The sequence below is a fragment of the Sturnira hondurensis genome, unplaced genomic scaffold (genome assembly GCF_014824575.4).
Source record: "Sturnira hondurensis isolate 20B ecotype Veracruz unplaced genomic scaffold, ASM1482457v3 Scaffold0009182, whole genome shotgun sequence".
NCBI lineage: Eukaryota > Metazoa > Chordata > Mammalia > Chiroptera > Phyllostomidae > Sturnira > Sturnira hondurensis.
Genome location: NW_028081813.1, coordinates 893875 through 1470590, shown reverse-complemented (window position 1 = coordinate 1470590; position 576716 = coordinate 893875). Strand labels below are relative to the sequence as shown.

Here is a 576716-nt window from a genome sequence, read left to right as displayed (position 1 = left end):
AGAGAAGATGAGGAATAAGAGCTAACAGTCCAAAGACCTAGTTCAAAGTTCCCGAGTTCCCAGTCCAAGTCCAAAGGCCAGAGACACAGGAGCACCAGCATCCAAGGGCAGAAGATGGATGTCCCAGCTCAAGCAGAGAGAAAGTTCATTGCTCTTTTCCCTTCCCAGAGTTTCTGAGTTGGCCCTGGAATCTGGCCCCAATAAGCAGAGGGCAAGGAGAGAGGGAAAAAAGACATGCTACTCCATATTGGTAAGTGGCAGGTCTAATAAACCAGGGGACTTACTTAGGAGGCTTGTCTTGGGTGCCAGAAGATGAGCAGATCTCTATACCAGCCCCTTCCAGAACCTTAAAAGTTTACATAGAAGCTTTAACTGGGTTTAGTCACATACTCCATCCAGGTGGTGGTCTCCACAACACCTTCCTCTCCCAAAGTCTTTAGTCATCCAACCTCCTGGAAACAGCTAAATATCATGGCCTTAGGCAATCAATTAGTATTTGTAGTCCCTAGCATCTGCCCCTGTTTTATTTTCTTTATGTCAGTTTAGCCATGTAAGTCTTTTGTGCATTAAATCTATCCTTTCCCTCCCAGGAAAGATATGTTCCTGTGTTTTCTTTATTTTTAATTTAGTCTACCTTGTTAAAATGTTTTCCTTTCATCTATTTCTCAGAATGCATCCTTGGAATATTTAACCTTCTCCAATGAAGCCAGCTACTTTACATGGTAGCTGGATACTTCCTAAAATACCAGACTAGGGAGAAAGGCTGAAATACATTTTGAACAATGAGAATCTAGAGTCTGTTGTGGCCAAAAAACCCTGTTCCCCAGTAGACCAAGTAGCATTTCCCCTCTTTGTATAGGTGACTCAAATATGTTCTGATCTCCTAAAGAGGGTGGTGAGGGCATAAAATACAAACCCAGTTTCCTTCACTCAATGGAAAGAAGAGTCTACAGACCTCTGTAGATATGAATGTTATTAGAAGAATTGGATGTCTTTGACTTGTTAGACATTAGAGCAGAAGTAACTCTATGGAAACTAGAGAAAACTTAGAAAAATCCACTTAATCATTTATGAATCAGTAGTTCTCAAATTTCTGGCAAGGACCCAGAATTTAATAGTGCACATGCATTGTGACATAGTATTTAGAATTGAGGGTTCCTATAAGTTAGTATTTCAAGGGAAGAATAATCATATAAAATATAATGTCAAAACTGTATTTGCAAAAAACTATTTTTAACTCCTCTAATTTCTCATATAAAATTTAAGTAATATTGGTATAAATTGTTCAATTAGAAATTGGTTTTTTTTCTCCAGCTATTTTCTAGCTTTATTCTTAGCACAACTGAGAAGAAATTCTGCCTAAGTATCTGTTAAAAAAATAATGGGAAGACAGAAAGATCATTTTGAAAGATGCAGGTGGAAATTCAGAGTCAGCGGTTTTAAAATTGATGAACAGCAACAGTAATTTTAACTTGTCATGGGGACAATTTTATTCCCATTCCCACAAATGCTAATGTTCACTTTCAGTTATTAAATTAATCTGACTCAATTATATTCAGTGGGCTGTGTTCAGCTGTACTGATTGATAATAGCAACAAACATTAAGTATGGTTTTGTGATCTGTGACACTATATGGCTATTAACACCAAATAGAAAAGAGTTGACAGAGTGTCCTTTTGACCCAAAATGCAAGAGCTATTAGGATTTAATGGTAATGATATTCTAAAGATAATGTCATTCATTTATTTGACAAATATTTACTAACTCAGTCCATAGAATCATGCTTATGGAAGGGAAACTAACATTTATTGAGCACTTCAATATACGCCAAGAACTGTGTTAGGCTTTGCTAAACTTTTCTTATTTCACCTTCAAGGCAACTACATGGAAATAAGTATGATTACTAAAGTTTTCAGATAAAGTATAAATTTACCAAGGCAGGTTACTTTCTCAAAGTCAAATGAAGATTCACATTCATATCTTTTGTAATACACAATGTCACTTTTTCCATTGCACCATGTTCCTAGTTCCTGGGTGGATTCCAAGATGCATAGCACATTGTTTCTATTGTCAAAACCTTACAGCCTAATTGAAAAGACAATATATACAAGTGATTATAAATTCTACAAACATTTTTTTAGCCTTTATGCTTTAAAAAGGTGGAGAAAACCAAAAGTCACTAGCAATTACAATTTATATCCCATGCATCAAGAAATTTAGCAATTCATTTCTTTTGTTCTTTTATAGACAAAAATATTGTTTATGTTTTAAAAATGTACTTCAATAAAATGCCCTGTCTTTTAAAAATATTCATTATAAGCTAAAACATGAAGTTTTCCAAGAAGTGATCTATTTCTGATGCTTACAAACTTAATTGGGACTTTGGGTTTAACTTAAAATGTAAGAACTGCCCATAGCATGTAAGTGGAAACCTAATTCGTTCATTTTCTGGTTCTATCTCATGCATATTAGTACATATGTGTGATCATAGAATACATTGTCTCTCATATTAAAATAGCTCAAGTTCTTTTTCATATGCCACTTGGGAATCAATAGTGTATTCATTGTATCCAACATAAAAGTCCCCACTTATATTCCCAAATTTGTTTCCCTCCAAAGTTTCCCATCTCAGTGAATGGCACCACCATCCATCCAGTTGCTCAAGCCAAAAACCTGGAGGTCATCTCTGATTCCTCCCTCTTTCAAGCCATAACTCCATCACCTAAGTAATCTATCAATGCATCTTTCAGTTCTCTATGTCCACAATGTGTGCCTCAAATTCATCCTCCTCTCCTTCCCACTTCCCCCACCACTACTGCCACCTGACATCTCATTGATTGATCTGCTCCTATTCCTGCGCCACCCTGCACCTTACACTGTAACCAAATCACGTCTTTTTTCTTTTAAACATAATTCAGATCTTGTCTCTTCTCTATTTTAATACTTATACCATTCAATTCATTCATTCATTCATTCACTGCGTTGACAGTAATATCATCTCAAACGCCTTTTTAGTTTGCTTGTTTTTACATTTCAGTTCTAAGATCTTCTCCTTTTCTTATATTAGGAACAGCATCATGATATTCCCAGCTGAGGTACAAACACCCTATGAAAACAGGCAGAGTTGCTCACAGCTTACACTTTAACTCCACTGGAAGCTGGTACTGTGGCAATAACAAGGGACTTCTCCTTGATTGTTTTCAGATAGATTCAGGCTGCAACTCTATGATGTTCTTTGGCAGTATTTTTTAAGCTTGAATATAAGCCATTTTCTAAGCTTACCTTGGCTCCAGAGACTGAAATATCCATCAACCTGGAGAGGGAAGGGAAGGAACACATATTTTAAGGTCAGACATACCTCTTTCTTTAAAATATCTTTTATTGATTATGGTATTACAACTGTCCCAATTTTCCACCTTTGCCACCCCCCTCTATCGGGTACCCTCTTTCCCTCCAGCATTCCCCACCTTAGTTTATATTTGTGGGTTAGGCACATAAGTTCTTTGGCTTCTCCAGTTCCTATACTATTCTTAACATACCCCTGTCTATTTTGTACCTACCAATTATGCTTCTTAATTTCTGAAACTTTTTCCCCATTTCCCTCTTTCCCTCTCCCAGATGATAACACTCCAAATTGTCTCCATATCTATGATTCTTTTCCTGTTCTGGTTGTTTGCTTAGTTTGTTTTTTTTTTTAGATTCAGTTGTTGATAGTTGTAAATTTATTGCTACTTTAATATGCATAGTTTTTATCTTCTTTTTCTTAAATAAGTCCCTTAAACATTTCATATAAGAAGGGCTTGGTGATGATGAACTCCTTTAGCTTTACCTTGACTGGGAAGCACTTTATCTGTCCCCCCATTCTAAATGAAAGCTTTGCTGGATAGAGTCAGCTAACTTGAAGGTCCATGCTTTTCATCACTTTGAATACTTCTTGCTAATTCCTTCTAGTCTGCAAAGTTCCTTTTGAGAAATCAGCTGACAGTCTTATGGGAACTCCTTTGTAGATAACGCTCTGCTTTTCTCTTGCTGCTTTTAAGATTCTCTTTTTATCTTTAACCTTTGACGTTTTAATTATTATGTGTCTTGGTGTGGTCCTCTTTGGCTCCAACTTGTTTGGGACTCTTTGTGCTTCTTGGACTTGCATGTTTATTTCCTTCACCAAATTAGGGAAGTTTTCTTTCATTATATTTTTTCAAGTAAGTTTTCAATTTCTTGATCTTCCTCTTCTCCTTCTGGTTTCCCTATGATTTGGATGTTGGTATGTTTCAAGATGTCCTAGAGCGTCCTTTTACTATCCTCCTTTTTTGAATTCTTTTTCTTCTTGCTGTTCTGGTTGAATGTTTATTTCATCCTCCATTCCAAATCATTGCTTTGAATCCTAGCTTCCTCCCCTCCACTGATGGCTCCTTGTAGATTTTTATTTATTTCATTTAGTGTAACCTTCATTTTTTTCTTTATGTTGTAGCTGTATTCAGTGAACCTTTTGAGCACCCTGATCACCAGTATTTTGAACTCTGCATCTGATAGGTTGGTTATCTCCATTTTTATTAGTTCTTTTTCTGGGGTTTTGTTCTCATTCTTCATTTGGGCCATATTTCTTTGTCTCCTCAATTTGGCAGCCTCCCTGCATTTGTTTTGGTGTATTAGGTAGACTTACTGACTCCCTGTCTTATTAGCATGGCCTATTGTAGAAAAGAATATCTTTCTTAAGTAATTTTTTTATTGTTGTTCAAGTACAGTTGTCTCCATTTTCACCCCACCATGTCCCCCCATCCCATCCATCCCTGCCTCCCACTTTTGAACTTACCCTCTTTGGCTTTGTCCATGTGTCCATTATACATGTTCTTTGATGCCCCTCCCCCTATTATGCCTCTCCCCAATCTTCTCTGGTAACTGTCAGTTTGTTCTTTATTTCAATGTCTCTGGTTGTATTTTGCTTGCTTGTTTGTTTTATTGAATAGGTTCCAATTATAGGTGAGATCATCTGGTATTTCTCTTTCACCACCTGCTTATTTCACTCAGCATAATGCTTTCTAGTTCCATCCATGCTGTCATGAAGGGTAGGAGCTCTTAAGGAGATTTTTTTTTTTAACCTATCTTAACATATTGATCCCTTTTGAGATGAGAGCTGCTTGACACTAGAAATAAAAAGTTAGATAATCTTAGGTCTCTGTGGATCTCACTCTGGAGGATCAGCATTCTTACTCAAGAGCTTTGCTTAAAGGTTTGGTGCTATGTGAGCAGAATTACCCCTGATGGTCCTTGGGAGGCACAGCAACCCATTAGAGTGTTGAAGAATAAATTTATTCAAGGATGAATGATAGAAAAACAATGGGATTCGGATACACTGTGTGGGTACTTGTATATGAGGAAGCACTAACCCACAGAGAAAATGTAAGCCCCGTGATCTTCTCTTTATAAAACTGCCTTGATAATATCAGGTTTCCCCCCAGAATCCACCAGTTTTGCAGACCTCTCATTAGTAAAAAAGCAAATCATGCATCACTTTTATTGTGTAAATGGAATAAAGATTTTTATGTTGCATTTTCAATACCACGTGAATTTTGATTAGCGAATGACTTGATGGTTATTTTGAATCCTCAGGGTGCATTCTTACAGAAGTCACAACAATTCCAGAAATTATGAAAGGTGTAGAATTTTAAATAAAATCATCAGGGTAGAAGAAACAAACAAGTGAGCAACAGAATGATGTTTTGTCACATTTGTCTGTTTGTTTATATACTTTGGATACTTTGACTACACACAAAGAGGGTAAAAATAAAAGTGAGAGCAGAAGCTAAAACAAGAGTGGAATAATTACAATATTTGAGCAATAGATTGATGTTAGGGCTTCCAAAACAAAGCAGAGCAGGGACTTTATGTAGCATTTACATAAGTTTTGTTAACTGATCAAAGAAAACTTACAAGTTTTTTTTTAAAAAGAGAGTTTCTTGCCACTGATGGCTAGAAATAACTTCTCTCACAGATATTTTCTACTTTAACAAAATGATCAAGATGAAACATTAAATAACGTAGACTTTACAACCCAATTCCTGACTCCAAAGCTTCCAGTCTTGCTTCGAGACTCAGTTTCCACATCTGTAAAATAGCCATAACAATAATGTCTACCTCACAGGACTCTTATAAAGAGTAAAAGAAAATTAATTAAAATATAATGTACCACTTTAAAAACTGTAACATAAATGGAAAGAGCCTGTAATACTTCTTGGCGCATAACAATGTGCTATTACGATGATGATGATGGTGACAATTAAAGAAGCCATTATGATAAAAAAAAATCACCACTTTCTTTCCACAGGCCTCTCCTGACCAATGCACTTCCCAAGACTTTCCTATTTTAAACTAGTTCCAGGTTTGATGCTTCTGATGTTAATTTCACAGTGTTAAACAGCATTCTGACATTGGATTTGTCAACTTACAAACCCTACCTTCACCTTCTCTTCCTTGATTTCCAAGTCACTATTCTCATCCCTCCACTGAGAAATTGTAACTTCAAGGAGTATGTCTCTTAACATGTTATGTATTCATTCAACCAGACAGTATCCCCTGACTTCTAGTTTAAGGATAGCAAGTCATATTAAATAAATTATCCTTCACCACAGCTCTACAAAAGCTGAAGAAACATGGGCTATCCAGCATATATTTATATTGACCTGATGCAAATAGTAATGGCATATGATCAATTCACTTTTCTCATGGAATGTCTGCAATACCCAAGCTATCATGATTAAAAATGCTTTGCTTTCTGGTGATGTTACCTGATAGGAGAATTTTATAAGAAACCAGACAAGTAGGTGAGCTTGCTCAGTGTGACCATGCTTTCAACAGGAAACAGACCACATGCAGTTTAAAATTATAGTGTAGCTATTCTGTGTTTCTGATGGAAGGGAAATGCATATGCTTGAATGCTGAGCTTTCATGTGGAAGTCTTAACATTCTGCATTAATAAGGGAAAGGATCTGAAGTGTACTGAGGTTTGCAACTTGCTTTTTGAGACGCATGGCAAATAAGATGAATAAATGGATGGGCAGATGAATAGCTAGAAGGATGGGTATGTAATAAAGCAAATACAGCAAAACAGTAACAAAGGCAGCATCCAGGTGGCAGGTATTTGGGTGTCCACTATATAATTCTTTCAACTCTTCTGCCAGTTTCACCATTTTTATTGTAAAATTTTGAGGGGGGGATAGAAAGTCCTGATTTTTCTTCTATCAGCCTTGATAAGGGAGGTAGTTTGTGTGGGTGCATAGCTACAAGGTTTTCTTCTAGAAAAAAAATTAATCTGTTCAACAGATTAATTAATCTGTTCAACAGATTAATCTGTTCAACATCTGGTCTAAATGTTTTCATCATAAACTAGGAATAAAGTATCTCTGTCCTGCACATTTTTAAGGTAGATATTAACCATTAACAAATTTGATAGTTTAAAAATAATCTCACCCTGGCTGGTGTGGCTCGTTGGATTGAGCACAGGCCTGTGAACCAGAGGATTGCAGTTCAGTTCTGGGTCAGGGCACATGCCTGGGTTGCAGGGAACGCATGAGGGGCGGCTGTGCATTTGGTGTTTCTCTCCCTCTCTCTTTTCCTTCCCTTCCCTTCCCCTCTAAAAATAAATAAATAAAAATCTTTTTAAAAAAAATCCCGGTTTGTCTCCTGTAGACTCTAGTCTTCAGTAATATTGCCTTCTAATAACCAGCCCCCTAGAAAGATAAGCTTGCATCNGCCTGTGAACCGGAGGATTGCAGTTCAGTTCTGGGTCAGGGCACGTGCCTGGGTTGCAGGGAACGCATGAGGGGCGGCTGTGCATTTGGTGTTTCTCTCCCTCTCTCTTTTCCTTCCCTTCCCTTCCCCTCTAAAAATAAATAAATAAAAATCTTTTTAAAAAAAATCCCGGTTTGTCTCCTGTAGACTCTAGTCTTCAGTAATATTGCCTTCTAATAACCAGCCCCCTAGAAAGATAAGCTTGCATCAAAGTTTACCCTCCCTGAAATTGCATGTATTGACCTGTAAGACAGATTTTCTTATTCTTGTCTCTTCACATATTAGATAGTGTCAGGAAAGGTCAGTAACTTGGGCTTTAGCTTCATTTTGAAGTATGAACATCTCTCAATCTAGATTGAGAGAAAAGCATTCCAAGAAGAAAGCTTGAAGGAACGCACAGAAATATAGAACTGTGAGGCTTGGTGAGCAAATGGTAAGTAGCCAAGGGTGGCTAGAGTAAATATGAGGGAAAATGGGGAAAACAGGTCTGAGCACTTGGGAAGGGGCTCGGGTAAGAGTCATGATTAATAGTGTATACTCTGCTTCACCAGGAGTGAGAAACCATCAAAAGTTCTGTGTTTTGTTTTTGTTTTTAATCAAAAGGGTACAATAATATGTGTGGCTTAGAAAAGTAACTAACTGGAAATAATGGGGAATGGACTGGAGACAAAATGAAATTAAAGCCAAAAGAACAGATTACTTACAAGTTCTTTCATTCCTCTCTCTCTTTAACCTCTCACTATCTCAATTCTCATTGTCTTGGCCTCTTCAGTGTTTGGGGGAAAGGCACAAATATCTATTTATTTGTGTAAATATGTGTGTGCGTGTGTGTAGCAGATTGAGTCTCAAACATTGGTGTGTACCAGAATCCACTATGGAGCTTGTTAAGAGTGCAGATTCCGTACCCTGGCCAGTATGGTTCAGGTGGTTGGAGTGTCATCTTGTAACTGAAATTTTGTAGGTTCAATTCCCAGTCAGGGCACATACCTAGGTTGTGGGTTCAGTCCCCAATCAGGGTGCTTACAAGAGGCAATCAATTGATGTTTCTCTCTCACATTAATGTTTCTCTCTCTTCTGTCCTCTCTCTCACTACAAGCAGTGAAATAATGTCCTTGGGTGAGTACTAAATAAATAAATATCTAGATAGGTAGAGAGAGGGAGAAAAAATACAGCTGCCAGGGTCTCACTTCAGACCTTAAAACTGCTGAAATAGCTCCTGAGCAAGACATTCTGAACATTATAATAAGCATATTACACAAAATCGTACACCTATAAATGAACTTTCAGCAAACAAGCCCCTGATCATTGATAATGGCAACATCTGTCCTGCCTTTGGCTTGATGTTTCATTGAATTTTTATGAAAAGTACAATTTGATGTCTGATTTGAATTATCTCAAAAATTAGAACTTTAAAGGGATTTGCCTGAGGGGTTCCCACATAAGAATTAACAACGACTTCATTATCACAGTGAGCTGCCATTTAACGTCTTAGCAGAGGAGAGAAAACAAAGCCACCTGCCATTTCTTGGGACTGAGAACCTTGCCCCTAAATTCCTCTGTTTTACCAGCAGGAAACTATGAAAGTCTAAGCCCCTTGAGGACAGGGTGTTAATGTTAACACAGACAGTAACCTTAGTGCCTGCTGCTGTTACTCAGTGCTATCCTCGTTAGGAATGACAGGTATATATCCTTTCAATACTATGTGTTCTCTCATTCATTCATTTACTCATTTGTTTAGTCCATCAATACTCTGAAAACTTATTTATTGGTATCAGGAGGACTTAATGACAACTAAAATTAGCAAGACATAATAACTCAGATTGGGGCTGGCTAGGATGAGACCTATGTGTCTAACTTAGAAGAATCATTCAGTTTCTTAAAGAAAATTGACTTACCACAACACAATATAAGTATCTTCCTCCACCACTCCCAACCCCAGGAGGTCGAAAACTTTTTTAAGTTTTAGGAAATGAGACCTCGCTATGTGACTATCAGGTTCTTCCTGATAAGTGATTAAGCCTCATTCACCATGAGACGAAGAATCTGGGGTTAGGAATGAGGGAATTAGATCTCAAAGATAAGCATGGCTCAGTGATAACCCATCCATGGTGAGTAGACACCTGAGCCAAGTGGAATGTAGTTTCCTGTAGGCGCAAGGATCTCAGAAATGCGGTGTGGCCAATGTAACTGTCTCAAATGCTTGGACATCCCTTCCACCTAGACATGGAAACGTTCCCTTCTCTTGATCCTGGGAAGAGTGTGGGGCTGCGTTGACTTTAACCATCAACAGAAAGTGATGCTGTGCCAGGTGGTGGGCCCAGGCCTTAGTAGCGCCCATCCCTGGTAACCCTGTTGGAGCCAGCTGTGAGTGTGGCCCTGAAGGCACGGCCTTGAGAGATCAGACAAGGGCTCCCACGGCTGAACTCATGAAGTGGGGAAAGGTGCTTCCCACACTCAAGGAGATTATTCCAGCCCAGACAGGAAGCACGGCAGTGGTAACTACTATGGTAAACACCACGCACGTCCCTTTCCCAAGAGTTGTTAATCCGAGGAACAGGAACACAGCCTTGAAAGATGACTGTCAGCCCTGACTGGTGTGGCTCAGTGGGTTGGTTCAAATCCTCGTCAAGGCAAGTGCCTGGGTTCCAAGCCAGGTTCTCAGTTGTGGGCATGTGAGTGACAGTCGATCAATGTTTCTTTTGCACATTGATGTTTCTCTCCCTTTCTTCTTCCTCCCTTCTCCTCTCTCTAAAAATAAATAAATAAAATAGCCTTAAAGAAGAAAGAAAGAAAGAAGACTGTTGCTGCACTGCCAGACACACTTGGTAGAAGGAGACCTGAACTAGGTTGAATTTAAACAAAATGTTCCATCTCATGTCTCAGTGCGAAGCAATTCTCATTGGCTAGAAATAGACTGACTTGTCTCCATCACTTCCTTGGAAGATAAATTTGAAAAAGCCATTGAGACCCCCAGTTTCTTCTTTTTGAAAATGGAAACCCCTGCTCTCCCTTTATTATAGAGTCAATAATGAACATAAGTCATTTTGAAAACTATAAATAAATAGATTTACAATAATAACTAAAAGTATGATAACTACCTAACCACTGAATTATATGCTCAAATACGTTTTAAAACAAAAGCTAATCCCCTTGCTTGTACACATGTACATGAATGCACACAGGCACACACACGCAGCACTCTGGAGAGTTCTATACCCTGGCACAAGCCTCCATACCTCACAGATAGGTGATGAGCCTAATTGACCAAATCATCTAAGAACTAACTAGGACAAGGACATGGGGTATTTCTTTGTTAGCACCATGCTGGGTGCTTTTTATGCATTGATTTTATCAAAACATATACTCTAATTTACTATTATTGTCATCTTTGATGAATGTGGAAACTGAAGCACAGGTCGATAAGCAACTGTGCCCAGAATCACAGGCCAGTAAATGGGAGAGCTGGGTTTAAGCCCCGCTATGATTAATGCCCCAAATCTGTGTTCTTCTTCTTTCTATGCTTCACTGAATAAAATAATAATAATAATAATAATATTACAAAACAATGAAAAGTATTGCTTTATGCCTTGAATATACTTTTTTTCTATAGTATGTCTGTCTGAGTGCAGATATCTCAGCGTCCCATAATATCACTATGACAACTGATCCCACTCAGGGCTAGCTTTCCTTTAACATGTTCCAGATTACCTCTGTGGCTAGGGTGCGCCAGGGTTTGCTGGCCTGGTGAATTAAACAGTCAGAGTGATGAGTAAACTAATTTCCACTAAACGTCTGGACTCATCAACCTTAGATGTGCAGATCTGGATTTCTGGGTTCAGCCAAATGCAAGGAAAGCCTGACAGGGATTGAACTGAGGACTGTGCAAGAAATGAGGGTTGAAAATAGAACAGAAGGCTCAGCATCCCGTTCGACAAGACAGGAGTTTGCTATTTTCCTGTCTGTTCCCCTCCCCTCTCTCCCTCCCAAAACAGAGATCCATCTCGGTGTCCTGGTTGTGCCATCCCAGGGGTAGAGCCCTGCAGGTTTAACCCTCAATCTGCCAACCCCCTCTCCCTTCTACCCCTGGACACCACAAGGAATTCAGCCTGGTGATTCAAAAACAGCCTCTCTCTGTCCTCTCACAGGGGGATATAGAAGTATAAAACAGAGGAAGTATTAGATCTGTAACAAAAAATAAACTTTTAACTACCATCTTAGGGTGGTGGGTTAATGAAACAGCTTATGTAGTTCTACTGAGCGACCAGAGTTGGTTTTGTTTGGGTGAGTCTGAGGCCGGTGCTGAAGAGAACCGAAGTGCTGTGCTTAATAAGAACTATTTGAGGGTAAACTGAGCAGAAGAGGGGAGAGGAAGTGAAAGGAGAAGGTTCTGTGATGTGACTCTTCCCCCCTTGCCTTTATAGCCTCCGGAAAATTTACCAATTTGACAAAATCCTCCATGTGAGTGGATTTCTCATAGAAATTGGTGGAAGTATTAAGTTTCATATCTGGGCTGATGGGAAGTAAAACAGAAAATATATATACAAATGCCAGAGTGGGAGGCAGCACGGACCGCAAGAGCAAATAAATTATAAATATACACAAGGTCTTTAGACTTCCACAGAGCACAGAATCTCTACTTGGAACCAAATTTAACTAGATCTCTTAAGGAAAGGAGTTCTTCCTGTTACATAAGGATTGCATATAAATATATACACTATTTCTTACCCATTCATCTATTCATTCACTTGTTCATTTATTCAACACTATTTCAGTCACTGTGCTAGGCAATCTGAGTGGAGAAATAAGTCATAGTTCAGTGCTACTCAAATTTTTTTCAGAAAAATTGCATGGCAATTCTAGAGTTATTCTCCACACATCCAATTTACCTAATTTAGTAAGTCTAGAGTGAGGCCTAAAAAACTCACAGGTTGCCCGTGGACTGCACTTCAAAGGCATACAGACCAAATCTTTCTTTCAAGAAATGCACAGGACAGTAGGAAAGGCAGACAGATCAATAAAGATAATGATGGTAAGTCATTATGGGATTGTGGGTACTGCAATTGTTGCATGGGCTGTGGAGGAAAGAAACAAGAAACTGCTCATTTCTTCCCATGGAAAAGACCAAAGCACTGATGCCTATATTGAAACACCTTGCAGGTAGGGACTATTCTTAGACCAACACTCTAGCTTGTTTCAGAATTCCTAAAAGGGAATTGGTTGCCTAATAACTAAGCCCTGTGGCATAAATCTATTTAACGGTGAGAGTAATACCTGGATAACAAATATGGAAGAAACAACTCAGGTTATAAACAGGCTCTAGAATCAGAATTCCTGGGTTTAAATCCCCAGTCCACTAATTCTTTCTTAGTTACAAAAAAATTAATCATTTGCTTAACCTTAAATAACCCATCCTGGGTTATTCTAAAGACTTGGTGAGGTGATACATGCAATTCACCTTGCCTAACACAAATTAAGTGATTGGTACACGTTAGCCCTGGTGACTCATCATGAACTGAACATCTACCATGTGCTCTGAGCTGCATTACAACTAATCCTGGCAACGTGCTTAAAATTATTCTCCCGTTGTATTGCATAGTGTCTTTTTCTGAGGATCATTCAATAGATAAACAGCAAAGCCCACGTGCCTTCAACCACCCTAAGACATTCCTAACAAAAGCAATTAGAGAAAAAAATAACAAAAGCATGAGGTTATAGCAAAACCGATATGCCTGAAACAAAGTAAATGAGCATTTGTTCAGACTATTCAGACTTTCATGACTGTTTCTGCTACAACCAGATCCCAGAAGTAAAGGAATGGTGTGCATGGTTGCTCTCTAGTGTACAGGACATAATAAATGGGTGCGATGTTCATTTTTCAAAAGTGTTCATGAATCAGGAAAATGAGAATGTACATATAATCAAAAGAAGAGATTTTTTTGGGGGGGGGGAGTCTATATACAGAAAATAGACACTTTTTTATTAGGTCAAACAATTATAGAGTCATAAAATCCAAGAGAAAAAATAGGTAATAGTCACCAAATATTTCCAAAACAGATTGTTAAAAAAATCTACAGATGAGTAAGATATTAACCTTGATCAAGGAGATGCTCAGAGTTGGGTGATGCAGCCACACCTGCCAGCGGCTGCACAGCCGTGGTGAAGCACACCTGCTACAGAGTTCTGGACTGCGCTCAATATTTGCTGAATGTGTTATAATTAATGTCACTGCACTGAATGTCAAAGGAATTAATAATGATTAGCCTCTGATTGTGAAGAACTGCCTATCAGAGTTGTGATGTTAACATTCAAAAACAACTTGCTTTATTAAAGCATTTGTTTTTGAATTGTCAACAGCACAATCTGTAAATCAATGAGTTGCCTCTGTCAGGATCGGGGCTCTCAGAGAGGTCCTTGGTTTCTCCTTGGAGCTGTGCTCCGTAATTGTGTTATTCAGACAGATGACCAATGTGAAAAAGAGGAAAACCCGAAGTCCTCAAATGAGATCTTGACATTGTCCAGTGTCTTGGTGGTGCAGTGTCTATGCTTACCTAAATAAATTGGAAACTATTTTTGCTAATTAAAATGTAGAGTGTATCGCTTGCAATGGCCTAATCTAGAAGGAAAGGACATAAAAATTTACTTTTTATAAAAACTGACAACGCCCTGGCTGGCGTAGCTCAGTGGATTGAGCGCGGGCCTGCGAACCAGACAATCGCGGTTCGATTCCTAGTCAGGGCACATGCCTGGGTTGCAGGCTGGTTCCTTGCAGGCTAACTACCAGCAGGGGATGCACAAAAGGCAACCATACATTGATGTTTCTCTCCCTCTCTCCTTCCCCTCTAAAGATAAATAAATAAATGAAATCTTTAAAAAAAACTGACATATTGGCCTTTGTTAAATACCATAGTACTTGTCCAAACACGTATCTATGAAAATTGACTAAAATCTCTGAGGCCCTGAATGTCACCGTTCTCATTATCAATTTGAATTTTTTTAAGGTTTGAAATTAGTGAGTAACATGCCTTACACAATAGTTGAATTTTTGAAGATTTAATATTTTTGTTGATTTTATGAACCTGGACACAGTTGATTCCAAAAGGAAAATGGAAAATTGAAGACAAAGGAGGAATAGAGAACATGGAATGATCATCAGACCCCAGAAAACAAAAACCTTTGAGGGTTTAAGAAGAATAATTAGGTTTGGACAATGTACCAAGAGGAAGTAAAGCTTTCTTTCCATATATGCATGCAGTCAGCTGGCCATCAAAAGATAATTTACTTCTTTTTTTCACCCCAAGACAATGCGTGTGAAATGTGCCTCAGGTTTTGCCTGTGCTGTAAACCCTTCAGTCAACTTCTTAAGAGAGCAATAATAGGTGTAGAAGTTCGAAACTTCAGTACAATATGATTTCAGATACAGAAAGCAGACCAACTACACCTGCTGTGGCTCGCTTGAGCTGGCCATGAAAAGAACGGTTAATACAAAGAACAATATAAGGGTGCTGTACACCTTCCTTGAAAAAAAACAAAGTGCCTTTATTCTTTCTTTCTTTTCCTGTTTAAAAACATCCTTTAAAAAGAACTAAGATACTTGCTGTTTTGACTTCTACTCACATTTCACCCATGAAACTTGCATTTAACATTCTGGATTTTAAAATTTGCTTTATCATTTTGGAGTGTATAATAATAATGAAATAAAATAGTGGTTCTCAAACTTAAGGTCTCAAAACACTTCACATTCTTGTAATGAAAACACCAGAAACTTTAGTTTCTACATGTTCCATCAATTGATATAAATGATATTAGAAATTTAAACTGAAAAGTTGTTAAAACACAGAAAAAGCAATACACATCTCATTAAAGTGATGGTGTCCTCACATGGTAGGCAGCCTCTGGGACACTTCACCCTAGGCTTGTGACAGAATGAGAGTGAAAAAAAGCAATTCACATTTTAGGATTATGATATAAATAATTTGGCTTCAAAGACCTTCAAAACAGGTTTTAGGAAGCCCTCAGGTTCCCAGACCATGCTTTGCAAAAGTCACTACAGTAGACTAATAAATCTAATAGGTAATAGTATTTTCGCCTCACTTCACAGTTTCAAAGTGCTTTTGCATGCATTATTTCATGTGATGTTCATAGAAACTCGGAAAAAGGAATATAGCAAACTGGAAAATCAAGGCTTGGGGTAAACAACTTAACCAAAAGACGCACAATAAGCATTAGAACCAAATTTGAAATAAACGTTTCTGACTTTAGATCCTTTATATTTCATGTAATGTTAAAAGATGCTTTTCACTGAGATCTTGGGGAGGTCCTTAGGGTATAGACACACATCCACATATCTATACTTATCAATCTATGGTAATCTATCTGTAAACAGGAGCTCATAATGACCTTTCTCCAGCCTTCTCTCCTCCCTCATGCAAATTCTCTGTCTGTGAGAAGCCTATAGAGTCTGTGTTTTTAGTCACTCTATCCTTCTAATTCATAAATAGGTGTGTTCTAAAAATTAACTTGGGAATTTGGGGTGCATTTTCCCAGAGACAGAAACAGTTGCGAACATGGTGCCCTACAGGGATATGGGAGTTTGGTTCCCCGTCCAGCCTATAGATACTTAATAAGCCCTGATACAAGATTAAGGACTCACCTTCCTGTTCAAAAAGTTCAATGTACAGTTCCATCAAATTTCTGTGAGTTCTAGCACCATTAATACTATAATGACTACCACATCCCACATTTTAATAATGCTTCTCATTTTAGAAAGTGCTTATACATATATCATCTTATTTATTCTTCGTAAAAACCTTAAGAGCTGGGTGTTATTATTTGTGTAATACCCGATTATGTTAGAAACTAGGAACTTGAGAATCAGAGTGAAGGATTAGTCATTAATCGCAGGAAATATTTATTTGCTTACTGTACCTCCTATTTATCTTGTCAATATTTACTTACATCATCAGTGTGTAAAATTAAGGAATAATGCAGTAAGCCTGTAGAACAGTGTTACTCAAAGTGTGCTCATGGGAACAGCTGCAGTATCACTTGCTGGAACTTCAAAAACAGAGACCTCACCCCTGGCCCCCTGAATCAGAATGACTGGATTTGGGGCCAGGAATCCAGGTTTTAACAAGTTCTCCAGGTGATTTTTGGTGCTGACTGAAGCTGGAGGACTGTTGGTTTATAGATAGATAAACTCATTGAGGGCTAGAAGTCAAGATTCACCAGGACAGGGCTTGAACTGGGTCTTCTTTGGATCCGAGATGGATTTTCCCATATTCTATCCAGTATTCAATTGGGTCATTGTTTCTACATATTTTTTAATTTTAGACATTTTCAAAGATTTCAAAAACCATGTGGCAAGCTAATTGTTCTCTTTTCAGGCAGGCCCTGGTGGGAAAAGATGACTGAACACATTCCCCAAGGGCCGATAACTAGGTGATTGACCCTTGCAAGGCTAATCTGTATCATGCTTGGCTTTTGTCAAAAATAAAATATGTGGTTTTGATTCTTAGTGTTATCTCTGTTCACTCTGAAGAATGAACCATGGATCTGGAAAAGAATATCCTTGGACCTGGTGCTCTGGGAAGATTCTGGGAGTCACTGAAGCTCATCCTAGGAAACATCTAAATCCCCCATTAGTATTCACTGTACCTGATAAGCAGCACTTTCTGAGCAGAGCCTGTAAATCAAAAGCTTTGCTCAAAATTCTCATCTCTTTGCAAATCACAATGAATATCAATGATGAAAGATTACAGCACAGAAGATTGCAAATGGGCCTCCGAAATCATCTGGTCAGACTCTATCACTTTACAAAGAAGGATTCCGAGGTGTAGAGAGATGCACTGGCTTGTCCCTGGCTGCCCTGGGAATCAGGGCGGTGCAGGGAACAGATCCTGAGTTCCCTGTCTCCTCCGATAGCTATGGGTCTCTAAGCGAGATCCCAAGAACAGGATTTTCCTTAAGTGTTTCTTCCAGTTCATCACTCACAAATAGCAATATTCTTAGAGGAGAGATGTCTTCACATCATTGTCAGGCTGCTTGGAGAATACGCAGGGCAATGCAGATGATGGGGAAGCCGGAGGCCCCAATGGACTAACAGATGTGAACAAACCGAAATAGCACAGAAAGGGGGTGTCTGTAAATATCGTGTTGTGGTTCAAATAATTTTAGGTGAGTGCACACCTAGGCATAGACAGTTTAGGTTTTCACAGTCAGATATTTATTTCAGAATGAAACGAGAGTTACAGGGCTTTTTACAGAAATGTACCAATGAGGGAGCTAGAGAACCAAGGGCCCAAATACCTTATGGAAAAACATCTAAGCAGAGTCAGTAACTTGCCACAAACAAAAAGGATTTAAAGGAAGAAAAAAAATATGGCAAAGTGGATTTGATTCTTGCCACTCCTGCTGGGCAATCTAGGGTTCATTGACAGAGAGCTATAAGTTGAAGAAAGAAACACAAAACACAGAAGCAGCCTGAGATAATAGCATGAGTCATTGAATTCTGAAAACTCATAACCTAACTTGACCAAAGCATAGATACCCAGGAGAACAGCTGAATATGTTCAGGAGAGACCTAAATCTTCAGGAAAACTTTAATGTACAAACTCCAAATTCCACAAATAGGTGATTAGAATCAATTTGGGAGACTAAAGCTTCTCAGAAATTGCCAGTCTCTCTATATGGCTTATTCACTTAATATTGAGCAAACACGGCCCTGACTGGTATAGCTCAGTGGATTAAACACAGGCTGTGAACCAAAGGGTTGCCAGTTCAATTCCCAGTCAGGGCACATGCCTGGGTTGTGGGTCAGGTCTCCAGTATGGGGCATGAGAGAGGCAACCACATACTGATGTTTCTCTCCCTCTTCTCCTTCCCTTTTCCTCTGTCTAAAAATAAGTAAATAAAACCTTTAAAAATATTGAGCAAATGTGTTACAAAATATTTTGGGATTAACTAATACCCTTTTAAAGTATATTTTATTAATTATGCTATTACAGTTCTCCCAATTTTTTTCTTCTCTTTGTCCCCTCTCCACCCTGAACCCCTCCTCCCAGCAGCATTCCCCCCCTTAGTTCACGTTCGTGGGCCATACATATAAGTTCTTTGGCTTCTCTGTTTCTTACACCATTCTTAATATAGGTGTATGGTAACAGTAATAATACTATATTAAAGCTTTTTGGGAATCTTGTAAAAACCTTATATGCTGCCAAAAAATAGTCCACGAAAATAACAACCTTGTAGAATTCATGAACACGCCCATAGAAACATGTGCTATAGAAATAAACAGATCTTCTTGATGTCTTATCATTGCAATTTTCTGAATATTGAAACACTTTTATTTGTTTAGAATACACTATGCACCTATCATTCTCCTAGTGCTCTAAGAGATTCAGAGAGAAATAGGCACCAAACCACACTAATGAGCACAGAGATTTGAATTCAACGATCACGGGAAAGCTGTGAGTCCTAAATTAAGTGCATATGTACTAATTTAGGGGGAAAATCTACCATGAAAAAAGGAAAATCAGTGAAGGGCTAAACTGAGCACAAGTGGTGGAAATATTGGCAAGGCCTGGAAGAGACTACGAATGCTCCACAAAAGGACTGGAATACAAGTTGGATTTAAAGGGTAAATAGGACTTGGGAAGATAAATAAAAGAGTCAATGTAGTTTAGGCGAGGAAAAAAATCACTAAGGCAAGTAATACCATGGCCTATATGTATAAAAGGTGGGGGAGGTTGGTGGGTGGTTATGAAGGAACTAGCCTGTCCAGATTATGGGGAACATGTAAGAGAGCAACTGTGATGGTTAATTTTATTTGTCAACTTGCCTGGGCCATGAGATGCCCATATTACAAATTAAACGTTATTTCTGGGCATGTCTGTGAGGGTGTTTCTTAAAGGGACTAGCATTTGAATCCGTGGGCTGAGTAAAGCAGTCACCCCTATACAATGTGAGAGACTATCATCCAATTTTTTGAGGGCCTGAATAGAACAAAAAGGCCGAGGCAAGTTCAATTTATGCTTTGGCTGCATTGATCTACCTTCAGCACTCAGCACCCCTGGTTCTCAAACCTTCAGACCCAGACTGGTATCTAAACCATCAGCTCTCTGACTCTCAGACCTTCAGACATCGCTGTTTTCTCAAGTCTTCAGCCTGCAAATGGAGGATCATGAGATTTCTCAGCTTTCTGTTGCCATGTGAGTGGATGCAATATAACGAATCTCCTTCTAGATATAAAGGTATAAATATAAATATAGATATATTGTATTGCTTCTGTTTCTCTGGGGAACCCTGACTACTACAGCAATGGAAGATCATCTGCATGGTATGGGACCAACCAATGCAACATTCTGAGATCCATGACTATTGTGACTTGATGCTGAGAAAAACAGGAAGTCACTTAAAGCAGGAGAGAAACATAAAGGAAACCTTTTTGAGGAAGATATTTCCAGAAGGGCAATAAACTAAGGAGGGAGATTATATAATGTGATGTTAGGAAGTTACATAGGCAGAACTTTATGAATATCTAGTCTAAGGTATCGATACTGAAAATGTATAACTGACATTTTAAAAGAAGAAATAAAAAGTTTGGGTGTCAAATTTTTATAGAAGAAATAAGGTAGAATGATTAGTTAAAGATAATGGTGTTAAGCTTGAGATATTCAAGAAAAAGTAGTGGATGCCTATCAGAAATAGTTTGTTATAGTTGGCATACTACACTTTGGGGAAGAAAATGATGAATTAAATTTGAGTTGGATTGAGCGTGGGTGAGAATGCTGCTGTAGAGAAAATACTGGGTTTCCCAAATCCCACCCCATTTGTTTCCTCTTCTGCTCACATAAAAACTACATTTATGAATCTCCCTCAAGTTAAGTTGGGACCATGGGATGAGGTTCTGGTTAATGCAGTTGGAAGGGATGTATGCCATTTCCACATCTGGGTCTGGTCTGGATGCCACATGTTAAGGAAAGGGTCTGCATCCTTTAATCACTTCTGGGAAGTTAGCAAACAGCTGCAATTGGGTGTGCTATAAGTAGCAATAAAGCTTTTTGGTGCTGTCTTCTGGGTATCTTTGTTTATAGTTGAGTCTGTCCTGTCCTGATACAGATGTGCCATCTAAGCAGACATGTCCTCTAGACAGCGTTACAATCTACATATCTAGACTCATCATTTGAAATTCAGATTTGGAGTTCAGAGTTTCCTGGTAGTAATAGCTGAAGGAACAAGAGTGGATAAGTTTTCTGAGGGAGGGAGTAGATGGAAACAAAGGCATGAAAGATAGGCATGGGTGGAAAAGAGGTACCCAGAGAAGATGACAAAACAAAAAAATTCAGAGAGAAGGTTTAAAGAAGCAATGTATGGTCAACAGCGCCTAGTACTTCACAAATATTGAGGAGAGTGAATATTAGGAAACACATTGGATTCTTCAAAAAGTACCTCAATTTCTCAGGGATATTTGAGATAATAGTTTCATTCATGTGGCAGAGGTCTTAAGTCACATGGGTGACAATTAATTTTTGGAAAAAGCAGGAAGAAAATTTGTGTACTTTGGGGTCCAGAAACATAAAAGTTTGATCCACCCAAATTCCCCAAAATAAACCTACTTGCCCAGTTGGAACTATACAAAGAATATTTTTTAAAATGACTGAACAGAAATCAGCCTGCATATAAACTAATTCTAAGAGACAATCCTAAGCCAAGATGTTCTTTTAATCAGTCTGAGACTTGCTGGTTCAGATTGGCCCACACGGTGCCTTCTAACTGCAGCTGTCTTCCCGTCAAATTTCTTCAGAGCACACACTCCCTGAGATTGACTTCTTTGCCTTCTAATCATTCTCCTCTCTCATCTATCCGAGAGCAGGTGGGTGATTTTCTCTCTCATCTTCCAGTTTCATCAGTGTGGAAAGACATCCTATCTTATGCCGGATGCAGCCAAACAAATCCATTCATTTTAATCCCAGACTTTGCCACATCTAAGATGTCTTTGAGGGACTTGCTGTAATTGTCTTTGTTCTTATCATTCTTGGGCAAATCACATTTCTGGAACTCTGGCCAGCTATCCAGCCCTGTCATATTTCCTGCAGTAAATTCTGTTTCTCTTTCCTGCTTTGTTTTAGATAAGGCTTCTGTCCCTCATGTCTGAGGAAACCTTGTGTAGGTGGCAGTTTCAAAAAGAACGGAAAACTGATACCACCTGGATACTTACTTGGTACATGTACTGAGATTTTATTGATCAAGTTTGAGTGAATTTTAATGACTGCCTTATAAACAGACCTCTTACTAAATATGTTTGTATAATTTTAATACCTTATGAAATCTTATTCCCCTGGACTTAAATTCATGAAATTCTCACTCCTCATTCTTCTATACATTCATTTCTAGACAGTTTTTTTTTTTAAAGAAAGGACAAAAGAGGGAGACAGGGAGAGAAACATCAATGTGTGGTTCCCTCTCATGCACCCACTATTGGGGACCTGGCCTGCAACCAAGGCATATGCCCTAGACTGGGAATCGAACCGGTGACCCTTAGGTTCACAAGTGGGCACTCAATCCACTGAGCCACACCAGCCAGGGCCATTTTTAAACAGTTTTGATAGGACTTAATAAACCTTTAGAAATGTACACAGATTAAAACAAAATCATAGCATTTCAATATTTGGTCAACTTTAATCTCATTTAATCTAACTATTTAAGAACAAATCCCCTCTACAAAAACGTTATACTCATGGATTGCTTTACCAGGACAATAGAAGCACACAGTTAACTTGTTGAAACCTGAACTGCTATATTAAAGACAAGACGATTATCGATTTTACAGATAAGTAATACGGTTATCCTGTTCATTCTCAACAGAAAAAAGGTCTGATTTCAGTTTGTTTTCAACTTGGGAAATAGTCCTTTCCACCAAAATTATCCTTACCACAGCAACTGAGATAGCACCACGGGACACCATAGTTGGGGACACCATGCACTTCATTTGGACCCTAGAGATGGGGAGGCTTTATAGGGGGAGAAGGCTTGTGCAGGCTAACACAAGTGGGAGGAAGTATTTTAAAGGGAGCCTTAGGAGCTACAAAGTGCCATAGAAATCACTTTGTAACGGCTGTCCTTCACATGAACCTTGTGGAAACTCACAAGTAGAATCTAAAGATAAGGCCTTGGTTATAATACATAATAATCAACAGTTATTGAGCATTTACCAAGCACCAGAAACTATGCGAAAGGATTTGTATTTAACATCTGTAGGAACTCTAAGGGGTAGTAATATGGAGAAGTAGAGCAAGTGAAGAAATGGAGGCCTCATGATTTTGAAAGTTCACCAAAGTCACACAATCTGTAAGTGTCAGAGAGGGAATCCAAAACTAGGTCTGTCTGATCCGAAGCCATTGGTGCCCACTCTGCCATGATGCCATCTCACTGGGTAGGAAGTGGCATCTTACATCAGGCTTATAGAGTATAAGAATAGAATGGGTCACAGAAAAAGAATCTTAGAACAGGAAAGAAGACTCCAGAGTGGACTAGAAGACAGGCTATGTGAGTTGCAGATGAAGGCTGGCCACAGTTCTTTGCCTCCGTTTCATTAAGAGTCAGAATCACTTTCTCTCCCCTGCAGTCTGGGCTGTTGACTCAAAGAATGTGGTGAAAGTGGTGCTTTGGGACTCCCAGGCCCAAGTCTTGAGACCAGAGGAAGCTTCCTCTTTCTCTATCAGGGGAGCCGGCTTCCATACTTTAAAATAGTTGATTGGGTCACACCAGTGGTCTTCAATCAGGGACGCGTTTGGCGATGTCTGAAGACATTTTTGACTGTCACGACTGGGGTGTGGAGAGAAAGTGCTGGATTCCAGTGGGTAGAAGCCAGGGATGCTGCCAAATACTTCACAACGCATTAAACAGCCCCACAGAAAAAACAAATTCAAGTGGTCAATAGTGTAGACCATTAATACGTGACAACCTGTGACATATTAATATGCTTAAATCAGTAGCATCATGAGGGTTTATGGTATTCTTCTGAATCTGGGTCATTTATTCCCACTGAAATGTTTGTTTTCTATATGAAGTCCCAAGCAACTTATTATCTGGGTGACTTTCTTTGTGATTAAAATGTGGAATTCTTTTTCAAATGTGGTATTTCTGACACCTTTCCTTTCCATTTTTTTTTAAACCTGAGTAGCTGATTTTTCAACCCAGGTCCAGGCCCTTACATTTAGGTCTTTTAAACTCCACGTTGTTTTATTTATCTTACCAATCCAAACCATCAAGTTTTCTTCCGATCTCTCTCTCTCTTGCATTTGAAAATATTGTTTATATTTCTGAGCCTCTTGTCATTTGAAAGTTTGATAAGCCTGCCTTCAATTTGGCATAAAATCTCCAAAGAGCAGGGCTACAGAAAACACCTGTATGTATCATGCTCTCAAGACTGTCTCTTCCGGGGTCCACATGTTGGAATACACTGTGTGGCAGGCACATACACGGTGAAAAATCAGGACAAGCTGTGAATTTTTCAGGTACAGGTGCAGCAGTGGGTAGAAATGAAGTATAGCGCCGGTTTTAGGAGATGTTGTCGTCTTGTGAATTAACCCACAATAAATGAATGAGTAAGAAGTCATTAATATGAGCGTGTTTGAAGGATGTTGCTTTGGTAAAACCACAGTTTTCTAGCACGCTTTAGTTCATCATGATTCGTTTGGTAATGATGAGACAATTTCATTTAAGATTGAGTCATATTATGTTCTCAATTAAGTCATGTAAATTCAGTTGTGTTTGCTTGGTCTAGAAAGACAAAGGAGAGATAAACAGTGATTTAAAAAAGCACATGATTCTATCTGATATTCCACCTACTGAGTTCACACCCAACAGCCACCCTGACGTGGGAGGCAAAGATGTTCTGTTAAGCAGTTTCCTCACGCTTTAGCAGCTTAGACTTCCCCCCTTCCTCAGTGTGGTTACAACATTTAAAGATGCATGGTTTTAGTGTAACTTTATCTCGAAATACAAGACGCCTGCTTTTTATACTTTTATAGCTTTTTAACTGAAACAAAACAAAACATGATTCCCCAAACTGGAGGCGAGATGTGTTAAACCTCAATGAGACCAACTTCCCGAAACATGGAATTTTTCTCAGGACTTTCAAGGGCAATTTGGACTATCTTTATTGTTTTAAGTACCTTTATATTCTGACACAAAAGGTTGTCACCCCATCATACAGTGCCTTTGTTGCTATTTTGGTTATTTAATTACCTTGATAGTAATTTATTGATTCAGTCAGTCAGTGAAACAGCATTTTTGAATGTCTACTAGGATGTTCATGCAGGAGCGCACAGCCTCAAGGAACCAGGATTTCATTCTGTGGAATCCCATGGTGTGTGCCGGTTTAATTGATTTGGAGTTTAAGGAGGAGGATGTGGGCACAATGCCGGAGGAGACTAATAAATAAAGGGTGACGAAGTGCCACCCATTTTCATGCTGGATGGGACTGAACCATCTTGAGGGAAGTCCTCTCCACATCCTCCTACTCTTTGTCTTCTTTTACTCACCCATCTATAAAGTTCTTAATTATACATTTTAATAGGAACTATGCCAAATAGATAGGAATAGTGTAATGGATACAATAGACCCACTATTTTAACACTTTATCATCTCTGCAGAGGTAACGGCATCCAAAAATGGTGAGTTCCACTGTGCGCACTTTTATGTTTTTACTACATGTACACTGCCCTTAAATTATACAGGATTTTTGTTTGTTTGTTAACAAATACAAACACAGCCTACCTCTGTTCAGTATTACATCTTTCTTTCTTTCTTTCTTTCTTTCTTTCTTTCTTTCTTTCTTTCTTTCTTTTTGTCACTCCACATTTTTTTTGACATTTATTCCTGGTACATTCTTGTTTTATTAACCCATTTTAACTGCTACATGAAATTTAATTGACTGCAAAGGACATAATTTATATATTTATCCTCCTATCAACTGTCAGGGTTGTTGTCAAACCTTCACTTTTACAAACCACCCTTGGGAGCATCTTCGTGAAGCCCTCCATGAGCACACACATGGAAAAGGCTTCCCCAGAGCACGTGCTTGTGTGTCTTAGGTCTGCATGGCTCCTGCCTGATACACTGTGTGCTCCTCTACACAGCTGTACCAATCTATCCATCATCAGCAATAGTGACAAGCTGTCTTTGACCACATCCTCACCTACAGTTTCTCTTAAGCAGATTTTTGATGTTGTCTGATGTGGTGGGTGTGAAGCATTTTTGGCTGTTTACTTTGCGTTTCCCTGACTACAGAACTGTTGAGCATCTTTTCATATACTAATTAGCCCTTCCATTCAAGTTTTCTCCTCTGAATTTCCTGTTCATCTTCAAAGTCTTGTATTGATTCCACAAGTGCTGTTTATACATTCTGGATATGAATTGTATTGGTCATTGTTCTTATTTGCAAGCAGACAAACACACTCTAGAGTGTGAGAGTTGACTGCGAGGGAGGTCTGTGGTTTGCCCAAACCACACTAGAGGATTGTCACGGCCAAGGCTTTGCTGAGCGTGCCTATAATGAGCCCAGAGACTGATGGCTGGAAACACTGCCTGCTGTCTGTCCCCTAAAGCCAGAGGCTTTCTTTCTGATCAAAGTCTTAGTCCACAGCTGCTGACCACGGATACATACCTAGGCTCCCTGCCTAAGCCTGAGCTGGTTTCAGCTTCGTGGGAGCAGCAAGTCACATAACAGGGAATTCACCAAGCACCAGCAAGGGTGTGCAAAACAAGAAGGTGTAGCTAATGTCCATCTCACTCACCATTTATTGCCTGTACGTCATGCAAATATCTATTCCTTGTCAGTGCCTCCTCTTCTAACCCTATTTTACCATGTGTTTTGTCGTGTAGGAATTTTACCTTTTGCAAAGTTAGAACTTCATGAAACCCTCAACATGCTGTGCTTGGTATGCTCGTGGTAAAAACACTTGGGTGATTTTTGTCTTCTTTCCACTTATGAGCTGTGATATAGCGAACACTCACATTTGTATCACTACACCATAAATAAGTGTCAGAGCAGAAGTTTGGTAGAATATATGCATTTAGGCTTACGTGTTAAACTCACTTGACTTTATATGCATTCAGTCATCATTTATCAATAATCAGCTCCTTGATTTTGATTCATTTTTGAAAATGTAAATCATGACACTTGATTTTATATGATTTCAATGTGCTGTAAAAAATAAAGACAGTGTCAGGAGATAATAAAAAAAAAGAAATCTTACCTTTTGATTCTGTCAGATATTTCTATCATTTTTCTTTATATCTTATGCTTTGTGTGGCCTATTTAAGAAATCTTTCTCCATGCCAGAGTCATAGTAATATTTTTCCATATGTTCTTCAAAAAGTTTGAAGTTTTGCTGATCACATTTGCATGTATATTCTATCTAGATTTGACTTACACGTCTCATAGGAGAAAGAGAGAAGAACTTACTCCCCCCAGGGTTTTATCCAGGTGTCCAGCGCCATGTAATGAGCGGCCCCTGATTTTCTCACTGATCTACACTGCTGTCTGTCTCACCAACCTCCCTGTGTACATAGGTCTGTTTGGACTCTCCATTGTGTTCTATGAGTCTACATGGCTATTTTGGCAGCACCACATGTGATTTTTAAATACTCGTGCTTTATAATAGATCGATGTCTTGCAGAGTGAATGCCACTTCCTTATGACTTTTCTTCTCTTGATAATTCTTACTCTTTCCATATGAATTTTCTTAATTTATCAACCCATAATGTGTTTTTGGTTGCAGTTGTATCAAGCGCATCAATCTATGACAATTTTTTTATTTTGTAAACAACATCTTTTTACTATAAAGATTTCATGGGATTTTTGCTTGTGCATCAGTAGGTCATTGATTTGGCCATTCTAGGCTTTGTTAGATAAAATTTGCTGAATATTTTACTAATTCAATCATAATTAGATTCTTTGGGATATTTCTATAAATGCAATGATTTCTCATCAAATAAAATCTGTTTCATATTTTTTCACTTTCATGCCATTTGTTTGAATTGTCTTACTGGGCTGGTGTTGGGAACCATTCTGCCTGGGTGCAAGAGTTGTAACTTCCCCCCTTGGCTAAGGTTGAGTGAGCAACCTCCAGACTCTGAGCTGCTAAGAAGACAAAGCTTGTCTCTGGCAGCAGTGCTGCTTCTGCTTCATCCCCTGCCCCCAACGCTCGGTCGGTTAGTCAGAGAAGGGTAAGACCCCTCAGAGGAGGGGCAACCTAAGTCAGACATGATCACTTGGGAGGCCCTCAAGGAAGAACTCAGGGGGCTGCAGCAAAGAGGGATTGATGGACTCTTGCCCCCTGGCTATTCTGACATAGCCTGAGTCCCCATTTTCTGGCTCTAATCTACTTAAGCCTAAAAACCTATGACTGGGAAGGCGGTGCAGCCCTTTACCCACTAGAGCGGGTTCCGGGGTGATCAGGCCTAAGAAAGAATATGTAAAATCCTGTGAAACCTGCTTTGTTTAGAATGCTCTCATTTAAATGATAAGGGTCCAAGCAAGAAGTTTGATCCTCAAAGTTTTATGGCTCTTTAGTTACCTGACACTGACTGAGAATAAGCCTTCATAGTTCTTTGAATGCCATCTATTGTTTGATCCTTACCTGTAGTCTTGTGCAAAATGAACCCAATAAAAGCCCATTGAGAAAAAGGCTCTTGATCCTTCTCCTTTAAGAGACTGACCACCTTTCCTCCCCAAGCAGATCATGTCTTGACAGATTTATTTTCATCCATGGCAGATAGGGGAGGGCAAATTTGCCCCCACGGGTTGGCTATAACCTCAAGGCTGATGTAGAATAGAACTACCAATGCAAATTGTGAGTGCCTCACCTTGTCCCTTCAAGGACATGCTCCTACCACTTCACAATAAAGCACAATGCTTGGTGGCAGTTCTTGGTAGTCACCCTTTATCAAACAAATTCTATTCTGTTTCTAAGAATAGACATTGAAATATATTCAATGTTTTGTCCTCTATATATTTAGATGATCATATACTTTCTTTTTGCTCTTATTGTGGTTATGTTAATAGATTCCAACATTTTTAGAATAAACCCTAATTGCTCATGGTGTGTTTATATTGTGTGTTATAGTTTTGTGTACATGTATATGTAAGGAGATAACCCAGGTTCTGTAGGACCTGAAACTTACACATTAGGCAATATGACTTAGAAGGAGCTCTTGTAATTAAAAAACTCTGAGGCTTAAATTTCATTATCACCATAGTAAATCCACCTCTGTCTGCTTATAAACAACTAGATTCTGTTTGCTAAATACTTATGTAGGCCTTATTATTTATACTAAAAAATGGAATTGGCATATAATTTGCCTTACTCACCATTTCCTTTAGTTTCAGTATCAATATCATACTGTTATCATAAAATAACTCAGGTAGCTTTTTGTCATTTTTTCTCCTCGATAACAATTTGAATAAGATTGGAGTTAGCAATTCCTTGAAGTTTTCAGCCTAGATCTGGTGCTTTCATTAGTCCAATTTTGACAACAATCTTGTACTTCAAAGAGGGAAGGGAAGGAGATGGGAAAGAGAGGCAAAAATATTAGGAAGCCCATTGTGTGTGACAACTATGTCTTATTTACTTTGGCTTTAATGAGTAATAAAATTATTCTTCTCCCCTCCGTCCTTAATCTTTTATCTATCTCAGTTGACTCACAACTAAGAAAAGGAGAATGGGAATGTCATTTATCAGTGTTCCCAGCCCCAACACCCTATTACGTAAGGTACTGTTGGCACGACTAGCATTCAGAAGCCTTAAATATGGGCATCATTTGGACAACCTACATTACATATGGGCACATCCATGCTTCTGCCAGTGGCCAGCCACCTACACATTTCTTAAGTACCTACAAAGTGTACAGAAGTACTCAAGACAGATTTTGAGTAATATATATTGTTCCTGCCCTACGGAAACAAAGTTGAACCCAAGAACGAAGACTTGCTTCTGCTTCTGGTTTTATAATATTAGTATAATATTCATAATACATCAGTTACCTTTTGTCATGGATAAATAAATTATTTCCCATAGAATAATAACCTAGATAAACATATATCTTTCCAAAGTCAAGACCAAAATTGTTTCACTAAATACTTTAATAAAGATATTTATAAATATTTGCTATCTATTTATTTTTAATTCAAGATAGCATTCTGAGCCCGAACCTTTGCTTCAGGGCTCTGGATCCATATTGCAGGTCTTTGTGAAGACTTTATACAGTAAGGTCCTGAGGAAACACCTCTATGAACAGACAACAACTAACGACAGGATGTGCCTCTTGGGAGTTTAAGCTGAGCCGGGCCGAGGCCATCTGAGTAAGATGATACTTGGCACTGGAACTGCAAGGTCACATAGACTTAGAGACAAAGGCAAGCTCATGACAAACTATTGCCTGTGCAAGCCACAATTATTGGGGGAAGGAGTTGGGAGACTCACTGAGAAAATCATCCTGAAACAGAGACAATCACGCCATGTCCACCATAAGGCAAAGGTGAAAACTTTCATCAAACAGCCTGAAAAAGAGCAGTGGAGGGAGGCTGCCTGAAGGCTTTGATGTCAAGATATGCAATTCTGTTTTCTGCAGTTGGTTCTAGAAGATCCCCAGATAGCATTTATACTGGTTAGTATTGAGTGGATTCCTTGTCTTTGTCACCAAATAATCATTAAGTAATAAATATTTCTGCTCATATGAAACATAATCATGGAGATAATGTTAATATAAATGAATACAATCAATATTTATTATAAAATCATATATTTCATCAGTTGCTGTTTTTTTAGGGAGTTAGTGTCTTCCAGACCCAAAGATATGCAGTAGTTACAGTAGTCTGAGTCCAGAGTTGAACAAGTGGGTAATATAAGGACAAATATTTATTCGCAGAAATATTTCTTGACTTTCTGTTACATCCTGGGCACAGGAAATAATATAGACAAAACCAAACAAGCGTGGTCTCTGACATTATGGTTTTTATCATTCTTGAAGAGGTGGGATATATTTTAAATAATCACATGACAACTATAAAGTAAATACCACGAAGACAAAGCATATGGACCAATACACAAGGAAAATGGGAAGAGTGGATCTAAATTTGAGGAGGGCAAGTCTCTTGTGGAAACAGCTACATATCAGCTGAGACCAAGTTACAGACAGACCAGTCCCAGTGAGGTGGTGAAAGAGAAGGCACATCCCAGGGACAGGAACAGCCCCTGCACAGCCCTTCCTTCGGTCTGGAACAGAGAAAGTCACCGTGTGCAAAAGGGAGAGAGACTTCAAGACAAAATGGAGAGAAGAAAGAGCCAGCTCACTCAGAACCTTCCAGATGTATGACAGGGTTCAGAGGTTATTCTGCTAAAAGAAATTGCAAGCCGCACACTCAATGCCCTTTGTTTCTGGAGTGCTTTTTTATGAGGCTTGACCCCTGGCAGGCTTTTAATAGATGATTTTACATATCCATAAAGCAGGGAAACATTGATCCTCTTTCATGTCCTTTTTCTCGGTTTCCACAGACACTCAGAAAATAAAATAGAAGTCCTCTGTCACTGCAAATCATCTAAGATACATCATCAAAATCTAAAGGAATATCCATTTCACGAAAGCCTGCCGCTTGGGCAAAGCTTATCATTCTTCCAACACATTTCTCCAGTGTGTGCCAAACTACCGTACTGCAACCCCAACCTCCGCGGGTGATACCAAACGTGGTGTTAAGTGTACAGCACTGAACAAAAGGCCAAATAACCATCAGACAATGAGTTGGCATCTTACAGTAAAATCTCATCCTTGCAATCATGCAAGTAAATATATAATGGAAATATATTAATGGCATCTAGCATTTCTAACTAGTGTGGGTGACATTATACTGCTTCGCTTGTAATGTACCAGGGTGCTTCAGAAGAAACTTTGCTGAGTTGCAGGCTACAGAGCCTGCAATGAATTCAGATGGGGAAAAATGTTTGATGGATTTCAGAACAAGCGCTAAGAGCTGTAGGAAAAGGAAACGAATCTGACATGCAAATATAGGAAAATAATTTTCACAGGCTAATTGACCTATGTTAGTACTGCTGCTGTGGCCACACAGGACAGGACCAGGGACCAAAGGCAGCCTCCTCTAATGAACCAATGTCTCAGTGAGAGGATCAGGTACTTGCACAGAATTGACTTTAAAAGCCTTGGGGGTGAATGACCATAAGAGAAGCCCCCTATTACAAGCCTCTGTCCTGCTTTTGGCATACAAGTGTGGAGGAGGAGAAGATAGATATTATTTTCAACTGTCATCAAAGAGTGTTAGTACTTGCAGGGACCACCAAAATACATGTTTACATGTCATTTCCACAGGTAGGGAAGGCCTAAGTTGTAAAGTGAGTTGCTGATGCTGTGTGGCAAGGGAGGGGCAGAGCCAGGAGCAGAACTGAATGCTGACTCCCAAACCAGGGTGTGAGTGCATTCTATGTCCGTGTGTGTCTCTCTGCAGGGAACTGATGTAACCACGTCCCACATCCTACAGTTCATGGAACAGGATCCACAGCTGACCTAGAAAGGTCGTTCTCCAGTTTATTGATTCTCTGCACTCATCCCAGATCTGAATACTCCTCCCAGAACCTTTCTAATACATCTTCCATGACACCCATCCCTCTCCTTCTGTTGTTTATATGATAGAAATATTTAAATAACTCTTATGCCAATTGATTTATAAACAGCATTATTTTAGGAAAAGTATGAGATTGTTTTGGATAAAGAGGACTTTAGGGGGCAAAGTCACAACAGGTCAGAGGGAATAATTTTCTCCTGCGAAGAGTTGCTACCCATGTATCTCACATGAGATCATGGATGTTAGAACATGTCCCCATTCTGTATAAAGTGACAGAGAAGCCATTATTTATCTCCCTGGTAGGATGATTTCTGGAGAGCCCTAAGTGCTCATGGGCTTGGGTTTACTCAAATGTGAAATGAAGGGTTGTGACCGATCAATGACCTGCAGACATTTGTCCCATTGACATTTTTTCTTACGAGTAGCATCACCATTTCTTTTAAACGCAAAACAGATCAAAATGGAGAACTCCGCCCCCCCTCAGGTGGCATAGAGGACAACTCTGAGAAACCCTAGAGATCCATGGAATATAACTTTAAGATTCTGGGGGAGCTGATTCCAATGAGCCTTTCCTGCTACATAACTTTATAGTCACTCCCTCCCCGTCTGTCGGGGGAAACCCATACTCAGATCCCAGACAGGAAGAAAAACAGATCATCATGCACCTCTGATGTGTCCGGTACTGTATTCGCTGCTTATAGGCATTATCAAATTTACTGCTCACAGCCACCTGATGCAGTAAGAATTACATTGCCATGTTACCGACAAAGTAACCATGACTCAGAGAGGTTGGTCTCTTCATTTCAGAGGGATTAAGTGACTATCCAGTCCATGAAGCAAGGAAGTAGCGAGGCCCGAATGTGAACCTACTTTTTGTTGCCTCCAAAGCTCCTCATCTTTCCACCATGAGGAATCTGAGTTATGAGTTAAGAGGTGAAGCTCCATATTAGAAATGCCAGACTCACTTTCTGTATCTTGAGGTTTCAGCTGCTGGACCAGTAGGGCAGTAAGGTCTGGGAGACCCTCTGATTTCTCCCAGTTTGAAATGTCTGAAGCTGTTTACTAACGTCCTGAGCCATCTAACCTCCTCACACATGTTCGACTCTCCTCCCTCCCTCCGCTTTTCCAACTCAGCCGTTCTTTCCATGCTCAAGAAGGACACAGAGATGTAGCAAATGCTCTGCAGAGTGTTGTGTTTTGAAGAAGAACAAAGGGACATTTACTGAGCGCCAAATGCATGCCAGATTCTGAACATATATACAGATCTGGCACGTATCACGCCCCTCTTTATTACAAAACCTTTTATTACAAAGTCATAAGCATGTTCTTCTGTAACACAACAGTATCACACTCAAGTACACCACATGACATTTTAGGTGAAATGTTCAAATTAAAACTATACATTATTGCACCCATATTATTACCCTACCAACCACACTCAGGCAGGGGTTCGTTCTGCCAGACCCCGTAGATTATTTCATTTATCATCAACAATGCTGCAATGCAGAAGTTAAAATGTATAGTTTATGGACGAAAGAAATGGAGATTTAGCTAAGACGGCACAGCTGAAAAACAGGTGGAGCTGGGATTTCAAATCCAGCCTCCTGGCTCTAAGCATAATCCTCTTTTCATTTTTCCATGCTGTCTCCCACTTTGTTCCTTATCCGAACTAAACCACAATTCAGCTGCTCTCTCATCCTGCCCTTGTTAAGATTTGGATGCTTAACCAGGTTTCAAAATAGTTGCAGTTGTTGCCTGAGTTTTTGAAGAAGCATGCATTTCACTCTGACATCTTTGCGCTCTCATTACTTTGAAATGTTGCTGCATTAACTGCCAGTCTACTTCGAAGTACCCACATCACAAGAAAATGGTCACCAGTGAATGGTTGAAACCCAGTGACGAAGTAGAAAGGTTAATGTATGGATGGTAATGATAAAGAATGGAGGGTCGGTCCCAAGGGCTCTGTCATGTCACTGAAAACGATTGCCCCCCTTTCAAAGTTGGACCTCTTTCAGGTGAGCACCCCAGACTGATGACACAAACCTTGGCCACTCGGGTGACTCCCAGTTCCTGATCCCTGGGACGGACGGCGGCTAAGACCGTGGCTGTAGCTGAGTCAGCCTTCTTTAAGAATGACCCATTAGTGTGACGCTTCCTGACTTCACGTGTTCCTCATTCACTCACCACTCACTGATAGTTTTCTTCTTTAGATAAATATTTAATCTCCTGCTATCTTTTAAGCACTGTGCCGGAGACTGGAGATGCAGAGATGCATACATTCTCTGCTCTCAGTAAATGCACCCCCAGATGAGAGGACAGACGTGCACATGACCATAATTCCATGTCACACGAACACCTTTAATAGATTTTAAATGACCGTGGAAGCGTCCTGATGAGGCCCCAGTCCACACAGCTTGAGGAATGGCGGGTATGGAGAGGACTCAGTGAGGGAACTGGGCTGGACGGTGAAAGAGAATTAATCAACCTAGCAGGACAAAAAAAAAAGAAAAAAAGACAGAAAAAAAACATATGCAGGAGATTGGAAGAACACTTAGCGATCTAAAAATAACAATGAGAATTACCTCGGATGACATACACATTGGTTTTGTGACTAAAAGTATAGAAGATAAATCCAAGAAGTAGGCTGATACCAGATTGCGAGAGTCCTTGAACACCCTGCTGAAGGCTGAAGAGATTATTGTATAGATGTTAGGAAGCCAGCTTGCCTTCTGATCCAGTGTCCCTGTGATCACCAGTGGGAAGAGGGCGAAGGTCACAATGACTCCGGACAGCTGTTTTCAGCTTACACCAATCATGCTGCTCCCGAGACAGCATCATATATTAGGAAAGAAGACATGATGTTCTCTCCATTTCAATTTTCATTTGCACTAAAATGGATGGCCTTTTTGCACACTATCAATAATGCCTGTGCTGGAGGAGCTTTTAATAGGACAAACATTCATCATTTTAAGGTTACTCTTTCCCCAAAAGCATGAGAGCAATCTGTTGGTAAAATGGAAAAACCTTGCGCACTAACTAGGCTGCCCTGCTGCCTCTTTTTCCAGGTGGTGCCCACTGATAGGAGGAAGGAGCAGCAGCTGGGGAGAGCAGCAATATGAATTACCATCTTCCTGACATCCCTTCCTCCTCGGAAGCTGTGCTGTGTAACAGAAGGGGCCAGATAAAAGCAGTTGACCAGGGTTCTAACTTCACCTTTGTTACGGGTGTCATTTAGGTAAATCACTTCCCTTCTCCAAGCCAAAACCTCCTCATCTTTAAAGTAGGACCAGACTGCGGATTCTCAAGTGTCTCCCATAATTGTAAAATCCTGTGCGGTCTTAATTTTTTTCAGCCTTACCCGCAGACATTTTTTTCTCATCGCTTTTAGAGACAGAGGCAGGGAGAGAGAGAAAAACATTGATAGGAGAGAGAAGGATTGATTGGTTGCCTCCCCGCGGTGCCTGAACACCCTTGTGTACCTGGTTATAGGCACACCCACCTCCCGGTCCCTAACCTCTGGCAATCACCACTCTATTCTCCATTTCTATGATTGAATTACCTCAAAATGCCATACAAACAGAATTATGATACATGAATCTTTTTTTTGAAAATGGCTCTTTTTACTCAACAAGATCCCTTGAGATCTTTTACTCAAGATCCCTTGAGATCCTGATCATTTTTTTTTCCCAGTCTGGAATCCTCACTAAGCTGCAGGCTCTGTGAGAGAGAGAGACCAGGTTTGGTTCACACACAGTAGGAAACAAATCAACATAGTTGACCTAGTGACCAAATAAATCTCTGGCTCCTGATTCCCTTTATTCATATGGATAATTTTGGTCTTAAGTACTAGAAAAATCACTTTAAAGGTCTTAAACAACACAGAGATGTCTTATCTCTCATACTAAGGAGTCTGGAGGCAGAGGAGTCTTGGCAGTGTGCTAACATTATCACCAAGTACCGAGGTTCCTCCGGGCTAGCCTCCCTAATGGTCCTAGGTTGCTACCATGACTCCTGACATCACAAATGCTGATGCTGCAATATGGAACAAGGGATGTTGTGGGAATATCAATGATAGCCTGGAGGTGCTATCACAATAGGATAGCAAAAGGATCCTTTTCACCTCTGACTACCTTGACTAGAACTTTTAACTCCTATAACCTCAGGATCTGCATTTGTTTTTCAAAACCAAATGCTTCTAAGATATAAATGCTAAGCTGTGAAATGGCTAATATTTACAACTCAGCCAAGAAATGAACATGTTTAATATTACTAAATAAACATTACCCTTCCACATCTCTGTGCAAGTTCCCATTGTCCTCTCATTGATCTGAGACAGCTCACTCTTCTCTCAAAATGGTGTGGCTTTATCCAAAAGGACTAACAAGATATTTATGAAATCAGAGGAGCGGGAATGGATGAAATACTGCTAATGGAAGTTCACCAGGGATGTACAAACCGTGTCGGCAGTCCCAGAGGTTTCTGAGACAGAGGATGGTTTTGCATTGTTGTTTCTCAAATCCGGTTTTCTCCGTTATGAAGAAGAGCAATCATTAAAGGAGTCTGCTCTGTCCATAATGTTCTTCCTAGACCCTTCATTTCAGTTTAGTTGCATTAATTTGGGGCTTAAATTTATCGCTCCAGAGCTTAATGTGTATTACTCCTGGCAGCACTAAATTTAATTTACTGCAACTGGGCAAAGAGGTTGCTGAAACCAGATTTTAATCCCCGAGCTATTACATGTTGTCCTTGATAAACAAGGTCTTTATTATTTACCAGTATAACATGTGTGCCTATAGATCTATAGCTCTGCTGGATGTGCTTCCGTGGGTAGCTTTTTCTTTTTAAAATGATGTTTAGCCTCTTTCTTCTGCAGATTTGAATATTCCAGAAGTGTTGTGCTATTGAAGCATTTTGTTCTGTGATTTTTTTTTTTTTTGGATGAGGAAGTGGGAAATCTAACCCCAGCTAAACACTACAGAATTCGGCTGTATTCCTGCTGAGATCTTCTCACCAGTGGAGTATATCCAGAGACACAATGTTGACAATTTCTGTAAGGGCAGATACTCCAGCCAGCAGGGATTTCTTTATGGTCAAAATGAAAACAGAATTTTAAAACCTTTAAAAATTTTAAAGAATGCTGTATTGTTAAAGTAGTATATGCTTGTAAAAACTTAACTGGTATGAAAGTTACACACTGCCAGCATTTTGCCTTATATCCTTTGAGATCTTCCTATCTTTCTTCCCACTCCTCTACCCCTTCTCCTCTCTCTATATATGTGCATGAACACACATTTGCTAGATATAGATATACAAATGCACACATATATGTATTATATTGTATAGGTATTATATAGATATGTGTGTATACTTATGTGTACATACATGTATGTATTGTATTGCATATTCACTTACTCTATTTCTATCCATAAAACATAGTACCTATTTAAATACATGTTTTGTATTGTATATGCACTTGCCAGATATAGATATATATTTGTGTATATATGTGTGTACACTTGTGTATGCATATATACATATTGTATCATATATGCATTTCCTAAACTCTATTTTTATGCATAATACATAATACCCATTTAAAAAATGCTTGTAGAATACAGTCACGGGCTGCATAATACCTTGCTCAACAACTGACCACATACACAATGGTGGCTATTACACAGCTGTGGCACCTAGGTTTGTGTAAGTATACCCTATGGTGTTGACACAATGACAAAATCGTTTAATGATGTATTCCTCAGAACATAACCCCATTGTTAAGCAGTGCATGGCTGTAATTGACTTGACTAATTTGTATTCTTTGTCATTTATTAACTGTGCGATTAAGTGTGTGATAATGTATATAAAAACAAAACGAACAAAAACAACTTCAAATTGACTGAGAAGCTATGTTCGCTCATATAAAAGGAAGCTCATTTGAAAGATGGACTTTAGGGTTGATATACTGGCATCTCTGTGATGTTCTCAAAGACCCCAGTAAAGGCTAAATATTAAAACAAATCCCCTTGTATTTGTACCAAGTAGAGCTCCATGTTTCCTTATTCACCACTGGCATTGTCTGGCTCACTCAAGAACAAGGAAAGAAATTTCCCAGAAGTCTGTATTATGCCTCTTTCCCTACATCATTAGCCAGAATTGGTTCACATGACCCTTCCTCAACCAGTCCCGAGCAAAGCACGTGAGAGTTCTATTCATCCATCAGGTAACACCTACTCATTCCGAGAAAGAGAACTGTGGGTGTCAAGGGTAGATACCTGAGCAAAATCTAGATTCTAGGAAGAAGATGAAAAGGCAGAATATATCCAGATTTATCTCCAGCAGCATTTCACTATGGTAATGGTGAGTGTTTAAGGCTCTGAATGTTTTGAATTTTTCTTGAAATGTATTCACTGACCTCAGCACTTATTCAAGAGAATTAGTGTGTGTGTGTGTGTGTGCATTTGATTTTGAATGTTTGGTGTGTGATCTAAGTTTCCCTTTGCTATCTTTGTCCCTTTTCCCACTTTCATAATATCAAAGCTTTGCATTAAAATTGTGGACTTTGCCATGGTTATCTCTTAGTATATTATAACTTAAAAATGATACACCTAAATTCTATTTACTAATTTAGCAACTTTAACAGTACCTATTGATGCCTTGCTCTAAAAATAAAAACAGTATTATATTTAAAATTTCTCCCACTTAGTGTGGCTCCCTCTCTTTGATTTTGATTCATTATCACAGTATACTGTTTTACATTGTTGGATTTTGTATCCTATGCATTCTATTCTTATTCCTATGCATTATTTTTTATTCTTATTCTGGAAATACACATCTTCTTTGTTTAAATTGTTAAAAAATACTACATTAAACAAAAATGCAAATCTCACCAATCAGAATTAGCAACCACAACAGTTTGGAAAGTATCTTTTCAAGCACATGAGTATACATAAACACACATACACACACGTGTGTATACACACACACACTACACCTATTAACTTGAATATTCTTCTGCATCCACTTTCTTCCTTCCGCAATATGTTTCAAACTTCTTTCTATGTAAAGAAATACCTAACTTTAAATGGTGACATACCATTTCATTGAATAAAAATAATTTAATCTCTTGATAGAAATTCATTTTGCTTCCAGAGTTCCATGGGACCATTTCTTCCTATGACAAATAATGTTTTAATGAGCACACATGCCCAGTGACATCCTTAATGGTTCAAATTGTAGAATAAGGCAGCAGGTCTGTGCCTCTCTCGTTTCAGCCTGCTTTTTGAAAGTGCACCTTTTGGCCAAGAGGCTAGTAGCTCTTTTTTCTTTTCTTTTCTTTCTTTTTTTTTTTTTTGGTCTAAAAGATAAGTCCTATGCTTTAAATAAATGCTGTATCAGCCAGTACAAAGATGGACTGTGACTTAAACCTAGAATAAAACGTGCTTTCCCTTTTCAGGGGAATTCTGAAGTATTAAAAGGATAGGTGTCAGGTGCTGAAAGAACAATTAGACTCTGATTTTTTCCTTCACTGGCATCGCTACCAGAGGAAGACCTAAATACAAAATCCACTCGTTCGGCTAAAGCCTGACTTTGTTCAGTAAAATCCAAGCTTGAGGACTGTCAAGAATTGTGAGTCTCATCACTTGTCAAAAGCCCAGAGAAAAGACAGGGCTATAGAAATCGGTTGGAAAGGCGAGAAAGGAAACGCTCAGAGGTTTGGTATAGAAATCAAAACTCAAAAGAGTTTAAAAGTCTACTGCTTCCTTTTGGATCTATATAAATTTCTATTTCTGGGCAGCTGCGGAAGTGAATGTGCTAACCTGCAGTGTCCATGTTAATGACTCGAGGTATATGGCAGTGAATCATCTCTTACGGTTCCTTCTATCATGTAAATCCTTCATGAAGTTCCCTTTATAAGTTTACACTCCTTCAGGTACAAGTTCAGTAATATTTTTGATGTGGTCGCTCTTTCCTTGCTTTCTACTCATGCAGAAACGTCCCCTCCCCCTCCTAGCTATTTATCAGGCAGATTGTATCCATGTTGAGGAGAGAGGTTACTCTGCTACCATTTTTCTGCACGTTCAGCCCTGAAAGAGAAACCGTGGGCATAAAATGCTCTGGAGATGGTAGGGTGTGTATCAACCACACCACGAGCCTTCTCTATAATGAACGGTATTGCACTCTTCGAAAGTATTTTAGCTGATCCCATCGCCATAGTACGACTCTTCTTTTGCAACTCTTTACCCAAACCTATGCTAAATTATTCAAATAAAGTAAAATCAGACTTATTAGATTCATCTTATAACCAGTTTTGCTCTAACACTTGTTGGGAAAACACGAATTTATTCCAGCATGATTGGTATGTTAAGGAACAATTTGAGGATTCCTCAAATGTTGTATTTGCTTCTGCATGATTTTATGTGGGAAAAACACCAGGTAAGTGCAGAAAAACACATTCCATTAAGCCCAATTAAGTAGAAATACACAAAATGTGGTGAACCCACCCACGTGCACATAGATTTCAAATATCTACAGCTGCTTCGGTTCATTCGGAGCCACACCCAGTCACATCTGGACTAGTAACTCTCTTTCTCTTTCTTACTCTGTGCATGTACAGTGTGTACCTGAATACACAGATAGGTAGATTCGTATCTACATATATAGATAAAGATATAGATATAAATCATGTAGATATAGATAGATATACTCATCCTAGTGGTCCCATTTCTATGGACAGCTCTAACATAGTTCCCTTCTTTTCTAAACTAATGATACTGTGTAAGCATTCATACTCCCTATTGAGTGAAATTAAAATTATTCAGGAGAGGAGAGAAAACTAAAATTTTTCATGTGAATTACCTCATTTTAAGAACACTGACTCACGTGCCAGTAAAATGTTGTAAGATCCAAACCAGACACATCCCTCAGGATGCCAGTGTCCAGCCTCTGCTCCGTGGGCACCACACTGAAAGCTTTACCAGCCTTGGGCACCCACACGGCTGGAGGATCAGAGGGGAAGGCTGCTGGCCAGGGCTCTGACCTGCACAATGGCTTCACCCTGAACAATCCCATCTTGTATGGTTTCCATAATAGTTTCCTGCATAAAGTTTCCTTTGACATAAGGGTTTCCATGATGAATTTTTAAGTGGTCAAAAACTAGTAATCTAGCCCTGGCTGGTATGGCTCATAGGATGGAGTGCCAGTCTGTGCACCAAAGGGCCGCTGGTTCTATCCTATCAGGGCACATGCCTGGGTTTCTAGCTGAGTCCTCAGTGAGGAGGTATGTGAGAAACAACCACGCATTGATGTTCCTTTCCCTCTCATTCTCCCTCCCTTTCCTTCTCTCTAAAAATAAATAAATAAAATCTTAAAAACTACTGATCTAAAGCATTAAACCTTTTTATATGGCAAAGTCATCACAGAGATGCTCTGAATCCCTCTCTTGCTTAGCATCCAGCCCCACAAGTACTGCTTTTCATTCCGTCACCGTGAAATGTGTTGGTCCCACAGCAGGGTTCTCTCCCATCACATAAAAAGAGCCTCTTTAAAGCCTGCAGAACCTCCTTCTCCTGGGAAGACTTGGAGTCCTGTTGTTTTTATGTGCTGAGATGAAATGAAAAATAAAAATCAGTGAATATTTACTGGTAATCTCAAATGTATAGAGATGTCCGGGATATTTCTCTGCTTCACCTTTTTTTTCCCCTTTTGATTTCTTATCCATAGCTCTAGTCCTGTATCTCATTAGCCACTGCTTGGATTCTTTCCAAAGTCTCTTGTGTGGAGGGGCAATACACAAGATTCTAGATATCCTAGGATTTAGGAAGTCAACCTGGTTATAGAAAAGGGACTGGGGACATACTCTAAGCAGAATGAGGATGAGAGTATGACAATCTCAAAATCCTAAACGAGGTCAGTGCTGGAACATCATACCATGACAAAACTCCAGAGATGAAGGTGGCATCACAAATTTAACAGTCCAGTATCTTGATTAGGATGTCCGATGAATGATTTTCTGATATGTCAAAACACCACAAGACATGCTAAGTGCATGAAATATAGAATTTAGCAATCAAGGGGAGGTTAAACTGGGTATTAGAATTCCAAACAAGTATTTGGGGTGGTATAGTGGAAACCTCAGCTCTATAACAAATTGGAAATCTGTTGTGGAAAAGAAGACAGTCTATGGATGCAAAGGGATAGAGATCCGATCTACAGGACTGAATTGACCCAGGAGGGAGGAAGTGCTACAGTGTGGGGCCACGTATGTACCCATGGTTTATTCAACAGTGGAGTCTGGGTCAGGGCAACAGTGGTAGATTTAGATAAAACGTTAAGATACGGAAAGGCGTGTGGGTCCCAGAGGTCATGGCTTGGCCATAATAACACCCAAAAAGTGGGCAGTGTGACTTTTTCCAAGCACCTTAAACATATTATCTGATGGAGCTGCCAAGGTGGGGTTGGCTCTGCTACTCAATGGCCAACTCTAAGAGTGTGATGAAGGGGTGAGATAAATCAGCAGCCAAAGTAGCCTCTGATGGCCACTGGTTCCTAGATATGAGGGGGACCCCCCAAAATTCCAGAATTTATTTATAAAAAATTGAGTATTCTTACATGTTTAAATTTCAGTTGCCTTCAAAGTACTCTCCATTTGATACAATATACCTATCCAGACATTTTTCCATTGCTCTAAGCAGTTTTTGGACCTTTTGATTTTGATGTCTTTTAGTGCTTTCACCATTTTTTGTCTCACCTCCTCCACATTGGCAAAATGTTTCCCTTTGAAGACTTTTTCATCTAGGGAAACAAACAAACAAAAACAGTCACTCATGCGGAGATCAGTTGAACAGGGAGGGTAGGGCACAGGGGTTATGCCATTTTGGGTCAAAAACTGCTGAATACTCAGTGTGCCGTGGGCAGGTGCCTTCATAAATCACCCATTATGGAAGGGGGAAACGTGTTTAGAGTCTTCAAATAAAATTTACTGAAGCTGAACGCAGCCTCTCACAATAAGGCCAGATTGTACACTGATACAGATGGGTTCCTAGAACACTCACTAGCAGGGAAAGCCTGTACTATAAGGGACCCTCTCCTTAGAGTCTCACTTACCTGGAAAAATGGGGAGACCTTGAGGCTGTGGCAAGGACAGACCTTCTGCCTTTTTCCATCACCAGTCAGTGCCTGTCACTGTGACCCACGTGTAGAGGCATTCCACCCAATCTTGACTCTCTCCCACACACTAGCATAAGTCTGTTATTTTTCTATTTCAAGATCTATACTGGTTCTCATAAGTGCATCAAACAATCAAAGCCCTGGCTGGTGTAGCTCAGTGGATTGAGGGCAGGCCTGCAAACCACACGGTCGAGGTTCAATCCCCAATCAGGGCACATGCCTGGGTTGCAGGCTAGTTCTCAGCAGGGGACTCATGACAGGCAACCATACATTGGTATTTCTCTCCTTCTCTCCTTCCCTTCCTCTCTAAAGATAAATAAATAAAATCTTAAAAAAAAAAGTCACAGTACATACCACCTGCATTCAAGCCAGCTTCCCAGCCTCCCCTTGTATCCTACATGTGGGCCCTCCAGCACCCCCAGTTCCCCATGTGCATCAAGCCAGGAATAAGTATTGAAGGGTACTTTGAAAATTCACATGTGCAAGATATGTCTTAGATCTTTTTTCTCTTCAAGTCATAGTTAGTCTAACATGGCACCCATTTTACTAGGTGAACTGTAGATTCCATCTTAGTCACTGTGGTGCTGTGTCCCCCACCCATCGCCTCCCTAGAGCTCTTTAAAGTTCCATAATGGGCAGAAGATCCAGAGAGGCTCCTCTGGGGACATCCACATCAGTCACTGGTGACCTGCCTATTGTCCAAACCCAGGGGGTCTGCAGACCTCCACTTCCCCCTCCCTTCCCCCACAGATACCCTGGCTCTGCACCCCATTCTCACACCTCCCACCAGCATCACTCCACCTGGAAAAAGCTTTCTTTCAGATAATGCCTTTCAGCCCCCAAACACAAAAGTCCCAATTACTTATCAATTTGCTTACCGATTACATTATTTATCAGTTTTCTTAGACACAGAAAGGAAGTGCTGTGGAGGAGGGGACAACACAAATACACCCAATGTCATTCTTCAGTCAACTATGCCCCTTTACTCCCAGCATTCTTTTCATGCAGGCAACACTCTCCCCTCCTCTGTGTGATTGCGTTCCCTCCTGCCAAGGCCAGCTCAGTGTCGCCTCCTCAGTGAAATCGTTGTAGTTTTTGTTGTTGTTTCTGTTTTTCCCCTGGGATTTGTAGCTCCCTCGTCTGGTCTCCCAGCATTTTATAATCTTTTCTGTGGCTCTTACCCACCTGAAGTGTGCTTTTACTAACCATGTGTGTCTTGTCCACCTACTGTTTCTCAAGGGTGGGAAATGTGTGTTATTTTTATATCCTGAGTCTTGAGTAGAATGCCTAGCAAGTGATGAATGCTCAATAAATGCTAGATGAAATGAAGCAATTGAGCTAAAAATAAGTTTCTTACTACTTATTTGATTTAATCGCTTATGTGTAGATTAACAAGAATAGATTATTGTATTATATATGTGTATGGGCATATAGCAACTACAGACAACATACAATATAAATAACTAGGCACAACAGACTTCCCACCAATCTAGTTAGGTTAGGACAGCCATCTATACAACGGCCATGAGATACCCTCAAGGACCAGTCCTGACCCAGCTGCAAGCAGCTTCCTCTAAAGGGGCAGAGCAGGGTCCAAATGACAAATGCTTTTCTTTTCTTAGGGAAAATCTTTTCTTTAAGGCCTCCAAAGGAGACCATCTTTGATTGGATTCCTCAAACCCTGAGAAAAGGATCTTCCTACAAGTGATTTATGAAATAAATTTGAGAAAAACTCAGTGAGTGGAGAAAAAAGCAAGAAAAAAAAGAGAGTACCAGACTCATAGATACAGAGAACAGACTGAGGGTTGCCAGAGGGGAGGGTGGTTGGGGGGCTGGGTGAAAAAGGTGAAGGGACTAAGAAGTACAGATTGGTAGTTATAGAATAGTCACAGGGATATAAAGTACAGCACAGAGAATACAGTCAGTGATGGTGCTGTGATAACTATGTATGGTGCCAGGTGGATTCTGGAAATCGCAGGGAGAACATTTGTAAAGGATATGATTGCCTAAACACTATGCTATACACTTGGAGCTAATATAAAACAATATTGTATGTCAACTGCAATTGAAAAAAATTAAAAATAAATAAAATAAAGAGGTGAAACAATGGTGCAACTTCAAGCAGCAATTATGCTCAGCCTGACCACCCCCTGGTAATGAGTGTGGGAGCTCATAAGCTCTCAGGCACTTCCCACTGTCTGTTCTTGAGATACAAGTGTCTCCAGTGGTCTGACAATGACCTCTAATGAGGAGCCACAGGTACCTGAGTAGGGCTAGCAACAGAAGAAGAGACATGACTGGGAGAAGGAAGCCCTCCGAGAGCCTCTGAGCTGCAGGATGGAGCCTCTTCAAAGGGGCTTTGGGACAGGGCATAGGAAGACCCCACCCAGGTCAGCAAACACCCTCTGCCACAACAGGCTTGTGTCAGTGGCAAACAAACATGCTCATTGAAAGTCCCACAGTGATTGTTCTTGGACATCAGGACCTTGCACATTGCAGAAAACATGTATGTTGGCTTTAGAGATATGAGTTAAATCCAGAAAAAAAAAACCCTTCAATATCTTCGCATTTTCAGTTTACTCATCCTTTTAATTAGGATAATAACTTCCATCATAGAGAATTATCCTAAAAATTAAATGCATGGAAAAATAGCTTATGCAAAACACCACATTTTGCCATGCATAATGCACACCCACGTTTGTGTGTGCATTTTACACAGTATTGTTATTCCCAATGTTATACCTGTGGTGTGTAACCATTATACCCACGTATAATGTGCATCTTTATTTTCCCTAAAAATTTGGGCAGAAAGTTCATGTTGTGCATGGCACAATCCTGTACCCAGTAAAACATACTCCATGTATGGCTTACTCATGTTATTTTCTGTTTTGTTCCGTACTGTTTCCCAGTACCCAGAGCTATGACTGATGGTCTCTTGTTAAACAAAGGAGTAAGTGAAAGAAGAAAGTTAGTGTGGTACAACCATTCATTTGTCCTCCCAGTACTTAATTAAGGCAAACCAAACTACTACTGAAGGATTCAAATGGGAATCAAACAGTCCACATCCTTGAAGAGATTATAATCTGAGAAGGAAGATGAAATGTTAATAGCTATTATACCTAGAACAAGTACCTTATCAGGTAAAAAGTGTTTACTATCTTAAAAGAGTGTTATAGAGACAGAGAAGAAAACCAAAGATAGAGGTTGGGGACCAGAGATGAGTTAATGGAGTAAAACGCACCTTAATTGGAACTTGAGGAAGGGGTTTAATCACCTAGGATAATATAAAAAAAATAAGTGAGAAGTGATGGCTTCTATGGAGGAATATAAAACAGGAAAATAGAAATAAAAGATAGAATAGTGTTTCTGACACATTAACAAGCCAGAAACTTGCAGGTGAAAAAAGTCTTGCAAATATCTAAGAGAACATCACTTTACCCAGAGAAATAACAAAGAGGTGGCAATAGCTAAGACCCTTGGGCAAGAGCAGGTTGACAGTGCCTAGATAAAACTGAGTGGTATGAGATGAGATTGCAGGAGTAATGGGGAGATCATGAGCTCAAAGCCATGGAGAGAGTGCCATAGGTTATGATCTTCCCAAAAGATCATAAAATATCACAGCTTCGATAAAGTGTGGGGCATGACCAGGAACATCAAGCTAGTTTTTCTTAATGAATTAATACCACCATGGGCAGTGGGCCCATCTCAGGCCATTTTAAATCTCTTACATAAAAAAGGGATTGCCTAGGTGAGTCTGGCTTCCCTTTACTAATTTCTGGGTCACTGACTGGCTGCTCTCTCCTAAATCTTTCCTTTCATCCCGTGTCTTCTAGAAAACTAGCCCACGAGCCAAGCAGGTGTTGATCTAGAAAAAGGGAAAAAGTGTGCTAGGGGAGTTTGATTGATAGTGTTGCCTTTGGGTTCACCATCTTAATGCAACAAAAGATCTGCATTTTCAGAGGAAGAGCGTTGGCAGAAAGCAGACTGGCTCACGTTGTTTGGGGTTCTGCCATTATTTATCATCCTTTAGCTCCCATCTGCTGACGTGTGACAGCGAAATGGTGTGTTTGTGGGGGCTACTAGGATGCTGAGGAGTGACTGAAAAGCAATGAGGGGACCATGGGCTTAGCTATTAGGCTAGACGTATGGCCAGCATATGGTATCCACAGGCACCTGAGTCCCTTTATGACACCTGGAAGAGTTCTGTGGCAGAACACACTGGACTTTGCTGGCACAAGTGAACGATGCTAACTGTGGGCTGGGGGTTTTGAGTTATGGAGATGAACTGGCTAGCAAACAGGAGACCTGTAATTACTTCCTCCACAGATTATTTTGGGAAACATGGAGACGTTTCCCCTGGATTCTGTTTCAGGGGAATGTGTCCTCTTGTTCAACCAAAAGGAGCATCTGATAGGAGAAAAAAAGGGCTTGCAATCTACCCTCTCACACCCACCTTGGCTTTCTAGATTGAACTCTGTTACCAAATCAGACAGCCAGAAGTCAGACAAGAAGGCTGACCTCAGAAAAAGTCTCTCCCAGTACATAGTGCCAGAAGTCGGTAAAAGCAAAATTATCTCTATCATTGTGATGGTCATTTTTGTATAAGACTTTGCCATATACTGTGTGTGTGTTCAAAATTCATTTTCTATTCATCTGATTGTCACTGCAGCTCAGCAGTGTATGTGGGCCAGATCCCGTTACCACTTTAGAGGTTAAAAAAAACAAACAAACCAGCAAACAAAAACAAAACCTGAGGTCCAGTGATGCTGCGTGACTTCCCCGAAGGTGAAGACTGGCAAAAACTGGTGCTCTCCTGCTTACGCTTTTCCACGCATTTTACCTGATGCATTTTAATTCAGCATTGAATACAGAATATAATAGAGAAGTCATCTAGTATTGGCTTTCCTTATGTGTATGTATACAGTGTTGAAATAAATTAAATAAAAAACAAATCAGTAGAATGGCATTTCATATTCATGGATTGAAAGAAGTGATATTGTTAAAATGTCCATACCACCCAAAGCGATCTGCAGATTCAATGCAATCCTTATCAAAATGCCAATGGCATTTTCCGCAGAAATAGAAAAAACCAACCCTCAAGTTCATATGAAACCACAAAAGACCCCCCACATAGCCAAAGTAATGTCGAGCAAGAAGAACAAAACCAGTGGCATCATACTTATTGATCTCAAACTATGCTACAAATTTGGGGTAATCAAAATAGTGTGGTGTTGGCACAAAGACAGACACGGGGAGTGATGGAACAGGAAAGAAATCCCAGGAATAAACCAAGCTAGTATGAAAAGAGGGCCATTGAAAACAATACCATGCGTATTGTGCAGTGAGAGACAAATAGGCGAGGTGGAAGAGAATTGTGATTCTGGACACAGAACCATTCATACGAGGTTACCTGCTTGCAAACACATGACTGCAATCCATTGGGAAAAAATAATTTTTTTCAATAAATAATACTAGGTATATCGGATATCTGTGAGGGAAATACTTTTGACCCTACAAAATGTAATTTCTATCTTTTCAGCTTTAATGAGGTATCATGGACTTATAACATTGTATATGTTTCAGGTATACAGTGTAATGATTTGATATACATACATATTGTAAAATGAATACCACAATAAGGTGAGTTAATACGCTGATAGCCTTACATGGTTACCTTGTTTCATGGTGAGAATTTTTAACAGTTGCTCTTTTAGCAACTTTCAAGTATATGATATGGCATTATTAACTCTAGTGTACCTGCTGTTATTAGGTTCCCTGAACTTAGTCAACTTATAACTGGAACTTTGTACCCTTTGATTACCATCACCCATTTCCCCCATGCCCTTGACCATCAATCTTCTCTGTTCCTATGAGTTTTGTCAGTATAAAATTCTATATATCTATATCTATCTATCTATCTATCTATCTGTCTATCTTTCTATCTATCTTGCTATCTATCCATATAATATTTGTCTTTCTCTGTCTGACTTCACTTAGCATAATGCCCTCAAGATTCCTCCAACTTGTGTAAATGGCAAGACAGGGCCACAGGCCGGGTTTTGCAATTGGGTGTACCCTTGTCTGCTCTCAGCTCTTGGACAAGGGTGCTGGTTGGGCTTTCTGGTTGGGAGGGTTCTCCCCACGTTCCACACAGGTGGGTAGAAGAGGACACTCTGTTCTGCATTGGGGTGGTGCTGTAGACTATGTTCCTCTTGGGCAGGATCTCTGGCTGAGCTCCCTGCCTCGGGGGAGCCAGAGGCTGTGTTCAGCAGTGGGGCAGGGCTTTATACTGGGCTCAGCTGCTGGAAAGGGTAGTAGTCTTGCCTCCACAGCTGGGTGGTACCATAGACTGTGGTCCAAGGCTGCCAGGTGTCTGAGACCACATTTCCAGGAGGACTAATACTGGAGGTTACGCTCAACAGGTGGGTGGAAGTGCGGGCCTGCTCGCTTGCTGGGCGGGATGTTTGGATGTGCTCCCCTGGTGTAGCCCATTAGATGGGTATGCAAATCCGCAGCAGCCATGCCCAGCAGGAACTTTGGAAACAAGCATAGCTTTTTCGTTAAATTTTTATCTCCTTCCCTAAAGAAAACAATTAAAAATTTAAAACTGATAATGAAACTACTCGTTGCAATAAGTTTAATGATAAATCACTGATAAGGTTTTTAGGAAGAAGGAGGTAAGGGAAGAAGCAATTAATTTTTTTTCTCTCTCGTAGAACAATGCATAGGTAATAGCCCATTGTGTGCAAAAATTACAGTTGAGCAGCAAAACTACTGTGTAATTCTAACATTCTGCTAACTTTTCCCAATCCATCTCATTGATGTTCCTTCCAAGTGTGAAAAATGGAAGCTTGCCTTCTTCAGCTTTAAGGAAAGTATAAGATTTCATTCTATGCTTCTCAGTCTCTTTGTTATGATGCTTTAGTGCCACTAGTATAATTGATTTCTTTCTTTCTCCTTGAGTTGAATGCTCGTTTTTGATTCTGGAATGATAAAATCTGCCTCTCTGAAGGTGTGATGAATGAGGTATATGTACGTCTCTAACTCTTCTGTTTACGTCCAAAAGATGGGCTGGAAGAAGGGAATTACTGGTTGTCAGAATTGAATACTCATCTTTCCACATTGGTGACATATTTCCTGACTCCCCCGGCACAACTAGAGAACAAGAGAGCAAGACAGTTACCATAGGCCCTGGCTGGTGTAGCTCAGTGGATTGAGCACAGGCCTGCGAACCAGAGGATAGCGGTTCGATTCCCAGTCAGGGCACATGCCTGGGTTGCAGGCCAGTTCCCTGCAGGCCAACTCCCAGCAGGGGACACACAAAAGGCAACCATACATTGATGTTTCTCTCCCTCTCCCCTTCCCCTCTAAAGGTAAATGAATAAATAAAATCTTTTTTCAAAAAAAGACAGTTACCATAAAACCGTAAGGAAGTAGGCCAAAAAAATCTCTTGCAAGCTTGCCTAGAAAAATCCAGATCATGGGATGGGAATAATAGAAAACTGTACTTGAAAAATAATTAAATTAAAAAATTGGGGAAAAAAGAGAAAAATCGAGATCAGAATCTGGGAAATGCATAAATTGCAATGATAGATGGATAAGCATTTTTTAAACAATTTCTCTTCACATGCCTGTTAGCCACCCAAACTCCCTGAGAATCTATGAATCCTAGAATTCTCACTAGAGCCAAACAATGTTAGAAATGCTAGAAACATAAATTTTCATTAATTCTTACAGTATCCTAGGAAATTACTAACATATCTACCTTCCCAGACAAAAGCAATGTGGATTTNCAAGACAGTTACCATAGGCCCTGGCTGGTGTAGCTCAGTGGATTGAGCACAGGCCTGCAAACCAGAGGATAGCGGTTCGATTCCCAGTCAGGGCACATGCCTGGGTTGCAGGCCAGTTCCCTGCAGGCCAACTCCCAGCAGGGGATACACAAAAGGCAACCGTACATTGGTGTTTCTCTCTCTCTCCCCTTCCCCTCTAAAGGTAAATAAATAAATAAAATCTTTAAAAAAAAAGACAGTTACCATAAAACCCTAAGGAAGTAGGCCAAAAAAATCTCTTGCAAGCTTGCCTAGAAAAATCCAGATCATGGGATGGGAGTAATAGAAAACTGTACTTGAAAAATAATTAAATAAAAAATTGGGGGAAAAAAAGAAAAATCCAGATCAGAATCTGGGAAATGCATAAATTGCAATGATAGATGGATAAGCATTTTTTAAACAATTTCTCTTCACATGCCTGTTAGCCACCCAAACTCCCTGAGAATCTATGAATCCTAGAATTCTCACTAGAGCCAAACAATGTTAGAAATGCTAGAAACATAAATTTTCATTAATTCTTACAGTATCCTAGGAAATTACTAACATATCTACCTTCCCAGACAAAAGCAATGTGGATTCATAGCTTACCAGTCAGCCCCCAGGTCACTAAGCTGGTGTTAGAGTTGAAATTTGAACTCAAAACTATCTGCCTTCAAATCCTAGGCTAGAGCAAACTATCTCATTGACAAAGATGTGAGGAAGACTCTAGATATAGGTTTTAACACTTGGCTAAGATTTTTTAAAATGTTAATCTTTCTATTCCACTGCACATACCATCAATGCATCAATCAAAAGGCACACTACATTCTCTACTCCCATAAAAAAAATCAGACCATAAATAATTATTTTTAATACTTTTTTGGGACTTCAATAAGATGCCATTTAAGTAGATACTGTGACAGACAATGAAACCTAGTATAAAAGTATTTTGTTTCCCAGATTTGGAACTTTGTGAAGGTCATTTTTTACCTGTTTGCTGCTGATATACTTCAGGTACACAGCTGGCAAGCAAAGGTAGGGTGTTGAACACAGGATGCCACAGTAGCAAAATTGCATGCTTCATTATTGCTCAAGATAGTGGCTTTAACATCTAACTGTGCCCTGTAACAATAATTTATACTTTCAATATTTTATGTTCGTATTACATCTCATCAAAAATGAGTTTTGTTTCTTTTTCTGTCTCATTGAATGTGTCCCTTTCTTCTCTGTCATGAGCCTATGCAGTACCCAAAATGTCCATGTTACCTCATTTCATCTCCACTGGGAAAGAACCCACGTCTGTTTTCTATGGAATGTCTAGGACTACATAGCTAATATGAGATTAACTTAATAGTTAAGCCTATATATTTTCTGACCTAAAAGCCCCTGAATGTCCATAACATCATGACGTATTTCTTTTATCCTTCCTTGGTATCTTTGCCTCTGTTCATTTCTCTATATAACCCTGGATAATAGAATTTCCTTTTATTGTCCGTCTGGCCCAAGACATACTTTTACTCATATTCCTTCCACCTCTCTTTTTACCTCCTTGTTCTACCTGCACTAGGTCACCACCACCAGACTAGTTATGTAATTTTAGGTGTATATGATGCATTCATTCACTTATTTATCAATCAAATCAATCCCTTCATTTAATAATTCAACAAACATAGATGGAACATCTAGTACATGCCAGGCCCCTTGAGAACCACACATATAAAGAAAAATGTAACATACCTCTCTATCAAAGACCTCCTGGTCAACCAAGATAAATATGCAATAGTGGAAAGTGGAACTGATTCAAAGTACACAACACTAAGGAAGTAAAGGGACAGGGCATTCCATTTTATAGGAACAGAGAAGTTTCTCTAGTATGTATCTTTTCCCCTAAAATGAGAACCTTGTTTATATAAATTAAACCCTAAGTAACTTTTAAGATTCCAAGTTATCATGCAAAGTTTCTAGTGAGATTAAATATTTTTGAAATATTTTAGGGGCCACATAATAATCAGTGCATGAACTTGTTATACTTTATTTTTTAATTTTCTGTTGGCTATAGAGGTCGTTCCATGTTCTCTCTATTAGGCTAGTAATGTTGCAATGACTTATCCATATTTTTTATTTTACTTGTGAGATGGATGCCTAGACGAGGATCATTTGATTCAAAGAGGAAATATAGTGAAGCGTCCTTGATATATTTTGCTAATGTGCTTTCCATAAAGAGTTTTAAACGTGTGTGCCTACTCGCAGTCTACAAATGGGCTGCCTCTCAGCACTCTCCCCAGCATTAAGTAATGTAAAGTATTTTTATTTTTTTAATCTTCATTCCAGAATATGTTATTGTTGATTTGGGGTGGGGGGGTTGGGGGGAGAGTGAGTGAGAGAGAGGGAGAGAGAGAATCATTGATGTGGGAGAGAAACATTGATCGGTTGCCTCCCATGCATGCCCCAACGGAGGACCAAACCTGCCCCAGGTATGTGCTCTCACTGGGGATCAAACCCACAACATTTTGTTGTATGGGATTATGCTGCAACCAACAGGAGGGCATAAAATATTTTTAAATCCACTTTGATACATAAAAAGAATGCTTTATTGTTACATAAACTTGCATTCACTTTATTGTTAACAAGTTTTTAAATACTCCCATGCATTTATTGGTTATTTGAATTTCCTTAGTGTATATATTTGCCCTTGTAGTCCATTGAGTCGGTAGTGTTTCTATACTGATTTATTAACTATCTCTTTTTGAAATATTAATTTTTATTAAAATTATTTTATTATGCGGTATTTTGTTTAAGTGTTGTATTTTTGCATTGAATTAAATATTCATACTATATTTATTAAAAGACTACTGGTTCCAGATGATCAACTGAGCGTGTAGTGTTNAGCATTAAGTAATGTAAAGTATTTTTATCTTTTTAATCTTCAGTCCAGAATATGTTATTATTGATTTGGGGTGGGGGGGTTGGGGGGAGAGTGAGTGAGAGAGAGGGAGAGAGAATCATTGATGTGGGAGAGAAACATTGATCGGTTGCCTCCCATGCATGCCCCAACGGAGGACCAAACCTGCCCCAGGTATGTGCTCTCACTGGGGATCAAACCCACAACATTTTGTTGTATGGGATTATGCTGCAACCAACAGGAGGGCATAAAATATTTTTAAATCCACTTTGATACATAAAAAGAATGCTTTATTGTTACATAAACTTGCATTCACTTTATTGTTAACAAGTTTTTAAATACTCCCATGCATTTATTGGTTATTTGAATTTCCTTAGTGTATATATTTGCCCTTGTAGTCCATTGAGTCGGTAGTGTTTCTATACTGATTTATTAACTATCTCTTTTTGAAATATTAATTTTTATTAAAATTATTTTATTATGTGGTATTTTGTTTAAGTGTTGTATTTTTGCATTGAATTAAATATTCATACTATATTTATTAAAAGACTACTGGTTCCAGATGATCAACTGAGCGTGTAGTGTTTTTCTTCTTCCCTTCTGAGTTCCAACTAAAATTACGATATGGTAATAAGGAGAAATAAAATCAGAGGGAAAAAAAACACAAGGAGCACATTAGCCGAGGAGAGATTTAAACAGATTTTTGTACATTAAAATATATCATGGGTATATGTATATATTCAAATTCATCACAATGTATACATTAGATATGTGCAATTTTTACACATTAATTATATCCCAATAAGGCTTAACAAAGTTAAACAATAGATGGAAGTGTATCCACAATCAAAACAAACTGGAAGAAACCACAGCCCAGAAAAACAAAAGAGGGGTAATCAGCAGAGGAAGCCCCTCTGCCCAGGAGACCCCAGGGAGGGTCCTGGTGAAGAGAGGGAAGGCAGTTGCAAACAGGAACCCTGAGGGTCACCCCTCCCCCCTCCCCCAGGCCTGTCCCTGGTGAGGGGTAGAGTAGGTGCTATGACCAGGCAAACAAACAAATAAAATCTGCAGAACATCATGCAAAGTGAAATAAGCCACCGAAAGAAAAAAAAACCCCTGATCTCACTTATCTGTAGAATCTAAAATAGTCAAAACGATAGAAGCAGAGAGTACAATGCTGGTTTTGAGGGTCCAGGGAGGGGAGAAAGGAGGGGAAATGAAATGTTGGTGAAGGGAAATTTCAGTATGAAATGTTGGTACAAAATTTCAGTATGCATCACAAATGCAGTTTTGAGGTCTAATGTACAGCTTGGTGACCATAGTTAAGGATAGTATACTATACACTTAAAATATGCCAAGAGGACAGAACTTAAACTAAATCTCAAAACATATACACATGCACACACATGGTTGGCAACTCACTTGGATGTGTAAACCATCCCATGCTACTTGACCATGTGAGAGGCGAAGAAAATCTCTCTGGGTCTGAAAAAAATAAACATGGTGTAGGCTACAATTCAGTGAACTGGGGGGCCCAGAGTAACGCTACAGGTAGCCAGACTCCAAATTTGGGAAGCAAGACAACCCCTAGGTACCACCTAATGGGAAGAGATGGGCTCAGAACACATTCCTTTACCAGGGTAGCACTAATTCAGGAATAGGTCAGCAGTGAACTTGGGCCCCAAATCTCACTGAATCCGCCTGCTCTGGGCAAAGGAAACTGAGCCAGTTCAAGGAGAAGGTTGACATATTGGGGGAATGAGAGGTAAGGCTGAAGACAATGTCAGTGCAATTTGTTGTAGAGGAATTATCAGGGAATGAGGCTATTCAAGAGACACAGATCCCTTTGCCATAAGTGGAAGTGTGGTGAACATGTCATAGTTTGCCTCACCTAATAGAAATGTTTGCGTGCAAGCAAGTAACACCTGTTTTTATCAGCAGAAAGCCTGTGACCCAATGCACCAGGAAAAATAATCACATTACAAGTATTACAATGATTAAAATTCTCATTTTTTAGGTGTATCCATGCTGGGCTGGCCCTAAAACCATGGGGATCACTATCAAAAAGGGTTAGAAATGTCTGCAAATACAGTAAAAATGGGGAGCTCATATCTTTCTCTTTCAATTCCAAAATTTATCCTCAAAGTTAAAAAGGAGTTATTCAGGAGCCATTGTCTCTCCCATCTTCCCTCGGTCTGCCTGACATCAGCTTATATCTCTGTGGAGAAGGAGTGGCAGGTTTGAACAAGAAAACAGTCTTTGGAATATGGCCGTTCACCTACGTAGGGGAAAGAAGAGGAAATCTGTGTCAAAGCTGGTGTATGTATGTACTGATAAGGCATCTGAGAATGCCTAGCCTCAGCATAATCTCCTGGAAAAGCCGGTCTCTGTCCTGCCCAAGGAGATAACACAATCTGCTAGCAAGAGGCCCTGCGAAGCACCCTGCCGACAACCTGCTTAGGTCTCTGCTGTGGATTTCAAACCCACAGAAAAAGACTCCGAGCAGGGACTCATTTGTATTGAGAAGAATAATTATGCCGTGAGACCCGAACCTGCTATAAAAGAAACTGAAGGACTTGAACCAGGCAAATTCGTATCTCAGAAACTCCACACTGTAAAGCAGCATGCTTTAACTTAACTGTCTAATTTGTTTCCACAAATACTGACTTTTCTATATCAAAATCATCATCACCACCAGCTTAGGAGGAACTGCTAATAATATGCCACATTTGCAACATACTACTTTGCAAGGCATTTTATATAATTTATCTCAATGAACACAAAAATGCGATGAGGCACATGCTATTTTTATCTCCCCTTTAACAGAGGGAGAAAAATAAGGCTCAGAATAACTAAGGATTTGACCAAGGTCTCACAGCTAGTAAATGGCAACATCCAGATTTGAACCCTGGGCTCTCTGAGGCCAGACCCTACACTATTAATCATTGTACTCTAAATGACCTACCTCTTCCCCTTGAAGACTATGGAGAAATTTTTTAAAAGCCATATTTACAGGGTAGGATATTTCAAAGATTTGATTTCTTATTTGTCAGCTTTCATCTATCCTGACTTTCTTTTAAATGGGCTCAGATGTGCAAAAATGCTGGAATCTTATGTAACTTTCACATCAGAATCTTGCTTTTGTTGCCAGTGCAGGCAGAGATGGGGAGACCCCCTCCACCTCAGCTAACTCAGGTTACTCCATTCTCACGGTCCCTGGCTCTCTACCTCAATGCCTGATTCTTCTCCTTCAAGCACTCTTTGCCTCTGACACTGTGGTTTGCACTTTCCTCTCTGTCTCAACACTGAAGTTCACCCCTGAACATGCCCAATAGCTATCCTCCATTCCAGCAAATGGTACTCATTTGCTTCCTCGCCCCAATCCTGGTCCCAGAGTCAGACTACCCGGATCTACCCTACCTGAACTTCCCCTTAGGAAAGAGAAAATTGACAGTGAAGAACCAGTGACTTCAAATTTCATACTTTTCCTTCCTGCTCCGGTTACTGATAATAACATATGGAGATCCCACACAGGCACTGTCAAAATCTAGGCAACTCTGCTAGCATTTCAGGTCATTATTCAGTCTACAGCGAGGGCAGGCAAAATAGACAACCAATTTACCATAATCCAATTATAGGTCCCCTACTAAAGGCTGAGTCTGACCCAGGTTCTCAGTAGCGTGAGATCAAAGATTTAATGAAAAATAAGGACAACAGTTTGCTTCCTATTTCCAGGCTTTCCCTAACTGAAGATGCTCTGCCTGATTTCCATGTGTTTAGGAACTATGAGGCAGGGCTTTTAATGGGCTGGTTGCCACTCCCCCGGGAAGTGCAGCTGAGCTGAATGTGGAGTCTGTTTGCAGCTAATAAGGTCAGAGTGTGAATACCCAACCCCAAATGGAATGATAATATGTGGTCATTCAGAGTGAGAGAATTAAACCCCCATAATTCATTACCATTAAATAATAACACCAAAGCACCAGCACTCTCTGGTCTAATAATGTGTCTGACTCCCTAAAAAGGGTGAAAAGCAAATACCTGGCAATGAGTCCTTTGGTACCTCTAGGCATTTGCTGTACCTGGGGTTAGCAAAGGCTCTGTCCAAAGCCTGCCTGGGAGCTGGAGTCCTGATTAATATAAGTCCATGTGCTTCATTAAGCTAACACTAATGCAATTTCTCTCTTAAAATTCTGATTGCTAACCGATCTTCCCTGTTGTATTAGTCCCTAGGCATATTTTTCTTTATATAAATATACACTTGTATTTGTGTGTACACACACACAGCTGCTCATGTTCACAATACTGCAGCTCTCAGTGCAAAGAAGCTTTCTTTTGCATGTTTCTGTCTTTGGTACACACTGATACCACTTCCCGGAGACTCCTTCCCTCTTTTCTGTCCTCATAGACGCTTACACACACTCAGTAACCAATGTGAAGGTCACTCCTCTGGAAATTCTTCCCAGCCTCAGGTAGAACTCATTTTTTCATGCAGTTAAGACTTCCAGCATAACCACAGCCAAACTTTTATGGGCAACTTTGTTCAAAGTCACATAGACTATGGTTTCCTTTGATTTTCATTAGCCTTTAATTCTGTATCTAGGCACCAAAAAACTTAGTATGTGCTAAATTTATTACCAACTAATGTTTACTGCCATTTGTTCAAATTCTATATTCTAATAACACTGCCAAAACTAAGAATGATCCAGGAATAGAAAATGACATTTTTTCATAATCTAAAGAACATTGTTTGAAAACTCTTCACTATTTTAAAATCTATATTTAGGTTAAAATGAATCCAGGCCTGTGTCTTATCCTACTGAAACAGGAAGCAAAATATTCTTCTGTATTCCAAACAGATACCCACAGCACAAATGATCCTGGTTCAGTATCCACTGTTACTGATGTTTAGGCATATCATTACTCTAAAAATAAAGCATTGCCTTTGGGTAATAATTCAAACACTTAAAGAGTCTGTAGGGATCGGTAGAATTCTGTATTTGGCGTCACCAAAGAGAATGTTGGTGCTAGTCTGGAAATCAGTGGCATGCTCTCAAATTTCCAGGTGAAGGAAAACGTCACATTCAACCTACAGCCATCCAAGGTGATCAGCCAAATTCACATCACACTGAAACACAGACATCCAAAATCTGAGTGTATATTAACAAGACTATAAAATCTCAGAACCTGAAATGCTCATTGCTTACCCAGAGAGCAGGAGTCAGAATTGGAGGGATATCTCACCTAAACTCTGGGTCTCTTTTTTGATATTCCAGATTACTTCCTTAGAACGATGTGTATTCATGCTGATAAAATTCCTTTTTCTTGGCCCTGTTTTATTTTTAAGTGATATCCTCCGTGTCAGCCATCTATGGTTACATTACAAATATGCCAAGACTTAGCAGGCTAAAACAACAACCATTTATGAAGGCTCACAAGTTTGCATGTCAGCGAAGTAGTTCTGCTGACCTAGGTAAGCCTCAGCCATTCTTGGCTGGGCTTACTCCTACAACTGTATAACTGGTATGTTGGCTGGAGGATGGCACATCTACAATGATCTCATTCACATGCCTGAACCATTGGCTGAAAGCTGGGTGATAGGAGGAACTGACCCATGTGTTCCTCTTCCTCCAATAAGCTAGCCTGGGCCTGCTCTCAGGACATGGTTCCAACAAAGCAAGAAGAAGGTTAGGACTGGCAGCAGCCTACTGTGACTGTCATTGTGTTCTATGGGCCAAAGCAAATCACAAGTTCAGTTTTTATTCAAGGATTCATCTCCTGAAGAGGAGGTACAAAGTTACCTTGCAAAGGGCGTGACTGTAGAATTGCTTCAACAAAAGTGGCTATTTGTGCAGCCTCTTCCAACCTCTACCTCCATGTTTGACACAGTCTTTCTTTAGATGTGTTAATACTGTTGATTAAGCTGTAGTCAAATATCTACCAGCTGGTTTCCTTGAAAAACATTCTGGCTCTGACTCTTTTTTAAATTCCCATGTGTCTTGGTGCTAGTCATTACCAGGCACATAATCTAATGGTTGACTCACTGCCATTAATGTTTTGCTCCACAGAAATATAACTTAGGATTTTTGTGGCCACAGTTAATTAAAGGTGGGGGGTGTCATTGGGAAAAGGGACTTTTTCCCAAAAAGTCAAAAAGGGAGTTGAATAGAAGTGGATTAGTTATTCCTTTTTAATTCTTCAGTATTGCATGTACACATGGGTATGTGTGTGATGAATGTTACTTCCTGCTAAAACTATTCCAGCCTCTTTAGGATATGTCGTAGGGGGCTTTGATTGGCATAACATGCAGTGACTTCAAGCATAGTTTTATAACAGATACAAAATGTAATGTTTAATACTGTAGTCTCAGCCAAGTCCTGGGACATATCTGAAATTTACTCCTGAAGAAAATGCTAGTGTAATAGCAGAAACCTCTGTACACAGGCCTAGTGGCCTCACATTCATGCAAGAATACAAAGCATGTATGTTGATTTTCATGCTATTATCTGTTCCTCTGCTTTTCAAGTTAACGGCTCTCTCATTAGTCAGTAGTTAAGAATATGTTTCATCCAGAATCTCAGTAGACCATATAAATTTTAAAATTCTATAATCTAGCACCTGTCAAAAATCTAGGACAGTCAAAAATCCAACTTGTAAGAATCCACTAGTGGGTAGTTTGGGAATATAAAATTCTTTAAAGTTGCATGATTCTGCACTGAATATCGTTGCAAAGCACTGGAGAGAGAAAAATTCATGGAATGCACTTCAGAATCAAAATTCAATGACGTGAAATTTTCTGCAGCTTGACAATTGTAGGTATCAAGCCTCATCCGTCCCTGAAGCTGTTTCCATTGGTAATTGGTTATATATATATATATATAACATATATATATATTCTTGTAATATATATATTACAAGAATAATACACAAGTGGAAGAAAGGTACTCCTTGAATGTTTTATCTGCACCTGATTCTAATAATAGTGCAAACAGAAAGCAACTACTTGGGGAAGTGAGAGGAGGAAGTCAGAAGGCATCTCTTTTGAAAAATGCAGTTCTTCAGGAGAAAGAACCATTGCATATGCTATCCCCTAGTGGACCGGCTCTCTACTGGATGTTTTCATACAGAAGATGTTTCAGACAGTGAGCACCAGGATCTTTTCAAGGGAGTTGCTGACAAATTTACCCCGACCAGAAGCAGCAAGCTACAAAGATGCCGCGCTGGCTGCAGTGATGGTGAGAAAGCTCAAAGACCCAAGTCCTGGAGAGGCTCAGGGTCACAGAAGGATGGAGAAAAGTAAGTCAAGATGATGTGGCCATAAATGATTCAACCCAAAAGAAGCGAATGCAGGCCCCAGCCCGTGTGGCTCAGTTGGTGGGAGCGTCATCCAGTAAACTAAAGAAGTGAAATCAGTATCTTGCACCCGTGATTACATATCGTACTTGCATAGCTCCTTAAAATAAAGGACACTTTCCAAAGAGTTTTCCCAGCTTTCAGTTTATTTTACCCCACATCTTCCTTTGGAGACTATATACAGCAAGTTGCCTAAAATGTAAAGCATTTTGTAACAGGGAAAATAAAGATGAAGTGAAGTAAAGTAAAGAGAAGTAAAGTGAGGAGAAGTGAAGTGATGTGTCCAATAGTTGCCAAATAATCAGGAACAAATTCAGGACTGGGACTTCTCCAAGACTCTGCTTTTGAGGTCACCATTCTTCCAGGATGCTGCTAAGTTGGCAAACACACTGATAACAGTGCTGACCCACAAAGTGAATGCCCAAATGCAGCTAATTACATTCTTAAAACCAATCCTAAACTATTCTTGTTCATTCTTTCCTTCTCTCCATTCATTCTCTGGTCAGCATCCAACTGCTTCCCTCCTCACCATTCTTCCCTGAGGCCAGTTAACTGACCATGGGCGACTGGAGAGGAATTTGCCTTTAGCATCTGCTTGTTCTATTTTATGAACTCAATCTAATTCTAACCTTCAATTATATTGACACTGAAAAGCATAAAGGACCAATCAATATTAGACTTGATCATTTGCTACAATACTTAAGCAATATAGGATGCAAGATTATACCCTATAATCTTATAAGCCTGATGCTCATCAATGGAAAATGATCATTATAGGCAAAGGTGGCCCATTGGAGATAAACTCAAGCATCGGACTCAGCCAGACCACATGTAAATCTTGAATACCTCTCTGTTCATTCAGTGACCTTGAAGAAGTCATTTAACCTCTAGAAGCCTCAGTTTCTTCAACCCAAAAATGGTAATAATCATCCCCATCTCACAGGAATCTTAGGAATATTAGATAATAAGAGGCCTATCCAGAAGGTATATAGGCATGTAATACAAAAAATAGAGATATTTAGCTTTGGCTGGTATGGCTCAGTGGATTGAGCATGGGCTGTGAACCAAAGGGTCACCAGTTCAATTCCTAGTCAGGGCACATGGCTAGGTTGTAGGCCAGGTCCCCAGTAGGTGGGGCATGAAAGGCAACCACACATTGATGTTTCTCTCCCTCTCTTTCTCTTTTCCTTCCCCTCTCTCTAAAAATAAATAAATAAAATCTTTAAAAAATAAAGGCATTTTTTGAAGAACATACAAATAAAAGGAATATTGTACATAGGACAATGATGCCTCATCCCCTTCAAAGTACGCGCCTTGAGACCTCACACAGTTCTTCCAGTTGCCATAAGCTGCCCCATTGCATTTTCTTGAATCTCACTGAGAGTCTGAAATCTCTTCCCTTTTAAAGGTGATTTTAGTTTTTTGGAAAAGCCAGAAGCCACAGGGCACTAAATCTGAGCTGTAGAGGGGCTGAGCCACCTGGGTGATTTGATGTTCCATCAAAAAACTCAGCACGAGACGTGATAGAAAGTGAAAGGCTGTGATTGAGGGCATGAGAGGCTGTGATTGGCAGCTTTAGGAGGTGAAGCTGCCCATCACCAGTCGCCCATAGTTGGGTCTTCTGAATCACCCAGATAGTTTCTGTTGAAGAATGCCCAAGCGTAATGCAAAATTTGTTGCAAATTAGTTGCTGTACTCGCTCAGTCATTTTGAATGTGACGGCCACACAGCACACATGCTCACTCAATGGCATCTACTGTTCCCACTGACTAGTACAGTGAAGTCTGTACAATGTGCAGGATAATGCACCTAGCTAATACAATTAAAATAAAGGAAAATTTTGTCCAAAATGTCTAATGTGCATCATATTTTTATTGAAATAAATTCAGAAACACAATGGCTGAATACTTCCAAACCAGAAGTAATACTGTTTAAACAAAATATTACATAATTTGAACATTACATGTAAATATTTATTTATAAAGTTATGATAAAATTCATTGAGAGAGACATTTCTTCTTTCCTGTAGTTTGCACATTTAATTTATCAATTAAACTTCTATGATGGCCTTCTGTTGTGTCAAATTGGCCAGACTACAGTCACCAGTTATTTAATCTAATACTAATCTTGGTTTTGCTGGGGAGGTGCAAAGGTAGATTGATAGAGTCTATAATCAGTTCACCTGAAGTAAGGGAGGTAATTCTGGCTAACCTAGATGGGCTTCATTCAATCCATTGCAAGGCCCTAAAAGCAAAGCTAAGGCCTTCCTATGGAAGGAGAAAATTTTACCTCTGGCCTATGGCTTTAACTCAGAATGGTTTTCAGGCTTGAGTAGATGATTATATATATACAAACATACATATGCATGTATACCTATATAATTATGAATAGAATTCTATATCTAGATACAAATATATTATATACATTTTGTGTAAAAATATTTTATATATATGCATACATCTATATGTCTATGTGTATGTGTGTGTGAGTATGTGTGTTGTTGAATTTTATGACCACGCTTTTATGCAGGTCACCTCATAGAATAATATTTCAGATATTACTGTACCTACCTGCCTGGGCTGGAGGTCTCGGTTTGCTTTGTCTAATGAGCAGTAGTAAAAGGCGAGTACTCAGGGAGCCTCAGTGGTTTTTCACTGGGGTCCTTGGCCCTTAACCCCCTCACAGTCATCATAATAAACTGGGAGCCTATGAAAAGATTATGAACAGACATGGGGAGTCCCTCTGTCTTGCTGTTCCAGTCTCCCTGGGAGTTCCCCCTGGCTTTGATGCAGTGTCCAGCTCATATTCCCCCAATTCTTCCCACCTGGCATATTACCAGACCTCAGTGTCATCTCAATTCATCCAAGCCTGCAGCAGAGTTTAGAACCAGAGTTTAGGAGAAGTGAAAAATTGAAACAGTCCAAATAACCACTGTTTCGTGAACCCAAAGCCTCAGAAAAACAAAGTCTCAAGTAATAGATCCATGTTCCTTTCATTTCCAGATAAACATAATCAATACCTTCAGGTGGAGGGATGGAATCTTTCTTACCCACCTCGCAGTGTTCCACACCCCCGCATTGTTCCCAGAATTATAGCCAGTATAATACTGCAATGAGGCCACCAGTTTGCTTTGAATTGAGCTAAAACATTTCTCCTACCCAAACAAAGCCAGGGAACTATCCTTTGTGCACTGTTCAGCTGATGTGCATCTTGCTATTATGTGAGCAAGCAGGTCACAATCCATCTTCCTTTGGAAGGTAGTGACGCCGCTCCCCAGCTCCTGATGAACTAGCCAGGCCAATTAAGCACTGCATTGAATATCCGCCGCCTACTAATCCACTGAGGAACAGATAGATGCATTCATACTCTCTCTTTTGTAGATGAGAATTACTGGGGAAGAGGGCTTTTCTGTTATTCTTCCAGCTCCGAGGAAAGCAGTTGCCCAGATTCACCAGACCAGGGTCTGCTCTTTTAAGGACCTGTTCACCAAGTAGATTCAACTAACATTTACTGAATGTCTAATACCTGCCAGGAGCTAAACTACTCAGTTTAATATCTATAATGTTATTTGGTTATCCCAATAAAGACAGGAAGTAAGATCCCTTTGTGGTGAAAATATTGGCACTCACAAACTTGTCAAATCCTGCGGCTAATACAATGGCAGGCCTGGGATTCAAATGCAGATTCCTTAACACCCACTATGATGTTGTTTCCACCCTGTAATAGCTTGTATATACATTAGCATTTGCACTTCAGAGATGAGAGATGAGTCACATTGTTGGATAAGTATCTGTTAGAGTGGCTTCCCAACATGTCTTCTATAGATACCATTCCTCTGGCTTCCTGAGGACTTCCTTCCACCCACCTCCACTGGAATTCCTTCCACGAATTTTGGAAACAGAGACTGGAGGAGGAAAAGTGAGTCTCTCCCTGGATAACTGAAATTGAGACTGTGTAACCTGGGGAGCTGTTCGGGTTCCACCATGACCTAGAGAAGCCTTTGCAGAGCAAGACGGCAGAGAGATAGCACTTGATTCTTCTAGGAGCTCTGGCCCCTCTCTTCAGTCTGTTGCTGGTATCAGCACACCTTTGCGTATCCCAATATACTCCCTAATCCTTTTCTTTTTCTTAAAGTAGACAGGCAGATTCTGTTCCTTGGATCAAAAGAGCTCTGACACACCAGACAAGTCACAGAACACACTTTGTCATTGGAAGCTAACAGGGGACCGTGCTGGGATCCGTATCGGGATCCTCTACGAAGCATCACTCTAGGAGGATACGGCAAACTGAATCGAAGACAAAGGGAGCGTGGGCGTGAAATTGAGGTCAACCTAGGTGTCAGTCAAAGCCTCCCAGGAAACTGCCGGAAGAGAGGTAAGGAAGTCAAGAATTTATAGTCACAGATAACGTCACATGTATAATATGAGAGAAAGTAGATGGGCCAAGAAGGAGACAGAGGAGTCATGATTAGAGAAGCAGAAACAGCAGGATAATGCTGAGTCACGGAAATTAATGAGTGCACCTCCAGACGGGAATAAATCTTCCACAGCAACTGAGCAGTTGAGCGGGGGGAAGTGATGGGAGCTGAGAGGGGAGGGATTCCAGGCCATTTCTCACTCAGGAGAAAGCTTTTTCATAAAAGACGTAGGCCCAGAAGTCAGGTTGCAATGGGTTACAGAGGAAGCAGGTAGCAGGAATGTGGGTGCACTGAGTGTAGATTACTTTTTTTTTATAGAACTTCAGTGGTGAATGAAATGAAAAGAGGGCAGTAATACGAGGGGAATCGCAAGGTGAGATTTATGTGCTTTTAGCACATGGGAAATTCCAGTGACCTATTAGTTAAGGAGAAAGCCCATTCGTTTCCCTATAGTAATAATCCAGCAGCACATGGTAGAGACATCATTTTCCCACAATACCCATTCGCCTTTCTTCCTTTTGGTAATAAGCTCCTTCTACCATCCGGTGTGTTAGCAAAGCCCACAGCTTCCCAGCTAGATATTCACGTCCCAGTTTCCCTTGCTGTGGCTGCATATAACATTCATAGAAAAATTCTCACCAATGGTGTAGAAATAACTCCCACATCCCTTCCTTAAGTAAAAATGCCTCACCCTCTCTGTGAGCTCTTTCTTTTTTCCCATGAATGGGAAAGTGTACTTGCTGATAAAAAAAAAAAAAAGTCAACCAGCACTGCTCTACAGGAATGGATAGAGCAGTCAGTGAGAAGGAACTTGGGCTGTTATCGGAGTGAAGCTGCTCTTCCCCATCTGAAAACCCATAGATTTCTGGGCTGCTGTGGAAGGGAGAGTGAGAAAGAGAGGCAGGCAGGGAGAAGTGGGGATGGGAGAAAGAAAGAGAGAGAGAATAACAAGTCTGAGTAACTGTATTCATTTTATTTGGGGGTTTATATTTCAGACGATCTCGTCCCAACATATACCGCTATCAAAAAGGAAAGCTGCAATTATCCCCTGTGGTTTTAACAAGAGTCTGTCTTAGTAACTGCTACTTCTGATCACTTACATGGAAAAAGTTGGGAAGACTGTCTTACAGATCTAGACTGAGCGCTTTCAAAGTATGGCTCTTCCTTAGATAGGGAGTAAGTCCGATTTAGGATATCCTTCTACTGAGAAAGTAGACTGCAGACTTCAGACAAAGATAAATGGAAAAATTTAAAAGAGTCACTAAATCAATTTATAAATGTTCAGGGCAGTTGGAAAAGGCTTTGCTGAGAATGGCAGACGATTCCATTTGGATGTTGGTGATAGAAGCTGGGTCTTGCAAGTGACAGAAAGAAACCTTGGTGAGCTTAGGTAAAAACAGGGGATCTGCTGATTTACATAAGCAAAGGAAGGGCAGGAATAAAACTATGCTCCAAGAAGAAGGAGGGTGAGATGTCTCTCTCTCTCTCTCTCTCTCTCCTGCTCCCATCCTTCCCTCTCCCGCTCTCTCTCTCTCCTCTGCTTTCCTTACAAATTAACTTTAGTCACATAAAGGTTTTTCCACAAGGCACAGAATCCGAACACTATAGCTTCTAAGCCTCTCGTCACTCAACCTCACCTTCCAAGAGGCCCTCGAATTTGCCATCTTCTCTCAAATTCACCTGGAGAAGAGCTCAGGCTGGCCTAGCTTAGCTGAAGATCTCTAAGAAGATAGTAATTCACATTTAATTACTCCTTCGGTAATTTACATTTGGAACCAAGCACATTACTTGCTCCAGAAGGCTGACTGCAGCATTTTGGGAATTATAATACTGTTTGTTCTGCTTCTTAGAACCCATATATCAAAAAGAATTCTTTTCACCTCATATTACACAAAGTTTGGGCTTCTGAAAAGCAGTCTGCTTGCTGGTGGATAACTGATAGGCCAAACCTATACCCTTCTCACCTTTTCTGCTGTTTTTTTTTTGGGCGGGGGGGGGGGGGGGGGGGGGGGGNGGGGGGGGCTGAATACTTGACGTGAATTTGTAGAAATCAGGCATTAATTCATTTCTTTGAACATAGTTTGCGATTAGGAATTTACTATTAGGAAGTAATCAAATCACAGCTTGATGAATATAGGACCTAAATGAGTCGGAATATCTGGAAACAACGGCCAACAGAAACACGAGTGGCATTAAGAAGGACGATCGCCAGAAGTGTTCCAAGGTAGAAGCTTCACCTGACTCCAGTGGCTTCGGAGCCAAACTGAATTCACTTGGCCACAGAGCTCACTGCCGGGTTGAGTCAGGTTTTCGTGATGTGGAAGAGATGCCCTTCGTGGCATGATGTTCGGATCTGATCAGCAGCTCCGTGATCAGATCAGGGTCTAGACCTATCTTTCTCTCTCCCATTCGGTACAATGGAAGAATTCAAAGGGAGTTCCTCACCCCATAAAGTAACCTCTGAAGTTAAATTACAGCTTCCAGAGCCCAACCACCCCATTTTCTCCACCCCAGGGGTGTGGATATTCCACAGAACACTCACCTGCCGAGTTCAATAAAATAAGAAGCTGAATCTTTCATAAAACATAATTGGACGACTCTCCATGGACAGTATAAAATATTGTACCCTGTCTTACACAGATGGGATTACTTAGCTTTCACACAACCTTCAACTAACACATTGTGCCCCTTTTAATCAGTCCATGATTCAAAGAGGACACGCTCTAGCGGCCAGGGGTTTTCACTCTGCCTATACGTGTGAGCAGGCCGGGGCGGATGTTTTATTACGGAAGTCAGAGCTGGCTTGGGCCATAACTTTATAAATCTCATTAAAGACTATAGCTTCTTATTTCCAGGTGTGATAAAATGCCATTTTTACTTTGTCAATCTATCTTAGCCGGGAGGAGGGATCCCAGGGCCTCTCCACCAGGCCCGGGAACAAAGGGACCCCTGGCGTGGGGAGGCTGTGCAGCTGCTGCTAAGACCTCTGCGGAGAGCTGATTGTCCTTTGCTTACAAACAGCGCCTTAATGAAAGGTCAGAGAGCAGAGCAGCCTCTATCTGTGTCTCCCAGGGAGAGAGAAGCAAGCGCTCTGCGAATGTCACAACAAACAGCTTCCCTCTGCCCCCGTGCTGACTCTGCTGTAGGGCCTGGCGGTACGCAAACTCCGAATGGAAATTCCTTACAGTCACCAGATGCACAGGTACTTTGCACAGACTGAACTGCACAACCTCTCGGAGAAGTTAGGTTGCAGCTGGAGAAACTCGTAATGGAAGACCCGTTGGCAGCCCCATCGATCACTCAACAAAGCAGCCGTGTTTCTGTGGCTGGGGAAAGAAGTAAAAAGGCAATTAATATTCTTTTGGAAACAATTTTCAAACACCAATTCCTGGCAAGGCTATGGGTTAGGGGCAGTGAAAAGATACTTTTCCTACATTCAAGAAGTAAACAAGAAGTGTGTGCGGGGGGGGGGGGGGGGGGGCGCGGGGGGCATGACCCGGAAGCAATCCTCCTGCAGGAGAGTGGGCACAGTAAAGCAGCGTGTCAGAAATCACTCCTGAGCAGTGGGCAGTGTGCACCACGTGCTTGGAGGGTCGTTAACGAAATGCTGCAAACGAAACCTGAGAAGTGAGTAGAAGAGGGTCCTGGCAGGCAAAAGGAGGGAGAATTGGCTTTTTAAGGGTTTTTTGAAATATTTTATTTTTTATGCTATTAGTTGTCCCAATTTCCCCTCCTTTGGTCCCCTCCACCCAGCTCGCCCCCCACTCCCACAGTCCATCCCCACACCATGGTCCATGTCCGTGGGTCAGGCCTAGATGTCATTTGACTAATCCCTTGAGGAAGAATATTTTAGAAGGAATAGCAAGGGCAAAAACACTGCAAGTGTTTTGGGACTTACCAATCTGCAAGTCCAAGATGTGGGATTTGTTTTCATAACAATGCATAATTGTGATGATAACATCATGTAAATAATATATCATTATAGGCACTAAAATATATATAGTTACATCAACGGAAATACTGAGAGCAATGAAAGCAGACGTAACTTTAGTTGTACTGACTTGAAAGAGTGTTCACAGGGTGCTTTAGATGAAAATGAACTACAGAATAATATTATCTGATCCATGTTTATGAATGAAAGTGAATCAAATCAAAATCCTTTTCATAGGGTACACATAACTATGTAAACAAAGGTATAGGATTTGGAACAAGAGGAAGAAGCTATTTATTTTACATTGGAAACTTCGAGGTCTTAAACGATTCAATTAGCTTCTTTCTTAGACTTAATTCAAATTTCTGAGGAAGAGGCAATAAATTAAATACAGTTTAAAATATAGTAAGACCAAAAATGAGAAGAACTATATCCAGCCTTCATGTAGGGTCATAAATATCAGAAAACAAACTAGCATGATAAAAGCAAGCATAGAAATCAAAGTAAGAATCAAGAAGAAGAAAGCGCTGTGTGGGCCCAATTCTCTTTCTAGTATTTTTTATTTAATTTATTATTTTTTTTTAGAGATGGGGGAAAGGAGGGAGAAAGAGATGGAGAGAGACATTGATGTGAGAGAGAAACATTGATCGGTTGTCTGTCATCTACACCCTGACTGGGGACTGAACCTGCAACCTAGGCATGTGCTTTGACAGAGAATCGAGCCAGTGAACTTTCACTTTGCAGGATGACACCCAACCAACTAAGCTACATTGGTCAGGGTGGGCCTAATTCTTAAATGAGGTTGGGCTGTAATAAACAAAGAATGCAATCTAATATTACCATCTCATTTGAATTAGTATCTCTTCATCAGCATTGGGGCAGGGCATCTTTCATATGACCATAAGCCAATTATATTTGTTCTTCTTTGATTAATCTGCCCATATATTTTCTGTTTTAATGTAAATGTATCAACTTTTAAGAGCTATACATATTTTAGGGGTATAAAAATTTGGGAAACACTTTTAATTTCTCAAAGTTCCAGTGTGTTGTCTATTAAATAAGCTTAATAAAACCTAGTTTATAGGACAAATAGTCCATTTTTCCACATAGAAAATACCAAAACTTATGAGGAAAGGTGAAATTTAAGATCTAGCCACTTGCATAAATTGCTGAATTTGACATCGTATTCTGAGATCCTACGTGTCAGCCACTCTGTCAGGCACGAATAAAAGATAACTAAGATGAGTTCCTAACCCCAAGGAACTCATGTGTACAGGTGAAATAAGTTGGCAATCGTACTGTAACAGGGCACAGCCAAGAGGGGGGCCCCAAATAGGGATTTGGAACGCGGCCCAGAACTCAGGGTGTCCAGGAAATATTACAAAGATATATAAGATGTCTTCACCCCTTCCCCACCACAGATGTGAGTTGGGGGAAGGGACAAATGGAGCAGAGCTATTGAGAGCTGTTTTGTACAGCAACAGCTTTGCAGCTATCCTCTGGCATGGTCCATTTAGCGTATCTATAACATTTAATTGGTTGCATAGATATGTTAAATAGCTGTGGCCATTTTCTGAGCCAGTGGGGTGGAAGGGACTTCCCCCATGATGTAACTGGGGGGCAGGTCCCCTAGGTTTCGGTGCCTGCATGAGAGCTTGGAGATGATTGACTCCGTGCCATGGGGCCACACGTGCCCAGACTCACTGCAGCAGCCCAGTAAAGCTGGAAGGGTATGAGAGCGCTGGCAAGTGTAGCCAATTGTGGGAGGAGTCAGAAACGGGGCTGCAGAGGAAGATTGGCAAGAGGATCTAAACCCGACATGGCAGCTATTGAAGGGAGGATCCCGTGGCTGTGGCAGTGCAGAGAGAGCCATGCTCTTCTGGCAAAGTGGGGACCCCTGCAGCTGGGGTGTAGAGAATCACCATGTGGCTTTAGCAGAGAACAGCCACTTGGCCTTGGCAGAGTCGTGACATCCCCGATTCCCGCAGCTTTGGAGGAGAGGAGAGATCCAGGTGGTTGGCCCGGAGTGCAGACATCTGCAGCTTTGGTAGAAGAGGAACATGTGGCTTTGGGGTGCTCCCTTTGGCCGTGTGGCCTGGGAAGCAAAAGAGACTTTGCCTGGGAGTCTCTTCCAGGCCATGAGAAGGTGCCACATGGCTTTGGATTAATTAGAGATCCTGCCTGGACGGTGACACAGCTCACGGTGCCAGCAGCCTGCAACACGGACGTTTGCTTCTTTTCCTGAGATACGGTACCCCAAATTAGGGCAGGGGGAGAAGTAAGCATTGTAGGCATCTGTGGGCATGCAAAAAGGACTTTGATATTTTAATGAAGACATTAGGTCACTACTTTAAGTCTGTATAGCATTAAATAAACATTTCCTTTCTTTTTCACAAATCTCTGGTATTGAGAGATGTCTTTCCTATCTGGCAACAGACAATAGAGCCCAGTAGGGGGTCCTTTTGCTAATAGTATATTGTGACCCCTTCCTTGACCCTGTAGGTGTGCCCTTTGTGTTCTGTTAAGGTACTAGAGTTTAACAAGTTTTATAACAGAATACCAACACTCCTAATAATGGGCCTGCTTTCCTAACTTCATGCTCTTAAAGAATACCTCACTTACCATAATTGCAATTTATTACTAATGCCTTGTTTCCCTAATACTCTTGACCGCAAGGACTGTTAGTCACAGGTAGAATGTAGTTCATGTGCAGTCAGCTTTCAGAAAGTACCTGCTGATGGACTGTGTGAAAGAATGCCCTGGGAAGAGTGGTGGAACCGAAGAAAAGGCTCTGATGGGGTCTCAAGGAAAGTCTTCATTGAAGGTGGGATATTTGATTTTGTCCTCTGACATGAGATGAGATTCTCTGGATGGATGAGACTGGCAAGGCCAACATGTTCAATGAGAATAGCCAATGTGATGACATGTTAAGAGCAGAGAAAATAGAATTGGTAGAGGTGAGATTGAAGACGAGCAAGGGATACTAAAAACTTCAGAGTTTTTCCTGTAGACAATGGAAAGACATGAAGGAATTTTAAGCAAGGGGGTGACAAAATCATATTTGTTCTTTCAGAAGATTATCGAGTGACAGCATAGGGGGAAGGAACTCAGGCTGAGCAAGCAGTAAGGAGAGGAATTAGGACATGCGGTAGGCCCAGTAAATATCTGTTAAATACGTGAATGGCATAAGCAGGATACAGTTAAACGCTTACCTAAAAAAGGGTGTCTTTCTTTTATTTTGTTTTATCCATGTAGAGTCAACTGATTACTAACATCAGGCTCTGCATCAATGAGCCAAGATTCCCAACTTCTCAGCAAAGAACCAAATCATCACATAGCAAGCAAGAAGGCAATATGGAGAGTGTGGGTGAAGCAGTCAGTCAAGGTGGTAATGGATTTCATCAGTGACTGGAGATGGAATTTCATTAAGTTGCATGTCAATAGCAGGAACCATTTAACTTAGAATGTCAGTGGTTTTACCATTTTTTAAAAAAAATCACATGCTAAGATAATTTGGGAACATTTCCACAATGGTAGCAAAAAGTAATGCACAATTAATCCTGTCCATTTTTATTATGAAAGCTAAAATATTAGAGAAGATTTGAAAGACATTTTATTTTCTTTCTTTGTCTTTTATTTTGCAGGGGGTGGGGTAGAGTCTTGGGTCATATTGCTTAATCTCTATAACCCTAAGGAACAGATTCTTATCCCCTAAGCACCATTCTGGCCTCTTTCTCTGCAGGACATAAAGTTTTAGCTGCCTGTGTTTTTCATGGGTGCCAACAAGAGAGCAAAGCAAGATCCTCTTTAAATTTGGCAAGTTATTGCCCCAGGGTTGCAAACAGGCAGATTGTCATTTTGCTATCTATGCCTCCACTCTTATTCAGACAACCTGGGGAATTTATAAAAACAAAAATTTTCTCTAACAGCCTGTTTTGGAGGTAGTTAGAGAGGGCTGTGCAAACTATTATTTCATTAAATTAAAAACAGGTACCAGGAAAACAGTGTCAGCCCCTCCCCTCCAGATTCCAAAGCTGTAGATAATTCTGAATCTAGATCTAGTAAATATTCTATTACCAGGGCAGTCATCAAACCTTGAAAATTAGCCATTCTTCTCGGGGCCTCCATTTCCTCTTCTATAGAGACTTTGCAGCTGGTCTGTAAGGGCCTTTCCAGTTGTACTATTCCAGGATTTACAAGAGAGAATACAACTAGCAATGCACTAGATATTATTAAGAGACAAAAGCCCGTATGTTTAGGAGAAACACGTTTCAAACCCCGGTGCTGTTGGCTTTTACATGCCAAGTGTTTCCTCATTCTCTTCAACCTCTTTGTTGGTGAGTACAACACTTTGACATGGAAGGAGACTTGACTTGGGGTGGTGAACACACAGTACAATAGACAGATGATGTATCACATAGAATTGCATACCAAAACCTACATCCTTTTATCAACCAATGTCACCCCAATAAATTTAATAAAAAAGAACTCTCTACAGTGTCTAGGTCACATTGTAGTTCCCCTCTCCTTGTAAAATTTGGGTGAGTTATTAAATCCATTTCTGTATTTTGTTCATTTTTAGTTTATTTTTAGTCATTTTAGTAATATGGAGTATATTATCTACAAGACCTGCCAGGACTTTCTGCTCTCCGGTGCTTTGTACATACATCTTTTGCTCTAGACACTTGCCAGTGTGTATGACATAATAGCCTTTCAATGCACTATGTGAACTTGTGTTGGCCATAGTGGGGGGAAGGAAATTGGAAACCTAAGTCACACACTGTGAGCCACAGGGGAATCTGGCCTCATGTGTTTCAAACAAAAACTTTTCATCCTTGTAGATGCCTCACCTCTCTCCACTTAGCAGAGCTTTGTCTCCAGGACGTTGTGCCCATCGTCAGCCCTCCTCGTGCCCCTGCAGGAGAACCATGTCCTTACACACACAGCTTCAAAGACTTCTCATTGTGTCAATATAGTTGCTTTCTCTTGTTTCCTTGTTCTTTTTTTTTCCCCCTGATATCACAGACACCTAGCAGAGTCCATGTAAATGCCCTCTCTGCATGCAATCTTTCTTTTTCCAAAGAAAGAAAGAAGTGGGGCATGGGGGTGAATTTGCTCTATGCAAATGTTCCTGTTTTTCTCGGTGGAACAACTGGACTTTTTAGATTTTTCCGGTGTCTCTCACCCGACCATTTTAGATTTCCTAAAATAAAAGTGAGGATTCCAAACCCCACTCCTCTCTCCTCTTCTGTCTCACTCTCACTCATGTGTCAAGGTTTGTAAGGGTCAGGTGTCTGGATTCCTCGGCATTTTCTATTCTTCCTTTCTTCTCAGTCTCTCTTTCTCATTTGTTTCACCAACAGAACATGATCTCTAGTCTCGGCTGTTTCTCTGGACTCCCTCTGGCGAACACCCTAACTACAATGTCTTCGTCTCTCCATGTTTCCTCAGGCCCCTGCCTCCGAGGGCTGGAGGGAGAGCTGGAAGAGGGTCTCTAAGTACTGGTTCTGTTCTGGTGACTTGGACGCAACATATCTCCTGCTTTGTCCTCATCTGCCTGGGCAGTTGATAGGAGAGAGAGCTGGGAGAGGGGCACATCTCATGAAACACTGAAAAGGGAGAAACTGGAAGGATTTTTAGAAACAATTCAAAAAAGAGAGATTTTAGCACAGATCCTCAAAATCTTTACATTGGATTCCTCCTAAAGTCTCCTCAAATGTTTCCCCGTCACTAGGTTTACACCTTCCAAATCTTCATCAGAATCCCACCAGAGTCGTCTCTTTAAATATCAAAGCTGATTGGCATCTGGCTGTTTACATCTTTCTGAGACAGGAAAGTAAGAAGCTGGGAAAATTCCCCGACAAGTGGAATGAGGGAACTGTGACAGATGGCTGATGCAAACGGACCCCATGCAGGACCCTGACTCACCTGCCTCCTTCTCCCCTCCAAGACCATTTCCTTAAGCATTAAGCCTTCAGGATAATGAGGTTCTGATCAACATCAAATGATCTTAGGAACAAAGGCTTGGGGCTGTTGACCCCAGAGACACAATTTTGGTCAAACTAGAGATATAACTTCTAGGTCACAGTCCAGTTTCAGCTCCCCACCCAGAAAAGCAACAAAACCAGATGAAGCAACACCATGGCTGACATCAACACCAGATGCAATGACTAATGACCCCCTACCCTAGCACCAACCCATCAGTAGAGGTCACAACCCTGAAAGGACACACCTGGAGAGCTGATGAATATTCTGTTGAGATCCTCCCCTGAGACCTCCCCTAAAATTCCCACCTTCAGAAAACAGATAAAAAACCCTTAAGACAAAAGACCCAGGGTACTCTCTCTCATTTGCTCTCTTCTCTCTCTCTCTCTCTCTCTCTCTCCCCCCACCCCCCAACCTCTCTCTGTTTTTCTACAGCACGGGCACACTCCCCACCCCTCGCCTTCTTTCCTTAGACGTATATCATTTGCTTTCATTTCTTTATCTCCAAGGTCCCTTCTTTTGCCTCGGTAACTTGCTTTCTGAGTCCACACAATCCAGCTATCTCACATCTTCTGCCTCTGTGACTTTCTAACAGGCTACATAAACTTCTTGCACTAGAGTTCCTGGCTCTGAATTCTTTCTTTGCTGAAGTCAGGAACCAAGAGCCAACAATGCTGCTAACATTTCCACAACCTCCCAAGCCTCTGGGACAATGTCTTGGTGTTTTAGCACAGCATGCAAAGCCCTCCATGATCTGGCCCTTCCTACTCCTCCAGTCCAATATCCTCCCTACCAGATCCTTCCCTGACCCCACCTTGAATCCTGTGCTCCCGTCACACCCAGCAACCTCCAGATCACTGAATGCATCCTGCTCAATCCCCCCCGCCGCCGCCCAGAACACTCTTTTGTTTAAAAAATTTGTTTTTCAATTGGAGTTTACATTCAATATTATTTTATATTAGTTGCAGATGTACAATACAGTGGTTAGACAATCATATATACTCTACAGGTGTTCCCTTCAATAAGTCTAATACCTACCTGGCACCATTTATAGTTACTACAATATTATTGACTATATTTCCTATGCTGTACTTTACATCCCCATAACTATTCTGTAACTACCAATTTGTACTTCTTAATCCCTTCAGCTTCTTCATCTTACTCCCCAACCCCCTCCCCTCTGGTAACCATCAGTCTGTTCTCTGTATCTGTGAGTCTGTTTGTGTTTTATTTATTTATATTATTCTTTAGATTCCACATATAAGTGAAATAACATATTTGCCTTTCTTCCCAGAATGCCTTGACCCATGAAATACCTCTTTATTTTTTTAAATTTAGCTCATGCTATGAAGCTTGTTTTCCACCACTGTGTTCAAGGAAAATTGAAACCTCTTCAGATTCACAAGATCAACTTAGATTGATTTCTATCAGTATGTGAATAAGACTTCTCAGGCTTTAACAGAGTCTCTTCACTTTCCCAGGAAGACTGTAATTTCCTTAAGGGCAAGGATATGTCTGTTCTGTTTATTTCTGACTCTTTGAGGCCTGGTACATAATAACAGCTCAGTAAATGTTAAATAAATGAACACTTTATCACATTATTTTCTTTCTTAAAAATCTACCTATAGGCACCTAGCTGAAATCTAGGCTGAAATGATTTAGACTTTTAATCTTCCCCGCTGATTCTGCCCTGCACTTTGTACTCTACTCAGGAAAAGGACCTCTCAGTCATTTTGATCACTTCATTCAAAGACCACAGGACCCCAGGGGAAACACTAGGTCAACTGTGACATGTACTATGGTGTGTTTTTTTTAAATTATGTAAATAGCCATCTGTTCAGAAACTATTTTGGACTCATTTAATGTGTATACTTTAGAATAAAGGGGAAACTAGGAAAAGTGCACATCTCACTTTGGACCCATAAAAATCTGAGTGATATCTGATTGATTTCAAGTTATAAAAGGTCTCAATTTTGATGGTACATCCTTCCTCTTTGGTCAGAATGCTAAATCTTTTTAATTGCAGTTTAAGCACCTGTAGTCAAATCTTAACTGCCTTTCTCATTTAAATTCTAAACATTAAAATTCCAAACACCTCAATTATGTAAATGGTAAAAGTCAGGGGCAGTTTTTAAGTTTTTTCTGCCACTACCCTCCACTGCTACCAATTGTGGTTATTCTTTATGCCCCCCACAAGGTTGCTAACATCCCTAGGTAACCCCAGAAGTTCATTTTTGAAATTGAAGAAGGTTAAATCCTGGCAGTGCATTTTCAAGAGAGCAACAAAGTAAAAATGACTACATTTCTTCAGTATAATTTGCTGCTCACCATACTGGGCCCTTGAAGTTAATCTCTTATAGGTTTAGTCCTCACAATCCTATAATCTCATATGATCAAGCCCATTTCTCAGTTCAGGAACCTCAGGTGAAGGTACAGAGGCAACTTGCCATGGGTTGTATAGTTTGCAAGTTTATGACTAGATTCAGGTGGGTCTGAGTCTGCATGACCTGTTTACCACACTATTGCTCTCCCACATGACTGCCTCGTTGTCCTCTGCCAGGACACATTGTTGGAATCCATCAGCAAGGAATACTGTGATTAAATGAGCAGAGACATGGAGAAGCATGATTTTATCCAAAGGGCCGAAAAGACACAGAGTGAATAATCATTATGGACCACATTTATTTTAAGAAACCTGATTGGGTATACAGGTGGGGATGAGACACCGTCAGGGCACTCCATCATTCGAAGGCTTTGAAGAGCATCCCTTCCCATTTGAGACCTGCTTCCGTGCACCATCCACAGTGCTCTGACTTCCTGCGAACCCACCTCCAACCCTGCTTCACCGGATTCCTCCATGCAAATGATCTTTACCATGGTTTAATGGTATGACTCTGCTCTGGAATGTTTCTGATCCTTTTCCTATTAGCCCTTTTCTTTTCCCTAGATTCAAATACTGGAGTCTATTCCCCCACCCCCTGCTAATCAATCTCTGACAAATAGCCATGGCCACACCTCCTGAGCATTCTTCACTCTGAGGTGGCTCTTTAACCCAGACATAGCAATCAAGCAGCAATGGTCTGAATCCTCTCCTCCTCAGGCTGGGACAGCAATGGGGTACTGGAAAGAGCTTGCAACAGACCTGTTGTGTGACTTGGCATATTTAAGGTCTTTGGCTCTCAGCTTCTACATCTGTGAAATGGGGAGAGTAAACAGCTACAGCTCAGAAGTAAGTGAGGTTATGAAAGTAATATATATAAGAAGGCTCGTGACACGTGACACAAAGCAAGTGCTCTGCAAATCATATTCATTTCACAAAAATATGAAGAGTACTGGGGGTTCTCTCTTCTTGATTCTTGGGATGCATCGGTGACCATAATAAACTTCTGGGGTTTTATTCTAGAATGTGGAGTCAGATAATAAGCAGCAAAGTACATTCTAGAGTGATAAGTGCTCTGAATAAAAATAGAGAAAGTGGATTTGAACAGGAGGCTCAGGAGAGCAGGAGAGGATGAGGCAGGAGGTGTAGGTTGGAGAATTAAAGAAGGTGATGGTTGAGAGGGTAGGGAAGTTAGCCCAGCAGACTCCTGGAAGAAGCCCATTCTGGCCAGAAGAAACAGCCACTGTCACGGGAATGTTCAGGGAACAGAAGAGGACTGTGATGTTGGAGCTGAGTAAGGAAGGGACAGAGTGGTGAAAAATGAGATCAGAAAGGGGAAAGAGATCAGACATGCTGGCCCAGGGGCCACTGTAAGGACCTTGTCCTTTACTCTAAGTGAGATGTTAGTAAGTTGTTGACCTAACTTCCTCTGGAGCCTGGTATGACAGTCAATTCTTCATAATTTTCCCTTATCCTATGTGTCCTTGGTGCTATGACTTCAGTGCTAGCTACTCCAGGGTAGGACTTGTCTCATCCGCCTCTCTACTGCCAAAGCCTAGCATGGTGCCCAGGGCATAGATCACACTCAATGAACATCTTCTCAATTTAGGCTATTATTTTAGCTGCTTAGCCTGAGACTTTTTTAGGTACCGCAATGCTTTTCCATTCTTAGAAGGTTTGTGTCTCCCAAAGGCCCCTAATGAAGATCATTTGTAATAGGTCTTCTTCAGTTTCTCTCGAGCCATAACCACAGGTTGGCGTGTGCGCCATGATCACTAACTGTACATCCCACTATTCCATAAAAAGGTGTGGGCTTGGAACTCGGAATACCTAGGTTCGACGACCATAAATACCACTTACTAGTTGTGTGGTCTTAAACAAGTTAGGTGATCTCTTGAAACCTCTATGTCATCACTCTAAATGATATCCAAAGCATAGGGTCAATTGAGGATCTACAAATATAAACATTTTGGTAAACCGCATGGCAATCTATAAATGCTAAGTGTTACAATAATGATAACTGAAGCACTGGCTGACTAATATCTGGCATAAAAGCTTGAAATTGTCACTTAACAATGATATATATGTTCCTTGGCACAAGAACCAGACATTGTGTGTGTTTGGATCCACGGTGAGGAGAAGACCCACTTCACCAAAGAAATAAACACTTCTTGCTCTAATAATAGCTTGCCATGCTATTGAGTTTTTCCCACTTTGCTATAACAAATCTATTTGTGTTAGAATGTTGCAGAATTGCTCTTTAAAAATGGCTATTTTCCCAGTGAGGAGGCCAGTCGAGATGCAGAAGACTTTGCTCCAGATCAGTAACACTGGTTCCAAACCACGTGATCTACATGAAAACTCAATTACATAGTGCTGGGTGCACTCCGCTCTTCATTCACATTCTCGTGATTGATGGGGCACTTCTCTGGGCAATGGCAGCAGACCCAGAGCTGGAGGCCCCCCTGTTCTGTGGGGGTTGGTTGCGCTCACTCCCACCTGGCATGGTGGGAGCAATCTGAGAACAGCCTGGTGGCATTCACAGGGCAGCTGCCCAACTGATGCACAGGAGTCCCACCTCCCAACTTCAACCAAATTCTTTCCAAAACCAAGTGTGTTTGTAGATTCACAGCCTTGAGCATTTCCCCATGAGAGATTACATAAACCTAGAATGAAAATAGTGAGATGCATACATTTCCCATGACTGGATGGGGTAACATATTCAGTTCTAATTGACTCTGGAGAATCCAAGTCAATTAAACTAAGGGTAAAATAGGAATGAAAAGCTGTATTATTTTACTAGCTTGGTTATTTTATAAAAATAGAAAGAAATAAATGCAAAATTTGAATAGTCCCACAGCATTGAGATGTGCCATCTATATTAGCCTGTTTGGAGTGATTAGAGGATGATTTCTTTAAGTTATTTTTAAATGAGCTGAAAAGAGAATGTGAGCGTCCAATAGTCTGAGCATTATATTACTAGCCTGTAAAACATTAGGTCCCCTCCGGTCAAGTGAGCAAAACACTGCCATGTAGGTTCAGTATATTTGTGGGAATAGAACCCAATGTCTGCATATGTTTTGAAAGAACAAATTTAAAAATTAGAATGCTGAGAAATGCAAAAACGAATCCACTCGACATTAATTAAGCACCTACTAGGTTCCACACATGGAGCTAGATTCAGGGAATTGAGGAATAACTAAATTTCCTAAAGAGATTCTCAAACACTAAAGACATACAGACCATCAAAGACACGTAATTCACTTGCTATGTAAACATTATTTTTGAGGGTATTGATGAGGAAGTGGTTAATTTTGTGAAAAGGCAGAAGTAAATTATGGAAGCTTCCACAGAGGTACTGCGTTGAGTCTTCAAAGATTAGTGAAGTTCCAGCAGAGGTGAAGGGGATGCTATTCCGGGCAAGAACGCCATATAATTCTGAAAGTTCGTGGAACATATGGGTTTGAGATGAGCTCTGTCTGGCTAGTTCATAGGAAATACAGAGAGAGAAAAGTACGGAAAAGGAACAACCGGGGAAATGGAAAGAGATAAGGCTTGGTGCATTGATTGAAGCCACATTTTAAAAAGAATGATGCTCTTGCAGATTTTGAACTTTCTACTGCAAGAAATGGAAAACTGAAGATTTTAAAGAACAGATAGGATACATCCAAGTTGGCAAACTAATATATATATATTTTTTTAACAAACTATATATATATACATAGTTTGTTAAATAAAAAGAAAAGAGAGGTCGAAACACATACCCTAAAATGCTAAGTTTTCTACATTCTGCATCAAACTGATAATACTTTGCCTAGACCTTGCAATACACACTGGTTAATCACTTATTCTTTATACTTGGTCATTCTTTTCTTCAACAAACACGTATTCAAATCCAAATCGCGCTGGATTTATGAGGCACAATGTTGATAAAGACAAGTGTAGTGCTGATCTTCATGGAATTTAAAATCTATCAGGGAGATAACTATTAAACTTCTAGAAGAGATACTTATAGATTGTGGCAAGTCTACTCCAGTAACATGGGAAATAGTCACATAACTCACTGGTACTGACTGACAAAGTTTCAGATTGGGCTTATCACCACCAGCCTCACCAAACATCTATGGAAGTTACTTTTGTTTTGTTTTGTTTTTTAAATAGGAGAACTATATTCTCCTCTCCATATACTCTTTTTTATATATATTCCCCATGGCCTTTGTCCGTGGATTTTGAGTAATGTAGCCTCAAAACAAACCACTGTAATATCTGAAAGAATTTTTTTTGCTATTCCTAACATTTGTAAATTACTGAAAATTGTTATAGTTTGCTGAAGAGAAATAGTCAAGCTTTTCTCAGCTGGAGTCTTTGAAATGTATGGGTTCACTGGCGGAGGGGACAGATGGTTGAGCTAATGTTAGTAATTACAGAGAAAAAAAGTCCACTGTTGACCTAAAAATGCAACAGAATCTATTCCTTTATAACTTTGCAGTGACTACTTAGCTCAAGTCCCAATTATTACAAAATTGTGAAAGAATGGTTTAACGTCAGAAAATTTCCCTAATAACCTGAGACTACTAGGCCAACTCTCTCTATATGTGACCATTAGCGCATTTATGTAACAGCATACCTAATCTTATTTGGTCTGTGATATACTGAGAATTTTCTTCAATGCAGTTTTTTTTTTCACATTTTAATGTAATCTTATTGCATATTTTCCATTACCATTTAGTCCCAGTGTACCCAACTTCCCCCGGCAATCTGAGAGTTTAATTCAGTGTTCACTTGTAGTACTCCAGGTGCAAAGGTAAAAAGTGGCCTCAATAGAAAAGTAACTCAACAATCTAATATGAATTCTCATGAGATCATCTTTTTCTCTAGCCACTTAAATTTTAATTGAGTCATTTTCCAGGCTCTGTTGCCCGGAGTGGCTGATTTTGCGACTTTATCACACACCCCCATCTTGCTCAGATTTGGCAAAGACCTAGGCAAGGTGCACCTGTGGTTGAAATAGCCTTCAGTATCCGAGCTGACTCACGTCAAAGGAGGCGGAAACTAGTATTTCTGAGCATGCTATATTTACTGAGACATTTCATTAGTCTAGTCACTCTACACAGACATCTGCACAATACATATTTTTTCCTCTGTCCCTAAGATTATGTAACACTCACCATCACTTATATAAAAGTTAGCTTCAGTGTTACCTGATAAAAGCCACTATTTTTTTTTTGTTTAGTTCCTATTATATCCCAGGTACTGTGCTATGAATTTCACATATAGCACTGCTAATTTTCACAACATTGTAAAGTCGGTATTCTAATTCTCGGAAGAGATAAGCAACTTGTTCAAGGTCATCACACAGGGCTGAGATGTAAACCCAGGTCTGTCTGACTCCGTAGCATGTGTATCTTGCACTACATTCCACTGAGAAATGTTCAAAAAAGATGATTCATTTTGATGTGATTTTCCTTTGTGAAGTTCTTAATACAACCAATTAAACATTAGCACTTTCCTTCAACTTGAGTTGGGTTTGAATGCGCATGAACTATTTTTTAAAGTACTTTTCATATGGAAAACAATTTTAGCAGAACAAGCACTGATCAGAAATGAGATTTGAAAACGTGTGACCTTGGGAAGTCCTTCACTCGCCTGGGAAAATTTCCTCACTTATAAAAAGCGAATGAAGGTTGAGGGGAAGCAAACTGAAAAAGTAAACTCTAACAGTCTCTTTTTAACTCTCCCAGTTCTAACAGTCTATCCAATTCTTTAGAACACACTTTCTTTACATTTTCAATGCTACCTTTTGCAAAGGAGCCATAAGAAAGAATATAATGTCAAATTTACTTTAAAGAAAAATCCTCCACGTGTCTGCATATCCCAAGTTAGTCAATGTCTTTCCCTTGCATGCAACTTGAGGGAACAGCAATTACAATATTTGAAGTTGACGACTGAAAATCCATTTGAAATCTTCTTGACCAGTGAATACAAATAAGTACTCCCAGCCAATGAATCCAATTCTTGTATTCACCTAGAAATGGATTTTCAACATAATTCAATTTAAGGAACTGGTGTCTTAATTTTAGCCACAAAAATGTAATTAGGTTGTTTAAATGAGAAAATGGAGGCTGGATTTAGTCATGTCCTTCACAAAGGCCTTGGCAGCTGCAACACTAACGGAAGGTACTCCCAATAAAAACATCCACACTCCTTTAAATAAGGAGGCCACTGAATGTCTCAAGCAGACAGCTGTCACAGAATAACCTATCTCACTGCCTTTGTGGCCTAAGTTAAGGACTACATAGAAGTCAGAGAAGAAAAAAGAAATGGGGGTGGGGGAAGAAACCCCTTCCAAAACCTCTTTCCGAACCTGGAAAGAACTGGAAAGAAATCCATAATGGGCTTTTGCCACTAGGAAATTTTTCGCATGGTGGTAGGTGCAGATGGTTAGAATAGTTCACCGTGATTTTGCAGCCTGGTCTCTGATGTATCACTGGAATTAATTCCCGCAGCTTTATGAAAGACATTGCACATTCCCTTCCTACCATTTTGAATAATAGTAATTTTAATGCATTATTTCTCTAGCTTGAATGAGAAAAATGAAGAGCAATTGTGTTTTTTAGAACACCTTTCAACAAGACTGAAAGCAGAAGCCATCCCATGTCAGCTCTGCTGAAAACAGAAAGTAGCCATCTGCTGGGCTTCTAGACTCACCCTACTCTACGGTGCTGTATGGTCCAGCACAGTAGACACAGCCCAAGATATACTCATGCCTTAGCCACAACGATCCTTAGAAAGAGTCACAGCCCCATGTGCTTTCAAGCAACATATTTAACATGTCCTTTCTCTGTACTTTACAGAACTAAGGAAAAGTAAGAGGCTACTTCTGGACCTGCGAGATGCAAATACCTCCAGTGAACTCAATAGCAATCTTAATGACTCTCTGGGCTTCACTGCAGTTCTATCCAGCTAGCAGGTGGGATTGGGATGGGGTGGGGGTGAGTTTCCTTGCTCTTTATAAAGTCAATGCTATGTTAAGACTTGAACAGAGAAAGGAATGAAGCTATTTTAATTTTGCTTGATCATTTGATTTGGTTTCATTCATTTGTCTTCTTCTTTCTTCCAGAATCTCTTTCTTGTTTCTAAATCTTCTATCTACAGTCCTTTTGTGTTTGTCTTTCTACACTGTACTGTATTGGAAACTGTGTTGGAAAGGTATTTCTCAGGGAAGCCCTTCTCCCCTAACTCCCCTAACATTCCTGATCCGCTCCTACTGAGTTTTCTAAAGGGAAAGTATAGAGCTAAGGTGATTTTCTCTCCCACCACAGGCAAAACTCTGTGATATATATTGAAAGTTTACTGATCTCTGAAGGAAGACCACTAATCTGAAAAGAAAAGTTGATTCTTAATCACCTTTAATAAGGGATCCTTCCCCACTGGAAGTAGCTTTGAGAACACAATGCTATACTTGATTGCTCAACAACCATTGGAAACTGAGATGTTGGAAGAGAGATTCATGCAAACAATGCTGACTGGCAAACCAGACTTCCTTTCTCAAGCTCCTTCTCTCTTGCTCAACTCTATTATAAAGGCTGAGAAAGCTAAATACTTCCCCAGCTCAACGTGGCTATGTGAGTTCCAGGCAATGAGAAGGGCAGAAGTCAGACCGGAGTTTCCTTAAAAGCTTGTGCTTTCCTGATGGAAAGAACAAATAAAGCTTATTCTTCCTGCCTCACCTCTCTCCTTTCTGGTCTGGATACAGATGTGATGTCTGCAACCACTGCAACCATCTGTGGGCAACAAGCATGAGGACAAAAACAATGAACTCAAAATGATGGATTCAGAATATGGACAGACCCTGAGTCTCTGACAGCATTGCTGACTGAGCCAGCTGAACTGACAATTTACTTTTGTCTTTCTTATTGATGAGAAAGACATGGGCTTTGGTCTCTTAAGCCACCTTGTTCCTGGTTTGCAGTGGAAGTTATTACAAATGACAGAGAAATTAGGATTTAGATATCTGATAAAGCATTTACCTACAATGATATCTTGCGATTGTGTTTGGCATTTTCTAGTTTACAAAGTTGTTTCGTCCATAGGATCTCATTTAATCTGCACAACAAGATGGCAAAGCAGGAACTGTTACTCTGACTTTAAAGGGGAGCCTATTTAGGCTCAATGAGTTTAAATAACGTGCCTAAATTCCCAGAAAGAGAATGGGGTAGAACTCAGGACTTGAACCCTTGGCCTCTGACTCCAGTTGCCAATTAACTCTACTTTGCTCCTGTTGGAAGCCAAGTTCTTGTCTTCGTACAGTGATTACATTCTTAACAATCCCTGAAGAGCTTCTGTTAATCACACTTCAGAAGATAACAAATGGGAATTGGATTAAAATTACGGAAGTCATTATCTGGAGTGAACTATATCACTGTGATAAACCCTGTGGTGTTAAAGATGAATAGTAAAATATCTTATTTGGGAGACAATGTATTTTCACAGGCCACTAGGAAAGACAAACATGAGCATCATGAACATAAGTTATTCTAAATATGATTCAGAGTGGCCCATAAAAGATGTATGTTTATTGTAGCACAGAAATACTAATTCTGACTTTAGGGGAAGTGGGAATGAAGGGTGGGAGAAGGAGAGTGACAAGGCGACAAACACAGAGTGAGTCACTAAGCAGCCTTGTATGGCTGTGCACATTTTGGGGAGTGGTGATTTATGGCATTCCAAGGCTAACCAAGTCTAGATCCTAAAGATTTTTGTAGGTCCCAAAGTTCTGTATTTATATGGTTGGTTAAGACTGATTGATTTCAAAAATGGCCATATTATCTATAGAATTACATTTTTGAACACTCTTCTAGCATGAAGCAGTAAACTGGAAGTAGACAAGACTGTAGACAGGGAGCAAAGATACTGGGACAATCTTCCTAGCAAGAAATCATGATATCAAAAGTTTAAGTACTATCTGTGGATTGGGTAGGAGGAAGCAGATTAGAGAGGTCTCAAATATCAGCATCTATGGGCTATCGTAGACAATTAGACATGGTTGGAGGGTTGGTTGGTGCATGAGAAGGAAGGAAATAGGATTGTATGGAAGTCTGGCTCAAGCATCTGAGGAGGTGGTAGTACCACCTCCACATATTCCATGAAGGCAGTGTCGCCTTCATGAGAAGAAATGCTAAAGGAGATAGAGAGAGGTGTAGGAAGACATAACAAATGAAAAAATTCTACATTGCACACATTGAGTTTGACAGTCTTTTAGAACATTCCGATGGAGATGTTCATAAAAGAATAGGAACTAAAAACCTGTAACTCAATGAATAATTCTCCTCCAGAGAAATGAACTTCTGCAGTCATGAAAGTAAATAGAATCTCATGGGGACACGTGGAGAGAGAGAAAGAAAGAGAATAGGCCTCTGGAGGAACACAAATATTCAAAGATGAAGTAAAAGCATAAGATCCAGTGAAGAAAAGTAAGTAAGGGAAATCAGATGGGTAAGAGAAAAGCAAGCAAACAAATAAAATGTATTTCCAGAAAGACAGGATGATCTCAAGGAATTAGAGAGCAGACAGTAATGATGTCAGTAATAATAGGTGATATTATTGAGCACTTACTATACATGCAATATCGCACTTCATCTCTGCATTGTCAGTTATTGTGGAGGGGTTAAGTAATATAAGGGCTGAACCTTGACAAGTAGATTTCACCACAAGATGATCATTAGTGACTTTTGACCTTTGGGAAAAAAAAAAAGAGTTTCAGTCAAGTAATAAGAGTAGCAGCCAGATTGCTGTGAGCTGAAGAGTGAGTGGGAAGTGAGGAAATAGAAGACAGTGGAAGAGCCTGTTCTTTTTTGTTGTGGACCACTCTGCCTGGTTTTAGGAATTGTAACTCTACCCCCTGTGGCTAAGGATCTCTGTAATGTGAGCTGCAGGAGACAAAGCTCATCTCAGGTAGCAAATGATGCCTCAGTTTCCTCCCTGACCCCAAAGCATGGTCGGACAGGTAAGACCCCTCAGAGGATGGGCAACCTAGGCCAGACACAATCACTTGGGAGGCCTTCATGGAAGGACTTGGGGAGGCTGTGACAAAGAGGGAGCAATAGACTCTCACCCCTATCCTCTGGCTTTGACATAGCCTGAGTCCCCACGTTCTCTGGGAGAAGTGCTTCCTGGCTCTAATCCCCTTATGCCTGAATACCTGCTGGGGAGAGGTGCAGCTGCTTGCCTTGCTAGAGTGTGTCCTGGGGAAAAATCTGGCATCACAAAGACTTCCTGATAAGCCTGTGAAATCTGCTCTGCTAAGAGTGCTTTCATTCATATGTTAAGAGTTCAAGCAGAAAACCCTAAAACTCTGTTCCTGACAGACTCTGACTCAGACTAAGCCCTCAGATTTCTTTGAAATGTTATCTCCTGTTTGATCCTTGCCACCCTGTGTTCCTGTGTATTACAACCCAATGAAAGCCCTTGGAGGAAGGGACTCAACGCCTTTTTCCCCTGAGAAACTGGCCACTGTTCACGGCCTTTTTCCTCTGGGAAAATGGCCACCTCTCCTCCCCAAGCAGATCACATCACGTCTCTGTCATGTTTACTCTCATCCGTGGCACACGGGGGGACTTTCGAGGGAAGTCGCCCCCACACTTTTCTTTTTAAGAATATTGACTAGAATAGAAAGAAAACATCCCAAGGCCACAGGGTCATTTTCTTCACACAGTAAAGACTCTAGCTATGAGGAAGGAGTGGAAAGAGGAAACTATACGGACAAGGGAGAGATTAGGGTGGCGCTGCCAGGTCCCTGACGTGAAGAGGATGAGGTCATTGCACTCTTGGAGGAAGAAAGAGCCCTGGGTGGGAAAGACACACACGTCTTTCTCTGAGGACAGTGGGAAGGCATTATATCCAGCTGCAGAATATGAGGACACACTTGCATTCAGGGTGGGCAAATGGAGGTTTGTAGGTGTGAGTATGCAAAATACAGTGTTTATTCTTGTATTTTAATGTACAGTTCTAAGTATGCAAAATACGGTTTATTCTTGTATTATCATTTGTTAACTCTTTCATCATTTTCCATACAAACAACCGTAAACCTACATTTGCCCACCCCTGTAAAAGGAGCCGACTGGAATTAGTCATCATCTAAGTACACAGTTACTTCCAACTGCTCCAGGGGTTGTTGACCATTGGTCATTGGTCTCCAGCAATGCTCGTCTTCTTCTGTGTTCAATCTGAGAGGGGAAGCAATTTGCATGGATTAGTGACTATTTTTTAAGTTTCAAGCTGATTGTCAACTGTAGAGACCTCTAACTCTCTCTTGCTGCAAATGCTCAAAATTCAGACTTTATGGAGTGACATCTTACATTGGCTTCCTTGGGAAGCAGACCTCAAGATTTGAATTTTAGTGCAAGTTTATTGGGAAGTGGTACCAGGAAGTACCAGGAGAGAAGTGAAGAAATGAGATGGGTAGACAAGGAAGTGAGTGCAGGATCCTAGATTCAGCAGGTTCCCGCTGTGGGCAACTGAGTTTCCACCTTCTCTGGGAGGACCAAGAGATGGTGCTGAATAGGCCTCAGCATTGACTCTTCTCCAGTTGTGAGAGGAGGAAGCTGGGGTATTTATCTATTAATAATTGTTAGTCATTGGTGACAGTGCTCCCAGAACGGGTAACTCCTTGGCACTTCTGATGCACCCTGCTTTTGGGCTGAAACCTGTCCCTATTGCCAAAGGATGCTCCCTCCAGACAGAGAGCCACAGATGTTAGCAGGGAGGAAGCCTCTTCAAGGTCAGACACCAATAGTATCTACTCCGAGGCTACTGCGTGTCAGGCACTTTGCTAAAGGCAGAAGACACAAGTATGAGTGAGATAAAGCCTCAACCTTCAAGAAATCATAATATTGAAAGAGAGAAAGATGTAAGCCAATTATAATGTTCAATAATTGCACTAATACCAGCATATACAAGAGACAAATAATCTTGAAGAGAAAATGGTTAAATACACAGATAATAACAATCATAGAGGGCCTTCAGGAAAAGATGATTACTGACATGGGATTTGAAGGATGCACAGGACCTCCCCAGCCATGAGAGGACGAAGAAGGGGCATCCGAGTCAGTGGCTTGGAAGGCATGAGAGCTATGAAATAGCATGACTGTGTGTACATACAGAGAGCAACCATGAACTCCTTTGTAAGTGCTTAGACTTGGCAATAGAAAGCCACAGACGTTTTAAGCAGGAGAACAATATGGCGGAGATATATTTTTGAAAGATCACTTTGACAACTCTCTGGTGAATGGTTTGTATTGATTTTTGGTGAGAGGTGGAAACTGGAAACAGAAAGACTAGTTAAGATGTTACATTAAATTTCTCATTTCTGAGATATAGCTAGAAGCCTCCTTTTGCGTGAGGCAGTAAGGGTTACTGAGGGGATAGGAAAATAGAGGGAGGGAGCCAAATTCAGGCAACAGCCCTAAGGTGGGCTGAGCAAGCCACAAATGCTCCAGACAGCAGTGTGGGTTCAGAATTCAGCTCACAGCTCAAGAAGATATTTTTGCAGAGGAACAGGATTACAAGCAGCCTTTGGAGTAAAATAATACCTGTACCTAATGCTTATAAATACACAAGACATCCAAACAGCCTTCCTGATTCAGCTCAAATTAAGTACAGTTACCTTTGAAAGGTTAGCGAGCTTGGCTTTTGCTGAAGTGTTTCTTCTCACACTTTGTTGTGATATTGTGCTGACAAATTGCCTTCACTTTGAGGATTTAGCTCCCTTCAGATGTAGTTCACCAAATAGGTGTTGTAAAGTCCTAACACATCAAGGGAATGATTAGTGGTGATGAGTAGAGACAGGGACAGAGAGAGGACTGTGTCCAGGAAGAGGAAGTCTCTCTAGAGCCAGCAGAACACAGTTGCAACCCAGGTTTTTCAAGGTGTCATCCACCCTCCCTCTAATCTGCCCTTTGGTGGGCCACAAAGTGAAGTCCCACCCTGGTGACAAGGCCTGGTCATCACAATCACACAATGATCATCTCTCAGAGCTAGTTCAAGAGTGATCCTCAGGGAGCAACTTGGAGCCGACCAAGGGAAAGCTGTCTCTTAATTCAGCTCTGGGCTTCCAAGGAGCTTGCCCTGACAGCTACTGGGGCCGTGTCCCTGCAAAATGAACAAAGCAGTTTCAGCGCAGATCATGCAGCCCCGTGGGTAGTCAGACTCCTAGGAAAAAATAGTATGCCGTATTTTGGTTCCTGGTCTGTGAATTCCCCTAGCAACAGTGAGTCCAAGATATTTCTGCACTTGCAGCTGGCTTTTCCCATTCATTGAGAAGGAAGCCTGAAGAAAGACCAGGAATGGCAAGGGCACCGAAGAAGGGCTGTAGAGGAACTTAGCAAGATGGCGGCCTGAATACGTCTTCAATTAATGTTAGTTGCCCTTATGGGGCTGGTGCTGTTGGTTCTTCCTCGGGTGTGGGAGGGAGGGTGAGTTCAGTGTATTCTTGTGAATACACTGAAAAATTCTGTTAGGCAATCAGGAACTCACAGAGAACAATGGTAGAACAAATTTTTCATTACCTTTCTCATCAAATCACCTATTTATTGATACAAGGGGTCACCTGAAGTCTCTTTAATCACAGGTCTCTTGTCCTTAGAGAGACATGCCTTCCTCTTTCTACATCTCCACTCTCTCCCAAGGGTCAGAGCTTCATCCTAGAGAAGTGGTAATAGACTGTTTTTTTCAGACTCTGGACAACAACCATAGGTCCTTCTGCTAAAGAGAAAATCACGTTAAGACAAACTCTTCTCGCCACTGTATTGCCTTCCTCTCAGAGCATGCCTTTAATGTTTTATTATTATTACACAAATACTCTCTCTGTTTCATCATTTTTTCTCACTGAACTCCTGCAATTCTATAAGGAACAAGAAAAGGCAGAAAAGGCTGAATTAAAAAGAAAATTATGTCCCACCACATTATTGCTGCTGTTGTGATGATGATGAAGGATGAGGAGGAGGACGAAGAGGATTGCTTTATCATTATTGTACCTGTAGATGTGAATTCACTCACATCTAAACTCCAGTGATTGAAAAACGCCCATGTTTTTAGGTAATGAACATTCATGTCCTCAGCTTTTGTCCTAGTAAATAACTCAAAAACTTATTTGTGATTGCCAAAGTTTAGTGATTATAGAAAATATGCCCTGGCTGGTGTAGCTCAGTGGATTGAGCGCGAGCCTGCGAACCACACGATCATGGTTCAATTCCCAGTCAAGGCACATGCCTGGGTTGCAGGCCAGTTCCCAGCAGGGGACCCATGAGAGGCAACCACACATTGATGTTTCTCTCCTTCTCTCCTTCCCTTTCTCTCTAAAGATAAAATGAATAAAATCTTTAAAAAAGAAGAAAATAACCTTGTTTTTTACATAAAAAAAGAAAGAAATATTAAAAAGTGTACTACAGCCCAATAGCCAGTAACATCAAAATAGTGGCAACAATTGCAACAGGGTGAGGAGAACTGGTTTACAACACATTAAATCCAGACATTAAAGGAGGTAAAAAACAAATTAGGAACCAGATCATTGGGAAGCTGATTCCCAAACTGGGTTAGAACTACAAGCAATACTTCCTCAAAGCCAAGCCAAAAAGTAAATGACATGGACGTGTTTCCATCATCTGGCCTGGAGCCAGGATTGGTTTTGGAGTTCAGGGAGCCAGGGTTACAGGCAAGAGTTAATAAGAAATGAGTGCCCCACCCCACCCCATCAGAGGCTACAGGAAGAGAGAGCTTGTGTTGCTATTACTCATTACTAAGTATTTGTTACTCATATTTGACTTCAGGAAGAAACCTCTCAAAAACAATGAAGAATAAATCCTTTTAAATTCTGAATATTACATTTCTTGGATGTGAAATATTATTTTCTTCTCAATTAAACTTTGAAACCTGCTTCCCAAGCCCCAGTCTGATCCAGAGAGGGACACATGTGAAGTCTGAGGTCTCAAACTAGAAAGTAAATACTGGTAAAAATAGGTTTTCTGTTTTCAGATCATAGCTCAACATCTGTATACAATCAGATCTAAGATAATAGCACTAGCCTCCTAATTCTATTTTTGGACCGGCTGTATTTTTTTTCTTTACTTTTCAGAGAAGAGATAGTCACTGATACATTATATATCTCTGCTTCAATCGCAGTAAAGCTGCAGCTGTAATGCTTATGGACATTTCTCTTCTCTTCTCCTTGCCTCACATCCAAGGTCAGAGGACACAGAGACAGTGAGTGTGTCTACACAGTGGCTTCCCTCCCTTGCTCTTTTCTCTGCAAAGCAGCCAAGAGGATGCTTGAAAACAACATTTCTCAACCAGGTGCCCTCCAAGAGACATCTGACAGTGTCTGGAGACATTCTGAATTGTCATAAGGGGGAGTGGGCATTCTACAGGCATCTGATAGGGAGAAGCTAAGGGTGCTGCAAACATCCTACAGGGCACAGGAATACTCCCACGATGAGTGCCCATTATGCTGAAGTTGAGAAACCCTGCTTTAAAACAGTTATATCATGTCCTGCTCCAGCTTAAAACACTCCCTTGGCTTTCCATAGCACTCAGAATGACATTCAATTCTTCTTGGAAAGTACATGTTTATAAATAACTAAGCTAAATAAGTATAGCAAAACTTGTTTGCCAATGACCCATAATCTTGCTGAAACAAAAGGAACTATGGGATAGGCGTCATATGACTCAAAGAAAAAACTCAGATGTAAAGGTCGAGGGGTTTCACAGACATGTTAGAGATGAAGGAAGGGCATTTCAAGTAGCAACCCATAAGTTGAAAGGGACAAGAGTAGAAAAATAAAGGACATATGCAAGAGCAGACGTTCTGGTCTAGCAGTTTCAGATATGGGAGAGAACTGTAATGGGAAAGAATTAGAAGTTGGGTAGATTTACTATGGAGCATCTTACATGTTAGAATTAGGTTTTGAGTGACACGGAGCCGTGAAAGATTTTCAGGCTCAGTAACAATGGAAAAAGTACGTTTTAGGTAGACTTTTCTGCATAGTACACTACACATTACAGAAGAATGACTGGAGTCAGGAAATGTAAGACTAAAAATAATCTGAGTGTGATCTAATGTCTACCTGACCAGGAGTGAATGCGGTGAGAATATACAGAAAGGCAACACAGTCGACATAAAACAGGAGGCTTTCCAAATTCGTCCAGCAGCAATCATTAAGCACTTAGAAGTCCAGAAAAAGAACTTGATCCTGAGCATACAGAAAAGAAAGGGTACTGGACTCCCCACTCCAAAAACTCCTAGTTCACTGAATATCATTCATTAATTCATTTATTATTGACTATTTATTCCTGCTAGATTCAATAAACATACTCTCTTCCTTAAGGCATCATAAAATTACACAAATGAATTATCTAAAATGCTACTATCATTTAAGATAGTAAGGCTCTAATAGTCCAGTTAAAGGACTAGATAGAGTTACCAGGGGCAACAACCTCAATGGACCTGTCCTGTGATGCTACGAACCAGAATTGCCCCCAGCTCATTGATTTAAGAGAGAGAGAGAGAACAGATGCTCTCCTAGGAACCACTCGGTCCCTAGATACTAGTAATGGTCACAGAGAACAGAACTCTAGACTTGTTGCTAACAAGAAACACACCAAATTAATTTTCATCCACTTCCCTTAAAGACCCAGAAAATTAGCCTGAAATTATCTGCAAGCAGTTCTGGCATATTTTTTAGATACATAGCAGGGGGGAAAAAATGAAAGTCACTGTTTAGGTAAAACATTGGCATCCTATAGGCGACACTCTACAGTAGGCTTTTCACCTTGAGTGATTTCCCTTTAAGGTTTAGAAGCCAATGAGCTTTATTTTCCTATAAGAACAACTAAAATACATTTGTAGATAACTAGCCTGCTCCTCACATATTCCTGCATCCACAACTGAGTCTTCAGTTCATTCCCAGACTCCCACTTCTGCCAAAATAATAGACTACTTAACCAGGAGATGTCCTCATTGAATACACCAAAAATGTCTAGACAAATATATCGAATATCCTTTAAACTCATAACTAACTAAAATTCTCAGAAAGCAAGGGAGGTTCTCAGGGACCAGACATAAAGAGGGAACTGAAAATTCACATGTACGTAGGGGAGCAGAAGTTGCAGCTGCCCCAGGAGGTACCGCAAGTCCCAGTGGTCCGTGTTTTATGTTGTTATATTTTATTACCATGGTAGATGAAACCTCAGGCCGGCGGGAAGCAGGGAAATGGAACTGACTCTTGCATAGAGTTAGGTCCCTTGGCAGTTGGATTAGTTAAATACATCAAAGGACTTGGTGTCTGCACTGTATTTGAATGAGAAAGCAGATTTCCCCTATAAATGCATAATTATGAAACTGTCACATATGGATTTGGGGGTGAATTTATACCACCTGCATGGTGTGTGGACTTAAAGCAAAGAAGAGAATGTTAAAATTGATCCCAATTTGGAATGCCTCCAAGCTCTAGGCTGAAAACAACTTTAAAATCACCTTAGAGAAATGCTCTTCAGCCAGGTCACACAAAATTTCCAGAGGGAAAGCTAGTCTAAGGAAGCCCTCACATTCAAAAATAGAAAGGATGTGCGAAAACAACCCACCGTCAGCAAGGATCAGCATACACACGCACACACACAGAATCAGGCTATCAAGAAAATTATGGGAGTAAATGCAGACAACTGTACTTGAACAAAAATAAAATACTTAACAATAAAAATTAAAAAGTATATACTGTGAAATAATCTAGAATTACAAATTATTGCGTTTTAAACGATTCATAATACAAAAGAAGAAATGGGGGCATAAAAGTAGTCTATAAAGCCCTGGCTGGTGTAGCTCAGTGGATTGAGCACAGGCCTGCGAACCACATGATCGCAGTTCGATTCCCAGTCAGGGCACATTACCTGGGTTGCAGGCCAGTTCCCAGCAGGGGACTCACAAGAGGCAACCATATATTGATATTCCTCTCCTTCTCTCCTTCCCGTCCCCTCTAAAGATAAATAAATAAAATCTTTGAAAAAAATATTTAAAATGCCATTAAAAAAGTAGACTATAAAAAAGAATAAATATATTTGAGAAATAACCACATAACATTTCTAGAAATAAGACACTGACCATTTAAATTAAAATCCACACATGGGTTAAAGAATAGACTAAACACAATTGCAAAGAGCTGGAAAATGCATAGGAGAAAATTACTCATCATGAAACAAATAAAACTGAGGGGACAAAAACATGAAAGGGAAATTAAGAGGCATGGAGGATAGAGGGAAGATGAACCACGTACCTAGTTGCATTTCCAGAGAAACAGTTTTTTGTAACCTTGGATTTAGGCAAAGGTTCCTCAGCAACGACACCAAAAGTACAGCAAACAAAAAAAAACCATAAATTGGATTTCACCAAAATTAAAACTTTTATATATCAAAGGACACAATCAAGAAAGTGAAAAGAATTCACAACATGAAACACAACATTTGCAAATCATGTATCTGAGAAAGATCTATTATTCCTAATATAGAAATAACTCTCAAAAATAAAAAGACAAATAACCCAATTTTAAAATAGGTATAGAATTTTATACACATGCACATGTGTTTGTGTGTGTATATATACATATATATATGTACATGCATTTCTCTAACTTCAAAAACAATAGAAGAGGAGAAGGAAATAAGATGGCTTAACTGAACCAGGGAGGTAAAAACAAAAAAGAGGAGGGAAAGAGTAAAGGGGGAGTTTGGGGAAGAGCAAGCACAGAGTGAGATGGCAAAAATATTCCCAAATGTGTGACTAGTCATAATAAATATAAAACACACCAAAGTCATTAATCATATATCTATATGCTATACACAAATGAAAAGAAAGGGGTCTTTTAACCTCACTGTTCACAGAATACAAACATCCAATTTCCATTCTTTTTTTTTTATTTAATTCTTGTTCAAGTACAGTTTTCTCTCTTATATTCCCAGCCTTGCACTTTCCATTCTTAAAGTCTGGCTCTAATGACAGTAATGATTCTATTCATGTTGAAAAGCACTTTGCTTCAAACCAAGGACATTTGAGTTCTCTGTGGAACTTTCTCACATTCATGCTCACGTGCACTCCACACTGTGGGTGGCAAATAGTGGGAGGCAATTTTTCCAAGTGGGAAGAATAAGCAGGCCCACAGAAACTTGGAGGTGATTTCCCAAACATATGTGAGGGAAGGCTGAGACAGAAAACATTGAATCTCCAGGTGAAGATGCGGTTAGGGTACAGTCTGTGACAAGGGGCTTATCCTGGTCTCTCCTTCCCCAGCCTAAAGTGTCAAATTGTCTGAAATATAAAAGCCAGTGAAGGGAGGGGTAGAAAATGAAGTAGGCAAAAACAGTGTCAGAGGTCTGTTGCTGCAAACCGTATCAGGTTCTAGACTCAAAGGTTATTTTGGTTTGAATGAAGCCAATAGACAAATACCCTAGTAAGCATTTAACAGAATTGTATTGGAAGGAAAAATGAAAACCAGAAACACAAGCTTGTCTGGCTGTTGTCTGTGATTGCTTTAACCTCTGAAAAAATTCCCACATTCCCTGAACTCTCACTATGTTAAATAAGCTACTAAAGAAGTGCACCACATACAGAATGGGAATTCTAGCCAATGGCCATCTTAAGTTATGGCCCAGAGGACAATGAAAAAGAAAGAACCCATCACAGAATGGAACTGGGGGCTACCAGGTTGACTGACCAAGGAGCTCCCTCCCCTAACAGAGATCAACATTCCTACATTCTGACCTGCAGCAGATAATAACTAAGGACCCATGACCACTGTATATTACTTACCAATATCGACATTGCCAAAGAGAAATATTACACAATCCATAACCCACAGTGTATTGGATGACTTAGGTGCAGATAAATTTATAATTTAAACATGTATCCAAGGATAAGAAAATGCTACATCCTAAGTGATCAAGAGAATTACATAGAAGAGTAACAGAGAAGCAAGAATCCTAGATTGAGCTTTGTCTTTTTCGGGGAGTTCGATGTATGGAAATGTAGGAATGTAGTCTATTCTGGACAGCAGGGAATGTATTTTCTAGAATATCTGTCATTTTCAGCCCAGTTATCTATTTCCTCTCTTGGGAAAAAGACCATGAATTGCCCTGGGGGAACAACTTCACCTCCTTTCTCTGTGCTGTAGATTGAGTTGAAATGACCACATACCTGCTCAATGAGCCCTGAATAGCTTAAGTCAATCAATGAATGCACACACACACACACACACACACACATACTAACACCATACAATGAAGTTAATTCTATCACGAGAAGGCAATAACTCTTTATCTCCCTATCTCCATATAANAATGAATGCGCACACACACACACACACACACACACACACACACACACATACTAACACCATACAATGAAGTTAATTCTATCACGAGAAGGCAATAACTCTTTATCTCCCTATCTCCATATAACTACCAGAGTAAGTACCTGTCCCTGTGAAATTACTGGGTGGTTATTATTTTGTTCATTCATTAGTAGTTCTATAATTTAAAGAAATTATTTTGATCAATTATTACAGAAAGAGAAACAAACACTGATGTTACCCTCCATATGTGGCTCCACTTGCAACACAGAAACCAGCAGCAGGTAATCAAAGGTTACCTGTCTGTGAAATACATGCTGGGGGAGAAGCAATCCGGAGAGTGGGAAATAAGGAACGAGACATGGTTCAGCAGGCAGATTTGGTCTGAGTAAGATTTCTTTTAGTTCTGAAAATCAATGAGTATTGGAAATAGGTTTTCAAATGAGGGGTTGCATTCGTTTTCTATTCTGCCATAACACATAACCACAAGGTGAATAGCTTGAGACAACATAAATGTATTGTCTGACCATTCCATAGGTCAGTAGTCTGTCATCAGTCTCACCAGGCTAAAATCAAGGTGTCAGTAGCACTGTGTTCCTTCGGGAAGAGCTCTGGGACAGATTCCACTTCCATATTCACTCAAGTCGTCGTCGGCACAAATTACTGATGTTTATACAGCTGAAGTCCTATTCCTTTGATGAGGGTCAGCTGAGGGCCATACTTGGCATCTAGCAGGGGTGTCCAACCCGTGGCCAGCAGGCTGCATGTGGAGAGCTATGAATGTGGCCCAACACAAAACCATAAGTTACTTACGAACTTTTTTTTTGCTCATCAGTTTTCATTAGTGTTTGTGCATTTAGTGTGAGGCCCAGGACAACTAACTCTTCTTTTTCCAGCGTGGCCCAAAGATGCCAAAAGTTTGGACATCCCTGATAGAGGCAGTCCACATTCCTTGATTCAGGGCCCTTTCCTTAGTAAAGTCAGCCATGTTGGTTAAGTCTCTTTCACACTTGTAATGTCCCTTCTTTTTTCTCTCATTCTGTCTCTCTGACTTACATTTCTGCTTTTCTCTTCTCCTCTTAAGGACTCGTAAGCTTAGATTGGCCCATTTGATAATTCAGGATAATCTCCCCATTTCAAAGTCCATAATGTTCATCACATCTGCAAAGTCCCTTTTATCACAGAAGGTAACATATTCACAGGTTCCAGATATTAGGGTACAGACATTTTGGGGAAGGGGACATTATTCTGCCTGCTATAGCATTGCTACTATAACTTTTAACAGGATATCAGGGGAATTTGTTTCAGAAATAAAAAATCACAGTGGTGAACATTTATAATGAGCAACTCCATCCAATATATTTAAATCAACTAAGCATGTTGCTTGTAAATTTGCTCTAAGAGAAGACGGTTCTCATGACCAAGTCCACTGATGCATGACAAGTGTCCGTTTACATTTGAGTGACACCTACCATACATGGTGTCACTGGTTCAGGAGAGAGGTTCAAAATCCTTTCTTCCCGTAACACAAGGGAGTGGTTTAGTAATAATCAAAAACTTCCACATTGGTTCACTGAAATAGATAACCATGAATTTTTCCTCTCTAAGGGATCATTGTGTCCCTGTCTCCAAACTCTGCTTAGCTGGGTAAAGCAGGCCCAATATGGCTTCTTAAAACACAGAGAAACCAGCATCTCCACATTAAGTTTTATCATAATTCTCTTTAGTTGGTCTCTATCAAAGCCAGATATATCACTATTTACTTTATAAAATCCAAACCCATCTACGAAGTAAATAAGAAAAGAGAATAGCACTGCGGGTTGAAGAAACAGAGTTCTGGTCTCTGCTCTACTTTGTGTCCTTGGGCATGTCGCTTTCCTCCATGGGTTTTCCGAGTCCCAAAATGAAACAGGAGAGAAAAAAATAATATCTTAGGTCATCTCCAGTTCTGTAAGTCTGTATTATTAACTGTATTGTTAAATATGTCAAATATTGAATTCAAGGAGTCTTTTGAAATCTCTCACTCTTACTGAATTTGCTAATTTAATCAGGACACTATAGAACAACTATCTTTTAATATGTAAGAAGATAAAAAATAAAATTTTAAAACTAAAAAATAAAAATATAATAACTCATGCTATTAGCAACTGAAAATTGTATGTCGTTTTTTACAAGTTATCTTCTCAAAGACTGTTTCTCAGAGCTTTTGAAGAAAAGAGAGTGTACGTTTCCTCTCCACCGAAGAGGCAGTAGAGTATGTTTGTCAGGTAGAGTATGTTTATCTCCACTAGACCTAGGGTCTATGCCCTGCTCCACAGACATGGGGTCTATGCCCTGCTGCTTGCTTACTTAGTAGCTGCGTTATTGTGGAAAGGTTACTTAAGCACTTCATGCTTCAGTTTCCTCATCTGTAAAATAAGGGCCATCATGATTGCTATTGCATAAGTGTATGGGGTGGAATCAATGAAGTAATTCAGAGTTCTCACTACAGATCCTGACATGGAGCAAATGTTCGATAAATGTGAGCTATTGTTGTTGCAAGACTCACAGATTCATTTCTAATAACTGAAATAGCCGCAAGTCCCATTCTTGAATCTGAAGCTATTCCCAGATCCCTGAGTTCCTTCAGCCTATGACAGATGTTCAAGAGAAATAGTAGCAGACAAGGAAAACATATACAAAGGGACATGCATTGAAACTGTAGTAGTAAACCTTAATTGAGCTTAAGTTGTTTTGTTTTCTGTTTGCATCTTAAGCATATATGTGATTTTAAGCAAGACTCAGATCTGTTAAAACTAGTGATCTGGTTCCAAATTTAAGGCCTATGATTCTGTACGAACAAAAATGGAGGAGGAGGAGGAAGAGGGTCATTATTAAGCAGGCTCTTAAACGTGCCAAGAGTCCTGAGACCTCAGTTATTAGTGATATGCAGGCCAAGACTGATGCTTTTGATACAAGCTCTGGAGTTTAATGTGGCTTCTGAAAAGGCACAGTTTTTGCCTCCTCCAAACATTCCACCAGTTTGTAAGTCAGTGGAGCCGGCAAGCTAAAAATGCATCTCCAGTCACCCATCTTCAAGGGTGGCTCTCAGTGCCAAGGCCTTCTCTGCAGAAACCATATAGAAGCACATCTTCTGGGACTCCCCCAAATAGACAAAGCTCCCCATACAAAAGACTGGGCAGTTACCCATCAAGATGAAGATGATTACGATAGCAGTATTGATGTTTGTATTTACGGAGTACCAGCCCTTTGGACACCTTGTATAACTCCACCCTGATAACAAATCTGGAAGGGGGGAGTGTCATGGCCATCTGTGAAAGAAAACTAAGGCACACCAAGATTAAGTGGCTGGCCAAAGGTCACAACATTACTTCCACCTGATCAGACACTCTGATGTGGGCCACAGGAAGTAAGGCCTCCATAAAGACTGCAGGAAGGAGCGCCCTCCGCCTCACCTCACCCCGGGGGTGGCCTCTCCTGCGTCTTATTTTTCTTCAGCATCCAGCTTCCCATTCACTACTTGTGTTTACTTATGAAGGGCTTTGCTCCAGTGATTAAGGACCTAAAGCAGATAATTACTCTGTGATTTGCAAGCAGTGCAGTGGCTGGTATTTCTTGAAGTCCTATTGCCGAATAAATATTACCTGTGTGCTGTGTCAGCTTATTGCCCACCTTGAGAGCAATCTCCCTGTTAGTTTTATGGCACATTAAGTCTCCTTTTGGAATGAATTGGGTTTGTACGAGTGGGATTGGTTACATCAGAATAAGAGAGTAAACAGTGGGGATGACTGGAAAGCTATAAACCAGAAGCATTAGGGGAAAGGAAAGGAGGAGGGAGGGTAGGAAGAAGGGGTTTAAAATGATAAAGTAATAGAAATGGGGTGACAGTCTGAGAAGATTATATTTAATGCAGAGAGTGTGACGGTTGCAACAACGGTGAGTCAGAAGATGAAATAACACTTAGCTCTACAGGAAGGAAATTATTTAGGGAGGGAGAGGGGAGAAAAGAAACGTTAATATTTATTCAGTGTCTACTATGCGTTTCTCCCTGCACCTTGAAGCCAGCTTTATAGCGTAACTGGACACCCCCTGAAGTGTCCTAACTTGTCTCAACACCCTTCGCCACCCCGGATGCTGTCAAAGAGGACAGCAAAGGGCAAAGAGACAGAAAGGGGCGTAACACTTGCCATACACACCGTGTTGGTGCTGAGAGGATGGTTTTCTCTGCTGGGGTTTTAATAATTTGAAGCCAGAAAGCATCTAGGGTACCTTGGTATACCCAATATTGGCACAAAAACTCCCAATAAATACTTATATATTCAATAAATAAGTAAAAATAAAGCGAATGTACTGAGCAGGAAAATCCCTTTAGCAAAGAGCCAGCAGAACTGGATTTCTTGCTCTCCAGCCATTCAAATGCAGTATCAGTCACTAGTCACAGAAACGAGGGGCACAGAACTTGGTGAGAGTCCTGATTTTTTTAAAAGTCTACTAATTCGGAGATTGATTTGTGTGATAGGTATGGAATTACTTTATAATCCTCAGTACAAGAAATACAATAATTTCTCTATTTACTGCTCTGGAAAGCTTTCTATGGTACTGTATCATTACATTTTTTAAAAATCAAAGTGAAGCAAAATATTTTAAAAGGGAGTATGACAACATCTGTGGGCTGGGCTAGCCTATTTAAAAAATTAAATGATAAATTAAGAAAGTTCAGTGGTAACCTGTGGAAGGAAGGAAGAAAACGGGCATAGGACACAAAGATTAAAGCTAGAAATCTCGAAACATAGCTTTATGTGTTCGATCTGGGGATCAAATATTCAACAGAACTAGAAAATAAAAATAAAATTTACAAAGCAGTTCCTGAAAACTGAAATCACAATGAAACAGAGGAACCCAGCTGTGAAGAGCGTTAGCAGCATAAGCCCACACAGAAGAATTATGTCAAGCGATTTAAAACATATTTATTATATTGAATATCTCTCATAAGAGACATCCCCAGAACAGTCAAAATATTTTCTTAAAAAATCTTATTAAACATGTTTTCAAAGTAGCATTAGTATGGTTATTCTAAGACTATCCTAAATTTCAGGATTTCAAAAATTAGTAATTAGGTTAGTGGCATTGGGGACAAAGACTTTTGCCATGAGAGAGCCAGATTGACGGGAGCAGGTTAAAACTTAGGAGCCCTAAATTTTAAATGATGTATGAGTTTATAATATGTTTGATCTTTAACAATAAATATATGTGTTTGTGTGTACAGACCTATATGTATATGTGTTTATATACATGTGATGTACATGCACACATATATTCCCCCCACCTAATTCTGTCCACTGAAAAGGCCTAGAAACGATGACCAACCCAGGAGCAGTGTGTTGCCCCTGCCACTCAGGCAATGGTCTTCAGTACCACAGGCCTCTGGGAAATTGCTGATTCTAGCTCATGGACAGCATTTGTAACATCTCGTTGTGCCAGAAAGCAAGGAGGTTACCAAAGACGGCATTTCTTCCTTACTAAAATACCCTGCAAACCAATAGAAATAACTTTTTCTTAATCACTGTTTTGTGTTTGCACTAGTTTTCCCACATTAGAGTAACCAATACACACGCGCGCGCTCACACACACACACACACACTTCATGAACTTGTGGTGGGTAAACATAAGCATGATTACATCTGAAAGGAGAGAAAGAGTAAACCCATTAAAAGTCTATTTAGATAAATTAAAACTACCCTGTATGTCTAGCGTCAGGGCTGCAGAAATCCACTCTCACTTAGAATTGCTATTATATGCTATTGATTAACTTGAAGTCTTGGTAAAAGGCTCATGCTACCTTTAATAGAAATTAAATATAGAGAAACATAGCTAAAATCAGTTACTAGACTACTTCAGTTATACAAGTTATAATTGTATTAAAACCTCTCACAGTTTTTCCTATTTTTTAAAAGTTACATTTTATTTACTTGGTGTTTTAGTAATTGGCGTCTATATGCTCACAAGTGTCATCTCCTTATCGGAGACTGTGCTTTGAGTACTATAAAATAACCGGTGTTTATCCACTTAACGTTTCTTACCTTGAGCTCTTCTGAGCTGGAATAAAAATTTTCACCGATGCCCTCATTTTCCTGGTGCATTGCTCTCACGCAGCACATCGTTGAACTTTGCATTTTATCCAGTCAGCAAGTTTGATGCGAGGGAAAGTTCTCTGCCTGTAGAATTTCAGTGGAGATAAATGCCCCTAACCCGGAAAAATTATCTTTTTCAGCTCAACTATGATGCAATAAAGGGGAAGACCCTGACTCCACACTCTGGTGCCTGTTAATAAAAGGATATCCAAACGTGGTGTGCAGACTACTGCGTCGGAATCACGTGGGATCCCTGATGAAAAAGGGAGGCTGGAAGGCTCCACCTCAGGCAACAAGACTGAATCTTTGGGGTGATGGAGTCCTGGCATTTGCTGGAAAAGCAAATGCCCGGGCAATTCCTATGGTCATTACCACTTGAGGATCACTGACCTGGTAGATAATGAAAAGGCATCACTAAAATAAAGTCACTTCTTATCTATTTGGATGATTTTAAAAGTCAAGCTTTCAAAATAAACTTTTTCCCTGTGCAGGAAGAGTTAAAGAGTTGGTAAGAGGAATTTGACAACATTCATGGAAGAATTTCTTTTTCCTACTCCCTCACACTAACTCAGAACAAAATACAAGAGGGTGACAGTGTTCAAATTTGCCATCTCTCTTTGAGATTTTCATCTCACTTTGTTCGAATGTTTCCCATTTCCACCGTCCTTCCATCTTTGGCTATGTTGGTTTTCCTATTTATATTTTGTGATCGTGGCCTGTAGGATCTTCTGTGTAAAAAAACCAAGACTCTTTACAAGTTTTTTTAAAAGGCAAGAAAACACATATTTGAAATGATAATAGTATGTTAACATGCTCTGATTACACAGTTTCTTCTTTTTTTATTCTTACACAACAGAGTTTCAATTTACCAGGCCTAATAGCTCAGTATTTTTGCTGTCAATCAATGAAGCTGCAATATGTAATTTAATCATGTGTTTCTTTCCCCACTGAACAAACATTTACTGACTTTTTAGATTAATCTTTTGGCTGAAAGAACTACAAACATTGTCAAACACATAGTAGTGTATAATAAATAGATTGAGCCCTCCCTCTGCCCAAGGCATTAGTGAGGCAAATTTCTGTTTATTCAACTCTGTTTTATTAGGTCGGGCCATCAAAGTAGGACCCAGTGTAAGCTTTAAATGACATCTCAAAGCATTGCTTACATTCCCGATGGAATTCTACAAATTTCCCCTTGGGAAACTCTTCCTCTGCAGGCCTCTAGGAAAAGCAAAGTCTCAGGCAGTGTTGCAAATGGGGTCGAAAAATCTGTTAGCAAACAAAGATTGTGTTTAATACTTATAGACATTTCACAAATGAAGTAAATAAACTTTTAGAAACCATTTAGTTTGTCCTTTAATATTTTACCTATAAGAAAATTGAGGTGTACAGAGATGGAAAATTTCTTTCACAAGACCCAATTCCAAGTGACAAGGCTCAGAAACATATGAGTTCTTAGTCCTGTGTAGCATTGGTTGTGCTATGTGCCAATGGGACGTGTTAGGATATTGTTTTTTGCATGTCAATAAAGTTTTTCTTTGGATCTGTTAAAGTAGGTGATGCAGACCCCAGCTCCTGGGGCCCACCACATTGTAGATGAGACACAAGAAATTCACATGGACTACTGAGTCCTATGGAGGAAAAGGGACATCATGGCTTCTCTCTCAAGAGAAGAAAAAGCCTTCGTGCTTGCCTTGACCAACCTTTATTTCTTCTCTGGGCACATTACATGATGGTCCTCATTTATCATGAACAGGCTCACTTTAGGTGGTTACCTTTTATGGAAAACAAAGGAGACAATACTGCTAATCACATCACAGAAGAAGGATATTTGCAAATGTGAAGGGAAAAGTGGTTGAACTGGTTACACTCATCCTTGGAAGGTTTAGTATGGATTTTAGAAAGCACTCTCTGTCTCAATTCAGGGTGAGAGAGTTTTATTTTAGCAAAAGCAAGTCTCAAAGTGGCCTAAGTACATTGCAGGCCTGATTCTTCACGGGAGAACTTACCTGTAGGTGCGGGTCATGTGCATCTCCGAGTGGGAGCTGGGTCCGTGCCACACAGAATGGTCTCCTATGAGTAGGTAGCTAGTTAGTTAAGGAAGGGGGCAAATGGAATCAGACATTAAGCCTGATTCACTACAAAGTCACAGCATTTACAGGTTTCCCGGGGGACAGCTACACCCTCTGCCCACCAGGGGACTTCATACCAGAAGCAGGGAGGAAAAATCAGCTTTCCAATCTTCCCAGGGGGCAACCAGCCGTTAGCTGGGATTACTGAGGGAAGGATGAAACAGCAGGAGAAATCCCATTGCTAGGTACATGCTCAGTAGTAGCCAGGATTGGCGTAGGGAAAGGTAACTGCATGCACAGTGGAAACCAGATGAAACCAAGGTAAAACTTTGAGGCATACACAGTACAGCCAAAATACTGACATAAAAGGGAAGTATCTAGCCTGGGAAAAGGATCAGACTGAATAAAGAACACAAAACTCTTGGGAGATCCAGTAAAGGGATCGGTTAGAGAGAGGGCCCAAGACAAGTCCATGAAGAGCCAGGAAAGAGACTGGTTAGTTTGAAAGAAAGCTTACCCCTTCCCAAACCCAGGAAAATACAATCAAAGTTTAACAAACATTTGTTCACTTGCCTATTTGTGTGTGTGTTCTCTCTCCATAGTAGCTACACAGGTCCAAGTGCTGACCCCATTGTGGGTCCAAGTGCAGCCTTAGTGGCAGATGTGAAGATGGGGAAATGAAACACAGAGAAGCTCTGCATGTTTGGGTCCTGGTCCTCCTGGGTGTGGTGAGGACAAGTACTGACTTGCAGCCCGAGATTGGATTTACCACACATTGAGATAGAGCTAAATCCTCTGGTCCTATTGCCTTGCTTCCCCTCTGTGGTCACCCAGGTCGATTCTCTACACCAGGCACCCAGGGGAAGTCTTTTGCTTTTTCTCCATTAAATCTTACTACTACACCTCATCCTCCTCTATGTGGATCCCCAAAATGCTTTTATCATGACTCTATGGAAGAACCCCATGTCCACCAGCAATAGACCTACTGGTTCTTTACCTGTTTGCAAAAACCATTATACAAGTATTCCACAGCAAATTCCTTACCTCCTCTGTATTTTAATCCCTATAACCATCAACAAGTTCTGTAGACACTACCTTTGAAATAAACCCCAAATCCAACCCCTTGCCCTTATTCAAAGCTCTAACATCTCTTTCTGTGATATTGTGATTTATCAGAAAAAAATATATTAGGTCTCCATCCCCATTTCTGGCACAAGGATCCTAAAATCCTTTGAATTGTTGTAAGCAATAAGAGGAATAAAGGTGCCTTTTGGTAGGTTAATGGGGTGACTTTTTTTAATGACCTCAGCATGGGGACTGGTTGCCAGAGTAACCAACCACCTGATTAAAAGGTTGGAAATTTTAGTCCCACCCCCAACCTCAGAGGAGGAGGGAGGGGACAGAAGCTGAATCAATCACCGATCGCCAATGGTGTAATCAATTATGCCTATGTAATCAAGCGTTCATAAAAACCCAGGAGGACGGAATCTGGAGAGTTTCCAGGTTATTGAACACGTGGAGACTGAGTGCCTCTCCTAAAGAGCACGTTCAAGCTCTGCACCTTTTCTCTAGACCTTGCCCATCTTCCACCTTCATTCTGGCTGTCCCTAAAAATGAATTGGTGATCTCATGAGGAAATAGGTTTCCTGAGTTTTGTGCGATGCACTAGAAAATTCATAGAATCCAAGGAGGTGATGAGGGAACCTGTGATCTACAGCCAGCTGCTCAGAAGAACAGGTAACAACCTGGGCTAAAACAGCATCTGAATTGGGGTGGGGGTTATTGTCTTGTGGGACTCAGCCTTGAACCTGTGGAATCTGATGCTGTCTCCAGAGAGACTGTGTCAGGATTCAGGACTGAGTTGCATTGGGGGCCACCCGGCTGGTATCCTGAGCATTGCTTGTGGTGTAGAGAAACACTCCCTGCAGAACACACACACAATGGAATTGGTGATCAGAACACAGTCTGCAGCTGTCTCACCTGCCAGATGATTGCCTTGCTTCCTCTCTGTGGTCACCCAGGTCGATTCTCTACGCCGGAGCCAAAGTCGACGATCTCAAAATGACACAGTCGTTACACAACACTCTCAAATGTATTCTCCACCCCTCTTGGAATAGAATCCAAACTTGTGATCACACCCTAGAGGGTTTGATGGCACCTGATTCATGTCTATGTCCCTGACTTTATCTGTCACTACTCTTCCTCTTGTTCATTCGACTAGAGCCACATGGGTCTCTTATGATTCCCCAAATATGCCAAGTTCATCCGCTTCTGGATCTCAGCACTTGCTATTTGCTCTGCCAGAAAGGCTCTCCCCTCAGATTCCGCCAGTTTATAGCCGTGATGGGTTCCAGTCCCTGTTTAAATGTCATATCCTCACCAAGGCCCAGCTTGATCACCTGATCACACACCCTCCTCATCACCTGGCCATTCTCTGTTACCTTGCTCTGCATTGATCATCTCCCCAACATTTATCTGTGCGGTATTTAATTATATATTTACCCATTTATTACTCTCCAACTAGAATCTAAGCCTTGTTCCTGAGAACAAGAAACGTGTTTTTTTCATTCATTCTTGATGGCATCCTATCAGGAAGATTACCTGACCTTAGTTAATATTTACTGAGTAAATACACAAGCATCATTGTTTTTTCACTGTTTGGTAAAAGCAAGAAAATATATACACTTGTACACACCCACACACACATGCACGCACAACCTGATCTGGTCAGACCACACTTGAAGTAATTCATTCAATTCTGGGTACACTTTAATAGATTGAAGAAGCCAAGCTATTCATTTTTCAAAAAAATGATTTAAGGAGAGTACGATGAAAAAAATCATTGAAAATTTGAGAATCTGCTACTTGAAAGAGAAGTAAATAGAGCACAATGGATAAGGCACAGAATAAAGATTTCAGAAAACCACATCCTAAGCCCTTCATAAGGAAGGACTCCTCACAGACAGAAATGACCAAAGGTGGAATAGACCACAGAGTGGAATAGTGAGTCCCCCATCACTTGAGGTGTGCAAGCACAGCCTGGACAATCATTATTGGAACAGCTGTAGAAAAGGTTTTAGTGCTACATGAGTAGCTGTGGGAAACGGTAGGAGTGGTCGCTTCCAGATCCAGGATGCTCTAACACCTGTCCCACCCATGTTACCACTATTCAAAACACTTCCGAGTCTTTCTTACATGTTGCTTTCAAAATCTGTGTCTCATTCCTCAGGATATGCTCCTTAATGACAAGTTCAAGCCCACTGAAGAAAGTGAGGTATAAAGCTTGCTGATACAGTACCTATTTTTTAAATGGTTGTGAGTGTAATATAGCCATTTTATTTTGGCATGAGTTTTTAAATCCATTTTCAAATAGGAATCCCCATACTATTTTGAGAAATGATAGCATTGTTGAAAAAAAAATCCTTTCCTGAGCTTCTTTCTTTAAAGAAAATTATTTGAACATGCAAAGTCCTCTGTGTGAATAAAAAACACAATGAAAGATCCTAAGATTATTGAATTATGTTATGATATCACCTCAAATAACTTTCATTAACCTCCATAATATATACAGAGCACTGTCATAAATACTCATTTTAACACTTTCACAACATATTTCATAACAATAATACTAGTACCTCCATTTTTCTGATGTGTAAATTGAAGATCAGAGATGTTAAATGACGCTGTCCCTAGTTACATAGCAAATAAAGGACAGTGTGCAGACTAGGTTCCACTTTATCTGAGCCAAGTTCATGGTCATATTTTTTACCCATGCCCTTCTGGAGTGAAAACCTTCACCCACACTGCGTAATTTCTGGCCTTACATAAGGTACACAGAAGATATAATTCTGGGCGGTTTATATTTTCCCTCAAGCTACATAGAAAGCCTTCTATTCAGCCTCCTTGTTGGACTATTCCAGCTGTAAAGCACAGTAAAAACGTCAAAAATTATTCTCCCCTCTCATAATGCGTGCCCTTTCTTGCCAGTGTGTGGAAAGCAATGATGGATTTTCCATACACTTTATAAGTTGTCACACCCTTGTTATTTTGTTTTCCAAAATCTATTTACATTCCATGGCTTTATGTTAAGCTTGGGTTGCTAACTCACACATTTATTCTAAAGTTAATTGAATTTTTATTACTCCTGATAAAATTGGTGTTTTGCATTTTGCACAATATTTCTCTGCTGTGGGACCTCATAAGGTACAATTATACTTGAATCAGAGCCTGGGGCAATTAATTACTAATGAATAGAATAAAGATATTAATGTTTATCTGTAACAAATGAGAGGCTACGTTTGCTCCCCTCAGTTGTCACAGCACAGCTTGGATTTTGATACCTTTTCTTTGCCTTAACCTGTAAATTCCTATTGAGGGCTACCATAGATAGACTATGTGATATTAAGAGATCTTCTAAATCAAAGCCTGTGTGTATACATACACATACATACATACATGTCTACATGTGTAGATGTATTCATACATACACACATATGTAGGTGGGGGTGCGAGTGTACATACATATATGTATACACGCATGCGAAGGGTTTTGCACTGATTTTTTCCATCAGATCCACTACTTAGTCACCCTATGAAGTAGGGAGACTCAGTATAGTCTCTTAAAGACAAGGAAACCAGAGCCTGGAGATTTTAAGTGACTAAGCCATGATCACACAGTAAGTGGCCAAGCCAGGACTCAAACCCTAGCTCCCTGGTCTGTCCACACAACCTGAGTGCTCAGGAGCTGACAGCAATGGCCCCCTGTATTGGGGGCTTACTCTGCACCAGGCACTTTGCATGCTTCGTCTTATTTATTCCTCAAAACAGCCCCCCATAAGGCAGGTTAATCCGCCTCTTACAGGGGAAAAAACCTGTTACAGAGTTAAAACATATGACAGAGTTAAAACCTATAACTACTAAAACAAAAACGTGGGCTGGGAAAAGTGAAGCAACTTGCCACATCACTTCCAAATGGCACAGCAGTGACTTCAACCCATGTCTGTTGATGGCTATTTCAGTTCCTCAAATCTCATCTTTATGATGTTTTTTTCCTATCTGGTAAGAATAAGGAGAGAGGGTCTAGTTACTGAAAGTCAAATAAATATTGCTCAAAGATATAAACATCTGCTTGTATAAGTGTCTACTCCCCTTTAATTTTACCACCCTAACCCCAACTCCATTCAACCAAAGATCACTGCCTTGGCTATGATGGAAGGGATATAGAACAGGAGGCGTGAGGATCATAACTTGCTAATTTGGTATATATGTACCAGACACACACATACACTGTGTCTGGTACATGATGTTTTTGAATTCCTGGTTGCATAAAACATATATTGGCATATTCCAATTACAGTTCCATATCAGTTTAGATTATTAAGTACCCATAATATATTCAATGCTTTTATGTATACTATTGTATGTTATTGTCTCAATAATCCTACATGGAAGATGTTTTCATTCTGCTTTTCCAAAAATAGAAACACTGGCTTAAAACACTTAAATGACTTTTGAAGTTGCATAGCTGGTAAATGGCAGACTTTGGATTCAAACGCCAGCCTTCTGACTCAGGGTCCAGAGCCTCTCTATTCACTACATCCTCCACAGCACCTACGGTTAGCACGCCTTTAAAGTTGGGGTGACTCGCCTTGGCCCTCAAGCTTTGCCAAACTGTTACAGTTTATATCGGACATTCCCTTTCTGAGTTCCTATGACAGTCTCTGTGTCTGTAAGTCAGCTGTACTGCCTCTCTGACTCAGATCAAGTCTAACTGAGTCAGGGTCAAGTCTCCAGACTGGAAGACATCTCTTTGCTTTTTGTACTTACCTTGTTGTCTGGCAGGTTCTGGGGACGTGGATGTAAAGCCCTGCCCCTGGTGCTGCTGGCTATTTGAGAGCTGGTCCGGGCTGGGATTATGAGAAAGGCTCAGCCTCTGGCTGTGGTGGGGCCAGCCAAGGCTATGCATGAGATGCCTAGTTCAAAGATAGGAAAAAAGACGTTGGGGCAGGCTACTTATTCTCATTAGCACGAAATCAGGTTTGGAAGAGCAATGCTATATAAAGCTGTAGGTAAGATATCAGAACCTCTGGTGTGACTCAGAGAGGAAAGTACTGCTCAAGTCCCATCAAGCAGCTAAGAAGCAACACTTGTTTTCAAAACTGTGGGCTGAACCCTGGCTGGTGTAGCTCAGTGGATGGAGTGTGGGCCTGTGAATCGCGATTCCCAGTCAGGGCACATGCCTGGGTTGCAGGCCAGTTCCCAGCAGGGGACTCACAAGAGGCAACCATACATTGATATTTCTCTCCTTCTCTCCTTCCCTTCCCCTCTAAGGATAAATGAATAAAATCTTAAAACACAAAACAAAACTGTGGGCTGCAACCAGCAATGAAGCTCTCGATATTAGAGGATAATTTGCCTCCATCGAGCTCCTGTCCTTGTTGGAATAAATGGGTGTGGTCTTACTAACCTGCCATCTTTTAGTCCCAAATCCTTACATACTTTACTCTGTGGTGTTGTGGCTGGGTCTGGATCTAACGTATTTCTCCACTTTCAGGTTGTGCTCTGTTTTTACCAACAGGGGGTGCTAGAGAGAACTTAAAAGGCAAGAACAGGGAGAGGACTTGTTCCGTTCAGTTTTTTTTTAAAGTAACTTCCTCTGTTGTGTCGGCCTTTTGGAATTGTATTTTCCCATTATCATTTATCCCCTTTATACCCTCTTCCACCTCCACCCACCCCCTTGCTTCCTGCCCTCCTTCCTTCCCCGGCAATCACACTGTTGTCCATGTCCATGAGTCCTTTTCCTTTTTGCTCCAGCTATCCAGTTTTGCACTCAGTTTTTCTAAGTGTCTCCTCAGCAACAGCTCTCCCTGCAGCAAGCAGCAGTTGGTCGGCTTTCCAATTTGCTCCAGGAGTCTCAGAACCAGCCTTCACTGCTCTGCATCAGTTCTCAGGACAACTGAACAACACGTCCTCCCCCAGAGGGGTCTGAGCTACAGCGCCTCCCCTGGCTGCGAAGGTTGGTACCATCGTTGGTACCTTCGATGCTGGTGCATCGCAGGAAGCATCTTCTCCCGAGAGGTGGGGTCCCAGATCATGGGGCACCCCATCTGCAGGCTTCTAGGTTCCGATAACCCCAACATCCCTGCGTTGTCTCCCCAGCTGAAATGGTGGTGGCTGCTTCCGTTACTCTCTCTGTGATGGCTTCGTGTTTGCTGCTGGCTGTTGCGTCCTCCAATCCCCGTTTAACCAATTCTTTACACTAAATTGTCTTTTTAAAAAAACTGTTGGGTTTGTGTTCCCGGCAGGATCCCGCTTACTTAGTTCGTTGGGTCTGCAGTACCTAATGGTACTCCATTGAATCTCCATTAGAATCGCCAGATAGGTCTTTCTCCGTCGTGGGGAATGGTTAGGTTGAGATTCTTACGTTCCCTCACCACCAGTTACCTTCATTCTAACTGAAAATTGCTTCTCCACTGGGATAGGCAGTTCCAGTCTGACTCAACGTTGCACCCTGCTGGTTTAAAGTAGACAACCCATAGCAGGTGAGGAGCAGAGGCCCTCCGGAGAAAGTCCCACTACCAGTGTGAATGAACATCACCGAGCCATTTCTAGACCACATTTCCTTATACCAGTGAGCCTCTCCAAGCTTGCCTTCACTTGATTTTGGGACACTATCGCCCTGTACCTTCTTAAGAAGCACTGTAATTCATGTATATGAAAATCCATTTTTTAATGTTACAAAACTCCTGAAGGTAAATGAGAAATCTTTAAAAGTGACTCACATTCTGCATGATAAGGACCCTTATTCCCTTTCTTTAGTGAATGAGGTCTACTGAACAAACTAACTCAAGTAGTTATTGATTGAACTGAATCCAAGAGTCCCAAAAATTGTTAGGGTACGCCTTCACAATTACTACCACCTTCTTCTGAAATCCATTGGTGCGTGAGGAGAAAACAGAGTGTATTCTGTTCATTTTCTTTGGAATGAAAAACCTAATGTGAAGAGGGAGGTCTATTTCCTGTTTCCTGAGAAGGTTAGAGAGAAATAGCCACAAGGAACTCTCATTTTTTAATGAAAGAAGTTAGTGATTTGAAATGAAGAGAATGTGCTCCTTTTTAAAACAGTTGATCCTTGAAAATATACTTAAGACTTTATTCACATCTATTTAAAAAACACTTTCCTAAAGAAATAATAATTTACGAAACATTAAAATAAAGTATATTTCCACATGTAATATTTACGTCCTTCTTTCCACCCCCGAAGAGAAAACTCATCATAATGCAATAGCTTAGAAGGGTTTTAAAGATTCATTAAGAGGAAGGATTTGAACTAGCAAGATGAAAACCATCACTTCATTATAAGTTTATGTGACATTTACCAGAATCTTGATACTTTTTAGGACCTGAAAATGACATGTTTATGTTTTTGTAACGAAGGTGCTAGTCTCTCAACCGCAGTTAACTCTGTCACGGGTTATGGCTACTCACACCTGTGCTGAACTGCTTGGTAGGGGGCTCTTTTTGATTTAATGTTTTCCCCTCTGCCTAGCAGCAGTCAGAGAAGAGGTTCAGAACTGTTTTGGTTCCGTACCATGGTAACTCAACTCCTCCTGCTTTATAAAATCCACACAGTAGTGTTGGGGAGAAAAATATCTGGCTGTAGAAGTTGGATTAAAAAAAAACCTGGAAATCCCATTTTCAGAAGAAAATAAGCTAGATGTGGAGACTTCTACAGCACGGTCTCATTCTCTGTGTTAATTTAGAAATGGGATTCCTTTTGGAGACCTCCAGATACAACAGTCCTTATTTATTGAATATAGCCAATGCTTTGAACTAGAGGAATGTTATTTCACGCAAACATTTGATGTTTAATATCGTTGGGCTGAGGGAGGGCGTAGGGACTGTTTTCCCAAGGGTAGAGTGCGCTGCTGGTGAGTGTGTGCCTAGGACTGAGAGTGTGGCCAAGAGATCCCTCTTGAAATAAGTGTGTATGGGAAAAGCATGGGCTCCAGGCCCGTGAGCTTGAGGCATCTCATGTAGGCACGAAAGACCCCACACGAGACCTTCAGCAGTACTAGTCAGCACCAAGAGTGGGGAGGGAATAAGGAAAGGCTGTGGGTTTGGGGGAAGAAAGAATCATCCGATTTGCTTTTGACCTGGGCCTCGGGGTGTTCAGAGTGGGTCTGCCTGTCACGATCAATATGTGAAGATTTTCCTAATAAGTGAATAGGACATACGACTCTATTCAGCATGTAGAAAACGCTGAGTTGTCCACAAGAATGTGTTTTTCAAGGATGACATAAAAAGCAAGATTGAATTTTTGTCATTTTAATGCTAATCATTGGGGAGGCGACGTGAAGAGAAGTTTCTGGAAAGTGACGTAAAGACCTGATGCATTAGTTGCTAACTCCAAAATTATACAGGCAAGATGGCAGCAGGCTGTTGTCCTCACTAAAGCCTTTCTTTAAACAGGAGAACGATTATGAAGCTAAAATCCTCTGTACTGATCTATAACTGCCACCTGAAGGTACTACAGCTGGTGTAGGAAGAGGAGAGGATTCTTGTGCATATAAAACTGCACTGGAAAATTTTTTAATGTAGAAGAAACACAGACCACAAAACTGCACACACATGCACACTGACACACACGTATGGTGGGGTGAAGATGAAAGTGCATTGGATGGAAAGCAAAAAATCTGGGGAAAACACCTTCCACTAATTCGCATGGATTTAGATAATGCATTTTCCACGTTTAGCTGCTGCAATGAGCTATTTGGTAACAACGAGAAGAACGATGGAGATGGAAGGTTGTTGGAGGAGGTAGGTTGTTGTAAGGGTGAGACAGCTGGTTGACCCAGGAACAGGCCCTGGGAACTCAGTCTCCGCACTCCCTTCGCTGTCCTTGGAATGAAAATGCCACCCACCGTTCCCACCCTAGGAGCCATTTCAAGGACACAGCCTTGAGAGAGGAAGGTGTTGTTGAGACCATCTGGATGGTATACTTGACCGAACCCAGTTAAAGCCTCTAAAAGGTTAAGATTCTGGCAGTCAGATGTGGAGATCCACTTGTCTTGTGGCCACACAAGATAAATTCATATGTAAGTTCCCTCGCTTATTAAAACTGCCACCTACCAATCTGCAGTGGTCTGCCTCTTTCCCAGGTCTCTTCATGGCCTTTGTGTGCAGGGACCTGTTTGGAAATCAACAAAGGTTTTAAAATGAATAATTAGGAAGCCTGGAGTCAAGTTCTGCCTCTGCCTCTACTTCTGTCTGTATTTGAACTTGGACACATCACTTAACCTCACCAGAAGCCTCTACCTTCAGGTGAAAATTAAGGGACTTAGACTAGATCAGGTCTGAGATTATATTAATGTGCACTTGAAATAACTATGAAAATCTATCACATATCCAAAAGATTGTGGTTACTTAAAAATTAAGTACATAGACCTATTCAGCTTTTCAGCATTTACAGAGCACCTGCTATTTATTTGTTGCAAATAAGTCTTCCATTTATAAGATTCTGAGTTCAAGAGGAAGCTGGATATTGGAGAGAGAGATTAACTGTGATGGAAAGAAGAAAAGTATAGTGTGGGTTTCACTAGCATCCAAACTGATGGCCAAATCATTGATCCAAATGCCATAATGTTAGTATCACTTCCTAGCCAGTAATCACCTGCCAAAAGCTGAACAGCAAATAAGGCATAGCATTTTCAAGAAATAAAATATCTGCTAGCCCCTTTACAAAATAAAATTTCTGATGTTGGTTACAAATTATAGCACAGATGAGAAGACATGCTCCTTCAGAAATACGGTGAGCACTGGTGGTGACTAACCTGTTATCCAGCGTGATGTCGAAGAGAGGAAAAGAACCGGTTCTCCTGGTGGTGCGTGTGATGTCATCCTCCTCACATTGTGGGTCCAGAGAAGTGAACTGCATGCACTCAGACACCTTAACACCTCCTTTCCATTTGACTCTTTTTTAAATATATTTTATTGATTATACCATTACAGTTGTTCTATTCCCCCCCCTTCAATCCCCTCCACCCGCACTCCCTCCCCCACCATTCTCCCCCCCTTAGTTTATAACCACGTGTCTCAACATCTTTAGATTCTATATTTCCCCCACTATTCTCGCCCTCCCCCTATCTATTTTCTACCTATCATCTATGCTATTTTCTGTGCCTTCTCCCCCCTTCTCCTCCTCCCTCTCCCCTGTTTCTAACCCTCCATATGTTCTTCATTTCTATGGTTCCACTCTGATCTAGCTGTCCTCTTGGTTTGCTTTTGTTTTAGGTGTGGTTGTTAATAACTGTGTGTTTGCTGTCCTTTCACTGTTCATCTTTTTCATCTTCTTTTTCTTATATAAGTCCCTTTAGCATTTCATATAATAAGGGCTTGGTGATGATGAACTCCTTGAACTTGACCTTATCTGAGAAGCACTTTATCTGTCCTTCCATTCTAAATGAAAGCTTTGCTGGATAAAGCAATCTTGGCTGTAGGTCTTTGGATTTCATGACTTGGAATACTTCTTTCCAGCCCCTTCTTGCCTGTAAGGTCTCTTTTGAGAAATCCGCTGACAGTCTGATGGGTACTCCTTTGTAGGTGACTGTCCCCTTATCCCTTGCTGCTTCTAGGATTCTCTCCTTCATTTTGGTCTTGGCTAATGTAATTATGATGTGCCTTGGTGTGTTCCTTCTTGGGTCCAACTTCTTTGGCACTCTCTGAGCTTCCTGGATTTCCTGGAAGTCTATTTCCTTTGCCAGACTGGGGAAGTTCTCCTTTATTATTTGTTCAAATAAGTTTTCCACTCGTGGCTGTTTCTTTCCCCCTTCTGGTACCCCTATAATCCGGATGTTGGAACGTTTAAAGATGTCCTGGAGGTTCCTAAGCCTCTCCTCATGTTTTTGAATTCTCACTTCTTCATTCCTTTCTGGTGGGATGTTTTGTTCTTCCTTCTGGTCCATTCCATTGATTCTTATCAAGAACAAATTCTCATGTCAATACCTCAACTAACCCATTTGAACTCACCATTGAAAACATAACGTATATTACTGAATAGTAATGAAAAGCGGCAAGCTTTTTCTTTTTTACTTACTTTACAATAAGCTTTATTGATCTACATTTGGCATTTTGGGTGTGACCTATATAGCCACCTGCTTGTAGTAGGCAGAATAATGCCTCCCAATCTCTAGAACCTGTGAATATGTTCCTTACCTGGCAAAATGAGTTTTGCCAATGCAATTCAGTTAAGCATTTTGAAATGGAAGGTTATCCTGGATGACCCAAGGGGCCCAATGTAATCCCAGGGTCCTTACAGGAAAATAAAAGTGAATTGGGGAGTCGAAGAAGGAGATGTGGTGTTGGAAGCAGAAACTGGGGTAAAGCCATTGCTGGAAGGAAACCATGAGCAAAGGAATGTGGACAATTCTAGAATTTGGGAAAGGCAAGCAATAGATATTCCTCTCAAGCCTCCAGGAAAAACACAGCTCTGCAGACACAGTGATATTATCCTCATAAGACACATTTCAACCCTGGCTGGTGTAGCTCAGTGGATTGAGCACGGGCCTGTGAAGCAAAGGGTCGCCGGTTTGATTCCCAGTCAGGGCACATGCCTGGGTTGCAGGCCAAGTCCCCAGTGGGAGACATATGAGAGATAACCACACATTGATGTTTCTCTCCCACCCTTTCTCCTTGCCCTCCCCTCTCTCTAAAAAATAAATAAATAAAAACATATTTTTTTAAAAAACAGACACATTTCAGACTTCTGTCCTCCAGAACAGCAAGATTAAAAGTTTCTGTAAATGAAGAAAACTGCAGTTGAACAGCAATAAAATGTTTAATAAATAAATATATTCACAAAAGAAAAATAAAAGTTGTGCTATCTTAAGCCACTAACTTTATAATAATTCGTCACAGCAGCAACAGGAAATGCACACATTGATTGATGGCCTCAACTTGCAAGTTGAGTAGCAGATTCCTGGTCCCCTTTTGAGGTTGTCCCCTCCTACGAACGCTCAAGGAGCCCTTGTGAGGATGACTCATCTATGCTCACAGTCCAAGACATCACCACGATCTTCACCATCCCCCACTTCTTTCTTCCCTATAGCTCTCTGTTCTGCTATGGTCTGCCCTCTGTGTCCCTGTCCATCACACTGCAGCTTGAGGTGCCACCAAGAGCTTCCCCTTGCAGTTTGAGCCACCTTTATGTAGGTTTTGGAATTGTTGCAATCCCCCTTACCATTGTAGCCCAGGTATTAGCACAGAGGTTTGCCCACAATATGTTACATTGCTTATCAGTAGTCACCTGAACAGACAACAGAAAGGAAAAGCAGGCAGAGATGATTTTTTAACTGGTTACTAAATACAGTTATTCTCAGATCATAGAATTACATGCCAATCTTATTGGTTGGTTTCTCTTGGCATATGTTCCTGTGGACTATAAGGTTTCCTCCCTGTCTAGCTCACAGCCCACATCTGAGGAGGAGAAACTGGCTTTCCCCTCACCATTGAACATGGCCCTTAATAGGATCCTTTGCCTCTTATCCTAACTCGTGAAAAGGGAGTATTTCTTGCTCAGCTCCACTATCAGGCTCATCTTCCAAGTCTTCATGTGTTCTCTCAAGATCTGCCTCTCTCTAGGAATGGCTGACTAGGTAATTTCCACAACCTTAAAAGGAAGTCTCCCCATTTTATAAACAGGGGATCATATCCTATGTTCCCAACAGAATAATTACATTGCAACATCATAGACCAATACCTGTAAGTTGGATAAAGTTGCAGATACAATGTCAGAGCTTCTTCGCAAGACAGCTTGCCAATTAAAGGAAGAACAGTTGAGAAAGAAGGTCGATGAAGAACGCAAATGATTTCAATACTGTTCTCTCCCGGGAAGAGGAACTGGAATCCCCTGCTTTCCATGGGACAGCTGGGGTCGGCCATCACACTTGGTCTCAGCCAAAACATTGTGTTATGACCCGTATGTGAAACATACCTGCACGGAGTTTGTCACAATACAGAGTGGAAAACAGACAGAAGATGAAGGCAGGTATAATGGAGAAAGATTCTTTGGGTTATAGTTAACAAGATATGGGTACAAATGCATTAAAATACAAAAAAAAAGAGTGCCAAAAAGAAATATTTTTAGTTTTACAGATTTTTTTCATTCCTTTTGTGGGTTAAAAAATTAATACTTAAATAACAGAAGGTTCCTACTTGCTTCGTGTTTTTACTGAGTTGTTTTCTGGATTAAGATGGAGCTTGTCTTAGAAAACATGTAGATTAAGCCCAGAAGTGCAAGAAAATATTGTATTTTTCTTCTAGAAAATGCTACTGTAGAAATGTAATGTTGTGGGACTGTTGTGTTCAGTTCTGTATTTCAAGAACGGAACTGGCACTTAGCAGGCACTTGGGTTTTTCATTAGAAGTGCCTTTGGTTTCTCCTAATCCTCAGTGATCTTTTCTTTCTCTCATTTCTGCTGTAGTTAAATTCTAAACCACATGTTCTACTGTTCCATTTCATCCTGCCTTTAACTGACACCTGGCTGCCTCATGTGTGGACTTCGGCTCTACCTAAGGGCAAAATGACCTCCCCAAGGTGATACTTTCCATCTTACAGAGCGTGAGAGGAGATGGCAGAGCGTGGCCTCGGAGTTTGGAATGCCTGACTGTGACCCCTCCACTGCTGATTAGTAGCTGTGAGACCTTGGACAAATAGCTACTCTGGGTCTCCGTTTTATGGTCTGTAAAATGGAAGCAATAATATTTCTCTTAGATGGATGTTATGATGAGTAAATAAGCTAATTCCCATAAGGGATTTGGCCATACCTGGCTCATAGGAAACAATAAATGCACGCAATTATTTTTACTTGAGCAACCACTATCATGAGTCGATAGTGTTGTTTATTTTTTAAATTAAAAGTACTTGGTGGCAGAGAAGAGATGAAATATTTTTGAGAGGGCCAAAGGAAGCGTATGGGCTGAAACGGGGGAAAGGTGAAGTATTATTTTACTGGCTTTGACGCTTAAGGAAAAATGTAGAGGGCAATATGGTCTTGAAGATTTTTGAAAACAAAGATTATGGATTTCCAATGACAAAACTCCAGCATCTTGCCACAGTGCCTGACACATTTAAGGCACGCACATAATTGCATAATTCATAAATATGTAAATAGATAGATAGATAGATAGATAGATAGACAGATAAAAAGTCGTGGTGTAAAAATCCAGGCACCTTGCTTCTGCTTCCAGAGAGAGCTCTCCAGCTGACCGAAAAATTCTGCTCCCAGAGGCAAGAGGTAGGACACTGTCCTTGGTTCTGAGCCCTCGCTAGGACGGAATCGGTTCCTCTCTGACAAATTGCTTTCCTTTTTCTCTCTCTCCAAAAAGTCCTTTCCTGAGGTGGGCTTTCAAGCAACTGAGACAAACATCCTCCTCCCCCACGCCTCCCAAATGGGATAATTCTCACTGTCTCGGATTCTTTTCAGGCTCTGAGATCTCAACATCTTTCCCGCCCAGCCTCCAGTTCGCGGAATAAGAATCCTGTTCTTTCTTCATCTGGGCCTAGATTTTTAATGCGTTGGCCACCTGGAGTCCTTGGCGGTTGTGTCAGAGACCAGACCCCTCTTCCACACCTCCTTCTTAAAGAGTAGGCAGGTCTGCCGGAGGTTCTGTTCTCCGATCTCCGGAGGCTGCGGGACTGCGCAGCGGTGGCTCCCAAAGTCAGCCCAACCTAGAAGACTCCCGCTGTTGGGCTCTGCTCCCTCCCTCATCTCCCCAATGTCCTCGCCACTCTGCAAAAGGACCCGCCAGGATCCTAGACAATTGGAGTCAGTTCAAGAATCCCGGGAACGCTGCAGTGTAACTCCTTTGGCTCCAACACGGAACCCTCAGATGCCACACAGCCTGGGAGACCCGCTAAACTGACTCTGCTCGGAAGAACCGTACCCTCTTCCCTTTTCCCGTTCCCTCTCCGCTCATCCCCCCCCCCCTTTACACGGTTATTAGACCTAGACTCACACTGCAGTGGCTTCTAAACATCAAAAATTAAAATGTGCACAAAAATATCCCCAGTGGGTTGCGTGTGTTTTTTCTGTGTGTGTCCATCTGTGCTTGTGCAAAATCTCCAAACGCCCAGTGTACATTCCGAACAAGCGTGCGGAGAAATCCGAGATCTTCCCAGGGATTCCCCTACCCTCCCCCTCTGGCTTACATCTACACGCCTGAAGATGTAGGTCTGGGGCTTTCTCGAACCACTGCCGTAGCGACAGAAGCGATACAAATCTGCTGCGATTTCCCTTTCCCTCGCTCCCAGTCCTTTTCTCAGGCGAACAGTCCCGAGCGCAGGATTTCCTTCCAATCACCTGCATCTACATTGCAAGAGGCTGAATAGGTACAAGTGCTTCCTTGGCCTCAGACAGGCCTGCTCCTCGAGAGACCCACGGACCCGCAGGCTCCAGCTCCGGCCTGGGCGGTGGTTGGTGCTCCCGCCGCTCCCACCTTCCCCCGGGGCCTCTACCAGCCGCGCGCACGGTGTGTGTGCGCGCGCGCGCGCGAGCGCGGATTCGGTGGGGAAATCTTCACTGGAAGCGGCTCAGTGTCAGGGGCAGAGAGTTATACTGGACATCGGCAAAAGCTTCCAAAGCACTTGAGCTTCCTGAAAGAAAAAAACAACTGAAAGAAAAGAAGGGGAGCCCGTTCCCCTAAAGCCCTGGTTTCCAATAGTCTGGGATACTTCCGGAGCACTGCAGAGGCGCAGTTGGCCGAGGCTGTGGCTCGCACCCGGACTTGCACGGATGCTTTTTCTACTTTCGGGAGGAGGGAAGTGAAGGGACTTGGAGGCAAGAGTTGCACGTGCTCTAGGAACCTGCAGAGAGAACTCTGGGGTAAGTGCTGTTGTGGCACTGGAGCGGGAAGGGGGGAGGAGGAAGGGGACCGGAGAGGGACGAGGAGTAAAGGGCAGGGAACGAATTAAGAAAAAAAAAAATCCTCAATATTCCGCAGCAGAGGGAGAGACCGGCAGCACTCGCAGGATGAGTCCTGCCCTGGGCTCCCGCGACGAACCGGCTGGCGCGAAGTTGTTTTTAAGGAGAAGAGAAACTCCCCAGATTCCGGAGGGTGACAGAGACGGGCGGGGCGGAGTCGGAGCCAAGCTCGGGCCCAGGCAGCAGCGGCGGTGGCCCGAAGCTCCGACGCCTGGCGCTCCGGTCGTCCTTAAGGATGGCCGCGTGGATCCTTACCTTTCCATCCCGGCCTTCCCGTCTCCGCCCCGGGGAGCGGGTCGCCAAGCTGCGGTTGGGTCTCCCCCCGGGCGCGAAGACGCTCACCTGGCCCGGCCTCCCCCTTCCCACCTCCCGCCCCCAGCTCCCCTCCTCCTCCCCTCCGAATCGGGAAGCGTCGGGATCCGTAGGCGAGGAAATAACGACCCCTGCAGTTGCATTGCGGAAACTCTCGGCGGCGGCGGCGGCGCTAGCTGCGGACGAGGGAAGCGAGGGTTCAGGGGAGCCCAGGAAAATAGCGGAGGCACGGAAAGCGCGCGCGCGACGCGGGGAGCCAGTAGGCTCCGGACGCGTCTGGGTCCCCGACTCTCCTCCGTTCCCGCTCGGTACCCTGGATGCGCCACCCAGATCGAGCGTGGGGGCGGCGGGCTGCGCGCGGACTTTAGAACGGGGAGGGTCGGCGGAGGTTGGCGGCGGCCGGCGGTTCCGGGCACTAAACCCTGCCTCTCTTTCTCTGTCTCTCCGCTGCGTCTGCTCCTCCCCGCGACCCCCGGAAGCAGGAGGAGAACGGCCCCGGAGCGGAGCGGCTGCCCTCTGACCATGCCCCGGTGAGGGGGCGGACTTCGAGGGCAACTTGTCGCGGACTGCCTGGGCTCAGCCCGCGAGCTGCCAGCGGCCGGGGGCCCGGAACGGCGTGGCGCGGCCCGGCGCGGGGCTATCGTCTATGTCTTCTTGGGGCGCCCGGCGGATCGGGGTCTCGTTTTTGCAGGAAGAGCCCAGCGCTGGTGGCTTCAGGTGGCTGCCGCCGCCTCTGCTAGTGTTGTTTCCGCCACTCGGGCTAGAAGCAGAGACCGTTGAGCGGAGAGACCCCCGGGGCAGAGAGACATCGGACATGTGTCAGCACGTCTGGGGCGCACATCCGTCGAGCCCGAGGGGAGATTTGCCAGAACAATTCAAACTGCGATATTGATCTTGGGGGTGACTGCCCCTGGCCGGCTGTCCGGTGGGAGTCCAGTGTGCGCTCGCTCGGAGGCGTGTGAGTGTGTATGTGTGTGTGCCGTGTCGGGCTCCCCCCGGCCCCCCGTTTTCCCGTCGAGTGATGCACTTGGAATGAGAATCAGAGGATGGAAATAGTCTGGGAGGTGCTTTTTCTTCTTCAAGCCAATTTCATCGTCTGCATATCAGGTATGGGACGCGCTGGAGTCACGGGCGGGTTCGTGTTGTATTTGGGATGTATGGGGTTTTATTGCGTGTAAGACACTCAAGTGGCCTCGCGGGAGTGGGAGGGGAGGAGGTGGTGACAGAGACCCTTTCAGCTCTGCGGATTTGCTGCCTTCAGAATTAAAAACCTTCTAAGCCCAGCAATGGGTGTGTGTGTGTGTGTGTGTGTGTGTGTGTGTGTGTAGAGAGAGAGAGAGAGAGAATAGTATCTGTATGGAGTTCTGGAACGTAGAAGGGGTGGGGGATGAGAAAGAAGAGGCAGATGGGTGTTGATTTTCAACTGCTTTCTGGCTGAGAAGTCTGGCGCCGAAATCTGAGCCTTGGCAACCCCCGCCCCCATCCCCTGGCTTTCAAAGTTACCAAACTCGGTGGTTCTGNTGTGTGTAGAGAGAGAGAGAGAGAGAGAGAGTAGTATCTGTATGGAGTTCTGGAACGTAGAAGGGGTGGGGGATGAGAAAGAAGAGGCAGATGGGTGTTGATTTTCAACTGCTTTCTGGCTGAGAAGTCTGGCGCCGAAATCTGAGCCTTGGCAACCCCCGCCCCCATCCCCTGGCTTTCAAAGTTACCAAACTCGGTGGTTCTGGCTGGCAAAATGGACGCAGAGCCCTGCCCTGGTATCTAAGCACTTTCAAGGGACTGCGGGAGGATGCGGGACTGGAGAATGCCAGCAGGGACCAGAGGGATGCGGAGGTCCTCCATGCTTTCCCCAAACCCATCAAGCCCTCTGGTGACGGTGTGAAACATCCCAGCCCGCCCCCCTCCTCCACCCCCGCCCCCCAAAAGCAAACCCCATCTGAAACAACACCGCATCATAAATATCACTTTAGGTCACGGTCCTTCTGAATCTCCAGTGGCAAGGATGTGCTGGCTCAGCCTCACTGACCTCAGGCTACTCGTGCCAGTCTTTGATTTTAGAAGCTGACAAGGAAGCCAGTGGAGATGAATGAGGCAGGGTTGGTGCCTGCCTGCCTGCACCTGTGTGTCTCTGTGTTGGAAGGGGTCTGATTTCCATGCAGTGTCTTCGTTGGTGCAGGGAGTTGGCGGTGTGGAGGGGCGCTGTGAGGAAAAGCCTTAAGATTAGCAGTGCCCCCCTTGGTCGATTTAGCGCCTCACCCCATGCACAGTGTCCACCCCGTTTCCCCTCATCCTGTCATTTAGGTGTCCAGAGTTAAGTCCCATGTGCAGTGCTCCCCTCTGCCTGCATTCCTTCAGCAGAATAGGGGACTCAGCCAACTTCCCATGAAGTAACAAGAAGAGGAGAGCAGGAACCCTGCCCCTGTGAGCAAACACATTTGAGCAGCTCTGAAGGACAGGGACATGTTTCCTGCGTCTTCCCTCCGCCCAGCCAGTTCCCACCCTCTAAGCCAGACCTGAATCTGGATATTCAAAACCTTCGTCTGCCTTTACCCTGAAGCCAGGTCCAATGGCCACTAAATCTGTTTGGGGCTTGGCCACTCTACTAAGAAATTAGATATGTTTTCTGTGCCTGGAAGATAATAAGAAGTGCCCTAAATTCCTCCAGTGGGAAAAATTTTACCTCATCCCATATCTAAGGAAAAATTCCCAGGTGACTTGTAAAGGTTTATGTAAGTTGTACACCCAGGAATGGACTGGGTAGCATCTCGCAAGGCCAGGTTTTGCATATTTTTCTTCTGCATGTCTATTTCAAACTCATTCCATATTTCACTGGTTATGAAATAGCCTTTCCCTAACTCTCTCCAGCATCATAAATAATTTTCATATGAGACAGACCATCTGAGTCCCTTTTAAGATTTACAAAGGGTTAACGTCTTTGAGGCTCTGGATCTCTGACCCCACCCCACCTGGCTCCACCCCAAGCTACCTCACCCCGCCCCACCCCACCCTGCGCCACTCCCAAGCATTCTTTATTTCCAGCGCCTGTATTTGGTCAGGTCATGACAGGGGACTCGGCTGAGAATGACTCTGTTCTTAGCCTCCCATTAATGGGATACCTGTCACGGCCATACTTGATTTGGTGTATCAGCAACTATAATATATAAACAGAAGCATCGGGAGGGGGTCATTTCCAGTGCAGGAAGGGTGCAATCGAACACATGGCTTTTCACATGTATTTACTAAATGATCATCATTGCTAAGTAATGAGAGGATAAAAGTGTAAGCGAAATTGCTAGCTATTAGCTAAACACAGAAAACCAGGTTAGCGTTGCAAATGCCTAGCTAGGGGTCTACATTAATTTGCACTTTATGAAGACATTTAGACAGAGATACACCATTATGTGCCCTCCATTTACACATCCATAAACTTAACTTTAAAAGGTCATTTCCTTCTTCGGAGCCAAGCTGGTCTCTGCCCTCCATAAGCAGAACTACTCATGCAGTGATGTCCACAGATGCCACAATTCTGATTAGTAACATGACTCACAGTTTGGGGGACTTTGTTTTCTTTTTCCCCATCTGGCAGCTTTAAGAGGTTCAGGAATGCAGTGTACTAAGGTTGAGTAATTGTCTCAGGGAGAGTTTAGTAGGTCTTTCATTTCTGGTTGCATGATTTGCGGTTTTAATTTACTCGTGACTGAGCTTTCCCAAAGGAACATAATCCTTGATTATAGCATCTACTAAATCTTAAAAAAAAAAAACCAAACAAAACACCTCTCTACCATCTTGGGATGAATTGCTGTACTGTTAGGTACTAATTCCTACTGAGTTCCCAGGCATCTATAATTGATGCATTGCTAGGGTTGGCTTTATGACTGAGGAATATCAGACTAGAAAAGGCCAGCACAAGTCTGTACTGGAAACGGTTTGCAGAAGGAACCTTTGGGTAATAGATCTGGCCTACAGAAGGTACAGTGCGTGAATATCAGTCATTAGCATTCGCTTTCAGAAATACTCCGGTGCTTGGTGCTTCGTAGCCTAGTGTTTTGTTAACCAAAGGAGGCTGCCTTCACCCCACCCCACCCCACCCCAAATTAAAAGTATATCTAAGGATCTTTCTCCCTAGGCCTGTGTAGGGATACTGCTTAAAATACAGAGACCTGCACTTTGTATGTGTGATGGCTCTGTACCAATCATTTGGTTGGGATGAAGCTGTAATACTTTCCAAGGTTGTTGATCCTACAGAATAATTGTAGGGAACAAAACACTCTGTAACGTGCCTAGCGTAGTGTCTAGAATACAGAAACCACTGGCCACAAATGGGATGGGGTGGGGTAGGGGGGTGGGGGGGGTGGTTCTGCTTGGCGAGGCTTAGCTAGTCAGCTGCCGGGGAAGCAGCGTGTGTGCCTTCCACTTGAGAGATTTATCCATTTTGGCTATTTAAGGACACACAGCTAGGCTTGAAGAGGGAATGCCATGTCTAGGAGTTTTGGGGGCTCCACATTTAACTCAGATCTCAATTTTACTGAAAATGTAAGGCAGCCAAGATCTGTGAAGAGATGAGAGAGAGAGAGATGATTTTTCTCTGTGCTTACACAAGCAGCTCAGATCTGGGAGAACGAGTGCTTGCCAGCACCAGGAGAGAATTTCCTGGCCCCAAAACAGCTGTCTGATTTAATTTACACAACGAATTCTCCTTCCCTCTGCATAACTTTACTTCAGCAGTTCATTCATAATAATAACAGCAATAACAATTTAGAATTAGGTTGTGCTTTCATATATATTACATAATATAGCACATAGTTTAACTCATCCATTCCTAGAATTGGTAGGGTAATTTTATATATAAGGCAACCAAAGCCCACAGAGGTTAAGCCGGGAGGACTCAGAGCCACATCTGAAGTCAAAATTCAATGTATCATCTATGTTTTGGTTCCAGATTTCTTTTAAATGTTGTTATTCAGTATTTACTTTTAATTTTGATGTCTCCAATTGAAAGAACAAATCATGTTGACTGGATGTAAGTCTTAGAGAGTTTGGAAGTGGAAGTTCAGGGTCATCGTAGCCTAGAGCTAGAATTAAGGTAGCATTTGAGTTGTGTGTGACTCTGTCATTCAAAGATATGAGACTATTACCCAAGTTTGCCCGCCAACAGCTTATGAAACACAATCTCTGTAAGCAAGGACTATTTCATTCATTCTTTTCCTTATCTGAAAATTAAAATGGTTCAACTTCAGCTTCTTGACATGTAGAAAAGGGGATAATAGTACGTACCACACACATTTGTTATATGGATTAAAGAGATAATGTATTCAGTGATTTCTTCTTAATACAGTGTCTGAGGCTTGCAATAATGTAATTATTTTTGGCTGCAAATCTGGCATTGCACAGCTCTGTGGGGCCATGATAGAATATAGCCTATAAGTGTCCTTCCCTTCTGCTTGTTTAAAAGCACAAACAATTATCAGCAAGCACATTTTATGACATTGACCATGAATCCTACTTTCAGGGCTGCCCTGGCTTAACAACTTTGCAGTGTCTTTTTCTTTTGTCTCATGCAAACGAGACTGGCAGCATCAGGCACCCGTGACTTGCTGTGAGTGGCACCCACTTTATCCCTGTGAGCCCAGTACTCAGAGGAGGCCTGGAACACTTAACAAATCACCTGAGAACAATGTAGCACTTATTACCCAGGGGAGCAATGGAATTTTCCACTTTCTGCTCACAAATTATGACTCGGGATAGAACCCAACTTTCACGTGCTTCCACAATGCCGAACTACAGATGCTGTCCATGTAATTTGAAATAGGAAATTGCATTAAGTAAAAAAAAAAAAAGAGCCAAACAAACAACACTTATCTGATGATGATGTTATGGGCAGCATGGCTCCCATGATGTCACCTAGCCCGGTCACTGACAGATGCCATCATCATAGATGCGACTCTCCTGGCAGTGACAGTGGAGTCTTCCTGAGTAATAGAAAGACCCTGACGGCAAAGGGGCTGGATTGCCACCCTGGGTAGTCAGTGCCTAACATCTCAACTTCTCACCTTAATCAAGCATTACATATTTGGGTCAAGAAGAGATCCAGGCACCATTGAAGTGTACGGTACCAAGCCATTGTAGAAACAGTATGGAGGTTAGAAGACCCAGTCTGCTATTGACATCTTCATTCATTACTAGATGGCTTTGGGCAGTTCTCTTAGCCTCTTAGTGTCTCCGTTTCCTTGTCTGTAAAATCAAAATTAACTCATGTTTGCCTATTTCAAAGAGTTGTTTATAATATTATGGAATGATCCATGCTGAAGATGTAGTTCTAAAATCAAAGTTGAGATGTGTACACACATGTCGAGTTATATAAAATAATATGAATGAGACTTAATTGTGAAGGTGTTGGTATAAAAGCAAAGTTGTGATGCACAAAATGTGTCCTGAGACCAAGTGATAAGAATAATGCCTAATTGATTGATAAGGGGAGTGAATGCTGTAGAATAGAGAAGTCCAGACAACGAGGGGCATGGAGAATTGTGGTAGATGTTGGCAGTCGGGCTAGAAGAGATGGAGGGGACCACGTTAACAAAGGGAGAGGAATAGGGTGATAGGTACAGTGAGAACTGAAAAATCTACTTTGGGAGATACTGGAACATGGGGATGAGCTCACTCAGGGACCTGTTGGATTGAGAATACATGGACTGCCCTACTAGGTTTAATTTGTTGGTGGTTTTTATATTTCTTCTCGTGGGTCTTTGCATTGATTTTGTGGACTGAAGTTGGTTAAAATGTGTTTCAGATTCTATCTGGACTGGTAGCCAGTTGAGATTTGAGGGGACTTAAGCTTTCTTCTCTGTAGATCAGAGATGATGCTCCCCAAAGTTGTTGATCCTACAGGGGAATTGTAAAAAAAGAGAACACCGTTGTTTTTAAATGCCAAGCATGGTGTCTTGGATTCAGTAGCCTCTGGCCAAATTACACATATCATATGACAGTAAGTATGGGCTTTGGAACCAAGGTAGGCCAACATGTGAATCCGGCCTTCTCCATTCACTCTCTGTGTGGTCTTGGAGAAGTGCTCTAAGTTCTCTGAGCCTCTGTAAAATCAGGATTGGAGAAAATATACACAATGTGTGCTGCCAACGTGCCTAGCTTGTAGTAGTCAGGGAATTGGAGCTGCTCTCATGAAATTCTTACACCATTGTCATCAATAACAATGCTCGTTGTTGACACTTTGAACCTGTTTTTGTACATTACAGTTAGTTATTTGGTCGTTTCTTCTGTGTTCAACAAAACAGTACTGCCAGCTAACTATGGTCCAGGTGGAAGAATCACAAAAATGAATAATACCTGGCCCTCAGTATTTACCAGATGACACATGTTATGTCCTTTGTCCACTTCGTCATTCAACATCGATGGAGGGGTCCCCTATGTGGAGAGTACTGGGGATCCAACAGGAATGAGAAGGCATTGCCCTTTCCCTCCTGGGATTCATAATCTAGTAACAGAGTGATTTTTAAAATATTAATGGTTACAGTGGGAAGCGATAAGTATTTTAAGGAATGGAGACACAAAACAGTGTTTGAGTAGAATACAGAGGGGACGTCTGACTCATTTGGGATTTGGGAGAAGAGGAGGAAGGAGACTAAGTAGCGTTAGTTAGAAGGGGTTTAGGCTGCGTCTTGAAGGATGCTAAAGACCTGGCTTGGAAGATTTTTGTCTGATTGACCAAGAAGAGTGTGATTGGGGAAGGGTGATCCCAGGAAATAGCATTTGCAAGGACAGGGAGCTCAGATAGGACATGATGAATCCAGGGGACCGTCAAGAGGTCAATATAGCAACTGAAGTGGAGAGTGATGGATGAGGCTGAGATAAAAGAGCATTTAGGAGATGTGCTCTCAATAAGAGAAACACCTTGCATCTGACCATGGCCACTAAAAACTACCCTGTGCCTCTCTGTGCAGGGAAGGCATCCTTTTAAGACCCGAGGGGGTAGGTCTAGCTTATACTTTTCTCTTTGTTAGAAATAGAACTGTCAGGGTTAAAGGTTTTGGCTGTGGTCCAGCTATGCTCCATTTGGTCCAGATCACTAGTCATTTTCCAGTGTCATCTCAAGTTCCAGGTGGTCTCCCAGAAGCTTTGGAGATAATGCAAATACAGATGACAGCATTTATTTCTTAGTTTGTCTCCATGTATTTATACTCTGGGGTGGGGGGGGGGGAGGGGGGAGCTAGAATCCTAGCAGTTGCCCCTGGATTTTGCAGTGTGGATATTATCTCTTCCTCCTGAAGAATGGAATCTTCCCTACAACTTTTTGCAGTTTTCATCTCACGGAACCATAAACAAAACGTTAAAGGATTTCCTGCCCCTGGGGGTTGGAGTGGGGAGCTGCTCAGAGCAAGAAATGGCCTGGGATTGCCTTTCTAACAGAGCCACGATGTTCCTTATTATCAAGATTGGACTGGTAATAGGGTAGCCAGCGTTTTGGGTTTGATGACATTTGCATGAAGGTGAAGGAGACAGCCTATACATTGCCTCTCCCTCCTGATTTGGAAGAGGTGGGACCTTTGTCACAGTCAATGCAGAATCAATCTTTAACTTTGTCCAATGCTTCGTGCCCAGTGGCGGAGGGGGCTGGCATCGGAAATGAAGCCTGCAGCTTTCAGGCGGGTTCTCCAGAGCCAAGTCCCGCTGGCTTCGCAGCACCATTGGCAGCCGTGCCAGAGTTGGAACGAACCCAGTTACTGAAGGATGTGAGTCAGTATATCCCCTTCTGTTGTCCCCTCTTCTCCCACACGCAGACTTACCTTTCACACTCTAGGAAAACAATGTTGACGGCAGCACTTACTGAGTGAGCAAAGGCTGTTCTTCCTCCATGGTGTGGGAAGAAAATCAAATACCTCATAGGATTCTTGGATTAATAAAGGTCCTTATCTATGGAAGGGTTCGCTCCCACTCCCAATGGGTTTCATGTGTTGGCTCATTAGTCCCCAGAATGCTACTGAGTGCCTCCTATGAGCGAGGCACTGGGCCAGGCAGAAGATAAAACATATTGAGCAAAACAGCCATGATCTTTACCCTTGAGAAATGTGTATTTAGTGATAAACAAATATTGGTTTCTTTTCCCATTGCCCAGCTCAGTACCCACCGTTTAGTAGATGCTCAAGAATGAATGATTGAATTCATATGTAAGTGAATGACCAGGAGCAATTTATAATGGTTTTCCTTCCTTAGTAGGAAGGAGCTTGGGAGACAAGATGAGACTAGGAGGAAGTGGGGATGAGGACCTCTCTGTCCGCTGCCCTGTGGCGTCGACTGCATGGGGTCTTTGAACACGCAGAGAGTCATGCCTGGAACCTTCCCAGGGAGTGACATATTTGATAGTCCACTCTTTCCTTCCTAGACGTAACTCATGTCTGCATTTGCCGAAACGGTGTTACTTGGGGGCACATACAGTGGTCTTCGAAGTGTTTCAGCAGCATTCTGTTCTGTGATACCATACTAAAGGCCTTGGACTAGGAAGATTAAGGATCAGTGGATGTCCAGTTGTTCCTTTCTCCGTGTCATCTCTGTGGAGATTGCTTAGGATAAGGTGTTTTCTTCTTGGGATCCAGGAGAGAGAAAGCTCACTGCCCCTTAGTTGTGTATTGAAGTAGACTAGAGGGCTTAAGGGAAAGCCGAGCCCACACTTTGATCTTGGTGCAGAGCAGTCCAGGAGAGGCCTCTGGTCTCCGAGGTGTTTCCACCTTGTGTCTGAAAACCACATCCGTCCCCTGCTAGCCATTTGTGACAGGCCTGGGGTATAGCTCACCAGTTCTTACCAGACACCCAGAAATTGAAAGAGTGTAGTTGGTTTGCAGTCCTTGGCTGTGCATTCTGTTTGTAATATCCTAGTTGACCTTAACAAGCTGTAAGGAAATGTTCAGTTGGATGGTTTGTTGTTGGTTCGCTTGCTGACTTAATTGCAGAAAAAATAAGGGACTTTACAGAACAAAGGCCCCTGTTATTAACCTCTTCACAGATGTATAGAGATTATACTGATAGAGGTGAGGCACCTGTGAGAAATACATTTCTCTTGTATGGCCTGGGTGTGAGTGGCCGTATCTCACCGCTAAGTCCTGTAACATACCGTGATAATACCAGCTCTCGTTCACAGTGGCTTGAATCCCTGTAGCATGAAATATTAAGGAGTGCAGTCCCTATTTTTTGTGTGTCTGGGACAAGTTCTATCCTCTTTTTCCACCGTGGTGAAGTTCAGGGTGGCCTTTTTTGTTTGGGTCTTTGAAGCGCTGTGTTGGAGTGGCCTAATGAGAGTCCTATGCCATGTTAAGTGCGTGAGTTGGTGCAGCCTTTTCATTTATTTATTTTTCCCCTCCTACGAGGAGAGCTGATAAAATTAGAGTTTGACTGAGCCAAGCAAAGCATCGTACTGTGCCACATCTAAAGGCAAGACGGGTTGAACAAGTTAATGAATGAGGGTTTTGTTTTTGACTTTGATGGTTGGGCTAACCATGTGTTCAAGCGAAATGTTCTCGATCAGAGCTTCTTGCAGGCCAGAGACTGTATTTCCAAGTGTTTAGCATCACAGACGTGTGGCCAATGGGAGTCACTGAGTTCGTTGTGATGCTAAAAATGCTACCACCACAGTATCAAAGAACATTTAGGAAAGCAAGCTGATTCCCCATAGACTAAATTTTTACTTACCAAGTTTGCAATTCTAAGTTTTCAGCCTTAAATCTTTGTCTTTTTAAAAAAAAGTTTACATTGTATCTTAGGTATTCCCTCATGCTACTTCCTGGTTATGTTTGTTCAGGAAATTCTGGGCTCTGGGACAGATAAAACTGATAATCTCAGTGATGCAACATACAATAGTAGAAGTTTACTTCCAGGTCATGTGAATTGTGCATTGGTGACTGTGTGTATGTGCGTGTGTGTGCACATGTAGGCGTGTGTGTATAAGGGGCTCAGTTAGGGGGAAGGAATCCTGCCTTTGTAGTGACTTGGGCCTCTCAAGGCTGATATTAGTATTAATAATTTTCCTTGTAGTAGTTTCATGTAGTTTATTCATCTAAAATGGCATGATTTATATTTATATTTTTCCTATCTTGAGCCTTTGTATGAGAATTATCTCCTGGAGGGTGGGGTCCTTATGATACAAGCTTCCCCCATTAGGTGAATGTTCTAGGAACCCATCTATATCAGTGCACCAACTGGTATTGTTGTGAGAGGCTGCGTTCGGTTTCAGTGAAATTTTTTGGAAGATTCTTTCAGTGTCTTTGCCCATTTTGTGATGGGTGATTTACGGTGATTTACAAGCACACCTGCCCACACCACGCTGAGTGTTCAGCAGTTTTTTTTTTAAGTTTTTATTTATTTATCCTCAGAGGGGAAGGGAAGGAGAGACGGAGAGAAATATCAATGTATGGTTGCCTCTCGAGAGTCCCCCGCTGGGAACTGGCCTGCAACCCAGGCATGTGCCCTGACTGGGAATCGAACCACGATTTTGTGGTTCGCAGGCCCACGCTCAATCCACTGAGCTACACCAGCCAGGGCTGTTCATCAGTTTTTGACCAAAATGCATAACTTTGTGCCCTACTCTCCCTATTCTCCCCGATCTTGCCCTGAGCAATGTTTTTTTGTTTGTTTGTTTGTTTTCTGGGATGAAAACAGTTCTCAAAGGGAAACATTTTTGCTGGTGTGGAAAAGGTGAAACAAAAAATGGCAGAAGCACTAAAAGGCATCAAAATTAATGAGTTAAAAAGCTTTCATGCAGTGGAAAAAAAATCTCAATAAATGTATTGCATCAAATGGAGGTGACTGAAGTTTAAACATGTAGGAATAAATACACAATTTTTTATAAATAAGTTCCAATTTTTGAGTCATCCCTCATATTTCTAATTTTAACCATTTTTGGCATGTTTCCATGACTATAGATCTTTATATTTATTGAATTATTTTAAAATAATTTCAGTATTGTGATTACTGGGTAAAACAGAAATTCTCTATGGTCTTATCATATTATATATCCATAAGTAATGTATAACTTGTTCACGAGTCTCCAGAAATATACCTGAATCTTTTGAGGAAGTAAATAAGTATATAACAATAGCAATTAAACTTTCAAAGATCTTTCACCAGTGGTCCACCCCAGAAGCTATAAACAAAAACTGAACAACCAAGATATTTAAGATATTATTTTGCTTAGCAAGTCAGATCAGAGATAGGAAACCATGGTCAAGAACAAGTGAGTTCCTTCCCTAAGTCCAGAATTTTGAAACTTCTTAAGTATTGTTTCTAAAGCATATTTCTATATATTATAGGGAAGAGCAAATAAAGTGGGCGGCAGAAAAGATTATGGGGCTGCAAGTGAGAACGTGTTGAAGTCTGTGTGTTCAGTGGGTCCTGGTTTTCTCCTTTTAAATGGAGATATTGAACAGTCATTTCTAAGACCCTTTCCAACTTGGACATTTTATAGTGTGGAGCCTTTCACAGAAAATGATACGAGTTCTGTGTTGAATCTAAACTTCTGCAGTTTTTGAAATGTTGAGGCAGCAAGATTAAATTACAGGGTGAACTTTCAAGACTGTGTGTGGGCAGAAAAGTGGGAAATGACTTTGGAAATGGGCAAGAGTAAGATAAGGCAGGATTAGAGAATAACCCAAGCTATTTGTAGAATAATGACTTGGCCCTTAGCTCTGTAGTAAGACAGTGGGAAAGGGCCTAGGGGTCATCATTGGTGACTGCTCCATAAAGCATTTACTGAAACCTTGGGGTCTGTATATCTGTTTTAAAATTTAATCTCAGCTCTGCTATAACTTGTTATGTGATCTTGGGACGTTACTTAAAATTTCCAATCTCTAGTATTCTCACTTATAAACTGGAGGTAATAAGACGTATCTTTAAAGTTAAGGGAGCCCTGGCTGGTGTGGCTTAGTGGATTGAGCACCAGCGTGTGAACCAAAGGGTCCCCAGTTGGATTCCCGGTCAGGGCACACACCTGGGTTGTGGGCCAGGTCCCCAGTGGGGTGTGTGTGAGAGGCAACCACACATGGATGTTTCTCTCCCTCTCTTTCTCCCACCCTTTCGCTAAAAATAAATAAAATCTTAAAAAAAGTTAAAGAGAGACTGAAATATAAAAATGCAGCATAATGTTCATTATGTAGAATGTACCTGATAATATGCTGGCTTTTGTATTGTTATGAATGGAGCTAAGAGAACAAAAGATGTGTTAGGCAAAAGTGAGAAGGGATTTGGCAATATCATGTAAAACATGGGAATGAAATGAGCCAGTTTATGTGCAAGTGTTTACCACAATGCCTGCACATAACACTTAATCAATTTGAGGTTGGTTGAATCGGATTCACTGGAGGAAGCCAGGGTGTCGGGGGAATACTTTAAAGGTACTAAGAAAGAAGGCAATTGTGTCTTTTTTATAAAATGATCTTCAGAGTCAATTTACTGGGTCTGGCCCACATTTTTTTAATAATTAAAATTTTTAATGCCACATTTTTTTTATTTTAAAACTATGCGATAGGCTTATGAAGTCCTCTAATGCATGGTCTTAGGTAACGAAGTACTTGGCCTTGACCATGGTGGCGTATACAAAAGCCCAATTCTTTGTTTTTCCTGTTTGATATGTGTTAGTCAATGTTGGCTTATTGGTCAAAGCAATAAAGACATGAGGTATTATGATACAGTTTCTTATGGTAAAAGATTTAATGTTTACAGGTTCTAATATTTGTCACTTGCAGTTTTTACTAGAACTCGGTTATTTTCTTTTCATTATTCAGTCTTGCCAGCTTCCCCAAGCACTAATTGACACCTGTGGTAACCTTAACCATGTTTTTTCCCACGAATTTTCAACATGAAAAGATAGTGTTGATTTGTTTCACATTCGCTTGAGAGATGATTATTTTTAAAACAATAATTACATGGGAGGCTCTACCTGGGATGGCAGCTTGGCTCCTTTTCCAATATGTCTGATCGGAGAATTTCAGCAAAAAGCATAAAAGGAAAACCAGCAAGAAATACGACAGACGACAAATGCTGTGTTGATGTTAAGCAAAGACAAGCCCCTGAGTGCGCTGGCCTGCAGGGAGTCCACTTCGGGGCTTTTCTGTTTGGTTTTTCTGTGGGATTTCCCCCGCCCCCTCCCGATGACGTTGGGAGAGGCTGGATTACAACTGAGAATGCAGAGATTAATGGCCTGTTGTAACTAATCCACTAAACCCCTACTCCTGTTTCTCTTAAATTGATTGAATTTAGAGAAGCTGAAGACAGACCCACAGCAGTGAGCCTGGTATTAGATCCAGTGAATTAAAGAGACCCGATAGCCCTAAGTACAGGTAACCAAGAGTCATGGAACGTAGTCACGTTTTGCACGAGGGAATTCTTTCATTAGTTGCTTATTGCATTAGATCCCAGTGCGTTGGTTGTTTCATAATCTTTCTTTAAAAGAGAACATTTTCACGTGATTATATTTAAAAAATTTAACACTGATATAGCCCAGTTTTAAGTAATTTAGAGAAAAAGAGAAAAAGAAACGGGTCCCCTGTATTCATATGACCTGAATGCAACTGTTGCTAACAGTTTGCTCCCCTCTAGGTTTTTATTGATGAGCATTTTTATTCGTTTGAAATCATATTCCACTATGCCGTTGGAGCAAAAAGCCACGTGAGATAAATATATGGTTTGTGTGCATTGAAGCAAGGCCCACCTAAAATGTAGACAAAAACGGTGTGAACATAATTGCATACATAGATGGATAGATATGGCACAGTTGAAAAATCACCATTTTATGCTAAATCAGCGAGCTGAAATTGGATGAAATGTTCACAGAATTTAAATGTCTAAATCTTTATTCATGAATCTGTTGCTCTCAAGACAAATAATTAGTAGGAAGATAAAAAGTTGAGAAATGTAATCATAGTATTGGGAGGGTTGAGTAGGAGAAACACTGGAAGAGGCAAGTTAGAAATGAGGGTTTTTTTTTTAAGTTTCTTTTACCTAACACAGAAATATGTTTAAATGTCCTGAGAAGCCATTTAAGTGAGTGATTAAAAGCTTACACAGAGGCAGACCTGGGTTTAAACCGACACTCCCCATCCTCAAGGCTGGATGGCTTTGGGGATGTTAACTCCTCCATCTCCATTTTCTAGTTTGTGAAATGGAAATACAAAATAACCACATTAGTTATTTTTATGTGTTTGATGACATACAAAAGCAAGGCATTTACTATGTTATTATCAGGCAGATAATAATGGCTTCGTAAATGCGACCCGTCAGCAACACCATATTCATGACATGCAAGGTGCAGCCAGATACATGGTATTTGTAACAGAGGATTCTTTGAGTTGCCTGCTTTATAGGGAACGTTGTCCTAAACACTCAGAAACCTTCAATACCACCCTCTGACTCTACACTACCAAGAGTTCACGCTGTCAACACCAGTGTTTAAAAGTCTTCTATGAAACCCCATAAACACCTTTCCGACTTTGCTCCAATTTGCCAACTGACTTTGCTGTGAAGACACCTCGCACGTACTTCCCTGTGCCTTTGGTCGAGTTGTGTTTCTCCACCTGGTTTTCCCCCGCCTGAATCATACCCATCTCAGCTGGTGGGCTCCCTCTCTGGGAAGGCTGTTGCCATCCGTCCAGTCAGCAGGGATCTCTATGCCCGGTGGGCTCTTACTGTCTCCAGAGCTACTCATCCAGCTCTTTCTTCCTCCATCAGATGGAAAAGTCCTGGTGGTCAAGATTCATCTCCGATCCGCACTCCTGGTACAACCTGCTGACTGGTTAGGTTTTACTCTGCAATCTGTAATGATAATGACAATATTATCTGCAGATATCCCAAGTAGTATTTGGGAGTTTATTTCCTGTTCCTCAATCCACCTATGTTTTCTTGTAGATACTACAGCCCAAGACAGGGCTCAGCAACTAACAGCCTGTGGGCCAAATCTGGCCTGCCGCCTACCTTTGCAAACCCAGTTTTCCTGGAGCAGAGCCATGCTCATCCATTTACGGCTGCTTTTGCACCACAGCAACAGAGTTCAGCAGTTGCAGCAGAGACTAAATTGCCTGAAATGCCTAAGATATTTACTGTTTGGTCCTTTACAGAAAAAGTTTGCCATTCCTAATGCAACAATGGATTCGAACAAATGCTTCCAGCAGGTAGATAATGAACTGGGTGCCAGCATAATCCATTTTTTCAATGGAAAGTTGTCTAAATTGTAGGCAAAATATTTTTTAAAAGTGCTTTTAAGCCTTGAGGCTTTAGGAACTTTAGAATTATCTTAACTTCTTGGCTATCTTGGCAGATTGTACCACCCCAGAGGGGGTTCCTTACGTACCTACCACTGTCAGAAACCTAAAAAGAAATCTCAGTTTGAGCGAGTTTGGATCTGGAAAGCTCCCTTCACTGTCGGGGGAGCTTGGCACGGACAGCTCTGGCCTTGGCCAGGCCACATTGTTAGGGGGAGGCCACCCCCACCCCCTTAAGGGACAGTTTGTGCTGGAGGTGGCAGCTTGTCAGGGCAGGAGCAATCTTCCTGCAAGTCTGGGTCTGCTCTCAGCCCTTTGAAAAAAATAACCTCTGCTTTGGGGACTATGAAGGTCAGGCTGCATTCAGAAATAAGAACGTCACCTGGAAAGACAAGCAATTTTAGAAATGACAACCTGAAAAATCAAACCTTTCCCCCCGATGATTGAGACAGGCCAGACACATACCCTGAGCCATGATCAGCTTCTGCACTTGGATGGTGCATTCCCTCCCCAATAACAAGCTGAATAAGCTTGGTGGCGCTCTGGGAGGTGGCTGCTGGCCTCCGTGGACAAACGAGGAAATTGAAGTCAAGAGGCAGCGGCTTAGCCTGGCCACAGCGGGTGTGGGGTCTGGCACGGACACCGCAGGACTCACAGGAGCCGATTCCCAGCCCTCCAAAACACGGCATTTGCAGGGAGAAGCCCTGAAAGCAGATTTCAGAATGCTGCTTGGCAGGGACTCTTCTGAACTCTACAGCAGGGCTTGGCAAGCAAATTGTTTTTATAAGGCCGGGAGCTGAGAATGATTTGTACATTTTTAAATGGGGGACACACTCAAAAGAAGAAGAATATTTTATGACCCATGAAAATTATATGAAACCAAATTTTGGTCCATGCGTAAAATTTTACTTCAAGTCAGCCCCATCCATTCATTGATGTATTGTCTGTTAGCTGTATCGCCATTACAACAGCAGAGCTGAGCTGTCCTAACAGAGCCTATGGCTGGCAAAGCCTGAAATGTTTACTATCTGTCCCTTCCCAGAAAATGTCTTTGCCAAGCCCTGCTCCAGAGTGCATGCAAGATAATAATTAGAATCCATTTATGGAAGTACAATATATATAAAATGCACTCATTTTCAATGTACTGTTTGATGAGCCTGGAGAAAGATTAGAGTCCTCTAACCACCACCACCACCAACATGCAGAACGTTGCCATCCTTCCCTTGATTTCCTGGTGCCCCTCCCCGGTCACTTGCTCTCCTGCCCTTGAACTCAGGCAACCACGTATCTGATCTTTGTCAATAGGAGAAGCTTTTAAATGTTTGTTTCCCAAGCACTTTGAATCACTAGAGACTGTGGTAAAGAAAGTTGGTCATGTGAAACATGTCTTTTTTTTCTTTCATTTGATAATTCCTTAATTCTCTCCAAGCAACCACTTCAACTATGTCACTGTTTGCAGTATTAGTGGCTAACAGGCACTATGCAAAAAGTTTTCCATCTATTGTCTCATTTAATCATTAACCTTATAAGGGAGTTTTTATCCATCACCCATTTTACGTATATGAGACAGAGGCACCTAGGTTAACTATTTGCTGAAGGAGACATGCCTGATAAGATGTAACCTAAGATACGAACTCTGGCCACACATCTGAACCCAAAACGTGAGCTTGGCCACCACACCACGTGCTTACTAGGTCTTCTCTGCAAGTCTGCTTGGGAATGAAGTATCAACATTTCAGAGAAGAAGCAATTTCGGAGAGGTAGTGACTGGTCCACGTCACACAGCTACTAATGGCCAGAGTCAGGATTTGAACTCCCAGCCACAAGCGGAAGGTGCAGAACAGAGAGCCATTAACATTTTTTTGAACATTATTTTGAAAAATCACCCTGTCCTGCAAAGAGCCAAGATGTAGATAATGTGGGAGGGGGTGCTGGGGGTGGCAATAGGGGAGAAGCAATCTTAAACCAGATGTACTTTCTAAACTAATGGATAGTCCAAGACTATGTATTTAATATAAACAAGGAATGGTGGTAAAGTGCTTTGAAAAACCCTGCAGGGTATGTTCATGCTGACCAGCATCGGTAATCCAAGTCTTTCTTCTTATCCCTTCCCAGACAACTTTGCATCTACATCAGTCTGTTTAGTTGGAGAAGAGCGTGGAAATCAAAGTCAGAGGGGAGAGCCACGTGGGGCATTCTCTTCCCCCTTCTCCTCTCACACCTGCTATTACAAAGGATAGTGGCGCTTACCAACCCCTGGTTTGAATGATGACATTGCATTTCTTCAGGGCCTTTTTACTAAGCACTTGACACCTAAAAGGCGCCCCAAAATATCACCTGGTGTTCTAAATCTCTAGGAACACTCCATTAGCCTCTCTGCGGGCTTTTCTGATAACCCAGGTCAGGAAGCTATGTCCACTGGGGTCCTTAGTTGTGTATAACGGAACCTCTTCGAGATTAGTGTAAGCAGAAAAGAAATTCATTAAAGCATTGGAGGTCTCACTACATTTACCGGTGGGCCAAAGAATCAGAATCGAAGGCTCCACTTACAAGAATGTGCTATGGGATTGTTCTAGAAAAGACCTCAGCTCCTGTCACTGCTCAGCAGAAACAGCCAGACACCATCACTGAGGCGGACTGCTTCCACCTGTGTTCAGAAAGGTGGGCAGTTCTTCCACCAGCCTTACCGGACAGCAAATTCCACATCAGACCTACGTCCTCACATGGTTCACTGCAGAACTGAAGTCTCGGGCATGTGAGGTTGGCCCCATTTAGTCACATGCCTGTGCCCTCTGAAAAATCAAGTTCAGGGTTCAGTCCTCGGTGGGATTGAACACAAAAGTCAGGAGTTTCTCCAAACAGAGTGGGCTGGCTGAGTAATGACCCCCTAAAATGTCCTTGTCCTGATCTTGGGAACCAATGAATGTGTTACTATTCATGGTAAAAGGGACTCTGCAGATGTGATTAGATTAAGGATCTTGAAGTGGGGAGATCAGCTGGGATTATCCAGGTGGGCCCTTGTAATCACAAGGGTTCTTATAAGGGGGGGAGGGGGGAGGCAGGAAGACCAGAGTCAGAAAAAGAGAGATGACAGAAGCTGAAGTCAGAGCAATGTGCTTTGACAGTGGAGTAAGGGGCCTGTGAGCTACGCAATGCAGAAGGTCTCTAGTAGCTGGAAAAGGCAAGGAAACGGATTCTCCCCTAGAGCCACATGCTGGAACACAAGCCTGCTGATGCCTTGACCTTAGCCTCCTAACACTCATTTCACACTAATGAACTCCAGAATTATTAAGATAATAAATTCGTGTTGTTTCAAGCCAATACGTTCATCATAATTTGTTGCAGCTGCAATAGGAAACGAATACACATGGGGAAAACATTCCAAATGTGATGGGAAACCAGAAAGCATGACCAGTGTCCAGCAGAGCAGCATTGAAGGGAAGCTAAAAAAAATTGTTTCCCACATTCAGTTCGTAATTTAATTTCTCTCCCCTTTGAGAGCATTTTAATATAGTCCCGAAGCTAAGGCTGGGTGAACAAACAGTAAAGTTGCTTATGATTATTCAGCTTGTTCACCTACTTTATTCATTCCATGATTTATTCAACAAATGCTCCATTCATTAAATAAATATTTGCTGGAGTTACCGTAAGTGCCAAGCCCTGTGGAAGATCATATGGCTATAAAGGAAAATCAGAGAATAAGACAGAGCTAAATTCAGAGAGTTAACTGATTTTCAGTTGTCTCTATGTATCAAATGGCACCAAAAGTCTACATTAGGATAGTTTGGAAGAATGGGCATTAGGACGTCCTGGTGATTCCAGGAGAAGAGCCCCAACAACTTACGTATAAAGGCATTATAACTGGAATTCATATATTTCAGCTGCATGTATTTGTAGTAGTAGGAAACACTTGTGGAGTGCTTCCTCCGTGTCCGATACGATGTTAAGTATTTTATGTGCTGTATTTTCATATAATTGTCACATCAACCCCATGGGACAGAAACAACTATCATTCTCATTTTGCATATGAGGAAACTGAGCCATAGAGTATATGACCAAACTTACATTGCTAGGTAACAGAGCTGGGATTTGAAACTCAGGTCTTCCCACTCCTGGGGACATGCCTGTGGCCCTGCCTGCCTGTGCACTTAGCACTGGACTAGGGGCTAGGGATTCACATCAAGATCCCAAAATAAGTGGACCTCCCAAGGTAGTACATACAATAAGCTGTGGGAATGCAGACAAAAAGTTACATAGCTTTCTGAGTTGGCTGATGTAAAAAGGAAAACCCTCGTTTGTGCATACTGTTTTGGGTCCATTTGGTTAAAGGTTGTAGCAGTGTACGGGAGAAGCAGCCCCTATGTTACCTTTTCCAATTTAGGTACAAAATTCATTCCAGATGATTTCTTTTTTTAGTCCTCATGTGAAGGTATGTTTATTGATTTCTGAGAGAGAGAGAAATGTTAATGTGAGAGAGAAAGACTGAACAGCTGCCTTCCGTACTGCCCCAACTGGGGACTGAACCTTCAACCTAGACATGTACCCTGACCAGGAATCAAACCCGCAGCCCTCTGGTGTATGGGACGATGCTCCAACCATCTGAGTCACCTGGTCAGGGCCATTCTAGGTTATTTCAATTTTAAAATCATAAAACATTAGATATGTATAATATAATATAATATAATATAATATAATATATAATAAGTTGTTCTCTCCTTTCTTCTTCCATTCACCTGTAGCTGTAAGCTCAGGTCAATGCTTCAGTCAATAATATTATTCCCACCAATCCTCCTTAAAGCTACTTTTCAGAAAGTATAAGAGTCAGAGCTGCAGCTCTTCAGCACTCTGTTCAAAGGTGCGTGTCTCCCCTCTGCAGTGGTTCATCGGGAACCCACAGAACATGTTGAGGCTGGGCTGCATTGTGTGCAAGGGCACACAGATACCACTTACCACTCCCAGGTTGAGTAGCTGGGGTGTGTAAGATCTCTTGACCACTGAGCCAGGAACTGTCTTACCCAAATGGTGCCCAAGTGCCATGTTCCCTGGGTTCTGGGGACTGCTGTTTGCTGAGTTACTGCTGAGCAGTCTTGTTGACAGATGGTGTGCCTTGCTCATTAAATCAGGATCCTCTTCACTCCCAGGGCCCCAGGCATGTTGGGAAACAGACTTGGTGGTGTTTTCTAATGCTGAATGGTCTGCAGCTCAAGAGCATGAAGATAAATATTCTACTTCATTGTGCAGTCACTAACTTAAGCCTTACTGGGTCTATTCTCTTCCCTTTGACAGGGCACATTTAGAAAAGTGAAATGAAGTGCTTTTAGGCACCCAGCTCCTCCACCCATCACTTTCTCTTGTACTAGATGAGCTTGGCCCTTCTGTCTGAGACTTGTCTCCACACTGTGTTTTATATCAATTAGGTACCCTATCCTGGACCAGAAAGAGCCCTTCCTAGTTCTGTGTTTAGGGCTTAAGTTTGTCTTTGAGACAGTATTGTGCAAAGCTGATTTCTCTGAGCACTGTTGGAGAAAAAGACAACAGCCTATGCAAAGAGGGAGATGCTGATATAAACCAGTGTGGCTTCCACACAGGTAATAAGTATGATTATAGAACAACCATGTTAACAAGTGTATATTTATCTTAGGAGCAATGGGAAGCCATGAGAGGGCCTTAAACTGGGAGTTGGGGTGTCACATGACCCCATCTGAGGCATAAGAGGACTTCTTGGTCAGAGTGGAGCATTGACTGGGGACAAAGTGGGGTGAGGAAGACAGGCAGCCATGAGGAGGGATGTCTGGAGGTTCTGGGGGTGGTCAGAGTGGAGATGGGGGTAAGCTGATGAAGGTGGTGATGGATATGAAGAGCACTGGAAAGAGTCAGGAGCTGTTTAGGATATGGATCGGTGGTGTTGAATAAATTGCATTTGGTGGGAACGAGGAAGAATGGTGGATCAGGACGAGACCCAACCTCTGGGCTCATGAACTGGGTGGTTGGCAATGGCATTCATGGATCTAGGTCACAGCAGACGAGGGGACCCATCGTGCATAGTACTCACCCTGCATTGAGTCACAGAGAGTCACAAGACACCTTGGAAGGAAGGAGAAGTGTACAGTTGGGGTGGAGGGCGGGGGAAGGAGTTACTAAGGAAGGAAAGAGGTCAGGCAGAGTTTCCAGGGGTGTAAGAACAAAGATGACTGCTCTTTAACTGGTATTACCAACACCACTATTACTGTTGATTGCTTAGTATATGTCTAAACCTTAAGTAGCTATCATTTCTTACAAAAACCGTGTTGCTAGTTATCATTCATTACCCCTATGCAGCTGAACAGACTGCAGCTGAGAGATATTAAGTAATTTAAGCTGGAGTTAGAAAGTGAGTAAGTGGCTAAGCCCTCATTTGAACCCAAGTCTGTCTGCTCTAAAGAATATACTCATGACTCCTAAGGAAAACTGTCACCCAAGGGACAAACAAATGGGTGCGGGGTTAGGGTGACATACCTTAAGAATAAAGTGCTGAGCCAACAAAGTGTCTGATAAGGGGTCATTTTAGGAACATTTATTGGAGAAAGCTGAGGTCCACCGATTTTGGGTGAGGCTGTATATGCTAAATCTTGGTGTGCAAGACATTAATTTGAAGTAGGGCGCAAATGAATGAGATCAGTAACATGTAGGGTGAAGAGGGCATTGGCGGTAAATTTTTGAAACAGAGTTCTGCCTTATAACCTTTAATTATGCCATTTCGCCAGTAAGAAATGTGCTTAGCTTGGCCCCTGTGACTCTCATGACCGACTAAGGGACTTTTATAGACTCAGATCCCACCTCCCCTCTGGGTGCCCTGTGCTCCAACACTGAGGGGTCTTCCCTCCCTCCCTGCTGTCTTTCATTCTCTGCTTCCTTCTTTCCTTTTCCCCTTTATTCCTTCCTTTTTTTTCTTACTTACTCAGTTTTCATAAGTTGAGCATCACCTTAGGAACTATACTGAGTCTTCAGGGTCTTCGGGACATGGAGATGAACACCCTCAAGGAGATCATTATAGAGATCATCTATAATACACTGAGTTCATAATTCATGTGTTATACTTTGAAATACACTATTACAAGCATTGGGCTATACGGAGAGGGACCAGAGAGTGTGGCTTTGTGTAGAGGAGGTGGACTTTGAGCTAGGGTTAAGAACCAGTGGAAATTTGTCAGATGTGCAGGGGTGTTGGGCTGTTCGGGCAGGGTTAAAAGCATGTGCCTAAAAAATCAGCAGGTACTTGGAAAACAGTGTTCCACAAATGTCAGTCTGAACCATTGCTGAAATGCAACTGTTATTTTTCCCCCTCGTTACCAACCTTGGCATTTCTCTTCCAAAGTCCTGAGGCCTCTTCTTGCACTGTCTTCTCTTCTGCTGCCTGTCACCCCTTTGCTGACTCTCGATTAAACTCTTCATTGTGGATCTCTGGCAATTTCTCCCCTGCTTTGCTAACCACTTTAAAAAATAGACATTTAAAAGCCTTCCATGGGTCTCCTGCTATGTTATGGCTCTCGTGCTGTGTGAATCGACGCTCCCCGCCCAGAGGACGTGCACCCCGCTACAGGAGCCCTGGAGCCTGGGTGGCTTGCAGAGACACGGACACCAGGGGTTCTGCCCACTGACAGCTTGGTGTCTGCTCCCCAGGGTCGGTCACCTGCCAGGTGCCTGCCTTTGGCAAAGGGCAGGGCACCAGATTGCTTGCTCACCGACAGGGAGAGGCCTGGATAGGGAGTGAGGCAGCCCCATGAAACATGGATCAGGCCCAACCTGACTTCCAGCTTTTCAGAGTTTTTTTAACCTTTGATGCCACATGGTCCTTATCTGCATCCTCAACCTGCCCATGGTTCTCAGGGCCACTCCTAAGCAGAGGTAGGGCTGATTTAAGCCATCTCACCTCCTGTGTTGGGCTCTGCTCCAAGGTACCCTTGATGCTGTCTTGCTCTGGTCCTGAGCCTCAGCTGAGTCATGGAGTTTCACCAGATTCCCAGTTAGTGGCTTGGTCCTGAGAGGCCCCTGCCTCTGCACCTAGTGCCTTTCTTTCTACAGGCATTACACGAGGACGTAGGTATAGTGTTCTTCCTAAATTTGGTTCTACTACCCACTGACTCAGCTCCCTGGAGCCCACTGGACTCAGGTTATGAGAACTCTAGGAAAATATGCTGAATTTTGAATATGCACTGAGCCTTTATTCTCCATCGCTGCATACAAGTCAGGAAGGAGCCCAGATACCGGATATTGTTGTTTATTCTAATTATTATGAATAATACAGCAGTTAACATGCACCTGCTCTGCCCATTACTGTGCTAAGCACTTGGCAATTGGCTCACAAAGATTCGCAGCGGCTGCATGAGAAAGGCGCTCACCGCACTGGGACTCCAGCTCAGACAGCCTCACCCCAAAGCCCTTTCTCCCCACCAGAATGCACTTTCCTGTCTGCCCCACTGCAGCACGGCCTCTTGCTGTCAGGCGTAGTGCTTTTCCAGCCAAACCAACTTTCAATACCATCTTCCTCAGGGTCTGCCTCTCCGGTGCTTTCATAGCTCTGGTGGGCAACTCTTGTTCCCGTCTGATCCCTTCCTCTGTAATTGGACAATGGCCAGTTAAGTAATTGGACCATGTACAGTGGCATTTCAAAATGATTGTAGCATGGACTTAAGGATTCTGAAAGGACCATTGGTGTCAAATTGTATACCAAGCAGCCAATGAATATTTATTGTGTAATATTTTTGTACTCAGCTGTTTTCAGTACTGTGAAGTGATTGCCTGGAAGAAGAGGTCTCAGTGGTGATGCCCACAGACCCTAGGACCTGGCTGCACAGACTTGAATACTTGCTTTACCACATTGTAGCCACGTGATCTTGGGCCATTGCTTATCCTCTGTATGCCTCAGTATTCTTCTCTGCAAAATGGGGATAGTAATAACCCCTACCTCCTAGAGTTCTTATGAAGACCCACTGATTTAATTCATGTGAAGCATAACTGTATATGGTAAGTGTTAAATAACTGTTTGCTGTGGTGATGTTGCTGATGGTGCTTAAGGTGAATATAGCAGTATGGTCCCTGTTTCAAGGAGCTTTTACTCTAATGAGACACACCCTAAATCACATAAAATAAAATGAGGCCATGTGTAATTAAATATTTGTCTGGGTAATGGATATCAGAAGTTTAACAGGGTTCTCAATAGTTCTTGGGGGAAATTGGTAAAGACGACATGGAGCAGGGACTTGACTGTGGCTTTGGGATGAGTGGGCTGGGAAGAGGCAGAGGAGAAAGTGCTGGTTCGGTCTTCTTGACGTGGGGGCTGCTTCCTTGAGTAAAGCACGGTGGTCCTCGGTACAGTGTTTGTTATTGCCCATTGGCCAAATTTCCACCCAGATAAGCAAAGCCCAGGATTCTGGGTCTAAGTTGAAATTTGGCAGGCTTGCATCAGTCACAGGTTAGAGTGTGATTTTCCCTCAGGTAACAGAGAATGAAATGGAAGGTGATTCAAGAGACAGCGTCCAGCCCTGACCAGGTGGCTCAGTTGGTTGAGTGTCATCCCACTCATCAAAGGTCGTGGGTTAGATTCTTGTACAGGGCAGCAACCGATCAATGTTTCTCTCTCACACTGATGTCTGTCTGTCTGTCTCTCTCTCTCTCTCTCTCTCTCAAATAAATAAACATACCCTCAGGTAAGGATCTGAAAAAGAGAGAGAGAGAGAGAGATAATATCCAGGGGTAGAGCTGGCCTGGAAGTCTGAGAGTCAAATCAAGCTTCCACTGAGCAGCTGACTTAGAAGGCAAAATAAAGGCATGACCCCAAATATTGGAAACTGATTTTAGATGCTAGGGGAAGAGGGCTTGAAATGAAAGATAGAAAAGGGAGCATAAAGATGGGGAGCCGCAGCTGGGAAGGGTTTCAACTGATAAATTAAGGCAAATAAATTCTAATTAAGGCATCAGATGAATGAACTCAAACTAAGGCATCAGATCCTGCATCAGCGGCGTCCTAGGGGAATTGGCCATAAGGAGAAACGGTTCCTAAGGAGAGCAACAGGCTCAGAAGAGATCCATGGCTAGAGGTCCCGATGAGGGAGTCTGCCCCAGGACAGACTTCACAGTAGGTGACCCATGAAGGCCATTGTCAGATTCAGCCTGGGGGATACTCATTGATCTTGGATTGTGTGGGGAGAAATTTTATGAGATTAAATGCTGATTACGTTTTTCTTTCAAAATTAATTTATTAAGTTTCTACTCTGTTAGAGGTACTATATTTTAAAAATGTTTTTATTCTCATCTGAGGATATTTTTTCATTGCTTTTAGAGAGAGAGAGAGAGAGAGAAATGGAGAGAGGAGAGAGAGAGAGAAACATTGATGTGAGAAAGAAACATTGATTGGTTACCTTCTCCTATGCACTCCTACTGGGGATTGAACCTGCAACCTGGGTATGTGCCCTGACTGGGAATTGAACCCGTGACCTTTTGGTTTGTGGGACAATACTCCATCCATCTGAGCCCCACTGGCCAAGGCAGGAGGTTACTATATTTCTGAAAGATTTTATTTATTTATCTTTAGAAGGGAACAGCAGGAGAGGAGAGAAACATCAATGTATGGTTGCCTCTCGTGTGTCCCACGCTGGGAACTGGCCTGCAACCCAGGCATGTGCCCTGACTGGGAATCAAACCATGGTCCTTTGGTTCACAGGCCTGCGCTCAATCCCCTGAGCTACACCAGCCAGGTCAGGAGTTTACTATAGTTTTTGAAACTGTGGTGGAGACAGGGGAGATCGATGGCCATGCATCTTTCAGATGAGAAGCTAACAGTCTAAAACGTAAGACAAATTCTATTCAGAAATAACTGATACAAGGCCGAAAGCCACACCCGATATAAAGGGGGCAGAGATAAAGTTAGCAGGGCAGAGGAGGGCATGACTGCTTTGAGTGGAGGCTGTTGACTCACAGCCCCAGAGCCGGCATTGCGGTGAGTCACCCAGCCAGGATCCAGGTTTCAGCTCCTCCACTTGACAGATGTTGCGACCGTGGGCAGGTGCTTGCAACCTCTTCGGCTATATTCTCATCTGTAAAGCGTGGATCAAAGTAGTACTTCTCTAACAGAGCTATTTCTAGGATTGACTGAGAATGTACATGCAAAGTATGCGTCACTTAATAAATGGTAGTCACTATTAATTCCAATGGACTATTTCATTAGGGTCATATCCCAAGGAAATGTAGGTCCAGAGGATATCTGATATCAGAGATCAAGCGTCGGCTGAAAATGGAATAAAAGGGCTTAGTGGCATAAAAGAGGAATTAACTTTAGTGTCATAAAAAGAGAGAATTATTGCCAGGCTGAGCTCCTTCCACCCTTCCAGGATTTACCAGTGGAATGTATATACATAACTCTCGCAGAGCTAGAAAGCACCAGCTTCTCCTTCCCCACCCACTTCCTCCCTAAATAGCACCGAGATGCCTCCTTACTGGAGTGGAGCTGGCCAGTGAAAGTGTACGCTGGTATTCCATTGTTGGACAGCAAGTCAGCAGTGTCCATTAAAATTTAAATAGAGAAACAACGTGCGTGTCCCTGAAGCCACAGTCCCGCCTCTCAGTGTGCACCCTGAAGAAATTCTCACTTGCACACACTAGGAAGCATATGCAAGATTCTCAGTGTGGCAGGTTTGAGCATAAACACACTGGAAATCAGCCACATACCCATCCACAGAAATGGGACAAACTGGGATAAATAAGATAAAACACGGTGGATCCACCCCACACAATCCTGCACTTCTGTGACCAAGTTTGGGGAAGAGCTCTTTGCCCCTGTCTGGTGGGTTCTCCAGAACACATATGAAGAAAGAAACTTGCTGGGCAACACTGTGGATGTTCGGGACTACCAATGAGGAAGTCCAGGAGGATACACACTAAACAGGTCACAGTGGTCACCTCGTGGGTGGGGGGAAGTTAGGAGGGGGCAGGCGAGGAGATAAGACAATCTCAGCCCCACGGGTGCTGCCAGAATCACTGTGAGGAATGTTCCCATTGTATTGTAACAGTCTCCAGCAAACCAGAACACCAGCCTGAATTGCTCCTCCCTGTTTCTCGTATCTTCACCTCCGTCCCAGGCATCTTTCCGAAGCCGGGCTATCCAGCCTTTCTTTAGCAAACGCAATGGAGAAAAGTGATGTCTCAGTTTATTTCCATGGACTCACCCTTTCAAAGCTAGCTGTGTGTGTTTTTTAAAGTATGTTGCCATTTAAAATATTTTTGCGAACAGTTGCAAAATTAAATGTGCTTCCTAAATTTCATGGAGAATAATTTAATGTTCTCCCACACATTGCTGGCACACACATATGCCCTAAATAAAAACGAGCTACCTAGAAATATAAATAAGACTTATGTGAGATGGACAGTCCTCTTCAGCTTGTTTTTCCAAATTGGCATGAAAATGTTCATTCTGAATTTACATTTGGACAGGAAAATTACCATTATCACAATAGTATAAGAACACATAATAATCCTAGAGCTCAAATCAAGGCTTTCAAGTGCGCAGAAGTGAACTCATGACTTTTCCAAGCATGCAGCCTTGTTAACCAAACATGCCGATGAAGACTGGAGCCGACAGCCAGATATCAGTTCATTTTCCAATGTCTAAATGACTGATGGAATGTTAAAAATTCATATATTGGTTCTTGGGGAGGGTAAAGAGACCACACTACATCAAAATTAAAAATAATAGGGCCCTGGCTGGTGTAGCTCAGTGGATTCAGCACGGGCCTGCGAACCAGAGGATCGCAGTTCGATTCCCAGTCAGGGCACATGCCTGGGTTGCAGGCCAGTTCCTGGCAAGGGACACATGATACATTGTGTGTCTTTGGCAGATGCAACCATACATTGATATTTCTCTCCCTCTCTCTTTCCCTTCCCCTCTAAAAATAAGTAAATAAAATATTTTAAAAAATTAAAAATAATAGTAATGATAATAGACTATACTTGATGTGTATTCCAAAGTCCATTCATATTTCTGCATGTCTGAACCTAGTTGTCACCACCCAGCTGGTTGGTTAGGGCAGGTATGATGAACGCCATCGTACGAACCACAACACCAGGTTTCAGAGAGATTTAATAGGTTTGTCCAGGAGAGCGGGGCCAATTCATAGCCACTGTTTTCCATCAATAGCATATATCACTAACATACATTACATGGTCAAATTTTGTCTTTATTTCAAATTCTGACATTTTGTTGACACTGGATTTATTTTTTGCAACTAGAAATGGATTTGCATGCACTTCGATTTTTTTTAAATAGTTAGTGCATTACAATGTTAACGTTAACCACTTCTTTTGCTGAATTTTGGGACATGTCTTTGATTTTGCCCCCCTTTCATTACTCTAGTCCCAGTGTCTGTGGGTTCTTTATGCATCTTTGACTCTATGGCTCATTTGCCTGTGGTTTAAAAAAGAAAAAGAAGAACTCTCTCTTCTCCCTCTCCAGGCCGCATGAAGGTCTATTTGGGTAAATCTCACTGAGGTGCCTCTAAGGGGATATTTGCCAGGGCATGGAAGTAAGACGTGTGTTTGTGGGAGAGGTTTTGGTGTGTGGATCCCAGTGCTAGGATAGTAATTGTCAAATTCTGAGAGATGCACCAGAGGTGGGGAGGAGTGAGTAGGTCAAGGCTCCTAATGACCAGCTTCTTGCCTCCAGCCTCCTGGAGGAGGGTAGAAGGGAGGGCAGACAGGTGTGGGCTGACGTAGGCGTGTTGTCCGGGAGACAGCGGGGCTTTGTTTTTGTAACAAAACTTGTGCTGTGGGTTCTTAGCTGCAGGTTGGTGTGATAGAGTTGGTGCTTTCTTAACAGTGATTAGAAACTAATATCCAGCACTTTATTTTGCCTGGCGTGCATGTGTGTGAGGGTGTAAGAAAAACAGGAATGCCTTCAGTCTTTTTCTCCTTTTATGTAATTGCTAAAGAATGTTTATTGAGAAGCTGCAGTTCTCTTTTCTTTTCTATGAAGGTCTCTTTCTGGTGAAAATTATGGCATGGGTTCGTGGCTCCCCACACCTACGCCTTGGGGAGTGATCCATGCAAGGGCTGTTCAGCAACTTGGTTCTGGACACACACTCTGCGTTAGTGTCTGTGAGCAGCAGTCAGATTTTCTGAAAGCAATATGCCTTGTCACTTACACCTTCTTCCTATTTTAATGCAGACGAACAGTTTTGCCAACAATGTCAGAATTGAGCAGAGCTCTGATCGTCTTTCTCGTCTTCTCATTTTGTTAAACCAGCCGACTCACAGGTGATTCAGAGAAGGTGAATCCTTGGAGAATGCCTGTGGGAAACTCTCAGTGCCTTGCCACCAGGCCTGCAGAGTAGTTGGTGGTCCAGCCTTTCCAGGCCCCCGCTCCAAGGGGAGCTCTGGCAGTGCCTGAGTGGTGGGAGGTGCAAAGATGCAGCAGAAGCCAGTCAGAGTCTCGGGGGCACAGAAGGTGATGGGGAAACAGGACAATGGAAGACATCCAGGTGGACATGCAGTCCTCCTGGCAGTCATGCCATCGACAAGACCCCAGAATGGGGGCAGAGCTGGCACTAGAGGGACCCGGTGGCAGGAGGGGGCCTGGGATGCAAAGACTGGATGTAGTTCGCAGAATGACTGACACAGGCCCATACAAAGGGTGCCCTAAGAGAACAATTGGGACACTTTGAAACCAGGACCTGACGGGTAGAAGGAGGGGAAACTTAGAATCAAGTTACTAAAGTAAGGTCCTCTGGGTGGAACTCGGGCTGGAGAAGATACACACAAGGCCAGAAACAAGATTACCAAATAACTACACTCTGATTTGTTCTCTCCTTCTCTGTAGGGCCAGCGTGGGGTCCCAGAGAAGGAACAGGGCTGCCCCTGTTGATGGCAGGTTAAGTAACAAAGGAACACAAGGACAGGGTGAGACAACATACACTTACCAGGTGCTGTGTGCTGGGGATGCTTTTAAAAGCCTCACATGCAGTAACTCATGTGGCCCTAGAACAAACACTGTGAATTCAATATCATCCTCCCCACTGGGACAGTAACTTACTCAAGATCATAGAGGCAGAACTGGGGTTTGAACTCAGGCAGTGTGATCTTGGAGCTGTATTCTTCACCACCGTGCTACGGAGTTTCTATAAGCAGATCATCACACCACCAAAATTAGGGCATCGGGGGCCCCAGAGGAATAGAAATCAGGTGAACGGTTAAGCTGGAATTGGGTGACATATCTAGGAATAGACCCCTTTCCCAAACATCTAGGAAATAAGGATGCGCACAGTGAAGTGACTTGGTGAAGATGATGGAGAAGCTGCATTCAGAAGACTTGCTCGCAGGTGTTTCAGCTTGGTCTTTCTAGAACATTCTGGAATTCAGCCACTCTTGCTTATTCCTGCCGACTCTGAGCTCTGCTCTCTTCCATCAGCTTTCGGCTCCTTCGATGCTGTTCAGGACCCCCTCTCCTCCTCCTGCCTTGGCTGTGGGAGCTGTCCTCTTTTTCAGGGCTTCACCAAACTCCGTGTGTCCTGATTTCCGCCTGAGTCTCTTGGTCCAACCTTCATGTTTCCTCCACCAACATTACAAACTGATGTTAGAAGACAAGGTTCAGTGGCTGATGAACACGTGTGGTTAGTCTGGAAAGTTAGTTAATTCATGTTCATTTTAAACAAAACACCTTAAATTACTCACTTGAAATGTAAATACATATTTAACTTTGGCGTTTTATCTGCCTTCAGTAGGAGGAAGTAGGAGGACCATTTTCTCCTGTTTTGGTTAACACATTCACATGTCATGTAGATCTTATTCTTCTCTGAAATTTCTGTAATGCTAACTATCTGGAGAAAGCCTTTAGCAACTAATTACCACATGGCAGTGTCTTCTCCATTGTTGTCTAGTAGAGTCATTGAACTTGCTAATTGCTGTTTAACTTTTCATGGGCTTGTTTTGTATTCTCCAGTGGATTATTAACTCCCTGGGACAGGAATTACACTTTACCGTTTTTTCCCCATGGTTCCCAGGGCTGTGCCTTGCACATATTGGTGCCGACATAATTTTTTTTTTACTCAAGACAAGCTACCTTGTGTTATTGAACGCTGCTAGAAAGAGAGGGTGGGAGAAAGGGAGTGGGGAGGGGGAATAGAGAGAGAGAGAGAGAAGTAACCTCCTCACCCATCTGTGTTTCTCAAGGACCTGTCCTGCCTCTCTGACGTTCCTACCTCTCGGAGGCTGAGCCTTCTGTGCGTCTTGAGCAGCTGATCTGTACACACTAATAAGCCCTCTTAGGAATCCAGGGCTGGTGTTTTAAACCGTGGTCCCTGGATCATACAATCAGAGCCCCTGATTGATTTTAAAGGTGAGAAAACGCTGTTGGTTGGGAAAATAAACTCGTTAGTTTGTCAGAGTTGTTAGGCTGGCCATTGAACATCTCCGTGGGAGTCAGAGGAAGGAGGTTTGATGTCTCCGCATGAGGTTCTGGTTGAAGTTCTCTTCCAGGAGTAAAGTGAGGAAAGGAAGAAAATGGTTCCCCTGGGACACGGCTGCTGTGGATTACCTAGAAAGGGATCTGTCTGCATTTGCAGTAGGTTACGTCTGAAAGACATCCCACATTTCTGCATGTGGGAAAGGGAGAAAGGTGGCCAGCGGTCCTGTCCCCAGTTGGCAGAAAAGCCCCTGATGTATGTGGGGGGAGGGGGGAGGTTTGATCTTGCTGTTCATAACAATAGTGGCTAACAGTCATTGATTCGTTTATATATCCTAGACCCTGATCTAGGCACTTTGAATATTATAACGCATTTCATCTTCACATCAACCCTATTCAGTACTAATGGCCTCATGATAATGATACTAAAGAACTTTCTCAAGGGAGGAGAACTAATAAGTGATAGAGCCAGAATTTAATCCCAAGGAGTTTGACTGTAGAACAGGGTCAGCAAACGTTTTCTGTAAAAGGCCAGAGAGCAAATAGCTTTGACCCTGTGGGCCAAGGTGGTCTGTCTTTCACCTGCGCAACTCTGCTCTTGTAGCATAAAAGCAGTCACAGAGGAAATGTAAGTGATGGGCATGGCTATTCCAGTAAACCCTGTTTAGAAAAAACCGACAAAGGGCCAGATTTGGCCCATTCTTTGCCAGTCCCAATTCTAGAATTCAATTATATTTGTTCTTCCAAAATTAGAGTCGGACCACCCTTTCCCATTACTGTGAATACACATGTGAGAGATCAATTATTTTGTGGATTATCCATACCAAAGCGCAGGTATGGTTATTTTCCTTTTTCTTTCTTTCTCAAGTACCATGTGGTCCTGAGAGAACTAAAATGAAATCTGATATAGGAGGGCTACAGACCCATTTGTTTCATATGCATGGAATCTTTCAAGAAACGGGTGGTCAGACACTTACTTCCTTGACTCCGTGATGGTCGGCTGGTATCCAGAATCCCTGCTCCCTTTTCATAGAATGCCAGAGGCCACTTGCTCTTAAGATTCTCCCAGCACTTGCTGGGATTCATGTTCTGAATTCAATTGGGTCCCTACCAATAGAATTTCTGATAAAAATGCAAGAAAAGAAGTGGTCACTCAACCTGGTTGGGGTCATTTATGTTTGTCCCCAGTTGGTAGAACAGAAGCAAAATCTCTAGAAGGGGCTGATTAATTCAGAAGGAGATGTGGGTGTCAGGGGATTTGGAGAGCATTGAACATTAGGTTGATGTTAGAAGATGTCATATTAATAATAATAATAATTGACCTTTGTAAATCACCTTGTAATTTACAAAATGCTTCTTCCCACGCCTATGAATGACCAGCCCAGCTCTCCCTCCCCAACCCCTTTCCTGGGTGCCTGGGGATTGTCTTAATGGTGTTTCAGAGTGTAAGTCTGCTGATACAATATAATGTGAGCAGGTACTGGGACCTGAGCACATTACGTATTCATGCATTTGCTGATGGGGATGGAAATCCAAGCATGACATCAGTAGATCCAGAAGGCGATGCCTCTACATCTTCTATCTCTTTAAATCTGGGTCCTTGCATGTCAAGGAGAAGAAAAAGGACATCATTTAAAAGTGCATTTGTCACTTACGTGCTTGGAAACATGTCACAGTGAGTGGTGAAACATTATTAATTCTTTTTTGCCTTCGAAGAATAATTCATGCACTTACAAGTATAATCTGCATCACAATGAAATATTTGGATGTAAGCGTAGGTGTAATTAACACCAGAAAAATCTCTGAAACAAGGGAAGCAGGGAAATTCACAGTTAAGTTAGCTTCAGACATAATCAGTGTGCCAAGCAAGGAATTTAGAGACATGCAGCCTTGTAATTATGAGGGCCAGTGAAGGGGAGAAATGAGAGTGCTTTCTCCAGGGATTTTGAACCTGTAAGACAGGAGCTACTCACGCTAGTTTTGAATACTCTCCACAATTTGGATCCTTTAGTTTAATTCAGTGTAGCAACTATTTATTGAGTCCCCATCATATATCAAATGCTCAAATCTAGACATGGGCATTACAAATATAATAAGCATAGTAGAGTGGGTGATGTTGGTGTCCTGCCCAGACCTCCCATACACAGTTCCTATGAATATTGGTAGCTGTCAGCTCACAGCTGACATGCCCTCTTCTCCAGAGCATTGGTCTTCGTTCAATGGCAACAGTTTGGCCATGGAGGATAAGTCTTCCTCTGCTCCCCCGGGGGAAGCCTATCGGCAGTAATTGACTGACTTGCAGAACTTGGATGGGGAGGGGAGGGCACAACAGGCTGGATCCATTCCCAGGTGGAACCAACTCTGCGGTGCAATTTATACTCCAGAGCTCCCTGCGGGATCACGTTGAAGCTGGGTATTCAGCTTTGCTCCTCCTCCTATCCTACCTCACTGCCCTCACTTCCCTTACTAAGTACCCTTGCTCCCGAGACCTCTCCTTCAATTAAAACACCATCCTTCGAATCCTTATCTCAGATTTTACCTCTGGAGAGCCCAACCTAAGACACAGTACTACATCATTTATTGCATCCATTAGTTACTAGGTCAAGGCATTGGCTGAGCCATTTACCTGTATCATCTCATTAGATCTGCACCATAACTGTTTTACAGTTGACACAGAGGCTCAGAGAGGTTAATGAAAGAATCCCCCTTGTTAGTAGAGCCAACTTGCCAAGGCAGGTTGGTCAGACTCCATAGGCCTCATTCCAGCCAGCTGTCTGAGTTGAGGAAGACCCATGACCACACGTGCTCCCTGCCCGCAGGAGCCTCCAGTTCAGTAGGTGGAGACAGCAAATGCAAAACTATTATCAGAGAGGTGCAAGAAAGATTACGGACATTCCGAGAAGGGAGAGCTCATATCCAGTTGAAAACCATGGCTACAGAGATTTTTATCACATGCTTACACAAACGCCGTGCTGATCTCTCCATTTTTCCAGCTGGACTCACGCTGGTGTCTAGTCTGGTGTATTTTAAGCTCTGTACTTGCAGAAGAGTCGTGTGGGTGAGATGGAGGTGGATGAGTGCACATTCTCCTGTCTTATGAGCTCCTACACAGCCCAGTGCAGATAAAACTTGTGAACACGGTACCCAAGGGGACAGGGGGTGTATTGCCTCCCAATTCCAGAGACTATGGGAATAGGGTCTCAAATTCCTTAGTAGTCAGCCAGGTAGAGGACCGCTCTTTGTTATGCTCTTCTCTGCAATTGGCTGCCTGAAGGTCACGAAACATACCTTCCGTGGACTGTTGGGACTGTTCGTCTAGTCAGGTGGTAGCAGAGATGGAGAGAGCCATGAGATCTTGGACATATTTTGAACTGGAGCTGATAGACTTTTGTTTTTAAGGACTTGCTCATGGGATTGGATGTGACCCATGTGAAGCTTCCTGTCCGTTATTTTCTAACCCATGGGAACCAGTAGCTGCCATTTTATCCACAGGCCTCACAGAGAACAGAATCTAATCTGCATTATCTGCATAGCTTGCTCCCAGCGAGGCAGGGATTGCAGCTCCCTGTCAAGTTTCCCATGCAGTGCATTTTAAGTGTCCAAGCAACATGCTGGGTGGCCATCACATGAGTAGAACTTCGGTTTTGGAGAAGTCAGGGCAGAGTCAAGCTCGAAGATTTCTTCTCCCAGCTCTGATGCTCTGAGTTTCCCCTGGTAACCCACGGTTTGTTTCCCCTTTGCTCTCCTTGGAAAGAAGATATATATGTACATACATACATAATACAACCCTAATATCTTTAGGGGGGGTTGCATGTTTGTCTCAAAAAATCCTTTGTAACATGATTGTAAATATCTGGGAACAGTACTTATTACCTGTGTGATTTGGTCTTTAAAGGCAAGGAATATAACTTCTATTGCATCTACAAAATGGGCCTAATGATGTGCCAATCAACCCCCCTCCCGGTGCTGTGTAAAGAAACAAATAAAAATGAGCATTTGAAAGTGCCTGGTAGACTCAACAGCTACTTAAACACAAGCTAGTTATTATTTTTGTTTTTAATTCATGTAACTTGGTGCATTTTCACTAGGCCAGATCATTGCTAGGTCAATCCATTTTATATTGATTTCTGTGGCATTTTCCATTTCCCTGTGGGAGAAAGAAAAGAAGGAGAGGAGAATAGAGGAGCGGAGAGGAGAGGAGGAAGGAAGGAAGGAAGAGAGAGAGAAAGAAAAAGGAAGGAAGGAAGGATGGGAGGGAGGGAAGGAGGGAGGGAAGGAAAGGAAGGAAGGAAGGAAAGGAAGGAAGGAAGGAAGGAAGGAAGGAAGGAAAGAGAGAGAGAGAGAAAGAAAAAGAAAGAAAGAAAGAAAGAAAGAAAGAAAGAAAGAAAGAAAGAAAGAAAGAAAAGAAAAGAAAGAAAAGAAAGAAAGACAGACATTCCTCCAGGCATTACCTTACTCTGACTTTCTTCAATGCTCTTGGCGTGGGTCTCAAAGATGGAGGATTGCACCTTCCTCATCTTGCCTGAGCCGATGCCTTGTTTGAAGTGTTACCAGGAACTGGGGAGTCCAGCACTCACTGATGGAAGCAAAAAGTCACTGATGACATTGCAAATCTTTGCAGAGGGAAGTTGTCCAGCTTTTTTCAGAACATTTCTACATAGGCTCTCAGAGGCAGCAGTCTTTCCTTGGACTTGAAGGGTCTTTTTTTCCTCCTTTATTTTCTAGACAATTAAAACATCAGGGTGCATTCCGACTGTCCACGTGGAGGCAGTAGTGTCAGTTACAGGTAAAGTAGCTACGTAAAGATAAACCCTGTGTTTCCTAGAAATTTTCCAAAGGGGAAAAAGAAACACGTAAAGGGCTTTAATGGGAATTATCCTTCTAAGAATGTGTCTCTCTGTCATTTGTATATGTTCTCAGGCTTAGTATGACCTAAGTCATGTTGGAATTCAAAGTAACCCTAGAAATTTCATCTCCTTCTTTGTTTACTTTGTGGCAAGAGTAAAAGTCAGAGTCAGGACTAGATCTCGGGGCTCCAAACCTGGGGTGCAGGACCTACACACAGCAGCTGGAGAGACTGCAAGGGATCCTGGCGCCTTCCTTACTCAGCCTTTTCCTTTTAAAGGGGAGAAAACAGGCGGAGGTGAACTCCTGTCTCCTGTCTCCTGTTTCTTTCTGAATCACCAAATGTATATAGTCACATGATCTCTTTTCAGGAAGCAGAATGTGCAAAAACACGCAGACAGTGGGGGATTTAATACACATGGGTCTCTCTACTACATTCATGATTGATCTGTAGAAAGTATATTGGGGTTTAAAAACCCAGGACTTCCAAAAAAAATAGCCTCGGTTTTAGTAGGTCACGGTCAAAGCCAGAGATGTACTTCATCTTGTGGCCAGTAGAGGGCGATCATGTTAATACAATCTTTTGCACTGTTGGGCTTTCAATTAATGTATGGATATGAACAAATAAAACAAAGAACAAAGTTAGCCTAAATACTTTAAAACAAGCTCTTTAATCAATATCCACTAAGTGGGGCCACGCATTTTGCTTTCCATACTGTAGTCACTCACCATTCACTGGAGTATTACAGTTATGGCACAGCCTCTGCAGTTGAAAAACTAGGCCCCTAAAATCCAGGCAACTTGCCCCCCCATCACTGTCCAGCTTCTGGTGGCCATCAGGTAGAAGGCACAGGTATGGGGCTTGCCATGCGTTTTTGTAACATTTGTGGAGTTTTCATATTAACAACAGCAAAAAGCTGCACTCTGCCAGAGTGAGAGGACCTCATATCGAATGTGATGGGGCGTAACTCTTCATTCATTCTTTGTACCTCCCTCTCCCTCCCTATTCAATTTCCAAGGGCTCTGCCGATAAACAAATCAGCGATGGAGGATTCCGCCTCCCTGGCCGACTCGGCGGGCAGCATAAATCACGGCTGTTCTCGATGAGAGCCGTGGGCAGGCTGGCAGTGTTCACAAACAGGATGAATGGCCCCATGGTCAGCGAGGTTTTCACAGTCTGGAGACCCGGGCAAAAATCAATGAACATCAAGGCAAATGCAAATTTCCTGGCAATTCCTTCATTCACACACTCAGGAAACATTGGTTGAACCCCTGCGGTGTGCCAGCCTCTGTGCTGAACGCTGGAGAAACAAATGCATTCGAGTAAGACGTTTGGCCTCATTTAAGGAGCCACGTTGAAACCATTTTCTTGGCTAATAAAATTGTATTAAAAATCCTAAAGAAATATTCACCTTTACTGAAATTCTCTTATGTGCCGTTGTAACATCTGACATTTATTGAACATCTACTAAGTACCAGGACTCTACTAAACACTCTAGGTACACTATTTCCTTGAGTCCTCAAGATACGTTGAGTCCACAGGTGTTGTTTAGAATCTCCTGATGCACAGGAGGGCTAAGTAATTAGCCCAAGACTATGTCACTTCATGTATCTGAATGAACGATGCTTGCCCACAATCAGGGCCGAATAAATGCTTACAGTGCTGATAATAACAGCTCCCACTGCATGAAGCCTGCTGCGTGCCACCTGTTAGGCAGTGATTTACATCCTACTGAGCCCCCATGCACACTTCTGCAGTGGGTGCTGTGGTTGTCGCCGTCTCATAGGTGAGGAAGCGGTCACGTGCCTTCCAGAAGGAAAAATGGCAGCAGGTGCAGGAGTGAGGATGTGAACCTGGGTCTGGCTCCAGAGCGGGAGAACTTTGAGGAGGCCAGGAGGGAGTGTGAGAATTGCCTGGGAACAGAGTCTTTGACCCCACTCCAGAGATTGGACTCTAATCACTAACAGAAATCACCTGGGGTGCTTTTTTTTTTAAATAGCCCATTTGCCCCTGCCCCAGAATAATGGAACCGGAAACCCTGGCGTTGAGAGGCTAGGCTTCAGGTGAGTGTCCTGTGTAGCCAGGGCAATTGCACTACTTTTAAGTGTCTTGGGTGGGGGGGGCCTCAGGAACCTGTCTTTTTTTGCATCCACCCCAAGGGATAGGAGATGAGGGACATGGGGAGAAGTTGGTAAAAAGGTACAGACTTTCAGCTAAAAGATGAATAATGGCTAATTGTGTCTAATGTAAAACATTATGACTGTAGTTGATAACATGGTATCGTATGCTTAAATTTATGCTAAGAGCATAGAACTTAAATATTCTCACCAAAAAATAAGAAAATTAATATGTGAGATGATTTATATGTTAATTAACTAGATGGAGAGACCTGCCACAATGCATATGCATGTTAAATCAATGCAATATACACTTATCATACAATTTTGTCAATGTTACCTCAATATATCTGAAATTGTAAAAAGTGTGATGAGGACATGTGGACAGCAAGGGTAAAACGGAATACATGAGAGAGCCTTGCACTCTTTATACTATATTCATGTCAAGAGTAAGTGCTTTCATAGAGGGAGAAGGGTGAGGATATATCTGGGATCAAATCTATTTTTGACTTTGCTTAGGCTTGATAGTTGAGAACGATTTCTCGTTCTTAAATCCGGAATGCAGCCGAAAGCATGTTGTTTCCCGACATTCTTCTGGAGGAGAACGCTGTATCTGTTTGGGAGAAATTCTCAGAGAAATTGTGCAGTAAGGGGGTGGGAGGGTGGAGGCCCCAAGGACACACTAAGTAATTAAAGATGTTCCACCAACAGCTTTGGAATGAGGCCAGGCCTCCGTTCCCTGGAAGAGCCGTGGTTTGCCTGAGAATCTTGATGTTTGGGTTTGCGGGTGAAGAAGACGGGGCTCTGTAGGGACCAGAGTACCCAGGAAAGGAAGTTGAGATCTCACACAGGAGCGGGCAGGACCCAGGAGAAGAGAGCCCCAGGTGGCAGTGAAGCTAAGAGGGATTTTGAAGAACAGAGTGGCCTGTGGCTTTTAATTTACAGTGAAATGCTGTGCATTACAAAATACGATCCTTTGTCATGAGTCCATCTCTCTCGGGTACACACACACTCCCAAGAATGAAACAACAAGGGAGAGAGAGGAGGAGAGGGGGGAAGGTGGAAATTCATGAACCTGAGTGTCTGTAAGTTACTTCAGAACATTCCCACTTAAACCCTGTGCTCTATATTTTCGTTTTTCCGTACCCTGGGAGCTGCGGACGCTTGAAGTGTCCTGGAAAGGAGTGCACACCCCTGCAGGTAGCATCCGAGAGCCATGCCTAGACGTCAACAGTTCAAAAGGCAGACACGACGAGGAGTCCGCTCTCCAAATCTAAATCTGCACCTAGTGCTTTTGTTGATTAGCAGAGAGATGGTAGTAGTGATTTTCTTTGTTAAAACAATGCAGGGCAGTCAAGATGTGGTGAGCCAGAAGCATCATGGGAGCACTGCTGCCGTGGAATGAATGAACTGTGAGGATCTAGCCAGTCCCAAAGGGTTACACTGCTTTCCAGCGGTGCCCTCAGCTTAGGGCTCCAGTTAAGCTCTACCTCCAGCTATGTAACAGAGGATTTGGTTATCTGATTCCAAGTAGATTGGCTGGATTCTGCTGCCAACGTAATGTCCAATTTGGCTCAAGGAACCCTTTCCTACATGGATCCTTTGAGCGTGCCCCCAAAAACAGAGAGATGGTGCTGTACCAGCTAGCAAAAAATGTGAACTCTTGTGTTCATGCTCATGCATAAAGGTCTCTGTGTGTTGTACAAATCTGTGGAAGACATGTTGACATTGCAACATGCCATGGGTGGCCAGGTGATTGGGGAGGGCATCTGCCTGTATCTCATTACCAGGGGACAAGGACATGCACCCAAATGACCCTGGTAACTGTGAATGGCGGCTCTGGCTTAGCACATTCTCTGGCTTGTTGGGACTAGACTTCTTGTGGGGATGTTAAAGGTCTGAGTGTGTAACCGTTTTGATGCTTTAACCAAAAGAGGATAAGGCTGTGTGGACAAGGGAAGAGTTGACATGTGAGTCGGTAGCAGAAAAATACTGAGAAGGCAAAGTGGGCAATCATGACGTTATTATTTCCCTCGAAGAGTGCAAAACAGCACAGGGAAGACTGGTAAGTGCTGTGACAAGACTGAGAAATCAGAGGAGGGCAAGACAGGTGCAAAGCAAGGCGTTGGATGGGTACCAGGAAAACCGTGATGAAGGAGATATTTGACATAAGCCTGGAAGGTTGAGTGATATTCTCAACTTACCTGGAGGACAGGCAGGGAATGGGGAGAAGGCCTTGTCAGTAAGGGGACATAATGGAACATATCTCAAGAATGGCTAGAAGTTTAAATGCTGTTGGGGATATCATGCGTCCTCTCCCTGGTTTCTCTGGTTAGAAGCCGCTTACCTCTCTCTTACTCACTTTTACATATAGTTATTTGTTTTTCATTTGTAATTACGGTGGGCAGGGTGGGGGGGTCATGCCAGATGTTGGCTTGTTTGCTTCTCTTGAGAGTGCTGTTGTGCTTGAGAATGGGTTACTCTCCTTTGATCTCAAACACAGAGAGAATGGAGCAGGAAAGGAACCCTTCATCTCTTTGATGCCGAAATGATGTATCTGCATCCATGCCCGGTCTCTTATCTTCCCCTCTGGTTTCTATGGAGACAGTGTCACTGCACCTGTCGGAGACCAATCTTTGCACTTTCGGTCTGGATCCTCATCGCTTTCATCTTCTTAAGGTCTTTGCCCCAGCAATTATATCTCATTTCTGTTATCATACAAATATGCTCTCAGATCTGCTATTAAAAATTGATCTCACCCTGGCCGGTGTGGCCTTGTTCCTTGTAAAGTCATTCCATAAACCAAAATGGTGTGGGTTCAATTCCCAGTCAGGGCACATGCCTAGGTTGCAGGTTTGGTCCCTGGTGGGAGCACGTATGAGAGGCAACCCACTGATGTTTCTGTCTCTCTCCCCCTCCTTCCCTTCCTCTCTCTCTCAAATCAATAAGCATGTCCTTGGTGAGGATTTTTAAAAAAAGATCTCTTGTTTCCCTCCAGCTACTACTCCCTTTGTTCCCTTCACACAAAATCTCGAGCTATTTCCAATTCCTTGCTAGCATTCTCTTCTCAGCTCACCTGATAGGCTTCTCTCCCCCTCACTCAGCAGGAGCTGCTGTTGTCAAGTTCACCACTGATCTCTGTATTGCCAGATTTGGTGAGCAATGTTCTGTTCTTATTTATCTTCCATGAGCTTAACGCAGCAGCAGATACAGCAGGCCACGGCCTCCTTGAACCACGTCTTGGAGCTCACAAGACTCTGCATCTCTATTCTTCCTTTTTTTTAGGCCAGCCACTCCTCACACCCCTTTGCTGGCCCCTCCTCCTCTTCTAGCCTGGTGAGGTCAGTGCTGCTAGACTGAGGCCCATATTTTGAGAAGCAAGAGTCTCACCAACTTGGAATGTAATGGGACTAACCATCCCCCCCGCCTTAATTTTGACACAACACTGCTAACAACCCAGCCCAATGTCACATCAGCTTTTTGGCATGTGTCACACCAGGGACACATTGATCTAAGTCCCCTCCGTCTCTAGGAAGGACTGAGATTAGAGGTCTGTCTCACCTTTCATTTGTGCAGGTATATTTTTGTACAACCATATAGTTTTGCATCCACAGTAATTTGGAAGTTAGTAAGTTTGCATCCTGGCTGTTACTCGGTCAGACTAGTTTATGGGGAAACTTAACCCAATGTGCCTTCGACAATGCCCCTGAGCTTCTGCAGTCTGTGTAAATGTCTGTCGCTAAGATAAAGCAATGCTCGAGTGAGCTAAGGTTCTCAGACACACCATTATAATGTCTCATTCATCACTTCTGCCATTTTGTGTTTCGCTCCTTCCACATTGGCAAACATTTCCCTTTGGGGACTTTTTCATCCGAGGAAATAAAAAAAGTCCCAGACTTCCGCCAAGATGGAGGCATAGGTGGAAACACTGTGCCTTCTCCCATAACCAAGTTTGAATACAACAAAGGTTTGGAGAACAAAGAGGCAGCCAAAGAACAGAAAATTGAACTATATGGAAGTCTGACAACAACAAACCGTTCAACTGGGACCGGTAAGAGGGGCGGAGCCAGCAGCGGAGCAGGGGTCAGGCAGGAAAAATCCCCCGACCCCAGGCAGCTCCACGTTGGGCGGACCCAGTGAGGGCGCGGGGTGGGGGGCTGGCCGTGGTCACACATTCACGCACAAATAAACCAGCAGAGTAGTGAACAGTGACACGGACCGCACAGGCCCCAGCGGGCGAACCCAGCAGCGGGCTGACCGCGGTCGCACATTCACGTGCAGTGGGCCAGACCACGTGGCCTGCGGTGGCAGCGGGAGGCGGCAGAGGGGGCCCACCATTGCTTTCCTTTGGCCCAGCCCCCACATATAGTGTCACAACCCAGCGACAGAGTGGCCGGGCCCTGGTGAACACCTAGGGCTCTGCTCCTCATACCCAACAGGCACAAACAGTCCAAAATATGGCTCAAGAAGAACTCAAAGCCCCAGAGCCGATAACTCTAAGTGACCAGGAAATAGCGAACCTCTCAGATGCACAATTCAAGACACTGGTGATCAGGATGCTCACAGAACTGGTTGATTTTAGCCACAAATTAGAGGAACATATGAAGGCTAAACTAATTGAAATGAAGGGAAATGCACAGGAAACCAATAGTGATGGAAAGGAAACTGGGGCTTAAATCAATGGAGTGGACCAGAAGGAAGAACGAAACGTCCAACCAGAAAAGAATGAAGAAACAAGAATTCGAAAAAATGAGGAGAGGCCTAGGAACCTCCAGGACATCTTTAAATGTTCCAATATCCAAATTATAGGGGTACCAGAAGGGGAAAAGAAACAGCCATGAGTGGAAAACTTATTTGAACAAATAATAAAGGAGAACTTCCCCAGTCTGGCAAAGGAAATAGACTTCCAGGAAATCCAGGAAGCTCAGAGAGTCCCAAAGAAGTTGGACCCAAGAAGGAACACACCAAGGCACATCATAATTACATTAGCCAAGACCAAAATGAAGGAGAGAATCCTAGAAGCAGCAAGGGATAAGGGGACAGTCACCTACAAAGGAGTACCCATCAGACTGTCAGCGGATTTCTCAAAAGAGACCTTACAGGCAAGAAGGGGCTGGAAAGAAGTATTCCAAGTCATGAAATCCAAAGACCTACAGCCAAGATTGCTTTATCCAGCAAAACTTTCATTTAGAATGGAAGGACAGATAAAGTGCTTCTCAGATAAGGTCAAATTCAAGGAGTTCATCATCACCAAGCCCTTATTATATGAGATGTTAAAGGGACTTATCTAAGAAAAAGAAGATAAAAATATGAACAGTGAAAGGACAGCAAACTCACAGTTACTAACAACCACACCTAAAACAAAAGCAAACCAAGAGGACAGCTAGATCAGGAGCAGAACCATAGAAATGAAGAACACATGGAGGGTTAGCAACAGGGGAGTGGGAGGAGGAGAAGGGGGAGAAGGTACAGAGAATAAGTAGCATAGACGGTAGGTAAAAAATAGATGGGGGAGAGGGCAAGAATAGTAGGGAAAATATAGAATCTAAAGAACTTGAGACACGTGGTCATAAACTAAAGGGGGGGAAGGGGGGAGGGTGGAACTGGAAAGCATTATGCTGAGCGAAATAAGCCAGGCGGTGAAAGACAAATATCATATGATATCACCATTAACAGGAATCTAAACAACAAAACAAACAAGCAAGCAAAATATGACCAAAGACACTCAAATGTGGAACAGGCTGACAGGGACCACAGGGGAGAGAATCACAGGGGAAAAGGGGATGGACTCACATGAACAAGTATAAAGGACACATGGACAATAACTAAGGTGGGGGGCACTGGGGGGCAGGGCTGGGATATAAGACAGAAAACTGTACTTGAACAAGAATTAAATAAAAAAGAAACAAAAAGTCATTTGGGGTGAGATCAGGTGAATAGGGATGGCGAGGCATGGGGGTCATGCTCGTTCATGGTCCAAAACTGCAGAACACTCAGCACGGTTGTGGGCAGGTGCACTAGTAAATCACCTATCACAAGATGGGCAAACACACTGAAAGTCTTCAAAACAATTTGCCGAGGCCAAACACAGCCTCTCACAACAACACCATCTGGCACACTAATACAGATGGGTTCCTACAACACTCGCCCAGCAGGGGAAGCCTGTACTACAAAGGGTCTGCCCTCCAGAAGGTAATTTTTGGGGTCCCCCCTCATGTTTTAATAAATGGTGTGGCAAACAGTACATATCTGTAGAAATCATCTGTATTCTGTCCTAACCTTGTTTCTTGTACACACCGCTGTTCCTGGGCTTACCATGTCATGGTGTTATTAATTGATTCAATGTCTGTCTCCCCTACTGAACCATATTTTCTTGAGGGCATGGCCAGGTCTTATTTCTCACCTTGATGCATGATGAATTCGTGTTCGCTGAAATGAATGAAGGAATACAGGGGTGCATGAATAAATGTACAAATAAACACGAGAGACAGTCATAGGAAACAAAGGGACTTTCTCTGCATCCTTCTAGAATGCAAAACCAGTGCACTGGATGGAAATGGTGTGCAGATTTGGGTTTAACTTGAAAGAAGAAACAATTGAAAATTAGAGGTGAGAGAAAATGGATTGGGCCTCCCTGGGAAGCTTCAAATTCCCTGACACCAGAATGATTCAAATAATCTAGTAAATCACTGATTCAAATAATCTAGTAAACCGTATAAACAAACCCGTGCATAGATTAAGACACTCAAATAGCCTTACATACATCGAAAATCTGCTCTGCCTCACTGGGATTTGGGGGAAATTCAAATCACAGCAGCATACTGACTTCACCAACTGTGAGCACAGGCTACGGTGGTTTAAACTGTTGTAAGCACTTTAGAAAGATCTAATTTAATTCAACATAGGCGTACTCGACAATTCAGCAATTCTGCTCTTTGGCCTCTGTTTTAGGTATTTTTTCAAAACAAGGATGTTCACTGCAGCACAATTTGAAATCTCTAAAAAGGGGATCCAATGATTTATTAGTGGCGAAATGGACAAATCAGTCATAATTTACACAATGGCATACTACACAGCACTTAAAATGAATGAATGGAGACCACAGTGTGAGAAAATCAAGTTTGAAAGGATGGCTATGACTGGATAAGTTTTAGTTAATTGAAGGATACCCCAAGCAATAGTCTATGAGGATTGAGGGTAGAAAAACCCAAAGGACATAGGCAAGTGGTTTACACCCATTTCAGACATGAGGTTCCTGCTCAAGGAGAGGAGGAGGTAGGGAGAAAGGAGGGGGGGGAACTTTAGCTCTACAAGTAATATTTACTTCCTTTCTTTTTAAAGAAAAAGAGACCCTAGCACATTTAGCATACTGTCAACTTCCCCTCCGAAACAAGGTGGAGACAGCGGTGTCTATTATATCACTGCCTGAGCTATCTTACAACATGTAATGAATTGTAAAAAGTAAAAGGAACCAATTGTCATGGGAGTTGAGGGGACAAGAGCATGAGTTAGATTCTGTCGGAAGCTTGTTCGCTGTCTCCCAGGAGGTTCCCATCTCTTTCTTCCGTGATCAGACATCCCGGGGTGTCCCGGAGCTTTTTCTCTAAGAGCAGAGAAAGAAGGTAGACGTGAGATTCTGAGTCCCACGTTCATCATCCAGGCAAGCCTTTTACCCTTTTCCTAGCTTCTTGTTGAGTCTTCCTTCCCAACAGCAGGTGGTCTGTTTTCATCAGGGGGAACACCCACCAAGTTCCAAAAAGGACAACATGTAGGCCAGAGGAAATGTGATAGGTGGAGAGTGATGAGGTCTTCCAGCTGCTCTGTGGACCCATAGAGGTCCACTGGCTTCCTCACTGGCTTCAGGTCGTGGACCCCTATTTCGGCAGCCAGGTGAACCTTGTACTTTTCATGTGCAGTTATCCCATGAGCTATTCACAACACCCAGGGGATAAATGGTGGCATTCTGGGATTAAAGGCAAGGAGGCAAAAAGGTTCAGTAAATTACGTGGTTTGTTCCAGATCACGCAGGTAACCAAAGGATGTGTAGACCCAAGCCAAAGTTTTGACTCTGAATAAGTATCCTGTTTCTTCCACCTTTCAGCTTCTTCATGTGAGATTCACCCCTGGTAATGCACATGCCAATTGTTCATTCTTTTTCGCTGGTGTGTTGTATGCCATCACGAGAATGTACAAAAATGTACTTATCCGTTCTACTGTGCAAAGGTGTGTTGGCTGTTTGCAGTCTTCGGCTATGACGAATGAAGCTGCTGTAAATGTTCTCGTGCGTGACTACCAAAAGACACGCACACCAGTTTCTTTTGCATGGACATCCAGGAGTGAAATTGCTGAGTTGTAGAATAGGTGGGGTTTGTACTTTTGACTTTGAGAGATACTGCCTGCAATTTTTCAAAGCAGCCTTGACCATTTAGACCCCCATCAGCAGCAAAGGAGGATTCCAGTTGCTCCACATCCTTGTCAGATCTTTTCATTGCGATTTTTATTTGTTTAATGAGCCATGACATTGAGTAAGCGTTCATCTGTGTATTGGACAGTTGGATGTCAGCTTTTGTGAAGGACCTATTCAAGTCTTTTGCCCACTTTAAAAAATTAAGCTGTTTGTCTTTTTCCTATTAATTTGTAAAAGTATTTCATATCTCCTTGATACAAGTCTTTTACTTGGATATATCTTCTAATCCGTGACTTGCTTTTTAGCCCTTTTAATATCCTTAGATAAACAGAAGTTCTTGGTTTTAATGAAATTCAATTTATCAATCTTTTTTCCCCCAGTGGTCAGGGCTATTTGTGTCCTGTTAAAGAAATCTTGGCCTATCCTGAAGATAACTTCATATCTATTCTCCTAGAAGCCTTATCATTTAATGTGGCATAATTTTAAACACATGAACTTTCTAGTTGAATCTTGGTTTCAAGTCCCAGCCTCCCTATTATCAGATGTGTAACTCTGAAAAAGTAAATCTGAGCTTCAGTTTTCTCATGAGTAAAAGAGATAAAAACCTACTTAGTGAATTCATTGTGCAAATTAAACAAGATATACATGTAAAGAACCTAGTACACAGAAGAAGCTCAGCAAGTTTACTTACCACCTTTTCCCCATTCTGTCAAATAGAAGTTAGTGATCATTAGAAGCGTTTGTCTCTTGCACTCAAAATATTAATGAATTAAACATGTATTGAGGATGTCTTGTTAGAGGAGCATAGAAGGGACCAAAAAAATCACTCAATTGAAGAGACAATGACAAGGGAAGCATAAAGTAACAGTACAGAAGTTAAGTAATAATTCAAGCACTTATTGAAGATTAGGTACAGAAGAATACAGGGTAAATTGCCAAATGGACACAAATTGCTATAAATATTCCAAGAGGAGCCATTGCTTCAGGCTTCAGAAGGCTTTTACTGGGTTGGCGATCATTTAGCCAGAATGTGAACTGCATTTGTAAAGGATGAGGAAGCCTCTCAGATGGGGTCTGTTGGTGTGCACAAGAAAACACACAGCGCATTGCATGTAGCGGAGCTTCTTTCCTAGTTGGCTGGAGTGGAAGGTTTTATTTATTTATTTTTAGAGAGGGGAAGAGAAGGAGAGAGAGAGAGAAAGAAGCATCAAAGTGTGGTTGCCTCTCGCGTGTCCCCTACTGGGGGCAACCCAGGCCTGGGTTGCCGACCTGGCCTGCAACCCAGGCATGTGCACCAGCTGGGGGTCGAACCAGCAACTCTTTGGTTTGCAGCCTGCACTCAGTCCACTGAGCTACGCCAGCTGGGTGGAGTGGAAGATTTGCTGGGGTGCACATTGGGAAATAATACTGTGAGTCGGTTCATTCATTAACTGAACAGATATTTATTGAGCATCTCCTTTATACTGAGCTCTTGGATGCTTGATTTTCTCAACTGTGTGCTCTCATTTAATTCCCTGATATGTTTGTGTCTATTGTATATAAGACATATGCATATACAGACATATCTTTTAAAAGGAAAAGAAGAATGATACATTTCATACACATAATATATAGGGTCTGGCAGAAGTAACACCATTGAGTGTGGTCGGGGGACATGAACATCTCACACGAGATGGACAACAATATGAACATTTCACCTGAAACATCAAGTGGTGCGCTTAAATGTGATATTGTTGTGTTACAGAATTGCATGTTTTTGATTTTGTAATGAAGGATGTGGTATAGATTACCAGCTCATAAAACAAGAGCGTTATTTTTGCCAGACCCTGTATAATGCATATATGTGTATAAACATATATATATATCAAGTATCATTTATATATGTTTATATAATTTTAGCTTTTTAAAAAAGAGAATAAATAGAAGGTGGTTCACTACAATATCACAGAAGCTAAGGGCAAAGCTAGTTAAGGAGAGAATACAAGTTCAGTAAAGACCAGGTCATGGCCATTTGGTCTTGGACATTAGAAGACCTTTAGAAGGATAAGGTTAAATTATGCTAGAAACAAAAACCAGGTCAAAAGAAATTTTAAAAGAGTTGGTGTGAAGACAGTTGAGGTGGGAGGGTTAGAGGGCTGGTTGCTTTGCTGTCTTTCTCTTCCCATGAGTAGGTGAGCTCACATCTTGGGCCATGGATCTCCCAGCCTATAGATGGGGAAGAACCAGCCCATCCATCACAGAGGAACGGGCCCACTCCAAGTGCATCCACAGGCCAAGGACAGTGTTACCGCAGAGAGTGGTCACAGGGGCTTACTACTGATTAGCCACCTCCACCCTCTGTGCATAGACAGGCCAGACACATCGGGGCTCAAACCCCATCTCTCCCACTTACCTGTGGCTTTGGAGAAAATCCTTCTCTAAGCCCATCTCCTCTTCTTAGGGTTGCTGAGTGGCTTGAATAAAATAATGTATATAAAGTAATAAACATAGTGCCAGGCAAAGTAGGTGCTACATTAGTCACCCCCAACTTCCGTTGTTTAAATCCCAGGAACAGGCCCTGGCTGGTGCAGCTCAGTGGATTGACCACAGGGCTGTGAAGCAAAAGGTAGATGGTTCGATCCCTAGTCAGGGTACATGCCTGGGTTGCAGGCCAGGTCCCCATCAGGGGACACAGCGAGGCAACCACACATTGATGTTTCTCTCCCACTCCTTCTCCTTCTCCTCTCCCTAAAAATAAATAAATAAAATATTTTAAAATCCCAGGAGCAGGAAGAAGGGATGGTGTACAGAGAAAGAGACAAAACAGACATTTGAGGAAAACAGACAAAAAGAGACACACACGCCAACCTAGAGAGTGACAAGGACACTCGGAGAAACAGAGATACACGCAGAGAGAGAGACAAAGAGAGAGAGACTCGGAAGGAGACAGGTGGAGGGAGGGAGAGATAAAGATGTTTTAATTCATGCCTATCGTAGAGAGATACATCAGCACGTTGAGTTTTGTGCAGTGTTTTAGAAGCATCAGAATATGAATAGTATAGACTGCCCTTACCTTTCACAGGCGATATTTATCCCGCCCCCTCCCACCTCTCCTCTGTCTGCACCTGTTATTCAGGAAGCCTCATGGAACTTCACCAGCTGTGCCCAGAGCGGGGCTTTCCAGGGCACATGTTACTGTGCGGCTGCTGTCCTGTTAACCTCTGGGTTTGCTCACGGTACTTCAGCTCTTCTGGTAAATTCAGTGCTGGCATGAACAATGAGGCCCCCACAGAGAGGTCCCTGCCACTCACAGGAGCAAACTGAAACGGAGTCCAAAATGTTACCGGGATCTCTGAGCTGAGGGCTGCACACAGCACTCCAGGCTGCCTTGGTGAAAAATTGACGTTCAGGAGGTTTCTCTGATTTGACATGTGTATTTCTATGCATGCGTCAAAGCGAATACTAAGAATTGGGGGGATTGTTCAGCCAGCAGCCTAGTGGCCAGTGTGTGAGAGTAAGAAATGGTGCTCAGGAATGATTGTCCTTCGGGTTTTCTTGTTCTCATCTGTAGGTCTGACAATGAAATAGTAGTGTTGGAGAGGCTCCTCTTTACCACTAAGAAGAGAAGTTGTTGGGTCTTTCTTGAAATCTGAGTCCCTGACTCTGGGACGCTCAACACACTGTAGGAGGCTTTGCTTTTAAAAATTTTAATAACATTTAAAAATTTTTCATAATGAAAAATAAATACATGTTATAGATGTTGCAACGTAAAAATGTTGGAAAGACAGAAACATACGAGTTTGAAAAGTAAGTTTACTTCATAATCTTACTACCTGGAATAACCTCACTTAACATTTAGTTGAATTTTCTTCCAGATTTCGTTGTCCCTTCTCAAAATTTGGGTCATTTTTCAATATACTTACCCACCCCCCTTTTCTGCTTTTTTCACATTGTAATTTTTGGTGAGGATTTTTTTGTGCCTTCAAATAGTCTTCCAAAAACATGATTTAATACTGTGTTGCATGAATGTCCCATGATATATTTACCTAGTGCTTTGTTGTTCAGTGTTGGGTTATTTTTAAGTTTCCTTGTAAGAGTGTCATCAGAACCCAATGCTTTTTTCTACACAAACCTTTGTTTTCACTGTCTCATGCTAATCTTCCAAAGGGGCCCCCTATCTTTCCTTCAGGAAACCCCAGCCCATCGTAAGTCTACACAAGTCTGCACCCCATATTTCACGTAGGTTACTGTTCATCTCCCATAGGGGCATGACCGCCATGAGTTTTCACTTCCCTGAATGTTCTGTGAGGGTTAGACTGCTGGTCTACCTAGACACATTGAACAATGTTGTCCTGTAGGGAAAGAAAGTAACCCTCGTTAACTTAAAAGTTGCTTTATTTTTGACCCAGAAAATAGTATTTAAAATTTGTATTTACTTATTTTTCTGCATTTTATGTTACACTTAACTTTTTAATCCATCAAGAATTGATATGGTGACAAACATATCTAACAATTTTTTGCTCACATAGTCAATTTTCCTAGAAAATCACGCACTCCGTCATCATGTATTTGGATATTTTCATTATTATATCTTATTAACAAATGTGCTAGGTAGTATTTCAGCACCATTAATGAGACCATATGTTGCCATGTATAATGTGCTCTTGTGTATGGTGCACACTCACATTTTTGGGCCAAACTTTCAGGAAAATAATTTTCCATTTTAGTTTTTAATTCAATTATTTACTTATATTAAAACAAAACTGATTATCCTATCCCAGGGTTTTATTTTGCATATGGTTATTATTATTGCTTTCTAGAGTTACACTTTTAACACATAAGCAAAATAAAACAATTAAAAACATTTATAGAGATACAGAAGTAGTACTACCCATATGTAATGTGCATCCTTTTTTTTTCCCTCAAAAATTTTGGGCAAAAATATGCACATTCTACACAACAAAATATGGTATTTCATTGATCTACTTGCCAGTTGCTTATCAAGAACACCTCATATTACTGTGGCTTTGTAAAGTTTTGATATTTAAACATGTAAATTCCTAACAAAGTCTTATTTCCTCCCTCCATCTCTTTCTACACACTCTCTTTCTACCTCTCTCTTTTCTTCATTCTTGACTCTACTGAATTGTTTTCCCCACTTTTTTGTTTGTGTTTTCTTGGCTGATCTGGAAGTTATATGTTTCATTTGACATACATGATGGACAAATAATTTTGTCCAATTTCTTTTCAGTAGTTAGAGTTCTTATTCCCAACCCTCCTCTTCCAATTGTTCAGAGCTTCCTGGCGGTAGGGTAAAGCCTGTGAGCTTTAACATCCAACAGGCTTCGGTTAAATCCTGCATTTGCCACTTCATAGCTCATGACCATGGGCAACTTATATATTTTTAAATCGATTGCCATGCTATTTTCTCTTTTATAGATTTATTTTGATTGAATGAAATGATATGTTTGAAGATCCTAGAAGGGTGTCTGTCATACAAAAATCACTAAATGAATGGCAGCTTTTACTTATTTGTCATCATTTTAATCATCCTTGCCGTATTTTTTATTAGAATGGAAATGCCCATTGATTTATTTCTCCCCTTTGACTCAAATAATTCTGCTTCTAAAATGCATCTGAAGGAATCAACCACCCTTGCAGTAAAGCTTTGTTCACAGGAATGTCTTCAGAGTTTTCTGAATAGTTGTGATACAGTATTCTGGCGGGACAGTAGCAGTTGGGGAGTGATCTGGTCCTTTCTATGAGTGCCCCTCTGAGAGATTGTCTTTACATGGGCAATAATTCTTCAGCGTGGTCTCAGCTGTCTGCTGGAGTCTTCCTGCTTCCCACCCCCACCCCACCCCTGCCCTTCTTAAAACAATTTCTCCAGTGTTAGTGACCTGTTAGCTCATTGCCATCTCAAGATGACTTTTTTTCTTCTCTTTTCTTCTTCTTTTTCTTTTTTTTTTAACTTAAAGTTCTCTATAGAAAAACCACATATTCTCCAACTTTTGAGAAGAAATAAACCTAGTGATGAAGAGCACAGATTGGGGAGCCAGATTGGCTAAGTGTGTAAATCTCAGCAGCAGCACCTGCCACCAGGGACCGTGGGCAAATTACTTGACATCTCTGATCTTTGGTTTCTTCACCTATAAAATAGGGACTGTAATATTGACACTAAAGAGGGCCTTTGTGGACTTAGTAAGTCAATACACATAGAGTGTTTAATGGTGTCTATGTATAAAAGCCATTTAAGTATTAGCTATTATGATATACTATTTCTTCTCTTGGCTGCTAAGAACGCCTTTGAATTCAGCTCAAGGCCAAAACCGAATGTCAGCCTGACCTCACCCCTGTGATCACACCTTTACATTGTACACTCAACCTAGGTCAACATCCCTTCATCTAGCAGCCATGTGTAAGTACACTTACACATGTGTAAGGACACACAAACATGTACACAAGCTACAAAAAAACTTAGCTCAGGTCAGTATTGGTATACGTCATGCAAACTCCTTCGATCTTCCAGTCCTACCTTTTGACCTTGAAAATGAGAGCAGAGAGTTTGCTTCCGCAGCACACAGACTGTTTCCATCTGGCTGTGCCTACCTTTTGAAATTCACAATGGAGTGACCCTAGACGTTCCAAAGGAAGCAGATTTGTAGACTCACAGAGCATTAACCTACTGATGAAAGAGCCATTGCTTACTGTCTAAACAGAATGTGGTCTGGGGAAAATCTGGCCTGGATGACGACGAAAGCGTGGATTGACGGAGTTCTTTAAAACCCTTAGCGTATTTTTCCGCTTTTGTGCTTGATACTTTTTGTTCTGAACGCCGAGGGCGCTGTGGCTGTCGGGAATGGCATCTGCCGTGGTTGGGTGATTTAAAAAGTAGTTGTTTTTAAGGGTTTTTCCTTTCTTTTCATTTCTTGGTTTTGTTATTATATGCTTTTGTGGATGGAACATTTATAACAGTGATAGGATGTTCTTGGCATTCCCAAAAATTTGAGACAACCTATTGTTTGAATGGGGAAAAAAAGCCATTTTAAAGTACACTTGCCTTTGTTCCTTTAGAAATTAATTGTTAAAAGAATCTCAGAGAAAGAAGGTTCCCCCATAGGTTCTCATAACAATCTGTCTTTGATGTACAAGCGAGTAAACCTTGAAAGGACATCTCAAAGGGTTCTTGAGGCAGATGATTAGAGAACAAAAGAAGCTTTCTGTAGCTTGTCTCTCTGGAGCTTGTCACTGTCTTCTTCCACTTGATTTTCCTAGGCAGTGAGGGCACATTTTGTCCAGAAACCCCTTCTGCAGGCTAATAAGACCAGATCTCATCCTTAAAGATTTCTTTGGTGGAATGGGTGCACATGTTGTTAGAAAACCCAGACTTTGCTGAGCGCTGAACTGATAATCCCAAATAACTGAAGTTGGGCCCTCTGTTTACCTGACAACTAATCTTTCCCTTTACAACTCATTTAAAACTCCTTTTATATGTAGCTGGAAGACCAGGTCATCTTGGTCCCCAGAGGCCTTGAACCCCAGTTTGGCTCCCTCCTGTAACTTTTCTGAAGGATGTCACTCCTCTGGGTCTCAGTTTCTCCATTTGATAAATGAGGGGACAGAAAATAGGATTTCACATCTATAATTCTATGTCATATTTTCATTTTTTGGAACAGGCTAGCCCATATTTAGGGGAAATGAAATATAATTAGGCAATTTGTTTATAAGACAATTACACTGTCTTATATTTAATATCTTATGTCACAACTCATCCTGGTAGCCATTCTCACTGTCTGGACAGGAGTAGAAGAAAGCATTGGGGGACATCTTGAATACTCACAGATGGAGAAAGATTACTCAGAGAAGGGGTGGGGTCCCTCCTCCATGTAACTCAGCCTTTAATATCTTCAGGACCTTCAATAAGGTTAATTTGTTGAAATTTGCCTCTTTACATCTAACATATAAATATTAAAAAGTATTTGGGTCATGGGGTTGCTAGTAACTGAGTCTTTTCTTTTATCAAATGAATTGGTTTGATTGATTTGTCAGCTGTCAAATGATGATGAGGAAGGCAGAAAAAGGAGAGAGAACGTATAGGTGGGGAGGGAGAAGCTATACATCCTTGATTTAGGTTAAATAACACACATGACAAAATAGTCATCAACATGTGGATGATGTGACATGGAGCTAAGTACCCTAGAGGCAGATTCTTCCACCTGACTGTAGCTCTACATGGCCAAGACTGCTATGTGCAGAGATGACCATGTAATTTATCATTTCAACTGGGATACCTTCGAGAGCCAAAGAAGGTCTTATTTATAATGACATTGGGACAACAGTGGTATTTTAGGAAATCCTACACAAATCAAAAGTCACCCTGACCGTGTATTCTTTTCTTTTTCAACCCTCACCCAAGGATATTTCCATTGATTTTAGAGAGAGAGGGAGAAACATGGATGTGAGAGAAAAACATCACTCTATTGCCTCCTGTAAGCACCCTAACCAAGGATCGAACTCACAACCTAGACATGTGCAATGACCAGGAATCAAACCAGCAACCTTTCAGTGCATGGAACAATGCTCCAAACACTGAGCCATGGAGCCAGGGTCTGGCTGTGTATTCAAAACATATTTCTTCCTTTTCTTGGCCCATCCTAGAAAAATGGGAAGCTTTAAATTTTCTTCACTATCTCTGCAGATTGTAGAAGAGTCTACAAGACTTCTCTTCATTCTATCCAATCAAATACTATTGTGTAGTCCACAGGGGGCATTTCCCTGGCCTCTGTTATGTTTAAGTATGTTCAGGAGAATAAATTCTAGTCAGTAAAATGTGGGCAACTGTAATGAGTATTATTTCTATGCTCAGTGCCATGAGAAGAAGAGTCCCCATGCTGTTTTCCATCTGGCTTGATGGGCACAGCATGGGTTTGAACTTGTATGTTGCAGATAGCAGAGCCACAAGATGGAAGGAGCCTGGGCCCTGAACTGGAGAGCTGTGCAACAATCAGGAAAACCAGTTTGGGGCTTTGCATGTGTGAGAAGTAAACTTGAACTATGCCATTTGAGATTTTAGCGTTAACACTAAACAGTAGATCAATTAGCATTATCATCACCAGTATTATCTTAACTAATATTTTGTATAAACATTAGCCTCAAGTACATTAAAGACATTTCTTTCTATCTCATTGAACTGTGAGCCTCTCCAAAATAGAAATCTAGGGAGGTATTCAGATGCAGTGAACACATGGTAAATATCTTGTAGCATGGATTGAATTGAATCATATTGAGTTGGATTGAAATGAAATAAAATGTACATAAATTGGTTCTGAAACCAGGCAGGAGGGTTCCCAACAGACAGAGGTTTGTAGGTTTTTTTTTTTACATAAATTGGTAAGAAACTAGTTACATGTACACACCTAGCTCCAAGGGAGGTAGACAGATGTAGTTGTTATTCTCGGAAGCCATGGACCTTCTGAAGTCTCAGGGACTTCCTTGTTAAAGAAAAAGAGGAAAATTATATTGGGGGATTTTTAATATTACCTTTGCCAAAGGGGCAAAAGAAATGTATGGTGCTCACCAGGCTCTAGCAAATAGTGATACCCTATTTAGTGAGCTCTGGAAAGTTTGGGTGGATCTGGAATGAAAAGTCCTTGTGGACAATACAAATTTTTCAGTTTTTCTCATTGATAGGGTGGCAGAGATAGGTAGAATGATCAAATCTTTCATGTTACAACTCTCCTAATAATTTGAGTTCCAGACTTTACTTTCGTCTTTATTATTTAAATAATGGGACTCTAGCCCTGACTGCTGTAGCTCAGTGGATTGAGCGCAGGAGTGTGAACCAAGGGATTGTGGTTTGATCCCCAGTCAGGGCACATGCCTGGGTTGCAGGCCAGTTCCCAGTGGGGGGGGCACATGAGAGGCAACCATACACCGATATTTCTCTCCCTCTCTCCTTTCCTTCCCCTCTAAAGATAAATAAATAAAATCTTTTAAAAAATAATGGAACTCTAGTTTGGCATGTCTGGATGGCTCAGATATGCTCGTAATTCCCTGGCTCTCCCACTTGTAAATTATGTTGCAGTACCTGTCATGTAGTGCAACATCAGCCAATACCACTGAGCCCATCAGACCCTAAAAGAAGGGCAAAATGATGTTGAGTTCATAGTATATGAAAAAAATTAATTATTAAACCGCACAGCCTTTGCCTAAGGTTAGCATCTGGCTCATGGCCCACCATAGCTAATTGATTTCAGTGGGCCATATTGGCCTCTCTTCCTGCAGCCCCAAAGCGCCTTGGTCTTTGTGTAGCCTTGGTCCTAACAAATAGCAGAGGCTCCCTGCCTGAGTTGCCTCATTTGTTTTCTTGCTTCAGGTCTTTGTTTGGTTCCTGCAGGTTCCTCAGTGACTGTACTTTGACTTACAAATGCCATGAGTGTCCTCCAGGAGGCTCCTGAACTCTCCTTCTGTCTTTTTCCTTCCATGAGTTGGCTCAGAATTTAGGGGAGGGAGTATGCAGATCCACCATGCTTTAGCTCATATATATATATATATATTTTTTTTTTTAAATTTCAACCAGATTCAAGTAAAATTGTGCCATAGCTTCTCGTTTATTTTTCTGGGCAATTTCCTACTTTCTTTCTTTTGCCAGATTCCCTTTCTGCCTCTTCCTGAACCCTCCATCCTCCAATATCACCACCACTGATATCAAATAATAAAAGTAATGGATGCCATTTATTGAGTGCAAAGTATTGTCTTTTATACATTAGCATATTTAATCCTTGTGGGCAGTTCTTTAAGGTAGTTGTTTCCAATTTTTTTTTAATTTCTTTTATTTATGTATTTATTTATTTATTTATCTTTAGAGGGGAAAGGAAGGAGAGAGGGAAAGAAATATCAAAGTATGGTTGCCTCTTGTGAGTCCCCTGCTGGGAACTGGCCTGCAACCCAGGCATGTGCCCTGACTGGGAGCTGAACGGCGATTCTTTGGTTCGCAGGCCTGCCCTCAATCCACTGAGCTACATCAGCCAGGGCAGTTGTTTCTAATTGTTGATAAGGACACCTGTTGGGGAGCTCCGCCTGCAGTGCTCCCCTGGGCTGCCGTGGATGAGAATAATTCGACCAAGACATGATCTACTTGGGGAGGAAGGCTGACCAGTCTTAGAGGAGAAAGGTGTTTAGCCCCTCTCTCAGTGCGGTTTTATTGAGTTTAGCTTGCATAGGGATGCCTATCAAAGAAAGGAGATATGGTTTACAGATAACATTTCTGGGACCACGGGGGTCCTTTTGAGTCAGGGTCTGGTAGACGGGGTGATGCCAATCGGCTGTAAAACCTTGGGAAACAAACTTATTTTGTGCTCAGACCCTTAACATTTAAATTGAGGATATTCTTAGCAAAGCAGGATTCACAGGACTTTATGCATTCTTTCTCAGGCCTGATTGCCCCTCACCGGGAACCACTGGTTCCTGAACAGGGCTGCACCCCCCATCGGCATTGTTTCAGGCCAGAATCAGGCGGAAGAAGCAAGGCAGCCAAGAGATTAGCAGACTTTTTACAGATAGAATGAGGATTCAGGCTACGATAAAGCTGAAGGGTGAGAGTTTTTTTGTCCCTTCTCCACAATCCCCTAAATCCTTCCCTGATGGCCCCTTTGTGACCATGCCATCTTAGGTTGTCCCCCCTTGAGGAATCTTACCCATCATTGACTAACCAGTCATCTACCCCAGGGCCAAGCAGGGTGAAGTAAAGGGGACAGAGGCTGCACCTCTGCCAGGTGCATAAGTTTTGTCTCCTTAGTGGCTTATGGTCCCAGGGTCCCCTAGCCATGGGGCCTTTTCTCATGTCAGCAGGGTTACAGCTTCTGAAACCAGGCAGGAGGATTTCCAACAGACAGAGGTTTGTAGGGGTTTTTTTTAAACTGATTTTGTAATAAATAAAATAATTTACCTGAAGTGACACAAAATTTAGTAGGACATTTAGGCAACACATATAATAGGTATAATAGGCATAGTGTTTAATAAATGTTTGCCTTACAGAAACTCCAGATGGCTATATAGTTTTCATTATTTCACACTCTTTCAAAAGATCACAACAATTCTTTCTGCTTTGTTTCTTTTCATTTTCTTTGTTTCTTTTCATCTGTTTCTTGCTGAATTCAAGCTTAAGAGAGATAGGAGATTTTAGTCTTTTTCAAACCTACTAGTTGTGACTGGAAAGCTTTGTGTGAAATCAGATTAATCCCACAGTTGACTAACTCATTGATTTTTAGGAATTATCAATAATTTATCAACTGTAGTTTAAAATATATTGATTACATCAATACCCTTTTAGTATTCCAAATATAACACATACCCACATTCTTCTTATCACTGTGAATTATGGGAGTCTGAGTGAACCAGGACATGGTTTTTGGGGGTCTGAATTATGGGGGTCTGAAGTTTTATCTATATGTTTTAAAGCATGAATAGATTTACCACCAAACTTATCTATAACATTCATGGACAATGACACCTATAACTGATTCCAAGATGATAGAGTAAAAAACATGAAATGCAAAATGTGTCCTGACTTTGATGAAATGTTCATCTCATGCATTTACGACAAAGGCGACTCATTCATTGGACAGCATTACAAAGCTTCTTGTTTGGTTGCCTATTGCTCAGAAGTCAAAATTAACCTTAAATTTATTAGCATTATTTGGTCATTATTTATTTGTCTTGAGTTTACCCAAATAGTTTCCTTTAAAAATAATCACATTAAAATGGCAGTGCAAATGAATCTAATTTTTTTACAGAGTCACTTAAATACACGGATGCCTTGTTCTTCCACACTGATTTTGTCATGCTGTTCTACAAAAAGATTCTACAAGAACAGGAGCAGAGGAAGTCCTAGTCTCAAAAAAGTTAATTTAGTCTGCAGATGACCAATAGGAAGGGAATAATTGGGAAATGGTGGCATGTTTACTGAAAGGACTATTATGTGCACACTAAATTGGGAATGAAGAAAACAATTCATGAAGTAACATTTGGTAAAAGAAGCAGACAACAAAATTATAGGTACCCTCTTACAATTAGATAAATAAGAGATAGTCTTTTTATCCCTTTTTGTGTTCTTCCATTGTTATTATTTAAGTTACATGGTTCTCAATATCTAAGGACTATCACTAAACTTATTTTAGGGAAAAAGTGAAAGGGAGTCTGAAGGTGAGTATTCTGATAACACTGGTAAATAGCCTTTCTAAATGGAGCTTCTGTCTTTCTCCCCTGCCTAGATTTATTAAACAACCATGTATTAAACACCCTGCCTAGTGGACCTATTGTTTGTGTTGCCTTTTTGTAGAGTAAGCATCACATCTACCCATGAGACAGTTTTAATTAAGTTAGGGAGATAAAGCTATGGGAAGACACGAATCAAAAGTATATGAAGAAATTGTTGCAGCTGTGAAAAGACCAAAGAGATATGACAACTAACTAACTATAATGTGGAATCCTGGGTGGGACCTTGGAATAGAAATTAGGTTGAAAACAGGAAATCTCCATAAAGTTAAGACCCCAGAGCTCTTTTCTGTGTCCCTCTTGGTCTCACTACACATTGTCACATGGTTCTTGGTAACTGCTTGTAAACTCATGCTTGTAAATATCAGCCATATGCCAAAGAGTCCTAAACATGTATCTCTTCGTACCCTTTCCTCAGAACTCATTTGATATCCACCTGCCTACTTGACATCTCGCCATAAAGCTCACGAGCCATTGCAGACAGAACTCTTGACTTCATTTACTTCATGCTCCAAAGCTACTCCTTCCTCAGTCTCCCTTGTCATCTCAATGACTGTCAACATAGCCACTCAGGTCACACAAGGTGGAGTTATCCTTCACCCATGGCCTTTAACTTCCCTCATCTAATCCATCACCATGTCCCATTCAATATTCCTATGCAAAATACGTGGTCTAGCCACTCCTGTTCTCACCGACACCGTCCCAGTTGAAGCCGACATCGCCTTCTGGACCATTACCCACGTCATCAGGCCTCATCTCTGACCTCCCTGCCCATGCCTCTCCTGTGACCACATATTTTGCTTGAAAAAGCCAAGCTCCTTCCTGCCTTCTTAAGGTTTTTTTAATCCAACTGAAATACTATCACCGTTGACCTTTATGAGGCTGGATCTATTTGGTCATTTAAATCTCAGATTGAGTGTCATAATCTCCATGGTGATCACTGTCACATGATCTAACGTGTCCTCCCAGTTACTCTATTAACTCACCTCTTAAATTATACTGCACAGTACTTTATCTAGTGTTCTCCTTAGAGTTTAATTCAGCTATTGGCTTTTTTCTGTATTCATTGGAATGTGAGTTCTTGGAAAACGGAACTTTGTGTTCTTGATGCGTAGAATACTGCCTTACAGTCATGGGTGCTCAAATGTTTGTTGAATTAATGAAAATGATAAATAAGAATAGACACTAAAGCTCTAAAATTCATAGAGGTGAGAGATTACAGTGGGGGGTAGAATGATCAGAAGTTTCTTGAATAGAGTGGGAATTGGTAAGCCTTTGAGAATGAGGAAGACTAGTCATTAAAAAGTGGATAAAGAAAAAAATAAAATAAAATAAATAAAGAAAAAGTGGATAAAGCCCTGGCTGGTGTAGCTCAATGGATTGAGCGTGGGCCTGCGAACCGCACTATCATGGTTCGATTCCCAGTCAGGGCACATGCCTGGGTTGCAGGCCAGTTCCCAGCAGGGGACTCATGAGAGGCAACCACACATTGATATTTCTCTCCTTCTCTCCTTCCCTTCCCCTCTAAAGATAAATAAATAAATAAATATTTTTAAAAAGTGGATAAAGAGGGAATTCCAGGGAACAAAAGCTTAATGAAGGTGTGGAGAGAATCATAAACACAGTAGACTTAGGACCAGCAGGGAGAACAGAAATGTTGTACAGATCATGGGACATGAGATCAGAGGAGTGGTAAATCCACTAAGTCACAGAGACTCTAGAACACCAAGCTAAACATGAGCCATGTTAGGGGCTTTTCTTCTGTTGATTTTTGACTCCAACTACCTTGACCCTCTGAACCATGATCTCATTCTCAGCCTTTTAGGTGAGAGTAATAAGACTGATCTACCACCCCTGGTTTTCTTTCTTTAGCTGCCAACACAAGTACTATATAATTTCAAGGTCAGCTTGCTTGGGTCTGGCTCAAGGGGTAAGGAGATTCTAGCTTATACCCATTTTCAGTGCTTGGTACTGTCACTTTGTCACCCAGTTACCCAGTGCAATTCGTGGTGATCTACGTGTTTTCTCTAGTGTTTATGGTAAGATAGGGTCATCAAGGGAGGAGGGATAGAAAGGAGTTTCATCCTAGTCTCACTTCAGAAAAAGTAAAGGATGACAGAGATGTAAATACTCTCAAGTACTGCATTTCTTCCCCTTAGCACTTACCCCAATGCTTTTAAATGAAATGCATTAAACTAGATAAAGAAGTTTTCTGTGGCTTTCATTTCCCCAGGCAGGGAGCCAGCTCCTGGTGTCTTCCATCTGTCAAGGGAGTGTGGGCCTGTCACCCAACTTAACACTTTTGTCCACATCCCCACTGACTACAAATATAGGTATCACCACAACATCTTTGGATATAGACTAAAATGTCCCCAGGGCTGCTTAAGCTGGATTTCAATTTTTCATGCATTTATCCAACTTTTATTGGGCACCTCTTAGGGACCAAGCTATGCACAAATAAAGGAATTTCAAAAGAAGACACAGCCCCGACCTCAAGAAAGTTATAGGCTAGTGTGGGAGAATGACGTGGAAACAGATAAGTGTGGGGCACTATCTAAATGCTAAGATGAGGAATTACATAATATCAGGGATTCATGGAAGAGGGAGAGACCTACCTGGTGGTGTAAAAGTCAAGCACTTGGAGAAGAGCGTGATGCTCAGCAGGTCCAGAGGGCACCGTGCAGTGCACTTGGGATGGCATCACGTTCCCTCTGGTGAGCCATGCTCTGCCCAGTGCTCCTGCTTCCCTTGGAGGGGGCAGAACTGGCCACAAAAGCAAATACAGGAAGTCCTTGGGGGAGGGGGTAGGGTACTTTTGCATCCTGCCTCCCATGTAAGCGGGACTTTTTCACCTTGCAACAAATGGTGTCCTCCTGATCCAGTGGGCTCAGTGCTTCCTTCAACGAGTTAACTCCTCTGGTGAGAAAAGCAGTGTCATGAGGAAACAACTGTTCAGAGCTCCTGCCACCATGTGGAAACCAAGTAACCATAGCAGCTCCTGTGCTCTAACTGCCTTCCATGTATGTGACAGCGTCTTTTCTTTCTGTAAACCATCTGGCCCAAGTGTCACTGTATGGACCCAGGGCTTGGAAGCTCATTTTGCAATGTGCATGCTTATAGTTTGGTGCATTTTGACTGACGGTGGAGTTTTACTAAGCTATCTCCCTTTCCCTACTGGGGCTCTTTGTGAGGGCTCCTGTGTTCCCCCTTGCGCCATTTCCTTCCCTACCACAGCAGGGCATGCTCAGCCATTGCTCTTGGGTGTGTTCTCCCAGGTCAGGTGACCACAGCAGTTTCCATTTGCAAATGTTTCACAGGGGTGTTTTCTCTGCACCTGGGTTAGTTAAGTTCCTTAACTCTGTCTTGCAGCTCGTGATAAGAGGATATATTTATCATAAATATAGTATATATGTACTATATATAGAGAAGAGAGTTGTAAAAGTTTATTTCAAAATGATGGGAAAGAATTAGCAGGTGAAATATACTTACTTTTTCTATGAAAACAGGTGAGATTCCCAGGACTCATCTGGAAATGTGCTTTATGGACTTGTGGGAAGAATAAAAGGGCTTCCAGCAATAGGTCAGGTCCTCAATGACTGGTGTGAAAGACCCAGTGTGAGTTTGTGGGCAGTGTTTATATAAGGCCCCTCCAACTTTGGTGGTTTAGCCCAATGGAAAGAGGGGAGGGCAGAGGGCAGGGACCCTATTGAATTTAGGGTAGATTCTAGCGATTAATTTCAGGAAGTCTGGAAAAGACTTCATATTACACATACTTGATGCAAGGTTTATTGATTATATATCATTTACATGCCATTGGAAAACTCATGTATTTTCAAATTCTTTGGTTTTCTTGTTAATGTAGCTCACTTCTAAAAATTTGAGTAAGAAACAGAATTAGATGACAGAATCCTTTTTTTGATCAAAGGTAGGAATCAGCAAATTGTAGCCCACAGGCCTAATCTAGTGATCTCCCTATATTTGTAAATAAAGTTTTATTGGCACACAGCCACACCCATCCAGTTATATATGTATATATTGCATATGCTGCTGTTGTGCTGTCAGGGCAGAGTTGAGTAGCTGGGACAAGGACAGTATAGCCTTCAAAGCCTACAGGATTAACTGGCCGTTTACAGTAAAAGTTTGCTGACCCCTGTCCTAAGACCCCATCCCTTCTCTGTGCCTCAGTTTCCTTATCTGTACAGGAAGAGATTAGAACTATGAACTCTGTGTTTCTCTCAAAATCCTGGGATTCTGAGTCTCCTTTTGAAGCTCACAAGTTCTCAAACTGCCACCATAAAAAAAAACCCAGGAGAATACAATGGAAATAAGTTTGTTTACTCTGTGAGGAGAGGCCCCTGCTATGTATATCTCCCCGTGTGGCAGTGTCAACACCATTTTTTGTTTAGACACCTGGGTTTTCTCCAGGGGCTGGTTGCCTATTAAGTAAAGGAATCCCAGTCCATCCGCAAAGAGGAGCAGAGAGCGCAGCAGAATTGAGGCTGCTCTTCTTCCCATTTGCTCCGAGGAAGTCTCAGTCAGCGCTGCACTCCCTGCCAATCAGATGTAAACACGGTGACTGTTAAGGATCTGGCCGGAGTTAAAACGGAAATCCAGTACTTTTATCGGTGCTCTGTCTCAAGCTGCTCTGACCACAGTAGCGGAACTTTTTGAAATGAAGTACCTTTTCTTTCTTCCCTTTTTTAATCCTACTGGAGGATTTTTAAAAATTGGTTTTAGAGAAAGAGGAAGGGAACGAGAAAGAGAAACATCGATGTGAAAGAGAAACATCGATCATTTGCCTCCCATACAAGCTCAGATAGGGGATCGAACCTGCAACCTAGTTATGTGCCCTGCCTGGAAATTGAACTCACAGCCATTTGGTGTACAGGGACAATGTTCCAACCAACTGAGCCACCCACCCAGGGCCAGGCGCCCTTTCGGTATGCTCTTCTGTCTTTCAACTTGCTCAGCAGTATAAATCCAAACTGGACATACAAGTGCCTTTGAAAACATGTTACATAAAATGCCTCTGTTTTCTTCAACACTAGCCTGCAGCGAGTGTGTTTTGTAACTGATAGGCATCCAATGGGCCCCACTCAGGCTGACTGATTCAGGCAGGTAAATTGGGGTCCTTCCCAATGCACGTCAAAGGAAGCTAAGGAGAACTCCGCAATTCTGTCATTCAAACACACTTTACTCACACAGTCTGCTGGTTTGCCACCTGCTAAAAGCTTAACATAAGCCCATTTCTGAAAGGTAGCTGAAGAAGCAGTGCTGGCAGACGGAGAGAGCAAAGTGATTTGCAACTTTTTGGGTGGAACAGAGGTTTTCAACTTTTGCTACTTGGAATCCTCGTAGTTATCCAGGGGCTTCATCTTCTTCCTCTGAAATGAGGTTTCTTAAGTGGATGCTTTGGCAGCGAGGTCTTCCTTACAGGGGTGTGTGTGTGTGTGTGTGTGTGTGTGTGTAAGCACACACACATAAGAGACAGAGAGAATATGAATGTATCTTAAAATCTGAAAATTCAGTCATCTTCCTCAGTTGCGTTAGAATTAGCATTCCCTTTTATATCATCTTACCAGCAAGCATCTTTGCTTTTTCTTTTTTCCTCACTCCTTTATCCTTTGGTGGAAACAACAGTTAATTAAGATGGTGGACAAGTGGCAAAAAAAAAATATTTTATTTTTTTTCTTACGTATTCAAGAAAAAAAATACTTGAATACGTAATGGGGTGGTGCACGGCACTACAATTCACATACAGACAGTGTATCTTTTAGCTATTTAGTTAAAACACCCTTCTCTAATTAGTGTTTCGCATACATTTCACTCCGTCTCGTTTAGCACGTTTAAAGAGTGTAAAAGTAGCCCCTTTAGGTCAGCGATGGTCAAAAGGGGTGCCACTGTCCCCGGAGGAGTATTTGGAAGTGGGCGAGACAATCTGAGGTTGTTTCAAAGAGAGAGGGTCCAAGGAGCACCATCCAAGGGAGCCCAGAGACACCCCCTGCAAAGCACGAGACCGTCCCCAACAATAATGAGTTGTCCCACGTCTCAGCAGATGTTCAAGGGAGCCAAAACTGTTATCTTTATCTGAGTCTGCAATCCAACTTCATGTTGTATATGAACACAAAGCCTCTCTTATGGAGTTTTGGTAGACCCCACTCGCCAGCAGTACAAATCCTGTATAAATCCAGGGAAGTCGGTGCTTCGTTTTCTTCCACACTCTGCCCAGAGTTGTTCCCTATTTTGGAAAACCACACCACTGAGAGCACTGCTGCTTGTGGATTCTGGCATCTTCAGTACAATACATCCGTATGATTTTTACCTGTTCCAATAAAAATTCCAGGTACTTCCTTTTATCTTCTAGTGCATCACGCCCACGTATATACAAATCAAAATATATACTATTTTATTATAAATTATGCTCTTTGCCTTTCTCTTTTATATTGCAGTTAAAACATGACATTGATTTTTTTAAATTATGTGTGCAAGTTAGCAGTCAACAAACTTTAATCTTCACCTGGAGACTCTGATGGCTCTTCCACTTGGCTCCCTGGCTGGACAGAACCTGTGCAGCCCCTGCTTTGAAGTCACGTCTCCCTTTGTCTGCTGCCCCAGAACAGATGAGCTGGCTTCCTACTCACCTGCATCCGGATCTTCTCAAGGGCTAGGGGAATATCTGGGCTCTGTCTGGGCCATGTGGGACATCCACATCCTGGGAAGTGCACTCTACTTTGGTGCTCCTGGAATGTGATGTTTTTCCAGAGCCTCAAGTAGGTTTCTCATCCCTCTTCTATTTGTTTCTACAGTCCCCTCACCCCACTGTCAGCTGTAGGAGAAGTTGACTTCTCTTTTACTTGTCCTGTGTCATAAACCCTCTTTTGTCACAGAGCCTCAGGGGTCTTATTGCCACAGGCAGAAAACCTATCTTCTCTCTACCATGGGAAGGCCCTTAGAGCTAAGCAGTTGCAGCTTATATGGAAGCTAAAGGAATTCAGTAGGTCCCTTCTCTGCAAAAAGCATTGCTTTCCAACCCATTGTCTGTACCGTTCTCTCTGTCCCAGGATGATGAGTCTGACCAGGGAGACTGAAAAAACAAGATTTAAAGAAAGGAAATTTGAATAAAGGTTTAATGTTTACCTTACACTGGCCAAGTGACAAGTATGGTTGAAATTACATTCTTTTCCTCCATTATGACTAAGAGCTGATATATGAATGCAGCTTCATTAATAAAGGGATTGACACAAATGTATGCATCACCTATACTGGGCCATGTATACCCACACAGGAAGGAATTGCCCCAGTTCACCCATCAACTGTCATACAGGCCACAGATTACTCTGAGGCCATGTCAGTATGAGCTCACAGATCCTCATGATATGCTCCAGTTTCTCGGGATTTTAACCCCGTCTCCCTATGATGTCAAAAGCCCTCACCATGATTGTTTCTATTTTTATTTTCATTTCAAGGGACCTGAGGAAGCAAGTGGCTGATTGCACCCTTCCCACTTCCAGGGTAGCCCTTTCTACAAACTCCCTGCCTCTCCAGTCCTCAGAGCTCTGCGCACCTTTGAGATTTTTTGCCTGGCTTGTAGATGAGATCAGCTTCTTGTCAGTTCTAGCAGAGGGTGTGCATGTCTGTGTGTCTGTGCCTCTGTGCGGTGTAGGGGGCTGGTGAGAGGAAGAGGCGAGTCAGAGGTAGAGACAAATGAAGGGAATTCAGATAGGCTTAAATACATAATTATGGTCTATGTCTCTTAAATAGAAGCATCCTGAGTGCTTTTAATAACACTCTGTGGTAGTGTATCGACAGGTTAATGGTCTAATTGAACAAAAGGAGGGAGAGAGCTGCTGCTGGATTTTTTTTAGTAGGACTTTTGGGTAAAAAAAGATTACTGCGTGTATATTCACCCTTCTTGCTTCGACATTCAGGACCCAGTACTTTGCTGCTCTTATCTCACTCTCTCTTCCTTGTTTCTCTTTAGCTCAACAGAATTCACCAAAAATCCATGAAGGCTGGTGGGCATACAAGGAGGTGGTCCAGGGAAGCTTTGTTCCAGGTAAAGCACATTTATTCTTATTTTTAAGAAAATAATTTGAATGAAATATGGTATTAGTACATGGCATGGAATGTATTGCAAAAGACCGCATAATCTGACTTACATGTTGTACAAATACTCCATCCAGAGAACGTTCATTGAGTGAATGGCAATTTATACCCACATTTATAACCATGGCCGTGTTTTTCCATCTGAATCCACGTCCCAAGGACCTCCCACCTACAGAGGGCGCTGTCAGAGAGAGAGGGATGGAGGATCAAGGGTTGCAGCTCTGTCTGCTGGAATTTGGTTAAGTGAGAACGAGCCTTTTCTTCCCGTTAATGAAACAGGAAGTCTGGAAAGGCTGACTATGGCAAAGAGGCCTGCTGGGATGCATGCTGTCCCTGATGTCACTTCAGGAGCATCCATGGTCAGGACTCAGCAGATTGGACCAAGCGCCAGCTAAAAATAACAGGCAAAGAAGATGCCGTCAGCATGGGGGAAGTGAGAGGAGAACTGAAGACAGTGTGAAGCCAGAAACAAACTTTAGGAGCAAGAGGGAGGGCCCTAGCCTTTTCCTCCCACTCTTATCCTGACTGTGGTCCTCACCCTTGGGCTGAGGTGATTAAGACTTTAGTGGAGAAAGAAGCAAGGGAGAGAGCAGGAATCTGACAGAGAAAAATGGAAGGGAAGGCAGGTGAGCTCTTTCAAACTATTTTAACTGCTTACATATAAGAAGATAAAAAAAGAAAGCTCCCCGGAGGAGCCGAGGTGGGGTCCTCGCTCATGCCCTGGGATCAGAGGACCCCAGGTGTCCACTGAGGTTTTTGTAGTTGGTAGCAAATGGAAAGAGCCGTGCTCCATGTTGCCCCGTGCATTCTTAGCAGCGATGTCTTCTTTTCCTGCCCTTACGTAGAATGTATTACATTAGCTGCGCCGAGCTAAGCAAGTTACCAAACTCCTCTGAGTGCCACTTTTCTCACCTGTTTGTGTGACAAAACTACACGCTCTTGGAGCTTTTCAATAAAAGGAGAGCAGGCAGGGGAGGGAGAGCGAGTGACCCAGGGAAAAGCCCACTGGCTGCCAAATAGCCTCGTAAACTGTATGACTAACTTCGTAAATTCACTATGGTACCTTTAGTCCTTGGCTCAGTGGGATAGAAACTGGACTTGATTAATTCTCCCACAAATTGTCAGGTTTCTAATAATCTTGTAATGACATCATTGATACGAGCGATGTTCATATGGTACCTATACCTACATGATATTTTATAGTTACAACTGGGAATGGGCCTTTCCATTGAATAGAATGCTTGTGTATTTTTTTTTCTGAAGAACTTGCTTCTCATATTCAAGATATCCTGGAAATCACATTCATAATTATATTCTCGTGCTTTGGGATTATGGAATTAGAGCAACAAAGGGCCTTTCTCCAGGTTATAGTAAGTCATGTGAAACTAAAGTGGACTGATTCTAATATGGTCTGTAGTGACTAAAATGCTCGTGGATAATACTGGATAGGCTGTAGAATGTTTCTTTTCTGCCCCACTTTTTTGTGATAGTCCCCTCTGTTGATACATTCATTATGTGTGTTCAGGGCTGTGTTTTGAGTTTGTCATTACTTCTAAAATAATCACAGGAAAGAAATTTTACCTTTCCTTTATGCATTAATCTAAGAGTTGGACTTTCCCTCATTTCCAGTTTCAAATGGGATAATACGTATAAAACCCACTATATGGGACGCGGAAGGTGTGGGGTTCTAGGCATGGGCTCCAGAGTCACACCTGAGGTCGAGTCCAGGTTCTAGGGCTTCCGGCTGGTGTGATTGTCAGCACATTGCCTACTCGCTCTCAGCCCCTGAGTTGTCATCTGTTAAAGTGGAGATAAAGACTAAATCAGCTTCAGGAGGCTTGTGACAATTAAATTATGTAATGCAGATAAAGTGCTAATGGTAATGTCTGGTGCGTGGTGTGAGTCAGTACATGTCAGTCTCCTTGGTGTGACTATCATCCTTTTATCAACAACACCATAACTGGATATTTGCTACTTCTCTGCTTGAGCAAAGGCAGAGAGCTGGACTTTGGAAAATATAAGATTACAAAGAGGGTCTCTCCTGGTGCCTAAAATACAGAAGGGGCTTAAGAAGTGTTCCTTGAATTTCCCTACACAGTGGCCACCTGGGAAATGACTTTATCATCCTCTGTGTTTAACATTCCTGATGACCTTCATCCTCCTGGTAAAGAAGACTGGTATTTGATCATTTTACTTCCTAAACTTTGGGACCTTCACCTCTGCTAAAAAAAAATAGGAATCATTAGAATTTTGAATTTCATAAGGGGACCTGAGGCTCTGACATCTGACAGACTCCGGATGACCTGCTTTACTGAGTAGTGCTTTAGGGCAAACAGTGGACCTTTTATCTCTTATTAAGGATGAGAGGGTTCTTTAGTTTGCCCCTGGGATTTTTTTTTCAGGTTATAGATGTGTTAAAGAGAAGAGAATGTTGTATGACTAGACTACTTGGACGAGTATTATTGTCCCATACGTTCTTTACAAGAGTGTCTAGAAGTAACGGTCCGTTGGACTAACAGTCGTGAATCTATGGCTTCAATAAAGCATGGGCTGAGTAGAAGCATGTGATTTCTGTAGCATTAACAAGTACAAGGTTGCGCAAGCAGAGCTGTCTTTGATCAATTCAGTTGCCTTTAGGGAGCATCCACCTGTTGTTGTGCACCATGCAAGGGGCTGTTGATAAAGAGGTACCAATCCACGATTTTTATTCAAGGGTTAGCCCGCAGTCTAAGGCGGAAGAGAAGCCATAAGCCGATGACTTGGTATAACAAGGGCTGTGGCTGGACTGATAGAACACATAAAGAAGGCCATAAAGGTCCTGGCGGGGAAGCTCAGTTGGTTGGAGCATCATCCCATGCACCGAAAGTTGAGGGTTTGATCCCCAGTGAGGGTGCACCCAGGAGGCAACCGATGTTTCTCTCTCACCTTGATGTTTCTCTCCTTCTCTCTCTTTCTCACTTTCACTCTCTCTCTCTCCTTGTGTTATAATAAATAAACACGTCATTAGGTGAGGATTTTTTTTTTAACAGGCCAGAAAGTATTGAGATTCTGCCTGCCTAATGTCTAACAGACTTTGCCATTCACCCACTTAAATTCATGCTTCCATCCAACCCCACCTATAGTCACAGTCTGGCTTGCAGGCAGAGCCTCGATTTTGTTCGAATGTTCACCCTCCACGCAGCCATGTGCTCAGGGAAGGGGCACCTCCCCAGCCCCAAAAGGTTACTCTTGGCTGATATCTACAACAATCATGATGATTCCAGCCTCTTTCTTGACAGTAATTAATTTAGACATCATCATGGCTAATATTATGTGTCCACTTGGCTCATCCACATTACCCAGATATTTGCTCAACTATTATTCTAGATGTTTCTGCGAAGATAGTTTTTAGATGAAATGAACATTTACATCAGTAGACTTTGAGTAAAACAGATCATCCTCTGTAAAGTTGGTAGGCCCCATCCAAACAATTGAAGGCCTTAAGAGAACAAGACTGAGATCTCCCAGGAAAGAAGGAATTGTGCTCCCAGAAGCCTTTGGTTCTCACACTGCAACACCCATGCTCCCCTGGGTCTCCAGCCTTCCACCTGCCCTGCAGATCCCAGATCTGTCATTTTCTACAATCACACAAGCCAATTCCTTAAAATAAATCTCTCTCTCCACACACCCCCACATACCCACACACGTACTATCAGTTTTATTGCTCAGGAAAACCCTGAGTAATATATTCACACAGACATAAACATATGACAAACAGTTCTACCCATGGTTTGCAAGGGAAAGCCTGCTAAACAAACTTGGAAGCAAAAGCCACAGAACAGAAAGCTGGAAGGAATCCACATCTTTATGGCCCATTGAGCATTGAATTAAGTATGGAATCACCTTTGCATTGATTTTCTTAAGCAAGAAAACAAACCTCTTATTGTTGGAGCCACTTCGAATCAGACTTTCCGTCACTTGCAGCCCAAGGCATTCTCCCAGGTTCGGGTTTCTCAGTACAAGGCACGGAAGGAAGGAAGTTGGAACTGGGTCTTGACAATGTTTAGGATTACTCCGAGTGGAGAAGCAGGAGAGGGTGGGGAATATCAGAGTAAACTACAGCGCTGGCGAAGAAGGTTGAAAATGCACTATGGGCTTGGGGGCTGAGGGTGCTTCCGAGTGTCCGAAGGGCAGGGAACACAGTGCAGCCTGATGAGGGAGACGGCTGACAAGTTCCGTAGGGGCCAAACTGTGAGACTCTTGGAGTTCCAATTTCAAGAGCTTGGACACAATCCCATTAAAATTAGGGAAATTGAGCCCCGGCTGGCATAGCTCAGTGGATTGAGCACAGGCCTTCGAACCAGAGGGTCACGGTTTGATTCCCAGTCAGGGTACATGCCTGGGTTGCAGACCAGTTCCCTGCAGGCCAACTCCCAGCAGGGGATGCACAAAAAGCAACCATACATGGATGTTTCTCTCCTTCCCTCCTTCTCCTCTAAAGGTAAATAAATAAATAAAATCAATTTTAAAAAAATTAGAGAAATTGGAGGACATTTCTAAGCTCTAGAAAGTCACAATCAAATGTGTACTTTAATGGGGAGATACTCTATTTTGATGAGGATATCCTAGGCAGAAGCATCCATGAGGTGTTTTTTCTTTCTTTCTTTTTTTATCATCTGGGGAACAGATGGTAAGCACCTATACTAAGACTGTGAAAACGGGAAAAATGGGTTAATTGTGGAGTTTGTTTAGTAGCATTTAAAGTATATATCTCTCTCACTCATGTACATAACACATTTATAATTTAGCATAAATATATACACACATTTCACACGTTCCAGAAACATTTGTGCCAAATACTGTCTATTCACATTTCATCTATCCAAAACAGTAGGGAAATTGGGCATTCTCTTCAGAGGAGGCACTATATTAGGAGCTGGGGTTTTGAAAAGACATGACCTTGAACTTCTTGGAGCTTACAGTCGTATGGGAGGGACAGTTCACTAAAAGTCGTAGGAGCCTCTCCCGCCCACCCCCGCCACCTGCTTCACGTGGCAGTATTTGGATGGGGAGTTGCCTTCTCCCTTTTCACACGGAGACACCAGAATCTGGAGCTCGTTTCCATTTTAAAGCTCTAAATCGTTACACTTGGCATATATATATATATATTTTTTTCCAACTTTATGAAATGCTAGAGCAGGAACCTCTCCTCCGTTCCTCCTCCTCCGGAAGATCACTCCAGGTTGCTGAACCGAAACTCTTCAGCTCTCTCATCCAGCAAGCTCCCTCTGGACGCCTGCTTTCAGCCTGGCCGGATTTGGCCTTTGGTGGGTAAAGACATGAGGAGGTTCCTCTGTGGCCTCCAGGAGCTGAGGACAATGGGAGAGAAATGGGTAAATGCCTGTAACCTCACAGTGTTTCCCAGACTGCCCAAAAGGGTGTTCGGGGCTCCCCAGTGTTGGAGGGCTTCCCAGAAAAGTCATTGCTTAACTGAGTCCCAAAAGGTAACATGTATGATTCTACCGGAGGAAGAAGGTATTTCAGAGAGGGGAACAAGATGGTCAAAGGCCAGGAGTCTGGGAAGAGAGAGACTTGCTAGAGTAAGATGAGATCAAGGGACTTAGGACTGAAGAGGGCAATCAGGGCTCCGTCACGGAAGCCCGTACCTGCTGTGCGTTTGGAGTTACTGTAGGGGCGTTGGGCACCAGGGGAGAGATTGCAAGTAATGAAGAATTCAGCATGAGGGATGAAGGAGATATGGACTAAGGTAGGAGCTGTGGGGACTCTGGGGAGGGTCCAGTGTCTGAGAACAGAAACCTTGTCTCCTTCTGCTCCCTGCCCCTTCAGGTCGTAGTGCAAATGCCTATAGCAGGGACTCATTATTTGCTAAATCAACTTGGATCAGCACAGAAGAATCATTGCCCCATGAAGCCAGGTGTAAACCATCATCATTGCCATCCCCATCGCCACCACCGCCATCATCATCATCGTCGTCATCGTCATCAAAATAAGCACAGCACTACAAACTGCAGTATGTCCTATAAAAGGCTCCGAGAAATCCAGGGAGAATAGTAATTCGGAGATCAGGAGAGACCTTCCCACAGAAGCTGAGACTGGGAGTTAACAAGGAGAGAACCAGGGAAGAGCAGACTTAGGGGGCTGTTCCAGGCAGAGGCATGAGCCTCAGTAAAGGCCCATGCACGCATGGGCATGACGGACAAACAAAACAGAACCAGGTTCACCGTGGCCAGGGTGCAGAGTGACAGAGGCAGTGTGCTGTGAGGTCGGAGGTGGTCAGAAGCCAGATCACACTTCATGCCACACTCAACAGTCTGTGTCGAGATCCGGGAACCGGTGGGAGCACAATAAACAGTTATAACCAACTTACTCTTCCTTGGAGATCTGACACCACGGGGTTGTGAAACTGAGTTCCCACTGTCCGAATGACTAATAGAGGGACTCTATTAAAATCGAGTTAGAAATAGTTTGCCCAGGCCAGTCAGCTCCTTCAACTTGCAATTTCCAACCCTTTCTTGTTGGGTAGTTTTAAAACCTTCAGATTGTTAAATGAGGATAATTACACCTGTTGTCCGACACCTGTGGTTTGGCACCGATGCCTGGTTACCTGTGTTGTTCAAAGTGGCCACTTTTCTTTGCTCCAGAAAGGCTCATATTAGACAATGGTAGGACAACCATGAGCTCTGTTTTCTCCCAGCCGACCCTCCGCCTAGGAAGGGAAGCAGGCTGGGTAGGTCCACTTGCCATCGAGGATGGCCAACCTGGGGTCATGCATGCCTCTCATTCCTCCACATAAATGGTGCCTATTAGTTAGAAAACTAAACATTACTTTTCTATTGCTGTGTAGCAAATGGCCACACATTTTACAGCTAAAATTGGCATACGTGTATTGTATGTCAATTATTTCCGTGAGTCAGGATGTGCAACTACGGCTCATCTGGTTCCTCTGCTCAGGGTCTTGCAGTGCTACAAAAGGTGTCAGTCAGCCCAGTTATATTCTCACCTGGGGCCAAGCTCTTGCAGGGCCTTAAGAGAGTTCAATTCTTTGGAATTCTAGGGCTGAGGCCCCAGGCTCCTATAGGTTGTCCCTTGTCCACAGGCAGTTCAACTCGTGGCAGAGTTTTTCTTCAAGGTCAAATGGAAAGTGTCTTGCTTCAAATCTTTCCCTTTCCTCCAGGAAGGTCTTTCTTCTCTTTTTAAAGTTTGGCTTACCCAGGCTAATCTTCCTTTTGATCAACTCAAACTCACCTTTGAGGACCTCATTTATACCTGCAAATTTTTTTTATCTGTGGCATATAGTGTAACCTAATCACAGGGTTGAAATCTCAGCCTTCCTAAATCCCACGGACACTCAGATGGGGCTGTTATACAGGGTGTGTATACCATGGTGGCATTTGAACATGAAGTAGACCTTGGTCTAGCCTAACATCCTCAAACTGAGAAATAGAAAGTAATATTCTTTGGGTTGGATATTGCTCCCATTGCCTCTCTGTGAAGAATATCCTCAGAAGAAAACCAGAGCTCTCTTCCTCCAACCCATCTCAGATTTCTCGGCCAGTGTTCCCAGATTTGCAACCAATGGAAAGGGTGAGGGAGAAGGAGGATTGTATAGGAGACCATTATGCATGGCGTGGGCCCAGCTCTCACTCAGAGATGCACAGGACCCACGCCCATGGATAGGTTCTCCCATGGGGAAGCAGGCCTGCACTGTACCTATAATGCTATGAGACTTGCTTTTGCTAAAACTCCCTCTCCCTGAATTGAGGTAGAAACATTTACTGCAAAGTAAATTCCTAAAATCCATGCTAAACCTTCCAAGGATGAGTGTAACCAGTTCAACCACTTTTCCCTTTTCATTTGCAAATATCCCTATTCTGTGATGTGATTAGTGGCATCCTCTCCTTTGTTTTCTGTAAAAGGTAACCACCTAAAGTGAACCTGTGCATAGTAAAGGAGGACCTTCATGTAATGTGCCCAGAAAACAATAAAATCCAATTAAGGCAAGGGCCGAGGCTTTTCTCCTCTTGAGAGAGAAGCCACCTGCCCCTTTTTCTCCACGGGATTCGGTAGTCTGTGTGAATTTCTTTTGTCTCAGCTATAACACTGTGTACCCCACAAGCTGGCGTCCGAGACAGGATTGTATACACAACTCTCAGGTTTCCGGCTTAGACAGCTCGTTGGAGTGTGGCGCTATAGTCCATTGTGGAGATGTAGGCAAGAAGCCATGAGTTGGGCAGGATAAGATATATGGAGGTGCCTGTGGACAGCAGCCCTCAGGGACCCAAACAGATGCCACCCCAAATTGCCCTTCCAATCATTTTCTGCCTGCCCTCTTCTCCCTGGGTCTTTCATGCTCTGGTCCCAGACCCTGGCTTCTCCTGCCTCTCCTTACTCAGGCCCAGGTCCTTGTGTGTGTAATAACCTTGCCTTTTGGCCTCTGGTTCAAGCTCAGGGTTGGCTTTCCACCCTGTTCCTGACCTCCTACTCCACCTTTGACTAACAGGTTCTGCTGACAAGTGTAGCTCAGCACACAGGCTTTCTCCCCTCTGGTATGCTCTACATGGTCACCCCAACCCCCATTCCCTCTCCCTCTGAAGCCAAGAGGATCTCATAGCCCCTAAGCTTACCTCCCCTCCAGCATCCTTCAGTACATCCCAGCTGAGTGCTATGTGAATACAGTATATTAGTTTCCATGGTTGCTGTACAAATCAACCAGGGTCTCAAAACAGGGGCTCAACCAGGGGCAACAAACAGGGGCTCAAAACAACACAAATGTATTATCTTACGTCTAACGATGTGTAAGTGTATTATCTATAATTCTGGAGGTCAGATGTTCTAAAATCAAGCCCCTTCTATGCCCCACTTAATGACATAAAATTTTTTTTGTATGCAAACCTTTTTGTTTGAGTGCGGCATTTCATTGTAGTTTCTCTAAGGGATGAGACTTGGGTTTCACAGAGCCCTGTGGCCTATTGTTTGGTCAAGAGAATAACTGTCTCCTGTAGGAGGCAGCCAGTTCTTACTGTGTCACGTCTTGTTTTACTGGTGAATTTCCATGAGCAGGGAGTAGGTGGGTGAGCACACCAGTCCTGTCCCCGGACTCTGCTTTTGTCTCGACCCAGTATTCTTCCTCCTTTGGGTCATGGAAGCAGCAAGGAATATTGGCAAGTGCTCACCGGTTGGTTATGCCATGAAATCTTAGCCAACACAGTGTCTCAGTGTTTCTTGATTTCCTAAGTTACAAAATCAAGAGGTTGAGCAACATGGTTTTCGAGGACCCATTCTGGCTCCAATATTCTCTGAAAGTTTGCTAATGCGATATAAAATTGGCTTGGGGGATATATTTAGCAGCCTTAAGAAATAGAATATTGATTTATTCACAGGATAATTTTATTATGTTCTACATGTCGGTGTGTAGAAGTGGAGTCAGTGATGTAAGTGTGTCTCTCTAGATGTCTGATTTCTCATCTCTGAGGGAAAGCAAATAGGACTTAATGGAGATGCTCTTCTCAGCATGAGGGCAAGGTTACACTGACTCACCACACTCAATTAGAAATATCTTCCTTCTGTTACTTCCCAGAAATTACGATGTATGGAGATTAAACTTTTCTCGGAGCCCCATGCGTGCCACACACCCGGCTAGACACTGGGGGATCCAAATAGGAGTTAACTAATGCTCCTGATCCTGAGGAGCATAAAGACAAGTTTAGAGACAGACATGCAAATCAGGGATTACAATTTATCCTGGTCAGGAATGGGAGATGGGAGTGGGGAGACTGGAGAAGGCAACTAACTCTCCCTTGGGGATCATGAAAACTTCCCTCGAGGTAGCTCTTAAAAGATATGTAAGTCTATGCCGGGTGGGCATGATAGAAGGGGACATACCTGATGGATTCGACATAATGGAATCTGACCTACTACCAAGTAGCAGACTGTACACTTCCTGTAAGCAGTAAGCTCTCCTACTATCATCTCATCTAGGACAGTGCCTGTTGTTACCACACTCGATAGCCGGCAGGAGGCAAGGGGAGCGTGCACTGGACTCAGGAGATGGGCTTTTGTGCCCCATCCCATCATGCACCCTCGGTATGTCGTTTGCAAATGACCTACCTTCTCAGCGCCTCGGTTTACTCACCCATAAAATAAGGGCAGTAAAACCTATGTCTGAAATAGTTTGTGAAAATGAAACTATACCGTAGACCGAGGTGTGCCTTATAGACTCTGAAATGACACAAAAGTATTGCTATTTGGGTCCTAATTTTGCATTAGGCTATATCTAAGATTGCAAAGACGAGCTCAGTTATACCACTACTCTGAGTTCCTAAGTCTTCCTTCTAATGCAAGGAGGCCCCATATTTAAAAATATGCTAATGACAGCACTTTGTGCACAAAGATACAACTTGAGCATGAACACACGTAAAACACCATCCAGGCTTCACGACCAAGAGGGTTTGTTTGAGTCTGGTTGCCACTATGGAGACCCAGAGTTCTCCCATTGCTGGGCTTTTGCACCAAGCCTTCTCAGTGGTGCATGGCTTTCCTGGTACCACACACCAATCCCTGGGCCAATCAGCACTAAGGGCTCTCACCAGTCAGCCTCTCAGGCAGCACTTCGGGGGCTACTCTGGACCTATCCAGTCCCAGATGTACCAAGGGAGGCTCATTGGCCATGGTCCGCTCTGGGAGCCAGCAGCAAGAAACCTGTCTGCAGAGAATTTAATCACAATAATGAGACCCACCAAATGTTTCATCTGCTTTTCATTATTCCCATGTGCTAGAATTTTAAAAAATGCCAGTGACAAGCTGCTCCCTGAAAAAAATATGTTATTGGTCTGAGCTCTAAATAATTCTCATGGTTGCTGTTGTGTTTTCTTTATAATACGTGTGTAATCTTTAAATGAGCACATTTTGGTCACGTACCCTTTGGTAAGTATTGTATTCTACAAACAGGTTCATTGGAGGGATTCTCGGTTATTTATTTGGCTTCTAATAAATAAACGTGTTTGTTCCCAGGGGCCATTCCTAAGAGTCCAGAATTGGTGGAGTTCCTGGCGGGGAGCCCCTGGCTCCAGTCCCCACAGTACTACATATTCCTGCATTGAAACAGTTGATTGAGAATAAATAACACTAGCACTGTGATTGTAAACACAAAGAAGCGAAACTCGAATTCCTACATTTCTGTCATTAAGTGTGCCTATTTGGAGCTTTTTATTTGTACTTAAAATTTAAAGGACTGAAACAGAATGAAAACTGCAAGGCTCATACTATTTTTGTTTAGGAAGGGCAATTTTCAGTTCATACATGAAATACCTTCTTGAGTCTGAAAAATGCCTTTATCATTGAAATTTTTTAATTGATGTTTATTTCAAAGCTAAAGATAAATGGCTGTTATAGAACGTTGTGTGATTATTATTGACAATAAGTTTCTTTTTAGAGAGAAGGAGTATTAAGATAAATTCTGCTTCTGAGCCAAATACTTTAGGTGTGCTGCTGTGTACCGCCTTAGGGTTAGCAACTTTACAATCACTGAAAACCCATTGTGGGGGCAGTGGGGCGGGGGGCGGGGGGGAGGCAGGGAGGGCAGAACCTGAAGGCAGAGTTCAAGGCTGTCTTCTGTCAATGAGGTATGTGGTTTCTCTGAGTGATGCTAACAGGGTTAACATTGGGGCACTGGCCTCATTATCTCCTGGCTTCCCAGCTAGCTGAAAATCCATTCTTCCCTCCTCCTGGCAAAGCCTCCCGTTTGAAAGATGTGTCTTGGTTACCTTCACAGGCAACTCTTACAGCTGTATTGAAAAGTGGCTTGGTGAGCTGTTGGGAGGTACCTTGTACGGGTAAATACCGCTCATTGAGTTGTTGTATGATAATGGGATGTTTACAGAATAGCCAGCGGGATGCTTCACACTCAGGTTAGATGGGTTTTGTCAGGTGGAAGATAATCAAAGGCAGCGAGACTATAACCCCCAACCAGGAATCATGCTTCTCGTACTTGCAAAAGGATGGCGGTGGGAGCCTGTGGACTTTGTTACTGAATGTAACATTCTGTAACACGTACGAAAAGCCAGACTACATAGCACCAGGAGGGAGCCAGCTCCCCTCCTCCCACCCCAGGTTGCAGTGTCCCGGTGTGATGATAAGCTGTAAGGAGGCACCTACCCGCCCCCCACTCATTCCATGCCTCCTTATGTCTGGACCCCATGACAGCTGTGATGACGTGTGATTTCAACTCCAAATCTCCCTCTAACGTGCCTGCTTCCCTTGTGGAACATAACTGGGTCACCAGTTCCTGTCCCATGCCGATCCATTGGCTTGTTTTCAGCCCAGGCTCTGATCGCCAATGAGTCTCCTTTTAGGCACTCCCTTTTCCTTTCTAGAAAGAGTGCACATTTCTAGATCAACCATTTCTAGAGACGAGGGCTCCTTTGCAGCTTTCTGGGCCTACTCTTCCTTGTCTGACGCCATGGAGGGCATTCCAGAGCCTCTTCCATTGCCTGGTCAGCTCTTCTTACAACCACTGCAAAATCTCTTGCTATGATTCTAGCCTCTTCCAAGTTATATCCTCATTTTCCAAGCTTTGGAACAGCTCTACCTTCCCATTTTTGGAGCGCTGGAAATGCACAGTTGCAGTTAATACCAATTATAAGTCCTATTACGGGGTCTGGCAGAAGTAACGCCTGCTTGAGTGTGGTTGGTCGGGTAATAATATGGGTATAATAATTGACAGTTTTAATTTCAACATTTCATCTAAAATGCCATATGGTGTGCTTGAGTGTGATATTGTCATGTTTCAGAATGACATGCTTATGATTTTGTAGTAAAGATTTTGTAATGAAAAGGGCATTCTTTGTGCTGGACCCTGTATATTTTATTTTAGGCTACCTGCCTTACTTCTGGAGATTTGACTGTTTTTTTTTCTCTCCAGAATGATCTTTCTAACACTCTAAAGTTGCCCAGAATCAAGCCTCGTTTTAGAATGCTTTATAATTAGACAACACCTTTCCTGCATTTATTTTTCCTGTGAAAATATTACCCAGGTTCATCAGAAAAAAAACTATACTGCCATCTCATCCATATGAAGATGTAAGTAATATACCATGATATTATTTTACCTTATATACCATGTCGTTCTGTAATACATCAGCATCACAATGTGTTTCTACTTCCTGATGTTTAATCATGCCCTTTGGGTCACGGCAGCTGCTTTTCCTTGAAGGCCTTTTTCTCAGAGCCCTCTAACCTTCTATTCCAATGTAGATTGATTACTTTCCAAGCGCATTGCTCAGCTCTCATCCACCTCCTGCATTATTTCTGCCCTTGCTCATATGTTGTGGTGTGCTCTCTAACTCACTCTCTGATTTTCTGAACACCATATTTAAATTTTGCTTTTTTGTTTTTTTTTATAGAAAGGGTGTATGGTTGGTTAATTTTCTGGATCCTCACCCCAAGTGTCCAATAAGAGAATTTTTTTTCTGCCCTTTCACTTGAGTGATAGTGTGGTGATAGAATTCTGGTTTCAAGATTACCTTCCTTCAGCTGTTTCTAGGTATTATTATTCTACTATCAGACTAATACTATCAGGCTCCAGCCAGGGTTTCAGATGAGAGTTCTGATGCCTTTGTAGATGAATGTCCCAGCCTAAGCTTCTACTTGCTTTTTTTTTAAAAGATTTTGTTTATTATTTTTAGAGAGGGGGAAAGGGAGGAAACGAGAGGAAGAGAAACATCTATTGGCTGCCTCTCGCATGTCCCCAACTGGGGACCTGGCCTGCAACCCAGGCATGTGCCCTGACTGGGAATCGAACCAGCAACCTTCAGTTTGCAAGCTGGGCCACACCAGCCAGAACTCTACTAGCTTTTATTTTTATTTTTATTTATTTATTTATTTTTAGGCAGAGGGGAAGGAAGAGAGAAAGAGAAGGAGAGAAACATCATTGTGTGCTTGCTTCTTGCACTCCCCACACTGGGGAACCTGGCCTGCAACCCAGGCATGTGCCTTGACTGGGAATTGAATCAGCAACCCTCTGCTTCGCAGGCCTGTGCTCAATCCACTGAGCCACACCAGCCAGGGCTCTACTAGCTTTTAAGACATTACTTTTACCCTTGAAATTCAGAAATGTCATGAAATATATCTGTATGTATACATCTTTTATTGTTATTTGTGTCCAGCAGGCTGAAATGCAGGTTATAACAGGGAAGATACTTTTTTTTCTGTTTGGTTCACTGATTTATAACTGCTAAGAACAATGCCTAACAAAAAGTAAGAGCTCATTGAGTCTAACAGATAGATTAAATGAATTAATATTCAAGTCACTTCTTATTTTAGGGACATTTTCTTCTATTACGTATTGTCTCCTATCTGTTAATTTGATTCCCACATTGTGGGCAGGTTTTGGCACATACAGGTCTTTCCATCTACAACCCCCCGTATCTTTCCTTGTTCTCGTAATTTCTACCTCTTCTTATATTGAGTTCCCAGAGATTCCCTTTATTTATCTTCAGTATTTCTACTGTGGCCTTCAGTGGTGTCTGTTCTATTGTACAGGACTTTCGTTGACCGTTTAAATATGACAATCATATTTTAATTTCTAAAAACTATTTTTGTTTTTGGATTTACCTTTTTATGAGTATTTTCTTGTTATAGATATATTGTCTTCCCAAACCTTTACAAGGGTACTAATTAGATTTTTAAAAGTTTTCTTTGTCTCCTGTATTATCTCTCTGTTAGTTAATCTTGGTTCTTCTCTTTTATGCTGTTAATTTTCCTCGAATGTCTGGTTATCTTTGGCTGTCTGTTTACATTTTAAACAAAGACTCAGTATGTGGGCAGGCTGTCCTCTTCTCTTCGAGGTATATGAGTAAAGAGATAGAAAGGCAAGCTGGTGAATCTGTCTCCCAAGTAAAGAAGTCTTTAGTTTTAGGGAGTGGTATGTGGGGTTGCATTTCCCTCCTCTGCAGAATTGCTCATTTTATTTTTCAGCTCTGTGGCACCTGTGTGATTCTGAAGCTACCTTACATTTGGCCAGCCCTCTGTGGACCCAGACACATGCTAAGAGGCACCGCCCACACTCATATCCATACATAGTTGTTCTCTGCATCACTGGAGGGCTTCTGCATGGCTTCAGCGTGTGAGCAAATGCCACATCCAGTCTTAGCATAAATCTGCTAAGAAGGAGAAGGAAGGCAGGTCAACACTTCAATAGGCTACACTCTAATGATCACCGTGTTTGACTTGCTCCTGTTCCTTATACTTTCACCGTTAGGTTTGGCCTTTCTCCAGGGAACCAGTGAAAAGTTAGGGAGGAAGACTGTTACCACTGCAAGGAGCTTCATCTCTCCCCCAGTTACTTACTCATTCTCTTATTAAACCTGATCCTGTCTGCTTGATATCTTCTGAAAACTCCTCAGAATTTCCTGGCGCTGCAAATGGTACTTGTTCATATTGTTCAAAGTTGTTATATATTTCTTTCTTTTCTAGTATCTTTTCTGTAATTATATCAGGGAAGTGTGGGTGCAAGAGAGAGCAAATAGGCATGCCCTGAATGGTAATGGACCAAAACCCAAATAAGTTTTCTTTTTCCAGCAAACTAGCTCTTTTTCCCCTTCTGAGTTTAAAGGCCTCACCAGTTGAGAGAGGCACAAGTCGATGGTTGTTGATTAGGGTTGGTGAATTCCCATCTTCCTTCCTTTCTTCCTTTTTACCTTATTGTCAAAAAATGCATTTTCATCAAGGGACTGGAGAGCAGCTGGGTGATAGTTGTTTGCAAACATGGCCTTGCCCTCTCCAAGCTTACAGTCTAGTGGGGAAGGCAAATATGAACCAATAAACACATGGTTAAAATACCTGTTTACAAAGAATGGTACAGTCTCTGAAGGGAATAAGAGCAGGAAGGCCTTACTGGTCAATTGTCATCCGAAGTGAGCCCTGAAAAGTAAGTAGAATTTGGCCAGCAGACCAGCGAGGTAGGAAGGTTTGGACATCATGGCTCATGAACACTGGAAGTTGAGGTAGGAAAGAGCTTCATATGTTGGAGGACGGTAGTGAAATCCAGGGAAGGGGTTAAGGTGCTAGGCAACATGGAAAAAAAGAATGGGAATCTGGGAAAGGGGGCCTCGGAGGTCATGTAAGGAGTTGAGATCAGGTCTTTAATGAGTAGTAAGCACTTTAAAAATGCCAGAGGAGTTGTATGTGTGATATATATGAGGATACCTTTTTCTAGTGATCATTTGGCTACTGTGGGGAGAATGGACTTGGAAAGGGCATGAATGGACTTAGGGAAAACAGAGAACTGTTACAAACATGTAGTGAGAGACAATGGTGGCCAAAACCAGAGCACCAAGGCTGAAGATGGAAATAAGCGTGCTCATTCTGGAAGTGTTTTGGAGGCGGTGTGGGAAGGACAGGCTGATGCATTTATGAAATGGAAAAGAGAGTAATGAAGAATGACTCTTAAGTTTGGGGTTTGAATAACTCAGTGAGGGATAGTGCCATCATCTGAATTCGTGAACTGTGACAGCATTTAAACATGGACGTCTTTGAACTTCAAATGCTACTCCCCTCTTTACATATCTCTGTTAAAAGTCATTAAATACTTTATTCAAAAAAAAAAAAGCCTCACCAAGTCAATGAGATTGCCTCAAGAGAGAATAAAGCTCACAAACATGAAGGTTAGAAACCAAGAAAAGCCAACATTTTGGGAGATGGGCGGAGCTGGAAGTTTAACCTACTGTGACAACTGACATTACTATAGGGCTATGTGAACATTTGTGTGCACTGACAAACATTTACACCACACTTACTTTGTCCCAGGCATGCTTGCGAGCATTTGTCAAATGTAAATTCATTTTTTCCTCACCACCATCCCATGAAGTGGTTATATAAAGAAATGGAGGCAGGTGAAAGGTTAGTGTGTTACTCAAGGTCACATCACTAGTGAAGGTCAGAGCCAGGACTATAACCCAGGCAGTGTGGCTCTAGTATTCTACCTCAGCAGTTCTTATCATCCTGTGGTCTCACCTGGGTCTAGGGAGACACAGTCCTAAGTGAATATGGGAAGTGGGAGTGGAAACAGAGCTGCCTTGTTGGTTTGATAGACTTTGATTCTTTCTAACTCTTGCTTCTTAAAATCAGCCTATTGCCAAAACCCATAGCTTTGAACTCCAGAATAATTCTTACGTGTCCTTTCATTATATTCCTTCTACTGTCACTTGAATTTCATCCTTTCAGAATACTGTGATACATTCCCAAATGGTTATTATTGTTCCCCTATTTCAATCATTTCTGCTACTGCAACTGGATTCATCAAAATACAGCCACACCCTATATCTATTACATAAAAAGCCTTCGTGACCTCATATTTCTTACAGAGTAATGTCTACACTCCTTTCCTGGTATCCGAAAGCCACCTGTAATTTGGCCTCAACTTCCAAGCTCATCAGTCACAATTCCAGCATGTAGCTACTGCTGTCAACCTGGACTAAGGGGGTATTCCCTGGGCATGTCCTTGGCATTCTCAGCTCAGCAGCTTTGTTGTGCCTCTCAGCACATTTAGAATCTCTTCCTACACTACCCTTGCCTCCACAGGCTACTACCCTGCCTGTTGGAATCTGACCCATCCCTCATAACCGAGCATTAGGCACCTCCTTGATTTTCAACCAGAATTGATCAAATTATCTTCTGAACTCTTAAACTTTCTTTGTGTTCTTTACAATAGTCATCACATTGAAAATAGTCAAGGAATTTGTGTATGTGGACTATCAACTCCTAGAGGGCAAGTTGTCTGTATATGTATACCCTCTTATAATGCCTGTGCTGTGCTTGGCTAACAGTCGGTGCTGAAAGTACTTTTGTACTCTGTAAACAGATGTCAGGTTGCCCTCTCAGCTGCTTTTTCCTGCCAGCTCAGTGCTTGCAGACCACTGCCCCTTGTCTTGCTGGATTTCCAGTGGAATGATTCTGCTTCCCAGATGCATTCGTATCATGGAGTGATTTATGACATCGGTTGTCCAAACATGTAGAGACATGAAGGATGCTAAGTGACTGGCTCCCCAGGTAAGCCGTTTGCAGATAGGATGAACTCGGGACATTTTTTTTTTCACCAGTTGGGCTTTCAGCAGAGTACCTGTCAAATGCTTCAGGAAAAGAAATAAAAGATTTGTTTTTAAATATGGGTCTTGTTTTGGCTGGGAGAGGTGTATTGGTTTATGAATGGGGATCACGTTCTGAAAACTTAGTTATTTTCATTTAAATAAGAACAAATGGAACTTTTGGGGGGGAGATTTGTTTTACTAATATATTTTTCACCATAAAACATTTTAACTGGCATTTATTTTTAAGTTGGAGAAAGCAAAGTATTTTACAGTTCTTATGAAGTAGGTATTTTGGGGGTTTTGACCAGGAAAGGAACACCATGTACTGTTTAAACTCTATACTTTTAGTGAGCAAAGCAAGATGTTAAATCAAAATATATAGTAGGATTTAATTTTTTTGTATTCTCTCATAAATATGTTTTAAAAATCCCTGGAGAAAAATTTAAAAAATGTTTGTCTCTGGTTCCTAGGTTTTTTTTTTTCTTGTACATTTCTGCATTTTCTAATTTTTAAATAGTTAACAGATATTACTTATAGGTTAAAACTTTATTAAGAACAGTTCCTTTTTTAAAAAAAAAGATTTTATTTTTGTTTTTAGAGGGGAACAGAGGGAGAAAGAGAGGGCGAGAAACATTGTTGTGTGGTTGCCCCTCATGTGCCCCCTACTGGGGACCTGGCCTGCAACCCAGGCATGTGCCCTGACTGGGAATCGAACCAGCGACTCTTGTTCTGCAGGCCACCACTCAATCCACTGAGCCATTCAAACCAGGGCAAAACAGTTTCTTTTCTTTAAAAAAAATTGTGGGAAAGGCAAGTGGTGCTGAGAGTTTTTATAGATCCTCTATGAAATTTAGGAATTGTGAAAACATCAGTCTTTTCAAAATCTGTTTCATTGAGTTATCATTTATAGTAAAATTCTCTAACTTTAAATTTATAATTCCATGAGCTCTGACAGGTGTATACAGTCCTGTAACTAACACCACAGTCATGATATATAACATTTTTATCATCTGAAGAAATTCTCTTGTGCCCCTTCGTAGTTGGTTGACCAACTCCTCCTACCCCTTAGTCCCTGGCAAATACTGGTCAGTATGCTTTCTATGAATACAATTTTACATTTTCTAGAGGTTCATGTCAGTGGAACCATAGACTACATGTATATTGTCCTCTGTGCAGGTTTCTTTCCTTTAGCATGATTTTTTTTAAGGCTCATCCATGTGGTTGACTATATCAGTGGTTTACTCATTTATATTGCTGAATAGTGATCCATTCTGTACGTATACTACACTCATAACTGATGGACATTTGGACTGTTTCAGATTTTGGCTATTTGGAGCAAGGCTGCTATAAACGTGTACAAGTTAATGTGCGAGCATATGTTTTTACTTGCCTTGATAGAAGAGGGATTACTGGGTATTTGGTAAGAGTATTTTATTTTACAAGAAGCTGCTAAACTGTGTTCTAAAATGGCTCTACCAATTTACCTTCCCACCGTCAGTGTGTGAGAGTACCAATATCTCCACATCCTCATCAACACCTTGGATTTTGTTTTTGTATTTATCATTTTGCATTATCCGTCTTTTCATTTAATGTTCTTCATTTTAACTTTCTAATTCATTGATTTCTGCTCCAACAGTTTTTATATCCTTTATTCTCTTTACTTTGGGTTTAATATGCTCTCCTCTTTCTACTCTTTATTTTTAGGGTGGAAACTAGAAACCTTACTTGTGTTCTCTTTTAAAAGATTTCATTTATTTTTCTTTAGAGGGGAAGGGAAGGAGAGAGGGAGAGAGAAATGTCAATGTATGGTTGCTTCTCATGAGTCCCCTGCTAAGAACTGGCCTGCAACCCAGGCATGTGCCCTGACTGGGAATCGAACTGCGATCATGTGGTTCGCAGGCCCAAGCTCAATCCACTGAGCTACGCCAGCCAGGGCATGTTCTCTTTTAATATAATCATTTAATGCTACAAGGTAATCTTAGTGGCATACACAGACCAGGTAACTGACACTGACATGGAATTAGAGTTCCATGGTTATAAATGAGCAGTGAAAGCCAGGCTTCTCCAACAGAGCTGGTTGTTTTTCTAAGCTATTGATTTTGAAGGTCACCCAAGAATAACTTAAAAGGCAAGGAGGGTATGAATCTTAATACTGTAAGGAATCTTTGTGATTTCCTAACCTTGTTTTCTCTGATAGGCGACCATCCACACTCTGCTCACACATATTCTGTGTCTATTCAGTGCCACCTCGGGGCGAACCTGTTCTGATGTAGGAGTGCCTCATTATTTAGAATCTCTTCTGTATCATTCAGCCAAATATCTCTTTCTTTATCTTACTCCTATTTATCTGCTTTGTCCCCCTAAATAGCATAGAATATATTGTGTTAAGTAATTGACAACAATGATGAGGTCCCCTGTCTTTTTTATCTGGATTAAAATTCTCTGTGTTATTTTTTTTTAATAGAGCTTGGCTTTTAGACCCTCTCAACGTACTAGTCATTATTCTTTGGATGAACTCGAATGTATTACTTCTATACTTAACATCTGATTGCCAGAAATAAATACTCTAATTTAAATATAGAGCGAATAGGTCCATTGTTTCCCATGGCGAGGGAACTAGACTCCTATTCATGCAGTGTAAGCTGGTGTTAACTTCTTTCAGGGCAGAGAGATTAAATTCTAGGTCTATCTGAAACCGCATGGGATGTAAAGTATGTTTGTTTCCCACCCCATTGATGTATGGCTAGCAGAGGTGATCCCAGGAAGCCGTGGTTCATCCATCTGTCTGAGCTTTGGGTGGAGGTTTGTGCTGGTTTCCAATCTAAAAACCACTGCAGCTTCCCTTCCCTGAATTAAAGCAAGTGCCTGCTGTTTAAGATGATCACTTCTCCTCTGAGAAGTATTTTTTAAAATCCCCATCAACAGTGGGAATGTACAGTCAATCTGATATTTAGAGGAGAAAGTCACTCATCCTGTGTTTTAATTCTGTAATAAGGATACTTACAGACAGAAAAGTGGTCTAATAAGTATGTTCATTCTCAGAATCATTTCAGGGGCAAGAAAATAAAGATTTATCCAGACTCTTAAGAACCAAGTTGGAAAAAAAGGGGAATGATTAAACCACATTTCACACATCAAATTGATTACAGAAGAGTAATCATAAAATGCGAGAGTTGGGAGCAATTTTAGAAATCATTTAATTTAACTCATTTCGCAGGTAAAGAAAGTGAGATTGGGAGACAGAACATGATTGGCACGTAGTCACATAGTGCCCGTGTGACTGGGCACAGGGAGCCACAGTTGTCTGTGACTCAACAGGTCCCCTGCCCTCCCCACCCCTCAACCCCAGGCAAAATTTCTACTATAGTGTTTGGAATGTTTCTCAAAAGAGATCATCTCTTTAAACTTAATTCTAAATAGGGCTCAGAGGAACATCGTGGGCTTAGTTGTAATCACATTAGTATAATTAAGACAAAAAGAAAAGGATAAGCAAAAAAACTGTGAGAGAAATGTTTCAAAGAGTGTAGGGCACCAGAGAAATCAGAGGACTTGAATTACTTATCCCTCAGTACATGAGCTTCTGCCAGTTTGTAGAATGCTTGCAAAAGATGTTGAATCAGTTGCTCTTGGAGGTAAGTAGTCAGGCAGGACAGATCTGATTTCTTTCCCTTGTGAGGGTGCAAAGGCTCAAAGTGACTGCGTGACTTGAACAAGGTCACTCAGCTATCATTTGGCTGAGTCAAGATCAAAGTCTAAGTTATTAAACCTCGCTCAGGGTTGTTTTCAGCGCACAGTTCTCTCCACGCCATGATTAATTATGATCTCTCCTTTTAATTACAAGTTTACCTGCTCTTGCATCGGCAGTTTTGTTGCCCTTTACTAGATCAATTAGTGGACACTGAGTCTCTATTCACATCTGGTTTAATTTTTAATTCGCCCCGCGCTTGTGCATGCTAATGCATGGAGGTAGCATGCCACTGTCCGGAGCCAAGGTGCTGCAGAGCCTAGCTCGCTGCAGCGCCGCTACATTGTTACCCATGTGATCTGGGCAACAAATCAGTAGCCTCTCCAAGCTTCTGTGGGCTTGTTCCTGAACTGGGAATAATAACACCTACTTCATAATGTCTGTGTGAGGATAAACTCACTGGTGAGGAATGTGTCTAGTAGGTACCTAGTGACTTCTCTCCTCTTGACAAACTTTCTCTCTTCCAATTTGCGCTCTCCAAACTTTCGTTTTGTTTATTGCCTTTAACTTTCTGATATATCACTTCTTCATGAGTTTTCTTATACACGTCTAAATTATTTTAAATGTTTTTGAAGCATGGTACATTTTTCCCTTCCATCCGCTCAATAACTATTTACTGTGTGTGAATGCCTTCTATATTCCGGGCACTTGGATGCCGTAGGCACACCTGGATAGAATACAGACCTAGACAGGTGTGGTCCTTCACCTGTGGAGTATGCATCCCAGAGAAGAGACAAGGAGGTAAATAAACAAATAGTATAGCTTGTGAAAAAGTGCTGTGAAGGAAAGAAATAGTGTTGGGGCCAGGGATAATGATTGGTGGGTACGAAGAGAATGTCTAGCATGGCATAGAAATCAAGCTTAAAGTATGTTCATTTTTCATCATTTGGGGGAAAGATACAGGAGTTCCAGACTGAGGGAACACATTGGCCAAAGGCATAGAGACTTGAAATGGTACCTATGGGGAACAGACAGCCTATCAGCGTGGCTAGGACAGCCTTCATGGAAGGACATCTGGGGAGGTGAGCCTGGACTAGTGTCACCTATGGCCAGACCACAGAGGACAGGTCCTTGGGCATAGTGAGAGTAAAATATGCACATCATTATGCTTCAGGTTTTCCGGAGATATTGCTTGTTTTGGGGAAAACATATTGGTCTTTGACTAACTACTTCCTATTACCTTTGCCTTCTTATATACAAATCAGCTGTGCTTTATGGGATGTCTGACGCAGTCCACTTAGAATAAAGCCGATTTTAAAATGGCATCTCCTGGTTCTAAATCCAGGAGTCACTCGCCCATCCCAATCTTGCTTGGTCTTGGGAGTGTCTGTATTGTCGACTGGATCTCCTTCTTGAAACTCTTCTCTCTTAATTTCTGGGACCATATCTTATGAGTCTTCTCTTCCACTTCCCAGAGCTGGCTGTATAAGCACTGGGGTGCGCCCTCTTCTCTCCATGTAACATCACTGGGTCATCTGATTCACTCCTGTGGATTCAACTGCCAAATGGGGGATCTCAAATTTTCACAGCTGAGACCTTCCTTGGGTTGTAGACAGTTCCACTTAGACATCCTACTCATTCTGACATCACCATCCTCTTTTCTAAATCAGCCTTCCTTCTTGGTTTGCCATATCACTCATCCAGATCATTTTTCCTTCCTCTGTGATAAAGCAGGTGCTAGCCCGTCGCTCTTCTCCGCCAGCTGCCCATGACCTTCATGTAAAAAGAGGCTGTTGCCGATAGTCCTTCACTGTCTGGCCTTGCCTGTCTCAGTACCTTCACCCACATCTCATATTCCAGGTCTGTTTGTGTATATTAATCTATTATGCTTTGACACACAACCATACTGTGATAATATCAATTGCTCTTGTTCATTAAAGGCTAATGTTTCAGGCAAAGTATGGCAAAGCACTTTAAATTCCGTATCTTACATAATCCACACATCAGCCTGATGCAGTAGGTTCTTTTAGTGTCCCTGTTTTTGAAGAGGACCCTGAGGTTTGGAGGTTGAATAATTCATCCAGGCTTGCATTTCATAAGAGCCAGAGCCAGAATGCCTGCTGTGAGGCATGATGCTATGTAGCCTCTCACATACCTTGCTCAAGCTGTTCCCCCTGCTTGGAATTTCCTCTTCCCACCTGTTCATTTTGACTGGTTGGCTATTATTATTTATGCTTCAAGATGCCTCAGGTGTCATCTTCTATAAGAAGTCAGGTACTTCTCTGGGGTCTCATTGCTTCCGGTACTCTCAGGAGTTATACACACTGTGCCATGTATTATCTCATTTTCTTCCACTAGACTGCTAACCCATGTCACATTCATCTTTTTCTACACAGAAACTAGCATAGCACCTAGGACACAGTCAGAACTTCCTACAGAATTTTAGAAGGAATAAGTTTTTGATTGAAACCCCAATTCCCTCACTTACTGACTATATGATCTCATGTAGGAAATTGAGTCAGTATCCGTGCCATTTTTCTTCTAGTGTATAAAATAAAGAAATTGCATCACAGCAGTGGTTCCCCAAGTGAACGAGATCTGTCCAGAAAAAGTCCAGCCATTGTTAATATAACAAGAATGGTTTGTGCAACATCGGTGTAGCCTGGCAGCCAAGGAGAGTGAGTTGGAATGCACATGTGTGAACAGTGATGACTTCACTGTGCTAGTCCGTGGAGGGGGCGTGTGTACTGTGTGGCCATGACATTCAAAATGACTGAATGAGTAGAGCAACGAATCCGGATCCGATTTTACATTAAGCTTGAACATTCCTCTGTGGAAACTATTTGGGATTCAGGAGGCTGCAGCGACGGGCAGCTGGTGATTGGCAGCTTCATCGTGACAACGTGCCTGCTTATCTGTCATGTCTCATGCAGAGTTTTTGGGCAAAACGTCAAATCACCCAGATGACTCAGCTCCCCTACAGCCCAGATCTGGCACCCTGCAACTTCTGGCTTTTCCCAAAACTGAAATCACCTTTGAAAGGGAAGAGATTTCAGGTGGTTGGTGACACTCAGGAAGATATTACCAGGCAACTGATGGTGATTGGGAGAACTGTGTGCGGTCCAAAGGTGCCTACCATGAAGGGGACTGAGGCATTGTTGTCCTATATTCAGTGTTTCTTGCATCTCATATCTTCTTCAGTAAACGTCTCTGTTTTTCATACTACATGGCTGGATACCTTCTGGACAGACCTCCTATATCAGCATCAGCATCACCTGGGAACTTGCTGGACATGTAAATTCTCTAGTGCTACCCCAGATTTGCTGAATCAGAATCTCTAGGGGTAGGTAGCGCCCAGAAACCTCTGTTTGCAGCAAGCCCTCCCAGTGATTCTGACACAGGCAGGGCTGGATTTGAGAACCTTTGGACCAGGGGTTGGAAACTATGACCCCAAGAGTCAACTCCCTCCTGAGAGTCAAGTCCCATCTGAGAGTCGAGTCCCACCCGAGGCCTGTTTTGTCTGAAAGAGTTTTGCCAATCTCTGCACTAAAATGATAGGATTTCCAAGGGCCCTTCCAGTTCTGTGATTTCCTGGCAATGAGTTCCGTGTGCGGTCTCTGATTGATAGAGGGCTGCCCGTTGGAGTCTGTACCATATGGTCTCCTACCTTGTTGTGATGTAAGTGATTTCTACTCTTCAAAGATCAGTTTTCTCATCCTGAAAAATGACTTTGGGTAAGGTTGCTAAATCATTCAGGATCCAATTAGGAGGGGAAAAAAATACTGTGCCAGATATCTCAAGCAAGGGAAATTTAATACAGGAAACTGGGCTGCACAGATGTCTGAAAGGTGAAGGCGTAACAAAGCATGAATAACACCAGAGAGCAGCTCCGGCCTTCGAACTCAAGGAGCAAAAAGGAAGAGGCCATGAGAAAGGATCTGGGAACCGGGAGGTGAGTCCGGAGGGAGTATAACCCAAACTGAAAAAGAGACAGTGTGACAAGCTACTCCTTATACCTTAAGAAAGCATTGCCTTGGGCCTGGTACTTGGGTGGCCTCGTGGGGCACAGCTGTCTGGTTTCTTGGACTAATACGAGGTTGTGGCCCTGTGAGTGCTTGGAATGTCAAAGGGGCTGTGGCTCGGGAGGTACTAGGAACCCCAGGGGATGCAGTCATACAGCTGAAGACTGCAACAGGGTGGACTCCACTACGGGGGTGAGGCCCTGTGTGGTTGGCCCCAGAACTGCTGGGGAGACCTGAAGAGTTGAGTCATAACCACTTGGGGTTGCTGACTCTGCCGTCAGGGGACTGGGGCCAAAGCTGGAAAGGGGCCTCCTTTTCCCCTCCTCCCAACTTTGAGTTTCCCACTAATGCATGTTATTGGCAGAACCTAACAAAGCCAGAACAGGGAATGAAGAGGGGGAGGGGGGGTCCTGGAACTGAGACAGGCAAATAATAATCAGCCCAGTCATTTTCATGATCTTCCAGGTGTATTCCTACTTGGAGAATTGCATTTTATGAATACATTGATTGTGTAGATAAGCCATGGGTCCACCCAGGCCTTCTTCACCCACCTCAGACCTAAGACATAACCATCCTTTAAGCTTGGTATTAGTTGTGACTTGTGATGTCAGGGCTCTGTAAAGGGACCTGCTTTACCTCTAGAATATTTTAGAGTGAGACAAGAATAAAGCAAAGAAATGGGGGGGGGGGGTTTGTTTTTGATTTTTGTTGTTGTGGTTGCTGTTTTTGAACCACAGTTATTTCCCAGGCACTCCTGTTTCCTAATACAACGTTCCCCGACAGGTTAAACTTCAGTTCTCCCAAGGATGTTCTGGGTACAGACACTTCTTTTGTCATCTGTATCAACTTCACCCACACGGATATGAGCCACATGATGCAATTTTCCTGCCTCACCTCAAGGGAGGTCTGCACGCTGCTAAGGGCCTTTGCCTTCCCCTCCCCCCACCCCAAGAACCTCTCCAGCCCCATCCCAGCCATCCTGTTCTCCAGGGACTTGAGCTGTACCGTAGACAAATTGTTTTTATTCAACACAACGTAGTTCTTCCATTGGGTTTAAGAGCCTTTCAAACACCAATTCACTCAGCCCTCATAGAACCCCCACAATGTGGGTGCTGCTATTAACCGTATGTTACAGGTGAGGAGTCGAGACTCATAAAGGTCGAGTCCTTTCCCTAAGGACATGCACTGGTGAGAGGGGACAGCCGAGACTGGATCAGACTCGACACTCTGGCTTCGTGCCCCACTGATCACCACACTAAAATACGGTAGACTCCCATGTACCTGTCACCCACCTCTGCCTGGTTTCATCTCCCTTCTAAGAAATAAACCTGTAATTATAGTTAATGGTAATCTGTGTATCTCTCCCTAATCTTCCTGTTCTTTCCTACTTAAAGCAAACCACTCTCCAGACTTTTATGTATATGTATATATATTTCCATGCAAACTTTTTACCATATACATTTACTATATTTATTTATATGTATCCATTAAATGATGCACGATACATTTTCACGTTATTAGGCTGTATTGATATAGCATCTTATAAATACATGTCTTTCTGCAGCTTTTTTTTCACTCAACATGTTTCTGAAGTTTATTTAGATTGTAAATGCATTGGGTCTTAGTTCATTTAACTGCTGAATAGTAGTCCACTGTATGGATTTACTAGAATTTATTCTCCATTCTGCTGTTGATGAACATTTTAGTTATATTTAATTATTCAGTATTATCAACAATGTACAGTGAACATTTTTCTATATTTCTTCCCGGGCACACATGTAGGTTTATACCAGAAATTTTGTTCCTGGATTATAAGGTATACACAGTTTCAGTTTTACTAGACACTTGTGTAGTGCTTTCTAAATTGCTTGTAACCATATGTGAGGTATTAATCTGTATCCTTCTCAACATGGGGTATTATCAGGCGTTCACATTTTCTCAGTATGACGGGGCTGAAATGGCATTCCCCCGGCTGCTGTCTTTGGGTTCACATGGGTATGAGCCGCCCGATGCAATTTTCCTGCCTCGCATCATGGTGCTTGCCATTTCATTTTGCCGGGAATGTTTTCCTGTTTCTCCACTTAGCAACATCTATTTTCCCTCCATGACTCAAATCAAGAGTTTCTCTAAAACCTCCTCATGGCCCACCTCCTCCAAATGCGTTTTGCTGCTTTCTCGCTCTCTCTTTTTTTATTCCACAGCACTTTGCACCCTAACTAGGATAATATTTATGTCGGTTACCTTGAATAATTATTGAGTGTCCTTTTCATTCTCAGAAGGGACCCAGTTTGGACCGGAAACCAGTGGTGGTCTTGGTGTTAACTCTATAGTGCCTTTTACTGCAGTGCACAGACACCCCGTGTTTGTCCTTTTCTTCCCCCTTGCAAATCTGAGATCTCCTAGACCACTGATTTCTTCATCCCAAAGGCCAGACTTCTAGCAGTTGCTCTGTAAATGTTTGTGTCAGCCAGCCACTCCTCTCACCCTAGAGGATGGTCTTCAGTCACTCGTGTTTTATCGTCTTTGAAGGGAGCCTGCCTTGGCCCAAACCCTCCTTCTTGCCAGGGAGAAATGCAAATACCCTGACCTGTGTAACAGTCTTCTCCCACTTATTTATTAGCCCTCTGCTAAGAGGAAGGCGCCCAGAAGTCAATAACTGAAGTGAAGGAAGGAGGCTGCTTTATGTTTTTACTTCAGGTACTATTGAAGAGCTGAGTTTCATGAGATAATTAGAATAAACCTTTGGGTTCCCCGGCATGCGAGACAAGATACAAAGGCTTATGGATTGGAAGTATTCAGGGAGCTGTCAAGTAGACCCAGGCAGAAAGGGAATTCAAAGAGGATGTCTTGCAAAGTGAAAATAATAATAATCAAGTGATATCGATAGCCTTTGGTTGCCATGGAAATACTACTTTACCTGCTCCTGTTAGATATTGTGGTTCACTTCACTATACTAGGTGTAATAGAAAATCACATACCCACCTATAGTTTTAACCATATCTGAGACTGAAAACATTTACTGGGCTGTAGTAGTAGTTGGTGTGCATAGGACTATGCATTTGAGGCTGTGCATTGCTGTGACTTCCCTGTTGGGGTTCAGAGGGCAGAACAGTCCAGGCTGTGAACTTAATCCATGGTTTTTGTGTGTGTGAGATTAGACATGTTTGCCGTGCCCACGGCCCCTCCTGTGTGTTTCAGACCACTTCCAGTTTTAAATTCCTGCCCCTCTTTTGAAACTCTACGTTGCACTGAAAATGTGTTCATGACGGTGATATCTCAAAGATTCCAAGGGAGTCAGACATTCTCAATTTTTAATTTTTATTAGCTTTATCAGTTTTTTCCTACTATTCAATCTGTGGATTGAGCAACTTAGTGCAAAGGGAGAAGTTGAGGCTGCAGGAAAAGATGCTGCTATGTATTGAACCCATGCTATGACCAAGGAACTGTGCCAAGGACTTTGTAATTGTTATTATCTTCAATTACTTAAACATGAGAAACTATTGATTTTTTACTTTTGTGCAACTCAGTGCTGGAGAAGGTAAGTGATTTGCATATAAACCTTCATATGATTAGTGACAGAGTCCAATGTGATTTCCAATATACGCTGGTGAATTGGTGAACTTTATGTACTTTTTAAAAGTGTAGAAGTTTAGCCCTGGCTGCTGTAGCTCAGTGGATTGAGCACGGGCCTTCGAACCACATGATCGCGGTCCGATTCCCAATCAGGGCACATGCCTGGGTTGCAGGCCAGTTCCCAGCAGGGGACTCACAAGAGGCAACCATACATTGATATTTCTCTCCTTCTTTCCTTCCCTTCCCCTCTAAAGATAAGTAAATAAAATCTTTAAAAAACCTGTTAAAAGTATAGAAATTTACATTCTTGAATGCAGTTAACTAAATGTATTGTGTTTTACATGTCCAAGAGTGAAGTCATTGTCAGCCACCTCATTATAATCCAAATATTTTTTTCATTTTTCTTGGTGCATGCCTTGATGTATACCCAAAGACTGCATATATGGAGTAGAGACAGAAATGGAATCCATTCTTTGCTTCCACCTAAATGCTCAGGTCTCAGGGGACTTAAAGCAAATTTCCTGTGTCATCCTAAACACTTTCTCTCACCTCTTATTCTCCACAGGGACTGCTTCTGAGTGCATACTGTGTTTCACTTCATTCCATTAATGTTATCCAACAGTTTGGCAACTCATCTTTAAGACAGAAAGGCCAACAGGCCTGACTGCGTGATCTTTAAAAGGCTGATAATGTCAAGATAAATGCATTCTCTTAAATCTGTTTTTAAAGGCTAGAATCATTCATGCATTTCCGGGAGAGGATAATGACATCAAAATTATTACAATCATCAGGGCCAGCTAGGATTTACTGCTCAGCTGGACAGAAGCCTGTGCCTCCTAAAGCCTGTTTCCATCCTTGGTGGACTCAGATTTAGGGTGCAAAGAGCAAGTCATTCATTACTCTGTGCTCTGCAGCAAGGTAGTCGGCCCTCTGTGCCAGTTCGCAGGCACTCGTACTTGACATAAAAAGTCTTGACTTTCAAAAAGTCTTTCTCAGAATATAAGTATAAATTTTGTGAGATAAATAAGCATATCCTGTTGTGGTCAATAAGTTATAGAATAAATCCACTTTTTAGTTTGACCATGTGACTTTTTTATACTTCAATAGGAAACAGAACCAGTGGCCAAGGAGTTGTAAGAATTTTAGAAATGTATGTGATCGGGGTTCAGTGGCTCGTACTTCTCAGTTTCTTTACGTCTCTCTGGAGGTTCACATTCAAAGTTACGATGAAGTTCGCTATTGGCCAGACGCACCATGCCAGGTGCTTTGTTTCTCATTGATCTCCCACAACAGTGATAAGAATATCACTTCTGGGACAGGACGGGAATTTTTGGCGTTTTACACATGAGACATAGATGAGGGTCTTGAGAGGTAGAACAACTTGTCCAAGGTTGTGTGCTGTAGATCTGAAAACTCCCAAATTTATGCCCTATTATTCTACCAGGGCTTCAATCTCAGCAGGATTATAGTCAGGGTAAGGCAACATGATACCCTAAATCAGCGTTGCTCATTCTGGAATCAGAAACAGCACTCAAAAGTTATATGAACGTGGATGGATTTGTTGACTGAAGGATGTTTTGAGGTCATCTCTTGAAAACTTAAACTTGAAGCGGTAATTTTCCATCTCCTGTGATGGCCATACCTATAAATCAGGCAAGGCAGGGGTTCAGGGAGCCTAACTGAGCCTTGTCTGTCTTCTGAGATATTACAGAGGAAGCATGAGAGAAGGGACGTTTAAGAGCAAATTCATCATCGAATAAACATTGCTGGGCTCAATTGAGTTACCTGATGAATTTATCATCTAACACAAAGGTGTTCAATATTTTCCAGTGGAAAAAACCTTAGATCCTGACACGTGTGAGCTATGGTAACACCCTCAAAAGGAATTATCCAATAGTTCTAAAGATTAGAATGGAACAGGGTTGGTGGTGCAAAACCAGAAAAAAATATATTCTTCAGGCTACCAGCGGGGAAGAGTCTCAGTCACAACCTATGGGGGGAAAAAGATAAAACTTGAAACATGAAAGTTAGCTTTAGCCTCGCCCTGGTGCTAAAAGTCATGTCATCAAAACAGAAGTTCCCTGGGCACCCCAAGAGCTGGAATGTTGTGGATGCCGTTAGGGAAGTGGACAGCCTACCTAATTCCAGATTATGCCCACAGGCCTGTCTTCACTAGCACTGCCTCTTTGCAGTGCAGCGGCTCACGACACAAGTGTGGTTCCCTTCTTCCAAAACCCAGGTGTTAGCCTCAATTGCTTTCGTTGGCAGCCCACAGCCACAGCTGCCAACATTTACAAGTGGTGGGCATGACTGGTACAGTCTTATCCTGGGAGGCACCCACTGCTGAATCTCAAGTGATAACGTCAGTTGTACCTTATGTTATGCCAAAGGTGTGCCTTGGAAAGACTTCGCGTAAGTCATGGCTTCACAATTCCGATTTTACTGATATGCCGCAAGGCATGAAACACATCAAACAAGTGTCTTTTTAATCAAATCCAGAATAGTTCTGCGGAAGGTATATCTAGATGGATAAAACCCCATATTGGTGAACTTTTTCTATTAGTTGTATTTGCATATAATGAGTGTATTCAAAAGTGAGAGCACACTGGTTTTCCGTTTCATTATTAATACACACTGACTCCACATCTATGTTCCCTCCCTAAAAAGTAATTGGATGTGTAAGATTTTGCCAGATATAACTTGGCCTTCCCTGCATTTTGTTAATAGCCCCTATTGTGTAATACCCTATCAGGGTTTTAGCACCACTATTAAGAGCTCACCTAGTTGTCACCTTTATTATTACCTCATTTATCTTCCCATCCCTGGGAGGCGTGGAGTCAGATATTATTACTTGCATTTGCAGAGGGGAGATTCTGAAAGGTCAGTCAGTACAAAGTGATGGTCAGCAAGTGAGCTCTGGGAAAAACATGGTGGGCCCCGATTAGTCAAGCTCACCACTGTTTCTTGGGATGTCTGATCTCAGAGGCCCTGGCCCAGAGGCCCAAGGAAAGTGATGTTGTCCCATTTAAGTCCTAACCAGGCCTGAGCCTATCTAGCGTCTGAGATCAGGTGCCTTCAGGGTGGTGTAACTGCAGACAAGTGAGGTTCTGTCAAGTGGCGGCCTTCGTCTCCTACTTGCCCTCTGTTGCCAGTTATTAGAGACACTGTGCGATGTTGGGTGGATTACTCAGCTTCTCTGACTCCCAGCTCTGTCATCAGAAAAGTGCAGAGAGTAAGATCTGCTTCAATTCCAGAAAGAGATCCTTTTCTAAGAAAGATCAGTACCAGTTCTAAGCTGGAAAGAAAGCAGTGTGGGGGTCTAGGTCTTGCTCTTTCTGTAGAAACACACAAGGTCCCTTCCTTGCTCCCTAAGGAGTTCTTTCCTGCCTGCATGATTTTTTTTTTAAATTAACTTCTATCTGAGTATCTCCCCACCCCAATTTTATTGTGAGTTTCAACTTTCTCATCATCCCTGCCTAGGACTTAAAGTGATAGGACTCTGAAAATGCATGTTAGTTTGGGATGTTGGGAAGGACTTTTATTCTTCACAAATACTTAAAATCTTACATGATTATTTAAGACACCTAAAATTGGGAAGAGCCAGAGAAAACATGGGACTCTAGAATCCCAGAGCATCCAGCTGGGAGAGACCTCAGAGAATTGTAGTTCAAGGTCCTTCTTGCACAGATGAAACAAAGGGGGGTGGAGCGGGGAAAGGAGATACACTGAGGAGATTCCGAGAAGAAAGCCAGTTGGTTGCATTTTCTTTTCTCAGGGAAGTTTTCTTCTGTCTCCTACCTTTATTTATGAGAATAAGGTCATTGGGAGGATAAGCTAGAAAGGAAGGGACAGCAGTAGATGCCTTGAGTAGAGGACTGTGGGACTGGTGTGCGAGAGGAGGGTGAGGTTTCCCACGTTTGGAACGATGGTGGTGGCCTTGAGGAGACTTGGAGATGGTTGCATTTGGCTTAAGGGCCCCCTTATTGCACACCCCACTTTGTGAGGCAGGGTTATCACCCCCAGGTGGACCCCCTACAGGCTCTACCCCTGTAGAAGATTCTTTATGTTTCCAAGGCTGAGGAGTTCATTCATACATGGGAGCCCATATAGCAAATTGGAGAAAGTCTGGTTGGTTGTTTCCCTCAATGTAAGACATATTTTATATATACACTTCTCTATAATATCTAAACTATCCACTTGTACAGAGTGTGTAATGTTTTGTGATCTGTTTCTTCAGCCAGCCCGTTGTGTGTCTCACTCTCTTCTCTGTTATCATCGTCCCTTTCTTTACCTTCAGCCTGAAAAGCAATCATCAAATCTAGTTGTCTCAACAGAGTTGCCTGTCTCATTTCAAAAAAGGTTGATATTTTATCCATGTTTCACGTCTCTACGATCAAAAATATCTTAAGATAAATGAGGTCAGGAAAGGTGTTCATGAATAGAAATGGCCGTGTCCTGATTGTATCTGTTCCCATTAGGCGCCTTATCCATTTGGTTTAAGTGGCAGTTAGATTTTTTAAAAATTATCCCGTTTTAAAAATGCAGTGTATTCGAAGCAAAAAGCCATCTCGTCCCCTGTGATGAGCCTTAGGAAATTACTTTCTACTATCAATATTTTTCAGCAAGTGCCACTATGAGGAATATGTCCATTCTGAAGTATATGCTGTTTCTCCTTTGAGACCTTGCTTATTCATCACTGGAAAATTCTGGGCAGCATTGTTGACTGTTGAGTCCTCCAAGCTCTAAGACCAGGAGTGAGTTAGCTTTCTGCCTTCCCTGTCACTGTTAGTTACAAAGGGTAATAATGGAACAGGACCATGGTTGTGACATATCATGTGTCCTATGGAGTCTGTTTGGGGGTATCAGTCCCCCAATATGGAACTTAGCTCATTACAATCAGATGGACCCTGAGAAGCAAGGCCACTTTAAGGTAGAACAAATATTTTTAAAGCAGTAAACACCAGCCTTCTTTTTTGATCTTAAATAAGGAAACACAAGCCCTGGCTGGTGTAGCTCAGTGGATTGAGCGCAGGCCTGCAAACCATGTGATTGTGGTTTGATTCCCAGTCAGGGCACATGCCTGGGTTGCAGGCCAGTTCCCGGCAGGGAACTCACAAGAGGCAACCATACATTGATGTTTCTCTCATTCCCTTCCTCTCTAAAGATAAATAAATAAAATCTTTAAAAAAAAAAAGAAACACACAAAGTCAGTTGTGACATGTCAGGACCATTACTGTGATAACCTCTGACTTCTTCCTGGTAATAATGATAATTGTTTTCATTTCATCATCACCATCACCATTATCACAGCTCTGACTTTTTAAGCAATTACTATGAACAAGACAGTATTCTAAGCACTCTGCATACTTATTATTTCCAATCACTGCAAGTCTGTAAAATAATTATGCATGATTTTCATAATTATTTAAGAAATCCAAAACTTAGGGACAGGAAGTCATCGGCTTTTAGAGGGAGACCTGATCGTTATCAGTGGAGGGGGCAATGGCTTGTAAGGGCCCCCGAGTGCTTTTGGGTACCTTCTCCTACAACACTCTGTCTCTCCTTTGACCTGGTTTACTTCCTCTGCTTCTCTTTGGTTTGGGATTATGGGTATGGCTTGTGATTTGGCTGCCCTTCCATTACCCATGGGTGTACAGTGAGGGTCTTACGTGAGTGAGCCTGAGAGCAACTACAGTCTAGAACACCAGACTTAATTTTATTTAATAGGCCTTCAGTTATTGCTTTCTTGATACCTTAAATTTGGCTCCTACTTCCCATAGGTGACTAAGTGTAAGTAAGACCAAGTGGAATGTGTGCTCAGCCTGTGAATGGAATTAGTCCAGTGTAAGAAGTATCACCTCAAAAGGGAATGTTCTCTTGGCTCTTGGGGATTAGCTTATATCTGATGAAGCCTTTTGCTGGAAATTCAGTAACATGCAAAAACTATTTCTAAAATATATCAGAAGGGATCATGGAGTGACCAAGGTTGCTGAGACCTACGAAGCCAAGAGCCTCAAGAACTAGAAGAACAGTCCCTTCTGAAGAGCTGTATTGATGAGTAAAGATTCTGGATACTAATATTATATTATGTCATTTGTGTGCCCAGCCAATATTGATCTTCTCTCAGTCGAAGACTTTTTATTTTGCTTATAGAGAGAATTTAAATTTTTAATATGTCACATTTATCTGTTCATCAAATATTTTCTTTATAGCTTGTATATTTTGTGTCTTGGTTCATTAATCTTACCCTATTCTAAGATTATAAAAATACTTTATACTTCTCTCCAGGTTTTGTAACATTGCTTTTTGTACTTTGGTACTTTATCTATATGGTATGAGATGGGAACCCAGTTTTTTCCACACAGTTAGTCCGCCCACCACTATTTATCAAGTAGTCAGTCCTTTAGTCTATGCTGATTTTTTAAAAAGATTGTATTTATTTCATTATTTTTTAGATAGGGAAAAGAGAGGGAGAGAAACATCAGTGTGTGGTTGCCCCTTATATGCCCCTCACCAGGGACTTGGCCTGCAACTCAGGCACGTGCCCCAACTGGGAATCGAACCAGCAACCTTTTGGTTTTCAGGTCCATGCTCAGCCCACTGAGCTACACCAGTAGCGTCTATGCTGATTTTGAATGCCACTGCCATTATATTCTAACTTCCAATAAATACATGCATGTGCATGTGCCCTTTTCCTGTGTCACCTTGGTCTACTGGTCTACAGCTTACACCTGTGTTAAGTCCCAGTATCTGGCATATTGGGTCATCATTCCTTATACTTCTCTACTAGTCTTAGTCTTTTACTCTTTCATATAAATTTGGTTCTTAGTTCATTAATTTAAAATGTATAATGTTGATGTTTTAAAAGTAGAATGTTATGCTTTTTTATCACATGGAAGTTTACTTCCAACTTCATTTATTTTTTTTTAATATTTTATTTATTTATCTTTAGAGGGGAAGGGAAGGAGAGAAGGAGAGAAATATCAATGTGTGGTTGCCTCTTATAAGTCCCCTGCTGGGAACTGGCCTGCAACCCAGGCATGTGCCCTGACTGGGAATCGAACTGCGATACTCTGGTTCGCAGGCCCGTGCTCAATCCACTGAGCTACACCAGCCAGGGCCCAACTTCATTTATTAAGGGGTCATATATATAGTAAATCTTCTACTACCTTCTGTCATTTTTTGTTTGTAGTGATTTATCTTTGCTTCTTCTAGTTTCCTAGAATTCTATTTATATTCATTTAATAGTTATGCTCAAGCTTCAACCATGCGCTCATGAATTAACCAAACTTAAATTCAATCATTATAGTAGTCTACTCCTAAATATTTAAGTTCCTTAGATATTGTAAAAATGGAAGTCAGTAAAATACTATAATCAAAGAGATAAGAGAAAACTAACATACCACAAGTCTGTTTCTAAATAAGTTACTGTCTTTTACAAGGTAACCCATCTTTTCCTATTCTCTGTGTCTCTTAGTCTGTCTTTTTAAAATGTTCTATATGTTGTATGTATGCCACATTCTTTGTGGCTTCCTCTAATCTATTTTCCAATTCTCCAATTCTCACTTCTGCTGAATCATATCATTGTTTATACATCCATTGCGTTTTTTTCACATTTTTATTTCAAGTACAGATGTCTCCATTTTCCCCCCACCACTCCCCTCGACCCCATCCATCCCCACTTCCCCGCCTTGATCCTACCCCTCTTTGTTTTTTCCCATGTGTCCTTTATACATGTTCCTGAAAACCCTTACCCTTTTTCTTCCCATTATCCCTTCCCACCTCCCCTCTGATTACTGTTAGTTTGTGCTTAATTTCAATGTCTGGTTATATTTTGCTTGCTTGTTTGTTTTGTTGATTCATTTGGTGATGCATTTTCTTACATTGTTTTATTTAGGTGATTTATTTTCTTATGTTTAGGTTAGGAATTTTCTGTTCAGTGGGTATACTTTTTGGGCAGGAGTTCTCTGTGAGAATGGTTATAGGAGTGTTTTACAGAATGATTTTGTTTTGTTTCTCTCAGTTCCCAAGAGTTTGTATTATTTTCTTAGGTTAGGGTCTTTTTATCCTGCTTGGTGCAAGGTTTAAGTTAAAAATTTTCATACAGTACTGATGTCTATTCATACAGTACTGATGTCCAGCCAGCAAATTCTGTTGATACTTTTCCAGACAAATAGGCACAGTTTTCCTACTTCTCTGCCTATGGCAGAGAAAGTCCTTTTAGCACCAGCCTAGAGCACTAACCACTACTAAACTTTACAGCAAGACGTTTTGATAATTAACGTCTTCCCATATTCCCTTTTATAGTCAAACTTGCCATTGTTCAACCTTCTACGTGGATGAAGAAAATTCATTTGGTATTGAAAAGCTATTAGACTATTAATCACCAAACATTAAATTTGGCATCATGAAACTTCATGGGTAGGACAGAATAGACTTTTCTGTGTGGCTCCCATCTGTCCCTTTAACAGATACTTACTAAACACATGGAACACAATTTAACTTTTAGCCATTCACTTCTCTTGGAGTATTTCCCTATTAAATAAGCAAAGTAAGTATAAAGTAAGTACATCGGAATAAAGATCTCAAAGGCCTTTTTCATCTCTCAGTTCTGTAACACGTGGGCCCTTGTGCAGGGTAGATACTGACCAGCATTTGCGCTGACACCGCAGCTGCCATTTAGGAGCTCCTGTTACCAAAGGAAGCAGAATGGTACCCGGAGTCCTTCCACGCACGTGTACCTGATTCTGTGCTTTGTCTTCAGGTTCACAGATCTATATTCAAATTTTGCTTCTATCCATCAGCTGTGTGGCCACTGTTACATTACTCAGTCCCTCCAAACTTCAGGTTTTTAAAAATAACCTGTAAATAAGATTAGTATTGCTGAACTAGTAGGGCTGTTGTGAGAATTCGGGATTCTGGGAGAACTGGAGCTAGTTACTTAACCTTACTTTTCCTCAGTTTTCTCATCTGTAAAATTGAGACAATCATCACATAATTGTAAGAATGATAAGAGAATTTGTAGTCAATTGCTTAGTATAGGGTTTCATAAGTGACAAGCTACTATTACCAACTCAGTTCCTGGCGTACTGGGGCAGAAAGGCGGAAGGTCCTCCGGGCCAGGGCTCCTCCTCGTCCCAGGCACACACATGCCCCTCGAGGCAGCCCCTGGCTCACCCTGGATGGGGGCTGGCCCTCAGTCCTGTCTGTCCTCACAGGCAGTTCCGCCTGTCTGGCCACAAATGACATTAAATCACCACCAAACCTTTAAGACCAATTACCTGGGAAAACAATACTCGTTCCTTCTGAGTTTCTGCTTTTCTCTTCCATGGTGCTGAAGTCATTTCTCCACCAGCATGTACTTTTGGTCAGTGTCCTTGAAAACTTTCTCTTCCCCACAAATACATAGTCTGTTCTGTGTATCCTGATTCCTGTAGCTTTTTTGGTCACTGCCAATATACAAAGTCCTTGTAGTATTACATGTCTCTTTCATACACATTTCCACTATAAAGCGTGAAACCAGCTATCCTATGTTAGTAGACCATTGATGTATATAATGAAGAAGAGGAGGAAGAAAAAGGAGAAGAGGACGAGGGGAGGAGGAGCAAAAGGAGGAAGAGAAAGAAAAATATCTAAATGTACTTTTCAAAGTAGACATTTCTTCCTCATTTGCTTTAATAAAGTACTTCATATTTTATATATAGGTTAATATAAATGAATACAATTTTTAGTATTATCTTCCTGTTATGATGAACTATTCTACTTGATCACAATCACCTATAAAAAATAAATGCCTAAGCTAGTGAGAATGTAATGTTTAAAATCGCCAACATATATGCACCAGAGCATACTGTCTGTCATGTTCATGACCCTGGGGACAAACTGCTTACTTTTACCTGATCAAAGCAAAAACTCAAGTCTAAATTTACAGGGCTAATCCTCTGGCCTTTAAGCCCAGGAGACATTGCTGACTTAGTAAAAAACTCTTATCTTCATCACCATCATCGTCACCGTCATCATCACCATGTAAATATAATGAGGAATGTCAGTGATAAATGACAAGTTATACCACAGATGATGGGTGCACATTAGAGTATTAGGAGCCACGCATACTTTTCTGTCCCCCTCACAAACATCCTGCAAGGTCCGAATTACAATTCCTAAATTTCAGATACAGAAAGCAAGGCCCGGAAGGGCTCAGTGACCGTCCCAGGTTCATTGGTAGCATTCGACTCCTCACAGTGCTTCTCATCATTTTCTATAGCAAATTTACTGAAACTTGACTTTATTCCCTGATCAGAGAGTGTAAGCTTTCATTGCATAGCTAATGGTACAATGAATTTAGCACTTCAATTTGGTGGCATCAGTTTTGCTAAATGTGGTTAAAACAAGACAACATGCGTTTTTCTGATATAAAAATATAAATGAATAGTCCTTGAACAAATATATAAAAATCACATAGGTAGCTTAATATTTTGGTTTAAAATGTGAGTTTTGAATCAAACATATTTCTTATCCTTTTAAAATTAAATATCTCAGAATTATAAATTCAGAAGAGAAATGTTCCTACAGATTACAATGGCTCATTACTTCACAGATCCTCTGTTGAGAAGTCAATTCTGCTTTAAAGGGAAGGAAAACAACATTAATATTTGCTGACTATTTCATAGCAAATATTCAGTCACTATTTATAATCTGTTTTTCTATATATAAAACACAGATTAGACGGTGTTTGTCTAAGAGAGTCTTACAGTCTTATAAAAAAGAGAGTCTATGTCCATAAATTATTGTCCTATAACATAGAAAATAGTAAGTGGCATAATAGAAATATGTTAAACTACTCTACAAATACAAAGAGGAAAAATGTGATTCCCATTAGGAGTATAGAGGTAAGGATTGTAATAGAGGGCTGATTCTTGAAGGGATAAAATTTAGACTGATAGTGTCTTTATGGTCTAGTATCCGTATTTTTAGAAACGAGATAGACGGATATTAGTGGCAGAAGGAAGCATTTTTATCTGTCCAAGAAACATCATACTCTTGTGCCAGGCACTGTACTAAGTACTGAGTTCCAAAAGGTAACAAAACATTTCCTGTCTTACAGAATCCCGCAGTTTGATGTTCAGGCGGGGACTCGGGCAGAGGCGGAAGAGCGTGGACAAACACTAGAAGAGGCATCAGTTAGTCTCTAGAGAAGGGAAGGTTATACAAAAGCGCGAGTAACAAATAAGCTCACATAGGGAGGTCACTATATTCGTGTTTAAATTCAATTTTTATTTCAGTTCAGTACAAGTGCTTCATCTGTACAAATTCTAATGACAGTTGAGACTGAGAGGGCCTTGAAAATCAGAAACTTCTGATGATGTCAGCTACTGGTTTCTAGACCAGGTGACATTGGAAGCTGATATTTTGGCCCCTTTCTGCTTCAAGCACATGGCAGTAACAGGAAAAAAGTAAAGAGAGACATTAAAAAGCTTAGACAGTGTTCTCCCTTAAATTTTTAACATACTTAACCAAAGTGTAAATTACTTAGTTTCTCTACCATGTTCCCTCCAAAAACAATTATGCATAAGATACCTTGTGCACTCCCAACTTCCACGTAATTTTTGTCTAAAGCCTCATTTCTTTTCATTAAAAAAAAATGCTTTGTGCAAGATTTCATCTAGTCAAAGATTCTGAACATGCTCATCTTAAATTTATTTTCAGCTTCTTCTATTATTCTGATTCCATCTGGAACGTATTCACATCTTAACTGACTTTATTGAATCCCTTTGCAAATAGTTTTCCTCTAGGGTTTGAGAGCTTTGTTTGCAAAGGAATCCTCTGGAAAGGAGCAGTAATGAAATAGGAAACAAACAAATAAGAGATGCTCAACAAAATCAAAACTGGCCCTTTGAAAAATAAACACACTAAATCGCATTACAAAGTACATAAGCAGATTCATTAACAAAGAAGAGAGGCTGCACAAATAAATACTACAAGTAATGGAGAAAGTAATATAACTATAGATACAGTGAAGCTATAAAAGAATTTTAATACTATTTAGATCAGTTATTTAAAATTTTGGGTAATGGATAATTTTCTAGAAAAGTAGAAATAAATGAACATGCTTGAAAAAAAATGAACCAGTAACCATTATAGAAAAGTTTTCCGTGAAGACTATAGATATAAATGGATTTATGAGTAATAGTGCCCATATAATATAAACTGTATCAGATAATAATAAAATAAGGAAAGCTGCCCAGCACATTATCTGAAGGTAATACAATGTTAACACCAAAGTCAGATAAATACATAAAAAAGTATAAGCTATTGTCATGTATGATTCACCATGTATATAAATAAAACTAATTAAATCCAACAGAATAGTAAATACTCTCTGTTTTTTAACTAATTTTTTTCCAGGAGCAAGATGATTGATTTTTATAATAAAAATATATTATAATTTTCTACATTGACTAAGGAAAAAATTATAGTCACCTCACTTAATAGAAACAAAAAATATTTCTGAATTTTAACACTATTCATAATAAAATTATTTTAAAGCTATAAATCAAATAAAACTTTAATTTTTTGAAAGGTATCCACCAAAACCCTATATCAAACACCTTACTTATGGATGAAATGTGATAAATCTTGCCAGTAAGGACAGGTACACAGTAAGTATTCAGTGCCACTGCTGACATTTCAACTTCTTCCTGGAGGTCCCAGCCATGAAAAGACAAGAAAAAATAAACTGTAGAAGCATTAGGGAAGAAGAAAAATACCTGTTATTATTTGAATATAATCTGATTCTTTATATAGAAATTTAGAAGAAAATTTAGAGCCAAACTGTTAAGAGTATTTCACAGGTTTATTGGATNCTATTGTCATGTATGATTCACCATGTATATAAATAAAACTAATTAAATCCAACAGAATAGTAAATACTCTCTGTTTTTTAACTAATTTTTTTCCAGGAGCAAGATGATTGATTTTTATAATAAAAATATATTATAATTTTCTACATTGACTAAGGAAAAAATTATAGTCACCTCACTTAATAGAAACAAAAAATATTACTGAATTTTAACACCATTCATAATAAAATTATTTTAAAGCTATAAATCAAATAAAACTTTAATTTTTTGAAAGGTATCCACCAAAACCCTATATCAAACACCTTATTTATGGATGAAATGTGATAAATCTTTCCAGTAAGGACAGGTACACAATAAGTATTCAGTGCTACTGCTGACATTTCAACTTCTTCCTGGAGGTCCCAGCCATGAAAAGACAAGAAAAAATAAACTGTAGAAGGATTAGGGAAGAAGAAAAATACCTGTTATTATTTGAATATAATCTGATTCTTTATATAGAAATTTAGAAGAAAATTTAGAGCCAAACTGTTAAGAGTATTTCACAGGTTTATTGGATATAAGATTAACATAGGTAATAGAAGTATTTTTAAACATCAGTCAGGATAAACTAGAGGCTATAATAGAGGAAAAATAGTGCCATTCACGATAATGACTACAAGGAACCTGTATGTATATAATACGTGTGAAAGTCCCTTAACAACAGCAACCACAAGAAATCAGTACTTGCAATTGCAGTATCTAAACTATTTGCTGAGTGGGGAAGAATTATTAAGTGCACCAGTGGCGAGAGGCTAATCCTCCCCAGATTAATCAATTCAGTAATAGTTGAATCAAAATCCCAAGAGAATCCAAGAATCACCATGATGTTTTTAGAAAAGATATTTATACATGAAAACTCTACTGCACTTGAAATAAATTAACTGGATATGCTCATTTTAACAGTGATAAATCTCAGGCAATCTTGGGTGGATAAGCAAGTTGCAGGGTAAATACTATATGACCACAACTCAAAAACCTTGTGTTGTGTCGATATATGTATATATGTGTGTGTGTATATATATATATATATACACACATATATACATATATGTATATATATACATATATATGTATATATATGTATATATATACATATATATATGTGTGTATATATATATAATTGCAAGTATATATATATATATATATATATATATACTTGCAATTTTTTCATAAAGAGAAATTAGTTGAAAGAATAGTGTAGGTTAACATTTGTTAAATCTGGGTGTGTGAGGAGAGGGGTACATGACATTTTTATATTATTCTCAGTATTTTCTCTGATATATTACTACAGTAGGTCATAATTTGGGGCATAAGTATGCCCCATTCCTCCTTGGGTTTAGTTGATTGGGATCGAAGGGGTGAGGTACGACATTACCTCACCTTTCTCCTATAGGGAGCTGCTTGGGTTACTGCTGTGAGCAGTCCAGCTCTGTCAACATGAAAGTTTAGGTTTACGTGGAAGCAGAAATTGTATCAGAAGCTACTTCCTTCTAGAGAAACAAAGACCAGGATCTCTGATCATTTTGCTATTGATCAGGGATTTGGGAGTATGTGGCTTCTGCATCTCTTCTTTCCGGGACTCATTATCTCACAGTCTACATCAGATGATGGAAGTTACAATCCAGCATTACTTCTAAGACCCACGGGAGCTCTGCGTAAGATGAAAATGTTTACACTTACATGTCATTTAATGCAAAATGTGTAACTTTATTCCAGATCTTGGCTGTTACCTAATTTTGGTAGCCATAACTCTCATATTAATGTCTAAGGCACAGAACGACTATAGTGTAGATCTCTTATCGTTGACTTTGAAGAAAGCACATACGTGAGTCTTTACCACAGTGTTGGTTATAAATCACAGATTTGTTGGGATCAGCAATATATTGCAAAATATACATCCCAAATATACATCTGGCTTTCTTGTTAACTGTATAATTTTGTTGTTCTGATTCCTAAATAGGTTAAATATATCTCTTTGTACCTTTGGGGTGAAGAAATTATGACAAGAGAAATTTGTTTCATTAACTCTTAGAATGCAGGTACACATATAAAGTACATTATTTGCAACTGACCTCTAAAGGATAACATAGGGAAAATATATACTTACTGTGGTGACTTATTCTAGTGCTGAAAACCAAGATATTAAATTACACCTTAAAAATATAAGCATAATTCAATGAATTTTATGCTCTCTAGAGGTGGGTAAATTGCATTGCAAATGATAAATGAGTTCTCAGTATCAAAATCTACAAATAAATCATTATATGTAGGTATTTTGATTTATTCATATAACTGGGAAGCAGCCCCCTGTGATGTGCATGTTATTTTTGGTGGTTGTCCTGGTAAGAAGCAGTTAACTCACTTTTGTGCTGTTATTATTTTATTTTCCTATGGGTAACTACTCTGCATACTTTTAGGAGAGAGTTTATTCTGTTAGAAAGAAGGTTCCATGCCCATGAAAGTGGTAATAGATACGAATTTGATGGCTCGATACCAACACGTAGTTCAAAGCTGATACAATTCAACAAGGCAATTGGAAGATTTCTTTCTCTGTCTTTCCTTAAAAAAAGTCAGTGCATCTAAATGTGCCCATTTCCCTTAAGGGTAAATTCTGCATGTCTTTTTTTTCCACCTGAGTTGCAAAGTTCCCTATCAAACCCTTTGTTTTAAGCTTCTCCTACCCTGGTATCATTGGACAAAATAATGGGCATTTATGTGTGCATTTCCTTCATCAGCTACTATCCAAAACTGTGGCATAAAACTTATTAAACAGGAAAACACAAGGTTGCATCTACTCACTCTTTTACTAGACACCAGCTGGCTGGTTGTAGTTCGGGTACTGTACTAGAGTCCAAGACAACAGAATGAACAAAATGCAGCCCCCGCCTTCAAGAAGGTTATGGTAAAGTGAGAGAAACAACTGTCTAAACTGGCTTCACCATGTGGTGTCTGTGTGCTTGATAGAGAGAGGACAAGGTACCCTGGGAGCCCATAGGAGAGGCACATAAACTGGAGGGCATCCTTGGGGGCCAGGATGGTCACCACAGAAAAAAAAATAAAGGTGGTGAGAAGAGGCTTCCAGTAGGGATGACACTCAAGATGATTCTTCAAAGAGATGAAGAACAACAGGTAAGGCTGTCCCTAGAAAGGAATCAGCATGTGCCATGGTCCACAGGTTAAAGGGAGTATATTCGGGGATCAGAAAGGAGCCACATAGGTCTTTGTTCCATATTCACCTTTGCTTTTGTATTTTTTGCAACCCTTTAAAACCGTAAAAAAAAAAAAAAAAACATTCTTATGGGCCATACAGAAACAAGCCTCAATCTGGATGTGGGCCAAAGGATACAGTTTCCTAATTCCTGGTACAAGCAACAAAAGCAGCAGCATTACTTAGACTGAGTATGGCCTCGTGGGTGAGACAGCTAGCTAGAAAGGAATTCTCAAAGAGGCCAGGTGTGGCATAAGCATCTTATTTAATATTAGCTTGTTCAGTCCTTGGAGCAACATAATGGGGTCAGGTACAATATGGATCCGCTCTTAAGAATCTGAAGGTGAGAACACCGTCCCCTCCCCTACCCTTAGCTCCTTGATCATCTGTCCAGATTCTAGTACCCATCCACCATTTGCCTGCTATGTGACATAAAGTAGATATTTTAACCTCTCTCAATGAGAGGTTTTTACTTTTCTCATGGTGAAGATTAAAGAAGTTAGTATGTGTAGGCAATGTCGAACTCATCACCTATGCTCCACATATCAGCTTTACCATTATTATTTTTTGTGGCTCAGGTCCTTGTTCTACCACTTGCTCTCAGCCCTTGTAAGTACTTGATAGCCGTATGAGCACAATCAAGTCTTTTATATACCTTGTGCTTATTTCTTCTAAAGCAAAGTGGGTGATAATAGCTTTTCAAAATTACCCTGAAGATACAGTAAGGAGAACTAGCCAAAATCAAATAATGATACAAATTTAAGAAATCATAATTGCCCTTTATTTACTCTCTCTCACGCGCCCAGCTTCATCCTGGCCTCTCCGCATCTATGACCAATGGTTCCTAACAGCATCTCTTTAAGGCAGGCCCTTTGACAAGTGTGGGCACAGGCTGTGAAAGCACTGGAAAGAAGTGAGGTGTTGGACACACAGGGATTTACTGCTCTCGCTGAACATGCCCCGCAGGGGGACACTCAACAACCGCAAATCTCGCTCTCGGCCTTCGTCATCACCGCACACTTCTTCACACCGGCGGCTCGGGGCTTGAGGATGCCCTTGAAATATTGTTCACCTCATGAAGTCCAGCATCTGATTTCTAATGATGACTCTTATCTTCGCAACAACATCCTCTTTTAATTTAGCTCACAAATATCCCTATCCAGATGACCTATTTTATGATGTGTCTGTGAACAAAAAGAAACGCCCCTTAGCACAATTCTGGGTCACCCTCACTTTCAACATTGAGTCACAAGGGACTATTTACCGACTAAGAAGCCATGATCTGAAGAGAGGAAGTGGTGGTTTCCTAGGATTGCTCACATGTGGGTCAGAGTTCGATCAAAGGAGACAACCTCATAGCAACTGTAGAGAATAACGGATTATGGTAAGGATTGAACCTTGTACAGTTGCGGGGGATTGGTAGACAGGCTCTTTGAGGCTCCCGCCTCTGCGTCTGGGGCTGGAACCTGAAGTCCCCCTTTAAAGCAGTGGAGAAAGAAAGATGAATGTGAAGAGGGGGAAGCAGGGACAAAACGGATGGACTGGAACTCATGGGAACAGCCAGAGGCCATATTAATCTCTCACCACACCCAACCCTTCAACTTTAATGGTGAATTATCTCAAGGAAAAGATGGCCTCCTCTCCTGACAGAGCTAAAGGCACATATAAGGTCCAGCAGGAACCAAAGGTGCTGCGGGTCTGACCACTGCCCATGGTAACAACAGGAGTCAGTAGATGAGCAACGTGTAGCTGAGCTACGACAGTGCCTGATGACCTGCATTAACCTTGCCCACACAGAAAGAATATGGCTGCTGCTTCATTTCCACCTTCCACTCCCCATGCAGAGTGCCCCTGGAGGCCCACACTAGCTCAGAACTTTGCAGCAAAAAAAAATTTTGGAAAACACAGTTTCAGTGTAGCTAAACTGGCACAATACATATCTTCCATTTTTAGTAAGTATGTGGTGATCTAGAACTTGAACTCGTTTTTCCTAGCTCTTTGCCCAGAGACTTTCCTACAGCGCTCTACTGCTTCTGTGTGTCCTCCTCTGAAAATGGGAAGTAATAATAATGCCTTCTTCATAGAGTGATTGCACAAAATAATGTTTATTAAATACCCCAAATGATTCTTGGTACTCTAAAGAGTCTAAAAATTGCAACCTCTTCCCCCCCCCTCTCTCCTGACCCAGGAAACATAATTAATGAGAAAGATAAATTTTGAAGGGGAAAACATACCATATTCTTCAGGACAGATGTGATTGAATTGGAACTAGCCATTATTTTAAATTATCCACTGCATTGATTTCCATTGCTAGTAAAGATAATGGAGAGTCAGTGACAATGTCACCAGACCGATTTAGAACTGGGCTTTAGCTCTAGTATATGTGGAGTGGAAGAAATGTGCTATTCCATATGGAGAAGAGAGGAAAAGGGAGCAGAGACTCATTTAATATCTTTCAGCTCACGGCCTACCTGACCCCACTGGACGATTACTGAGAACTATTCAGTGACCAAAATAAATTGATTAAAACCAGAGTCCTGCCACTGAAGTGAGATTAAACCATGCAGGGTGATTTTAATACCAGGGTCTTTCCCTGTGGTGTGTTGCACAATAGAAACCAATTGAAAATATATATTAGGACAAATAAATATAAATAAATTGATGAGCTGTACAAAAATTGGGCCTTGGGGAAACCCACAGTGAAAGGAAGTACTGTCAGAATTGAAAGCAGCATCTTCTAATTGATAAAAAAGGAAATAAATAAGAGGGGAGGGAAATACATCAGAGGAAGATGAGATGGTGGGGTAATTTTATGAGGCTGGTGTTTTATGAGCTAAGGAATTCTCGGGGACAGGCATTAAAAGGAAGTTAAATTTTTCCTTGGCCGACCTCCTCCATGATGGATTACAGGGAAGCAGATTTTTGTATCCCGTTCTTTTCTAGATGCTCCTTCTCTTGTCTCTGAACATCTTTGCTCCTGAAGTCTGTACATGTAATTCAGCACAAAATTATTTCACTACTTTTATCGTTTCTTCATTTTCTCACATGGTATGTCTTCTTGATTCTTGTTCTCCAGGATACAGCCATGTAGCATGAATGAACCAAAAACATGGGCAGCCATGGCCTGTGTAAAGAACATAGGCTTTGACCTTGGTCCCCACTGAGAGTAAGAACTAAGGCCCTCTTGACCTCTCCTTTGGCCTTCTTCCCCAGTCTGGGTGACCGGGGTGGCCTATCTTTTACCTTGTTAACATGCTGTGGCCAGGTTTGCCATTTGATGGCCATAATTTCCACGTTCTTCTATCCCAGTGATTCCCACGGGGAAGGTGACCTTGAATTTGCCCTCAGAGGTAGAGCCAATGGCAAGTTTTGAATCAGTTCTGCTTAACATTGCCAACTTAATACTCTTTGGAGGGAAGAAAGTAGTGGCAAAGAGGTCACTGTAGTTATTCAGGCAAGAGAGGAGGGCCCAGTCAGTGAGAAGAGGAGCCAGAGATATTTCTGGAGTAGAAATCACCATTTGATGTAAAATGGGAAAAGAGAAGATGGGTATGATGTTGAACCGTTGGGAACATGATGAATGATCGTACTATGAGTGAGACGTGGGAGAGTCACCTTCACTCCCATTTGAATGAGTTGCCATCTCCTCTGTGCTCTTCTAGCACGTGTCTTCCTCTACAAGAGCATCTGCGTACGTTCGCCTCTCTTGGTTGACTGGGAGTTCCTCAAGGGAAAAATGGGGCATTGGTCACTGAATCCTCAGCACAGCTGGCAAAGCATATTTGAGGAGTTCAGTAAATAGTAACTACTATTATCAGGCTCTCAGTAAGTTGTGTTTTAGTGAATGCAAGGAGGGCACACTTTGGACAGTGTAATGGTAGTTTTGACGGCTCCGGGAGAATGCTGGGAAGATGGTAGAGAGAAATGGCTTTGGCTCTTTAGGTGAATTTATTTCCAGGAGAAGAAAAGTGATAGCTCCTAAGGGAAGAGGAAGTGGGACAATAGATGACCAAGTTTGGTTCCCCTGCTGAAAAGCAGCCCTAGCGAAGGTATGAAAGCAAGAATAACACAGGAAATGAGTTCTAAAATCCTACCAGCTCAGTTGGGCTATCCTCAGAGCTGGATAGACAGAGAACCTCTGCACAAAGAACAGAACACTTGTTCAGATATTAAAGAAATGTGGGTATTGACCTCAGCTACACTTTTCTCTATTGATAGACTCTTGTTAGAACTAGTTCTCTTAGCTAGGGAACTGAATGTTACTGAATGTAAGGATTGGCTATAACTTTAATGAAAATGTTAATTTGGTCTGAGAGTTTTAAAATTTTTAAATGGTTGAACAATGTCTCTCCTGATGTTTTCTTTCATTTTTTTGTTAAATCATTATTTATATAAGGGTTTTTTTTTAAGAAATGCTAAGGCACATAAACAGACTTCTTAGTTGAAAATTAAGCAATTGTGTTTCAAGCATTTTCTTTCCAGAATATTTTTACATATTTGCAGTAAGTGAAGCACAACATAAAAGCAATTAACAATTTTAATTAAAGAATGACATTTTTCTAGCAATCCAGTTACCAAATGTTGGGCTTTATTTTCTTCTGTTGGTTGCTTTGTTTGCATTAAGTATTTTGTGAACTTGAGATCTGAGACATAAACTGTATTACATAGTTTTGCTCCTCTAGGATAGCTTTGTGTATCAGTTATAAACCTGTCATCAACTTTATTCCATTTCTCTTTATTCAACTATACCTGTTGTTTATTTCTGGGTTGCTATCACATTCAATTCCATTTAAGCATCTTCAGTAGGGCTAATGTTTTGCAAACCATGTTTTGCAGAGAATTGATTATTTGAGTTAGAATTCTAGAGATGGATTATCTAGGTGGGTAAGTATTAGCTAACAAGAAATCTCTAATAACTTAGCTTTATAAGAAATAACATTGTCCTCTCCAACTTAAATGATCAAATCAACTCATGAACCATCTTAAGGAGAAGGAATGCCCCTTAAAAAAATGGAGACTTTATTGAGGAATCAATAGTTGTAGATAATACATATTTACTGAGACCCATAGGGAAAAAAAACTGGTGAGTAATGAGAGTTTAGACAAAAAGAAATCCTGGGAAGTGCAAGTTGGCAGTGTCTCTTTAACAGTGTCCTGAGAAAGGGCTTCCTGGCACAGCCCACTAAAGAATGGTCCTGCTTGACAGACAGAACTCTGCCATGGAAATGGATGCTCTCAGACAGGTGCTTTTAGGATTTGATGTCATAAAATATTTAAAACACTCAATTCCCTTTGTAGTGAGTCCATACTTAAGTAATCTTTGATTAAAATATATCTTCTCCTATAGTTTTACATAAGAAAACTTCAAAGTAAACTGCCAATCTCTTATAAATTTAGTCTGTGTGAATTGGGTATTCAAGTCCAGATCTCTGTAGCACCGATAAGAGGAAGTTTCTGGTCTTGCAAAGTAAGAAGCTAGACCCATATCTACTACAACAATAAATTCAACGAAGTAGCTGTCTAGAAGATACCTCTCCTGGAGGTATCTTCACAATCAGTCAGGATTTCTGCATACATTCAGTAGAATGTGTCCTGCCCAAACTCCTTAGAGTTAAAAAAAAAATTTAAGCCCAGGTCACCATGAATTTGCAGCATGTGGCTTTGTAATAGTTCATCATCCTTGGAGAACTGAGAGAACATTTCAACAAATCTTGTCTAAATCCTAGGGGGAAACAAAACTGCTGGATTATCTGTTGGTCTAATTCCTACTCTGCTACTTCAATGGAAGATGAGTCTACATGCCCTTTCATTCACCTTGTGCTCTTTTTCTTCTTGCTGATGGAGTCAGGACCTGGAAAATTCCTACTGACATTTTAAGGCTCATCTCACTTGTTACTTCTAATTTCAAAGCTCTCTCAACCTCTCCAAGTAAGATTGGTCCCTCCCTCTTCCGGCTCATTCACATCTCTGTTATGTACGTATCAGGTGATATTAAATATCTACATACATATTTTATTGCCTATTAAAATGAGTTCCTCTGAAAAGTAGCCAAGGTTTGTTTACCTTTGCATACCAGTACCCATCACAGCATCCGGCACTTAGTAATTTCACATAATGGAAGAGATGGTCAAAAGAAAGAGGGAAGAGGAGGGCAGGAGAGAGGAAAGAAATTTCAGTGCATCTTCCACAGAGAGAGAGGCTTCTGTTCTCTCAACAGAGCAGTTATTAAGATTACATAAGAAAAGAGAGGTGCAGAAAATAGAGGCAGAACCACACATGTGGCTCAAAACATTTTTAAGGCTGATTTGGCAGACCCAGAGTTATTTTCTCTTCCTATTACCTTATGCAGAATACAATTATAAATTATTAGGATTTTTTTTTATGCTCCACAGTGGAATTAAATTATAATACTCCTGGAGCAGTGGAAGCTTTAGGAAGATTTTGTTCTTGGTTACACAGATGCTAATAAATAACTATTGGTTCTCCCAAATGACCTCATGTCAGATCTGAAGGGTAAGTAGGTTCCAGCAGTAACTGAGATGCTGCTGTATTACTTGAGCAGATGGGAAAGAATCAAAGTGTATGCTTGAGAAGAGATCCTTATGACATTCAGTGTCAGAGACAACAGTGGATGCTAATCCAGCAGAGCTAATTCTGTAGTGGAGAGTGAAATATTATTTAATCAGCAGTGTTTCATACATAATTCAATTAACTGCCTTCACTCATCAGTATTAATGAGAACAGGGGCCTGGATTGATGTGCACGAGCCTCATAAAGGAGCTCCCAGCCTATAAGTGCTGCCAAAACTTAATAAAGTCCTGCCAATCAACTTGTGATATCTGGACCCAATGCATCAGCGCACTGATGTTACAAATTATCCTGAACACTTCTCATTGTTTCTTAATTCCTTAGTTATGCTGATCTCTGCACTAAAATGTTTAATTAGTGGTAGGGGGGAGGGAGGGAAACAAGTAAGATTGCCTGCCGCTCCCTTGCCTATGGGGATTTAGCATCTAGTAAACTAGATCTAATTTTATTGCAAATAATTTTTAATGGCAAGTTCTGCTTTTTTATGTCTGTAAATCTCAGTAATTGACTAGGAACCAGCAAATGGAGTTATAGCAAACTGAAAGGATGCTTTTATCCTGAGAGGCTATTGAGGATGTCGGAAAACTGAGAGCACCTCTGGTCCAACACTTCACCATCTTTTAGTTCAGCTTATGAACTTCAGAAACACTAATTCTGTCCCATTCTTCTCTGGAGTCGGTTTCTGGAGAACAAGTGGTACTGACAAACAGGTAATCATAGCTGCTTGAAGGAACTAATAGATCATGTATTTTTCAAGATGAATGAATACTGCCTGCGTATTATGGTCAATTTCCTATTTTTGAAAATTTGTAGAGGACTTATGCCTAATGTGGTTTAATACGATGCCTGAAATTAGAAAATGATCTGCAGTCATTCCAGCCTTTATAGCATTCATTTAACTTATGAGTTTTGTGTGCTGGCTGTACATAAGGAACTGGGCTAAGCTATATCTATAGGGGGAAAGAAAGTCTCCCATCTCATAAAAGAAAACTCTACTGCAGGAAACATACATGTGCTGAGAAAAATAATGATGATGATGAAGATGATGGTGATGATGAGAGCCAACTATTGAACATTTAACTCGTTGTCAGCCACATTACATATTTAATTTGTTTAGTTGGCATAACCCTGTAATAGAGACACAGCAGCTCCATGTTTATAGAAAGTGAAAGTGAAATTGTTGATGCTATAGGACAATGATTACCTCTGAGGAAGAAGGAAGAGAGTAAGATTGAAAATTTCCCAACTGTGTCTGAAACATGTGCAGGTCTTTAAAAACCAGAAACTTGAATAATAAGACAAAAGGTCAACATTCATGAAATCCAAGTGGTAGAGGCATAGATAGATCTTTTACTTCTGTGTGTGTTTTGAAGTGTTTTTAATGACAACATTTGATTGTTGCGAAGTGAGGTGAGGCAACGTCTATGATGGAGGATCCCAGGGTAGGATGAGAGAGGGTAGGGCTGGGATAATGACCAAACTGTGGGATTCATGGAAATGGTCCATAGGCACTGGGGAAGCCCATCATCACCAGAAGGAATTGTATAAGATGCCCAAGAAGGAAGACAAAAGTAACTCAAACCCTGTTCTAGACAGATTCTGAATATAGTTGTTAGTGAATAAAATAGAGCAACTCGTGCAAGTGTTATTTAGCATCAAGTGCTTCTGAAGGGTAAATGCATCTTGGAGGGAGATGACATAGAAATGTGATTGGCCATTGGAAGTTATAAAATGCTGATACTATCAAGTTGAGGCCTCGTACTTCTGTGGTTCAGTAGGAAAGGTTGCAGGAGAGAAATAATACGATATTATTCATTAGGTGCCAGACTCTGCAGTATATTTTTTTCATATCTTTTATTCTCAGTAAATGCTATGGGATAACCCTAGGATAGGCAAGTAAAAATGACACATTATTATAGATGAAACCTGAGGTTCATCGTGGTTGAGTATCTGGTCCAAGTTTACACGGTTAAGAAGAATAAGGTATAGAGAGTGTGAGTAACTTGCCCAAGGGCACAAAACTTCTAAGCAGTGGAAAATATTTCACACTGTAGTCATCCCTATACTCTTTCAAAAAAGTACAGACTCTTCTCCATCTTTGTGGGGCCTGCTTTTGTGAGGGCAGATACTGGAGCCATTGGTGAGGCAGGTGGTTTTCTGACTTGGCAGGACCTCCTTGGAAAGGCCTCTGGATGTTGGTAGCCAGCCTGAGCATCTAGCAAAGAGCACAAGGTGGCCTTGAGAGCATTTCAGCTACTTCAGTGTGTTCAAGTGAGACACAGAAATGAAAGTGCCAAAGGGAGAAAACCAGAACCCTTGCTAAAGGGCAGGCACATTAACTGAGAGAATATAAATGGAATTAGATTGTTTAGAGAAAAAAAGGCAAGAGAATCCAAGAAGAGTACCAGTAATGTGAGTGCAATAAAAGTCAACACCTGGATATCAGGAAGGCGGTTGTTTGGTCTTGGAACTACCCAACCATCTCACTTCCTCCATTTAATCTCCTACTCACCTTATGGTCGTTTCATCAGTTTTCACAACTTGCACTTGTAGAACTATCAGTGAGATAACATTTCGGAAGGAACATTTTCTAAGCAAAAATTGGCTTGGATAGTACCCATAACTCTTATAAATATTTGTATAATATTTCTCTGAAATCATAGAGACAAAACTGGTGCTTAGGAGGTACTTTGACCACAGCTTGTCACATGGTGTCAATGTTTGCTAGTATCCAGAAAATGCGGGGCATGCATGTGGAATTATGCTTATACTACAGGGCATTCAGTCCCGGCAGGACAGTGCTGGACAGTAGGACAGTTCTCCCACTGGAGAACAGAAAGGAGTCCCCCATCCCTTCCTCTCATCTACTGTGTCATATAGATATTATGGGGCCAGGGTGTATTAGAGATGGTATATGTCCTTGAAGAGCTGGATGTATCTCAAGTAGGAGAGATGGGTATTCATTGGTTAAGACACAAGACTCTGGTGGTAGACTAGTTGGTTTCAAATCCCAGCTCCACCAGTTACTAGATGGTCTTGGGCACCCGGGCCAGGGTGGGTCTTGGGTTGGGTGATTGTGGCCAAGATCAGTGCCTCTGTCTTCTGCTTTGTAAAATGGGCAAGATAGGACGTGTAAAGTATTAGCACACTGTAACCATCACGTAAGTGCTGTTTGGAGAAATGATAGAGATGAGGAGAGAGAATAGTGGTAGGAAAGAGGTTAAGGAACTGCTATAGAAATTCCAGAGGGAAATTGAGTTAGATACATACAATCTTGCTACTCAATGTGTGGTCTTTGAACCAGCACCATTTGATAACTAGTTAGAAATACAGATTCTGACTCAGTAGGTCCGGAGGGGGGACTGAGACCGTGCATGTCTTACACGTTCTTCGGCCATGACAATTCTGCTGGTCTATCCAAATAGAACTAAACTGTCCAAGACAGAAGCCATAGTCCACATGCAGCCATTGAACTTGAAGTTAGTATGAGTTGACTTGTGCTGTATGTGTGAAATACATACCAGATTTCAAAGACATAGTAAAAATAAAATAAAATAGCTCATTTTTATTTTTACCTTGGTTGTATGTTGAAATGATAATACTTCAGATATACTGGGTTACCTAAAATATGTTATGGAAACTAATTTTATCTGTTCTTTTTAGTGGGTTTCAATGTATCTACCATGAAATTTAAAATTATTAGGTTGGCCAAAAAGCATGTTTAGGTTTTTCCATACAATGGTTCTAGTAGTGTTTAGTGTGTTTAACTTCCTTGAAAACAGTTTTGTTAGATTGTATTGTGACAGCTGTCATACCAGTGTGCATTTTTAAAAAACTTATCAAAATTGGTGAATTTTTGTAGCCATTTTAATATTGAAGATGGAAGAAAATAAGCAACATTTCAAGCATACATGCTTTATTATTTCAAAAAAGGCAAAAATACAGCTGAAATGCAAAAAATGATCTGTGCAATGTGGAGAATGTGCTGTGACTGACTGAACATGTCTAAAGTGGTTTGCGAAGTTTCTTGGTACTATTGACATTTGGGTCAAATAACTCTTTGCTGTGGGGCTGTCTTATGCATCAGAAGATGTTTAGCCACACCCCTGGCCTCTACCCACTAGAAACCAATAGTGGGAGATAGCCAACATACTCAAAATATCCAAATCAATGAAGTTATTAGTGAAAATGAAAAGTGCGTCTTTTACTTTACAGAGAAAACTCAACGGACTTCTTGGCCAACCCCATGTATATGCAGCTCCCATAGTATTGCTGTTGGACCGTGCTGCCCTAGGACACTTTACCAACAGGTTTCCCTGTAACATGTACATCTCTTCAAGTATAGTGACTTAGGAGCTGACAGTCGCAGAACAGTTGACATAAAAATGTAAGGGCCCTTGAGTAAGAAGAGTAAAGGTCCCAATACTTCAAAAATAATTGTCATCATTTTATTTCTTATTACGACTGTTTTGCATCTTTACTGCAGGACATTTTTTCAAAGATAGAAGCAGAAAAGCCAAAATTCACTCACCCACAAACCCATTTCATTAAAACAACCGCTGTTAACGTTTTGTTTATATGTATTCAGTACTTGCATGCATTTCAAAATAAACTTTTTAATCTTCTTTTATGAGAACATTTCTTCACTGGCATTCTGAAAACTATCCTCCTAGTTCATTATTACTACTTTTCATTCATTTTCTTTCTTGAGCTCTCTTCCTCTTCCACACCTACTAGACTTACGTGTTTCAGGTTTCTCTAATTTTATGTATCTAAAACCCAACTCTTGATTCTTGATTCCTATCTCTTAATCCAGATTTTTTTTAAACTTTTTTTAGTGGTTGTCCCTAGAGTTTGCAAAATACATTTACAACTCATCCAAGTACATTTTCAAATAACCAACAGTGTACCTACCACTTCCTGGGCAGTGCGAGCACCCCGGAGTGTTTTCTGTTCCTCTCCTTCCCTTACAATATTGCTGCCATTCATTTCACTTACCCATGACTTACAATCACTGAATACATCATCACTATTATTATTTTGAACCAACAGATGTTATCCGTTAGAGTAATTAAGAATACAGAAAATAGTATATTTTATTTCACTCTTTCTTTCTTTTTGTAGACCTGAGTTTCTGGCCTCTCTTGTTCTCCTTCTTTTAAAGAACTTCTTTCCAGTATTTCTTGCAAGGTAGATCTCCTGTGGACAAATTCCCTCCGTTTTCATCTTCCTTTTGAATTTAAATCTTTATGTCTCTATGCTTTACTTCTCTTTTTTATTTTTTATGTTTTTTTCTTTTTCCTTTTCACTTCTCTTTTTAAATTAGCTCAGTGAACACTTCTGTTCTTGTGTTTAATTATTGCTGTTACTTTTTTCCCACAGAACAAAGTGTCAGATTTAGTCCACAAATCAGCAGTTTTCTGTTTCCTATGTTCTTATTTTCTGCTTTCATCAAGTGCATTGAAGATTCTGAAGAAATGTTTGTTGAATGGATTTTTCAGTAAATCCACATGGTATTTTTTATTTTTTGTGTCTTCTTAGGTTATAATTTACTACTTTCTTAAACTTTTTTGTAAGTGGATTTAAACTATATTTTGTAGATCAAATAGGTAATACTCCAGTTATTTTATAGATATTTTTAATTAGAGTTTTATTTCTTTTTTGGCCCAAGAATTTGTAGAGAGATTTAATTTGAAATAGCTTGTTACTGTTTCTATTTTAACTAGTTCTACATTTTAATTTATTTATTAAAAGTGTTTTTTGGCTTAAAAATATATGGTATGTGTTTGCAAATGTTCCATGGATACTCAGAAGCTCTTTGCAAAGAACTGAACACACACACGTACACATATTAGATCAATTTTTTAAATTGTATTACTTTGAACCTCCACTTTCTTCCTTTTTCTTGTCTTTTCACTCAGTCAAAATCATGACAGTATGAGTGAATATCAAAGTCATTGACTTCTGTTTTCACTGCTGTGTAACTAGACCTTCCTGTTGGCTGGAGTTTATTTTGCCAAAATTTTATCTAATTATACCATTCTTTACTTGCTTGATGGACAGCCACAAGCAGTGTCTTATTTTGTTTTTCTTTTGCCTGAGATTTTAAATCTATAAGAAGCAAACAGACAAAAAGTGAAATATGTATGCAGTCATCTGGCAAAACTAGAGAACCAGGATCTATGGAAATAAATAAGCCTGCCATTTGTTTTCAGAGTTATTTAAGCAGAGTTTCTTATTGCAAATTTAAGAGACAGAGAAGTCACTCTAGGTGCCGATAACTCCTTGAGATTTCCATGGTACTATTAATATTGCACAAGATAGTGGAAGAAACCAATCAAACAAATCAGAAAGCCTGATGCGAGAGAGATTTGCACATTAAGCCCCAATTTTTTTAGGAGAAAAAGAAAAGGTATTCATACGGCAGAAAGCACACTCTGTGATGAATATCCCAGAGAGGAACAGAGCTTGAAAGTGCTCAGGTTTCCTGAAACCTAGAAAGCCGACAGGGGCCACTAAACAATGAGTAATCTGGACAGTTAGTTTCATGGAGGATAAATGGCACACTCTGTGAAGGGTGACCAGATATAGACCATGAGCGAGTTTGGAATCAAGAACATAGAAAAAAAGGATATCATTTCCTATGGCAAAATTGAAAGTCAACTCAGAGATACAAAACCAGATTAGGCTGCAGATAAAAAACCTAATATGACTGGAGGACACAAGTTAAAAAAGTAAATCCAGAATAACTGAATAGCTTGAGCTGAAATGGTCGTCGTGAAGTCGGGCACCTGATCAAATTATAGCGGTGATGGTGTTCCAAAATATCTGCTTTATATAGTTCATCTGGTCCTTCATCAAACAGTTAGTTAGCACCTACTGTAAGCTAACAAGGACATTCTCTAGAAAAGATGGAGATGGAAACAAATACATTTAAAACACCTGAAGGAGAGGCTGTGGTATTTGCACAACCTTGAGTGAAAAGTGACACTTTCACGAGCAGGGAAAAGGGGAAAGAACCTTCCAAATAGAGGAAAAGAGATATAAGCACCCAGGGAGTACCATATGTAGCTTGAAATGGCCTTGGCAGTTATGAATCAGTCCAAGCAAAGGCTCAGTACATGAAATTGGAATCTCCTTTAGTATTTTTTCTTCTTAATGCTTTATCCATGAAGGTTGGCATGAATAAGGACATTAAATTCCCTTCCCTGGACACCTTGGCCCCATAAATGCAAAATGCTCTGTAACATTGGACTAGATAGAGCTGAATATATGGATAGACCCTTATCACACAATTTAAGTCAGCCCCCAGACTAACACGTTGTTGTTGAGAATAGTGATTAGAACCTTTCCTATTTACTCACCTTCAAAGCCACCCCAGGGGAGGTGTGAATACAACGGACATGCTGGCAAATATTAAGTACCAGGAAAAACACTCATGGAAAGACACGATGCCTGTGCTACTGTATTTGTGCATGATTTTTTTCCTTGATATGTACCCACTGTAGTTCTAAGTATGCCAAGTAAGGAGGAGAAAATGTTCAAAGGACTTTTAATATCATGTCAGTGAAATTATACATTAAAATTCATGAATAGGAATCTATCTCTACACGTGATATTTGTTCAATTTCTTATAAAGCTGAATGGCACTTTTCCAAGCACACCGTAAGTTTTTAATACCTTTACATGTTATGTTTTGCTTACCTGTGGAATATCTTAGGGAAAAGAGGTAATACATAAATTCAGCCCAGTTTTTCTGAACATTTAGGTCAGTTATTTTGTTTGAAAAGATATCTCCCCAGTGGCCAGACCAATTTCAGTATTGTCAAAATCTGCTTGTTTTATCATTGGATGTATATCTCAGCAACAGACAAAAAGGAAAAGAAATTCAATGCTGTTCTGGGGCAGGCAGAAGCAAATATCAGCTTCCGTAACTCATCATGTGTGTAGCCCTTTTAAAAATTGAGATATAATCTACATGCAGTAAAATGCATATACCTTGACGATAAAGTTCAGTGACTTGGGGGAAGTAACACACCCTCATCAATATACAGAACATTTTCATTACCCTAAAGAGTTTCACTGTGTACCTTCCTAATCACATCCCCCCAAGAAGGAACCAGTGTTCTGAGTCCTTTCATCATAGGTTAGTTTTAACCTCTTCTAGACCTTCACTCATTTAGTATGTACTCTTTCCTGTTCAACTTGAATGTGTTTGAAATTCATCACTGTTGTGTGTATCAATGGTTCTTTGCCTATTATACCTGGACAGTATTCCACTGTATGATCACATCGCAGTTTATCAGTTCTCTTGTCGATGGCCATTTGGAGTATTTTCAGTTTGGAATTATGATGAATGAGGTGGCTACAGATATTTGTGTACAAACGTTTATGTGGTTATATATTTTCATTTTTATTGGGTAAATACCTAAGAGTGAAAACTCTGTATCATATGGTGGGTGTATGTTTATCCTTCTAAGAAACTACCAGAACTGCTTCCAGAAGTGATTGCCACATTTTATCCTTACATCAGCAGTAGATGGGTATTAGAGGTGTTCCACCTCCTCACCAGCATTTGGTATTGTCAGTGTATTTAGTTGTGTTTATTCTATTAGATGTGCAGTGGTGAACCACTGTTTTTTACTTGCATTTGCCCGAAGCTTAATAATGTTGAACAATTCCATATACTTATTGTCCATTTGTATATCACTGTTTCTGAAGTGACGATTCAAGTCTCTTGCACATTTTTTAAAAATGAGTAATTTTCACATAAATAAGTTATTGACCTTTTCTGGATGCATTAATTAAATTACATTAATACAATTTTACATATTTAACCAACCTTGAATTTCTGAGTAAAATCCTAAATATTCCATTGAATTTAATCCTAGATATCTTATGTTTTAAATGATATCATAAATGGCAGTATTGTTTTTATTTTTTCAAATGTTTATTTCTCTTTCTGTATTGGTTTTATCTGGGTTATTGATTAAAGTCACTTTTTTTAGTTTGTCAGAACTTAAAAGTCCTTTGTTAGGATATATGTTTTGCAAATGTTTTTTTCATTTTCACACCAAGGCCTTATGATGAGCAGAAAATTTTTCATTTGGGTGAAGGATAATTTATGCATTTTCTTTAATGTTTAGTGCTTATGTTTTTTTCCATTTCTAATGTAGTGCTATAACACTATAAATTTTACCATAAGAACTGCATTAGCATCATCTTGCAAATTTTACATATGTCCTTTTTAAAATGGCAGAAGTAGAAAGCTTAAAAATACACCAATAAGTATTTCTACTATAGAAATTTACCTAGGTAAGGGTAACTTTTACTCCCATATCAGTGTCCTCTAGAATATCACAAGTCCTGTTAAGCAAATGTTAATTTTCTATTGCAGTTGCTGTCAAGAATTGATTATCCCAAAGGATGTCGATTAAGCTTCCTCATGCAAGAAGAAAAGGCTAGACTATCTAAAGATTCCTCATTATAAAGGATCCACATCTTCCACACACATATATTTTTGATTCATCATGCCCAGGGACATATTTAAATACAAACTCACTCAGTATTTTATGCTTCCTAGGGAAGAAGTCGTTTGGTTGAAATATATGTATTTTCTGCTTCTAAGCTTCTGCAGATAATAAGCATGATGTTGCTATTTATGGATAAGAAACTTTAAGCTCACAGCTGCCTATAAAAATGCATGTTATAATCTAGGTTCATATTTAGACTCTCCATTATTGGTCTGAGGCTCTTGGACATCATTGGTCTGAGAGTAATGAACAGCTCGAGGTCCTTAGCTATGAAATTATGGATAACTGTTCTTCAATCAAGTCAAAACTCTGATCTAGAATATTTTATAGTGTATTTTAAAATATATATTTAGATCACCTCTATTAACAAATTAACTCTAATTACCACATAATATTTATTCAAATGTGGAAGTTTTAGAGCAGTCTTTCCCATGCAGGTTTATAATATAGTCAAGTAAATTTTCCTTATTTGTCCATTTTCTCTAAGGCTTCTCCTCCCAGCTTCAAATCCACCTATTATTGCTGGTTGCATCTTGACTCCTCTCTATTTCTGTTTCATTCCTGGAATGCAGGTATTTTACCTTTCAATGCAAACATTACTTGATTTTGAAATGGATCTCGTAGGGGAGCAAATGAAACATAATCTGTGACTTTGGATAAGCAGAATAAACAAAACAATGAATACTTTTAGAATAAAATTAGAAAGAATCTTTGAAGAGTATGCCTTAGTCACTTAGGAAAGGCTGTTGAATTACATCATGAGAAGATTAATGCTTATTGGGTTTATCTTAAGTGAGCTAATACTTCAAGTAATTCTGAATAAGCCAAGTAGTCATTTCAGCATTTGAAGAGCAATACATCTCTGCTTTCTCTACGAAAATTATGCAGGGTTATAGTAGAATCACCTTTCCTTTTTTAAAGTCCTATGGCATAAAATAAAAATATCTGCAGTGGCAGATTTTAACTTAGATCTTAAACTACCCATTCTCAATACCTCATTTATTAGAGGGAAAAATTGAAAGGTTTCTTGCACCTGGCTGCATAGCTCAGTTAGCTAGAGTGTTATCGTGATACACCAGGGGTGTGCGTTCTGTCCCTGGTCAGAACACATATAAAAAGCAAGAATCAACCAATGAATACATAAATAAGAGGAACAGTAATTCAGTGTCTCTCTCCCACTGTTTCTCTCCCTCCCACTCCCACTTCCTCTCTTTGTAAAATCATCAGGCAATTTTAAAAATTTATTTTAAAAATGAAAGCTTTCTTTTGCTTCGTAAACAGTGATTTCTTCCTCAAGGAAATGCCTTTCTTTGGGTAATTCCCTTTGTTTTTTTTTCTATGCATTATAATGTCTACTCTCATAAAATTAAATTGAAGAATTAGACTTTCTAGGTATCATAAGGATATTTAAGAAAAGTGTATTTTAATAGGATTCAAATGAAGTAAAGAATTAACCTGGATAGCTTGCAGCTGGACACGTGTTTTGGCCCAAACCTGCATAATAGTTTTCAAATTAAAGATGCTATAACAATTTCACTGGGAGCACAAAGCTTGCATTGGCCTGAGCGTGTGTTCCATCTCTCCCTTTCCCATTCCTTGGATTGGCTAATCCTTCTGTGAACATCTGTTGCTCTCCCAACAGCCCACTTAATAGCTCCATGCACTTGGATTGCCTCACTGCAAGGGCACCCAGTCCCTCTTGTGAGAGACCTGCAAAAGGAAGGTAGGGGCAGAAATGTAGTTTCTCAGACCACGTTTTTTTTCTTTTGTTGAATTGGAATTTTTTCTTTCAATTGCAGTTGACATTTAATATTAGTTGGTATTGCCTTCAGATGTACAGCGTAGTGGTTAGACAGTCGTATACTTTACAAAGGGATCCCCCCCCAATATTTCCAGTGCCCACCTGGCATTATGCATTGTGATTACAATATTATCGACTATATTTTCTGTGCTGTACTTTAAATCCTTACGACTAGTTTGTAACTACCAACCTGTACTTCTCAGGCCATCATTTTTTCTTATTCTATTTTCATTTCTTTGTTTATATCCTTTCTCTCTGCCTGGAATGGACTTTTCCGCTCATTCCCTAGTCATTCTCTAAGATCCATAAAAAGTTTATTAAGGGTTATTTATTTACTTATTTTAATTTTTAGTCTAATCTTCAAGTTCAACGCAGTAACTGGCACACTGAGGGTATTTGATAAATATTCATCTGGGTGGAAGAATCACCATATAGTTGAGTTCAGGAAAGAACTGGGCTATTTCTTATGGTTTAAATACTTTCTCCCATTCAATATGCTCACCATAGTTCAGAGAAGATAACTTAGAGGGACACTGTTCTAAAATATATTTATTTTAGCCTTTCAACAGATCATCTTCCTGGTTAAAAGTAAAATGACTATAGATTTTAGTGACCTTGACCTCACAGCAGCACCTAGATTTACATTTATTAATTAACAAGGACAAGAACATAGCTAAGTTGACCACATAAGACTGATCATCTCATGTGGTACTTCCATTTTTATTCAGTTCAAAATGTTTTCTAATGTTCCCTGAAGCTTCCTCTTTGATCAAGGTATTATTTAGAGGTGTGTTATTTAATTTTTAAATATTTTAAAACACCTTTCTGGTATTGATTATTAGCATAACATTATTGTGGTCAGAGAACATACTTTGTATTGTTTAAACCATTTAGAGTTTTTTAAGGTTTGTTTTGTGACCAAGATATTGCCTATCTTGGTGGCAATATCACCACCTTAAAAAAACATATCTTCATTCTGTTGTATTGAATGGTCTAGGCAGATGAAGCTGGCTGAGTCTCACTCAGAACTGCTACATACTTGTTGGCTTTGTATTTACTTGTTCTTTTAATTACTAAGAGGAATACTCATCATCTACGTATAATTTTTAATTTGTCTATTTCTTCCATCTCCATCATTTTTGCTTTGTGCACTTTAAAGCTCTGTTATTCAGTGCAACACACGTAAGATTGTTATGTCTTCTTGGTGGATGGACTCTTTTATCATTATGTCATGCCCTTCTTTACCCTGGGTAATTTTCCTTGTTTTGGACTATACTTTGTCTGATATTAATGTAGTCATTCCAGTTGTTTTGTTTTGACTAGTATTTGCATTATACAGCTTTTTTCTTTCTTTTAAAGATTTTATTTATTCATTTTTTAGAGAGAGGGGAAGAGAAAGAGAGAAATATCAATGTGTGGTTGATACATTGATATTTCACATGCCTCATACTGGGTACCTGGCCCACAACCCAGGCATGTGCCCTGACTGGGAATAGAACCAGTGACCCTTTAGTTCACAGCCCATGCTCAGTCCACTGAGCTACACCAGCCTGGGCAACTTTTTTCTTTTTTTTACTTCCATGCTATTTCATTATATTTAAAGTGGCTTTCTTATAGATAGTATTAAGTTGAATCTTAATTTCATTAAAATCTTATCACCTTTTTAAAAATTTTGCCTAGAACATTTGCATTTAATGAAGTTATTGATATAATTATATTTTAAGTCTATACTTTTATTGTTTTTATGTTTGTTCAATCTTTTTAATTCTTCTGTTACCCCTTTTAGCCTTAAATTATTTGAATATTTTTAGTATTCAATTTTAGTTTAATTTTGACTGTGTCTCAATAGTTTAGTGATTGCTCAGGTGATGAAAATAGTCATGCCTATCTTTTCAGTTTACATAGAGTTCATATTCTACCAATTAAAGAAAAACGTGGAAACATGCAATCACATAGACTTTTTTATGCTTCCTCCTTTATGCTAGTGTTAGCAAATGTATTTCTTCTCTAAGAAATTGAAAACTGGCCCTGGCTGCTGTGGCTCAGTGGATTGAGTGCCAGCCACGAACCAAAGGATCTAGGTTCGATTCCCAGTCAGGGCACATGCCTGGGTTGCAGGCCAGTTTCCAGCAGGGGGTGCACGAGAGGCAACCACACATTGATATTTCTCTCCCTCTCTCCTTCCCTTCCCCTCTAAAGATAAATAAGTAAAATCTTTAAAAAATAAATTTAAAATACTTTTAAAAAGAAATTGAAAACTGCATCAGAGAATGTTATTTTAAAGAACTTAAAGGAAAGAAATGGCTATTTTTATTTACCCAGGCAGTTGCCGTTTTTGTTGTTCTTTCATTCCTGACATTCCAATAGTAATGGAAAACATTCCAAGTTTTCCATTACTATTATTCTCTTCTGCCTAAAGAACTTCTTTTATCATTTCTTTTAGAGCAGGGCTTTTGCTATGAGTTCTAGTAGCTGTTTCTTTTCTTTTCTTCACCCAAGAATGTCTTCATTTCACCTTTTTTCTGGAGTGGTATTTTTGGTGGACATAGAATTCTGAAATAATAGCTCTTTGCTTTCAGCATTTTAAATAGGTTATTACACTGTCTTCTGGCTCCCATGATTTTCATGGAAATGTACTGTCATGTGAATTGCTCTCCTACATGTAATGTGTTAGAGATTTTGTATGCTGCTTTCAGGACCTCTTCTTTGTCTTCAGATTTCAGCAATTTGATTCTAATGTCTCTGCATGTCTCTTTTGAGTATTTTCTCAGGCTCTTATATCCGTACATTGGTGGCTTTCACCAAATTTGGGGATTTTCAGCTCTATTTTTTTCTGCACCAATCTCATTTCCCTCTCCTGGAATTCTAGTGACATAAATGCAAGGTTTGTCCCTGGGATTCTGCTCATATTTCTTTTCAATTTTATTTTTGTCTCTCTTGTTCAGAAAGGATCATTTCTATTGATTTATTTTCAGGTTTAATGACTCCTTTCTGCCCTCTGCAGTCTGCTATTGAGTTCATTCAGTAAAATTTTGTCTTATTTTGTATTTGTAACATTTTTCATTTGGTTTATCTTTCTATTTTCTATTTCTTGCCTTACAACTTCAAAGGTATTTTTTTTTCTTTTCCTTACTTCATGGAACATAGTTACAATAAGTTCTTTAAAAGCTTTGCCTAGTGATGTCAGCATGTGAGTCATCTCAGAGACAGGGGTCAGCTGATTGTCCTTCCTGTGGAGATTTGGGGAGATTTCCCTGCTTGTTTTGGGTGATGTAATTTTGGATTGTATCACGGGCATTTTGGGGAATTATGTGTGTGACTCTGGTCCTATTACAAGCCTTCAGAGAATGTCTTCCTTTTGTTTGTTTTGTTTTTTGTTTCAATTACGAGAACCTGGTGTGGTTCTTGCCACACCTGGTGTCTCCAAGCTGTGGTTCCTACATCAGTTCAGTGTTGAAAGCATTTGTACTGCTCATCCGTCTGCTTCATGTGTACACGACCCAGGGGGAAAACCCTTTGTTTTACCACAGTTCAGTTCTGGAAGCATTCGCTGAGCTACCTCTCGTCATTTCAATGCATGTGCAACTCAATGGTGAGTCTGGGAATTCCTGCACAGATGTAGGGGCTTTTTTCTCTTGACCACCTTTCTCTCCATTTTCCAGTCCCCACAGGTTGCTCTCCAGGGTCTTCTCTCTTCAAAGTCAGGGTTTTAGGTTTCCTATGACATTTCACACCCTCCATGACTTGGTTCACCTTGAGAAAAATGCAATGAGAGAGAAGGAAGGAAGAAAATTAATGAAGGTCCCTCCCCTACCCACCCCCCACACACACACTGTCTTTGAACCACAGGGACCCAGTTTTCTAGTTCCTCTGCTCAAAGAGTAAGAGTTTCTCTCAGAATTTTAGGTATATGAGTTTTAAGGATGCATGAGGCCACAGAGAGGTGGAGCACATAGAGAATATCATACAAAGTAAGGATGTTCCAAAAGCTTGGAGGCTGAAAAATTCATTGCCCTCTTGGGGAATAGACAGTGGTCTTACGTAGCTGGTGTGCGGTCCACTCCAGTGTGTTATTATTCTCTTGACCCAAGTTGTATTATTTCTCCTACATCATGGTTTGGGTAGCAGTAGACCAAATGATGGAAACCAGAACTCAGGTTCCGAATAGCTGTGCTAGTGCAGGTGTTCCTTGGAGGTAGCGAGAACCTGTTACTACTCGATGCTTTTGCTCCCATGCCTTCTCCATGTGGAATGCACTTACTCCCCTACGTTTCAGTGCTCCAACCCAATCTCCTGCCTCCCCCAGAAACCATGCCCCTCCTCTCTCTCTCTCTCTCTCTCTCTCTCTCTCTCAATTATGTTTTCACATCTTCAAGGAAGCTAGTAGCTTCTTAAAGGCAGACACTACCATATTCATCCCAGTGTCTCCATCCTGTTTCCATATCTGTGAGATTGATACTCTCATAATAAGCAGAAGGGAAAGGGCAATAAATGCAAATGTCCCAGTGGAACCAGAAAGAACTCTGAGTTGATACAAGTCATCTATTTTCCTGCCTGAACACCTTGTAATCACATTTCTCGCCTTCCTTACAATCTTTATAAAATCATTAAGAAATAAAATCCCAGTTCTTCTTTAATTAGTTTACAAAATAGTAGAGCTGGCTGAGTCTCCTCTTTTCTGTAGACTTATTTATAGGCGTAACTCTCGTATTTTAAAACTCTTTAGGGAAAAACAATTATATCTTGCATAGCCTGGGTGATTTTTTTAACTGTTTATTATTTCAGAGAACAATGAAAGCAATCTGAGCCAGGGCTAGACGCAAGAAACTAGAATTTAAGAGAGCTAAGACTCCAGGTACACTCTGGCTTAATTTTACTATTTCGTTTAATAGTACAAACAACATCTCCTACTTCCATTCCTAGGATTTTGGAGAGCTTGGCAGAGGCTAATGGGGTCTCTGTTATAGGTGTATTTCTGTACAAAAATACTCTCATAGCCTCCATTCACCCTGCTTTTTTAATGTATCTAAAGGAAAAAAAAGGATTTTTGCTGAACCAAAAGGAACAAGAAACCTTTCACCATTGAGAAAAATATTATTTTGATATCTCTAATTTTTTTCTTCCATGACAGTGTGAACAGTGCTCCAGAGTGGGAAGTTTAGAGTTCATGGGTCAGGCCAGATCCACCACCTCGTTTTGCTAGTAAAACCTGACCCTCAGTGTGCATTATTGTGTGTTTCTCCTGGTCGGCACTAAAAAAATGAGAAACTGAAATGTCTAGCAATCAAATAGCATAAATGGCTATGTATTTATATAATAAAATATCCTACAGAAGAGTAAATGAATAAATGAGACCTGGAAAATCATAAACATATGAAAAAGCAAAATATGGACAAGTGATATATAGCAAATAATGTTGTATGTATAAAGCTTGACAACATACAAAACAATCATGTACAAATTCTGATTACATGTCTAAAAAGCATGCTAGTCAATGATAAATACTCAATAAGGAGAGTGATTAATTCTGAGAACAATCAGAGAGGAGAATACAGAGAACTTTAAAAATAACAGTAATGGGTTCTGCCTTTTAAAAAAAATCTGAAGCCCAGTGTTGGGATGGGAGGTGAGGATATAGGTGTGTGTAATCTCACTCTGTATGTTTCTATAAAACGTTCCATGACTCTAGAAGTTATTAGCGGGAAGTTTGCTGTACTGTCTATGCAACTTTTCTGTAAGTCTACAAGTAGTTCAAAATGAAGTTCTGAAAAAGTTATTAGATCTGGCATTGGTTTACAAATGGCTTTGTGTTTAGGTCTAATCAAAAGAACCGAAGCTTAAAATAGGAGGCTCGGAGCCAAGCCCCAGAGGAAGAGTCCGGGTTGGGAATGATTTATTCTGACTCAACTGTTTCTCAGCAAAGGGAATTTCTCGGCTGAGCCTTGATTCTCAGGGAGAATTTTGATTCAGGAGGGAAAGAAGAAAAGGCATGCTGAAGGTAGTGGCAACAAGTGACGTGTTTGAGGAATGGCAGGTGGCCAACTGTGGCTGACAGGTGCGTCACCTGGAGCAGTGGAGTGGGCACAAGCAGAAGATGGATTTCCAAGCACCTCGCAAGCATTGCTGAGCAAGGTGGACCTTACAGGGCGGAGGTAGCAAAGGTATCCATGGGTGACGACAAAGCCCAAGCCATACAGCAGTGTGGACAATGGCCAAGATGACTTGAGGCCATCAGGAAAACCACTCAGAGGTGACGAGGCCCTGAGGTCAAAGAGATGACCCCTTTGAGGTCCAGAAAGACCCAGGAACAGTGAGACCAGCTGCCAGCCTTCTGTGCCTCTTCTTCTCTTTTGCATTCTTTATTCTTTTCAAGACTTCTACCAAAACTTCCCATTTCTGTATAAAGACCATGAAATACTTCACCTATAAGTGAGGATATTTTTTAAATATTTTATTTTATTTTTTATTTTTAGAGAGAGGGGAAGGGAAGGAAAAGGAGAGGGAGAGACACATCAATGTATGGTTGCCTCTCACATAGCCCCCAGTGGGGACCTGGCCCGCAGCCCAGGCATGTGCCCTGACTGGGAATCTAACTGGTGACCCTTTGGTTCCCAGCCCACGCTCAATCCACGGAGCTACACCAGCCAGGGCTAAGTGAGGCTATTTTTAAAAATGAGCTGCAGCATGTTCTGTGGGAAAGTCATCAGTAATAGAGCCTCAAATGCCTGTCTCTTTTGTGAATCTTGACAGCCAGAAAAGGAATACACACCTCATCTTTTACACAGACTCCCTGGAAGGGATTAACGTTCCTTCCCCTGGAACTGTAATGGGGCTTCCATAGAAAGAAAGCTCACCCTGCAGCAGGTGACCTCTCCTCATCTCCACACCGGGGAGCTGCTTTGCATCCACCAAAGGCTCTGAGGCTGCCAATTTAGTAACTTTGGACGTCATTGTTGCACCGTGTGGTACTCTCTTGCTTTCTCCCCCGTGCACCTTTAATGACCTTTCCTGCTTTCAGAGAATGTAGGATAAAAGCAGTCTGATCAAGACATTTTTTTTCAGCTGATCCTTCTCTTATTGAAAAGGGGGCGGCATCCTACAATCACCAGAACACTGGGGCTGGCGTCAGGGTGCCGGGTTTTTAACTTGCTCTGTGACCTGGGGCCTTAGCTTCCTTGTATGCAGAACAGAGGCCATTATTTCAAAACCCTGTAGGCGGATCCAAATCCTGAGCTTCTGTGAGTCCCTCGGGTCTGATGGTAGACTGTCATCACCTCCCCATAGCTCAGGGCCGCCTGCTGAGTGCAGAGCCATGGGTGCCCACGTACTTGGAGGAATGATCAGGGAGGGGTGGTTGGCCTGTGAACAGCTGTCCCAAATTTCCATTTCAAGGGAGGAGTAGAAAATAAAATGGAAGGTCACTGCCCATACATTTATGAACTTAAAATGTTTCTGTTTTTCCATTTTAAATTTAATTTTTATGTATTTATTTATTTTTATTGTCTTGAATTTATTGGGGTGACGTTGGTTCACATAGCCATGCAGGTCTTGAGTGTGCACCCCAACAAACCATTGTCTGCATACTGCATCCGTGCTCCCGTCACCCAAAGTTCAGTCTCTTTCCATCCCCATTTGTGCCCCCGCTTTGCCCACTTCGACCTTCCTCACCCGCCTTTCCTCCGGCTGTCACCATACTGCTGTCCATGTCTGTGTGTCCTAGACACCTTTTCTCACCCAGCCCCCCCCCCAATTTTTTAATTTATTGCCTGTCAGAACAATAAAAATTCAGTAAAGAGAACTCTGGAAAGTGGATCCATTCCTGACTGGTGTAGCTCAGTGGACTGAGCGCAGCCCTGCGAACCAAAGGATTGCGGTTCAATTCCCAGTCAGGGCACATGCCTGGGTTGCAGGCCAGTTCCCAGCAGGGGATGCACAAGAGGCAACCATACATTGATATTTCTCTCCTCCGCTCCTTCCTTTCCCCTCTAAAGATCAATAAATAAAATCTAAAAAAAAAAGGAAAATGAATCCAAACGAGATAACATCCAGTTTTATCAAGTCAGGCTGGAACACTGTAGCTAAAGAAATCACTTATCTTTGAACCTGAGTTTTTCTTTCTGTCAAATAGAAATGCTTGTTTCTCAGATTTTGGAGGGGACAAATGAGATAATAGATTGGAAAATACTTTATACCATAGAAAGACTGGTAAAAATTACTTTTGCAGTACTTCTTCTCACTATTAAAATTATTTGTAGTTTAACTTAAGTCAAACTGTCTTGGAGCGCAGAGCAAGAGCCAGGTACTGTGTCTGGCATTCAGTTGGATTTGTTTTTCCATATTCACACCTAGCTCTCCCTCCTTCAGTCAGCCAGTGGTGGATGAGCCTCACAAAGCCCACTGGTGTAGACCTATGGCATCACCCCGGGCAGGTTTCCCAGACGGGCTGCCGCTGCTGCTTCCTCCTCTGAAAATGCAAAATGGGTGTCCGCTTCAGGAGGAATGTCCCTAAAGGCAGGGCCACAGGCTCCGGGAAGTACCGGGAGCTCTGTGTTCTGGATCTTTGTTACCAGCTCTGCCGGGAAGTCCTGAACAAGTCACTCTTCTAGTTTTCATGGAAAAACAGAGCATTTGAATAAACTGGTCTCTTGGCATCTTTTGAGACCTAATTTTGGTGGGGTTTTTTTTACTATTTGTTATGGATTGTATTGTGTGTTTTTCCCACCCCTGCCTCCACCCAAATAACTCATGTTGAAGTCCTAAGCTCAGATGTGACCTTGTTTGGAAATGGGGCGATTGCATGTGTCATTGGTTAAGTTAGGATGAGGTCATACTGGAGTTGGGACCCTTTAAATCTAATATGACTGGTGTCCTGATACAAAGGGGAAGTTTGGACACAGACACACACCCTAGGAGAACATCATATGAAGATAAAAGCCACGATGGGTGGTAGGGATGATGTATTGAAGCCAAGGAACACCCAGTTGCCAGAAAACTAACAGAATCCGAGAGAGCAGTATGGAACAGACACTCCTTCACAGGCCTCAGAAGGAACCCACGCTGCTACCACCTTGATCTTGGGCTTCCAGCCTCCAGAACTACGAGCCTAAGCCACCCAGTCTGTGATACTTGTTATGGCATCCCTAGCAATCTAATACAGAGGGAAGCACATATATGTTCTTCAAGTTCAAGTGAAAGACGTTTTTACCTTTCTTTGTATGAAACTATTTGTGCAAGGTGACCCATTTTGGATGCAACAGACAGCCGTTTCACTTTAATGACATTGCAGTTAATTTCCTCTTCTTCCCCAAGGCTCTCTGAACATCACAATGTTTTGACTTGCAGATCAAGAAACGTAAAACCAAGTGTGAAAACTCTTACTCATGCCACTATATATAGCCAGAGATGAGCACAGCATTTAAAAATGGAGCCACATGCGTGTGGAAGTTACTGTGTTTACAAAATGTTTCCTCCTGGCTGTAGGATTCAGCAGTTTCTTGCCACTGATGTTCTCCCTCCCACAGCAACCTCAGCAGGTTCCAGGAGATTGTCTGGAAGATCAGGTTCTTCTGTTCAGTCCAGTAGCAACTCTCAGTACCTAGATGCATTGTTCGGTTAGTGCAGAGAAAAACAAATCAAACCTGAGAAAACTGATCTGGTTTATCCACAAGTAAAGCGCTGGGCATGTTTGATAGGCATTAGGTAATTCAGTGAGAAGCAATCACCCACATTTTCACATCGAAGGACAGAAAAGGATTTATGTGTTTCTGATCTTAACAACTACTTGCCACGTAATTAGTTGTTCTGCTCTAAGGGATGTTGTTATTAAACACAATTAAGTCTGATTTGGTCAACTAAACCCTAGAACTCGTAAGTTAATTAAATATTGGAGCATTGTATGCAAATTAAGAAAGTAAGCCAAGGAAACAAGACGCTGAGTGATTTTTCTCTTGTTAAGAACAGGGGAAAAGCAGATGAGCCGAGGCTATACTTTTGGAAGGCAGTTTTTATTGTCATTCTTAGAAGAAAGGAGGAAAAGACCTTAAAGCAGAAATCAGGATGGAGAAGGACAAATGTGTTAACTTGAAGGCAGCACACAAAAGTGAGGGAATGAAGTCTCCCCATGATTGGCGAGCTAACTGTTGGGGCCCTAATTACAGGAATCTCGTGGGAGGCCAGATCTTCCAGGAGGGTTTGATATTAAATTACATTTCTTGTGATTTAAAAAATAATCAGAGTGCTGTATCAGATGGGAATTAGGCTAAATTAATCCATGAGTTAGTAAAATCAGGCAAGGAACAATACATATTTTTACTTTAAGCTGGTGATTTCCAAATTGAATGTGCAAGACAGCCCAGAGGGATTCAGGAGGAAAATATTATTCGTCAGTGCACTCGGCAACTACGGGGATGCCTCCTGTGTGTTGGGAACTGAGGCCACGGCAGGGAACAACAGCACATCAAGGGAAATCTCCACCCTCAGGAAATCCACATTTTCATGAGAGGAAATGGACTATCCATATAAATATGTGGTATATTTAATGGAGGCAAGGGTTATATCAATCAGGGTCCTGGAAAGAAATAGTCAACATTCAAAATAAATGATTAAGGAAGTTCAAGGAAGCGCTATTTACAGAGTGCTAGTCCAGGTTGAAGGGAGACCAACAAGAAATGGTGAAACACCCCAGGGCTACCAATCACGGGAGTTACCTCTCCCAGGGGAGGGTGTCATGACCCAAATCAAGAGAGAGCAGCAGCTATGGGTTTAGGAGGACCCCCGACAGGAGGTGGGGCCTTGGGGGGACCGAGCAGCCACATCCATCAGCCACGCCGCAATCCCTTGCTGGTGCCTCCCATTGGCCAAACTCAACTGGAAGCCAGAGTTCCAGGAGCCCAGTTGAGGTAATGCAGGCAGGACAGCCTCCATGGTCACAGAAGATGTGGACCAGGGGAAGAGGGATCCCCAGATAAGTGGAGAACACGAGGCCCAAGTGCACTGGAGAGAAGTAAAGCAAAAAGCAGGGGGGAGAAGGGGGTGTCTGGGGCAGCGTGGAGGAGGATTTCACATTTAAATATGGCTGTCAGGGAAGGCCTTCTGAGAAAGTGATGTTTGAGCGAAGACTTGAAGTGGATGAGGATGTGAACCAAGCTGAAGGAAGCTATCAAGGGCAGAGACTAAGGTAACAGCATGGTTGGGAAGGGCAAGGGTCCATAAGGAAGTCACTGTGGCTGCAAGTGAACGGGAGAGGATGCTGGCTGATAGTCAGTGTTAGAAGGTACTCGATACTAGTAATACTTAATACTACAGCATACCTATCTAACATATGAATAAAAATGTATATATGAGTGTGAATGTTAAACTTTGCTTTTTCACTGATAGAACTACACGCTCCAAAATGTTGGCAACTGCTGCGTCAGACGGAGTTGTTTTACGATGTCGCAGGTGACTGATCCTTGTATGTGGACAGGCTGCATGAGGGCAAACAACGCTCTACCAGTCCAACGCCCCTTTCACAGACTGAGACTAGCCCAAGGTCACGCTGTAGAACAGGGCCCTGAACTTAAGTCTCTTAGCTTTCCTGTTCAACACTTGCTCCCCTAGGTCATGCCCTCCACCTGCTTTATCACGTGTCGAAGGTCAACTGTCTTAGTAGGCTCTTCAGTTCTGGTTTTCGCCAAAGCATGTTCAAGGTTGGCCAGATTCCGAGTCCGACCTTGTTGCCTGTGCCTTAGAGCCCATCTGCGTGGCTCTGAGTGGAAATTTTGACAAAAGAATCAAGATGTAGAAATTTCAAACATATGAGCAGATACTCAAACACTGTCGTTTTCTGGCAGGTACTTACAACTTGATTGACGGCAGAGGCACTGAGTTTAAATTCATTCATGAATGAGCTTGAACATAGAAGTGTAAATGAGACCCTAATTAAAGTTTTTGCTAATTCTTCTTCCCAGCTGTGGACTTTAATGTGAGTTGGTTTTAACTATATTTAGCTAAAAAGTTAAATTTTAGATGCAGTAGTGTGTATGCCTTTGAATTACACACATTATATAAATGTTTTCTGCTTAAAATGATGGGAAATTCATCAAAAAATTGCATCCAAATTGTTTCATAGTTATTGCAATCCCAGCTAAATATGGGCAAAAAAAAATCATGCTGTCGTGATTGCATATGTTAAAGACATTTTAAGAAGAATAATAAATGTTAACAAGAATAATAAAATACTCTCTTAGAGATCACAGTATCCTGCTATTTATACTTCTTAACCATTTCCTTGATTTTACCCTAATTATAAAACACACGCTTGCCACTTATAAGAACATTTGCTTTTATTACTCAACACATCATTGATATATTTTAGGACAGTAATATTGACCTGTCATTTTTTTAACAAATACAGGTTAGCCCTACACTTTTACATATTAAGTGCATGAACACATCTTCCAAAATGTACATATAATATCAACACTATTGTAAAAGTCTGCATAAGTAGTAAATAATATCAATTAAGGCCCAGTCAAAAAAGCCAGAAACCACGTAATTATTTCAACACAGATAATTTAGTATAAAATAATTGTTTAATCAGAGGATTGGAAAGGGTAAAAAAGGGACCCTGGTGTATCATAGGAATCATAATAAAAGAATCAGCTACCACCCCAGAGCTGGACGAACAAGCAGAGACTGGAATGAGAATTTCAAAGCCTAGGGGAGAAAGCCCCAGAACTGGAGGGAGGCCCAGAGCAGGTCTGCTATGGAGGCCCCTAAGGATTGACACACAGACCTCTGGGGCGTGTGAGCAGCTGGTCGGTGTTGGGATTTCAAAGGGAGTGGTAATGAGGCTGGTTTGGGGAGCATGGGAGTCAACACACACAGTGGAACCACACGTTACTGCCAGAGCGAAGCCCCATCATCAACTGGAACAGGATGCAAACAGGCAGAGGTGCCCCCCCCCCCCCCCCCCCCCCCCCCCCCCNCGCCCCCCCCCCCCCCCCCGCCGGCTCTCCCTTTCCCTGTGGGTGGAGGCCACAGAAGTGACCCAATAAACACAAATGCAGCTGTTGAGACCCAGTAGCAGCAGCACCACAGGCAGAGCGCAGAAAGACAAAGTATGGATCAGAAACTGCAAACACTTCATATGGGTATTGGCCCCTGTGCTAAGTCCCAGCATTGTTGGGCTTGTTTCTAAATCCAGCCTTAAAAGATGTTCCACTGTGTCTNGGGGCGTGTGAGCAGCTGGTCGGTGTTGGGATTTCAAAGGGAGTGGTAATGAGGCTGGTTTGGGGAGCATGGGAGTCAACACATACACAGTGGAACCACACGGTACTGCCAGAGCGAAGCCCCATCATCAACTGGAACAGGATGCAAACAGGCAGAGGCGCCCCCCCCCCCCCGGCTCTCCCTTTCCCTGTGGGTGGAGGCCACAGAAGTGACCCAATAAACACAAATGCAGCTGTTGAGACCCAGGAGCAGCAGCACCACAGCCAGAGCGCAGAAAGACAAAGTATGGATCAGAAACTGCAAACACTTCATATGGGTATTGGCCCCTGTGCTAAGTCCCAGCATTGTTGGGCTTGTTTCTAAATCCAGCCTTAAAAGATGTTCCACTGTGTCTAAACTTAGATTGTAGCTGAGTTTTCTGGGCCCCTTCTACTTGAAGCTCTGAAGAACAGTTATCCCTGATAACCACTAGCAGACAGACAGATCTGTTCACCGTGGGCCCACGCCCCCAAGAATGTATCTAGATATGTGTGTTTGGTCTGACCTTGCCCATTCTTTCATTTTTCCCTTGACTCTCTTAAACCTACCTAATATCTTTGGAAAGGATGTGTTTCATGATTTTTCTGGGAGCAGACCCTTACTGTGGAAGTAAGTCATGCTATGTTATTCTGTAAGTATTTGCAAGCAGAGGTGTTTAGAAGTTCTCCGAGAGGTTGATGACTGTCATCACAACACCTCCTGCATCCTCTCATGATTGCCAGGGTCCACTAGGTGCACCGTGGCCTCAGCGAATGACATCGCTGCCTGAAGGAGCAGAAAGTTTGTGTCAGAAGGAGGAGATGACTTAATCTGCGCTACAAAGCAGCACATTGTTGAAATACTTCTTGTAGGCATACACCATTTTACTCTAGCTCAGAAAAGGACCCCTGGCTCACATTAAGAATTCAGATGATAGTGTCATATTAAGTGAAGTTAAACATCTGTCTGTTTGCTGGGAGAATAATTTCCCTGAGTATAATGTGCCTTTACAATTGAGTAGGAATATTTGCACAGCACTAATATAGTCTGCAAAGAGACCCACAAGGTCATGCCTATACGAGCAAGAACATGTGCTCTATCCACAAACCTTAGGGAGGTGGGATTTCATGAGGCCCTCCCATTTTCCACTACAGACGCTTCGGCTGCCTCTTCTAGTCTTTCACCTCCACACAGGTAAAGGTGGCTTAGAAGTCTAGATGAAGTCTTTGCTTTACTTTTTTGCCAGGTGACGAGATATCCTAAAAATCAAGATTTTGCCTTATAAAAACTGCCCAAAGGCATCTTTGAAACAAGGTGGATTCTGCATACACAAATTCATAAGTAACTATGTTCTAAAAGCTACATAGAAAAAGATTTGTCTTATTTAAGAGAATAGAAGCATGAATCATTATTTTTGCGCTATTTTTCCCTCTGGTTATCACTCTTTCGTGTTTTAATTAAGATATCTGAATTGTTCACACTGACAAATGTGCATATGTGTGTGCATATGAGACTAGGAGAAAGCGGGCAAGAATAAGGGAAAGATCCATCCGTAGTAGCATTCACTCACAGTTTGTGGTCAAATTCTTCACTCATCCGTCAAACAATCAATATTCTGTTATCACACTATAAGCTACAAGAAATACAAAGACACAAGCATGTGCTGTCTGCCATTATGATAAGAAATATTCTGGGAAGTGGCATAAGAGAAACATTGGATACAGAAGAATTTCAGAGGCAGAAGAGAGTGTGTACCCCTTCATGAGACAGAAAGGGGCCTTGTGGGAAATTCCCAAAGGAAAAGATACTTGAGTCCAGCCTTGGAGAGTGAGTAGGATCTTAATGAGTAGTCATAGCAGGCAAAGAGCATGGTCTGATGAAGAGAGGAAAGCTGCGGGACACACAGAGAATGACAGGGTTCTTGTTCCGCGGAGCCCGAGCGCAAGAGGAGGAGCAGTAGGAGACGAGCATTTTGCTCGCCAGGTTGCTGCCAGGCAGTGGAGGGTTTGAAAGCTAGACTGACGGAGGCCCGAGTGTATTAGTAGCAACGAGGAGACACTGCCAGTTCTTGATCCCCAAAGATGCTGCAGAGATCTGATCAGAAGTAGTTAGAACCGATGCAGGAAAAGGGAAGCAGGCTAAAACTGGAAGTTGTCACACCTCTTAGTGGGTGATCATTTTAGATGAGACAAAAGGTCAAAAAGATGTATAAAAGGAATGGAAAGGGAGAAGCATGGAAAAGATTTTATTCTTTATTATTTTGCAACTCCTGGGTTCTTCACCCTGCTATCCTCGGCGTCCTTTCCCCTGCTGTGAAGGGCAGATGGCCTGAGCCCTGGGACCTTTGTCAGCTGGTTTTGAGGTCAGTGTTCGTTGGTGGTACATTAGCTCCTTTCACCATATGCTCTTTCTTTTCTTACTCACTTCCACTTGGTCTCCACCCCCACCCCCTGCCCCTTACATTCCTTGCCTTCTTTTTAGGATCATTTGGATACAGCTCTGAACTTGGGATCTAGCACAAGTCTCCAGCATTCTGCCACCCCTCCCAACAGCGCGTTTGCCTGTGTCTGATCGCAGCTACCAAGTTATAGTTCAGAACGTGTGATCGTGCTGGTTTCAGGAGCAGGGGAGGTAGACCAAAGGGGAGGGAGAAAGGGGTCACGGACTACCTGGGAAGGGAACAGGGTGGGAAGGAGGCTGAGAAGGCAAGTGAAAAAATGTGGAGAACCAGTTTAGTTGGCCTCAAAACTTTGCAGAAGCCTCACTCTACCAAGTGGTTAGATTCTGATTCTCTGATGACAGTCTGGGAAAATGAACATGCTAATCCCTGTGTTAAATAGCAGAACTAATTGGTGCGGGGAAAGAATGAGCAAACTCTGCTTGGATGGGTTTAACTTGTACCTTCCTGAGGGCCCTGGAAGCCACACAGTACAAGAGCCTCAGCCCCACCAAATCTGTCCCCAGCCCGGACTGAGCCTGCATTTGCCTAATGAGCTTCATTCAGTCTCCCATGACAAAATCAAATGTGTGCCATCAGTTTCCGTTTGTCTTCAAAAACACAGGAAGGCCTGGTGTGTCCCCAGCAGGGACGTTCGCCTGATGGGGCCCCCACTCCCTGGGAGACACTGCTTTGATCCTCAGGACCTCAGACCTCCTGACACTTAAAATGCAGACTCTTTGAAGCATCAATCAGCAGCTGAATCCTCCTGTTATTAGCTTCTTCCTCTTTGGCTTTTCTTGAGATTGGAATACATTCATTAGCCACACGTAGGATGAAAACCAGCCAATTAACAACATCCCTATTAACTCCCCACATCCAAGGGCAGGGATGAAAGGGAGTAAGTCCTGCTCAACGTATTGAGGTTTTTCATGTTTCCTGTCTGGCAATTGCTAGGTGTGACCGCAGTGTCTCTCCTTTCTTGCAGGGGGAAGGCTCATCCTCTGCATTTTACTCCTGGGTGCACCCACATCATCTCAGTGGGCCAAAATGTTGGGAAAGTGGGTACAGGAAGGCCAACCGTTATTTTTTATCATTCCTACTCTGAAAACAGACATGATTAATACATTAATCTCAGGGTAACCGGATATAATTTTTGAAGGGTTAAAATTCAGCCCAAATAAGCAAGGTTGTTTTTTTTTTTTCATTGTGAAAGTACTACCTGCTCATTGTATAAAGCTTGGAACATGTGGACACATATATCCACGCTTGGATATATGTTAATAGTCACCCATGATTCCGCTATCCAGAGATACATTTAATCCACATTTTGGTTCTTTTTTTCCCTCTAGTACACTTGTTTTATATAGCTGAAACAATATTTTATATAAAAATTTGCTGTATAGTTAAAATCTATGATGACCGTACCAGCAGTTTTTATACGGGTCTATTTACAAAGTCGTCCTATTATTGTTGCACACTTGCATGGTTTTCAGTGCTTCATTATTATAAATCATGTTCTGGTGAGCATCTTTCTGCACAAGTCACTTTGGGTTTCCAAATGCAGTTTATGGCTTCTAAAGAAATGATGAGGGGGCGATTCTCTTCTGATGCGGAGGGGCACGAATGGGGCTGCCACAGAGACAAGTCATGGAGAGGAGTGTCCTGGTTGCTCGCAGTGCCTGTCCGAGACCACATACTGGTCAGAACCTCACGGTTCAGAGTCTGCTGTGCAGCTTCTCAAACCCCCAAACAGGATATTCTAGAATATCCACAGAGGATCAGGCCTCTGAGGCTGACCTTTGCTCATTACAGCACAGGACGATGGATCAGCCCCATGACAAGCTACTTTCTGGTGGGGAATTGGGGAAATTTCCCTTAACCACGGCAGAACTATTTTGGCCTATCATTTAGAACAATTTTTTTTTCTTTCTTTCTTGATTTTAGAACACTCAGAGATGTTCATCTGGGGGCTTCTTGGTGGACTATTACCACTCCCGCCAGAGAGCACCTTTCTGCTTCCCTTGTGTAGCAAGCCTGGGAGAAAAATGTAGATGTTCGTTTCTCTGTTTTATTTTTTTCTTATCGACCCTTCAGTTCATGGGCTCTCATCCTCAGGTCTGTCGTTGTTCAGGTCACACTGCCGACCTGGTGAGTCTCAGACACCTGCCTTCTGCCAGTATGTGTTGATTTCATCAGCAGGTGTTTTCCAATATTATGGTCCATGAATGACCCACTTTGGAAGCACCTGGGCTGCTTGTCAATAATACAAACCTCTGGATCCCACAACATATTTATTTAATAAGACTCTCTGGTCCCTGATAGGCTCTTTTGAGAAGTTCCCCATTTATTGTATAGTCTTCAAGGTCAAGAGTCCAGGTAAGATCACCTGGTGTTTTAAATGGTAGAAGTTCCAGAACCAGACTTCCTGGCTTTAAATCTGAGCCCAACTACTTACTATGTGTGAAACTTATCTTTTTTTGCCTCAGTTGACTTAGCTGTTAAATGGGGATACTAGTTGTATTCCTGTGATAGGATATTGTGAGGATTAAATGAATTAATACATATATAATCCTAGAACAGGGCCTAGAATGGAGTTAGTACTTCATAAAGGTTCATTATTCAACCACGGCGTTGGGCCAACTCCCCACTGATAGCATCCTACAAAGACTGTTGGCTCTTTAACCACCTTTTTCTTTTTCCCTTTCATTTCAAACCTTAATCTACTTACTTCCCAACTAAACCAATATTAACTGCATGTCTCCTATGCTCATAGCTTCTTGCCATGCCCAAAATTAATGCTTCATCGCTACCCTAAGGCTCCATTTGTGAATGTTTGTAGTGATCAGTAATCCATCACTTCTGTTTGCTTTTGGACTTGGATTTGCTCTCTACTTTCTAGAAGGTCAAAGAGAAATGTAAAGAGTTGCTTCCTTTTGAGAGAAGAGAGTCTACCTTCTCGCGTGTGGTGGCCCAGACTTTTGCCCAAGGGTTTGGCGTTGTTGTACTGCCACACTGTTGGCGCAGTCCTGTGCGGCTGCAGCAAGGAGTCATGGAAATGCATGTTTTGAGAACATGCTTTATTATAAGCCTTCAAGTGTTTCAAAAGTGAGGGCTTCGTCAAGTTTTCTGATTTCCCCGCGCACAGACAAAGACAGAAAAGCAAGCGAGGGCAGCCTTGTGCTGCACGGGGGGCTGAGGCTCAAGCCACTTACAGAGGAAAAGTTCAAGGATGTGTTCAGTGCTGATTGAATTTCTGAGCAGTCTTTGCCAACTCTCCTAGGTATCTGGGCATTTAAAACTCAAATGATCTTTTAATCTCTTGTCACCATGAACTGGGGTTTCCTCCGGGCACTTTGAGTTCTTTTTAGCTAAGACCAGGGAGCCGCCAACTATAACGAGGATACTTCACATTCTCGCTTTTTCAAATAGATGTCAAACTTGAATGTCCCAAGCCATTGATTTGAGAGTCTTCTAAGCTGGATCAGTCTCTAACAAAAAAGCTTCACTTAGATCAGCATGAACTTCCTTTGCTGTATCATCACCATGAGTCTCCTGGGGAGGCTGCAGGTTGGAGTATAATGTGTTAATAACCTTGCTTTTTCCTTAGGAAACAACAATAAAGAAAAAGTCAAACATCCATGCTATCTGTCTGAGCAAGCATTACAGCAAAGATCTGTTTCATGTAGTTAGCACAATACATGAACTTAAGTTGTTCTACCAGGAGAGAGCAAAATGGTACTGAAATGCAGAGACCCAGCTGACCAAGAATATACTGGTCATTTGTAAGCATATTGCAATGTAAACCTGAATAATTAAGAGTGTGGGACAGTTTACAAAGCACTTTTACATTCACTTATCACTGATTCTTCATACGGGGCTGTGGGGAAATGAGACATGCCCTTAAAAATAAAAACATAACTACCAGCATTGGCTAGCAGTCTTTCATGGTGTAAAGCCATATTGACCAATGTCATGGTGTCCTGTGCTGGTACCATTTTACTTCTTTTTCCAGTCTGATCATTTGATGCAGCTTTAATCTACTTTTCATGATTAGCTCAAGGATGGATCAACTGTCTGAACCCAGGGCTACGCTTTTGAAAGCTCAGAGTGTACCATGTTCATGGGCATAGAAATGAATAAAATGCTTCTCTGTCTCCTTACTGTTGAGTCCACTGCACATCTTCACAATCAGCCACTTTCTTCCTTTGCATCTTGAATTGTTCTTTTTTCTTTATTCCATTTGGTAACCTGACTTTGGATTTCTGCCTTGGTAAGAATGCTATCAAATACCCAGTTTCTCTGGTGTTCATGCTTCTCAACCTGGATAAATAAAACCGTGTCTCTGGCATTAGGCCTCATCTCTCGCTTCATTTGGCGAGAGTCATCAGACATAGAATAGACATCCTGAGTATGTGCCTGATAGATGCTCAGGAGATTGATGGTCCTCCCTTCTCCTCACCCTTTGCCTCTTTCTCCATCAATATATTTCAGGTTTTGACTACATTTTATCCATCTTTTTCAAAAAACATTGCCTATGAATTTACTACATACCAGGCACTGTACTGAACAATGATGATATAGACACAGAAGTCTATTTTCAAGAAACGTCTGCTGTGGCTGGGGAGACAGTAAGGTACAGAATAACAGCACGGTGAGAGTGTTAGAATAGAAGAGTGCCCGAGGTGCAAAGCGGGGGTGGGAGGGGGCCTGTGACCCCATCAGAAAGAGTGGAGAGTACACAGAGGATCCAGAGACACATGAAGAGATGCTCGATATCCCTTGCTACCAGAGAGATGCAAATTAAAACCACAATGAGATACCACTTTACACCGGTGAGAATGGCTATCATAAACAAAGCAATAAACAACAAATGTTGGAGAGGGTGTGGGGAAAAGGGGACTCTGGTCCACTGTTGGTGGGATTGCAGACTGGTACAACCATTATGGAAAACAGTATGGAATTTTCTCAGAAAACTAAAATTAGACTTGCCTTTTGACCCAGCAATTCCACTGCTAGGACTGTATCCTAAGAACCCTAAAACACCAATCCCAAAGAACCTATGCACCCCAATGTTCATAGCAGCACAATTTACAATAGCCAAGAGTTGGAAGCAACCTAGGTGCCCGTCAGTAAATGAATGGATCAAAAAACTATGGTACATATACACAATGGAATTTTATAATGCAGAAAGAAAGAAGGAGCTCCTACCTTTTGCAACATCATGGATGGAACTGGAAAGCATTATGCTGAGTGAAATAAGCCAAGTGTTGAAGGACAAATACCATATGATCTCACCTTTAACAGGAAGCTAAACAACAAAACAAACAAGCAAGCAAAATAGAGAACTGAAATAGAGAACAGGCTGACAGTGACCAGAGGGGAGAGGGGAGGGAATTTCAGGGGAAATAGGGGAGGGATTTAGAGGAACATATATAAAGGATACATGGACAACAACTGAGAAGGGTGGAAATGGGAAGGGGGGAGCATGGGGGATGGGATGGGATGGGTATAATAGACAGAAAACTGTACCTGAAAAATAATTTTTAAAAAATCATAAAAAAAAAGAAAGAGTGGAGAGTAGACAGAGCAGTAGATGAGGAAAGCTGCTGAGAGGGGTCTCTTGACCTGCATATCGAAAGGTGAGAATACTCCTTCTGCATGGGCAGTCAAGAAGGGCATTGGAGGCAGTGGGACCACGCAGGCAAGGAATGCCAGTGGAACTTCGAGGAGCTTCCTAGGGCTGGGCGTATGTGCGGGCACTGGTTGGTAGGGAGGGTCAAAGTATCACTAAATCCATTGTACTGCCAGTGTCTTTTCAAATACAAATACTTTTCTTTAAAAGCTCCTTAGAGAGATTTAGCCCTGGCTGGTGTAGCTCAGTGCATTGAGCACGGGTCTGCGAACCACATGATCGAGGTTCAATTCCCAGTCAGGGCACATGCCTGGGTTGCAGGCCAGTTCCCAGCAGGGGATGCATGAGAGGCAACCATACATTGATATTTCTCTCCCTCTCTCCTTCCCTTCCCCTCTAAAGATAAATAAATAAAATCTTTAAAAATAAATAAATAAATAATAAATAAATAAATAAAAGCTCCTTAGAGAGATTTAATCTTAGTCAGTCACTTTATGAGTCATCTTTCATAGGCCTAGACCCTATCATTGGGTGCTGGGTTATGTTCAAGTTCCTGATCCTGATAATCTTACTTAGGAAAAAGTACTAATGCCTTTACAAAGCACTGAATAAGGTAGCCACGCAAAATTCAGCATGAAGTGGTCTGGCGTCTAACCAGCTCCTCTAGAGGTAGTAGAGGATGACTTAATGCAGGGATTGGAATTTAAGGCAGGAATTGTAGGATGTGTAGGATTTGACCAAGGGATGGTTGAGAGAGAAATAAGGAAATAGACGTGGAATCTAAAAATTCAAACTCGTAGAACCAGATTGCAGAATGGTGGTAGCCATGGCGCGGGGAGTGGAATAATGGGGATGCGTCCATCAAAGGGGGGGGATACTTCCGGTTATCAGATGAGTAAGTTCTGGAGATCTAAGGTACAGCCTGGTGATTATAGTTAGCAACACTGTGTTATATGCTGGAAACTTGCTAAGAAAGTCGATTTTAAGTGTTTGTACCACAAAACAAAAGAGTCATTATGTGAACCTATTAATTAATGATAATTAATGGTTGTGGTAATTATTTTTACAATGTATATCTATATTAAATCATCACATGGTTGAACTTTAAAAAGTCATGTCATACAACCTAAATATATACAATTTTTACTTGTCAATTATACCTAGTGAAGCTTAGTGGGGGAAGAAGCACAGAAGTAGGAACGACAACACTGTGTTGTTGAGGGTATGGAAAAGGAACAGAAAGTGTATCTCCACTCATCCCACAAACTGTGCAGAAAGACTGTATTGAAAGGCCTTATTGAAGCACTGGGGGGAAAATGGAATGCAGAGCAGACACATGGCCCTGCTGTTTTTCATCCATTCACCCGTTTATCCATTTACCTACTGGACAAATAGTTGTTGGCTATAGACTCTGTGCCAAGCATTAAAATGGGAACTGGGGATATAATGGTGGCATCAGATCAGAACTCTAGGGCTCCAGGGAAACATGAGTCTAAAGTAACCTGATCCTGACCATCACTGTGCACTACATTCTGTTGTGGATCACGGATCTAACCCAGCTCCCAGTCCTGACCTTTCCTTGTCTGCCATGCTCTCATGTCATTTGTGACGTGGGGCTGACCCTGGGGCTGGGGACCTTATCTAAGGAACTGATGCAAAAATTATTGTGTGTGGGAGCAGGGTTAGGTTAGTGGTAACTATGTTGGACCGGAGCATTTCTAGGCAAAGAACTCACCCAGATTTGATTGTTCGATTAGATCTTTGAGGATGACAGAGATGTACAGTTAGTGAGATGCCTGTATGTTTCTTCACCTGCTAATATGAAGCATGTTAATGCAAAACTCAAATAGGAAGGTTAAGAAAAATTGAATACCTTGGCAAAATCACCATATTATAAAAGCTAAGTCTAGCATCTCAATGGAAAATACACTGCAGATTTATTAGACAATCCATCCTAGCACAAAAGTGGGAAAAGACCAACAGATTATGTGTGTTTTTGTTCTCTGTTTAATGACTGATTCTCTTGTGTCTGGGCCCCAAGACTCAGTGATCATGTGAAGAATATTATTCCTAAGGTGTCATGTCAGATAACTGAGCCCTGTTATTTTTGCAAATGATAAAGAAAATGCCCTAAATACCTGTCAAACTCAAGGCAGCTTGGAACAGCTAGAGGTTTCTGTAGGATTCTCCAAATGTACCCACAGTGAGAAAATGCAAAAGGCTGAGATACCTGCTCTGGCTGGGCTATGAGGGTAGGCCACCTGCACATGGGCAGCAGAGCTCTCATCATTTGCCCACTTTTGACATTTGTCTAAGGGGATAATTTGGTGCACAGGGAGGTAGTGAGAATTAGGGGGGAGAGAGAGTATTTACATAGTCAAGTAGATAAAGGACAGTTCATTTCAAGATATCCAGATGTGTTGCAGGACTTTAAAATGTTTGACCAGATCTTTGAATTTGTAGGCAAGTATTGCCTGGCCCTGTGTGGTGATTTTTTTTTTCAAAATTTTCTGAGGCTGAAGCAGATCACTTACTTTTAGTGGTTGTACGCTTCTTCCCTAGTGTTTGATTCTCATGCCCTGGCTGATTTCAGCATGACTGATATGGGCTTTTTTTCCAAACCAAGAGGATGCAGCTTTTATATAAACTTCAAGCAGGTCCTGCAGTTATCCAGAGGCATCAGCCAGGTCATTTTTTTTTTCCAAAATTGAGTAGGTGGAAAAAATTAATGGGCTGGTTTATTGGCATGCATTGAGATATTCCTCCCTTTGTGATTTCAATTACCAGCTTCAATAAACTAATTTCAGATTTCATCTGAAATACTAGTAACTACATGGGGCAAGAAAAATGTCCACTCTAATACAACCAGATAATGTTTAACACTATCATTAGGCTAAATCTTAAACCTGAGACACACACACAGGGCTTCAGGGCTACATAAACCAGACTGTGTTTTATGACTTCCTGTGTTCACAAAAATGAGTCAACCTGATCCACTGACAGATGAATTCAGAGAAAGCAAAATATTGAGGAGATAGTAATAATGTTGGCAGCTGAGTTCAGCTCAAGCCTGCACTGGATGTAAGGAATGGATGAGTAGGATGAGTATTAGAATCAGACCTGGGTTCAAGTCCACAGTGCAGCTTTGTACTATTTAACTGTTCTCAGTTAAGTAAGTCAATGCTCTGAGCTTCAGTTCTACCTCTGTAATATTGAAAAATAATACCCATCCTTGAGGACTCCAGTTATGAATAATTTCTAGTCTGCCTCCAGTGGCATAATCTATGACTCAGTCAGTAAATGGAAATGGTTGTGATGGTTGTTGCTACTTTTGTCTTTTTAGTATTTACTGTCACTTAGATGGACACAAGTACCCAGGGAAGTGTATCTTCCTATGATCTTGATTTTATATACAAGATTAAAGCACAAGAGAACAAGTGTTACGTTCAAGTCAGTGCACCAGGGTAGAAAGGAAGTACTTATTATACCAGAGTTAAGATCAAGGATGTGAACCAGACAGCCTGAGTCTTGAATTCTGGTTTTATAACTTACCAATTGTTTCTTTTCTTGGCTTGTCTGTTTGTTTAAATCTTGAGCAAGTTATTTAACATCTCTATGCCTCAAATGCCTATAAGATCCTGTAAGACTCAGAATAATAACAAGGTCTACCTCCCAGATGATTAAATAAGGTAATCAATGGAAAATGCCTAAGATGGTGATCAACACATGGTAAGCACTCAATAAATGTGAAGAGAACCAAGACCCGGCTCCACTAGCCCTAAATGCCGTGCTATTTCCATCACACTGCTGTGTCTTCCAGGGGTCAACTTTGGGGCTTCTCTGAGTGTATTTTTTACACTTTTAGTGCATTTTGAGGGGAGGGGCATGCACTTTCAAGTATGATTCAAGTCGGTAACTACCTAAAGATGTGAAGATAGGCCAGATAATCTCTCATGACCTGGTGTCCCAAAGAATACATTTGTGTTAAATTCCTACAGTCACTAATTCTAGGAGATTTACCTGGAACCCAGGCATTTATGGTCCCACTGAAAAAGAGCAGGCTTTTTTAATCATCTTGTAAATTATCCTATGTTACTATATTCAAAACAATAGGACACTGACAGAAATATACAAATAAGTGGAATGTTCTAGAAAGACTGGAGGCCAGTCTAATAAATACAGAAACTTAATATGTGATAAAATAACATTCAGTTTGGTGGGGAAAGATTTGGTTCATCTAATAAAGATGCTGGCATTATTTACTTTTTATTTGGGAAAAATCTTAGACCCCTTTGTCATACCATATACAAACTCTGTCACACTGAGGCAGGATAGAAAGAAGTTAGGGAAAACTCCGATGAGTGGANTAACAATATAGTTACTATATTCAATAGGACACTGACAGAAATATACAAATAAGTGGAATGTTTTAGAAAGACTGGAGGCCAGTCTAATAAATACAGAAACTTAATATGTGATAAAATAACATTCAGTTTGGTGGGGAAAGATTTGGTTCATCTAATAAAGATGCTGGCATTATTTACTTTTTATTTGGGAAAAATCTTAGACCCCTTTGTCATACCATATACAAACTCTGTCACACTGAGGCAGGATAGAAAGAAGTTAGGGAAAACTCCGATGAGTGGAATGAAGAAGTAGGAGAGGACATCTCAGGCCAATCACCTGCTGGGTCTTATCACCAGAGCCTCCACCTCTACACATGAACAAAGGGAAAATAGTTCATAGAGGGAGATTCCTTCATAATCGCAAAAGTCAAGAAGAAGGACTGGTTAAAACCAGCTCAATCCAAGATGGAGGAAAAATTGACCAGAGAACAATCCCGAGGCTCATGACATTATTATTGTAATGGGAACTGACTCTACAAGTAGAAAAAGGGCCAAGGGAGATGAACACCATGACACCTTCCAGAACAGATCATATTAGGAGCAAGACTCTCCACTCCCAACCAGAAGGCAGAGTCAGAATTTGGCACCACGAAGTTCAGAAACAACCTTCCGTTGGAAGCACATAAAATGCCAAGAACTGACTGACCCAGTGTGCAGCTCACTCGGGTGTTTGCCTGCGTCCACTCAGACATGTACTTTTGCCTCTTTCACGGGAAGGCATCCTGGCCCCTTCCTCTTCCTGAATAACACTTACTCTCATTTTCACTCTGACTCGTGCCGGAATTCCTTCCTGCAGGAGGCAAGAGCCCCGGAAGTCCTGGACTGTGCGGGTGCAGGGCCAGGCCCTGGCACAGAACCAGTTCATGACAGTACCATATCTAAGTCTCTGATAGGTTTTTAAAGTCAAATTTTAAAAGGCGTAACAATAAAACTTTCTTTAAATGTTGAAGAAAATGTTTACACAATCTGTAGTTGGAGATGCAATCTTAAACAATACAGGAAACCCAGAAACCTTATAAAGAAAAAGATCAATAAATACAATCATATAATATTTAAAAATTCCTCTATGGCAAAGTACCATAAATGAGGTTAAAGCTAGATATTACGCTAGGAGAAATGTTTATAGCCCATGACAAAGGGTTAATATTGCTACCATTCAAATGACAGCTAAAATGTAAATGGAAAACGCTAATAACCCAGAAAAAAAAAATACATGAGGAATACTATCAGAAGAGAAATGCAAATAGCTAATGAGCATGTGAGAAGTATCGAACCCAGCAGGAGTTTAGAAATGCAAATTAAATTAATGAAATCCCATTTTTTCCTGTTAGGTTACTACAAATAAGTAATACCCACTGTTATGGAGATTAAGGGCAAATGGGCATATCTCAGTAGCTGATAGGAGCTTAAATACTGCCAGTATCTTCCAAAATAACCTGGCGGAATCTGGTAAAATACATCATGTGTATACCTGGACTGAACACTATCACCTTTAGGAATCTTTCTGCCTGAAATGAAAGCACCAGTATGAAAAAACACGTCTGAGGCTATTTATTCCAGCATTCATTTTCATGCTAAAGTAACATGGAAATAACCTAAATGTCTTTCCTTTAGCGAATAGTTGAGAACAGTAAGGTGCCTCAAATTATGGTATCTTTGTAGACTTCCACATGAATGAGTAGCTCTATGGAGGACTGATATAGAAGACATTCCTGGCACATTGTTACTTGAAACAAGTACTTTTATAGGTAGAATCTTTCTTAATATTGTGCATGTATTTGGGTGCATTTGTATGGGCAGAGTGTGAGATGTTGTTGAACAATGTTTTTCACACCTTAAAGGTGTCCATGGAAGGAAGGAGAGATGATTACCTCCTGCTTTATGCGCTTGTGTATTTGTTTGACACATTACCACAATTACATTATTTTGTCTGTTTTAAAGAAAGGAACGGATTTCAAATTCTAGTTCTTTACTTGCTGGCCCAACAACCTCGGAAAGTCCCATGACCTTGTTTTAAGTCCTCTTCTCATCTCTACAGTAAGGTAATATTATTCCACAGGATTCTGGGGAAATTAAGCATAGGGTACCCTATGCTTAAGATGTGTCAGATCCCTTGCACAGAGCTTATTAAATGGTGGGTGATCAGCGAATGAACACCTCCCCTTCCTTCCTTTCTCCTCGCCCTCAGCTGGTGTGTTTGCAGCGATACAAGCCAGTCACCACACTGGCGCCAAGTAAAACAGGAGGATGAAGTTGCCGTATAAACATAATCCAGCAACTTCCGAAAACTAAGTTCAAATGATTTTCTTTGGAGCCAAGAAATAATTACACATGCCTTATTAAAAGTATGAAATTACGTGGACACACCATTCCCAGCATCCCCTCGCCTGACTCCCTCTGAACTTTTCACTGAATACTTAATGCAGAAGAAACATCAGGCTAGAGCCTTCATAAGCATGTTGTCACTTAACCTTCCAACAACTCTGTGAAGTAAGGATCATCCCCATTTTTCAGATGGAGAAAATAAAGCTACCGATATCTAGCCAACCTGCTCAAGGTGAAAATAGAGTGTCTCATGGTCTTCCTCCTACACAATAATCACTCTCCAAGTTGGAGATGTGAGAAGATCCAGTGGCTTAAATTCTCCCTGCATGACATTGTTCAAACCTCAATGATGATTGGCCTCAGTTGCTAGGAATTGCACGTCTCTTCGTGTGAGGAAGAACTTTCATCTTTTAACTGGCTATAAGACTTACATGGCTTGCAGCTTATGCTCATGCTTTTAGGCGGAACTCCTGTCTCCTCAGATCGGAAGGCTGACCCTCGCACTTGAAAGGATCAGGGTCAGTTTACTGCCTTCTCAGTCTGTAACCTTTAAGATACACACCCCTTAATGATAACACTTAACCTTGCTTTATTATAACTATTTGTTAGCTTTCCCATCTTCCCAACAGATGGGGTATCCTTAAGAGTGGGGCCATTTTTATATGGTTTATTTGAGATGTTCTTTTAATGGTTTTAGGTAAATGTATAAATGAATGATCATGTGTTAAATAATATATCGGCAGTCCCTTAAATGTCCCAGGTCAGAGAATGGGGAGTCCTAGTTAGTGATGGAAGAAGAATCCAGCAGCAAAGGAGTTATTCTGAGCCAATTCCCCCAGTGAAATAGATCTGAAATCATCAAGGGGCCAAAGGCCTGCAGCAGTGGGTATTTTAAACATGCTCATTAATAATGACTCAAAATGGGAATTTATTGCAGCTCAGAAAAAGGAAAGAGACAGTAAATCAGGATTGGTAAGGAAAAGAGCAAGAGAAAGATACGAGTTCTTATTCCAAATGTATCCACGTGCTTTATAACCCTCAACTAGAGATTGCTGTATTGAAGGGGAAGGCTTTATTTGTAGGATTGAGTTCACTGAAGATATGTTTTATGCCAGCATTCATGTTCCCAACTTTCATTTGCTTTCCTTTGGCCAAAAGTTGGGGACTTGGTTTATTTTAGAATAGATTGCCTTAGCTGTCTCTTGGTGAAAATACTCCTTGCTTCAAATGGTGACTTACAGAGCACCAATTGGATCTTAGGAAAATGCCATTTTATTGGCACATATGTTGAAGAAAATAGTTTTTAAAACATTCAATTAGTTCTGCCTTTGAGATAGAATTGAAACAAACCCGAAGCAATAGGATTAAATTCAGGTAAAGCTCCAGTGTTGCTTGGGAACCAATTCTTTTCCCACTCAAACTACTCCAAGGATAATCAAGCTCACTCTTGGCTGTATTCCATAGACACAGATGCATGCTTTTAATTCGTAAGTCGGACCATGGCACTTCCTTGCCTAAAACTCTCAGTCCTTTCTAATACATTAGAGCAAAATGCAAACTGCTTACTGTGGTCTGGAGAGCCCTGAACATTGGCCCTTGGTTCACCTGGCCACCTTCATCGCATCTCACTTTTCTTCTTATCTGGTTCATCCGGTTCAGGTTAACTGGCTTCTTCTTGGTTCCTTGGGACACATCAAGCCCTTCTCTGCTGAGAACTGCTCCTCAATTCTGTCTTGGACATGTTTTCTCTGCCACTAGAGGAAAGACTCCTCTCTGTTTTTCCAGGGCATTCCAGTGGTCACTTCCAGAGAATTCACCCTCGACCATCCTACCTTTCCCACCCATGCATTATTCTGTAATTGCTTACCATCTTAATTGTCTCTACTGCATGCTTACCAAAAATCCTAATTGCATAGATATGCATGTGTAAACATGGAGATAAATCCTAATTGCATAGATATGCATGTGTAAACATGGAGATAAATCCTAATTGCATAGATATGCATGTGTAAACATGGAGATAAACAGTATCTCCCATAGTTTCCACTAGACTGCAAGATCCATGAGAGCAGGAACCATGGGTGTTTCGTTCCTCACTGAGTATCCAGAACTGACAGCAGTATCTGGCCTGTAGTCAGTCCTCAGTAAATATTTGCTAAGTGAATTGTCAGTGTGGAGCCTAATGCCTGGCACCTTGCAGGCTGTCAATAAACACTTTCATTGAGTTTGTCTTGTTATCATAGAATTTAGCAGATTCACATGAGCTGCCTACATGAATCCCTAGGGATGACCTCCCTCTCCACAGCAGCGTGGTCTTTGCAAATTCTACTGAAATGACAGGTGACAATGGAGGGGCCAGGAATGAGGAGGATGCCTGAAAGCTCACACTGATTCTGGAGCATCTTCTCAAGGATAAAAATGTCACGGAGGCAAATGTTCACTCTCCAGATTGAACTCGACTCCCCTGGTCCCTCGCTCTCCTGACCTATTTCTTGTCTTGGTGAGAACTTTGTTTTTGTCTGGGGGTGATCATGATGTGGTAATGTATGAAACCCGAGCATCTTTGTTTGGTTTTGAACAAGCAGCTGACAGGTTTTCCAAGGCTTCTTCTGAGCAGTTGAAATCACCGTCACTGAGCCTCTTACATAGTTCGCTGGACCCAGAGCCAAGAGACTGTGTGGGACTTACGGTCTAGGGTAGAGATGACAACATTGTCATGGGGAAGTGTTTTGGTAAGATAACACAGAGCTGTGATCCAGCCATGAAGTTTCATTGTTTAGGCTCCGCGAAAATTAATTTGCAGAAATATCCAGGTCTATTATATGTTCTGGTTTCTATGTAAATTAGAAGATTTTGCAGACAAAAAAGGCCAGGGATGATCCTTTTCAAACATTTTCCAACACGTTGTCCATTAGTCTGAGTGATTCTCACTCAATTTTACTCTATTTACACTTACATTTTTCTCAATAAGTTGTATCAGTCAAGGTAGAAATAGACACAGCATTAGTTAATAAGTACAATCTATATTGCTTTACAAACTAAGAGGAAGTTTAAAATTTTGACTTATTGGGACAGCCATGGAAGCTAAGGGAAAAATAATTCAACAATAATTGTCCAAACTTGAAAATAGAAGCAGTGCCATAGCATTTTGTAATGGGCCCCTGTACTCCCAGAGGGTGCGGGGGGCGTTTATTAACGTGAGAATCAATCATATGGAGGAGAGTTAAGTGTCAGAATCTTGGGGATAACCAGGAGTTCTGCACAAACCCAGAGGGAGTCTTTCTCTCTCTCTTTCTTTCTTTCTTTCTTTCTTTCTTTCTTTCTTTCTTTCTTTCTTTCTTTCTTGAATTTAGAGAGAGGGAGAGAGAGAAACCTGGATCTGTTGTTCCGCTTATTTATGCATTCATTGTTTGACTTCTATATGTGCCCTGACTAGGGATTGAACCCTCAACCCTGGCACGGGAGGATGATGCTCTAACCAACCGAGCTACCTGACCAGGGAGAGGGAATGTTTCTTACTCTAAATCTTGACGTGTTGGTTCCAATGTTCCATCTTGCTCTGTGAGTACACCCTGCCAGCTCACGCCCTTGCCCCAGTAAGCACGGGCCCTCCCCCTAAAGTACAAATTACACCTAGCACCTAAATTACACCACGTCTGCAGACCCGTCGCTGGTCCACTTGGCACCTGAGGTCCCTGGACTACCTTGGACACCTTCATCATTATCCCAACACTTAGCACTGATTCTAAGAGCACTGACTTCTCTCATCTGGACTGGAATCTTGCCCAGTCCAGTTGGCCCCCAGATGGGACCCCTGGAGGAGATCTTCATGACCAGTAAACCCCCTCAGGTCTCCTCAGGAACCTCCTCCCACCAATGAGACCCAAACACATCCTCTCTGGCCTGAATTCAAGCCTTGTTTCTATCCAGCCAAACTTCGCTGACTTTTTAAAAACTTTAACTGTACTTGGGATGGTTGATGTTTAAAGCAATTTGATTGGAATCTTTGCACTTGAAATTTATTTTGACAAGAAAATGGGCACTAATGTGACTGACTCTTGATTTACCAGAAGAAAAATGGTACAAAAATCTTACGGGGACCATAGCGACAGTCAACTCTGAGACTCCGTGCCTATGACCATCTGCTCACGTGCGGAGCCTGCTTGGGAGGAAGGGATTGAGAGCAGTGGAGATGCGGTAACTCGAGGAGCCTCAGGACCCGTGTCCTTCCTCTGTCCTTCCCTGTCTGTCTCTACCGAGTGGCATGGCCTTCACTTGAGGACTTTACCCTCTTCCTCTCTGGCCTCAACTTCATGTATTCATTTAGATCAGGTGATCTCTAAAGTGGCATCTACTTCTGAAAGGACTATTAATTTATGGCAGATTTTAAAATCGGCAACCCAGTGGAAAATAAACTGAGATGACCCCTTCAGGAGGGGAACTGATGAAAAACATAGCTGAGTTGAGGAGGGGCACGCGTTTCTCAATTATTCCTGGGGGGAGGGGGGGGCGGGCTGAGCAGGTGCTTAAAACCAGACACTGAGGCCTGGGTAGCAAAGTGGGCATATAAAACCCGGAAACTGTTTGTCGTAAAGAGCGCCATGCCCAATAAAAGCCAAAGCAGATGTTCGCATAAAGTTTCGCTGTTGTGTTGTAGTGGGGGTACTTACGGGGTGTGAAGTTTATTAGTGAGACACAGCACTATCTGCCTACCCCCTTTGCCATATATCAGCAGTCTCGCCATTGGTTTATAGGGTTGGAATTATTTGTGTTAATGATTTTCATGGGAGTAGATGAAATGCAATGTGCACCAGCTGTAACTTCGTTTATCATGCAGCTGGTTTCCTGGGAAGGCCCCCAGACTCACTGACAGCCTGATTGTTAGAGAGCTTACTGTCTTGCAGAGTTTTTAAAGACACAGGGGGTTGCATTGGTTTCCTATTCCAGCTATTTCAAATGATGACAACTTAGTGGCTTAAAACCACACAAATTTGCAATCTTACAGTTCTGGATGTGAGAAGTCTGAAATGAGTTTTGTGGGGTTAACGTCAGTGTCAGCTGGCCATTCTTCCTTCTGGAAGCTTGCAGAGGTGTCCAACCTTTTGGCATCTCTGGGCCACACTGGAAGAAGCATTGCCTTGGGCATACATTAAGTACATTGTGACATGTAATCAAGAAAAAAATCTCGTAAAATTTTAAGTAAATTTACAATTTTATGTTGGGCTGCATTCACAGCCATCCTGGGATGGCTGGGCACCTCTGCTCCAGGGGAACCATCTGTGGCTTCTGTGTCCATTCCAGCTTCCAGAGGCCACCTGCACATTCCTTGTGTCTCCTTCCTCCATCTTCACGTCCAGTGAACTCTCTGGCCTCTCTGAACTCTCCTGAACTCTCCTGAACTCTCTGACCTCTCTCTTCATCCTTAAATCTTTTTTCCATATATCTCACCTCCCTTTTAAAAATAAAAAAGACCCTTGTGATTATATTGGACTCACCCAAGTAATCCAAGATAATCACCCACCTCAAGATCTCTGACAGTTGTTTCTGCAGAGCACTGGCGTTCAGAGGTGGGCAACTCTGAAGGGCAGCTGCTATTCAGCCTACCACAGGGGCTGCAGAGATCAAACAAGGCCTAAGGGACCAGCATCTTCTGTGCAGTCCCACAGCTGGTTGGTGGCAGGGCTGTGGCTACATTATCCCCGGCATCCTCATGTTCACATGCTCTGTGGGCATCACCGACAATCAGGGGCAGGAGCACATGCAGATGGACATTTTTATTTTTGTAATAACCTTGAAATGATTAAGGAATAAGTATAGCATTGAGTCGATGGTTTTCATAGAGCAGCTTACAGAAGACAGAAATTCATATACATATTTTAAAATAAAATTTTTAATGCAAAAGTCTTCTTTGTTATTCTAATTTTTCCAGGGTGTGGTACCTTCTCAGGATGTTAAGTGACTTCTAAAGATGTTAACCGACTTGCAGTGATATCGTGGATTAAGGGAGGGTGGGAAATGAGAGTGCCATGGAAACACACGCTTATACTCTTTCTACTCTTCCTCCTTCTGTGACCCTGGCCCTGGCTGCCATTTTGGAAACCAGTTATGATCGGAAAGCCAATTCAAGCTCCTTAAACTAAAGGGAATAAAGCCACCAGAGGCTTATTGAAATGGATTAAACCAAATTAGATGTTGGCCATTTTTCTCAATGAAACCCACAGTTTGGCATAAAGAACTTGTTTTTCATTTTTCTCCCCCTTCTACTCAACAGTTGCCTGTAACAAATAAAAAGGTCATAGAGTTTCAGATGTAGATGGGATTAACTCAACTCTCTTCATGAATTATGGGTCTCTTATGTAGTGTCTTTAGCAAGTGTTTGCCAGACGCCTCTCCTGCCTGAGTTTTTTCCATCTTTGGCATGGCAGGGAAGATAAGTGGGGTAAATGAAAGGCCTTCTTAGATTTGAGTTCCTGAGAGGAAGGGGCATTGGAGAAGGTTGTGATTTGGTGGTTAAGCTCATGTTCTGGAGGAACCACTTCATTGCTGCAGGGTGTGGTGCTCCTCATCTAGAGTCTGGTAAACACTTGACCTCACCTCACGTCTCCACCCTCCATGTGGCCAATGTTCTTATGTGCATCTGCCTTCCTCATGGTTCAACGTAACCCAGGGCCAGACACGTGATGCGATTTAACTATCCTGCTGATGGATGCTGGGGATGGATGAATGAATGATGGTTACGTAATCTCAAGGGCATGTGGAGAACATACAGACCCAGGGCCTCAATGGAGACCCTGAGAGGAGCTGGAAAAGGCTGAAGATGTGTCTCTGATCTTCACCAACATACCCTGTTTTGCCACATACAATGTGTATTTGTTACCCAAATTTTTTAGGGGAAAAGTAAGGATGCGCATAATACTTTGGCATAATGATTGCATAATCCCATGGATCGTGGGCACACAAATGTGGGTGCTCATTATACATGGAGTAATGCAGTAATATGAACAAGTTGGCCTACCCCTGCTCTGCTAACTTTCTTAAACAAGCTAAAGTTGGACTGGAAATCACCATTGAAATTTATTTTCATAGATGTTTTCATGTGACACTGAAGATGAGTAGACAGCTTCTTTCTGGATGTTTGTAGTCACACTCAAGGTCATTTTTTTCTGCCTACCAAATGAAGAAGTTCTTCGGCAGCTGGCCCATCAGGTTAATGACACAGTGCTGGATTAAACAAAGTCAGGTTACCAAGCTCCTGTCTAGCATCGACTAAGGCCCATAAAAATAGTTCATTCCCTCATTTTGATCTCGACGACCCCCAGAATACCAACTTATATGTATCAAATGCCACTTTCCGCTGGACAGGACAAGGTTCATTCTCACAGTATTCCTGCCCAATGGGAAAGCAGAGCACCAATTCAAGAACTGCTGAATATTTGGTGTACCTGAGACATGTTACAAGGTTGAACTATGCCACCTTCCCACTGAAGCATTAGTGTTAACTGTTTCCATCAAACAGGCCATCAGATGAACAGGTCTGAAGTATAAAAATCTGATCTTAAAGGTCAAGAATTAGAGATACTCGTTCCAATCTGAATATTTGTGACTTCATATTCAGGCCAGGAAAATACCTTTGCAATACCCAGTGATGTCCATGGATGGGATATATTGGGTGACTCTTTGATTTTACCACTCTGTACCATAGTTCTTTCTGTGTTGTTTCCCCATCCCTCCACCCAGCCTAATTCTACAATTCCTTTTTGTTTCTAGTTCCTTCTTTCTGGGGATTGGTGAACTCAGCTTGGAATCTGTGCTCTGTGGGGAAACGGCAGTCTCCAGTCAACATAGAGACCAGCCACATGATCTTCGACCCCTTTCTGACGCCCCTTCGCATCAACACAGGGGGCAGGAAGGTAAGCAGACACGTGGCTTCTGTTGTGAAGCTGAGGAGCCGGGTGTGGCAATGCTGATTCTGAAAGCCGGTCCTCCCAGCCTTGATCTCTGTGATGGGGTTTTCTTCTCACCTAGGAAAACCAGAGCCCAGGCCTTCTGCCAATGTATATAATTGTGTCTAAATTATGCTTTCCCTCCCAACCTAGTCAAACCCTTGTGTTTCTAATTACTTTACACTCCCTGGAGGTTGCCTGAGGTTCTGTCCCTTGGTCCCCCGTGAAGGTCAGTACACAGAGTTGCCTTGTCTCTCTATATCCTGCTAGGAAAATCCTTTCCCCCCCCCCAAGACCTCTTTACTGGGGCTTCTTTTGACCTGAACAAAGTGAAAATAAAATTTTTAATAAGTAAAATCAGACGTTTATCATCCTAGAAAGAAAAACAAACAAATATCACCCTAGATGATTTATAAGAAAGTCAATAATTCATCTTCCTCAAGGCATCTTGCTGGCTAAGAATCCTAGGCTGTGGCACAGAAATGCTGAGTTGTGCTGTGTGGTTCTCATACCAGCATCCTTCCCTCCCCCCTCCCTCCTCTCTCCTGCCCTCATGGTGGGTTCCTCCTTAATTTGTGGAAGGGTACAACGTTATGCCCGTAAGGTTTTCTCATCGCTGGAATCTAGCATTTCTCTTACTGGCTCATTTCTATTTGACAACCTTTTACTGTTGAGTAGATTGTTGGAAGTGGGAAAAAGCACACACAGAGAAAATTGTATTTGAAGGTGATGTAGCTATTGGGAACTCAAGAGGAATGGAAAATAATGTGTGAGCAAGACATTGGGCTCACAATTATGGACAATTTCTGTTACTGCTGGCCACTGTGTCTCCAGGGCTTGGGTTCCTAGGGCTCTGCTCTCTCCTCATGTATGCAGTGTGTTCACCTTACTTACCACGGAGTTTGTAAGTAATTGGTTTTCTTCTGATATATTGGGATATATATATTTTTTCCTATCATGAAACTATCACCAGAAAAGAAAAGGAAAGGAAACCTAATGACTAATCAAAATGTTAGTAACTTTGACTCAGGTCACAAGGCAGGCTGCAACAAGACCTTGAACGTGACTGAGGTGTTGAGGGGTGTAGCATTTGTGTGCCATTGTAAATATAACTTGGGAAGTATTGCTGTAGCAACACCCTCTCTAGCTGATGTAGCTTATTGCTCTGATTCCATAGCAGCCTAGCCTGGCCTAATCATTGTTTGAATAATTTTTATGGACCATGAAAGAAACTTGTAGGTTCTACATACACTGCTCTCTGAAAAGGGGAATCATTCGAGACAAGTCACAATGGAAAAGTTCACTGACCAGTATTTAAGAAGAGCAAGCTTCAGTTTTAACTAAATACTCAATGATTCTTTCTTTCTTGGGGGTGGGGGGAGGCTGATGGAGGGAATAATTGTATTACAAAAAAAAAGGGAAACCCCAGAGCAGAATGAGGGTTGATAACTGACTTGCAGACATTATCAAAAAGACGGGCAGCCAGGCTGAAGCACGGAGACCCAAGAGGAGGTGGTGGGGACCTGAGGATGGGGGAGGAGGGCAGAGTCTGGACCCCAAGGCTGTGTTAAGGGACTAGGTCCTTTTCCTAAGAGTTATGACAAGCATTTGAAGTGTTTTTAGATAAAACATATGTTACACTAAGAGTGGGATGGAAAGGTGAAAAGCTACCAAAAATAATGGATATTTAATTTCCTCTTTTCAATACACCATCTTAGAGGAAAATGTTGATATGAAAGGGAAAAAAAACTAACTTTAAGACAGCTTTTCTCTAAAATTTATTGGAAAAGTAGGAACTGAGAGATAGCCTGGTGGTAAAAATCATTCTTATGTTTTATGTTTTTGTTGTTGACAAGTGTTTTGTTCTTTTTCAATTTTTGATTCCGTAAAGTGTACCTGATTCAAGTTCATTTTCAAATGCAACGGAGTTTGGAATTTTGGAAACGTTTCCTTTAAACGATGTAAATATTTATATCTGGCACGATTTGTGTTGTCAGCTGTTTGAAGAACTGAGAACTGTCTGATGAGTCCCTTTGCATTCATGAAAGGCGGGCAAGAACACATAGAAGGTTGTAGGAGGAAATAACTGGTAATGAAATGCCTAAACTTGATGGGCAATAGCGAAAACATGTTGGCGAGCTGTTTAAAAGGTGATTTTTAATGAGCTGGAGACTTATTTGGGAAGTGAAGATTCAGATCACTGCTCTGAATTTAGTTTTGCCTTGAAGAAAATGTGTATCCAACTCAAAAGACTTAAAAAAAAAACCCCTGCAAAACTGGAAGGCTTTCTAGGATTTGGGCAAGGCAGCGTATTTTGAAGTCTGGGATCGGCTAGGTATCAGCGTGTGAAATACATCCCTGTCATTCTGAGTTTTATGTCACGTTTTTATGCATGAACATTCTTCGTCCCCATGTTTAAATGTTTCTTATTTACAAACCCACGAAGCAGCTCTGCCACGGTCCCTGACTTGTATTACGGAGTTTGTTTTAATGTGTTTGACCTGGCATCGGCTGGGAGGATGAATTGATGACTTCTCTTAGCAGGAGTGAGGGCTGAAATTCAGCCCGAGTGCCAGAATTCGAAGAATAATAATAGTTAAACGTGAATCAAAAAATGTTGTGTCTTGGGTGTAATAGAGGACATTTGTTTTACTTGAGTAATGAGATTTCTTTTACCTCTTAAGTTGTTTATTTTCAATGGTAGCTTTTAAGCGGTGTTCATTTTTCTCTTGAAGAAAAGTTATATTTTTATCCAGTTCATGTCTGACATATAGGACTCTTACGGCAGAAATCCAAAATAAGTGTACTTTGCAAACAACGCTCCCTTAGGCTTGGGTTGCATGTGGCTATAAGATTCTGTCTCGGAACCAGTCTCTCACTCTTGGTACCATTAAACTTCACTTCCAATAGACTGAGTATTTTTTTAAGTCATGGGTCTAATGAATCTATTCTAGATGAAGCTTCTAAATCAACTCAGGAATCAGAAAGGGAGCAGGTGGAGAGATACTCCTTCCTTCATGATCTCAGTTCATTACAAGTTTCTCTCTGTGTGAAGTTGGATTATGACATACCTGGAGTTTTAGGCTCAGTTTCAGCCTGACTGTCTTAAAGATAGAGACTCTTGTTAGTGATCCAGCTTATCCAGATATACATATATTTTGACCTTCCTTGCCTTTTTCTTCAGACCAAAGTGAGTATACATAACATCTTTGTGTGTTAATTTTCATGTATAGTTCACATAAGTAAACTTCTAAGTGATTGGAAAATAAAATATAGGATGAGAATGTTATTTCACAGCAAAATATGGGTAGCCTGACTTGATGATTTGGGGGTACAGTAATTCCTCTAGGTAGCTGCCTGGACCATTCCCAATACAGGTGGGTGCTTGAGGGTTGCGGGGTAACAGGTGAGTTTCACTTTCATGGAGGTGATGTGGTCCATAGATAACCTCTCTGTTGATCTAAGATATCTAAGAGGAGAAAAAAAACATATTAACACCGAGTCTAACATCACTCGCTGATTCTACCATTTTAGCCAAAAATTACTTTGGGCCTCCTTCTTCATCTTGCAGCTCTTTTAAGAAAATGGACATCTCAGTAGTTAATGACTTGGAAATTGCTGATGGTGTGTTAAATGTAAAAGGTAGTATCTAAAATCAACCACTTAATATTAGTGATGGTATGGATGGACCAGGAGGTATTATACTAAGTGAAATGAGTCAGACAGAGAAAGACAAGTGCCATGCCATTTCATTTCTATGCACAATCTAAAGAACACAATAAATAAACAAACAAAATTTTAAAAAAGACTCATAGACACAGAGAACAGACCGATGGTTGCCAGCGGAAGAGGGGTGGCGTGGCTGGATAAAAAAGGTGATGGGATTAAGTACCAATTGGAAGTATCTCACCTTTCCCTTTCCCCAAGACCTGCGATCCAAGCTTTGGCCACGGCACGCTCATCACCTGACATGCCTCCTTTTTATGATTCAATCTTTATGGCGTCAGTGCTCCATCCTCCATAAACCACCCCCCACCCCAATATCTTTAGCTGATGGTGAAATCTCTCTTCATTTGGCTCCTTGAGTACCTTGTTTATATCTCTTTTAGGACCTGGAACTTGGCCTGGAGTCTTACTTGCCTTCTCTCTTCCCGTCTTAGATTAAGGCCTCCTCAAGATAAAGGTGTTCTTACATTTTTATTTTATAGCCCTAGAGTTATCCATGGTCATGCTGGTTGATTTGAACTGAACCAGCTTTTTCTTGATTACCAAGGAAAAGGTTTTTGTGGAATTAGTCAAAAGTTGTGTTGGCTTGGGTGGGAAAAATACAGTGAAGTCCCACGATGAAGGAAGTAACCGCGCTCTCCACAGAATCTGTCACTGGAAACTAATTTCCAGGTGTTGGAGTACTTTTCCTAAAACATGGTTGAAATAGCAAATTGTAAAAAAGAAAAAAAAAGAAGGTATGTGAATTGGTTTGTGGCTTAAATTTTTATCACTTCTCTATTTTTAAGTTTTCCTACAAATCTTGTAGCAAAATTTAGCTGGGCACAATAAATCATTGCAATTTATGGTGTGTCTATAGCAGTATGTTCTGAAAACTCTTATGAGTGAGATTTGATGTTATATTAGGGGAGAAAGTATAAAGATACAAAGGTTAAGTGGCAGTCACCAACCTTGATCACTGAGATAATAGTAAAATAGATACGAAGGAAGCAGTGAAATGATTCATTAGCAACTCAACCAATTTGGCATTCATTTTAATGGGGGTAAGAAGTTGGCTTGGTCGAAGCAGGCATTACAGAGGTGCTAGAATATGAGCTACCATGGGGAAAAGTGGGTAGAGTGAAATACTGTGGGCAGGATGGACTTTAAATGTTAGATATTTCATCTGTACATGTGCGATTAAAGCAAAAATTAAAGATAGATCCATTTGGCCATCAAAATATGTTGTTGTTGTGCTGGTTTTTATTGGGCAACTGATATTAAACCTTCACAGATCACTATGTTTACCCATTTGGAACTTATTCGTTATCTTTACATCCCATGCGTGGGTCCTCTTACACTGAAGCTTGGGGATGGAAATGTGACATAAAATTTGACGAGTATTCATGGGACAGAGCAGATCTTTAAGAGCTGATGAAGAACTGAATGCACTTCCTACTCATCTGTATTTTGTGATTTCATAAATGTCTTGACCCACTCTATTAATAATATACTTTCTCAGAAGAAAGCAAAGAAGATTCTTTTATTTGGATTCATTTGTAACCAACAAGGCAAAGCAGCCGAGTGATGTGCAATGGACAATAAAACTCTGGGAGAAAGTAGATATGTCATCTTAGAAAAATAGTAGACAAGGTTAAAAAAAGAGTGTCAGACATGGCTTCCTAGGCCATCAAAAGGCAGATGTTTGAAATATCATACTTAAAATAGATATGATCTCATTATCTCATTGAAGATCCCGCTAGAGGATTAGGAGGCTCTTAGAAATGAAATTATGGTAATACAATTACAAATGATGGTACAGAAAAAGGACTTGGTAGGCGCTAAAGATACGGATGTGGCTGCACGGGGAGCTCTTTGAGAAATAATGTTTTTAAGAGATGTGAGGGAGAGGGCTTGTCGCCAAGGAGGAGGACAAAAGGAGAAGTAACATGTACAAGGGGTTTCAGAGTCAGACCGAGAGCACATGGAGACTTCCAAGACCAGGTCTTTTAAAGTTATGGTTCGCGGAGTAGGAGCATTAAGACCATATAGACCTCCATTTAGGGAAGGATAGGTGTCTCTAGATGTTCTGCTTTAGGTTCAAAGTTTAGGTTTGCCACTGAGCACCTGCTCTGAGAGGCCCAACCTCTCTAAACTTCAGTTTCCTCATTTGGGAAGGGTCATCATAATGGTCCCCACCTCACAGGGTTGTGGTAGCAAGAATTATGGGAAATAATGCACTGATTTGTCAGGCAGAGAAGAAAGTTCTCCTTCATCATTCACTACTGTCCTAGTCCATCTGGGCTGCTATAACACACCACCGCAGACTAGGAAGCTTATGAAGAATAGAAGTTTGTTTCTCACAGTTTTGAAGGCTGGGAATTCTAAAATCAAGGCACCAGCATGCTCGCCTTCCACTGAGGGCCCACTTTCCGGTTTATAGCTGGAGCCTTCTCACTGTCTTCACGTGGTGGAAGGGACCAGGGAGCTCTGTGGGGCCTCTCTTATAAGGGTCCTGATCAGAAGGGCTCTCCTCTTATGCCCTCATTATCTCCCAAAAGCCCCACCTTCTAATACCACCACCCTGGGGTTAGGATTTCAACATGCGAACTTGGGTGAGACGCAAACACGTAGCCCATGGCAACTACACTAGAGGCGCTGGTGCCATGAGTGACAAAGCACAGCTCCCACGTGAGTTTCTCTGTCAAAGAGGCTGATAATCACATTGGAATCAGTAACCCATATGCAGAGCGGGAAAGTGATTTCAATTCTCTGGATGACAGAATTAGAATTCAGAACCACTGAGCCAGTATTCCCAGTGTGAAAGGTTGAAATTCAGTAGGCATAAAGGCAAAGCCCACCGGTAGGCATGTATTTATAGAAAGCTGTACAGATTCAGGCTGCTCTAGATGTCCTTTATGCATGTAAAGTCATTACATACATAAAGGTGGAGGAATTTAAAGGATAATGTGCTCAGTATGAGTAAATAGCACAGGGAAGACACCAAGAGACAAATTCAGCCTGATTCCATCGTACTACATAAGGCACTATGTCCATGGTAAGTGAGGTCATTGTCCTGCAACAACCTTCACCAAGAAGACAGTGTCTGGGATATTACCTTCAGGTCCCCCAGTGCTGACGGTCAGATTAACTAACAGAAAAGACATTGAAAAGGCACAGTACACAAGAAGAGAAGCGGAGCGGTGGTGAGAAGAATTAAATGTTCTGTTTAAGGTTATCTATCTGAAAGGCAAATATCTTCTCATTGTACCTGTCCTGTGCAGCCTCAGACTCAAAGAACTAGCCCTGCTGTTTGAAATTAGCTTGGACCAGACTTCAGTTCAAAATAAGAATTCAAGGTAGGTGAAAAGTGAGTGGTTTCCACGTGTTTCATCGAGAACCGCAGCACAAAAAAAAAATTCTGGCAGTCACCGAAGGCCGCTTGAGATTGAGAACAAGCTCAAGTTTCAGACGAGAGCCTTGACCTGGGGATCCCCTTCCGACCTAGAAACTGATTTTCTATGAGCAGTGGTTACGCAGGACATGTGGGATGTTACCTGTTTGAGACTGATCCTCAGGAATGAGGATTTCACTAGGATGGAAACCCTCCGAAAGGAAAACCCCCTTTAAACCCTCGCTTTGGTTTGGAAGATAATTGCATTCTCCTTTTCTTCTCCTCCTCTATAAAATTTATTCCTCAAAGTTTCCCATACAGGATTCTTTCCTGTTTAGGGTATTTTGCTCTGAGTGGCTAGAATGGAGGTTTCAGGGCAAAATAAATGTTACAAGAAAGGATTTGTACTAAAGGTAAAAAAATGAAGCCAAAGTAACTGTGTTTATGCTCAGAGCAGAGCTTTTCTCAGGCGGTGGCAGGTTTCAGCATGTAGCAGTGAAGTGAAGAAAGATTAGCAAATTGCAGAAGACACAAGGTGCCGTTTCTCAGGTTGGGAAATAGATTCGGAGCAGAGGCGTTCTGTCGTCGGTGTCAGGTCTTTGTTGCCTGGCTTAGTTCCGGGCTCAGGATTATGGCTGCTCACTGCCTCGGTGGTTCCTTGTAACGTGCACTCCTTGACATAGCCCAGAAAATCAACTCAGAGTCATTAGGCAAGTCTCCCAGGGAAATATATGGATGTTGGCTTTTTGGTATTTTATAAATGTATCTACTTCTTTCTTGATTTTTCTTCCTCTGGTGATTGTTAGGAAGACTTTGCTTTCCTTTCCTATTTCTTGGTCCTTTCTTTCTCCCTCTCCTCATTTCCCTTCCTCTTCTCCATCTCTCCAACTTGCTCTCAGCATTTCCTTCCTTCTGCAATCCCTCTCTCCTTTTTCCCTTTTCCTCTACCTCTTTTCTCCTGACCCTTTCCAGCTCCCTGTCTCCTGGATCTGAATACGCATGACTGAGGAACCTGTGTCCTTTCTCTTCTGCGTGAGTGGTATAGGCTTTCCCTCTTCATACACTTCAGAAAGACTGACAGTTGTGTGATTTTGGTGACAACGCTTATGCAAGAGAATGTTCAAGTTATCCATGCACAATTTTTGTAAGAGAATATGGAAAGAATTAACTCAAGATACTTAATGAATGTAGAAGCAGATGAATTCCTAGAAGGAAAATTTTCCTCCTGGGATCTTAGGACTTAAGTATCTGTCACCTGGTACCACCTTCGTTTTCTGGTTACACGATTCCACAGGTGAGACTAAGAGGCATTTTACAAATGAACTGTACTTTCAGAAATAGAAAGCAAAAGGCCTTGTTCGCCCACCCTGCTTGCGGCTTAGCACGCTTGCCACCCACCTACACATGGGGAAGAAGAGGAAAACACATAATCTAATTTTTAGACGTCTCTTCAGCTAGCCCCATTTTCCAAGCATTCCAGAACAAATCTCTCCATCATAATCAAGATGATAAAACTGGTGAAGCACCTTAGGTGACACAGAAACAGTCACACAGCCAAAAGAAAGTTGAGATTTTGATATTTAAAAACTAGTATCAATTGTGCATTCTCTCCAAGGAGCCTCTGAAATGGGCCAGTCTACTCCTTGTACGCCTGAGCCTTTGGCTGCATGAACTAGCAAAGCTACCCCTATGTGAACTTGAGAGACTTTGAGTTATGATATCTCTAGAAACCAGGTCATCTTTGGTCTAAAAAATTAAAATAAAATAAAAACAAATAGTAGTTTCCTCATCAGCTCAGGGAAAAAAATGGGATGGATTCTGAAGAAAAAAAAAAAAAACTTAAGAAAATGCTGATTTGCTTCTAAGCTCTGTCTTTCTAAAACAAAAGAAAATTGGCCCTGGCTGGTGTAGCTCAGTGGATTGAGCGCAGGCCTGCGAACCAGAATATCGCAGTTTGATTCCCAGTCAGGGCACATGCCTGGGTTGCAGGCCAGTTCCTGGCAGGGGACTCACGAGAGGCAACCATACATTGACATTTCTCTCCTCTCCTTCCCTTCCTCTCTAAAGATAAATAAATTTTTTAAAAAAGATGCCCTTCTATTTAAAAAAAAAAGAAAACTAGGTTAAAACTGAAACACTGGAAGCAAAAATATGATTTGGGGGAGTCTATGCATCATAAACAATTGAGCATCTGAGCAACTATCAGACTTTTAATTTTTCTTATGAAAATTTAATGTCATATACCTATAGCTTTATTAATATTATATGAAGGACTAAGAATACCTAAAATGATCAATTCATGTCTTTCCAGGATCTCATATTTTTATCTCTTTAGCGTGTAGGTGTTCTAATCCGTTGTGCTATAGCATGCTAGGGCCAAGGCCCAAACTGTAAGTAATGTTCACATTAGTCTATTTATCTCCCAATTTCCTCCACTTCCTTGCCCCTAAGTTGCAGTTATGTAGGATGAGTAAGTCTAGATGCCTAATGCACAGCAGGATGACGATGGTGAAGGATGCTGTACTGAACACTGGCAATTTGCTCAGAGAGTAGACTTCAGGTGCTTTCACCATTACCACCTCCAACAAAATAATGGTCCCTGTGTGAGGAGATAAATATGTTCACTAGCTTGACTGTAGTAACCCTGTTGTTATAGATGTAATATACATAAATGTTGTATGCTTTAAATGTAGACAATATTTATTAAAATGTAAATAAATAAATATTGTAAAGGTTACTCAGTTCAGTCTAACATCTGTCTTTTCTGGAAGATGATCATTTTGTTTAGGCTAGCACTGCCCACTGGTTGTTTGGAAAAAAATTATTTTCCACTTTTACCCAGATCTTCATCATATGTGCCACTTAATGTGACATTAGTCAATACTGGCCCTTAGCCCTGAAACGCACATACTCTGACCATAAACAAAACATGTTTATATGTAATTATCATACAATGAAGGTGCATGATCTCATTTTTTACCAATAAGTGAAAACTTACACACCCACACAAGGAGCTGTGTCATATTGAATAGAAACCTATGAAAGTAGCAGCATCTCACCTGCCTGAAAATATTTTTCCTCACCTGTATATGCAAATACATTTCAAAGCACATCTGAAGAGCAGAGATCTTTCTGAATTAGTAGTTCCCTTTGAAATATTCAAAAAGTATTTTTAATTGGAAAAAAGCTACTCTTCCTTCATTTTTTTTAGCCAAGTCGCCTCTTTCAACTAATTTTTCAGCACGAGCAAAAAGCATTACTTATGGCATGGTGGAGAAAAGGAAGGCACCTCACGTTTAGCACGTGGCTATTTAATGCTCATTTGCTAGCTGGTCGTGAATGTAGAAGCCAACTCAGTGTCTGGTGAGTCCCAGATCGCTTATTCTGGGCTTGACAGACTTGGATAGAATAAGGCTTTGGCAACATTTCTGGTTCAAAATAAGTGTTGTATCACCCTTTCAGGGTTTGATGCTCTCCAAGCCCAGGTTTAGAGCCCGAGAGGGGAAGTCTTGTGCAAATGACTTGCTGAGAAAGTGTGGTCAAGTGAAAGCCTCAAAGGAATGGGGGAGAAGTTCAGCAAGATATGCGTTCGGGTGGAGTCCACCTGGAGCCTGATCCTGCAGAGAGCTTAGAGCACAGGTGGCACCTGCTCTTGGCCCCCATCTACCTCTAGAGCAGGGGTGTCAAACTCATTGTCACTGGGGGCCACATTAGCCTCCCGGTTGCCTTCAAAGGGCCGAGTGTAGTTTTAGGGCTATGTAAGTGTGACTACTCCTTAACAGGTAAGCGAGAGCTTGGCGCTGCCGCCAAGTAGAAACAAGGTGCCGATCCTGATAAAACAAGGTGGAGGAGCGGATTCGGCCCACGGGCCTTGTGTTTGCCGCCTGTGCCCTAGGGCTAGGGAGACAGCCTAGGAGAAATATAACCCCCCTGGCATTCCCACGCAAGACATCTCTTATGCAGGGGTGTCCAGGAGAAGCCACTCACGCGGGCTTTCAAGAGCTCATTTGTGCATCTCTTTCCGAGATCTCTGCATTCATTAACATCAGGTTGGGAACTTGAAATCCACCTTGGTAGGAATGTTTACACCACAGGACCCTGCAAATGTATGCACCAAGGTTTGGTTTTTTTTCACCCCCTGGAGAGTTGGTTGCTAGGCAGTTACCAGAGGACCACAGTTCTTCCAGGCCAAGGGCAGTTCTCAGGAGAAGGGTGAGTTGATTGCAGCCAATGCTCATAGAAGCTGGGAGACCCATCCACTGGTCCAGAAGAGAGGATCCAGGTGGATCCCCAGCAACCTCTATTACACCGGGGGGTGAAAAGGAAGTTTTATATTTCTCACCGATATTCACGTGGAAATGACTCCAGTGGCCACGGTTTGGTCTCCTGAAGTATCATTCAGACTGAACTGACCCCGCCCTGCATTCCGCCATCCCCGAGCCCAGGTGCCACTCTCTGGGGAGGAGGGGGAAGCTCAGAGGTGATTATATGAGACTTGGGCTTTCCTCACCGTTGTCCTAATTCCTCTTTTATTACATCGTCTTTACTTTCTTTCCCTTGCAAGCCTATATTCCTCCTAATCACATATTTGCAAAGGTAAGACTGGCATATGGGTACAGCTTTTGCTCAGTGCCTTGGCTGTCGCAAAGCAACCTCTTGGACTTCTTTTCCAGCTTCAGCCACCACTGCTCTGGAACTAGAGAGGTCCTTGTTTCTCTCATGACCCTGGCCTCTGTACAGGCTTCTTGTCAGGGACACTGACAGTATGCCACCAGCAGCGCGGCATACAACCCTGCGAACTCATGCCACACATCTGTTTGAAAGTCCGAAGGGAGAAAACAGGGAGGAGCTTTTAGGCTTTTCCAAATAAGTGGCCCTTACTTAACGCATTGCCTTTGAATGATTATTTTGCAATTTCTGAATCCGAAAGGTAAGAGTCAGGGGAAAAAAAAATCTAAATAGGAAGAGGAAATAGCCCTGTGCCAGGCAGTGTTAAGTCCACACTGTTCAATCAATTCGAAGCATTACTAGCATTTTTCTCAAGAGTGTAATATACGACAACTGCCGAGCTTTTCTTTTACGATTACGAAAAGGACAGATAGCGGAGCGAGCCGTATTTCAGCTCTGCGGGGATATAAAAAATGAGCTGCTAAACACGGCCCAGGAGGAATGAATAGCAGTAAGACATCAATGTCATCTGTATACTGATTTGTGATGAATTTCCAAAAGGCTTAATGGTATGATGCTGTGATATATGGGGGCTTCCTGAAAGTTAATAGCTGTAAGTTACCTACTTGGGAGAATGTCATGGGGAAAAGTAAGTGATCACATGTAATATATAAATAAGGAACTTTGCGAATACTGCATAGTTGTGTGTCCCATACCTGTACCCTCTGTGATTAGAGATATAAAGCATTGGGAAGATCTGAGATCAAATGTTACACAAACACCCACAATGGTACATGTGGTGAGGTCTTTAATTTGCCTTTTCCTGGACTGGATCCCGTAGAGCTGGAGGGAAAACGGTATACATTAATCGCTTTTCCAGGGGCGAATTAACAACACCCAGAGCACCCTGATGCAGCTACATGTGGGAACAACAAAATCTCTTTGGATAGACACATCGTCTTTGCCAGTTACCATGTGGCCTGCCATGTCTCCCATGGATTGTGTGCTTAAGGCATCAACAGATACGAGGTGTAAGACCTGGAATAATGGTGGCCCCTGTCCACCTGCCACCGGGGTTCCTTTGACCCTCATTTTCATGGCTATGGCTGACAACTTCTGGTTCATAGCAAAGTACATAGCACAAAGAAAGTACTCGACAAATGTGTATTGAATGAAATGAAATGATAAATAGATGAGTGGGGAAAAATGCCCCAGATCCTGGACTCACAGCCGGATGGAAAAAGAGAAAGGAACTAATTATACTGAGTGCACACTACCTCCATTAACACATACATACTTTATCTCACTTAATTTCCCAAACAACCTAAGGTGGTCAGTTTTACAAACCAGGAACCTGAAATGTATAGTTGTTAAATAATGCACAGGGACGAAAAGAAAAAAAGCTGAGTTTCCAGAATGTGGCACTAAAAAGCTGAAGACAAGGGAGAGATATTTTCCATCTATATCACGGGTTTAGAAAGAAAAGGGCAGAGGATTAAAGGAGCCCCAACCTTCCACTACTTTTCTTCTCCTTGGCATAATTTGCAAGAATGAGGCAAGGTGGCGCCCTGTGCCGGGTTTGCTCCATGTTCAGCCTGTTATTCCCATCTCTGCAGCCTGTGCATTTGGCTTTACATGGTACATATTTTATCCTTAGAGGGGGCGCTGTAGGTCTGCTTGGTTATCTGGCTGCCATTCTCCCCCCTGGCAAGGGGGAGAGCACACACAGAATATTGTTTCTCAATAGGCAGTTAATTTCCCTACATCCTTCATCAAAAAAAAAGCACCACATAAAATGCCCCAGATAGTTATGGGTATCACTACACCAGATGGGGCGGCTATAGAGTCAGGGGGAAGACATACAGTTTTAATTTCCAGGACAGAGAGATGTGCGCCTTCTCTCTGTATAGAGGGTGGCAGTGCTTTTTCTGTCACCTGTTTTCTCTCTCTTCTACTTGCTTTCTCTTAATTTGTTACGAGGACACACAATGGTGTTTCTGCATCTGCGTTTCCCCCCCTAAAGAACATGAATTGCACTGTGGAAGTCCTGATAGGCCCATTTCCAGGTTCTCCCGGGCTCAGAGCCAATCAAGAAAAACTTCTGAAGTCATGAGCCTCAAAGGACTGGCCAGTGTAAATGGCCTGTCCCTGTGTCTCCTAGGCAGCCATGCTTTAAGTCATTTCGTATGATGTGCATAATTTAACAGGGGCGAAGCTGCCACATCCCTGCCATTCATTTCCCAGTCTGCCCTTAGTTCTCTGTGGATAATCATGGTGATAATGGATGGAAATTCCAAGTTTGTGCTTCACCACATCCAGCATTCAGGCTGAAAAGAATTCAAAGGTGACCTTCAGGTCTCAAGTCACACCAGGAATAGGGCGATCGCATCCAAGGCTTGCGATCGCAATGGTATTATACAATATTTAGCTCAGCGTCCCCACTCAAGACCATGGCTGGGAGCCTACACCAGCCTCCCAGGTCTCTCCGTCCTGCATGGTCTTGGGTGACACATGCTTTGGGGGAGGCTGATGCCTGTGGGGCTGGTGTCACTCCTGCCTCTAGCACAGCACCAGGACCTAGCACAGCTCTGGCAAGCACTGCTGAAACCTGACGCTGCGGCTCCCACCCTGGCAAGGTTGTTTCTCCAAACCCTTTCCCCCAAGTCCGAATGGTCTGACCTTGAAGGGACTTCAGCCTTCTTTTGAGTTTCCCAGAAGACAGCACAGCTTTTCCAGTTTCATCGGAGCCTCTGACAAAATGTTTAAAACAAGCACCTTGGGATTCGTCTGGAAGCCGGTTAAGTGACCCCACCTAATGGGCATCAGAAGCGCCGTTCTGTCACCAGCAAAAGGCTGCCTCACCTGAGACGTACGTCTTTAGAACTCTCTTCTACTGCAGAGTAATTCACCCAGCCTCCAGTCCCCCCAACTACCAAAAACTGGGACATATCCTCTCCCTGTGTTTCTTGAGAGACTCGAGAAAAGATTCTTGAGATTGTTAAGATTGAGAATCACTGTTCAGTTCCCACGTTCCTTTTACAGTTTCCTGAGAGTGCCCTGAAACCTTTATGTAAATGTGCTCTTAGAGGCTAGAATTTACACCCTTGTCATTCTGGAGGAAAATGCAAATTAAGCTAAGCTTGTGCTTCACTCACCACGCACAAGAAATTTCTCCCCCAACTCCTGTTCATTGGGAGGAAGTTTTTCTCAATGGACACCCTCCCCTCTGTCCCTCAGCTTCTGCTCGTTCCCTGCTGGAAAGGGGGTGGGGGAGGGCAAAGCCTCAAGGTGGATCTTTTTTTTCCCCTCCTGCCACTGAAGGATATTCCTTCCAGACAGACAAGGGGGCTCCAGAGCCCTGAGAGTTTCCTTTCATGTTATTAACATGAATGCAATGTTATTAGAATGTACTTTGAGTTTTCGAAGGATATTTTATCCTTTTGTTCCCGGGGCTTTTCAAAAGATAAAATGTACATTTTCCCGCATGGAGTATATGAAACTTCAGTAAAATATGATAATGTCGCCTCTCGTGCTCTTCTCTTGGGTATGATATCCGGAAAATGTTTTCCTCCGACAGCCTCTTATAATGGATGGAAATATTCCCTCTCAGTGCACACGCAGTGCAAGGTTTGAGGCGTATTATCGGAGCCAGGTAATCTGCCTCTGAAATACGGGTATTTGAAAAGCAAATTTAAGGCTTAGGACGTTTTCGCTTTATGATCATTGCCACTGATGTTAGTAAACTCTTTCTCTGGCTATGAAGAAGAGAAATGGCAGGCAAGTTTTTTTGTTTTTTTTTTTCCGCAACTGCCATTTGCTTTATAGTGACTGCGCCATATGGAGCTGAGTAAATAAACTATGAAGGTAGCAGTAGCAGGGTGCACAGAAAAAAGGGACGCACTTGGACTCCGACAAAACGAGTTACTTGATCTCCTTGCGCCTGTTTCCCTGGATCTATAAAGTGGGTTAAAGAGTTGTGGTGAAGCTCAGTTTATTGGGATTCTCACGTGATGGTGCCTAGCACAGAGTGTTTCCACAATTTAATTTTAACAGAGAAAAAGCGGGCCCCGTATTATACGGTGACAGACTAGATTTGGGGTGGTGAGCATACCGTGCAATATATAGATAATGTATTATAGAATTGTACACCCAGTCCTAGCCCTTGCCAGGTGGCTCAGTTGGTTGGAGCATCCAACCAACATACACCAAAAGGTTGCATGTTTGATTCCCGGTTGGACCATGTACAGAAGGCAAATGACTGATGTTTCTCGAAATCTCACATTGATGTCTCTCTCTCTCTCTCTCTCTCTTTCTCTCTCCCCCCTTTTCTTGTTCTCTGAAATCAGTAAAACACACATCCTTGGGTGAGGATTTTGAAAAAGAAGAAGAGTTTTATAACTGAAACTTACAGAATGTGATTAACTGGTTATCCTCAATGCATTTAATTAAAAATAAAAGTAAAAGAACTAGCTGAGCCTAGAAATTATGTCAGCAAAGGCAACCCATGTAACAATAAGCGCATGACTTAAAATCAGTGTCTATCATGCCATCAGCATTACTGTACTTTTTAGTGAACAAAAGTGGTCAAAGACGCCACATATTAACATGGTGAAATATATAGTAGATTATAGGGTTTGTGAGGGTAACGAGGAAAACATGTGTCTTCTCCCCTCTACCCTCCCAGGCTCTCCAGCTGGGGCCCTGTAAATTAGGCTGACAGAAGACAGACTAACCAACAGTTTATTAACCTGTGCACTGAGCCTGTCGTCACATGGGAGTACCCAGAGATGCGCAACTCCACAGGGTGGTTAGATTTGGGGTCTGTCTCACTCACTTGGTGAGGGAAAGGGAGGAGTGAAGGGCACTCGTGCAAAAGCAAATGACTCTCTGGAAAGACCAACAAGCCCATAGGGGACTAGCTGGGAGGGACTGTGTGTGACAATGTCTGTCTGGGTGTGGTGTTGTCCCAGAAGAGAAGATTAGAGTCGCTCCAGGGGAGTGGGTTTATGGTCTTTGAGTTCTCTGGGGAGACTCTTCTTTTAGGCAGATAAGAGACTTCTGGAACTCAAATGCATTCCGCTCATAGTGGTTCTTGTGCCAAATGAACATATTTTTAGGTAGCATGTCTGGTCCCCATCAGTGATATCTGTACTTGTTAGTCTTCATAAAGCACAGTCCCCATGTATTTTATAATCTAGCTTGTGTTTAACCGTGTCCGGTAGTCACCTTGCTTCCTTGAGGCTGTATATCCATTGGCTCATAGTAGGTGCCCAGTAAGTAAGTGTGCACTGACATTTTTTGGTAGATGTTTGAAAAGTGTTTATTGTATTTCACATGAGCTGGGATTGCCAAAGTAGGTCCAATAAAAATATTCAGACATGTGGATGTAATTGTTGTTACTCCTATAATTTCCTCCAGGAGAGGACAAGTAGATAATTCAGGATTATATTCATTGAACAAAGTAGCATGGATCCTATCAAATAATTAGTGCTGAACAGTAGACCAGCAGACTGCCACTTGACTTTCTAAACTCCTGTTGGTAGCTCATGGCTGTTTTGTCCCCGTCCTTTGATATGGCTTCGTCTGGGTTGCCCTTTTGCATTACTTCCTACACTACTGCCAACTCAGGCCCCCGTCCACCCACGATGGGCCAAACACACGCAGCGCCTGCTGCAATACACAAGGGTCTGTATCAGATGTCAGCTAACGGGTCTGTTAATGCCACGCGGAGTGAAACGTATTTTCTACCATTCACTGGCTCCCAATTTTTTACCATGCTTTCCTGGGTCTGGGACTGCCCCGGCATCAGTTCATTTGCCAGCAAGCAGCAGGCAGGTTTACTAAAACCTGTATAAGCCATATATTGGAAGATACATCAAAGAAGTAAGCAATTATTAGTCAACTATTAAATTTGGACATGTAAATAATATCCCTGATAATTCTGCCATTGAGTCTCGCAGCTTTGGGAAGTAGTCAAGGGAGGGTGTTGGAAAGCTACTGCCACAACAATGCTCTTTAGCCAAAAACTACAAAAATCTCAGTGGCAGAAAACATAAGCATGTATTTCTTGCTCACGGGTCTTCAGGTGTGCTGGAGAAAGTCTCATTCAAGCTTCAAGTCAAGGTCAGGTGTGTTTTGTGGCCCAAGCTGAAGGTGGCAGCAGCTACCACAGTCAGTGTAACTGATAAGACGTCCTTTTTGGCTGAGATCAGAAGCTTCCAGAAGGGCCAGCAGAAGCACACACTGCCACCTAAGCCTTTGATACAAAACTAACCCACTTCCATACACAGTCCACTGGCCACATTGCGTGGCCATCTGTGGCCTCATGTTCTCTCCACTACCCACATTGGCCTTCAGTTGAGAAACTTTCATCTAAAACAATCCAAATTGACAAAGTGATCCATTGAAAGGTGCTAACTTACAGGCCAAAATTTGTTCCCTCCCGCCAATCCAAACACCTTTAAGATTCATGTTGCTTTACAAAATTCAGATTTATGAGCAGTGTGGGGGAGGTATCTCCCCTTTAAATTGCTGCTGGCATTTTGTAAAGGACATTGTGTCATTAGGTGTCCCTGAAGGAAGCCCTAGGTAAGAAATTTTTTGAACACTAAGCGCTAGGAAAAACCTTGCTTTCTCTGCACGACTGATGTGCGTTTTCCCCCATGAGAATGGTGTAACTGCGTTGTCCATTTTCCTGTGAGAGTCAAGACCTTCAGAGCCAAATTTTCACCTGTAATAAAGTTTGTGGTATATTATAACCCACTGAGTTATTCTCCAGATCCTGCCATTTCGTTCTAATTTGTCTTTAACCTGCTTTGATTTTATTTTTGTTATACATAATGTTATATAGAATTTTTTTTTACTGTAAGGCATATTAAGTCTTTTGTGGGGTGAGAAGGGAGAACAAAACAATTCAGTGAAACGGTGCATTGTCAGGGGTACCTAATTAAGAAGAGGGAAATCTGCGGGTCTGTCTCTCTTCTTTCTCCAATCTATTCATTATCATTGGTGGAGAGATATTTTGTTTGTAATCAAAATGAAACTAAATCTTTGGAGATTAAGTTTCCTAAAGAGCTTAAGGGCGGGCTCAAAGGGGATTTAATACACCGTCTCTACGGTACCCTTCTGACCTCGTCCCCCTTCCTAAGCCCCTCCTCCCTGCCACCCACCAGCCTGAGCTCAGAAAAGGACAAGGGCTTCCCCTCCTGGTTTTAATTCCTGTCACCCTGCTTCTGAGTAGCCAGTCTGGTTTCAATGGCCTCAGTCACCAGCATTTGCAAAGAAAGGACAACAGATATAAGCAGCCACAGATGGATTGAGTAAAACAGTACCTAGCAACACGTTATTACATGTCTACACGTTTAAAAATTGAAGTGGAAGGTATTCCCAGCTGCACAGAAAGAGGAAGACATTCACAGTGGTGTAAAAGACCCAGTGCAGGGAGAACAGAGGGGGGCGCTATGAGTTGGCCTGCGAGCTGTTCTGGAAAGGGGTCTTTCTCCAAGCTCTTCCTAACGTTCATGGTTAACTGACATCCAGGGGAGGAGCACGTTGCACACGCGTGGATCCCGCAGGTCACAGAGGCACCAAATAGTTTCCGAAGAGAAGAGCATGCTTTTTCTGGGAAACCAAATTATAAAACACTGAGCCTCCAGTTGACTGTTAAAGAAAAAGCCATCAGAAGAACATCTGTAGATGATTTCCTGAAATAGGTTCTTTGTCCGCTGAATGGATGACTGGAAACTGACAAGTTCATTCTCATGTCAACACTGCAATTTTGCCCATAGAGAAGGGCTTGCTTTTCATTGCCAGTATTTTCCAAGTTTCTGCAGTCTCTCCCATGTCTCAAAATAATTCAGCCGAAACAGTCGAGGACACCATGTTTCCCTCTTTCAAATGGCTAGTGTTTACCCCTGAATTTTACCTGCCTCGCCTGGCTTTCATTTCCTGAAATCACGATAGGAAGCTCTGGGCTCGGTCTGTAGATAAAAGTGACTAATTCTGCATGCCTGACCTCCGGTTCCAGAGATGTATGAGTTCCCCCTCACTGTAATTTTGCAGAATCAGAGATGGCAGCTTGCCTTATTTAGTATTGCTTTAACTGGGAAAATGAATGCTCATCTTTAACAGAAGCCAGGAAAGAGCCGTCTCGGTATACCTTTCACCTTCTGTCTCACCTGTGAGGCGGAAACGGCTGCCCAGCTACACTGACTGTGGATGAGGCGGCATGTCTGCTCAGAAACCTTGCGTGTGTTTGTGCGTGCTTGCGCGTGCATTCACTTGAGTCGTGGCCTTATCTGCAGGACAAAGACAGCTGCATCTCTGGCTTTCACAAAGGACCAGATGAAGTCAAGAAATCAGTAATGAAAGCCAAGGACAGTTTATTCGGTGAGAGTAACCTATTTCACTGGTGGTCTTGCGGTGACATCCGATTGGCATAATAAGAGTTTGATTCCCTCTGCATTGGACAGATATCACAGCCCATAGTCTTCCTAGGGATTTGGTAAAGCAGGGTGGTAGACGCATCCCTGGGTGATAGGCGAGGCTGCAAGTTTTAACCCAGTAGATAGGACAGGAGTCCTTTGGAAGACACAGCATCATTCCTGAACTGAATTGGCTTTTTACTTGGTAACTGAATTTGTATTTCCCCAATGGTCTGTGAGAACGGTGGCCAATATTCTCAACTATTTCTACTGGCTGCCTTCCATTGTATTTTTGTGTGGAGCTCGCTAATACCAAAAGCGTCTCAAGTGGAAGTCGAGAATGGGAAGATACAGAGTTGAATGCTCTCGGAGGAAAACTCAGCTTCCTAACAAAATCTAATCTACTAGGCAGGAGCTGTCAACATGATAAATCTTCTAGTCTTTAATATCGGTTTACATAGCAGGGCAGAAGAAAAGGAGAAATTATTCACCTACTCAAAATTTGTTAGAATGATGTTGTTTGACTTCCAGTGACAGAGGTCTAAGGAAATTCAGAGTTAAGATGGGAATTTCTGGGGCTGAGCCTGGTTCTGGACTCTCCAGGGGCCTTCTGATGTATCGATGCCACCAAAGTAATTACACTGCCACGCATGAGCTCTCCCAGGTTCACCATTTGCGAGAATGAGTTCTTTCAATTAATCTAACTGCAAGTTTCATCTGGTACCAGGTGCATGCAGCAGCAGGGGCAGAATTTCAAATTGAACTGGATCTCAGAGTTCCAAGTTAGAAATCCCTCCATGGCAGTGTTTGTGGGGTGGAGAGCACTCGCTTTGAAATCTTACAGAACTAGGTTTCGTACCAGGTCTTCCACCTTATGCATTTGTTGGCCAACTATTTATCAAACACCTACTATGTGCCAGGCCCCATTCAAGACCCCAGGTAGATCGCTGAAAACCAGACAGGTAAGGTCTCGTCACTGGTGGGATAACATTTTAAGGGAAGTATTACAGGTCGGTTTCCCCAGAAAAAGATTCTGAGAGGGACCTTTGTGCACAGGAAGTTTATTGGAAAATACTTGCCCGCTTAACTCCTATGGGGGAAAGGAAGGAAGGAAGACTAAGCAGAAGGAACAGGTTGTCTGTGAGGAGGTTTCAGCAGTGGGTAGAGGGTGACTCCATGGTGAGCTCCAAAGTTGGATGGCCTTTCAGAACAGTCCCCTCTTGAGGTGAAAGGGTCCTCACCTTTAGACTGGTGCATAGGCCATCACTGACTGTGGGGTATCTGGGAACAGGACATGGTCTTGGGCAGGAGGTTCTTACCAGCTAAAAGCAAATCTGGGAGAGGGCTGGCTGCTGGGGACTTCCAGTTGCAACACGCATAGCAATTAGGAGTATGAGTCCTGCAGCCTTGAGTGGGGGGTCTGGTCAACAACTGATGTTAAACAAACATGTATATGTGTGTACACACACACACACACACACATAGTAGTTAGAAAAGAATGGGGATAAAAATAAGGTGTGTGTTTTTTTCAGATAGGAAATGTTGGGACATGTTTGTACACTGATGGGAATAATCCAGTTTGCTGGTAATGGTAAAAAAAGACAAGCTAGATGAGTTACATGTAGGTATCAAGTCCTCCTTTAGGCAAGAAAAGGTGGCATCAGTAAGAAAAAGGAGGTGCTGGCCATAGGTGGGTAAAGGGACAGCTCCCCCCACTAGCTGGGGAGATGAGGAGGGTCTGGGTGTGGATGGAGCTGAGGAAATGGGTTTGGGTATGGGAGGGTGAAGCAGTCTATGTCTGATTGCTTTATGATCTCAGTCAAATAATCAAGGTCATCAATTGGGACTGAAGGATGTGAATGGGAAATTTAAGCAGGGTGGGGAGAAGGTATAAAATAGATGCCCCTGAACATGGGATCATGACTTGACCAGAGCAATGTGGAGTACAGATGATGTACTTGAGAGTTATGGTTACAAATGAAAATAAGCAGTAGTTGTGTGTCTTTATCCAAATTTCTTCTGTAGTTGGGCGCAGGCACAAGGTAGGCAGACAGCTACACCCAACCAGCTATAGGTTGTGGCAGGTGAGTTTGATGACAGGAGTTTTGTTGGGGAGTGGACTAACCTTGACAATGAACCATGGATTCTAAGCAGGTAAGAAGGGAAGCAAGGGAGTGATAGGAATGCTACTTAGTAGTCATCTGATCCTTTGACTCCCTTTAACAAAAGGGATAATGAGGAAATTTGCTCAATTCTAACCAACAGTCTTTGAGAGATTACTCTGGGCTCTCCACCCTTTTAGATCCATTCTCAATTAATTCTCACAAGTCAGTGAGGGCAGGAGGGATTACGCCATCTGAGACTTGGTGCATACTGTTTGCTCAAACACATTTGGCTCCATGTCTAAGCCCCCTTTGCCAGTTCTACAGCTGTCTCACTGCCATGGGGGAGAGCCAACTGCAATTTCTGGGACACTGATGGATAACCCTTTGATTTCCAATCTTGGGCAAATCTTAAACCACTTACTTGCCTTAATGAAGAAAATACAGAGAAAGTACTTGCATTGCTCTTTGACTGTTGAGACTTCTTTTGTGTCTCATAATTACCTACCATGCTGAAAATGAGAGCAAACAAAGCAGGTTAGGTACAAGTAAATATAAGGTTAGGAGCATGTAAATATAACTTTTAAACATTTTTTTAACCTCCGTGACAGCACAATGAGTAGGTTGAGATTTGGAGGGATTAAGTAATTTATCCAAGCATAATCAACTAAAAAGTGGCAGAGCCAGGATCTGAAACCAGATGTGAAGGGTGGACTCCAAAATCCACATGGTTTATATTACATTCACTGCTTCCTGTGGCCCTGAGAAGTGGGAGGAGCCTAGGATGAAGGCCTCTTCATTGAGCCCGCACATCTCAGAAGCAAAGAGGGATTGGGGATGGGTTGGAGGTGAGAATGGATCTCTCAGACATGCAATAATGAATAAGGAACCTGAGAGAGAACTTGCTCCACTCATGCATTAGAGAATGCCAAGAGTGTATTTTTGAGATTTGTGAGGCCTTTTTATTATTTTGAAAGTTTATACCATTTTCCTCTGTTCCTTGGTTAAAAATCCCTGGAACATATCAAAGGAGCCCTGGACCTTCTCCATGAACAGAGGATGGATGTGCCTGAGAGGCTCGGCTCACACAGCAGTGGACCAGGGAGTGTGTTTAGCCCTAAAGCGGTGAGGGTAACAGCTAAGGAGCACGGAGCTGGGCCAGAGGAGAAGACAGATGGCGAGAGAGGAGTGGGGTATTTGGACAGATGAGCCACTTTGGGAACAAGAAAGATTGCCTCTGTTGTTGCTGGAAGCAGCCAGCCTTATTCCTTCACACTGGTGGAAGGAGAGAGCAGAGGAAACAGTGCTGACTTGCTCAACTTGACCTTCTGAGTTTATAATAAAAGGGCATATATCCTCCGAAAACTAAAAATGGATCTGCCTTTGGAACCAGCAACTCCACTGCTGGGATTATATCCTAAGAACCCTGAAACACCAATCCATAAGAATCTATGCACCCCAGTGTTTACAGCAACACAGTTCATAATAGCCAAGTGCTGTAAGCAACCTAAGTGCCCATAGGTAAATGAATGGGTCATAAAACTACGGTACATTTACATAATGGGATACTATGCAGAAGGAAGGAAGGAAGGAAGGAAGGAAGGAAGGAAGGAAGGAAGGAAGGAAAGGAAGGAAGGAAGGAAGGAAGGAAGGAAGGAAGGAAGGAAGGAAGGAAGGAAGGAAGGAAGGAAGGAAGGAAGGAAGAAGGAAGGAAGGAAGGGCGGGCGGGCTCCTATCCTTTTTGATAGCATTATGCTAAGTGAAATAAGCCAGGCGGTGAAAGACAAATACCGTAAGATCTCACCTTTAAGTGGAACCTAATCAATAAAACAAACAAGCAAACAAAATGTAATTAGAGACATTGAAATTAAGAACAATCTGACAGTAACCAGAAGTGAAATAGGAGGGGATGATGGGAGGAAGGAGGGGAGGGTTTCCAAAAACAACTGTAAAGGAAACCTGGTAAAACCAAAGGGTTGTGGAATCAGGGGAGGGAGGTGGGGATGGCTGGGATGGGTGGGACGTAAATGCAGACAACTGTACTTGAACAAAAATAAAATAATTAAAATTAAAAAGGGTGTGTGTGTGACCATAGTTTGCTTGCATTGAAAGTGATGAGCATGTCTCAAGTTGTGTGGGACTTTCTGAATTTCAGCATTGACCTTCCTGCATTCCAGAAACCCCCTCAGTCCTAGGCCCAGCAGGGTGGTTAGCCTCCCTGCGATGCCTTCCAGATACATAGGAACTGTACTTCTTTCCAACATGCTAGTCCCCATGTAAGTGCACACATACATGTCAGGCCATGGATTTTCTATTTTTAGGTAGGAGATATGCCAACCCTACTGCATCATGGGAATCAAGAAATTTTCTCCTGCTTCTGCTTGTCCAAGAAAGAATTTAGGCCTTGTTCATATAACATAGCTTATTGCCTTATTCTCTCTCCTTTGTGTTCTAAGAACTCTCTTTCTGGCAGAATATTTTCAGTTCTTTTTCCTCATTCTTAGAATGTAGTTTCTAACATAATGTAGGTGGCGTACAAGTGTTGGCTCATTAAGCTTTGACACATCACCACATTCTACGAGGTGGCTGTAGTATGCTTCATGGGGGAGAGAAAAAAATTAGAAAAAGTGTAATCCAGTTTTCATTTCTTCTAACATAGGCATCATCTGTTGCCCTCAGTGGAGATGCTTCGGATTAGGAGCTAAAACTCTACTATGAATAATGGGGATAGGATTGCCATTTTTCTCTCCAGGAGTGTGTGCCTGGCTCGTTGGGAAGAGAGAAATATTCCAATTCTACATTCCATGCATCGACTGAGGACAAGAGGATAAGCATTTATTATATGCAGTCGTGGGGAGGGGGAGAATGAAGCACCAATGTGATGATAGTGAGACTAGGAAATTATTTTAATAAATGTATAAGCGCTGCTGAGGAGGTGGCATCCACCCTCCTGTGGATGTCCCAGCCTTTGAGGAAAAATGTCTCAGTTTCTAATAGAAGATGGCAAAGAAACTCTCCCTTGAATTAAAAGTGTAGATCAAATGCTTTTGCAGCACTAATTATCCTTTGCCGCATTCTTCCATTTCTGATTTCATTTAGGTCTGTATCCTAAATTAAAGTGATTGATTCGGTCTTTCCCCATTAGATGGTAATCCTGACACATACAGACCTCATGTTCTTTCCTGTGGACCCCCAGAACCCAACACAAAGTGTAGCACCAGGGGGGCACTCAGTGGCTATTTGTTGAAAGAATGAGGAGCAGCATACCCCTCTTCTGAGAGCCAGTGACGCCTCATCGTGTCTCTTGCGCATGGCTCATCCCCTGCAGCAAACTCCTAGATTTCACTGTCTGCTTCCTCACTACCTGCTCCCTGAAGGCAACCATCACTGAACTCCCAGGACTTCCATACTGTGGGGTGTGCCATAAATGAGTGTTGCATGAAAGGCTGCTGAGAAGGGTGCGATGCCACTAGGATTACTTTGATTTTGCCCAGAGTGGCGATACTCTGCATGTACAGCAGGCATTACACAGAACCTTCATTCATCAACATCTTAGACGGCTGAGAGCCTGGTCAGCTTGTCTTTCCTGCCAGCAGTGATCAGGGCTCTGCAGAGATAGTTGTTACTGAAGAGAGCACTGAATGAAACGCTGAGATCAGCTTCCATCCTCGGATTTTTACTAGCTCCTTGCTTGGCTATGGCAGGTGACTATTCTCGTTGTCTTTTATGTCCTGCAACATAGACATTAATAATGCCTGGTGGCCTCGTCTCTTAGGGCTCTTGTGAGGAGCTCATGGAAAAAAAGATAATAATAAAGTTACTGAGAAAAGTATAAATTACCATAGACACCCGAAGTGATGTATTTCCTTACTTTATGGTTCACTAGAGGCATCTTTGCATTTCGGACAAGTCTGTAACTATGGTTCTCTTTCGTGAATTCTGAAGTCGTACATCCAAGAAAGAACATAGGAAATGCTTTTTTACTCGATGAACAAAATCTAACCAAGGCTTCCTGGAGCCCCAGAAGACCTTTTGAGAACAAATATTGCCCAGTTATTCATCTCCAGAAGAGAAATTCCACATTGCTTGTTCATTTTAAATAAAGTTTCTATGTTTTCTCATTGTAAAAGCTTGTAAGAGACAAACAAAATAAAGAAGGAAGAAAGAATATGCATAGTCCCCACCTTTGAGAATCAACCAGTGTTAATATGACACTGCATTTCTTTCCAGTAGTTTTCAATAAGTAGTTTTTCTCTTGCAGAAGATAGAATTTCATGTCTTACTTTTTAATTTTTGCATGCTATTATAAACTCCCAGTAACATCATCTTAATACTGACTATATAACTCATCAACTTAATACTGACTATAATTCCTAAGATGTTGTGAAGATGAGAGTGTGAATCTATTTCAAATGATTCTGAATAAGGACTCAATACATCTTAGCTGCTGCTGTTATCAATAACAACAACAGCATTATCATCATTATTAAAATTGCCATAGAACACTTAATGTTCTCTTATGTTGGACATGCAGAGTGTTTGTGAACATTTGGATATTGGGAATAAATTCTACATTGCTAATTCTTTCCTGAATAAACTTCTTCAACATGCTAAGGAGTTGTCATGATTATTTAAAACTTTCCCAGAAGCAAGGAACATGTAAATTTTTTAATAATATAATACGTAATAATCCCTTTTTCTCCTTAGTCTGTACTGGACTCAAGTAATGCACATGGCTGTTAGAGCTGGGATCTCAAAAAGCCTGTGAGAACATATCAAGTTCTTGGTGCTTGTCTGCTGATATCAAGTTCAAGTTCTTTCGTGACTTGTCTAAAGTCATGTCTGCTGATGTTGATAGCTTAGGGCATTTGCCCTTTCTGTAGACCTTTGTCTTCTTGTCATCACTATTTCTAAGCAACACCAAATAGAAGATGACTCTGGGCTAGGAGCTCCCTGAAGGTACAGACAAAACCAGTCGCAGCCTACCTGAATCCTGCAGGACCAGTGGGCCCACAAGGGGAGCTTTCAGGGGCCAGACCAAGCAGACAGGTATTCACAGAGGTAGATGCCAGTGGCTAAGCACGGGCTCTGGGTTCGCATGGGATCCCAGGTCTGCTGCCTTTTAGCTGTGTGGCCTTGAGTACGTGAGGTAACCTTCCTAAGCTTCATTTGTTGATGTCTATGATGGGGATGATAGCAGTACTTTCCTCCTGGGGTTGGCAGGATTTGTAGCTAGAACATGTGTGAAGCTCTCAGTGCAATGCCTGGTACAGAAACATAGCCCTGTGGTTTCTCATCATTGCTCTCATTCTCCTTCCTCGTCCACCTCCTTCTCTAAGTGACCTGAGGTAGCATTTGTGAGACCGCACATCAGATACAATCAAAGAGAGGAACTGAGGCGGTAGCCTGGAAAGTAGTACCAGGTGTGCAGTCTTACAGGTGAGATAAGGCTGATAATAGAAATATGAGTAATTTTAGAGGGATAAAGAGCAGCTCAGGTTATACAAAGGTGTCTGAGGCCGAGTGTATGAAAAGTGTGAGAACTTTCCACTGAAGGTCCGTTTTTATCTGGCTTTTATTTGGCCCTGACAAAGGATCTACTGGACAAGAGCTCCACTCTTCACTGGAAATTGTCCATCTGTGACTTGAAAAATATAGAGAGAAAGAGCTAGAGAGTAGAGAGAGAGGGAGGGAGGGGGAGAGAGAGAGAGAGAACACTGAGGGAAAACCATCAACAGTCTCTATGTCTATGTCTGTGTCTATGTCTATGTCTATGTTTATGTCTATGTCTATGTCTGTGTGTCTCTCTCTCCCCACCACCCCACCCTCCATCCCTTCTAGATGAGGAGAAGAAACTATTAGTTGAGTTTCTCTCTGTATGTCAGAGAGACCTACAGAGCCCTACCTCCCTCCACCATAATGTGTGTCAATTTCAAAAGAATCATTTTTGCTGCTTCATTATTCACTATAATCACTTAGGAAAAAAAATCACATAAAAAGTCACATTGTATTCCATTAGGCACAGATTTTTTTCCTTTATTATTAAACAGGTTCGAAATGAATTAAGATTCAGATAACTGGGCAAAGTCCCCATTGCAGTGAGAAGAAAGAAAATCAGTTTTGGGTGAGGACAGAGTCTCAGCTTGACTGAATGAGAATGATTTGCCTTATGTGATGGTCAGTGGTCCTCCTACGGATTTCTGGAATCCACCCATTTCTCTGTATACTTCCAACTCCATCCTAACCCAGACCAAAATCTCTTTCCAAAATAATCTAGTCATCTTCTCATCGGTATCACCCACCCCTGCCTTAGCTTCCAGTTCATCCTCTGTTCCCTCCACTCAGAAGCTTTTCACTGATGCGTGGGATCTAATGAACAAACTGAACCAACAGCAAAACAGAGACAGACTCGTAGATAAAGAGAAGAATGACAGCTACTGGGAGGGGAGGTTAAGGGGTGGGGGAACTGAGCAAAAAGGAAAAAGGACTCATGGACGTGGACTACAGTGTGGTGATTGCTGGGGGGAGTGGGATATAAGGGGACTAAATGGTAATGAAAAAACATAATAAAGATGAAATTTAAAAAAAAAAAAGCATTCCACCCCTCCAAAGCTAGCCCTCTAAAATCTTTTGGAAGTTTCCCATATTGTTTAGGATAAGGACAGAATTTCTTACCACGCTTCATTTATACTCTCTCCCTGAACCCTGTGTCATTCTTCTGTCGCAATGCTGACAGTTGTGATTTCATTTTCACTCACATGATTATTTAAATGACACTTGCCTTCCCCACTCTACTGAACATTCCATTCAGAGGGGAAACACAGCATTTTACCCAATACAATACTTACCAAACAGCAACTAACAANGGATATAAGGGGACTAAATGGTAATGAAAAAACATAATAAAGATGAAATTTTAAAAAAAAAAGCATTCCACCCCTCCAAAGCTAGCCCTCTAAAATCTTTTGGAAGTTTCCCATATTGTTTAGGATAAGGACAGAATTTCTTACCATGCTTCATTTATACTCTCTCCCTGAACCCTGTGTCATTCTTCTGTCGCAATGCTGACAGTTGTGATTTCATTTTCACTCACATGATTATTTAAATGACACTTGCCTTCCCCACTCTACTGAACATTCCATTCAGAGGGGAACCACAGCATTTTACCCAATACAATACTTACCAAACAGCAACTAACAAAAAGAAAATGTATTGAATACGTGGATGTTCCCTAGATTCTCAAGTTGAGTCTTTTGGGGGTACTTTTTATCCTCACTTGCCATTGGTACTAGGCAAGGGCAGCCAAAGTAAATATGTCTAATCGTGGACTTGGATTCCCAGTTTTTGAGCTCTTGATTTTACATCTATTATAAAACACATGGCCATGAACTTGGTGTTCTCTGTGATTTTTTTCTGCTATTGTAAAAGACTGGAAAGAAAATGGACTCTATATTCAGACAGACCTTGGTTTAAATCTCAATGCTGCCTGCCACACAGTAGATCAATGACACTGGAGAAAGTCTTGAACCTCTAGAAGCCTCAGTTTTGTCATCTGTACCTACGTCACAGGATGGCTGTGACAATTAAATAATACTGACAAAACAGCAAAATGCCTGGATGATGATAAGCAATCACTAAAGGGTAGCTCTTATGTTTGCTATTAGTATTGCCATAATTTCTGTAAAGTTGCTGTCATTATTGCTTATTACTATCATCACCATCATCTAGAAATGTGATCTGATTCCCTGATCTCTCCGAGGGATCTGACGATAACTAAAAGTATGGGCTCTTACTAAGCAGCCCCACAAATCTCTCTTTTATTCTTTTATAATGTCTGCTAACCGTGGATGACTTAATAAATGTTTTTTAAATATAATAAAGATGGAAATATCACTACCATCTGATAGATCCAAGGATGCAGGCAACATCTCAGGGGATGGGAGTCTAACCAACAGCTTTTGGACTATTCGCACTTACCTAACTTGGAAGTACGTGTCACAGCCATGGCCCTTCCTTCTGTGGTATGAGCCAAGAGGGCTGTTCCAAGTGGCTAGAAGGTGCCAAAGGTGGGAAGACAGCACTTCCTCAGTGAGGCGATAATTGCTCATAGTTTATTCAACAAGGTTATTGGATTTGTATTGAAAAGGTAATTTCATGCCCCACGAAGTAGCAAATTCGATTTGTACGCTAGGAGGGTAAAGACACAAATATGATGTTGACAGTAATAATTATATGCCACCCTACAACCAGGCAAGGTACACAGCTCACATCACTTTGGCATGAAGCATGCTCCTCCTCACCACCTTGTTACTAGAATTCAAGGACAAGCTAGCCTAAGGTAACAACAGAAGTCCCTCTGTTGGAATTTATAGGCCTGATTTTCCCCCTAAATACTAAATCATTGCATTTTGTTTGTTCTGCTCAGGAGTACATGTGCCACTTGCTAATAGAAATGAATAAATTCCCCTATGAATGTGCTGAAAACATTCCCCATATCTCCAAGGTGTCACAGTCTTTATCTGGCCTCAGCCTTAGCTTTGATTTAAGCAGACCTCAATCCTGGAGGAAGGCGTTTCTGGGAACACAGGCTTGCCTCATCTGAATGTCTTTCTGGCCATAATTTCTTTATTCTTCACTTTGTACAGTGGGGAGTAATGTTCTTTTATTTTTTTCCAGTGAAGCCACTGCTTATGGATATTTCTGTCTGAACGTTTCTCACTCAGTAATGTTTCTCAAACCAGAAGGACTCTGCTCCTCCTTGAGATTCATCTAATGAATGACTACACGGTCAGTTGCAGGAAGAACTTAATCATGGAATTTATTGGGAGTAGGGCTGTTGACTTCATTTGTACGAGTGCTTTCTATGATGCCCCGGGAGAAATTTCTCTTAGGCCTGGGGCATTGGTACCTCTCAAGAATATGACTAGTACTTTGCATGGTTATTACGTGTTCTGGGACCGATATATTGGCTGTTTTCCTCCTTGCTTTGACCACTAGGGTGCCCACTGCTGGACCTGTGGCCCACCTAGCCCTAGAAAATGGCCTGGATTTATGTGGACTCACCGGCCTCTAGTGTCCTCTTACTACTACAGCTGTATCTTCCACCTCGATTAATGTATCTATATTTATTTGTTATTTTTTTGAATTTCAAAAGTAACATTACATGCTCAGGTTAAAAAAAAGTAGTTGTATAAAGTTAAGACTCAAGTTTCACTCTCTCTCTGAAGAAAGTCATTGTTAACAGTTCAGCAGAATGTATCCTTTTTGTAGACTGGACAAGAGCATCTGTGTGTGTGTGTATACACATGCATGTGTGTGCATACCTGCTTATGCGCACATGCTTTTCTTTACTCAGCAATATGTGGGCATTCTTCCACAGCAGTTCATAAAAATCTACTGCATTATTTTTAAGAGTTACTTAGTATTCTATGGTATAGCTGGGCTACCCTTTGCCTAACTACTCTGTGGTCAAATTGAGGTTATCCTCAGTTTTTTTTCAAATAATCGAACATTGAGTGTCCTTGCAGGGTACATTCCTAGAGGTAATCTTGCTGTCTCAAAGGATCTGTGCTCTAAGATTTTTGATAAGTACCTCTAAATTGTCCTCCAAAAATCTGAACCTGTTTCTTTGTTTTTATGTTTTCACATGTTTTACTTTATTTTCTACTCCCATTCCCTCAACCCGCTTTCCTTTTGGCAACCAGTTGAACTTGTTTTAGACACTAGGCAAAATGTATAAAAATGCTTATTTTTCCACATTCTAACCAAATGAGCTATTAGCAGATTTAAAAATTTTTTCCAAACTGATGGCCAACAACTGTATCTGTTTCAATGTGCATTTCCCTCATCAAAAGCGTGAACATCTGCTGCTATGTTTATTGGCCATTTCTATTTCTTCCTGGGTAAGTTTCTAGTTTATATCCTTTACTCATTTCTCCATTGGCCTGTTTATCCTGTATCTTTAATTTATAGGTTCTCTTGGTATGTTATGGGCTCTAACCCTTTATTAACTAGACTGAACGTGTTAGGTGTTTTTCCTCCATTTTTAACCAACCAGTCACTTATTTTTCTATGTGAAAAGTTTAAATTCTTTGTGTTACCAGACCTAACATTATTTTTTTAAGATTTTATTTATTTATCTTTAGAGAGGAAGGGAAGGAGAGAAGGAGAGAAGGATCAATGTATGGTTGCCTCTTGTGAATCCCCTACTGGGAACTGGCCTGCAACCCAGGCATGTGCCCTGACTGGGAATCGAACCGCAATCATGTGGTTCGCAGGCCCGTGCTCAATCCACTGAGCTACACTAGCCAGGGCCAGACCTAACATTATTTATGACTTTTATTTCTCAGGTTTCTTGTAGTGTTCTCATTTTTTTCTCATTTCTAAGGAATTTTGCAAGGTCAGTCCTAAATTTCTCTTTACACAAAGTGTTATGAAGATGAGTATTTTTAAATGTCAAAGGGTTTTGATTTTCCTTTACTTATTTTGTTATACCTTTGATTTTAATATCTAAGTATATTACACTGTAGTCAGAGACTGTAAATTGGAGGACTTGAGTTTTTAATATTTTTATTGAGAATTTCTTTATGGCCCAGTACATCATCAATTTTTGTAAATAGTTCATAGTCAAGTAAAAATACTGCATAGTCTGGATTCTTTTCTGGAACAAAATTTAATTTCCCTCCTTCCTGCTTTTCTTCCTTTTTTCAATACTTCTTCCCTCTGTACTTTATTTCTCTCCCTTTTTCTCTCTTCCTTCTCCTCTCCTTCCCTCTCCCTCTTGTTCTTTCTAGAATGTTAACTGTGTCATTCAAATTCTCTATATCCTAACTTTTGTTTCTACTTAATTCATTTCATAAATTTTCCAGGATGATTTTTTAAATAAAATTCTCCTTTCATCATTTTTTTTTTATTTTTTTGATGTATGGTCCTGAGTGTTAAGATTTGCAGCATTTATAAAATTTTATTAGAACATACAATTTTATCAATATAAATTATAATCCTTTTTTTATATAGTGCTTTTTGTCCTGAATTCTACTTTGTTGATCATGCCCAGGTTGCTATTGTGCTGGTACTGGCTTGATAAGTCTTTGTGCGTTCCTTTACTCTCAGCTTTATATGGTTTTATTTTCGGTATGTTCTTAAAACTAAAAAAAACAGCATTGTTTTGTTTGTTCCCCTCACTCCAAACTGCAAGTCCTTCAAGGAAAAAACAATTCAGCTAATGGTCATCCATTATAATGTCTCATGTGTTCGTTTTTAAATCATGTATTTCATACTTTATCATATAGTCTTGGTTATTTTCCTTTAAATTTCACATTTACTATACTTTTGTGGTTAAAAGTCCCACCTTATATTTTTGTTCTGCTGGTGGTTATCCTGAAACTCTTCACAATCGAATTATTTTCTTTTCTCCATAAAAATGGAGCCGTACCTACAGCCACCTCACTTAAACAAAAGAGGACTTGTCTCTCCAGGTCCGCATTTCCTTCGTTTTCTCCTTCCACCTGCTCTGTGCTATTAAAATTATCTTGAATTTTGGTTCCAGATTGTTAATTTTCTACTTTGTGCCTTTTCTGTTTTATGAGTAGCCACTTACCAATTCTGTGAAATTTCACTGCCATATTTTCAGCAATTACTTAGTATTAACTGTAAGTTTTACTGATGTCATTGCTCATTTCATGAGGGTGCTGTGTATTTCTATTTCTCAGCTTTATGTTTCTGAGGTACACCCGGAAATTTTGTCTTTTTTGATATTTTGTTTTCTGAAAAGGTTATGTGGATGGTAAACTTTCTGAGTTTTTGTAAATCTAAAAATGTCATTTCCTTCTGCTCAACACTTTCATGGCAGGACTAGCTTTGAAATGTTATTTCTTAGCCCTTAGGAAGCACCGATTCGTTGTCCTCCAGCCTTCTGAGTTGTACAAGAGATGTTCAATGCTAGTAATGAAGGTCATGGGCTTCAAAGATAAGCAACCATGCCCTGGCTGGTGTAGCTCAGTGGATTGAGGGCAGGCCTGCGAACCAAAGGATCTCGGTTCAATTCCCCGTCAGGGCACATGCCTGGGTTGCAGGCCAGTTCCCAGCAGGGGACACACAAGATGCAACCATACATTGTTGTTTCTCTCCCTCTCTCCTCCCTTCCCCTCTAAAGATAAATAAATTTAAAAAAAGACAAGCAACCTGAGTTTTATTCCATTTCTACCACTTACTACCTATATAACCACTTACCTTCAGTGAGATTCTCTTTCCTCACTGGATGGTAAATGCCCTCGTGTGACAAAGATTAAAGTGAAGTACTTTTAGCACAGATAAACAATGGACTCAGTGATGAGAATGATAACAATTTCTTTATATCAACCTTATGTTTTTGTTTTCCTTTCTGGAAGCTAATAGGATTTTTCTTTTCTTTGAAGATCCTGATATTTTACAGCTTTGCCATAAAGGACTCAGTTGGACTTCTTTTTTACTCTGCAAACTCAAATCCCTTTTTAGCTCAGAGACGTTCCTTCTATTCCTCATTTGCATACGTCCTACCCTCCATCCATATACCTTCCTTTCCTTCTGAACACTCTTCCTCCACAGCTGTTGGGTCTGCTGAATCTGTTCTCATGTGTATCACTTCCCTAATGCTGCTGTAACACATTCTCACCAATTTAGGGGCTTAAAAGGAAACAAATGTATTATTATTAATAGCTCTGCAGGTCTGAAGTCTGAAATGGGCTTCACCCAGCTAATGTCAAGGTGTGAGCAGGGCAGCATTCATTATGGAGACTGGGGGACACAAACCCACCCTTTTCTTCAGCTTCCCGAAGACACTCGCTTTCCTGGGCTCACGGCCCCTTCTTTTATTCTCAAAGTTAACAGCCTAGCATGTTTAAATCTCTCTCTGACTTTGATATTCCTGCCTCCCTCTTTCACTTGTAAGGGTTCTTGATTGCATGGATCCCACCTGAATAATCCGGGACACTGTCCCCATCTAATGATCTGTAATTGAATTACACCTGCAAGGTACATTTAGCCACGGAAGGTAACAGAGTCAGCGTCATTAAGGACTAGGGATGGGCATCTTTGGAAGGGCCCCTATTCTGCCCACCATACCAAGCTCTTTGTTTTCTTCATAAAGTCCATTGCCCTTAGCTTTTGACTGTTTTCTGAGAGAATTATTTTTTCTTTTTTTTTTTTTTTGCTTTTCTAGATCTCAGAGGTATGCAGACATTTTACTGGCACAATAATATTTTTTAATTTTCAAGAATTCTGATTCTTTTTTTTTTGTAAACTGGGAGGAAACTCACCATTACCTCTGAAGATACTAATTTTAGTTGCTTTAAAGTTTTTTTTTTCTTCATGAACTCTTTTCCTTAGGGGATGTGTCACCTTCAGACTATTAATTGTCATTTAATATTAGTGATTAGGTTACTTGTTCATATTTAAAAATCAGGATCTAAATGAGCAGAACTGGTTTCTTGAGTTCGGCGTTCTCATCACATGCAGAAATTATTGTTTGTCCAACAATGAGTATTAATTCTGGTGAAAAAAAATGCTGTTGCCTTTCAGGAGCTGGGGACTAATGACTGGGGAGTCTTTTTTCTTGTTTACTAGGTGTAGGATCACCCTTCAGTGGCCCATCACAATAGCCAAGTTTACTTGGAAGCACAGTGCTGTATCATTTGGGACCCTCATGCCTACTCTGGGAGCCGCTCATGGATTATTCACCCTATTCAGGGGCTGTTCTTTCAGCTTCACCCAGAGGTGGGGCAGGAGGCAAATTCTGCATCAGCTTTTTGAATGGCCCTGCTCTCTCAGGGCTTTTTACTCAGTTACCCCTCACCCTTTCCCTGTTCCCTGAGCTTGAGAATCCTCTAGTATTTCACTGGGAAAATTCTTATTTCCTTAGTCCCTTCTTTTCCCCATTTTGTATGGTAACTATTTACCTTGTTAAGATTCCTAGTCAGTGATAGGTTACCATCTGCCTTACACCTTTCAGAAATTCCTGAATATTCTAATCTGCCGATGGCAAGTGCCATATACCTTTCCAGCCATTCTATAATTTTGTTTTTATTGGCATGTGCATTGTGTCATTTAATAGTATATGAGGCAGGAGACATACATAGCCAGCTATTTTGAAATGCAATATTTTTTTATCAATTGTTTAGTCTAGCACTGTGTGTGTGCTTCTGTAAATGTTAGCAAATACTTTCAAAAATGTGTAAATAAATAATGATATAGTTAGATGGTAAAGAGAGTGGTAAAAATTTTGATCTATTGACCTCATGAACATAGAATCTCCAATGTGTGTCTGTGTGGCCCTCTGCTACTTATTGGATCATTTGCTTATTTAGCAAACACATACTCTATCCTAGGGCTAATACTGTGCACTGGAATTGTTGTTGCTATTTTTAATCCCCTTTCTGCTCTTGGTATCTACTGGTCATAGGAATTAATTTTGCACTTCAGATTCATGCCAGTCTGAGCATTTAACAGATTAAGACTTCACTCCATTCAATAGTTAGCTAAAGTATTCTGACATTCAGCGAATTCAGTTTCCCTGAGCCTTGGATTCCCTGATATCTAAATTTCTTACCAGGAACCACGGTTTCTCTTTGCTAGTTTGGTTTCTTTCTATCCCCATGAGCACTAAATCTATGTCAGAGCTGCAGGATCTCTCTTCCAGGCTAAGAACACTAATTTTGTAGCTATCGCTCAGAATTCTCTGGAAGAAATGCTTCCCTCCCACCTCCCCCCCATTCTACATGTGCCATCTCTGCATCTGGGTAGAGGGTCCTTTACTATAACCCTGGATTTGGGCTGACAGCATCTGTACAGACAGATTCCACCTCCGCAGAATCACATGGATTTGTGTCACTCTCAGTCCTTCGTAGTGACTTTGTTTCCAACTTTTCATGGGGATATTGCATATTTGTTCCTGTAGTTTGATTACCGTCTTCTCCTCTGTAAGTTAACATGCAGCTTAATGTTATCTATCTCTGATGAGGATGATGATGGTGGTAATAGAAGGAGCATTTATTGAGTGTCATCTAGGCACAAAGTACTGTAATGTACTGTATCAATTTTAAGGGTTTTTAACTGGAAGTACTAGAAAATTAAACCATGAGTCTTAAGCAGTTTATTTTTGTCACATAATGAGAGGTGTGGGGGTTGACAGCTGCTAGTGCTGGTCCTCATGTTCATCTCTCTCCACGATGAAGCCTCCAGTATTCTCTTGGCTTTTTCCTCATTATGGTAGGACAAGTGCATCAACTCCAGCTATCCTGCCCACCTGGGAAGGAATTTGTGTCGGAAAAGTAAAGGCATTCCTAAAGATACAGCCAACTTTATCGTGTCGGATTGGCCAGAATGGTACCACACGACCACTTTGGCTGGCATTGGCTAGCAGAAGAAATTTGAGAATGCGCATTGGGCCAACTAGCTTATATTAGCCGTATGTTTGCCATACCCACATTATCTTATTTTGCACATCTGTCATTGTTATTCTCCTTCCCTTTGTACATATAAGAATGTTGAAGGTCAATGAATTTATGTAACTAACCCAAAACCATACCATTAGGAATACCTGGGATTGGTACCCGTCATCATCTTTTTCTGAACTTCCATTTTCTCCACTTTATTATACTCTCTCAGGGGTTGTTAAAACAGCATTGAAGGAATAAATGAATGATTGGCTTCCTAGCTTTGTTTTTTGTGCACATGACTGTACATATAAAGAGAAAATTCTGTGAAAGGCTCTAGAGACCCCCCAGTCACAAGGCTCCAATCTTCAGTCAGCCTTGAGAGATGAGTGGAAAGAGCTTGGGGGCCACCAGTATTGGTTCAAATCCCAATTCCACCACTTACTAATATATAATTATTAATCAACCACTTAATCTCACTGCATGCGAGGGTTCTCACTTTTGTCTTGGCCACCATTCTCTCCAAGTACAGTTATCTGTTGCAGCCAAATTAACTGTCAAGAAACAGAGCTTCAATTCTATTATTCCTTTCCCCCAAAACCATCAATATAGTGGACACTGTGAACTGGTTAGTCAACGGGGGCTCATGAGTACCCTTTCCCTCAGCATCATTCGGCACAGAGGCAGGCCTCCCTGCAGTTAGGGATAGCATGGCGCATTTCTGCTGAGAGGTAAGTGACTATGTTAGGAGGGCCTTGGCCAGTATGACCCTTTACCCTTGAAAACCTCCTTCCTGTCTGCAGCACAGACCTGAGGCCAGAGGTGGAGCGGCCATATTGCAGCCATGAGGCGGCAAACATAAAGACAAAGCTGCCTGTGGGGAATGACGGGGAGAAAAAAATGGCAGGAGCCTGGGACTCCCATGTCATCTACTGTAGTGACCCTGGACCACCTTCCCCCAACTTCTCTTTGTATGGAGTAAACAGACCTCATTCTCGTTTAAACCACTGTCTGTTTTGCTTTTCTGTCATTTGCAGTGAAACACATTCTTATCTGATACAATTTCCTACCAGGTAAAATGCAAACCTTGTACGTTAATATTGAAAGTGCTCTAGAGTCTGGCCTTAACCTTCTTTCCATGGAGACTTTCCTTCTATTTTTTTTTTTCTGTTCCCAAACTTGATGATTCACTTAAACAAAATTATTTACTGTTGCCACATCTACTTCAAGGTCAAGCTGAAGTGTGACCACTCCTTCTAACAAGTCCTTCTCATGTTACTTGAATGGTGTCATCCCTCATTCCTCAAAACTTTGAGCTTTTATCATCCTTGGCACTTTCTCTCTTGAATTATAGTTATTTAGGTGTTTGTCTCACCTCCTTTTTTGTGAGTTTTCAAAAGCCTTGTGTTGTTCATCCACCCCTTGCACACACACACACACACACACACACACACACACAAACACCTCGTTCTAATCTCCCCACAGCATCTTGCCCTGGAGTCCTCAGGACTCTGATTATGGGTGAGGGTAGTATTTTACACGTGATTATTTTAGGTCTTTCCTTTTGAGTTAGCTACTGAAGACATTCGTTTGTATCTCTTCTTTGTCTCTACTGCTGTTTAAATCTTTGTCAATTGAAGCAGTTTTCTTATTCAGAAGCACATCTTTTCCAAACTGTTTTTGACCTACTTAAGAAACCTGGAAAGGAGGAGTCACAGCCTCGCTTGCAGCGCTTGCTTTGCAGGGCTCTTTCCGAGCCGTCTGCCACGCACTGAGCAGGAGCAAACCTTCAGCTCTCTCCTTGACAGGCAGATTGATCTGCGTTGCTGGCCTACCAGCCAGCACCAAAGTCAGCAATCTCTGGATAAGTAGACTTCGAGAAGCTGTGACTGCAGGGACCAAATATGAATCTTGTCCTTTGCAGAACCCAAATGCTGGTGACCCAATAAATATTCTTGATTGGTTTGAAACTTGTTCAAGTCCCAATTTTTAAAAAATGTGGCTTGGCTTTGAAATACTGCTCAGTCATTTATTTATTTGACTGAGTGTATTATGCATATCCTGACTACTTCTCGAACAGATTTGCAGTAACTGAAAGCTACTCGTACACTGTAACCATTAAGTCCTTCGAGTGAGGTTAAAAAGACAAAAACCCAAACAACTAAAATGGCCCAATGATACAAAGACCTAGGGTAAGACCTTAACATTCAGCTCATTTAACCCACCCAACTGAACTATGGGTTTAGTATTTTTTGCAAATGACAAAACCAGTTATCAAAGAGGTTGAGCAAATGGGAACACATTTCACCCTGGTGAATTTCATAGCCTACAATTCAAACCCAGCATCTGCTGACTCTCTGGTCTGCATTTTATGCTGCCTCACACTGTGATTGAACTAGGATTCTACTCACCCTGCCTGCTGTATTCTCATGAATGAGCCATAAAGTGCAGAGAGAGAGAGAGAGAGAGAAATGGATGGTTTGGAAAAATGCATTCCAACAACCCTAATTTAACTAAGATATTCTGTTCTTTGAAGCTCACTGCAAAATCCTAAGCCAATGGCATATTAATGTCATAAACAAAGAGACCCTAAGAATCACCTAGTTTTGCTTCCTTTTTTTCCAGATGAAGAAACTGGGGGAAATGAGTTGCTCAAGATGCTCAATGTAAATGGTCCCTCTATGCCAGCTTCCTGCCCCAGGACTGTTTAGTGGCTGGAAGCTTTCAACTCCCTTTCTGTCCAGGAATTAAGATCAGAAAATTCTCAAAGGATAGATGTCTCCAGTGGGCCTTCATCTAGTAAAAAGTCTTTTGCAGAAGATTTAGCAAGCAACGAGTGGTCGTGCATTTTGTAACCTTCGATGGTAACCTTGATTTCATATATGCAGATAAACTTCCATTTGGAATGTGTAGTTAAATAATAAGTGACCCCGTTAGTGATGTTATAAAGGTAGAAATGCTCCTGTGAATGACGTAGGTATAGCAGCGAGTCTCCAAGGTGAGCCCCCAGCAAGCCATGCCACCAGGAATCACTCTCCTTTGTACTCAGGTACTGATGCCCTTGATTCTTCCCTGGCCCAGTATAACCAGTAGAATGCAGTAGACGTGACATTGCATGACTTCCAAGGCTAGGTTATAAGAGGCCTTGCAGCCTCCCCCATAGGTGTCTTTTCCTTCTCGGAATCTAGCCACCATGCCCAAGAAGCCAAAGCTGCCTGGAGAGGCCATGCCTAGGTTCTCTGGTTGGCAGTCCCCAGTGAGCTCCCAGGCAACTTCTAAAATCAACTCCCAGCCTTGGGACTGACCCATCTCAATATCCAGTCCAGGGAGCCTTCAAACGGTGAAGTCCCAGACTGTCACCACATGAAAGGAACCCAAGTGGGAGCTGCCCAGCTGAGCCCCATCAATCTACAGTGATAATAATAAATTATTATTTTAAGGCACTGACTGACTTTTGAGATGATTTCTTTTGTAGCAATAGACAATGGGAGCAATAGGAAACATCAAAAAGTGGTTTTTCTCTTTGGTTTCCACAAAACTCAGTGGTGAAGCATGATATCTAGCAAGATCTAGGAGACAGTCAAATTGAAATTTCCTTAAACACCCCTCCCACCTCGCCCCAGGTTGTGCTCTTTCCAACAAAGTTATTTCTTTCATTCCTGAGTGAGACAGCAGGGTAGGATTTCTTTAAAAGGAGTACGATTTAAAAATATCTATTGAGACAGATATTTTGACATTTTAAGGAAGAAAAACAATTTAGGATGCTTTAAAAGCTTTCCAGTATTTACTTTCATATTATTTCACCCTGAGCTCCAGATGATAGTCCTTATTCTACCGTCTAGCTATTTGAAGCAGTCTACAATGGCATGATATATCCTTTGAAGATTATAATTGAAATGTGCAGTAAAACATTTTCTTTACTGGCATGTAACTTATTATATGTGCCAAACTGGACCAAGCTGATTTTCTTCTCTTTTAGAATTCTTTTTCTTAGTCTTTCTCTTTCTTGTTTTATTTTTCATCTTTTTCTCCCTGCTTCTTTTATTCCTTACTTCTCCCCTTCAATTTTTTTCCTTTTTCTCCTCCTTCTCCTCCTCACACTCCTCTTCCTTCTCCTCTTTCTCCTTCTAAATTAATGCCAACTTCTGATTATCTCTTACTGGGACACAGGAAATGAATCTAGAAAAAGCCTTATTTCAGGGACCTGTCAAGTGTCATGCTCGGTGATCTCAGACACATGATTTCATTTAATCTTCACAACAGGCCAGCCAAATGAAGATACTGTTCCCATTGCACACATCAGGAAACTGAGGCTGAGATATTTAATAACTTGCCTGAGTTCACTTAGCCAGAGATAACTGGTAAGGTGAGAATTAATACCTTGTTTTTTCTTATACCAAAGGCTTTCTGTTTTCACTAAACCACCCTGCATCTAAAATCTGTGTCTAGTTCCACGAGCTGCTAAAAAGTATACGAAATGACTCCTAATCTTAGAATCCTTGTCTGTCTTCGAGTGTGATGCTAACAAGCTCTCCAGAACTACTGTCTCTTCCCTTCCATGTCCTAGCCCAGCAGGTCTGCTTGTCTCTGCCAACAGGCTTTTTCTTGAGTGCCTGCCCCCTGAGGTAGTTTTCTTTGGAGGCAAGGCAGTATTTAGATAAAGCCCAACTTTCTATCTATTTTACTCTTTTCTCTCTCCGGCTTTGTCAAGAATAAGGTCGACCGTGATAGCTCCTCTGGATAGATTTAGAAGGTGGGTTCCTTCAAGATAGGAATCCTGAAACTCTTGTATGTGTCATGTTTTTCTGGGGAGCTCATTGACAATGCAGGTTCTAGGGTCCCACCCAAAGTTCTGATCTAGGGGGTCTCAGATAGGACCTAGGAATTAGATTTTCTAGAAGTACTCAAGTGGTTCTAGCAGAATAATTCTAAATTTCATGGAACTCCACTTAAAGATGAGACAGATCAATTGCATTTTTGAGTTACGTTGGGAGATGGGATTGTGGCTCCAGGAAGTCTCCATAGTTGGTAGCTGCAGTTTTTATAGCCACTGTGTCTAAGGCAGCACTACTAAATTCTCCCACAAGGCTCAAAATATCTCTTGAAATGGCTCTGAGGGAGGGGCCCTTGGAAACACTGCAGGGGGTTGGGGGAAGACAACCCCCTAACACCACTTACTGGACAGGCCATAGCTGGTAGACAGTTTAGAGAGACAAAGTCCCTTTTTTGGTCTCTTGCACAGTCTATTTTGAGTGTTCCTGTTCTGAAATCTGCACTCTCTGCCCAAGACTGAGGGCTTTCCTGGAAGGCACTTAGGACCAAAAAACCCCTAAGTAACCTTGACTTCCCCACCCTCCTCAATGCTGACTGCAGGACAAAGGCTCTGAGGCCCAGAGGCCAACATTACATATGCTGTTCCTGTAAAGCCCAAGGTGGCAAATCTGTTTTACTTCCTTTATTCTGTCAATGGGTGTTTAGCACACAACTATTACAGTCCAAGCACTGGGTGGATTTTGAAAGTTGAAGTGAAGGAAAGGTAAGGGTGACACTGGCCCCTTCTTGAAGGGTTTCCCAGTTTAATGGGAAGGTCAGGGTTGTCATGAGAACCAATCAGTATATTCACATGGTATGATGATAAAGTTTCTAATGGGAAAACCAGAACAGCTCAGGGGAGGGGGGGTACCCAGAGAAAGAGGCTGTTAAGTGCACATGGGCTCGGGGCAGGTTTCAAAAAGGTGAAAACTGAGCTGATCTTTGGAAGATGTGCAAGCTGTTACCAGAGTAATGTGTGTTGCGAAGCCAAGAAAGAGCATATTTTAGGAGAGGGGAAAGAAGGAAAGAGGAAATATGGGGGATAGTAGGAGTGTTTATTTGAGGAAGAACCAGGAGTTTGCTTGGGTAGAAATGAGGGAGACTGAGGGAGGTGACAAGAGCTAAGAACGGAAACTTAGATAAGGGTAAATTGTCCAAGAACATTAATGCTGTTTCCAGTGATTTGACCTCTATCCTCTTCATCATGGGAGCTAGCAGGGAGCTTTCAGTCATTCAGCAAGTCTGTATGAGGTGCATCCTACCTGGATGCTGTGTTAGTCCCTGAGAGGAGGGAAAATAGACTTAAAAAGTTCTGCCTTCTTAGAGCTTGCATTTTCATATGAAGAGAAAGACAACAAACAAAATAAGTGAAATACATTGCATGTCAGACGATGCTGTGGGTTGAATGTGTCCTCCAATGTACGTTGAAGTCTTAACCCCCAGTCCCCGTGAATATGAACTTTTTTGGAAATAGTCTGAGCCCTACACCCAGTGGCTGATGTCCTTGGACACAGACACACAGGGAAGAAGGTCACATGACATTGGAGGAAGAGATTAAAGCAATGGGTCATCAAGCCAAGGAACACCAAGGACTGCTGGCAACCTCCACAAGATACAGAGAGGCATGCAACAGATTCGTGCTCAGAGAATCCAGAAGGAGCCAACCCCTCCGGCACCTTAATTTTAGACCTCTGTCCTCCAGAACTGTGAGACAATAAATTTCTATTGTTTTAAGCCACCCAGTTTGTAGTAATTTATTATGGCAGCCTTAAGAAACTAATACAATAGTAAATGGGAGTAGGAAATGCAAGGAGGGTGGGAGGAGTGTACAAATGGAGAGCCATACGGAGAATAGGACATGCAGTCCAAGACCTGGATGGGTTGCACTTGCAAGCCATTGGATATTTGTGGGGATTGTGTTCCCAGCAGGGGAAAGGGAACAGCAAATGCGAAGGCCCAGAGGCAGGATCTTACCTGGCCTGTTCTAGAAAAGGCTAGGAGCCTGAAGTGGAAGGCAGGGGAGTAAAAGGCAATGAGGTCAGAGGGATCCCAGAGGCCAAGTCATGTAAGACCTAATTGGCTATTATAAGGACTTTGCTGTAGGATTGTGGGTAAAATGACAATCTCCTTGAAGATTTAACAAAATCACTCTGTGTTGAGAACTCCTGAAGGGACTCAAAGGCCGACTCAGGGGAGCCAGTGAAAAATGTCAAAAGCTATTGAAATAATCTGGGGAAACAGTGAGTGTGTCTAGGCCCAAGGAAGTAGAATAAGAGTTGGTGAGAAGTGTTTATATTCTGGATATAATTTGAAAGTAGAGCCGATGAGATTTGCTGATGGATTCAATAGGGAGTATGAGAAAGAGAGAGAAGGATCAAAGATGACTCCCAGGATTTTTGCTTGAGCAATTAAAGGGGTGGGGTTATCATTTAGCATTTTGTAGAAAAATGCAAGAAGATTAAGTTTGAGGGAGAATATCCTGAGTTCAGTCTTGGGTATGTATGCCAAATTTGAAACACTTACCCAACATCCAAGTGCAGATAATGAAAAGGTTGTGGGGCATATGAATCTGGAATTGAGGAGAAGACTAAGCTAAAAGTAAGTTATTAGTGTAGATGGTATCTAACATCGTGACTGATGAAGTCATACTAAAGAAAAAGACCTGGGGCACCCAACATTAAAATGGGGAGGAGTTGAGGCAACTTGGGAGCTAAGATGGGGCTGCCAGTGAAGGAGCAGAACTAGGAAGAGCATGCTATCCCGGCCGCCAGGAAAAAAAAGTGTTCTGAGCTGCTCACGGGTCAAGTATGATGAAGACTGAAACTGACCACTTGATCAACAATATGGAGGCCACCAGCGACCTTGACAAAATAAGCAATAATGAGTGGAAGAAAGAAAATATTATTAGCTGCATCCTGAGAAAACAGGAGGAGATTTGCAATTGATAGAGACAACTCTTCAGGACGTTTGCTATAAAGAAACATCAGAGAAATAGGGTTATCACTCAAGAGGAAAGAGTGAGCAAGAGGGGATTTTTTTTCAAGTTCAGAAGAATAACCCCATGTGTATAAGGGGATGGGAATGATCAGGTATAAATACACACACACACACACACACTTCATTAATCCTCCCCAAATAAAATCAGCCCCATGTTAGCCTATTCAAATGACCATGGAGTAAATATTGGTATGACAGTACTTCTTTAACTTCCACTCTTTCCACTCCCTACCTTCCTTCAAGACAATGACCCACTGGTAATAGTTTGGTGTGAATCCCCCAGACTTGATCCCCCAGACCTGTACTATGCACACAAAATCAAAATGTTCCACCTGGACCTTAACTAAGTTGGACCTCAGCAGAATTGTATTTGTTGGGAGCACAGCCTTTTTTTTCTAGGAGAAATGCCAAACTATTACTATCCTGGGAAAGGACAGTAAATAATGAATTCTGAGGTTTTAAAATGAAAACTTGCCTGGACCTCTGGTGGATTCCCTAGAGAGGGAAGGGAGATGGCGATGCTGGGTCTCGGAGCTGGAAGATTCCAGTTGTGAATTAGTGCTCTCTCTCTCTGGCAGGGGTCCTAGAAGTTGGTTGTACAGGAACTCAGAGTTGAGCATGAAAAGCCATACTGTCAGCTGACCTGAGCATCTCCTTCAGATGCCACGTACAGAGGTCTAGATCAGGAGAGCATCCTCACAGCTGAATATAAACATCACACAGCACACAGTGGGAGGCAAGTCTTCACAGTGAAATCATGTAAAAGCAGGCTCCATCCAGCTGCATCTTTTGGGTCTAGAAGCTGGATTGACATCCTCTCCCAGCACACACACACACACACACACACACACACACACACTTTACAATTGGCATTCATGAGGCTCTAAGGGTTTTGGACACCCACAAGCGAGAGATCCTGGATTTCCTTGTACTAAGGTGCACGGGGGCTTGGGTAATCAGCTGAGAAAAATTGAAAGGGATATGGGGGTATGATACTATGAATTTATGAAGCAGCTTTTATTCGTTACTTTATATTCATTTATATGTATATATAAGTATATACACACCTTTATATGTAAGTATGTCTGTATATAGACTTGGTGTGCTCACACATGGGTGTGAGTGTATGTTAGATTATCTTGCAAATTTTTCCCTCTTTTTTTTTCTTTTTAACCAACAATATAAGATAGATTTCTATTTTAAAGTCATGCCATCTCTAGGTCTATTCTTTCTCTTCAGCCACTGTGAAAGTTTTCCATAGTATTCAGCCATGCCTCTATTGATGAGCCCTTAGAAGAAGGCTTCTACCTCTTTGCTGTTACAATCCTACACCTACGATTTTGCACATTTACCTTTTTGCACTTGAGTAAGTATTCCAATATGGTCCTCGAAATGAAATTGCAGGCCACACATTTATAAACTTGTCATTCTAATGGTTTCTACCAAATTGTCCTCCTGAGGGCAGTGTCTCTCGCCAACACGTAAGGTGCTCCCCCTCCCCCGTATTTTCGCCAACTCTCCATTTTACCAGTCTTTAAAATTTTTGCCAATCTGATATGTGAAAGAAAACTGCTCTCTCATTGTTGACTGAATTTGCATTTCTCTGATTGCGAAGGTGTGTGGCTCATCACTTTTTCACATATTTATTTGCCTTTTGTATTTTCATGTAAATTGCCTATTCATATCCTTTGCTTTTTTCTCTATTAGATAGGCTTTTTTCATATTGATTTTATGAGTTTGTTATACATTATAAATATTAACCATTTTTCTGTCTGTCTTTTGAATGTGTTGATAGTGATTTTTGCTAGTGTGCAGAAACTTCCATTTTTAAGATAGAAATTCTGTAAAACGTTTTCTTTCTGGTTTCTGGGTTTTGTCCTCACTTGGGAAAGCTTCCTTTTGCATCAGATTATAAAAGCAGCATCCTATTAGTTTAATCACTGTGGTGTTTAAAAAAAATATTTATGTCTAGAATCCATCCCAAAATTATGTGACTCTGTTTTTGATAGAAATCTATCCAATGTTTTCCAATTATTCAATTTCTTGAATAAATCATCCATCACCACAAATCTGAAATGAAACAAATAGGTGTGCATGGGACCGTCTCATGTGTCAACATAAGAAACATTCAAAACTGTTGAGAATTCTTGTGAGTTGACTTGAGCCAAACTGAAGACAATTGCTGGGAAGCAAAGCCTCAGCGGATTGAGGAAGTGTTCCACAAAATGCCAGTTTGCACCTTATTTTGTAAATCACAATCAAAAAAAGAAGATGTAAGTGGGCTATATGGAATCCATTGGTGCTAGATTAGGGAGGTGGGAAAAAGCAAATTGGTGGGGCATGGGGGCAAAGAAGGGGAACCTCTGGGATTGGATTAAAAGTAAAATGAGCCCTGGCTGGTGTAGCTCAGTGGATTGAGCACAGACCTGTGAAGCAAAAGTCACCGGTTCAATCCTCAGTCAGGGCACATGCCTGGGTTGTAGGCCAGGTCCCCAGTGGGGGACATGTGAGAGACAACCACACATTGATGTTTCTCTCCCACTCTTTCTCCTTCCCTTCCCCTCTCTCTAAAAATAAATAAATAAAATATTTTTTTAAAGTAAAATTATAGACACATACTTCTACATAGGTGGTACAGGGTTGTTAACAGTCAACGGTTGACATGATAACAATGTGTGGTCTCCCTCTGGTGCAGGGCCTGTGCTTGGAGGGGTCCAGAAAAGGGAAGTGTGACATTCCAAAGATATGTCATCATAGGCACAAAAAAGAAAATAGACTCAATGAAGGTAAAGACTGACTTTTGTCGGGGAAGATTCTAGCCTGGGTCATGGCTGCCCACCATGACCTGTTTTTAGTTAGACAGTTTTTAACTTCAGACTGTCCAATGTAGCTACTTTAGGTCTCCGAGTTGGTAAGGCCAGCACTCAAGCCTCACCTGAGCTTGTCAGCTTCAGTATGTGGCCTCTTTTTGTCCCCACGTACTTTCTCTTGTAGTTTCTCTCTTCACCTGGCTATGCACCAATACCACAGGGCTTAGTTGTTGCCATCTTATCATTCTATATGTTTTCATACCAAACTTTTTTAAATCATGGTTCTTGATAGGGGTTTTATCTACTTACTATTCTTTTTTATTACTGAAACCTATTGGATCTGCCAATAAGCAAGGTTTCCTCTAAAGGATTGGACAGGGAGTATAGTCGATTTGGAAACAACAGGAGTACTTACTACATGCAGTAAGGAAGACTTCTGTCTTTAAGTAGTGTGTATTAAAACAAGTGTGAGATACAGCAAGGCCAACCCATCAGGCAATGATTGCCATTAGAAAAGGTACTTTGGGTCCCAATCAGTGTGGCTCCGTTGCTTGGGTGTCTTCCCACAAAGCAAAATGTCTCGGGTTCAATTCCCAGTCAGGGCACATTCCTGGGTTGCAACCCAGGCAAGTTGCTTACTGTTGAGAACTTGACTAACCTTGGGAGGGCCATTCCCTCCCAGATCAGATGTCAAAGCCTCAGAATACAAACAAATAAAAGACATAATTAATACACTTTTATTCAAGAAGTGTCACCTGTCAGTGGATTTTCCTCCTGGACATGTTTTACTGCCTTTCCTTTATTTATAAAAGAATTCCCCTCTCTCGCATGGATTTGGGGAACTCTTAAAAATATAGTATGTCCCAGGCCTCACACTAAATGTATTGCATTAGAATTTCAGTGGAATTAGGCCTTTGAATCGGAATTTTCAAACATCTACTTTAGGGACCATTTTGTTTTTATACCTCTTCCCTTCTTTTTATATTCTTGGGAAATGGGCAAGAAGACAGAAAATGTGAAAAGCTTAACTAACTAATGAAAACCTTCAAAACACACAATGACCTGTAGGAGACAGGTTTAAAAATGACTTGGTATTGCTAATCATCATTAAAAAAATATATATTTGTGGCATCACAGTAATGCTTCATCCTTGAACCCTGAATGGTGAACCAGTGCGCCTGAGGGGCAGGTAGCCAATGAAATGCATGCTCGCTTCAATTTATCTTTTTGAGACCAGTCTGTTCTCAGGGTACCTGGAAGGAGCCAAAGTAGTTCTGTCAGTGCATTACAGAGGATGAACGCTGTGAGTTTATAAGCAGAAGAATCATCGTGGGGCAGGATGGTCAAGGAAGAGTTCATGGCAACCATTTACCGAGCACTTATTTTGAGCCCGGAACTGTGCTGAATGCATTAATCATATTTATCTCATAAATGCTCTTGGTGAGCCTATCACACTGGAATTTGTTTTCATCTAAAGAGGCTACATATGATGAAGGAGCAAGCAATCCGAAAATATCGGTGGCTTGAAATGACAAAGGTTGATTTTTTGCTCATACCTTATGCCCATCTGACGTTTGGCAGAGGCCCCTCCCTCATGTCATTCTCACCCAAGGACGTTGGCTGATGAAGTCCCACCACCTGGAATGTAACTGGTTGGCAAAGCTGGGAGCAGGGAAGACAGAGAAGAGTCTATGGGCTCTTACATGTGTCCACCCGGAAGGGACCCACCTCACTTCCACCTCTGTCTAAGGCAATGCATATAGTCAAATGCAACTTAGTGGGGTCAGGAAGTAACATGTTGTCAAGTGACGAGACAGTGGAAATATTGGTCATCTGCACTAATATTTACCATTGGGTTGTACTAATATAATACAGTATTGTAGTATTAGCCCTTATTTAAAATGAAGGAACTACCCAACTGTTAGAATGGCTACAATTTAGGGAACCCGTGGCTCCCAAGTGCTGACAAAACCGTGGAGTAATTTGAGGTCTCGTGCATTGGTGTTAGGGATGCAAAATGGTGCAGATAGCTTGAAAAATAACTTAGTGGTTTCTTTCTGAAGTCAAATATATACCTACCATGTGCACTAGCAATTCCTCTTCTGGGTTTTTACCTTAGAGCATTAATTCTCAACTGAGAGTGATTTTCCCCCCACCCGAAGGACATTTGGCAATGTGAGGAGACATTTTTGGTGTCACGTGGGGTGAGAGGATGCTGCTAGTATCTAATGGGTAGGTCCAGCAAGCCACTGACCATCCTGCAATACACAGAACAACCTCTTAACATGAAAGAATTATTCCACTTAAAATTCTATTTGGCCCTGGCCAGGTGGCTCAGTTGCTTGAAGCATTGTCCCATACACCAAATAGTTGCAGGTTCGTTCCCCAGTCCCAGCGCATAGAGAAGGCAACCAACTGATGTTTCTTTCTCAAATTGACATTTCTCTTACTCTCTCTCATGCCCTTCCTCTCTCTCTCTAAAATCAATAAACATATCCTTGAGTGAGGGTTAAAAAATAAATAGCATAAAATAAAATTCTGCTTAATAGAAAATAATTTGGTGGTTGAAAAATTCTGCACTAGAAAATTGAAAACTTGTATTCACCTAAAAATCTGCTCATGAATGTTTATGTGAGCATTATCCTTAATAACTTCAAACAACCTCATGTTCTTCAGTGGGTACATGATGAACAAACTGTTACACCTGTAAAACGGAGTACTACTTGGCAATAAAAAAAGAACTATTGATGCATGGATAAAGATCAAGTGTACTATACTTACCACAGGAAGCCAATGTTGAAAAGTTACTGTATGATCTTGTCTGATCTTACTGTATGACATTCTGAAGAAGACAATAAGGTTGGAGACCTGCTGCCAAGGGCAGAGACCCGGTTCAAGATGTGGTATCCTTAGACAAAGCAGACATTCTCTCAGAGTGACAGAAGCAGAAACTGAGTTTTTTGTTAGAGTATTATTTCAACTCACATCTATATTTCATTTTTCTAGGCCTTTATTTTGAAATACTCTTGCAATTTTTAGCTCTAGTAGTGAGCAGTTGCCTGAGGTGCCAGAAACAAAACCAAGAAGAGCTGAGTACCAATGTTTTCAGCATATTTTACATTTGGAACTAGGTTCATATAATAAACCATGTTAATAATGAGGTCATATCCATGAGTTTAACTCTCCTTCCCTCTCATGGCTTCCTTGTTATATGTGGTCAGGGGCTATTCTAACCACGTCTACCCACCTCCTAACATTATAATTACTAGAACAATTACGATTGCTTAGGAAACAACTTGAAAAAGACTTTACTAAAAGAACAGAGAAAGGAGAACTGAGTTTGGGGTTTTCTGGGGTTTTAAAAATAATTCCTCCAAGAATAGATGCTCAGATGGCAATTTTTAAAGTGAAATCAATAAGATAATGTTGGGGGTTAGATACTACTTCCACTAGGAATGATCATAAGTGAACAAAGCACTGATTCTTGAATCCAGTGGAAAATTTTTCCAAGCAATGTCATTTTCTATCAGTTTACAAAAGGAATGGTCTTATCTCCCAAGTTCAGCAACTACTGTACAGTTCCGTCCGTAAAGGCCAGAGTCTTGTGACATTGTTTATCATCCTTTTAGGACATACATGCATAAAAATAAACTTGAAGCAGTGGTCTGACTTTTCAAGGAATTAATATATATTTCCTCCACACTCTGCACAGGAAGGTCACAAAATAAATTATGCTGATTACACGCCATGGTGAACTGGGTCTTTTTCTTTCATAGAGGAGGGTGGATTGATGAGTATGGAAAGAAAAAGAGACTCCTATTTATGAAGAACATGTTATGTGCCAGGTACAGTACTAAATGTTATAGGCATATTGTCCAATATGCCTATGAAATCCTCCCTAAACCCTATTTATCAATCAGTGCTCAGTTACAGAATATAAACACCTCTTTGGTCACTGAGTTGTTTAACACAGCTCAAGTCATTGTTGGAATGGCTAAAAGAGGACTATAAACTAGCCTCCAGGAATGACTCCTAGGACAAAATTGTGGAAACCAAGGCAGTTGTTCCCAGTGACACAGTCTGAAGGGTGGGATCAAAGACTCACCTTAGCAAGCACAATTGCCATTCAGTACCCCACAGCCAGTAATGAAAACTGGGACTCCACTATAAAAAGGTCCAGTGCCTCCACAGCTATGCTTGCCAACAATAAAAGCCAAGAAATATAAAATTGGTCTCTGTCTTGCACCTGCATTCTAGATCCCACACTTACTGGTAGAACCTAATTCACTGCTGAATGCTAGCTGCAAGGGAGTCAGGAAATATAGTGTTTAGCTTTCTTGCCCCTGCAATACTGAGAATGCAAAAGGATGCTGAATACCAACAACCTAATTCATTGCATCCTGTGAAGTAGTCAGTGTTATTCTTTATATGAAGAAATGGAAACCCAGAGAAGTTAGATAACTTTAACAAGGTCGCGCAAGCTGGAAATTAGTAGTGCTAGTATTTGAACCTATTATCATCTGTCTCCAGTGTTACTGATTGGCTGCTTACCTTCTTCTGTACATTGTTCTAAGTTCCTTCAAATATCATCTTATTTAATCTTTGCTCTAAATTGGTTACCAAGTATTAGAATCCTCATTTTTCAGAAGAGAAAAACAAAGTACAGAGTCTTAAATAACTTTCCCCAATAACACAGTCAATAAAGCCTCAAACTAACATTGTTAGATACACTAAACTCCCATGTTTACCCTCTTTCCCCTGCAGCACACTGCAGTCTTGATAGCTGGTTTATGGTATGACCAGCACCTTTATTGATATCCATCTTTCAACCATCCTCGTGACACCATTTCACTGGTTTATGGAGAAAAGTGATAATCCTCTGAAAGCCATTTGTGTGCTTTTAGCTAACTGCTGTGGAATATTTGGGAACTCTTACAAGCCTAATAGTCAGTATGGTAGTAGTAAAAATCTAACAACAGGTTCTCTGAAATAAGAGAGCCCTGGTTTGTAGCCTTTGCCCCTTTTCATGGTATAAATACTCTCACCATGATCAATTTCATCCTACCAATTTGATGTCGACCATCTCACAAAACTTCTGAAAATTTAACAAGGCTCTTGCAAGCCAAAATGTGCTAGCTCATGATAGAACTGCAAGTACTAGTTATTATTCAGAACTCAGGCTACCCTTGCAAGGAAACTGAAATCACATTTGGAGTTCTGACATCAATTAAGATATCTAAATAGACACCTCCTGAGAGAAGGCAGATGCAGAGAGAGACAAAGGGGTCTCCGAGAGGAGGACGGGTTTGATGATATCTTTGAGAACAGTGATTGGGGGTGATATTCTTGAATTCTCCTGGCCTCAGGCCCCTAGGTTAACAATGAATACTATAGAAAAAGATAAAGTTGAATATTTTGGGATTCAAAATACTGTTGGGGGAGCCCTGCTTCCACTGTGGGTGATAGAGTTGGAAAAACTCTGTGACTAGGGAGGGTCCTAAGGCACTCTGTGAAATGACCCCTATCCTTGTTGCTAGAAGGAGGAGGAGGTATTTACATTCCAGCCAGAAACTCCTGTGAGCACCAGCATTACAGTGTTGTTCCATAGAGAAGATTGATGGTAACCACTGCCTTTATCTCCTCTGGGGATTTAACATGCTATTCCTTAGCAAGAGATGCTTTTCTTCCTTCCCAACTGATGCAAATTCCATTTCTCATCAAAGTTCAGATATTATCTTGTATGAGACACTTTACAATCTCTACGGCCATTCTTCCCTTATATTTTCTTTTGAAGTAAGTACTTCATTCTGACTGGCATTATCATTAATTGCCTACACACGGTTATCTGACAGTAGATGGTGAGCCCTTTGAGGTTAGGGGTAGCAGTTCATTTGTATCTGTAACTCTGCTCCTCTGATCCACAGCAAAGGGCTTCCCACATGGAAATATGCCCTAAGTAATGTTGGCATTGCTAATACTCTGTACAGAGGAGCAACTGGTGTTAGAGTGCTTTCCAAAAAGGAGGGAGGGAGTTAGAGGGGAAAGAGGAAAGAAGGGATGGAGAGAAGGAAGGAGAGAAGGGGGAAGAGGGGGTTGGAGGGATTTCTACCTCTCAACTCATTCATTGTTCCCCCTGAAGATTTGGGGTGTGTTTTTTTCCACGATCTGAGGTTAAAAATGTGACGATGGCAAAGAATCCTTTTACAACATCTTAGAGCTACCTATGCGAGAACCTTCTTTTGTAGCACAAGGTAGTCTCTCTATTATTAATGTAGTATTTTCTATTTATGTATATTTCAAACTTTCTAAGTATGCCTATGCTCCTGATGAGAAATATTCATCTGGGATCTTGTCCTTGGCAAAGCCATTGATCAGAGACTAAACCAGTGCTTCAGTCAATGTGCCAGTGCCCTCATGACAGTGAATGCTTCTTTGAGGCAAACCCCTAAATCACATTGTATTTCTCCAAGTGTGTCAATAATTGCTGACATACAATGTATGTGTCCTTACAGCATCTATAGTGTGTGTGGATCTATGTGGTGTTTGCTATTCCATGCCTGAAAGAACAGCTGATATATTTGTAGCTTTTATGGGGTGTTTTATTATTCTCAACAACATCATGGCCATTCTCTTTGCATGCATATTTTAACAGCACCTTGATGGACTTATTTGGTTTGACCCAGTGTTTTGACAACAGCAATGGCCCCAGGAAGAGTATATTAACTTGCAGAAATCATTCGCTCAAGTCACTTCAGAGTGTGATCCTGCCCTCAGGTAATTTGTGGCCTGCCAGCCCTTTCATGAATGGACAGAATAGCATGGCATGCCCTACAAAGCCATGGCCCAAGAACAGCTATTAGTGATTCCTGGACCAGTAGAACAGTCTCCTAGGAGAGGCTGCCAACTGTATAAGTATGATCAGTCATTGCCAGATTGTATCATTGACTTCAATTCCAGGGGATTCTTTTGTTCTGGCATGTAACTTTCTCACAGGGAAACTGGTAAGACAGCATACGGACTATAGGATGGACTCTTGAACCCTAGAAAATCATGCAACAGTGGATTGGTCTTATTAAATACTCATTAGAGAATGCTTTGGCCAACCCAATATCTATTATAATCATGTCACTCATTAAGTAAGCATTCATTAAAGCATTAAAGAATGCTTTAATGAGTATTTATTAATACTCATTGTATTAATGAGTTAATTTTGGTCAACTCTTTACTTCTTCTTCTGTTTCAGTCTTGAAGATACCAGAGCTAAACTCCTACATTTACATCCTCCTCTTTTCAATGCCATAGTTTTTACCTGGCTAAAGAGCATCATCTTGTACCCTAGGGTGAATAATATTTCTTGGTGGTGGTGCCACCTTCCATCCTTCTCACCATGGTGTCACCTCAGATGATCTCAGCTGGCTTCATTTACAACCACCTTTGAGGTAATGGCAATCTGTGGAAGTTTGCCTGATGTCCAGAGTAACTTGTCCAGTAACAGTGGGTCATTGTTTGTGCTGAATTGCAAGATCTAAAATATGTTAATCCATTCAGCAAATGCATTCTTTTTTTAATATAATAATAGTGAAAATTTAAGAAAACATTTTTAATGATTTTTTATTTCTTTACCTTTAGAGGGGAAAGGAAGGAGAGAAGGAGAGAAATATCAATGTATACTTGCCTCTTGCGAGTCCCCTGCTGGGAATTGGCCCGCAACCCAGGCATGTGCCCTGACTGGGAATTGAACTGTGATTGTCTGGTTTGCAGGCCCATGCTCAGTCCACTGAGCCACACCAGCCAGGGCAGCAAATGCATTCTTTTAGCTGCTTTCTTGGCAGTCTGGTAGGTGATAGGCACTTACTGAGACCTGGGCTTGGCCTTTAAAACCTCTCCAATGTGAGTACATGGCAGAATCGACTGTTGGGCTGCAAAAAATACACATTGCTAGATATAGGCATTTCTAGATAGAGAAGTCAGGTGAACACTAAACCTCACGAAGCCCTACTTTACAAAACTTATGAATTTGCCAAGGACAGTGACATGATTATAATAGATATTGGGCTGGCCAAAGAGTTCATTTCTTTCTTTCTGTAAGGTAGTTCTAGTAGCATTTAGCTGTCTTTAACTTCATTCAAAATAGTTTTGTTAGAATGTATTTTGACAGCTGTCATAGCAGTATGCATTTAAATAAAAACTTATAAAAGTTGGTGAATTTTTGTATAGCCATTTTAATATTGATGGAAGAAAGTAAGCAACATACTATGCTTTATTGTTTTAAGAAATGTAAAAACTCAACTGAAATGCAAAAAAAGTGCAGTGTATGGAAAAGGTGCTGTGACTGATCAAATATGTCAAAAGTGGCTTGCAAAGTTTCATGCTAGAGATTTCTTGCTGGATAATCCTCCACGGTCAGGTAGACCAGTTGTTGTTAATAGGGATCAAATCAAGACATTAATTGAGGACAATCAGCATTATACCACATAGGAGACAGCCGATATACTCAAAATATCCAAGTCAATAGTTATTGGTGAAAATGAAAAATGTGTCTTTTTATTTTATGGGAAAAAACCATACGGACTTTTTGGCAATGTCTCTGTACAGCGCTGCGGGAGAACAAAGGGTGCAGTGACAAACTCCATTTGGAGTAACTGAGGCCGGTCTTCCCCCAAGTGTTGACATCCCAGCTCTTTCCCATCCCCTGATTTGTTTCCACTGCCACATACGCTGCTTTCTCTCCCTCCCTCATCAGAATGCCTCTGTCCAGGGGTCCGAAACCAGCCTTCTGCAGGAGTCTCATATGAAGCAGTATCAAGGATCTGCATGGTTTTTCCTTTTTAGGTTCCAGATGAGTTTTGCATGGTTTCCTGGTCATCTTGTATATGACTTGGACCTAAGAACCAGACAAGTAAATTTATACATCAGGAAACTGAGGCCCAAAGAGGCTCCTTAACTCAGCTTTGATTACAAGGTGAGTTCATGGCAGGATCAAGCATGACCAGATCCCAGGCTTCCTGACTGTGAATCACGACAATAGATTCCCATTGATCTCCTCCCTTTGAATACTCTCCCAGCGCATTTGAAACCCATGTGCAGTTGGGTTTGTGGTGGTCAGAGGGGTACACATGAGAAATCAATGTTCAAGACTGAGTTTTTCACAGCTTAACTTTAATGGAGATAAACTTCTTAACTTCAGATTTTGTATTTTGTGTCCAGCCTTAAATAGCAGATAATAGGGGGTTTTTTTTTTTCATTTTTTTATGATTTTTCCCCTTTGTATTTTATGTTGAAAAACTATTATAAGCATGAAAGTCATCTTGTCACTATATTTTAAGTGTCTTTAAAAGAGTATTTCTTTTAAAGTAAAACATTCCCATTAAAAGTGATTAATTTAATTTACATCAGACAATATTTTGACTTTCAATTTTGTATATGTGTGTATAACTTTATAAAGGGATTTTTAAGTTTCATAACTGGCTTAGCATTCATTCCTATAAGATTTCTTTGAGATCGATCATCCGCGTCCAGCATCAACTCTCTTGGACAGGAGCTGGGGTGGGCGGGTGGTATGGAGACACTTCGCCATGTCCAACAGAGTGCTCATAGGTATGGTCTGTAAAGGAGGGTCTTCAGGCCAAGCAGGAGATGTCAGAATACCAGGTGGTCACGGTGAGCAGCGCTGGGCCAGGGGAAAAAGAGGAAATAAAACTTTCAGTTGGGGATTAGAGAAGCAGCTAAGTCAAAGCCACACTGTGGAATTTATTCACAGGGGGGCCAGAATATCAGGAGACATTTCAGCAAAAGCCAGAGACTGGGCAAGGTTCAGAGCGTGGAATAAGGTCAGTTCAGGCTAAACCTCGTCATCTCAGCCACTGAGTGCCTTTTCCTGGAGGCCCGGCACCCTCAGTCTGGGCGGGGCAGAAGACAGCATGCTCAAGGCAGGAAGCTCCTGCTGAGCAGTAGGGCGGCTCCTTCCACGACCAATGCCACGGTCATGCATTCATAACCCGCAGCAGTGAAAGTAATTCGAGCATTATGAGGAAAAGTACAAGGGATTCTGGTGCTTTGTGTAAAAACCTTTAAATTCCCATTTCATTAAAAATTCCTCCCTGCAGCTGGTAGCAGAGATTACCATGGTTCACCATCTGTGCAGATTAATGTTTACTAAAAAAGAGAGAGGAGAGAACAGCAGAGAAGATGAACGGTTTCCCAGATGCAACCAAAAGCCAGCGTAGAATATCTTTCAGTGACTTTCTATTTTCTTTTGTTTTGCCTCTTACACCTGCTTCAGTTGAATCTTGATAGAATTATTTAAGGAAAACTCAGATTTCTTTATTTTTAAAAGACTGAATAATGTAGAAACCGTGGATCGTCGTTCGACTGTTTAGAGTTACATTTATGCAGACTTTGCGTTGAGAGGCTTTTAGAATTTGTTGGAAATAATCAGGCACCTTTGGCACTTACCTATTACATTTCCCATTTGGGGAAGGTTCTCCTTGGGACTTGTGCCTTTGGATTCAGGAGGCAGAACCTCAGATTCAGCCCTGGGAGACCAGAGATTGCCAGTTGCCTCTAAGTCAGAATCTAATCAGTTACAAAAGTGCACCTCATACGTAGGCTGACTTGGATCACTGGGTGGTTGCCTTCTGGTAACCGAGGTTTCTAGTGAACTAATAAAACAATATAGGTAGCCTCTTTTTTTTTTTTTTTTGAGTGTTTGTGTGAGAGACACAGACTTTGCATTGTCTCTTTGAATCCTTGCAATCACCTAGAGAAGTAAACACTATTAGCATTCCCATTTTATTAGAGAGGACACTGAGACTCAGAATGTACTGCCCACTTCAAAAAACTAATGCATGTTCAAATTCATCTTCGAATTTAGAGCTGTCTTTTTCTAAAGCCCTTGTTCTTAACCATTACACCCTACAGTCTCATTCAATAATCAAGTTATTTCCCATTTTATGTGGACACTTTTAGACCCAATCTTAATATTGGGCATCTCATTTCCTTGCAAATCATGCTTTTTTCCTCTCAATATGCCACGAGTCATCATTACTAGGAGCAGAGAGCACCTTACTTACTGCAATTACCCTTGCTAATCAATTCTGCATCACTGCCCAGTGTTATAAACGTCTAGTTACCTATATTCTATTGACATGTGGCCTCATTTCTCACTGAAATGGGCAATAGGCTCAATTTTAGAGGCTTTCTGTCTAATAGCGCTAGGGAGCCGAGGAAATATGTCAATCTTATTGCCAACCAAACAGAAAGAAACCATTGTCATCATTCCTTATAGTGGGGATTCATCAGCTGAGTACAATCCAGGTACTTCTGAGTTTTAACCTCTCAGTCAGGAGGACTCTTTCTGAGGAGCTGTGCCATGATTTTCAACTTCTCTCTTTAATTTTTCTATTCGAACTTGTTTAGCTTGCATTCAAAGTATTTTTAGTGTTTCTTCATAAGGATTAAAAGCCATTAAATAGGGCTACATTTTTATGAAGCTTTAAAAAGTAAACATCATAGCCCTGGGCCAGGTGGCTCAGTTGGCTGGAGGGTCGTACCATTCACTGAAAGGTTGCCAGTTCGATCCCTGATCAGGGCACATATGGGAGGCACCCTGATGGTTACTCTTTCACATGGTGTCTCTCTCTCTCTCTCTCTCTCTCTCTCTCTCTCTCCTTCTCTCTCCCTCTCCCTCTCTCTCTAAAAAAAATCAATAAACAGGTAAGGATTTAAAATGATTAAGATAAATTAAAAGCCAGTATCATAGCCATGGAATTATGTTAGCAGGCATCCTGGGATCCTGGGATTTCATGGTTGTCTGGCCAGCCATCTTGAAGGTGATATGATAGGGGCTGAGAAACAATGAGCCGAAAAGAATGCCCTCCTGGTGTTGCCTCTAAGTGAGAAGTGAGGTATCACGAAGTCCAAGGAGGGTCCTGGGTACCGATCCAGTGACTTTCAGGGTCCAGAGAAGCAAGGAATCTTAGGAAGCATCACTTAGTTGCTTCTGCCCTAGGTCCATGGAAACCTTGTGGCTGAGATTGTGCTGGAAGTATGGTTCAGTCATGGAGAAAGACTGATGAGAGCCAGATGTAGAAGACACAGGAAAGAACTGGAGTAAAACCAGCTGCCAGAAGGAGTAGTCACGTGGTAGTGGGGAGGAAGAGGGAGGGTAGTTACATGGAAAGACTGCTATCTGAACTGTCATTTACTCGTAAGCAAGGCATGGAGACAGCAGGCTGATTTCAGAGCCCTCTGCCTGCTGGAGGGGTGGGTCTTGACTGAGTGCCTCACTGAGGCTATACTGGCTCAGATCTGGAGACAGGGGGCTCTTTTTAAAAAGATTTTATTTATTTACTTTTAGAGAGAGGGGAGGGAGGGAGAAAGAGAGAGAAGCAGCAATGTGCAAGAGATACATTGATTGCTTGCCTCTTGCACACTCTAGCTAGGGGCCTGGCCCACAACCCAGGTATGTTCCCTGACTGGGAATCAAACCAGCAATACATTGGCTCACAGGCCAGAGCTCAATCCACTGAGCCACACCACTGGGTGTTTTTAACCAGAAGGACTCAGGTTAGGATAAAGGATAGTTGTGCTGGGCTCACTGGAGCAGTCAAAGAACCTGTAGGATATGACTGATTTTTTAAAATATGGTCTTTTTGTTTATTTGGTAATTGCTATTTTTTCCCTCCCTAGTCTTGCTCCTTTGATCTCTCTTGATGGTAAGACTCCAGGGGCAGAATCAACATGCAGATGAGGGAAGCCAATAGCTCGTTCACTGCATTTTTAAAATATTTTTATTTATTTTTAGAGAGAGGGAAAGGGAAGGAGAAAGAGTGGGAGAGAAACATCAATGTGTGGTTGCCCCTCATGGGTCCCCTACTGGGGACTTGGCCTGCAACCCAGGTATAGCCCCTGACTGGGAATCGAACCAGCAAACCTTTTCTTCACAGGCCCGTGCTCAATCCACTGAGCTACACCAGCCAGGGCCACACTGCATTTTTATATCTACTGTGTCCAGCCTTCTGTACATGGTGCAAAGGGACACACAGCCCTGACCTTGAAGATCAGTGTGGTTTCTCCTATGCGGTCCAGCTTCGTCTTTCAGGACCGCAGTGGAGCTACTGTCTCTTGCCCATGTTGTGTGTCCACCAGGATTTGGTACAGAGACAGCCTAATGTCACAGATGGCATCCCACAGGCTCAAGTTTAAAGCTCAGCTGTGGCACTGATGAGCTGAGGAGCCACAAGGCAAGCGATTCGACCACTGCTCTGCTTCGTCCCTCATGAAGTGAGAACAGTGACTCCTGCCCCTCGGGGTTACAGTGAGGATTAAGACAACACATACAAGGTGCTCACTACAGTGCTGGCTTTGAGTGCGTGTGGGTTCCCTTGCACCACTCTCTGCAGCCCTGGACACTTCCTGGTGGCCCACGGCCTGGGGAACACCTCCAGCCCCCTCTGGAAGGATGGTCTTGCCATGAACAGGTCTCCGAAAATGTGCTATGAGCAAAGAGGAGACTTAGACAGTTGAATTTTTTTAAAAAATTCAATAAATTCACTCGTTCAACAAATTGTTATTAAACACCTGCTACATTCCAGACATAGATTTAGGAATTGGAGATACAACCATGAGTGAAAATAGACAAAAATCCTTGCCTTTGTGGAGCATATATTCTTGAGGGAGGAAGAAGCTAGGAATAGGCACCAGGGTGTCAGATGGTGATGATTGCCGAAGAGAAAAATAAAGCTGAGAGGCAAGGTGAGGAGTACCAGGATGCAACAGAATCATCCAGGTCTTAAATATGCCAGTGGTACCTCAGAAGATGACTTGGGGACCCTGAGGCATTTCTGTTGGGTAGAAGGAACCTAAGAGGGAAAATGCATGCTTCCCATCCCCCATCTCCATTGCCCCGTAGACACTAGGTTCCTCCAGGCAAGAAACTGTGCCTTCCAGGACTGGTATCCTCAGCAGAGCATCCGATACATACTAGGCACTCAGTAATTGCTGTCTGGACCAAACTGCTCTCCTCGGACCTCTCTCAGGAGCCAGTGTGCCCCCTGAAATAGCAGTTAGCATTAACAGCTCCGCCTGCATCTTCAGTGTGACAGGCAGTAAGCCCCACGCCTGCAGGTTGCTTATCGATTTGACTAATAATAAATAATGGAGTGGCAACTGACGTGCCATTAACGTGCCGTGGGGAGGAGTGNACTAGGCACTCAGTAATTGCTGTCTGGACCAAACTGCTCTCCTCGGACCTCTCTCGGGAGCGTGTGCCCCCTGAAATAGCAGTTAGCATTAACAGCTCCGCCTGCATCTTCAGTGTGACAGGCAGTAAGCCCCACGCCTGCAGGTTGCTTATCGATTTGACTAATAATAAATAATGGAGTGGCAACTGACGTGCCATTAACGTGCCGTGGGGAGGAGTGGACCCCAGCATTGAAATGCTCTCGTGCATGAAGTTACCTCCGATGCAGAGAGAGGAATATGCGTTTCTTACGCAGTGTTTTCCATCTCGCTTCCTCAGCTCAGCACTGTGAAAACTCACTGAAAAGGTGTGAAAGGCAAAGGCAGAGCTTTAAGGAGGAACTCAGAGTCTGTTTCACTGTGGTAAGATATGAACATAGTGGGGAGAACTCAATGAAAATACGAGACCATAGAGGAGGAAATAGAATACGGGATGTGAGGGCTCTGTGTGCCAGAAATGAATCTACACGCCCCCAAATAAAGGTGATTGGCTAATTCACTTTCCATGTGGTTCAAACAATAGCCTTGTTTCAACTTGTGTTACTCATTCTATTGCTTATTCGGTAACTGTTTACTGACCACCTACTATGTACTCTACTAGCACTCAAGATACATAATCTCTGTGTAATAAAAACATTGGGTGACCTTTGTCCTCATTCCTGGGAGGTAACCACTAAACCCTTGGGATTTCCTGGTGAGAGGAGTGTCTTGTTATTCAGAGTAGATTCTTAGGACTACCCACCTGCCCCTGATGGTTTATCCTAATGAGGTGGCTCAGGACAGGAACAAGCTATGCCAGAAAAACCAATCACATGATTAGAGGATTGGGGTTTTGATCCACCAAATATCTGCCCAATCCTGGGGAAGGAAGAGGGGCTGGCGATTGAATACAACCTCATAGCCAATGCTTCAATCAATCTTGCGGGCATAATAAAGCCTCAGTAAAAACCCCTGAACACAGGTAAGCTTCCCTGGTTGAGTGTCCTCTGAGTATTGTCTTACACTGATGCCTCCTGAGGGTGAGGTGTCTCTGAGGATGATGGAAACTTCTCGTTGGGAACCCTCCTGGACTTGACCCTATGCCTCTCTTCTTTGGTTAGTTTCTGATGTCTGCTTTAATCATAAGTGTGGTGCTTTTCTGAGTTCTGTGTGTAGTTCTGGTGAATTATCAAGACTGAATGAGTCTATGGGGATCCCTGAATTTGTAGCCAGGCAGAACTGAGGGTGGCCCAGGGGACCCAAAACTTGTGGTTCGTGTCTGAAGTCTTGCAGAAGACTGTGCCTTAATCATGAAGTTTGGCTGACTCTGGGCAGTTCCTCAAGTTTCTCAGAATATAGCCAGTGTGATGAAAAGTCACATTCACAATGCCGTGAGAAAGCTGTTTGCTATATAAGCTTAGTCATGGCAGAGTAAGGTAGGTACCATCTAACTTAGTGGGGACAATCAGAGGTGGGCTTCTGGACAAAGTGGAACTGGAGGTGAATTCAAGCACAAATAGTAATTAGCAAAGCAGGTCAAGTACAGAGACAGCTTCATATGGTATGACTTTCAGAGTGTCTCTGTGCCATCTGAATTAATGATGATAACGATGATGATAGTTGCCGCAACAAACAGTAGTGGCAACTAAGATCTCTTGCCCTATTTTTATGTGAAAGGTGATTTAATGTTTGTTGATTCATTTAATCCCCATAACTTCTTTGTCACAAAGGTGTCGTTGAGGTTTTCCTTCCAGTGAAGTGTCTGAAATTTAGGTGCATATTTTGGCCAAAGTCACACAGTGGGTAAGTTAGCATAACTTTGCTTCACACTTTGGTTTCTGTTACTGGCTGAATGTTTTTGTTCTCCCAAATTCATATGTTGAACCCTAACCTCCAAGGCAGTGGTATTTGGAGATGGGCCTTTGGAGGTAATTAGGGTTAGATGAGGAAGAGGCTGGGGCCCTCATGATGGGATCAGTGCCCTAATTAGAAGAGAAACTTGAGACACCAAAGAGCTTGCTTGCTCGCTCTCTCCCCGTGCCCGTACATTGAGTAAAGGCCCTGTGAGCACAGAAAGAGAGCCCACATCAAACCACATTCATGCTGGCCCCCTGATCTCAGACTTCTAGCATCCAGAACTGTGAAAAAACAAATGTATAGTGTTTAAGTCACCCAGTCTATGGCATTTTGTATGGAGGCCCAAACCAACTAAGACAATTTCTGAACCTAGAACTCATACATAATTATTGCACTGAATTTCACTTGGAAAGAGCACTTTCCTTTCTGAATATTATGACTGGCAAATGGTATCCTGTCTCCTCTATAGTGCACACCTGGAGGTGAGGGGATATATTAGGATCCAAGGTCGCCCCCCAAAAAGGAAAGGAGTTCCATTAAGTGCTGCTTCTGTCTAATATCTCTCTTATCTCAATGAATAGAGCTATAAATCCCCTACGGCAATATGTTCCTGCTTACCAAACTAGTCACCAAAGAATCCTAAGAATCTAAGTGCAAAAAGTGATCTGCTATCTGACTCTAGATTCAGGTGGTCCTCTAACTGATGCTTGGTTACCTTTCCTGGTAGATGCTGCTTCCTTCATTCAGCTCAACTGAAAATTTCCATAAGGAATTAAAATTTACCTCTGTGTGTTTTTCACTCGTTGATCCTGGCTCTGTCTGTGACAATTAAAAAAGAAGTCGTGTCTACAACAAGAGGGGAACTGCTGTATGTGATGGACCTTACAAAAAGCCTTGCACTTCTGATCTTGTCTAGCTGTGCAGAGACCATTACAGCTTGTTTTAAGAAAGTCGTGGTTCTGGTTCTTTTAAGATGAAACCTTGATGACTCATGGTTCACTGATGTTGACCCTTTGAAGCTTCTAGCCATATACATAAGTAATCTTTTCTTCAAGTCTTATTGTCTGTGTGTGTGTTCATTGCTCACATTAGACTTCTTTTATGTAAATCAAGTCCCCTGATATAAAGAAACAAAGCAAAGCCAGATTAATTGGCTAATTTTCAAAGGCTTGCTCTACATTGATTGCAACTTTTTTTCCATGAATTTTTTATTATGTTCTCTCTTTGCTATGCCAAGAGTTGCCTTTGAAACAACAGCATGTAAAGTTGGCATATAGAAAGTTGACCCAAATCGTCTCATTTTTTTAAAAAACAAAAAGCCACATAGCATGCCCTATTTCTCACTTTTCCAATTCAGCAGTTTAAAATATAATAGAAAGGGAAAAAAGGAGGATTTTCACAGGCATAGTTTTTCCTAATGCCTTTTTAACCTTACACTTTGTGTCTGTCCAACTTTTTTTTCTCTCACGTAGCCTCATTATTTTTCCACCTTTGCAATTTCAACCTGTGAATTAGGAAACTTGGACTAAAATCAGAGGATTAAATAGGAACTTTAGCAGTCACCTCCACTGCTGCTCAGAGCCACTCTACTTAGGTGCAGCAGACACCTGCCTCTGTTTGATCACCTCTTCTGATGGGGTACTCACTACTTTCCAGGTTGTAAGCCTTTGGATATTTCTTACTTTTATCAACTTCCTGTTTATATTAAGCAAAAATTATTCTTTTCCTCTTACCAGTCCTTGTTTGACCTCTTGCAACATGTAATACATGCCTTATTTCTTCTCATTGACTTCAGATATCTGAAGGTAATTCAGAGACTTCAGTTACTGCCCTTCAGCCATTTTAAGGCCTTGCTTCTCTGGGCTACAAGGAATACCAGTGGTCAGGTCTCTCTTTTTGTTGTTGTTCTAATTTTGTACAACAAAAACAGGAAAGAAATACAGATTCCAATTGGGTTTTTCTAAATCTTCCAATACAATGGCATCCCTCTCTAGAACAAGTTTACGAGAAATAGCACAATCACTTATTCTGAATTTTTAAAAGTATTTACACACACACAATTACCCAGCATCTTTTGAGCATTTATAACCTGCTAGGTGCTTTATTTGGTTACCTCCATTACTATTCCCGATAGCTGTAGGTGACAGGCATGTACCTCCATGATCGCAGCCTGCAGCCTTCAGGTGATTTGGTTTAATAAAACATGGGGGATAATCAGGTATGGATAGTTACCATGGTTCCTAGATTATCTCCCTCAAATATCTGCTGTCTCTTCTGGGCTTTCAACAGACAACCCATAGAGCATGCACTTACATCTTTGATTAAAAAGAAACACTACTGGTTCTCACTGCCAGGCATGTACCATAGCAAAAGTGGTGCGTGTGCCAGAGTCAAATCCGGAGACAGAAACCACACAAAGTATTTTAGCCAAGAGAATTTAGTTTGTATGAAGGATGGTTAACTAGGTTTGAAATATCTGACAAGGCAAAGGTACCACGGAGGTAACAGTTGCAGGGAGCAGTTACCGCTTCGAGGGCAGGAACACAAAAGGAATAGTAAAGCCTAAAAGCACAAGCAAGGTAGCTGGACCTCGGCCCTCTAAGAAGCGGGTGTTGTGTGGCCAACACTGGCATCTCTCCGCTGAGAAGACCCAAACCCCTGGACGAGCCCCAGGTGGCGCAGATGTCTCTGGGGCATCGCCATGAGGCTGGCTCTGTGATGTTAGGACAATGCAAATTGATTTAAATTGCGGTTACAAGAAATCCTTGCTGCTGCTGGAGTGAAAATGCAAACGAGACTGTCACGTGTTGCCAAGAACACGAAGGGCACTCGAAGGTGTATCATGAGCGGCTCCTCTCTTGCCGGCGCCTGGCAGTCTCCTCCAGCGCCCCCTACTGGCAGAACCTGACATGGCTCCAGCTGGCAAAGCAGAAACGTGGTTGGCAGCGTCAGAACCCCAGCATCACAAAACAAAGTATAGGAAGCTGGATTGGAAGCTGAGAGACAACATATTTATACATGGCACGGGAGATGTTTTATGTTAAAATTTCAAAAGCGCATCGTCTATCCTTGGCTTAATAGAAGATCAACGCAAACACAGCTCACAAGTAGCGGCAAGCGGGGAAGAGGAGTGAATCTAGTGTTTAGCACATTATCTCTTGTCCCCATTCTCAGTCTCTTTCCTTTTCTTTCCAAATCTCAACCCATCAGGATGGCTGTTGCCAGTGCTTCTATTTTGAATACCCTCCTAACGATGTTGATAAGGGAGAGAAATCAGTATCGGCTATGCCTTAATTGGCATATATAGTGTGAAAGTCTATAGCAAGTTTCCGCTGCATGGATGAAAGTTAGGGCGCAGAGGAAACTTACTTCCTGCCAATCATTCAAGGTCAGGGTCACTGGAAACTATTGGAGACAGCTAACATGGGGGGGGGGGACAGGAAGTATTCACTACCCAGACCATCTCTGGGAACAATTAAGTATGCACAGTGGCCAGCTATCCCCCGCCAGTCTATCCTTTCCTTCTGACAGCTACCCATGCTGCTCCGTGGCATCAAAACTTACAGCCCGATGCCCAGCCACGCAACTGGCCAGGTGTTTCTTCAGGGAAAGAAAACATGAAGAGGCTGCAAATGAGGTCTCTGGGACTGGCGAGGCAAAGGGAATTACAGATCCAGCTGTGCCCCGCCTCTCCGTAACTGGATGCTTCTAACTGGGAAGGAATCACTCCACGGGGTCAAGGCTGGGTCCCTTAAAAGCACCTACCATTTAAAAATTAATGCTTGATGAGTGCTAATTCCAAAGTGTATCAAGAGGCCAGAAGAGGAAGAGTTTCCAGGAGTAGGATTTGGAAAGAGCTTAAGGATGAAATGGGATTTGTCTGTGAGGAATAAAGAAAAGTGTAAAGTTTAATTCCAGTAAATCAGAAGTCAGTCAACCTTACTCTCTCCGTGTTGTACTTCCAACATCCATGTGGCCTCGGCTGGCCCTGCACAGAGATCCCTTGCCTTTCGCTATTGTACCCTCTCTTTATCCAATGTCTCTGCTTCTAACCTTTGCGTAAGCACTCAACACTTATTTCTTTGTGGTTCATGGCAATGTTCTGCCACAGAAACCCCCAGAATTCTTAATATAAGGAACCAACAGACAAGAATGGCACTGCTCACCAAAATAATAAATAACAGTTATGTAATTCTTTACAGTTTATAATGCTCTTTTGTGTTGCCTCCTTTAGTCTTCACAAACACTCTGTGAAATATTCTTCCCATTTTTTGGATAAGAAAACTGAGTCTCAGAGAATTTATGTAGTTGTCCAAGATCATGCCATTCATGGAGAGCGGAGCCAGGACTTGAACCCGGCTCTTCTAACTCCAATATGTGCAGCTTCTCCAGTGGCCCATGGGAACTGTAGCGCAAAGAATCATGTTCCTCATGGGGTGGGTGGATCCCCCAAGGTCATTTCCAGACCCAGCCAAGAGAATAATCTCAGACACCCTTCTAGGCCACATCATTCCAATATAAGGGAAGAAGATAGCAAACATGGTGCCCAGCGGGGGAGCGGGGAGGTACTAACATTCTAGTGCAGGATGCCGACCGCTGTGCACCGGGCCTCCACCCATCCACGGACGAAGCCGAGCAAAAGTGTAACTCTTCCCATAGTCTGGAACCCTTTGGTGAAGGAAGAAAAAGGCGGAGCTTATCGTTGTTCACCATCAGTTGTCTTAAGTGTTTACAAACGTCACGGAAGACAGTATGGAGGTTCCTCCGAGTATTTAAAACAGAACTAGCATAGCATCCAGCAATTTCATTTCTGGGTATATATCCAGAGGAAACAAAATCTGGGTCTCAAAGAGTAGTGCCCGCCGTGCCCACTGCAGCCTTCTTCACGGTAGCTAAGATCTGGTGATAAGCTACATGTCTGTTTGTGGACTAATGGATTAAAAAAAATTCACACACACACATGCACAGACCAGAATACTATCGAACCTTAAATAGAAGGAAGTCCTCCCATTTGCAGCAACAAGAACGAAACTGGAGGGCATTGCTAAGTGACGCAAGCCGGACACAGAGAGAAAAAACGTTATGATCTCGCTCATACAGAGAATCTAAAATGGTCCAAGTGATAGAAGCAGAGAGCAGAATGGTTTCCGGGGTCCAGGGAGGGGAGGGAGGAGGGGGAAGGAGGAGATGGTGGTCACGGGCACACACTCTCAACTATGAACAGGAATGAGGTCTGGGATCCAAGGTGCAGCATGGTGACCATAGTTAAGGACAGTATACACTTAACATATGCAGAGAGGCCGCATCATAAATCTTCTCAGGCCACACATAATGCACATACAAAATAACTATGTAGAGATGATGATTAAATTATTTAGCTTGACTATGTTCGTCTTCTCTCAATGCACGTGTCAAAGCATCAACTTGCATCCCTTAAACATAAACAATTCTTATGTCAAAGACACCTCAGTGAAGTTGTTAAAAAGTAAGGCAGCGATTACAGCAGGGGGAAATGGCCATGGCATTTAATTCTGCCACAGATTCCAGAATGCTGCTCTGAGGCGGAGATAGTGATGTTAGTTGGACAACAATAACGATACCTAACTTTCGGTGGGGGGCCCTTAACTCTGTGCCTTACATGCCTCATTCATTCCCACCGTATCTTCTATGGCAGGTACCGCTATTGTTCCCATTTTGCAGATGGGAATACTGAGGCTTCGAGAGGCTAAGCGACCTGTTCACATAGGGATTCGAAAGGCAGCTCTAGGATTCAAGCTCCCTCTGACTCCACACCCGTTCCCTCAATCCCTACGCCGCATTACCTTGGTGTGCAGTCTGCCATTAACTCCCCCACCGGCCACAGAAATTATTTCCATATGACGTTTCTCTTCGTGATTTTGCACGAATGATTTGGCCGTAACAATTTACAGCATTCCAGCAGAGGCAGGGACCAGGACGCATTAGAGCTAAATGTTTTAATAAGTTCCTGTACTAGCAGTTATAAAAATGAAACTGTTGCTGCAGGTTCAAATAATTAAAATACGGCAAAGAGGCAGGAGCTCTTAAAGCCAGCCTTTAGAAGTGCGGCTTTGCCCTTGTAAACAACTTTTATATACCCGTTCTGGAGTGTGTATAATGAAATGACTAACATTTTCAGCTGTAACCCGAGTTATTACACAGTCACTGAGTGTTTGGTAGGTGGAAACTGGTTCAGGAAAACACGGAATGTTGGTGGAAGGGGTAGGCCAGGGGGACGCCTGGCCTCTGCCAGCGGGTACATCCCCTCCCCCCACCCAGAGGCAATGGCCTGCCCAAAGCAAAACAAAGTCAGAGCACCAGGTAAGTGGTGCCTCACCTTCTCACTATAAAATGAGGCTCCTGCCTGCACATTTTACTTCTGCTTTCAATGCCTACAGGCCCTTGCTCTTGCTCACTAAAGTGGAAGGAATGGTTTTCTCTTGCCTACCTGCAATCCAGAAACTTCCATGATTTGCATTTCTGATAGAGGTTCCCAGAGAGGTTTTTGGTGACTCCTTTCTTTCCTCCTCTGTTTTTGTGACTTATATAGTAATATAATTATAGTCAGAGGTCAGAGTTATGAATATTTGGAAAAAGACAATAGGAGGTTACTGAGCACACACCCCCCACCCCCCCAAATGCCAGGAGGTGGGCCTCAAGCCGGTGGAGGGATCGGAGCCAAAGAGAAAGTCCTGGGTTTCTCATCCAATCTCAGCCCTGACTCGGCTGAAAATGAATGTTTTCTCAGAGGAGACACTGTCAGAGGGTCAGAACGAGTGTTGCTGTGCTTGCACCTGCAGACCAGACCAGACATCACGGAACTATGAAGGCAAAGCAGTGTGCCTGTGTCATCTGCGGTCTCCCCCAGCATATGGCTGTCACAAAGGCAGGCTCCATTCTGTTTGCGGCCCTCTCATGTGGAAACAGCTATGGCAACAGAATGGGGGCCTGTTCCTCTTCCCCCCAACCCAACAGCTGTTTGCTGCTGGAATAAAAGAAAAAGGAAGCCAGATGTGGCCCAGCCATGTCATGGCAGGTGAATTAGGCAAGCGTCGGCACCTGGACCGCTTTTGCTGAATAGTTGCCACATGTACTGGCGCTTGGGACGTGAAGCTTGAGGAGTTATGCTAATGATGGTGCTTCTCATCTAAGGAAGGCCCCTTTCTGTGCAAATGCAGGGCTGTTTTTGGTCTGCCCAAATCAGCAGCACCTGGTAAAAGGTGTCTGCTGCAGGTGGGGGAGAGCGGCCTTTGGAACCTGAGAGCCTTTTTTTCAGTTGCCCTTCTGCCATAATAGGCAGATGATGTTCCTGATCAGAACCTCAGTGTCCTCATCTGAGAAACGGGCCTAATGATGCATATTTCAGAAGGGTGTGGTGGGGAATCAATGGGATCACAGCTGGAAAGTGTTTGGCAAGGGTGCCTGCTGAGTAAATGGCGCTTATTATTATCATGGAATGTATGGTGTTATGCAGAGAGCAATGGCTTTTCATCTCTTTTAAATTGTGTTTTTCAGTTACAGTTGACATTCAGTACCACTTTGTGTTAGTTTTGGGTGGACAGCATGGTAGTTTGACGAGCTTACTTTACACGCGGTGCCCCGGTGTGCCCAGTACCCACCTGGTGCCGTGCATAATCATTGCAGTGGTGTTGGCTGTATTCCCCACGCTGTCCTTATGTCTCTGCCACTGCCCTCTCACTGCCTCTCTGTACTTCTTCATCTCTTCACCTTTTTCACTCAGTCTCCCAGCCCCACCTGCCCCCTGGCCACCATCTGTCTGTTCTCTGTATCTGAGTCTGTTCCTGTTCTGTTCGTTCACTCATTTTGTTCTTTAGATTCCACACACGAGTGAGATCATATGGTGCTTGTCTTTCTCTGACTCGTCTATTCCACTCAGCGTAATACCCTCAAGGTCTTCCAAGATGTTGCACATGGAAAGATCTCGTTCTTTTTCATGGCTGAGTCCTATCCCATTTTGTATATGTACCACAGCTTTTTTTCCTTTGATCCACAGTGGTTTTGATCCATGTGAAAGTTAATATTTTTAAATCCTTGATTTAACTAATTGTCATGTCACTTCCTTCCTCGAAATAAATGGGCTGCTCTGTACCTTTTATCCTGTGTACCTTGCACACAGGATAAAACCAACCTGTCTACCTCATTATCCGTCTCTTACCACACATGCACACAAGGGGAATCCACGGCCACGTCACTGTTCCCTCGGGACTGTTGTCCCGAGCCATGGATTTTGCTCCTGAGGCCCCAGGTACCTAGAAAGCCAATTCTTCCTGCCTCCACCTGTTGAACTATCTCATTAACCCGTTTCGCTCCATCTGCCATCCACCACAGATACCTGTCTGTTGCACCTGGTCCCCAGCGCTCGGCACAGGCCGCCTTGTGTAGGAAAGGGGTCTGGATGCTCTCTCTCCATCCCGTGAGAATATGAGGGCTTTCTGGCCCCAGGAATTGTGGCATATTCACCTTTGTATTCCTCCTGACTGTGGACCCCATGGGTGCTGTCTGGCATTGAAGTTCAGCGTTGGCACTGCTCCTGTTGCTGTTCTGAATTTTCTGGTTGCTTATTTGGGATCTGTGTAGCATGTCATCGTTGTCATGCTCCTTGGTGGCCACTTACTGTACAACTGTCAGTCCTTTTGCACTAAGCACTCCTCGACTCTTTGTGGTCTGACAGGAAGCATTTGGGGCTTTGGGGAGCTGTCAGAGTTGTTGTTTTGCCGGAACGTCTCTTTCATCTGTTTTTGTATGGGTGACCTCTGAAATAACCGGAATTGACATTGGAAAACAGATTCTAACGAAAATTTAGAATGCAGCGTCTCCTCCACTGCGGCTGCATGGGATGAGAGAAAAATCTCGAGCACCTTAGAGCAGGGTCTGCTTGAGGAAGACAGTTCATGCCAGCAGGTTAGTCCCTCCTCAGGTAGAAAGCTCAAGCCGCAAAGGGCCAGGCTTGTCAGGGGATGGGTGGGAAATGCTTAAAGCATCGGGAAGTCCAGGTCCCTGATACCACCTTCGGTGTAAGCCCTGCACATTTGCCCTTGGCGTAGACAACACACACTTGTCGAGAGCTAGAAAACCCTCATGACTTCCTCCTCCGGTCCCTCCTTGGTAGCCAGGGTAACTGAAGCCCAAAGATGGACCAAGCAGCCTGGAACTAATTCCGCAGAAAAGCTGGGGCCAGGGCCAGAGTCTTCCGGGCCTACCTTCCCTGCTGTTTCCTCTTCTACTCCCTGTGGTCTCTTCTCATTCATGGATTAGTCATATGGTCCAAATTTTGACATTTTCAGAATCCAGTAAAGGAATGAATCACACCTCTTTCTCACCTTTTCTTTGAACTTTGAGGTAGAGCCAGATGTAGCTGTTTTGAAACTCGGCGGCTCAAATGATGTGAAGACTAGCCGGGCCTAATGGCCTTCATGGACTGCTGCCCCGAGGGACCCCTGGGTGTGGCTCCTCAGTGCCCTGGGGCCTGGGCCCTGCACTCCTCGGGAACCCGAAGCTCTGTCTTCCTCTCTCTGCATTGCTTTCCGTCCAGGCTGTAGTGATGGTTGAGGGGAGGGGGGCCTATATTCTTTCTAGGTCATGTGTACATAGATATACGGGGTATTTAGCATTTTAGTGTCTCTGAAATTGAGACGAGTCTTACAGTCAATGATGTGTGATAGTTTGACTGCCACCAGTTTTTCTCTTTCCTTAAATGATGGTGCGCACTCCAATCTTGCCGCGGTGGAGCTACGAAGTACGTAACAGTGTGAGTTGCATAAAGCGCTTTCCCATCCTGACAAGAACGAACGTGTACAGAATGCCCATGGCCAGTTTGGTGGGTCCCAGTAATTATTTTATCCCCTCCCCCTAATGACTCTTCAAAATGGCATATCCCCCGTCTCACGGAGGAGGAAACCAAGACACACGGGGACTGTGAAAGTCACAGAGCGGCAGGATGCAGCGTCGCAGCCACACGCAGGGTGGCGTTAATCCAAAGCGACACCCTTCCTTCCTCTCCGGTCAGATTTGGCCCTCAGTCTCCCACGGAGCTGAACGGCGGGCAGGATGGACAGACTCTCAAATGACCTCCGGCAAATTCCTCAACTTCCTGTGCCTCAGTTTCCTCATCTATAAAGTGGGATGGAAATAGCACCTCCCAACAGGCTGTCCTGAGGGTTAAGTGAGATGAGTGGATGAGGCACTTGGAACCGGGGCGTGGCACAGCCCGCAGGCTCCGTAAATGTGAGCGACCACAGCACGCTCCGGTTTGCCGAGTCCCCCGTGGGCAAATCTGAAGCTTAGAAATGGCTTCCACTCCTTCCATCAGGTCATAAGCCAGGAGCCCAGAAGCCTCAGGGATGCCCTGCACCACGTACCCTCTTCTGTGAGCAGGGGGAGAACCAGCAACGCGATGCCCCAGCCTTCGAGGACCGCCCTCTACGGTCCCGACAAGATGACCTGAGCAGAGCTTGCCTTCCTCTGAAGCCAGTGTCACTAGGAAGCAACTTTTCAGCTGGCTCTTCTGGTCATCTGAATACCCCAGCGAAATGGGAGGCTCCCACGAGACCAGCCCCTGGAAACAACACAGGCCCAACTAACTAATCAAGAAACCCAGAAGGTTTATTGCCTGCTGCCCATTTAAAAATTGTATGGAAATGAATTTCACCCCCACATCCCCTCCAAGGAACATTTTCAGCCGTAACTCCTAGGTCTCCCGAAAGGCCAGAGAGAGTCTGACCTCACTGAAAATGCACAGTAACCGGCCAGGTGAAGTGGCTGCTCATTAGGTGAGCTCATGTACCTGGATCTCAGTTTCTCATTCCGGGATGCACGTGGGCCCAACTAACTCCCTCAGTGCAGACGATGAAAGTCCCACGGAGCAAGCAAAACCTTCCCTCGGGATTCCGATGGGGAGAGGGGGCCTCTCATCCACGGCCAAATGCGCAGACCGGAGGGTAAATATCGGAAGTGTGCCTGAGGGCAGCTGCAGAGTCGGAAAACACATTTGTGTAATGGATCACCGAAGCGGGGGAAGCCTGCCGTGGACACAGAGTGAGTGGGAGTGAACCTCACGCCGGAGAGTGGGAGGGAAGGAGCGCTGGGTGGAGCCAGCACGTGCCGGCGTTACCCGGGCCAAGGAAAGCCATGGTCAAGGGCGTGGGGTAGGCTGTGGAGGCATTCCTGCGTGGGCAGGCCACGTCCCATTAAAGGGCTTGGAGGGACAGACACTTTAAGAAGCAGCACTTGGGCACATGGCATGGGGCCACTGACCCCAGCAGGGACAGCCACCAAGTCCCAGCCATGCCCCCGACTGACCAGCCTCACTCAGAACAGCAGGAGGAGCCCGGCCCAGGTAGCAATACTGTGGCTTCCTGCATTATTAGATTGTGGCAGTATTTCATCTCCCCGCCTTCTGTCTCGCAGTTTCTATGGGCTTTATTATACAGTTAAATATCATCAGGACCTTTTTAATATTCTTTTTTTATTAAACAACTAATATATTAGCATTCAAGCTAATGTCTCGCAATACACTCCAGCCCTATTGAGCTATCTGTCTACTCCGTCCCTTTCAATTCTTCCAAGGACATGTGATAAAGTTCCTCATTTTCTAAATGGGATACATTCTTGTTTAAATAAAACAGGTGAAGCGGATGAGAACTTCTAGATTAAAAATTTGTGAGGCCATTGTTCTCTTAAAAATGAGGGAAAGGGGGAACATCTGAATTATGTAAATGGCATGGTGTAGGAGTAGGAAATTCAAAAACTACTAATAAGCAACTAAACTTGGAGAAACACCTCCTTCTTGGTGCAAGGGCATCGGATGCCTCATCTCAATGAACCTTTACCACACCTCTGTGAGGTGAAGAAAGCCATTATTCTCAGTTTACAGGTAGTGGGACGGAGACCGAGAAGGTTTTCATTGGTTCTCCAAGGCCACTCAGCTCTGCAGAGGCAGACCTAAAATTTAAATCTAGCTCCTTCTGATTGCACAGCCCACACGCTTCACCCTGCACTCAGTATGTATTCAGACCTGCATTTGAATGGCAGCTGTGTGACTTTGTGCGGCTTATTTCACCTCTCTGAGTCGACAATCTGCGAGTTCATTATCTCTACCTTAATTTCTGTGAGGACTATATTAAATAAAATATAAGCAAATGCCCAGTATTGATGGCACAGACTACTTAAAAATTGTTACCCAAATTTCTAAATAATGGAGAAAATAATAGGGAGGTTGTGTCTGAAATTTCTTGGGTAATCAGTCACCTCCTATCACCACTATAGTGGGCAGACCATGGACAAACGTGATATCCAATCCTCTAATTCAGTGAAGCTGAAATCCGCTGGAGTGGGGCTGGACTGAGGACCCACCCATCCCCATCCTGGCTGCAAATATAGGCGAGCACACTAGCCCATGACCTTGACCCTAACTCTGACCCTAGCTGGTTTAAAGGCTGTGTTGTACTGGGTCCTGGGAACACAGTGTAGCCTGCATATTTCTTAATCATATTACCCAAAGAACTGCAATTAAAAGTCTTTTCAAACAGGAGCTTTCATTATGTGTGGATTTCTGGCTAACAGAGGGAGAGAAAGCTCTTTGTTAATTTATTTTAAAATAAGAGGATTTGAGTTCAGACTAAGGGTGGGGAAGGAAAGTCTAGTGAAATCTGAAGGTTAGTAATATCTGAACCTTTTAGCCAAGACAGAGAGGTATTTGGCTCGGTTTTTCCAACCTGTGAAGCAGAATGGGACATTTCATGCTGAGACATCAACAAAGAGATTCAGAATTTAATTTGTCAACTGCTGGCTGCATTTAGTTCAACAACTATTTATCAAGAGCCCACTATTTGCCCTGCACTGAAAGAAGGCTGTTGAAAAATAAGTGCATGCAATCCTTGCCTTCTAGAAGTTTCTGATCTAGAAAGGAAAACTTATCCTCCAATAGGTTGGTTTAATACAGAATAAAAATAGTAAAAGAGCAATAAAATATTTCTCGAGCACTTACTACATGCCTTCCAAGTGCTTTGCCTGTTAGTTCCTTCATCCTCGAAACAACCCTATCAGATACATATCCCTTTTGTCCCCGTTTCCTAGCGAGGAGATTGAGGCAAGATCACACAGCCTGCACGTGGCAGAGCTCATCCGAACTCCGGTGTTTCTGGCTCCGTTCGTGGCTTCTTTCTCCTGTGCTTCATCCAGGAGCAAGACTGCCATGCACAGTTCCAGGGCCGCCATCCACACTGTAGCTTACAGGGTGTGTACTTGTGTGGTGTACAGTCTGCGAAGCTGTGTCCACCCCAAGACGGGTGTTACTGTACTATTTTCAGAGAGAAGGCATTGAGGTTTGGAGGGTTCAGGTGTCACCTCCAAGGTCTTACCTCTCGTAAGTGGCAACACTGAAGCTTGGGATTGGTGCCTGTGAGCATCATGCTCATTCTGCATTCAGCGCTGCCTCCACTCTGCTCCTTGGGGCTACCATGGGAGCACAGAGTAGGGCGCATTCAGCGCTGCCTCCACTCTGCTCCTTGGGGCTACCATGGGAGCACAGAGTAGGGCGTTTAGCAGAGCTTAGCCTGGAGAAATGACTGGGGCCTGACCCTAGTGGGGCAGGCCCCAGGGAGAAGAGGCAGCATGCTCCTTAAACAGTGGGGCTTCCCACGAGGTTGCTGCCACCTGCCTTCTCAGAGGCTGCAGCTCTCGTTGTACCTGTGGGTCCTCTCCTCTGTAGGCGAGCTGCTCCATCCATCCTCTCATCACTGCAAAGAAGAATGCCAGGCAGCATCGGCTGAACCTGGGTTTTCCATCTCCATTCACTTGCTCAACAAATATTTATTGAGCACTGACTATGTGTCAGGCACTGCTCTAAGAGCCGAGAGTGCCGTGGTGTGCAAGATCCTTGCTTGCACAAGGCTTCCTTATGGTATGGTGTCTGCCCCCTATGTGTCCTTGCTTATGCCACTCAGCCTCTGGGTGTCAGTTCTCCCATCTGTGAAATGGGGACAGCGGTACCTGTTGATAGAATTTGGGGAGAGGGAGTGGAAGGGAGGGTCTGAAGTCAGATAATGGATGTCATGTGCTTCATAGAGACTTGGGCCATGGCAGGTGGTCAAGAAATCTTAGCCTGCTCCCCACCCACCCGCCGCCCTGCAAAATGAATGCAACCAGACTGCCCTTGCCACTCAAATCCTTCTGAGATGGTGATTGTGCTTGTTTGAGGCTCTGTAACTTGATGGATTATTCCAAGTCCAATTGACCCCCAGGGGTTAAAGCAATGAGCTGGTTCTCCATGTTCCTCTGTTTTATGTACATTATAACTTTGTATATGGAACCATAAAACTCGAGACAGATTTATACATGCACTATACTGCATATTTTCGTAGAAATGTTTTGCCAGGCACCTGTAATCCGTTGATATATATGCGCAGTTTTCTAAAGCGTATTTCTCATAGATCTCTCTTAAATTACATATGAAGTGACATTTTATGCTTTAACTGTTGTTTTCATGACACAGCCCCCATTTGCATCCCTGCGGTAGCACTCAGAACTTCCCTGCTGAAAACACGTGTTTCTCCTGTTGTTGAAGCATTTCTTCAGGCCCCCATTTCTTCAGACCCCCCCCCTGATTGGCATCTCTCCTGGAGAAGCCAGTCCATTTGTGGCTGTCTTGTGGAAATGGACTTGAATTATTCAGAACCCCTATCCAACTTGCTTATAAGGTATTGATGCAAAGAAACAGACTGATTCCATTCTTCTTGTGGTCAGAGCCCTTGGTATGAAAGCAGCCACGAAATCTCATGGCTCCTTCCCTAAATGGTGCTCTTTGCCCAGGGTCAGCTCGGACTTTCTGACCCACACCTCCATCAAGTTTCAAAACAAAGTGGGAAGGAAAGACACGGACATCTACCGAGAATCTGCTATGAGTCAGATTTGAATCACTTTGCAGATAGATGTCTGATGTCACTAGAGACCTGCCAGTTTGGTGCTATGAACCTTAGTCAAGGAGATAGTTTCAGAAAGGTCAAGCAAATTGACCAATGTCGCACCAATAATAAGTAGGGGAGCCAAGTTTAAAGTTCAGATCTGTCAACTGCAAAGCCAGGTTCCTCTGTTGCACCAAGCTCAGCATCCAGGGAGAACAAGAGGATTGCAGGTGGGCAGAGTGTAAGTTGGTCACCTTGCAGAAATCCATCCGTCTGAATATTCACTTCACAAACATTTAGTGATCAAGTGTATCTTCAGTGGTAGGCATTGTGCTAGGCATTGCTTTAGAAGTAGCCACAGAAATTTTGGGAAACCAAAAGGGCTTCTCACTACTAGTTTCTTTAATGAGACCAAAAGGGACTAGTTTCTTTCTGAGCTCCCTGTTGTATCTGGTACACACCGAGTGCCTGGCACAGACGGAGAAGGTACTCACTGAACCCTGCAGAATGATTCCACGAACGGACGTGTTTACAGCACCCCTAAGGACTCCACAGGGCATGTCTGTCTGTGTGTCGGTGTTCTCCCTGGGCCAGTGGTGTGCCTCGTCACTGTACCCCCACAGCCGGGCACGGCACCTGGAGCAGATGGGGGCTGGCTGGATGAGTGCAGGTGTGAGAGGAGAGTTGCCGTCATGCACGATTAGAAACAACCAGTCTAGCCTCAGAAACGTAACCAGAGTTGGGACTGGGGTGAAGAAAGTGAGGCACTGGCCTCAGGTACAGAATGTAAGGGGACACCCCCAAACTGAGAAATCAGGCTATATAATAATTTAATGCACGATTTGTTTCAAAATCCAGACAGCATCCCATAGGACAAAGAGAGGTGAAGGCAAGAAGGTGTGTCATCCAGGTGAAACATAGCCAGACCCTGTCTTTGTTTGAAATCTTTACTCCTGTTATCCTGGATTTGTTTTGTCATTCATTTTGACTTTCTAAAAATGTAGCAGGAAAATATTATTCACCTTGATCACTGAGATTTTGACGCCCCCAAGGTTCGTAACCGAGGCAAAGGCCTCCCTAGCCCCCCCCCCCCGCCCCCGAGCCCTGGCCCCGTGGAACCAGCAACAGTGACTAAGAGTCTTTGATGTCACCTCATAGGGATGGTGCTTTGTGGACATACACTCACAGACAGCCCACAAAAGCCTCTCATCAGGCAGACGGTGACCTCTGTTTTACAGACAGGGCGGCTGAGACTTGAGGAGGCAACCCTGCCTTCCCAGAGTGTCACAAATGCATCACAGGCGTGACCAGGATACAGGGGCCCCCAGGCTGGCTGGCTTCCCCTCCCCGAGCAGCCTCATGCACGTACCCCAGTGCGCTCTACGAACACCCTACATCACTGACTCCCAAGATCCCAGCCCTTTTAAGCAGCACACAGTTCTATGTGCCACGGTGCTGCTGCCGCCTGGATGGCAGCAACTGGATAAGGCTGACAATTGGAAGACACATACCAACTTCAGAGATTTTTATAAGGCAAAAGGGGAAAAAAATGGTGCTTCTTAGAATGGGATCAAAATACATTATTATCCCGAGTGACCATGACATTGAAAAGAAGGTAGCCGGGGGACCACTAGGCTGCATCACAATGAGACATACGAGGATTGGGGCGTTCTGCACGTCTCCGAATATCCAGAAGTCATTCACCACGCTCAGCTCATTGGGAGCTGTGGTGCTCCCACCGTAAGACAAACTTTCAACTCACAGAGAGGCAGCGGGTCCTTAGGAGGGAGACTGTGTCATTTGCAGAGATTTCCCCGAGAGAGAAAAGATTGCAGTATTAGTTGTCTGCTTCTGTGTTTCTTGGACGGGTAAGAATTTTATCTAGTTACAAAATTATTTGAAACCCCAGATTAAGGAGGGACGGGCTGGTACAGCACAGCTGATTTGAGACTCTGAATGTCCTCTTCTCAGTAGCTTGCATTTAAAGTAAACCTGTGGTGAGCTGCACAGAGTCCCTGCGTGACAGCCAGAGTCTCACAAAACGGCTTCATGTTTATTATATAACATGGCACGGCCTGTGCTATTTCACAACCAATTGGTCTGCCTACTCCAACGGGCAATTATGAGCATGTCTAATTGCATTCCAAAATATTCCATTAAAATATCCTCATGATGCATTGATCCACATCAGCCATTGGCTTCTAACTGTTTTTTACAGAGTGGTCACAAAATAGAAAACAGCTAGGTCCAGCTACCCCTTCTTCCTGTGTTTTCAACACATCTACCAAGCACAGGTACAAACCAGACTTGGGTTGTAACAGCAAGTTCACCAGTGTTAGAACCGTCTGATTTGCCTCAAAGGCTTGAAATGCTGCCTTTTGCCATATTTTATCAAAAGTCCAAATCAGCTATAGTAAAGAGTAAACCTCCTTTTTATTGCCATTCAGGACAGTTGAGCGATTAATATGGAGAGGCATAATTTGGAGACAGCCCCCTGGGGGCTGGGTGGGGGGGCGGGGCTTTCACTCACAGGCGCTTGGGAGAGCCCGTTCACTCACTCACATGCCCCGTTCATTCTTCCCAGGGGCATGAACCTGTGGTACTGGACCCAAACTGTGGGTGGATTTGTTTCTCCTCTGTTTCTCCTTTTTGTCCTTCAATAATGAAAGGCTGCAGTTATCACCTTAAAGGTGGTTCCCATACAAATTCCAATGGCCAACACACCTGCAGGCAAATAGGTTCTAGAATGAAAAAAAAAAATCACGAGGACAACATTTGGCAAGCTCACCTCATCTCCTCTTGGTTCCTGTTGAACTCTGTGCATTCCGTTGTTGCCCTCACCATACATACGGCACTTAACGATCTTTTTGTGGGTTCCTCTGCCTCATGGACAATGACGAGCCCTTACCTTATTCTTCTTGCTCTGCCTAGGACCTCACGTCCTGTGCCCAGGGCACAGCAGGTCCTGGATAAAGCTATTAAATCAGGCAATGACCAATGCCTGACTCTTTGTGCCGCTTTCTTGTGGTAGTTGTTTGCTGTCTGCTCCATTCTTAGATACCGCCTCCCTCCTTTGTCTGCTCGCTGGTAAAGCAAGGCCGCCTCCATGGGTCTTTCTGAGGAATCGGGGCAACCAAAGACCAGCTGCCTTCTGCATGCCTGCACCCTTTGAACATCCTCTGAAGCTCACTAAACAGAACGCCAGTACTAGAACCTGCACCCAAGGGCATTTTCCAAAGGGGGAGGAGATGCTTCAGATCACTTTTGAAATATCTGAAGGTCATGAAACTAATAAATCTCATTTATGATAATGGCAACTGCCCTTTACGTAGAATCTTTACATCTCAGAGATGAGCTTTGTGAGCGAGAGAGTTCAATGGAAGTCAAGAAGCTCACGGTGGAACCTATCAGAAATGGGAGGTGCACAACAGAGGAAATGAAGTTATGGAGCATTTTAATCGTCTTGGAAGAAGAAATCTCTGTTCGGTTCTAAATGTGTTTCGATTATAGTTGGATCTTCGGGAACTTTGGTGGTAGAGAAATGAGATCTGAGGGAACAAAAGTGTTGTTGTTTCTTGCTGCACTAAAAAACCATGGCAAGGCTCAGTAGCTTGAAACAATTAATATTTATTATCACACACTTCCTGCGGGTGAAAAATTTGGAAGCAGCTTCAGTGGAGTTTAGGTTCAGGGTTTCTCAAGAGGTTGGCTGGAGCTGTGGTCATGCAAAGGCTTGATTGGGGCTGGAAGGTCCGCATTCAAGAACACTCACTCCCATGGCCATGGGCAGGAGGCCTCAGTTATCACCATGGGGACCTCTGTGGGCTGCTCAGGTAGCTTCATGACACGGCAGCTGACTTCCCTAGAGGGAGAGCTCCAAGGGCAAACGAGCAAAGAGGAAGCTGCGGTCTCTAAAGTTACCCCCATGTAGTCTCCCAGAGTTGTCACGTCATAACAAAGCACCACACACTGGGTGCCCGAAACTATAGGCACTTCTCTCCCACTTCTGGAGGCAAGAAGTTCACAGTCAAGGTCAGCAGGGCTCTCTCTGAAGACTCCAGGTGAGTCCTCCTTCCTTGCCTCTTCCTAGCATCTGGTAGCAACCAGGAACCCTTGGCTTACAGATGCACTGCTCTGGTCTCTGCCTTCAGCTGAACACAGTGCTCTTCCCTCTGCTTTCTTATAAGGACACCAGTCATTGGGTTAGGGCCCACCCCAATCCACAGTGACCTTATCTGAACTAAGTACATCTCCACAGTCCCTATTTCCAAATAGGGTCCCATGCTGAGGTTCTGGGTGGACATGTATTTTCTTGTTGGAGGAAAACATTGTTACCCACATATACCCATCGTCATTTCTGTCTTATGGTTCATTAGAAGCAACTCATGAACCCACCCACATTCAAGCAGAGAGAAATTAAAGTCTGCCCTGCCTTTGGAAAAAGGAAGTATTCAAAAATTTGTGGGCGTATTTTAAAACCACCACAAGGACAAAGTTGTGCCTCCAAACCAGACATGCTTTCTGACGGGCTCCTTTAGTCTCATACGAGACAGCGTGGCCCAGTGAAAAGAGAACATTTACAGGAGCTCTGTCTTAGTGAACATAGTGGATACCTGAGAAGGGCCATTTACAGTGAATGCTCTTAAAATGGGAACAAGAATTTCTTTTAAAATATTTTGGCTTAGATTTTAGAGTGGAAAATTATGAACATCAGTGCATGTCACTTAAATTTGAAAAACCCGTTTATAACCACACTGATTCTCAAAATGAAGAATAAATTACCATGTGTTGTTTCCCCCTGTGGTTCAATTTTTTCCAACAAACTTGCACGATTCCACAACATATCTTTCACTTTAAGTTTGACTTTCCCAGCATAACCAGGAAGAGGGTTATTTTTGCAGATTCAAAGATTTTATCAATATTCCCAGTACCTGTCGTATTCTCGGCACTCTCTCCTATAATGGCTAGGCCTCATTATCCTTAAGGATTTCTTCTTTCTCAAATAATGCCTTGTTATATTCCTGCCACATCACTGTTTGTTGGTAATTCTGCTTGTGATTCAGGAGTCCTTCAATAGCCTTTTTTTTTTAACTTCATAAAATCTTCTGTGTGTGGAAAATTTGAAAATTTACTTTATAATCAACTTACAAAGTATATTTATAAGAATATATTTTACAAGAATCACTGAGAGAGTTGTCCTGATGTTGACGAAGATGCCAGCAGTAAGTGAGGACTGATTTTTGAATGGGGACTGATTTTTTTAAGTGGTCAATTTAGCAACAAGTACGTTCGTGAGATTGTGAATTTACAATCTCTAAAACCTGGCAAATCTGTGAAGACTCCAATCTCCAAAACCCAGATAACAAAGACTCCCTGGCCTTTTGTTTTCTTTTTTTTTACAACCCCACCCCCATCCCACTAAAGATATCATTGATATCTTTTCATCCTCTTGAAAGCAAATACTGTAAAAATAACTAAATAACATCAATAGAATCCCTTTGGCACGTTGCTGTAGGAAAAGGACGGTGCGTGGAACTGGAGAGTGTTTGTTTCTAGGGCCCGGCTGCCCAGGGACTTGGTCACTGAAGATGGGCCCACATCATTCAGAAAACGAGGAGAAAGGATGGCGCCTTGACTCCAAAGAGCCTGCATGTGGGAGAAAATCAGCCAGCACTGCGTGATTATCATTGAACCTTCCCAGGAGCAGAGACCTGGAATTTGTCCTTTAAAAGTCTCTTCCAATGAAGTCTTGAACCACTATTGAAGGCAATTAGAGGGACAAAATAAATAAGAGGCTGTCTCGTCTTTCGAACACAACAGGTTACTCGGAGGCTGTGGTTAGAGAGCTACCCATTAGAGAGGTTTTCTGAGCCCCGCCTTAGGGCCCACCCACATCGTAAGCTGCCCACCTCTCTCTAAGAGAGTGACTCCTTCCCATAGCAACTCGCTCCAGTCCCAACCCACCCACTAGGCCTGTGCTTGATACTCCGAGGTTCCTCAGTGACTTCGGGGAACAGACTGCTGCTACAGATGTCTCCCGGGTCCTTTGCTTCTGCAGCTGGTTTCAAACCTTCATGTTGGCTTGTCTCTGGGTGAATCTGGCTGCCTGCTTCAGTTTTTCCATCAGTCCCAGCTTCAATGCAAAAACAATGGGACTTCAGCCATGGATACAGTCACAGTAGTTACTATTCCCAGGTAACTCAACAAAGCTCTGTCTAAGCATTCCTCTTGCTTAATCTCTGGAAATAACCCATTAGCAGCCCCAACTCTGCTCATTTTTCTGCAACAGAAATGATGTTTTGTCTCTCATAGGTTTGTGTTTAAACATGGAAAGCCAGTCGAATACAGGGAGTTGGATTATAGGGTTCCATACACTGTTAGGCATCCAGACTGGATGCTTAAATTTTAATTACTTATTGATTTATTGATGTGATTTTTACTAAAAGTGAAAAATGGGGTAATGTGCATGAAAAATAAGTGATTAGCTCTCTGTGTAAGTGCCTACGCAAGAGAGAGTTTCATGCCATTGATGCCTTATCTTTTACAAGGATATGTTTCCCGTAAGTAAATCTAGTTGCTGACAGCCCTTTAAAGCTTCTCAAAGTGCAAAAACATGTGACCGCCGTCTCTAACCCTGCACGTATTCTGGGGCGAGCAGTTACCTGACGTGGCGGGGCTCAGTCACACTGGACGTGTGTAATGGCTACATGGGAGAGATTTGGGTATTTCTGCAGCTGTTCACCCACGGGCAGTCAGCTTTTTTAATCTCCTGGGTTGGTTGTTTGTTTGTTTGTTTGATAACTGTGTCACTCTGTCCATAACCGAAGTTTTCTTGCCCAGAAAGTCATCTTTCAGAGCCCAGTCCTATTCTAATAGCACATTTTGTTTTCACTTTTGTTCTTTCTCTTTTAAAATAAAAAATATGATATGCCCTGGCCAGGTGGCTCAGATGGTTGGAGCATCATCCCATGCACCAAAAAGTCAGGGGTTCCATCTTCAGTCTGGACACATGCCCAGGTGCGGGTCTGTTGGCAGGCAACCGTCTGACATTTCTCTCTCACACCCATGTCTGTCTCTCTCTCCCCCTCTCTCTCTCTTTCTCTCCTCCGTCCTCTCTCTCTAAAATTAAAAGACATATCCTCATTTTATTTAAAAAAAATAAAATGAAAAGTAGTATATGCAGAGAGTGGCTGTAGCAGACACTGCGGCTGCCCACTTAAACCCTGGTCTCTTCCTCTTCGTTGATGGCGTGCCGATTTTATTCACGTGACCTCTCTCAGAAACAGTCACTCAGGGGGCAAATCCCAAGGAGTCGAAAGACCACCATGGTCATCTCGTACCCCTTAAAGGTGACTGGTTTAGAGGCAGGCGCATGACCCGATTCAGGCCAGTAAGATGAGAAATTATTGGGGTACTTAAGGGAAATGTTCCCTTGATGCTAAAAAGGGACACCAAGAAATCGCCAGTCCCTTCTCCTCCCCTCCCTGGTTGTGGAGATGACTGCCTGTGCCGTCTGGAACTGCTGAAGCAAAACCACAAAGGAAGACAGGGAGACATGTCGTACAGTGGGGTCAGAGCCCCAGTGGACCCTGCCTGGAGCCCTGCCTGCCCATGGACAGCCTGCTCTGTGAGATAATAAATCTCCCTACATTTAAGCTGGTCGAGTCCAGGTTTTCTACTACTTGTGGCCAAGGTGTTTTGACGTAGTAGCCAAAATAATAAATCAACCCATGTGCCGTCCTTTGCTTGGAGGGAGCTTCTGCCCTTCTTTACCTGGTGATTTTGAAGGCTAGCCAAGATGCCTACTCCTCACAGTGGAAAGAACCACTCCCTCATCCAGTTTCCCATGAAACCTTGTGTACCTGTTTATCCCCAGCCTGGTTATCCTCTTTACTGGGGCTGCTTTGTGGTTTTGTCTTCTCACACTCACACTGGAAGTTCCCCCTACAGAAGCACTAAGAATGCACCCAAAATTACACTGGGGGCACCATTCAATAAAATGTTTACCAGCAAAGAAGATGCATTTCTGTGCACATTGGTTTATTGGAAAATATGCAGCCGGCGTTACAGACCATAATAGCAGGGCTATTTATGGAGGCCATGAAATCAGAAGAGGGGCTGTGAAATCGAACTATCGGTATGTACACATAGAGAAAGTCACATGGGTGGCAAATATAAATGGCATGTGGCTGAGGTCTTCATATGGGGGCAGTGGAAGGGTGAAGCCTTGATTCCGGTCGCTGCAGGAGAAAGAGGGGGAACCCAGAGAGCATGTCCTTCCTGAGGATGGGCAAAGGGGGCTGTCTCATGGGAGAATCTGGTCCTCTCTGGAAAAGCAGCAGCCTGGTGGTCTGGCTGCTGGAAACGACAGTCATCGTCTTCTGTCTCTACTGCCCTCACTTCGTCTTTCCAAATAGTAATTCGCCTCTCCTTCTAAGCAGCCACGTGGGCCTCAGGGAGTGTCCAGTTCTGTTCTGCTTTCTGCTTCTCGACTGATAAACATGAGTTGATTCTCCCCAAGCTCTGCCTCCGTTGCTGCTGCTTTTGTTCATCGGTTCCGTTACAATGCCTGGGGTAGTAGCCACACACCTTTGGACTGCGGTTCTGATGTGTCCCCCACCGTGCTCAAAGAGCACGGTTCTGCGTGCCCCCTGCAGTTCTGATGTGTCCCCTTCCACCCTCTCCCACACAACGTCAGTTCCTGTGAGGACGCCTCTACCACGTCTTTCCCATTGGCACCTTCCTCTGTACTTGTATGAGCCACAGGCACTCAGGTGCAACAGGTTCAAAACGAGAACCCTCCTTCCTGTCTTCGGATTTAGAATTATTCTCCAAGGACAAAGAGGTGGGAAATATTTCTTCCTCCCTTTCTCTGTCATTTACTAGCTCCTCGTTAATCTTTATTGGTATAGCCACAAGGAACTATTTTATTTATATTTATGTAAATGTAAATATAAGACATAAATACATAGGTGTTGATAGATGATAGATAATAGACAGGTGGGAAGAATTCAGTTCAGAGTTCAAGTTGGGACAAAAACACCCAAATACTGTGATCAGAAGAGTTTTGTTCTGCCTTCTGGCCCATATCAGTACCTAGTTAATGGCAAATCCTCCCGTTTGCCCAGAAAGGCAGCAAACAAGTAGGAGCATGAGCTTCTTATTTTTGAAGTTTCTGATTTTCAGTTTCAGTCCTCCTTCCATTTACACCCTCGGTTTACTTTAGTAACCTGATAATAGGCCAGCCTCTTGCTGCCGAGTTTATAAGCTCTTCCAGGACGCCTATCATTCCTTTTTATACCTAGTCACCAGCCAGAGCCTGGACCAGAGTGGGGATTTACCTAATATCTGATGAACAATTCAATGAATTTTTTACATCATGTATATGCTTACTTACCTCTTCTGTAAGGTAGAGCCTCTTAACCATAGCGTTCTGTACGTTCACGGGAGGAAAGCACGGGCTATATTTAAAGCCTGTTGCTTTGTTCCTTCTTTTACTCAACAATGAAGGAGGTGCCCGCGTTCTATGCGACCCGCCTCGGGACAGGTGCGCCCCGCCCCTCCCTGAGCGGAGGACTTGGGAAGCTCTTTCCAGAAGGCCGCCTTGGCCCCAGCCCCCACCGGGCATTTGGACGGGGCTCTGAACGGTGGGGAGTCGCTGAGTGTCGCTGGGGCAAAGGGGCGAGTGAGGAGCTTTCTCCCGCATCGTGGGCGCAGGAGGCAGGAGTCCGCACAAGGAATATCCGAGAAAGGGCTTTCGGGGGACTTCGACGGGAGGGCCCGCACCTTGATCTCGAGACCTCACCTGCGCGGCCAGGCGGAGCCGGTCATGGCGCGGCTGTGCGGGCCCGGGCGGTGCGGGGCGCTGCTGGCGCTGCTGGCCTCGCTGCTCCTCTTCCAGACGGAGGCGGCGGACGTCGACCGGGACCTCCGCCACTTCTGCAGGGCCCCGCAGGTCGAGGGGAGATGCCGGGCCTCCCTGCGCAGGTGGTGGTACAACGCCACTGGAGGGTCCTGCCAGCAGTTCGTGTATGGAGGCTGTGGTGGGAACGACAACAACCACCTGACCAAGGAGAAGTGTCTTGAGAAATGCGCTAATGTCCCCGAAAACGCGCCTGATGGTCCGCCCACCACCAGCAGGAATGGGACAGGTTCCTCTGTCCCAGGGGTGCCCAGAAGGCAGGGTTTCGGGGACGCCCCCGGCGATGCTTTCAACTACGAAGCGCACTGCATGGCCAGCGCGGTCCCCGGGCCCTGCCGCTCTTCCTTCCCGCGCTGGTACTTTGACGCCCAGAAGAACACCTGCCATAACTTTATCTACGGAGGGTGCTGGGGCAATAAAAACAACTACCTCTCCAAGGAGACGTGCCTGAGGCGCTGCTCCTCCGGGGACAGGCAGTCGTACCCCGCCCTGCCCTGCAGCACCAGGGCGATCCTGGAGGGGCTGTTCCTGACCATCCTCATCCTCCTGCTGGGGGCCTCCGTGGGCTACCTGATCCTCGTGGCTCGGAGGAACCCGGACAGCTGCCCCTTCGTCTGCAGCCCCCGGGGCACGGAGAAGCCCGTGTTGAAGGAGGCGGGAACCTGGGGAAGGGGAGGGGTGACCACTGCGGAATGCCAGTGTGCTGTTTAAAATAGACGGATCGGTTTGCGTTTTCCTGATCTTGAGGGCTTCTGGTCTGTGTGTTACTTCAGAGGGCAGCTTCCAGGCGGGTTCACTGTTGGAAAGGCCTGGCCCCAGACCAGAGTCGGCTCCTCTTTGATTTCCTTTCTCCAGCTATAGACGTCTTTGTTTACGTTAAAACCTTTTGCCTCCTTCCCTATGACAAAGGTGATGTTTTCATAGTTTCCTTTGCTTGATTTGTGGGGGTTTTCTTTAAGTAAGCAGAAACAAAGGTTTTTGAGGTTGTTTTTTTTTGTTAGGATTCTGAAAGGAAGAGAGTAAAAATGTACAAGCGAAATAAAAAGAGTCTTACCTTTCAAAATTAAAAAAAAAATCAAAACACTGAGTAATTAGCCAAGGACTGTGCATCCCTGATTTCAAGCATTGCTGTCTTCTGCCAACAAACGTTGCTGTGTTATGCCAACCACTGTGTGGGGCACAAATGTTAAAACAGGATCTCTGCCTTCAGGAAGCAGTTAGTCAGGGGGCAGAAAACAGAACATGAAAACAAAACAACTTCATGATTCGTGGATGTCTATAAAGGGCACAGTGGTGGTAGGTGGGAAGGAGGGATCCCATCTTTGATGGGGGTTGTGGACGAGGGAAGGCAGCTATAGGGCCACCAGAGGTGCCAGAGAGCTAAGCCACAGACTCGCTTGAGCACAATGTTGAGTGTGTTTTCCAGCCACCTTCAGTCTGAGAAGTACAGGGTGTATGCGTTGACACATTTTCCATGTCAAGAGAAGGGAGAATTTGCTCTGTTATGGAGCGTCTCATTGAATGTCTATGAAAGTTTTCATAACGCATCAATCATTCTAGAAAGTCGTTTTCAGTCTTAGAAACAAATAAGAAGGCTCTTTCATGCTGAGTAATAAATGCAGTCAGCTCCTTGTGACGGTTAAGCAGCCCCACCCCCTGAACCTGAGTTAGTGCAGAAGTCCCTTCACACAGCGTTTCTCAGTGTCTGAAGCTATAGCCCTACCAACAGCCATATTTCCAGGGGAGTTTGGAGGCAAGTGGGAGTCGATTTAGAAGGCACTGGTTCTATCGGGATCTTTTCCACGGTAGAATAAATCAGCTAAGACATCAAGGATATGTATCCGAAAGACCTAGACTAGAATCAAGACTCAGGCAAGACAATTCAGTGACAAATGGCCCAAAGTCAGAACCCAGAGCCAGGAGCCCCCTGACTCTAGCCTGTCCTTAGCTTAGGAGACTTAGAGGAATATCCCCTATCTTGCTGGGGCTTCAATTTTTAAAAACCTGTTAATAAATGTGTGTAAAATGACTGAGTGAATGGATAAAGGTAAGATAAAGATTGTAATACCTGCACCACTTACTTCAGAAGAGTTTTAAGCAAGGTAATTACCTTTGAAAAGATAAAGTGTTTCAAGACACTTGCATTCTGATTTTTCAGTCAGTGGTGATAAATATCTCTTTAAGGGCTTCAGAGTCTGAGAATACACAGATTCTTTTATCATTCAAATTAGTCCTTGACCGGGAGAAAAGAAATGATAACTTGAAGAGCAGGTATTACATTGCACTTCTGTTCGATAATTAGCTGGCTAGGATCCCCCCAAATGGAGCACCCTGGGGATGAGTCTCAAAAAAAAACTGGACGTGGAAAACTATGGACAGTCTTCAACGGCACCGAAGTAATGACAATCCTAGTCCCTCATGTTAATCTACTTGACGTGTACAAAATATCTTACATTCTCACATTTGATTATGTACGCATGAAAGGCACTATTTGCTGAAGTAATGGTGTTGGCTACTGCTTTCAGGACAGCGTTATCGAGTGAACCAAACATACACTTTGAAACAAAAGATGCCTGGCTTGTATCAGCTGCATGGCCTTAGTCAACGCATTTTATTATTTTTTAATATTTTATTTATTTATTTTTTAGAGGGAGAGGAAGGAAAGGAGAAAGAGAGGGAGGGAAACATCAATGTGTGGTTGCCCCTCATGAGCCCGCAACTGGGGACCTGGCCTGCAACCCAGGCATGTGCCCTGACTGGGAATTGAACCAGCAACCCTTTGGTTGGCAGGCCCCCCTCCCCAACTTGATCTACTGAGCTACACCAGCCAGGATTAGACAAAGTATTTTAAAAGCCCAAGTCCCAATTTCCAGTCAATGGTGAAATGGATATAGCCTTTCATACCCAACATCATAGGTGTTGTAAGAAATAAGTGAATTTTTTCATACACATAGCGTGTGCCAAAGGGCAAACCCTCAGAAATGTCGGCATTCCTGCCTTCCTCCCCAGCATACTTCGCAGAGTAGGGTCCATATCAGGTGCCGTGAAAATACTAAAAGAGGACACTCNAAGAGAGGGAGGGAAACATCAATGTGTGGTTGCCCCTCATGAGCCCGCAACTGGGGACCTGGCATGCAACCCAGGCACGTGCCCTGACTGGGAATTGAACCAGCAACCCTTTGGTTGGCAGCCCCCCCCCCCCAACTTGATCTACTGAGCTACACCAGCCAGGATTAGACAAAGTATTTTAAAAGCCCAAGTCCCAATTTCCAGTCAATGGTGAAATGGATATAGCCTTTCATACCCAACATCATAGGTGTTGTAAGAAATAAGTGAATTTTTTCATATACATAACGTGTGCCAAAGGGCAAACCCTCAGAAATGTCGGCATTCCTGTCTTCCTCCCCAGCATACTTCGCAGAGTAGGGTCCATATCAGGTGCCGTGAAAATACTAAAAGAGGACACTCGTATTTTCTGGAAACTCAGCTTGCCAAAGAAAGCTTTACCAAGGTCTTCTAACCTTATTCTGCTTCCCATGCTTCTTCCTTGATGGCTTCTCCTGAAGGCTTGGACCTCATAGAGCGCTAACCTGAATGCTTGGAGACTTTCTAAGGCGTGAGTGTGTGTGTGATCTGACCTCAAACCAGGAGTGTATACGTTCCATTTCTTACAACATTGTAAATGTTCGCCCAACGTTTCACCTCCCAGCTCTTCTCCCCAGCCTCACATCCCCCTTCCCTCCTTCGCTACCCCTTTACTCTCTGCCAGGTGTTTTAATCCTTGGGTAAAATCCTCCAATGAGAAAAACTAAATATATACCATGAGAATTAATACGTAAGACAAACTGCTTCTCTTTCATACTCAAGTATGTTCACCTTCGGGAAGGATTTCCTGCGCCCTGTCAATCCTCACCCCACCAGCTGTCTCACTTCTTTATGCCAGGACAGTTTTCTAACATTTGGCACAAGTAATGTACTATTATTTTTCCCATGGTCATTTTACACTGGGAGCCCCTGGGCCCTAGTGCCCACAGGCACTGCACAAATGCTACACTGCAAGTGAACGAATGAACGGAACTCCTGTGGTTTTCTCTGCCGATGTATGTTTCACTGCCTCGTGGGAATGGCTGTGGGCAGGATACTTGAAGAGAACCCTGCAGACCAGTGTGGAGAAGACCCGACTCCCCCATGTGCCATGTGCCCTGTCCTTGTGCTGCCTCATCCCTGACCTTCAGCCACCCGTCTATGTCTGTCTCCACCCTGTGAGCTCTGATTGCAAAGAAGGAACCCAACTTCTCCACTGTGTCAGCTTTGCCAGCGTGCTGGGTCCTGCTACCATGTTCAACGTGTTTTTTATACAAAGTATCTCACTAGATTCACAAAGGGATTGTAGGATCTTGGGAAGAAGGAAACCTTTTTCTTTATGGTATGTTTACCTTGGCCAGAGAGAACGACAGGTGAGAGAAGGAGAGCCGACCTGCAGACTGTAGAAAGATGCCTTTGGCAATGTCAACCACGTCGGCAGTGGACCTATTGATGTTTGCTTCTCGTGGTTCCTTCTAAATCCATAAGTGAAAAATACGTGTTGAAAACCTGCATGGAGGTGTGTTGATGGTGGCTGGGGACCTATGCCCCTTACATCTTGTGACATCAGTGGCCCAACTTGATGACGACCCTTTGGACAGTGTAATTTCACTCCATGAAAACTTTTTTCCTTTCTACTCCTGCGTGTCTTTTTCCTCCTCCTCCTGGGGTTTGATCACCCTCATCATCGACATGGTCATTGCTTTGTTGGTACTCTTCCTTCCATCCCTGTTCCATCGGGCTGATTCTTACCCAGCTTTCTGGCTCCAATGTCCCCTCTTGCCTCCCTCAAAACTCCTCTCTGTGCTCCAGTAACGTTCCGTCTATTACACCTTTATGGCACTTAACACTAGCACTGCCCATTCACTGGGCTAAGTGGCTGATTCTTCACCTAACTCAAAGGCATGTGTTATATGTTAGATATACTTTTATATAAAATATACAAAGCACTTAGAGTACTGCCTGCAGGCAGTAAAACTCAATAACTATTAGGAGTCATTGTTGTTGGTAACCCCCCTCCCACTGTTATATTCCACGGCACTTAGGAGGTACTAAGTGAATGCTTTTTTTATTGAATTGGAAAACAACGACAACAAAAATGCCCTTCACGGAAACCTAATTACATCTTGCCTTATGCTAGCTTGGCTTCAGTGCCAGTGCTGGACTCATGGTGTGGCAGAGGAGGAAAGCCAGAGAGTGGATTGGGAAGAGCAGGCCACAGCTAGCTGGGGTATTTAAACACATTGTCAGCGGACTGCAGTTCCACTTCTGAGGGGCCACGAGGCAAATCTTGACTCACAAAATAGACGAGTCAAGGGGAAGTGGCCTGTATGCTCAACGGTACATATAGTCCAAGGCAGAGCCTCCACCTTGCCACCTTCTCTCCCAAGATCCTTCATATGTCTAGTACGTGTTACCCTGGGTGATTGACTGCTCTTCCAGTTGAAGGGGCTTACCCCCCGCCACAAGTTGGAGCTAACATCATCCCAGGAATAAACATCCCGTGAGGAACGAGTGTCTAGCTGCATAATGTTTATTTACAACTACTTGAGAAACTGAGGCGCAAGACCAAACTGCTTTTGCCAGTCTTGTGAGAACTCCAACTTGACCTATAAAAGGATGGGGTAGCAGGAGAGTGGGTCCCGCTGCCAGATCACAGCCTCACACTGTGCCCAGCTGGACACCACTCTATGGCAGAGGAGAGGATGGAAGACGAGTCTTGCTAGTAAATTTCTGCTCGTAAATGTCCCCAATAAAGTCTGCTTCTGCATAACACTGAGATGGCTGCCATTACCTTCCACCCCCATCGAGGACTCCCCTTCATTTCCTCCATCGCCACACAAGATAAGTGTCATCAGCCCCTTTTAGCAGTCGAGGAATCTGGAACTCAGCCAATTTAGGACCGGAAGCGAGTGGAGAAGCAAGGATTTGAGGCCAAGCTTGTCTGACACCAAAGCCGTCGTGCCTTGGCTACCCGCCTCCTGTGCAGCTACCCCTCCCCATGAGGAGGAAGATGATGTGTTACTAGAGGAGAGGATTCCGCTCCCAACCTCTTGCCAGCCCCAAATACATAGGTTCTGCTGGTCTCTCTGAGCCTGCACTTAAAAAGGAAGTGAAACATCAGCAGCCCAACTTGATGATGATCCTCTGGACAGCAAGTCACATCCTTCTCTTCTAAATAATTGCCATTGTACAGGTGAGGCTTTTCCGAAGCACGAACAGGGCATCTAAGGGAGGAGGCAGCTCCGTGAAAAGTATCTATTCTCTCCCTGTTTTTCCATGAAAACGTGGAAAGTGCTCTGTGCAATTTCATTCCTGTGAAATTGGAGGCTAGGCTAATCTCTAAATCATTCTCATGCATCATATACTGCATTTCAAAGGGAAAGAACATGCATTAAAAAGATTTGTTCAATCTTAAACCTGCCTCTGAGCATCCAAGATCAATGTAGAGGCTGATTAAGCTGTGCTCTATAGATTTCTGCAGTCAAGTTCATCAAGGTGCCCATTTCTCTTCCTCTAATGATGCTGAACCCCGAGCTCTTCTCTGAAGTACTTTAATTTTCACTTGGTCACTGCGAGAAGACAGCGACTTAATGAACTGCAAATAGGAAAAGAAAGTTACATAAATCATCTTTGTGTCCTTTTCTATGGTCTTACCGTGCCTGTTCTTTCAGCATTACAGTGCCTCCAGTGGCTTCTCTACACCCAGCAGTGGAAATTAAATTATAAACCACATTTTTGGCAATTACGTAGCACACCAATAGAAACATACAATAATTAGGATAAATAGCAAAGATGAATTAATGTTAACATGGCACAATATTAGTTTATCTTATGTTACAATAACTTTCTCCCAGCTGATTCCTGTTGGATCTTTTATTATTTTTTTCCTTGTCAGAGATTTATTTTTTTTCATGTTAGAATTTTTTAGAAAATAGTTGTTTTTGTGTGTGTGTGTAATGTATTTTATCAGGCAGATTTTCACAAAGTTGACTTCCAGGAAGGGAATGACTAACTATCCAGCCCTCTTTTAACTCTCTAGCAGACAGTCCTGCCTTTGAAAATGATAAGATAATGAGTTGGAGGTTTCAACATAGCTCTGTGTCTTAAAAGTGGCACTGAAAATTAAAGTGAAGTATTAATTAAAGATTAATCAAAAGTGCTAGACCTCTAGTAAATCCAGTGCTTTTTGCTTCAATCTGAATGGCCCAATTTGAAAGTGTATTTCAATTTAACTAGAATCTTAATCAGCCAGCTAGAAGTTGGGAGAAGAAAAGAGAGAGGAAGAAAAAGCAATAATCCTGAGGGTAAATGCTTAAAAACGCATCAAAGCCTTTTGAAAAATAAGCTCTTAATCTGTGTCATGTCGGAGGGGAAGAATGCTGATAGGAGGTGAACGGTGTGCATTGGTGTCTCCTGGCCTCTAAGGTGGCGGCGTTAATGAGATGCACCAGTCAGAATGGGCAACCTGCTTTCCAGGAGAACAAGCCACTCCTGCTCATGCCCAACGGGGAAGCTGGAGACCCAAAGGCATTTACGAGCATCTCCTAGTAGAGACTCAAAGGGAAGGACAGAGGAATCAAACCCACTGGACTCCAGAGGGCCTAAGTCCAGCAGCTCTCCCTCCTGGAAGGGTACATTTTTCCCACCCCAGAACCTCCCAGGAGGCTGGTGTTGCTGTGCCACTATCTCTCACAGAATCTTGAATCCACAGGACTGAAAAAGAAGGCAGAGGTGTAATAGGAGACATGAACAAAATATAGGGAAGGTATGGGGCAGCCATAGTGACAAATGTCCACTAGACTGAGACAGTCACATACCATAATGTCTAAAGCCAATGTCAGGCAAATATTCTGTTTCTTGGCTTTCTACTCTCCATCAGGTGTTGGCTGCACGCTGGCCTCCTCGCCAAAGCAGAGTGTCAGCTTTCTATGCCTGGAGTACCTGCAGCCAAACCCTGCAAGCTCAGGGCTTTGCAAAAGCCATATAATAGGATGAAGTCCTGGGGTTCTCCAGAGTTGCAGCTTACTGGCATCAGCTGGTCATAAACCTTTCATGAATAAGGAGAACAGGAGAGACAACGCATAGACGAACAGGATTGTAAGGCTGGAGTGGATCTCAGAAATGGTTTCTTCAAAAACACAACCTTCTTTCTAAATCAGGTGCAGCTTAAAGAGAAGGAAAGAAGAACGACAAAAACATCCCCATTCTCCTATGCGTTACTATCATGCACTCTTGCGTTAAGGGACTGCTCTGAGACCCTCGCCTGCTCCTCACCCTCAGTCACCTCTGTGCCCTCCCTTGATTTCCTTATGTCCACATCAACCCTTTCTCCTTTTGGACTGTGGTCGTTCCTGAACCTCCTAATGAGAGTCTCAGTCACCTTCTGTTCTAGGAACAAACACAGGCTTGGAAATCAACCTAGCTTGGATTCTGGTTCTCTCTGAACAAGGCCTTAAGCAAGACACTTGCCTTCCTCAACTGGTTTCCTGGCTTATAAAATCAATGATGATTGCAGTGACTTCCCTGGGCCGCTGTGAGAGTTGAAATGCTAACCTGCTAATGAAAACATCTAGCCCAATGCCTGGCACGTAGCAGGCACCTGAACAGATGTCCGTTCCCTTCTCTGTCTGTGTGTGCCCTTTGTGGTTCTTCTGGGATTGCATTGGTTTGTCATTGCAAGTGTCTCTCTAGCGGCTCCTTTTCCTAAGTATTATCATGAAGCATTTAGATGGATCTCCTTGCTGCTGTCTTTATTTGCATGGAGCTGACTTTGCAAGACGTCACCAGAAGCATGCTTCGAATGCCCTCCGGAATACCACCTGAGCCCCTCACTGCTCTTTGCAGCCCAGCCCCTGACAGTTAGCTGCACACTGACAGTGCCGGAATTTCTTAGGAGCAAGAACTGAGGCTTCAGCAATGGTGCATATAACGAATATTTACAGTCACCGAAGCTATAAACTTGGTAAGGAATTCAAACGCTTTAAAAATTAAAGAGCCAACCGCAGGGAGACGGCAATGGGCTGTTCAGAGGATTTGGAACACATCCGTGGGGGGCAGTCTTTGAATAACACGAATCTCTCCTGCCTACAATCTCCATGGCTGTAAAACTTCTTAGACCCTCGAGCAGGGCTCTGTGTGTCAGGAAAATCAGGGAGAACCAAGAGGAGCTGGAGAGCAGTTCTTGAAAGGGCCACGTGATAGGATTCTGGTAGCCCTCCTGGGTCCCGTACGGGCAGGACTTTCTAATGTAGAGGCTGCTGGCGTCTCCTATAGGGCCCCCTGGCTGATAATTGGCATAGGGCTTGTACTGTGCTCTGAATCTGCAATTTTGCTCATTAAAAATAATCGCTGGATCCCTGGCCCAGTAAAACAGAGCTGAAAAAAAAAAGGGGGAAAGAAAACAGCAGCCGCTCAACTCCTGCTCTGAGTGAGGCACTGGACTGGGCATCTAGACACACATTCTCATGTTTAATTCACGTAGAAGTGAAGGCCTTGAGTAGGTGAAGCAGTGAGGGTCCCAGTAGGAAATGATAACACACTTGAGGGGTAACCTGAGGAGGGTTTGGTAGAGGGACTATGCCCATGGGCATGTGGGAGGTGGGGGGAGAAATCCTAGTGAGAGTACAGTGCCCAGCACTGGCTGTCACTGTTCTTAGACCTGAAGGGACAGGTGAAGGACAGCCCTGGGTACAGAGGGCTGCCTTTAGGGGAACAGTGGCCTCAGTTGAGGAACACAGTGAACCCAATGGGACCCTGGGGGTGAGGTAGCGGGTAATGGAATAAATTCCCTGGCCCCAGGCCTCTGCCTTGCTCCAGCCTCTTGCCAGGGCCTCTCACTGGCTAAACCCAACCAGAAGCCAGGGCAGGGAAGCCGAGGATGAGCATAAGCCTTGAAGAGCAGAGGCGGGTGAAAAGAATGGACGCAGGATCCAAGGGTAAAGCAGGGTATCCAACACGCGCAGGGCTCTGAAGGGTGTCAGAATAGGGAGTGAGCTCGGGGAAATGCACCCAAAGAAAGCGCGTTCACCTCTTGACCTCCTCATCGCATTAGCGCTTAGGAAGCCTGTCCAGATCTTTTCATTTGCGGTCGCAGCAACCCTATGAGTAACTGTCCATATTTTACACATGAAGCTGCCCTCCCCAGACCCGAGCTTCCACAATCTGGCTGGGACTTGAAGGTGCAATTTTCTGGAACTAACCTGGTGCTAAATCCACCATGTGAACGACACGCCTTGGCTGACGGTATCCGGAAGGGTCGTCTCTGCCACAGGACATTCTCGTCGCTCACTCACTGCCGCACCCTTCAGGAGTGAGTGCCTGTCCCGTCCTCTGCATCCGTATAGCACTTTATAGTACTTTCCGTCCACCAGACGGAATGGTCGTGAAAAGCCACGGCAGCTTGTGGCCTCCTGGGACCCGAGAGGCCCCTCCTCCCGGGCAGGTCCCATATCCTCCACTCTCTCCGCAGCGTGTACTATGTGCTGTCGTGCACAATGCAAAGACGAATTCCACTCAGTTGGTTAAGAGAGGTCACACGTGTTGGGGTAAAAGGACAGAAAAGTACTTTCAGAGGTGGAGAAATAAATGCTGCGGGGCCTCTGGGAAGGGCAGAGTGCTGGTAGCACATCCGTGAAGGCAACGTGGGAAGGCAGCCTTTCCTCTGAGAGGCCCACGGGCAAGACACTCCTTCCGGATGTAATGCTTATGGAATTAAGAACAAAAATAAATATGTGCACATGTAAAGTACATGAAGTCTAATGAAATCTAGTGTGTAACAGGGTTGGTATACCAAAGCTGGGATTCTGGAGTCAGACTGTCTGGGTTCAGATTCTGTCTCTGCCACTTGCTAATGAATAGTGTGACCCTGGGCAAGTTACTCAGCTTCTCTGTGCCTCAGTTTCCTCCCCTGCCACAGACAAGACCAGTACTATAAGGACTTACCTGCTAGGGTTGTTATGAGGACTATGTGAGTTATAAATATCAAGAGCCTAGCATCGAGTACATTCTTGATTAATAATTATAATGCTATTACAAGGATGTTCCCAGAACTAAAAAAAATACTAATTTAATTTTTAAAAAGTTTGAGAAGTCTCAACACCTGATTCAATGCCACCTTCCTTTTGACACACTCTTTGAGGATACATCTTCAGCATTTTTTACCCATCCTCTACTTCTGTTCTTTTCTTCCACACGTGGACACACAGTCGGCAGACCAGTGCAGCCAGACCCTGACTGCAGCCCAGCAAGCACCACCTGCGACATGGCTAGTGATTTCCATTTTGGATTCAGTTAGATTAGATTAGGTGCCTAGACTTGGCTCGTTCATTTCTCTGTTCTCCACCGAGCGTCACAAAGTACTAAGGGAAGTGCAATGAAATGGCCCAGTAATGGAGCAACAGGGCGGTGGGGACAGGGGTTCTGACAGGCCGCACTGGTGGTTGGTGGGCGGCGCCAACGCCCGCTTCCCCGTGGTCACTGCTCGGCGAGGTGAGGGAGTCCGAATCCGTGGAGTCGGTCAGCGGCACGGCAGTGCGTGATGGATACCACACGCTGGTTTCTGGCCAGCCTACCGCGGACTGTAGAGATCTGTAAGACACATGAAAGTGAAAACGATTCGAGAGACAAATACCCCAAGGTCCGGGAGCATGTGAACAAAGGCCTGGGAGGAAGACGTGCCTGAAGAATAAGATTTTCCACACATAGCTGTGAATAGCGCAGAGAGTAGGAACCAGGAGAACATCAGTGTTTTAAATAAACATGGAGCAGTGCTGGGCTAAACCACATTGGAGCCTGAGGCAAAAGGCAAAAGCAGTGGTACTGATCCTTTCTTGATTTTTAATTTTGAAGGTTTGTTTATCATGGGGTTTTGGCATTCGAAGTCTTTATTTTTCTTAAATAGTGCATTGAAATATTATTTATTTTTGATTACTGGATTTTTGATGTCCCCCTAAAACTTTGCTGAGAGGGGTGCTGTGCTTGCCTCGCCTTTGTCCCAGCCCTGCTAGAGTGTAGGTGGTGTGAAATGATGCTTTAAAAATGTGTCTTTGGTGCTGACTGGTGTGGCTCAGGGGATTGAGCACTGGCTTACGAATCACAGGGTCGCTGGTTCGATTCCCAGTCAGGGCACATACCTGGGTTGCTTGCCAGGTCCCCTGTGGGGGGGGGTGCGTGTGAGGCAACCACACAGTGATATTTTTCTCCCTCTCTTTCTCCCTCCCTTCCCGACTGTCTAAAATTAAAATAAATTTGAAATCTTTAAAAATTAAAACAAACATTAAAAAGTAAATAAAAGAAGTGTCTTTGAAGTCACTTGGCCTGGGACCAAATCCTGGCTCAGGTTGACCCTCAGCCTCATCCTGAGTGTAGTATTTCCTTGGGTAATTTACTTTCCCTTTAAATGTTTGGTTGCTTCCTCAGTAAAAGGCTAATAAATCCTAACTCATGAATTTGTTTACCCACCAACAAATATTTATTGAGCACCTACTATGTGCTTGAGGTATAGGAGATACAGCAGTCATGAAAACAAAAGTTTCTGCTCCTCTGACATTTCATGAGTAATGTCCAATCCAAATAAATAATTCATAGGTAGCATGTAGCACTCCCCACAACCATGCTACCTGTGAATTATTTATTTTTCTCACAAGAAAAATAAAGCAGGTGAGGGGTAACAGGGTGATGGCAATAAGAGGGTGAGGTAAGAGACAGGACTTCTTTAGAGAGGGGTTATTTAGGAGAATAAAGGAGATCGTTATCTCCGAAGTATAGCACAGTGCCTAACGCACCTTAATGTCTTCATGGATAATTGTGTATCTCAGGCAGAAAAAGATACGTTTGGAAGGGCAATGGCTACGGCTATACTGCCACGTTTGAAGCTGAGACTCCAGAATTCTGCACAATTCTACCATTGCGTGTGTGGACTTAGCATTAACATGTCAACAGCAGTCTTTATGGTCAGGTTCAGCTCCGGGAGCACGGAGATCTCTGGCCCTGGGGCCCTGGAGGTGCAATTATTGACAAAAGCTTCCCCCTCCTCTCCCTCCGTGGTGAGCACACCGGGGCTTCACCCTATTCCTTACAGAGAGAACAGAGGGGAGAAGACCAGATAAGCTGCAGAAGTAGAACAGGTGAGTAAACAAGAACACAGCCCCTCGGTCACTTGTCTACCAGAGTGAACGTGATTCCTTTCTGCACAGCATCCAGCCATGGGCCGAAAACATCAGCAAAGCTGTCGCCCTTGACTGGAGCTGGAGGGTCCACTCCAGGGTCCAGGCAGCATTCCTCCGGCTTCCCTCGGGTCGGCTGATCCGGCCTGGCCCTCATGGCCCTTGGCCAGCCCTCTGGATGGGATCATTCCTGGCATTTCACCAACTCATTTCACGGTGTTTGGGTTCCAGCAAAGCAGCATGTAAAGAAAGAAATGAAAGTTTCCTTTCCTTCATCTGGACTTGTTACGCCTGTCACAATACCACCAAGGAAAACAGGAGTAAAGAAAACAAAGTATGGCCCAGGTTGGAAAGACCAAGGCTCAGGAAAAGGTTTTTTAAATCCCTCAGTTTATAAAATCTCTAGTGAATTATTAGGAAACAAAAGAAGACAGGGCAGGGGAGGGGAAGGCAATGGGAGTCAGCTGAATTTCCTCCTTAGACCGTTGGGGAAAGTATTCTAGACTGCTTTTCATCTAGAACTGCTTAAACTTTCCCAGTCGCATCATGGTCTTTCATTCCGTTCAGCCTTTGCATATAATTTTTGGGCTCTCCTGTGAATGCATTCTCCCCCCGCCCCATTTTTAGCTGGCCAATACCTTTCAATTCTTCACAACTCAGGGCAGGTGGCCCCTTCTCCTAAAGGTACTCATAAGTCCTCCTCTTCTCTGACAAGTCCTGTGAGATACCCCTTCTCTGTGTCATTGGTGTACCAGCCTTTACACTCTATTTATCTTTATTGAGCACCTACTGTGTGGGGGGCACTGTTCTACGTGTTAGCAAGACATCGGTAAATCAACAAACCACCACAGAGCTTCCCTTCTATGGGGGGATCACAGTGAACAGCTAAATAACTGACTATATGTGCAGTGCCATTAAGTCCTTTGAAGACAAATTAAGCAAAAAGGTAATAATAATGGGATTGAGCAGGTGCCCTCTTGCACAGGGCCATCAGTACTGGCGATGTTAATGCGAGCTATGACCTGAGGCCTGAAGAGAGTGAAGGAGTAAACCTCATGCCTATCTGCAAAAAGGATAGTTTAGGCCAGACTTAGAGGCAAAGGATCTATAAAAACTCTCAGGTGGGCATGTGCTTGGAGGAGTCAGAGCAGAGCAAGGAGGCAGATGTGTGGGCAGAGCTCCGGAGAGGGGGCAGCAGAAAGTCACCAGGGCCAGGAGGCACCTGGCCATGTAGCCTGTTGTCGGGGCTCCCGGTTTTATTCTGAGTGAGATAAGCCACTTCGGGATTCTGGACAGAAGAGCGACATGTTCTGACTTTCATCTACACAGGTTCTAGCGGGAGTGGGGGGTGATGAGAAGTGGTCAGACTCATGACACATTCTGAGGGTAGAGCTGACATGAGTGGCTGGTAGACTGACTGTGGGAGGTTAAAGATGGAGAAGTCAAGGACGGTTCCAAGGTTCTGTCAATATTCATGAGACATGGACTTTCCCTTTTCCCACCTGCTTCATGGCACGTGGCCTCCTTCACGGTGGTGGAAGATGCCCCTGTCAGTGTCCTTCTAGACTCTGGGCTCCCCGAATGGCAGGACCTCTGTCCTGGATGGCTCTGCCAGTTAGGACAGCACCCAGCACCCAAATACCCAACCTTCAGCATCTACTGTCCATGTGCATTAGATGTATAATACACATTTGAAAAGGAAGAATTTTAGAAGGCATTAATCAGCCATAGCCCCTCTACTTACTAGCCTGACCTGGGAAAGATAGCCTCAAAGTTTCTGCGGATTTTGCTGTCCAATGACCACAACTCAATTATCCCACCGAAAGCAAGGCTTCTGTCACCAGCTTGTGGTCAGTCCGAGTAATAACTGATGTAAAAGTTGACTATGTGTATTATCTGACATAACCCTCACATCAGCTCAGTGAGGTGGTCTGGTTGAGAAGTAGCTCCTATCCACATTTTATAAACGACAAAGTTGAAGCTTGGGACTCTCGAGACAGTTGCCAAAGGTCACAGCCCATAAGGGGCAGAGGGGGACTCAAACTTACGTCTTCTGACTGTAAACTTGAGGTTTTTCTCTCCTACCAAGGTGGCTTTGGGTTAAGTAGTCTTCATGGATAGGTGGACGTGTTCAAATATGGTTTAGGCTAATGGAAATGAGTTTAAATTGCTGTATCAGAGATTTTATCTATTTGAGAGATATGAGAAAGAACTTGCCCAATAAATAGAACTGTCTGATATTTAGGAAGAACGTGATAGCTTCAAACTATGAATTCAACATTGTACAAGGAACTTGGGTCCAGGGAGGGAGTCCCAAGACATATGAAACAAGATCAAGAACTTTATATTCCATCGAATACAACGTGACAAATATTGGCTGAATGTCAGGAAGGAGGCCCATTACACACACCCCATGGTGTCGATGCAGACTGAGAACATTCTAGGGGCTCACCACTGAAGGCAGTGTTACATGGCTGTTTCAGGTCCAGGAGTCAGACTTTTTAGGTTCAAATCCTGGCTCTCCCAGTTACTACTGTAGGACCTGGAAAAAGTCACTTAATCTCTTTGAACCTCATCTAAAAAAACAGGAATGATGGCAATGACCACTTTATAGAGTTTTTATAAGGATTAAATGAGAAGAGGCATAGGAGAACTCACAGAGTAAATTGTCAGACAAGGACAGAGAGGGGAAGGAGGGAGGGAAATAGAGGAATCACCTCCAGTAGTGAGTGGGATTTGAGCTGCGTTCTAGAGGCTGGATCCAGATGTAAAAAAGGGAGACTGGGGGGACTCCACTGTACAGGCCCCCCAATGTAAAAGAAACAAAAGTACAATAGGGCACCCAGAGGCCTAGCCCCGCCCCAGTCTGCAGGCTCCGGGTCCACGGGGGAGGAAGCCCTCCTTACTGTACTTCCTCCTAAAAGGGCTTTGGGGTCTTAGAAATCAGCTGGCAAGTTTCTGTATTTTTTGGTTGCAAATCTGCCAAGTAACTTCAGAGGGTGACTACCTTTCAGTTCCATTAGTTCATTAGCAGTTTCTTAATGAGGCGGATTAGGCCCAAACGTCTCCCACCTCCACAGGGCTCTGCTGAGAGGTCAGTTGTGCGCAAACCAGGGAGCCTGTGACCTCCACCCACAGCTGAAAGTTCTGCGTCCTGGGCCTCCACCTTATCAAGGCTTAACTCTTAGACACATCACAGTTGGTAAGGATTTACAGTGGCCCTGGACCCAAAGCCACCAAGTGCTGGAGACCAGCTCTGTGGTCCGAAGAGGGCTGCCACCATGGGCTTCCCACGAGCAGATTAAATCAGAGACCCAGGGTCAACGTGGCTGGAAAGAACCTTAGGAAGTTTACGTTGTTTATGGGTGATTTCCTCAGGACTCACACCCACTGACACCTGAACATGAAATAAATACGTAGTTAAACTCTCCATGAGCGATGTCGAGGGAGAGGCCTAAAGCTGCAGTGGTTTTCTAGAATGCAATCATTCTCAATCGTAAAACTGGGCGGATAGCCATGGATACTGATGCCCTGTTTTTTGGCCTCCTGTATGTGGACCTCAGGATGACACATCACCACTTTTTTCCTGCCCCATGAGAAGATGACACAAGGAGGTACCTGATGTAGGGTCCTTACCTGAGGCTGCTAGAACAATCACTGTAATGGAGTTAGCACTGATCACATCTTACTGTGGGCCGGGGACTTCATTATACGTGCTTTACCTACATCATCTCATTTCACCTCTCAACACCCTGTGTGACAGGCGCTGTATCCCTGTCTCACAAGCAAGAACATGATGTCTCTGTAGGAGGGTATGGAAGGAGCCCAAGGCTCCTAGTTTGTCAGTGGCAGAGGCCCCATTCAAACCCAGGTCTCCTTCAAGCCAGAGCTGAAGGGTGCAGCATTGTACACCTCCCCCACCCCCCCACCCCCCATGAAAGGAACACATTGATTGTGACTTCTGTGCTTAAATAAGCATCATCGAGAAATGGGCGCTCTGAGCAGGTCCCTGCTTCAAGAGGCAACAAAGTAATGCGGAGAACAGGGGTCCCTAGGAATCAAAGACCAGAGCTCCGACCTCAGCTCCCACAGCCGGGTGACTCAAAGCAAATCACTCTGCCTCCTGGGACCCCTGTTTCCTCAGCAGCCAACAGAAGGATTGGTTTGGAAAGATCTCTTCAATTTCCTTCTAGCTCTGGCATCATAGCATTCTACAACATGCCAAAGAAATGGAATCAAATAAGACGTATTTTAAAGCAAAAGACAAGCCAGATGCTCATTTGGGCAGCTGTCAGTTTTATGAGTCTTTAAAAAAACAACACACTTTTTTTTAAGTGCTGAAACTAAAAAAAAAAAAAAAAAAAAAAAAAAGCCCTAACCAGTTTATTTGCTTTCTTCTTTAAATAAAAGCTAAATTACCCAGTGAGGTAGGATCAAGATTATAAGTCTGTTTCGGCAGCTGAATGAACTGAGGTTCAGAGACGTTAAGTGACTTACTTGGGATCACACAGCTATTCAAGAGCCGATGGCAGACAAGAGTTCACCTGATATCATTCGAAAGACCATCTGGACTGGATTACGGAAGAGGCCTCGTACTCAGTAACCACATGCCCTGCACAGAGATTCTTTGGTAATAATGTGAGTGAACTATGAAGTGATGGCGGTGAGAACGATGACAGAAAGTAGTGCTGGGCGTGGAGCCAGCTTGATTAAACTCTCAGCCCAGGTGGTGAACACACAATACAGTAAATATACCGATGACACTCTGGTTTCTCTTCAGATCATATAAATCTTTCCCCTTTTTGTACAGATGATGTGTTATAGAATTGTACGCTTGAAACCAATGTAATTTTATTCACCAATGTCACCTCCATAAATTCAATAAAAAATTTTTAGAACATCACAGCCCTGCTACTTACTAATTATGCTCTCTCAGGCAAATCCTGTGACTCCCCCACTCCCCACTCACCTGCTTCTTCCTAATAGTGTTTTGAGGAACAGTAGGGGATGGTAGAAAGCACTCGCCCACTCTATGCTGGTTCCCATACTCCCTTCGCCTCTTCTGACTCCATCACCTCATCTGTAAATTGGCTGGGATCGTATCTTCTCTGCTACATTCAGTTTAGGGAGCAGGTTACACCACTGAAAGGACATAGAACGAACTGCCCTTGGCCTTCTGCCCCATGCCCATCTCCCAGCTGTGAGGATGTCTGGCCACCTCTCAAAGGGAACAACCACCCGTGTGCTTCAGTTTGTTGAACCAGTTCCAGCAAATGCCAAAGGAGCTGCTGGTGATTCTGGCTTGGAATCCATGCTGTGTGTGCCCTGGTGCCCTGACCCCTACCTCCCAACTGCATCGGAAAAGGGTAGCATCTTCTCAGGCTTCTTATCCTAAAGAAGACCTGCAACTTTTCCATCCCCACTACCACCTAAGTGGGAAAAGCATGGCCCAGGGCAGGGGTTGGCAAACTTTTCCTTAAAGAGCCAGGTACTAGCTACTTTAGGTTTGTAAGCCCTGGGTCTCAAATACTCACCTCTGCCATGAAAGTGACCACAGACAATGCATAAACAGGGGGGCCTGTGCCCCCCCCCCCCGANTTCCCCTTTTTGTACAGATGATGTGTTATAGAATTGTACGCTTGAAACCAATGTAATTTTATTCACCAATGTCACCTCCATAAATTCAATAAAAAATTTTTAGAACATCACAGCCCTGCTACTTACTAATTATGCTCTCTCAGGCAAATCCTGTGACTCCCCCACTCCCCACTCACCTGCTTCTTCCTAATAGTGTTTTGAGGAACAGTAGGGGATGGTAGAAAGCACTCGCCCACTCTATGCTGGTTCCCATACTCCCTTCGCCTCTTCTGACTCCATCACCTCATCTGTAAATTGGCTGGGATCGTATCTTCTCTGCTACATTCAGTTTAGGGAGCAGGTTACACCACTGAAAGGACATAGAACGAACTGCCCTTGGCCTTCTGCCCCATGCCCGTCTCCCAGCTGTGAGGATGTCTGGCCACCTCTCAAAGGCAACAACCGCCGGTGCGCTTCAGTTTGTTGAACCAGTTCCAGCAAATGCTGAAGGAGCTGCTGGTGATTCTGGCTTGGAATCCATGCTGTGTGTGCCCTGGTGCCCTGACCCCTACCTCCCAACTGCATCGGAAGAGGGTAGCATCTTCTCAGGCTTCTTATCCTGAAGAAGACCTGCAACTTTTACCTCCCCACTACCACCTAAGTGGGAAAAGCATGGCCCAGGGCAGGGGTTGGCAAACTTTTCCTTAAAGAGCCAGGTACTAGCTACTTTAAGTTTGTAAGCCCTGGGTCTCAAATACTCACCTCTGCCATGAAAGTGACCACAGACAATGCATAAACAGGGGGGGCTTGTGCCCCCCCCAAAAGCACTGCTTACACACACGATGCATCGTCGTTGGCCGACCTCTGGCTCAGGGGAGCAGTCTCCCTCGGCAACGCACAATAAACCCTCGATCTGCGGCAGGTTCCACCCACTTTCTCTCTCCCCTTCACTCCTCCCAGCCCTCCTGTGAGTGGATACAGTTCTTTCCAAGAAGTTTGGAAGCCAGATTTAGAACCTCAGAAAGGCTCCAAAGGGTTCATCACCGTGTCAGACTAAGCTAACAATGGTAACAAACACTCCCAAATCTCGGCAGTTCAGCACAAGAAAAGTTAATTCCTTGCTCGTACTGTGGCCCAATAGAGTTGGCAGGGCCACTCCCCCCGCCCCATGGGAGGGAGGATTCTGACCCATCTGCAGACCATGCGTGGCTCTGTGCCTTTCTGTGCCTTTCTGTGCCCTTCTGTGCCATGAACCTCTCTGCAAGTCTGGTACAGCCCAAAGGCCCCTCCCTGAAAAATGTTCAAAATAAATAAAATACAATGCATAGAATTAAAATAGAAACTAATTTCGAAATAGTTATCAAAATATTGAAATGAAAAATTATAACATAGTAACGTGTGTGCTGCTTTATTAGTGTATTATTAAATCGAGGTTCTAGCAGCCACTCTGAAAACTGTTATAATTACAAAGTAGTGCTGAGCAAAATGGTATTTTGAGGTATTGATGTAACAACTGCAATGTGATACGAAAATATCTCTGATTTCCATTGGAAAAGGAGTCGCAGGTCCCATGAATGCTGCAAGGGTTTGGTGCTCGCTTGCATACTTGAAAAAATAAAAAACACTAACTTTCAATTAGAGGTTAGTGAAGACACAGGTGTACTTTCCCTCCCAAGTTCCAGCACCCACAGGCCTCTCGGGCATCCAAGGACCCACGTGTTAGAATCCCGGATCCATTATCTAGGTGGGGCCTCAGAATCTGCCACTGGTATCTCTGCCTTCAGGTCATGGGACGAAGCAGAGAACGGACAGGGGGCCTCATGGACGCTGGGGCCAGGCTGAGAAGGTGGTCACAGTCTAGCACCAGGTACTAAGTCACAGGCCTTCCCCATCTGTCGAAAGGGCAGGGAGGGCCTTATTGTGTGGACTTTATCTGTGTACGCAGAGGGGAACGAGAGGTACAGGCCGTGAGCCCCAGAAGTATCTCTCACACTGCGGGGCCCAGATTTGAACCCTGACTTTAAGACAAGCTCTCTGCTCTGTGTCCACTGCCCTACACTGCCTCAGTAATTTGGCACACACTCGAATCTCTTCACTTCCTGGTGTCCAGGGTTTCTCTCCATCAGCACTGTTGACATTTGGGTCAGAAAAATTCTTTGCCATTGGGGGCTGTCCTGTGCATGATAGGATATACAGCAGCCATCTCTGGCCTTTACCCTCTAGATGCCAGGAGCACCCCCTAGTGGTGAAAGCCAAAACTATCTCCAGACACTGCCAAATGCCCCCTGACAAGAGCATACAGGTGGACTGCCCCGGATAGAGAACCAAGGTTTCAGGGCCCTTACCTAATGGTGTTTGGTGTCTGGTGTACTGCATCTGGAACATTCAGAACAACTGAGAAAGGAATAGCAACAAGCCCTCAGAAGTTACGGTTATACAGGCGTGGGGAGAAGTAGGTTTACAGTTGTTCGTCTGGAAAATAATACAATAATTAATAAATAAATGATACAAGAAGAAACTCTGTCATTTGCATACTCACAACTGTTAGCCTATTTTTGCCCACCCCTGTATTACATGATCCTTTTAAAATTGGAAGACTGGAGCAAAGAAGCCTCAGTACACCTTCTCCCCAATCTCCTTTCCCTGTACCTTTTGCTGAATGTTTAAGAAGGAGTACACTCCCGGACATGTGGAAGCCTGGGCTAGTCACACCATGATGTAAAGTTAGCTTGGCACCAGTATTTCATTGGCAACAATGATATTCACTTGCCAAAGCAGACAGACCAATAAAAGGAGTCAAACATACTATGAATAGAAGACTGTAATATGTTTCTGCGAATGACTGCCTATTGACTCAGAGACAGAGGATCAGCTCTGCCAGTCACACAACCTTGATTGAATTGCTTGTCCAGACCATGCTAAAGGTCATGTCCACAACACACCAGCTCCACAGAAACCTACTGTCACAAAATACTAACAGATATTTAAACAGGGAGGTTACCTTTCATATGAATTCTAGCAAATAGAATAAACAAATAGCAAACAGTTTGAACAAAATTAAGCAGACATACTCACTGCAGGACTTATCAGAGCCTTTAATGTGCCACGCACCTTTTTTAAAAATGCAATCTTTACTCTATGTTTTTCCATTACCATTTAGCACTTTTAACTTCAAAATGGGGGGCATAGCATGCCGAATTTCCCACTCGATGTTTTTGGTCACAGAGTATTGTCAGGGGCCAATATGCTCCCAGAAAGCACTTTACAAAATGCTGCTGGAGCCTCCAAAGGTCTCAGCATCCTCACCCTTCACACAGGGGCAACACTTTCAGCCTCACAGGCCTTACAGAACAACCGGGAGGAGAAATTGGGGACATGCCGGAGAGAGTGCTTTGTAAAACTCTGAAGAGTTATAAAAGTTTAAGAGGCCATTATTAATGCATACTTATTAATAATTTACTAATGATAAAACCTTGCCTGCCTCACTTGGATGTCAAATTGATGAATGTAATCATTGAAATAACGGAGGCCCCCAGAGGTTCAGGTCTGGGCCAAGGTTGAGCAGCTGGAAACAGAGTCACAGCACAGATTAATTAAGACGGCAAATACAGAGGCACTCGCAGCTCAGGAAGGCACTCTCTGTGATGCCGGTCATCACTGTTGTCAGGATGGTTATGATTTGGTCTGTCAGAGGAAGCCAGAAGTGATGGGGAGAGCGTGCTAGACGGAGTTGGAACTAGGCTTGCACCCTTCTGCCATCTACTCAACTTTTTTAAGCTTTGTTCCCCCATCTGCCGAGTGGGGGGTTTATGCAACACCTGCCTTCCAGAGTGGGCAGGAGATTTGGAATACTCTGTAGGGTATTGGGATTGGTGCAGCGGGACTCTGGTGTGGGCAGGGAGGGCATTCATTGAGAGGAGAAAGGTTTTACTCACACCGTGCCATTGCTCACAGCTTTATGGAGAATCCTCTGAGGCTACAGTTCTTTGAGGGACAGGCATATGCGAGGGCAGCAGGAAGAAGGGGCATGATCCTGGACCCCCCGCTGAAACATGCCAGTGAGCACACAGTATAAACATTGACCTGAGGGTGACCTTCGAGGTAGCATTGCCCGGGTTCTGAGAAGGGCCCGGTCATCTATGAGGGCTCCATGCTGGAAGGGGAACTTGGGCAGACCACCTCCCACTTCTCACCCAAGTGCAGGCCTGCGCCCTCACACAGCTTCAGATCTCTGGCCCTGACCTGGGCAGCCTGGGTGAGCCGTCTGGGTACGGGGCCAGCCAGTGCCTGATGGCAGTCAAGACAGTGGTGCTGACGTCTCCACATCCTGATAAAATGGCACAGTTGTGTCTCAACATTGATGTGGTGCTTTAGGCTTTTGAAGTGTTTTACAACCATCAATAACCTGGACATTAAGGTACCAGATGGTGCATTGCAGGGGCCTCTTCCTTCAGAGCCCGGGGCTCTTACTTCCTCTCCTGGTGGCGTAATTTTTGTTGTACATGACTATCCATTTAATCGTTTCTATCTGCCCTATGCTTTTCTATTACCAGATTTAGTCTAAGCGAATTAGGCGGAAAAGTGTAAAAAGTAAATAAACTTTCTGTATCTTTATTTCTAAGCCATCCCTGAGATAAATTTAAGGCATGCATTGTGCTTATTCTTAGTTGAGAATGCTGAGCTACTTGGGAGCTTAGCAGGGTCCCCTTGTCCTCATGGCTCTTATCAATGCTCTGAGGCCACCAGGATTCCTGGAACTCTTTCCTGCACTTCCTGGTACTCAAGGCAAAGGCCAGAAATCAGCCTGGGAGCAGGCAGGCCCCAGGGCGCTGTAAAGAGAATCAGGAAGGAATACCTGGTACCTCAAAGCAGGCCTCCTTAGTCACAGGAAACCCAAAGCTTGATATGTTTCATACTGGTAATTAGAGGAAGAATTCAGATAACCAATTCCTTTCTCTGTTAGCCTTCTTGTCACCTAAAAGTTCTTGAATCTTGTTATCTTCTTATATAGCCTTGCAAGGGAAATGGGTTTCCAATCAGGTAACATGGCTAAAATATGAGACAGGCTATCGGTTCATTCAGATTTCAGGCTCAGAAAGGCCCAGTCTGAGACAGCCTTCCAGTTAGTTCCTGCTGATCTCAAGCCTGTTGTTATGCCTCAGGGCATGGCCTCAAGATTTGTGAATTAGGGTAGCAGTGGAGTGCTGATTTACCCACCAGCTGGAGGGAGGAGAGAAGCCTTGATCATGTTTTTGGCCAATTTCCATGGTGTAAATGCTTCCGCTCTGGCCAATTTCAAGCTAACAACAGGACATCACTACGCATGGAGACGGGAAGAGACGTACAGCAATACATCAATTTTTCCTATTTCCGTCATACAGATAAAATCAATGCTCATCATCTCCAGAGCAAAGATAGTAGTAAAATGTAGTAATAGCATGAGGAAGGTAATGAGTTTTGAGGGTGCATGACTGCTGTTTCAGAACCATTCAATTTAATTAATGGAAAGCTTACATAATGTAATTGTTCATAACGATGCACTGAACAACCAGCTTCCAAAATTCCCATAAATGTGACAACAGGCTCTCACAAGTGGGTTCCCGGGGCTCCAGCCCCTTGTTGTTAGTTACAGCCTCTTAACAATGCCATCCCCTTCTCGCCAGACACCTGCAGAAACCTATCTGCAGCTGAGCGTGCCAGCTGTCTGGCTCCTTGACACACGCCAGGTGTCAGGGCACTCCCTCCTTCCAGTGAGGGAGCATGCATGCCCTGGGAGATCATGAGGCATCCCTGTAAGAGGTGCTGGGAAGGCTTCTATGATCCTGTGCTACGTGCTTTGGAGGTGCCTTGGAGGAGGGTTCGAGGAGGCAGGGCCCGGCTCTGAACTGTGCTTTTTCAGGAAACAGGGGAAATCCTAAGATTGACTATGCTTGTAAGTCTTGTCTGTAAACTGGAAGAATAAAGCTGGATTTGAACTGTAATTGGTAGAGCACCATCAGCGGGAAGGGGGGGGCACTAGCCAGGAAGGGGAGGTGTTGGGTCCCTTTTGCAGTTTGAGCAGTGTTCGTGCTTTTGGTCTACGTTCCGACGTGATTGTGGAGTGGTCTTTTCTTGGACCCATCACAGTCATGGACTGGCCTTCTTTGCTGTGGTCCATGGAAGTGTGTATATGCATCAGAAGAACACCAAAGCCTGGCTGATTGCACCAGCTCCCAGAGACATCGTTCCATGCTGCGACACTTTCTGAAGCACTGGTTGGAGCGTGTCATATCCCCACTGAACACTCTTCAGTGGGGCTCCTCTGTCCTCCCAGTATGATGGAAGCTTCTGCGTGCTGCTGGAGTCTGGTCCTTGTCTCATGTTTAGCCTCGTCTTTAGGCACACCCTGTGTCCCACATCCTGGCTCCTCTCACATTCTTCTTCTCCACCACGTCTTGCCTGTGCTATCCCCATGCTCTGCAAGGTACTTTCCCTTCCCTCAGTCCTCCCACTTCTCCTCTGACTCTGGAGAGAACCTGCTCTTCTTTCAAGGCCCATCTCAACTGCCACCTCCTGCAGGAAGCCTTCTCTGATACCCTTCCCCCATCTTTTCCAAGCTGGGAAGTCTCCATGGTGTTCCCATAAAACCGGTTCATTCGACAAGTATTTAGTGTGTGTTTATTTATCCAGGCTCTGTGTCAGCTAGGAATAGGACAGACAACAGTCCCTGTTTTCTTGGATTTTACATTCTAATGGAAGAAGATAAGCAGTAACTCTTTTAAAAGCTACAAAATAGGAAATATAATACTGATAAAAGTTTTGTATCGATTTAAGATTGGGTTTTATGGGAAATGACGGAATGACTCCCTCAGAGTGGGCCTCACTACAGAGGCGACAATCCGAGGCTGAAATTTGGACGAATGAATCGCCTGTTCCATATTCTAGCTTCTTTATCTCAGTAGGGGCCCATTTTCCTTATGAGACTATAAGGTCGTGGGATCACCCCCAGCCTTTTTGAACTGCTGGAACGTTTTCTTTGTCATCTCCGTGTATCCAAACCTCACTCACTATGAGGCCCAGCGAGGCGGTCCCTTGTCCGTGGAGGCTTGGCCAGTCTTGCAGCATCCATGGCCTGTGTCACACGATGGTCATCCGTACCAGGATGTCACAGGAACAACTTAAATCCCAGCTCCAGGACGAACTTTTCTGAATGTTCTCCACATCTGCCCAATGGGCATGCTCCCTTGAGATAAAGGGCTGTATGATTTTCTTTCTGCATAATGTACATACAGCCCTAAGGTTGTATCTTGTTTATCTTTGGAAGCCCAGTGCTAAACACAGTGCCTGGCACATAATAGCTGTTTGCACGCATTTGTGGAAGGACCATATCCACTTTCCTCAAGGAATGCTTGGGGGTAATTGATTTCAAGTATCAAATAGGAAGTAGGTCAAAATAAACTCTTAGTTCTTATTCTTACGTTAACCTCCGTTTTTCCCCTGTTGCTTTTGTCCCTTTTCTTTACCCTGTTACATCTTTATTTTATCTTGCATAGTGCTATAAGAAGCCTTGGACACAAAATTAGGGCTTAATAAACCTCAACATTCTGGTTTATAGTGTTACTAGGAATATGAGACACACAGTTCTGAAAAAGAGTCAGAAAGTACACCTCAAAGGTATTGAAAATTAATTTGCTTTGTCTTCAAAGATATTTTAAAACTATAAATACAATGTATGCTCACTAAAGAAAATTTGGAAGATATGTAGATAAACAGAAAGAAACACAAAATACCCTAACTTTCCTATCTAAACATAATTACTATTGACATTTGAGTATATATATTTTTAAACATGTAATTTTATAGTTACAACACACTCTATGTACAGTTTTACTTGCTTTCCAAGCCATTGCCTAATTTTAACGGCTGCATTATATTCCCTTTGGTGGATGCACTGTAGTTCACAGTCCTTCCCGGTCATTGGACATCTATTGGCTTCGTTTAGTTTCTGTTGTAAATAATGCTGCAGTATAGTATTTGTGTGGATAAAGATTCTCCTTCAAAAACAAAGAAACAGAGATGCAGAGGTACATCTGAAATTGCTTCTAGAACTCTTGGAGAGCAACCTAAACATAGTACTTTTAAAAAAATCTCTCAGGGCCAAACCCAGTGGGTCCGCTGGTACAGGCTAAACGTCAGAGAAAGAGGATTTCAGAAGTTAACAGGGAAATGACTGGCAAGTTGAATGAATCATCTAATCTCAGCCCATTGGATAAGCATTTATTACCACACAAAGCCTTGATGACTGTAATTAACTCATTCATAAACTCTCTAAGAACCTTAAAACCTCTCTGCTGACTGAGGACTTGAAATAAGCAGCTTTTTCAAGAGGAGCTGCAGCCAGGCTGGCACAGTCCCTACGCTCATGGGAAAAGCCCCCGAGCCGAGCATTCTGTGCTCCCAACCCTGGCCTCTCCGAGCTGTTGTGGGAGGAATGGGCGAGGACAGTTGGCAACTTTAACAATGATTATCCATCAAGCCTATTGAGATATAACTGCGTTGGACAACATGCACATATCTTAAGGGGAAAACCTGGGGAATTTTCGCACATGTTTACACCCGCGTTACCTCCCTTCAGATCAAGATACAGAATATTTCCAGCACCTTGGAAGGCTTCCTCATGCCCCCGCCCCCCCTCAGCCAGCAGCCCCCCTTGGGTAATTACAGACAGGACTTCTATTGCTACTGGGCTTATTCTTCAATTTAGTGTAAGTGAAATTGTATACTATGGACTTTTTTTTCATCAGTATACCTGTTAAGATTTGCCCATGTTGTGTGTGAAGGAGTAGCACATTCTTTTTCACCGCTATATAGTATTCCCTGTGTGCCTACTACTGGTGGGCATTTTTGTTATTTCTACTTTTCGGTTATCGTGATTAAAGGCGCTGTGGACATTTTTATATGTATTTTTAACAAACAATAGATGTAAGCTTTGGGGCGTGTTACAAATCAGTGAGGTTGGTGAAGCAGAAGTCCAGGACCTGAGTTCTTCTTGGAGCTCTGCCGTTTCCTAGTCGTATAACTCTGCACAAATTATTTCATGTCTCTGGTTCTAAGTTCTCTCTATGAGAAAATGAAGGACTTTTCACTAGGAGAGTTCATGGCTTTGTGACTGAATGTCTGTGTGACCTGAAGAAAAGTCATTTCATTATTCCAGGCCTCCATTTCCTTGTCTGTACAATAAATAAATTGAACCAGATGCTCCCCAAGGTCCCATTCAGCTATAAATTCCATGTTTAAGAAGAGACCAACCTGGTCTACATCTAAGAGAGAATCATTGCATGCCGTAGGGAAATGCCCAAGTGTCCCGGATATGGCCATTCTTCCCAAGAGTCACTATCCAGCAAAGGGTCTTGGAGGCAGATGACACAGGCTTGAATCTCAGCTGGTCTCTTAGACATGCACCTCAGTCTGCCTTGGTTTTCTCATCTGTAAAATGGGGGTAATGAGGTTTGACTGCCACCCAGCCCAACCTGTGGTATGGTATCATGTCCTCCGTGTCCTCCAGTAAGACCACAGCTCCATGCAAGGAGGCCCTGTCTTCTCCAACCCAGTGCCACCCACCAACACCCAACACAGTCACTGATTCATGGTACATGCTCAGCAACTATTTCCTATATGAATGAAAGTACTTTGAAAACTCCACATTGTTATACACATGTTGCTTTCATCATTATCACACATTTTATTCCATGTGCTGATGGAATCCAACCTCAAGGTAGATTTATTTATGCCACGTAAAATTATGCATTGCCTGTCTTGTGCACTAAATCATGCTGCTTTCTGAGGGGACCATGAGGCATGGTCCTGGCCCTTGAAGAAATGTATTATTCAATTCGGCAAACATTTATTTCCTGAGCACCTGTTACTGCGCCAGGCAAAATGCCAGGTGCAAAGAATGGAAGGATAAATAACACGCAACTCTTTTTTTCTCACTTTATTTGTTTGTTATATTTTATTACTTTATTTGGTGAGATTTTTCTCTCCATGAGATCTACCAAAGGCATTCACAGCCTATAGGGAAGACAGACAAGTAAACAGATACTAACAATCCTCTGTAATTTGTTTTTAATAGAAGTGTGAATGGAGCTTTATGGGAGTAAGATCAGGGACCCTGAGGGGGCCTTCCAGGGTAGGTCCTATGCATGCCTTTCAGAGGATGAGTAGAAGTCCACCACGTGGAAGTAGCCTCCTGCTGACTCCCTGCTTCCCTCTTTTTCCTTCGCTGATCTATCCTTTTTGTAAAGCTACCAGGAATCTTGCAAAGGGGAATCACAACATGTCACATTCCTGCCTAAACCCCTCAGTGATCTCTCCTTGCTCTCAGAGGAAACCCCAAGCCCTTCACCATGCCACAAGGCCCGGAATGTTCTGGATCCCGCCTCCTGCTCTGCCCACCCTCACTCATCATGCTTAGCCATAGTGGTAGCATGCTCTTTTCTACTCCTGGGGCTAAGCCGAGCTCCTTCCTGCCTCTGAGCCTTTGTCTTTCCTGTTCCCTCCGTTCTGCATGCCCTTCTCCACATTCTTTGTGTGATTTGGTTTATTCTCATCCTTTGGATCTAGCTTAGCCATGCCCTCCCTTCGTTTACTCAGCGTTAGCATTTCTCATCCAGGGCTGCATAATAAAGCTACCTGGTGAAGGAAACATCTAGAAAAGGCAAGTCTCTGGAAGCTAGATCAGTGGCTGCCTGGAGCTGGAGACAAGTTTCTCCAAATGGGCAAAAGGAGTCTTTTCAGGTGACGGAAATGTTCTAAAACTGAGCTGTGGGGGTGGTTGGGCAACTCCGTAGTTTACTAAATATCAGCGAACCGTGCACTCACAGAGGGTGAATTAATGGTGTGTAAATGATCCTTCAATAAAGCTTTTTAAAACATGACCTGGGGAGCTTTTTTTAAAGTACTGGCACTTGGACCTCACTCCCAGAAATGGTGATTTAAATGATCAGGGGATGGGGTCTAAACACCTATAGATATTTCAAGCTGTCCAGGCAATTCTGATGGGTAGCCACCGCTAAGAACTGTGCTCTCTGCTACCATGCTGTTCATTGCCTCCATAGCACTGTGGTTATGGTTACCCAGTGTTTGCTTGGTTGCCTTGGTCACATAGAATAAAAGTCCCCTAAGGAAGAGGCTTTTGCTGTATCGCCTTTGAATCTCCAGCCTCTAGCACATAGTAGCTGCTTAATGTATGTTCATTGAGTCAATGGAACAGTGGAGAGTAGAGGGGACACTCTCACTAAGGCAGAAACATGAAAGAACACAGCATGTTAACATGGAACGTTTGCCGAAGAGCTGCCCAGAAGGGCAGATGTGTAGCTGGAACCAAGATGCACCGTGGGAATCATTCTGTCATTGCTGAGAGGGACCCCGGACACCACGGGTCCAGTGAGATGGCCACTTAACCCTGCAAAGTGATGTGGAAAGATCCCCGACACAGGAAGTAGACGTGTTCTGTTAAGAAGCCCAGAAGTGGAGAGTTCAGGGAAAGCACCGTCTCTCCCTTCCCTAACTCTACACCCTCAGAGTAGGAAATTTTGCAGTTGAGGATTTTGAGACTTTATGTCACTCTCTCAAATGTTCATTGCAGCAGTGTTAACAATAGCCAAGACATGGAAACAGCCTACGTGGCCATCAGTGGATGAATAGATAAAGAAAATGTGGAATATGTACACAATGGGAGAGTGTTGGGCCATCCACAATGGAATGGTGGAAATCTTGGCATTTATGGCAGCATCTAGGGGCCTTGAGAGCATTATGCTCTCAGGGGAAATAAGTCAGACAGAGAAAGGCAGATATGGAAACTCACAGGAATGGGGAAGAGATTGGTGGTTGCCAGGGACAGGGGGTGAGCCGTGGGGGGAAGTGGTTGAAGGGGGTCAAAGGACACAAACTTCCAGTTCAGTTATAAGACAGAAAAAATTCCACTGACATAATGGACAGTAGGGTGACTTTACAGTATAGTTAACGATACTGTGTTATATACTTGAAAGTTGTTAAAAAATTTTTAAAGTTCCTGCCACACACCAAAAAATTATAACTGTGTGAGGTGATGAATATGTTACCTAACTTTATTATGGTTACCATTTTGCAGTTTACATGTGTGTAAAACCACCATATTGTACACCTTAAAGTTACACAATGTTATACGTCAATTATGTCTCCATAAAGCTGAAGAGAGGAAAAAAAGGCCTTGGAGCAAAGGAAAAAAATTGAAGAAAGTGCTCTCACCTAGAAACCTAGGCAAACCCTTATGGATATTTTTTTTGCATTCACTAAAATTAAATAATTGACATATTATTAAATAATAAAATATAAATGACATAGCATACATATTTAATTAGTAAAAATGAGCTGGAGCGTTTTCAGGCTCTCCCTCCTCCGCATCCAGTTGGAGGTATGTAGCTTCCTTTTGCATCGATGCAGACATTCTCCTGGGAAAGCAAGTTCCTGTTTACTCCTTGCTGTTCCATTTAAGTTGGAAAGGTGAATATGGGAAGTAAGGCCAAGTCTTGGTGAAGAGAGAGGGCAGGGAGAGGCAGAGGCTTGTTTCAATAAGGAGAAACCACAATGTCCAACCTGAGGTTAGAAGTTAACCATGAACAGGCTGCGGGGGCAGAATTCAAAGGAGCGGACCCAGTGGACAGAAATGAGAGTCTAGCTAGGGCTGCAGAGGCCTTGGGGAAACAGCATCAGGTAAGCAAGATGGGAGAGAACTTGCCCCTTGCTCAGCAAGAAAATAGCTACCTTTCTTCCACCTGTGATTCCTCTTTGGTACTCCTTGTCCCAACTTCCTTCCTGAGAAAAGTTGTTTGTGCTCATTCACGTTTCTACAGACCACTTGGGTTGAAAATTCAGAAGGAATGCAGGAAAGATAGCTAACAACGACGTGTTCTGTTAAACAGAGTTAATAAGAGCAATCCAGGTCCGTTTTGGAGAATGTCTGTGGCCAATAGGAATTTTAACTTTCAGGGTGGTTGATAGTCAAACAACCATCTATGCAAAGATTTATATAGTAAAACCATTGTTTAGCAATTTGTAGTTTGTGATATCATGGAAGTTGATGTTTCTAGTTACTATGCCTGAGGAATTTGCATACAGATCATTGCAAAGTCATTTAAGATGATAAATATGTAAGCTAAGAAGAAGAGCTTCCTCCATAGAGTCTTCCCTTTCTAAACATAATTACCTGGCTTCTCCAAAGAGGGTGCCTACTGACCTCAGGCCTCCTAATGAAATTATGAAACAGATGTGGTCTGTGTCAGTCACTAAGAAACTGCAGCTCAAACCCATACCAGACCAAGTTAGAGGCCAACAAGAAGTCAGTGAAAGCTGCAGAGATTTTGTATTATTTTTTTTAAAGTTTCCCAAAATAGCCCTGGCTGGTGTAGCTCAGTGGATTGAGCGCAGGCCTGTGAACCAGACAATCACCGTTCGATTCCCGGTCAGGGCACATTCCTGGGTTGCAGGCCAGTTCCCGGCAGGGGCCAGTTCCCAGCAGGGGATGCACAAGAGGCAACCATACATTGATGTTTCTCTTCCTCTCTCCTTCCCTTCCCCTCTAAAGATAAATGAATAAAATATTAAAAAAAACAAAAAAGCAAAAAAAAAGTTTCCCAAAATAATAAGTGTAAGAGCTGTCAACAGAGGATCAACTTTGTCTAGATGAAGCTCATTTGCTCCTCAAGAAAAAGTATTAACACAAGAAACCCTTGCCTGTAGTTTAAGAAAGGAACTAATCAAGTTTTTATGTTGTATACATCCAAGATTTATGAGTTTGTGACATCCATCCAATTTTTTGGAGGGAGTCACTCTTTGAAGATGGGTAAATTATATTCCAAATCCATTCGGATGCAGTCATGCCATGGTATTTACAAGAGCAAACAGGTTGGCAAAGGTGGAGTCTGCCAGTCAGAAACGACTCAAACTCTTCTGGGGGTCAGGGAGTCTTTACGGGTTAATTAGAATATGCTGACAAGGTATTAATTACATTGTGGTGAGTGGATTGCCAAGCAAGCGGCACACTTACCCCTGATGCTAGAAGGATCCCTCCCAGAGCAAGGTGGCCAAGGCCTTCAACCACCCTTATCACCTCCACCTCCTGCCAACTTGATTTTCCTCCGTATTTTGAAGCTTCTGGAGGAACTGGTCTACTGTGGAAGTACCTCAAGCATCTTAGATTTTTAGTGACCTCAGTCACTGTTCCCAAGAAGGTCCTTTCCTGACCCAAATCAGGAAATGAACCAGCAACCCCTAATCACTTGCAAAACTTGAGTTGTCAAAATGTATGAAGTGGACAAGAGAAAAACATTGGAAGCAAAAATGCGGACAGTGTTCGGTCGCAAATTAAGGGAAAGGATTAGCTGATCCTGCATGGCAGATGCTGTCGTCAGTGACTTTAGGTTCTTGTTCTCTTTTTTCCAGACCTGTTTCTAGAAATGTGTGTGTTTTGGGTAGTCTTCTCATTGGTAGAGAAAGTTCAGAAGGCATAAGGATTGTTTTAAAATCATCATAGATAATACCAATTTGGCCTTTCGTATGTGCTGGGCCACATCCTGAAGATTTTTAATAAACACTAACTTATTTATTCCTCATAAGACAGGTATTGATTAACACGGAGAAACTAGGGCACAGGGAGGTATGGTAACTTGGTCAAGACCACACAACCAGTAAGCGTGCAAGTCAAGCGTTGACTCAGACAGCCCAACTCCTTGGCCTGTGTGCGTAACTGCTATACCCGTCACAGAATACAGTGTGGGAGGGAAGTCCCTCATCATTGCTGTTTCCCTGCTTTTTCTTCACTGACGAAAGGTAAGGTCCTAGGTTCCATGCAGCCAGTAACTCGCAGCTCCATTTGTGGCGAGAGGTAGAAACATTGAAAAGTGCCTTCCATTAGTTCACTGGTAATTATTGCCGGACTAAATTATACTTTAAAATTTAATATATCCATCACCACCTAATTAGCAAACCGAGTTGTGAAGAGTAGCCTTATGATCCTAAATTGATTAAACCTAGGCCTTAAAATTTAGAATTGGGTCAATTTCTAGCTTTCCTAAAATGTGGTACTTCTTGGCTTATCCCATCACACCACCCTTTCCCCCAACGCCACCAAAAATAAATAAATAAAAGGAGAGAAAAAGGTAGGAATGAACCAAAAAATTGTCCATGATTTCAAAAAGCTCCAGAAATGTTTCATTATTCGATGAGATCGTACAGCTGGGACAGAGGTAAAGAAATTGGGAGAGAATAGGGAGTGGAAAGGAAGTGAGGTCTCGGCCCTGGCTGGGTGCTCAGTTGGTCAGAGGGTTGTCCCAACACGCTAAGGTTGTGGGTTTGATCCCCAGTCAGGGCACGTACAAGAATTAATCACTGAATGCATAAGTAAGGGGAACAACAAATCGATGTTTCTCTCTCGGTCTCTCTCCCTTTTCTCTCTCTAAAATCAATCAATCAATTAAAAAAAATTTTAAGGAGTTGAGGTCCCCAGGCTCAGCCTGGGGAGACAGAGCAGCGGGACCCTGCCCAGTTCCACTGCCATTCTGGAAGAGTGCCAGCTGAGGGAGTGGAGACCCCGAACCCCAGGAGGATGGAGGGCAGGGCTTCTGCCTCAGGAGCCTCGGGCAGCACTCTCTGGCCTCATCGGCTCTCAGGGCCATACCTCCACCTACCGACCCCCCTTAACCCCCACCCCCTGCACCACCAAACAGCCTTCCAGCAAGACTGCCTATGCATCGGAGCTTTGAGCACTGTGCGTTTGCTGGTAGGGTTTCATGCGATGCTCGGGGAGTGGCGAAAAACTGGCTTGTGGTGAGGCAGGCTGATTCTCCGTCTGAACCAGGAGTCGCATGTTCATGCTTTAGCGGGAGGCGTGTCTGGGCATGACCAGCAGGGTCCTGAAGTAGAGGATATGAGTCTTGCTGTCTGCTCTCTGCACTTAACGGCAACCAGATTGCCGTTGGATTGTTCTCAGTAAAGGGATAGGGCACTGGAATATGGGTAGATTCCACAGAATCTGGGAGCAGATGTGACTTGGTCACTTGGAAGCGGTCACACAGCGCAGAGCTGTGCATTGTTGGCAGTTTTGTGTCCTGATGGGCATGGAACAGATGGAGGTGGCCAGGTCCTTCCTCACCGCAGCTCCCAGTGTCATCTGCATGCTCATGGGGGGTGGGGACGCTCTGTGGGTGCCCCTGGTGGTCTGCCCCTCAGGCTGAATCCAGACTCAGCAACCCCCTCTCACTGTGCATTCAATCCTCAGATGCTCTTCGGGCTCAAATGTGGGGAGCACTTTTGTTTTCAGATTTCAGGTACAAGTCCTCCCTCCAAGCAGGGTCTGCATTAGCCTGAAGGAAGGGTTTTCCAACCCAGGAAGCAGCTTCCATCTGTAATGCCAGGGACTGCAGGTGCTACGCACCTGTGAGGACCAGTGAGTCCAAATGTGCAAAGCCCTCTGACCAGTGCATCCTACCAAGCGCGCAAGATACAGGAGACCACAATAGTTATTGTTACTCCCATTTGCAAACGAGAAGAGGGGAGCTTCAGAGAGATTAGGTAAATTGTCCCACTGTCACATGATAGAAAGCAGACCCAAGATCGAAAGCAGGTTTGCCTAATTCCAACCTTTGCCTTCTAGGTTGCTGTCTCAGTGAGGAAAACTAATGAGAAGCATTTATAAGAGACAGGACCAGCCCTACCTCTTGTCCCTGCCAAAAGCATAGACAAGCGTGATCAATAATAGTACACTTTTTCCACCTGAAATTCTGAAGCAGCCTTTGAATCCTTCTCAACATGCCATGCCAAGCAGCCACTTCCCATCACTGGGAATCTGAATGAATTGTGGCGCCCAACCACTGGGCGTCTGCCCCCCGGGGACCACACCCCGCAATCCTTCTCCACAGGAAACTCCATCGGTTGTGGTCTCTATGGATTGTTCTCTGAGCAGGAGGGCTGAAATTAAGACTTTAGAACAACCGCCTCACACATTTCAAGTACAAGCACCACTCTGAGAACTACACACCTCAGACACCGTGATCAGAGACTTAGTGGGGTCCCCGGGTTAGAAACCTGTCATAAAACACGGGGCATCTTGCACTAGAATGCCTTCTTCTTAGTTCCCTGTAATTTTTGTGACGCTATGCTCTAAACCTGGAATCATTCAGGACAAAATGACAACCCCGGAGAACTGTCAGAAAGTAGACAAGACATCTACAATGCTTCTCACTGTTCTCTTTCTACATTTCATTTCTGAGAAGGAGTGCTTCTGATCACTATTTTTGCTTAGTTGCCTTTCCCACTGGAGCATTCTATAGCTCACACAAAGTTTGTATATACAGAAGAGAGGACTGAGGATTTGGGTTTTCCCCCCTCTGGTGTGAAAATTATAAAGTATATTGATGCTTTCAAGAAAGTGCATGAGAGCCTGCTCATGGTGAAGCTATTTTTTTTCTCTGTCCTAGATGAGACTGCTAAATTGCAAGAGGGGGAGAAAAGAATTCTCCCCAGCTCCCAAAGAGGACTGCAAATTTACTGACAACCAAAAGATAGATGGCTAGTGCTTTCATTCATTCTATTTTCTGTCAGTCAACAACTCCAAGGGCACATCACCCAAACAAAAGTGAACGTGTGTGTGGTTTTCACTCTCTCCTCAGTGGAAGCTGCCGTGAGAGGCCAGATGTCTCCAGCCACAACAAAGCACTCTCCTTGTTTATCCCAGTCACATCCCATCAAAGGGGAGAGGAAAGATGCCTCGGGGTCTTTGGAAGCAGAAATGACCTCTAGTCCCTGAGGGAAAGGTGGGCGCATTCCATGCCCAGGCCTCCCTCCCTGCAAAGAGACAAGACATACCCGGGCAGACTGGGGACTTCTGGGACAGGCATGCACGGGAGATGACAGGGCAGGTTGGACGAGGAGGGTAGGCATTTCATCTGGACACACCTGCTGAATTTGATAGAGACTGGGAGCCAAGAATGGATACTCACAAAGAGCCTTTGATCCAGGAAAGGTGTATGAGCCTAGAATTTGAATCTGAAGACAGAAAGATCTTTCTGTTGAATAGATTTCACTTCAGACACTACTCACATTTCTTCACTATGTGCCGTTTTTCATTGGTTCTAAGACACACGTTTTCCCCCACTTTAACATCTCTAAAATTAGAATATGTCTTATAATTGAGCTGTCACCGTTTACTTGGCAGAGTTTTTTTTCTTTCTTGGTGGTACATAAAATAAATACTTGGCCATGCGTCTTACAATCTACAGCATCATTGATTTCACAAAGTACGATCAACATGCCCAAGTATAATGCCAGGCACCTCAGAGCAATTATCTCTTTCATTTTTTGTAGAAGGTTTTTTTTTTCAGATACCATACATGTTAAAGTGGAAAATTCAGTGATTTTTTTTCTATCTTCACAAAGTTGCGCAATCATCACTACAATCCATTTTGAAGCGTTTTGATCATCCTGTAAGGAAATCCCATCCCCAGTAGAATCACCGCCATTTTACCACAACCCACGCAGCCCCAGGCAACTGCCGTCTCCTTTCTAGCTTTACGGGTTTGCCTACTGGGGACACTTCATATACATTGAATTATATTATGTGTGGCCCTTGGGTCTGGATTTTTTCACTTGGCATGATATTTTTAAAGATCATCAATGTTATAATATGGCATCAGTCCTTCATTCCTTTTCATAGATGAGTTATTCCGTTGTATGGGTATACTACATTTTATTTACCCATTCAGCAGTGGATGGACGTTGGATTGTCTCCACCCTTTGGCTTTTATGAATAATGATGCTCTGAACATTTGTGTACAAGATCTTTTGTGGGCACGTTTTTACTTCTCTTCTATATATTCCCATGGATGAAATTGCTGTGTCAAATGGTAACTCTGTTTAGCTCTTTGAGGAACTGCCAGGCTACTTTCCAAAGCGGCTGCGCCAACTTACATGCCTGCAAGCAGTGAGTGAGGGTTCTAGTTTCTCCACATTCTTGCCAGCTGGTAATTGTCTGATGTTTTGGTGCTAGCCATCCTCGTGGGTTTAAAGTGACATCTCATTGTGGTTTTGATTGGCATTTTCCTGGTAACTAATGATGTTAAGTACCTTTTCATTCTGCTTATTAGTCATTTATATATCTTTTTTGGAGAACATTCAGTTCATTTTTGCCACAAACTTTTATTGAGCCTTTACCATATTCTAGGCATGTGGGAGACTGATTGTATCATTGGTCCCAATTCTTTACTCTTCTCTGCATCCATATCTTTTGCCAAGTAATTTGGTAGCACCCTTTCCCTCAGAGTCAGAACTGAGCCACCAGACTTGCTTTGTCCAATGAGATGTTAGCAGGTGATTGTGTCTAAGCTAATCTGCTGGAGGATGAGCGATGTGGTACAGGGCTGAGTTGCCCCAACATCCCAACCAAGACTATCCTAGACCAGCTGTTAGCCAGACAACTCCCAAATATGTAAGCAAACCCAGCAAGTTCTGCAGAGCTGAGCTGTCTAAATGACTTGCCGCTCACTACAGACGCATGAGCACATCCAACCCAGAACACCAGAGCCCCAAAGATTCATGAGCTAAATAAATGCTTATTGTTACCTGCCACTGGGGATTTGTGAGTGTTTGTTTTCCAGCTTTATTGTGGGACTAGATAACTGATACAAGACAGTACCTTGAGCACTAACGATAAAACAACGACAGACACGTGATCCACTGCCCTCAGGGGGCCATGTTGAATTAGGGAAAGCAGAAATGTACCAGAGAGCAATAACACAGGTCCACCTGTGCTGTGAAAGACATTTGGATGCTCTTTTGACCATGTAGCCATCCCTGCCAATGTTGCAGAAGAAGGAGGCTTTGAGAGCTTGAGTGACAAAACTTCCCAGCTAACCCCACCAAGCTCCCCACCGGTGCTTTTGACTGGCTCCCTCAGTGTCCACTCCCAGTGCTTCATGTACCCGCCTCACGTTCTTCCTTCGTTTGACGATACGCAGGGTTGGCATAAAATTTTAATTATGAATCTTGGTTGCCCAAATTAGTGTACTAGCACAACTTTAATTAAAAGTTACTGCTTCATATTCCTCCCAAGTTCTGCCCTGGTGAAATGGTTTATTGTCCTTCCAAGCCTGTGTCGTAAGCCTTCTCGGTCCCCTCTTGCCTTTCCTTGAGGCGTCTGGTTCGTCCATACTTTGGCTTCACATTAGTGACAGTGCAGCTTCAAGCCAACTTGAAAACATTTCTCAAGCTGCATTAGCTTTTATGATCCTGTCTTCCGTGTTGACACTTTATCAAACACTTTCACTCTGCTTAGCACAGATGTGCCAAAAGCCAGAATGTTAAACTGGATCTGTAAAGCAGACTTTTTTTTTCCTCTTTTTTCTCTTCCTCTTTATTTTCGTGAGTTCCAAGCCTTCTCTTTCAAAATGGTAGGCCAACAACTTCTTATCAGGGATAGTATAAAGCGGAGGTTTTAACCATTTTAAGGATATAGATAGATGCCTTTGAAAATCTGATGAAAGCTATGAATCCTCTTCCCCAAAAAAGCACAGATGCATGCTTGACAGTATTCATACATTTTCAGAGGCGCATCTCTAAAGCCTCAGGGTCTCCGGAAAGTCCAGAGGACCAGGTCTAAGTGACTCACATAGAGGGAATGTGAGCGTCCAAAGGGTGACGGGGTTAGGTTAAATATCCTTTGGTTAATACATGCGGTGGCCTAGCCAAGTGTGTGTGTGTGTTGTACATGTGAACATGAGAAAAATGGAAAGAAAGGTGCAGGCATTAGGAAGGACCAGGGTCGTGTACATTGTGGGAAGGAGAAAGACATTTAAAAGTCAGGGGCTTTGCTTCTACTCGCTTCTCTGTCAGGGCTTTGCCACGGGTTCAAAGCAGTCATTCCTCTCCCCGGGCTACTGCGTCCTCTTCAGTAAAAGTGGCAGGGGTGGAGAGAGGGCATTTGAACTACAGTCAGTGGCTACCCAAATGCTAGTCTGAGGTTGCATGCTGAGCTGCCTACATTCGGATCATTTGGCAAGCTTGTTCAAATACAATTTTTTTTTTTGTTTTTCCTCTGGCTATTGTGATTCACTAGGTTAGGGCACAGGTGAGACACAGGAATCTGTGATTTCTAAAAAGCTCCCCAGGGGGTGGTTTGGTCGGTAGGCATGGCCAAATACAAGAACCACGGGATCACGCGGTCACTTCCAAGACCATCACTGCAGGAGTCAATGTTTGTGTGCGTGCACGCACAATGACTTAGGACAGAGTGGAGATTACAGCTAGAGCCTGGGAAGTCCATAGAAACAGCAGCACTTTGCACAGTGTGGACAAATGCAAGTTCATTTTCATGCTGCCTGGATGCCCTCAGTAGCTATTCCACGCCCAAGTTGGTTGTTTCAACCACCAGCAGCCGGGGCTGTTCGTGATGAGCTTGCCCACCCTGCTGATGCTGGAGATGCACTCCAGAGCTGTGCAAAGTCTCTCTGGGTCCATCTTCCACCTGATGGGCAGCTGTTCTAACAGACACAGCTGGCAGATGGGCTGTGGTTAGGAACCTGCATACCTGGGATGCTTCTGGTGGGAGCCAGGGAGAGATCTCTTTAAAGATGAGGATAATGACTGAATAATTGTTAATGAGGTTACTACCTTCATCTTTAAAGACATTTATTCTATGTTTTATAGAAAAAAAGGCAACAGTGGCTCTGACAGCTTTGGGAGCTGGCTTTTTAGTAACCTTCCAAAGCCTTGGTGTCTTCAGGGAAAGCAGCAATGCTCTTGGCACAGTTGCTGAAGGCCTTGACAATGGACAAAACTTCAGGGAGTTGGAGCAGAAGGAGATGGACTGACAGATGCTATATTGCAATTAGGGTACGGTGTCCCTGATCTGAAGTGCTTCAGGCAACCAGCAGGGAAGAGCCCAGGGCAACGTAGTCTCATGACTATTATGAATTTAACTTTAACCTCCAGTTGAAGAGTCCAGAATTCATAAGTTTTACTTGAATTATCTAAAAAGATTTAAACAAGGAGATAGTACATCTTCTCATTAATTCTGTTGACTCAGTATCCTTCCTTCCTATCTCCTTCATCCCAAAGGATACAGGTTTCTCTCCATAGTGCCCCAGAATGTCCGCAGGACAGTACAGACATGGCACTTGAACTTGCAGTTCCTGGGAGTCCTCTTTGAAGTCTGGCTATTATAGCCTGTGCATACTTACGTAGAAATGACATTGGACCAGTGATGGAGGATGAACTCTGGTCAGGTTCTATCACTAATTTTCATGAGGTCCTGGGCAAGGCACATTCCCTTTCTAGGCCTCAATCTCCTCCTCCAAAAAAAAAAGTAAAATTGGAACAAGTAGTTTATAGGATGCCTTCATTTGTAACATCCAGCTTCACATTAGTAGTCCATGGATGGCCCTAGGAGAAAAGGTCAAGAACCAGGTCGTCAGAGAGGTGGTGGGAAGAACCTGGATGAAAAATGAGCAGCCTTGGGTTCCACCCCCACTGCCGTGATTTACTAAAAATCTCCATCCCTTTCCAGACTGAAATTTCTCACTCTCTAGAATAAAGTTTCTAGATAAATCTCTCTAGCTCCTAGGACGTATTGTGGGGAGGGGGCAGTTTTATGTTCACAGCAAAACGGAGAGGACAGTACAGAATTTCCCACATTTCCCCTGCCCCCCCTCCACACACACACACACAGAGCCTCTCCCAGTACCAACATGCCCGAGCACTGTGGAACATTCGTTACAATTGATGAACCTATCCACGTTGGCACACTATCGTCACCCCAAACCCACGGTGTGCATTAGGGTTCACTCTAATGCAGGGTGTTGTAAATTCGATGAGTTTGGACAAATGTATAATGACATGTATCCATCATTATAATATCATACAGACTATTTCATACCTTAAAAATTCTGTGCTCTCCCTATTTATCTCTACCATCTCCACTCCACCCCTGGCAACCACTGTCTTCTTCCTGTCTCCATAAATCTACCTTTTCCAGAATGTCATACAGGTAGAATCATACAGTATGTAGCCTTTTCAAATTTACTACTTTCTATGACTTTTTTAGGCCATGGTTTTCTTGTGCTTTGAATTATATCCTTCACTCCCATGTACGCTCCAAATCCAGTTTGGGGAAGCAGGGGGGATTTGACACATTCAGAAGCATTCGCATACATGCTCACATGCTCCTTCCTACCACCGCAGACCACAGCCCTGCTATAGCCACCACGAGTGTGTGTGAGGCCTTGCAGGCTGTACTTGGTACCTCTCTGGAGTCAGCCCTGAGCTCTGTCAGCACTGGTCCGATCCAGGATGGCTATTTTTAGCGAAGGCACTCCTGGAGGAAGCTGATGCCCAGAGGCACAGAGCTGCATCCAAAGGCACCTTTGTTGGGTTAATAGAAAACAAAACCTCTATCAGCCACAATCCTTGTAGCAGCCATGTTCTAGTTAGTTGAATTTGCCTGTTGACTTTCTGATGGTAAAGGGTCATCTCTGTGTCCTTTTCAGTGGCTCAAAGTCTTTCCAAATTGTGTCATTCTATTTTTCTCCTTTGGTAAGCAGTGTGATATTTAATGAGAATGGAGCCCATTGGTGAGACCGGCTGAGGCTCTCCTGAGCCTCGTTGTATCATACAGACTGTTGGCCCTCGCTGTTTCATCTTACAAGGAGGATGGTGCCAGACCCAGCCTTGAAGAGAGGTCAGACCCAGGAAAGTTCTCTGGAAGTGCGTTTTTAGAAATCAGGAAGAACACAAACATTCACTGAGCAGGTGCTGCATGCAGACTTTGGGCTGGGTCTTCTGTGTAATACGTATCCCACCTGCCTAGTGAGGCCTCACATGGGCCATGGGTGGGAGATGAGACTGAGTGGTAGGAAAGTTAAGGCTTCTGGCAATTCTGGACCAGAACCCAGATGGAACCTTTCCAAATGCCATCTGCCTGATGCACCGTATACTGTTGGTGCTTTGTCTCTTTCTCCTAAGACCAATCAGCAATGAGGTCTGAATGACTGAGAGTCCCAGAGAATTCCTTTCTAGCTAACCGCGTCTTCACTATAAACACTATTTAAAGTGGGGATTTTTAGATGTTTTTTTAAAGTTTCAAGTATCTTGTATTATACTTGCAGATATGCCCTTGGCTTTGCAGTAATAAACACATTCCCTAAGTTGTACTCTCTTCTTTTTTCTTTCCCAATTTTTCCTCCACTTTTTCTATTATAATTTTCNACCCAGATGGAACCTTTCCAAATGCCATCTGCCTGATGCACCGTATACTGTTGGTGCTTTGTCTCTTTCTCCCAAGACCAATCAGCAATGAGGTCTGAATGACCGAGAGTCCCAGAGAATTCCTTTCTAGCTAACCGTGTCTTCACTATAAACAGTATTTAAAGTGGGGATTTTTAGATGTTTTTTTAAAGTTTCAAGTATCTTGTGTTATACTTGCAGATATGCCCTTGGCTTTGCAGTAATAAACACATTCCCTAAGTTGTACTCTCTTCTTTTTTCTTTCCCAATTTTTCCTCCACTTTTTCTATTATAATTTTCTTATATTTGTCCTCCTTGAAACTCTGACAATCTCTATTCCAGAGTTTGTCCAAAGGCGTTAATTAAATATTAGTTAAAGAATGAAGAAACTTTTGACACTGTGTATTATTTAGTATATATATTATACATGACATGGATTGGGTTTTACTTGTTTGGTATCAACATGTAGGGACCATAACATCGAATTTAAAGTAGAAAAAAGAGCTCTGCCTGAATAGGAGAGGATGTCTAGAGATTCAAATTAATCCACTGTAGCAGGATGACACCTGCCAACCCAGGGGTAAAGTAACCTCGTCCCCACTTCCACCTCCGCCGTCCATTAGCTCTCGGACCTTGAGCCAGATTTGTAAGCTCTCTGACCTCAGTCTTCTACCAGTGCTGTGGGGAAGGGGCCCAGGCCGCGGCTGTTCTCCCAGCTCTTACCCCATGTCTACACACGTGTGCTCAGGCAGCACAATGCCCTGTTCGCATGCTCACTTTTGTTGACTCGGGACCAGAAACAAATTAAAAATACTCCTTTCCCTCTCATGATCCTCAAGAAATTCAAGGTGACTGGTGTAATTAACTCCTCTCCTTGGGCCTCTCCAAAACCCAACAGAAACCCTGGCAGAAAAGCAGGGTTTTGTTTTAATTTGCAAATATCTGTACTGCCTAGTTTCATTCAGCCTTCTTCCAAAGCACTGCCCAGCATCTGTTGACCTCACAGAGGTGGGTCCCAGGTCACGGTTTGCTGTTTGATGTATTGTGCACAAGGAGAAAGGAACTCTGAAACGCAAATCCCCATCCGATTGCATCAGATGTCCAAAATCGGAGCCTGCACCGGCATTCAAAGGCAGATGGGGGCGCAGCAGGTGGATAAATGATAACCCTACACTGAATGGACAGTGGGCAAAGGGAGGTCAGGAATGAGATGGTAAGGAATGAAAGCACAAGGAACACCAAACATCTGTCTAAAAGACCCGAGGGGAAAGACACTGTCTTTCCTCCGCAGATACCATGTGGGTCTGTGTACTAATTCACCAATCAGCAGCTGTTTGACATTTCCACTGTCCAAGCTACAGCAAATTTCTCTAAGCCCAACCTCTAGTGAAAACCCATTTGTTTTATCCTTGCATCTAGGCCAATAGTTTCAACTCTGGGCAAACCCGGCTTCTTTGATGTCACCAGCCTCCCAAGGGATGTCACAGTAAACGTGTACCAACGTAAAGATTATCAAGGATATGCTGGATCCTCAGCAGCACGGGGCATGGAGGGAGGGAGGAAGATGGGATAGCACGAGAGGGGACTCAAGTGACTGGAGTAATCAGTTTCTCTCCATGTATCTCACTAGCCACGACAAAGCCCTTGGAAGAAAAGCAGTTCCTTGAAGGTCTGCATTCGCCTCTTTCCTTATTCTATTAACTGTGGGCTACCTTGGACAAGATGCTTAAACCCCTGAACTGCTTCCTCACCTGTGAAATAGGGATGGCACTACATACCATATAGTGTTGCCTTGAGGATTAAAATTTTTATTTGTATTGTTTGATCCTTATCAGAGGGCATTTTTAATTGCTTGTAAAGAGCGAGGAAGGGAGAGAAAGAACCATCAATGTGAGAGAAGCATCAATTGGTTCCCTCCCATACACACTTGGACCAGGGGTCATTCACACCCTGGACCAGGAATCAAACCCACAACCTGGGTGTGTGCCCTGATCAGGAATGGAACCCACAGCTGTTCACTTAGGGGACAATGCGCCAACCAACTGAGCTACGTCAGCCAGGGCGAGGATTCAAATTGATGAGGGGCCGCAGATTACATTTACACCACAAAAGGCTGCAAGGACATAAGACATTGTTATAGTTGTAATAATAGCAGTCGGGCAAGACATCGATCATCCCTCAAGTTCACTGACACGGGATTTATGGCTCCTATCTGCATAAATTACAGACCAGCTTTGCATTCGATCTGTTGATCCTAGTGCTTGTATTCCTGTTTTTTTTTTCTTTTCTAGATGCATAAAAACATAATTAATAGCTACCAGTCAATTTACTTCTGATTCGATCGTAATTAACAGCATGCCATAAGGATGGCCTTGCTCATATCCCTTTGAGGCTGAGCTTCTACCCTAAGCTTCATTCATTAATTCAATCTTTGCTTCCTATTAAAATGAATTGGTTTCTCGTAAAGTAGTTACCCTGACCAACATATGCTGTTGCCCATCTTCTACTACTCAAGTATTCTGAAGCTGTTCAGTGGGATTTGATTGGGTTTTGCTATGAGCACATACTCTCTGTCTGTTATTGGGTTTGTCAGGTCACAGTTCAACAATCACTGAACCTCTGTGGTGTGCAAAGCATTAGGAGGGACCTGGTCAAGTGGCAGAACAGGCTTTGGAACTAAGTAGAATTGGGCTCTATTTCCAGCTCTACTGTTTCCTGTTTTAATCATTTGGAGCAGGTTGCTTAACCTCTCTGTGCTTGTTTTCTCTTTGGTAAAATTGAGGAAGGGATACCTGTCTCCCAGATGAGAATTATCCGTGATATATATAAAGCACCTGGCATAAAACCTGAACGTAGTTATCTTTATTTCTCCTCCCATTCCAGCCCACCTATGCGTAGAACTGTAGGTATAGAAATGAGTGTTTATTTCCAATCACTTACCATCTAATAGAAAGGAGAAATATACACAACTAATTGCAATACAAAGTAAAACTAAATAGGTTCCAAAATAAAGGTTCGGTCTCACGGTATTGCAGAAGGAGTGGATTAATCCCCAAAGGAAAGGCAAGCAGCCTCTCGTGCATTGCCTAAAAACATGCTCCTGTTTGACCATGTGACCAGGACGCCACCCAAACATGGAAGGACCTTTAGAATTGAGCCACTACTCTTCTAACCATGTCACGGAAGCAGAGCGAATGCAAGATCAAGTTCATCTGTATACCCACGTTGAAGGCCCCAAATACTCGTTAAATCCAGTGTGTTCTCCAAATTCACCTAGAGTCCCTGCTCTTAAGGTCCTCTCAGGCGAGTAGGGAAGGCACTCTTGCAAGCACATTACAATCTGCTTTTGGTGAATTCAGAAAGAGATTTGAGTCCGAAGCAGAGAGGAGAGAATGCTCACTCGAGCTAGGAAGGTGACAGGGAGGAGGGCAAGCATTCTGTGTTGGCCAAATGCAAGAGGTACAATCCCAGTTACCTGTCACTTAAGCCAGAGATTTATTACTTGCAGCTCAGAGGACAGTTGTTACAGCAGGAACACCATCCTGCTGCAAGCAGCGGTCAGGCCCCAGCCACAGACGCATTAGACCGAGCTCTCCTCTTCTCTCGTCGTTGGCACAGTCATCGGGGGTCTGGCTAAGCAAGGGAAATCAGAGGCTGGAACTCCAGTGGAGCAGTATGTTGAGCCAAGGTCCCAGGCCGCCACCCAGAATAAGCCCAGGTGTCCCACTCATTGATCCGTCCAAGCATATGGTGCGCAAGAGCTCCTTCCATGGCCAGCAGGCAACAAGGCAACTGAGAAGTCAGCCCCTGGCTGGGTTTTACCCAGCAGGACAATGTTTGGAGCTGGCCGCTGCTGCTGCTGCTGCATCTGTGGTCTCACCAAAGGGCCTGGAAGGTGATGGGAAGGTGAGATACAGGCCTCATTGCAAGAAGAGTTGGGTCTAGGGAGTATCATCGATCTTCGTCCTTTGGTGAGCCATCTCCCAACTACCTCCCAAGGCTAGGAGCCAGAGCCATTTGCTGGGATTCACAGGTAGAAGGTGGGTGGGGCTACTATGCTAGATATTTAAAATGGAAAATGCAACACTGTGTGTTGGTGTATGACTACCTGTGTATGAGCACTCGGCATGTGAAACAGGCATAGGGAACCATTACAGGCTGGGGGACAGACAAGATTTCACCATGGGAACGGATGAAAACAGCCAGGTGGAATGGTCCAGGGTGGCGGATAAGAGTAGGTAGAGCAGCTGGTTTCTGAGAAGAGGAAATTTCATGTGCACACACTCAGAGGCAGATGACCTCAGGGGGCTGTAGACTGTGCAACGTGGACTGGAGTGTTCCACGCAAGGGCAGAAGCCAAGGGGAAGTGACATGCCAGGACCTGTCTGCAGCGCACACTGCAAGTGCTAATGGCAGAAATACCAAACTTGGACCTTTAAACTCTGGGCTATAGTCTGTTAGAATAAAGGGAATTGCAAATAAACATAGCACTATGGTAAAAGTCTTTTATTAGCAAATTGCATAACTCAGAACTAAATTATATGGCAAATACTATAAATGCTGTTGCATTTCAGAGGAAAGTTGAAAAGAAGGTGGGAAACTAAATGTATTTAGTTATCCTGCAGTTATATAATCTATCTTGAGGTATAATAGTATATGAGGGAGGCTTTTTACCCCAGGGAGAGACAAGCTCAGGAAGGTAAAGTAACTTGCCCAGAATCACACAGCTAATTAGCGGCAGATCCAGGACGTGAACCTGGGTCTATTCATTTCTTAGCCCTGCTGTGGTGATCCGGGCAAGCTTCCTGGAGGAGGAGAAACAGGGTGCTATGGGAATGCTCCATAGTAGATTTTATCCTGATCTCATGGAGAATAGAGAGATAAAAAGAGCAAGCATGGCCTTTTCTTATCAGAGAAGAATGGACCAATGGTTGATACCATCTACTATTGTTAAAAGAAGGAGTCCAGTCCAATGGGCCTTGATTTCCTTTGAACAAAGAATGTTTTCTCCAATGCTCTATAGCAAGAATGCACTTCTTTTTTTAAAGAAAAATATAATTTATTTTTCTTCTTTTTACAAAATAAATATATTGCCCTGGCTGCTGTGTCTCAGTTGGTTAGAACATCATCCCTCAACAGAAGAGTCATGGGTTCAGTTGCCAGTTAGGGCACGTGCCTAGGTTATGGGTTTGGTCTCCAGTCAGGACACATAAGACAGACAACCGATGGATGTTTCTCTCACATTGACATTTCTCTCTCTCTCCTCCTCTCCCTTCCTCTCGCCCTGGAATCAATGGCTATGTCCGAGAATGCACTTCTGAGCTGTCCTGTCATCGGTGATTACAACATCCAGGTGCTCATGTGATGGATGACAAGTCTGCAGCTTCAGGCAGCCGTTATAATGCTGCTTAGCATATAAACAGAGAAAAAATATTTCCATTCTTGCCATATGTCGAAGGAGCTGTAATCTCCAAAGGCCAGAAAAAGTTAGGAGTGCATTCTTTGGAACAATCCAGGTGACCGTGGGACAAAGGTCTTTGCAAGTTAAGTCTCCAAGTATTTAGTAAAACGCGAGCTTTCCCACCTTAGATCAGGTAGTGAAAGGGGAAAAGATCCAATGCACAGTCTGGTTGGGGAAAGAAACAGACTTGCATGGTATCACTTGGAACATCGGAAGACGGTGCAAGAGCACCACGTGTCATCCCGTGGCCCAACTTCAGGCTTTGGGATCAGACAAGCCTGGCTCGGATTCCAGTCCCGCCTCTGACTAACTGTGAAATTCAGAGCCAGTTTTCTTAGCACTTGTCTCTAAAGTAGGAGTAATGATAATACCTACCTCACTGTTACACAATATTGTTATATAATACTACTCATATTATAAAAGACACGAAACGATGTACAGAAATTGTTCAGGATAACGCCTGGCACATAGTAAGAATTCAAAACACATGACACATCATCGTTATAAGAGCAAGGGTGCCTGTCATAGTCATAAAGTGGGATTTTAAGAGAAGAGAAAGAAGGTGCCACAGGCGGAAAGAATAACAGAGACGAAGTCATCTTCATCAAGCAATGAATTCTACTGTGTGCCAGGTGCTGTGTCTGCAGAGGTGGATGGGCCACTTGCAAGAAGGTCGCAGGCCAGCGGAGGAAGTTAGCAAATAGCTTTCCATTGGGATGAATAGAGATAAGGTCACAATGAGGCCGTTTGACCTGGGTCCTTCAGGGAGGGATCCCAGTGAAGACCCCTCCGGGCTTACGGCCAAACAGCGTCCCTCCTTACCAACCTGCTGGAGATGAGGCACCTCGCTTGCTGAGTGGACTCTCAACCCCAGCCATTTCCATACCCCCCTCTCTAAATGTGACCTGTTTGTGGAATAGCAGCTAGCATTGTGCAGTACCTACTACAGGCCAGCAATTGTGTAGATTTATCTCAGGTAATACCTGTAACCATTCTTCTGGGAGTTACTTTTATTCCCATTTCACAGGTGAGGAAAGCTGAGGCTCAGAGAAGGACCTCGCCCAAGCTTGTCTTTACCGTCTAAGCCCCTTTTTGATCTGATCTTTACCAAGCTGACCAGGTTATCTTTTTCCATATCTTCCTCCCGGTGCTTCCTCCCTCGATTCTCCGCTTTAATCCTTGTGAACTATCTTAGAGCAAAGTCAGCCGGCTTCAGCCCACTGGCCAAATTGGGCGTGCTGCCTAATTCTATTAGAACACACGTTGGCTTACATGCCTGCGTCTGCTTGCAAGACCCAAGCAGGTGCAACAGGAAACCTATGCCCACAAAGCCTAAAATCTTTGCCCTTGCTCTTCACGGACAGCGTCTGCTGACATCCGCTTTAGAACTTTCACACCTCCACGCCCTTGCACCTGCTGTCCTTTCTGCCAGGTGTGCCATTTCTCTCACCAGGACGCGACGACCTTCGACGTGTGACTCAAAACCCGCTGAGGAGACTTCCCTGACTTCCCAAAGAGTTCCTCGCCTCCTCTCTTGGGTTACCTCTGTTCTACGTGTACTTCTCCTTGGCATTCGTCACATTATATTTTAGTTGTTCGTGTAAATGTCTGTGTGGCCTAAAGGACAGGGACCTGGTTTTCTGCATCTTTCTGTCTCATCGCGCCACCCAATTCCCTGACCATACTGAGTTCTCACTTAGTATTTATTGGAAGTTCTCCCTGCCTCCCCTTCTCCCCAGCATATTGTAGCCTTGTAAGGAGAGGAGCTCAGAGGCAGTGAGGTTGGGAGGTACTGGCAGCCAGACACCTGAGTTCAGGAAAAGAGGTGTCACTTTTGCCATCTTTGTATCTGTCGCCTTATCCCCTGAGTGCCCTTGGGCAAGTCCCTTCACTCTCTGTGTCAGCATATCCTCATCTTCACCGTGAAGAGGATGGGCTAGGTTACAGTAGTCCCCCTTATCCATGGGAGATGCATTCCGAGACCCCCAGTGGATGCTTGAAACCACAGATAGTACCAAGCTCTGTATATACCATGTTCTCTCCCCAGACATGCATAATTGATGTACAGTAAGAGACTAACAACAATAATAATGATAGAATAAAACAATTAGGACAGTGTGCTGTAATAGCCAGTAGGTGAATGCAGCCTCTCAAATACCTATTGTACTGCCCTCACTCTTCTTCTTGCGAGGCTGCAAGATGATACAGTGCCTGCGCGATGAGAGGAAGAGAGGGGAATGACAAAGGCACTGTGACGCGGTGTCGGGCTACCGTGAGGGGGACTCAACCCAGGCACTGCCATTCGAGGAGACTCAAGCCAATAGCAGAGATGGCTACTAAGGGACTGCTGGGAGGGGAGCACATACAGTGTGGGGACACTGGACAAAGACATGATTCACATGACACCACTCAGAGCGGCGCACAATACGAAACGAGAATTGTTTATTCCTGGAATTCTCTGTTTAGTATTTTCGGACTGAGTTTGACCGCAGGTAACTAAACCCACAGAAAACAAAACCACGGATGGGGAGGGAAGGCTGTATGTCGTATGTCCTTTCTGTCCTAAAAATTCAATGAGATGCTAATGTCTGTGACCAAGGGAGTTACAGTTAGAAATATAGTTAGCCAGGGAGGCATCTAAGTCACCAACTCCCCACTCTTGTTATCAAGGGAGGTCTTGTTGGCAAGAAGCTCAAGAATGTTCCAGAAGAACAAAGGTGGATGTCCATGACTACACTCTCAAAGTGATTTGTTTTCTTTCTCTTATTTATTTTTAAAAAGAGTAGTCATTGGCAGATAATGATGCTCTCCTCTTGTCTTCATGCTTATTGGACTAAACCATTGCTCACTCGGCATCCACAGATAGATATGGCCTTTGCAGTATGACATATGGCAAAGTTAAACCACAAAGGGACAGTCATGTCACTCCCATCCATCCCTGTAGATGGCATTTCACAGCCCCAATCAGCTCCAGCCTTCGCTTGGAGCACACTCATTCCCCAAACTTGTCTCATGGCAAGCATCACAATGAGTTACTTTTTGAGCTACAGATTTCTGAGCCCCTCACCCAGACTCCTTGAACTGGCATCACCAGGATATTCACAAGCAGTGATTCAATAGGCAGGTATGGGAGCCTGACTTAGGAGTCTGGTCCCCAGTGTGAAGTTCTGCTGGCTCCTAAGCCACAGAGGTTCGTCATTACTGTTCGGTGGGAACAGCAACTCCTTGTGTCACCCAAACATAGGGTAGCAGGAAGAAAGCCCTTGCTGGAGGGGATGCATTTTTCCAGACTTTCTCAAGTGCCTTTAGGTAGGGCTCATTTGCACACCTGCATATTTTCCCTGAATTCCCAGCACAACCCTCTGTGAATAATTGCAGTTTTGCTAATTGAATCTGAGAGCACCTGTTTCTTAATCAATATTAATGCATCTCATGGACAAAGAATGTATAATGAATTATCCTAGGGGGGGAAATAATTTAATTTTTTTTAAAGGATTCAGTGTTCATCTGCAGGCCAGAAACCCATCAGGGGAGGTGGAGGGCAGAACAGAATTGCTAGACAGACAGGGAGCCCCGAGATGCCAAGCCCACCCCTCTCTGGAGGGCTCTCCCTCTGGCTGCTACTCTAGCATTTCTCTTTCTCCCATGTCTGGAAACTGCAAAGCAATGCCTGCAACCTACCGTGCCCTCCGTGGCTCTGACCACTTAATGGTTTTCATTTCCCTCAACTTCAGGTCCTGCCCTTTCCACCACAGACCTTCTCTGATGCTGCTGTGGATCAAAACGTGCCCAGTCCCACCAACCTTTGTATGGCAATGCTTTCCAGGGGGAAGAAACTGGCTTCTGTGACTTTAACTAAGACTGTGGGCCTCAGTGCTCCTAATCCCTCAACAGTTTCGCTTCAGAGGCTCCTTTCTCCCCCGAAACTTCCCTGTCTCTTCTCCCTGCACCACCCGAGCTAGATTCCTCATTTCTGCGATCCCCCCACATCATACTTTCTAGCACATTCTACCCTGATTGTCTCTTTATTGACTCTCCTAAGCGGGAACAGAAACAGTGCCCTCCTCTGGGGCCCCTTCCTAGCATAAGACCTGGGAAAATGTTAGTCCTTTACAAGCTCGAATTGAACGAATGATTGAGCACTGGATTATTTCCTCCGTGTAAAGGTGTTTGCTGTGATTTCACAGCTATCAGGGCCATTACCATCTGGTCAAGGCGTGTTTTCTGCAGTCTCATCGAAACCGATGGAACAAAACCTCCTAACAAAGTGTGAAATCCTATAAGGCCTCATCGTCTGGATCACTCGAGCGGCCCATCTGCAGGGCACTTACGCCGTGATCATGCCCCTGAGCCGGCAAAAGCCTGCAAGCCAGCCAGCCAGCCAAGCTCCACTTGCAAAACGCGCTGAGTCTGAAGGACCTGCAGCCTCTGCCACTTTGAGCCATCAGTGGAGCCTCGGGAGAGCCACCTTGGGCCTAGTACTGGGTTTGTGCTAGGGACTCAGACACTCAGAAGAGTGGCCCAAGGCAAACAAATACCCAGCAGGCAGTGTGAATCTGAAGCCTGCTGTTATCACTTAGAATGGGGGCGCTCTTTTCATTGACTCCGTCGTTTATCCAAGACAGCTTCTGTTGCACTCTCATTGCCAAGAAAAGGTGCTCAAGGAGCCTGAACTCAGAGTAGAGGAGACTATATGTTCCCAAGGGATTTTTTCTGTCCAAGCTGAAGAGGGGACTCCACCAATGGCCATATTCTTTTTTTTTTAAGATTTTATTTATTCATCTTTAGAGGGGAAGGGAAGGAGAGAAGGAGAAAAATATCAGTGTATGGTTGCCTCTCATGTGTCCCCTGCTGGGAACTGGCCTGCAACCCGGGCACGTGCCCTGACTGGGAATCGAACCGCGATCCTCTGGTTCGCAGGCCCGCACTCAATCCACTGAGCTACACCAGTCAGGGCGGCCATATTCTTGAAAGTGTTAGTATCTGCAGTTTGGTCACTCTTCCATCTTGTGCCCAGTTCAGGAGCTATCTTACAATATTCAAGGAGATTTTGCCTATCCGATCATTCCCATTATATTCATCGTTTATTACTGAAATGCTAAACTACCATTCATTGTCCTCTCATCTTTCTTGATCTCTCAGCCAATTTATCCCAAAGCTACCTCCAACATCTCCACCTGGATATTTCATAGGAACTTCAAACTCAAAGGTTTAGAATGAAATCAACGGTTTTATTCCCAAACCAAGTTCTCCCCTCATCTTCCCTATCTCAATAAACGCTCCTACTAGCCACACAACTATAAGCCAGGAACTGCAAATCACACTTGATCTCTTGATATCTCACGCTCTCTCTCTCTCTCTTTCACTTTGCACAGCCTAGAAGCATCAGTCCTTTTGCAGCAGATTCCTCCCTGCCCTAACCCACTTGCACTTCGAATCGGGGTGCAATGACCACCCAACTACCAGCCTCCTAGGCTTTCTCTAGTTGCGAGGATTTGCTCACCCCAAGCACAGGCAGGTCTGGGGAACCAGGAGCAATCCTCATCCAAGGACTGTCTGTAGCTAATGTTCAAGGTCCCCGGCTCCCTGACTTACCCCTCAGCGGGATGAGGCCCTGCTGTCCAATAAAGTAGCCAATAGCCACACATGGGCGCCCGAGCCCGTGTAAGGGAGCTAAGGCTACTGAGAAACTGAAATTTCTATTTTATTTCATTTGAATGAACTTAAATTAAAAAAATTGACACTCGATTCTGTCACTGGGAAACTTTTCAGTATAGTTAGTACAACCGAAATACATGAATGTACTTCTTCAACTCTAACTTCTATGAAATCTAACCATAGATCAAGTATTTCCGAGGATAATTTGGTGTTCGAACTGAGATGCACTCTAAGTGTGAAGTACACTGGATTTTGAAGATTTAGTATAAAATGCATGTAAATTATGTCATCAATAATTTTTATTTTGACTACATTTTTTTAAGATTTTATTTATTTATTTTTAGGGAGGAAGGGAAGGAGAGAAGGAGAGAAATATCAATGTGTGGTTGCCTCTCGTGAGTCCCCTGCTGGGAACTGGCCTGCAACCCAGGCATGTGCCCTGACTGGGAATCGAACCGCGATCCTGTGGTTCGAAGGCCCGCGCTCAATCCACTGAGCTACACCAGCCAGGGCTATTTTGACTACATGTTAAAATGACCATCTTTGGACTACAGTAGGCTAAACAGTACATTTTCTTAAAACTCATTCTACCTGTGGGTGTTTTGTTTTTTGCTTTTCTAATGTGATGACTATAACATTTTAAATGACACGTATGACCCATATACATTTTTACGGGCCAGCGCTGCTCCAAGGCGTGTGTTCTGGCAAGACCTCGCTGCAGTTTCCCCGCAGCAGCTGGATTCCTCACTTTTTTTTTACAGCTCTGTAATACATCATCTGTATATTGTACTGTGTGGTCACCGCCCCAAGTCAAGTCTCCTTCCATCACCATTTGTTTGTTCTTCCTTCACCCTCTTCTACCTTCCCCTACACCCCTTTCCTTCTGGTAATCACCATACCCTTATCTGTGTCTGTGAGTTGTCATAGTTGACTTTTTTTGTTTAATCGCTTCACATTTTTCACCCAGTCCCCAAGGCCCCCTCACCAGCTTCCAGTCTGTTCTCTGCGTCTATGAGTCTGTATCTATCTTGTTTGTTTTGTTCATTAGATTCCACATGTGAGTGAAATCTTATGGTATTTGTCTTTCTCTGACTGGCTTATTTCACTTATATAATACTCTCCAGGTCCATCCATGCTGATGGCAAAAGGTAAAAGTTCCTTCTGTTTTATGGCCAAGGAGTATTCCACTGGGTAAATGTATCAAAGCTTTTTTATCTACTCATTTACTGATGGGCAGCTGGGCTGCTTTCAAACCTTGGCTAATGTAAATAATGTTGCAGTAAACATTGGGGTGCATATATTCTTTCACATTAGTGTTGCAGGTTTCTTTGGATGTATTCCCAGAAGTGGTGGCTTTCTCACTTTTGTGGACTTTTCTCACTTCTTCCCTGTTTCACATCCCCTTCCCATCCTGGTGTTTCCTGAAATCACCTCCTAAACAGACTACTGTACTAAAACCTCAGGGTTTGCTTTGCAGCAACCCAAACGAAGATACCTACACCGTGTCCATTGCAATGAGATGAGTCCTTAGCTGTAATATCCCGTTGAGACCGTGGCAGTGACCTCCTAACTGGGTGCCAGGCTTCCGCTCTTGCTCTACTCTAATCCATTCTTTTCAGATTTCAACATATCACACTGTTGTTCAAAAACTCTTCAATGCCTTTTTTTTATTGACATGAGAAAGAAAACCTAGGCTATGCTCAATCTGACGCACAAAGTCATGCACTGCTGGCCACCTGGCCAGCTTCACCTGGCCCTGAGCCCCGGTGCCCCTCCAGTTTTCTGTTTCAGCCACCCCTGCCTCCTTTCATGCTCCCGGGTCCATGTGCTGGGATCATCTTTCACCCCTCTTCACATAAATACTATGGCCAGCCTCCTCTGTGCATCCCTCTGAGCCCAGCTTATGTCCCTTGCTCAAAGAAGAGAACCTTCAACTTCCACACAAGATTGTGTCTGGCCCCATCATACCTTTTCCTGTACTTCTTTACTTAGTCCTTACTACTGTGCAATTGCACATTCAGCTGTTGAGTGCCTTTCTCCGCCATTAAAGTAGATGCTTGATGAGGTCTCTTCATTTTAAAAATCTATGTCCTGACGCATAGTAGACACCCAGTAAGTGTGTGTGGAATAAATAAAAGAACAGCCCCATTATTAACAATTTAATCTGGGGTTTGATTCTCCCTATTTGTGTTTGGGGGGGGCTAATAAATAATAACATTCCCTACCCCCTCCCCACCTTGTCCTGCACGGCTTAAATTAAGTAAGAGAGAAATTCAGGAGTCAGATAGTTGGAAGCTAAAATACCAGCTTTCTGAATGACGAAACTGTGTTGAAGGATATGGCTAAGATGTGTTACAAAGTGAATTTAAAGAGATCACCCTCCCCTTTGCCCCATATTGAACCTAACCCTCTACCAGGGCATTGGCATCTCTGGGCCACACTGGAAGAAGAAGAGTTATCTTGGGCCAAACATTAAATTCACAAACACTAATGAAAACTGATGGGCAAAAAGAAAAGGTTTTAAGTAAATTTACGATTCTGTGTTGGGCCTCAGATGGCCTGCAGGCCATGCGTCGGACACCCCTGTAACCATGGGCCTGGCCTTAGACAGGACAGGTCTTTATCATGGAGATTCCCAGCAGGGCAAAAAAACAAACAAACAAACAAACAACCAGAAGACCCCCTCAGTGGGTGGTCCTTCTGAGCAGAGAGTAAAGCACTGAGACCTATAGGCCCACTTCTCTCTCATTAACTCACCCATCAGAGGAATCAGCCCCCTCTTTTTGGGGAGAGGAGGAAGGGGGGACAGAGGAACCAGAAGCATTTGATGTGGGAAGAGTCTCTCCTCAGGGGTCTGGGCATGAGAAACAAGGTGGCCCCCAAGACCTAGAATCTGCTCGTGCACCTGTAAGTGTGTGAAAATGAACACCATGGCTGGGAAGGCAAAGCAGTCTATGTGTGAGTGCTCCAAAAAGTGCTCTGAAAATATAAGCTAGTTTTAAGAATCCTCACATACACCTAGGCTAGCTGGCATCCTACTTCCTCCCTTCACCTGTCATTTTTTTTAGTTATTCTTTGTCTGAGAAACCTGAGCTCTGGCCCATGGCTTTGAACCTAGAAGGTAGCCTTGAGTGAAGCTGAGCTTTCCACCACCCCCTCCCACCAGCCCAGTGTCACATTGCCTCCCCGCTCAGCAGAATGGAATAGCCAAACAGATTGATTTGCAGGCTGGAGGGAAAAACCCAATTAAAAATGTGCTAAAGTCCTTTGAAAATTCATAAGTAACAACTAAGGAGCTAGTCTGGTGCTTATACCCTGACAGTCTGACGGCTTCATTGGTTGATGCTTTTGAAAAAATAACTTTCAAACTTGCATAAATTGCACCTTTTGTATTTTAAGTCACACAGGCACGACAACATGATTATTCATGACTTTGGAGGATGTTCTTGACAACAAGAGGACATGAATATCCCCAGCCCTGTGCCAAATTAATCAGACACCCCAAGAATCAAAGAGAAAAACAAGCAGAGCTCCTTCACTATAGGAAGAGAGAGAGGTCTGTGCTTTGAAATGTGCTAGGGCCTGGGGTGTCATTTATGAAAACACAGGTGTGGGTTTCTGGCTAGTGGTTGATAAATATGCCCAGGCAGAGGCTGCTGAAGAGACAGATCTCTCTGATGGCAACCGGGAGGGCTTTGATTTGCTTTGTGCTGCAAGTAGCAATTGGGCTTCTGAGCTTTCTGAAATGAGGAAGAAAAAGTATCCAAGATGCCAGTAACATACAGATGGAAAACCAGCGGAATAAGACGGAGGTGCAACTTTCAAATGACAGCTACAGTTCAAAGAGGGTGTATTATGTGTCCAACACTGCAGACGCGGGTGACATGGGGTCCTGAGGAAGGTACTGTCACTCTCATTTCGTAGAGGGGGAAAACGAAGCATGGGGAGACCAATCAGGGTTCCTATACTTATAAGAGGCATAACCAAGATTTAGACCCAAGCAGTCTGGCTCCTAAGACCCAGTGGGCTCCTCCCATGGTGCACCACTCTGCAGAAATCTAGCAACTTCACCAGGCTGTGAGGGTGTCCTCTCTCAGAATGTCTCCTTTGTTCTTCCTACTTCTCAGGCAGAAGATGATCAGCCCACAGTTCCTGGGTTCACATCCCTTTATCTAAAAGACCAGCCCAGGCTGAGTCTCCTAGATCTTGTCCCAAAGTAATAAGAAAGGCCTGCGAACCAGATGATCGCGGTTCGATTCCCAGTCAGGGCATATGCCTAGGTTGCAGGCCGGTTCCTTGCAGGCTAACTACCGGCAAGGGACGCACAAAAAGCAACCATACATTGATGTTTCTCTCCCTCTCTCCTTCCCCTCTAAAGATAAATAAATAAATAAAATCTTTAAAAAAAAAATAAGAAAGGCATCCGAGCAGCCAAGCTTCAGTAAGGGGTCCCGGCTCAATCGCATAATCTGTGCCCAGGTGGATTTGTAGCTCCCACCTGGTTTCCAGGGGGCTTTACATTAATATAAAAGGAGGCTTTGCTTATGACAGTCTTTGCCTCCTCCCCAGTCTTGCACATCACAGAATCTCTCTCCTCCAACAGGCCATTCACTAAACCCTTCCTGTGTACAAGGGCATAGGTTAAGCTCTGTGAAACCACAGCACTGACCCAGCCTTCAAGGAGCTGGTGGCCTGACTGCAGGGACCACTCGGGTGTGCAGATTAACGCAATGCGTGCTGTGTGTGCGTGCCGTGTATGTGAACCAGAGACACCACATGCTCCAAGAGTTCAGAGAAAGGGGAGTGACAAGCCGGTCCCCCAAGAAGCTCCCAAGATTACAATGTTATGGGCCTTGGTGTACAATCTCTGTGTTAAAATTCTGTCCCATTCCGTGACCCAGATAAGTGATTTAACCTCTTTGAGTCTCAATGTCCTCATTTGAAAAATGTGGACACTATCTATTATCCCATGACAGTTATTGGAATTAAGTTGCATGAGTGTGTCGGTGGGTCTAGTGGAAACAAATGATTTCTCTCTTTTCCTCTCCCCTCCTCCCTGCTCCTGTGACAGCTGTAGCCCTCCCCTCATTTTTAACCTGCTCACCTTTGTATGTGTCTGCTACTTTGTCTTTCCCATTGGTGAGTTTCTTAAGGATTTAGTCCATAGTTTAGTCCCTCTGTGGCCTTAATTACTGAAACGTGAACTGTTGAAACTGTTTATCAAAAAACAACCAACTTCGGGAAACTTTATGCTTTTAATTGTATTTTGTTGATTATGTTTTTACAGTTGTCCTGATTGTTCCCCCTTTGCTCTCCTCCACCCAGTGTCCCCCGACTCCCTCAGGCTATCCCCCCCTGGGGGGGGGGGGATTGTTCATGTCCATGGGTCACACATATAAGTTCTTTGGCTACTCCATTTCTGATACTATACTTTACATCCCCCAGGGGTATTCTGTAAGTACCTATTTTTACTTCCGAATCCCCTCACCTCTTCACCCATTCTCCCCCTCTTTCCTCCCATCTAGAAACCTTCCGGTAACTAACTTCTCTTCTCTTGCTTTTAAGACTCTCTTTTGCCCTGGCTGGTGTAGCTCAGTGGATTGAGCGCGAGCCTGTGAACCACACGATTGCAGTTCGATTCCCAGTCAGGGCACATGCCTGGGTTGCAGGCCAGTTCCCAGCAGGGGCCTCACGAGAGGCAACCATACATTGATATTTATCTCCTTCCCTCCCCCTCTAAAGATAAATAAATAAAAAATATTTAAATTTTTTTTTAAAAAGAGTCTCTCTTTATCTTTAACCTTTGGCATTTTAATAATGATGTGTCTTGGAGCGGGCCTCTTTTTATCCATCATAATTGAGACTGCACTTATCAGACTTGCATGTCTATTTCCTCCACCAAATTAGTAAAGTTTTCTTTCACTATTTTTTCACATAAACTTCCTGTTTCTAGCTCTTTCTCTTCTTTTGGCACCCCTCTGAGGCAAATGTTGAACTTCTTAAAGTTGTCCCAGAGGCTGTTTATACTATCATCATTTTTTTGGCTCCTTTTTTTCTTTTTGTTGTCCTGTGTGGCTGTTTTTGCTTCCTTATGTTCCAAGTCATTGATTTGATTCTCAGCTTTATCCATTCTACTGTTGTTTCCCTGTAAATTGTTCTTTACTTCAATTAGTGTATCTTTCATTTCTGACTGGGTGTTTTTTATGCTGCTGAGGTCCTCACTAAGTGCCTCGAGCATCCTTATAACCAGTGTTTTAAACTCTGCCTCTGGTAGATTGCTTATCTCCATTTCATTTAGCTCTTTTTCAGGAGTTTTGTTCTGTTCTTTCATTTGGGTCGTGTTTCTTTGTCTCCTCATTTTGGCAGCCTCTCTGGGTTTGTGTCTATGTATTAGGTAGAGCTGCTTTGACTTCCTGTCTTGGTAGTGTGACCTAAAGTAGTGAGTGTCCTGTAGGGTCCAGTGATGCAGCCTCCCCTATCACCCAGCCTGGGTACTTGAGGTGCACCCTCCATGTGGGCTGAGTACACCCTCCTTTTCTAGTTGAGCCTTGGTTGCTGTTGGCAGATCAGTGAGAGAGATGTACCCAGTCAGCTGGGCCAGTGAGCTGCAAGGATTGGCTGTGATCACTGACCACCAACCTCCGACCTCTGTGGAGGATCAGCTGTGCAGGGGCAGGGTGGTGGTACTCTGACATGGTCTGCTGCTGTTTACCGGGTATGTAGGCTGTGGAGCTCCCTGGGAGGTGCAGGGCAAGGTCAGCCCCCACCTGTGTTTTGCCCAGGGCACCCTACCTGAGCTGTAAAGCAATCTGAGATGGCTGCTACTTGTGCTGGGCTTGGAGATTTCCAGATGAAGCCACGCCGTGACTCTAATTTGGCTTCCACTAGGGCTCACTGAAGCCAGCTGTTGCTTGTTCAACAGGATTTAGGAGCCAAGACCAGCCACTGTTAAGGAAAAGCAGCTGGAGTCTGCCCCTAAGTTGGGTGAGGTAGAGCCTCTGTGCATCTCCAAGATGGGTCACACAGTTAATCACGTTGATGGAATCTCAGCTATGGCACCAACTTACTGGCTCTGTCAGGAGCGTGCTCAGCAGAGGGGCAATGGCCTTTGCTCACTCTGATGCCAGACACTCCTGTTGCTCTCTATACACAACTGTGCCCTTCAAGCTGCCCCCTCAGTGCTGGAGCTCATAGGGAGCGAGTCTGAGTAGGTGAGTCTATGTGTGGGGTCCCCAAAAGGAACAACTGCTTAGGGCTCCAGAAGCCTCTTCCACTGACTCAATCCCCACTGGTTTTCATACCCAGAAGTTGTGGGGACTTATCTTCCTGGCACTGGAATCCTGGGCTGGGGGGCCTGATGTGGGTCCAGGACTCCCTGCACCTGAGATATCCCTCCTGAATTTTTATCCATGTGGGTGTGGGGCTAGTCCATTCTGCATCTACCCCCTTCCAAATAGTATAGATGGATGTCGTGTCTTCAATTCCGTACTTGTCAGACTTCCATTCAACTAGATTTCTGACATTCCTGCATGATGGCTATTCTATATTTTAGTTGTAATTTTGATGTGCTTGTGCAAAGAGGTGAGCCATGTCTGTTTATGCCGCCATCTTGACTGGAAGCCCCAAAACTTTATTTCATATCAATTTTTTACCTCATTTCACTCAACCCTTTCATTTCCTAAGCAAGCGCTCATGCTCATTCCCATGCATTCGTGTATCTCTTTATATGTGTTTTATTGATCATATGAGCATTGTAATACTAGCAGTAATAATAATATGAGTAACTATTAGTAGTAACTAACTACTAGTACCTGATGTTTGTTAAGTAACTACTGTGTTGGGCACTCTTCTAAGTATTTTCACATGCATTACGTTATTTAATCTTCACAACAGACCAGTAGCTATTGTTCTCCTGTTTTACAGGTGAGGAAAGTGGGGCACAGACAGGTTAGATAGTGTATGACAGCAAGAAGGAGGAAGCAAAGTAAGAGGGGTGACGGAGCTCGGGTAGCAATGCAGAGCTCCGTGTGGCATCCCATGGACGGCATCGAAGCCTGACTCTGCAAGTGCTGTGGCCCTACATAAGCCACTTAAACTCTGTGCGCTTGGCCCTCATTTATGCAATGGCCTGCTCCCACTCCAGCGTGTCTGTCTGGGAACCTAGAAGCATGGACAAGCGAACGTAACCTGTAAATGGAACGGAGCCATAGTGACATTTGCCAGCTCAGTGTCAGCCAAGTCTCACCTCGCGGGTTTCACCCCCCTCCTTTCCCACTCCCCCACCCCAGGGCCTGGGGAGACATGGGCACACGGTGCCCGCTCAACTCATACTTGCCAAAGGAACCAGCAAAGAGCCAGGGCTTGGCTGGCATTCACTTTCTTGGTTGTAGGAAGAATAAGTGATGAGGCTGGGACATGGTAGAACAGCCACCCATGACAAAATGGGGACAGATGGAACTTTAAAGACTTGTAAAGGCATGACTACTGAGTTTCATAAAAAGTCAGTGGGCCCCCAGCTGCACTCAGCCATTACAGAGAATAGGCATAGCCCAGGATGGGCAGGGAGCTCTCTCAATGTGACCTCCAGGAGACGACGAGAAAGCGTTGCAGGGGACAAGCCTGGGTGGTGACCTAGTTTCATTACCTTCTAGCTTTGTGATCTTGGGCAAGTCAATTCTTCTTTTCAGGCCTCAGCTCTCATATTTAAAGTAAATACAGGATTAGTACCAGCTCCTAGGATTGCTGTGATGAGTCAGTGAGACACTGTGCTCAGCGCACAGCCTGGTGCATAAAAAAGGATTCAATACAGTTTAGCAAATATTGGTATTAATGTTTGTATTGGTATTAATGTTTGTATTAGTGTTAGTGTTTATATTAGATTAGGGTAAACATTAGCATTGATGTTCCTATGATTTTCATGACCCTCCGAGCTCTTGGGGGCTTTGTACCTTACTGGCTTTGGTTATTTCAGGATTCCTTGTTACCCAGTAGAGAATTTGAGGTGTTATAGCCACATGTGGTAGCCACAGGTAACTGTGATGGGAAGAACTGGAAGTCAGCCATGAGAGCTTTTTGTTTCTGGGGAGAAATGGAGTTTTACAATGTGCAGCTACTGTGCTTTCCTGTGCATTAAAAAACATACAGATACCCTCGAATAGCTCCAGGGGAGGGACAACACTGCAAGGACAACACTACAATCTCTCACAGCAGATCCCTCAGCAACTGGCCTAAATAAAGCTTCATGACATGGAAGCAAGATGGGATCGACTTGCTCCATAAGCCCAAGTGGACCCCTGCAGTTTCCACATTGCTATTTCACTGTTGCCACAGGGGAAATTTTGTTATCACCTCTTGTACTTGCACTTCACCTGGCCTGGGATGAGCAATCAATTCTTGTTGGCCAACTGTCTTAGGATGCGGCGGTGAATGCCCAGGAAACCATGCTCAAGTTATCAGCTGTTTTGAGTGCTCTTGCTCTCTGGTCCAGTTAAAACAGATGGGAGACTTAGTGAGGACCCTTGATGCATCATGCTGCTCTCAGAGGACTCATCTGCGCCTGCACCCAGCCCTCTTTGCGTGTAGCTGCTCTCTAGCGATTCTGCTAAGCTCAGTGTAGGTCTGGCTCCTTCAGGGAGGTGTTCCTGAACCCCTGTTTCTCCCCTGACACCCCTCCTCAGATACACACACATGGCCTAGGTCAAAGGCCCCCTTTTGTTTGGGGGGGGCTGTTTACTATTGATGCTCTTACAGATGTCCCCCATTTTCTCCCACTTTGCCCTGCCCCAGCTTTCCCCACTTTGTTGTCTGTGTCCACGAGTTATACTTTTATGCATATATGTTCTTTGGCTCATTTCTTTCCGTCTCCCCTTCCCCCCTCCCCTCGGTGATCTGTCAGTATACATTCCAATAGAACCTTCTGCAGACCTCGATCATGGCACTTAACATTTTGTATATAAATTATGGACTTCTTTTCAGTCCCCAGCAGCCTAGGAGACTCTCTTCCATGTTTATCTTTCTGGCCCTAGCACAGTGCCTGGCACACTGCAGTTGCTCAAGAAATGTTGGATGAATAAGGCAATTTGCCTAAAGGTGGCACAGCTCAGCCTCCAGCTCCCGCATCACACCAGCTTGCCACAGGTCTTGGGATGTGTCAATATCCCAAGGGAAGCTACCCACCCATTAAAAAAAAAGACTATGAACAGGCAAAATATCAGCCCTTCAAATACTGGTACTTTCTCATTGAGTTACCTTAACAAATGACAAGAAAAGATGGTATTCAAGACATGTGGTCCTTGGAAAAGTATGAAGATTTTAGTTGGGTTTTTTTTCTCTGGTGTTCAAAAGGAACCCCCACATCTCTGCAGACTATTTCAACAGCAACTCTGGGAAAGCTGGTATGAGAGAGAAACACCGTCCAGCCTTGGCAAGGATTTTCCTGTCCAGCCTTCCCGTCTCATCGGTTTCCATCACTGGTCTTTTCTTTTCTGTAAACAGGCTGAACTCTCAAAACTGAGTTCTGAGGCACGTTCGATCTTCTTTTGTTCTTGGAGGAATGAGCATTAACACAGACCACCCATCCCTGGTGCCAAATAGAAGCTGCAGCGTCGATTCACAGGCCCCTCTGCACCTGCTTTAATAAGCATGCGTGAAGGTTGACCTTGAAGTCATAAGGCAACACCAGTGGAGGGACGGTTGCTATGATCGGTTTGGATGTGATGTAGTGCCAGGAACTGAAATTCAGAGTCAGGGACCCTGACCCCATGAATGTCCCCACGCATATAAGTATATGACAACCTCCTGGCAGAAAAATCTCGGCCAGCAATTTTGGCTCACTTGCCTTGCTGAAAGCTGAGCCCTAAGATCAATAGAGCAATATTTTATGAAATTCAATTTATCAGAAGATTTGACGCATTAAAGATGATGGAATGTCTTATGTATTGGCAAACATGGAAACTCCAGGAATGTCTGGTGCAGTGAGTGCTAAGGCCCCGAGTTGATGTGAGATTTCCTGTCCTTGAAAGAAGACAATGATGGACAGTCACTTTTGAGAGCTGAATCTCAGTCCCAAACAGCCGTCATGCAAGTAAGCCAGGAATCCCGGCCATAATGAAGTACCACTTGCAATGAGTTTTAAGCACTGCTTCCACCAAACACAAAGACACAAACAAATAATCCATCTTTGTAAGTGCATACAGCCTGCAAAATGTTAGCCTTTAAACTTTATCTGGCAACCTTTCCCCTGAGAATCACCAAAGCTACTGTGGCTGCCTGAGCTGGGCCCTGAAATAGAAAAAGGACCCAAGTGGAAAAACTCAGGAAACCCGAATCAACTCTGCAGTTTAGCAGATAGCGAGGGGCCAGCATTAACTTCTTAGTGGTGACATGTGTACAGTGGTTATTTATGTAGGACATTCACATGAGGGAAATCTGGGTTAGAGGTCAACGGGAGCCCTCTGGACTGTCTTTGCAGCTTTTCTGTATACCTAACATTATCCCAAGGTATAACCTTTATTTTAAAAATTTAAGAGGATCAAATCCATAGGTCACTGAGGGTGAGGATAAATTACTTAAAAGAATGGGAGATGAATGTTCTCAAAAAAGAAGTAACCGTGAGGGAGGGTCCTTTCATAGTCCATGTGGTATTTTGCTATGTGTAATGCACACCCATGTTTTGGGCTCAAACATTTAAGAAACAAAATCTTTTAATTTTTTCATTCAATTTTGTATTTATTTGTCTTCAGAGACCTGTTTTTTGTATTAAAGAAATTTTAGCATTTATTTTTGCACATGTTATGGGGCAAGAAATCTTATGTAAGAAATAATTACAAAACACAAGAACAGATACAAGGTATTTCAGGTTCTACCCATGTATAATGCGTATCCTCATTTTTTCCCTCAAAAATTTGGGCAAAAGTACACATTCTACAGGGCAAACTGTGGTGCATAGATCAAATCATCGTCTTGTACATTTTAATTGTCTTACAATTTTATTTGTCAATCACACCAATAATAATACTGGAAAAAACAAACTTAGAAGGTCGTGAGACGTGTAATCCATCCAAAGACATGAGTATGGGCTCCCTTCCCCTATTAGCCACCCCTGTGAGTAAGTTCTTCACCTGCCTGAACCTCAGTTTTCTCACCTCTAAAAACAGGCATAAGTAAACCTTCTTTGTGCAATCGTGATGATGATTAAATGGCAGAATACAGAAAATGAACTCGCAGGTCGTAAGTGTTCAATGTATATCAGTTGAATTTAGTCAAAGGCCAAGACAAGGTGTCAGAGGCCAAAGAAGAGAGGTTTTTTAAATAGTGGGAAATCCTTGCCAAGGCACCTCCTGCAACTTCTGCACAACCAGAGTTTCATTTCAAAGACAGGCCAAGCAGACGAGTACTGCCAGTCATTGTCCATCAGGGAGCTCTGGCAAGAGTCGCGTGAGGTTGAACTTGGCACCATCCATGTCTCACCTTAAGTAAACACTCCCTTATTGATGCACTATCGTTCAGCCCCCTGACTCATGGGAGAATCCCCTTTTCACAAAGCTATTTCCAAACTTACTCAAATGTCAGAATCATGTTTTGTAGGTAAGTCCCATTATACATAAGAATTGCTTTTAGGGAGAGAATCCTGATTCTTTTTGTAACTTCTATTATCTTTGGTGTTAGAGAAATAAAAAGTAAGCAAAAATAAGTGAACTTGACATATTTATTATCTCCCCATCTCTCTTGAAATAGGCAGATTGCCCTGGCTGGTGTAGCTCAGTGGATTGAGCGCGGGCCTGCGAACCAGAGGATCGCGGTTCGATTCCCAGTCAGGGCATATGCCTGGGTTGCAGGCCAGTTCCCGGCAGGGAATACACAAGAGGCAACCATACATTGATATTTCTCTCCCTCTCTCCCTCCCTTCCCCTCTAAAGATAAATAAATAAAAATATTTTTGAAAAAAAGAAATAGGCAGATTGCCAGGCAAATTAAATGTCAGTCAAGGAAGCTGCAGCTCCGAGAAGTTAGGTGGCCTGCCCAACACTACTCAGCTAACAGCAGAGGGAGGAGTCAGAATCTGAACCTGACCCTAGGAATTGTCCTCTCTCCTGCTATGTCCCCTATCCACTCCACTAAGGTCAGGTGGAAGAATGCAGGTGGAACTCATCTTTTCTATTTGGTTTTTCCCATCAAAGCAGAGCTTCCCAGCATCCGGGGGTAGCATGTTGGAGGATCATCTGCTAAGGCACGAGACTCCTGAAATTCATTCCATCCACTTCTACCTTTGAAAGCAAAAGATGCCTTTCACTCTTGGGTGCAGACTGCAGAATCAAGCACTTCTGACAAGCCTGACTATGGAGTTCTTGGTATGAAAAGAGCTGTCTCACGATATAGCCTCTTAAAGAGATACTCACTGGGCAGGCTGCCCTTGGCCTCACCACCATGAGGTGCCTGGAGCCTCCCATACCACATGGGCAACCATGAATGAATGTGAGTTCCCAGCACCCTTTCTTGTTTCTGAAACTGGGTCCTGCACCCTTTTGCTGCCCAGTGCTCTCATTTTCCCACTGAGTCCTGTTTGCATAACCAAAGGACCCCCTGCCTCTTCAGTCTGGGTTTCCACTTGGTGCTGCTTCCCCAGCTAGTCAGCTCAGCTTCTCTTTTCAGCTCTGATGTCAAGGCTCTCAGACTCTCTACTCCTGACGTTTCCAGATATCCATCTATCTGGCCGGCTGGCCTGAGCCATCTCAGCCTTCCAGACTCTACCCCAGTGACCTCCCAGATTCCTGACTTGCCTGAGCCACACACACACACACACACACACACACACACACACAGCTACCTGACTTGCAAGCTCTCATTAGCATTAACCGCCAAGTTTCAGGAATCACCAGCCTTCTTGCTTACAAGTAAATTGGAGATCGCTGCATTAATGCAGTAATGGAAATATAATGAAGGAATTTATTGTCCCTGAAAGACAATATCTGCCACATTAACCCCACGGGGTATCTCCAGACAGTAAGTACAGCTCCACGCTACTGAATTCTCTGTCCCATAATTATCTCAGGAGGACTGTGACCCTGCAGCTCTCCCTATTAAAAGTATATTTCCTTACAAAATGAACTGTGCTTTATTGAATTGCATCATTTTGATCACTGAAAATTGACATATTGGGCTCATTAGCCAGGAAGTTGGATCGTTAATTTATGAGGTTTTCTCGGAGCCTCTCCCAGACCTCTCACATAGGGACCTAAACAGCCCACAAAGAAGTGGGAGAACGTTACTCTGGCAGTGTTTCGTTATTTTCCTCTCATTACGGAGATAACGAAGGAGAACGTCCCCAGGGCCTACACTGCGTCCCACCCCGGCCCCGCCCCCACCTCCAAGTGATTGCGCTTGATTGCAGCCCAGTGCCGTGTGATGGGCCAACAGTCCTATTCTGCTCATTAGCACCATTTTTTCGTTTCAAATGCTTCAACTGCCGAGATGAAAAGACAATCTGAGTCTTTCCCTTTATCTTTAATATTTAAAACTGTTCGCACAACCTTTTAAAAATCAAATATTGATGCTGCTACCTGTTGTTCTTCAAAGGAGAGCAATTATACTGCGGGCCCTTCACGGCAAGCCTGTCTCTATCGGAAACGAGAACACTCGGAGATGTGTCTTCCCTTCTCCACGGCCTCCCCCTCCTGCCCAGGGTGGAAAGCTGGGAAGAGCCGCTGGCTCTTATTAGAGAGATGTGCTGAGGCAGCCAGCCAAAAGCACCTAGTCGCGGGGGCGGGGCGGGTGGGGGGGGCTGGCAAGGTATACAGAGATTCAAGGAGCATCCTCAAAGTAGATTCTGCGGAATAGTACGGTGCCCTCAGAGCTATGGAGCCTCCTAGGCTCTCAGCCAGGTTGCCCACAGGAGGCCGGCTTCCTTCAACCTCTGCAACCTAGATTCCTAGGAAACAGTTTTTGGCCGCAGAATGGTTCCACACTGCCCTCTCGTGGCTGTGCCCAGAAGTTACGAGCATCATGCGGTCTTCAGCTGCGTTCAGTAGCATCCCACCGAGGGGAAAACACAAACGCAGATAATTACAAAGTACTAGGTACGTGTTATTACACATGAGGACGTTCAGAATGCCACGGGAACAGTGGGAAGCACCTTCACCACACCTGTGGGGTCTCGAAGGACTTCAAGAAGGTGGTCTGCAAGGACGAGAAGGGATTTGCCGTTTCGGGGAAAGGAGATGGAGGTCAGGGCCCTGTTGCAAAGGGCCTCGGTGCTGCTACAAGATCGTTGGCGTGAAGAGTTACCAGACGACTACAAGGGTTCAGCCGAGTTACCGTGTGTCACCAGTTTTTGAGGCACGCATTTCCTTCTTTTGTTTTAACGTTTGTTTCACACCTGCAAACAAATGCGTGTCATTGTTTTATTTGTGGTATTTTTCTGTCTCCGTGGTGATACAAAATCATGGTGCATTTGGCAGTTAATGGCATCTGGGATTTAAGGAAATACAGTAAAACAGAGGCTTAAATTTAGGCAGTGGCTGGGGGAAGGAGAAGAGAGGACAGCATAAATAAAAAGACAGAATAAGATGAACTGGTGGCCATGGGGACAGAAGGGGACAGATTGTATGTCAGACGAAGATGAGAGGTTGTGTGTGTGTGTGTGTGTGTGTGTGGAGAGAGAGAAGAAACAACTGGAAGAAAGTAGTAAAAACAGGTTTTGCTGCATTTGAAGCTCTTTGACCATAAAAGAGGTGGGGGAGTTATGTAATAAAAAGGTGTCTTGCAATTACCTTGTTGAATAAACACCTGTCCGGGTTTTTAATGGACTAGAATGATGGAAGTGGGACAGGGTGGGGTATGTAAAAAGGTCAGATGCCTTTGTTGGCCTCTGAGTTTAAGCTGGTCTTCTGCTGATAAGACACAGGAACGCAACATGGCACTTAGTTTGCTCTAATTTATACAGCACGTACTCTCTCCTAATATCAGCTGAGTTAATTGTGCAAATAATTCTGGAGCCACTCAATACTAAGGTCCAGCAGAGAAGGGAAGAGCACTCTGGCACCCCAGGCTGGACACTCAGCAAACTGATTTCAGGATCCGCAGCAAAGAATCCCCACCCCCACAGCACACACGCTCCACCGCCTTCCCTCACTAGGCATTTTGCTGTTTTAAGGACATACATTGGCTGATGTGACTGTTGCTTTGGATCCATGAAGTGGAATATCAGTTGCCTAAAACTGAGCTGTGTATTTCTGAGATTTGAGTTTTGCGGTATTTATCTTCTCATCCACAAGGTGAGGTTCTAGCTGGTGCTGTCAGCTACTTAATCATACTGTTGGGCTGCTCCTGGTTGTTGATTTTTCAATTTTATCCCTATTAATCAAAGACTGGAGAAGAGGGAGAAGGGGGTCGACGTGGGTGGCGGGGGTGATGATGGTGGTGATGATGATAAGCAGTAAGAGGAGGTTTGGGAGTGGAGCTCTCTCCAATATCGAACCGTGGCCAGTTGGGAGAATCAGAGCATAGGACAGAGCATGCCCGCAGGAAGCTGTTGGGGGGGGAATAGTGTCCTTTTCTAACTCGATTTCACATTGTAGTGGGAAGAGTGGGGCAGGTGTGTGCTCACATCCCCCCTCCTTTGCTTGCTGGGAAGTTATTTAACTTCTTGGACCACCTTGTTCTTTTTTTAATTTTTTAAATTCATTTTAGAAAGAGGAAACAGGGAGAGAGTGAGGGAGAGAGACATCAGTTTGTCATTCCACTTATTTATGGATTCACTCGCTGATTCTTGTATGGGCTAAACCCAGGATCAAACCCGCAACCTTGGCATAGCGGGACGATGCTCTAACCAACTGAGCTACCCAACCAGGGCGGCCCCATGCTCTTTATTGGTAACACAGGGATAGTAATGCATCATACCTCACAGGTTTTGCTGAAAAGTAAATGAAACGAGCTACATAAAGTACCGGCAGGTGTCTGCTGCCTGCTGTCTCCATTACCTGTGCCACCCCGCCCGTGGTTGCTCATGTTTCAGTCACTCCAGGGACCTTGCCTTGCTTCTCTTCTGCCATTTCCTTTGCACGCCTTGCATTGTCCCAGCCCCCGGTCTCTGCCGATGCTACTCCCTCAGCTGGGCTTCTCTGGGCATCTCCATCCTACTCCCTCCAATGCCCGTTCCCAGTGCCCGGTCTCCTCTGGGAAACGTCACTGGTGCTCCTGAAGGAACGTCATCTCTCCTTCCTCAGGCCCACATAGCAGCTCCGTGTGCAGTCCCCGCAGGCTCTGTCACGTACATCATCTCTGGCACTTACCGCTCTGTGACCCATTGACCCTCGCTGACCCTCAGTTTCTTCATCAGAATGGTGGCGATAAAGCCATCTGCTCCCTGGGCAGCAGCAAGGACGGAGCTGCTAATGCACATGCAGCGGCAAACACGCAGGGCTCAGGAGCGGCTAGTGATGTCGACCTGGTGGCAGCGCGGTTTATCTAGATGCGACTTCTGGTCCGAAAATGTCGTTTCCTTGGTTGCTTGCTTCTAGAAAGGATGCACGCTGTTCCTAGAAATCAGTGTCTTTTTCCACAGTCACCCGTCCCTTGTGAAGGACCACAATAGCAAGTGGCCCCGGGGGGAATCAAGTTAAGACCAGCGCATCAGGGCTGGAATCCTCTCTGGATGTGGGTTGTGAAGGATTCTATGCCCATTTCAGACCCCAAGCCTTCCTTCCAGGACACAGGAAGTGTTCTTACCGGGGAGCCTCTGAGAAATGCACAGGGTGGGAACTGCACAGCAAGGCGGAGTCTCGGATGCACAGTCGCTAGCTGACAAAGCAAAGAGCTTTGATGAATGGAGACTCAATGGCTGACCCTCAGGCTGGGAACAGAGGCTGACTGCTCGTGAGCGGAGGAGGCGGCAGGTGAATGGAAGCACTGGGGGCTTCTTCCCGGATCCCCCAGCGACTGCACCTGTTAGCAAAGGGCTTCCCACTTTCAGGTCATTTGTCTTCTAGGTTTAATTCAGGATTTTCAGGTTCAACCGGCTTCTTAGGAGGAATGTGAAGAATGCCCGTAGTTCAGATAATGGGACCTATTATGCGTTCCCAGTCAATAGCCCTAGGCATTGCATTACTGGGGTTCGGGATCAGTAGATTGTAACTACTAACCCAGGCGACTGTTGTTTGTCTGCTCCCATGCCTGGTTACCCCGTAAAATCCGCAATATGAATCATAACAGAAAGAGAAAGGAAAGAGGAAAAAAAGGGAGAAAAGCCAGAACAGAGAGGGCGATGTCTAGCTGGGTGGGGCACAGATGTGAGTTTCTGGCCCTGTGTTCCTGATTTATTCCCGGGCTGTTTGGTGCTCCACAGAATCAGCTTCCTCAGCAGCTGCCCTGTCGACCCCCCCCCCCTCAGGCAGCACCGCTGGCCTGCGGGAGCACACGTTGGAAGGGAAGACAGACCAGGCTGCACTGCTCAGTGTGGTAGCGACTGACCACAGGTGTCTCCTGAGTACTTAAAAGGTGGGGAAGCCGAACCGGGATGTGCTTTCAATGTGAAATACATACTTACTATGAAAAAAGAGTGTAAAGCATCTCACTGATAATTTTTATTTAGATTACATGTTGGAATAATATTCTGGATATATTGGAGTCAGTGAAGCATATCCCTTTTTTTCAGGTGAAGCATAATTGCCATCCAGTGGCCTCTGAGTTTCAGGTATACAGCCCGGTGATTTGATATTTATGTACATTCTGAAATGATTACCACAATAAGTCTAGTTACCACCCACCGCTGTACAATGTTGTTACAATATTAGTGCCTGTGCTTCACTTTACATCCCTGTGACTTAATAATTTTATAACCGGAAGTTTGAACCTCTTAGTCTCCTTCACCTATTTCAGCCTTCCCCTCTGGTCACTACGAGTTTGTTGATTTCTGTATCTGTGAGCCTGTTCATTTTCTGTTTGGTGTATTTGCTTATTTTGTTTTTTAGAATCGACATATATGTAATCACAGCGCATTTGTCTTTGTCTGACTTACTCTACTTCATGTAATACCCTCTAGGTCCATCCATGTCACCTCAAATGGCAAGATTTTATTTGTTTCTATGGCTGAGTGATATGCCATTGTTTATAGTTGACCCTTGAACAATGTGGGGGTTAGGGGTGCCAACGGCCCGCACAGTAAATAATTCACATGCAACTTTTGACTCCCCAAAACTTAACTATCACTAGCCTACTGTTGACTGGAAGCCTTACCAACAACATAGAGTCAATTAACACATATTTTGTGTATCCTTACAATAAAGAGAGAGAAAAGAAAATGTTATCAAGAAGTTACTGTATTTCTTGAAAATAACCTGTGTGTGAATGAACCTGCCCAGTTTAAACCCACGTTGTTCAAAGATCACTGTACGTGCCTCCTCTCCTTTATGCATTCATCTGTGGATGGGTGTGTGTCCTTCGTGCTAATTTCACTGTTTGGGGTTTTTTAATGTAGTTATTAGAAAACGTAAATGTGTGGATGCAGCTTGTGTTGTCTTTCCAGTGGGCAGCTGCTCTAGACCAGCCCCTGGGCCCCCAATGTGAGTCGATTCAGCATCAGACATGATTGCCTATGAAGGATCTTGTTTCATTACCCAAATCATCTTGTTTACCTTTAAAATTCCCCCCACAGGCCAAAGGGCTCAAGATAAACAGTGAGTCTTGTACCCCTGCTCCTCCTTCTCCTGATTCCTCCTGGTTTCTCTTCCAGAGACAAGCCACTCCCTGGTGCCCTGCACCCTTCCAGAGACACCCAAGAAACTGCGCTCCCCAGGGCCCCTCAATCTTCACCATTCCCTGTCACCTCACGCCTCCCCTGTCTCAGTTACATTACCTGTTAACCACTGCGGGCTTCTGAGTATGTCCTAGACCTAGAGGGTGGCAACTTTGGGTGGACAAGAGTCCCTAGGGACAAGGATACTGTGGGACATAAATGTTAAATAATTAACCTGTGTTCAGTGACATGAGGAATAAGGTCTCTTGAGACCTACTATCCCATCGTCCCCCAGACATTTGCTTTTTCTAATAACTTTGAAAAAACCGGCATGGAGGATTCTAGCATGCGCAGCAGGCCCACCTGCACAGGGCAGAGCTGAGAGCCGGACAGGCGTGCCCTGCTGAGCCTGCGCACCCGCACGTCCTGCGGGGCTCACATAAAGAGCTTTCGCCTCTTGGGCGAGGAAGAAACTGGAGACGGGAGCTCTTTGCCTAAAGCCTTGGGAACTGAGGATTGAATTAAGTGACTTTATGCTGGAAATAACTTTTCTAAGGCAAATTTTAGTATGTTAATTAAGGTGGTCTAACCTTGAATTTTCATAGTTTGGGGAAGATGGTGGCCTGAAGATGTGCCACGTGTAGCCCACTGCCTATATTTAGAAAGAACTTTAATGCTATCATCTTTGCAATTTCAAAGCAACTCCTTAAGGCACAGAGGATGGGAAAAGGATAAAGAAAACTCCGCTGTATTGCTCTGCCCACACCCCCACCCACTAGCATTGAACATTTGTCAGACTCGGTAAAATGCACACCGAGGGACACCTAGAAGAGGAAGACGTCATTCCTGAGTCCCACCGCAGACCCACGGAGTCAGAATGAGGGTGGAGCTGGGGACAGACACCCAGGTGATACTCAAAGCATCGTCTTGTGCATCTCCTTGCAATAAACAGACACCAAGCACTGTTTAGGTGCCAGGGATTCAGCAGGAAACAAGAAAGATAAATCAAACGTGCCTGTATTGTGTTTTCAAAATAATAATTGTAAATGTATTTAAGTTTAAAGGAGTGCACCCAACCCAAACGTGGTTTGAGCTAGACCAGGTAACTGAGGTGGACTCCCATCAGGGGCAAGACCGCCAGTAAGTTGGCCGATACTCTCTTGGTTCTGGTTGCTCTACGCAACTGGGCCAGGACTCCAGCCACCCGCTGAAGAGCTAAAGCAATTGGATGTGGACAACCAGCAGTGAGAGGGGTGGCAAGAGCTCTGTGGGCTCTCACAGTCCTCGTGGTCTAAGGTTGAAAGCAGAGTTTTAATCCAGGTGAGGAAATTTGAAGAATTAATCCTGAAACCCAAACTGAACCCTAGTGATGCAGACGAGGCCTGCTTATTGAGGGTTAGGAGAAGGACCATGAGGCAGAAAGAGACCAACCTTGAAATCAGAAAGCCTGTGTGCAAACCCTGGCACTTTGACCCACCAGCTGTGTGACATCGCGGGCATCATGTAATCCTCTCTGTCCTCAGTGATCTCATTGGGAAAACGAGAAGACCCCCACCTACCTTGCAGGCTTCACGGGGGATTTTAAATGTTCATAAGGCATCTAAGGAGACACACAAGACAAATTATTGAATTTTACCAAAGTATGAAATTATTTAAATAATGTTAGGTTAATAAAATCATCAGCTGGCAGCGATGGCGCAATAGACAAATAGTACATAGGACGCGCACCTGGGAATCCATAATCCAGGACTGTAAGGGGAAAACTCCTTCCAGACACCACTCTCTGGGGTCCCCTACCCTGGCCAAAGACTGGGCAAGGCTAAGGGATAGGTAAAGGGCTTCGGTATCAACAACTCTGTGAGGCAAGAACATTCCCAACTTAATGGCAGCCCCCTATCCAATGTCCCCTTAAGGCAGGTGGAGGATGAACAGCATCACTTCATGTAGCCCACACCTTTGTGGTCCAGGCAACTTCTTTCAAACCTGTTTGTCATTCCTCTGGTCATAACCACCAGCACCAATCATGTCAAGAGATGCTTTGCTACAGTGTTACTGCCTAACATCCCTGTAGAGTTTGCAAAAAAGTAATCTGTAGTTTGAAGAGTCCATATTACCATATATAGGTTCAATTTTTGCCTTAATAATAATAATAGGATTAATATCATAATAAGTGGCACATGTGATCGGGTTCTTCTATGTTGACTCCAAAATTCTGGTCTCTGCATAGGAAAAGCAGACTGACTCAGACTGCTAGGCTAGAGAAAGACTGGAATAAACTTGGCCTTATTAAAGAAGAAACCTCCGTCCACCCTCCAGGGTTAAGAACAGTGAGTGAGATCTTGGAAGTACTTCTGCAACCCTCCCACGCAACTCCATCTATGGTAACTCAAAGCAGATCACTCTGGTCGGGTTTTATTTTCTTCTTTCCTTACCCACATCTCAGCCACAGTTTTCCTAATAGCCTCAACCCACGAGCTCCAAATATTTACCTTCTGCTTTCTTTGAAATCTGCATTACAAATATGCCTTCCCCCAATGCTCCACATCCTTTACCTCTTTCTCTCCTCCACATCTATTCCCCTCCATTTCTAACCATTACTCTGAAATTTTCAAAGCACAGAACACCTTTGGGGAGGAGAAGAGTCCCATACCCAAATGAATGACATCATGTAAGTGCTATGTCCAGGCTGAATTTTTTCTACACTTCTAGGGGTTATGGTATTCGTGTATATACACCCTTAGTTCTTGAGCATGTCTAACTCCCAAGTTAGTATGCTATGTACCTTCCATATACAATAACCTAAAGGGAAAAAAAGAAAAAGAGTAAGGGGAGATGTGCTTCACAGATTAACGAACGGAGTCACTTGGTTGATTTCTAATCTTGGGTCTGCTACTCACTTGTACAATCCTGCCCAAGTCTCTCGACCTCTCTGTGTCTCAGTTCCCTAGTTTACTGGTTTAAGAGACTGGGGTTGCTTGTCTCTGAAGTTCTTCTACCTCTAGAACCTATAGGACCCTAATTTCGCCAGTCCGTGTGTACACGACGCTGCAGTGAGGCCGGCGATCTGACTCCAGTTGTTTCTCCTTGCAGTGATGCCTCCGGGGTGCCCGTGGGAGCGAGCAGTCCACTGGCTTCTTTCATTCAGCCTTTACAAATCAACCCTTGGGCACCCCGAGCTACTCTGCAGGAAACCAGACTAAGTGCTGGTCTTCAATCTCTCAGACTCACTAATTACATACAAAGAAGACCTATTACACACCTGAGCAGAGCAGTCAGAGACACATAATAGGAAACCTCAGTTGCAAAGAAAGGACACCTGATTTATATGACACGGTTGTTGGACCTTCTTCGCTAACTCCTCTGGGCACTGGGCCAACACTATGGGCTCGGCCCCCCAGTTGCTAAGCCAACACTACAATAGGCGGGTATGATCCATCTTTTGACTGGGATTTCCCCTGCTATCCAGAATTGTAAAATTCCCAAGAGTATTCAGGGCAGGTCTGGCCAAATTCAACCCAATCTGCTACATCCATAAAGACACCACTTTTGGGTGTTAGGAATTATCCCCAAACCCAGAAGCTACTTATAAACTACAGATTTCCCTAACACTCTCAGCCTAATTCTGACTTTCATTTCAAGAGCTGTAAAATTTAGAATCAGACAGGCTTGGATGGGAATTCTGGTTCTGCCGACTTCTAACCCGAGCTTCAGGTAGTCATTTCACTTCTTGGAGCTTCCCTCTCCTCCCCTGTGCAATATAGGTAGTAATGCCTTCCTCACATGGGCAGTGCAAGGGTTAAATGTGAAGCTGTTCAGCACAAGGCCTGGAATACACCATACTCACCACTGCTGTTGGAGATGTCGGGGTTATATCCCTCAGCCCACTGTGTTCCCTCAAATTATAGTGAAAGACAATCTGCTACATAAGACTGTATCCTAAAGACAAGAATGCCAGCACTTTTGTGTTACAAGTGAGCAGGGCCTGGGCCAACTCCACACAGAAAAATAAATAAAAAGACCGTTATTGTCTGAATTTACAAGGTCACTGAGAAACAGCATGCAGACTCTCTGTGGTGGCTTTGAAGTTGCTCTCTGAGACAGTGGGAAGATCATGAGCTTTGGGTCATCAAGACTTCTTTTGAGTTTCAATCCTGTCACCCGCTCCCCTTGTACTGTTGAGTAGAGTTTTGGGCCATCTGTACCCAGTTTCCTGGTCTGTAAGGTGGCGCATGCCATCTGACACATAGTGAGTCCTCAGAATGCGTGGTGCCCTCCGCCCTGCCTTTTCTAACCTGCTGTGTTGAGGATGCAAGTGTTTTCCTTTCACGCAGTTGGAATTCTGTTCCCTCCCCACTACTCCCTGTGTAGTGTTCCATTTCCATTTAACTCTAGGGAATTATTTCCAAGTATACTTGAGGAGATTTGGGTCCAACTGCCTTGAGAGAGAATATACTGGAAACCTCACATAAGCTTTGAATCACACCGAGAAAATAACTATGCATGGAATCCTTTGGAATTTCTGAAGGTGAGGCTTACATGTGCTTAGCTATCTGCAATAAACATCAACCCTGCGAGTGCTATCTCCATTAAACTGAATATATTTAACATATTAAAGATCTTTAATATGTTTATTTTGTGAATGGGGTCTTTGAAGAAAAAAAGAAAGATATACCTTCTCTTCTTTGTCCATCTGGAAACAGGAAGTTAGAAAGCCTGAGAGACTTACACCAGAATCATCTCTGTGGTTCCATACAGACTCAAGAATAAATCTGCCTTCTTGTTCACGTAGCTTCTGATGAGAAAAATTAAATTACTTCTTAACAATTGTTCTATAATTCAGATGGGCATCATCTCAAACTCTCCGTGTGAATGAGGTTTGGAGAATAGACTTGGTACAGCTGGCTTTAGAAATTATGAAATATTATTTATATATTCTCTATAGTTTACATATATAAACTGTTATGTGTGATAGCAACACAACTCTTTGTCTCAGATCTGTTTAAATAAGATGTAGTAAAGAAAGCAAATGAGATTTGAAGGTAAGTATAACGGTTGGTTTTATATATTAACTCAGCTGGGTCATAGTGCCCCAAGCTTTGGTCAGACATTATTCTGGCTGTTTCTGTGAGGGTGTTTTTGGATGAGATGAACATGTAAATCAGTGGACTTTGCATAAAGCACATTGCCCTTCATATTGTGGGTGGGCCTCACCCGAACAGTTGAAAGCCTGAGCAGAGCAGCAAGACCGCCCTCCCTGGAGCAGGAAGGAATTCTGCAGCAGAGGCCCTTGGACTTGAGCTGCATGCAGCATTTGCCTCTTCTCTGGTCCTCCAGCCGGCCAGCCCACCCTGCAGATTTCGGACTTGCCAGCCTCTGTGATCACACAAGCCACTCTCTTGAGAGAAGTCTCTTTCTATCAGCATGTACGCATCTGAAACAAGCTGAGATACTTGCATTTGCTCACATCAAGATCGTTAGACTTATCCAAGGACAGATGAAGTCAGGGGCTAAACCTCGTGTTGACACATCAGCATAAAGCTGATGAATATTCTAGTGAGAGCCTCCCCTAAGGCCTCAGCTCAACTCCTAGCCTTTAAAATCCTTGAGATGAAGGACCCAACGTGCTCTCCTCCTCTCTGCCTTTCCCGGCCCCTCTTCCTCCCTCAGGCACGTTACCTTTGCCTTTCTCTCTCCTAAGCTCCAAGGGCCCCTCTGTCTCTGCAACTTGTTTCCTGAGCCTATGCAGCCCAGATGGCTCGCTTCTGCTGCTCTGTAATTTTCCAAATAAACTTGCTCTTAAATCATTAGACTTAGACTCAGTAGACCTGGATTTGCCACCACTGCCCGCTGTGCGATCCTGGAAAAGTCACTGAGCATTCACCAGCGGCACTTACATTCCTCATTTGTAAAAGGGGCATCGCGTACGTCTCTCATCTAATTTTGCAGTGGATTGAAATATAACAAAAAGGAGAGCCTTGAGGCAGCCAGAGGCAAGCTGGAGATCGCCCGCAGCATCGACTTCTCCGTGAGGCTCTGTTTCCTGGTCTGCGTCGTACAACTTCTTCAATGTGCCGTGCACCTACGTAGTTTGCTGGAAACACAGTAATTAGCACCACAGACGAAATGACACTGCCGCAGTGTTAATTACCACAGTGCAGATATACCGGCAGACATCATACATAATGTTGTCAAGCCTTTATTTTTAAATTAAAGTGCAACAAACCCTCCCGTGGCTACACAACTTGTTTTTTTGATTAATACAAATTAATGTCGTTTTGGTGACTAGGGAACCAGTGGGGATAAGAGGGTGTTGCATCATTTGTAAGAATACATAGGCAAATGGTAGAACTCCAATGGAGTCCCCATCCACTTAGCTGGGAATCCCTCCACTCAGGTCTCTACACAATGGAGGGTGTGAGCTCCATGAGGACAGGAACCGTGTCTGGTTTTACTCCATACAATCAGCTCCCAGCACATCATCACAGACATTGAATAATTTACGAATTACTGTTGAGAGTGAGAGAGAGAGAAGGAGGGAGGGAGGGAGGGAGAGAGGGAGGGAGGGAGAAAAGGAAGGAAGGAAGGAAGGAAGGAAGGAAGGAAGGAAGGAAGGAAGGAAGGAAGGAAGGAAGGAAGGAAGGAAAGGAAGGAAGGAAGGAAGGAAGGAAGGAAGGAAGGAAGGAAGGAAGGAAGGGTATAGAGTCCTGTAAGCAGATGGGGTCCACAAGAGGAGGGGAGAACTAGAAGGCGAATGTTTCATGCCTGACTGCCCTGGTTTTGTGTTTGCTTCACGGTCTTCAGAATGACCTTGCATGCATCTCACACCTGGAGCTTTACAATCCAAAAGGGGAGAGAAGTGACTCATCACAATGCAGAAGTCCATTCAAGTTCTTCACCGTGGCGTTCAGCAAGCAGCACGGTTTCCCACCGGGCTTCGGGAAGTATGGAAGATCTATGTGGGCCCTTCAACGTCTGCGAGGCCCCCCGTGCAACAAGTCAAAATTAAGGGAAGAAAGAGAAGGAGAATTACATGTTTTATTTATTTAATTCCCATCACAACCTCATTGGGGACATTTTTCCCATTTTTATTGTGATAAAACACACATATAAAACTTATCATGCTAACCATTTTTACGTGTACATTTTAGTGGTATTAAGTACCTTCCCACTGTTGTGCAACTGTCCGTCTCCAGAACACTTTCATCTGGCAAAACCAAATATTTAAGCCCATTAAGCAATGGGCTCCTCACCCTCCCCTCCCTCCCGCCCCTGGCAACTGCCATTCTACTTCCTGTCGCTGTGATTTTGACCACTCTAGGTACACATATAAGTGGAATCACGCACATCTAAAGTAATTACTGATAAGGAGAGGTTTACTTCTATCATTTTGGTGTTTGTTTTCTAATGAATATATGCCTCCTTGCTTTTTTATCTCTCGTTTTCATGGGGAAGGTTTTCTCATAGCCACCTTAGAGTTAGAGAAACTGAGGCTTCACAAAATTAACTGAACTGCCTCAAGGTCCCCAAGAGGCAGATTGGGAATCTTTTGACTCAAGAGGCCTTGATTCTTCCATCGGCTTTGTCCCAATGTGCTGTCTAAGCATTGTGAAAATGCGGACAAGTATGTGACATTGTCACTGCCTAGATTCGGTGAGCAACGATTTTCTTAGGAGCATAAAACAGACACAAGTGAAAGGATTTCTACAAGTGCAGGGAAACCCAAGATCCCTGCCCAGTGGCACAGAGCATGTGTCCTATAAGGATTCAGTGCAATTCCCCTCACACTGCCTTGCACACCATAGGTGCCCATGGATGTGACGGGTTGAATCTGATGGTTCTGTTTTTCTCGTCATTTGAAGAGAATTAGGGAGATACAGCCCAGGTCTGTGGGATCTGTTCTCCAGAGGGATGGATTTGGCACTGGGCAGTGAGCACTTTAATAGTGCATATGCCTTTACACGCAGAATTTGCCTAATGAAATATCCCTGTTGTGGTGAAACTATTATCTATAAGGATGCTCGTTGCATTATTTTTTTACAATAGTGAAAAAGTGGAGGGGATATAAAGGTTCAACAATAAGTTATTTATTTTCAGAGTGGAAAATTATACAATCATTTCTAAGTAATATTGCAGAAGAATAGTTAATAACCTGGGAATATTCATGTTGGCAAAAGTAATATATAGCATATTTATGTTATTATATATTAATAATACAATTACATTATATATGACTATATGTACTTAAATATAAATCATATATGTGAAAATAACTTATCTATTTATATACATATGTAAAATTATCTTGTTAAAATATGGGTATGTATAGTTATGAATGTGAAGAGTACATACACCAAAATATTAGCGGTGATTTTTATTTTCCTGAGCTGTTCTGTATCTTCTTTACCGTAAGGCCTGCATACTATCTTGTTAATTTTAAAAACACATTTTACTTAGAGGTGGATGCAATATCAAACAAACATATTTCTGATCACTTTACTGCAAAGGAATTCATGAATTGGGACATGAAAAAGATAAGTTCCCACTGTCTCATACTTACTACATTTGCATTTATTTGAGACTAGAGAGCAGGACTGGAGTCTTTACAGGGATCATTTGGTTGCAAGGATTAGATAACTTAAGAAAATATTAATTTATTGATAAAGTTCTGAGAAAGCACTGTGCAGGTCCTCCGGTCTCATAAAGAAACTGGAATAAGGAGGTACAAAGGTTTCCTGAAATTCAAGTAGTTATTCTCCCCAGTTCTCCGTCTCTGCGTGGTTTCCTTTGCCACTGTTGGCACATCTGCTTTTCTTTTCTCTCTCTTGGGTCTGAGTCCAGCCACTTAGTGGGTTGACTCTCTGGGCTCTGTGTGGCTTTCTAGTTCACATACTCGACAGAGACTGTCCAGAGTTTCTCTTGATAGTTTTAAATTCACAGGAGAGAGATGATTGACTTAATGTATATCAGTTAGCTCTTGCCACATGACAAACGACCCCAAGGGACTTTCAACAACCAATTATGTCACTCCTAAGTCTACAGGTCTGTGGGAAGTTCTTCTGGTCTTGGCCAGGCTGAGCAGATTTACGCTGGACCGGTCAGCTGGTGGATGGTCCATGCAACAGCCAGTCTAGAATGGCTTCTCCTTGGATGGCTCTCCTCACCATGGGGTCATCCTCCAGCAGGCTGGCTCAGGCTGGTTTGCAGGGTGGTCTCAAGGTTCCAAAAAGGAGGAAGCCAGTAGAAGTCTACTCTCAGAACTAATGTGTTACATCCACTACATGCCATTGGCCAAAGCAAGTGCAAAGCCAAGCCTAATTCAAGGGATGAAGAGATAGACCCCTATCTTGCTGGGAACAGCTACAAAGTCATATTGTAAGAAGTGCAATTATGGCAAGGGAAGAATTCTGCCCATTTTTGCTATCTGCACATAATCTGTCAGGGCCCCAGGCTGACATAGGGTCCATCTTGCAGGTACACCACACTTACATATTTCGACATCACCTGCTTGGCTGATGTAGCAGGGAAAAGAGAGACTGGAGAACTATGCATACGCTTTTCATTGTTTCAGCCTGGAAATGACTCTTGTCATGTCCCTTCCTAGCCCATGACCAACACCAGTCCCACGGGCTCCACCTTATGGCAAGATGGCAGCATAATGGGTCAGTGGAGTGTTTAGCGAGCATCACTGTGCCTGCCACAGTGGGCATCTACAGAACTAAACTGACTGATCATTTCCAAGACGAGTGTCAGAAGGGCGGAGGGGCAGGCAAGGCTGCTGCTATACAGATGTCAGGAGTTATGTGAAGCCCTTAAAAATCCCAAGAAGCTGGGCCCAAAAGAGTCAAAGTAAGCAAGAAGAAAACGCAAGTCACTCTGCATCGAGTAGCCCAGAAGCATTCCAGCCAGACCCAGTCAAAGCCTTCTTTAAGCTTTAGATCTGCTCCTAGAGCTAAGTCAGCCCAGAAGACTAAGGCAGTAGAAACAGGTAGGATTAGATGTTCTAGAATCAAGTGTTGAGAGGTGCTAAGGAAATAGGAACGTGAAGCCAAACATGAAATTCAAAGAGGAAAGACGAAACATAACACCAAGCAGTAAGGTTACCCTCTTGCAGGGGCTGAAGCAAGATGGACTCAGGAGTGAGGAGTAAGTCTGAGAATCTTTGAAAGAGGAATTGTGTATGAATCTCTCTAGCTTAGCCCTGAGGCCGGCAGCTGTGAGGAAGGATCAGAGCTCCCATTCTGTGCGGCATCTGGTTGCAGAGGCGAGAGAGGGACCTAACCAAGCACAGCAGACTGGACACTTGGGACTGCAGAGCCTTCGGTCTTCCACTAGGGTTTGCTCCGTTTTGGCCTCCTTGTCTCTCATTTGGCCTTTGTAGTATCTTCTCCAATAACTGCTTTCTCCAATTTCTCATACGTGAGATCTGAACTTTTGCAGCATCTCTACTTTCCCAGTGCTTACGATAAGAAGACAAGTTAATTTTTATAAGGTGCAATGTCCAAAATATTAGTCCCAGTTGATGAGGTCTCCTTTGCATTTCCACCTCAAGTTCCTAAATGATAATGTGGTTTTTGTTACACAGAAAGTAGCTTAGAAACCAGGTGGGATAGAGCTGCCCTTTGGGGAAGGAAACTCCACGTGTGGATTCAACCTAGTGTCCTCCCATCAAAAGGGAGGGGCTAAAGGCACGGGGCTAAGCACTGTGCTGGGTTTGGTGAGAAATGGAAAGAGGAGAGCCTTGCTTGACCTGTTGCCCATTGCCTTGCAGGTCAGTGGGACCATGTACAACACCGGAAGACACGTGTCCCTGCGCCTGGACAAGGAGCACTTGGTCAACATATCAGGAGGGCCCATGACATACAGCCACCGGCTCGAGGAGATCCGGCTACACTTTGGGAGTGAGGACAGTCAAGGGTCAGAGCACCTCCTCAATGGACAAGCCTTCTCTGGGGAGGTAGGTGGGGTTGTTGGAGCACTAAAGTTAAGTGCGAATGAATGAGATGTGGTGCCTATTTATCTCTATGGTGGGGTAACAACTGATGGAAAGATTTCTCTTGAATCTGTGAAACAAGAAGGTCTGTACCTTCTTTCTCCATATCTTTCCCAAGTTGACGTGGAAGTCTCTAAAGAGGTGCCGGTGTTTATCAGGGAAGGCCCAAACTAAACCAAGTATTTCCTTCTGACACATGAGTCACCTTTCTTGTGACTTATGCCTCCAGTTGTCTCCAGAGCATTATTTCAGCCCCAAATCCTTACCTTTCAAGTCCATCTTTACTTACTTCTCTCTGGGCAATCAGCCTTCCGTATGTCACATATGATAGCATAGTGCACAATTCTCCCTTCTGGTAGAATGGGCCTTATTTGCACGAAACTATAATTTACTATGAAATAAATGTCAGGCAACTAAGTAGTCACCCTAAATGGTGAGTGTCTCTGTATGCCACCATCAACTCAGACAGAATTCACTGTCCCAGCAGTGAGCCAAACCACAGTTTCAGTTGTGAGAGCGACCGTCTAAGTAGCTAACATCTGTGTCATGACACTTGACAAGAAGGATGTATTTTATCTGACCTCTTTCACCACCCTGACACTTGAGGGTTGTTATTAACTTGGGGCCAGGGGTACTTATATGCTACATATCCTGTAACTAGGTTTCTGTTGAAGAGTCCTCAGTAACTGATGTCAAGACAGTTTTGAAATAACAGGCGTGTGTATCTCATTATCAACTTCGTCTATCTAAGTTATTTTCATCAAGATCGTGTTCAAACATGGTTTTGTTTTTAATATGATAGGGCCATATACTGAGAAAGAGATGTGCAGCCTCAACGAATACAGTGGCCACATTTTAATAATTGCTCAACGTGCATCAACAGAAAACCTTCCTAGGCATTCTGCTAGTCACCAGGAACATGCCGATCAAAACAAACAGAGCTCCCATCACAGAGGAGCTCAAAGAGTGCAGTATTCAAATCATTCGAGTATAATGTCATGCTGTAATGGAGAAGTACAAAGGCCTTTTACTTGAAGGGGGTGGGAGGAGCTTCACCTTTGAACTGAGCTGAGAAGAGAAGCAGTGCGGAACAATTTTAAAAGCATCAGGTTTAGAGTTAAAGAACCTGAGTTTGTGCCTCTGGCTTTGATACACACTAATTGTGTGACCTTGAGATGGCTACTTGACCTTTCTAAAGCCGAGTTAGACAGCTCTCAAGGTTATTCCGAAAACTAACTGGGAGTCCAGATGTGAGGAGAAACTGGTACTTGGTTGTTGATAGACAGCGAAGATAAAGCAGGAAATGAGGATGATAAAGGCACCGTGCTAGTCAAGGCACTGCGTACAGTGGAAACTGCATATGGGTTTCATCAGTGATCAATTAGTTATAGCTGCACAGAGGACCGGGCTGCGGCGGATGTGGGTCTTCTTCCTGATTCTGTAGCAGACATTCTAGGATTGATTAGAGATGCCTGCCAAAGCATTATAGTGAGAAAATCCCAGGAGTTACAGGTCCTAGAGTAGGACAACAACTCATGAATTGAGAGTGACTAGAGACTGCCAGTCTGAATTAGAGAATATTTAAAATTAGATGAATTCATTGTTTTAAAGCCTTTTAAGCAAGTTATTTGTTGACTTGCTTGCTCACTTGTCTGTGTGATGTTATTTCTTTGTTTTTCTCCCTCACTGTACTGTTGTATTCTAGTGCCCATCACAATACTGCCTCAGAGTGAAAATGAACTTGTGAAAGAATTTATTCAATGAGTGAATGAAAAAAATATTGATGTTTACTCAGCTAAAATCTTTACATTGTAGAAGTCCTCAGAGTTGCTTGTTTCTTCAACATGTAATAAGGGGGCTGTGTAATTTATATATGAAGTACAATTTTGGCGTAAATGAGAACTTCCAAAATCCTTAAAGGAAGCATGTAACAACTTGGTCTGTAAACATGTTCACTGTGTTAGACTTACCCCAGACCACAGGTGTCAACACTCCAGGGAATCGTGTTTTGAAAGTTCCCAGGAGTCTGATGATGAGGTTTGTGAAGGACTCCCTCAATTGTACATTACTAAGTGTTCTCAATGAAACAAGCATTGGCCTACCAGAATTGACTGGAGATCGTTGTCAAAATACTTACATTGGAGTCCTTCTCCCAAAGCAGCTGAATCAGAGTCTCCAGGACTAGGATCCAGGATGTGCATTTGTGAAAATTCCCCCAAGAGATTTTAGTTAGTGACCACTGTGCCAGTTTCAGCTCAGGTTCCACCTGAATTTATCCCAGCTTCTTAAACTGGGATTTAACCGGCAAAGCCCTACAGCTGGAAACGGCAAAGCTGAGGGCTTTCTAGGTGGATGGGATTTGGAGATGTATGTGGCTACCCTTCCTAAGCAGGGCAGCCACACATACGTGCATCCGTTGCTCCCAGGCAAACTTGAGCATTAGCCCGAGCATAAGCACAGTTAGACTTGCTTGGGTGGCCACATCAGCTGTATCACATTTCTTTCCCAGCTCCCTCCTCTCAGTGTGAGCGGTCTTAGGATGACTGGCCTATCAACCAGTGTAGGTTTCAGTGCAAGAGATTAGAATGTCGGAGGCAGCAAAACAATGGCATATAAAAGGCATTTGGCCTTTCAGATATTTAAAGGCCTTTAGTGAGCAAGAAAAATTGGTACCTTCTTTGGGGTATGTGGTAAAATACCTAGCATCAGTGGGTAGAAGTTCCAGGAAAGGAGAGTTCAGCCAAATATATGTTCTAACAATGAGAGCTGTCAATCAACGGGATGAGTTTGTCTCTGAAAATAGCGAATTCCCATCAGTGGGATTATTCAACGTGGAATGGAATTTGAGGACTTCATAAAAGTGTCTCCCATCCTTTTAGTTTTAACGCATCTTCTAAGGCTGACATTCTACACAGTCCATGATTTCCTTATAGAAAATGACCTCCAGTTGGACTCTCCTGAAGGTAGAATGAATGTTTACTTTAAGCCCCAGTTAAAGGAAACATACCCCATCCTGTAGGTTAACGTTTTATTTTTATTTTGTGCTATCTTCATGGACACCTTTGGTCTTTGTTTTTGGCTATCCACTGAGAGGACCCAAAGTAGGCACTTCAAGCAACAGAGCGTGTGTTTATTCTGTTGACGGTGAATAATCACATTGCCATCTGCCCCATCGATCACTGTTGATGGTGGTAAGTCAATTAATGCCAGGCATTTGCCTTGGCACAGCGCAACAGTCGTTATCTGAAGAGCTGTAGATTAATTGCCATCTTGTCTAATGAGGTTATTGTAATTGATGGTAATCATTTGCTTTGTTTTATAAAACTGGGTGGATGCACGACACAGGCAGCGACTGCATTTTTATAAAAATTATTCATGTCGTACACGAGGAACTCCTGGATGCCTTGTTGGGGGTTGGTGATAAATGAGCATATTCAGGGATTCAAATGCCTCTATTTTTTTAAGAGGGAAAATTAACTGTTTTTAATAAGTGAGACCCTTAGCTTGCTAATCATGTCTAAGTGGTTAGATTAATGTCCAGTATAAAGTAGGGTGTTTATGAAAAGAAACAAGTACATTAACCAGGGAAAGATAATATTTGAAAAGAATCATGCCTGTGGATTAAGTTGCGGTACTGAGGCAGACAAGAAGCATCTTTCTTATTTGGGGGAAATTGGAAATAATTCATTTTAAAAACCTTCTGTAAGTTCTTTTTTTCAAAGGGGTAAGAAGGAACACTAAGCATTGCCCCAGCCACTTCACGGGGCACCTGTGGCCAGCGCCCCCTGTTTATTTTATCCACCTCATGTGGCTACTGTGCTCCTGCCGTGTGCTGAGCTCTGCAGCCCAGCTCCCGCCTAGAGAAGTACTGACTGTACCAGAAATACACAGCCTGGCCTCTGTTTACGTGTTTTGCAAATTCCTTTCATTCATTTATTCATTTGGTTAACAAATATTGGCTGAGTGCCTACCCCATGCTGTGCAGTCAATAAAATAAGGAAAATCCTGCCTGTAAGGTGCTTACAGTCTAGTGAAAGTAGACAAACAAGAAACATAACAAATGAGTAAATTTATGTGGGAAGTTAGAATATGAAAAATGCTCTGGGAAAAGAAATAGCAGAGTAAGGGGTTTCAGAGGATGAGGAATGGAGGTGGTGAGTTACAAGGGTAAATAGGGTGGTCAGTGTTAGTCTCATTGAGAGGATGACATTTGTGAGGGTGCCATGGAGATGTGTGGGCGGAGGACACACCTGGCAGAAGCAGTAGCCAGGACCATGGCTATTTTGAAGTGGGAAAGAGCTGTGAGCATTCTATGACGAGCAGGAGCAGCAAGAACATGTGTGTAGTAATATCGCATGAGAGCATTACTACATGTGTGTAGTGATATCGCATGAGGGGCAGAGACGCATGACTGGGACCTGGGGCTGCTACAGATCACGCCCCCTTTGCATGGACTTTGTATGCACTTGGCTTTTACCCAGAATGAAATCTAGAGCACATTGATATATCTTCTCCCAGTTAATCAGTAAACGGTAGCTCAGTGAGGTCACCCTTACTATTATCTTCTTCTCAGCTGGGGAAACTGAGGCCCACGGCCATCCAGACAGTAGATGTTCGAGGCTGGACTTAGCTCAGCTCTTGTGATTCATAGCTTTGCTTAATATAGGCCAAGGTTTATCCATAAACCCCTTAATAACGACTGTTCGCCTACTCTGGGCCCTAGCCCAGTGGGGAAATTCAAAGACCAACAGGCCTTGGGTCCGGCCATTTAGGAGTCTGCGATCTGGCAGAGGATCCTGTCTTCCCAGATCGGTCAAATCCCTGCAGTCAGAGTAGGTTGTACATTTCAGTACTTTTCCATACACGTTTTGGGCACTTGGTAGATACTGTTGAACAAAGATTGAATGAATAAAGACAGTTTTGAAAGACCGGAGCTTTCAGAGTACCTAAATTATGCCCAGAATATCATTAATTAAATTCTGTTGTCACGGTGGTAAACCTGATAAAGTTGATGTCAATATTAACAGAAGTTCTAGGCATTTTGTGTTAAATTATTTATAAATACAGTGTAAGTGAATTCTTCAGGGCACCTGGGAAGAATAATGGAACAGTTGATAAGCTGGTGTGTTAGAAAAATTCATTTAGATTTTTCATTTCAGCCCTGGAATTACTCCCAGGATCGGATCGGGGAACTTGTCTTTGCCCATACTGGAAACCCAAGTTCGGGATTCCAGGAGCCAGTCCTACCCTGAGTGAGCAAACTGGCCTTAAAGAGGCAAAGCCAACAGGTCAGAAGCCCACACAGTGGGAGGGCAGGTTATGACAATACCAGGGAGCAGAGGAGGGCTCTGAAATAAGGAGAGGAAGTTTTCCCACTGGACATTTTTATAATTACTTCTGGGAAAGGACAGCCCAATCAAGTCAGCAGCTTCCTGCATTGCCAGTTTTAGCTGCCCACCCTGGGACAGCCTAGGAGAGAAGACAACTTGCTGAAGTTGGCTCATTAGCCCATTGACTTCATCCCAACCTGCAACATAATGCTGACAGGTCCCGCCAGGACGACATTATGACCAGCACCATCCTCCTCCGCTTGACTCTCATGTAGCCCCTAGTGCTTGTCTAAAGCAAGGAAGGAGGTATTATAATTACAAACGTATTAAAGACAGGCATTAACTGGGATTTGATCAAAGTTTATCCTAGACCCTAACTGTTGCCATGGAGACCATCACTGTTCACAGCTTTACAAGTTGAATGGGTCTCCCTTTATGTAGTGACCAATGACACGGCAATTAGGTGTGGCTTCTAACACTTCTGTGAACTAGCCCTACTGTTTTTTTATCCATTTCCAAAGCCCCAGGAATAAAATCGATTGGAAAAGAAGATGTGGAGTAAGAAAACTTCATTCACTACCACTCTGACCAGTGCCAACAGTTCGCGAAAACCTGTAGAGATTCCACCACAGGCCACATCTCCCACTTCAAGAGAAGCCTCCATACAAAGTGTCAATGTTGGAGGCCCCACTGAGGTCATGTCTTCCAACCCACTTACTGAACAACAACAACAAAAAATCAGGTGCCAGAGAGGGCAAGAGACCTGCCCAAAGTCACCGTGACTCAGTGGCAGAATTAGGACCAGGACCCAAGTTGCTGCCCCCGCTGTATGGAATTTGTAATTTTTCAAATAACATTTTAAATGACATCAAATCCCAAGATTCAGAAGACCCTTTTAAGTCATCAGTTTTTGTCGCCCGGTGGAGCAGGTTAGCCTGATATTCAGATTTCCTGCCTTAGTGAGCAGAGCCCCATCACAAGTGTGTTGGCACCGCCTCAAAAAGCTAAAGACATTGACGCATTATTGTACAAACCTGGGCACTGATGAGTGTCCACGAGGAGAAGGATTCAGAAGACACCAAATCACCCCCAATAAAAATGCCACCAATGTAAGAACCCTAATGGTGCCTAATTGCAAGAAATGTGGAAATTAATGACTGGAAGACTAAGGGAGAAAGCGAAATGCCTTAAAGATCCTTTGTTTGCTCTCAGTATGAAAAGGCGATCATACTGTCATGTTAAAAACCTAAGGATACAAGCTGCTTTTCTGTAGTTTGAGTCCCCCCTCCCTGCCCACCATCCCCACTAATCATCTAGAACAGCTCAGTAATATTAAATATAAGTAATCTAGATAATAATATTGCAAAATTAAGTCATTAGAAGTCTAGCCGCACCGTGAATGTGCTCTTATACAATTCAAAATAAAGCTGTTTAAAACTCCCAGATTCATTTGCTCTGACATATCGATAAACTTTTGCTGAAACAAAGCTAATCATCTCAATGGCGCCGACTTAATTGCTCACCAGTTGACGGATAATAAACAGACCTGAGGATTAAAATATGAACTAATTACTGTACTCAATTGCATTTACTTGATTTCATGTTCCATTAATTTTTTGCATCATTTCTGGTGGAAGCCTTAGATTTATGGTTGCCTTAAATGAATTACGGCACTTAGTTGCCTACGGCGTGTTCGTAGGCAATTTGGAATTGGTTGGAAAGGACAGAATTCTGGGCAGTAAATATTTAGCTGAAGAGCCTCAGATAAGGTAATAGAGCCTAGTAAGATACGAGCCTCGTAAGGTAATTATCCCTTCCCAAATACCAGCCAGAGTCAGCCTCTATAAATCTATACGCATCTCAGCAGTTAAAGGGCAACTCTAGGATTGCTCTCATGACTATTCATTGGATCAGCTTCTTAGAGGCCGTCTCCAAGAAGAGTCATTGCATTGGCCCAGAAGAAGGCTGTGGGGAAACAGAGACAAGCACACACGAGAACAGAACATTGGCCTAGGAGGCAACCACTCAGGCCACTGGACACACTCGGGCCACTGGACACACGGCAACATTTTGACTTAGAAGATCTGACTTCAAGACCCTGTTCTGTCACTTGCAGGGCCTGTGATCTCAGTAAGGGCAGAATTGGGCAAGCCGCTTAGCCCTCCTGAACCTTTTAAACTGTGATATGGGGCTAGTGAAGCCAGACCTCTATCTGTGATAGCGTGACTGTGCAATGCCAAGAAAACACTCCTGCGACTGGGTTTATTAAGTTATAAAGTGCTGTCTGAGTGAGTTATTAGCCTAAACCTTGGAGCCCTTCTAGTCCAGAATCCTTACAGAGAAGACATATAAAGATAATCACCAGTGCTCATATGATTGATACAGTCCACTTTCATTCATTGAGCATGTACTGTGTCTCAGGCATTATGTGAAGTGCCTTATCACACCCAATCTGCACACACAAAAAAAAACTGAGCTCACACTAATTAACACCATTTTAATTAGTGTCAGGAAAAGAAACTTGGAGGGGTTAAAGAAAGAGCCTTGGGTCACATGGTTGGGATGGGGAAGAGCTAGGATTTGAACCCAGGTCTCTGACTTCAGCTATGTGCCGAGTGACCTTAGGCAAGTCACCTGACCTCTCTGTTTCTGCCTCAAAGCATCGGCTGAGGATGGGTATGTCCATTCTCTCTACCCACCAGTGCCAGCGGGCCACCCCAGGTCTGCATGAACCCTATGAACAGCCCATATTTTTTCTGGCTGTCAAGTGAGACAGGCACTTGTTTCTTTGAGTGGCACAGTCAGAATGTGAACTGTGACACAGCATCATTTTGTAAATCTGCTGAGGACCACAGCTTCATTCACCTTCTCCTCTCACATGGAAGTGACACACAGATACCCAGTTGTGCTTTCTGTCACTTCTTTGTCATGTAATAAGCAAGGAACCATATATCTGTGCATTTGTTTGTGTATAAACACATCTGTTTCCCTCCACAAAGTGTGAGAAACCACATTCCTTGGCTCAGGGGTAACGGGTGAATACATTTTCTTGCTTTGGATCTATTTGCTGAGCCAGGAATTTCTGGATTGAGCCTTGAAAAAATGAATTCTGCAGGAGCTCTTTGGCAAAATGAGCTTAGCTGGGAGGTTTTAAATCGCACTCCCAGCCCGGAAGAGGTGCCAAGAGTCAGTGTCCTGCACCAGTTTTATCTGGGAGCAAATCATTGTGCCTGCCACAGGAAAAACTTGTCATGGTGGACCTGCCTGGCCACGCAGATGGCCGCTGTTTCTGTGAGGGCCTCCGTGGGCACCACGCGTTTCCTGCCTGCTACACCTGCCTCACTGGGGCTGGTACACTCCTCTGCCCGAGGGGAGGAGCTGTGACCCACCAGCAGGAGCTGTGGTTAACTATAGGGGTTGAGATTGCTCGTCCTTAGTTCCCAACTGTGCATCCTGGCTCTGTCGGGTGTCAGCTGGGACCTTGGGCACGTGACTCGGCCTCCTTGGGTCTGGGTCCCCCCATAAATGGGATGAGACTGACAGTGGTACCCTGCTGCCAGGCATGATTGAGGAATAGCTTCTATACAGTCAAATTCAGCAATGTTAACTGATTTCACAAATATATAGTCACATAACCACCTCTAGAACCACGATGTAGGACACTTCCATCACCCCGAAAAGTGGCCCCATGTCTCTCAGCAGTCAGTCCCCGACCCCTGGCAACTACAGACTTGCCATCCCTGTAGTCTTGCTTTTTCTTAAATTTCATCCAGTATGTTGTCTTTTTACTAAGTCTATCTCTTAGATCATTACATATTTTAGTTGTTTTCCTTTGGCATATAGTTCTCTAAATGTAGAACGCAGGTATAGATTTGCATAATTATCCTTGCAGTCAGGGTACAGAATGGTTCTGCCCTCTAGGCTGTTTTGAGGATTAAGAGGACCAATATATTCTAAGTGCTCAGAACAGTGCCCAACACAGACTGAGTGCTCAAAAACAAGTAGCCTGTACCAGCAGCAGCATGCTTCTTCAAGGGTCAGCATTGCTACTCTCTGTCCACATCTAACAAGAATTCAGAATGGTGTCTCTGCAGGGGGTGAAAGTCTTATAAGTCCCACCAGCCATTGTGAGTTGGCTCCGAATACCTTTACTCTAAGAAGGTGGGCCTGGGCGCCTTTTCTGCTTGTCATTTTTTTTTTTTATCAATGCCAATCTCCCTGGAGGAAATCTTTTTTCTTTGCAAAAGGCACTATCCATGGGTCAGAGTGTTTGTCCTACTCAGAATGGCACTTTTTCTAAACACACATAGGTACTGGACAAGCCAGTCAAGCCCCTGCTGAACCAGCCTGACATTGTTGGGGAAATTCATCAGCTTGAGCACATACGAGGAAGTTCACTCCCCACCCTGGCCTCCTAGAAGTGCCCTTCAGCCCCAAACGTTCTACTTACCATGGGCACCTGCAAGTAGAACATTTTCTCATTCCCCGTGAGTTTAAGCAAATCCTTGAACTGTGTGAACAGGATGACCACGTGCTCCGCTTCGCCTAGGACCACCCAGGTTGAGACCAGTTGGTCCTGATGTCATTGTGATAGCACCTCCTCTTACTCTCAGAAGTGTCCTCATCTGTGTCATGAATCATACAGTCACGCTAGATCGAGATGACCTTCAGCAAGCAACTTAAGCTCTCAGGATCACCTTTCCCTCATCCAGAAAGTGAAAGGATTGGAGCAGTTTCGTCAGGGTCCTTTTAGCACCAAGAGGCCCGTGGAAGTAAAATCTTCCTGCATAATTTCATCATCACAGATAAACATTGATCCAGGATCACGGGGCTGTCTGAAGAGTCTGAAACACTGATCTGCAAGAAAATCTTTTTGCTGCACTGGAGAGATGCCCCGTTGATGTATATGTGTATAAATAGCCACCATCGTATCCCCTTTAAGATAAAAGCTTGGGAAATTAAGACCTTTGACGTGACACCAAAAATTAAAGCTCAGAGTGTTCTGCTCACTAGGGTGTGCCACCCATGACTTCTTAGGATGCTTAAAATATTGCTCTTCCTGCCCCTGCCAACCCCACCATGCTGCTCCCGTGTACACACACACACACACACACACCCTATCACGTGTCACTCACTCAGCTACTACCCAGGTAAAAAGCTCCTGTGTTTAATACAGTATTTTACTAGAAACTATGGGTTCCCCTTGAACCATTTTGCTTTGTATATTTTAATTACAATTTAAGTGATTTCTCTACACTGAGCACCCCGAGGAAGAAACCCCAGGAATTACTATCATTATCCATTTTGGCTTTGTTTCAGTACTGGTCTTTGGAGAGCCAGCCCTGCGAGATGACTCTGTCACCTTTAGCTCCTCCCTAAACCCCTCAGCATTTAGCCTCCTTTGCCATCAAACAAAAGGGAAGGTGTTTCTGCACCAAAAAGCGGTTTCAGGCTTTGCTTTTAAAACCTCGAGGGCATCCACTCAGTCCCACCAAGCTCTAGTGCTGCTTCTGGAGTATTCATTTAGCTCCATTTACATTATTTTAATTTTCTTGGGGGTGTGTTTACTAGCCAGAGGGTGATTTTTCCCTTAATTAAAGAACAAGTTGATTCCAAAGCAAACAGAACAAAACACGCCCTTTTCCTCCCCTCTCTGGCTTGTCTTCCTCCTGCTGGCCCCTCTCTCCTGAGTGTGCAATCAGCTTCTCCCCACACCTGCCTCTTCAAACTGGAAGCGGGATGGAATGACAGCGAGGTACGGCCTGTCTTTTGATGGAATCAACCAGCCCTTGGTTTTAGTTCATTTAATTTCCTGGAGCATAAGACAATTGGGGGCACATCAGGCAGTGTTAGCTCTGTCCCTCCAATAGAAAAGCTGCATTCAGTCAATACAATTTGACAAAAATTCATGGAGTTGAGCCAAGGCTTGTGGAGCTGGGGACTGCATAGATAAACAGACCCGGCCAGGGTTCTTGCAGAGCTCAGGTTCCTGCAACAGAAACTCACTCAAACAAGGTTAAGCTTCAGGGGGAACTTACTAGGCCTCTGGGATATGTCACAGGACTCAGGGAAGCCAGAACTGAAACAGGGTTATGACCCCAGGAAGTCCTTCTGCTCCGTTTCCTGTCTCTGCTTTATTCTCACTTGCTCTGTAAGCTGGCCTTCAGATTATTTATGCATGTGGAAGCCATAAACAGCCCCCTCTTAAACTTCCAAGTTTATGTCCATTTGAATCAAGATCATTCTGGACTGACTAGCTGGCTGGCTCTTTATGCCAATTCCAAATTCGCCAAAAAGAAGGTTTGATTTTTCTGACCTCAATCTGATGTCCCATCTGGCCCAATCAACTACGTGTATGGGGTGGGATTGTACAAATAAACAGGTCCTGGGGGACCTGTTCTTATGGTGGAGGAGCAGTCATACAGAGAAGGCAAGCAGTGTCACTGTGAACACCCCAAAATCATCCCCATTGTGATGGGGAGGATAGACAGTTGTGTTCTGTTCAGCCTGACAAAACCCACAAGCTACAGTGCTGCTGGCACATTTGGCCCAACGTTGGAGAAGGCCTTCTGACCTGAGCAGGATCTTGAAAGAAAAACGTGAGCATGGTGAAAATAGGATGAGAGCATCCCAGACAAATAGGAGTATTACTTATTCATAGGAATAACCATAGTCAATCCATACACTCAAAGAGTTTAGCATCTTGTGATTGAGTGTCACAACAATCTTCCTCATCACAGGGACATCAGTGGCACATCACCACCTTGGCATTCGCCTTCCCGGCCGCAGGCGCTGCTCCCCACTCCTTCCTTTGTGCCAATGCATAAAACCACAGGTGGGCTCAGATCAGTTGCTTAGGGGTTGGTGTTAAGCAAATACATTCAGATGCCAGCACTGCCACTTATTCTGTGTCCTCCAACAAATCATGTGAGCTCTTCCCAAATGCGAAAACTGGTAATAGCAATATCAGCCCTGGAGGGTGGTTGTTTGGATAAAATCAGAGAATTCGAGGTTAAGAATTTTAGCAAGCGTGTCTGGTAGAGTGGACATCAGGAATGTTTTCCAGCCGCTTCCCTCTCCATCTGTTTGCTTTTCCAGTAGTGGGCTAATAAGATGATTGGATTTAAACAAACAAACAAAGCTCATAATATGCACCTGGAGGTGGATGTAGTCTCCCATTGGGATAGAATAGTTAAAAAAGGACTCCCCTGCAAAAAGGGGGGAACATTACAAACGTAATTAATGGTGTTGGGACATGTCCCCATCTCTTACCTCACTGTCAGTTTCTAGAACTCAGAGCCAAAAAAGAGCAAGAATTGTTTCTATTATTCACGATTACTCACCAACCAGGCCCCGTTTGGCCTTTCTCGCTATTAAGCCTGTTGGAGTGAGCTGTCCACTGTGGTCAGTGCCTCTACCTCCCTGGTGTCAGTCGGAGACCATCTTAGATGATCACAGCTGGTTAGTCTGTGACAACTGTGTCTAGGATCTGTCCCTTCCAAAGCACTGCAGCAACCCAAGGACTCACTCTGTCCCTGTGTTGACTTATCTTTTGAAGAATCCCAGAGGTAGGGTACTCTCCAAAATCCTCATGAATATCGAAGTCTAGGATATTCCCATTGCGGTAGTTCTCATTATTAATGTTCTGGAAATGCCAACAAGTTAGAAACATATAGCATTCTGGGGCAAAGGCTGAGCTTGGTCAACATTGCAGGATATATTATTTAATTCTGGTGCTTGTTTTAATTATAAGTAAAGTTCAGTAACAGTGGACCTTTAATATTAAAGATGCATTTTTCCCATGCTGGCATAAATTCAATTTCTTTTTAAAAAGGAAAAAGAATGTTTGCTTGAGATAAGAGCTAGGGATCAGGGTTAAATTTGCAAAACCAACTACTTCCTTAGCTATAGCATGATTCACTTCACTGCAAATACACATTAATCCCTTTAACCTTGCTTAAGTCCCTGTTGATTTTCTGGCCAGATTTATAAAACATTTCTACTAGGAAATAATGCCAACATGTTCAGAAAGAGAATTTGACTCAGGAGAACATATCCTTACATCAGAAGGCTTGATGAAGTCTACCCAGTGTGTCTAATAACTTTCTCATCAAAGACACAGAAGAATGACTAATCCAAAATAATGAATAATCTTCGAACTCTGTTTAACGAATTATATTTATTCCTCACAGATACATATTTGAGTTTCTGCTGTGTGTGTGAATTACATTGCTAGCTCTAGGTTCAAATATGAGTAAATGGACAATCTATGCCCTTGGGGATCTTCTATTCTAGTAGGGAAACACAGTATCCCTTGCTGAGTTCTGTGCTAGAGGAAGATTGGAAACACAGAGAAGAAAGTCTCTCAATCTCTGCACTGAAGCTGCCGGCATGGGGTTCTGTGCAGACTGCATGGACTTCACTCTTGGCTCTACTGCTGGTACTAGCCTTGGGCAAGTTATTTACCAATTTCTGCCTCAATGTTCTCATCTGTAAAGTGGAAATAATGACTTAGGCCTCACCAATATATCTTCTGTTCTAGTTCATTAACCATTCGAAAGAGATGCCCATTCAAGATTCGTTTCTCCTTAAACGTGTTTTCTGAAAAGATATGTCACCTCAATATCCACATTGTTAGAAAAAACAGACATTTACCAGAGTTAGCAGAAGGGATTTGATACAGTACAACATGTGCCGGCCGCAGTTCTCAGTTCTCCTTTCCGGTCCTTGCAGGCATCCCTCGTCTACCATCATTGCACGGCAACTGACAGTTCAGATTTGTCTATCCCACTGGCTTGGTCCCCCGGAGAGGGCTGCCTGGGGCCGGAGATTTGGTGGGTGGGCAAGAGGTGGACCAAAACGTTGACTGTAAATGAAGCGCTAGAAATCCTGGATTGTATTTCTTTTAGAAATACTGAAAACTTCCACTCAGAATGTCAGTTTCTCCTCAAAATAGTTTTCTCATGCATAGGCCAGTGGGAACAAGATGCAGCTGCCTCTTTAATCACCAGCAAATGAAGAGCGAGCATGAGAATTCATTCTTGCCTGAGCTGTAGGCAGTGTCTGAAGCAAGGAAAGAGGGTTGCTTGCTTGTAAACTTGGCCATGATAAGTGTCAGTCAGGAAAAAAACACCCACAGTATTAAGGAGGTGGAAATTGAAGAGTCACATTTGCCTACTGGCTAGTCAGGCAGGCCCTAGTTAGCTAAAAAAAAGTGCCCAGGACATGATTATATACCAGGGACTTTCCTCTGCCCCTGGGTGTTGATGTTCCTATTGATGGCAGCCCTTACTCACTCACTGGGTCTGGTACCTGTGTGTGAAGTTAAAGGGAATGCAGACAAAGAGAGCAGGTTGAGCAACTTGAAGGTATCAGCAGAGAGGGCATGTTGCTATTTTTAACAAGAAGGCCAAAGTAAGCATCACTAAAAAGATGACACTTGAGCAAAACCTAAAGTAGGCGAGAGAGCTGGCCCTGAAGATAGGTAGAAGAGCATTTCCCCAGAAGGAGCGGGCAGGGAGCGGCCTGAGCATAACGTTTGCATGGTGCATTAGAAGGACCACAAGGTGGTCAGAGGGGTGGAAGGGGCATGAGGTCAGAGGCAGGGCCTGGGAAGGGCAGATCATGCTGGTTTGAAGGAGGAGTGTGAGGACTTTGGCTTCCCCACTGGATGGGAAGGGGGTCACTGGAGGGGAATAACATGGTGTGAGAATGCCAAGTTTGTTCCTGCGTTAGAAGTTGTTCTTTCTCCCCCCTGGCACTTTCATATCTGACTCAGATCTTCCTATTCAAATCTCAGCTGACACTGTCCCTAATCACCCAGTCACTTGCCATCACATCACCCTGTATTAATTCTCTGCTTAGCATTTATCACTCACTGATCATTTTTCTTGTTTATTCATTAACTTGAATATTTTCTATATTTTTTCCATTAAAAAGCACCTCCACTAATTCCCCTTCTTTTGAGTGTGGGCAGAACTTAGTGAGTTGCTCCTAAAGAATAGAGGACAGAAAGAGAAAAATAGTAATTCTAAAGAGGAGAAACCCAAACCAAGTGATCAAGGTTAATATCACCAAGGATGTCATGTGGGTATCAGGTACCCTGATACGATGTGATGAGAAGGTCACTTTACCTTTGTATTAAGCATCCAAAAATCCATAATCCTAATATTATTATGAGAATATCAGACAAACCCAAACTGAGGGACATTGTTCAAAATAGCTGGTAAGTGCCCTTCAAAAGTGTTAAGATCATGAAAAACAAGGAAACAGACAATAGAGAAGATCGATGAAACTAAGAGCTGGTTCTTTGAAAAGATAAACAAAATCGACAAGCCTTTACCTAGAATCACTAAAAAAAAAAAAGGAAAGAGCGTTCAAGTAAAATTAGAAATGACAGAGATGTCACAACTGATAGCACAAATATGCAAAGGATCATAAGGAGACTACTATGAATAATTGTGTGTCAATGAGTTGGATAATCTAAAAGAAATGAATAAATTTCTAGAAACATACAACCTACCAAGATTGAATCATGATGAAATAGAAAATATGAGCAGAACAATTGAATCAGTAATCAAAAACCTCCCAACAGACTAAAGTCCAGCTTTATTGGTGAATTCTATCAAACATAGAAAAATGAATACCAGTTCTTCTCAAACTCTTCCAAAAAACTGAAGAAGAGGAACCTCTTACAAACTCATTGTATGAAGTCAGCATTACCCTGATCTCAAAATGAGACAAGGATGCCACCAGAAAATTAAATGACAAACCAATATCCCTGATGAACATAGATGCAAAACCTCATAACATATTAGCAACCAAGTTCAACAATATGTTAAAAGAATCATATGCCATAATCGAAGAGAATTTATCCCTGGAATGCAAGGATGACCCAACATACACAAAGTAATAAATATGATATGCCACATTAACAAAATGAAGGATAAAAATCATATGATCATCCCAATAGTTGCAGAAAAAAACATTTGACACATTTCAACACCCATTTATGATTTTTTTTAAAAAACTTTCAACAAAGTGGTTATAGAAGGAATATATTTCATCATCTTAAAGGCCATACATGACAAAACCACAGCTAACATCATATTCAATGCTGAAAAGCTGCCTTTCAGGAGCGAGACAAAGATGCTCATTCTCACCACTCCTATTTGAGTAATATCTACTCCTACTAAAGATGTCCCAGCCAGAGCAATTAGGCAAGAAAAATAAATCAATAATTCTAAAATTTGTATGAAAGTACAGAAAAAGTTGAAAATAATTCAGATAAACTAGAAAGAAAGAAGTAAAACTGTTACTATTTGTAGATGACATGATATTTTATATAGAAAGCCCCAAATATTCTATCAAAAGAAAACCACTAGAACTAATTAACAAATTTAGTAAAGTTGTGGAATACAAAAAATACGCCATGCTTCTATACACTAATAATGAACTATCAGAAAGAAAAATAAAGAAAACATTCCCCTTTATAATTGAATCAAGAAGAATAAAATACCTAGGAATAAATTTAACAAAGGAGGTGAAAGACCTCTTTTTTGAAAACTATTAGACAATAATAAAAGAAATTGAAGAAGACATTAAAAAATAGAAGAATATTTTGTGCTCTTGAGTAAAAGAGTCAATATTGTTAAAATGTCCATTCTACCCAAACAATCCCTATCAAAATTCCAATAGCATTTTTCAAATAAATAGAACAAATAATTCTAAAATTTGTATGAAACCACAAAAAAATTTTAAGTTGATTTTTAAAAATATTTTATTTATTTACCTTTAGAGGGGAAGGGAAGGAGAGAGGGAGAGAAATATCAATGTATGGTTGCCTCTGTTGAGGACACACAATGTATCATGTGTCCCCTGCCAGGAAGTGGCCTGCAACCCAAGCATGAGCCCTGACACAAAAATTTTTTTTGAATAGCCAAAACTATCTTCAGAAAGAAGAACAAAGCTGGAGGCATCATGTTCCTCAATTTCAAGCTATGTTACAGAGCTATAGTCATTAAAACAGTATGGTATTGGCATAGAAACAGACACTTAAATCAATGGGACAGAGAGCCTAGAAATAAACATATACATATATGACTGATTGATATATGACAAGTGAGCCAAGAATATACAATGGGGAAAGGTCAAACTCTTTAATAACTGGTGTTGGGAAGACTGGACAGCCACATGCAAAAGGATGAAGCTGGACCACTATCTTACACAAAAATTAATTCAAAATTGATTAAAGAATTGAAAAGTAAGACATGATAACATAAAACTGCTAGAAGAAAACATAGCAGTAACTTCCTTAACATGGGCTTAGGGATAATTTTTTGGATCTGAGACCAAAAGCAAGGTATCAAAAGTAAAAACAAATAAGTGGGACCACATTGTACTAAAAAGCTCCTGCACAGCAAAAGAAACAATCAACAAAATGGAAAGGCAAACTACAGAGTGAAACAAAATATTTGCAGATCATATATCTGATATGGGGCTAATATCCAAAACATGTAAAGAACTTACACAACTCAATAGCAAAGGACAATCAAACAAAAAATCCAATTAAGAAATGGGCAGAGGACCAGAATAGACATTTTTCTGAAGAAAACATACAGATGGCCAACAGGTACATAAAAAGATGCTCAACACATCCTACTTCCAGCCAAGGTGGAGGCGTAGGTAGACACACTGTGCCTCCTTGCACAACCAAAAGAAGGACAACAATAATTTAAAAACGAAAAACAACCAGAACTGACAGAAAATCGAACTGTATGGAAGTCCAACAAGAAGGAGTTAAAGAAGAAACCTTCATTCAGACTGGTAGGAAGGGTGGAGTCGGGCAGCAGGGGTTGAGAGGACTCGCAAGCAGGTAATGGCTAGTGACCAGCATGCACAATGCATTGGCTGGCAAGTCAGCAGCTGGTGGACCAGGCAGTCCCACATTTGCACACAGATAAACCAAGTGAAACAAAAGGGGAGCTGAGCAGACCACAGAACCCAGGATGCCAGCGCCAGGAAATAAAGCCTCAAACCACTGATTGAAAACACCTGTGGGGGTTGAGGTGCTAGCAGGAGAAACTCCCAGATTCACAGGAAATTTCTTTGGAAAGAACTAGGGCCCTAGAATATACACAAACCCGCCCACACAGGATTCAGCACCAGAAGGGTCCAATTTGCTTGTGGGTAGCGGGGGAAGTGACTAAAAGCTGGCAGAGAGCAGAGTAAGCACAATAATCCCTCTCAGACCCCTTCCCCACTTACATAGTCACAGTCCAGCGATGTGGGTTGGTCCGCCTGAGTGAATACCTAAGGCTCCTCCCCTCATATGTAACAGGTGCATCAAGACAAAAAAAAAAAAAAGAGCCCAAACCAAAGAACAGATCAAAGCTCCAGAAAAAATATAACTAAGTGACAAACAGGTAGCCAACCTATGGAATGCACAGTTCAAAACACTGGTAATCAGGATGCTCACAGAATTGGTTGAATTTGGTCACAAATTAGATGGAAAAATGAAGGCTATGCTAAGTGAAATACAGGAAAATGTACAGGGAATCAATAGTGATGGGAAGGAAACTGGGACTCAAATCAATGGCGCGGACCAGAAGAAGAAAGAAACATCCAATCAGAAAAGAATGAAAAAAACAAGAATTCAAACAAATAAGGAGAAGCTTAGTAGCATCCAGGGCACCTTTAAACATTCCAACATCTGAATTATAGGGGTACCAGAAGTAGAAGAAGAAGAGCAACAAGTGGAAAAGTTATCTGAACAAATAATAAAGGAGAACTTCCCCATTCTGGCAAAGGAAATAGACTTCTAGGAAGCCCAGGAAGTTCAGACAGTCCCAAAGAAGGTGGACCCAAGGAGGAACATGATGTGTACCAAGGTACATCATAATTACATTAGCCAAGATTAAAATGAAGGAGAGAATCTCAAAAGCAGCAAGAGAAAAGGGGACAATTACCTACAAAGGAGTTCCCATCAGACTGTCAGCTGATTTCTCTCTCAAAAGAGACCTTACAGGCAAGAAGGGCCTGGAAAGAAGTATTCCAAGTCATGAAATGCAAGGACCTACATCCAAGATTACTCTATTCAGCAAAGCTTTCATTTAGAAGGGAAGGGTAGATAAAGTGCTTCTCAGATAAGGTCAAGTTCAAGGAGTTCATCATCACCAAACCCTTATTATATGAAATGTTAAAGGGACTTATCTAAGAAAAGAAGTAAAATGACAGCAAACTGACAATTATTAACAACCACGCCTAAAACAAAAACAAAAGCAAACTAGGCAGACAACTAGAACAGGAACAGAACCACAGAAATGGAGATCACATGGAGGGTTAGCAACAGGGGAGTGGGAGGGGGAGAGAAGGGGGAAAAGGTACAGAGAATAAATAACATAAATAGTAGGTAGAAAATAGACAGGGGGAGGGTAAGAATAGTATGGGAAAAGTAGAAGCCAAAGAACTTACATGTATGACCCATGGACATGAACTAAAAGAGGGGAATGTGGGTGAGAGAGGGTGTACAGGGTGGAGGGGAGTCAAGGTGGGGAAATGGGACAACTGTAATAGCATAATCATTAAAATATATTTTTTAAAAAGATGCTCAACGTCATTATCAGAGAAATGCAAATCAAAACCACACTGAGATATCACCTTACACCTGTTAGAATGGTTATTATCAAAAAAGACAAAAAAACAAACAAACAAGTGTAAGTGGAGTTGTGGAGAAAAGGGAACATTTGTGCACTGTTGGTGGGAACCTAAATTGATGCATCCACTGTGGAAAGCAGTATGAAGTTTCTTAAAAAAAATACATAAAACTACCATGTGATCCAGCAATTCCACTTTTGGGTATGCATCTAAAGAAAATGAAAACACTAATTCAAAAAGCTATTTGCACCCACATTCACTGCGGCATTATTTACAATAGCCAAGATATGGAAACAAGCTAAGTGTTCATTAATGACTGAATAGATAAAGAAATCGTGGTCTATATATACCGAGAAATATTATTCAGCCACAAAAAATAACAAAATCTTGCCATTTGCAACAACAAGGATGAAACATGAGTACATTGTGCTAAGTTAAATTATTTGAACAGGTAAAGATAAGTATCATTTGTTCTTTCTTATATGTGGAATGTTAACACACACACACACACACACACACACACCCCACACAAAAAAAACCAAGCTCATAGAGAAGAAATTGGCAGTGGCCACAGGTAGGGCTTGAGAGTATGAGAAATGGCTAAAGGGTGTGTAAATTTATTTTAAGATTTTTAAAAAGATGCACATTCAGTTGCAAATGCTTTTTATGAGAAAATTAACCACAATATAACATGTACACCAGGTACCAAGAATCTAAAATTCGTGAATCATGATATGTTCATGCTTTTAAAATATTTCTTTACTTACAAGATGGGGACATTAGTTACCACTAAAAATTGAACGGTGGCCCGCAGTTTCTCAGAATCTTCTGTTAAGAAAAAAGATTGTGAAAGACAAGGAAAGACAGAAGAACTATCACGGAGTGGAGGGGACTGAGGAGAGAAGACTACTAATGGATATGGGATCCCACCTTGGTCCTGGCACGGAGAAAGGTCTGCAGCAGAAAAGTGTGTAGAATCCCAATATAGTCTCTCATTACTCAATTGCGCTGTGCTAATGTTAATTTTTTTAGTTTTGATAGAAGTACCACAGTTATCTAAGATGCTAACACCAAAAGAAAATGGATACAAGGTATATATAAACACCCCATACCGCCTTTACGACTCTTCTGTAAATCTGAAATTATTACAAAATAGAAAACAATTTTGAAAAAGGCAAACGCTGCAATATGAGGAGCATTCTCTTCTCTTTCACTGCTGTGCCTCTAAGAGTTAGAATGGTCATAGGAGCTCAATAAATAGTCAATAAATAAACAAGATGGACACTGTCAACTCAATAAAGAAAGCTTAAAAGTAAATGTAGCAAATAAGGAGTTCCCCAAGTGCAAAGTACTTGGCAAGTTGCTCTTTGCAAATATAAGGGAATATCGTTATTCTCCCACTTTGATTTTTAAAATGGGAAAAGACTGCCCACCTCCTGCGGCACAGCTGCCAAAGGAGCAGCTCAGAAACCCCCTGCTGGGCGTCACCTGCAGCCAACCACGTTCATAAAGATTTCCCCACTCACAGGCCGAGAGAGAAGAGAAACTTCATTTAAAAGTTTTTTAAAAAGAAATCATTATCATCATGACATCTCATTAATCTGGGTTCATTAAAAATGTGTGGGATACTCCTCCTACTCCACAACTGGTTATTACTCTGGAAACACCTGCCAATGACGATGGGAAGACCTGTCTTTCTGAAGAACCGAAAGTGAAAGCAGGAGACCGCATTCCCTCCTACCCGCTCCCCCCAGATGCCAGCTGCTCTGGGAAAGGTGTCCTTAGAAGGCTCTGGTGGAAGATAGTCCACCGAGGATGAGTCTCAGCTTCTGGAAAGGCAAGCTCTCCTCCCAGAAAAAAAAAAAAGTGCGGGGGCACCAGGGAGAAGGGTGAAGTGGCATAGCCGATGGCTGGAGAGGGGACAACACTGAGACAAGGCTGCAGTTGACACACACTCATGATATCCATCCATCCACCCATTCACCCATATATTCAACAGCAAGGCAGCTGGTGCAACAGACAGATCACGACTCGAGAATCAGAAGACCTGGCTTCTGCTCCCACCAAATAGATCCATGAATGTGGGAGATCGATGGCCTCTTTCTGGGCCTTTAGTTTGCCAAATGAGGGCAGTTCTCTGGAAAATCTCTAAGTCTTTTTCTGGCTCATTCCTGGTACATACTAAATATTTCTCTGTACTCTGTGCTATGCTTGTCATCGTAGGGGAACAGAATATATATAGGATATGCTTCGTGCTTTCCAAGAGCTACCAGTATAGTCAGGAAAAAAAAAAAAAACAGGCGTACATTGGGAAGTTAGGTAACACCACAGGGCACCAGGTGTTTACGTGTGCACAAATAAGTCTCTACAGTTATTTTCCAGGGAGGCCAGGGTGTTTCCTGGAGCAGTCTAGCACAGCCTCTTGCATGAAGTGGGACTTGTGCAGGACCTTAAAGGATGCATCAGATTTACATAAACAGGAACCGAAAGAGTAGCTTTCCAGCCATTGCTCTGCAAACATGTTCCTTGGCACCTTGGGGCCTTTGCAGAGCAGTTCACTGGAATCTTCCTGGCCTGCTCGTCTGCCTATCCAATTTTGCTTCTCCTTCAAGATTCATGGCAGATGCCGACCTCATCTCTGAAAACTTCTCTGTGCCCCCTGCCCCACCAGCATCACGACTCCCACTCCCAGATAGGGTGCACGGCTTGGGGGTCCTACGGGGGGGGGGTGCCCTTCCTGCACATCACATATTTTTTACACTCCGAGCATCTTGCCATCCCCTAGATTGTTCAAAGTCCCTGTCTTTCTTCTCTGTCTCCAGCGAAGGATGCAGTGCCCAGCAAAAGGTGGCACTCTATAAATAACGAATGAATGAATGAAGGAAGGAAGGAAGGAAGGAACACACATGGAAAGACTGTAGAAACAACCTCTGAACTAGGTACAGCTGAACATCAGCAGCTGCCTTCAACTCAAACCTGAGAGACAGAGACAGGCATACAAAATGAATAGAGAGAAAGGGGAAAGTACAAGAGAGAGAGGATCCCTCTCCATGAACAAACATACCCTCTTTGACACTGGGGAAGAGGAGAGAAACCCAAAATCACCCTTCATCTATCAGCCACTGAGGGCCTAGTAGGTATCTCCCACGTGCCCACTCCCACCTGCATGGGCACCCCCACGGGGCTGCGCTTCTGGCCTTGCTGTGGACAGGGCTCCTAGGGAAGCCCTCCCTCACCTTGTTGATATGCTGGACCAGACAGCAGTGCACACGTCCCCACCAGAAAAGCATGGCTCATGATGATCAAACGTTGACATTTAGTGAAGCTTGAAAGGGGGAAGATGCACATTCAATTAAAATTCAAGCCAGAGCAATGGGAAAACCAAGAAACTAGGCTGACTGACTGGGGCTTTCTCATACGAGTTATTCAAAAGCTCTTTTCAGGGCCCTCCAGCATGCTGGTGAATCTTGGGCCTGTCTAGGTGGGACGCTGCTGGCCACATGTGTCCTGTCCCAGGCAGAAGTCACTGTGGTCTCCACATGGAGCAGGGCTTTTGGATTCCAGGAAACCTGGAATCAAGTTCCATTCCTGCCACTTACTAACTGTGTAGCCTCAGTGAAGGACTCCGTCTATGTGAGTATCAGCCTGACCATTTGTAAAATGGGATATAACCCCTTCCTTGCTTGTTTGTCATGAAGACTAGAGTTGGTTAACCAAGCTGCTCACACCAGTGCTGGCTCCTGGTAGGTAGCCGACAGTGGAGTTATTATTATTCCTAGCTATTCCTATGCCCTTGATCTTCAGATAGTCTTTACTGAGCCACCAGTAGGCTTACCACAATGTGCTGGGCACGGGTGAGGCACAGAGACATTGAACAGGAATTGCATGGACGAGATGGAGTTTTCTCTGGATCTTCAGGGATAGGTATGATTTACTTTTATTCTCAAATGAAGGAGGGACATACAGGATGGGGCAAAAGTAGGTCTACAGTTGTTCATATGGAAAATAATGTAAAAATGTATACATAATAACACAAGAACAAACTCTGTGCTTCATGTACTCACAACTGCAAACCTACTCTTGCCCTGCCCTGTATTCTCTCTGACATTGTCTCTTCAATGCAAACTTCCATTCTTTGAGAGAGCAGGAAATTGCTCTCTCTTCTGTATTACATAGATGTCATAATAACATATATTCTGAGAAAGCAAAAGGAAGGGAAAATTTACCCACAGTCCTCCACCCCAACACTTCACACTGGTTCTGATTCCCCAGGTTCAGGCTGAGTGAAATTTCAGTAAGCAAAGACAGAAGTGGGGAATGGTATTTCGTTCAAACATAATTGGGCTTTTATACTTTCTGCAAAAAATGGGGATGTTATCCCATCCCACTCTTTGTTGGCAAAGGCCATTGTTGGCAGAGAAAATCCCATTCCCAATGTTGATGTTATTTAGAAGTGCATACCCCACCTAGACCCTCCTGAGTACATACATGGAAGATAGTTTCCTGAAGTAGGAAGTAAGTCAGCTAGGCAGGCCCAGAGAATCTCCACGCATCTGCCACCCTAGGGCTGGTCTTTATTATGGCAACATTCTTTCGCAATATGTCAACTACAGAATGCGTGAGAGTGGGTGTTCCTGCCACTCAGCAAGGACAACAGTACAGGCTAAACTTAGTGGAAGCTCTTTCGTTTAGAGCAGCTGGTTACAAAAGCTCTCACCCTTTTGAATTCTACCCGCCAAAACCTCATTCCTCTCCAGCCCCCTCAAAATTCCAAACTCCCAGTGCAGCTCATACTCCTGGAAACTGCTCATCAGGCCTCCCTATATGAGTGGCTCTGCCCAGGGCGCACACAGCCCTGTGGCACTGTTGGGCGCCAGGGTTCGGGGCAGGGGATGTCGGGGCCATGAGCTTCTCACACAGGTGGCCAGGGCAGTGCCATGCTTCCTGTGGGCACCTGGTAAACGCTGCCTGGCTGGCTGCATTGGTGCCCAGCTAACAAGTGCCAGGCTTTTTATCTGTACTCAGAAATGTGAAGACAGGTGGGCAACAGGGATAGGGGGAGAAACAGTCTCACAACCGAAGCCCAAATAGCAAGCATTGCACCAGCACACTCATCAGACATAAAAGATTCAAGTTTCAACCAAAGATAAAAGGGTCAGCAAGCACCCCGTATGAATGGCAAGTAGGCTTTAAAAAAAAAAGATTTCAGTCTGATTCTGCTTTTCTCACATCAAAGGGAAGATGAACTGACTGAGGTTCAACAACCTTCCCCAGAGACCTAATAGAGAGGAGTGGGCAAAAGTAGGTTTGTAGTTGTGAGTAGGTGAAACATGGAGTTTATTCTTGTATTATTATTTACGAATTATTGTACTATATTCCATACAGACAACTGTAAACCTACTTTTGCCCCGCCCTATGTGTGTGTGTATACACTCTTTGTGCATAATTATTTGAAATTATGGCTAGTTACTTCTCTAAAATGTATGTCTTTCCCATAGATAACCGACAGGCTTATTCGATAGATGTGCCCTATTCAGTCCCGCATGGTCTCTTCAGGTGACATGCTTGTCCCCACACCATGTCCCAGGCAACAGTAGCACTTAGTGGCCTTTCAAATCCTTGGTTCTAAACCACTGTTCCTCAGACTGAATCCATTTTGCTCTTGGACCTCGTGGCTTCAACTCTATGGCTCATCTTCCAATTTCATCCTTTGTGTCCACCCTTGGACTTGACACTTGGTATCAATTTTTCAGCTATGACCCTGGTTTTCCTTGTCACAATTCAGGCCCTTCCACCAATGGCAGGCTCTGGAATAGTTTAAATAAATACATGCTCAACTTTGACTCATCCCTGGCATTCCCCTTCCAGTGGGCTCTCGGATGGGCCAGTTTCTCAGTTGACCTAGTCCTGTAAGTGGGAACTGGGCACCATCTTGAAAAGCTCATTGATAAAATTGAGTTATTATTGTTGGTCTAATTATATTTTTTTCAATCAACTAGCCACTCTCTGTCTCAATAGGAGAGGAACTAAGTTCCTGAGGAGTCTATATTTTATAGATGGCAGTGTTAGAAAGGGTGGGGTGGGTATAGGCAGTTTGTTATCAAGCAACTCTACATTTGAGAACTAACTGATATAATCAAGGGAGAAAGCACTGAACTGAGAATCAAGACAAATTGGTTTTGATCTCAACTCTACCATGACCTCATGGCCTTGGGTGAGTCACTTCCTGATCCAAGTTTCATTTTCCAATAATAAAATGAAGGAATTATGCCACATGATTACCAAGAGACCCTCTAGGTTTCATGTGCTTTGACTTTTTCTCTTTTTGTTACAAGTCTCTCTTTCTGAGGTTCCATTTTCTCATTTGGAAAGTAGTAATAATATGCCTAGTTCAACCTTCCTCCCAAGGCTATTGTGAGTGTCAAACAGGAAAATATATAAAAGTTCATGGCACCCTCTTAATTTTTCTAAGGGGATAGGGAGATAGGAAGCTCTGAAGCTAACTCACAGCCTAAGGTTCAGTACAGTTACTTATACTGAACTGTGACTGTAAGTATGCATTCCATTTCATCTCTTCAATTAAATTTTAAATTGTACAAAATAGATCTGGATTAAAAGGATCCCCACATCTGCCCTGCTGAAAAGATGCCTATTAGAAGTAAAAATATTACATACCCACAAGGCTGGAATGGACCTTGCTGTTGGAGTAAAAAGTTGAACCCGTGGAATCAGGCCCAACCACGAAAGGGGTTGGGGAGAGCATGAGTGAAACAAACATTTGTATATGTCTATTGTATTCTGATCATTTCGGATGCATTATTATTAGGCCAGTCTTTGAAATAATGCTGTGAAGGTATAATTGATTATAATTATCATTGTTGTTATAAATATTAGTATTATTATAATCATCTCAGTGATGGAAAATCAGAGCTCAGAAATCACATGCCTATTATATTCCAGAGTCCACAACCAAACTCCGGCCTGTCTGGTTTCAAAGTCTACTTCAGTATGTCCTTGAAAACTCTGGGAAACCCAAGTTTATCTCCATCTGCCCATACTTAGCTCCTTAAATTATGAAGGAAAGATGCCTGCTGATGGATCTTAACTTCCTTTGGAAGCAGCTCTCCACCCCGTTTAGAAACATGCAAAAAATGTTTCATGAAGCCTCCTGTGTCCCAATCCTGTATCAGGTGCTAAAACTACAGGGGTAAACATAACATGGACCTTGCCTTCAAACCCCCAGGGACTCAGCTTCCCAGATGTCACCTAAGTTCAGTGGTGAGTGATGTAGCTATTGTGCAAGTTGAGGACCAGCTGAAATGAAACAGGGGGAGGGGGAGCCATCTGGGAGTCTAAAATTCCTTGTGCCCATGCCTTAATTTGCAGGCAATGTCATGAGGGGAGGCATTTATGGCATTTATTTTATTCAAAGCCCATTCATCCTGGACTTTTTCCAGTGCCATGTGAGATTTTATGATCCATCAAGTCCCCTTTCTCCTTAGTGTCGTTTTGCACACATGCCGACATGTAGTATGCTCTGATGAGCTCTCGGAAGGGAATAAGAGACAGGAAAAAGTAATGATCACTTTGGGAGAAGAGCCCACTGTTTCCAGCTTATAATGCCATGGAATAAAAGGAGGTGCAGAAGACTTCCTCCCTGAAGTAGGTTTCCACAGATGCCAGCAACCTATTTTATAAATTACTCAAGTTTTCCTTGAGTAATTCATTTCTCCATGTCTACATCCTTGAAGATCTCCTTGCCTGCATACTCAAAGCTTGAAAGACCATAAATTGATGAGCAAACGCTGAGCCCATCATGAACCTGGTGAACCTTGGACTTGCTGTCAGATGCAAAATCAGTTCTTCAGTAGCAGACCTTGAGGCTGAAGGATGCGTAAGGAAGATGATTTTATATGAACATTTTCAACATTGGACTGAGGCTGCCATTCAGTGGGAGTGACATGCATTTGCTTCAATAACTCCCCTACATATGGGCTAACAAGGAGGGAACTGTGCTAAGAGAGGCAGAATGAGGTTCCCAAGTGCATTCAGTAAGTGGTGAGATGGAACGTAAACCATGGTATTGACACACCTGAGGGGCAGCGCTGCTGTTTACTACAACCAGGGTTCAATCCTAGAGGGCTAAAGAGGGGAGTAGGAGGGACAGAGGAAGGCGCCAAGGATGGCTGCTTGATGTTTTTATTTTTCTTTTTATCTCTGTGAATAAATGCCATTTTTTGAAGCAAAAAAAGGGGGGAGGGGTGACCATGAACATTTAAACCCCCTTTTTTGGCAGAGTTTCTTACCCAACTACATTTCTTCCCAAAATACACTAATCCATTTCCCTAATGGAACTCTCCCCACCCCCACCAAATTCCCTTGAAAATGGTTCAAGGGCTATAATGTGTCACTCAGTATTATTTGTTAGATCAAAAATGGAGGGAGAGCCCTGAAAAAGGTGACCTAGGGAACTTTCCCCAGGTGGGGAATAGGAGGAAGAAAATGGTAGCCATTTCCACTTGTTTTTGTACAGTATTTACCAACTCAGGAAAACAGACACAAAATTCTGAATAAAATGACTTGGAAACTGCCAAAAAAAAAAGCCTGTATTAACTCTTCCCCAAATTCTGTGTTCTTTTCCCTACAATAAACTAGAATGTGAGAATATGAATACTAGAATGTGAGAAGCTAAAAGAACTATGATTCATTAGAAGATACAACTCTTATTAAATGCCGATAATTGAGAAAAGGACTCTTGTGTTGATAGGCTGTGCTGTTTTTTATTCTCTGGCTAATGAGCACCTATTGAGCCAGGATCACAAATCTGGGAAGGGAGCCGTGAGGTCTCATTCCTTTTTGCCCCTTGTCTTCTCAGGCCACCGATTGAACCCGTCCCACACAGATAGAAATCTGCTTTCTGTAAATGCCTTTCTTCTGTAGATTCCTCTCTCCACCCTCGCACACTCTTGGTTATGTCTAAACCAAGCTTCTCCCGTTACCACTGAAGTGCATTTTCTTAACAAGGGTATGAATCACCTTTTCAATTGTATCCTCGATCTTTGAAGCAAGAGCGTCTCTAACTGTTTACCTCGGTCTCTACTTACCCACTTCAGCCTCATCAAGGGCCCTGAGAAGGTCCAACACTGTAGAATAACCATGATGATGAAGATCCCAATCCACCCCCCAGAGAGCTCCAAGGGGAGGAAGGGAATTGTTTTAAAGTCACAATACTTGTTCCTTTACATGCATTGCCTTATGTAACCCCCACACAACCCTGTGAGGAGACAGCTATTATCATTCCCGTTTTCCATGTGAGGAAAGTAAACAGATACGTAACAACTTACCCAGAATGACAGAAACTGCAAATGATGGAAGTCGAACCCAGTTTTCTTTGATTGCAAAATCTACACTAATTCCACTGTGGGACTCTGCCTCTTTGAGACAGAGATGAATGCTAACACAGAGTATCACACCCCACACTTAAACTAACAGGGGCCAGAAGTGAACTTTGTGGCGACCTCAGAGACTATTGTTGTTGCTTACATCAACACAGATACACACAATATACAGAAAGGGTGAGAGAAAGTCTGGTGTTTCTCTCCTTAGGAACACCATGGCCCTCTCTACTGGAACACTGTGTTTCTTGGTTATAAGTAGCAGAAAGCCACTCAGGCTAATTTAAGGATTAAACTAATTTTTTGAAATGATGGTAGGCAAGTCATAGACTTGAGGGCCACAACTTACAATTCAGATTCCTGGGAGATTATATCTAGCCTAAATGATGAGGCCATGGACCCACCCTGGAGCAGGGTACCAGAGTGTCACCTCCCCAGTGGCCATATGGAATAAGGTAAAGGCAGTTCTCCAAAGAGGGGAGGATGTTGTTATCAAGAGAAAGGGAAATAGATAGATTCTGGATAGGATAATAACAAATACTTACTACCCACACTTTGTCCTTTGCTCTAGTCTAAATAATCCTAGTGGTCAGGGAATCCAGTATTTGGTCCTGGGCTTAACTGATAGTTTGGGAGCTATGTTTACCAAAAGATGTAGAATTGAAATTTACATTTTTTCAAACCCCACTCTTCTCATATGACTTACCATCACCAAGGTCCTCAGATGCTCCTCTTTGTCCCCATCTTTGATGGGTTCGGTCAATACAGGATTCTAACTGTCTTCTTACAACTGCCTATTAGACACCTATTCCCTCACTTTGGTCATGACCAAGTCAAAAAAACAGCCTAACATAGGTTCTTTCCTCCTTCTGACCATGCCTGAAGTCCAGCCATCAGTTCAGTCCCTTGGCCAATGACAGTGTTCAGACCACTTGATGAGTTTAACAGGTCATGTTGAGTGCCAGCTCCCAATTCTTCAGCAACTCTAAACAGGAAAACACTAAAAACATAACATGCAATAATAAAAAATACAAGAGGAAAACACTTTTTTGAGAAGTCACCCAGTTAGACAAGTGTAGTCCTTGTGTTTTCAAATAATTAAAACCCTGCCTCTGATTTATTGTTTGGCTGAGTCCTGCAATGACCTTCTGTTCTGGACCATGAACAGCAGGGACGGGAAAGGAGAGCCTGTGGAGGCCAAGGGAGATCGGCAGCCAGCTGGAACACCAGAGTGCCCGCAGTACCATGTCCTATCCTGACAAGTACGTTCATTTTCCCTTTGCTGTCTTGGCAGCTGTGTAGGTAGTGTTAGTTTTTGGCGAACACCAAAAAAGGAGAAGTCAACCCATGTTGTCTGGGAGGGAGTAGCGATGTTGTGCAGAGATACCTTGCAAATGGCCAACGTATGGGAAACTCATGTTTTGCTTGCAACTCACAATTTCTCTAGTTAAAGAGTTCAGAGCCTGAGCTTCAAACTATGTGGAGAGATTAAAAATCCTGAGATGTGCACACTCTCAACCTGCTTTGCTTTATGTAGTAGCTCCATTCCTTCAGGTGTGTTTTATAGATCAATATCAATCCATGGTGCCTGTTGACTTACAGCATGGCTCCAGTATCACTTTGTCTTTATAGAATATATTTTTATTACTAGAGACTTCTAATCCCTTAGCTTGAAGCATTTCTATTCCTGATCTCCAGTCTCTCTGCCAAATGAACACATTTTATGAGATAAAGCCAAGATACTAAGCATTCTCATGTGCCGTTTCTCTTAATCCTTACCAGAGCCCTACAGAGTTATATTTTTCATATTTTAAAGACTGGACAACTGAGGTTCAAAGCCACATACTTAATGAGAAACTATACTAAGGCTTCAACCTCTGTGTCCTGATGAAACTGAACCTCAAGAAGCATACTATTGTTTTATCTCCAATGAGTGTTTGTGAAATGTTTGGAAAGGTCATGAAAATAGCTCTACCACCAGTTCATGCTATAAATGATCTGTTCACCATTCATTTAACACACTTATGTTGACCAACTCATTAATATATTCAGAGGTGAACGAGACCTTATCTAGAGCCCTGGCTCATGTGGTTCAGTACATTGAGTGCCAGCCTGCAAACCAGAGGGTCACCAGTTCGACTCCCAGTCAGAGCACATGCCTGGGTTGTGAACCAGGTCCTCAGTGGCAGGTGCATGAGAGGTAACCACTCAGTGATGTTTCTCTTCCTCTTTCCCCCCCTCTTCTCCTCTCTCTAAAAATAAATCAATAAATCATCTTTAAAGAAGACGAACTTTTTAAAAGAGACAGTGTCTGGAGCCCAGAGTAAATCACACTTCAGGACGGGCTTTTTCATCAAAGGTATCATTCAGCCCTACCCTTACCTAAGATCAGCCAGTGATCTCTATGAGGCAGAAGTTCCCTGGTCCAGTAGAAATCCTGCCCAGATCCCACCTGGTAGCCACTGTACCCATTCCCTGGTGGCTGTGACTCTGTCACTGCACACCTGACAGCTTCCCTTTACCCCGGGGAAGTGCCTCCAGCTATGCTCCGGACCATGCCCCAGACACTCTCACCCATCCCCAGCAAATATCAGTAGCCATTAGCCCATAGCCAATGACTGATATTTATGGAGTCTGGGGCATAATGGGCTGACCTCCTTGCCCCAGGTGGGATCGAGTTCGTTGTATGATCTGCAGCCCAACACTTCCCTAAGGGTTCAGACCGAAGCAATCTTCAACCAAGTCAACATCCTTGCTTAGACATTTACTCCTGCTCGGTCCTGCTTCCCTCTCTCCCTCTGTCTGGGGAACACATCCTCAATAAATCACTTGAACTAGACTCTCCACCTCAGGATTTGCTAAGGGAATTCAACCAAAGATGAATAAGTTGACTTTATTTTGTAACAGAAGAGTTATAAAAAATAGCGGCCTCTGAAAGGAATCTGTATGCCTTTCTCACTCTTTCAGGTTGGAAGTTCTAAAATGAAACAAAATTGGCAAATTTGCATGCTTTATTTATGTTGAGGGCAAAGAAACTATGGTCTCGTAATATTCAGGACTATGTTAAAAACCACATGGTCACTGCCAATTTCCCAGTAGTCTATCTCTAAACCAGTCCTTTGTTTGAACATCACATTCACAGATGGGAGTCATGAGTTTTTGCTTTTAAGTAATGGTGTCAAGTGTGAGCTGCATTGAAAATTAATGTGCTGCCTGATCACTTCCACAGCACCTTCAGTGCGGTTGATGTTGAGCTTGTTGGATAATTATGTTTTTTTAAAAAAATCTAAGCACCCTTTTATACATTGCGATGTCTGCTTGCGAGTTTAACTTCAGGTTCACCAAACCATTTCATTATCTCAAGTGTTTAAACTTCCAGAGGTGTTGATTGACTCTAATCAGTATTTTCTGCTACCCTAATTGAAGGCTTTCTCTCATGGACCATTGTCAGTGAAGCAAAAAATAAAAAAATGAAAGCAAAATGTTGTGTAGTCTTGGGCATAATTTAACACACATTTAGTTCAGCTCATAATTGCATGAACTTCGGGAGGACAGAACGGAGCCCATTTCTGTTTCCTCGGAAGCGCGAAAGGCAGCCCCAGGGAGAGAGACGCCGTCGTCATGGGCACAGGGCGCAGACTCCTACGATGAGGCCCCAGCACTTAGACTTCGAGCCAAAGCACTTTGGGGTTTGGCAGATTTCCCTCTTCTTGGAAACTCAGTGGGGGGATATTTTGCAGGGAAACTTGCCACCCAGGGAGAGCAATTTTCTCTTTCAACAGCTCTTCTTTTCGAAGAAAAGCAAACATTCACCCCAACCTCTCACTTCCTGTAGTAACATGCCAGGCCAATGCAAACCTGAGCCCCGGGACAGAAGCTGCCTGACCCTGAAGAGGGTGGTGGGGAGGATGGAAGCTAGCTTCTGCGTTCCAGGTGCTCAGACAGCCCCAGGTTGTGTTATCTGCCCTTTAGAGGACCTCCCCCACCCCCAGATGAATTAAGGGGACAGGTGTGTCAAAACAGCTCTGGGGAATGCCTCAGACCAGCAGGTATCTGAGACATGGCCCTGAAGACCACTCCCCAACTTGGGTTTTTGAGGACCAGGTTTCCTGTTGCCTTCAGAAAAGACTTTCTGGCAAGCTGCCCTGGGTGTCTCTGGAGACGATTCTGTTCTACTTGCTTCTGTTCAACACAAAATAATGTATTATGGATATTGCATTTTTCTGCTAAGAAAATGTCGGCTGCTGAACTAGATCAAACCGCCCTCCAGTTCTTCAGTGCTGACTCATTTTAATTATTGAACTTCTCTCCCTGGAAAGTACGCTCTGTGCTGTTTGCCGAGAAACTGGCAGTTTTAACACAGCTTGGAAACTTTTCATAGATTGATCACCCCAGGAAAACAGGCAGCCCATCACCAGAGAAATTCTACAGTTAAGATCCGTTTGCTATTTGATGACAATGAAGAATTGGATGTGTGGGATTTCCTCCCCACCATCCTCCCTGCCTCCCCGGCTTCCTCGGAATGTAGCTAAGAGCCCTCTTCTCCTGTCCTTCAGGGGTACCAGTTCTAGAACGATGGCAAGTTTAGCAGTTCTCCTTGGCCAGTATCACCCCTGGCTGCTTTTCCAGTTCTATATCTTACCTCCCTCTGCTTCGATCACTCCCTTCTAGCCATGTCCACCTTCTTTCTACCTTGGGAATATTCCAGCTCAGGGCCTTTGCACATGCTGTCTGGTAAGTTTTTCTTCTAGTCTCATCTGTAAATCACAAGGTTGTGATCTGCAACCGTGGCAACCCATTAGAGTAACTTAGGCCTCACCTCTACACTCGTTAAATTAGAACCCCTCATGTTCACCATTAGTATTTCTTCAAAGCTCCCTGTAAGCCATCGCCTTGTATCTGCACATGTGACTGGGTCCTCTCCATCGTTTAGGTCTCAGTGCTAACATCCCTTTGTAGAAAGGAATTCCCCGACCAACCCACCTAAAGTGGCCTGAACGATAACCCCCAGAACTCTGTACCACTCTCTGATTGTATTATCTTTATAATATTCATTATATTGAAAGTTATCTTCTCTATTTTTGTTTATTAATTTGCTGTCTGTCTCCCCCACTATAATTCAAGCTCTAAAAAAGCAAGGATCTTGTTCATCTTGTTCACTTCTGTATCATTAGGATGTATGCCTAATATTAATTCATAGTAAGCACCCCAAATATATTTGCTGGGTGAGTGAGCTAGTGAATGAATGGATTGAATGAATGAATAAATGAGGGGATGATAGAGTGAGTGAATGAACATTCGTCCTTAGAGTCTAAGTTACTATTTTCAATAGCACAGTTCGCTTGATGAGAGACCCTACTCATTACACCTGGCCATCACTTTCTGCTTTGAGGTTCTCTTAACAGAAGAATGCAGAAAAATTTTGACAAACAACAACAAATGTATATAACCACCACATCATGAGTTACACATCAATATTGGAAGTTCTTTAAAACTCTAGTTTTTTAGTGTCCTCGCCTTCTCTGTGTTCCACATCTGGCCATCATCCGCAAGTCAATGTTTACCATCCTGCGCCTTTGCCCTCCCCACCCCACTGCCAAGTCATATGGAGGCATCAAAACTCCCATTATCCTCCCATCCCATTTCCTCTCCCTTCCACCTAGGCTCCCCAGAGGACCATTTAGGTAATCCTAATCTTCAGTAGAATCTGATTGGAATAACTACCTGAGACCACTTGTGCCCACCAAAGCAGCAAGCCGGGATCGCGTATTTTGTGATCCTCCACCACTCATAGTGCATCTTCTGCTCATCTCCACTCCCAGATCTTTCCTGGGTTGGTGTCTTACTTTAGATATTTCCATAAGCATCTCACCCTAAAGAAAGCCTTTATCATCCGTCTCCCTATCCTTGTCCTTTGACCAATGCATGTCCCAACATGGACAAGCCTGATGCATCTGTCTGGGCACCTCCACCACCATTGACCTCTTCTTCAGAGCTGCCTCCAATTTTCCTATAAAAACCAACCCACTGTTCTCCAAAACAAAAAGAATATACAGCCCCAAACTTGGCCTGCCAGTCTTTTGGAAAGAACTTCATTCTTCTGCTTCAGGATAGGACCATCTACTTTCCCTCCACTCCCAGTAAGTGTAGTGCCTGGTGACCAAGATGGTAAGCCTCAGACCACTTCTTTTGCCTCTCTGGGCTTTTTATGCACATCACTAAGTGTGTTTCTGTTCCAGGGAACTAAGAGATGTTTCTGGTGACCTGAGAGAATGAGTTCACCTTCAGAATGCAAGCAGCTAAATATTTATACCGTACCAGAGTCTGATTCATTCTCCAATATTATGTAAATGTCTCACAATGCTTGAAGCTTGTGCTGAGTATCAGGGACATTCAAGGTGCAGAATTGACCCTTCAGCCCAGAAAATTCAGAAACTTGATTGTAGTAGGGCCCTCTGTAAAGAAGAGGCCCAGGGAGCCTGACTCATTCCAACCACATAGTCCAAGATTGAGTATATACAGAAGGCATTCATATTCTAAGAACTGGGCTGACCACTCATTCATTCATACTTTCAAACAACATGGAACAAAAAAAAAGAATAAAAATTCATTCATAATGGAACTTAGTGGAGAAGACAGGCCATAGATAAATGTGTAACATATATAGTTCTCCCATGGTGATCTGTGCTATGGGGAAAATAAAATAGGAGATTGGTGATAGGAAAAAGTGCATGGTATGGGGTGGGACTGCAGTATTAAATAAGGTGGACAGGGAAGGCCTTGCTGAGAACATCACGTGTGAATAAAAACCTAAAGGGAATGAGGAGACCAGCTTGCGGGTCTCCAGGTAGNGAATAAAAATTCATTCATAATGGAACTTAGTGGAGAAGACAGGCCATAGATAAATGTGTAACATATATAGTTCTCCGATGGTGATCTGTGCTATGGGGAAAATAAAATAGGAGATCGGTGATAGGAAAAAGTGCATGGTATGGGGTGGACTGCAGTATTAAATAAGGTGGACAGGGAAGGCCTTGCTGAGAACATCACGTGTGAATAAAAACCTAAAGGGAATGAGGAGACCAGCTTGCGGGTCTCCAGGTAGAAAGGCTTCAGGTGGGAATGTGCCCAGTGTGTGGCAAGGAGGCCACTGCAGCTGGAAACTATGTTAGGGGAGTGTGGAGAGGACCAGAAAGATTGGCTGGGGCCAATCATGAAGGTTTGGGAGAGTGAGGCTTGGATTTGGGTTTCATTCTAAGGGTGTGGGGTGCTGTGAGACGTTTGCCAGCAGAAGCGTGGCCGCATCCAGTTTCGATTTTAACAGGCTTGTTTTGGCTGTTGTGCCAGGAAAAGACAGTATTGGGTACTGGCAGAGGCAGGGAGACCATTATGGAGGCGACTGCAATCATCTGGGTGAGAGATTCGGGCAGCTTAGACCAGAGCAGTAGGAGCAGTAGGAGAGGGGAGAGAGCATTGGATTCTGGCTACATGTTGAAAGTAGAGCCAACTCATAGCTGATGGACTTGGTGTGCTGTGAAGAGGAGAGGAGTCAAGGTTTGGGCCCGTGAAGGGGAGCTATTCCCACAGGAGCCCATTTCTGGTGATTGGGTCCACTCAGGAATCGAATGCAGGCCAGATGGGCCCGTACGTGAGCACAGGATGGGGATGAAGGGAGTAACTTGTCTCACTGGTAACTGCTTCCAAAATTCGCGCCAGGCCCTGTGTTAAGAACTGAGCCTATGTAACTCCATTTCCTCGTCCAACAACCAGTGATAAACATGCCCTTGTCCTCATCGATGGGGAAGTTGGAGCCTGGAGCAACTTGCCCGGTGCTGGGACCATGACTCCAGCCAGGCCAGCTGGCTTCCAGACTCACGCTCCCGACCACTGTGCTTGCTACTCAGAATCCCAGTCAAAATAGGTTTTAACCAAGTTCAAGAAAATTATGAATTGCTCATCTTCCTCTGAGGGCTTTTAGAGTAGAGAATCGGTTTTCTAGACTGAGAACACCCCGGCCTTGGCCAGCGGTGGAAACCCCTGGTCACGTGCTGACTCTCTGTCCCTCTATGTGCATTGTTTCCTGCTCTCTGCCAGCAACTCAGCAGTGGCTGAGATGTGTCACAGGTAAGTCATAGCTGTTGGCACATCCATTCCAGTTCAGGGGTGTTCTCTCCCTTGAGATTTGAAAGACACCCTTAATTATTCGATGGGATTTGGACAGTAACTTGCTCTTATTTGCCCAAGAATTACAACATATGGTTGGCTTGCTGCTGAGGCGCATTTTTGGGGGGTGAATTAACCCAATAGGGATGCCATGTCCTGGCCTGATTTCCAAGTGTGGGGGAATTGGTATTGGTCAGCCTCTAACTATATTCTTGTTATGGTTCAGGGGGGAAAAATATCGATTGAGCACCGCCTGTGTGCCAGGCACTGTTAGGGACTACAGCTGTGAGCAGACTAGACTCAGTTCCTGCTCTGGTGAGGCTGATAGACTGGTGGGAGAGCAAGACATAAAAAAACCAAGGGACGCCTTTATTAGGGTTTCAGGGTTAGTAGGGGCTGTGCCCTAAAGAGAAGAAACACGGTTCTGTGTGTATATATAATGGAGGAGCCCGGCCTTGTCTAGGGAGTGAGGGAAAGTGTCCCTGAAGAAATGCTGGGTAGGCTGCTCTCTGACAGCTGAGTGCTTCTCCCTGGGTGGGGGACGGGGAAAGACAAGTGGTCCAGAAAGAGGCCTTGTAAGAAGAGGAACTGTGATGACTTTTTTAAGGAGCAAAGAAAGCAAGTCAAGGCTAGATGCAAAATGAGGTGAAGAGTTAGACAAAGCCCCAAATACCTCCCCAAAATGTTCATCTCTAGCCTGAGAGGGACAGGAATCCACCCTTAGAGGATGAATGAAAAGACAAACATGACAGATATGCTTTAGGAAGGACCACTCTGCCTATAATTATATGAGACAGGTTGGAGGTACAGAGTGGACAGACGAGACCCCTTACTACATTCCAGCAGTATCTGCAGTCATAAGCTGATCTATCCTACACTTACTTTGCCCGGACATAGAATCTTAGCATGTCTGACCTGGAAGCAATCTTAGAGAGCATGTTTTGAGTCCAGCTGCATAACTTTATGGGTAAGAAAACTGTGTCGGGAGAAGTGACTTGCCCAAGACCACATGGCCACTTAAAATACAAAATCAGCACTCACACTTAGGTCTTCTGACCTAGAGCCTTGGGCTCACAATGATGGTGTTACTTATCCATATTTGCATGAAGACTAAGCTTTGTCAAAGTATCCATTGTGTCATATTTAGTATTGTATCTCCAATGTTTGACACAGTATGTTGGATGAACAGAGTGGTGGATAGATCGATGGATGGATGGATGGACAGATGGATGGACATACGGAAGCATAGATGGATGAGTGGATTTGGAAAGATGCTCTTTCTTCTAGACTCCATAAACGTCCATAGCAATAGTTGAAAGAAAACCACTTTTCCCTTAGTGAGACCCAGACTTCATGATCTTCCCTCCCCAGAAGCATGTCCTCTAGTCGTGTCAACCACGCTTGGGACACAACATCAGTGTGACCTCACGGGACATCCATCCTTACTCAAGATTGTACCCAGTCCTCCTGGGTCCCTGAAGGAAGCTGATAAACCCACTCCAGTTGCGTGGGTTGGCCAGCGGCCCAGGATCCCTTAGGCCATTCTCCCAGCACTGACTCCTTATTCCTCCTGGAAAGGAGCCTGGCTGGCTAACTGTCCAAATTGAATTTTGAAAACTTTAATTAGGTCACTATGAAGGAGTGACCTTTGTTTCTTTTAGTGGCAGAAAGCCCAGGGTCACGAGTGTTTCCTCAGGACCTCATTCTCTTTCACCCCACTACTCCTGTTAAGCCCACACCCGTTAAGGGAGGCCTGAATGAAACGCTGCAGAAATATTATCTCAAATGACAAGAAGCATGGGAATGCACAGACAGTGGCCTCAGGGCTATTGCCAAAATACATCCTGGACAGCTATCCTCTCATTCAGCCCCACAGAAACGCCAGAGAATGAGGCCTTGTCTCAATGTTACTGCTGAGGAGAGTGAGACCACAGGGTCTAATGGACTTGCCCACCGTCAGGCCAGTATTCAGACTCAGACCTACTGGGAGCATATCCATGATAACGATATTTCAAATGGCTGGCTTCCCACTTGTCGTTATTTAGAATGCGGTCGTTGTAACTAATGTACGAAGAAAACGTACTTGTCATCAGCCCGCATTTATTGATCGCCTACTATATACAGTCCAAATGGACACTCCTCTTTGCCCTCAGAGCACTGAGCTCAGGACCTCGTTCCAGCCCCTAGCTAGCCACTTTCTCCACCCCGTATGAACTGCAGAAAGACATTGAAGCCTTAGTCTCTTCCTCCACCATTTAGGCACTGCAATTTGCACACAACAAATTCCCACCAGGACACATGCGGCATGCCCAAACTGGAAAAATTGAGGAAAGTGTGTACCAGGGGCCCATTCACAATGGTGTGCGTGTGAGGAGGTTGTGAGGGGTAATACACTAACCCCAGGCTAGAACACTCTCTCTGTTACTACCCCAGGGTCCAAAGGGACAGAGGCAGGGAGAAGTGACCAGAAGCTGGAATGAGATTCTTGGGGGTTGGCAGCCCTGAAAGGGTCAGTGACCTTTGAGACACACCCAGCCTGAGACAAGCTCACAGGGCAGGAACCAGGGACATAAGGACCTGATCTCCCAGCTCCCCCCCTTCCAATTTCCTTCCAGGGCTGCACGTGAGCCCATCAGGGCAGAGCACACAGTTAGCCTCCCAGCGGAATGCAGAAAGGTGAGGAAGGCGTCAGGAGGCGCAGGTGGAAAGCTCTTACACACAGCACCTGCCCTGCCTGTGCCAAAGTGACCTAATGCAATGAGCCCACGGAGGGCAGGGTGCTCTGGGAATAGGGATATGCCAACTCCTAAAAAGGTTGTTTACTAACCTGGGAGTAAGAGTTGTCACCAGCCCTCTGTTACTGAGTGTGTGCCACCCAGAAGGGGGTGAGAGCAATTGAAATGGAGCAGCAGGGTGGGAGCTGCTTTTGTCCCCTTCAGACTCAGTGATGAGGAGCTCAGTTTCAAGGCCTCCTGGCTGGAATCTGGGTCTGCCAGTGACCAGGCAAGTCACTGCAACAAGTCCCTTATCCTCTCTCTGCCTCTGCGCCCTCATCTGGAATGAAAGGACCATGATGCCCTCCTACTGGGTGCCGTGAGGATTAAAGAGGATGGAAAGGGAAACTCGTAAAGTCTGGTGCTCAGTAGGTGCTCAAGAAATATATTATGGAATAAGTGAATGAATGAATGAATGAATTTTAAGATCCCTTCCATCTCTCAGGAGACAGGGTCTGGTTCTCGAGACTGGCTGGTTCTGAGTAAGAACTCGCAACATCTAGGCAAGGTACCAAACTGAGGGCAAGAGCTGGGGCAGGCTGGTACTTGGCAGTGAACGTGCTGACTACAAGGTCTGCATAAGAAGGGGGTCTGAGTGGAGACAGCGCATCCAGGAATCCCATCTCAAGTCTGCAGGCTGCAGCAGCCTGTAAGTGGAATTTGAATATAAGCTAGAAACCTTGATAGAACATCCAATTTGTCAAAACAGGATTCCTCTGGCAATATATTAGAAATGACTGTGAAATTACTCTCTTGGCCACTTCCCAAATATGGGTGGATAATTGAGAATTAGTTATTATGAGGCTTTCATTTGGGGATATAAATAATATTAAAAGGTTGCAGAACTTGAAGGCAGGAAGCTGACGTTTGTTGAGTATCTTGGGATCCAACCAGTCCCTGTAGCAAAAGTCCCAGTCTTCACAGAGATTGTCCAGCAGAGGGAAAGACAATAAACAAGAAACATAGTGAAAAAACAATACAGTGTTGTGGGTTGGATTTTGTCTTCCAAAAAGATATGTTCAAGTCCTAACCTCTGATACCTGTGAATGTGACCTGATATGGAAATAAGGCCTCTGCCAATGTAATCAGTCAAGTTAGGATGAGATCACTAGGGTGGACCCTAATCCAATGATTGGCGTCCTTAGAAAACGGGGACGTTTAGGCACAGATGCAAACAGAAGATGACCGTGGGCAGACCGAGGCAGAGACTGCAGTAATGCAGCTACAAGCCAAGGGAACGCCAAGGCCTGCCGGCAGTCACCAGAAGCTGGGGGAGGGGCATGGGATGGATTTCTCCTCCAAGCCCCCAGAAGGAGCTAACCCTGCCCACACCTCGATCTCAGACTTCCAGCCACCAGAACTGTGAGGGAATCCATTTCCGTAGTTTTGGGTCCCCGGGTTGTGGTCATTTTATGGCAGCCCTGGGAAACCAATACCTCTGGTATGTCAGAAGATGGTAAGGGCAACAGAGAAAAGAAATACATCAAACAAAGAAAGAAGAAGAAGGAAAGAAGAAGGAGGGTGGGCAAGCCAGGCAAGCCAATGTCTGAGACATTGGGGCAGGTGTCCCAAAGAAGGCAAGATGTGAGCAAACCTTGAAGTCAGGGAAGGAGGGAGCCAGGCCGAGTTGGAGGAAGAATGTGGCAGGCGGAGGAAGCAGGGCACGTGGGGGCCCTGAGTGTGTCCTGTTGGAGGAAAACCAGGAAGGCCCTGTGGCAGGGATGTGAGCAAGTGGCCCGGCGTCGGGTGGTGCAGTTAGAGAGGCCAGCCCCCAGGACACCTTGCCAGCCATTGCTGAGCCTTCCAGTCTCTTTCGGAATCGGGTAAGGGCTTTGAGTGGTGCAGTATGTGGTCTAAAACAGGATTGAAAATGCTCACTTGGGCTTCAGTGCTGAGAACAAATGGAAGCAGGACGAGGACAGAAGCAGAGAAACCTGTTCGGGGGCCACAGCAGCAACCCCGCTAAGAGTGCTTCCTTTAAGGGGAACTTCACCAGTTTCCCCGAGGACACCTGCCGGGGAGGGGCAGAGCTGGGGTTCTCAGCCTGGGTCTCTCCCCACGTGGCACTGCCTGCAGAACCACCCCCCGCGTGCAGGCCAGGCTGCTGTCCACAGCCTCGCTGCGAACTCACGGTGAGACCTTGTGAAGAAAGGAGGGAAGTACCGTACTTACCCTCCAGGGCTTCATTGCCCTCAGCTCTACTGGTCACCTCCCAGGGATGAACATTAGATGAACAAGATCCCTATGGAATGAACAGCTGCGGAAGCATTTCTGGAAAAGCATGCCGCATTAGATAATGCAAGCAATTGTAATTAATACTAATAACAGTCACCTCTCTTTACCCTGCAACCATTAGCCTATAAATACCACCCAAACCGCATCTTCATGGGGGGATGATCCCCACGAGGGGCTGGACCTGGTGCACACATCTGCTGGGGAGAAGTTTTTATTGAATAGATTTCATTGTAACAAGATCAGCGATGCCGCGTTCCCGCGAACCATCTGTTGGGATGTGGAAGCAGCCTCGTCATGCCGAACTGGAATTTTGGAAGGAACGGCAGTCTGCTAATACAATGTGGCTATAATGCTATTTTCCACATTTCTCTCAAACGGTGACCAGTTTTCGTTTGTGGTGCTCTGGAAGATGCCTTGACTAAAGCTAAGATCCGGTGTGGTCTGAGGACACCTGCTAGCAGACAAGCATTTGCCTGAATTGGAAGGCAGGGGGCTGGGCGTGTCTCCGGCTGAAAAAAGAGGGGGAAGGTTGGTTCAAAGCAAACTTGGAGCAGAGACAGTAGAGAGCAGGTTGGTATCCCTTTGTCAGTTTGTCGTATATGGTTGTCTAACCACGATCCGTACACTTAAAACTAATACCAAATCATACTAAGTGTAACTGTAGTTGAAAAAATGATTTTAATTTTTAAAAAAAAACTGAAAGGGACTATTCTGCCCAGTGGTCTGGTCAGACTTGGAGGGACACCAGGTGTTTTGCTTCAGGGTCCAGGTGAGCCATCATGGCTGGGTGCTGGGAAGAGGAACACCTTTTCTGATTCAGGGGAGAACACAGCGCCAGCAGTCAGGGCTGATGCCAGAGCAGCAGCAGCATCTGGTCGTGCACATGGACTTGAGCATGGCAATGGGCAGGCAGAAGCAGGCCTTCTTGGTGGGCAGGGAGGCAGGGCTACAGCCAAGGAGGGGTCATGTCCACATGACTAAATATCTGATGCCACCACGAGTCTGGAGCTGGAGAACAGAAGCAGACGTCCCCCAGGCTCCAGTGGAGTCTTATACATGACTGCGGAAGACATGGGCGTGGCGGGGGAGAGAGTGAGATCCTGCAGCAAGAAGTGAAATCAAGGCATCGAAATTATTCGTAACCCAACGGTGAAGATGGCTGGAGGTATCCAGCTTATAACAGTAGGTAGCATTATTGGATGGCTGGCACTACACTGAGAGATTCCATTCATGTATTCATCCACTAAACAGATATTTACAGTGTGGCTACTGTGTGCCAGGCTCTCTTCTGGTTGCCAGGGACACAGCAGTGTGTATAACACAGGGATCCTGGCCCTCCTGTAGCTTACATTCTAGCAGGAGGAGATGGATAATAGACAATAAATACAGACAGTCCCTGACTCACAGTGGTTTCGCTTGGGTGTCTGTTTGTTTTTACTTTACGATGGTGCCAAAGGGCCATGCATTCACTATGAACTGTTCTTTGAATTTCGATCTTTTCTGGGGCCAGCACTATTCCATCTCCCTAAACCATAGGTCTCGTTTATAGAAGAGAATTTCGTTAAAATTCCTGTTTTGTAAAGTCCCCAGGATAGTATGCTATATGGAAGAGAATGAATGGATGCTGTTATTTTGATTGCATGCTTCCTGTGTTCCAAAAGCTCACACGGGAACCAAAGAGACCAGCATAAGGGACCCAGGGTCGCTGTTTGCAAGGGGGTCACCTCGCCTAAAAGGGCTATTGATGATGTGGTTAAAAAATACAGCCTCAGGAGCTGAAATTATGGTTTGAATTATGGCTCTACCACACATGGAACCTTTCTATGCCTCAGTTTCCTCTTATAAAATAGAGATGATGATAATAGCACTTGTCAAATAGAGTTATTGTATTACATAAATCAACATATATGAGCGTATTAGGACAGTATCTGGAGGGCCAAATAAGTGTTTTCTGTGATTGTACGTGGTAGAAGAGGCAAATATATCATTATATTGCAAAATAAGTGCTCTAATAGGGATCAGAATAAAGGGTTCAAGGAGGGAGGGATCAGCTCTTCTGGGATGGCCAGGAAAGGTGCATGGGGGACAAAATACATGTACTGGGTCTGGAAGGAATATTTCTGCAGGTGGATGGGGGCAAGGATGTAGTTCAGGCAAAGAAAGCAGTACTGCAGGTTCATGAAGGCATGAAACAACCCAGAAAAATAACACAAAATAAGAATAATGATAACAAATGTCATATATTACTACTAATAATAGTTCTCATTTGATCTTCACAGCAACCTAAGTGGTAGGAATGAATATTAGTCCCATTTTACAGACAAAGTGATGCTTAGAAAGGTTTACTGCTAAAACCAGTCAGTGGTACAGACTGTGGTTTGGAACAGCGTAGGGCAATGCAAGGGTCTCCAGACTAGGATTTGTATTAGTTATCCATTGCTGCATAACAAATTGTCCCACAATGTAATGGCTTAAAACAATGTTATCTCACACAGTTTCCAGGGGTCAGGAATCTGGGAGTGGCTTAGCTGGGTTGTCCTGGCTCAGGGTCTCCCAAGAGGCTGCAGTCAGATGTCAGGTGGGGCTCCAGTATCTGAAGGCTTGGCTGGTGGGGAGGATCCAGTTCTAAGATGGCAAACTCGTACGGATGGAGAGTTGGTGCTGGCTGATGGCTAGGGGCCTCAGCTTCTCATGAAACACACTCCTCCACAGGGCTGCTCAAGTGTCCTCGTGACATTGCAGCTTTCCTCCAGATTGAGTGACTCAAGAGTGACCCAAGAGGAAGCTGTAATATTTTATCATGTAGACTCGGAAGTCACACATTGTCATTTACTCAATATCCTGTCGGCTTCACAGTTCAACCCTACTCAGCGTGGCAATGGGGCTTCAGAAGTCAGGAGAGTTCGCTTGGATTTTGTCGACATGGGATAGAAGCCATCAGAGTTTTTTAAACAGGGATATAATATAGCCTGATTTTAATTTTAAAATCACTTTGGCTACCAGAGGGAGAGTGGATTAAACAGGAGGCAAATGTAAGCAAAGTTCTGTGATGGTCCAAGTTAGACTTGATGGGAGGATGGTGTTGGATGTCTTCAAGTTAGATCTGAAGAATTTGCTGTGGTTGAGATGTAGATGCTGAGAAAGGAGGGACAAAACTAGAATAAAGCTTAAATCTGGGCCTTGAGTGCATGGGGAAGACTGGGGAGGGCCCAGTAAGGAGTGGGGGGCAATAAACAAGTTTGTTTGTCCAGCTTAAGTTTGAGACACCAGATCCAGGGGAGAAGTGAAGTAGAAAATTGGGTAAAGAAGTCTACAGCACTGGTTCTCCAACTTGGCTGCACATTGGAACCACCTGTAGAGTGAAAACTGACCTCTGAGACTCGCCCCCAGAGATTCTGACTGGTTGGTCTAGGGTGTGGCCTGGATGTAGGGATGTTATTTAAAGTTGCCACAGATCATTCTAATGTGTAGGAAACTTCAACACCCACTGACGGAGACTTCTAGGGAAAGATCCATTGAAGATTTAAATCCGTGTGTCATCAGGGTGTGGTTGATACTTAGAGTCAAGGGACTGGTTGAGATTCTCTGCAGAGTCACTGAAACCGGAGAAGTGAAGGCTAAGGTCCAGGCTCTGGTGCTCCCCCAAACTATGGTGCACCCCCACGTTCAGAGGCCAAGCAGAAGTGCTGGAAAGGAGCCTCAGAAGCAGCAGCCGGCTCCTAACTCAGAACAGACATCGGGCCATTTTTCATCCTCTTTGTGGAGTATCCGGTGCCCACCTGCCTGTACGTACGGTGGGTGTTGCTGCCCTGGTCACCTCCTCCCTCTGACTCTGCCGGGTCCCTTTCCGGCAGGGGGGACTGGCCTCCCCAGCCTTCCTGTCAACTCTTTGGCTGCTGCTCAGGGCTATTTCTATTCCCTGGTCAGTATAATGCAAACCAATTCATTTAGCAGCTGTTCCCCCTTCTGATCGTTTGTTCCAAGACATATTATTCCACATTTGTCGGCATTACACTGCATTTTATCACCCATTATCCCAAGTCCTTCACTGATCCAGGCCCCTCTGCATTTGATTGCAAAGCTCGGTGATTTGTGGTGCCTGCAAAAGCTGTCATTTGCAGATTTGAAATCCTTCTTACAGAGCCATCAGGTTGGTTATTAGCATCAATAACATGGCTTTGCAGAGGAAGAGACAAGAGGGACCTGACGGGTGGGAGGGTGTTTGTTTCCTTTGCCAGGAAGACACAGTGACCCTCGCACTCCTTCCTCCTCTCCCCCCGCTCGGGGCTTCTGTCCTGCCTCTGACATTGAGTGTCTCCAGTGATTGGCAGACTCCAACTCTGACTCTTCACGTCACCCTCGCTGGCATCCATGGCCTCCAGAAATCTCAGTAATTTAATAAATCGCTCACACGTGCATGCCTCTGGCTCTCTCTAATCAAGCTGGCTCTGTTTCCCAACCATCTCTGGCCTCATTGCAGAGGGCATTTCCTGAGATCAAACATATATTTGCATTTCCAGCTGGCAAGTCTTCATGACAAGTAAACAACTTGTCATGTCTGACACCCTCCTGTGATTCACCTTCGACCTGAACATGAGACCTAAAAGAATGTTAAAGTGGGTGTTGCCTGTCTTCCTTTTGTAGTCAGGAGTTCAAGGCCAAAGATGACCTTCAGAAAGAGGATGCCAGCCCCCTCATCCCTCATGCCTCCCATCCCTGGTGCCTGGACATCTTTTTCTCTGCTCTGTTTAATCCAATTTTATTTCATTATTTTCAGCTTACCCTTTTTAATATTTTAAGGCCTCCTTCTCGGAGGCCTGAGAAATGGTTAATCAGAGAACCCATTCATTTTCTTCACAGACACTTGCAAACGCAGCACACCGACTCTGGGCCAGGTGGTGCGTCCTGATGTGGATCAGGACACACAGGCCTGCATGAGTCTCCATTCCAGTCCAGTGGGGAGCCACCTATGCTGATGGGGACCATTAAGGTTTAAAGGTAGCTTTTAAATTCTGCTCTTCCGAAGCCTGCTCCCCCTTGCTCCTTTCCTCCCCAGATGCCCCAGCTGTAGAGGCTCTTCTTTGGGCCCTCGGTGACACCACCCCACCACAGGGACTTTGGGAAGGAGTGTGCATGGACTGGGTCATCACAATGACTTTCGGGGGAGGCTGGCATTTAGTGCCTGCAGGGTGTTCAGCGTCCTGCAAAGCTTGGGACCAGCCTACAGCAACAGGCCAACAGCACCTCGTTGATCAACATGGAAAGAAGCAGTGTATTGGTTTCCTGTGGGTGGTCTAACACATGAGCACAGCTTAGTGGCTTAAAACAACACTCATTTATGATCTTACAGTTCAAGGGGTTGGAGGTCCCAAATGGATTTCACTGGCTGAGGCGGAGGTCCTTAGGAGAGCCGTGCTCCTTCCAGAGGCTCTAGGGAACAATCCTTCCTCAAAGCCAGCAATGGCCTGTGGAGTCTTGCTCACGCTGGATCACTCTAACCTCAGCCTCCAACATAACATCTGCTTCTCCACTCTCCCTCCCTCCCTTCTTCATTTTCAAGAACCACGTGATTCAGTTGAGCTCACTCAGGTAATCCAAGTTGATGTGCTCATCTCAAGGTCCTAAACTTAATCACTTCTGCAGAGTCCCTTTGTGTAAGGCGACATAGGAGTACTTGCAGAATGGGAGGATCAAACCACAGACATCACTGGGGACCATTATTCTGCCTGTGACAGTGGGGGGGCCAGTGGTTAGGTGTCTAAAGGTTCCCTGACAGCCTCCGCCACTAGAGGGCGGCCTCACACAATGCAGGCAACACTCAGTTCCCTGCTACGGTGGTGGCCTGAATAATACTCAGTTATCCAAATTAATCAAAGGAGACTTCGCTGCCATATCAGGAGTTTCAAAACACCTGCACAGATGCCTTTGGACGGGGGCCTGCGTGGCATAGCAGCCTTTGATGGGACCACTATTCATGCTTATTTCTTCTGTAAGTGTGAATTCCTTGTTCTCACATTGATCACACCACGGGAAGTGATCCAAAGGTGAGAAGGAAAGTTCAGACCTTGACAAAAGATCTGTGCAGAATAGGAACCGGTCACAGAGGTAATTGGGCATCAACTTCATCAGGACTCCACAATATTAACATGTCGCAGACGGCTTTCCCATTTGCAAAACTCTTCACATCCCGTATCTCATTTGATCCACACAACGAATTTGGAGGCAATCAGAGCAAGTGTTATATTTTATCACCATTTTACAGATGAAAACACTGTGACCAGGGGAGCTTTGGTAGCTTGCCCAAGGTCCCAGAGCTAATAGATTACAGAGCTGTAACTCAAGACCTTGGATTTCCATCCCAGGTTCTGTCCTCTCTACCACTCTGACTGTCAAAGCGCAAAGGAGCTGACATGCAAAGCAGAGACAAATATTAAGCCTATCTTGTCTGAATCTTCACTGGACCTGTCATTCTAAGGAGGAAGCATGAAGCCGTGAAAGGGGTTTAGAATTAGGGATCAGGTAAAACTCAGTTTCCAGGTCTGTAACTTGGGGATGATAAATTACGTACAGTTTACTGCAGTGTTTTCCAAACTAGCCTGATCTCTAGAAACCTCTGAGCTGATGGTTAAAAATAGATTTTCCTGTTTCCTGAGAACATCGATTCAGAAGGTCTGAGGGTGGGACACAAATCTCTGGACTTGTAATGAACTCACCTGGTGGTTCTTATAAACAGGAGGTTTGGACAGTGTTGTTCCATAGGATTTTGTGTGGACTAAATGAGATGAGGTATATACGTATCACGTACTGGCCCAGAGCAGCCCTTTATAAAAGTTGAGTATCCTCTCTTCTCCCCAAATTTATCAGGGGGTGTTCTGTCTTTTCATTTCTGTACTTTTGATTATCCATGTTAAGAAGACAAGCTTCTGTTTCCAATGACAAAGTTTCAGAGCTTTCTCTTCGAGAATAGGGCCTTGGGAGGGTGGAGGTGCGGGTGGGAAGGTCTTTGGGTGGTGGCAGGAAATTATCATTTAAGGGAGAATCCACTAAGTTTGTGGAATTTCCTTGAATGACTATGTTTCCCTACTTTGTTCCACCTTTATCCAGGGAGCAGGAATAACTAGCCCAATGCACTTAGTTTACTTATCTGCTGATTTATAAAATCCACCTCTGCCTCAAGCTCTGCATGTATCACACTCATATAAACAACACGCCCCACGTCATCAGTCTTGTCACCAAACCATATCCCCTGAGAGAAACTCAGCCTCCCGACGGTGGCAAAGGGAACTTCCCTTTTACCAGCGGGTTCAGCCTGTGCCTTGACTGAACACCAGCATAAATCCACCCAGCTTCTCATCTAATCCATCCAGCTGTCCCACCACATGTTTTCTAGAGACCTGATGGCCCTGCCTGGAAAAATGAATGGCCACTTGTAACCAGAGTTCCATCCCCAGATGGGACTCTGCAAAACAGGTTATCCACGTCTGGAGAACAGGGGCACACCTTGTTTCTGTCTATCCCCAGGACCCAGAGCGGTGCATTGATTAAAACATGGTATGTTGGGGTGTTACTAGGCCATAGAGTTTGAAGGTTTATGGTCAGAATTTTTGCATAGACAAAAAAAGAAAAGAAAAGAAAATCCCTTAATCCAAAAGAGCTGCCACTTATTTTTCTTTCCCCTTCAACCAGTGGCCCTCAACCAAGGGCCATTTTACTTCCCAGGGACCATGTGGCAATGTGTGAAGAGAGTTTTGGCTGTCACAACTGGGGGCTGCTACTGGCATCTACAAGTTACGCAGAGCCCATGGGTGCTGTGCCCAGGGATGCTGCTAAAGAGCCTACAGTGCACAGGACAGCCCCCGCAACAGAGTGTTATACGGCCCCAAATGTCAACACAGCCCTCTGCCAATCAATGCCATGCTTGGCGAAGATTGGTTCCCTTCTAATTTGCAAGCTGACCTGTCCATCAGCACCGTTGGCCGCAGAAATCAGTGTATGCTCATGGAAGCAAAGCGACAAGGAAACAGCCTCACACTGGGCACCACTAAGGGCCCCAGTGTTGTGCTAAACACAGGTTGTGTTTCTCGGCCCCTACACAAATCCTTCACCATACCCATTGTACAGGTCAGGAAACTAAGGTTAAGAAAATATAAATCACTTGCTAGCAAGAGAGAAAGCTAAAACCATACCCAGCCCCTCCTGATTCCAAAGCCAGCCATCTAGTCACCATGGGGATTAAGGCTGAATCATGGCTGTGGGTAAAGGGTGGTAACCGCCATGCATCAGCATCAGTATACCTTCCTGCCTGGTCTCCAATCACCGGAATCTAAGCAGGTTGCACTCCCTTCATCCAGCCTTTTACTCCTCAACCCACGGTCACTTCGTGCCACAGAAGAGTCCCCAGCCTGACTTTAATGGGGGTGCTGCTGGCATTTAGGAGAAACCATTCGACGTTGCCCAGAACTGCAATCCTCTGCGTCTCACTGCAAATCCTTTTCACATCCCTGACCCCTGAACAGTAACCCCTCAGCAGATGTTGCCCAGGTATCGTGGCAGCTCAGCCTAACATATGTGCAAACACTCCCTGAGGGTCTGTGTCACTCCCCAACTTTGAGAACCAGTAGATCCAAGGTCCTCACTCACATTTAGTTAATGTTACGCCTGGGCTACACTGTTGCTCAAGATACACATGGTCCATTCACCATGCACTTGCCCATCTGGTTTTGTCCAGAGTTGGGAACAGGGTTTCTTTGAGTGGGGACATTTCTCTTTCCCATTCAGAGAGAAGCTTTAAGGTTGCTTCCCTATTGGCATTCTGGACATCGGCATGGTTTGTTCGTGGTTTGAATCCTGAGATCTGCAGTCCCATCCTGTGTGTGTCCCTCTTCCAAGATTTTGTACCTGTTGGATTTCCTTCTTCCGCAAAGGCTGCCTTTCAGATCCTCCCCATCCTCGGTTTGTGGACCAATCAAAAACAGGCAGCCAGCCATATGGGGCACACAGGCTGTCGTCTGCTCAACCCTGCCATTTAGTGCCCCTCTCTCATTGTGGTTATCACATCCTAGCTCCTCCCTGAAATCCAAGCACGGATTTCACCTCCGTACTTTGAGAAATACAGACTCTAAGGCCCCGCCCCAGGTAGAGTGAATCAGAATCTGCATGTTCTCGAGATCCTCAGGGGATTTGTGTGCACAGTACATCCGACACGCCCCGTTCTGGCTTGTTTAATCGCTGCGTGGGTTCACATCCCCCCCTCACCCCTCGATAGACAGTAAACTCTTCGAGGGTGGGAGGTTAGATGTGTCACATAAATCTTTGATCCTTACAGTTCACAAAAAAGGACTGTAATTGGCTTTGAATGAATTAATAAGTGAATTCATGGATTGAGAAAGTTTAATTCACCTGCCAAACCAGTTCTTTCTCTCTTTCCCTTCACCCCTTTATTAGTCTTTCCCAAAAGCTTAGTTTCCTATTTTCCGGCTAATTCTTTAGAGAAGGAGAAGGTTTACTGTAGCTAAGACTTGACTTTGCTAGTGAAGCTAACGAGAGAGATGGGAACTTGGAGGACACTTTGGAGCGTCTCAAATTGTTTAATGACGAGGAACTGCCAACTTAAGCCCCAGGTCTGCCTCTCAGGAGGACTCGCCTGTATCCTTTTCCTTGATAGTTTCCTTCTTGACTGTATTCAGCCATTGCTAGGGTCCTGTCTTCGAAGGCTGCCTGTCTTGGAAGCAGCTGGGTTGTTAACATCTATCAGAGTTTCTGATTTTTACCCGAAATCCCTGGAGCAGCAAGGCCAAATGTATGACCACATGCACTTGCTGGAGGGCCGTTCATTCTTCAGCCAAGCTCCCCACATGGACTTGGTTCTAACAAAAAGCAACAGAAACAGATCTTTTTAAGTGGTTGTGCTTTCGAGAATACCTGAATCAATCACTCAGGTTCAGACTTTCACCTTTTATTGTTCTCTAAACCTATATACATATTTTTTTCGATTTTTATTTTATTAACATCAAATTGACCATTTTAAAGTGAACAATTCTGCGGCTCATTTTTATCACCCTCCCCCAAAACCACACCTATTAAATAGTTACTCCCCATTCTCCCCTTCTCCTAGTCCCTGGCTACCACCAATCTGACTTCTGTCTAGGGATTTACTTACTCTGGACGTCTCTTATAGACGGAATTGTATAATGTATGGCCCTTTGTGTCTGGCTTGTTTCACTTGCCGTAATGTTTTTGAGGTTCATCCCCATTCTAGCGTGTATCAGAATTTTATTCCTCTTCATGGAGGACTGCTATTCCCTTGTGTGGGTATCCCACAGCTTGCTTATTCATTCTTCCCTTCACAGGCCTTTGAGTTGTTTCTACTTTCTGTCTATTGTGAGTATCGTGGCTATAAATATGGGTGTCCAAGTTTTTGTGTGAATAGCTGTTTTCCATTTGTTTGGATACATACCTGGGAGTGGAGTTGTTGGCTTACGTGGTAATTGTATGTTTCACTTCTTGAGGAACTGCCAAGCTCTTTTTCTATATTTTTAAATTGAGCACTTATCCTGTACCAAGCACTGAGTTTAAGAGTCCATAAGAGTGTGCACTTGGACAAAAAAAAACAACAACAAACTTGAGACAGGAGACCAGAGGGCTGAAGGACTCCAAGAAGTCTTTAGGGATCCATGACACTCTTGAGTGTCACTCTCGCTCTCTCTACCCCACCTTAACTGTCTACCTCTTTTCCTTTTTTGTTACTAAAAGGGAAGAAGGAGAGGGATGAGTACCGTGGACAGTTCCCACATATATCATCAGAAAAGATTAAGAACAATATTAACCACTATTTAGTGGACAAATACTACTTCACATAGTAAATACTATTCACTCATTTTTAAGGCTAGGGATTGAAGACTCAAAGAATTAAGAAACATATTCAAGTTCGATTAGCAGAACTAGAACTTGAACCCTGGTCTTGTCTGACAACAAAATGCATGATCTTTCAACCTACTACTATATTGCCACTTCTTGACCAGCAGAAATGTGAGGGGCTTAACAGAAGTACCAGATGTCACAAGTCATTGGATGCCCTTGGCTGTCAGGAAGGCACAGAGGGCCAATCCGAGGGACATGACTCCCCTGTAGACCAACCATCACACTTGCAGGTTGGCGTGGCCTGAGGAACAGTACAGCATCAGGAATTATGAAAAAGAGCCCCTGGATTATTTCTGCAGGGACCAGTTGAGAACCACTGAAAAGACATAGGGTTGAGGTGACTCTCCATGCCCAGAATTATTCTTGTACGTGAAGCAGCGTGCACACAATTGCTCAGAGTGAAGAGTGTTACCTATGATTTATTCTGCATGAATCAGGGAAGACTCAGAGCTATATCCCTAGTGCAATATCTCTCACTCTGCTGCCCGTAGATTTTTGAAAGAGGGTGCCTGTCAGGCTGCAACTGGGGTCTATCTCAGAGTTTCAGAGTTCCATGTAAATGTCATGGTTGGGGGGAATTTAGAACTACTGGTCCAAACCATTGAGAGATTTAAAGAGTTATAGATCCCACACGCATTGCTGGACCACACAGAAATCATGAGGATTATGCTAATTACTCCTGCAAACCCCCCAAAAGGTCTGGGGGACTGTGCTTCCAGCAGGGACATAAGCCAGGGGGTCCCTCCCAGCAGCCGCCTCCTCAACAGTGACCTCTACAGAGGAGCGTTTCTCACCTCCTTGCCTCTCCAGAGCTCATCTTTTATGAGAGAACGCACTGCCTCTTTGAGACAGCCCTCGGCTTATTTAAGGCAACCGGGGGCCAAAAGACTATGAGCTGAAGATGAAACAGGAGTCGTGTTAATTCCATGTTAATGACAGCAGAGCAATTTTCTTACAGGAAATAACTAGTTACCTTAATCATTTTAAGTAGTTATTAGCAGCAGCCCAAAAAGGATGGTTATGCTTATCACAAACCACGCACAAAGGAAATGAAGACATGAATAACGAGACCTGAGACAGATTTCTGGCATTTTCCTTCTAGGTAGTATTAAAAGGTATTAATCTTTTTAACTGACTTCAATCCTGAGACTGGAGCCGTGCGAGAAAATGTTAAGTGAAACACTGGAAATGGAGGTGGTCCCTCCAGATTTATTGTGCCAATTTACTAACAGCAGAAGTGCGCACCACCGCTGTGAGGAAGGCCATAGAGAAGGAAGAATGACAGGTAGATGTATGGATTAATTAATAAAATGCAGATAATAGCATCTTCCCCAATATTAATACTTCTTTAGAGGCTGCTCTATCTATGTCTCCGGAAGAGAGAAAAAAAATGTTACAATTACTTTGTTTGTTGTTTCATCCCACCCCTCCCCACCCAAGATAATGATCAGAGTCTAGAAAATGAATAAAACTCAGGCAACTTATCCAGAGCACAGCCACACAATCGAAAAGAAACTGTAAAAGAAGAAGAAAGTGCTTGTTCAAGGATATTACAGTTTCGAGACATGTCAAGCAATTTCTTTCCTAAGTAATAGGTTGCTTTTTCTTCCCTGTGAGAGGGGTCGGTTTGATCAGTTCTGGAAAGTCATCCACATCAACAAAGTATATCCAGTGCCTAGGATGCGGTGGGGGCTGTTCTAGGGCCTGGGAATCAATGACTGTCCGCCAAGGCCCTGCCTTCCAGCAGCTCTCGTTCCATGAGGGAGATGCTCCTGTGAACAATAGCCGTGGTGTGGAGCGGTAAAGGCCTTGGTGGAGAAATATTTTAGATGTGGTGGTGGCACAGAGGAACACGTGAGCATTCCCACCTGGTGGGTGAAGGCTGAGTAGGGTTTTGAAGGATGAGGAAGAGTTCACCTGCTGGACACTGGGGTGAAGGACATATCAGGTAGAGGGAAAGGCGTATTCAAAGGTACAAATGCGCAAACAGTCATGTCTGTCCTAGAAGCTGTAGTGGCATTGACTGGCATGTGTGATTGCTGGGAAAGTGGTAGGTGAAGGTGGAGGTCATGAGCGTCCTGTCAGGCAGCGGGAAAGAGCCTGGACGTTTCCCGAAGGAGAAGTGAGGTGCCACAGAAGGGTTCCCTAAGCAGGGGAGTGAAATGTTCAAACTGCTAACTTAGAAATAAAAGGCCTTTCAAAGTAAGAGGCAACAAGCTGTCTGGGAATCCTTAATTCAGGCCCAAGTCACGTTTCTATTAGGAGACAAAGGCAATGGGTATTTATGTTAAGGGGAAGGGGAACAATTGCCTCCATAGAAGGAAGGCACCTTTATTACAGCAGATAACAGAACATGGTCATTCTCAACAGTGCGTTTCGTTTCAGTGCAGTAGCCATGTGTGCGTGGCCATCCTATCTGATTTCTTCTTATTTTTGCAAGCAGTTCTTTGGGAAACAAGGTTGCCTAGGCCATTGGCTCTATTTTATTTATTTTTTTAACAGCAACTCTGGCTCACATTTGGAAGTGGTTTTATATAATTGTTTACAAAGCTTAGAGTCAGCGCAGTGACCAGTGAGCGGAGGCTGGGTGGCCAGAACAGGAGGTGGGAAACGGCGGGGCCAGTGGGGAAGTTATGAAATAATCCAGCTAAGATTAGGCAAGGCCCTGAACTGAAGGAGTGGCACCGGGGATGAAGAGGGTGGGGACAGTTGCTGGAACTACCAGGGATGTCCCTGAAATGCACAGGACTCAGCAGCCAATGGACTCCCAGGAATGAGGAAAACGAAAGAGCCTTCCTGGGTGCCCAAGCGGATGCATGCAGGGCTGGGTGGACGATGACATTGCTCAGGGGATGCAAAAGGAGCATATCTGGAGGGACGTTAAGGTAGCAGCAGGTCATGAGTGTGGCTTGGGAGAGGCTGAGACTTGGAGCATACAATTCCCTGGTAAAGCTCAAAGTCTCCCTCGCCCAGACACAGTGATTCGCCACCACCAGTGGGGCAGCCGGGTGGGATTGCTGTGGGTCAGCCCTGTATCTCTGCCATGTGGGACTCGGGTGTCCTGTGCTCCAAATGCCAAAGGAGAATGAGTACAAGAAGCTCCAGGGATGGACTGCGCTTTCTAGCTCTCCATCTGGGGACCCAGAAAGCAAAGAATGGCCCTTTCTGGCACCCATCCAATTCGACAGGCCTTACAGCCAGACCCTGCTCAACTCAGAATGACCAGTACCAGAGGTGTGCGTTTTGTGTCAGCCCAAGATGCCATGAAGGGTCTCTGATGGCATGGGTGGGCCTATGGCCATACTTCTGGACAACTTAAGTTGTTGGAGTTCCCCTTCTAGGCCTCCTCTCCTACAGAACTCTCTGGAACTCCCCCATCCCTGGAAATGATCCAGCCTTTGGAGAACTTACTTTAGCTATTGAGGGACAAGATGGGAGGGCAAGGAGGCTGGCCTGGTGGAATTCATTTCTGTTCAGCTTAGCTCTACTGGGTAGAGTTGGGCAAACAGCCCTGGTGTGGGAATCAGGACATGAACTTTTTCTAAATTCCTGCAGATTATCTGCAGCCCACTTTCATGTTGCCTTCTCCTTAAGCGCCAGGCCCTGGAATTAGGCTCATGGGTTCAAATTCTAGCTGTTCAACTAATGAGCAGAGCGAGATGTTGGGCAAGCTGCTTCACTTTTTTAAGCCTTGGGTCCCTACCCCCTCTAGAGAATGGGGACAGTGAAAATGTCACTACCAGACCTCTTGGAGCATTCATTGGGAGGATCAGATAAGATAATGCTTATAAAACACCAAGTACATTGTACAGCATAGAGTAGGAAACCAATAAAATGTCAGCTAAATTACTATTTTAACTGAGGGCAACTGTCCCACCCCACCCCACCCCACCCCACCCCACCCCACCCCAGGTGTTAGTTACTCTTATGTAAAACAGCGACTTAAACAATGGACCTTAAACTGATAAACCCTACAGCTCCCACACGCCATGACCCCAGAAACTCTAGACACTGAGCCATCTTCTTTGTGTTGGTGGTGATGGTGGTATTGGTAGTGTGTGTGTTTATGTGTGTGTAAGTGTATGTGTGTTTGGGGGAAGGGGTAATAAAAGTGGGGTAGAAGGGTCAACTAAGATTCTTGAACACCTAGTACATGTCTAGTGTGTACTTGCTAGGTACTAGGTACTCTACCTACATTAATTTATATAATCCTTTCCTAATAATTTGAACAAGAGCAGAAATAAGTAGTATCATCCCCATCGTAAATAGGAAGAAACTCAAGTTCAGCAAGGTTAACTCACTGGTCCTAAGTCACAGAGTTGGTACTGGGGCTGACATCAGATTTCTAACTCTTTCCATCATGTAAAGGCTATGGGGGAATTGCCACAAGTATACAAAGCTTCTCACTTAAAACAGTAAAATTGTAGTACTCTATGAGAATTCAAAGGGAGGAAGAAAATAAATTCAGACAGGAAAATCCAGAAAGCCAGCATGGAGGAGATGGCAATTAGGAGGAGCTTTCCATTGGCAGAAATTATGGCCAAACACAATGGCCATTCCCGGTGGAGACAACAGCATGGACAGAGGCCAACCATGTAAAACCATGAAGCGTGTGCAGGGAGCAGCAAGGAGCTCCTGAGGTGGTAGGTAGTATATTGTAGAGAAGTAGGCAGGAGAAGGCTAGAAAAGTCAGCGTTAGGTTGTGGAGGGCCCTGAGGACCAACCAAGTGCAGGGAGGCCTGGAGGTGGGCTGAAAGAGACAGCGTCAGCCATTGGGAAAATCCAAAATGCTGGCCCCTGGCCAAAATTTGCAGGGGAAATGGTTGAAGTATATCCAGAGCAGCTCCTACCCTGAAAAAGCAGAACCTAAGACTCACAGGTGACCAACACACTGAGCCAGCTCCCTCCACTTTTAGAGGACAGCACCCTGGCCGTTGGAGCTGAGGCTGGGGGATGAAAATGGAGCCCATGGAGAACAGCCCCCTGTGCCTTTTTCTCCACTATGTAAAACATTCCAATGAAAAAGGCCTTCATTCCATGGGGATTTATTTCTGTAGCCAGCCCTTCGAGTCTGATTGATCACCCCAAGTCCCAAACCATTGACATCCATTTGGGGGCCATGTAACTTGGCTAACACAGTGTCTTTGGCATCACCCACTAGCCCTTGTTCTATCCGTTAATGACTGCGCAACTTGGACACGTTACTTAGCATTGCTGTGCCTCAGTTTCCTTATCTGTAAATTGGAGGTTATTTAAAGGATCTCAGGCAGGAGGTTCTTGTGAGGATTATGAGATAATGCGTGTGAACTGGCTGTTGCAGTCCTGACACCCACTGCAGGCTCAGCAATGTTCTCCATTGCTGTTGGTTTGGGTTTTGCTCATGCAGATATGAGACGGTTCAGATAGAGCCAGAGAAGGGCAGAGCTGGAAGGGGGCTTGGAGATCGTTCAGCCCATTAGGCAGAGCCAACAAGGGAGGTGACTTCCCCTGGTTCGCACAGGAGTTGGCATCCCAGAGGTTCAGGAAAGAAAAGGGAATATGGACCAGAAGGATCAGGGAGGCACCAAGTAGAGGGTGGGGGAAGATCCTGCTCATCGCAGGGTATCAATGACTCATGGTGACTCGTGGCTCCACCCTTTACTCGCTGGCCATCCCACCTCTCTGACCTCAGTTTTCATGTCTGCTAAGTGGGGACAACAGTCCTGCCAGTACACCTGGAACAAAAGTTGAATGAGATGAGTCTGCCGGCCTGTGAAAAAAAATCTCAGTACATGATAACTCCTTTAATTTTTCTTTAAATGGAAGATCACCCAGGATAAGATGGGTAGATAAAAGTAGTGAGGGTTTGCCAGACAAAAGCAGCAGCTTGAACGAAAGTCTAGATTTGGGGGAGACCGTTTGGAACATAAGAGACCCAGATTCGGTGCTAGGATCTTCTGCTCGCCAGCTGAGTGATGTTGGGTCCTCAGTTTCTCCTGTTTAAAAGTGGGTTTCAAGGTTTCCTGGCCTGATTGACCTCAGGGTTGTGTGTGGATCCAATGAGGACCTGAAGCTGCACTGTAAATTATGAAGCTCTCTGTGGGTGAGCTGCTTGTCTGTCTCTCTCTCTGGACTTGGAATGGCTTGAGGCCAACATGGGGTCCCCATCTTGGAGTCGCTGCCCCTGCCGTTCCTGGCACACAGTGGGTGCTACCTCCGTGTGGACAGAAACCACATTGTCCCCACTCACCCTTGGGAACGCCCCACACTCTGGCTGTATGAGGGACAAAGACCTTCCCTTCTGACTGACCCAGCTCTATTAGAAACAACCTGTGTCCTGGCAAATGGCAGAGGTGCCAGATGGAGCCCTGTTAGTTGCTGAGAGGGTGGACCTGGCTGAATGTGGCTGGGAGGGAAGAATGAAAATGTGGTAGGCCCCAGAGAGATTTGGCCCAGTGGTGTCCACGCAAGGCCATGGTCCTTTCGCATGCACACAGATATGCTTGGAATGGATGTTGAAGTCTTAATATAGACTGCCCACATGCCTGTTCCCAAATGCCGTCAGCAAAATGCTGTCTCTGTTTCCCTCCCAGAGTATATTTTGGGAGCCTGGGGCAAGGGCACCATCTGGGCTCCCCTGTTGTACAGGGAAGGTACTTCAGCTTTCCTTTCTAGGTCTCCTTTCTCCACTCTGTCCAGACCAGGCCCTCAGTAACCCCATCAAAGGATCCTCCTATAAAACAAAGCCCCTAGGAAAGGAAGGAACCAGCTGCATTCTGCAAAGAATTGGCATTGACTGGCAATCAGACCACAGGGGTGCAGGAAAGGTGTGGCCAGACAAGGTCACTTTCACTTGAGCCTGAGACTCTCCAGCCTTCGCGAAGATGTAGAGCACAAACGAGAGCCTCGTCCTTACCTCCGATTTACAGATAAGAAAACTGACTCTCCCAGCCACGACCCTCAGTGTGGGAGTGCCACCCACCCATGTCCCGCACACACTCCACAGGGGCTGTTTGACAACGTACGAGAAGTGTTTGGGATTATCGCCATAATAAGAGGTGCTATAGACACATCGTGGGAGAAGTCCAATGGTTCTAAAGACCTTATAATACATGAGACAACCATGTACCATGAAGACTTGTCCAGACCCAATTGTCCACTGCTCCTTAATTGACGAGCACAGGCTAGGCAGCGGAAGAAAGCCTGGGTTCTAAGACGGCACTAATTTATGCAGCCCGTTCATCGGCGTCCATACTCCTTCCTGCTCCTTCAGTGTGCTGTGTCTTTGTGGCCCCTTCTCTCCTGAGTGGCATACAAGAACCCAAACTGGATCCCGTTGTCCTCTGGCATTTGGCTTCAGTTTAAATTTGCAGTAATAGGGCCAGCACCAAGGGGGACTTTCCTAGGTCATTCAAATTAGTTCTTGGCATTTTTTGCCCTTTATTTTTCAGTAATTGGGTGACCTGTAACTAACTTCTTGAAATAAGCTAATACTTTTCTATGTTCANAGAAGTCCAATGGTTCTAAAGACCTTATAATACATGAGACGACCATGTACCATGAAGACTTGTCCAGACCCAGTTGTCCACTGCTCCTTAATTGACGAGCACAGGCTAGGCAGCGGAAGAAAGCCTGGGTTCTAAGACAGCACTAATTTATGCAGCCCGTTCATCGGCGTCCATACTCCTTCCTGCTCCTTCAGTGTGCTGTGTCTTTGTGGCTCCTTCTCTCCTGAGTGGCATACAAGAACCCAAACTGGATCCCGTTGTCCTCTGGCATTTGGCTTCAGTTTAAATTTGCAGTAATAGGGCCAGCACCAAGGGGGACTTTCCTAGGTCATTCAAATTAGTTCTTGGCATTTTTTGCCCTTTATTTTTCAGTAATTGGGTGACCTGTAACTAACTTCTTGAAATAAGCTAATACTTTTCTATGTTCAGTACAAAACTGAACTTTATTTTGTCCTCTGCACTCATCTTTCATAATCTTCCTAGAGACTTTCCCTGGCTTTTTTGGAAGCCTGTGTTAGGGCCTCCCATGCCACGTGATCTAGCTCGATATGTTGTTCTCTTATTCTCTTTTTTAGAAGAAACAAAATCACTGAACAATTGGCAGTGGCTTTTATGATGAAAATATGTAGGCAGATACTCAAATTACCTGTCAAGCACCATTACATGCAGTATTCTATTGAATCTGGGGACTCTGGTCCCAGGGTTTGCAATGCAGGGCTCCCTGAGAACAAGGGCACTTTCTGGAAGGGCAACACTGGAAGAAAGTTGGCAGGCGATTGGCATTGTGATCCTGGAAGAGTCAGACATCATGGTGAGAAAATGTGTTCTGGCAAAGAGTGTTCGGTTGAGTGATCTGTGCCCAATACCAACCCGAGGTTATCTCCATCCCACACTCTCTAATACACACCCTCTTCTCCATTTTAAAAAGTATAAGGACTTTCCACTGTTCTTCAGATCAAGGCATAATTCTTACCAGGGTCTCCAAGACTAGGTATGGCCCAGTCCCTACTCTTTTCTCCTCAGTCCCCTCACCTTCATCCCCCTTACCTGTTGGGCTCCAGCTTTTTCCTCTTACATATGCCTGCATGATGCCTAGGGCCTTTGCACATGTGCCTCCTTCTGCCTGAGATCTTCCCTCTTTTCATCACTTCATGGCCAGTGTAGTCCCCAGTGTATGGGGGGCACAAAGAAGTGTTTTTTTAAAGAATAATTAAATGAAGGCATGGGAGTCAAGTCTTAGGTGTGGGATGTTTGTTTTCTTTGGGTTTGATTTGGTTTGGCCTACACACTGTCAAGTGGAGAAAACAAGGGTCACAAATTGGCAGCCAGCAGGGCCAGAAACTGACCTACACACAGGTATGCTTCGGCCATGATCCCTAACTAACCACCTTCTCTCATCTCTACAACCAGCCTGGGCCCTAGAGTCACTACATTTGCAACCCCAGGCTTAAATATCCGCTGCAACTTTCATTTAAATATTTGGTTTCAATTCAGTGTCATTTAATTGACTTGGGTGGAAGCTCAGGAGACAACACCCCATCCCCCTACCGATGCACATTCATTTTCTTGAAGAATCACATAACCTTGTCTTTGGAACCTCATGTTATCCAGATACAGACTTCAAGGCCTAGAAGGCGGTTGGGGCTTACTCACCTATTGTAGCAGAGCTCTCCTTTAAAACCAAGTCCCTCTGACTGCCAGCGTGGAGTTCTTTCTACTCCTCATCACAAGTCAATGCACTGTGGATGGTGTTTGTGTATATTTAATGGCTTTGAAAGCATGTTTTTCTGGTCATTAACTATCACACTTTCTGCAATTAATGTGCGCAAAATCAAGCCTAGTTTTATGAACATTTTATCCAAATTGCTCTGCAGCTTGATTTACAAGAGGACAGAAAACCCTCCTCTCGTATCTAATAGATGCTGTTTACGAGTGTATTTCCATCAATATGACAGTTTGAAGAGCACTCATCAAGAATGACCCTTCTGAATTAACACCAACAGAAGACTCGGGCTTTCACACGCAGTGTGTGAGGATTTAATCTGTGCTTCCGCTGGGGTGGGTGTTTATGGCTTCTACAGAAAGCAGACGGGACAAAATAATACATTGTAAAAGTCTTAATAGACGTTGCTTGCTTATAGAATTGGAGTCGAGGAAGAATGAGGGGCTGTTACTCTTGGTCCTAGGGTTCCCCTGCTCTGGTCTAAAGACCTGGGGTGGCAAGCTCTGCCTCTGTAATTTGCCTAATTTAACCTCTGTGATTCCCTCCAAAGGAGTCTCACTATTCTTCAATGAGTTGTTTTTTTTCTTCTGAAAAGGTCATCCAAGTAGCCTGCCACTCCAGCTACTTTCACCAGAATACCTGTAGGAATTATTTATTGGAGTTCCAAAAAGAATGAGTATTGAGTACTCCAATTTTCAGGAACAAATAATATATATATATGTATATTTTTGTTATACGTATATAACATTCAAGTTTATTCATTCAAGTATTTAAGTACTTGGACTATGTTGAGCATCAAGCTACATGCTGAAAATACAACCGGATGTGTATCCACTATCTTTTCAAATCCTTCCCTGAGCCGAAAAGCCACAAGCGGTTGGCCTCCTGTCGCAGATCAGTAACCTGAAAGACAGGAGATTGATTACCTGAGGTCACAGATCAAGTAAGGAACCCAGCTTGGACTCAGTACTAGAACTTGAGATTCTAAGGCCTTGAAACAGTTTTGTACAACACAGCTGTTTCTTTTTAAAAAACAAGTTTGGGCCCTGGCTGGTGTAGCTCAGTGGATTGAGCGTGGGCCTGCGAACCACACGATCGTGGTTCGATTCCCAGTCAGGGCACATGCCTGGGTTGCAGGCCACTTCCTGGCCCCTGGCAGGGGACACACAAGAGGCAACCATACATTGATATTTCTCTCTCTCTCTCTCTGCTTCCCTTCCACTCTAAGATAAATAAATAAAATCTTTAAAAAAAAAAACAAGTTTGGTTTCTACTCTGTTTCTCAATTATTTGAGCTGGGCTAATTGTCAGATCAACTGTGAAGTACAGCCAAGAGAAGCTTCCTCAGTCAGCCCTTGGCTTTCATCCACTGCAGAGCACCCATTACTGCTCACTGCCCCTGGACATTCGACAAACCACATTTGTCTTCCGTTTAGTCATATCTAAACTGGGGAGGCCATAAACATTTACAAATGACTATGAGAGGAGGAACACCTTACATCGTGGTCCCCCTGAAATGCCATGCATATTGCACTGTGGGTTCCACGTTGCCCTGTGGGTGCCACCCCCTAGCAATGGAGAATGGAGCTTCCAGAGCCTTTCTCCGTCACTCATGATTATCATGTGGACATTTGGAGGCTGCCCCCCCCCACCCCTGTCCACTGGGAGAGATCAGATCCCAGGCACAGACATCCTGGGCATCAGGTTGAAGCACTGGATTTTTTTTTTTCTTTTAAGTACAATTCAAAACTGAAGTCATTTCAGTTTGGATGATGAAACAGAAGCAACTTACTAACAGTTTCTAATGAGTCTAAGAGATGCAAGAAGTAGCCATCACATTGTTAAGTCGAAAGAGCCAACTGTTAAAGCTGGGTCCTCCGGTGGGAATAAGAAGTGATTCCACTGAGATGGGTGTTACCTCGGTATAGATGTAACTTAAATATGGGCGGTCCCTACTGAGACGTTCGTGCTTCTTCTCTCCACTTTTCTCAACTAAACATTTTTTTTCTAATGTTGACTTACTCTTGATTCCTTATAGGAACCCTACTTGATTGTGATAAAATAATAAAATAAAAAACAAAATATATAAAATGATAAATAAAGTAGAAAAAATAACTTTTAACATCAATCATGTTGTTTTCCATTAGTCAGTTAGGCTTCTTGGATATGTGGTTGGCCTATCTGCCCCTTAAAAATCTTCTGGGACATCCTTGTCTGCCCATGTTGACCAAGCTTTTTTGTAGGTAGTAGAAGTAGAGAAAGGATTCTTGCCTTAACCAGAGGAACTGTATAATATTACATCTCTGCAATAATTGGAGACAAAGTGAGTCTTCATTAATACTATTAATGTGGGCTCTGGAATTACTTATTCAATAAGCGTTTAACAAAAGTGACCTAAACAGCCCTGCTCAGTGAGTCTCAGTTGGTTAGAATATCATCGCAGGGGCCAAAAGTTCACAGGTTTGATTCCATCAGGGCATGTGTCCAATCCCTGGTCGGGGAGCATTCCAGAAGGCAGAGGATCAGTCTCTCTCTCTCTCTCTAACCCCCCTCTTCCCTCCCCTTCTTCTCTCTCTAAATTTTTTTTAAATGACCTGAACATAACAGAACAGTGGCTTTCACCCAGAGGGATGACTACGATTCCAGGAGAGACAGTACATAGACAGTTTGAACAGAACATGCTTGTTCTGTATATGTACTATTTTCATAATATGGACTACACAGAGGAAAGACTGGAAAAATCTCCTCAGCAATCAGAAGATAAAATAAGATACAAAAAAATGAGTGATCGGCAAACCCTGTCCCCAAGAAATATGGGTTCACAGTCTGGCTTTGCTGTTACGCTCGGAACTGAATTAGTCCCCCCCATCGTCCAGGGGCTCTCATTTCCTTTATCTGAGCCCCAGCAGCCAGACAGTCTAGCAGTGACCATCACAACCTCCACTGCATGAGCACTTGCTTCGTGCCCGACACTGCGTCCGAATCCTGCTTCATCCCATTTATGCACTTTCTCTCATCTATATGTTTAAGCTCTTTTAATCAGTCCCAAAAAGCTTTGAGTGGTTGTGTTGAAGTCACAGTTTTTGCATGTGAGGAAATTAAGGCTCAAAGAGACTACATAACCCAACAGGTTTGACTCCAGGGCCAGTGAATGACCTTCATCTGCGCCCTGCACGGGAATGAGTTTGAGGCAACAGGAGTGTGGATGGGAAGGACGTGAGTGCAGAGAAAGAGGACGGGCGTGGTGAAGTCTGAGTATCAGGCTGCCAGGGAGGCAGAGAATTAGCTTAGAAATCAGCCAGGGTTCAAAAAGTACCCTCAGACCTCACCTGCGAATCCTGGCAGTTAGCAGACCCTGGTTAGAAGGCACTTCCGGGAGGATCAGACCTCATTACAGGAAGCACATCCTGCTCTAGTTTTCAGCAGGATCATAGGGGGAAAGTTAGATTTCTAGAAGCAGCCATTTCAGAATATTCCAGGGGAAAAAAAGGGCGGGGGGGGAGCATATCCTAACTCAGTGGTTCTTGATAGAGTTGTGAGAGATATGTTTCCTCAGAAGAGACAACTCTCTAGAATATTCTTGGCATGTGATTTGGTTTGTGATGACAATTTTTCAAGTCCAGAAACCAATAAGGAGGAAATATGTTCAATCTTAACATCATGGAAGGAAAAAGACGGAATATTTGGTGTCTGCCTTGTATATATGTGGTCCTGTCACCCCATTTATTTTCGCTGGCTTCATTGTGCCCTGCCTGGTTCCTGAAAGACTGTGACGGATTGTCTTGTTTGGTTCCCATGACACTCCTCAGACTCCTTGCCATAACAAAGATGAAGAGACTAAGTAAGGCACAGAGGGGCTAAGCAACTAGCCCGAGGTTACTTGGGCAGAAGAGATGAGGCACAGCGCTTTGCCTTTTCCAGTATCATCCTGCACCCAAACGTACCACCTTACGCTTAGCCACGACCCAGTACGACCGTACAACCCAGGGAAAAGCCCTGCTTTCAAATACAAGTTTCCTTATCTTCCAGGGAGAAAAATACTATACTTCACCCTGGCTTTATCAGTTGTTGTGAGAGCTGGACCACATTTGGGAGTCTTCAGTTGGTGGAATTATAATGGCACTTCTTTATTTTTAGCCATAATTGCATTCCGTGTCTTCAAATGCAGGCAATCATCAGTCACCAGGCAGACCAGTGATGACTGCCAAACCATAAGGTGAGAATGCGGCCATTGGTAAATATCAAACAGCGTTCTTCTCTGCAGACTGTGTGTGCTCTTGCACTTAAAGACACACTTGTTAATGACTTTCCATAAATAAGTTCCAGCTTATAATTGTTCCGGCAACAGCTGCTGAAATGTGATCTCCCCTCAAGTGTAAAACACCTCTTCTTTTCTCTTTACTTTTTTATGGAAAGAAAACATTTGTACATGCAAAAGCCAAGTGGGCCAGGTTCACTCTTCAGCTGTGTGACCTTGAAGAGTTGCTTAATTTCTTTGTGCCTTTCTTATCACCCTTCGCCTATTTCAGGAACAAATGGGGTATTTCCGGTGAGCTCCTCAAGGATATGGAATAAGTAACATTCACCTCTGGACCCCCAGGGTCTGGCATTCAGTAGGCACTTGGGACTTGCGTGATGACTGGAATGAAACTCACTTGAGTTGGATATGCCTTGAAAAGTTTAAAGGGCTATAGAAATGTGAACTGGTAATCACTTCCATTTGAACAAAATCAAGAGGCAAATACTTGATTCTTTCAACACGTACTTCTTCCTATCTTTTTAGAACACGTTCTGGAAAATGTATACCCCAAAGTGTTTCATCCGTCTCTCAGATTTAAACTAGGAGTGTTGGCAAATGACAGACTGCCTTCTGTTTTTGTAAATAAAGTTTTATTGCAACCCAGCACATCCATTCTTTTCTATTTCATCTCTGGTTGCTGTCATACAAAAGCAGAAGTGAATAGCTGTGACTGAAATCATCTGTGTTATCCACACAGCTGAAAATATTTATTATCTGACTCTTTACGAAAAAAAAAAAAGCCTGCTGGCCTCTGAGTTACAGGTTGACCCACTGAGGACGCGTCTCTCTCTTAAAGCTCTGACCTCACCCAGGACCTAGAACACACTTGTCTGAACAGGACAAGATAAACTGGAAAATTATCCAGGCTTGAGCAGGTAACACCTTCCTTGAGTTTCTTTGGGAGAATAGACTCAAAGTGAGGACCCTGGAGAGTCGGTGCCTATACTTAATCCCTATTCCTGTAGGAGCCAAAGGCTCTATTCTCTGCTGCTTATATAATAATTATAGACAACAAAAGCAGTAACCGCTAGTTATGGAATGATTACTAATGCTAGTCTCTGGGCTAGATGTGCTCTATATTCTATCTCATAAATTCATCACCACAGTTCTATGAAGTAGTTGGTATTATTATTCCTATTTATAGATGAGAAGTCTGCCTTGTCCAAGGGTACCCAATGGTGAAGCCAGGCTCTGCAATCCACATAGTTCAGCGTGACATTTAGTTTCTGGGTTCCCATTAGAGATGCCCTTTAGGATTCCAGGCTGTTCCCTTTCCAGCTCAGCCAAGCACACTGCTCTCCCTCTTGCTCAGGGCATTGCATTGTATTCTATTATTGACAACCTGTATGGTTTCATTCATTTCTTTCGTAATTATTTCTCCCTTGCTACTGCTAATGTGTGCCAGGTACTGTGCTGGGTCCTGGGGACATCATGGGGACAAATCAAAAACAGTTCTTGCCTTGATGAAGCTTCAAGTCCAATGAGAGTGACGGACATTGACCATTCCCACAATGAAAGTTGAAATAAAACTGCAACATGTGCATCAAAGAGGAAGGGCACAGGGTGGTCTGAGAGTGGATTACAGGGGTCTCTCTGAAGAGGTGACCGTGGAGCTCAGATTGAAATGGGTTCATAAGTAGGAGTCAGGCGCAGAGGGGAGGGAAGGAAGTTCTCTTGTTCTAAGCAAGAGAAACAGCATGTGCACAGGCCCGAGGGAAGGGAGAAGTGTAGGGTAGAAGGGAGACTGAGAGAAGGTCACCGTGGCCAGAGCATGTAGAACAAGGACACTTGGTTAGAACAGTTGGAGGTCACACAGGCTTGTGCTCAGATTTGGTCTCTGTCTTAAAGGCGATGAGAAGCCACTGAGGTGTTTACGCCTGGGTGAGGCAGGTGGTGGCATGATCACTCCAAATTCTGCCTGTGGTCCTCTGATACAGGGCTACTGTTGCATGAGTTCACTGAGGAGCTTCAGCTATTGGAGCATCATGCTGAGAAAGACGGACTAAGGTGTGTACGTCAGGGTCTGAACACACAGCTGGTCTCCCCGCTGAGGTGTGAGGGGTGAGCGAGCAGCCACCCGGCATGCACTGGGAGTCACCTCACTGCTACAGAGTGAAAAATGGTTGAGACGGTCACACCAGAGGCTGCTCCCAGCCTAACCGAGGACAAGAGCAGCTTGCTGTCGACTTGGAAACTTGCTTGCAGAAGGTTGGCTCATTGGGTAAAGATGAGTACTCACCTTTTGAAAGCTGAGTTACTTGTCACCAAAGACCAATTATTGTCAGGCTCCTCACATCAGTTATGGGACACAGAGGAAGGTTTTGCCTTTGATCCTAAGAGAACTCTAGGCATAAACACAACTCTTCTTCACCCTTAGAATGGGGTCCAGATCCGCTAACTTAGCCTGTCAGGCTCTATAGGGTCTGGTCCTGCCTCCCTGTTTAACTTCAAATCAGACCACTCTCCCTCATTTAGTAGTTGCTCAATAAACATTTGTTGAATGAATGGATGTAGGAATGACTACATGATCTTGGGCAAGACAGCCCCTTTCTGATCTCAATTTCTTCATTTTTAAAAGAAGTGGCTAACCTGACTTTTCTCGGAGAACCCCTCTAGAATGAAGACTCTGAGATGCAGAATTTAGGATCATTCAGCAAACACTCTCAGCATCTCCTTTAAGCCAGGTCCTATGACAGATACCGGGGACATGACGACGGATATCACTGTCCTTGAGAAGTTTATTCAAAAGAGATAGACACCAAGAAAATAGTTTCAAAATAGCACCCGGCTGGTGTGATTCAGTGGATTGAGTGCTGGCCTGCGAATGAAAGGGTTGCTGGTTCAGTTCCCAGTCAGGGCTCATGCTTGAGTTGCAAGCCAGGTCCCTAGTGAGAGTCACATGAGAGGCACATTGATGTTTCTCTCCCTCTCTTTCTGTCTCCCTTCCTTTCTCTAAAAATAAATAAATAAAATCTTAAAAAAATCGAAGTAACACAGGGGTGTCAAACTCATTTTTACCAGGGGCTACATCAGCCTCAAGGTTGTCTTCAAAGGGCCAGACATAGAGCCCCTTGCCCCTAGTGAAGGGGTAGTTACCTTTACACAGTCCTACAGTTACATTTGGGCCACTGAAGGCAACCGTGAGGCTGATGTGGCCCCTGGTGAAAATGAGTTTGACACCCCTGAAGTAGCATGATGCATGAGTGTGGACTCTGTAGTCAAAGGAACTAGGCACAATCCCAGCTCTGACCACTTCCTTGAGAAAACAATCACTCAGTGGCCCATGACTCAGATGGAGGTAATGGCCCTGACTCATGGAATTTTGTGAGAATTAGATGAGATGGTGTTATCATTGATGGCTGCACCTCTGGTACAAAGAAATGCTCAGCAAATGTTGGTGATGACCATCAACAAATGATGAGGATGAATGTCAGCAATGATACTCAGCACTTGTGTGACTGTACAAGTTATATATGGCTCAGTGCAGCAATTTTCAACCTTTCTCATCTCATGGCACATATACTAATTACTAAAACTCTGCAACACACCAAAAGTATATTCCTTGCCAATCTGACAAAAAAAATAGGTGTAATTTTGATTCATTTACACCAAGAACTATTGTGTAGAGTGTTGTCATTTTTTATTTGACAGTCTAAGAGAAAAGAGATCATTGAATGTTTAAAAAATTCTTACAGCCCACTGCTTGAAAATCGCTGGCTTCTCATATTTTCAGATCACTCAGTACCTAGGCCATTCTGGCTGTAAAATATTTTGAACTTGCCCCTGGATGAGAGCACCAAGGGAGCAGGGATGCTCACCCACCGATGCTAAATGTCAGTGGTTCGTGGACCACGCCCTAGGGAAGCTAAGACCAGGGCTGAGCTATAAGGTAAAAACGGGTAGGCAAGGCCTCCTCCGTCTCCACTTTGCCCTCCAGAAGCAGCCAGAGGAAGCTTCTAAAAATGCAAATAAGATCAATTGATGTCTTCTTAAAATCAGTGACTGTCTATCGCACTTGGAATCAAATCAAAGCTCCTCACTGTGGTCTGAAAAGCCCTGCATGAGCTGGTCTCATCTCAGTCACCATCACCCTCCCCCATCCATACTGGGACTCTGTGCACTGGCTGTGCTCTCTGTGAGCAGTGCACCCCGCTTGGATCATCCCAGTCTCCCCATGCCTGACTCCCCTTCATCAACGGAGCTCAGCTAGGATGCCACCTCTGTGTGGCTTCACCAACCACACCACTGACGTTCCCTCTCCTACTCCTCATCCCATTCTTCCCACTACTGCTGTTCACTTTACAAGCCCAAATCTTGTTCGTTTCCTTTAAACCTCTTGGCATGACCTGAAGTTATCTCTAGGAGGGCAAGGACTTCCTCTGTCTTCTTCTCATTGGCCTCGACACATAGTTGGCCCTCAAAGATGGTTTTGAACAAAGAAATTCCAGGTCCTTGTAAAAGATCGAGGTGAGGCAGTGTGTTCTGGAGTGAGAACACAAGGTTAGAGCTAGTGCCACACAATGTGGAGTCATATCAGGTCACGGAGAACTTGGATACAAAGAATTTTCTGGATCTTGGCATCCACCACATTGGAGCATCAGGAAAAGACCAATGATATCATGTTTCTTCCTCTAGGACAGCCATTTCTCAGTCTTGCATTTCCGGAAAGCTTCTCTTGGAGGACACCCATCTAAATTAATAAAGAGTCAAGATTATAAAATAATTTTCACTAATCCAGGTTTAGCTCTTTCCCGTGGTAATTCCAAGCAGACTAGCAGAAGTCCTCAGGTGTCTCTTTAATGAGTAGTTAGACTTTGTGTTTAATCAGCATGTCATCCTATAAGCCCCCAAAGAGTTTGCTCTTATAAGTGGTTTCAGCACTGTCTCCACAGTCTTAGTTGCCTCGTGCACTTGCTTAGAAAGTCAAACATACAATAATTGATACTCTATTTCATGTCAAACACTGATTACCTTGAGTAAATCCCCCCAAACTGGGAATCAAATAAACTACAGCTTGTGCTTACCCAAATTTTTCAAAATTCTGACTTTGGAAGGTTTGGATTTTAAAATATTACCTATAACTGGCAAAAAGTAATCCACAGACATGACATTTAGAACCCACCTGCCCATGTAATACTCTCTCCTTAGCTTCTCTATGTGGCTACTCTTCAAGCCTAAATTAAGGGCAGGACAAGCATCAGATCTCCTTCCCCCAGACCCACCCACACCTATGCCCATTGTGAGTGGTTGGTAGGTCTTAGACTCACACCACTGTGCCCTGCTGAGGGGGAAGAACAAAGGCAACACCCACAACAGTGTGGTTGCCCCCAACAAAGACCTGAGAGGCAGGTGGAGGGGAAGCAGTGATGTTTAACACCGAAGCCCTACTGTTAGAACTTGAACTAGTGCACCCTCTCAGGCATCTTTTCCTCTCCTCTTGTCTTTGATGTCAACATTGTGTTCTGACAGGTGGGAACAAGAAGTCTGACCACTGCCAAGCTGTCCCCTGGGGTCTCCTGGTGGTCCTGGCTGTTCTGAGGCCCAGGGAACCACTTCCTGCTCACTTGCCCCACACACGTGCACATTTGATAAACTGCAAAGTCCTGTGGGCTGTATCTCTGCCTTGACAGACACCACCTGAAATGACACCCTCCTCACCTCCTGCCCCTCCTGCTCTAACCTCCCTCTTACAGTCCACGCTCATTCTCTCGCCCCCTGCTCAACACCCTTCCATGGCTTACAGCTTCTATGTCAGGACTCCTGTGATCTGGACTCAGCCTATCTTCCAACACACCTGGTGCAAGCTCCCCTTAACTTAGACCAGCTGAACTGGAAGAGGGGGGAACAGTCAGACAAAATAGGGCACTGCTCACCAGCCAAAAGTCTCTGCTAAAACAACTATTAATGTGGGTTTGAACCCCTTGGGGGGTTGTTAAAATGTAGATCTCGATTTGAGGGTCTAGGGGTAGGGCTAAGAGTCCACATTTCTAACAAGCGCCCAGATGCTGTGGCTGCTGCTGGTCCCTGCACTGCACATTGAGTAGCAAACCACTGTGTGATCTTTTTAATGTCTAATCTGTACATGGTGGGGCTGGAGGTTGGTGAGGAGATTGCTGTAGTCAAAATAGCTTTATTTTAAGATGATGTTAACTCTAAAATCACCCTGTTTGTAGATCCAAATGTCAATTTCCTGTGGTTCAACCTAATATAAGAGTCAATCCATCAACCAACTCCTAGTAGAAACCAAAGTTGATGATATGAGAATTTTAGCCAACTCACCCTGGAACAGAGAGGAAGCAAGACTTAAGATCAAACTTCTAAATGTGTTAACCTGAGCTTAAAGCAGAGCACACCTGACCCCTATACTTGCCAGCTCCTTTCTCACAGACCCTGGCTCCTAAAGAATCCCACTCTGCAGGGCACCTAGGAGACTTCTTCCTGCCTCTTTTAGTCTTGTAAGGTGAGGAGACGGGTCACTCCACTGGATTGCCTTCCACTGACCACTCTCCAAAATGTAGTTCTCAGAACATGCTGAAATTTCAAGGCCTGCCTTGAAGCACTAGCACATGCCCAGGTGGCTTCGTAGGTCACCTGGTGGGAAGATCTCAGCAGATGGCAGGATGTATTTTGATTCTCAGTAAGAAGCTTACCCAACACTGACGGGAGGTGTGGCAGGTCCCCCACAGCTCTTGGTTCTTTCTCATGGCAACACTTCTCCGCCTACAGAGAGTTCTGGCTGTGTGTGGGGGCTGGAGGAAGGGAGGGAGAGGCAATTGATAATCACAGGTCTAAAATACCTGCCTGGCCCGAGTCCTGCACAGGCAAAGCCTATTCGCCAGCCCCTTCCTGTGGTCACCCTTCTGATGGCAAAGTAGCTGCTGTATAACCATCTGCCACCATTGGCAAAACTCACAAGAAGTGAAAAAGCAATAAGCAAATAAGATATTTCAAGAGCAGCAGGAGCATGTGTTCCTTCTATGAGCAGCTCTACAGACTCAAGCCGTTTGGGATAGTCTCGGATTCGAGGGACCATCCACCTGAGTGGGCACTGATGGAATGTTGATGCTTATTAATCACGTTGCACTAGTTGTCCACTCCAACTTTCCTCTATCGGGAGAGCTTTTAACAAGGACCAACTCCCTATTCCCACCCCCAAATCAATTAAATCAAAATTGGGGAGACAAGCACAGGTAGGCTTTAAAAGCACCCAGGTGATTTGGATGCACAGGAAAGATTGCAAACCACTGTGTTAAATGTGGGTTTGTTTTTTGTGTTTTTTTTTTAAGATCAAGCAAAAGCACCTTTGGTGATCGTTGATGCTTGTCAACTTCTGGAATTTCAACTTTTTAAAAAATGCAATACATGATGTTGTTAATAATGAACACTCTCATACTTTCAGAGTTGCAAATCGCTTTTACATGCATTATCTTATTAGATTCTCAAATCAGCCTGTGGGAAATGCTAACACCATTACAGAAAAATATACACCGGGCTTGCTGTGGCATTGTTTACAAGAGACAAAAAAAAAAATTGGAACAACCTGAAAGCTAGTGAGACAATGGTTAAATATGTGATGGGGCTTTCATACAGGAGAATTCTGAAGCTATTAGAAAGTCTTCGATAGGTCTGTACACATTGACTTAGAAAGGTAGCCACAAATTATTTTTAAACTTTAAAACACCAAATTCAGGATCCAGATTATAAATTATTACATTTCTATTTTACTTTTTTCTCACTATTTTTTAAGATATATTTTATTGATTATGCTATTACAATTGTCCCATTTCCCCCCCCCCTTTACTCCCCTCTGCCCTGCACACCCCCTCCTGACTGCATTCCCACCCTCCATCTTAGTTCATGTCCATGGGTCATGCGTCTAAATTATTTGCCTTCTACATTTCCTATACTCTTCTTATCCTCCCCCTTTCCATTTTGTACCTACCATTTATGCTTATTCCCTGTAATTTTCCCCCATCCCTCCTCACCTCCCCACTGATAACCCTCCATGTGATCTCCATTTCTGTGATTCTTTCCTGTTCTAGTTGTTTCTTTAGGTTTTTTTTTTTTTGGGGGGGGGTAGGTTCAGTTGTTGGTAGTTGTGAATTTGTTGTCATTTTACTGTTCATAGTTTTTATCTTCTTTTCCTTAGATTAAGTCCCTTCCACGTTCAATATAATAAGGGTGATGATGAACTCCTTTAACTTAACCTTATCTGGGAAACACTTTATCTGCCCCTCCATTCTAAGTAAAAGCTTTGCTGGATAGAGCAATCTTGGATGTAGGTCCTTGCCTTTCATGACTTGGAATACTTCTTTCCAGCCCCTTCTTGCCTGCAACGTTTCTTTTGAGAAATTGGCTGGTAGTCTTATGGGAAGTCCTTTGTAGGTAACTGTCTCCTTTTCTCTTGCTGCTTTTAAGATTCTCTTCTTATCTTTAATCTTGGGTGATGTAATTATGATTACATAATGTGCTTTGGTGTGAGCTTCCTTGGGTCAAACTTCTTTGGGACTTAGCTTCCTGGACTTCCTGGAAGTCTATTTCCTTCACCGATTTGGGGAAGTTCTCCTTCATTATTTTTTTCAAATAAGTTTTCAATTTCTTGCTCTTCCTCTTCTCCTTTTGCCACCCCTACAATTAGGATGTTGGAACACTTAAAGTTGTCCTGAGTTTCCTAAACATCTCGTTTTTTTGAATTCCTGTTTGTTCATTCTGTTCCATTGGAACATTTATTTCTTTCTTCTAGTCCAAACCATTGATTTGAGTCCCAGTTTCCTTCCCTTCACTTTTAGTTCCCCGTACATATTTCACTTTTCATAGCCTTCACTTTTTCCTCTATTTTGCAACCACATCAACCATTTCTATGAGCATCCTGATCACCAGTGTTTTGAACTGTGCACCTGATAGGTTGGCTATCTCTTCATCATCTGGAGCTTTGATCTGTTCTTTCATTTGGGCCATATTTTTTGTCTACATGTGCCTGTTACATAGTAAGGGGCAGAGCCTTAGGTGTTCGCCAGGGTAGAGCAACCCACATTGCTGCTTTGTGGTGATGTATGTGGGGAAAGGGTCTGAGAGGGAACAATGTTAGTTGCTCAACTCTCTGCTGGCTTTCAGTCACGTTCTCTGTTACCCACAAGCAAATTGGGCCATTCTGGTGCTGATTCCCAGGTGGGTGGTTTGGGGTACATTCTAAGACGCTGGGAGTTTCTCCTGCCACTGAAATCCCCACAGGTTTTTTCAATTAGAGGTTTTGAGGCTTTATTTCCCCATGCTGGAACCCTGGGTCCTTCCCCAGTTGTTCTTCCTGGTTTATCCTCACTCTAATGTAGGACTGCCCATTCTGCCTGCCACCGCCTTGCCCCGGTCCCAGTCCTCCAGCTGTGGCTTTGCCATGAGTCCTCTCTGCCCTGGCTGCCTGTCTCCACCCCTCCTACCGGTCTGGATGAATGTTTCTCCTTTAACACCTTGGTTGTTGGACTTCCGTATAGTTTGATTTTCTGTCAGTTCTGGTTGTTTTTTGTTTTTAAATTTGTTTTGTTGTCCTTCTTTTGGTTTTGCAAGTAGGCATAATATATCTACCTACGCCTCCATCTTAGCCAGAAGTCTCACTCTTTTATTTTTAACAACTGTATTTGAGATATCTTTGACATGTAAAAGATTTATATATTTAAGGTATATGACTTTTGATGTTTTGGTATGTTTATACATGGTGGAAAAATAGCCATAATCAAGATAAATAATACATCCATCCCCTCTACCTAGTTGCTATTTGTGTGTGTGTGAGAAGATTTAAGATTTATCTTCTAAACAACTTTCAAGTATATGATGTAGTGTTGTTAACTATGGTCACCATGCTATCCGTTAGATTCCCAGAACACATTCATCTGCATAACTGAAACTTCGTACCTTTGGACCAACATCTCATTTCTCCCTTCCTCCAGCCCTTAACAACCACCATTCTATGAGTTTGACTGATTTATGTAAGTGAGGTCATATATATGTGTCTTTCTGTGCCTGGCTATTTCACTTAGCATAATGTTCTTCTGGTTCATCCACATTGTTGCAAATGGCAGGATCTCCTTTTTTAAGGCTGAATAACATTGTATCATATATCTTCTTTATCTATTGGTCCATCAATGGACACTTAGGTTGTTTCTATATCTTGGCTACTATGAATAATATTGTAGTGAACATGGAAGTTCAGATATCTCTTTCAGATCCAGATTTCCTTTCCTTTGGATAGATGCCCAGAAATGGGAATTCTGGATCAAACGGTAGTTCTATATTTAATTTTCTAAGGAACTACCATGCTGTTTTCCATAATGGCTGTTCCAGTTTACATTCCCTGTCAGTGTACAAGGGTTCCCTTGTACAAGGGTTCCCTGTCAGTGTACAAGGGTTCTCTTTTTTCCACATCCTCATCAATACTTGTTTTCTCTCATCTGTTTAATAATAATCTTTCTAAAAGGTGTCAGGTAATATCTCATTGTGGTTTTAATTTGCATTTCTCTGATGGTTAGTGATATTAATCACCTACTCATGTACATGTTAGCCATTTGTATGTCTTGAGAATTGTCTGTTCATGTCCTTTGCCTATTTTTTCATCTTTAGAAGGGAAGGGAAGGAGAGAGGGAGAGAAATATCAATGTATGGTTGCTTCTCATGTGTCCCCTGCTGGGACCTGGCCCCTGCTGGGAACTGGCCTGCAACCCAGGCACGTGCCCTGACTGGGAATCGAACCACGATCTTTTGGTTCACAGGCCTGTGTTCAATCCACTGAGCTACATCAGCCAGGGTCCTTTGCCCATTTTTTAATCAGGCTATTTATTTTTTTGCTATGGAGTTGTATAAATTCCATATACATATATATTCCTTGTATATTAACCCCTTATCAGCTGTATGGTTTGCAAATATTTTCTCCCATTCTTTAAGATGCTTTTTCAGTGTTTTGAATGTTTTTCCTTTGCTGTGCAGAAGCTTGGTTTGATGTAATCCTACTTGTCTATATTTTTGTTTTTGTTGCCCATGCTTTGGTGTTATCACCAAAAATGTTATTTCCAAGACTAATGTCAGGGGGCTTTTTTCCCCCTGGGCTTTCCTCTAATAGTTCTACAGTTTCAGGTGCTGTGTAATTTATTTTGAGTTGATCTTTGTATACAGTGTAAGATAAGGGTCCAATGTCATTCTTCTGCATGTGGATATTCAGTGTTCCCAGCATCAATTACTGAAGAGTCCGTTCTTTCCCCATTGTGTGTTCTTGGTGCCCTTGTCAAAGATTAGTTGACCATAAATGTGTGAATTTATTTCTGAGCTCTCTATTCTGTTCCATTGGTCGATACTTCTGTTTTTATGCCAGCCTCATACTGTTTCTATTGCTATAGCTTTGTAATGTATTTTGGAACCAGGAAATGTTATGCTTCTAGCTTAGTTCTTCTTGCTCAAGATTGCTTTGACTATTTGGGGTCTTTTGCAATTGTATAGGAACTTTTGGATAGTTCGTTTCTATTTCTTGGAAATTTATATGGATCGCATCATAGATTACTTTGAGTTGTATGAACATTTTAACAATATTAATTCTTACAAGCCATGAACATGGGATGTCTTTCTATTAATCCATGTATTTTTCAATTTCTTTCATCAATGCTTTACAGTTTTCAGTGTACAGGTCTTCACTTCTTTGGTTAAGTTTATTCCTAAGTATTTTATTCTTTCTGTCACTATTGTACATGGTGTTGTTTTCTTAATTTCCTTTTTCAGATAATTCATTGTTACCATATAGAAATGCTACCAACTTTTGTGTGTTGATTTTTGAAATCCTGCTACTTACTGAATTCATTTATTAGTTCTAAGTTTTTTTTGTTGTGGAGTCCTTAGTGTATTCCACAGATATGATCATGTCATATGCAAAAAAGACAATTTTACATTTTTCTTTCCAATCTGGACGTCTTTTTTTTTTCTGGTCTAACTGCTCTGGCTAGGACTTCCAGTACTATGTTGAGTAGAAGTGGCAAGAGCGGACCATTCTTGCCTTATATTGGGTCTTAGAAAGTTTTCGGTTTTTCCCCATTGATTATGATAAGAGCTGTGCGTTTTCCATGCATCACTTTTATTATTATGCTGAGGTAAGTTTCTTCTGTGCCTTTTTACAATAGTTTTCTTATCATGAATGAATAGTGAATTTTGTCAAACACTTTTTCTGAGTTTACTTGAGGTGATCATGTACTTTTTATCTTTCATTCTGTCAATACAGTAGATCACATTATTTTGTATATATTGAGCCATCCTTGCATCTCAGGAATATAATCTCTTTAATGTGCTGTTGAATTCAGTTTGCTAATATTTTATGGAAGATTTTTGTGTCTGTGTTCATTAGGGATATCGGCCTGCAGTTTTCTTTCTTGTGCTATTCTTGTCTGGCTTTGGTATCAGGATGATGCTGGCCTCACAAAATGACTTTGGAAGTGTTCCCTCCTCTCCTATTGTTTGGGAAGAGTTTAAGGCGGATTGGCGTGAATTTTTCTTTGAATATTTGGTAAAAGTCACCTGTGGAGCCATCTGGTCCAGGGCTTTTTTTTCTTGGGAGAGATGTATTATTACTACTTGAATTTCCATATTTGTGTTCATCTGTTCAGGTTTCTATTTTTCTTGATTCATTCTTGGTAAGTTATATATGTATAGGAATTTACCCAATTATTGTTTTCAAGCCCAACACATATATGTGTGTGTGATTTATAAGCACAAAAAAACAATCTGGAAAAGTAAATTCTAAACTGTTAGTAGTCATATTGTTTGGACTAGGATTAGACAGAGGTGTGGGAGAAGACTGATCCTTTTTTCCTTCACTATGTTTCATTTTGTTACAAAAATTATACTTCCATGCTGTTTAAAAATCTCTTTGAAAGCCACAGCCCTAAGATGAATCCAAAGAGAGATAATCATCCTCATTTTCCAGAGGAAATGATTGAGTCCCACTCAGATCGGGTATTTCTCATGTGGCTCCAAATTGGTGGGGCATTCTGTGACTATATAGGTGTGCTGTGTTTCACAATTTCTTTTTTAAAAAGAGATTTTTTAAAAAAAATTAGGCAACAGGGGGAAAACCCATTTACTGGAATGCGGTTCCAGGACCCCTTTTGTTCCCCACACTGAGTGTGGCACAGGCTCTCATCGATCTACAGTGAATGAGAAAGAAGTTTAACCCTGCACAGTCGGATGACCTGGGCAGGCTGGTGCATTGGCAGCCTGAGACATCAGCTCTCTCTCTCTCCTTTAGGACCTAACAATTCCCTGCTCAGCCAGAGGCCAGGAGCAAGACTTACTTGCTGCCAGTGGCAGCTGTTGGTGCAGCATGTGGGCCCCTGCAGGGCAGTTCCACTGCTAATAAGGGAAATTCACTTTACACACACTTTAGGGGAAACATCCTGAGATGGAGCCAGAGCCAGATGGGCACTGAGCTTATGAAAGGCATGCTTGTTACCAGAAAACATTTGCAAATATGTATGGGTATTTTTGTATGTGTGTGTATGCATGCATTTTATACACACACACACACAGACACACACACACACACAGACACACACATCTCGAAATCCCTTTGATTACAAGATTGTCTTTCCAGTTGTTCTACAACATACTTTACCATTTACCCTTATGAAGGGTGGATGTTCTGTGCCTCATACATTTTAATGCTAGAGTGTTGTCCTTATCACTGTTTTTTTTTCCCTCCTGCCAGGTGCAACTCATCCACTATAACCATGAGTTATATACCAATGTCACAGAAGCTGCAAAGAGCCCAAATGGACTGGTGGTAGTTTCTATATTTATAAAAGTAAGTATCTTGCATTCTTTTATTCTTCTCCTCTTGCTATCCCCACCCCAATCAGAACACCTCTTTACAGTTCCGTTGGATATTAGGAATAACACAAAGGGTGGTGTACGTGCCCAAGAAAAGCTGCAGCGTGGCAATTTCACATCCTTGAGATTTGTGAAAAATGAGGCCCCTCTCAGTGAGATGCAAAAATGATGGGTTTCATTTCAGAGCATCAGGGCCTGAGAATTGGAGCAGCTTCTGTCCTGGAGGGGGTGGAAAAAAATGTGCTGGATCCAGAAGCAAGCTTCAGGTCTCACCTCATGCAGAAAAATCAGAAAGATGTGATAGGAGGGGAAGGGGTGGCTCACTGACACCCCACAAGATTGAAGCCCGGCCCATCGCTTGTAAAAAAGGGACCCAAGGAAAATGTGAGGTGCCTTCCCCACCCGCCCGGCACTGCACGGAGCAGCTTCCTCCAGCTTCTGCACAAGGGCTCTGAGCATCCCCCTCCCCTCTCTTTCTCCTAAGCTTCCCCTGGGGAGAATTAGGCAAAGATCACCAATGCTGACTTTATGACACTCTAGGGAGGCTCCTCATCTTCCTAACTAACAGTCACCGCCAACAAATCTCCAACGAAGCTCGTTCTAATTTGTTAAAAGGTAATTACTGTTCACATTTTGACAGATGGAGAGTGAAACAGGTATGTAAATTTCAAGGAAGAAAGGAAAAAAATGGTCTTTTCAATTAGGGGAAAAAAGCTATGTGTGGCATTTCTGAAAGTTGGCAGTGACCGCGTTAACCCCTTAGGAAGTTTTGGCCAGACCATTAGAGAAGGTGTCCCAGTCTGAACTTGGGAATCTGAGGAAGATGATTGATAAAATCCAGCATTTGCCACTATGGGGTTGGAATGAAGTTCTGGTGATGACATCATCATTGTTCAGAAGAAGGGGCACAGGGGAGCCCCAGGCACCAGGGGCTCCCTCGCCCTCCCCGAAAGCATCAGGCTTTGCAACAGGCATGTTGCCTGCCTGGTCATCCCTCCCAATACTCCACGCCTCCCCCTAAGTCATCTCCCTCACTTGGGTCAGGTCCAGCCTTTCTGTGGTCTGGACAGAGCCTAACACGTTGCTACCCCCTGGCCACCCACCCCAAACTCCTCTAGCTTGTCATCACCAAGGAGAGGAAGGGGGCTTTTGGCCAAGGAAGCATATTTTTTAGGCCTTTATAACACCTGATGCGACATCCCTTAGACATTGGTCCTGCCAGGCTCTGCTCTGTATCTCCTGGCACCATCACAGACCAAGTACCTGAATGCCAGGTACTCGGATATGCGCTCTGCATATATTTTATCATTTAACCCTAATAAGTCTGTGGGTGGGCACTGGTGTTCTATCCTGCTAATGAGGTAGAGGGTCCAGAGACTCTTTGGCATTCCGCCCAAGTCCATGTAGCTCCTAATAGCCCATGTAGGAAGAGAACTTAGGTCTTGCCTGACTGTAATATTAATGACCCCATGCACACTATACGCCTCTTTGGGAGAGCTGAGAGGAAGCAACTGAGAAGAAGACGACAGAAAACAACATTTAAAAACATCTTCCCCCACCTTCATGCTGCTCACAAGGACAGGGCAAATTCCTTATCCCGCAACCAGCCCCAGTTATGACATTGACAACCAACTGGCACATCCATCCCAGGCCACACTCACTGAAGGGAAGGCTGCAGAGACGTCACAGTACTGGGACGCACCCGTCCAGGCGCCTCCCTCTCCCGTGGCTTTCCCAGGGAGTGACTCTACAGTCAGTATGGGCTGCCCAGCCATGCCTGTCTATGGGTGGCTGCCTCCGCATTGGTCCCCGACTTTGCCTCACTTTGCTCAATACTCCTGGGGTCACGGAGGGTCATCCCGAAAGTTCACGTGCATCACAGCTGACAGGGTGACCGACACGCCAGGGAGTCAGCCTCCTCCATGGCACACTGCCAGCATGTCTTGCTCCATTAAGATTAGCGATGCAGGTCCTGGCTGCCTCCCTGCAGGTGACTGGGAGGGACTCATGCCCCTGACCCTGAGGTCAGTGAGCGGGTGGTGACTTAGTCTCAGGCCATTTTGTCCCTTAGGGGTGCCTCCCTTCCTTTCCTGAGCAGACACAAAGCTTTCTGGCTAGATCGCAAAATAAACGACAGCATTCCTATCTTTGCACAACTTCCAGATATTCCAGCTGTGACTGGTCATTCACTCGCCTCAAAACACCGACTTAGTATGGGGCACAGGCAGGCCCTGCGCTAGGCACTGGAACATGGAAAGATGAACAAAGCGCTCGGTCTCTAAGGGCGCCCAGCCCCTGCTGGCTTGCCCTCCCCCTGGTCCTCCCACCTCCCCTGCTCAGCTCCCTGTAGGGCAGGCAGGGACCGAAAATGAGAGGCCCCGCACCTGGATCAGCTGAGCCCCGGAGGTGTCGCACTGGCCAAGAGCAGAGCCATAGAAGGGTCGGAGTTGTTGGTTAAAAAATAGGAGATTTGTTTATCTGTGCGTTTTACTTATCTCCATCCCCTCCTTCTCCCCCATCCTTCCCGTGACCACAGGGAACCAAGATTTGGCTGTAATTGCTACTCAATCACACACCATTAACTTCCCACTTAAGCTCACTTATACCAAGTACATATTTTATCCTCTCACCCACGCAGCCAACACACTGGAGCCCACAAATCATCTGTGCACACTTTGGAAGTTTTTCAATTATTTTTAATCAGCTCAAAGGGGTCCAGTCCCAACGTTGGCGCCGCCCATACTCACCAGGAGCCCAAGGCACCCAATTATGGGTCATAGCAGATTCCTTATGGGCCACAACATTATACTTTGGCTCTCCTCATTTCAGGGGGGCATTGGTACGGACAGGTGGCTGGCTTCAGGCTGGCTTTGAAACAGCCAAAGAGGATGGGAAAGTAGAAGTCGGGTTTGGCGCTACAGCCTCTAGGGGGCAGCAGTGTTTGACTTGGAACTTTCCTCCATCTGTGGGCGGGCTTTTACAAACACCGCTGAGCGCTGTCGCTCACCCACCTCCCTTTGGTGCCTGTCTCAACACAATACGCCCAGGAAACTGTGGGAAAGGAGACACATGGCAGGAAAACAAACAATCTGGGCTATTTCCAAAGTAAAATTACCTGTGGCTTATCTAATAATCATCATCATCCGCTGTAATTTTTCCAAACCTTCGAATAAATCAGATTTCACATGTTGCTGTGTCACAACATTCGATTAGTAGCTGAGGAGTAAATGACAGAGTAGAGCTGTGCCGAGCAGGTAGGAGAGAAACGGCCGGGGTGAACAATGCTGCCCCCGCAAAGCTGAGTAAAAAGGGGTGCCAAGGAAACAGCGTGCACAGTTCTGTGGGGGCACAAATGGTGGTCTCCTGGATCAAGCTCCTGGAACCTTGGCTTCTTCTCCCAAAAAGGGAATTTGGAGAACTAAGGGCATGGGCATAAAATGGAAACTGATCCCTGAGAGGTATTTGGTAAATATTTAGTGGATGCATAGGTGCATGGGTGGGTGGGTGGATGACTGAATGGCATGGTGTATGGTATACTTGATGTATGCATTAAAGAGCAGTTATATAATAAGGTTCTCGATTACTTTTTGAGGTCTGTTTTCATCTCCTAACACCCCTTGTTCTGGGTGCTCTTTCTCACTCTCAACCTAGATGACTATCCCTTTGCTAACATGCAACTCCCTCTCCGCTTTGATGACTCCCCATCCCACAGAACAAAGTTTAAATGCCCAGCGTGACTGCCAAAGCCTGACATATGCTGACCCCCACCTACCCCTCTAGCCTCACCTTCTGTCCTTCCTCCATATTCTCAGCTCCAACCACAATGAAATATGCGCCTGAGCATGGCTAGGTCTCCCATGTCCTTGTATCAAACAGATCCTTTATACATAATGTTTTTCCTTACTCCTCCTTGTTTCCACACTCCGCCACGAGAGCACTTTGTTAACTTCTACCCATCCTTCGAGACTCAGTTCACGGCCCTGGCCAGGTAGCTCAGTTGGTTAGAGCATCGTCCCAATACATCAAGTGTGTGGTTCAAATCCCCAGTCAGGGCACATCCAAGAATAAACCAGTGAATACATAAATAAGTGGGACAACAAATCAATGTTTATCTCTTCTCTCCCCTTTCATCTCCTCCCCCACCCCTTCTTCTCTCTCCCTAAAATGACAGTTTTTAAAAAAGACTCAGGTCAGGCCTTCGCTCCCCAGATTCCCCAGGTGAATGGTCCTCATCTAATATCATTGTACCTGTGACTCTATGCTGGCACTGTTCATACTACATTATAACCACTATTTACTTAGCCTGTCTTCTTTCTCTAGACTGGGACTCCTGGAAAATAGTGCGTGTGTCTTTTACCTCTGAATTTCCAGCCATCGTAGTATTTGGCACATGTTAGACCCTCAAGAAATATGAACAAACAAGTAAATTCGCGGAGGCAATGTTTACCCTGGGAGAGTACGATCCAGTCATTAAAACAAGTTTTTTCTCCCCTAGGTTTCTGATTCATCGAACCCATTTCTTAATCGAATGCTCAACAGAGATACTATCACAAGAATAACATACAAAAGTAAGTTTCTTATGCAACAACTATTTCCCATACGATCATTTCTCGTGCAATGATTCTACAAAGGTTAGCTCTGTCTGAAGGCAGGGAGCAGAATGGGTGATCTCCAAGGGCCCCTTTCAGCTCCCTGATCCTTTAATGCTATAGAACGTGCTCTGGATAAGAAGCAGCTCATTCGAAACAGACATCCCTGGGGTGTCTTTGTCATGCACGCCTGTCTAAGGCAATAATGGTTACTATGAAGATGGTCATCATTATCCCATGGATTGGTAATGAGCTAGGGCATTCTGTGAGCTGACAAACTCCACTATGGCAGCTAGCCATATCTGGGGCTTTGCCAGGTTTATGATGGAGAAAGTATTCACCAGGTAGTTTATATCCAACCTCGGCATTGACAGCACCCCTCAGCTGGGCCAAGTCTCCCTCTCTGTGTTGCTGGGTCCCCCTTCAGGCAGAGGCGTGGTGGCATCTTTCCTCATCCTCACGGTATGGCCCATCGATCTAGAGGACTCTGTCCCATCTCCTTGAGTGTCCAGGGTGTTTTCTCTCTATAATGTGTAAGCAGAAAGGAGAAAAATTGAAGAGAGAAGAGGGAAAAGGCCTACTGCTATCCACAGAAATCCCAGAAGTTACAGCCTTGGGGAAAACTTATGTGAAATGACACACACCAAGAGATGAAAGAAGTCAGTACAAAATTTTTTTTTTTTCACCTGAAGTAGGGTTCAAGTCCTGACTTTTCTTTAAGCCAGGAGCTTCCTCATTTTGGCTCTATTTCCTCATCTGTAAAGTGAAGAAGCTGAATTTCCGGTGCTTCTGGGATTCTGAATCAAGCCATAGGGAAACAATGATGTTCACAAAAGTTAAAACACACCACTTCCCTTTGGCATGCCCTCCACGGAGTGAGGAACTCGGCTGTGCCTTCTGCCTCTGCCCCCCATGGTGCTGTGGCAAAGGCAGGGTGCATGCCTGCGGGTCTCTCCTCGGACTGCTGGAGGGAGAGTATGGAGAACCCTTTCCTCGTTCATGGATTCACTCATCCAGCAAACGTTTCCTGTACACCTGCCCAATGAGAGATACCGGGCGAGGCTCCCAGAATATAAAGATGGGTCAGGCCCAGCCCTCCCCTCCCCACAGATTCTCTCTGCCAAGTCACTCCCATATGAAGAAGATGGGGAGGGGGCAGGGGGCAGGGGGGTTGATGAATGAACCTGAAGGATTACCCTCCCTCTAGATGGACACCACCCTGAAGAATGAATCAAGTTGTCTCCAGAGCTGTCCTGCCCTTCCTCATCCGTACCCCTGAGATTTCTCAGCTAAAGAAGACATTTCGGCCTTATGGGCCAATAGCATATTTGATAACGGCCTGTAAAAGAGTATTAGTCTTTTTAACTTTTTTGATTAAAAAAGCATGAAAATTAAGTAAAATGTGTTTAAATAATCTTGAATTTGCAGTGTAGGGACCGCGAAAAGCCATGAAATCGCGCATTAAGCCCCAACACACAACCTAACAGGTTGCCAGCTGCAGAATCAATCATTAGCAGGACTGTCCTGCCTGTCCCCCCCCCCGACCCCCCCGGCTCTGGTCTGATTAATTTTAAGTGATGTAGCTACTGCTGAAGAAGAACCACCCATGTGGGTCTGCACTACGGGAAGATGTATCGATTCTGGTGCAAATAGGGGCTGGAGAGCCAAGGTGACAGGTCTCGTTGGGACCAGTGATGGATGGCTATTTTGTGGCCAAGAGAAACTTCAACTTCATCCAGTTCAAATGAGGTGTGCCTCCTGACTGCCACCCGCATTGGGTCTGCCGGGACTGAGAGGGACATACTGCGACAATAGCTGAAGTGGATAGCAATGTTAAAACCCAAGACCTTCACACCTGTTTACTGAGTGGCTCCTGAGAGCGAAGATATAGAGAGATCAATAGCGAGAACATGTTTCTCGTCCGCAAGGTCCTCATTCTTTGGCTGGAGAGACAAACATATCATAGTCTATTATAAAGATTTGTAGAAAAAGTTCAGTGGTCAAAATAGGAAGAGAATTGTTTTGGATCACAGATCTGCTCAGAATTAAATGACAAGATTGCACAAAGCAGGTGCCATTCAAATAAGGACTGAATAGATGAATAATTATGTGCTGGGGGAAGGAAGGGAGGAAGGAAGGAAGGAAAAGGGAAAGGAGGAAGAGGAGAGAGACAGCCAGGAGGCTAGAAGGAGGGAGACAGTCTAAGCCTAGAGAGCGGTACCCACAGTAAGGACAGCATTAAGAGGACAATGAAGTGTTCGAAGGGAGGAACTCTGTCTTCATCAGCTCTTCATCGAACGATTATGCCCTACAAACACTGGTGTCAGCCTGAACTAATGGAGGAATGAATGGTCCCCAGTGGCAGCAGGGACAGGGGCAGAGAGAGTGAGTGGCAGGAAAGGTGGTCTGCAGCCAGATCTTGAAGGTTCTAGGTGCCAGGCTGAGGAGTGTGTGCAGAAGAGGTATCTGAAGAAACACCCTCAGTACCTCTCCAGACACTCTTCGAGAAATGCAAATAGAAAAGAGCAGGAGCCCCTCTCCCTTCTGTCTCTCATGGTCTCTCCGTCAGGGCCAGGGAAAGAGAACGGAGAACTACAGGAAGATAAAGAGACCCCATGGGGAGACACGACTGAGTTAGGCCTCCTAATCACAGGTATTTTGTGCTCTTACACACATTGGGGAATAATGAAGGTGTTCCCAGTAGCACACTTGTCACATACCTGAGGGGGTGACACCACAGGGGTAATGGTGGCCTTTTTGTGTAGGAATGGCCTGGACACCCTATTTCTGAAACTCTGTGGCTGAAAGGATTGATTGGCTCAGCAGGAGAGCGTGCGCCACCGCTCTTCCCTGCACCTAGACTCCCAGAGGCAGCCAGCCTGTGGAAGGACGGCGGGAGGCAAGCAGAGAGTATCTGAATCAGAAGTCAATCACTAGGATGCAGCCAGTGCGTGGGAAACACACGCCTGAAAGTCACTCCATAGACTCAGCAGGAGGCAGCAGGTGATGCCACCATCAGCCCAGGAATTCCAGTCAAGATGAAGACAACACCACCTGCTCAGGGGCACGTCTCAGTGTACTCCGTTTCTATCCTTCTAAGACATAAATAAATCAATTCCCCCGACTGCCCCCCAACCACATACCCAGGGACACGTGACCCCAACCTTCACGCACTCTCCCCACTGACCCATTCTGCAGCTGCAGCCCAGAACGACAGCCCAGCATGGCTCCAATATGCCCCATCACTTGGAATGTGGTACCCCCTCTGCAATACGCTGAGCATCAGGAAGACGGAAATGGTGCCAACTGAGAACTTTCCACTCTCCGGGCTCTGGGCTGAGACCTCTACCTGCAGCACCTTACTGTGTGGTGCTCACACAGTACCTACCTTCCAAGTAGATACAATTGCCATCCCAGTTGACAGATGAGGAAACCAAGGCTCCACGAAGTAAACTTATTTGAGGGAATATACGTCTACTAAGTGGCTATTAATAAACAAGCATTCTGCATTATAAAAAGCCTTCAGTGATACACTTTGACCTCACTGCTGCCCTTGTGGTTGGTTGGGGTGGCTGTGCTTCCAGCTGCAGGCATGCAGGTGGACCAGGGCAGCGTGGCTCCACGAGGCTCTCATTCTCCTGGGATCAGGTGGCTCACCCAGGGCAAGGACTTCTGGTGGTGAAGGTCAGAAACGTGTGATATTACTCCAGGCCTGGGCTTGAAACTCACACACCATCACGTCTATCCACTTTCCACTGACCAAAGAGAGCCACATGACATTCTCTGTACTTCAGATACGTTTCGTGGTCATCTTGAAAAAGAAATCAGTTAAAAATAAATTAAATGAAACGAAATGAATTAAAATAAATCTTCCCATGAGGGTGGGGAGGGAGTGGACATGTCCTGAACAGTAGTTTACTCTTCCACAATAGGAGAGCAAGGACTCAAACATAAGAGCAAGGAAAGCATACCTTGGAGGTCTTAAAAGTAGTTGTCATGCTGATGCTTTCACATTACATGGAACTTATCAGCAGGTTTTTCTCTTACGTCCAACTTCGGGCCCATTTGAAGAGCCATCTCTTTGCTTCTTGCGCTTGTTTCCACTTGGAAGGGACATAAACTAACCACGGAACTTGGGGGAACCTTGAAAGATCAGGCTCATACCCTCCTCAGCTCTCCGCAACTCCTGCCTGTCCTCTGGCATGGAACGGCCAGTGGAGATCAGTGTCACACAGGGGGACGCAGTGGCACTGCCACCGTTGGCACATGTAGTTGTCAGAGAGGTCATGAGGTCAGTCTTCCCCATCAGCCTTCCCCTTAGAGGCCATCGTAATGAGAAGTCAATCTAAGACTTTGAACAGAGAGTGACATGACCTGCTGACAAGAGGGTCACTCTGTGGACTTGGTTGGGAATGGACCAGAGAAGGGCAAGGAGCAACACTGGGAGGTGATTGCAGCAATCCAGCTGATGAGACGGTGTGGAGATGGGTGAGGCGAATGTGGGGGATGTGGGGAGAAAGGCTGGGGTGTATTTGGAAGAAGGAGCCAAGACATTTCTCAGTAGATCAGATGTGTGATATGAACAAGAGGAGTCATGGATAACTGAGGTTTTTAGCCTGAGGAACTGGAAGGAAGACGTTTCCATCCATTGAGATGGGAAGACTGGACGAAACATGTGAGTGGATGGGAAGGGAATTAGAAGTTCCAGACATGTTAAGCTTGAGATGTCGATGGAGTATCCAATAAGAGGTATGGAGTAGGCAGTTGGATATAGGAGTCTGCATTTCAGGAGACAAAACTGAAGATAGAAATGTGAAAATCATTGGGCTCCAGATGGCATTTAAACTGGGTGAAATCATGGGAGTGAGAATAAATAGAGAAGAGAGGCGGACATGTCCTCACTTTTAAAAGAGCAGCTCATATCCTCGTGACATAGGATTGCAAATCATTTCTAAAGATAACTTTGAAACCCCAGCCTGGAAGAGCCTTTTGAGGGTCTGTGTCATCAGCCAGCTGAGGAGGTGTGAGGGGCACGAGCGATGCGGAAGCATGGGGGGAAAGCACCACACAATGGCAGCCAGTGCAAGGGACGTGGTCCGTTGGCTTGGTTTCTTCATAGATTAGATGACCAGCAGGAAAAAGGGGATTGTGCAAAGTCATTCTATTGAGCCAGTGAAGAAAATCAATGCCAGGGAACCCAGTAAAGGAAGAAAGAAAGAGAGTCTCACCAAAGAACTGGGAATTTGGGAAGTCAGATATGAAGCTGGCGAAAGTCACCAAGCTTATGGGGAAATGGCGTGTTCAGTGAAGAGAGATGGAACCAGCAGACCTGGGCTCCTGGCTCTCCCACTTCCTTGGCTGTGTGGCTTCAGGCAAGTTCCTTAACATCTCTGAGAAAACAATTTCATCGTCAATAAAATGAGGATATTAATACTGACATTGAGAGACTTGAGGTGAGGATTAAGCAAAGTAATGAGTTAATTGCCTAGACAATGACTGGTATAAACTAGGTGCATAATTTTGTGTTTCTTAATTGTCCTAAACTACGTGGTCATTAAAGCCAGCTTCCTGAAGGGGGGTGGTGAAGTAGTTTACTATGATCCATAGTAACTGAAAAAGATGTTCAAGGTTAAACACAATACAGGGCAATGGTTTGCTTACTTTAAACGAAGTGTAAAGTTTACAGTCCCTGTGTGAACCCGTGCAGTGGTTGGTAATGAGCACCCACTGCTTTCCTTGGAAGTTTGGATTTCCTATGTCTGCGAAAATCTGATAAAACACTCTCACTAATGGGGAACAATGAGGAAGACCCGCCTGAACTCATTTCAGGCTAAGTTTAGAAAGTCTTCTAAAGAAAATCTATTTTATTGAAATTAAATTCCCCTTCAGCAGTTTGGGGGTCAAGACTAAAATCATGACATTGAAAAATGGATTTTCTGGAGGCAATATTGGTAATTTACTTGAAGTATTTTAATTTTTCCTTAATGTAGTGTTTTGGAATAATGCCCATACCCCTCCATTTTCCTAGTGTTAATTAATTAGCAGGCACAGAGCCCCGATTATATAAAAGGTAACGTTCCTATCACTTTTCCATCTGCATGACTTCATCGAGCTAGCATTGTTTTTTAATTTTATGACATTTTAAAGCGGTGAAATTAGTGACTGATGAAGTGCAAAGAGCCCTTCTAAATGGGTGGGAGGGAGGCATTATTGGGACATTACATATAAATGAACTTTCTTCCAATGTCCTAGGACAGTGTACCGTGTCTGTTAGCGTCCTTCTCATTCACTTTCACATAATTCATGCATTTCATGTACAGTAAATCCAGCAGTGAACTTCAGTCCCATAAGAATCCAAAAGATCATCGATTCTGAATTTAGAAGGGTCTTAGAAGGGCCTTTAGAAGGGCTTGTTATCTTAATATATCTCCTCCGAGGAAATAAAGATGGGACTAAAGGTATTCGGAGGGGAGATTTTCGCCATGGTGTTTTGACACACCATACAAGTCCATGAAAATACCTTTTTCAGAAAGTCTTGCCTGTTTGTAACTTTGTTTTAGCGCCCCTAGCCCGACCCCGGCTAAAAGATGGATGTGCCGGCAAGGGTAGACCAACTTGTAACTGCCTTATATGTCTCCGTTCCTTGGAAAGTGTTTTGTGAGCCTGCTCCTCAGAGGGACAGGGTGTTAAATGTGATGAAATATCAGCAAGGAACTTAAGCATATTGTTCCTGGTGCCTTTCTCTATGCTTAATTGAACTTGTACTTTCATCTCAAAGAATAGCTCCGGGAATGTTCTCACAGAATGTGAAATGCGGCGTACCCACTCCCAAGTCGCACACTAAGCAGTAACTCAAGTCAGCGAGGAACGGAAAAGAGGCCGCTTACCTCCATGAATCCAACTCTCCGAGGCTCCTGTTTTCATTTGCTGTTTGTGTAAAACAGAAAATCACATTGCTTCATGCTTTAGTAATTGCCTTTTTTCATTTCAGTTGAATGTGCCTCAGATTACAAGAGGAAATGTCATTCCATGCGAGAAAATTGCCAAGTAGTCCCATATTGATCAGAAGCAAATCCAGTATTGATCTCTGGAACTGCCAAGAGATCAGTAATGGATTTTTCATTGGCATCGTTCTCTTGGAATGGGAACTTCATAAGCAGGAAGCCGGGCGGTGTTCAGTCTCAGCAGTGGCCCTCACATGTAACCACAATGCATTTAACAGAGGCCCCATGGAAGCCTGGGCTAAGGGAAGCTTCCCCCACTGTGCAGTGCCAGGTAGCTCATCATCGCCTGCTTCTCCTGGAAAAAGAAAAAGGAAAAAGGCCAACTTGGGAATGTGTCCACGACTAAGAACTCAGCATAACATAAATAATAGACTCATGAAGAGCATGTCATAAAATCAAGAGCACAGCTGTCAACGAATACAGCCTTTTGGGATGAACTTGGGCTATGCGCTGTGCATAAATATTCTCTACCTATTGATGATGCATGGGCTCTTCCTGTACTATGAAGAGAGAGCCCATACCAAAAAAAAATTACAACACTGTCACACCCAAAAGTTGCCCTGCTTAAGACACTTGCTTCTCTTGAATGACATTTGGGGGTCTACAGAATTCTTTTGTACTTGAAGACCACTCTAGTAGTATCCAGAATAGCCTGGTGCCCCCAAGGAAGAGGTTATATGACTTAGCCATGAAGGAAAAGTGAGTTACTGGAAAAGTCACAATTAGAACTTAAACTTGAATTAAGACTCCTGCTAGAAGTCCAGAGCTTTGTTCTATATAAGCTATGTTTAGATGATAGATAGATAGATAGATAGATAGATAGATAGATAATAGAAAACTTCTCTATAAAACTCTCCATGAAAATTTATTTGAACTCTGCCATCACTCCTTTCCCAGTAAATATCCTTAAAGCAAGCAGAGGCACGCACGATCACCCTGCTGGCCTCAGTTTCACCCCAAATTTGTCTCTCTCTGCTCATACACAGCTCTAGGCCTGTGCCACTTACTAATGAACAAAGCCACGAGAATTTGAGAACCAGAATCCACTTCCCATTAGTTCTTAGGCTCCCCTGGGCTCCAGCGCCCAGAGGATAACACCAGCATGCACAGAGGAGTTTTGTCTGCCGGTTGCTCCGTGAACAAGACAATCTGAGGGTAACAATAATGAGCTCCTGGCCTGGTCAGCTGTGGAAGACAGTCCAGTGTTCCTTGACCCCAGGGCTGAAAACTGCTGGATTTACTCATCTTTCTTTTGGGTTCCACTGCCTGTGTCTTGCCGAATGCCCCAAGCAAGGCTCCGTGGGGAGAAAAGAAGAAGCAAAGGGTAACCTGAAGTTCTCAAATTCCAACTCCTAAAAGAGAGAACGCCGATTTACTGGCAGCCTTTGAGACAAAGTGGACAAGTGTTACATGTTAAATACACACCAACATTAGCAATGTAAATATGAGGGTCCGGGCATGTTTGGTGTAGAAACACGGTAATGCCATGTGGAGTCTCAGTCTCGCCCTGATATCTTAGGATGTGATATATATGGGGACAGGAGCTGGGCAGCATATACGTTAACGGTACAGATGAATTCTGATGTTCCTCCCTTAGTTTATGCCCAGCACTACCAGCAGGTGGAGCTGCTAGGCATGATTCAACCAATGTTTATTAAACACCAGCAATGCAGTGGACCACATACCCGGCCTTGGGGATTCGCCGTAAAAGATGGAAGGCCTTCTCCCTAAGGTTCACAGCTTAGTGGGAACATTCAAAATAGTAAATAACTATTGGCAAGCTAACTCAGTAAATATGGTGAGTAGGGAAGGCACTACACCAGCTGGGAAAAGCAAGGAGACCTTGGGGAGGTCAAGCAGTGGTTATCCTGGGGAAGGTGGGCAAGGACACCCCAGGAAGGAAGCAGTGACAGCTTTGTTACCCAGCATTGCTGAGTACTTACTGCGGACCAGGCCCTGTGCCGAGTACTTGAAGAGCTTGCTTCCATTTGTTCCTCCGACAACTCTGTGAGGCAACTACTCTGTCTTAGTCGGTCTCAGGTGCTGTGACAAAGTGTCTTCTAAAGCACGAAAATTTACTCCTCACAGTTCTGGAGGCCGAGAGTCCAAGATCAGGGTGCCAGCCTGTTTGGATTTGGGTAGGAACCCTCTTCTGGGTTGCAGAATTCTTGTGGTAGCCCCGCATGGCAGAAAGAGGGTGAGAGAGCTCTCTGGAATCGCTTTTTATAAGGGCACTGATCCCATCCATGAGGGCTCCACCCTCATAACCAAATTACCTCCCCAAAGTCTCACCTCCAAATACCATCACAATGGGAGTTAGGACCTCAACCTGTGAATTTTGATGGAACACAAACATTCGGTCCACTGCCTACTCCAACCATCGGCATACTGGCCATGTGGAAACTGCAGCTCATTACAGTTACCTGCACGTCCATGGCCACCTGGATGGTGAGCAGCAAAGTCGTCCCTCACACTCAGGTCTGAGTTCAGAGCTCACATCCTTCATACGGGGTCTTTCCAAGTTCTGCAGTGTGAGAAACTAAATAGGGCAAAAGGTGGTGTGTGTGTGTGTTAGTGAGATTCGTGGAAAGAACAAAGTTAGTGAATGAGAATTGTGAGAGGGAGGAGGCTGCCCACCTTCTCCGACGAGTACTGCATCTCTCAAAGGGGATATGGACAAAGAGGAATCTCCCAGCAGGACCACAGTGGGTGGTCTGGGTACCATCAGCACAACAGTGCTTTGGGAGCATGTTGTTACCTTGCTGTGTGGGTTCAATTCATGAACATGCCTCCCTCTGCCTCTTGCTCCTAGCCTGGCCCCCCCCACACACACACCAATCCTCCCCTCAAATGTGGATGCCGCACAGAGGCTAGTTATAGGTTCAGTGAAACATAAATGTTCTTTTTCTTTCCTCCAGTCATGCCTGGAATGTCCCTCATTCTACTGCCTCTGTCCTTCCCACCACCCCAAATAAAATAAAATGCAGTAATGGCAGCATGCTAGAGTACCCAGCATGCTCTGCATGCAAGCTTGGTTAAACAAATCACATTGACCTTTAATAAAGATGTGCCAAGTGCTTCCTTCTCTCATTCAATATGTTAATCTGCAGGCCAAAGCACGGTCAGAGCAAGCATCATTAAGTGCAGATCTGGTCACGCCCCTCCCCTGCATGAAACCCTTCGGTGACTCTGCATTGCCAGCAGGATGGAGCCCAAACTCCCAGCAGCACAGAGAAGGACCTTCTGGGCGCAGCCCCTGCTGACCCCTCCAGCCTCCTTTCTCACAACAGCCCTCCCCTGATTCCCTTCCACACTCTGGCTGTCCCCGGCTACACTCCTCTGCATATCCTCACTCTTTCTCTAGCATGACGGTCTACAGTGCCCTTGACAGCCACCTGCCTGCAAGCCACACACTGATTAGCTTCTGTCGTTCAAGATGCAGTTCAGGGCAGCTCCTCAGTTAATCCTCTCCTGAGTCCCACCCCCAGGCAGTACTGACAGCTTCTCAATGTACTCAGTGCAGATACATATGTCTCCACTGTTCCTTGATGCCTTCACTTAATTACATACGCCCCACTCTCCAATACCTAGCTTAGTCCCTGACACATACAAGGGGCTTAAGGAACAGAGCCAAATGATGGGTACTTGACGGGAGCTTGTCGTGTCGGCACCTGATCCAACTGCCAAGGTCCATCATGTCAGTGTGTGCTCTGGGCATCATGGCTCTGTCATGGAAGTGTCTGCCTGCATGACCCAGAGTGCAGACCCCCGCCAGCCATGTCTCTCTTGAATGTGTCCTGATTCTCTGGTGTTTGGATGGAAAGGCAGGAACATTGAAGTGGAAAGAGAAAAGAAGTCCTTTTTCCTAGAGCTGGTCTCCAAATTCAGCTTGGCCAATCTCTCTCTTTCATGGGCATTTGGACAGAGCCCTGGAGAGGTTCAGTTACCCCACTGGGGTAGTCAGACCCCAGGAGGGGAAGGAAGGGGGATTTTTCCCAAGAAAATGGATTCTGAACCTTAATGCTCAGCATCAGTGGGAAGGTGTAGGCAAGGCAGGGTGCACTTATCACCACCTGATATTAGATTCTACATATATTTATGTTGTCGCTTGTCATCTGTCTCTTCAACTAGAAGGAGGGCATCTATCTTGTTTACTGCACTATCCCCAGAGCCCAACCCTGTGCCTAATACAAACAGGTACTTACTGAACCCTTGTTGGGTGAATGAATGAATGACTTTGGTCTGGAAGTCAGAAGATCCAGGTTTCAGTTCCCCCTCTGCAGTTATCAGGTAGCTCTTTGACCTTAGGGAGGTTACTTTGCCTCTCTCATCTTCAATTTCTTGTCAGTGAGGATATTATTATCTTCCTGGACAGTCTTGCTAGGTCAGTATGAGGTTCCAGCTGTATGTGAAAACTGGAGGAAACTTTTTTACCATCATATATGCACATTACTAAACTTGAGAGATTATATCAGCCACTGAAGAGTTAGTTCTTTCCCTCTGGGAGTTGAACATGTGAATAAGAAACAACACGTAGCCCTGGCTGGTATAGCTCAGTGGATTGAACGCGGACCTGCAAACCACACGATCGCGGTTCGATTCCCAGTCAGGGCACATGCCTGAGTTGCAGGCCAGTTCCCAGCAGGGGACTCACGAGAGGCAACCATACATTGATGTTTCTCTCCCTCTCTCCTTCCCTTCCCCTCTAAAAATAAATAAATAAAATCTTAAAAAAAAAAAAGAAACAACATGTGATTTGAGGGGACCTGGAGGAGCCACCCTCATCCCTCAACCAACTAGACTTTGGATCCTTGCCATGTGCTCTCCAAGGCTCCTGGGTGGACCATAGTGATTGACCCTCATGGCAAACTGGGGGGTGCAAGACTGTCGGAGTCACTGAGGTACAGAGGCTGTGGAAGCCATGGATGTACTTGGGCTACCCTATGATGAGCATATGGAGTAAGAAAACACAGAGCCTTGCACTGAGCCTTGTGAAATGCCACCATTGAGAGAAGCAGGTAGAAAATCAGCCACAGAATCTCAGACAGAATGGCTAGAGCAATAGGGACACTGAGTATGGTGCTTTAGAAACAGGGGGAGAGAGCAAAATTGTGCAAAAAAGGATGGTAGGGAATGGAGGAGAGTGGGGTGAGAGAGGTTCGTTGCACTTTACTGAAATTTGAAAACTCTAATGCATTAGTTTTCTAAAAATGTAACCAATGCATTAAATGAAAAATTCAGAAGGAAATACAAAAAATGTTCACGTTGATTGTTTTAGATATTTCGGGTCATTATTTTTCCTCTCTTCTTTCCATGTATTCTGAGAGATACTTACATCACTTTATAATTGAAAACCCTATATTTAATAATAAGATATTTATGAGTGTGAATACCTCAAATTGGTGTAAAAGAAAAGTCTACCTGCATGCACCTGACAGAGAGGAGATCTCCAAACATGCCATCAGATGTTGAACTGAACTTTTGAGTCTCATGATAAGACTTGGCCTGATTTCTTTCTAAAAGTATTTCTTAATGCTCTTTTAATTAAGCAATGTTTACAAACAAGAAATGGTGACCAGGCAACCTTTCCACAGATCCTAAAGGCTTCAATTGTGCATTTCTTTATGACTATAACACTGTGGCCCCAGGTCTCAGGAACCATAACCAAATATTTGGTGCTTCCTTGTGTCCTTGTCATAGCCCACATTTCTGTTCACCGGTATTCAGTGTCCTATCCTGTAGGGAAGAATGTGCTTCCTCGCATCTCTGATGTCAACTTGGGCATGTGACTTTTTGCCTACCAGTATGTGCACAGGAGTGGCATGGGCCACTTCTGGGATGGGAGCATGTCCTCCCATCATCGCAACTCACAAGGGTCCAGATAGCAGCTGTTTTGAATGCCTGGGTCCCAACAGGTGGACAGCGATGACATGGAGGAAGACCTCCGCCAACCTAGAATGGACTTATACGTGAGCAAAAAATCCTTCATTGTTTAACATGATTGAGGTTTGGGGGACTGTTTGTTTCTGCATCCTATCCTGACAGATACGGTCTTCTGGAATCAGAAAAGAAAAAAAAATCAGCAATATCAGCACTTTCTCAGGAAACCTAATTCCTAAGTCTTTTTTATTTCCTTTTCTAGATGATGCATATTTACTACAGGGACTTAATATAGAGGAACTATATCCAGAGACCTCTAGTTTCATTACTTACGATGGGTCCATGACTATCCCACCCTGCTATGAGACGGCAAGTTGGATAATAATGAACAAACCTGTCTATATAACAAGGATGCAGGTGAGCTTCTCTGTGGTCTTTTAGCGAGTGGGGAAGATGATGTGAAAACTGGCTGTGTTTGTGAAATACCTATTGTATGTGTTTACTAGGATTAATAAAGTACCACAAACTTGGTGGCCTAAATAGCAGAGATGTACTGTCTCACAGTTCTAGAGCCTATAAATCCAAGATCTAAGTGTCAGCAGAGTTGGTTCCTTCTGAGGGAGTAAGGAGGAATTTTCTCCACGCCTCTCCTCTGGCTTTTGGCAACCTTTGGTGTTACCTGCCTTGTAGAAGTATCACCCCCACTCTGCCTTCATCGTCACATGGTGTTCTCCCTGTATCTGTATCTCTTTGTCCAAATCCCCCTTGTTATGAGGACACCAGTCATATTGGAGGAGGGCCTACCCCAATAATCTCATTTTAGCCACTTGCATCCATCCATAAGGACGCTATTTCCAAATAAGGTCACATCCTGAAGTAGTGGGAATTAGGGCTTTAACTTACGACTTTGGAGAGTACCAAACTCAGTTCATCACACCTATGTTTGAATAATCAGCATCTGGCCCTGGCTGGTGAGGCTCAATGGATTTGATTTGCCAGCCTGCAAACCAAAGGGTCACCAGTTTGCTTCCCAGGCTAGGCCATATGCCTGGGTGGCCAGCCAGGTCCCCAGTGAGGGGGCACAAGAGAGGCAACCACACATTGATGTCCCCCTCACTCCCTTCCCCTCTCTCTAAAAATAAAAAAATAAAATAGTTTTTAAAAAATCAGCACCTAAAAGGTTTAGCATGAATGAATTGTTGAAGCCTTGACCGAGCTGAGTGATAAGGAAAAACAGGGTTAGTTCCCAAAGTGTTTCACAGTGATAGTGTTCAGAAAGCACACGAGCAAAGTGCATGATGGTCAGATATGTTTGAAAAAGATGAATTAAAAAAAAGAGTTAAATGGATTTCATTGTTGGGAGACTTTCTAGGGCCTTTAAAATTACGATAATTATGTCAGTGTCCAAAAAGAGGCACTATGATAAGTAGCCTTTCATAACCATATTTGAATGTGGAATTTTTTAGAGCATCTCGCGTTATTTCTCGTAAAGCCAGCTTGGACTCCTCAGCCCTGGATGGGAACCAGGAGACCTGGCCTCTGAGGCCAGCTTTGGTGATGGTCCATTATGTGCTCTCAGGGCCGTCAACCTCCTTCTGTGAAACCAATACCGCTCTTCACAATGACGGTGTACCAGCTCTGACATGCTACAATTCTGAGATTCTATAAAACCTCAGAGGGAAGATGAGCAAAAGAAGCAGAATCCATTTTCCTTTACAGAATATATACAATTGACCCTTGAACAACTCAGGTTTGAACTGCACCGGTCCACTTATACACATACGTTTTTCAATAAATACCTGTACTGTTTTCAATCTGTGGTTGGGAATCCACAGATGTGGAGGACTCTATGCATTGTTCCTATGCCATTTTACATAGGGAACGTGAGCTTTTGTGGATTCTGGTATCCGCAGGAGGTCTTATAACCAATCCCCAGGGGATACCAAGGAACAACTAAGTATTTGGGGGAGTGAAAAGTTACACACAGATTTTCAACTGCACATGGGGCTACCACCCCTGACCCTCACATTGTTCAAGGGTCAACTGTACTTACAACCCAACAACAATGTGAACAAGTCCCTGGTCCTGTCTATATTGGCCAGGACTTTCCATGACAAGCAGCCCCCTCCGGATAACCTAAACTCCGAACAAGGATTTGCTCAGGACATGCTGGGCATGTTCAGCAAATTAAGGGCAGAAACTGGTGTCAGGAATTCACTGGAACCAGAACCCCAGATGCCCTGTATCCCTGCGGTCTTCTGCGTTTCACTGCCCATTCACCTCATTCCTCTCTCCTGCTAGACTCTTCCTTCACTTCCGTCCTAGGTTGGGATCTGCAAATGTTTCGGTGCAGTTTCTGGTCCTGATTTCACAGAAAGGGAACCAAACTAATCCGACTTAGTTTCGCTCTGACCTCTGGACCAATCACTATAGTTTGGATGATACCCATGTCAGGGAATAGTTCCCCGAATTGTGGGGAATTACTGAGCCATGAGCTGTAAGAGAAAGAGACCCTGGAGAGCACCTAGTTGGATTGCTCCTTTGGCGGATGGCATGTTTGAGGATAAAGCAGCGTAATTAACTTGTATCTATGAACTACTGAGCGAGAAGCAAGTCTCAGTCCACACATGGCAGCATCGGTGGGCCCCCAGCACAACTGAACCCACACCACAAGGGTCTCTGAGGGGCTCATGTGCCCTTTCCCAGGCAGCCTGGCTGGGCCAGTCTACGCTGTCACACTTCTTCTTTCCTGGTTCACCTAAGAGGACGGGTGGGTCTCACAGCCGTTTCTCTCCCCTCAGATGCATTCCTTACGCCTGCTCAGCCAGAATCAGCCCTCTCAGATCTTTCTGAGCATGAGTGACAACTTCAGGCCTGTCCAGCCGCTCAACAACCGCTGCATCCGCACCAACATCAACTTCAGTTTACAGGGGAAGGACTGTCCAAACAACCGGGCCCAGAAGCTTCAGTATAGAGGTGGGTGCATGGCTCAGAGGGCCCTGGGCCCAGGCCACAGCTCAGTCCTCCTATTCGTAAAGGCCTGGCATTATGTGCCATTATAGGAATCATGATTATAAATGATAATTAAGACCACCACCTTCCATGTGCGTGGGGATTTTCTGTTGGAAAGCCTGTATATTAGAGATAGAGATCAAACTTTAAATCCCTTTTTATTGCCATTGTGCGGAAGAGTCCAGAGAGGCTGGTTTTTTCAAGGTTATACGCTAGAACAGGATCGCTAGAAGCGTGAGAGCTTTTCGTTAGGTGCATGAGGGACCCCTTTTCTCTAGAAGAGCCAATAGTCGGGATGCCAGGCCATTGGGATACAAGGAGGTGATATATGTGAATGCATCCTCTTCCAGGACTATGTCCATAGAAGTGACAATTATTCCTACTTGACATTCCTACTATGGACACTCAAACGACCTCCACCTCCTGTAACCCTCTGGTCTGTAGCCAGTCCTCTCTCTTCCCTTCTATACTCTAAGTATCTGCTGATCACGGTGGTAAACTGTCAACACGGGTAGGAAGATGGAGGCAGCACAGTGTCGTGGAGATACCCTCAGCCCAGAGTCAGGACACCCAAGTTCCCGCCCTGGTTCCACATTAACAAACCGGGCAGACCCAGCTGGTATTTACCCCGTGGGCCTCACTTCTTTCCTGACGGTCCCTGCACCATCTACATCAGAGCTTGTTGTGAGGAATGAATGAGAGCCTGGACAGTGAAGTCCATTGTAGCTCAAACATGGGGGCTGTGGGGGTTACCAGGCAGCTTTTAGAAGCAGTTGCTACCACTGCCCTTTGCCCGCCACCACTTCATTTCTTCGACTTCCCCCCACAACTCCCTCTCTCCTTTTTCTTTCTCAGACACACACAGAGTGTCAAAAGGATAATTTTCTGTTCCCTTCCAGCCAGAACTACCAGACAAATAAATATTCAACTCATTGACTGATCCTTCTCTGCTAGAGAAGGCTGCATTCAAAGGCTATTTATTGCATACCTACTAGGTGCCAAGCACTTAGCTAGGTGATAAGGATACAGTGTGATAGAGCCAGATATGACCCCATGCATACAGCACTCACAGTCAGCAAACCTTTTCTGTAAATGGCCAGATAGTAAATATTGTAGGCTTTATGAGTCACACAGCCCCTGCCACACCCCGATGTTACAGTGTGGAAGAGGCCATCCCTAACGTGTAAATGAATGGTGTGGCTATGTCCCAATAAAACTTCATTTACAGAAGCAGATCGCAGGCTGGATTTGGCCTGTAGGCTGTCGTGTGCCTACCCCTGGTCTAGAGCAAGACTGTCTGTGATGATAAAAATGTTCTGTATGCGCACTGTTCAGTATGGTAGCCACTAGCCACATGTGGCTATTGCATATCTGAAGCATGGCTAGTACAGTCAGGCCACTACATTTTTTATTTAATTATAACTAATTTAAATGTACGGTAGCCACATGTGACTGGGGACAACAATATTGGACAGTTCAAGCCTAGAAGCTCATGAGGAAGTGGAGGGGTTGCCAGGATACGTACAAGTGAGCCCGCGTTTAGAGAACTGTCCCTTCCCCTTCGGAGTCCCTTCCCCTTCTGTCCCTTCCCCTTCCCCTCAAACTGTCCCTTCCCCTTCCCCTCAAACTCTGTGCAAATTAATTCAATTATGCCTTGTTTTATGTTGTGCGTTTGTGTGTGTGTTTTTCTCTGTCTTTCCAGTAAACGAATGGCTCCTCAAGTAGGGAATGAGGCCAAGAAGAATCCGTCTCAGCGAAATGNATTTTTTATTTAATTATAACTAATTTAAATGTACGGTAGCCACATGTGACTGGGGACAACAATATTGGACAGTTCAAGCCTTGAAGCTCATGAGGAAGTGGAGGGGTTGCCAGGATACGTACAAGTGAGCCCGCGTTTAGAGAACTGTCCCTTCCCCTTCGGAGTAATTCCCTCAAACGCTGTGCAAATTAATTCAATTATGCCTTGTTTTATGTTGTGCGTTTGTGTGTGTGTTTTTCTCTGTCTTTCCAGTAAACGAATGGCTCCTCAAGTAGGGAATGAGGCCAAGAAGAATCCGTCTCAGCGAAATGCTACAACTGTGAATTGACATAACCTAGAATGTCCCCTTCTTTCTCCTCTTTCCTTCCCCTTCCCAAGCCCCATTCACTCTTTGGATTGGCCCTTTCTTCATGAAAAGATCTGAAAAACCATGGCAGAGGATACACACACACATGCACACCCAGACATTATCTACATACATACACACACACCCACACAGCCTCCAAGATGGGAAGTCAAGTTTTCAGAAATTAAAGGCTCATGCATAAAAGGTCTTAGAAGAAAAATAACCAGTTAACCTGATTACAATTTTGATACCGTTTTTCCTGAACTAATAAATCTACCCAATAAGACTTTCAGCCTTTGTACATACAAAAATTCTTCCACAAGAGAGGGGAGAAAGCACAGCTCCGGCCACATCAAGCAGACTTGCTTCTTTGCATCGAGGAATCTCGGCGAGTGTCCTAGGGTGCTCGGAGGGTGCTGGCAGCAGGCGAACCAGGACAAAGTTGGCCAAGGACGCTGATTTCCAGATTATCATTCTTCTGTTTACTCAACAATTTAAAAAGAAAAAAAAAAAAAGGACCGACGTTGAAGAGATGCATTGTATATATATATCATCGCAGACTATAAAGAAATTTAATAATTTCCCCTTTGTCACATATCTCTAGTAGGATTTGCCAAGAGCAGACTTGATCCATTTGCTGTCTCTTGTTTTCCAGAGCTCATACATTGTGTTTGGTTATTGTTAACAGCTCAATCAATGTGTTTAACAGGTTCATTTTATTTTTCCGGCTTTGATCTGTTCTCCTTCCTTACAGGCTAAGCCCTGGCTCCATGTGACTGCATTCTTTGATTTCCCTTGTTCCTCCATCTTCATGTTTTGTTCATTTGCAGCCAGTTTCTACTGAGTTTGTGGCAATCAGGAATGCATTTGCTACTAAGCAAGTATAACTTTAATTCCACTCCATGGCTCGATCATTCATCCGAGGTGAGCTTCAGCCTGAGATCGCAGGCGACAGATCCCTTGCGTTTTAAAACTGCCATCCCTCCCCTGTGCCGCTCCCTTGAAGGAATGCACTTTGCCTTGTAAATTCCTGGGAAAGGGGTGTCTTTTCTCTCCAGGTGCAGCTGGATCTCACAAAGTACAAACGAATGCCTTTCTTTTCTTGTTTATAATGGTCACTCACTGTGTTTGGTTACTGTCAAGAAATCAATAAATGTGTTTAACAAGTTACCCAGCACTCACGTCTGAGTTTATTGACGAGACGGACGCTCCTTGCTGAAGCCTCTGAGACCTGCTGTGCCCACAAGCAATCTCACTGTGGCCGGCAGGGCAGCCGGAGCCACGGGACCGGCCCATCCTGTCATTCCCAGAGCCAGGTAATTAATACCCTGTTGAGAAAACATATAGGCTTAGCTGCTGGAAGGGAAGACGTGGATGTTTGTTCACTGGCTGAATCAAAAATAACTTTCATCTCCTTATCACAAGAGGGAAAGCACCGGCATGTAAGGTCTGTGCAAAGAGGAACACTCACACACATATGGGGAACTTCAGCCAAGTAACTGGTGACAGAAAAAACAAACAAACAAATAAACAGCCAGATAGTTCATATCTGAAATAATACACTGAGTTGGATTTTTTTTTTCACTTCTTGCACCAATGTGAGAGGATGGCTTTAGCCATGATGACATACGTGCCTATTACTGAGCAATCATATTTTTCCAGAAAACCAAATCTGTTTGCAAAGATTTAGGGTGGGCAGGTGGCAGTCTTTCTTTGTGCGGCTTGCTGCTTCCTCTCGGAGTCAGGATCTTCCTCTGCCTGGCAGCCATGTAAGATCATGGCCGAAAAACATTGGTGGTAAATCAAACAGACCTGGATGACTCTGCCACTTGCCTGCTTGCTGTGTGATCCTAGGCAAGTTGCTTAACTTCTCTGATCTATATCTGGGATACGAATAACTGCCTACATTACTTGTGAGGCCTAAATGCTTATAGATGTTTAAAGAGGCTTGCACAAGACCTGCAATGGACGTTCTATGAATGGTGTCTACAGAGCATATGTACGGCCTGTCAGAGGTTATCTGGACCATACCAAACCTCACTCTACAGGGAGAGGTTAGCACCCACACACCAGGGGGATCTAATTAATATCCAATGAAAACAATAGGGTATAGCAGACAGCACACAGAGAAATGCCTTAGGTGAGTCCAGGCACAGAGGAATACTTTGCGGAGGATGGAAGACAGAGGGCTGGGTTTCTAGGCTCTGTTCTTTCACCAGCATCCTCTGTGACCTGGGACAGGTCACCAGTATTTCTCATCTAGAAATGACTTGGACGTGACCTCCTATGGCCTCTCCACTCTGCCATTCTCAGGCTCTGCCCCTGGGGTCCCTGGGAATGGGCAGAAATTCACTCTGGCTGAACAGAACTTACCGTGCAGTGAACCAGCCCATCTCCCCCCTCCTGGGCCAACCCCAAACGACCCTTCTCCCCACTCACCATATTTCCCAAACTATTACATGGGAATAAGGCACTTTGCCCTCAAATCACATGGAAGCAAAAAAGATTGGGTAGAGTTGTACTATTCTAAAAAGGAAGTTCTAAAAGCACCCCAAAGACCCTGAGGGTTGGTGAGGCCATCAAGGAAGAAAAACACATTCATACATTTAAAGTTCATGGTGCCCAGGAGGGACAGGATGCAGTGTCACCAGGCTCTGTGGTTGTGTGCAGGCGGCTGGTTTAGCCTGTATAGTCACAGGGCCACACGGGCATCCATCCCTTGCCCTGGGAAGGATCATTAATGCACACCAATCCTCAGTTCCCTCCTCAGCACAGTGGGGGAGGGAAGAAACGGCACGCAGAAGAAAGCTCTAAGCAAATTGCATGAGAAAAAGAAGACAGCGTGTGGAGATGCACAGCCCCCCTCCCAATGACACATTTTGTGGTTTCCAAGACAATTTAGGGCCTTGTTCCCACCTCCCCTGGTAGCAGTTCAGTTTCCAAGGCAACATCAGGACAACCACAACTCACTGCACTAAATGTGTCTGGAATGTGAGAGTAGCATGGAGTTTGGGCAGGAGAGCACACTCGGTCACAGCCACAGCCACCCGCACCGGGTGGGGAGTCTGGTGATGATCGTCAGTTAACAGAGGCCATCCCCCGCTGCTCCCGGTGTGCCCTTACCCCCCTGGACCCCGGGGCCCTCATAGTTCATGAGAGTATTCCCGTTCCTTTTCCGGAAAGCCTGCAGGTAGGATCTCCAGGAGCAGAAACTCACCTTAACATCATTCACTGACTAGCTCGATTTAATACAAGGACAGATCTGCCAAGATACCAGCGGAGGAAATGCACTAATAAAGTCCACCGTGGGTTGCACATTCCCTACGGGTCAAACGCTGTGCTAAGCAACTCACAAATGTCATCTCCTTTCACCCACACAGTAACCCAGGAGGCAATCACCTTTGCTATCCCATGTTCCAAATAAAGGAACTGGACTTAAGATTGGGTTGACAGGTTTGGGATCACATAGCTCCTAAGTAGTAAAGCCAGACCCAGCTCTTTCTAGCCGATGATTCTTAGCCGAAGTGTGGCCCCGACTATCAGCATCACTGGGGAAGTGGGTAGAAATGCAACTGGGTACACTGCAGACTGGCACCGACTCTCCCAGGGTGCAGCCCAGCCACCTGTGTCTCAGCAAGTTCCCCAGGAGGTTCTGAGGCACATTCAGGTGTGAGAACCACTATCAACCAAGTGCTTGTTCCTGTTCGAGGTTCCCAACCTTTGTCCAGTGCCCAGGCTGTACTGCACACCACTGAAGTCAGGATGATGTCAGGGTGGCGACGCATGGACGTGGACAATGGTGTGAGGATGGACTGTGGGAGTGGAGAGTGGGCTGTGTGGATGGGGGCAAAGGGGGAAAAGGGGGACAACTGTAATAGCATATACAATAAAATACTAACAAAAAGAAGAATGTTGGGGTGGCAGCCAAGTGTCAGTGTTTTTATAAAGGTCCCAGGTGATTCCTATATGCATCAAAGTTGGGGACCGCATCCTCGACCGATGGACCACCAAGGGGGGCTCACCTGTGTGATGGGTTCATGGGAGGCACGGGGCCAGCATTATCCAACAGGTCTCACCTTTTCAGATCACATCCCAATCTCTGTATGTAGTAACAATTTAGGGTAGTCTCAGAATGTTCCCCAGCTGCCTTCTCCTTCCCCAGCTCTCAATTAACAGGTCCAGAGTGGGACTAACAAAGTGCTGTGCTTTTTTAAATAAAAGAAGCATTCATATTTGAAATGATGACTTGGCACCAAGCTTCCAAAACCCACCCCTTAGGAGTCATCATTCCTAATTACTCGGATTATAACGTTGCTGAAACTTCAGATCACTATGAACAAAGGGAAAAAGCTATGCGTTAGGGGACCAGAGTTTCAAAAAAGATAAGCTTGGTTCACAATTAAGTTATAGGCAAATGACAGTCCTGTCAGTTCTAAGTTCGTGGAGTCTCTCCCACTCCGTGCTCCCTCCCCAGACCCCGCCACCGGGTGACAAGCCCTCATGCCCACCCTCATCATCTCAGGCCTGCCCTATAGCAATATCCATCTCTCATACGTGAAAGACCCCAAGAGCACAAAAATACCCAACCTCTGCTCTCAGATAAGAGCCATTTGAGCCCATTCTTAAAGAGGCTTGAGAAATTTTAAGCTGGACAGGAGAGGGGGTGGAGATCTGAGACATTTCCAGGGGAGACTCCAAAACGCAAAGCTGGGCGCATCATTCAGGGGCGCGGCACCCCAAATCGCCTGGGCGGAGAGACTCCAGGAGCCGCGCAGGAAGACGGCCTGTGTGCCACCCCTGGAGCAGAGATCAGGACGCAGGACCCAGGGACATTTCCTGAGCTGCTCTTCATAGGGTGTCTGAGGCCTTGGCCACAGGCCGGGGTAGGGAAGAAGAGATGGAGAGTCAGGTTGTGGAAACCAAGATGTCCCCAACCCATGCCCATCCCAGCTCTAGGATCAGTGAACCAAAACCTCCACCTGGAGAACGTGTCCCAACACTCACTCAGACTTCCAACGGTCCCCAGTTGTTTTCCGGTTAAGGGGTCAAATTCCTTAGCAAAGCAGGCAAAGGCTTCCTTAGTGGATTCTCAACAGAGGTCTGCTCACTAAGCCTCAGCCTCCCAGCCTGGGGCCACATCACCCCCCAGCTCTTCCCTGTTCTTCCTCACCTGTGGGAAAACAGCACACCTTTGCAGAAACCCAGTCCAAGTGCCACCCCAGGTTTCCCTGCTCTCCCCGGGGACTATTATTCTTCCTCGCCCTGAGCTCCCACCGCATATTGATTTTTATCTCTAATTAACATTTGCTTCATCCAGGTCTATATTTGAAATATAGATACATACAGAAATAGATGTGTTATGTGCACAGAACTGTATTCAGTTCTATATTTTCCTGTCTGTGCATGCCAGTTTCCTGAAGACAGAGATTATCTCTGCGTTTATCTGTGTACCTTCCCCTCCTATGCACAGAAATAAATCATATCAGAGAGTTGATGAGTACCTTCTGGGTACCAAGTATATATCAGGCATGATGCTGTGTTCTTTTATGAATATTTTACATACCTTTTTTCTTATTTGACGTTCATAGCAGTTCTGCCAAGTAGTTCTTGGCTTAATTTAATAAAGAAGTTAATCAGAGAGGTGAATACACTTACCCAAGTTCAGACAGTTGTTGGACATCAGCCAGAAAGGTACAGGAAAGGCTAACACTAGAGAAGCCTCAGGTGAGTGTGCTCTTACCCGCTGCTAGGATGAAACAGTTCCTCCCACTGAGACCGTGGCCATTTAGCCCTATTCTTCAGAGTGGACACCAGGTATAGGTGGCTGTTCCCAATCCCGGGCTAATTAAATCAGAGTCCCTCACTATATGTCTAGGCTATCAGTAGATTTTTAAGGCCATAGGTTATTCTACTCTACCATCAGCGATGAGAATCATTCCCAGAATTTGCTGCCTGTGGGAATCACCCGGGAGGAGCTTATAAAGGTTCTGCGCACAGGTAGTGCCGAACGTTCCCAGGTGAATCTGATGTCTGCCAAAGCAGAGACTCACTGT

General features: G+C 43.1%; 2 protein-coding genes and 1 long non-coding RNA gene across 3 annotated transcripts; all 3 read left to right on the top strand.

Annotated features, from left to right (window-relative positions):
* Positions 1 to 55516: 55516 nt before the first annotated feature.
* On the top strand, positions 55517 to 63402 carry LOC118994229 (uncharacterized). The gene is made up of 3 exons (XR_005068013.1): positions 55517 to 55528; positions 63179 to 63181; positions 63312 to 63402. It is a non-coding gene; the product is annotated as an uncharacterized LOC118994229 (long non-coding RNA).
* Positions 63403 to 124479: 61077 nt separating this feature from the next.
* Positions 124480 to 571620, top strand: CA10 (carbonic anhydrase 10 (inactive)). The gene is made up of 10 exons (XM_037056890.1): positions 124480 to 125352; positions 193530 to 193604; positions 292847 to 292989; positions 467013 to 467198; positions 547949 to 548044; positions 552566 to 552638; positions 565806 to 565960; positions 568345 to 568519; positions 570258 to 570316; positions 570625 to 571620. The coding sequence occupies exons 1-9, from the start codon at positions 125292 to 125294 to the stop codon at positions 570278 to 570280; spliced, it is 987 nt and encodes a 328-aa protein (XP_036912785.1). The 5' UTR covers positions 124480 to 125291; the 3' UTR covers positions 570281 to 570316; positions 570625 to 571620.
* LOC118994225 (kunitz-type protease inhibitor 2-like) lies at positions 382189 to 382992 on the top strand. Its single transcript, XM_037056832.1, has one exon. It carries the CDS (start codon positions 382189 to 382191, stop codon positions 382990 to 382992), a length of 804 nt encoding a protein of 267 aa, XP_036912727.1.
* Positions 571621 to 576716: the final 5096 nt, after the last annotated feature.

Coding starts and splice junctions, on each gene's coding strand:
- LOC118994225 (XM_037056832.1), top strand. CDS start 382,189: ATGGCGCGGCTGTGCGGGCCCGGGCGGTGCGGGGCGCTGCTGGCGCTG.
- CA10 (XM_037056890.1), top strand. CDS start 125,292: ATGGAAATAGTCTGGGAGGTGCTTTTTCTTCTTCAAGCCAATTTCATC. Junction 467,199..547,948: donor GACAAGCCTTCTCTGGGGAG/GTAGGTGGGGTT, acceptor CCCTCCTGCCAG/GTGCAACTCATCCACTATAA. Junction 548,045..552,565: donor TAGTTTCTATATTTATAAAA/GTAAGTATCTTG, acceptor TTTCTCCCCTAG/GTTTCTGATTCATCGAACCC.